This window comes from Ochotona princeps, chromosome 2, assembly GCF_030435755.1.
Source record: "Ochotona princeps isolate mOchPri1 chromosome 2, mOchPri1.hap1, whole genome shotgun sequence".
In the NCBI taxonomy this organism is placed as follows: Eukaryota; Metazoa; Chordata; class Mammalia; order Lagomorpha; family Ochotonidae; genus Ochotona; species Ochotona princeps.
Window position 1 is genome coordinate 57,603,642 of NC_080833.1, and position 490,067 is coordinate 58,093,708.

Genomic DNA, 490,067 nt, shown 5'->3' on the forward strand with positions numbered 1-490,067 from the left:
AGAAAAATAGAAATTTACAATGCCACAAAGTTAAATGACATGTACTAGATATGACAGTCTCCATTACACAGCTACTATTCATCCCTTTAAATGAAAAAAACCACAAAACAAAATCAACATCAGGGAGAAAAAAAAATTAACAACACCATGAAGTTAAATAACATGATGCTAAATGACTAACGTGTAGCTGAAGAAATGAAAATCAATAACCTTCTAGCAGAAAATGATGCTACTCTATGATCTATGAGTCACTGAATGATTTAATCAGAAGAAAGTGTTTTAAAGAGATGAAACTAACAGAAAACAGCAAAACCTATGCGATATGGTTTCCGCTTTTTTTTGTTGGTAAAGTGTGTCTCTTCTAGACAATAAATAGATGGGTTTTGCTTTTTAATCCAATGTACTAATCTATGATGTTTGATTGAGCTTAAGCCATTTACAGACAGGGTTAATACATATTGATGGTACTTTGGCCCTGTCATTTTAGGAATGGGTTGTTCATTGGTTTAGTCTTCTGTTGTCTTTTTACTGGGCTGTTCTCATTTGTCTTTGGTTTTGTTTGGTGCTATTCCTCTTCTCTGTGAAGAGAACACCTTGAAACATCATTTGTAGGGCAGGTTTGGAAGAGGCAAACTCTTTTAACTTTTCTTCACCGTGGAAGAATTCTATTTCATTTTCAAAGACAAAAGAAAGCTTTGCTGGGTATGTTATCCTAGGCTGACAATTTTTTTCTTTTAGAATCTGGAATATGTTACTCCATTCTCTTTTTGCCTGTAGAGTTTCCTGTGAGAGATCTCCTGTGAGTTTAATTGGCATTCTTTTATATGTCAACTGATTTTTTCGCGTGCACATTTAAGGATCTTTTCCTTATGTTTAATTGAAGAGAACTTGATGATTATGTGTCTTGGTGAAGATCGCTTTTGATCAAGCCTGCTGGGAGTTCTGTGTCCCTCCTGGATCTTGCTTTCCAATTCTTTCTCCAGATTAGGGAAATTTTCCTTTATTATTTCATTAAATACATTTGCAAACTCAGCTTCTCTTTCTGCACCTTCTGGGACTCCCATAACTCTTATATTAGGCCTCTTAATAGTGTCTTTCAATTCTTGAATACTTTTTTTGGCCTGATCCAGCTCTGCTTCCAGCTTTTTGTTTGCTTCCCCTGGTGACAGGAAATCTCTTCCAATTCTGAGATTGTTTCTTCTGCTTGCTTCATTCTATTTTGGAGACTCTCCACTGTACTTTTGATTTGCTCTACTGTGTTCTTGATTTCTGATATACCAGCCTTGATTTGCTTTATTACTTCCTTAAATTCTTTGAATTCTTGTATGTGTTTCTCATTGTTGATCAGAAGCTTTAAAATGAGTTTTATGAATTCTGTGTGCCCCATTTTCTCGCTGTCTTCCTGAGTTAACTCTGAGGTTGGCATAGGGTTTTGCTCCTTTGCAGGGGAGTTTTCAGTAATATTCATTGTGCCTTTGTCTCTTCTTTTGTTCTTGGTCATTGTACTTCTGATTAGCAGAGTCGTCTCCTTGGAGCAGGCTTCTAAGCTGTGTCACCCACAGGTCTACAATGTGATTTTACTTATTGCAGTTGGTACACAACTCTTTGCTTGCAGCCAATTGTGCCACAACCTCCAGCAAGTTCCAGGTCTGGTTTCTTATGTTAGATTTCCACTGTGGTCTCCACAGCCCCAGCTCTTGGTTCACCACACTCCACCTCCTGTGATACTGTGCTGAGGCTGCACTGTTGTCTCTGCAACCTTTCTCCCACTTCCGGTTGGAACAGGTCCCAGGATTAGAGAGACCCCAGGTGTCCTATATAAGTAGGTTGTTGGTGGTGTTGATCTTGTCGGAACCTATTGGACATTAGGTCTGGGTGCCCAATGGACTTATTTTGACCCATACGATGCCACAGTCAGTATTATTTTCCTGTGGGACCAGTGCAATCCACGGAGCTCAGTGAGTTCTCGTGAGCTCACACATGTGCAGTTCACTGTTGTCCCCTGCAGTCCTAAAGCTATTGCCACAGTGCCCAAAATGGTGCCTGATGTACCACTACTTCAGTTCTTGATCTGTTGGCCATCAGATCTTAGGGTTATCCAGACCTGTCTTGGGTGGAATCTGTAGAATGCCACGTTGCTGCAGTTCACTGTGTCAGAAATGAGCTCACTCCCAGCTCTGTGTATGCTCAGTCCTTTCTTTGCCTTTGCCTCCTTACGCAAAATGGTGTCCAATTCAGCTCTAGGGGGCTGACTGGGCTGTAAAATCTACCTTGTTCTTGCACTGCCCGTCTGAGATCTGCTGCTCTGTCTCTGCTCCTGGTCAAATCAAACGGACCAGCAGGATGGACAGTTCTTTGTCTGGGTTCACCTCCCAAACTCCCAGCACAAATCCCTTCCCACCTGGTTGCTGGTGGAGTTCAGATCGCCATTAGCTGAAAGCCGCTGGAGTATCAGTCACTGCAACACCACACTGTGGTGTCCACTGCTTTCCTGTGTCTGTCAGTTTCCAGGTACCCCTCTGCTGTTGTTCTGTCCTCTTCTATTTCCTGGAATATGTCCTCTCTGCTTCATCCTGGTTAAATGTTTTTCCATCCGTTTTATTGTGTCCTAACCCTATTCGGCCATCTTGATTCTCCTTCCTCTCTGCTTTTTTCATAAATAAATAAATAAAAATTTAAAAAATAGGAAAGACAAAAAGAACAAACTTTTATATCGTTTAAGTAAGTGCTAAATAGGAAAGTAATGCAAAAGTGTTATAGAAAGGTCACACAACTAATGAATGCACAAACATATAAATAAATATATGAGACTGAGGTGAGGGAAAGGAGGTCAACACGAAAGGTCTTCAATTATATTCATACTATTTTCTTTCTTAAAGTACATGATGGTTGTTCAAGTGTCCTCTGCACTTCTTTGTATTTTAGTCATATAGACATTTATATTGAGAGAAATATAGACATTTAAATCACTTCAATAAATTAAAATCTACAATAAAGAGATGTTGTTTAGCTAGAAAATACTGTTACTCTGAGAGGTCACGTTCACACACACACAAAAAAGCCATCTAACAAACCCACTTGAAACAATCTGATGACCTGCTCCCACATCTTATTCAGAACTTCTCTCTCATTTTCGCAAAGAATTCTGTGTAGGGACTGTATAGCAAGCAGATCCTCCGTCTGCAAATGCATCCCATATGGGTGCAAGTTCATGTCCTGGCTGTTCTACTGCTGATCCTGCTCCTTGCTTTTGGCCTGGGAGAGCAGTGGAGACCAACCCAAGTGCTTGAGCCACTGCACCCATGTGGTAGACTGGGAAGAAACTCCTAGCTCTCATATTTGGATCAGCTCATCTCTGGCCATTGGTAACTATTTGGGGGAGTGAAACAGTGAATAGAAGACCTCTCTCTGGCACTCCTTTCTCTCTGTAAAAACGTGCCTTTCAAATAAAAAATTAAAATACTTAAAAATTCTATCTAATAAATACATGAGATTGGTTTTCTTTATAGTAATACAAATTAACAACAACAAAGTAACCACAGCATATAGCACTTTTCGCCCTTAAAGTACCTCACTGCCACCATCCTGTCGCAATGAGGCCTAACAACTGTAAACTTTTGGAGCCATATCGCCCCAAGTTACATTTAATGATGCTTCCAATTTCCCTACCAACTGGCTAAGCTAATCCTGCTTAAATATTAACAATTTATAAAGCTGGTTATCTTAACTATAAGTAATTTTATTTTAAACAATAATTGCCCAAGAAGACAACTTTTAAGACAAGGGTGACATTTCTGGCATCCAAAGGGAAATACTAGGAAGAAATTTGTTAACTAATATGTCACCTGATTAATACCACCACATCTTCTATTTTCAAACAAGGTTAGTCCTATTTAGCCTAGGAACAAATAATGACTTGAAAGATTTTATTGGTGTTAAAGAACTTGAGTATTAACTTATAAAAGTTTACTTGTTTATGTCTAACCAATTACAAAGATAATGTGGGCAACTAGTTTGTTAAACTATCTAGATACAATTTTTCACATTGGGATACCTTTGGTAATTCACCTCTCCTTGAACAAGAGTTAAAGGACATTAAGGGTTCACATTTTTCCAGTTCTCAGTCACCTGCATTTTCAGAGAGTTTATGACAATGCAACTTGGAGTTATGACAGTTGTATTTTACTTGTATTGGAGTTAATACGTTTGTGTTGCAAATGTTCATAATTCTATGAAACCACTGAAATCCCTTCCACAAGCCTCATTGCTTAAATAGCAAAGGTGGTCAAATTGCATTTTTAAACTTAAGGGGAAAAAGGATCATTGTGTCTGAATCCTGTTAAGAAAATATCCTCTTTCTTTCTAAAAAATATTGATGCATTCTTTTTAAAACTCAAGAGTTACTACATCATATTTCAAAAGTCTTGTCCCTTGGAGTTCTATGGCCCAAATCAAGACTGCAGGGCAAGAAGAGGAGGAAGGAGGCCATACGGTTTAAATGTATTACCACAGCACCTTCAATTTTTTATGTCTGATTTCCAAAAATGAATCTTTTTTTTATACTTTAGAAAGGGACAAGTTTGTTTTCACTTTGAAAAATAGTTCCATTTAACACCCAGAAGGCAACTGCCTTGGTATTACAGAAAAGGATGTGCAGTTATTCAAAATTGTGTATGATTTTAGACAGAATTTCTGTCAAATGTATTGATGCAGAGAATGGATCCTGTAGCACAACAACTGGAGACACCTGGGATGAACCTTCGTATCCTTGCTGTAAGTTGAAGAACGTTATCCACCACGTAGAATTAGAAGAGGATGAAGTGGAATATATATAAAAGTAGTGTATACATTTTATTAAAAGTAGCTAAAAATCTACAAAGATTTGCCCACCATTGCATCACTTTTTTGCTTGATTCTTTTAAAAATAAATTTTTATATCACTCCATCGAGTCCAGACATTGAAATCAGCAAATTGTTCAGGATGACAAAATTATGAATGAGATCTAGAGCTCAATAGAGTCCATTAAAAGAACGTTATTTAACAACCTTTTCTCATTTTTTTCAGAACCCTTTCTCCTAGAGTGTTGTTAACACATTTTAATCTTACATGAATTTTGAGGCAAATTCTGACATTTTCTCTATGTAAATAATATGAAATACTTTGAAGTTGTCAGTAAAAGCCCACCTTGGTGACCCAGATGGAAAGAGTCGTAACCCACTTCAGTTCTTTTCACATGAGGTGTCAGTCTCCCAAGTCTCCTGCTAGAATATTTCTCCCAGACAGAAGAGATGCTTGACCTTGAAGACTGTTCAGTCTGCAGTTAGCTTCCCATACGCTCAACACTTAACAGGGGCACTTGCACAGTCTTAGAAATCGCAAGACTTCAAGGGGAAATTCTTTTTGCCTGTATTGAAGAAAATAAAACCTAGTATCCATTGCACAAAAGAATGACTCTGGGATAATGCTTCAGTTGGAAAAGAGAATTCATCAGATGTGATTAGAGAAAATGTCTAGATATAAAATTAGCCTTATCAATATGTTTTGAACAGATAGCTGATGATGGCGGTTTAAAAAGAAGTGAGAAAGTGTCTTGTGCCTGTGCCACTGTGTGCTTTTGAGTGTGTGTGTGCGCCTGTGTGTGTGCGCGCGCGACCACTCTCGCAGGCGGGCGCGCACACTTTCGCGAGGAGGACAGCCAAGAAACAGATAAGGGCAAGTTGGGAAACCCTTTTCCCTTTCCTGTGCACTCTCATAGTTACAACCCTGGACCCAAAATGTGAAATGGACGTGGGAGCAGGCTCAAGAGTCCTTGCCATCACTGAGCTGAAGCGACTGGACCTGCAAGCAGAGACTTTCTCCCATAGTAGTCAACAACCTGCAGCAGGCAAAGCAGGCGGAGGTAGAACCCCGAGGAGGCATGTCTGGCTGCCTGTTTGCTGAGATAGCAGGAGCAGCAGCCTGCTGAGCCCCAAGCGCAGTGTCACCAAATCGGTGTGGGTGCTGGGGCAAGCAGGCAGTCGCACAGGCAAAGAGTCGCTTCTGCTTAACTGCCTGCTCAACAGAAACGCCGCGCCGCCCACTACCCGGAGCTGGTCGGCTAACGAGGGCAATCTGAAACCTCGCGCTTGCCGGGTTTGGGTTCAGTGTAGCGTGCCACCTAGCCTCACGGTACCGTGGGCGACGGGAGGAAACCAGAGAGCTCGTCCTGTGGTTCCGTTCTCAAATTGCAGCCTGTGGTGACGGAGCAGGGAACAGGCTGGCATTTTCATTCTCTGACAGCCAGGGATTTTTTTGTTGTTGTTCTTGCAATAATTTGGAGGAACCCGGGTAGAGGCCAGGGGAACAGGCGAGGATCTAAAGAAGCAGCCGAAGGCAGTGAATACGGTCACCTGCTCTTATCATTGGGAATTCTCCTTGACATTTTTCACACTTTCAAGCAGCTGCAGCTGGTGTCGTCGGAAAAGGGGGTGGGAAAAAGCGAGAGGGGGCGGGGAGAGCGGGGAGGAAAGAGCCCCGAGCTGTGCCTTCCAGCCTGCCAATCCTGGCACCTGTGCGCCAAGCCTCTGCACCGAGGAAGACCCCACTCCTGGAGAACCCCGTGCTGGAAGCCACGGACACCCGGCTCCCAGGCGGCGGCATTTTGGCGTTGGGAGCTGCAGCTGTCCATTCGGACCACCGCAGTCGACTGCAGCTGCGGGAGCCTGCAGCCCCTTCGAGCTGCCCACTGAGCGCCGGACCGCGGGGATCCTTGCCCGGCAGAGGCGCAGCCGTGGACACAGCGTGGTTCAGAGTTGGGTGCCTGGTTCACCTCGCCTGCTTATCCCTTCTCCGCCCAGGATTTATTGTCTGTGAAGCCTTCTAGGGGTGGGGAAGGAGCTGCGCCTCCGCCGCCGCTGCTGCGGTTGCTAGCGCGGCGCGCAGGGCAGGCGGAGGCTGGAGAGTGGACGCGCTCCTGCCTCCCCCGCCGGCGCTTCGGGCTTCCCCTCGGCGCTTCCCGCGGGAACCTCTCCAAGCGTCCACCTGAAGGGCACCGAAATCATGGTCTAAGGCGGCATCTGCCTGGAGTCCCCTCTCTCTTCCTCTTCTCCCACTCCCTTCTCCTCCTCCGAGGACCCTCGCCTCCACTCCACTGCGGACCACCGAGCACTTTAAGGAATAATCCCTGGCAGCTGCACCGTTCGCACGCTTTCGAACCTCATGGGCAGTTTCTCCCGCCGGCGATGTGAGTAGGGCACTCTAGCTTGGCTTCTAAAGAGGTTGGGGGGTGGGGGGTGGGCCTCCCTGGAGGTGTGGGACCTCAGTGGTCAGCCGGTGGCAGTATGGGGGCGGAAGGGTGTAAGGCTTGAGCACTTGCTTCGAGCTAGCAAGGTGGCCTTCAGAAGCGGCAGCGATGTGGTAGGTTGCAGGGCTTTGAGAAATTGGGTGCTAACTGGGCGGGTGCATGGGAACCATAGTGGCCAGGGCTAGTGAGAGACCCTAAAGGATTCCATGCTGAGCTGAGAGAGAGAGAGAGAGAGAATGTTGGGATCTGGTGCTGGGACCTGCTAAGGTTTGGCTGGCTAAGCTCTTGTCTTCATTATGTTGGATATGTTGGGTATCTCCAGTTAGCTTTTTCCCTGAGGTGACAGATGAAGCGCATGTTTGATTGCCCCCCCCCCCAACCCGCCACACACACACACTTGTGGCAGGTTGCACTTGTCCCTTTATTGTGGAAGGTTTTGCATGCCTGTCTTAAATCTTGTGCATTTGGAAAATGCAATTAGGAGATTTTTATGTCATTGGGGCTTAGGGGGAAGGGTGGGTGGGGTATGTGGGGATGAAGGAGAAGAAGGACCAAGACAGACTGAAGGACAGAAAGAAGTGGGGTAGTAATGGGGTTAACGCTTTTCACGGGAATCAGGGAGAACGATGGCCCCCTCCCCTAAGCTACAAAACTCCTACCCCTGCATCTCCTTTGTGTTGCACGAAGCTGGTGAACCTGCACTATTCCCCATCCAGATGGGCTCCCTTAAACATCTTGCATTCTCGTTTTTAAGGTATTTAGTATGCAGGACTTGGTTTGGATCCTATGTGGAAAGAGGGAGAGAAGTACCTTAGCATTAGGTGATCCTGGCACCCTGGCTCCCTGGCAGTGAAATTGGCCACTGGAGGTCTGCAGTTCTACTGTTTGCAGAGTCAAGAACAGCAGTGGCGAGTAGGGGGGTGCAAGGATTGCCTTTAAAGACAGTGTGGGCTTCCCAATTGCAGAGATGGCTGCAAAATTACTTCATTACACTACTTCCCAGCCATCGGGGCTGAAATAAAGGATCCGCCTCCACCCTCTCCTCCCATTTCTTTCTTTCTCTGCCTCCTCCCCACCAAAGCACAAAGCAAGCAAATTGGGGGGCGGGGGCGGGGGGTGGTGGAAAGAAGCTGGAGGCGGAGAAAGGAAGGGGTCACTTTCACAACTCCCAGGAATCAGCTTCAGATAGGAACCATCTGCGACTCCCACATTCCTTGCAAAGTTCTCCTTGCAAAAGCAGCAAGGGGGCTGGGCTGGGATGCTTGACACACAGGGGTCTTCCACCTGCTCTTTTCAATTACTTTCCCAGTACTCTTTCAACATACTGAATCGCCTTACAGGGGTAATTGGGTCAGCAGGTAGATGCCCATACCTGTATATGTTAAAATTTAGGTCTCGTAATGGATAGAAAGCAATTCTGTGAGCAAAATTTCTAAGCACAATAGAGCTTTTACAGCGTGGGCGAGAAGAGTGCATGCCAGCGAAAGCGGGACACGTGATCCCTCCAACGGGAGACATACAGTGTTAGGAACTCGGTTTTCTTTGTTCCAGGCTGAGCCTATGAGATGCTTGGCATCCTGATGCTTAAATCATTTCATAAAAAGGGATTAAACAAACAAATAAACAACAGCCAGTCAAGTTGGCCAGAGGTGAGAATAAAAGGGGAGAGATCCTGGGTATACAAATGAGCTTTGAAAATCTTGGAATTTTTTTTTTTTTAACTGCCTAGTCTCTGTGTAAGCTCTCTCTTCAGGCAGTCCATATTTGCGAATAACCCAAGATCAGTGAGAAAGTTCTTTAGTCCCTGCACACTTGGCTTCTCCAGTGGCTGAGAACCTGCTGTGATTTGAAACACAATCATCCACCCCCACCCCCAACCCCCCCAGTTCAAGTGTCACACCTCTTTACTGGGCTTCATTAATCTGATTTCCTGACACTAGGGAAACACCAAGATTTTTTTCCCCCCCAGAAGTCAGTATAACACTCAGGTCTCTCCTTCTGGGAAACCACTGATTCCATCAGGAAAAGATAAAGAAAAGTAGGGGAGAAAAAAATGATTTTATTTTTTCCTAGAAGACTTAAGACAAAAGCATTGTGGAGGTGTGCTTGACAATGTCTGCCTTTGAACGCCTGTTGTGTCTTAAGGCCTGTGGAATGTCCTGAGGTCAGAACATTTGTTAATTTAGTGTTGTTACGGCTTGCTGTCTACCCAACTTTAATTTTAGAGTGACCTGACTTAGAGATTTCATTTTTCATTCAGTGTTTTATAAGCCATCTTAATAGGCTGAAGTTTTTAAACTGGAGACCATTTTTGTCCTGTGCTGCATTGCACCATGCTAACATGTGTGGTATGGGAAGAACATCAATTTCCATATCATATTATGAGATCTTGTGAATTTTTAAAACATTTGACTGTCCAAGAAAAGATGCGCACTTAACCATGGCAACCGTTACGTTATCCATCACTCGAGCCTGCACATATGCAGCCTCAGAATTAGAAACAACTCCCAAAGAAAACAAATCTGGTCCAATTACAGTAAGCATGTTTTACTCAGAATTTTAGCATAGCTTTAGGCTGACATTAACATTTTCTTAGTAAGATTTCATTCCACTTCCTTTCACAAGCTTTTAATTTTTGTAATCCCCCTGTAAAATATAAAACACAGGATTAAAATATCTTTGTATATTTGCACTTTTGCTTTTGATTTTTAAAAATGAGAAATGTACAAATTAGTATGAATTTCTTATCAGGTATTAACATATTGTCTAACTAGTGTTAATTTTGGGGATATTTCTCAGATCTTTCTTCAACACACAGTATGGGGTACTATTTGATGTAAAATCCTAGTCTGCTTAGCTATGACTGTAAGCACAAACTTTCTAAAACAACTGAAAACTTTATAAAGGATTGCATTTTAATAGATGTATCAGAATAATATCTACTGATATGATAATCTCATATTCTGAATGATTGTGTTCTCATGATAAAAATTGACTACACATTCCATATTATAATCACATTCTATAGTCAATAGAGTGCATAACTATTGACAAATTACCATTTGAATTATTTAGAGATTCTCAGCACAATTTCCTTGTTAACATAATTTATTTTATAATTTTTCTAACTCCTTGATTTTATATGCCAATTGTTTAGCCTGGCGATTGTAATAACCATCAGCAAAATATATCATTTGGAGTACTGTATTGTTCTAATAGCAGTGACAGGTTGATAAAGTATTATCCACATTGTTTTGCTAAATAGTCAGACATGTGAACTTGTAAGATAACTTTGAGGAACTATAAATTCAAGTTTGTATGTGACAAGCCAAATGACCAATAAGTAATGCCTATCTCCAAAAATAGATACCCATACATTGATGAGGATTCTGGGATCTTCTGGGTATCCTGAAGTGTTTACTTTCAATCTGTCATCCAGAGACCACATTAGTCTTCAGTGGAAGGTTTTCAATATTTCAGAAATGATAATATTAAAATAGTTCTTTATACTAGAGTGGTGCAGTGGTGGTCTAGGAAAGCAGAAAGGGATTCAGAGATGGGCTCTACATATGTTTTGAAATGATGAATTATGAATATTTAGTTAAAATCTGAAATTTGAAAAAGTAATGTAAGTCAGTAATCTGGGGAAGACAGTGATCACAAATCAATAAAACTTTTCCTATGAAGTTTTAAAAATATTTCCTCTGAATCAGAATTGAACTCTTGGAAATATTCATGACTATAGGAAATTGTTCTGAAATACTCAAAGAGTAAGAAAATCATAGATAGTTTAAAATATAATACAAGATAAAATAATCCATACTCTTTAATATAACATAGAGGTAGATATAATTGCTAAGGTATAACCTTCATGTACTTCAAATAGTACAGTGAAGATCTACATGAAAGGCAGCTTGGACATTTTGGTAGAGAAAAGCATAATTTTTGGTGGGCATACAAATGAGCTTTAAAAATAGTAATGATGTTTGTGTGTATTTGTGTTGTGAATAATAATCACATAGTACCTCTTAAAAATGTCATTTAAATATTCAGATATATTTTTAACTTTAAATTGAGTGGATATCCTCAGAAATTGGTCATTCGTTTTACAATGCTTGAGTTGTACTCAAAATATCATCTTCCTTGCTTTAAAGTAAACATAATATGCACTAGTATCACCATTTTAATAATTACTCAAAAACTTGAAGTTTACATACAATACGTGATATATCCATGCCGCATGTTTACAAAGTAGTGTATCAGTACTTAAAATCAGACTTGGCTCCTGTGTCTTTTTCTCCATATCTTAAACATCTTCTATGTATCAAAACTGGAGCTTATTAAATAGTGGAAATCTGTGCTTTATGTAGTTCTTTACTACATAAAATATATGAAAAAGTATATTTTAAGAAGTAAAATGTTGAGCCAGCTTTCCAGGAGTGAACAAATATTTGGCAATAAAGCTATGTTTTTTAATCATCAGTTATTATTGATATATAAATGCTATTACTTATTTTCCTAGCATAATTAATTGATAACAGACTACTTAATAATGTATTAGAATCTGTCATATAAAAGTAGATTAAGTTTTCAATAAAGAAAGTTTTGAATCGATAGCTGTCAGGTTTACTTTCAAACATGACATAATTGCTAAATAAACTTGAGAAGTGTCACATATACTATTTAAATTATTAATTACAATAGAAAAATATAATTTGTCCTTCAAAGGTATATAAAAATCATTAAATAAATTGAATAACCCAAGTGATTTCCTGTATACAATCATATCCATATTATACATACTCTGATAAACTTAAGATCTCTACATAAAGTATTATTTTACTTTAATATACATTGCCAGCAATAAAATATTGAAATCTGTATTAGCATTGACATGATGTGTTGAAGTATTTTAACAATGAACTAGATGTTTACATTGTTTTAAAAAATTCATTTTCCTTCAGTTAAACCAAGGTATTTTTAATTTGGATGAAGTCCAATAATGAAAGCAACATATTTAATTCTAGGGGATGGTACAACTATGCCCAAGAAAGCAGCACACCAATTGTGTGTCTGAATTAAATTTTCTGGTAGTCAAGAGATAAAGTTCTAAAAAAAAAAGGAAAGCTACTGCTTTAACTATAGATATAATGTGGCAGACCTGAACAAACATACTGAAGTATAAGTACTGTCATTATCATTACAGGAATTTTTCATTAGAACAACAAGATGACCCTGTGGAAAGGAGAGCTAACAGAGAATACCAAGCATATAGTTGGGAAATGCTACTTTACTTTATTCACCCAGAAAAGGAAATACAGAAATTTTGTATTATAAGGCGTGATAACCATACTTCAGTATAGTGGCACAATATTTTACAGAAGCTTAGCTGCAGTGTTAAGTTTTTGAAAACAGAAGGAAAATCAAGTAAAAACCTTATTGAAACAGTCTATAAGTGTTATGAACACATTTTTGCACCAAAATAAAAAATGAAGAATGGACATGGGAGCTAAAATATACTGGTTGAATTTAAAGAATTTTATGACATAGACGGTATAACCAAAATAACCAAAAGCATTCATAATTAGAGTAATTGACTTGTAACTAGTTTAGGTGTTCTGCATTTCAGACACTCTTCATTGTATTCCTTATAACTAGCAGGTACCCTACCAAATCATGTTGGATGCAGGCATATATACCTTGTATCACCTGTGCTGAACACTGGTAACATATTGATCATTACTGTCCGGTGATATTCTGAGTCAGTGTAATTCAAGATAGAAAAAGTAACTTTCCTCTTTCAAGTGTGATTAATTTCTTAAGACAATTATAAAAGCTAATGTAATTAAATGAAATACCTAGTTAGACTTTGAGTGTTAAGTATTAGTGTTGTCCTTAGGGTAATACCATATTGGTGAATGCTGAGCACATTGCACGCATATACCCATACAAGTTTTCAATGGTTCGCAGTTGCAGCACACACACACACACACACACACACACACACACGTAATTTTACTGTTTTACAAGTTTCTAATAATTCAGAGCTAGATATAACTTTATAGAGCCTTGTTTTATGAATCAGAAAAACAAGGCCCAGCTAAATTTGCTTTCTTGTTCAAGGTCACACAGCTGTTGGTGGAAAAAGCAATAAAATAAACAGATCTTTTAGCTTCTAATTTCTGACAGTAAACCCTCACTCTTGGAACTGCTGGAGTCCTTTATGTTTAATCAATGGAGAGGGAAGAATGCAACCATAATGTGATACATACAAGTAATATCACCACCGATATGACACCATCAAAGATATATATATATATATTTTCATTTGATTGTTGGCCTTAATTTTGTCTCATGTTTCTATTTGGCTTAAGTTCTCTGGACAACTGCTTTAGCTTTCCACTTTGATTTGACTTTTAGGCAGTGTATTATGCTATAAGTTTATCATCTTTTAGGTATTCTAATTTTATAAAGATGCCTTTATTTGAAAAAAATTTAGAATTAACTTACTAATACTGAGGCATTCTGTATTGTTAAATTTTTCTTAGTATATATTAAAATTTTTCCTCAGATTATTACTATCTTTAAGGATAGTTTCAGGAAAATAAATACTGAATGGAGAAATGTTCATTTTAAGTGAGTGAATTCTCTAAATTTGCTGATTTAATTAAGAGATAATCAATGAGTTTTCTTACCAAAAGCAATGAAGATTTAGTGTTAGATGTCTATAAAACATTGTCTTAAATGTTGACTAGGAAAGTATTCTAATCAGGAATAACATAAAACGACACAATTGGAGTTTATCCAACAGATTAATTTCTGTGACTATTTTCAGATTGCAATTATGTTTTAAAGTGTCCTTAGAAACAATAAGTTCCCCCCACTTGCAAATAGTTTATATATTTATTTTATGACATAGTTTTCAATTTGACAAGTTTACATTACTTCTCATTTAATGTATTTTAAACATTTTATTTACTTTTTATTTATTATTATAATTTTCCAAGATAAAGTTGTATGGGTATAGGGCTTCCTCCCTCCTCTTCCTCTCTTCCTGCTAACATCTTAAATTTAGATTTTCCCCTTCCTAAAAGTGTGAAGAAATAGTATGTGTGAATCCATATGCTGGGAATGGTATAGCAGAATCACAAACTCTGGTGGGGAATTAAACAACAAAAAATTTGTTTTCTCACATTTTTTTAAAATAAGCGATTGCTCATTCTAATCATTTTGAGTTTGACATGCAAAAATAAATCAAGCTATTTAGTGGAAATACTTTTAGTATTACATTTTCAGTCCATATTATCTAGAACATTTAGTTATTGGGAAATTTAAGGAAAGAACTTTTAAAATATATCTATAAAATATATTAGCAATACTTAGAACACAGTTTTGAAATTACTATTTAAATATCTTTAAATATATGCTTAATCATAAAGTATGATATTTACAAATGTCTGGATCACACAAGATATATGAGTGTAATCTCATTCAATAACCTTCTTAAAAAGGCAAATTAAAACTTAGTACAGAAGTAATGTTTAAAATTAAAGAGACATCATAATGACTAAATTAGCTCTTCACATATCAGCCCATTAGCCATGCTTTTCACTTGTGGAATGGTTCTTACTCATGCCAGCTTTCAGCATGCTGTTCTGAAACTTGTGGGTGTGTTGGAACAGAACATATCTCTGCATCTGTGAATATAATCCCACACACCATTTAACATGACAAAGTCTGAATGTCCTAAAACTAGATATTAGCAGTAAGACAAGATGTCAGCCTCTACCAGTTCAGAGCTTGAAATGATTTCCATAATAAATCCTATTTCATTGTTCTAAATATTTGATTTCATTTAATGAGATGTTATTTAGACATGTAAGATCGGGAGAAAGGGTGGTTTCTGTGCGTTGGTTACCTGACTTTTTCTACCACACCTATCTGAAGTTTTCTCCTTCTATTTCTCCAAACTGAAACAGAATAGACACATAAATGGAACATAAACAAAGAGGGATAGGGGTAAAAAAAAGATAATTATTTTTGTACTATATTACAAGGAGAAAATACAAGAAATGCTGCACATGCTAAAATTCATGAAGTACACATGATTTATAAAGCATTAACATAGATTAGCAAAACCATATCCTAAGTTGGGAGATATGTACTTATTTGTGGAAATAGAAAATATTGGAAAAACTAGGAAAAAAATAGAAAATACATTTACCTTAAAGTCAAATGTGTGAGTGGGTATAGAGTGCAGCAAAGATGTTTAGATCTGCTTTTTTTTTTTAGTGTATGCAGGTACATTAAAATGTTGTGAAAGAATTCATGGATTGCCAACAAGTTTTATAACAAAATAATCTTTTTATTCTAATTTTTCCTCAAATGTTTTGAAGTGTCAGGGTATATATAGCAAACTCTTAGTTACATAAATTGTATACATCCCACCCTAAATATGTTCCCTAACCTTTTGCAAAGGCCCTTGCTTTCTCTATCATTAAGGTGTTATGTCTTCACCACTGTTTATTAGTCACTTCCAATTCAGCACCCAAAGAAATGGTGCCGTGATGTCTGAAAATTAAATAATATGTCAACATATTAGTATAATTTCTGTTTCCATAACCGAATATCAGATAGTGGATAATTTATATAATATTAGAGATTAATTCACTAATAGTAATGGGATCTGGGAGGTCAAAGGTGAGGGGCAGCATTTGGTAACTGCCTCCTTCTATGGGAACTTGGCAGAGTATTAAAGCACCATGTGATAAGCAGGGGAATATCTAAGAGGCAGAACTAAGCTGGCAGTTAGTCTCATATTTGGAACAACCATTGCCTATGTGTGACATAATCAACTTTCCAAAGTGCAACCTGGTCCTGGTTGAATTATCTAGTGGGATTAAGCTTCAGCATATGTTTTGGTGGGCACTTTCAGTTATAACTGTTTGCTTCCTGTCCTAGAATATGGTTTTTACTCCTTTTGCTTCTGCATGTGATGAAAACAAGTACACATCTGTTTCTTGTGTGTGAAGTTATCCATAATTTGTAGACTTTCCCAACCCCTCTTGTAGAATTTCTATCTATGATCATGTGGAAGAAATAGATGGAAATGCAGAAAATAAGAAATTTATACTTGCCTTCTGGGAATATTTAAAATCATCTTGACTTAAATGTCTTTGGTAGCTTTAATATTTTTGAACTTTTTTGGTATGCAGATTTCACTGGGAGTGGGATAGTCTGATGAGCATACGTTGTGAAAAATAATTGATTTTCTCATATTTACATTGAAAATGAAGGGAGCAAAAAGCTCCAGGATAGTAGATTTTTTTACTGCTTCCTCTGGATGTTGATGAACTTAGAAATTTTTACACTTAATATGAATAAAGACCACTGTTGATTTTTTACAGAGAGCTTGACTGAATAAAAGAATATGAATACAATTCAATGACAATTCAACACTCCCTGATTGCATTGTTTCTGTATATGTGTTCGGGTTTCTAATTTATGTGATCACTTAAAGATCATGCTGAGTTTGTTTTCTCAGGAGGCTTCTATATATGGGTCATGCATTCCTGGTTTTATTGTTAAAATAATTGTTTAAGTTATTGAAACAACTGCCACCAAAACCATGTATACCATACCTTGTACAGGAAAATATGCCTGTTGTATAAATGAGTTGCTAAAAGGATGTATGGTTTCATTTATGCTACTGAATGCCTGTAAGTGGTGTATAGCGTTATACAAAGTTAGTGTGGTTTCTGTCAATTTCTTCTCTTTGCTTTCTGAGAACTTCAGAGGATCTGGCTCCTTGGTCTTTAAAATAAGACCTGACCATGTTACAAACTTGTGGCCAATGCAATTGGAACTAAAACTGAAGCTGTCTCTACTGAATTGAAATATGTATAACAGTGTGCACTGGTTATCCGCCCCCTAATGTAGAATCATGTGCTGTGATAAACCTTCTACCACCGCACTCCCAGAAGCTAACCTAAAAGAAGATCCCTCCGCACATAGGCATTCCACATGCAATATGAGCCAGAAATGACGTCACATGTGTTGAATTTTTAGGACTTGTTTGTTACTGGAGAATAACTCAAATATTTTTTTTCCTTTTGCAAATTTCAAGAATAAAATAAAATTCTAAAGAAAATGGAATCCTGGCATCCAGTTAATGATATCACAGCTATAGAAATGAGCATACCATTAATTTAGTTCTTAATATAAGTTATAGTTTATCTTAAAAGTTATGCAAATTAATAAATGTATTATTTAACATATAGAGTCGATCATTTGAAGTAATTTGATTTTCTCATATAAGTTTGTGCCTAAGCATATTACAATGCCAGGACTACTCTTTAGCAGCTCCTTTGATTTACAGAAAAATCAGAGCAGTATGGGTGATGCATATTTTCTGGTTTTCATATTGCATGGAAAATTTTTAGTAAATTTTTGATAAAAATCTACAAAGTACACAAGAGCCCACTACTTCTCAATCTGTTAATTCATTTTACTAAAGTTCATTCATTCGTTCAAAATATTTATTGGGTTTTTCTCCATACAAGGTTCCATTGTAGGCACTGTAGATTGTAACTGTGGTCCTTGTATTCATACAACTTACAGTCTAACGAGATCCAGAACTTAAATAGTCATTCTAGGGATAAACAATTTTAAATGATTCTAGAATAAATGAATCAATGAAGAGTATTAAAGCGCCTGGCACAATAGCCTAGCGACTGAAGTCCTCACCTTGAATGCACCAGTGTATCATTTGGGTCCCAGGTCTAATTCTGGCAGCCCCACTTCCCATCCAGCTCCCTGATTGTGGCCTGGGGAAGAAATCGAGGAAAGCCCAAAATGTTGGGACCCTGCAGCAGCATGGGAAACCTGGAAAAATCCCCAGGCTCCTGGCTTCATACTGGCTTAGCTTCAGCCACTGTGGCTGCTTGGGGAAGTGAACCATCAAATGCAAGATTTTCCTCTCTGTCTTTCCTCCTCTCTGTATGAATGCCTTTTCAATGAATAAATCTTAAAAAAGGAAGAAAGAGGTTATTTAAAGTGAATATAAACAAGAACCATAGCAGAAGTAATTCTGATTAATTTTTTTTTCAGTTTTTCTATGATCAGCATAGTCATTTTCACTAACCAATTGAAATACATTCTGAGACATGTATTTCCAGGAACTTTTGTCATTTTACAGACGTCAAAGAATATGCTTACACAAACTAATATTGCTATGCCATCACTAGGCAACATAGTCATATATGAGTAAACCCTGAAATGATAGAAGTTAGTGAAGGAGAAGGCAAACAGTTCAAAGCAAAGCAGGTGTTCACATGCATAAACTCCTAGGTAAGAAAAGGGTACTGTATTGGAAAACAGACTGATTGAAAAGATATCTATGTAGCTAGATATCAGTTGGCATGGGAAGATAATCATGATAAGGGCAAGACATCTAAGGGTTTAATGAGCAAGTTAAGGATTTAAGATTTCCATCCTACCATCGAAGTCATCAAGCATTTTTAAACAGGAGCGTAGTGTGAACTGATAGATATTTTTAAATGAAATCTTGTACTATGGTGTTAAATGTGTTAGATAAAGGCCACAGTGGGAAAAAGGATTCATAAATTAGAGGAATGCTTTTAGTAGATAAGGCAATGATTAAGGTATCTTGACCTAACATTTCCAAATTGGGAATGAAAAGAGGTGGATGAAACAGAGATATGTTTTCTGGGATTATTAGATCCATTGTTGAGTCTATAATGTAGAAGGGAAAAGAAAAGTGTGATATAAGGCTTTATCTCACGATTTTGGCATGAAAAAATTGGATCCATAGAGGTACAATTTTTTGACTGGAAAATTGTAGGGAGGGAATTAATCTATTCAGGTGTATTTAGAACATTGTCACTATTATGAAAGAAATAGAAAAACTGCTTAATGCATTGAACAAGCATAATTCAGAAAAACAATTTGTAAAAATAAACAGTAACCCTCATATAAAGTTACTGTAAATGTTTTGAATACTTTTGTGAGGAAAATAAATAAAGTTTTATTTTTTAAGGAAAAACGGTTTTCCAATAAATGAAAATTGGAGATGCACTGAGTGTCTCAATTTATATTACTACCTTGGTTTTCTTTACATTACTCTTCGGTATAAAAATCAACTGTGATTAACACTCATCCCTTCTGAATAATAATTTCTTCCATCTTTTTCCCACTATGATTTACAGTTTGCAAAGAATACTTTACTGCTGGTCCTTTTACTCTTGGTTTCCTGAAGTAAGCAGGGCAACTTCTGCTCACACATCACATATAGCACATTTGGATCCATTCGAATTTCACTAGCCAAAACAAGTCGGATCAGCAAAGGAGCAAATGATATACTATCCACACTGGCATAACAACTCATCAATGCCTTTTGGAGCGCTTGGTCTTTCAAAATCTTTAATACTGCTTCGCATTTATACTCCCACTCTTAGTCGCCCTACTTTAACGATATGCTCTAAGTGCTCTGGTACTAAAGGTAACAGTAGTTGGGGATCCCAGCTGCTGTGTTACTAAATCTCTTTCTTAGCCTTTGTATCTCAGCCAGCATTCAACCTGTTTAATGCAGTTGTCTTGAAAAAGAAATCTTTGATATTCTTCTCTTCTGGCTGAGTTGAACTTTATTTTATTATTTTTTTTAAATCAATTTACCTTTGCTCTGCTTTGTTTCCCTGGAACACAGGGTATTTAGGAAAAAAGTGTTTATCTTGAAATTTAAAATAATGGATTTTAAATGAATGAAAATAATGAAATTGTGCAATTCATGAAATTTATGAAAATTTAATGAAAGTTAAATTAATAAATTCAGTTTTATCTGTGGAAAGAGAATCCCTTATGTTTTCAACCATTGAAGGTTGTGATTAAGTAAACATATTTTCCTTTCAAAATCTACATGATGTTTTGAATCTTTTAAAGTTTAAAATAAACAACTTGGGACCTATGAGATACGCATCAACTCATAAAGCTCCTTAAGTGTCCCAAACCATATTTAATGACTTCATTAATCATATCAGCACATTTTTTTGTTTTGCTAGTCGATGAAATCATTAAACTTGAGAGTATGTCTAAAAACAGAGAATCTTCAGGATTGAATTAAATCACTCATATTTCTCTTTCCTCAGATGTTCTAAGTTGAATTCTTACTTTGTAAAGTAACGTGAAAGCCACTAGATCAGTGGTTTTTCATACTTGTGGTTTTGTCAAGTGAAATATTACAAAGAACTCCAATGCATGACTCAAAGATGAGATTAGACTTCTGTGTTTAAAATGACTACGTTTTGTGTGCAAGAATTATCATGTCAAACTATAATTATTTTGTGACTTCTCGGTTCCTATTTTTGCAGAAAATAACTTCGCCTCCACTTGAGAAATCATATAGAAACGTAGGCATGATTTTTTTTTCTTTTCAGCTACTTGAGCTGAAAATATTTGTCTTATGGTGAAACTAGGGTTTTATTGCCTAAGTTCTCATTCGTTTTTTCAAGTGACAAATAGTGATATTATCCATGCAAAGACTGTTAGAGAAGCTGGCTGTCTCACAATAATTATCACAGTTTATACAAGACCTCTTTAAGAAAAGAGGGAGATTGGGTACTGCCAGTTTTGCCTCTTAATGAATATCTTCTGTGCCTGGCTAAATAAGCAAAATGGTAGTGAAAGCCTAACTTCAAAAGACTCACTCATGTTGATGAATAGAGATCATTTGGATGGGTTTGGCTTTTGAACTTTTCACAGCTTGGGACAGCTTATTTTCCTCATTAATTATCCTATTAAAATTGCCCTTTTTCTGAAAGTGGATTCCAGGCTGATCAGCAAAACTATAGCACTACAGAAAAAGGTGGACAAAATTATTATTTTCTCATAATTTCATTTATTGGCCGTTTCGTGAGGCAAAAGTATCTGAGGATCTTTTAGGGATCTTCTATTTGAGAGGACATCAATTTTTTTTTACTCCCATTTTGTAACTTCTGTTGCTATCTGGTCATCTGCTACCCTAACTTTGAATTTTTTTTTTAGTAATTTTTCAGCAAAATTTTATTTTTTTTTTTGGATGTGGTTAGTGATTTCACAGTGACTTACAGTCAAATAAAATATATGGATTTAATTTTTTTCTCTTACTTTCTAATTAGTTGCCTTAAGAAAGTTAACTTTTCACATCATACATTACTGAACATAACAAAACTCATCTCTTATAAATGTTGACAATGATTAAATACTTTGAGGAAAATAATTTTCAAGCTATTACCTTACTGATACTGTGAGCATACAATTGATCATTATAATCATTTGCTCATCTCTTGGGAATAAAAACAAAAATTTACAATTTTGCCTTGAAGTCCAACTATTTATATTCCAGCTTTACTTCTATGTATCAAAAAAAGAAAATACTGTTCTTTTAACAATGAAAGCCCTTGTTTAATATAGTGCGGGGATGTCATAAATGCCCTTTCTGTAATTTTCTTGATTTATGTGCTTATATCTTTTTTAATCTTCATGTTTCTACTGATTACTTCTACTAAGTGAAAGCTTCTGCTATCATATTCTCTTTTTGCACTGTTTCTATTTAGTAATGTCAGTATGTTCCATAACCATTCACTGAATGTGGACTGCTGCAGTGATCCACAACTGATTCTTTCAGAATCTACTAAATGCTCTATTTTAAAAAGTAGTTCAAAATAATGTTATCTGTGCATAGAGTAAAATGAGTAGACAAAGTTTATACTGGGGATCCACTAACATATTAGTATCCTGTCTATACATGCTATGCATATATATGTATCTTTTTCCCTAATATAATCCTCACCAACTCTATGAGCAAGAATGATATATAAACAGTGAAGGCTTTCATGCCAATTTCAGAAGAAATGGAAAACAAATGGTAGAATGTTCGAACTTATGACTATTGCTAAAGAACTGTACTATTGTGATAATATGGGGAGGAACAGTGAGGTAGAGGCATGGTGAGAGGAGGAGGGGATCCCTGTGCCTATGGAACAATATCATGAAAATTCTTTTAAAATTAAAAATAATTAGCTAAAATGTTAATTAGTTAAAGCACAAGAAAAATAAAGAAATACAGATTAATTAAAATGGTAACTTTCTTTTTGTTTGAAAACCTAGAGAATTTAAGAAAGATTTATTTTTTATTTGCTTAATAAATTTTTCTGTAAAGATATTTACTTAATATCTTTATCTGTGTTTTAGGGACTTTGTAATGGAAGTGTAGTGGGGACTGATATGTTCAAATGTAGAAACAAAGTGCTGTGTGTCCCTATGCATACAGACCAAAGATGGACTCACAGTGAAAGAATTGAATACATTCTAATAGTAACATGATGGATTCTCTGATAATGTGCATATCAGGAAACAGTTCGTTAGCAGTATGATGGACTTGTGACTCTTCATGAAGGACAACCATGTAAAACTAGAGGTTAAATCAATGGGAGAGGGGAAGAGACGTTGGGGAAGAGCAGGGACAACCCCAGAGCCTATGGAAATATATCATAAAACAAAATAAAATATTTTAAAATGTGAAAATAAAGAGAAAGATTTTTATTTACTTAATATGTTTTTTAAAAGATAGCCTTACCATTTTTATTTGTCAGGCTAAATGAAATTTAAATCTTGTAAAATTTTGTTGAACATATTTTGCATGTAGTATCATGTATTATAATATGTATGTAAATTAAGTCACTATTATAAACATAATTCGCATCACATATGAAGTGTTCCTGATGCCAATACTCATTTGTACATGAACATTAAAAGAACTTTGAAATAGCCTATAGATGTCAAGAGTAAGTTGTGGACTATCACAGTAAACATGTGTGATCAAACACTTTCAATCAGTTAAATGAGAGCTGCTGACTTTGTCAGAATGGCTCCACCAACAACCGGTGAGCTCAAAAAGAACTCCATAAACTAGTGCCTGGAAATACATACTTGTGAGATTTTTAATTTGCAAACTGTTGCATTGCCTTAAGCATTTTGCAGGGTAATGTCTTGATTCCTTTGTATCATAGGAATATCACCTGTTAAAAATCTTTGCCTACAAAAATTATTCTTTTTATAAAAAATTTGTTTTGATTGAAAAGGCAGATTTACAAGAGAGAAAAAGAGACAGAAAGAAAGGTCTGCCAACTGCTGCCTCACTCCCCCAAATAACTGCATTGGCTGGAGCTGAGCCCATTTGAAGCCAGTAACCAGGAACTTTTTCTGGATCTCCCAAGCGAGTGCAAGATCAAGAAACTTTGAGCCATCCTCTACTGCTTTTCCAGGCCACAAGCATAGAGCTGGATTGGAAGCAGAATAGTCAGGACATAAACTTGTGCTTTATTGGGATTCTAGTGTGTCTAAGGCAAGGATTTAGCCACTGAACCATTGTGTCAGGCCCACAGAAATTATTCTTCAAATGAAAGCACAATGTATTTTTATGTGATTTATGTAAAGAATACAGGTTTCTTGTCCATATCAATCTATTATTGTTAATTGATAAAGGTGCTAAGAGCTGATCCAGACCAACACTCAGGCAGTCTTGCAAACTCTGTATTAGAGTATAAATAAAAATTCTAAAATAGATTCAATTTCATTTATTACTTTATTAATAATAACCTATTCAAAAGGTTTCCTTTTTCGCCACTTCCATACTAAGAACTTAAATATTATTGATTTTTCGTAGTCTCCTTCACTATCTATCAGATTAACTTGGTGAATGTCTTCTTTACAAAATTAATTTACTTTTTCAGAAATTCTCAGTTGTTCTCTCTGTGTTCACAAAGCCTAAAATTTTTAAGTTGATGCTGACAACCCTTCAAAGTCGAGTTACAACACTCTCCAATTTGTTCTTTTATCCACGTTCATAGAAATATTGCACTCCATTTAAACAGTGTTGTCAGGGTTGTGGAGTTCTACACATTTGCATTTTACTACTTCTTGGCAAGCCAAGAATTGTTTCCAATTTTATTTTATTTACTAAGTTTTATTTATTTGAAAGGTAATCAGAAAGAGATTAATTGACCTTCACTCCCCAGCTACCCACAATAGCCAGGGTTGGGCCAGCCCGAAGTCAGGAGTTCAAAGCTCAATCTGGGTATCTTATATGAATGTCAGTGATTCAGGTACCTAAAACATCGTCTGCTGCTTCCCAAAATACTTCAAAGGACATGTTTTGCACCTGTAAAGTTATATTTTCCTAAAGAATTTATCAAGTGGTATTTTGCCTAAAATAATGTCTACTTCCTCTTTGTTTCCATGCTTTGCTGCTACTGCTGCTGTTGCTGGTGGTGTCAGTAGCGTGTGTGTGTGTGTGTGTGTGTGTGTGTGTGTGTGTACACATGCGTATTGTTTATACTGTAACAAATGGTGGAAAGATTACCTATTCCCCATGCCATCTTCATCTTCTGTTTGCTGGCCTTTGCTCAGGTGTTCAACATCTAGGCTAACTGCACTCACTGCACCTATCTTTAGATTTTCTGCACACCCAGTTAGAACAACCATTAATAAATTATCCGTGCAAGGGTACCTCAAGTTTCAAGTGAAATTTCAAAGTAAGTTTATTTTGGCAGAAAGAATTCTGAAAGCCATGCCTATAAGAGACCTTAAAACAGTAAATGGAAGTTCACATCATGAAAAAAATGTGCACAAATTTCAGTTTTATCACCAAAATAAGTTTATTTTAATTCCATTTCCATTTTGTAAAAGATTTATTTATTTTTATTGCAAAGTCAGATATACAGAAAGGACAGAGAGGAAGATCTTCTATCTGATGATTCACTCTCCAAGCAGCTGCAATGGCCTGAGCTGAGCTGATGAAAAGCTGGGAGCCAGGAGCCTCTTCTGGGTTTCCCACTCTGGTGTAGCTTTGGGCCATACTTGACTGCTTTCCCAGGTCACAAGCAGGGAGCTGGATGGGAAGCGTGACTGCCAGGATTAGAACTGGCATCCATATGGGATCCCGGGCACATTAGAGGAGAGGACTTTAGCCGATAGGCTACTGTGCTAGGCCCATTTTCATTAACTTTTTAAAAGTGTCTTCATATTTTGTTTTCTGTTTAAACTATTTCTCAATTTGTGAGATTCACCCATGCATAAACAACTTTGTGTTCACCTGAGAAATTGGTATCTTTGACATTTTCACATCTCACTGAAGAAAGAAAAATTTAGCGAGGTTGTAGGACCTCTCGACCATGTCTATTCACCCCTTCCCCAGTTTGTTAATTCTTTCAGATGCCACTGTGCATGGGGTGTTCTAAGAAATTGCAAAAATGCAATTACATTTCAGGAAGAGCATTATATGAGTCCTCAATAAACTATACCATTCACTTTGATTTGATGTTTCTGTAGCCTCTATTTAATTTCTGATCTTAATAATGGGTCCTCCAATTAGGCTTTGAATTATTGCCTCTTCTTGTATGATTAAACACCTTTTTTTTTCTTTGCGAACAGGAGTTAGATACTAAGCAAAACATGATTTTGTATTCTGTGACTGGTAATCATATATTTACCACATTTTTCCTCACTTAATGTCCAGTTTTATTGTTTCAAGATTTGTTTGTTTAGCTTAAAATCAGAGTTACATAGAGAGAGAGAGAGGGAAACAAAGAGACAGATCTTTCATCCACTGATTCTCTCCCCAAATGGCTAAAATGGCCAGCATTGGGACAGATTAAAGTCAGGATCTTCGTCTGTGCCTCCCACAGGGCTCTCCATGCAGTTGCAGTCCTGATCAACAGGCAGCTGGGAAAGGGAGGAAGTGAAGCATTTGAGATACTGGTGTGGTGCTGCAAGTGGTAGCTCTACCTACTACACCACAAAGCTAGTCTCTTTGCTAGTAAACATTTGTCTTTCCACTTATTGTATCAGACAATATATTAAACACTCTACTTTGAAATAATCTCTCTGTTCTAAGCTATATTCACTCTCTGTAGTGAAAACCATTAGCTTTGCACTAAGTAAGGGATACACATGCTTAGGAATGCATAAAGAACAGAAAAAAAAAACATAAAGAATATCCAGGACATAACTCCAGATATTATCTGATAATGAAATAAGTATAATCATCTGCAATTTAAAAGTTCTGTTTTGTAAATGAGTGATTGATTATATCCTAAAATTTCTCAAAATTACAAATATTAGGTCTGTGGATTTTATATACTCAATTAGAATATAAAGTGAATGCAACAATGATGCATGTTTCTACATTTGTTAACTAGGTGTAATAATGTCTATCCCATCAAGTTATTATAAACCATGATAATAGAACACTCAACAAATTTTTAGTATGTGGTAGATATTCAGAAATTTACATTTTTATTCTTTTCATCATATCATATTTTATTCATCTGTACAATAACTAGCCAGAATCAGCTAGTAATAATACCAATTAACGTAACAGCTGACAACCTTCGGTTAATTAGCTAAGTGTGGTGCACTGTTTGAATATTTGCAGAAGCCTAACAGTATAATCTTTGTGCTAAGAAAGTCATAATTGTCATTACCAATGGAATTTGGAAAGCCCTTTCTAAAAGTCACTACAATAACACAATTGCAAAATACACTGTAACATCTTATGAACATAGCTTTTCATAATCTTGGGGCATTGAAGTGATTATAAGCACCATGCGTTGGGGTTTAACATGTTATGTCCAACTAAGTCTGACAATGGCAGCCATGGCATAACTGCATCTCCCTATATTGTTTTGTTAGTTGTTTTGTTAAGGTGCAGCTCATAAATCTAAGATTAATATCAAACATGAGCTCTCAACACCACAAAGCATGTAACTTACAATCTTTATAGAAATTTGATCTCTCTATATAGTCTTTCAGAAAAGTAACAATGAAGAAAGAATATGAATTGAATCAAGCATATAAAGTTTATGAAGTATTAAAAATAACTATTATTCCTGTTGCTACGCTAAGAAGTAGTGATCAGAAACCATAACAATTTTGTTCGAATTTATAGAAGTTTAGCCATATATAAACAAAAGTTTAATTTCAATAGCTTGCTGGTATTATAATCTATTAAACAGAAAATGTATATTTTGAAATTATTGTAAAATCAGAATAATCTAACCATTGATCATTGATTTTGGATATTTTATCAGAGAGAGATGCAGTGCCCATCCAGTTCCAGTGATTCATTTAATTTATCCCTTGAAATTTATCAGAAATTTCCTCAAAATAAATAAGAAGCAAAAATAGTGATTATCCATATCAAATGGGGAAGAGATGTTCAATTACTGTGGGCTTTGAAGCAAGGCCATCCAGTCCTTAACTCATCTCCCTACAGAGGGGCATCACAAAGACAATAACCTCCATGAGGATTTACTCTGAGGAGCCTTTATAAATCTTACATTTAGTATTTTGACAACTTGCCATGATTCCATACTTTTGCATAGCTCAGTGTCACAAGATAAATATTTGTGTTTCCCTATCTTATCTGGAAAATCAGAGGAAATACAATCTGAGACTCAGAGTTGACAAGCAGGCGATTGCTTACCTTATCATTTCTCCAGCCAGTTTAAATAAATGTAAACTGATTGAAGCAAGGAATTGTCAGCAAGTTTACCACATCTATCTGTGCAATATTTCTTCAAAGCTAGTTATCTTTCTTTTAACTCGAAACATTGCCCTCTTTCTGTTGCCATTTTTGTTTTATTGTTCTTGCTTTATAAACACTTACTAAAATATATATATATTTATCATTATATCTATACCTATCTATATATATATAATATATATATATATATATATATATATTATACATATATCATTCCCTATTAAGGGTTGTGATCCATGGATCCAGGCCTTCCTGGATCATGAGGTCATGAGGGCACAGCACACTCCAAAGGGACTGGCACACTGAGACCCCCTCTTTGACCAGATGGTTGACAGACTATGACCAGACATACATATTCTGTTTTCCTCTGCTTGGAAGTTCATCACCTTGCAGTGGGGAAATGAGGAAACCAACTGGGGAGTCAAAGCCATCAGCTCAGGCTTGCAGATTGGTCTCCTTAGGAAGGATGGTGTCTAAAATTGACCTTTAAGTTGTTTGGTGGTTATGGGGGATGGAGGACCAATCAGGTTACTTTTACTAATGCTCTTGGTCTTCTGTTTAGCACCCTGTATATAAGCTTCACTGTTAGACTTAATACACGGATGGGTTGGTTGACTCCCAGTTGTCTCCTCTCTCCGGTTGTCTTCCATAGGGCCTCTATCACCTCACCTTGGGATCTTCCAGGAGGACTGCAGAAAGTAGCCTCACATGATGTACAAAGCTTTTTGTCAAACACTGGGGTTGGACCTAATTCCTAGTCTAACTCACTTTATAACACACAATGGAACAAAGGCAACTACATTACATTTTGCTACATGCTGTAGGGTCGTATAGGTTATCTTACCTCGTTCCTCTCACACATGAGCCTGCCACCCTCACTACAGCACATAAATACCATGTGTTTTCAGTCAGTCAAAAGGAGATGTTCCAATATAATAAAATGTTTAATTAAATTGAATCATTAGATCAAATGTGTTTTAAAAGCATAAGAATACTATCTGATAAAGATTAAAAAATTCAGAGAGATGATATTGTAATTTGAGATTAGTTTACTCCAACAAAAAGGATGAAAAAGAGAAGGTCAGATACTTTTTTCAGGCTCAAAAAAGCTGACTTTTCAAAAACTATGACCATTGTTATATCTTTGAAAATGAAGCCATTATGTTATAAATATCTAATGTTAGCCAAATGCCTGTCTATAGGGTAAAGACTGCTTAATATAAGTGCAAAACTAAATGTATGGTAGCTTTCTTTCTACTAAGATTTTAGATAATGCACAACTGAACATTTAGGGCACAGTATAAAAATTTAAGAATTTATCTCAGGAATAGAAATACTGAAGACCGTGGGCCCAGTACGGTAGCTTAATGACTGAAGTCCTCGCCTTGCAAGCACCAGGATCCGATGTAGCCGCTGATTCATGTCCCTGTAGCCCCGCTTCCCATCCTGCTTCCTATTTGTAGCCTGGGAAAGCAGCCAAGGATGGCCCAAAATCTTGGTACCCTGCACCTATCTGGGAGACCCAGAAGAGGCTCCTGGCTTCGGATTGGCTCAGCTCAGGCCATTGTGGCCACTTGGGGAGTGAATCAGTGGATGGAAAATCTTCCTTTCTGTCTCTCCTCCTCTCTGTATATTCAACTTCCCAATAAAAAGAAATAATTCTTTTAAAAAATACTAAAGATATTGCTGCTAGATTGAATGACTATAACTAATATTTTCATTTACTAAGCATACTTAAGAATGCCTGACATGTATTTAAGCTTCACATCTCTTGAAAAAAGTAAATGTTATATTCACAACTGTGAAAGAGAAGAAAATGGAGGTGACTGGTAGAAGATGAAAACTAGGATGTCTGACATTTAAACTCTAACCTTTTAAAGCTCCACAAACATTCTGGCTTTCTTCTTTTTACATTCATGTTTTAAAACTACATGCTATGCAACTATGTATGTCAGTCATCTAAGGGCTCAAACATAGCTAATGTTGGCCAGACAGCTTACCTCCAAGCAACCATTTGTAATAAGCATGTTGTTTGATACCATATACAGAATGTTCAAAGACTCCTTTTTGTTAGAGAATTAAATCTATTCCATGTTGTAGCTATGTGAGTTACAGAGTGAATAATGAGGCATAAAGAGGAACACTGTATAATATGGATTATTTAGAAATTTGATCATTCTTAGAATTTGATTGATAAAGAATAATCTATTAAAAGCAAATTAATGAAATATTAAGTAAGTTTAATAAAAGCCAACAGCACAATTCAACTAGTTTTAATTATAGTAATTAAATTATGTTTGGACATCAGATAAATTCTGTACAAAATGAGTATTTCTGATTTATTCTCAAGCAAATAGTATCCTTTTATAAATTGGTTTTCAGCACACAGTCTCCTTAGATAAACCTGATCTGAGCTTGAGTCTGTGTTACTGCTTCTCATCTATGGTAGCAGAGGCTGGGAATATTTTATTGCCACAAACACACGACTGGCCCTGAAGCCCTTAACGCAGCCTATTCTGAAGTACCATCTTTCGGACCTTTACTGTTGATTAGCTGAGTGACCTTGACAAATTTTCTCTGACTTAATTAGTTTTATATCTAAAATAGGGATAACAATAATTATTGTCAAAGATTGTGATGGTTAAAGTATCAATTAAGTGTGTAAAGTAGTTACTCAATGAATGATATGTTATTAAAATGTACGATATAGTCTTCATAATATTCCTTGAAAATAATATAATGCATAGCCATTCAAAGTATCAGGCATCCATGCTATTAAGTTTCCTGTTACTAATAATTTCTAAATTAAATCTTTGTGTATGCATATTTTATACTTCCTCTGACTGAACCCATTAAAATTGTTTATTAGAAGTAAAACCATGATATGATATATTATGAAACATTTTATGGATTTTATGTGTACCATAAATTTCTGTTCCAAAAGATTATACTAATTTTAGCTTTTGACCATCATGTTTTATTTGGCAAACATTAGATAATCTGAACAGTCACATATGTGTTCTTGTGGTCTCTTCAAAGTAACTTCTAGAAAATATCTCATGACGCTAACAAGTCTGTTCAACTCCAGACTATCCTGCCACACCTTGGGAGTTCATGTTTTTCAGCTGTTTCTTGAGGCTTGTCTTCTAAATTCTGCCTCTCATACATCTGGATTTTGCCCATTGCTCAATCCCGCTCATACTCTATCCATACTACCTTTCACAACCAGTTTTGCTTTTCTCAGTTTATTAGAATTGTCTTGTTGAAGATTGTCTAGATAGTAAAGAATATCTCAACACCTTAAGTTTTTCTTTTTCCTGACAGCCATGTTTTCTTCCTCCAAGTGACAATCTCTGATACCAACAAATATCCTTCCAAAAGCTAAATGTGGCCAAACCCTAATCCTGTATTTGTTTCACTCATTATGTTGTCTCCTCAGTTTTTTCTACTTGTGTGATTGGTTAACTCTTACTTTATCTGGAAGAGGTTTTACCTGCTTTCTAAAGAACAGAAAGACATCTTTTGCCAGTCCCTTTTACTATGAACACACATGGCAGATGTCACCATTTCCAAAGAGTTTTGTAAAATTTTTCATTATTATTCTTTGAGCATTTACCACATATAAACATCACTTCACACATTTCATTTGGATTATTTAATTTAACCCTCACAGCTGCCTTATGAAATTAGTACATTCTCATGTCAATTTTTAGACAGTGTGCAAGACAGAAAAAGATTAATGTGGCCAAGGACTATAGCTAGCATCTTACAGGGTTCAATTTTCAATGTATAAAACTTGGCTTTTAACCATTACAACAGTTTCCTAATAACTCCTACATTTCAATAACATTTGTTATAACTACTAGCTTTGTATTATTTTCCTTGCCTTGGGTCTTATATACTCTAACTGTGTAATCACACACTCTGTCTATAACACATAGTAAAATTCAACCTGTCTGGATTTCCTGGTGGCCTTATATGCTCAAATGATGTGTAACTTTGCTCATTCCAATGATTAATCCAGTCATATGGTATTTTGACAGTATACTGTGCTATGAACTGTACAGATATCTAATTATTTGAAAATATTTCTGGGAGATGGTATGGTGCCCTATCATGTTAATCCTCTGCCTGCTAGTGTTGACATCCCTAATGGGTGTTGGTTTGTGTCCCAGCTGCTCCACCTCATATCCAGCTCTGTGATTATAACCTGTAGAACTAGTGGTGGAATCTGGTCCTTACTCCCCTGCACCCATGTGGGAGACCTAGAAGAAGCCCCTGACTTCCAACTATGGATAAGCTCAGCTCTGGACAGTGAGGCTACTTGAGGAAGAAACCAACAGATTGAAAACCACTTTCTCTGCCTCCTTCTCTCTCTGTAAAATGTGTCTTTCAAATAATAAATAAATAAATATTTTAAAAAGGAAATATATAACAATAGTTATACCATTGAAGTCTTCAGTAATTGTTCTTTAACTCCCTTGCCTTTTATAATAAAGAACATTTTATTAAAATTTGGATTCAATAATATATCCAGTTAAGTGATTGCCTACTCTTGTGCTGACGAACTGTCTCATACAGAGTATTGGACTGCATGACATGATGTGTGGATTTAATTACCTATTCTGTGGATCTTTTCTGTGAGAATCCTTAATAATACATAAAATGGATAGTGTGAGTCTGTGACTACAGAAGGAATGTCTGGGTACCTTAGTACATCTGACTTCTTTTGTTTGTTTGTTTTGTTTTTTATTTCTGTTCTCAGTATGGCCTCAGCAATAAAAACACTTAACTTTTACCAAGCATTACTCAGACTACTTTAAGATTACCTCCTTTGTTCTTCACAGCAATATCAACAGATGATTTTTGAGTGAAAAATGCAGAAAGTTGGATAATTATTGGTTAATATAGATCTGAAGTTGCCTCATAGGCAAAAATCCTCTCATGTAGTATCCCTGAGCCTGAAACTGTATGTAAGTGGAATAATACTTCTTCAAAATCAATGGAGTTACAAGCTGGCATAAAATAAGATGCATTATATCCTTGCTGGAGGTGAACCAATACTATGTAGACTGATATATCTTAAAAGAAGTATATTTTTAAATGAACTTATGTTTAAATACATTTTCTAAATTTCGGGTCTGTAGTGTTTTCCCCTTTATTTGTAATAGAACTTAAGTGAATAATCAAACAAAAATGAAAAGATTTTTGTGATATGAACTATCTAAGCTTATTTTCCAGTTTTCTTTTTGTTAAAGATCTATTTATTTTTATTGGAAAGTTGGGCATTCAGACAGGAAGATCTTCCATCCACTGATTCACTCCCCAAGTGGTTGCAACATCCAGAACTAAACCGATCTGAAATCAGGAGTCAGGAGCCTCCTCCAGATCTTCCATGTGGGATGGCTTTGGGCCATCCTCCACTGCTCTCTCAGACCACAAGCAGGGAGCTTGATGGGAAACCGGGCCACCAGGATTAGAAGCAGTTCCCATGTGTGATCCCAGCACGTGCAAGGCGAGAACTTTAGCCACTAAACTACCACACCAGGCCCTAGTTTCCAGCTTTTAAAATAGTCTCCAACAGGGGAAGGAGTGGAAGATAACAGGTGAGAAGACATGAGCATTCATCTTATTTCATTACTTGTTGAACTAGATTTAGGTGGATTATTTGGTTTTGCTTATTTCTTTATAGAACAGAAATATCCCCCTGAGGAATCAGTACATACAACAGAGATGGTATAGGTTAAACACTTAATATATTGATTAACAAAATAGGAAATAAATAAACCCTATCTATTGTTATTTATTCTATCTCTTCCAGCTTTTTTCTCTTGTAGCCTTAGTCTAATTTTTACACATATTAAAAATTAAAAGAAAAAAAAATCTGTTAAATGAGACTGGTCTCATTGGCTACAACTTGAGTAAAAATCTCAAACTGATTTCAGTACCAACGTCAAACACTGCTTTCCAGCAGCTAAGCAAATGCTTGGCCCATTATAAATACTCAATGAATTGTGGGCTGAAAACGTTAATTGATTTGAAATTCCAACATGGCCATATTTCAGAATAACTGCAAACAAAATATAGCTTACCGAAGGCAGCCACCCACATTGATTTAGGTGTTTCACACAATGCCCACTGATCCTTAGACTATGAATTAATTATAGCTGAGAGAAAGAAAGAAAGAAAGGAAGGAAGGAAGAAAGAAAGAAAGAAAAAAGAAAGAAAAAAAGAAAGAAAAAAAGAAAGAAAGACATTTTATACATGATGTTTTATAAATGAAGAAACAAAGGACCAGAGAGGATACACAATGGGTCTAGAATAACACAAATGGAGTGAGGTGTAATTGTGGTTTACATTTTTCTGTGGTATGTTTGTTCTCTGTATTTGTCTAGTCATTAAAAAAAATCTTATTGCAGATCGGCAAATTTCTTCGTCACTTGTTTTGTTGCAGTTCTTTGCTATGATCTGGATACCAATTTGTAAGTCAAATCTCTACCCCTCCAATTATTATGGCTATATTAAGAATTCACCTTAAACCCAGTATTAGTCTGTGTCAATATTCAAAGATCCTATTTCTAAATATGTTCATGTTCATAACTGCTCCAAATTGAGATTTTTTTAAGGCCATTATAAATACAATTTAAATAGCAGGATTCAGGCCCCACACGATGGATCAGTGGTTAAATCCTCACTTAACATGTGATGGGATCCCATATGGGTATTAGTTCCCCTGCTTATGGCTTGGGAAGGCAGTAGAGGATGACTCAAAGCTTTGGGGCCCTTCACCAGCATGGGAGACCTGGAAAACCCTCTTGAGATCAACCCACCTGTGGCCACTGGGGCCACTTGGGAAGTTAGCCAATGCATGGAAGACCTTTCTCTTTGTTTCTGCTTCTCTGTCTGTACATTTACCTTTCAAATAAAAATAAATAAATCTTTTAAAAAAATAGCACAATTCACTTGATTCAGAGAGATGTTGGTAAAGTGTAATTACACTTTATATATTTTTTGCGATATGAAAACATAGTTCCTATGCGTTAATACGCATTCACTTTTTTAGTGCTAAAGTAGAAGTCCAATAAAGATTTCTATACATTGTAATTCGTTTCATTAGTATCTAAATCCACCAGGATAATGGAAACTTATATTCTCTAAAAAAGTAATAAGCAGAAAACCTTGCTTCATTTATTGCTTTTTGAATATTAGGAGATACATGTGTTGTGTTTTGTAATTCAAAAATCATCTTAGTATTTTGCAATACATTTTAGTAAGATTAAAACTTATTATTTCCTTATAATTTAAGATTATTATGTTATTTGATATTTCAGACTATAGATAGTAAATTAGGAAGCATTATAACCATTGTTTTTAATTACTTTACTTTTGTCTTTCTTTGCTCTTAAAAAATTAATACTTTTGTGATATTAAAAATGGTTCTATTTTTCATTTCCAAAAATTTAAGTTAAAGAAATTCTTAAGCAAAAAATTGTGAAATTTAAGTATCAGATTTATGTGTATTTTTTGCATTATCAAATACTTGACTTTTTTTTCCCTTTCATTTGAATTTGGAGAACAAAGTTATGTATTGAGGAGTTTATAAGAAGGCAAATTATGATTTCTGTGTTGCTTCGGGGACTTAATGCAAATGAACATATACTTTCAAATTCAAAATCTAAACCACCAAATCTTTTAAAAAATTGTGCCATAAGCTCATTTTATTGATTTAGGTGTGTAATTTTAGATTCATTCTTAGCCAACATAATTAAATATTGCCACTTTTTTCTTGATCTTCAAAACAAACTCATGTTTTATTTTAAGTAAGTGTCAGTAAAAGGTAGTATGATGCTCTGTACTGGCCCTTTAAAAGAATTTACAGCCTGTAAAATCTCAAATAATCCTCTCAGTTGCTAAGAAGGAAATGAGTTATGGCACTCCTCTGTGAAGATTCAAAATGTGGAAATAGAAAAACATTGTCATTAGTATCTTAACTTGATTTAGTGGTTTGTTTTATTGGATTAGCTCTAACAGTGAACAAATCCTCAAGAGAATAGCACACATGATAGAGTCACTTTTGAAGAAGGATTATAATATTTTTAGCATCTTTTTTTATTGCTTTATGGGTTTTGCTGCAATCATCTGTAAGTAGTTCTGAATCTACCAACATTCTTACATGTTACCCTGAGTTTGTCTACATTAGGTTGTAGGTAATAGTGTGTACTAGGACAACTCCTAAGGAACTTCCTGCCACTTTAGGGTTTGTACCTAAAATAACACAAATTAAAAACTGTACTTTGTAAAAGAAAGTTAAACTATTTACTATTAATAAAATCACACAAAGCAAAAAAAAGATATCACCTGCATTTGTAACAGATTATTAAAAATAAGTCACTCATCAAATATGGGAGAGCAAATTCACTTTGAATTTGGCATCTGATTAAACATCAGAGTGATGGGATGGACCGGATAACTAGGAAAGTATATTCTCACCTTTAAATGATTGTTCTGATTGCACTGAATGTTTCTATTAGGGACATAGAATGTATTCAGCATAGTTATGAACAAGTTGTTTGTGCAGGACACTTGACTATTTGCCATACAGGAAGCCAAAATCGTTATGACATAATCTTTGCCTCAGAAATGGGTCAGAGCAGAGCAGACATGCAATGTGTATACTGATAATCACAGACGAGGTGAGTGGGAAGTGTTACATGACTGTAGTTTTCATCAGATGGAGACAACTGCTGACTGAGGTGCTTGAAGATACTTCCTAGAAAATGAACCATTTGATTTGTTCCTTAATAGATCAAAGGGGTATGTACTTGGCTTGGTGGTACTAAAATAGTAAGGTAGTTGCTGTGACAGCTGCATCCCATATCAGAAATCTTGGGTCTGAGTCCATGCTCCACTGTTGATTCCATTGTCCTATTACTGGACATGGCCACCCATGTGGAGATCTGGTTTGAGTTCCCGGTTTCCAAGATTCAGGCACCTAGCAAGTAGATAGGATCTCTCTCTCTCTCTCTCTCTCTCTCTCTCTCTCTCTCTCTCTCTCTCTCTCTCTCTCTCTCCCCCTACCTTCCTCCCTCCCCCCCTTCTCTTGCTCTCTCTCGCTCTATCTCTCGCTCTCTCTCGCTCCCTCTCTTGCTCTCTATCTCTCCACTCAAATTTTATTTAAAAATTGAAAATATTTCAGTGGACTGGAAAGAAGTCAGAATAGTATGAAAGACATACATATGAGTAGGAGAATTTCAGCATTTATTTACTTGTTAATAATTGACGTTTATCTTGGCTAGGATATAGGATTACTACAGGTTCAATGAGAGGTGTGGCCAGAAGAATGTACCAGTTGTAGTGTATGATTTCAATACTAGACGATAGGCTTAGAGCAATAAATTCTGACAACTTAGTTTATTTTTTATTTTAAGATAATTTAGTTGCTTCAATTTATCCATTAAAATATAATATATCCACTGTATTTGTAAAACTTTGTGAACTGATTTTCTCTCATGGTTTAATAAAAAATTAAAAATGAATTGTAGCTATTTGGCAGGTAAAGTTACAGCAGTGGAGAGAGAGAGAGAGAGATTGAGTAAAGGAGAGGTCCAAAACCAGGAGGCTGGAACTTCATCTGGGTCTCCCACGTGGGTGCAAGGGCCTATGTAATGAGCCATTTTCTAGTGGTTTCCAAGGCACACTAAGAGAAAGCTGGGTCATAATTGGAGTTTTCCAGACTGGAACTAGTGATCATATAGTATCGTGGACAGTGGCTTAACCCACTGAACCACCGTGCCAGCCCGCAGTAAAAAAATTTATACAAAATAGGTTAAAAATGTCTTTAGTAAACAGTAACATATTAAATGTTAAAAAGCTAAGGGCAATGTAAATTTACAGCTAGTTCAAAGCCTAAAACTATTAGTTTTCTAATCACTAACTCATGCATATTTCATCTCAGAAATATAAGAAGAATATCAAGAATTTACAAGATACTTAGAATATACCCTACCATAAATGTTAAATATTTGTTTTATTGAAAGTCAATAAACTCTTCTGCCCTCCTTCAAAAATAATTAAGCCTTCTATATCCTCTTTAAGCAAAAGAATAATGGTGTTGAAAGCTAATAAATGGTATATCTTCTTGATCATTGTTAGTGTGATGCACATTTTTACTAGAACTAAGAGATTTAAAGTGTCATATGTTTATAGTATTGCATGCAGTACTAGAGTTCAACTATTTATTTCAAAAGGAAAAAAAGCTAAAACTAAGTGTACTAAAGTTCTTAGAGAAATCATTCTGATTTAGGTATACCTTGATCAAATATTTGTGATTGATAAAGTCCATGGCAGTTTGATCTACTTGTGTCCTACTTTACAGATTTGCCTTTGAGCAATGTTAAGGAGGAAGACAGCCAAATTCCGAACCTAAGAAAGTATGTTTTCATGTCACAATTTTTCTTTTCAGAGTTTTGATTTATTTTTATTGAGCAAATTAGAAGCTTTCAAGAAACTCATATTTTAAAAGAACTCCAGTTTTCAGTTTCAAAGCGAGTTTGAGTTCTTTCCAGTGTACCTGTATGTAAGTACTTACTAGTTTTTGGAGAAAGAGAAATTTTCTAAATTTTACTCAAGGAGACAAATGAATAGTGGCAATATACTTCAGAATAATTAAGGTGCCTGAAGTGTTTCAAGTGCTTTGGTGATAAGAATTGCTGTTGGTTTGGATTCTTCAATTTACCCTGAATGATCATTTTTAATGATGTTTTGGGGGAGGCCTAGAATTGGATACCTGTCTGATTTATTGGCAATATATTCAATGTTCTTACAAGGTATTTAGGGAAGACAATTAAAACTCCTGATAATCATCTGTTGTGCTTAACTCATTAATCCTAATTTGAAACTCACTACCATGTTTTTCTCATTTGTAGTCATTTCTCACTTTTTCTTTTTTTTTTTAAGATTTATTTTGTTTTATGATAATTTTTTTTAAAGATTTATTCATTTTATTACAGCCAGATATACACAGAGGAGGAGAGACAGAGAGGAAGATCTTCCGTCCGATGTTTTTGAGCCACAACGGCCGGTGCACGCCGATCCGATGCCAGGAACCTGGAACCTCTTCCAGGTCTCCCACGTGGGTGTAGGGTCCCAAGGCACTGGGCTGTCCTCAACTGCTTTCCCAGGCCACAAGCAGGGAGCTGGATGGGAAGTGGAGCTGCCGGGATTAGAACCGGCGCCCATATGGGATCCCGGGGCTTTCAAGGCGAGGACTTTAGCCGCTAGGCCATGCCTCCGGGCCCTATTTTGTTTTTATTACAAAGTCAGATATACTGAGAGGAGGAGAGACAGAGAGGAAGTGGAGCCGCCGGGATTAGAACCAGCGGCCATATGGGATCAAGGCAAGGATCTTAGCCACTAGGCCACGCTGCCGAGCCCTTTCACTTTGTTTTCTAAAAAAGCTTTTCATTGAAGCATGGTGAAATTGAATGGCCACAGTCTATACCAACATTCCTATGTGGGTGCTTGTTTGGGTCCTGTCTGCTCCACATCTGATCCAGCTCATGCTAATGTATTTGGGAAAACAAGGGAAGATGGCTGGAATGCTTGGGATCAATGGACTTAGGTAGGGATCAATGGACCAATGTAGGATACCACAAAGAGGCTCCACTCTCTTTTCTTTAGTCTGGCACAACCCTGGCTATTACAGCATTCTGGGAAGTGAACCAGCAGATGGAAGCTCTCTCTCTCTCTCTCCCTTACCTATTCCCTCCCTTATTTACTTCCTCCTCTCTGTAATGCTGTTTTGAAATGATTTTTTTTTAAAGTCATAGCATTATTAGATCTGAAAGTGGCATACACATATTTTCCAGAATTAAGGATATTTTTGTTTAAGATTTTATCCCCACTTCCTCTTTACTTTCATGCATGCTTTGTTTTCTGCTTTTGATAACTTTTCTTTTTTCCTTCCTGTGAATTGTTAACTTTGATCTTTAGCTTGTTCATTTCTAGGCGTAAAATGACTTACTTTGTTTAGCATGTATTTCTATGGAAATCATTCTAAATAATTGGATTTTATTTTTACTCCATTGAGTAAGGATTATTAGTTAAAGCAACCTTTGAAAGTACTCAATATGTTAATTTTTTAATTATTGCAATATCAACTGATGGAAATTTAATGTATGGAATGAAAAATAATTTCTTAGACTTCCTTAATTTCTCATGTATTTAAAGCTGGGAGGAAGAACAGAAATCATCAATTCTTCCATCAGCCAAAATTGAGTAGAATTTTAAAAATAAATAAAACAAAATTCTAAAAATATCTTGTTAATATGTGCAGTATAATAATTATTAGGTTGTAGAAGAAAAGCTTAGTATTTAAATATATAGCATATACAATGATATTCAGCTGCTAAGTGGTATTGGTGTTACTTGAAATTGTCTGTTTAATTTAAAATTTTTATTTGACCATTGTGATTCTCTTTTATTATCAGTAATATAAGTCCATCATTTTTTTATTAATTATTTTGCATTATGTGACAGTTTCATAGGCTCTGGGAATCCCGCGCCCCTCCCCACACTCCTCCCCCCCGGTGGATTCCTCCACCTTGATGCAGTATTACAGTTCAAATTCAATCAAGATTCTTTCCTTGCAAACGTATACCAAGCATAGGGTCCAGCTACTTATTGTCCAGATGAATTGAACAGTTTCTTGGGGAGACCATTTCTGGTCCGAAGTTAGAGCTGGTAGAATATCATCCCAGTTAATTAAGAGTCCTATTATAACATCAACAGCAATTTGCAACATTATGGAATTGACATGGTTTTGAGTAACCAGTATGTTAAAAAAAAAAAAAAAGCAGGTTCTTAACCACAACCTATGATTAGCTCATTGACATTTCAATTTTAGTTTATATACAGGACCGGCTGCTATATACCTTAAAATGGCTATAAGGTACCATTCAGCTGTCTCGTGTCTATTTCATTTTAGTATTTAGCCATTTGTTGTGTTGAAGTCTAATTTTGCTGATCTTGGCAGATTTTAGGATAATCTAGACTGGCTTGTAACTCTAACAAGACATTTGTCGACAATTAAGGTGCAGAACATTTTTTTTTTGTTTTTTGTTTTTTGGGTTTTTTTTGGGGGGTGTGTACAGGAAAATCCTCAACACCATGGTGAGGAGTAACTAATCTTTGTGTCCCACCCAGCGAGGCATGAGACAATCCACGCCAGCTCTTTCCTGTCAGGTTCCAAGTTCTACTTTTTGTTGTTTGTCTATTTATTTTAGGTTTTTTTTAGTTTGTATGATTGTTTGTTTGCTATGAGGGGTTTTCGAAGCGATCCCGATGGTCATTGCGAGGGAGAGTGGGGGTCCAGAAGTGGAGCCAGGCTCGGACCAGAGAAAGCTCTCCTCCCTGGTCCCGAAGGACGTTTATTGTTCTGTTTCTACGGACCGCTCAGGGCTTCTGGTTGTCTTTCTGATGACGTTGGTTTCTGCACGGTAGTGTTTGGACTTCTTCCATCCCCTGTGGAAGCTCCGGTTGGGGGTGGGTGTCCTCAGAGTACTCAGCCTCTGAGGGCATCCAATTCCCTGTGGCCTCCTTGGCAGTTGGGATATAGTCCTTGTTGCTCATACTAATAGTTTGTGGTGAAGGTCTGGGAGTCTTCATGGTTGGGATCCAAGCTTCCTCCTTACCACCTGCTCCACTCTGGAGTGCCCCCCTGCTCCACGCACATAACCTCCTGTTAAGAGGTTGTCAGGATTGCACCCGATTCCCCCCTCATGCATTGGTATAGTAGTTTTACTATTGTTTAGTTCCGCTTTGAGTCTGTTGTCTATGAATTACCAGATTTGATCTTGATAGGCTATATTGTGATAAGTCCATCATTTTTAAAAAAGACTTATTTATTTTTATTGGAAAGTCAGATATATAGAGAGGAGGAAAGACAGAGAGGAAGATCTTCTGTCTGATTATTCATTCCCCAAGTGGCCACAACAGCCGGACCTGATCTGAGCTGATCTGAACCCAGAAACCAAGAACCTCCTCTGGGTCTCCTACCCAGGTTCAGGGTCCCAAGGCTTTGGGCTGTTCACAACTGCTTCCCCAGGCCACAAGCAGGGAGCTGGGTGGGAAGTGGGGTCCCTGGGATTAGAAACTGGCACCCATGTTAGACCCTGGTGCATGCAAGATGAGGACTTTATCCACCAGGCTAATGTGCCAGGCCTATCAATTTTTGATATTGAGATTTCTTTTTTCCTGTAAAATGCCACAATAGATATGGAATTTTCATTTCTAACTATTTATATAGAACAATACTAGAAAATAGATGACTAATACAACTAGCATTTTTAAGCTGTTTCCCAAATTTTCATACTGAAAAAACGTAGAACAAATGTTAAAATACATATCATGTGTCTTTACATACCACCTTCAAAAACTAATTTCAGTTTGCTCTTCCTGTTTTCTTTATACCAGTTTTTGTTTTACCACAATATACAATTTTTCTGATAATGTCTATAGTATTGTATTGTGTAGCTCTTATAGATAAGAATTGAATTCTGTAAAGCCTTCCTATTTTTTAAAGTTAGCTAATCTATTTGAATAGTGGAAATACAGAATGGCAAAGAGAGGAGGGGAAAGAGACCAGAAGAAATAGAGAGAAAGGGGAAGAAAGACAGGGAGCCGGGGGAGGGGGGAGATGGAAAAGAAAAGAGGGAAAGGAGGAAAGGGAAGTGACAGGGATAGAGTGAAAGAGAGAGGGAGATGGAAAGGGGGAGGGGAGAGAGAGATAACATAGAGAGCCACTCTCAAATGCCACAACACTGCATTCAGGTGTTCCACGTGGGTGGCAGGATCCCAAGTATTTGGGCCATCACCTGCTGCCTTCTAGGTGCATTGGCAAGAACTTAGACTGAAAGTCCTTTACGGGCCTGGTGTGATGATTCAATCGCTCGATGTCTAAACCCTCACCTTGCAAACGCCAGGATCCTATATAGGTTTTGGTTTGTGTGCTGGCGGCTGTGTCACAATACATTCCACTTTCTTGCAGGCTTACTTTCCTTCAAATGTTTTCATAATGTAGATTTCACTATCTAATGGTTCTTTGTGATGTTTAACCTGCTCCTTACAGGGTAAAACCAGTTTTTACCCTGTAAACTGATGATTAAATTTAATATCTGTTAAGATTCAGATTCAGTTTCTTTGGTGGCAAGAATATTTTCCCAATGATGTTATACACAAGATCAGCAATATTTAATTTCCATTTATCCATTTTTGATGATGACAAAATTGCCTAATGGGTCAGGCACAGGCCCTGTACTTACTGACCCTCCCTTTCTTCCCTTCTCTTTCATCTTCTTAGCAGAAAATTTTAATTTGTTATTTTCATTTTTTGTCATCACAGATGATATATACTTTTAACATGCTTATTGGTCTTTGGACAGTCTTAGAAAATTTCCTGTTTTCATTCGTTGTAATATTTGCATTGTAGATGAGTTTTATCATATTTTAAGGTAGCTAAGTTAGTGTCATTTATTATTTTGCTTAGAACATCTTAAACACAAAATGTTTCTAATCTAGCAATAAAGCAAATTTCTTGTTTTCTGATTTAATTTTTAGCATGACTAGAAGACTGGCAAGTATATGTAATTTCCAAGAGAAAAATATTTCATAAATTTGAGGAAATATACACTTTCTACAGTAAACATCTTAACAAATATGATTTCCCACAGCAAATTTCCTCAGACTCACAGGTGCAAATCACTTGTCCTGGATTTTTGATTAGCTATTATAAGAAATATTATTCTTGTGGAAACTGTATATGAACATTTATTAAATTTTTTCAAAAACACAGGATAATTAACAAGATATAATTTCAAAACATGCTTATCAACAGATTTTTGTTGTAACTTCAGTTTTTCTAGTAATTTTGAAAAGTTGTATTAATGATTTTAGTTATAAATTAATAAAAGTTCATGTAGCTAATTATATTAAAGCTAATTATAATAAAGTGAATTAATTATGAACTATAATCATAAGCATATACTTTATAATTATAACAAGTATAACTGATTATAAATTAATAAAATTCCTTGTTTTTTAAAAGATTTGTTTCTATTTTTATTGGAAAGATGATATACAAAGAGGAGGAGAGACAGAAAAGAAGATCTTCCGTACGATGATTGATTCACTCCCCAACAACAACAGCTGGAGCTCAGCAAATCCGAGCCTCCTCTGGCTCTCCCATGTAGGTGCAGGGTCCCAAGGCTGTGGGCTGTCCTTGACTGCTTTCCCAGGACACAAGCAGCGGGCTGGGTGGGAAGTGGGGCCTGCGGGATAGAACCGGGAACCGTGTGGGATCCTAGTGCTTGCAAGACTAGGACTTCAGCTGTAGCCTACTGAGCCAGGCCCAAAATTAATTTTTTTAAGATTTATTTATTTTTTATTGAAAAGTCAGATATACAGAGAGGAGGAGAAACAGACAGCCAGAGTTAAGCCAATCTGAAGCCAGAAGCCAAGAGTCTCCTTGGGGTATCCTATGTGGGTGCAGGGTCCAAAGGCTTTGGGTCGTCCTCGGCTGCTTTCCCAGGCCGCAAGCACAGAGCTGGATGGGAAGCAGGGCTCCTGGGATTAGAACCTGCGCCCATATGGGATCCCAGCACATGCAAAGGCAAGGATTTTAATTGCCAGACTAAGCTGGGCCCACAATTCCTTGTTTTTTTTTTTAACATTTTTTTTTCAATTTTTTCTTTTCTTTATGTTATTTGATGTCCCAAGTAATGTAAAGATTTTCCTAAATTATTTTTGTTTTACCTTATCTTGGATTTATGTTTTTAGTTTATTTGAATTAAAAGGTGTCAACACATTCAATTCTTGTTATTTGTACTGGTTGTATTCTCGCTAATGGTCTCTCCTAACACTGAGCTAGTGAATCATTACTATTAAGTGAAATGCATGTTTAGATTCTTGCAAAGCATTAATTCATCAATACATAACTTTGCTGTATGCGTTTCTATTTAAAATCTGTCATTTAATAAACACTGTTGACTCATCAACCTTGAACTCATAGCAATAGTAGGATAACTCATTCCTGAATGAAGCTTACATAATTCCTATTTTTTCTGTCAGGCACATTCCTGTGCTGAGAAACATCAGCACTGTGCTTCAGGGGCCATTTTATGCAATGAAGTCACAAATACAGCAGAGTGTAAATGTAATGCTGAAGACCACACAAAAGGACACTCATTTATAATGTGAAAGATGGGAAGAAAGCAAAACATTGCCTTCCCCATCTCAGGTGGGATTGTGTATATTGGATGACTCAGATCTCTTGCGGCTCTGTGTTTGAGCGTTTGCACAAATGCCTCTGTCCTTGCCTTGGTAACTACACATATGTTTGCATAAGGGGGCACCCTTGTAATTTATGACCTGTGAATAATGGACATCAGCTAAACTTTCCTTTGTGATGTTTCTTTAACTTTGTGTGTGTGTTTTACCCACGTTGCATGATGTCTTAGAATAATTCCAATATTACTTGATGCCATCAACTTATATATCATTAAAAGAAAATAAATTAAATTCAGCAAACTAAAATTAACATAATATAACAACCCAACATAAAATAATATGCTGTATCTTTACTATATTCACACCTTGATCTGGTATGTTTAAATAATCATTTATATTGGTTTTTGTAATCCATAACACATTGTCTTTTGTACAATTTTCTGTATTATTTTCTATAGTTAATATTCTAACAGATAGAACATATTTTAGTCCCAGTAAATTAAGATCCTGAGGAATTTAGACATTTGGTTATTGGACAGTCTACTATATACTGTAATAAACTGGACTTAACCTATCTTAAACATTAGCTGTCATGAAATATTCTTAGAATTAATATTTATGTTACCCCAGTGTTCTTGCTATGAACATTTTGACTTAAAGAAATTCTTATAATGGTAAAAGAACATTTCATGAATTTTAGGTTGATTTGGGCACAAAAATTAGTTTGTATGTTCTATAACTATAATGTAATTTATCTAAAATATTTATAACATTGAATTGATTTTTACAAATTAAGCACAGAGATTATAAAACTAGTGTAAACTGAAAATATTGTCTCATCTTTACCAATGAGGAGACTGAAGCCCAGGGACTTAAATAACCTACATAGGACAAGTAGCTTTCCCAAGATCACACACGGATACATGTAAATCTAAGAGTCTTTCCTTGCCGCCTATTGTAAGCTCTGGTGCAGTAAACAGATTCAAGTTATTCAATATGGCATTCTTGCTTCTCAGCATTCTATATGGTAGATCATCTGGAAACAACCTCGAAAATCTCACTGACCTCATTTGCCTTAAAGAATCATTACTCATAACCAATGACAGTTTTGACTGTTACAACAAATACATCACAAACTGTGTGGCTTAACAAACATTTCTCACATTTACAGGAGGCTTAGAGTTAAGAGACCAATATTCCAGCAGACACAGTGTCCATGAAAGGCCCACATTCCGATTTGCCAGTGACCATCTTCCCATTGCATCCAATATCTTGGGAATTTTTGTCTAATGGCATTAATGTCATTCACAATGACTACATCTTAATGGCCTAATTGCTCCCAAAAGTATCACTTCCAAATATCAGCACTCATGAATTTAGTGAAGGAGCTGGGAACACAAACATTCAGTCCATAGTGCTAATTCTTCCGTTTTAGTCTCCGGCATCATCTTCCAGTTTATAAAAGGTATTTCCCAAATGTGCACTGAATATTTTGTGTACATGTTGTTACTTATCATGGTGTGGTGTTTGTTGCTTTCCTTGCTTATATTCCCAGTAAGTGCTGGTATAGAAAACATACGTTGTTAACTGTTGTATCTTTAGTTCTTAGGCCACTGACACAGAGACAGTGGACACATTTGAACTGAAATATTTGCTGCTTAAACTATATTTTAATGTGTTTAATGTGCTTCCAACTATTGAGTAGTGTGGTATATTTCTAGATTTAATAAATAGTAGCTTTTGGATCACTATTGGTGAATTGCCTGAAACCATTAAAAGTGACTTACAGAAGGAAATAGGATAAGAGGAACTAGTCTGCAAATGTGTTAGTCATTAGGTCACAATTACACAAAGTTAAATTACAGTCTCTCTGGTAGAAAAAGGGATGAATAATGATGTCAAAGAAATTATGAATTTTTATTCAAAGTCTGTAAAGTGGTAAGGGCTAGTGAGAAAACTATTATGCTTACCTAGAACAAGACTGTGAGAATATGGCAAATATCATCCAAGCTGCTCTTGACAAATTTGTTTTCTATTTCCTACTATGATATTATACATGCATATACACATAGACACACAATTTTCACTGAGAAAAATATTTCTGTTTGTTTACTTGCATTGTCATGAGCACCTACTAATCAATATTGAAGTTTAAGTGGCATGGGTGTGGGATATCAATGTAAAATAAATGTGCCAAAAACAAATCCTCACACTTTATTGCAAATACAAACACCCAGTAGCGTAGTAATAAACTGTTCATTATGACAGTTCACAAAGCCAATCCCATTGTAAACTTATTCCAAGAAATACTACATACAATTTGAATGCAATCCTAGGGTTTGTGATAATGTTTCTATGTCACTAAAATGAAAAGCAAATCAGATGGGAAATGTGTTCATTTTTACCTATTAGCATTATAGACAGTTACAGCCCCCTGTTTGCCCCATCCTCAGTGGCACATTGATGTTGCTGACCAAAAGCAATTTAGATTGGGTTTCTTAGTGAAAGAAGGAACAAGAGCAATTTAAAAATCACCCTCAGGCAATCTTCATTGTCATCATTCACGTTCCCTCTTTTGGCACTAATTACTTTTCTGGCTCTCCTATTAACTTCTCTGTGACTTGAGGATACAGAAATTTAACAAATTGTGTGATCTGTCCTATTTGTAAAATGCAACTAATCTACTTACCTGGCAAAAAGTGGAATGCCTAACAACATCAGGCAACTCTAATTACTTGGCTTACTAGGAACAATTTGCTACAAATTGTGAGGCTTGATATTTGTTATATGAAAAGTGTCTTGATATGACATAGATACCTTCCACACCCTGTCTCCCAAGACAGGAGAAAACTAGCTGAGTTCATTGTATTTGTGTCTTTAACATAAACTTGTTGTTTTCTACTGTTTTTCCCAACTTTGATTCAGTATGTGGCATAAAGCAATTAGATTAAAAGTAAATGTTTTTTGAGTTCTACAGGTAATGATTATTGTTCCTTAAAGTCAGGTAGGTCACATCACCAATAATCACTTTTCAAAAATGAGAATATACTGTTGATGTGAACTCCTTTAGCCCCCTTTCCCCTTATCTTTTCTGTCTGTAAGTAATTAATTTCGCATGTTCACAGGATCTCTTTTGGGGGTCCATTTGTTACTTTCTTTTATTCTTGTACAGAGAATAGATTTAGTGTGTTCCATAAGTATAGTTCCATGAACACAATCCCAATTCTCCTACTCTTGACCTGCCCATACCACGTTACCATCCCCCCATTCCACCTTCCCTCTCTTCAAAAGTATTTGCATAAATGTAATTTTGCTCCAATGTATAGTCAGAGGCTTCATTTACCACAAATCGTATTAGTCAACAGATAGAAAAAGACCACAAGACTACATTTGCACTTATTTTTCCATACATAAACACGGGCCAAAAACAACAATCCACAAAATGACCATCTCATTCCTACAGTATTCTGAGTGTCCTATTATCAGCTGCCACATATCAGAGAAAATATGATATTTGTCTTTTTGTGATTGGTGTATTTTGCTAAACATAATGACTTCCAATTGCATTCATTTTGTTGTAAAAGACAGGATTTCATTCATTTTTGTGGCTCAGTAGTGTCACACAGTGTATATATATCATTTTTGTGTTAATGTGTTTTAACTTTTTTATTCTAATTTGAAAGCAGGTTTTAAAGAGAGAGGAGACAGAGATTAAGGTATTCTATGTTCTAGTTTACTGCCCAAATGGCCACAACAGCCAGAGCTGAACATATCCTAAGCCAGGAGCCAGGGACCTCTTCTGGGTTTCCTATGTGGGTACAGGGCTCCAAACACTTGAGCCATCTGCCTCTGCTTTCCCTGGTCATAAGCAGGAAGCATAATTGCAAGGGAGACTGGAGCAACGGAATATGATCTGGCACCCATACAGGATGCTAATGCTGTAGGGAATTATCCAATATGTCACATACCCTTCCTACCAGCTTCTTTAGACAGTCTTCTGTTGATGGATATCTGGGTTAATTGGCCAAGTAATTGTAAAGAAAATAACTTTAGCAGAAGGGTGTTAGGAATTCTTAAAATGTTTTTTTTTTTCTACTCACCTGAGGCACTACTAACTCTTTCTTCCTACTTTTGATAACAGAAAGCTGCAGTAACCATCTTAATGAAAAGACCCAGTGTAATAATATAGAATATGGATCTGACAATCTTAGGCTACTAATTCAATATTAAGCATTACTTACTTTCTGATTTTTTAAAACATGAAAATAAACTTTTCTTATTATACTTAAGGCACTATAGGTGAGTTTGCTTTAAGCTACACACATTCAGAAAGCAAAGTAAAAGAGTACATATATGTATATGTGTATATATATGTGTATATATATACATATATAAACACGCATATATGAATAATTGTGAATAAAGCAAGACATGTGAAGGGAGAGGTCCAATGATCCTGTTGCGGGCAGTATAGGCTCATGTAACTTTGAAATTAGTGAAAATCATTATTTTAATACACATCGTATGATTTAATACAAATAGTATAATCATAAAAACAAAATAAAATTTAAAAAGTACACAATTAACCATACACTAAGATGAGAAAATTCCAAATGATGAAAAATAATAATTTAAGAGAAGTTTGTTTATTGTGGTGGGTAGGTAGGGTTATGGTACAGTAGGTTAAGCTACTGTTTGCTAATGCAACTGAGAAAGCATCAGAGAAGGCCCACGTGCTGGAGCTCCACCAACTACCTGATAGACTTTCAGGCTCCAGGCCTTGATCTAGCCAAGCCCCTGTGAGTGGAAGATTCCTCTGCTTCTTTGTAACTCTTTTAAAAATAGATAAATGAATCTTTTAAAGGGAAGCAATAATGACTTCTTAATATATTAACCCCCCAACCACAGAAAAAAATAGAAAATTTAACTACCTGAGAGCTGGGAAAGAATGGAATTTAATCACTTGTTATGAATTACCCAGATTCCTATTAATATAACTATTAATTTATACTGTATTGAAAATAACAAGACTAAATTCAAGTTTCAAAGGAATTCAGTGTTTCTCATGCATCCTCTATGAAAGCAGTTCTTTGTTAGCATTTCAAGATAGGTCCAAGAAAATAAATAAATCTTTAAAATAATCATCCTTGTTTGATTTTTCAGAAAAAACAAATGACCTAAATCTCAAAAGAGAAAGGCCATTTTCAAAGTAGCATGGGGTAGGCCAGAGTAGAGGCAATAAAAATAATTTAGGAATTGTCTCATTGTGAACCACATCACAATCAAACTCCCATGTTCAGAATGAGATAATATTCAAATGTTGGAAATCAAAGCTATTGTCTTGCAATAATTTGATTTCTATATTTAATTTGCATTTTAATTATATATCCATTTATTCTTCCACAATTCAATTTCTACTCTAGTCATTAATATGATTAGAGATCTAATGGTCAACTTCATTGTTACTGCCCCTCTTTTAAAAAATTTACTCACAGCTGTAAAAATTGGATCACTTTGTCAATTATGTCAAAATATGTGTGCTGACAGCCAGCTTGGGGTTCACAGCTAAGCAAGAGTAAAATAGAATCTACACAAATCAAATTACGTAAAAATAAGTCAACAAAAGCAAGCATATAATTTGCAGAAGAGCAGAGACCATGTCTGATTTACTTAGCATTTTAACATTAGCACCTATTCCAATTCCTAACATATAGTGATTCCCCATCAATAACTACTGATTCTCCAATCAAAAAGATTCAGTACCATCTTGGGTATGCTACTTATAAAAACACATTACTGGGCCCAGCGTGTAGCCTAGTGGCTAAAGTTCTTGCTTTGCATGTGCAGGGATCTCATACAGCCTCTGGTTCTTGTCCCAGCTGCTCCACTTCCCATCCAACCTTCCTGCTTGTGGCCTGCAAAAGCACTCAAGGATGGTCCAAAGCCTTGGGACCCTGCACCAGCATAGGAGACCCAGAAGAAGCTCCTGGCTTCTGGTTCAGATTGGCTCAACTCTGGATGTTGTGGCTTCTTAGGGAGTGAATTAGCAATCAGATCTTTCTGTCTTTCCTCCTCTCTGTAACCCTGACTTTCAATAACAAGATAAAATAAGCCTTTTAAGAAAATGCCTTGATGAAGAAATTATTGAAAATTTTAGTAGAACAAATCTTTTTTATGCTCCTCATGACTAAATGTGAAGCGCTAGTAAAGGCCTCCTGCAGCATACCAAAATACAATGATTGTCTTTGGGAAAACTTGTTATGCTACTCTTTGCATTTCAGTCTCAATCTCTCTTCTCCCTTCCATTTCATCCCAATAATGTAATTTTGCTTAAAAGAATATACCATTGGGAATTTGCTATTTGGTATAAATTTTTTCAAAAGTCAAGACTGAACTGATTATTACCAGAACACAACATTTGCACCATGTTGTGAAGTTCAACATATCAAATGAAAATTATTACTTTTGAAAAAAATCTGAAATTATAAACTCCAAGGATGCCCAATATTTAAAGACTTTTTAAAAATGCAATTTGAGATGATTCTGTATATTATGTGAGTTAACATTTGGAGAATATGTATAACTAGGTGATCAGTAATTTTGAAATGATCAATCCATGATAGTGAAGAAACAAATATTGGTAAATGCTCCATCTATAGTGCAAGATAGAGGCATGAATTTTAATGTAACACACTATGCGATTTTCATTAATATGGTTTCAGATTCCACATTGTAAGGATATTTCAAATACAATGAAGTTTTTTGTAGTATCAAAAAATCCAAGATCATCTTAAAATATTCCAGCTGTTGATTTGTAAGGGTCTGATATTTTATAGGCAGCAGATATGAGAAGTTGACCATCAGGTATTAAATCAAGGTTAAAGAAATTTGCAAATATAAACTAATGACATTTTCTCCATTATTTCTCTCTGTTGACAATTCAAATATTTTAACATGTAATGACTTTATTATTATTTTAAATGAATTTACATACATATACTCTCACTTTCTCATTACATACACATTATATCATTCCATTATATAAGTAAAAAAACAATAAGCTTTTAAGGCTTTTTAATGAACTACACTTTTTGAGAGCCTATTAACAAAAAGTTGGAAGCTCTAGAATCCTGCTGTTTGGAGATGAAAAAGAAGAGTAAAAATGACAAAGACAAGTTTTGAAAAGTTTGTCTTCAACCTGAGGCACTTCACATCCATTTATATTCCTGTAGCTATGTGTCACTCAAGCTGACATATCTAGCCTCAGATGATCTGGACAATGTCTAACTGTGCAACCAAAAACATCAGAAAAGAGGAAGAGTAACAGTATTTGACATAGCTTTGAAAATTTGTAATGACTATACATTCAAGAATGAACATGATTGTGAAGTTCGTAACAATATTCTTATGATTACAGAAAATTGTTCTCATTTGTAAAAGGTGGAAATACAATAACTATTGTATAGATTGTTCTCAAACAATTTTTCACTTTAGGACCTCATTCTTCCTGATTTTGTGTAAACTCTGATTTATACATAGAACATATCATACTTGAATAAATGTTTGATGTGAGAGATGATTTCCTACTTCTTTTTAAATTTTACTTCTTTTTATTATCACTTTATGATACACTTCCATAGATCATGTGATTTCCCTTATCCCCTCCCTAATTCCTTCCCCTCTCACTGAGTTCCCTATATTATTACTAGAGTATAGCTCTTCATACACGATCATATGTCCATCATTGTGGGCATGGACAATGACAGAAAGTCCAACATCCTATTGTCAATAGATAGTAAACAGTTTCCTTGGGAGTCCATCTTTGTCTGGAAGCAGAGATGCATACTGCATTGTATTTTCACATCTGGATATGATATTCTCCATTGCACAATTACTATACATCCCCTTAAATGAAAAGCCAGAAAACAAAATCAACAACAGGAAGAAAAATAGAAATTTACAACACCATGAAGTTAAATAACATGCTACTAGATATGGTAATCTCCATTGCAGTTACTATACATCCCCTTAAATGAAAAGCCACAAAGCATAATCAACAACAGGAAGAAAAAATTAACAGCACAATGCTAAATAACATGCTACTGAATGATTAATGTCTCGCTGAAGAAATTAAAAAGAAAATCAAGAAACTTCTTGCAGAAAATGTTGCTACTGTATGATATGAGTCACTAAAGAATTTAATGAGAAGAACGTATTTTGAAGAGATGAAACTAACAAAAGAAATCCATAAGATATAGTTTCTGCTGATATTTGTTGGTGAAATGTGTCTCCTGTAGGCAACAAATATATGAGTTTTGTTTTTTAATCCATTCTACTCATCTGTGACGTTTGATTGGTGAGTTTAAGATGTTTCCATTCAGGATTAATACAAACATGTGGTAATCTGGTTCTGTCATTTTAGCCATGGCTTGTTCATTGATTTAGTCTTCTGTTGCTATTTTACTGGGATGTTCTTCATACTTGCCTTGGTTTTGGTGTGTGCTCCTCCTCTTCTCTGTCAAGACAACATTTTTAAGTATCATTTGTAGAGCATGTTTGGAAGAGGCAGATTCTTGTAACTTTTCTTTACTGTGGAAGAATTTTATTTCATTTTCAAAGACAAGGGAAAGTTTTGCTAGGTGCGTTATCCTGGGCCAATTTTTTTTTTCTTTTAGAATCTGAAATACGTCGCTCCATTCTCTTGGCCTGTAGAGTTTCCTGTGAGAGGTCTTCTGTGAGTTTAATTGGCATCCCTTTATATGTCAGTTGATTTTTTCACATACACATTGAAGGATCTTTTCCTTATGTTTGACTAAAGAGAGCTTGATGATCATGTGTTATGGTGAAGATTGCTTTTGATGAAGCCTGTTGGGGGTTTTGTGCCCCCCTGGATCTTGTTTTCCAATTCTTTCTCCAGATTAAGCAAGTTTTCCCTTACTGTTTCAGTAAAAGCATTTTTAAATCCACCTTCTCTTTCTACACCTTCTGAGATACCCATAACTCTTATATTTGGCCATTTAATAGTGTCTTTCAATTCTTGAATACTTTTTTTTTTGGCCTGATCCAGCTCTGCTTCCAGCTTTTTGTTTGTTCCCCCCTGGTGACAGGAATTATCTTCTAATGTTGAGATTCTTTCTTCTGCCTCCTTCATTCTATTTTGAGACTATCCACTGTCTTTTAATTTGCTCCACTGTATTCCTCATTTCTGATATATCAGCTTTCATTTGATTCATTTCCAGTTTGACATAGTTCCAGTTTGACATAATTCCTTGAATGCCTGCTTTATGTGCTTCTCGTTGTTGATAAAAATTTTATAACAAGTATTTTAAATGGTGTATCCCCCATTCTCTCAATGTCTTTCTCAGTTAGCTCAGAGGTTGGTAAAGGGTTTTGCTCCCTTGCAGGGGAGTCTTCATTAATGCTTATTGTTCCTTTGTCTCTTCTTTTGCTCCTAGTCATTGTCCTTCTGGTTATCAAATTCTTCTCCTTGGGGCAGCTTTCTAAATTCTGTTACCCACAGGTCTATTAATTGTATTAATGCAATCTTGCCTCATTGGCTCAGGTTTCTAGAACTTGATTTTTTCTTTTTTTTTTTAATTATTTATTATTTAACTTCAGTAATTACATTGTATTATGTGACACAGTTACATAGATACTTGGGTTCTCCCCACCCCTCCCCAAACCCTCCCACCATGGTGGATTCCTCCACCTTGTTGCATAACCACAGCTCAAGTTCAGTTGAGATTTCCCCATTGCAAGCATATACCAAACATAGAGTCCAGCATCTTATTGTCCCGTCAAGTTCAACGGCTTCTTAGGTATACCCTCTCTGGTCTGATGACAGAGCCAGCAGAGTATCATCCCAGTCAATTGAAAGCTCCAACATACCATCAGCAAAAATTTACATCATTATGGAATTAATTGACATAGTAATGAGTAACCAATATGTTAAAAGTAAATGCAGGTTCCCAGCCACCTTCTGTGACCACCTCACCTATACTTCAATTTTAGTTTATACATAACATATAACATTCAAAACATAACATGTTATACATAACATCATATCATCTTAAATTAAGGCAAACGGCCTTTTGGCTAAGATCAAGTGTAGAACTTGATTTAGCCAACAAGTGTATTGACTTCTAATCTCATTGTTATTGTGAAAACTTTATATAGTACATCATGTACTCACAATTACGCTATAATTCTTTGAAATAGTCATTTAAAGGTATTACAAATAGTTTTTGCAGAAATTTTTCCAGGAGCTATTTGGGTACCATTTCTTATCTATATCCTTTTTTCCTTGTAAGATTTATTTAGTTTTATTGGAAATGCAAATTTAATGAGAAGAGGAGAGATAGAGAGAAAAAAAATCTTCCATCAGCTGGCTCATTCCCCAAGTGGCCTCAACAGTCAGAGCTGAGCCAATCTGAAGACAGGAGCCAAGAATTTCCTCCCATTCTCCTGTGGGAGTGCAGGGTCCCAAGACTTCGGGCCATTATTGACTACTTTCCCAGGCCACAGCAGGGAGCTGGGAGGGAAATGAAACTGCCAGGTCAGGACAGGAACCAGTGCCCATGTGGAATCTTACTGCATGGAAGGCACTGAGCCATCGTGCTGGTACCTATTTATATTTTTATTTCTGAATATACTTCAATGTTCTAGAAGAACATTATTACACATATATCATGTGTGGCTATATTGGAGCATGTATCTCTGTTTTCTGGATGGTAGATAAAGGAAATTTCACTCTTGGCCAATATAGGTATTTTATTAGGATCTTGTTTTGTTTCTGAGGAACACAAATTGAATTTATATTTTTATCTTCCTGGTTGTGTGGCCATAATTTCTGTGACTGCCCCTCTTAAGGTACTTTGAAAAGGGTAAAATGTAGCCAATGGCATCTTACCCTCTGGAAGAATGATGATTGTGGTTTTTAATCACAGCAGCAATTGTCCTCACACTCTAGATAAATATTGCTCAAAGTAATATCAAAGAAAAATCAAGACATACTGAGGAATGACAAAAAGGAAGTATCTGACATTGAAGTATTTAAATTTCCTTTAGTGTCTGCTTTAGGTTTAATGACTGTGATTAATCTCTAATTACCAGAAGGCTAAAAGGAAAAGAATGATATTAAACTTTATCTGTTACAGCAGTAATTATTTTGGCATGAATTCAAAAGGGTTAAGCAGTCATTATATGAATCTAAAACAGCTGATTAAATTTTTTTTAAAAAAGCTGAAATTAGAAATGATGGTCTAAATGTACACATAATTGTGTTAATTAGATTTTTTTTATCACTATTACAAACACCTAGGGGGATATAATTACAAGGGAAGAAAGTTTATTTTGCAAACAGTTTGAGAAGCACAGTTCACATTGGAGAGCCCAGTTGATTCAGGTGTCTGCTGAGAAGAATACTAGAGAATGGTAGAGAACTGAATTCATTGGGATTCAGGAAACAGGGAGGCCAATTGTTCCTGTGGTCTATCCTTTAAAACAAAACAAAACAAAACAAAACAAAAAAACCTTACAATTTGACTATGGGGATAAACCCCAGCAACCTAATCCAATCAGTCATTGCTCAGATTCTCCGCCTCCAGACACCATTATTGGATCAAGCTCTCATTCTCTGATGAATCCCTGACTTTGGGGTTTAAATATCTATATGTTTTGGAAAGCTAAATCCTTAAAGTTAAGCAATAACAAAGCAAAGCACTTTTGTATTTTTGACAAAAATATGTGTTTTTTTCTTCACATATTTTGCCCACACACAATATTCATGTAATGAAAGCAATGAATTTTTTTCCACTGAAATTTATTTGTAGGCTACAACTAAAAAAATACGTTACAACATTCACTCGGTTTATGTCCCAAAAGTTGATTGTGTGTGCAAGTTAACATAGTACCTATGAAACTAAAGTAATAAAAATATAGTAAAAGAATGGAGATAACATTTTACTTATGCTTATTTTAAAGCAATATCAGTATTGAACAGGTGAATCATATTAAATAATCAAGAATTTTACGTTAGTGTAAATCAGCACAATGCAATAAATCTTAACCATAAGCCATGAATATTAGCAAATGCATTAAAATAATTTTCTTAATAAGAAGGATTAATTCATCTTTTAAAGTTGATAGTTAAAATAGTAGATGTCACAGCTTTGTTTTGGACATGTTCATTGAGTGAATAAATAAATTAACACATGCTTCCTGAGTTGAAAGAACCCACTGTGCATCAATTCAGTAATGCTTAAATGCAAAGTTGTATATTAACAAAGGAATGGCCAGGTTTATGTTTTCAGGCCATACAAGTGTAGATGATTCTTTCTGTTTTGTTCAATTCTAAATCTATTGAATACTTTTTAAAATTTCTTGTATACGACATAGTTTCCATCAGGCATTTTTCTTAGTGAACAGGAGATACAAATTTCTATTGAATTCTTTAATACATTCTCCTCTGTGATTAAATGAAGAGGGAAGTTAATACGACAGACTTAAAACATTTTGTCTGTGATGCATATCAACAAGACAAACTCATTTCATCTCTTTCATACATGCACTTATCAAATAAATGTAATTAAGAAGCAGATAGGTGGGACAAATGTGCGATTCTCTAGCAGACTAATCCTCTGCCCATAATGCTGGCATCCCACATTGTGTGGTCCGTTCAGGTCCTAGCTGCTCTCCTTCTGATCCAGCCCCTGGCTTATGGCCCGGGATAGCCATGAAGGATGGCTCAAGTCCTGACTACCTGCACCCAAATTGGACATCCCCCCCTCAAACAAACAAACAACAGCAAACAACTCTTGCCTCCTGGCTTCCGATTGGCTTAGCTCCAGCTGTTGCCATCACTTCATGAGTGAACCAACAGATGGAAGACATCTCCAAAGGTCTCTCCTTATCTCCCTGTAAAATTTGTCTTTCAAATAAATAAAAAAAAGCCATTTTGAGGTGTATAGAACAGGGTTGAATATAAATCAAAATGGAAATGTCTATGAAGAGGTCACAGGTTGTGGTCGAGAACCTGCATTTTCCTGTTAACATATTGGTTAATCAATACCATGTCAATTAATGCCATAATGTTGTAATTGGTTGTAAATATTATGTTGGGGCTTTTAATTGATTGAGATGATACTCTGCTGGCTCTACCTTCAGACCAGAGATGGTCTCACCAAGAAACCATGGAATTTACCAGGACAATAGGATGCTGGACTGTATGCTTGGTAAATGCCTCCAATGAAAGAATCTCAACTGAATTTGAACTGTGGAAATGCAATAAGGTGGAGCAATCCAAGGTGGGGGGAGGGTTTGGGGAGGGGTAGGGGGAATCCCAGTGCATATAAAAATGTGCCGCATAATGCAATGTAATTAACAAAAAAATTTAAAACAATAAAAAAACAGGAAAATAATTTTAAAAACTGTGCACATAGCTGAAATAAAATCTTAAATTACTTCCATTTAGAAAAAAAAAAACAAATAAAAGCAAGTACACCTTTAGAGAAGTAGACGGGAGAGAGAGGCCCAGCACAATAGCCTAGTGGCTAAATCCTGTCCTTGTATATGCCACTGGCTCCAGGCTTTGGATCAGTTCAGCTCTGGCTGTTGTGGCTGCTTGGGGAGCAAACTAGTGGGTGGAAGAGCTTTCTCTCTGACTTTCTTCTGTAGACCTGACTTCCAATGAAAATAAATGAATCGGGCCCGGCGCCATTGCTTCATGGTTAAGGCCCTTGCCTTGAATGCCCAAGATCTCATATGGGCGCCGGTTCTAATCCTGGTGGCCCGCTTCTCATCCAGCTCCCTGCTTGTGGCCTGGGAATGCAGTTGAGAACAGCCCAAAGCTTTGGGACCCTGCACCCGCGTGGGAGACCCGGAAGAGGCTCCTGGCTTCAGATTGGCTCAGCTCCAGCCATTGCGGGCACTTGGGGAGTAAATCATCAGATGGAAGATATTCCTCTCTGTCTCTCCTCCTCTCTGTGTATCTGCCTTTCCAATAAAAATAAATAAAAATCCTAAAAAAAAGAAAAAGAAAAGAAATGGATAAAATATCTGAACAGACATCTTTCTTCCCAAAGAGAATGTAAAGATGGTTTAATGGTGGCCAGTGCAGTGGCCCAAATAGCTAATCCTCTGCCTAAACGCACTTCATAAGCAGAACAGTGGCTTAGCTCCCTGTGCACAATTCAGAATTGAAATTTATCTAAAAGATTTCACATTCAATAAAGTGGCTATATAGGTTTTCATGTTTAATACAATCATTGCGAGAAATTATAGTGATAGACTAAGTTAAACCAACCATGCATTCTTGGAATAATCTTATGCTAATATTCATATCTGAGTACAATTACTTTGTTAATGTTTTATTCATGATATATCAACGAGGCCTATGAATAAAATTAGACTTTCAAATTTTTTTGGTCTCAAGTTTCCGTTGTCTTGTTCTTTAATGTAAAGTTACAGTGACATCATTTAGCTGGGATAGAAAGCAATAATCTCTTCCCCTCTTCCTACTTCCGCTTTCACTGTCACCATCCTTCACTCCATTTCCACTATTTTTTTTTCTATTTCTTGTTCTTTTCTCTGGTATAGTTTGTGAAAGAAGGTTATGTGAAGAATCTTGGCCCAGTGAAGTTTGTTTGATGGCATTTATTTGTTTTATGCAGAAGTCGATTTTGCACTGGTGAATAAATGTTTTATACTTCTGAACAATTACAAATTTTCTAATTATTATTTAATCCATGTTAGTTGATAATATTTTCCATAAAATTGCAACTTACAATGCACCTTAAGATTTAAAAGAAAAATATCATTCATAGTCTTCACATTATTTCTAAGGTAATAACTGGATATTTCAGAGCCAGACAGAAAATTATCAACCTAAAACATAAATTATGAACTAATTGCTTATCACATTTCATTCACAAAATATGGAGGCTTAGACAAAATATTTAATGCAATAATTCTACCATCTAAATTTTTGAGAAATTGGTAAGATTTTTGACAGTTAAATGAGAATTAACATCAGAAACTGGTTATCAAACACATACTAGGTCTCATTTCCTTTCTTTTAATTACTACTTATTGATATTTCTTCTTTAGATTATTGTTACTAATATCTTTACCCTAAGTAATCCATTTCCCAACAGCTGATATATTTTCTGAAAGTCATTTCTTTTTATGTGAGTTATATTTAGCCATAAAAGTAATTTCATTGTATCAGTCAATTTTCTAAAGGACCAACAGGAAAAAGCATCTTTTTAGAAAAGATCAGACAATAGACTTGTTGATGAAGGACGATTTAATTTTTTTTCTTAAGCTTAGAATGTAGGAAAAAAAAATGTCTTTTAAGACACTCCCATTTGTATCTCAGAATAGGGAAATCTGAGAAAGAAAGTTTAAAATTTGAGAATCTGTCTAAACTTTTATGGAGCGTTTTCAGAGGGAGAAATAAGTTAGAAGGTAGAATGAAGTTAGTCTTGATTAGCTATACATATTAGTCTCAACAAGTAAAAATATTAGTAAGTTGATGAAATTAACTTTCAGAAGCAAGTATTCCTTAGAACTATGGATAAGTTTATATTGCCTGTTCTCAACAGTAACATAAGGAAAAAGAAGCATGTACAGTCTTGGTATTGTCTAAATTATGTACAGGAAAGAAAGCAATAAAAATAAGCACTTAATAATTTTAAGGAATTACATGCATGAAATCTTGTTATGGTTAACTGGGTTACACTAGCACTTATAACACTGACATATAATACTGAGGTGTGTTCAAGGAATTAAAAACAAAAACAAAAACACTTGAGCCTCCATCATCCATGTGGGAGACCAAGTTGGAGTTTCTGGCTACTGGCTTCAGCCTGCTCAGGCATGACTGTTGTGATCATTTTGTGGGGAGTAAACCACCAAATAGAAAATCCTTTCTCTCTCTCTTTCTCTCTCTCTGTTTCCTCCTTCATTCTCCTCAATCTCCCTCTTAAACTATTGTTCTCCCTTTGAAAAAAAATTTAAAAAAAATCTTTATCCACTTCGGTCCTCAACCTGCTTCGTTTGGCCATTTCTAAGAATGAATTATAAACACTTGTGATCTGGAAATATGTCATGGTTAAATCTGGAGTTTTTGAACCTGGTCATTCCAATTTCTTCAAGTAGCAAATATACGTACTTTTGTTCTATAGAGGACCATTTAATGAGTCAGAACAATATGAAGCAGCATTTAACAGGCTGGAGACAACAGATTGACCACAGTTTGTATCTTTACAACATATACCACATAGAAATTAAGAATAATCAGAGTGTTTAGCTCCAAGTTAGGAATGACAAACATAACATTAGACCAACAAACCAGCACCCATTCCCACACTACACAATCTGCAGAACCAGCCATCAAAACATTAAAGAAACTCTTAAATTTTACTATTCTTTTATTTTATGGATTTTTTTCTTAATCCAAGAAATGAAAAATACAATATTCTTCACCTAAGTTAACATAATCTGTCACTTCAATATGTGAGGACTATGGTCCCGTTTATATGCAGGAAATGTGTTCTGAGACATCAGTAGTTTCCTGAAACAAAACTGTTTTAAAACCTAAAATTACTGGGCCCAGCACAGAGATCTAGCAGCTAGTTCTCACCTTGAATGCACCAGGATCCCATATGGGTGCCGGTTTTAATCCCGGCAGCTCCACTTCCCATCCAGCTCCCTGATTGTGGCCTGGGAAAGCAGTTGAGGATGTCCCAAAGCCTTGGGACCCTGCACCTACATGAGGGACCTGAAAGAAGCTCCTGGTTCCTGGCTTCAGATTGGCGCAGCACTGGCCATTGCGGTTCACTTGGGGAGTAAATCATTGGATGAAAGATCTTCCTCTCTGTCTCTCCTCCTCTCTGTATATCTGACTTTGCAACAAAAGTAAATAAATCTTTAAAAAAAACTAAAATTACTTTTTTTCTGTTCATGAGAGTTTAATTTATAAATAGGCACAAAATGGATTAACTAAAGTGGACTAATTATAACATGGAAGAAATATAGCAATATTATGTAATAAAAGGTGAATATGTTTCTCAAAATTATCTTGTACTATATTCACCATTTTCATAATGACATGAGATGGTACATTGTCTACATGAGAGGAAGAGAGGTGAATGATGTCGACTATGTTAGCGTACAGTTATGCTAACCTATTTAGACTAATTATGTTAGTTGAACAAAAGTATTATGCTAACTCTATAGTTAATAACTGTGGGTATGGTGGACAAAGGAATGATTGGTAACTTCAGGTGGGACAAAGCAGGATAACATCTGATTTCATCATTCTACTCAGAATGAGGCAAAATTTAAACATATGAGTTATTTAGAAATGTTCTATATAATACTTCTGGACTACAGCTCAACATGGGAAACTCCAACTGTGGAAAGTAATACACCAATAAAGTGGACAGAAACTTATATTATATAATCAAAAGCAATTCTGCTTTGAAAAGCTATCTGTCAAATTTTATGGATCTCTTGCATGAAAATTTAGATGGTCTCAGGATCCTACCAGTCTCTTACCATATTTTACTTCACTCTAGCAGGTATCAGTCAACCCAATTTTCAAGCATCTTGCACTGTGTAAAATAAGACAGCCTGAGATGAATAACTCAATCTGACTTTTGAAGATTACAATTCACTAATTACATTTTTTATTTATTTGCTTGAAAGATTTACTGAGAAAGAGACTGAGAGACACAGGGAGATCTTCTATCCCCTGGCTCACTCCCCAAATGGGTGCAACAACCAGAGCTAGTCCATTCTGAAGCTGGAAGCCAAAAGCTTCTTCTGGGTCTGTCATGTGGGTGGAGGTGCCCAAGCTTTGGGCCATCCTCCAAGGCCTTCTCAGGCCACAAGCAGAGAGCTGGATTGAAAGCGGAGAAGCTGGGAATCAAACTGGTGCCATATGGGACATCAGTGTTACAGGCAGAAGATTGGCTCTCTATGTCACTGTGCTGGCCCCATCAATTACAGACTTTTTAAAATTTATTTTAAAATTTTTAAAGAAAGATTCTTTATTTTACTTGAAAATCAGAGTTACAGAGAGAGAAGAAGAGACAAAGGGACAAAGTCCTTCCATCTGTTGGTTCACTCCCCAGATAGCTGTAACAGCTGTAGCTGGGCTGGTCTGAAGCTGGAAACCATGAACTTCTGTATCTCATGTAGATGCCAGGGAGTAGGGCTTTAACCACCTTCCGCTTTAACCACCTAAGCCATTAGTAGGGAGCTGCATTGGAAGAGTGGCAGCTGGGACTAGAACTGGTGCTCATATGGGGAGGCTGGCCCCTGGGGCAGAGAATTAGCATGCAATGCCCCAGGTGCCAACCCTCAAATCATTCAACCTAATTCAATGTGTATTATATTGCTAGATCTTCAGCTATCTAAATGTTTGGGGGAGAGGTTAGATATTTTATTTTATATATTTTTTATTTTTTTGAATATTTATTTTATTATTCCATGATATAGTTCTATAGGTTCCAGCATTTCCCTTCCCTCTTCCCCAAATCCCCCTCCACACACACACACACACACACACACACACACACACACACACACACACACATTAATTTCCTACATGTCATTACAATAGTACAGTCCTTCACAATCAGTCATAAATCCATCATTCTGCTATGTAAGTGAATCCTGTCATTGTAGCCGTGGACATTGGCAACAAGTCAAGCATCCTTTTGTCAAGGTATATTCAACACTTTCAATGGGAGTTCATCTTTCATTTGGAAATAGACATGTATACTGCATTGTATCTTCACATCTGTTATGTGTTAGTCTCTACTACACAAGTACTATACATCCCTCCCTGTAAATGAAAAGCCATAATACAAAATCAACAACAGAGATAAAAATAAAAAACTTACAATATGAAATTAAATAACATGCATGAATGATCAATGTGTATTTATACTGTAAAACCGACTAATATGTGAATTACAGTTTTTAAATTTAAACTGTGACACAATTTTCTCTTTTCCTCCTTTAATTAAATTGCCTGCTTCTACTTTTTTCTAAAGATGAGAAAGAACATATTTTAAACAAATTTTTTTTGATTTGTGTAATAGTGAGCACTGCAATATTCCCTGATTAATGAAAGATATAATCCAGACACAAAATTTTTCTTAGACTCACTGAACATTGTGTTTTATAGTGAATACAATTAGATTCATGAAACATAAACATTTAATCATTGATGAATTTATTCATACCTAATTAAATTAAGAGGATTGAATGTTTTTTGAGTTGTCACTTTTAATTATATGTTTAGTGAAAGAGATACCTATAATTTTAACTTAGTTAAAATTTAAATCATTGATTATAAGTTTAGTTCTATGCTTTTATTGAAATGGCACAAACAATTTAGATTTGAAAGAACACTTAACATTTTTTCTTTTTTGGATTGAAATTTTAATTTGGGAAAGAAAAAAATCAATAAACGGTAATAAAGTATAATACACATATAAGTAAAATTCAAATTACATGCAAGGCAATTATAGGTAAGCCTGTAAATATAACAATAAGTAAATTCATTATTAGAAATTAAAATCTTTAAAACTATAATAATTGGGCTCAGCATGATGGCTCAATAGCAAAATCCTCACATTGCATGTGTTGTGTCCCCAACTGGGGGCCAGTTTTATCCTGGCTGCTCCACTTCCTGCCCAGTCTGCCTGGGAAATAAATAGCAGGTAGTCCAAAACCTTGGGACTCTGCACCCACATAGGAGACCCAGAACAAGCTGTTCCCTTTAGTTTGACTCAGCCCAGCCATTGTAGTCATTTGGAGAGTAAACCAGTGAATGAAAGATCTTTCTCTCTCTGTTTCTCTTTTTTCCATAAATCTTACCTGCCTTTCCAATATAAATAAATAAATATTAAAAATAATAAAGTTTTAAAATTTAAAAGTAAGGAATTATTTGTAAAAATGATTTGAAAGCAAAAATAATTTTTGCTGATGAAAAATATTTTATTGACTAGATAACTAGGACATTCCATACAAACAAAATTCAAATTCTAAGTTTTTTCTTTTATATTTTTCATGTTATCAATTGTATTAACCAATATAGAAGCTTTTTTTTTCCATTTTAAAATTAAGGAATGAGTCCACCAATATTGAGAAGCATTCCCAAAAACATGTTAAGAGAAAATTGACATATGTATTCCTTCCCATTTTCTACCCATAAACACTAAAAGTTTTAGGCAAACTGAAAGAATCTATGCCAAAATTTTATATATACAGTGTGTGTTTAAATTTGTGTTCTATCATCAGTTTCAAGCCTTTCTATTAATCTTAAAATATTTTTCTAAAAGTGTTCAAATATGACAAAGTGATTAAATATGTTCTCCAACATTTTTTTTTTTTCTCTAACAATTTTTGTTTTAGTAATTAAATCCCTAAATTCAAAAGCTGGTGTTTGAAGGCTGGGCCTTCGGGAGGTGAACATGGAGTTTAGATCCCTGTGATTGTACTAGTGGCTTTACAAGAGAGACAGATGCCAGCTCTCTCACCATGGGATGGCCCCAGTCATTGCATGTTGCAGCTGGGAGGCCTTCCCGATGATGAGCAGAAACAGACACCATGGCACTAGGCTTTCCAGCCTCCAGAACCATGATCCAAATAAGCTTGTTGTCTTTATTAATTACTTAGACTTGTGTATTTTTAATGATAATGCAAAATGGACTAATGCAAACATAGAAATCTGTGCTAAAATGAAAACCATTGATGTTAACATTAGAAGATAAGCACATTCATTGTTACAGTAAATTATGTATAGCTAAGAAGCCTTAGTGGCTTAATGGATATATAAGAGGCATTGGCCTTTTAATTCATGTGTAATTATTAAATTTATCGTGCTGTATTTATTTGTTGAATTTATTTCTCCATAGGTATTGTAGCTAGCATTTCAATTTCTTATGTTAATTACTGTATTTATATGAAATAATCACAATGCCTTAGCCGTTTCCCTTCAGTACATGTTTTAGAACTTTTAACAAAGTGTTAGGAAGAAAATAAAGAGATAATCATGAAGATATTTGCTATGCTAAACATGAGAATTAGAAAATTCAGCTTATCACTATGAATAGTGGTGTTGACTTGCTATAGCTCTTATTTTGAAAATATTATTCAAAGTGTCAAACAGCAAATATCAACTGACAAATTGAAACAATATTAGATATGTTCAGTGATTAAAGATCTTGAAATAGTAATTTAAGCTATTTACTAAGATTTCATGATTGGTAGCATATCAGCATTTAGAACTCGTGATATTAATATTTTTAGTTTATGAACAATACTAAGTTGAATACAATTTTACATTTTCATTTACAGGATCTACTAAATACTACAAGAAATTTACAAAGTATAAATCATAAAGTATGAGAGCCAAGTTTTAACAAAAAATATTATCCTAACACTATTTTTACAAAGAAAATAAATTAGAGCCCTCTAATGTATCCTAAATATAAAGGATCTTCCCTGAAATTGATTTAATGTAATTAAAACATTCTAGTCAAATGATAAGAACAGTCATGTATAGATATCAATACATGGTAACAGTGAAAGGAAAAATGACAAAAGGAATCAGTAATGCAAGTAATGCAAAAAGTAATGCAAAAAGTTGACTGAAAATTGTAGTAGAAAGAAACAATCCACATATTATAATATAAATAATATAAAACAAGATAAACTTCTGTTTTAACTTTTTCCATAAACTCTCAGAAATATCCTCATGTGAGAAGAGATTTCCTTCAAACAAAAGAAATCGACTGCAGTAATTATTTTTTCTTTAGGCAGACAGCACAGATTGTCTAGGCAAGAGGAGTGTCTCCTGTTCTCTATTCTGATTCTCAAACGCTCTTGCAAGATTTTTCTCTTAATACCTGCTGAAACCTCAGGATTTCTATCAAGAAACTCAGCTAGAACCCTATGCATGTTACCTACAACATGGAGAATGATACATTATGTGCTTAGCTGGAGGCCCTAGTAAACCCCTGAGAATTGCAATAGCGTATTACGAGAGGATCATCATGGAGCCCAGCTCATAAGAGTATTGATAGTTCTCATCATCTGTAACCCAGGGAACCTGAAAAGTGAGTCCTGCAATCCAGCCTGAATGTAAAGGCCTGAGAACCAGCAGTGTAGCATTGAGTCCACTAGTGTAACTGTAAAAACCCTAAGGCCTGAAACCCAGGGGGCTCCAGGATCTAATTCAAACATTTATTTTGTTTCTGCTAATCATTGCTTTCAGCTACACTCATCCTTTTCTGATTAGGACATGTTGAGTAATTTACTGCTCTATTTCTGATATTTAAGATTTTAAATAGTTTAAAAGTCAATGGGGAAGCCATCGCTTCCTGGGCTTTTGTTGTTGGGGAGGAATTTAATTACTGATTCAGTCTCCATCCTCAAGATTAATTACCTCATGATTCAGTTTTGGCAAATCACATGTGGCCAGAAATCCCATTTCTTCTCAGTCACCACCTGCTTTATTGCTTTGTTGGCATGTAGTTGCTTATAATAGTTGCATATTATGTTATGTATGTCTGAGGGATTCATCATTAGATTTCCTTTTTTGGTCTCCAGTTCTATTAATTCAAGTCTTTTTTTTTATTAGTTGAGTTAGGAGTTAATTTTGTAGATTTTCAAAGCACCAGCACTTTGATTCATTGATCTTATGTATTGTTCTGGTTTATTGTTTCCATTTTTTATTAGTCCCTTATTTTGATTTTTTGTTGTTGCTGTTGTTGTTGATCTTGGGATGTTTTGCTGTTGTTTTCTAGCTTCTTCGGACATATGGCTAGCTAAGTTGCCTGGTACATTTCAGTTTCTTGATACAGCACTGATTACTACCTTTACTATTAGAACTGGCTTGATTGCCTCCCACAAGTATTGAGATGTTGTATTGATGCCTTCATTAGTTTTAAGATTTTTTTAAATTTCTACTAAAACCCATTGCTTGTTCAGTTTCCAAGTATTTGCGTATTTTCCATGTGTTTTGAATGGCTAATCTAGTTCCACTCTGTGATGGTTTGAGAAGATGCTGCTGACTGACATGGATGTGGGGAAAAGGGTATTTTACTCTACTGTTGGTGAGAGTGTAGGCTAGTGTATACATTCTGAAACTCAGTGTTGACAGTGCTCAGAAAACTGAAAATTGATCTACTGTATGACCCAGCTATTCCACTCCAGGGAATATATCCAAATGAGTGGAAAATGCACATGAGAAAGCCTCATGCAACCTTGTTTTTCTAGCAGCACAATCCACAGTAGCAAAGACATGAAAACAACTTAGATGCCCATCAAAAGAGGAATAGATTAAATAAAAACTGTGGTACATGCAGTCCATAGAATACTGTGCAGCCATTAAAATGAATAAAAATCTACTATTTGCCACAAAATTGTCCCAACTAGAGACAATTATGCTTAGTGTAATAAGCCAATCCCAAAAGATATTGTATGTTCTCTCTGATATGAGAAATTGTTCATGTGAAATACAAAACAAATAGATATATAGAATAAATATTTACATATATTATTATGGCTGAAGAATAGAATATTGGTAATTGAAGGCATATTGCAGTAGGCATTTCTTTTGCCTAATAAAAAGAGGAACCCAGTGAAATAGTTAAATATACCTTGATAATATGACACTAAATTTTCTCTGTATATACCACAATTATGTACTTAAAACCAGAATGTTAAACTTTAAAAAACTGTTACTACAGGACTATTCTACTGTAATGATATGGGGAAAATGATGGGATGGGAAAATGAGGAGGGAAAAAGGATAGAGCAAGGGAGGAATTCCTGTACTAACAATAATGTGTCATGGTAAAAATAATAGTTGAAAACATCATCCATTGGACAACATACTTCTTTTCCTTTTCCGCAAGAATTTTTATTTCAATAAGAGAGAATGATACACTATTTTTTTCCTCTTGTTTTTCTGGGGTGGCTTATCGTCTTGGGCACTAGGTGAAGAGAAAGTGATAGAAAGAGTAAGTGCCTCTTGCTGATCTGGCTCCAATTAAAGTTTTGAGTTTGTTATTTCCATAGGTTCCCCTGCACACACCTGTAGTGCCTTTTAGAAGAGCGTGTCATTCAGGGAATAATTATAATTTCTTCAGAGGGGCATTCATATCTTCATTTTCAAATAGCACGAATGTCTTTCCACCTTATTTCCTCATTTTCTTAAAACTCAAATCATATTATTTTGTTTCTCACATCCCCTGTCCCAATAGTGAGAAGTATATTTTTTCATTTACCAACAGCAAATCCTTGTTTCTTGTCAGGTTACATAGTGGATGCCCTAATTGACCTTCGTTTTACTGTTACTCTCTACTTCTTTGATCTCTACTGAACAGGCTGAAGGATTAAGATCAGACAGTGCACATAATTGCTAGAAAACCCCAAACTGTGTGACTGCTTTAAAGTATTCTTCTAATCCCTCGTTTGGGTAAAAGGCCAAGTACCTCTTAGGCTAAAATTCAGGATATATTCTCTGGTTACAGAATAATTAAATCAGAAATTTTAAAAAGAAACTAGGATATTTTAAATTCATCATTACTTTTTAAAATAGCCCATGAAAATTGGGCACTGTGCCATAGCAGTTTAAGCTTATCAGAGTGCTGGCCCTCTGCTTCCAATCCAGCTCTCTGCTAATGCACCTGCAAAGCAGCAGTTGATGGCACAGGGATTTGAGTCCCTGCCACCCACTTGGGAGATCCAGTTGGAGTTTTGGGTCATGACTTTTGTTTGATCTCCTCTCTTCTCCCCTCTTTCCCTTCCCACGCAGTCTTCCCTCTCCCTCCCACTGTCTCCTCACCTTCCCCCTTCCCTCCCTCCTCCTTCTCTCCATCTTCCTCCCTCTCCCCTTTCTCTTAATCTCATCCTCTATTTTTCATACAAATAAATGTATCTGTTAAAATAAAAATAGTTCGCAAGTTGTAAAAGTAATCACAATTTCAAAACTAATAGAAACATATGAAGTATTTAAAAATGAAGAAAAACAGATATAACAAAATTTATGGCATACAAATAAAGCAATAGAGAAAACTTTGTACTTCAAGAGATTTTATCACTTCATTGTCCTATATATGACATGCCCTGCATATGACCTCCATATGTTTTTAAAAATAGTATCTATTCTGCAGTTTTTGGATGTAGTGTTCTTTTTTTTAAGATTTATTTATTTTTATTACAAAGTCAGATATACAGAGAGGAGGAGAGACAGAGAGGAAGATCTTCCGTCCGATGATTCACTCCCCAAGTGAGCACAACAGCCGGTGCTGCGCCAATCCGAAGCCAGGAACCTGGAACCTCTTCCAGGTCTCCCACGCGGGTGCAGGGTCCCAAAGCTTTGGGCCGTCCTCAACTGCTTTCCCAGGCCACAAGCAGGGAGCTGGATGGGAAGTGGAGCTGCCGGGATTAGAACCGGTGCCCATATGGGATCCTGGGGCATTCAAGGCAAGGACTTTAGCTGCCATGCTGCCGGGTTGGATGTAGTGTTCTTTAAATGTCAAGAGAATAAGATGAATAAATTGATGTTCAGATTACTGATTCCCTCTAAGCTTATGCAATTATTGAGAAAGAAGTATTGGCATTTCCAAATATGATCACAAGTTTTTCTATTTCTCTCTTTCATTCTGTTGGTTTTTGCTTCATGTACTTTGAAACTCTTATTTGATTAATGGAAATTGAATAGTTGTGCCATCCTGAGCAATTACCCAGATAATTGTTATTTAAAGTGTCTCTTTGGTGCCAAAGCCTGCAAGCACTTGTCTCATCCACATCTCCTGTGGATGCCAGTTAGTATCCCACCTGCTCCACTTCTAACCCAGCTCCTTTCTTGCAGCTTGGCAAAGCAGCAGAGGATGGATCCACACTATCTGTTAGAAATGGTTTTGTCATACATAATATGATGTTTAGTTGAATAAATTTCTTATAAAAAAGGAAGCCTTCAAAAGATATTGCTATGACATCACAGAGTATGTTAAGGTTGTATCACCAAAAACCTGAACTGGTTCTCATGTAAAACATTACATGAGCATTAGCTGATTTTTCCAGTGACCATTCCAAATATGGTAAAACTCAGTTTTTTTCTTGTCTCCAATTATGCAATTCTCAATGTCAGAGGCTACATTTTATTGTTTTGAACTTCAGATTGGACAATTTATAAGAGTTTTTATATGTGACTTACTGCTGATATTGTAAGATTTTGTAATTCATATTTTATATGATTTAGAGGATATAGATCCTGACAAACTGGATACATACTTATTAACAAGCCAGTTGCTTTATTGCCTTTATGGAAGCAGTAATTTGGATAATATGTTCTATATGTTTTAATTTCACATTTAATTGTAGATATAACACTTAGAATTGCTGTTACAATGGAAGAGACCCTTATATTTACATTTTATTCTTTTATCCATCTACCCAGATGTTTTTTATTTTCATAACTTTCTACTTAAGCAGTTTTATATTTTTCTTCATGCTTTTTAGTAAAGCCATAAAATACTATGTACAGCAAACCAATTATATTTCAAACAGTAACAATAAACCACATGGTACATACATGATGTTTAGAACAACACTGAAATAAAAAGGGGTGTTAGGAAATTACAAATAGGCATTATAGTTTCTTGTCATAATGGAAGTTAAATGCTGACTTCCAATTTGAAAGTCACCATGTTCTAGTCTAGTGATGTAGCTTCTTTAGGCATATTTCAAATTAGCTATGGAGACAAAACAGATTGAACGTGATATCGAAAACTAATAAATATGTTCTCTGAAGACAAGATTTTGCATTGAATGCTTATGTTGTGTGCACTTAAAGAAAAAACCTGCTGCCGTTAAACAAGAATATGGGCCAGTATTTGGCACAGTAGTTGAGAAACCACTTGGAACATCTGCTTCCCTTAACGGGTTCTGGTCTGGCTTCAAATTCCAGAATACCTACTGATACAAACCCTGGGAAGCATCCAGTGATACCTCAAGCAGTTGGGTTCCTGCCACCTGCATGGGAGAAATGGATTGAGTTCCAGGTACAGGGCTTAGGCCCTTGCTCTTGTGGGCATCTGTGAATAATGAGCAATGCCTCATAAATTAAGTAACTTTCAAACATATCATGTCTTTTGGCTTTGCTAAAGTATGCACTCCCTGACCATGTTTATCTTGCCATTGGTTTTGAAGTAGCTTTAAAATAATATAATTGAAGTGTTTCTTTATAACTATGGATTCCACCGAAGTCTTTTTCTATGAGTTTAAAATGAAATTCAAGTATGTCAATCCTAAGAAGTCCCCTGGTCAAGGGGATTAAGAACCATATACCATGGGTGTGACTTTTGTAGCCATCAAAACTTTTGGCTACCATCCACACGTTATAGCCTGCGTCCATCAGTCTAAAGGTATCAACCTCCACAGAAAAATTTGTAAAGAATTGTCATCTTAGGTGTACTAGGCTTAAAGACCCTCGTTTATCAACACTCATGAATCAGTTAGTAAAAATCTCAGATTCTCTACTTGTTACTAGTATTTGGGGAACAGACTTTGGGGGTAAAAAATAAAAATACTACATCCACTAAAGAGATCTTTGATGAAAATGAATTTATATTCAACTGAGCAGCAAATGAGGAAAAATACTTGTACATGGTTTATCTGTGAGCCAGAACTAGTTGTGGACAAACTCCATTAGGAAGAGGTGAAGGAGATATTTTAGAAAGTAAGAAAGAAAGCATTATCACAAAGACGATTTACTATGAAAAATGATTGTCAAACATCAGAGGAATTATGGCCCATGGGAAAAGAAGTAGAAAGCAATAGGGTGGAATTAGCAGGAGATGAAAAGGTAAAATTAACACTTAAGCCTGTATTTTATTGTTGTCTAGAACTTTTAATTCCAATATTATCATATTTGGTCTTTATTAATTTTAATTAGCAATTGCCAATATATGTTTGCGAGTTTATTGACAGCAGTAGTTTTTTACATTGTTTTCCCTTATCAGATTAATTTTCTTCTTATCATGCATTCTTGTTTTTGTGAAATAGAACAATGTAAAAAACTCTTAAACTAAATACCTTTATTTTTATCTCAGTGTTGCCTGATAGAATGAGTTAATGTGTAATTCCACATTTTCACTTGCATCAACACAGGTAGTTTTGACTCTGGTTATGGTATTTGCTGATGGGCAATCTCATACCATTCCAAATGTTGATTCTCTACAATCTCCTTTGCAACTTCCAAGAATATCTCTTTGTTTCAAGTTTTTCATTTTCATTGTAATTTGTTGAGATGTAGACTTGTTTTTTGTATTTTCTTCTGGAACCAGTGGGCCTTCTCAACTTTAAATTTATAGTTGCCTTTATGGGCATTTTTATCAAACCTTTATCATTTTATTTTCTGCTTTTCAAAATTCCATCATGTATAACTTAACAATGTACATGCAATCTTTCATCTTTCTTTTTTTATTAATTATTTTGCATTATGTGACAGTTTCATAGGCTCTCGGAATCCCCCCACCCCTCCCCATGCCCTTCCCCTATGGTGTATTCCTCCACCTTGTTGCAGTATTACAGTTCAAATTTAATCAAGATTCTTTCTTTGCAATCATATACCAAGCATAGAGTCCAGCAACTTATTGTCCAGATGAATTGAACAGTGTCTTGGGGAGACCATTTCTGGTCTGAAGGTAGAGCCGGCAGAATATCATCCCAATCAATTAAGAGCCCCAACATAACATCAACAGCAATTTACAACATTATGGAATTGACATGGTTTTGAGTAACCAGTATGTTAAAAAAAAAAAGTGCAAGTTCTTAACCAATCCTATGAATAGCTCATTGACATTTCAATTTTACTTTATATACAGGACCTGCTGCTATTCACCTTAAAATGGCTATAGGGTACTATTCAACTGTCTCATGTCTATTTCATTTTAGTATTTAGCCGTTTGTTGTGTTGAAGTCTAATTTTGCTGAACATGGCAGATTTTAGGATAATCTAGACTGGCTTATAACTCTAACAAGACATTTGTCGACAATTAAGGTGCAGAACATTTTTTTTTTGGAGGGGTATGCAGGGAAATCTTCAACACCATGGTGAGGAGTGACTAATCTTTGTGTCCTACCCAGCGAGGCATGAGCCAATCCACGCCAGCTCTTTCCTGTCAGGTTCCAAGTTCTACTTTTTGTTGTTTGTCTATTTATTCTAGTTTTTTTTAGTTTGTATGTTTCTTTGTTCGCTATGAGGGGTTTCTGGAGTGATCCTGATGGTCATTGTGAGGGAGGATGGGGGTCCGGAGCCGGAGCCAGGCTAGGACTTTCATATTTCTTAAAACTGACATTTTCTGTTTTAATCTTCATGTTGCAAATGGTGTGAATTTTAAAAACCATTTTCTAGCATGCTGGTTTTATCTTAAATTGTTTTCATTCTAGTATTTAATCTTCTCATTGAAATGTTATTTCTACGAGCATACACCTAATTTCTACTTGCTGCTTTTCCAAATTCACCTCAGATAGCTAGGAGGCAGTTACATGCATTCCCCAAAAATACACACAATAAAGAATGATTCTTTTTTAAGATTTATTTATTTTTTTTGGAAAATCAGATATACAGAGAGCAGGAGAGACAGAGAGGAAGATCTTCTATCCAATGGTTCACTCCCCAAGCAGCCACAACGGCTGGAGCTGAGCCAATTTGAAGCCAGGAGCCTGGAGCTCTTCCGGGTCTCCCACGTGGGTGCAGAATCCCAAGGCTTTGGGCCGTCCTCGACTGCTTTCCCAGGACACAAGCAGGGAGCTGGATGGGAAGTGGAGCCACTGGGATCAGAACCAGCACCAATATGGGATCCTGGCATGTGCAAGGTGAGGAGTTTAACCACGACCCTATCGCGCTGGGCCCTCAAGAGTGATTCTTAAAGCAGATTTCTCTAAATTCAATTGAAAGTACTTTTTATATTATTTATTATTTTTAATTCATTAATTACATTTTATTATGTGACAAAATTTCATAGGTACTTGGGTTCTCCCCACCCCTCCCCAAACCCTCCCACCATGGTGGATTCCTCCACCTTGTTGCATAACCACAGCTCAAGTTCAGTTGAGATTCCCCATTGCAAGCGTATACCAAACATAGAGTCCAGCATCTTATTGTCCAGTCAAGTTCAACGGCTTCTTAGGTATACCCTTTCTGGTCTGAAATTATTTTAAAATAGAATCTAAAATTTACTGTGTAGGTTATTTTAAAGAATTTGAATGATTCAACAAAAAAATTGTATCTGTTACTGCTTGTTAGAGTTTTGTTGAAAGAGAACAAGATAAACATGAACCCTGCCCACATGGAACTTAGGTTTTAAAAAGAAAACCAGTTTCTGTTTGATGATAATAGGAAAACTTTGATGAGAATGTATGTAATGTTTAGCATTGGTCCCATTGATAATTCCTTCCAAATTACATTGCATGAATTTGCTTAGCATATAAAACTTGAGGTGTAGTAAAAAGTGAATGGTGTATTTCTGTGGGAGAATATAAGATGAAGAGGAAGATCTTCCTGAAGAAGACAAAAGAATGAGATGTAAAAGAATTGGGAGGGGCCAGCATCTATTTGTCCTGAACACCATTCCCTGTCCTTTCTTTGCTTCATACTTTGTGTTTTAAGGGAAAGACCTGTCAGCCATATTCTAGGTGGGACTAACGAAAGAAAAAAAAATGAACTGAGAAAAGAGAAAGGAGAAAGGGAGAAGGCTAGTACCGGCGATTCTCTTTCATCAATAATGGCTTCAGCACGTGCTGTTTCTACTACCTGTAGGTCTTCCCAGTGAGTCCAACCTTCCTATATTGATTTCAGTGTGCTCAGTGTGTTCTGTGATAAATATTTGGAGGAATTTTTGGTTTTTAGTGATGTTCCATGACACCTAGTAAAAAGAGGTGATGGAATACATCCTGGGAAACCCAGGGAATATAATTTATGATTCATTTTTGAGATGAGATATCTGGGATGGCAATTTTGTGTGTTTTAGAAAGCCACCAGAAAACAGTGAGGAAATGCTGCTTTCAAAAATAATAGTATGCTGGCACAGATGCAAGCTATTATTGATCTTAAGCTGCGGTATGTTAAGACTTTGCAATTTGTAATGTGTTACATTGATGGGATGTGAACCTGGAGATATTCTTCAATTCTGCATTTGATGGCATAGTCTATACGTTTCATTCAATACTGGCTTCCACAGTTACTTGGTATTTGTTAATGTGCAGGTAATCACCTTGCAGAACCTAAATTCTATAGCTGCCTTACCTAGTAACATGCCTAAAATCATGTCTACTAAACAACACATCCTCTGAAATTGTTGATCACTGTAATTATTATTGTTCCAATTTTGAAAGATAGAAAATTACCCTTTACTCTCTGAAATGAGAAAAATTGTGTTCCAGATTTACCTTATCAATATTCTAAAGAGGCAAGAAAATGAATGCTTGAATACTGGTAGGTTTTAGATTTGAAAGGCCTGTGTATGACTTTTAAAATGTAATTATGTATTCAGAGTATGGTGAACCATTAAAAGATTCATTTTTAATAAGTTTATTTTTGATGGTGTTTACGTAGTTGAGAGGAAAGCAAGCCCATGTGAACCACCAGTTAGAGTGGGGCAGGTTGGGGAATTGGGTAAGGTGGATAAGACAATTCCCTCCAATCTCCTTTTTTCTTCTGGTATCTGGAGACAATGGCAAGAGAAGGGAGGAGGGCCTCTCCCAGTAGCCCAACCACATCAATACCAAAGAATAGGGGAAGATGACCCTATGTCATCCAATGGTCTGCAAAGTGGAACATGCTCCAAGGATACAGCCCAAGTGGTTTCAGTAGTTGTGGAGATGAGGCTGATTTCATTGCTCCAAGGATGAGGAAATCCAAGGTCCCCTGGCTGACATAGTCCACCACAAAGACTCAATTTATCCAGATACTTGTCTGAGAGAACTGTAAAATTTTCTTGTCCTCCATGGTACTAGACGTCCTCTACAGGCCTCAATAAACTCTTTGTCATGTGCCCCATATTCTCCCGGGCATGTTATCCACTGCACAGGTCTCAGCAACCATGGAGACCCAAGTCTGATACATGCAATCCATGATCAGAAAACATAGCCTGTGATTTTCACCGTAGTTATGAGCCCAGTGATCCATTTGTGGGAGTCACCCCAACATTATTTCTGTGTGCGCCAGGCAGAGTGGGGTTCTTATATCACACACATCAGTCTACACACACACTGCTAGTTGCAGTCACCTGGTCAGTTCTGTCCCCAGCCTCATCTCGTATACAAACCAATGGATGCTGTGGCACAACCCAACCCCTGCTCACCACACACTTTGTCCTCAGGTACACCAGCAGGAACTACAGCCTATTCAGACTGACCCCTTAGTTATTTTCATCAGGCCTGCCCCAAGCCCTGGTTTCAGTGCATGCTGCTATGTGTAGCAAACTGATCAAGTTTGTTCCACATCTCATGTGGCTCTCATAGGCATCAATGGGCACCAGAATCTAGCTCAACCCAACTAACCCCATTATCTAGCCCACGCTCATGCTAATGGGTGTCACTGCCTATGTAGCCAGTCCCACACCTAGTCCTGGTTCTCACACTCTGTAGTGGGAGCTGCATCCCATCAGAGGGGGGCCCACAGTTTCCCAAACCCTATCATGACTCTAGCACATGCCAGTGTACTATGATTTGGCCTAGCCATGCCCAGTGCCCCCCTCCAAAGCCCAGAATCAATTCATATATCTACTGGCAAGTGAAACAGCCATGCCCAGCCTGCCCAACAGCCAGTCCTGATTCACATGCTCACCAGAAGGAGTAACATCTCACTAGGGGAGTTCCTTTAGTTCCACCATTAGGCCCACCACCACACCCAGATCTCATGCATACCAGCAGGTGCTAGGCCCTTACCCAGCACAATCTGCCCCCAGACTTGGCTTTTATATGTTTGGTGGATGTTGCAGCTTGGCCCATTCCACACCAAATTCTTGGATGTGCCTGTTGGTGCTGCAACCTGGACTACCCCAGCCTATTCCCAACCTCAGAACCCATGAATTTGGGGAGATCTGTGACCATGCGTAGCTCAGGCTCTTGCCCACCCACCCCACCCCCCAGTCCTTGAGCAAATCAGCTTGTATGGTAGCCTCCACAGGTTGTGAGCCCATGATCCCCCACAGAATCTGCTCCCAGACCCAATTGTCTCATATGCTGGTTGGTGTCATAGCCCAGCCTAACATGGTTCATCCCCCTGCTCCAATACTCACTGTAGGGTACTGTGGTAAAGCCCTTCCAGGTACTCCCCTCTGCCATGGATTTTGTTGTGCTGGTAGGCAGTAGTTGATATCAACAATCCCAGCTCAGGTATCCCATGTAGATAGATGTATTTGTTCAGCCCTGAAAGGTCCTCTGTTTTTTCTCAAAGCCGCCCAGTTTCAGCCCCTTCATTTATCTGCAAGTGCAGAAGCCTGGTTGGTGGAACTCCACAGAAGTCACTGCTCATCTGTCATGTTCTCCCTCAGCAGTTCTTTCTGCCACAAATCACCATACTTGCTTCCCTGCCCACACACACTCATGTGTGGACACCAGACTTTGCCAGCATCTTCCCCCCACATATTAAAAAAATAGAATAGGCAACTATACTGGCACAGTGGTATAGTTAACACAAATTTGGCATCAACAAGTCCCAGGATTCCCACCAGCTGCTTTTCTCCAGCAATGTAACACTTGCCTAGGTCCATAAACAGCCACAGGGAACAGTAAATTCTTTTTTTTCACACTTTTTAAAAAGCATTTTGTGGTAGATTTGGACAGTGGAACTAGAAGGAGGTAAATGTAGAGATTAGGAATAATTTAGAGAATTCTAAAAACCTCAGGACATTTATCAATAAGTAGATCACTAGCCATTGATACTTCTAGGGTAACTGAAAAAAAAAGTCTCCCTATCCCCTATGCAGATACAGATCTACGCAAAGGCACATTGTTTGGCCAGAGCTCCAAATCCAGCATCTTTATGCATGCAACCTGTCTCCAACTCTCACAGCAAGCAGCCCAAGAGTACATCAGGCTCTGATGAAACTAGTAATGATGATAGAAAGAACAAGACTTGTTCCCAAAGAGACTCCTTCACTGGATTGTCCTAGGCCTTTAGTGGTAGCCAGTTGAGGATTAGGCTCATCCCTCAGTGAGACTTAACATATATGAACATTTCATGAATGACAGATAAGCATACAATGAGTGATTATTACTTTCTAAAACAAAGAATAATTTAAAGTCAATATGGTTCTTTCTGCTAATGAAACTAAAGAGCATAGCACAGCAGTCATAGTACTACTGAACAAACATATGCTTTTAGTTGTTAATGAAAATTATTTCCTTTGTTCCCAGCACCACAGTATGATTTATAGCTCTATCTCATCTAAGGAGAGCAATTTTGGGGTGGCACCATGGCACAGTTGAATAAGGTTCAAATTGAGATACCAACATCTTGTATGGATACTTGAACATACATCTCGTATGTTCAAGTCCCAGTTGCTCCACTTGTAATGCATCTGGAAAAGCAGCAAAATATTGCAAAACTTAAAAAAGAAAGAAAGAAAGAAAACAGGGAGGGAGGGAGATGGAAGGAACAAAGGGAAGGAAGGAAGAAGGAAGGAAGGAAGGAAGTCAAAGAAAGAGAGAGAAGAGAAGAGAAGAGAAGAGAAGAGAAGAGAAGAGAAGAGAAGAGAAGAGAAGAGAAGAGAAGAGGAAGGATTGCCTATGTTTTGAGGTCCTGTGCCCATATGAGAGACAGAGAGAAAACTCCTGGGTCCTTGCTCCTGGCTCCTGGCTACAAATCAGCCAAGTTCCCTCCAGCCACTGTGGCCACTGGGGCAGTGAGCCAGCAGATGGCAGATTTCTCTCTCCCTCTCTGTCTCTGTCTCTCCTTGCTCTGTGAATCTGCCTTTCAAGTAAAATTTAATAAATCTTGAGAAAATAAAAGAGAGAGCCATGGAGTATTCTCAAAAAAAGAAAAGTTCTTACAAAAAGCCAAGCATTTTTCTCATTCATTACTCAACAATATATTATTTTATAGGAACTGCACATATTTGCTAATCATGTATTGTGGGATATCTATGAAACCCTTGTGTTTGTCATATACAGGTTTATGAGCTTGGTATTTAGCTCATGTTTTTAACCATACTCTTTGAACAAACCTAATGTTGTACACTTTCTCAAAATCAAAACATTTTAATTCTTTCTTAATAAATGCACACTGCTTCAAATTGCAAAAATCATTAGTTTGCACTATTGATAGCTTACCTAGTTTAATGAGTATATTTTAGCACATTATTCATTCAATTATAGCTGCTAGTGATACGAATGCTCTCATTATATGCTAGTTACAGCAGTGGTGACAAATATAGGTGTCAAGTCAAGAATTATAAACCAAGTCCTACAGCTAAATTATCCCCTGAGACAGCTTGGCATAATCTAAATTCATGAAAATAAGTGATGAATGTCAACTCTTTTCTAATTAATTGGCAAATCAGATATGTCACCTGAATATAACTAAGCTTTGGAATGAACTTTTACTATTTTGTTTATTTATTTAATCTATAATTTTAAATGTGTTTATCTGCTTAAAGAAATTTAAGCAATTTAATAAAGTTGTTTTCCAAGTCAAGTTTCAACTACTTTATAAGTCAATCAATGGTATTGGTTGGGAAAAAAAAATCTCAGTTTGGAGGGAAGAAAAGTAACTGTACGTATAATTGATACCAAAATTATGTACTCATCTGTACATGTGGAACTTTTAAAATCTGATTTAACCGGTGAGATAAAACATGATATTGCATTGCTTTATCTGCCAAAATGACTTTTAGATGAGTTTGAAGATAAAGTTAACTGAATATTTTTAAGGTAAAAAAAATTAAATCTTTGTGGACTGTCATAAGCAATATGGCAGAAGAGGAAGTCTTAAACACTTCCTGCCTATAGAAACACTAGTTTAGCAACAGTGTATCTAATTTTTAAAATTATATTAATTTAATAAACCAGTTAAAAATCGTAAGCTGGAGCCTGGCGTGGTGGCCTAATAGCTAAAGTCCTTGCCTTGCACACTCTTCGACCCCATATGGGTGCCGGTTCTGATCCCGGCAGCCCCACTCCCCATCTCTCTCTCTGCTTGTGGCCTGGAAGGCAGTCGACGATGGTCCAAAGCCTTAGGACTCTGCACCAGCATTGGAGACCCAGAAGAAGCTCTTGGTACGTGGCTTCCGATCTGTTCAGCTCTGGCCTTTGTGTTCACTTAGGGAGTGAATCAGTGGACAAAAGACCTTCCTCTCTTTCTCCCCTTCTCTCTGTATATGTGAATTTCCAAAATAAATAAATCTTTAAAAAAAATCGTAAGCTGACAGCACCTGCACTGAAACATCAGTCCATACGCTAGTACATCTCAGCATTAAAACAAAAAAGCATACTATGATTCATTATTTCCTCTGTCAAGGGGAAAGAAGAGTGGAATGTGCATCCTAAGATTCAGTGTTTTGGAGGGCAATCCAGGAGCCTGGTGTCTACCTACCTCATTCAGAACTCTGAGCAAACAAGCGTAGTTTGAAATATTAGAGGTTCAGTAAAATGTTGGCTTGCTGCAGCCTAAGTATACTGTCATCAACTATTTAACAATACCTGTAGGAAGTGAGTTTGTGAAGAACTACAGACCTGGTGTTTTTCAAAGGGTGCAGCTCAACACAATGTTGCAAAACGAATGAAGAGACATGGAAACAGGGTTCTATCAAAGTAACAGAATAAATAAATCTCCAGAAACTGATAAATGAACAGAGCCGGATGAATTTTCTGACAAAGCATTTAAAATATTCATCATAGAAGTGCCCTAGAGGCTCAAAAATGAATAAATAATATTCAAATATGAACACAGGAATAGGAAATATAAAAACAACCAAGCAAAAGGTGGAATTAGATAAGAAAGTCAATGAGCTTAAAATTTTATCAGCAAAGGCGTAAGCAAAAGAAGGTATCAGGGAATTCAAAAGACAAAGTCATTTAAAATGTAGAGACAATGTGTAGAATGTAAAATGTGTAGAAGAGGCAAAGTAAAGAACACAAATCTTATTTAAAGAAATAAGGCAGAATCCCAGGCTCAAGAAGGAAAGGATAAAATTAAAGAACACATATTGTGACACAGTGTGATACAGATGTCAAAATTACAAAGTAGATCATTTTGAAAACAACAAGAAAATGAAAGCTTGTAACAGCTAAGAAAACATCCCTAAAATGACCTGCAATTTTCTCAACAGAGATATGGCAAGCCAGAATGGAGTGAAATTTCAACTTCAAAATGTTAAATGGAAAATGGAGAAAAAATTCCTGCCAAGAAAGAATGCTATGTCCAGAAAAAAAAAAGATTCTTAAAAGCATAAAAGAACAATACTTTCCCACAAAAATAATAAAAGCTTAGGAAAGTAACTACAACTATAGAATCCTTGTAAGAACTAACCTTGCAAATGTAAATGAAGATAAGATGAACAACAACATTAAAATTGGAGTATGAAGAACCCTGATAAAGACAAATATAGACAGGAATACATAATACAGTAATACTGTGATGATAAAGAAATAGATTTTGAGAACAAGGAAGGGAGGAGGCAGAGCCAGCAGGGGGAATAAGGAGGGATTCCCCTGCTGGACAGCTACTCCCACTGGAGAGCATGAGCTGGGATGGGGCAGACCAGACTAAGCAGGGCTACAACACCTGTGCGCCTCATGTGGACTAGATCAGGGAAAAGCCAGGCTGGGCTGGTTATTCCTTCTAGGGCAAACAAAATTAGAGTGGGTGAGGGTTGTTTGGGCTTAGCCACAGCATTAGCTGGCAGAAGCTGGCACTGGGGGCTAATTCTGTCAAGTCTAACCACAGAACCACCCAAAGAGTGCATAACCCAGGAGTGAGAGAGACCCAGGTGGGAAATAGTGAGCCCCCCCCCCTTGGGTTACTGCTCCCGTGGGAGGGCACAAAAACTAGGACAGGGGCTGGGGTGGCTAGACAGAAAGGCACTCAACAACATCCGTGAGGGCTGGATAGTTGAGCTGGTTAAATGGAACTAAGCTTCAATACCCATCGACATGTACAAGAGCCAAATGGGATGTGGGACAGACTGGACTAGTCTGCCACACTTACTGGCAAACCAGGGTAGGGGGTGGGCCTGGTGGGGGTTATTGTGGGTCTCTCTGACTAGGCTGCAGCTCCCAAGGGTTGATGTGAGGGCCAAGTATGTGCTGGGCAGAATCAGGCTGGACTGCAACACCCATTGGTTCCATGGCAAGTTGGGGCTGAAAACAGAACCAACCCAGCAATTGCAACCACCAGCTGATCATGGAGATGGACTGTGCTGGGCCCTGTGCTTGCTAGAACATACAAGAATCTGGTCTGGGAACACCTCAGACAAAGTTTCTTTGGGGATCTCCCCAATCGAACTGCTGGACTCAGAAACCTAACCAAGAAATGATTGAAGACAGAACAAGTCAATCAACCACATCAGCTATGTGTTGGCAGCGAAATACTGGGCAAATGGAGAATCTATGATGGACTACGTCAATCAGTGGATTCTTCAATGACCTCATCATGCTTGGAGTGGCGAGATTGGCAGCAATTCATAACTGGTGAACTATCGAAACCACTTGAGCAAGGATCTCAGAGCATGCCCCAAATCCGGGACCTGGGGTGGGTGGGAAACTGGGTGGGGCTTCTCCCTCAATATTCCCCTTTATCTCAGGTACATGAAGGAAACAATATGGAAATAATAGTCTTACCCACTTTCCTATAGCCCTTGAATCTTTTTACCCTAATTAACTATGTAAAGATTGTCAAAAATATAATTTAAAAAAAACCTTAAAAAATTAAAAAAGGAAATAAATTTTAATTCTGGTATAGAGTTTTAAAAATCAAAGGTGTAAATAAATAACCATATTTCAACAGATAAAAAATGATGTAATGTATATTGTGAGAATAAAATACAAAGTGTGCCAAAGCAATAAACTAAACTGTAGGATATACAACTGAAAGTAAATTGCTATAAAATTAAAATAGGTTATAATAACTGCAATAGGTTTTATATAAGGCACAGAATCCAACAAAACAAGAGACTGCTCATTCACCTGGACCAGCTGGGACTCATCCCTGGCATTCAGGGAAAGTTTGATATATGCAAATCAATAAATGTAATACTACATAAAAAATTTAAAAATTAAAAGTATTTGATATTCTCAAAGGATGTAGTGAGGGCATTTGATAAAATCCAACACGACTTCATTCTAAAGACCTTAAGCAAGACAGGCATAGAAGGAACATTCTACAACATAATCAAAGCAATATACAAAAGTCTCAATGATAGCATCATGCTAAATAGGGAAAGACTTGAAATTTTCCCACTAAGACATGGTATTAGACAAGGATATCTATTTTCACCATTGCTGTTTAACATAGTATCAGAAATCCTCACTAGAGATATTAGGCAAGAAAGAGAAAATAAATGAATTCAAATCAGAAACAAGAAATTGAAATTATCCCTTTGGATACAACATGGTTCTCTACTTAGGAGAACCAAAGGACTCAGTCAAGAGACTACTATAACTCATAAAATAACTTGGAAGGATAGCGGTACACAAAATTAATGAACATAAATTGATGGCCTTAATATGCACAAATAACTCCTTGACTGAGAATAAATTTGTCAGTATAGTCTTCTTTGAAATAACAGAAGAATCTTAAATACTTTGGAGTAAACCTAACCAAAGATGTGGAAGATCTCTATGATGTAAAGTATAATAAAAAAGATATTAAAAGATGGATGAATCTATTATGTTACTGCATCAAAAGGAACATCATCAAATGTCAGCATTTCCTATAGTTATATACATATTCAATGTGGTCATAATTAATATCCCAGCAACAGTCTTCTCAGAAATAGAAAAGATCATATCAGAACTCATGTGGAAATAAATTAGGTCACAAATAGCCAAAGCTATTTGAAGAATAAAAATAAAGGTGGAAGAATTCACAAATCCAGACCCAAAGACATGCTATAGAGCTGTGGTAATCAAAGCATCCTGGTACTGGTTCAGAAACAGAGAATAAGATAAATTTAATGGAATACTAATCCCAGAAATGAGCCCAGATGCATAGATCCAATTAGTCTTCAACAAGAGAAGTAAAAATAATCCAGGAAAAAAGGTTGGTTTTTTTCAATAAATGCTGTTAGGACTATTGGATAGCAGCCTGCAGAAGTAAGAAGACCCACACCTTTCTCCTTATACAAAAATCAAATCTAAATGGATGAACGACGTAAATCTACACTCAGTAATCATCCAATTATTAGAGGAAAACACTGGAAGCACTCTCCAACAAATATACAGGCATCAGCAAAGACAGAAAAGTCACCAAAAGCATAGCAAATCAAAGACAAAATAAACAAATGGGACCACATCAAAGTAAGAAATATCTTTACAGCCAAGGAAATGATCAACAATCCAAAGAAGAAGCAATGAACAGAATGGGAGAAAAATCTATACACTGCACAACAGACAAGGGACTAGACTAATATCCAAGATTTACAAAGAGCTTCAGAATATCAATGACAGCAAAACTGATAGCTCTGTGAAGAAACAGGTAAAGTGAATTAGTAGATATTTTTCAGAGGAATAAGTTCAAACAGCTAATAGACATATGAAAATTGCTCAGGCTTTCAAGCTATCAGGGAAATACAAATAAAAACAACTTAGAAGTTCCACCTATCTCCAGTGGGATTGGCCTTTATTTGAAACTTTGCTAACAACACATGCTGATATGGATGTGTGAAGTAAGTTACACTATTTTACTGTTGGTAAGAGTGTAGGCTAATACAGTCTCTATGAATTTCAGTGTGGACTTCTAGCACTGCAAAAAATTGATCTACCATAGAACCAGATATCTAACTTTTGCAAAAATATATAAAGGAAATAAAATCAACATATGTGGACATGACCTGTAATCCTTTATTTGCAACAACACAATCTACAATAGTGAAGACTTGGAAACAACCCAGAAGTCCATTGAAGAAGAAATGGATAAAGAAACTGTGGCGCACTCTCTCTGTGGAGTGCTACTCAGTCAATAAAAAGAATGAAATTCCATCATTCACAACAAAATGGTTCCAAATGGAGACCATTATTTTATAAGCCAATCACAAAAGGACAAATATAAAATGTTCCTTCTGATATGAGGCGATTTTCATGCAAAATACAATATTAATAAATACATAGGTAAACATATCTAAACATCTATTCACCTAAGGGAACTGTGTAACGGAGACTAGCATACTGAAAGTAAAGGTATATTGCAATGTTCATCTCTACTTCTGAGTAAAAGATGGAATCCCAATCAAACTGTTAAATATATCTTGACAATAGGATGGTGAGCTTTCCATCATTATCTATACCTACAATGTCATGATACACTTAAATAGAAGAATGATGGAGTTGTGACTAGTGTTGAGGGACTATGCTCTTGTAATAATTTAGGGGAAATCGGTAGGGGACAGGAACTTGAAGAGTGTGTGGATGAGGAAATCCCTGAGCCAGTAAAACTGTATCATGAAAAACAAAACTATTAAAAAAAAAAAGCTCACCCTGTGTTTCATAACAAGATAATGGAATGGGTGACTTAAAAATCACAACGTTATTTTCTCACTTTAAGAGTAAAGTTCAAAATTAAGGTGGAGCAAATTTGGTTTCTTCTGAGGTCACATTTTTTGGCTTCCAGATGACCACCTTTTTACTGTAGACTTTAATAGCATTTCCTCTATTTGCTACAATACTTCTAATATCTCTTTTTATGTTCAATCTTCATCTTATTAAATTAGCCAACAAAATTGGAGTCCAACCCACCTTGACACCCTGACACAAGCTGATAATCTTTTTAAAAGCCCTATATCTGCTTAACATTAAATTCTGAATTATTGATAATGTTAGTTTTAGCATACGGATTTTGTGGAGCTTTTCTTACAGGCTCCCTGATTACTAGATATTAGGCTATAATTAGCAAGAAACAAGTAGTATAAAACGTGATGACATGCTGATTAAGAACCTGCTTATTTTAACATACATGGAAGGCAATCTATTTAGTTAAATGTCTGATAGGAGCTTCAGAATTGAGAGTTGCCTTAGATCATAGCACTAAATTGATACTTAATGTCTTACTACATCTGTTCAATTTTAAAAGTTACCTATGTCTATTAACAAAGTGCAAACCAGTGTAGAAGAAATTGACCTTGAGATTTAAGAATTATAACACTCAATATTAGCAGTAATGGCTTTCATTCCATGTTAGCAAACTGGCTGCTGACTGATAATTTTTGGAGTCTCCTGTGTAAAATAATACTGCCAAAAAGAAGGAAAAGTAATTATTTTTGGTAAGGGGAAAGGCATTCAAGAAAAATGTATTGTCTCACTTGTCATCATTTTTATAATCTCCTGGCTTTTTTCAAAGCTATATTTACAATGACAAGAATGATTTTATTATTCCTCTCTTACATTTGCAGACAGATTTCACTTATGAATATTCATAATTTACGGTGTTACTGACGTTTGTTTGGTAATCATTATTCTTTGGGGCATATTAGTGCTTATCATTGTGATGCTGCCAGAAAAATAGCCCTGGAGTTCAACTCATTGTGCAAATCTTCTAATGAGCAATACCCATCCAAATATATTCACCTATGTCTACAGTTTAATTTTCATTCATTTAGTAATCACCCAGTTACAGTTTTTGGGATGTCAACTACACCTTAGACAAAGTTTTTTTTTTTTTTTTTTCACATCATTTGCCTAAGGGAGGATATGTGTATTTAACCATCAGCTAAGCTTATCAATTAGTCAAGAGTGCTAGTCTTTGCCAGTAATAGATTCATCATGTAGTTTAGTGGTCTCTAAATTGAGACTTTGTGAAACTAGAAAGTAGTTCTGGTTCCTGGCTTCAGACCAACCCAGCTATTGCCATTGTAGTCATTTGAGGAGTGAACTAGCAGATGGAATATCTCTGTGTCTCTTCTTCTCTTTCTGTAACTCTGCCTTCCAAAGAAAAATAAAATACATATTTTAAAAAATTGAGTTTCACAGGTAGCTTTTATTACAGATATGCTTAGATCGTAAAGGTTGGTTAAATGATGGTACATTTCTATAATATTAATAACAGTAAAGCATAAACGGTGAAAATCTAACAGAAAGCATTAGGAAGTAAATACCATAATTATTTATTACATTTCAGTTACCTAAAACGTAGAAGAAAATAACGAGGAAAACAGAAAGGAAAGAAAAAGTGTAAATATTTGATTGAGAAGCAAAATCATGATGGTTTACTATGTTGTAATTTCACATTCAGTTCTTAAAAACAATTAGAGGCTTGCATTTCATTTCTGTGCATGGTGCTGGTTACTAACCTAAATCTACACTTACCTAATTTCTCACCACCACTTTTGTGTTATTAGTAGTGATAAATAGTCATGAAATATTGTTTTGTTTTGATTAATCTGAAAGATTAAAAGCATAATAACATATTTAAAGTATGACTAGTCAAATACATTATAATTATCTCTGTAAGATGATGATTTGTTGGAACTCCATTGTACTCTTGTTATAGATGATTTTATGTGGTGAACTTCCAATGTTCCAAGATGTTTCTTACAGATAGAATTCCTTCAGAACAGAATAATACTCAATCTGAAAAAACCCACATTGTCTAAATTAAAAAATATTTTAAAGCTCCCAAGTGCTTCTTTTCTCAAGCTTTGTGCATCTGAACAAATGAAGTGGACAGATAGTATGTCCTTGGTATATAGATATATAATAGTATAAAAAGTAATTTTTTATTAATTCACTACAATGTGTGTTTTATTTATGCAGGTCTGTAAGAATATAGATAGAATAATGGCAGTGAGAAAATTAGCAAATGAATTACAAGTATCATGCAGATGGGTTTTATTCCTCTTTAACAATCTTGTCTAGGATTAGTCAGGTTGAAATGACCACTTTTGATGTTTTAATTATGGTAATTTATTTTAGAATCTTTACCAATTACATCCTGATTTATCCTCTGCTTTTATCAAATGTTTCTGTCCGGTTGAATAAATTCCTTTGATTTATTAGTAATGAAAATGATAAGAAACCGTTGTTTAAATTAAAAAAAAAACTGTCCTCGTGGCAGTATTTTTTTCAATTATCACTTTTATATTATTAAAATATTAAAACAAAGGTCTAGTGGCTCTTGCCTGAGCCTAAGGTAACAATATAAATTCATAGTAATACTATTATAACATAATACAAAAGATCCAGTATTAACAGAGGATTTGGGAATCAATTAAGTATGAATCCTATCTTCCCTTCGTCCTGCCTGTGACATTTCTGGTAGCTTACTTACATTTGAATACAAGGTTAATGTTTTTAAATCTTATATTAGCTTGATTTTATCCCTTCCAAACACATAATAGCATAAGAGATGAAATTATCTGTTTAAAACAGTGATTTTTATTACTGTTAGCATGAAACACTAAACATCCAAAAATTATCATTTCATAAAAACAGCTAAAAAGTCTGAAAAGAGGCAAAAAGATGGTCAACTTAATGCATTTAAATTTTTCAATACCCATAACATTCATTAAAACTATAGTAGTGTGTAATTCCTATCAATTTGACTAAGATATTTAAAAGTTTGACAGATACTGCATTTGCAGCACAATTGATACACACATGTATTACTCCTTAAAAAATATTCCCACATATGAAGGAAAATATGATATTTATCTTTCTGTGTATGAACATGGTGTCAGTTGTAAACATTTATAGATGGATAGTATTCTATTCTGAGTGTTTGTATGTGTAGAGACCACATTGTCTCCAGCCATTCATCTGATGATGGACACCTTGGCTGATTCAGTAATTTGACTATCATCAATATTATAAACATGGTGAAACGGGTATCTCTTTAACAAAACAAATTCATGTCTGAAGGATGTGGTGGGAGAGCTGAATCATATGGCAGTTTTACTTCTATTTTTAAATGAAATCTCGGTACTGTTTTTGCAGTAGCTGTAATAATGTACATTCCCACCAACGGTATAAGACTTCCCCTCTCTTTACATCCTCCTCAGCATGTGTTGCTTCCTTTCTTTTGATTAATAGCTATTTTGATAGGAGTAAGATGATATCTCATTACGGTTTTGACTTGAATTTCTCTGGTGGATAATGATATTGAGCAGTTTTGCCTATATTTTTGCTCATCAATTAAACTCTTAGCTAAGTTTCACTAGAAAATGGTAGAGTAACTGAAAGAAATCAAGATGAAAGTCCTAGAAAGTACACAACAAGACAAATTTTGCTTAAATACATGTACTAAAACCTTAGGGGTGTTGAACCCCTATTTTAGTGGTTAGAAGTATTGATGCAGTCATTAAATAAAACTTAGGTTTTATTTGGAATAAAATATACTCCTAAAAGGGTCTCAAAGAATCCCCAAAAATACATTCCAAGAAATGTGAGTTCATATATAAAATCACAAATCACACAAAGATTGCAGAAGCCATAAGAAATATGTTACTGTAAAACAGAGTTAGCAGAAACAAAAACCAGGATAATCATATACAAAGTTTTCATGTATTGGGATTTCTGTAAATATGTGTGTGTCCAGAAATAAGGAACAGCAACGTGAGAAAACAATAATGATCTATAAAAGTAAGTAATATCCGAGTACATTTGACAAACAGAACAGGCAGACTTAGAAGCCAGTAAGGAATGAGAACACAGCCTGTCTATAGCAGCATGGAAAAAGAAAGGTTACAAGAAACTAAGGACAGCTCTAATGGTAGTGATAACACAGTGTCATGCATGACGGACTGAAAAGGAGTGGAACAATGCAGCTGACTGATCCACAGCATATTGAGTTGTCATCTGGAAAAGTAACTCTGCTTTCCTTCTTTCATACTCCAGTGACATGCTGCCGTTTTCTTTGGACATTTACATCTGGACACCAGAGGAAAGGGAATTTTGTTGATACACAACATAGTGATCAACACAACAGAACACAGGGAACAATCAAGATGGGAGGATTAACAAGGATAAAAAGAAAATTTGCATAAGAAGATGTAAAGGTCAGACAACACGATTCTGAAAGCAAGGGCAAAGATAATTAAATATTCAAACATTAAAATGGATGAAAATAGTTCAGAATTGTTAAAAGTAATACATCTCAGATTAAAAAAAAAAAATCCCTAACATGAAAAAAAAACTCTCAGATAATATGATAGTGAAACTGAAGAACCTCAAAGACAAAGAAAAGATTTTAAGACCATGCAAGGAACAAAAAAAAGTTTATATTCCAAGAAAAAGGCCATGTTAAAATTGTCATACTTTAGGGATCTATCATATTTTTCTCCATATGACCGTGATCTTAGATCTATATTGTGAAATATGTGACAAATGTTCAATTTATATGAATAAAATAAGTTTCATTTTTAAAGATTTATTTATGTTTACTGAAAACACAGATTACAGAGTAAAGGAGAGACAGAAACATGTTCCATCCTCTGGTTCGCTCCCCAAGTGGCAGTAATGGCTGGAATTTAGCCAATCTGAAGCCAGAAGCCAGGAGCCAGGAGCTTCCTTCTGGTCTCCCAGGAGGGTGCAGGGTCCCCCAAGGATCTGGCCTGTCCCCAACCGCTTTCACAGGTCAAAAGCATGGAGCAGGAAGGGAATTAGAACAGACCAGGATATGAACCTGCATCCATATGGGATTCCAGTGCATGCAAGGTGAGGTCTTTAGCCACTAGGCTACACTAGGCTATCACATTTACCCCGAATACAATAAGTTCTAAAAAAAAAAAAAAAAAAGCAACTATAGTATCAGATACAGTAACTTTTTTTTCCCAAAATGTATGTAAATGATAGTAACACCATACCGTAGTCTGTTGACTATGAAACACAACAATGTCTAAAGAAATGTTTACACTCTAATTTTGTTAAAAAATATATAATTCCTAAAAAAAATGTATATGTCATCTGAGCCTTCAGTGAGTCTTATTCTTTGTGTTAGTACGTGTTCTTGGCTTGATGCTGCTGATGCTGGGTGATGAGGGTGGTGATTGCTGAAGATCAGGGTAGTTGTGATAATTTCTTACAATCAGGCAACAATGAAAATTGCTTCATCAGTGGACTCTTCCTTCCACAACAGATTTCTTGAAAGCATGTAATGCGATTTGATGGCATTTTACCCACTGAAATTCTCTTTGAAAATTCAAGTAACTCCTGTGAAACTCTAATGTGCTTTATCAACCAATGTTGCAATTTCCTAAATTCATTTTTGGCATCTCAGTGATGTTCACACAGTTCACCAAGAATGATCCCATGTCAAGAAACAACATTCCTTATTTATTTACAAGATGCAGCACCTCATTTGTTGGAGGTCTGTCATGTGATTGCAGAAATTCAGTCTTGTCTCAGGTAGTACTTGGATTTCTAGTTCTCTTGCTGTTTTTATCATAATGTGTAGTTACTTCCTTCACTGAGGCTGTAAACCCATCAAACTCATCCATGAGGATTTAAATCAACTTTTTTGACACAACTGTTCTTACGGATATTTGAAACTAAATCTTGGATGCTTTCACTGGCATCTACCATGGAATATTCATGCGAGAAGGTTTAATTTCTTATGCCAAATATGCATGGCAGTAGTAGCCTTTAAGATGCATGTTTGTAAGCACAAATGGCTTAACTGGCCAATCTTCCACCTGCAAGAGTGGCATTCCATGTGGACAGCTGTTCATATCCAGGCTGTTCCACTTCCCATCCAGCTCCCTGCTTGTGGCCTGGGAAAGCAATGGAGAATGGACTGACCTTGGGTTACTACACCCAAAAGAAAGACGCGGAGGAGGTGCCTGGACCCTGGCTTTGGAAAGGCTGAGCTCTGCCCCTTGCAGTCATTTGAGGAGTGGACAATGAGATGAAAGATTTTGTGTCTTCTGTCTATAATTCTGTCTTTCCAATAAAAATATAATAATTTTTAAAACGAAAGATAAAATAATAGGGCTAGGTAATAAAATTTACTATTTGATCCATGGGCTACACAATGAATATGATGTTAACAAGTATGAAAATAGCATTGATTTTATTGTATACTTCTATCAGACTTTTTAAATGATTAGGTGGATTGTAAATGAGCAATGCTAGTTCAAAGTAAATCTATTTTTCAGAGCAGTTTGTCTTAACAGTGACTTAAAATACTTGCTAAAATATGGTTTAAACAGATGTGCTCTCATTCCATATTTGTTTATTCCAAAGACACAGGCAGAATAGATTTGTTATAATTCTTAAGGACTCTAGAATTTTCAAAACAAAAAATTAGCATTGGCTGCATTAGCCCTTAACCAGTCAATCAATCTTCTTTTATTTTTAAAATTCATTTTTATTGGAAAGGTAGATATATAGAGAGGAAGACAGACAGGAAGATGTTTCATCTGCTGATTCACTCCCCAAGTGGCCACAACACCTGGAGCTGAGCTGATCCGAAACCAGGAGCCAGGGACCCTCTCTAGGTCTCCCAGGCAGGTGCAGGATACCAACACTTCGGACTGTCTTCGACTGCTTTCCCAGACCTCAAGCAGGGAGCCAGATGGGAAGTGGTGCTGCCAGGAAATGAACCATGAACTGGTGCCCATATGGGATCCCAGTGCGAGCAAAGTGAAGACTTTGGCTGCTAGGCTACTGCGCAGAGCCCAAGTCAATCAATCTTTAAGCCTCTAAAGTCGGGTCTTGGAGTCTGTAAAACTACACAAATCCTAGCTGTGTGCTTCTTCCATAATCTATTTTGTCTTCATTGTTAATCAGTGTTTATTTTAACCACCCCCAGCCACTAGATCTGAAAAACATGCTGAAGCATCTACATTAGCACCTGATGCTGCCTTTAGCACTTTTATCTTAGGAATGTTGAGTCCTCCCTTGATCATCATGAATCCATCTATGTAAGCTTCAAACTGCTTCTGTAGCTTCTTTGTTTCTCTTAATCTTCACGGAATTGAAGAGTTAAAGCTTTTTTCCAGAGTAGCCCTTGGTCTCAGGGAATGTTTGGACTGTTCTGACCTATCCAGACACTGTGTATCAGTCACAAGCTGATAGGGTTTTCTTTGTTTTTTTGGTTGGTTGTTTGTTTAATCATTCAATGTTCACTGGAGTAGCATTTTAAATTTTCTTCAAAATCTTTTTCTTCCCATTCACAACTCTCTGACACAAGAAAACTAATGTTCAGTTTGTGCCAGCTTGCAACAGGTTGTTACAATTTTATCATTCTCAGCTTTCAGATTAACAGACATTATTAAGTGTCTATGGCTAAAAGTACAATTTCCAGAGTAGCAGATATAAAAACATAATGAAAAGAAAAATACAATTCACAAAAGGAAAGAAAAGCATAATAGAAAATCATTGTAAATGGAAGATATTAGGTATATATCAAGCTATTAACACATTAGACACATGTAAATATATTATAAAAATAAGTAAGGAATTTGGAATCAAAATGCCTGACACTTTTATTCCCAAGATATAGTTATTAAGTATGATAACTATAGGAAAACAATGGCAAAGAACAGAAAATTATATCCAAGGCAATTCATATTCAAGAGAGATTTTTTTTCAGAAGTTATTGATACATTAGATTTTAAGATCACAAAGAAAATGCTTAATTATTCAACACAATTCTCATAAATTCTCATGTTAATGTGATATTAATGCAGAGAAAACAGATTTCATGTAGTTCCTAGGAACAATTCCTAGAGTGTAATATTTCCCTTCTCTCATTAAAAACTCCCTCCCTTTTTCTTTTCCAGAGAGATCTTGCAACTATGTTATTATCAGATAAATAAATTTTAAGTTAAACAACATTACTAAATCTTATGATCATGAGAAAATGAAAAAAGATTCAGTTTATCAGAACTTTGCAATTTACTTATACTAAATAATGTAATATCTAATTACATGAAGCAAAAAAATGGCAGACTTACACGAGAAAGCAATTCAACACCTTATACCTGGAAGTGTTTACACTTCTTTCACTAGTTAATAGAGAAAAAAATCCCCAATGTTTGAATTAACAAGCATTATTTTCATAATGAGTAACAGTGGAAGACAAGGAGTTGAGGGTAGGGTATACACACTAACTGCACAACTTCATAGGAACTTTGGCTTTTGGTCTGAGTGAAATGAAAAGTCCTTAAAGAGTGAGGAACAAAGCAGTGACACAATGCACAATGTGACCCACTATTTAAAATAGCTATGGCTGCTTAACTGAGAGTAGATATTAGGGGAGCATAATCTGCAGCAGAGTTGGTATGTATCTTTTAATATTCCCTTAATGTGTCATATGTTAAAATACAAAGACAGTAGACGAGAACTAAGAGGAAAGAGAAATCAAACTTTCTTTGGCTATGATGTGAAGATGAACAGAAAATGATATGCCAGGTGTAGAGTTTAAAGCTGAAATCTCTATTTGTTGATGTGATACTCCTTGTGACAACACAATTTTGTTAAGAAGGGGCAAAACTATTTTTTCAATATCCCTGCAAATGGAAAAGACGTATGAGATGTCCATCTGAGGAGTACAATCTGTTCATCTATTCTTATTCTCAAATAGGAACGTAATTGAGTTTTTTCTGAAATACCTTCCTAAACAAATGAGTTATCCTTATAAGATTCAGTTTACAAGTACTTGATTCTTTTATGTGTCCTAAAAATTGTAGATACACTTGTGATCTTGACGCATTTTTTTTCTTCAATGAATCACAGGCATCAAACAATAGTGACTTGATTAATTGTTAGCAGTTCATTTACTTAAAAAATTCTTAATTTCTGTTTGTATCACTGGTCAACACTGAATGCAATTCTGGAGAAATTGCCAGCAGAGCATTTTGCCAGCACTCAAGAAGCTCTTAGCTTTGTATCTGAAAGCAATTGGTTCATAAGATATAACTATTGTTTCAGATTTACATCAAGGATGAGATATGAAAGGAAAAGTAGACTAAAGACATAATTCCAGGAAAGCACTTGGTCTTTACATCACAGAGTATAAATACTGTGATGTAACTTACATATTCTACATTATCATACATACAGAGAATTATGAGAGAATGACATTTATTATGCTTATCAGCTCTCTCGTCATTAGAGAAAGAAATGCATGCTTTTCTTGTAAAATCCTTATGCTGTTATGATCATAACATTTACTACTTGAAAACAATATGACATATGATACATCTACCTATTTTGTAATAAGGCTGCAAGAAAAAAAATGGAGTAATCTGGATGTAGGTGGAGTGATTACAACATTTAATCTGCTGTGTTCAGTGAAATAAGACAAGCACATACGTTCTCTGATATAAGACAATCTTCATGCAAAATACAAAATAATTGGATACATTAGTAAACGTGTGTATAAATATATTTTCACAGATAAACTATTAAAATGGCAAATAGCATGCCAGGAAGTGAGGATACCTTGCAGTATGCATCTCAGCTCCCAAATAGGAGGACTCTCAACAAAACTTCTAAACATATCTTGATAATAGGTTAGATAAGATACTAGAATTCCTACCACTTATGCCTACAATGCCACAATACACTTAATTAGCATGATGTTGTACTTGTGACTGTTGCAGAAAGACTACAGTATTGTAATAATATGGGGGGACACATGGGAAGAGGAATTAGGATGTGAAAGGGGGAATCGCTATACTATATAAAAATCAAGAAAATAAGCATAATAAAAAGAAATTTTTAAAAATTGAGAAAGCATATAAAAAATAAAAGGCTTTTTCTGTGGAGAGCTTACCCGTTTTCATTGATGGCATCATCTTATTTCATAATGAAAATAAGAAATTTCATGAAAATAAAAATTTTATTTCATGAAAGGCATAAAACCCCTAAATGGTACACATGTCTTTCTCTTAAGAGCAACATGTGTCAGAAAAATGAGGAAAGAATGGATAAAATAATCTGATGACATTTATAATTCTATACTGATTGATAGACATGGAATTAAATGCTAATTGAAGAATTTAAAATATTTATAGAAGGTTTAATTAAAATATAAAAATAAAACATTATTTATAGCATTGTCAGGATAGCTCAAGTAATGTTATAGCTCCAATACATTTTTTTTTATGCATTGGTATAGTAGTTTTATTGTTGTTTAGTGCCGCTTTGAGTCTGTTGTCTGTGAATTACCAGATTTGATCTTGATAGGCTATATTGTACTATTTTCTCACTCTTTTTATGGTCCTGAAAGATTTCCCTGCACTCCCTCCCCATTACAGGTTAACATAGCGTATTGAGGGTATAGTAGGTTTTACAGTTTTTCGATGTAGATCTTAAGTATTCTGACATTAATTGTTGGTTTATAGATTATATCGTGTTATCTTATTGCATTGGATACAGGTTGTTAGAGATTGCACTAATATTACAATATACAGGTACTATCTTCCAAGTTGTCATTTTTTCATCTCAGATTAAGGCATACATGTGGTATTTAACCTTTTGGGATTGGTTCATTTCTCTTAGCATGATGGATTCCAGTCGGGCCCATTTGACCACAAAGAACTCCATCTCATTTTTTTTTTTTTGATAGCTGAGTAGTATTCCATAGAGTAGATGAACCATAGCTTTCTTATCCAGTCTTCTATTGATGGGCATTTTGGCTGCTTCCAGGTTTTTGCGATTGTAGATTGTGCTGCTATGAACATAGGCGTGCATGTTGGTTTCTTGTGTAGGAGATGTTTTGGATAGATCCCTAGGAGTGCTATTGCTGGATCATATGGTATGTTGATTTTCAGTTGTTTGAGTATTTGCCAAACTGATTCCCATAGAGGCTGTATAAGTCTGCAGTCCCACCAGCAGTGGAGAAGGGTTCCCTTTTCCCACATCCTCGCCAGCAAGTGTTGGTGGTATAATGTATGTGTGCCATCCTTACTGGAGTTAGGTGGTACCTCATTGTTGTCTTCATTTGGATTTCCCTTATTGTCAGAGAACTTGATCATTTTTTCATATGCTTGTTTGCCATTTGGGTTTGTTCTTTTGTGAAATGTCTGCCCATTTCCCATGCCCATTTCTTGAGCAGTTTGTTTGTTCTGGTGTTTTGGTTTCTCTGGAGATCTTTGTATATTCTGGAGATCAGCCCTCTATCTCCTATGTAGTGTGCAAAGATCTTCTACCATTCTGTAGGTTGTTTTTTTTACTTTGTTGATTGTTTCTCTAGCTGTACAGAAGCTTCTTAGTTTGATGAGGTCCCAATTGTTTATTTTGGTCTCGATTTCTACTGCTTTTGGAGTCTTTTTTAGGAAGTGAGGGCCTACCCCTAAGTGTTGCAGTGTGTTTCCAACATTTTCTTCCAAAAATTTGAAGGTTTCTGGATGTAGGTTTAGGTCTTTTATCCATTTAGATTCAATCTTGGTGTATGGTGAGAGATGTGGGTCTATCTTTTTGTTTCTGCAGGCTATCAACCAGTTGTCCCAACAGCATTTATTGAAGAGACCTTTCCATACATTTCTTTGAAAAAATTTTTAGCTCTTGTTTCCATTTGCTTATTATTTCCCATAAAAACTTTGCTTTTGCTTGTACCTGACTAAACACAGTAGTTTGGGCACACATGGAGCAGAAAGTTCCCTTTACTTTAGATTTTCAGCCAAAATTGGATCACCTATTGTATCCTGTGTTAGTCATTGGTCCTGTCATCCTATGCAAAGGTTAGTTTTTCCTGGAAAACTAATGTGGATGTTTGGTCGGTATAGGTTTCATCTCCAACATCCTCTCAATCCTTATTAAAACAAATTAGCGCACTGTAAACTTCCAGTTTCATTCAACTTTTTCCACCAAAAACTTTATGCAAAGCTTCATTCTTTCACCCAAGATTCACCACAAATTTGATGCTTGTTTTTGCTTCAATTTTACTGGAATTCATGTTGTTCTAATAGGGATTCTTTTGGGATTGGCTTTTTTAAAGCAGCAAGCTAAGATCCTGTTCAGACACGCCATAACAAATGAATAAAGTTTATTTTGGTGCAAAAAAGTTCTTAAACCCATGCAGTTTTTATTCTATCAGATTTTCCCTGAATATTTAGAAAACTCCCTTCGCCTCCACTCTCCTTCCTCCCCCTTTCTTCCCCATCCTTTCCCTTCCTTTGCTTTCAATTCCCTTTCTTTTCTTTTTTATGAGATATTTTTAATTTACCTTATAATCAAAGGCTCAAGAGTCCACTAAATTATAGAGTTCAACAAGTAAAAGTGAGAAGATTGCAGTTCATTGGGGATATACACAAGGGTATAAACAGTAATCAAGTGCAAAATCCACTTTAATTTTAAAATAATAATAAATTTTTAAATAATCACATCATAATAAGTGCTACTAATTTTACTAAAATACATATCTCTATATTGTTATTATCAATTTTGTTTTTGAATGATTATGTTGATTCAGCATTAGGTACTTTTACAAAATTATTGACATTTTTTTAATTAATAAGTGTCTTTTATATGTTTAGATTTTTTTTCTTGGGAGCAAAATAAAAATCTTTTGAGTGTTTTGCGTGTTTCTTGTTTCTTATTATGCTGTTATTACACTTTTTTCCATTTTATGAAAATTCACTTGTTTTGTACATAAATGTTTCTTCTTCTTCTTTTTTTTACTTTACGTAGTTTCTGAGATTTTAAATAACTTTGAGCATAATGAACTTAATTGGTATTCCTTTTATTTCCAAGATGTATTTAATTTCATTTCAAAGGCAGATTTACAGAGAGGCAAGACAGAGATCTTCCATCCACTGGATCACTCTCCAAATGGCTATAACAGCCATAGCTGAGCCAATTCAAAACCAGGAGCTTCTTCTGAGACCCTCTAATGGTTCAGCGGACCAAAGACTAACCCTCTATTGGCATCTCAGGCCATAACCTGGGCTCATTATTGGAAATGGAACAGGCAGGAAAGGAACAAACAGAGATACTGGTTGCTGTTGCCACAGGTTAACGATTAGTCTTCCTATATGACCACACTGGCCTCTTATTTCTTTTTATGACCAATGGATACCTATCTGTAAGTACCTTCAATAACAGAAACTTGATATATCTTATGCTGCCTCAATTTCTTAATAAGATACTTTCATAGTGATAAAAGATTTATAATACAATATTACTTTGTAGGTGTGTAGAAAAACATTTTTAAGTAGGAGAGAAGAAAATCAGTTTAAAACTGTAATTTTGTGATTAGTGAACTTCCTAATGTTTTCAGTAGTTTGATTTTCATCCCACTGCTATACACTTTCTTGTTTCTTTCACTGATCTTTTGTGCAACTTTTTTTTATTATAAAACAGAGAACTAGAGTAAATTTCATACTATTTACATTCCAATTCTGATTTGTTGTTTGCATTACAGTAGAATATACACTTCTGATGTTTGTAACGATACTTATTTTGAGTTCTATTTCTTTGAAAATGAAAACTTGAATGTCATACTTCCATGCATATTATTTCCCTGAGTGTATGGAAGTGTAACAATATGTTTTTCCTCTCTGAAATGATTGCTAATTCTTTTCCCTTTGGTTAAGATCTCTTCTGATCTTACAAATCAGGCATTCTGATTCCTTTCCAACTCGACAACCTCCTCTATATTTCTGCTCTGCTAAGTGTTTCAAACTCAATGTAAGCAGGAGTAGTTATGATGTGATTTCTTTTTATAATAATCTTGCTGCTAGATTTCAGTTTTTCCTTGTTAATGACCAACTCAAGATATTTGGTCAAGATAATTGGATATTGATTACTTTTGTACTGTTATTTGCAGTTCAGATAGGATCTGCACAAGTACCTGAGGGACTCTTAGAAATGACTGTTGTGTGTTTAACATGCATGTTTTGAGCATAGTCCTAGCCTGGGGATTGGCTCACTCCTTCAGACTTGACATTCCTTAAATACCTCAACAGTTCAGTGATAATGCAGGGCATTCTCCACTGCATCTTCAGTTCATCTTGAACTTATTAAATCAGGGAGTCTGGACCTCTGGAGAGTTCACTTGGCTTTAGGGGTTTATGAAGAAACATAAGCACAGCATTCTATCTCCATAGTCTTCCTTTCCCTGAACAGGACAGACCAAATTACTTATTATTACTTCCAATAGTAGTATAGCAGTCCCAGTCCTTCCTTTCTGTATGGATGCGCTAAAGCTACTTCATTTTTAAACCCTAGTTTTAATTTTTCTAGGAAGTATTTCTGTTGTGAATTATAGGACTAGGAAAACTTTATTCTACCAGGGATTGTTTGGATGCTTGTAGTAATATTTACCAGGCCCTACAGAATCATCAGCTTAAAAATTTACCTGCTATACATTTATTGGATTTTGAGTCCAACCTGCAATTGGCCATAGGCTGGATAGTCCCTGCTCCTCATAGACTAACAGAAATATTATTTCAGCGGCCGTGTATTGAATAGAAGCTTCTAAACATGAGGTATTTGTTGTCTTGTACATTAGTCACATGTGGTAACTGAAAATGAAATTCACTGACAATTTTAAAATAACTAGTTAAGCTGCTTAGTTGTACTAACCATGTTTGAAGTTCTCAGTAATTGTAGATGGTTAGTAGATGGTCTTTCCACTGATCTTGAAAATTTCCAACATTGAAGAGAATTCTATTATATACCTCATATCTGCAAAGTTAAACAGATATGAACTTAAACATTAATTTCTGTACATTTTCTGTGATCCTAAGTAAGTAGTTTCACATTCAAGTTTCACAGTCTGCTTTTAATAGCCAATGTGCATCTCAGAATACAACTCTAAGTAAGTGCAAACTTGTTTTCTGGTCAATTAAACCTGACAAAACCTCCTTTATGAAATCCCTTCATTACTGAGATTTTCAGCCTTAAAAATAAACAGTCTTTAAGTACCTGTAGCTGATCTTTCAGCAACTTGACCTGTCTTTGATCATACCCTTTTATCTACTCTTTTCATTTTATTAGTAACTGATTAAACTACAGTCTCCTCACACAGCTTCATAGATACCTTCATTACACAAGTGAATACATTATACTTGCCTCCAATACATTTTATTAATTTATGGTTTTCTCAAAGTCAGTATCTAGATGAGTATGTAACTAACAATTTATTTGAGAAGTGGAGAAACAATGGCAGAAAGAGAAATATCCAATCTGCTAGTTTGCTGCTCAAGTAGCCATACCTAGAAATAAGCAAGGCTGGAACCAAAAGTTGGGAACCCTTTCCAGATCTCCCACGTGGATGACAGGGAATCAAACACATGAGCCATCACCTGCCACCGACCACTGTTTGCATTGCAGGAAACTGGAAGCATAAGAGTCAGGATTAAAACACAGTGCCTATTTGTGGCAGAAGGGCATCCCAGCCACCTGGAGAGCCACCTGGATGCTGCTTCTTTAGAGAAGTCTGATGGTCTCAGCCCGGCGACGTGGCCTAGTGGCTAAAGTCCTCACCTTTAAATTGCTGGGATCCCACATGGGCGTCAATTCTGATCCTGGAGGCCCAGCTTCCCATCCAGCTCTCTGCCTGTGGCCTGGGAAAGCAGTCCAGGGTGCATCAAAGCCTTAGCAACCTGCACTACGTGGGAGAGCAAGAAGAAACTCCTGGGTTCGGATCAGTTCAGCTACGGCCATTGTGGCTGCTTGGGAGTGAAGGAACGAATGGAAGATCTGTCTTGTGTATATCTATTTGACTGACTGAAAGAAAGATAGAAAGAGAGAGAGATAGAGAGAGAGAGAGAGAGAGAGAAAGAAGGAAGGAAGGAAGGAAGGAAGGAAGGAAGGAAGGAAGGAAGGAAGGAAAGAAAGAAAGAAAGAAAGAAAGAAAGAAAGAAAGAAAGAAAGAAAGAAAGAAAGAAAGAAAGAAAGGAAGGAAGGAAGGTAGGTCTGATTGATAGAAAGATACATAGATATTAACCAAGATTTTATTTCATTCTACTGAAAATGAAGGTTGAAAGTTGTTTTAAAGTTTTTCAGGTGACTTGGAAACCTAGCTGAATTTTGCTCACACCCTCTGATTTCTGTTTCATGTTGTTTGATATTAATATGGCTGCCCTTATTTCGTCCCAGCAGTTGAACATGTGAGGTACATTTTGAAGGCCTCTTCAGTGGTTTGTCAGAGCATCTGTCTTGCTTGTGGTCATCACAGTTAATCTCTCCTTGCTGGGACTGTTCACAGTCCCACTGCTGGCTTGCCAAGCTTGAGAAAAGCAAGAACAGCATTTTTTGCATTTACCTGGACATACTCCAAGGTCTCAGTCTTGATCAATTTGTTTAACCACTGAATACAAACTATGGATCATGCATAACAGTGGTGGGAGAAATCAAGTAGCCAGAAGTATACTTTCAAAAAGATAAAATTCCCAATGTTATATTTTGGATATGAATATTACCCAATAACACAAAGCTATTATGCCACAAAAATGGCATTCTAAGAGTGTTTTCTTATGAATACAACATTTAGAATTAAAAAAAAAGATGACTCCATTTTTTTCTTATTAGTATGCAATAAAAACATGTTATTTGTAATGAATTTCTTTGGGAACAGTTATCTTCTTGATGGTTCTCAAAAACTTAAGCAGTGACAATAGCAAAATTATCAAATATGCACATTTATACAAAATTACATGCAAAATATGTATGTATGTAAATGTGTTTGCTGATAGGGTAGTAAAGTTATATATTTTACACATACATTTCTATGTAAGTGACTATTAATGTATTAATATCACATTGACTAATATGCATTATGTAGTGAAATCTCCTACTGTAATTCCAACATGTAAATAAGGATTCATGGGTATAATCAATTAAGCAGCACCTAGAAGGCCTGGGTGTTTGGTCTAGCATTTAAGACCCTGCATTCTTTATCCAAATGGCTAGGTTTAAAATTTGGCTCTGCTCCTGATTCCAGCTTGCAGTAATGCACCTGCTGGGAGGAAACAGTAATGGCTCAACTGATTAAGTCTCTGCAGTTCGTGTGGGCATCTGAACTAACTCTGGCTTCTAGCTTCAGCCTGATCCTGCTCCAGCTTTTGCAGCATTTGAGAAAAGAATCAGCAGATGGGAGATACTTCTCTCAATTTTTTTGCCTCTCTTTCTATTTCTTAGATGAATAAAAATAGATTTGTTTTCCTTTCTCAATAAACAGAGAGAGAGAAGGAACTACAAAATGATCAAAATAGAATATTGATTAAGGCTTGATTGAGCCTCTTACTCCCTGTGCGGTCATGAACAAGAGCTGAGCACTTTAGAGCCTTAATTTTCTTATCCTTAAAATGTTCTCTGAGTAGGTTGTTCAAATGAATAAATAAAAGAAATAGTAAAGGGCAAAACTTTATTACATGTTTTCATTGTGTTAAGCCAAAAGGTCACTAAAAAGTATGAAATATACTATAAATTCTCTAAGGAACAGTATGTTAGTAGTGTTTTATTTAATTCAAAAAGTTTATAACCCACTTTTTTTTTCTATTGTTGACAATCTTTACATAGTTAATTAGGGTAAAAAGGTTCAGGGGCTACAGGAAAGTGGGTAAGACTATTATGTCCATATTGTTTCCTTCTTGTATCTGAGGTAAAGGGGCATATTGAGGGAGAAGCCCCACCCAGTTTCCCACCCACCCCAAGTCCCGGATGTGGGGCATGCTCTGAGATCCTTGCTCAAGTGGTTTCGATAGTTTACCAGTTATGTATCGCTGCCATTTTCGCCACACCCAGCTCGGTGAGGTCATTGAAGAACCCACTGATTGACATAGGCCATCATATAGCTGAGGTGGTTGATTGACTTGTTCTGTCTTCAGTCATTTCTTGGCTAGGGTTCTGAGTCCAGCAGTTCGATTGGGGAGATCCCCAAAGAAACTTTGAGGTATTCCCAGACCAGATTCTTGTATGTTCTAGCAAGCACAGGGCCTGGCACAGTCCATCGTCCCGATCAGCTGGTGGTTGCAATTGCTGGGTTGGTTCTGTTTTCAGTCCCGACTTCCCATGGAACCAATGGGTGTTGCAGTCCAGCCTGGTTCTGCCCAGCACATACTCGGCCCTCACATAAATCAGTGGGAGCTGCAGCCTAGTCAGAGAGACCCACAATAACCCCCATCAGGCCCACCCCCTACCCTGGTTTGCCAGTATGTATAGCAGACTAGTCCAATCTGTCCCACATCCCATTTGGCTCTCGTATTTGTCAATGGGTATTAAAGCTTAGTTCCATTTAACCAGCTCAACTATCCAGCCCTCACGGATGTTGTTGAGTGCCTTTCTGTCTAGCCACCCCAGCCCCTGTCCTAGTTTTCATGCCCTTCCGCGGGAGCAGTAACCCAAGAGGGGGGAACCCACTATTTCCCTCCCGGGTCTCTCTCAATCCCGGTTTATGCACTCTTTGGGTGGTTCTGTGGTTAGACTTGACAGAATTAGCCCCCAGTGCCAGCTTCTGCCATCTGATGTTGCGGCTAAGCCCAAACAACCCTCATCTACTCCAATTTATGCTTGCACCTGTAGGAATAACCAGCCCAGCCTGGCTTTTCCCTGATCTAGTCCACATGAGGCGCACAGGTTTTGTAGCCCTGCTTAGTCTGGTTATGACCCACTTTTATACATTTAGTGTTCTTAGTATTTTTTAAAATTTATTGATAAAAATAGAATGTATTTGTTAAGTTCACCTCTGAAAATTGCCCATTCATATACAGGAATATTTTGTGGTTCTCTAACAATCACAGCATATTTTTTCATTAATAGTCTTGTCTGTTCATTTTTCTTCATAAAATAAAGGTTAATTTGTATATTTTTTCCTAACATATGGGCATGTAAAATGATAATGTGCGGTTTTATTTTTATTTGCAGTAGTTATGGTTACTAATAGCTATTTCTGCTAAGCTCTTGCGTGTGATACAATGCAAACCATTTTGCATGTTAGCATATTTAATACTTGTCACAATCTTATGAGATATCTAGTGTTAGCGTAACTTAGCTGATGAGAAAACTAATCCCAAAATATGTAGTAACTTTTTCTAAAATCATTCTTAGAGATGGACTGTGAGTTTTATCCCGAGCAGTCTGATTCTGAATTAAGCCCATCAGATTCAGAAGCAACTTTTGACATCGAACCCATGCTACCAGACCAGCATTACACAATCTGCACATTTGCTGGTGGGTATCCCTAGAATGCAAACTCTGGGAATCAGGGTTCCTAGCAGGCTGTCTTAGAGACTCTTAATGTTAATAGAAAATCTTTAAGTGAAACTCCCCCAGGGCCTTTGGGACTAGTTTCCAACACACTTTCAAGAATTGTTACCTGAAAACAAACAATAATGCTTTTGTTTTCAATTTTCAACCATACTATCTTCAAATTATAAACACTAGTGTTATCACTAGCTTAAGATAATGATACTCATGTCAAAAAGCCAGCTCTGTGCTTTCAAAATGATAAATGAATGGCATTATCAATCCGTCCAAAAACTTAATAGTTTTTCAATGTTATAGAAATCAGTAAAATGTGTATTAGATAGTGAAAACCTTTAAAGTTTTTTGGAAATGAACTGAAGAGTACAAGCTCTTACAGATTTTTCATTCAAGTTGGTTTTGATAATTTTTCTCTAGTTATAAAAATCATTTTCCTGGTAACTTATTAGTTTACATAAAAAAGGCACAGTTATAGGATTAGAAACCCCTCCTCCTCCAACCATGATCTTAAAAAGAAGCGGCAGTTTCACTCTTGAAAATTGATACTTGAAGTGCTGTTTGAAAGCTGTATTCTTTTTTTTTTCTAAAGGATACTGTTTATAAAAATGTTTCCTTTGCAAGTAATTGCCATTCAATTAATAGAGCTTAACTGGGTTGGACCTTGTAGATCCTATACCATAAACCATGTGGAAAAAAAAAACAAGACAATTATTGATGATGTTCTGAAGACTGAGGTCACCAAGACCCAGTGCTGGCATGTTTTGTTCTTTGTGGAAGCTCTCTTCATGTCTTGTACACAATGTCCTCCCTTCTATGTATTTATATGTGAGAAAACTGAATTCTTGTCTTTCTCCTTGTTCTTGTAAGGATACTAATCGCATCAGAAGAAATCCCAAAATTGTGATTTCCTTGATACCTAATTCCCTTTCAAAGATCTCACCTTAAATTCCTCCACAGTGAAGTTTTCAATTTAAAACTCTGAAGCACAAACATTTGGTCCACAACAGACTGCAATTGGAGAATGCTTGAACTTTATTCAAATTGTGTTTTTAAATTGTTAAGTTTGAAATGCACTAGAAAAGCCAAGTACTCCCCAATAGACCATAGTCTCTACAACTCCCAGTCCTCCTTTTTCTTTTTAAAGATTCGTTGATTTGAAAACAGAATGCTAGAGTAAAGGTGAGACAGAAAGAAAGGCATTTATCATCCTTTGGTTCACTTCCCAAGTGCCTGAAATAACCATGGACGTGCCAGTCTCAAGCTAGGATACAGGAATTTTTTTCCAGGACTCCAATGTAGATGGGAGGAATATAAATAATTGAGCTTTTATTTGTCACCTTCCAGGCACATTACAAGAATTAACGTAGAATCTGAGATGCCCATGCTATGGGATATGGGCATCTCAAACTTAATCTGCTACACCATAATGTCCACCCATTCCCTGTCATTTATTTTTTTTTTTCCTGTCAGAAACTCTGAAAAAAAAATTCATCAAACTTGTTTCTGTAGGTACTTGAATTTGTGGCCCCTAATTTAGACTATTTAATTTTTCAACTTCATTGAGGCTTGTGTATTAAAATTCTCTTTTCATTTTGTTCTATAGGATGGAGAACCTAGTAAGGGGAAGAAATCCCCCACAATATCAAAGAAGTCCCTGTAAAGAGGTTCGTGCAGCACTTCGGAAGAGACCTGAGGAGGAGTGTAAGTATGCTTAATAGGATTTCCCATGTTCTAGTGAGCTTTGGATGAGTAGTATGGTGAAATGAAAGGGTTGGCGTTCACATGATTAATCAAGTAATAGTGGTATTCAATACATTTGTATTTGATTGAGCTGGTTTTGAGAAGCAAGTTAATTTATATTACTTGAATGAAAATGCTTAAAACGTTGCTACTTTGTTCTGTTTTATTCTGTTAAAGATGATTCCTCCTGTACTTGAAGATGCTGAAAGGATGACTGTGTTCCATGCTCAAATGAGATTAGAAACAGATCCACAATTGACCAAATTCCTTATATGTTTAATGTATTTATTTAATGTATATATTTACAAATATATACACACCTGTAAATTAACAGTTCTAAGATCCTAAAGTAAACAAACTTTTGAAATGTGGTTAAAATTTAAATTCTCCGTTTTACCAAAGTATTAGCATTTTAAAACTGAGAACCTTTTCCAAACTATTTCATTAAGTTAATGAATAAATATCTGGGGGAAAATCACATTTACACTTCAAATAGAAACATTTAATTTTATCAAAATTCAGAAATAGTTTTGAAACATGAATGCTCTATATCAACCATAACTTCATCTATCCTTACATAACTATATGCAAAAATATGTAATTTTCTGTAACCTTGTTAATGCATATTCAAAATAGATTATACAAAACTTTTTACTTAAATTTTATGAGATAAACAATACTAATACTCATAGCATTTGCACATTATAATTATAAGAAAGTAAGTCACATTCCATTATGACAAATATTTATGTGAATTCTGTGTTTTACAAGAGTTTACATTTCTTAAAGATAAGACCAATATAATAAGTTCATTGAAGTGTATTTTTAGAGGACTTGTAGAATTATCTTGATGTTTTAAATTAGTTGAAGTGTATAGCCAGTTATATTAAAGCCAAGCACACTTGCAGCAAGCAAAGTGTGTTTTGTTTTATTTGTATCATTATAAAGTCAGTAAATACCCTTATTGGTTTACATCTATGTCATTTGATATGACAGTCTTCTTTTAAATAATGTTTTTACTTTTTCCCAAACTGCAAACAGCAATCAACTAAAACTTGAAAATTAAAATAAACTTCAGGTCTTTGAAAACAAAGTCTGTAAAACACAGATACATTAAAAAAACAGAATTTTATTCAATTCATAGGAAATCTTGTGGTTTTTTTCTTCTATGCTAGTTTAGCACAGTCATCTTGGTTTCTGTGATAGTTCTGCAGATTTTATTTTAAAAATTTGAAAAGATTTTTGGGGTTACATCTGCAGGTGATTGCACTAAAGGCTTTTAAGATAAACAAAGCAACTTTTCTGAGTTTTTATACTAAGTTAGTCAGTGCCAAGGGTTGACCGATATGGTTTAGTGATGAAGTCTAGCCTAGCACCTATTTCCATAAATATGTTTTGTTATAACACAGCTATTACATTTCACCTTACATTGTCTGAGTATATTGACACTGCATGGTGTGCAAAGGAATCCTTTTTTGGTGAAGAGTCATGGAAATTGGCAGTCCCAAGATTGGGCTGCTAGGTCTGCTGAGGGTTAGTGTTATTTCATCTCGTGTTGCAGAAAGGCACTCAGATGCATGTGGAAGAGAGAACACAGAGAAGTGAATTGACCTTAACCAGTTCTGTGAGAGCAAGAACACATCCCCATTTAAAAAGTGTCAATACATTTATGAAAGCTGTATAATCTATGAGCCAAAAACTTCCTGTTATGCTCTACTGCCAAGCACTGCTCTAGTGAACAATTATTTTTCAATAAGGAACTTTTAGAGACATCCTCAAACCATGGCAATAGCAAATTCTTCTTTGAGTATCAAGTTTATTCTTTGGGATAGAGACCATATGGCCCACAAAGCAAAAATTATTTACCTAGTACTTTACAGAAAAAAATTTCTGAATCCTGGTCTGAGCCACGTATGTCATAATGTGCTACACAGACGAGCAGGAGCAATAGCCTCTGAAAACTTGGAACTTCAGATTATTGGGTTGCAACGCAGACATATTGACTCAATAACTCTTAGCGCAGGACTCAATAATGTTTAGTTTTATAAGCCCTGCAGGAGATTCTTATGCAAGTTCAGGCTGAAAGCCACAACCCTACCTCATATGATTGGTTGCAGAATGACAGTAAATTATCTTCTCTACAAGACTGGCAATAGACAGATTCCACTATCATATCTTATTGTTGTCCAGGTAATAATATGTACCTGATAATGTACATAATGTAACTGTTACTTAGTTATTAGCCTTCATTTATTTAAATGCAAAATCTATAAAAGTTTATTCTCTTCCTGAAAGGCAGTCATTATCATTTGTTGGTGTAATGACCACTACTTCCCTCTTAAAGACCAATGTTAATTTCCTGAGGGGGGAGAAACTGTTACATATTTTATAATGGAAGTAACATATCATGGTAGTTAAGACTATTAACTAGAGACACATAAAAGAGTTTATGCTCTAGTGTGACACAGTATGACCAGTCATAGGCATTCATACATTAATTTTTACATCAAAAACTCAACTTGTTTTCTGAAAAAAAGGATAGTTATAGAGACTAACTTACATGATTGTTTAAAAATTAAGGAAGATATTTGTATTAAATAGTTGACATATAGTGTGTCAGTTTTATGTTGCTGTGATATTCAATACCACAGACCATGTAATTGACAAAGAATGTGCATTTGTTTACCTCGTAGTTCTGGCGGCAAGTTGCAAGAGCATGGGCTGGCATCTAATAAGAGAATTCTTTTGTGTCATAACATGGCAAAGAGCATCACATGAGAAAGAGAAAGTACAGCAGTTCAGTTCTCAGATCTCCTTTCCTCTCCTGATAAAGCTACAAGTGTCATTGTGGGCAACTCATCCTCTAGGCTTTATTTCTAATGACCTATTAAAGTATTTATCTCCAAATATATTGACATATGAATGTTAGGATTCATCGCTTCTCGGCCTTTTGGCTAAGATCAAGTGTAGTATGAATGTTAGGATTCAATTTTCAATACACAAATTTGATGGAACACATTCAAACTACTTGGAGTACAGCTAGTCTTTTAGCATCATATTTCTCTTTCTCTGTCTCTTGCTGTGATGGGCCTTATTTCAAATTTCCCTTTTATTTGAAGATAAGAAGGAATATTTTCATTATAGAATTTCAATTCCACACAAATTTTCACCTCGATTTACAAAAACAATAATGTGTGGCAAGGAACAGATTGTAAATAAATGGCATCAGTTAAAATTCTTACAGCAATGTCAGATTGATAGTGTTAGAGATAACTTGTAGAATACAAAGGTGTATTTCTTTCCCTATTATTCCACAAATTCAATATTAGAACCAGCCTAAGAATTCTGGATCAAATTCCATGGAAAGCTGTCACATTAAGAAACTATCATACAAATGGTTTTCTTCCAGTAAAAAGCAAAAGAAAAAGTATCACTAGGCTCTCAAGATACAGAATCCTTTAGATGTATACAGAGTCCTGTTATTGGGAGATGTTGCATAAGGAAGGCTTTGTTCATTGATATCATTTATATGTTTTCTTTTTTAAACCTTTTTCAATCTTTTACATATTTACAATGTTGAGGTCAACTTTTCGTAATTACAAATCTCTTGTGGCTAATTATTTAATGTGACCTACTCAGCATCTAGGCTTCCAGAGACACCTGGAAAATGTTTCCATCTCCATTAATTCATTGTTACAAATCATATAGTATCTACATTCTTATACTGTTACTGTATACCTTGAGAATTCTATGGACTTCCAAGCTTATGCATACTCACTGGACCAGTTTCCTTTTTTAAAGTTTTTTTTTTAAATGTTATTTCCCATGATTCAGTTTTATATGTAAAGGGATTCTTCCCTCCCCTTCCCTTCTGCCCTTCCTTTTTCCCTTGCCACCATTTCCCCCATAATATTGCAGTAGTATAGTCCTTTAGTAATAGTTACAAGTTTAACATTCTGCTATTTAAGAGTATCATGACATCTAGGTATAGCCAATGGTAGAAAATCTAATATTGGATTGTCAATCACTTTCAAGAACTAGTTTAGTATTAAAAGTAATTCCGGATTATGTGTTTTCCATGTGAAATAGCATAAACAATGCAGCCAGTAAAGTGAATAACACTGCAATATTCTATTGGAATATGGAATATATAGAATAACATATACTCTATATTGGAGAAACTATATATTGCATCATATATTATTTATCCTTACCCAGCTATGCCAAAATATCTTAGTATTATAAATAGGGCTAAGGGCCCAGATAAATGGTAATTGGGAGATCTGGACTTTGGGTTCTCATTTTAGAATGACTTATATTTGGTGTTCTGTTTTACTATTTGATCTGGAACATTGTAGACATTTCACAATGTAGTTTCCAATTTAACTTTGTTAATCCAATTACATTTCATTTTCCATTTCCATTATTCGAGGGGTGGTATTTCTCTTTTTCAACCTTAAACGAATATTAGTCATTTTCAAAGAAGAGGTAATAAGAGCTCAGGCAAGATCAGCAACTCATGAAATGTAATAGTGGAGTGCTAAAGCTGGGATACAATCCCAAATATAACCCCAAATCTCTTATTTCTACTGTTACTATTTTCCTACATGATGCTGTGTCCATATCCTAGCTCATCAGATTTGTCTTCTGCTTAAATCTTACATTTTTAAGATAAAATGTTATATATACAACGAAATGGATATAAAATGAATTGCATAGTTTGAAAATCAGGGGTGGGCATTCTATTACAGCAGGGTAAGTTACTCTCAAAAAGCCTGCATGCTGGGGACTGGCACCCTGGCATAGCAGGCCAATCCTCTACCTGTGGCGCTAGCATACAATATGGGTTTCAGGACTATTTGAACGAGGTACACAGAGAGAGACTCAGAGGAAATATCTTCCATAAACTGGTCCAGTCTGGACCAGGACAAAGCTGGAACCAGTAGCTTCAGTACAGACCTCCCAAGTATGTGCAGGAGCCCAAATAGCTGGCCTGTCTCTTCTACATTCCCAGACATATTATCAGGGAGCTTCATGCAAAGTAGAGCCAGTAGGACATGAATTGTGCCCCTGTAGAATGCATTGCAGGTAACATAGTATGTCATTGTTGTAGTAACTCCATTATAAATATAATGGGGGAGGGGCGACCTGGAGCTGTGGCCTAGCAACTGAAGTCCTCACATTACACGTGCCAGGAACCCATATGGGTGCAGTTCTAATCCCGGCAGCTCTGCTTCCCATCCAGCTTCCTGCTGGTGGCCTGGGAAAGCAGTCAAGGATAGCCCAAGGTCTTGGGACTCTGCACCCATGTAGGAGACCCAGAAGAACCTCCTGGCTCCTGGCTTCGGATTGGCTCAGCTCCAGTCAATGTGGTCACTTGGGCAGTGAATCATCAGACAGAAGATTTTCCTCTCTGTCTCTCTTCCTCTCTGTGAATTTGACTATCCAATAAAAAATAAATATTTTTAAAAAGAATAATGGGAAGAACAGCTAGGCTATGCATGTCCAGTTCTTCTAAAAGAAAATGTATCAAGTAGGTAAATCACTCTATTACCTAACAGGAATTTGAAAGCAAGTAAGAAGTCAAGAATGCTAGGGAAATTCCTCTACATAAAAAAATACAAGCAGATGACTAACTCCGTGTCCAGAATTTCCTAGAATTGATGTCTTTTAAAATATGGTACTTAAGCATTAAGTTCTTAGATCATCAAGGGAACATTTGTAAGACAGTGTCAACTCAGATTTCAATCTTTCCTCTATCATGGGCCTTTCTTGGATCATGGGAAGCACAAAAAAGAAACTGTGGATTTAACTTCAAAGATATTCTGAACCACATCTTGACATCACAAATCTTGCACGCCATGATCACCAAGTGATCAAATTGCATGTATTTATTCATCAAATGCTTCCAGCATTCCTTTCCAGTTCCTCTCTTGTTAGTATATTTGTGAAATATGATATAACATTTATTTATTGGGACAGATAGGTTAACATCACATAACATAGATGTTCTCATCCAATTAATGAGACTGTTAATAGAATAAAATGCTTGAGGAAAGTTGGACTGCATAAATATTAATCTGTCCCTGTCCTTGGTACTCCTAGTTCTTAGGCTACAGAAGTTGATGAAATACACAATTTATATTCTCTTTCTCACAGGTATTCACACTACATCCTGGCTTTTCAGGATCTCCAGTTTGCAAATGTCATATTGGAGAACTTCTCAGCATTCAAATAGTATAAGCCAATTCATTATACTAAAACTCATCCTATACATATACATGCATATTAATGTATCATATATACATATACATGTATAGATAGATGGATAGAGATTATGTGTGTGAATGTGTGATTTGTTAGTGTTTTTTTTTCTCTAGAGTACCCTGACCAACACACATTGAGAAAATATCTTGAGAACATATATTGAGAACAAATTTAAAACATAGAAAAGCCAACAGTGCTATTTTCAGCAGAGCAATGTACTGATTGAGAGAAACATTACATAAAACAAGTAGCTACATACTTGACCAGGTAGATTACGCTATGGAAAAAATGGAACAAAGTTACAGAGCTAGTGGATGGGGGCAATTTTAAGTAGGAAGAATACAGCAGACCTGTTCAGATGGTGATCTGTTCAGAGGGTGATATATGAGCAGAGATGAAAGTGGTAGCTATGCCAGTGTAGTAATCATATGGAACACTGAAGTTATATTTAAATACAAGGGGAAGCATTCCCCCATGCATAAGGTCAATGTTTTCATAATATAGTTGCCATATTTGGAAGAATAATCACTTAAACATCCTTTTCCGTTTATCTGAGACTGGTAAGACATTTTGTGTTTTTGACAAAGTTTAGAAATGTGTTGTTATGAACACCCAAGTCATCAGAGGTTGCTTGCTTTGTGTTTCTTTGCCATGAAATGTTTTCAGACTTTCAAAATGAGCTCTGCCCTTATGAGCATTATGGATGAAATGCCTGTGAGCTTGTCTAGTGAAATGGTTTCTACAAAGTCTTGCAAGGAGAAACCTTGGGTTCTGAAGAAAAAAGGCTATTGCCCTGCATTGTTGTAAAACTACCGAGACCTGTATGACTCTACCATTCTTACCTGGTTTATCTGAAGAAAAACTCAGCATGTCCCTGACCTAAAGTACCTGTCCTCATTTCAGAACTATATGCCTTTAGACACCAGATGAGCTTTAACAGGCTGCTCTTTCAAGAAACTGTTTTCCTCAACAGTACAATTTCTTTCTGCTTTATCTTTTTCACAGAAGTGAAACAGACACACATGATTTCATCTCTCGCCTTTTATGTACTGCTTTCAACACAGAGCTGCTATTTAAAATGCAATATATCCTGTTAAGTTTAAGATTCCAACAAGAAATAAACAATGTTTTACTATGATATTTAAAGTAGTTTATACTAAAAGCTTTTTATTGTTTATCAGGAATTCAGATACGATTTCATATCTGTGTTATGCAGGGTTCTCAAGAAATAGAAAAGCAATTAAGTGGAGATCCAGGAGGAGAAAAAGACAGGGAGGGAACTGGCTCACATGGCATTAGAGATTGATAAATCCATCATCTTAGAGTGGACTGGTAGGTGACAAGCCTGGGAGGATCCCGTGCTCCAGTGCAATTCCAAGCCTGAGTGCTAGCCGAATTCCTCCTTTTCTGGGGAAAGAGGTCAGTCTTCCTATAAGTGGCTTCCGCTGGTTGGATTAGGTCCACCCACATTATGGAAGGCAATCTGCTTAACACCAAGTCCACTGATTTAAATGTTAATCTCATTCAAAGCCATTCTCACAGACACAGCTCAGCCAAGTTTGACAAATTTAGCCTTCACAGGTGTCCTTTGTTTTTAATTCCTAAATCTGGCAACTCTATTTCTGTGGAATCTGTTCTGAGTTTCTAAGAGCTTAACTTGGTCCCGTAGTTTTCTTTGACCAGATAAAACTAGTGCTATTTAGAAGTTATTTTTTAATACTTTCAGACCCAAGCATACATATTTTTCTACTGTATTTTCCTAAATATTGTTTTGTGAGTTCTCCCAATATGATAGATAGGAAATCATTACGTTGTCTGAGTTACAATGTAAGCCTTCACTGTTCAAAAGATTCTTATTGACCCTCACTTTCCTGAGAAATATATTTCTGTGCAGGAGGAAATTTCCCATAAAGTCAGCATCAAACTCAAGCTGGACCTACCTCATCTTGTAGTATCTTTCCTGGTTTCATAAATTGCTATTTTTTCCAACAAGTCAAGCAATATGTGTATTCACTCACCTGTAGAGAAATTGTCACTTTGAAATCACATAGATGTATAAAATGTTTTTGTTGACTTTAACTTTTTTTTGTGTTAAGTCTGCTCAAAGTTTCTAGATAACTGGTATAATTGCCCAACTACTGTCACTCTGAACTCTCATGTATGTATCTCTACGAGCCATATTCTCAGTAGTTTCTCTGACCTTCTGTTTAGGAATCCATTCAAGTATCCAGACTGTTATCTGAAACTGTTTTTCAGTACTGCTTCAATTTCTTCCTGCTGCAGTCACAACAGCAGGAACTTCTGTTCCTCCAGTTCTCTTTTACATAAAAACCACTGTTCATATCTCAGTCTTTCCATTTCCCTTCAATATCTGCTTGTCCAAACAATCAAGATCCCATTTTCTGTTTCACAACTGCATTCTCTATTCTATAAAATCACTGTTCAAGTGATTTTCCGAAAGAATTCTTTCGTTTCCTCCTAATAAACAGCTGATTTTTCTTTATTTTTCTGTTTTCACTGCTTCTGTTCCAAGAATAAAAGTGCATCTTGGGCCCAGCGCAGTAGCCCAGTGGATAAAATTCTCACCTTAGAACACACTGGGATTCCATATGGGTGCCGGTTTGTGTCCCTGGGTCCCCGCTTCCCATCTGGCTCCCTGCTTTGGCCTGAGAAAGCAGTCAAAGATGGCCCAAAGCCTTAGGTCCTGCACCCACGTGGAAGGCCCAGAAGAAGCTCCTGGCTCCTGACTTCAGACTGGCTCAGCTCTGATCTTTGTGGCCGCTTGGGGAGTGAACCAATGGAAAGAGGATCTTCCTATCTGTCTTTCCTCCTCTCTATGTGTCTAGCATTCCGATAAAAATAAGTACTTTAAAAAAACCTGAAACTTGTCTCTATTTGCAACATTCCAATTCCTCCTGGGTAAAACACGGGCCTTCTTACTTCTGAGCTTTTAAGTAAACAACCACTTCAATAATTTCTTACCTTTTTCAATTCCACCTATAAGAGGCAGTTACTTTTCATTTGCCTATTCATCAAATTAATTACTCTACTGAGGGAAAATCTAGAATAAGCAGTCTCCAAATTTTGAAAGCCATTGGCAATGCTTTTCTACTTGTAGGCATGTGAGGTCCTATGATCTCAGTCTTTTGCAGCACGTGCATACATCAATACCGAGAACCCCTATTTTGGAACGAATGATGACAGAACTTCTCCTGATTCAGATTATATGTACTCAAAGCAGTCTAACACCAAATAGATTGTCCTGATCTAGTTTAATTTTGTTCACCATCTAGTATTTGTTGATGAGTGAAGTGTCTATGTCATGACAAAATGACATTCTACCAAAATGCATGCTCCCAAATGTTTTGTAGATCATGCAAACAAAATCTCTACCCAAAGTTTCAATTAAATAAATGGCAAGTCTCTCATAATTGCAGAATTACAGCTAATTTTATTTTAATTGTATTTCCTCCCTTGGACATTAAGAAAATTGAACAAAATCTCTAGTTCCTTTTTTCTTCTCCCTCCAACCAAGCTTACTGCATTTTATTTCTGTTCTAGACATCCTAGTCTTTGAGATGCTTACCAACAAAATTTCCTTAGACAAAGAAATGAAATTATGTTTTCATAACCTGTGCATTTTAAGGGAAAAATCTACCCCTGCCCCACTGTTACTGACCCTTCTTTAGATAATAGTCATCTATGCATTCAATTTAATATACAAAATACAAGGTCAATCCTGATTAGACTTTTACTCCACATTATTAACTCTTCAGTATTTATTCATACTGAATACTTTTCCTTCTTTATGCCCAACCCAGCTGCAAATTTCTGATCCTCTGACTTTTGGCAAGAAGTTAAAATCAGAGTCATTTTGCTTACCACTTTTTAAGGTACTAGCTACTATTTCAGAGCAACTCCTAATTAGAGGACTTAGAGAAGCTTTGAGGAGACAGCAAGTCCTGACTTGGCTGGAGGACTTTGCTTCCCCTGAAAAGATGGTTCAATACAACTGTTGTAAGATGCTTTCATGATATTTTTCTTAGGAAAGCTCTCCACTGAGGACACTTTTCCCCTGAATCAGTATAGTTATCTGATTAGTGGACATCCTTGCACTCTTTCAACAGCATCAGAGAATCTGGCATTTGGCCCCAAGATTCCTAGAGATTCATCTATTCCCCCCAGGAAACTCAGTGAGAACAAAGAATGAGCACACCCGAGTTCTTTCCTCTGTGAGGACTACTTCTGATGAAAGAAACATCCAGCATGCAGAGACATCCCAACCCAGCCAGAGAGCCTACCATATTCTGCCATTTGTATGCTCACTTACTCTCTGAGCATGAATCAAACACCAGTCTTCTGTGTTTTCATCTTAAGGAATATATTTCAGACCCCCTGAGGAGTCCCATGGGAGCTTCCATCCCCATGTTTGAAGTGAGAGAGGATAGCATCAAATATTCCACCCCTGAGGAAGGACATTTGTGCACTGGTAGTAATTTCATCCGAGAAAAGTGTTCATAAGTTCTCCTTCCTTTTCTATACTCTGATCCTTTTTTTAATCTGTTTTTTTTTTCTGATCATTTTTTTCTGATCTGGCTTGGGAAAATAGAAAGTGCAGAACCTGAATTTTGCTAGTACCTATCTGTAAGGATTAGTTTAGGCAATAGATTCTGAAGCCGGTTTTGCTTCATTTGCATAATGATTTTAGTACTACAGGCAAACCATATAATCTTTGTGTTTTAGTTCCTCATCAGACAAGGATGAAATGAAATGAATATGATAGATGTATTGCATTTAGAATAATTCCTTGAACATGAGAAATGATATATGATATTTTATATTACTCTTCCTTTGTAAATTCTGCATAATTCGATCTGACTTTGTACAATCACATCTGTCATATCTTGCTGCCCTTATATATCTTGTGTGCTTGTGAGTACGTTCAGTCAGTTAGGTGTCATAACAGAAACCTGCATTAACATGACATTTTCACGTCCTTCACCCAAACATCAGACAGGAAATCACAGTAAACCTACGAAAAATTGAGAGATTTCTGCCTACTGTGAGGCTGCCTTCTTTCCTTTATAGAATAGCAACGTTTGCCTCTGAAAACAAAAGATGGAAGATTAGTAACACACACAACTACCTCATGCCAAAAATAAGCAGAGGCACAAAAGAGGAAGCACAAAAGAGAGAGACAGAAAATTTTAGGAGTTCATGGTTTAGTGCTCCACCACTAATGGGTCTGAGTTTCAAAGATGTGAATACACAATTTCCCTGTGTTAAATTTTATTCTTCAGCAGAGAAATGTTGAACAGATCAAGGGCTTTGTTTCAAGTTCATGCCCAGAAAGAATCTGCCTGTCAGACAATTCGCCACAAAGTGTCCAGTGTAGAGCAACGCCCACAACTTGTTTATTCCACTCTGTTGTTAAATTACAGCTTCCATGTGATCCACTACAGCATTCACTGTAAACCACAAAGGCTTTGCATGAGGCTCAAGATACTTTAAAAATTGCGCTAAGTAAAGTTGAAATTGTGGCTTTAAAATGACATACAATGACCCAGCACAGTAGCCTAAGTTGCTAAATTCCCCGCCTTGCCTGCTCCAGGATCCCATTTGGGTTCTGGTTCTTGTCCTGAATGCTCCACTCCTTCTAACTCCCTTCATGTGGCCTGGGAAAGCAGTGAGGAAAGCCCAAAACCTTGGGACCCTGCACTCACATGGGAGACCTGGAAAAAGGTCCTGGCTCCTGGCTTCAGATCTGCTCAGCTCTGGCCATTGGGACCACTAGGTGGGGGGTGGTGATCCAGCAGATGAAAGATCTTTCTCACTCTCTTCCTCTCTCTGTAAATCTGCCTTTCCAATAAAAATAAAATAAACCCTTTTTAAAATGGCAGATAAAAGGTACAAATGGGACAGCAAACTTCTTTCATAAACTATCAAGTCCAATGTTACTACAACATACTAAGAAGTGCATTAGATTAAAAAAATGTATCATTTTGTGACATAAAACATTTTTAAATATTTCAAACTCATTGGAACAAATAAATGCCGTCTGTCCCTCACTGCAGAAATACTGTTAGTAAAGTGTTATGTTATGTTTTTTTCTTGACTCTTAACTAAGAGGACAGGGCATGTGCCTCTGTTGCTTTCATTATTGTCACCAACACCAAGCCCAACACCTGCAACTGGGAGATGTCTGAAAATTTCTTGTCCACTAAATGAATTGGTGGATGGAAGAAAGCATTTGCATTTTTAAACTTTTTTAAAATGCACACACTTTCATTTTCTCTTATCTCTCAAACGTAAGGGAAAGGCATCAAGTTGACAGCATTTTAAAGCCAAGCATGTATTAATGTATTAGTGTTCTTTGCACTTTCCCAGCGACACAGTAACAACTGAAATGCGGATCTGCAAGGCTATTTTAAAGTATTCCCAAAAAACAAAAGTTTTAACTACAAGTAATAATTTCTAGTTGATTTGAAAATTCTCTAATTTTGTTCAACTAAGAACAACTAGTCAGAATGCTATTTCAGAAAATAGTTACCGTAATTTATTTTCATAGTAGTACACAGAGGACATTTATACTTGGTGACTTTAAAATGTTATCTCCAATTTTACATAGAACAAAGAAATGATTCCATTTTGTACATTTTGACTGTTTAAACTGATGGTGAGTCCAAATAGCACGTTGTTCACAGTTGTCTTAATAATTCATAAATTGTTCATAAATTCATTTGAATTTTTATGATAGAAGTACAAAAACCAGACATTGTTTTTTGTATTACACAAGTGCAAAAGGTGAAAATATATGTTAATGTTATGTGCCATTTGGTTTCATACCCCGGAAGTTACTAATGTTACCTGTTTGTGGGTTATCACAAACCATGTTTAATCCAACATTTTTTCACTGATAATATTTAGCATGTCATATGCCTATCAGTTTACAGCAAGCAAGATATAACACACCATGAGAATGCATCAGTTCTGCCTGCCGTCCTTTGCAGTCAAGCTTACAGATGCCAGGAAGCCTGACAGATTTGGGGATCAGTAACACTTGTAATGGCACCCAGCTGTTAATAATACTTGGTTAGACAGCATTGTCTGAAATTATGTATGGTGAAAGTTTTCTTGAATCATTGACGAAAAAAAAAAGGACTTTTATGCTTTTTGTAAGGACATTTTCTTTTTAAGGCTTTTTTTTTCTTTCCTTTAGCCAAACTTTTCTAATCTTACTATAGAATTAGCTGGAGGAACCAGCATAGTTCATACCACAAATTTGTTATAAAGATGAATGTGTCTGATGAGTTGTGAAATACACAGTATCCTAAGCTTAGTACAGTATTACTTAATACCCATAATCTCTGTATGTGTGTGTGTTTTTATTAATCAATGGCAGTGAGAAACGGGTGAGCAGTTTTATGACTAGCCATTATCCAGACATGTTTTTGCATCCTAGGATCAATTGCAATGTTTATTACATAGAAATAAACTTATATTTCTGATGTTATGAATTTTCTTTACCATAATTAAACAAAGTTCATGAAGTGGTTTGTTTCCCAGTTCCCTCAACCAGCTTTCTGGGTTCAGCCTTTAATTACTTAATGTGTGTACCTCTTGGGGGATCCTAGAACAGCAAGGAGATAAGCAGTGAAGCCTATGTGAATGTTATCTCAAAAATACATTTCACTTTTACCTTGTTCTGATTTCTTTCACCATGTATAAGTGAACCTCATTATGTTGTATTATTATAAATGGTTTAAAAATGCTATTTACTTTCTCTAAATTCTCTAATTTCTCTTTCATATTTCTTAAACCAAATTATACAATATTAGTTTGCTTAGTTTAGTGCTTTAGCCAAAGTTTAAGATTATAGCTAAAAGGGTCCGGCGGCATGGCCTAATGCCTTAAGTCCTTGCCTTGAACGCGCCGGGATCCCATATGGTCACCGGTTCTAATCCCGGCTGACCTGCTTCCCATCCAGCTCCTTGCTTGTGGCCTGGGAAAGCAGTTGAGGATGGCCCAAAGCCTTGGGACCCTGCCCCCACATGGGAGACCTGGAGGAAGTTCCTGGCTCCTGGCTCCGGATTGGCACAGCACCGGCTGTTGCACTCACTTGGGGAGTGAATCATTGGACAGAAGATCTTCCTCTCTGTATATGTGACTTTGTAATGAAAATAAAATAAATCTTAAAAAAAAAGATTATAGCTAAAAAATTTTACATACTTTGATGCTTTTTTGTAATAAGATTATGAGAATTGAGGAAGGAGGTTATTTATATCTCAAATCATTTCTTTGGGTTCATTTGTTTGGAGTGACATATTGTAGTCCTTCATGATTTGTTATATGTCTATTCTAAGTACAAGTTCAGTTTATGATCTAAAGGAATCCTTAAACAAATTATGTAACCATACTTCCAATTCACAGAATTCTATTGATATTCTAGCATGTATAAATAAACACCTATTAAAAGGTTTACTTATTTTTCACCTACTTAGAAGGCAAAATAATGGAGTATGTATGCATTGTATATAGTAACTATGGTGCATTTTGCCCTTTACTTAACATAAAAATACTTTGTAGTGTAGTGAATATAGTGGCATAGTAGTTAAGATGTTATTTGTGTTGTCCACAGCCCACGTCAAATTTAAGACCTTGCTCAGTTTCTACCCCAACTCCTGCTTCCTGGCATTGCATGCCCTGTGAGGTATGCACATGATAACTGATAACTATAGTACTTGGTTCTTTGCTACCCACAGGGAAGGTGTATACGGAGTTCCCAAACATGATTTTGGTTTGGCCCAGTCCAGCATGATTTCTCCCTGACACTGGCTCTTGCTGTCAATATAGGGAGCAAATCAGAACATGAAATCTCAAGCTCTCTCTCGCTCTCTCTCTCTCTTCCCTCTTTCTCTCTTCCCTCCCCCTATTCATAGCAGAAAAACTATCAACATAAAATTATAGGTAGAAATATGATAGATATAGATTAGCACACACTAATTACTATTCTTTATTAACCTAAATATTTCTCATTGCCTTCCAAACTTGAAAACGCAAAGCATTAGGTCACTGTTCTCATTTACAGATGTTGTAAATTACAAGATACACAAAACATTAAAACTATTAGGAATTTACACATGAATGAATGAGCGTCTTTACAAAACACCAAGAAAGTATTTAGCCTGTGCTAATAGGTCCTCACTTGTCTTCCAGGAACCAAAAAGACACAATCTGTGTTAAGTCCCAATAATCATTTTAGTCTTTTACTAATGCAGTTGTTTCTTTCTTTTTCTTTTTATGTTTATATTTTTAATCCAAATCTAGTTTGTATCTTTTTTCTCAAATTCTTTTTTGAAGCAAGAAAATGGAATAACATATTAATAAATAAATATTTTAGTTCAGTGGGCAGCTATTAGATACACTGCCTTTTTTATTTTCTGCTTTCGATGTACACAACACTTCATCTTAAAAAATAATCCTTTGTGAATGCAAGCAATTTTTTAGAATTTCAAGCTGTAATTTTTCTCCAATGTAGAAATAGTTATTGGGTAAGATTACACTTGATAAATTTCAAAAGTTTGTATAAATAAATATGCATTAACATTTAAGGGCAAAAATGAGAAAATAAACTATGCATTAAAAAGTGCTTGGGAGAAACAATATGGTAAAAAAGGGTGAGGAAATGTCAAACAGATTGAAAATGATTAGCAGAGGAGAAGCAAAGAGAGAACAAACCCAAGTGTTAGGGTTTGACAGGTCGATGGTTGGAGAGGCTCGTGGGGACCTGTGGACATGGGGAAGCAGCAGAGACAGAGGAGAGGCAATGATGAGACAGCCCAGCAGCTTGAAGCTCCACTGGCAAACAGGATGGGAGGGCAGAACACTGGGATTGCCCGAGGTGAATCAAGCCATAGCATTGTGGGTCCTAGTAATATTTTTAAACTGATCAACAGCCAATACAGCAGCAGAGCTCTTGTAGGTGGGTCTGGGAGAGGGTAAAGTTCCCAACCCAGCCTCCCAGAAAGAATAAGTATAACTTCAGGCATAATTTTGAGTACTGTGGCAGTGGCACATGCTGTAAACTCAGGAAGAATACATGTCTAACTCAACGCATTTCACTGATCTCACTAGGAAAATAATAATGAAGTGGCATCCCACAAGTTCCATCTAAAAAAGACACCCTGGTCGCCCCCAGACCTGCTGCTAACAGATTCCTACAAGAAGAAAACAAAATCTCATGATTTGCAATCATAGAGAAGTGCTATGGAGAGCCCTGTGATCCAGTTTAAAGACAAAGCTGATCTCTCCATAATCCCAGGAACTAGGGAACCATGAATGGAAGAAAGGCTGAGCAGACAGTGGTGCAGCAATGACACGAGATCACAGAGGGCAGAGTCAGATAACCCAGGTACCTCGGCTGTGGAGGCAACAGCAAGAGTGCAGTACAGGAGCTTGGAAATGAAACTCACTAGAAAGAGTGCAGAGTTTCACATACCAAGAACCAGCATTGAATGGGATCAGTAAAGTTGACCTTTAGATCTGTGAAAATCACAGCTTAAGGATCAGTTCCAAACTTGGTGGGCTGAGCCCTGGTAAGTCTGAGCAGCAGAGCAGGTGCCTTACTCTCCTGGCAACATGGTTGTGGTTGAGAGAACCCGTGCTGTGCCAGACTGCCTGCTAGGGATCCTAAATCTCCATCTACTGCTGCTGGGAGTGGGGGAGGTTCCTGGGCTTGTCCAAGCCCAAATTCTAAGAATTTCCTCCATCCACAGCAACTATGCTGGGGCCAGACCTCTGAAGCCTCTTCTGGGCATGCTCAGGACCATGGCTCTGCTCACCACCACCATCTTGTTGACTGAGCCTAGGTAAGTCTGAGCAGCAGAGTGGGTACATTACTCTCCCAGCCACGTGGCTGTGGTTGGGAGGACCCATGCTGTGCCAGATTGCCTTCTGGGGACCCTAGCTTTCCATCTATTGCTGCTGGGTTGGGGGAGGGTCCTGGACTTGTAGGTGGCCAGAGCACCAACTGGCCCCAGGATCCACCCATGGCCACCCAGCAACAAGCTCTGGGGTGTTGGGAGTATCTATTACTGCATAGGGATATCTATGGATAAGGTCACATATAGGTGTACATATAGGTGAGGAATGAATCCTGATGGACATCAATGACAAAGCTACTGTACTTGCAGGTAAGCAAGGGCACTGAGACCTGATGGTGCTGAGGGGAGAGACCAGAAGATCTGTATGGGTCAGACTTATTCACCAGCCCACATGGGAGTCCTGAGGTGGACTTATTAGTGCAGGACATTGCTGACTGCCACATGCCACCCCACAGAAAAGCTATGGCTGGGAGCATGTCTAGTAGAGCTATATACTAGTACCAGACTTATTGTCAGAACATGGGACACATCACATTAGGCAGGGTCATGACACCAACCTGCACATGAGAGAACCAGTTCCAGGGGTATTCCACAGAGGAAAAGTGGGCCCAACTCTGTAAAAATGCAAGTCCCACTGGTTAGCTCTAGAGTTGGGATGGAGATGGGCTGAACTAGGTGTGAAGATGCAACCTGCCAACATTCAGAGGTACTAGCGCTAAGAATAGGCTAGCCAGGTCCAAGCTGCAGCACTTGCCTGTACACCCTAAAACAGGGCATGGGGCGGGCCAGCCTGGAACATGGAGAGGAAAACTATGCTGGACAAGGGCCTAGCACCTGCTAGCACATGTGAGACCTGGGTCTGGGAGTGGGCTGAGTGGGGGAACCTGGGAAACTCCCCTACACAGTTCCCTCTGGTGACCACATGGCCAAGAACTAGGGTTTGGGCAAGGAGCAAGTTAGCCCCATCCATTGGCAAGTGTGTGGTTTGGTTCTGTAAGGGAGCAGACCAGACAAGGTTGAGCAAACCTTAGACAACTAGAGAGTGCAGAAACCAGGCAGGATTACAGTTTATGCTGGGGTAGGGTATCACACCTACTGGATTACATGAGTCAGGGATGGGAGCAGACAGAGCAGGGCCAGGTTGCAGCATCCATCAGTGAGAGTTGAGACTGGGGGCTGGCTGGACCAGGCCAGGTTGCAGCATCCGAAGGCAAAGGCTAAGACAGATGAGGGACTAGACCAGATCGGGTCAGAGAAACCATTGGCATGTGCAAGATCTGCGGATGGGAACAGACCTGGTTGGGGAGCTAAGGGGAGACCCTGGCCAGGGTGTGATTCATATTGGTGAATACAAGGGCCAGGGTGAGGGCTATGGTCTGGTATGGATATGGCTGCAGGCCTCTTGACATGGTTGTGGGATAGATCTGGGATGTGCTGAACTGGGCTAGACCATCACCTACTTGTGTCTCCTGTAGGCAACAGATCAATGGGTTTTGTTATTTTAATATATTCTATTAATCTATGACATTTGAGTGATGAGTTTAAGCCATTTAAATTCAGGGTTAATATGAGTAGGTGGTAATTTGGTCCTGTCATTTAGCAATAAGCTCTCTATTGATTTAGTCTTCTGCTATTATTTCACTGGGATATTCTTCACATTTACCTTAGTTTTGGTGGGTGCTATTTTTATTCTCTGTCAAAAGAACATCTTTAAGTATCATTGTAGGGCAGGTTTGGAAGAGGCATATTCTCTCAACTGTTTTTACTGTGGAAGAATTTTATTTCATTTTCAAAGACAAATGAAAGCTTTGTTGGATATGTTATCCTCGGTTGACATTTTTTTTTTTTTTTTTTGCTTTTAGAACCTGGAATATGTCACTCCATTCTCTTCTGACCTGTAGAGTTTCATCTAAGAGATTAGTTGTGAATTTAATAGCAATTCGTCTATATGTCAGTTGATTTTTTTCATGAGCGTATTTGAGGATCTTTTCCTTATATTTGGCTGATGAGAGCTTGATTATCATGTGTCGTGGTAAAGATTGATTTTCTGAACACTGTTGGCAGTTCTGTGCCCCTCCTGGGTGTTGTTCCCCAATTCTTTCTCCAGATTAGGGAAATTCTTCTTTTATTACTTCATTAAACACATTTGTAAACCCAACTTCTTTTTCTGCACCTTCTGGGACTTAACTTTTATATTTGGCCTTTTTATAGTGTCTCTTAATTCTTGAATTTTTTTTTAGGTTGACCCAGCTCTGCTTCCAGTTTTTGTTTGTTTTTCTATTGTGACAAGAAATATCTTCCAATTCTGAGATTCTTTCTTCTGCCTTCTTCATTCTATTATTTAGACTTTTCACTGAATTTTTAATTTATTCTATTCTGTCCTTCATTTGTAATCATTCTGCCTGATTTTGTTTCAGTGTTGCTATTTCCTGTGTGATGGATTCTTTAAATTCCTGCATGTGCTTCTCATATTTGATACGAAGCTCTATAACAAGTCTTTTTTAATTCTTTATCCCCCTTTTTCTCCATGTCTTCCTCAGTTAACTCTGAGGTTGGCAAAGTTTTTTGCTCCTTTTCAGTAGAGTCTTCAGTAATACTTATTGTGCCTTTGTCTCCTCTTTTGCTCTTAGTCATTGCACTTCTGGTTAGCAGATTCTTCTCCTTGGAGCAGGTTTCTAAGCTCTGTCACCCAGAGGTCTAAATCTGATTTTATATATTGTGGTTGTTACTTGGTTGTTTGCAGTCACTTGTACCACTCCAGTGAGTTTCAGATCTGGGCTATAATATTAGACTTTGGCCATGGTCTCTGTAGCCCCAGCTCCTGGCTCAGCACTCTACCACATGTGATTCCCATGCTGTTGGTGCATCATTGTCCGTACAACATTTCTCTCACTTCCAGTTTGCACACTTCACAGGATTTGGGAGACACCAGGTGTCCTAAATAGCTAGGCTGCTGGCACTGCTGCTCTGGCTGGAACTTGCTGGCAATTAGGTCTGAGGACCACCCAGATATATTTTGAGTCTTAAGATGCCAAAGTCGGTATTATTTTTTATGCCAGACGAGTGCAATGCACTGAGCTCACTGAGGTCACTCCCAGATCAATGCATCTGCAACTCAATGTTGTCCATGAAGTCTCAAAGCTTTAATCACACTGTAAATATGGCACCTGATGTGCCATTGCTGGAGTTCTAGATCTGGTGGTCACTAGGTCTTGTTGCTACCTGGACCTATTTTTGGTTGAAACTGTAGGATTCCACGCTGTTGTAATTCACTGTGTCTGAAATGAGTTTGTTCCCAGCTTAGTGCATGCACAATCCTGTCCCATAGCCTTTTTTTTCCCCTACACAAAATGGCACCTGATTCTGCTCTAGTAGCAGTTTGGGTGGTGAAATCTACTCTGTTCCCGCATTGCCTGTTTGGGATTTGCTGCTCTGTCTCTGATCCTGGTCAAATCAAGCAAATCAGCAGGAAGGACAGTTCTTTGGGGTTACCTCCTGAATTCCCAGTGAACTCCCCTTCCCACCTGGTTGCTAATGGTTTTCCGGCAGTTCAGATCGCCATTGGATGAATGCTACTGGGATGTCTGGTCACTTCTTTGAAGTTCAACAGAAACCATAAGCCAATAATTCACCTCTTATAAAGACTTTAAAATGTTTTATAAGTGTTTTCCTTTATAAAGTCAAAGTTATTCATATCAAGTGGCTTTTGTCATGATCTTAGTTTTTGATTTTTAAATTTCCACAGAATTAAAAATTATACCTACTTCTATAATCTTTACTGCAATAGGCAATTTCAAGCCTACATGTTTACATGAGTAGCTTATTTTTGATTGTCATTTTTACTTTAATTGTTTGCTAGTTTTGTTACTGACCTGTCTTTGTTCCAGAATCTATAAGGAAAATAAGTCTATGGCTAGTGTTTGCCAAAGGTGGGAACAATACTTATCGAAGCCCAGGATTGAAGTCTCTTGTGTTCCACTACCCAAAGTGAACCATTGACTTCAGCTAGTGTCACTAAGATGGGAATTCTAATGTTCCCAAAAAAAGGAGATTATAAAATGGAGAAACATTTCAAATAGTTTTTACTAATCAATGCTCTCATTCTACCATGTGCCTCCTCTAAAAAATACATGGTTATATTATTACTGCATTGCTTCTTATATGAATTCACAATTTAACACTCAAGCTGTCACTCTCTTGTTGCTGAAGTTTCCTTGCTTCAGACTGAATGTTTTTTATTCTGCTGCCAGTCTCTATAGTCATAGCCATGCCATTGTCTTGGGGCTTCAATAAGATCATGTAAATCAATTCATATCCTTTAAAAATACAAGTAAGAATATATTGTTTCTTAATTATGATTTTATCCTTATTGTTTCTCTTTTGCATGTGTGTGTGTGTGTGTGTGTGTGTATTTTGTGCAGACCAAACCATTTAAAGCAAAATAATTTATCTAGACATAGATAAAATGGGCTTTGCTGACAAAGTGTTGCATTCATTTTAGCTTCAGTAAAGAGCCTAACATTCACTACCACTCACACCTACCACTCTGACAACATTATAAATTATATTTACATTCTTTTTCTACTAAATTTTTACAGACCAGATTACATTCTCCTAATAAATTAATTATTGATGATAAAAAAACAAATAATTTTCACATGTGAATTTAAGCAACATTTCTTATATCCCGTAATGTATTCGTTTACCACTTTTGTAGCTTCGACACTAAGCTATCTTGATTATAGAAGTCTTTAAAAATAAGCAGAGAAATTTAGATTTAATGATGTGGGAAATAAGAAATAATTGAGTTTTCTGAGGCAAGAAATAGGAAAACAGTATAGTATCATTACCACACATGGCTAAGTGTATGGTATTTCATGTCAGATCATGTTGAATTAAGATCTTGTCACAACCTAATATGGCCTGTGTATTCCTACTCATTAATGCAGACCATACTATTAATCTGACAGTTTTTCATTCATTCTTTGCTTCAACAAATATCAGGTTTCTATTTCACACTAGATGATGAACAAAACAAATTCAAGAATTTGTTCTTTAATTTGTTATGAGGTGTGCAAATACACAAGAAATCAGTCAATAGTTAATAATTGTAGAAAGGGTTTAGTAAGGAAAGACAAGTAATAGAGAATGGTGGTAGCTTGTTTAAATTCAGTGGTTGGGGAATTGAGGCTCTACAATTGCAATAATTAATGAGGAATAAATTATTTTAACAAGTTCTGTAATTGATGACCATCCTCTCATGTTCCTTGGCTCTTAGCATTCTAATTGTTCTCACAGAATCCTGGTGGCAGCACAAAAGTATTTGACTTGAACTGATGTAGCGTGGAAGCTCAAAGGAGTTAACATCCTTCAGCACTTGGCCAGTAGGAGTAGAAGAACAAATAGCCCACCACATACATCTTTCTGATGAGTCACCCCATATCACACTGTCTCCCAAAGCCACCCATGAATTTAACCTCAGTTGCTCAAACTGGTGATTTGATTCATTACACACCCAAAATCCACTTCTGGCTTCGTTTGCTTTCCTGTTTCACTTCTTCACTCTTCTACCATATGGACATAAGAAACCCAAGGAATTCTGGGTTTGTTCAATGAAATTTAATGAAATGTATAAAATGACTGAGACATCTAAGGTATTGACTGATGTCAGAATTAGAAGCCTCTCATGAATCCTCAGATTAGTCAAGTGTCCCTCTTCTGGACTCACATAATTTTGTCATGTCTAGTTTGCATTTAAACCTGCCTTGAATTGCTATCCTTCAAAAAATGTTCTGCCAGTCTAATTTATATTATGTGCCAGAGTCAACATAACCTGAATACCCAGAAAGCTTTGGTATTATATTGTGATTTCTAATTTCTGAAAAACCTACTTATCTCAAGTTTAAAGCACTGTTTTTAAATTCAAGTGACTCTCAGTGTCAGTCTCAAAGACAATGTTTGCTCCACTCAAATCTGATGTCTAATGATGAGTGAATGATGTCATGCTGATAAACTGCCCTCCAACTTTGATCACTAGAGTTTGGATACATGCTGGATGTCACAGGCAACCCTAATAAACTTTGGAAGATATCAGTGACCTTCAAAATATAAAGTAGATTCTCATTTACTGATGGTGTCTATGGTAAATTTTTCTAAAATAATAGCTCTATTTAAAGTTACTTTTATCCTTGTTATTTAACTTAAATATGCTCTCTTGCCATATTCTGGCTTGAGGTAACACTTAAAAATTGGTTAATATGCAACTCTGTATTTCTTCAAACATTGTTGACTTTAAATATTCAATGACTATCAGTAATCATGTCAGAAAACATTCAACATAAAACTGAGTTAAAATTCTTATCCAATTGAGTATCTACATCAAAGAATCTTGTTATTTTACACCCATTGACTCTTCATCCATGCAATAGCTGAAAAGCTTAATTTAAAACTTTGGTAATGTCAAGAGTATCCATTGTACCTTCTGGGTTTAAAAGGTTCATCTTAATGAATGTTTAAATAGCTGCATTAAGCAATCAAATAAAGTTAAAGCAATCAAATAAGATATAATTTAAACGTATAGTTACAGTTTAAATGCTTGACATTCATATCTGGCCACTTTAGTATGGAAAAAGCATAGTCCAAGTACTGCAGCAGCACTTGTTAAAGGTTGCAGGGTCTATGAGCCATAAACACTGATTAGAAGTAGAACTGAACAAGGTCTTTGCTTTGGGGAGCCATGTTTTAAATAGGAGCATAAACCCAAAGGGTTTTTAACATGCACTTTTTGCTATTAAAGAAACAGGCCAACTTAGGGTCAAATTCAGGTTGAGCTGCAGCAAGATATAGAGAATATTAAAGAAAATAGGTGCATACAAGTGAGTAGTTGCATCTGCCTAATAAATACAATGAGTGGTTTCTTTTGTGTCACAATTTATATATAACCAAGGTGTTGACTGAGGAAGTTATATTTTAAGATTGTTGTCTTAAAAAAAAAGCTGGAAACCTGAATTGTCGCAAAGCAAGAGCTATAGCCCAAAACCAAAAATGTTTCACAGAGCTTCCAAACAATACTTCCATTTAATACCTACCTAGTAAGTCTTTAAAATGCACTTTAACCTGAAGGCTCTGCTATTTAGTGAAGTATATTCGATTAACCAGAATGATGATAGCACTGCAACATGCATACACACACACACACACACACACACATTTAATTTTTTTTAAAGGATTCTATTTTTGTTTAGAAAAAGGCCACGATTAAAGTGGATATGCTAGTCTCTGTTAAACCCTAAGGTTCTCTCTTCTTTCCCCTTTAATATTGACATTTCACCATCTGCCAGTCTTTCATCTTGCCAGAGAGAGATCCGCTTCTCCCAGTCCTGCCACACTCAGCTCCTCTGAGTTCTTGCTTCTACATAACGATATATACTGAGGAATCTTCCCAACAGAATCTGTGTTTATCTTGAAAGAATTCTCTTAACAGGCAGGTTGCTCTGTTAATGTATAAGTGATAGTGATTCCATTAAAAAAAGACAGAAATCCTCACTGTCTGTAATGCGTTTTCCTGTATTTTGTAGAAAAACAAAGATAAATCACAGGAAAATTGCCTACAAAGAAATTAAATTTCGATTGTTTCATGGGGTGAAATATCAATATCATCTATTATAAGGATTTAAGAGGGGAAAAGAGCAATGGGAATTCAGAAATAAAAGAGATCACGTACAATTGAGAAGAATCAGAAAAGGTTTTCTTACCTGCACTTGGAAGGAAGTGTTGATTAGACAAAAAGAAACTGGAAGTGCAGTGCAACTGAATATAATATGACCAAAGGCAAGGTGGGGGTCGGAGTGTGGAGCAATACAGCAAATGTTTCCCTCTGGCCCTTAGAAAAGCTACTGGGGTAAAATTGAAGCCAGAGTAAAAGACTTTAACTTACATGTCATGGTGACAGGACTAGAAATATACTAAATCACTTTAGAAACATAATTTCTATTATTTTTATTATGCATTTGCAACCAGAAAAATTGGTTCACTCTAAAAACACTATTTGCTAAGCCTTGTTTATTTTTAATTTTTTTGTGAATATAGATTTGCATTATAGTCATAAGCTAGTTATGTATTGTCATTTTTCTTATTGTTTACTGAAACAGTCCTTTGAGTTGTTTTTAGATTGATTTGTAATATTTAAGACCAACTGTGTCTGAATGGCTTCATGTAGCACATCTAGAATATTGCGTTGGTCTTCTCTCACCTTTTGTAAAGATTTTGATTGGACCATTGCACTAAGGAATAGCAATACCCAAAATTCCCTTTATGTCTGCCAAAATGCATGAGAATTGCCTAGGCTGTATCCACAGGAGCCAGGTCTCTTCCACTGATAAATGGAGAATCCTGTTGTCCTGACTTAGATAGCTAGCAATTGGATCCTTTCTTAAGTTTACAGATAAATATGTGAAAGTTCTATATTAAATATTCAAGCCAGTAATTTTAATGCATGAGATAGTAAATACAGAGTGTATACAGTATGAATTGCAAAATAATACTAACATGTGTGTCTGTACTACTCTCATGGAAGTCATTTTTCTAAAATACCTGATTAAAATGCATATGGATATTTTGGTTCAATTATTTCAATTTCAATGCATAGAATACATTAAACTATGACTACATGGACATGTAATAAGACAATGTGAAAGGACCTTGCATTGTTTTAATGGCCACTAGGGATTGTCAAATCGATGTTTAAGATGTAACAGTAACAGTACAAATACTTACTTTTTAGAATAATTAGATAAAGCAATTCATTTGTAGGAATCTAATTTATTGAAGACATTTTTAATTATGTTTGGGAGCCAACATTTGGTGTAATGGTTAAGATGTCATCTTGGACAATGCAATCCCATATAACAGTGACTGGGTCAAGTCCTGGGTCTGGGGTCTGTGTCCCATTTCTTTCCCTTGGAAAGCAGGTAGTAATTGGTCAGTTAGTTCCTCCACAAGCAAGATCCAAGTGGAACTCCAGATCCTAACAGTCGTAGGTATCATGGAAGTGAACCATCAGATGGAAAATCTCTCTGTTCCAATGTCTCTGTCTCTGACTTCTGTGTCTCACTGCCTTACAATAAAATAATAATAAATACAAATTAAGAAAACAAATCTTTTATAATTTTTACAAGGAACTGTACATTTCACATTTATAACTATTATGAATAAAATAAGCAAAAGGAAAATAACTGTGCAAAGCATTTTATTTGCAGCTATTGATGTCTTGCTTTAAGAAAGAATTTGGGGCTAAAGCATCCTCCTGTTTCAAACTGGTTTATAGATCCACAGATCAAATGTTTAAAGTGGTAGTGTTTGAACAATTATTTCAATACTACATGTAACCTGACAATTACATTTAAATTCTGCTTAAATTTTTCACATTCCATTCTTGCTCATTATGTTCATTTAGATGTATTTGTCAATTTATAAGTGCAGTTAATTAAAAATTTTTTAAATTTTCTTTTTTTTTTAAGGAGCCCGCTACATGAAAAAAATGCAAGTCAAAGTGGTCACAACCTAGAAGTCTGCAGAGACAGGAATAACTAGCAAGTAGATACCATGTTATTTTACTATGCTTAAGTCTATAGAATTCAGTAGTGTTTGGAAATTTTAATCATTAATGATCAATAGCTTTGCAATTTTAAATTTAGCAATATTTGTTTTACATCACAAAAATAATTAGGAAGAAAAATGGTAACTATGAATTTCAGGAAACATTTGGTACAATAATAAAATTTGTAAATCACAAATATGAATTTGTTATATCCTTTCACAAGTCTTACCTGGAAAGTCCTGTTCCTACATGTATTCCCTCCTAAAACAAAGTAAATTAATTTCCTGTGTCTTATAACACATTTAAACATTGTGTAAGCACACTGATTTTCTTACAAGTCAATAATAGAAATTATATCATGATTTTAAGTAGAGTGAAGATAGATTCACTTTTGAAGGTTGCATTTCAGAATTTTAAGGTAATAGCAAATGAAATCCAGGGACAAAGCAGAAGGTTTCCATTTATCAGTGCTCTCTGATATTTCAAAAAATGAAATTGGAGTTTCGATGATAAAAAACATATAATGCTTGGAAGAAAGGATAAAAAAGGACTTAAGAGAGAATGCAGGAGTGATAATGCAGGAGTGTTTGAATGACAAGAAGAATCATTGAAAAATCTGATTGCTATACATTAAACTGAATGGAATTGATTGTTTTCTCCTTAAAATGCATCTTGGAAATTCTAATAGAGTCAGAGAATTTTAAAGCTAAAAAAATTAGTTAATATTTACATCAAATATCTCATTCATATGAATAAGAGAAGCAAACTTACAATTAGCAACTGGTTTTCCATGATCAAAATATCTGTCCAAAGATATACAAATATATACAACTTTCTAAAGAGAAAAATTGATGCAATAACCTTTTAAGATAGCTGTTTTTTTTGAGTGGTAATAATGATTAAAATACATTTGCAGAAAGAAACCTGTGAAAATGAAAACAGTATCCGCAATCAAAAATATAAGACACTGTAGTAAGTGATTTTATATTGAAAATCTTCTATTAGGAGATATTTTATTACAGAAAACATGTAATTGTATTTCAATCACTTAATATTAGAGATTTCTAGGGAATTATGTAAGGCAACAGATTTTTTTCTTTTTTAATGTTCTTTGAAAACTGTGTGAATGGCAATCATGAAAGATAAATATTTCACAAGTAAACGCTAAAATATTTATACAAATGAAGCCTCATAATTTGCTAAGTAGTATAGCAAGTAATGACAATAGAAGGGAAATAACACATTTTTTAAAATGTTTGTTGATCGGGAGGAAAAGTGATAAAGATACCTGTAACATGTCTGCTCTGCTAGGTGGAAGGCCAGGGCCTCAATCCCGGTAACTCAATCCACTCTTTCATATTAGTGGCAAGGATCAAGTGCTGATAGCTGTCAGTGGCTTCCTCACAGGGTATGAACTAGCAGAACCCTGGATAAGAAGAGGAGTTAAAACTTGAACCAGGGACTCCCATACGGGATGTGAGCACCCCAAAAGCTGCTTAATCCACTACACCACAATGCCTGGGCCAAAACATTTTGTAGTATAAATGAATTATTAGCCCTTGGTGTATTTGGTTTATAAATTTAGGTTTCGATCTTAGATTACCATGTGGCACAAGCTTACACTGTGAAGGAGAAGAGAAAAAACTATCTTCCCATTTCAAAAGCTTTTCAAATATTTCAAGTGCACTATCATCATAGTGAAAGAGAGAAAATTACAAAAATGTGCATTGAAACACCTTTTTCATAGCCAGTATCACCTGTGGCACAGTAGGAAATCAAGCTCATAATTGGAAAGACATTGGGGAACATAATAGCAGAGTTAGTTAAAAAAAAGTAGTAACATTCAATAACGGTTTCAGATAGACTTTTGAGAGTGAAGTCACTGAGAGGAGAGCAGAAAATTGACACTTGAAGAGCTCAGATGGGAGATTTTGGAAGTCCAAACTACAGCGATAGTCATGGAAGTACAGAGGAAGACAATTACTTGAAAGAGGTATCTTTTTTTCACTACGTACTCTAGTAATTAAGCTTGGGTTAATAATGACTCCATTATTAAGTAATCTGGAGCATCAAAATAATAATAATAAGTAAAAAACAGCATTTAGCTACCAAAAGATGATGTTAAAATAATAACTTTCTTTAGAAATGTGAAGTGCATTTTTGTCCAGCATAGCAATGTAAGGATGATCAGAGAGAGGATGCAATTACAAGAACTGGAATGGGAAGATTAAAAGACACATGACTAGTTTTCCAAAAAGATCCGTGTTGAAGCTACCAGAATTTAATCAGAAAAAAAGACAAGCATAGTGTAAAGAGGTGAACTTTTTCATAGGTAAGGTTTTGAGGCTCACCAGTAACCAGTTATCAAAAATTTGTTTGAGAGGAATCAGCTACAGAAATGCAGGAACAGAGAAAAGAAAGCTGGCTTCCAGTGTCTTCATCTTGTTTTGTTCTTAAACCAAAACAGTAGTAAGATTCAAGGAGATCAACAGTGTCCAATGCTTCTGAAAAGTCTTGGAGGAGGAATGAGGTATAAAAAGATTTTGGACAGTGCAGTTACTCAGCCATTGGAAACACCAATGGGCCTGATCCACTTTGGGATGACTTAATGACTGTTTTTTAGTGCAATGCCTCTGTGAATTATCTCCTCCTTTCACCAAGCCCAATAATAAAATCATGTTCTTCAGATTTATGTATGGGTTACTTCATTATTTAGACCATATTTATTTATATTCGGGATATCATTGGTATACACACGGCAATACTTCCAATTATTTGAATGGCTAATTCAATCTAACAAATGTTCTACCAGTAAATCTTATTGTTAGATAATACCATCAAATATACATGGACTGGTTTTTCATTTCACAATCTCACAAAGTTATTTCTCACTCTAGGCTCACAAATACTCTGTTTGCCTAACAAGTCATAATTTTAACCAGTCCCCTTATCCAGTGGGTGTTTATGTCAATATTGAATGAAAGGATGGGTGTGTCAACGCTTTTTCCTCTTTAGATCATTCTCACATTCTTTTCAAGTCCTACTGTGTCATCTCCTTGAAGAAAATAGTAACAATCCGTTGACTCTTTTTAGCCTTAAAATATAAACAAAACTAAGGAAAAAATTATTGTACTATACTTTATGTGAGATTCGCATGAGTCTACATATTTCATTTAATTTTATTTTTGGCTTTGGCATTATAGATTTAATTTTCATAGTAGTGCCCAGAGGAAAAGAGCCAACTAATCATTTTAGATGTTTTGCTTAGAGATTACTTTTATATTTTCATATTGCTTTTTTTTACTTTGTCTTGCCACAATATCTCAAGTTGATTTCAGTATTATTTCTGCATTATGTCAGGCTCTATAAATAATTCAAACTCACTATAAAAGAGTTAAAATACATAAAAGTGTGGTGAAGAGAATAACAATCACTTGGTCTCTGATCTTTTTTTAATGTTACAATTCTCTGGTGAAATTCTATTCCTTTTCATCTAATCTAGTTTGTCAACATTTTCCATTATTTTCTCCATCATACCAATCATAGTTAAAATTCTTACCTGATAATTCCAAGATCGTGAGATAACCACATCTATTTTTATTATCTAACCGTACCTCTAAATTCTAATCAATGTGGTTTTATTTGAGTTAACTTGAGTACATATTATTTTTTTATTTGTTGTTTCCTGGAAATTTAAACACAAGTGTTGGCATATTCAGACATAGGTACTTTTCAAAACAGTTGCTTTTAAGAAACTGATTTTATTTTGCAGATACTATACAGAAAATTAATGTATTATTTTGGCCATTTTAAAGTATACAACTAGTTCAGTGGCATTATATTCATTCATGTGGCTGTGCAAAATAATTATTACTTAAGAGCCAGCATTGCAGCAAATAGGGGTAAGCTCCTATTTCCAAGGCCAGCATCTTATATTAGAACATGCATTGAAGTACTGGTTATTCCACCTTTTTTTTTTTCAGTGTGCAAAGCAAGGTTTATTCAAGAAAGAATAAGAGAGAACTCTTGCCATAGTGACAGGAAGAGATTGAAGGGAGCAAAGGTGTGAAGGTTGAAGCTTGTCTTAAAAAAAAAAATTTTTTTTTTTTGACAATGATTACATAGTTGAGAAGGTGCTTGTCCATTTGGACCACTGACTATGATGGGAAGAGTCGAGGAATAGGAAAAGGTAGATGAGACCATTGTTCCCATTATCTTTTTGTTCTTCCTGTGTCTGGGTGAAGAGGGGAAAGTGGGAGAGAAGCTTCACCCAGCATCCTAACAGCATCAATACCCAGGGAAAAGGAATAGCCACGCAGTGTCACCCAGGGTCCCTGATGTGGAGCATGCTACAATGGTACTGCCCTGTCGATTTCAATAGTTCTTAAGTCCTGTAGATTTTGTTGCCCCAAAGATGAGGAAATCTTTCCAAGGTCCATTGGCTGATATAGGCCAACTTAGAGTCTCCATTGGCCCAAATTTTTGCTGTCAAAATTGGCTTGGAGAGCTGTCCAACTTGTTCTGCCCTCCATCCTTTGTTACAGTGCTAGATGTCATCTCCAGGACCCATATGCATCTAGCCGTGTCATCCATTGTACCATCTCCAGCAACTGAGGAGGCCATTTCTAACACACGCATTTCCCGGTCAGACCACTGATAAACTGCTATTATCCCAGTGTTGGATTTCTAAACCCAGTGGTCCAGTTGAGGGGTCTCCAAAGAAACTTGTCTGAGGTAACCCCGGACCTGACTCCTTTGTGTGCCAGGCAGTGTGGACTCTGGCTAAGTCCCTCACCCACATTAGTCTACACACACACTGTTGGTTGCAGTTGCTGGATCAGTTCTGTTCTCAGGCCCATCATATGCAAAACAATGGATGCTGAAGCCAACTCCAGCCCTTCCCACCACACGTGGCCCTCACACACACCAGAAGGCACTGGAGCCTAGTCAGAGTTACTCCCAGTAACTCCCAACAGTCTACCCCCAGCCTTGGTTCCTGAGCATGCCAGTGTATGCAGCAGACTGGTCCACTCTGTCCCAAATCTCACTCAGCTCTTGTACACATCATTGGGCTGGACATCGGAGCCTAGCTCAGCCTGACCAACACCGCTATCCAGCCCACACTTATGCTGGTGGGTGCTACCACCTGTCCAGACAGGTGCACCCCAGCCCTGATTCTCATGCTCACCAATTGGAGTTGCAGCCCATTAGAGGGGTGCCCACAACTTTCCTATTAGGCCCACTCCCATCCCCAGACTTTTCCCTTTCCAGGTATTTCTGCAGTCTAGCTTGACAAGATTTGTCCCCATTCCCAGCACTTGCCAGCTAATGCTGTGGCAAAACCCTACCAGCCTGCACTTATTCTGGCTCTTACATACATTAATAGATAGATTCACTTAGCCCAGGCTGGCTCTGCCCCTAATCCAGGTCAAATACAGGCCAGTGGGTGTTGTAACCCTGCCCAGCCTGGTGTTCCCCAGATCCCAGTTCTTTCACTTCTCAGTGGGAGCAGTGGTCCGGCAGGGGAGCCCCTGCAGTCCCTCTACCAGGCTCCCCCACCCCGACAAGTGTTATGGGTGTTGGTGGGTGTTGCTGATACAGCCCAATACGGCATGGCCCACCTCACCTCAGCATTTCCTGGTGGGTACTATAGGCTACCCCAGCACAGGCTGTCCCCAATCCCTGCCCTAATGTGAACTGGTTGGTGTTGCAGGCCAACCCAGCTCTGCTAGTGGGTGCTATGAATTGTCCCAGTCTGGCTTACCTCCGATCTGACCCAAACACATGTAGGCAGTTACTGTACCCTGGCCTGATCTGGGCTGTTCTTGGTTCTTGTGCTCACCTGTAGGTACTGTGTCCTGACAGAGGAGTTCCCCAACCTTCTCTATAAGGTCACCGCCCAATTGCAGATCTCACCATACCAGTCTGTCCTTGGCTCAGGTCAATTTGGGCCAGCTATTGTCCTGACAGGAACAGTGGCCTTGTGCTCCCAGACCACACCCATTCTGGATCCCTTCTTCCACCCTTGCTTCCCCCCCTCTACTATTTCCCCCAGTTTATTACAATAGTATAGTCCCTCAGCAACAGCCACAAGTCCAACATTATGCTGTTTAAATGTGTCATGGCATTGCAGGTATAGACAGTTAGAAAAAGCCTAGTATCTTATTGTCAAGATATATTTAGGAGTTTCATTGGGAGTCTCTCTTTTATTCAGGAATAAGATACATAGTGCCACATATCTTCAGTTCCTGATAATGCTAGTCTCTATTCTGTAGTTCATCTGTGAGAATGAGAATACATTTATATGCATGTATACCTTTGCATTTTATTTGTTTTGCATTTTCCATGAAGGTTGACTTATATCAGAGAACATAAGAGTAATACTTGTATGGATAATTCTCATTTCCAGCTTCTTTTACAATACCACGCTAAGTGGCCATTAACAATGTTGTACCTCATTTAAACAAATCATAGGAAAAATGAAATTTCTGTATTAATATTCTGCCTTTATTAACTTTAATAATTTTTATAGAATTCTCCTACATATAGCTTGTTGTAGTACTTACCATGTTGTATAGTCTGATATTGCCAAATTTAATAGGTGGATATTGTACTCAAAGTTCTATAGTGCATACATATATATGTGTATATATGCATCTATCCTTTTGCCATATAACTACTCACAAGTCATTCTAGTCTCTTATTTCTCATTTTTCTTATACAGTGGATCAACAATAATATATTAATTATGTCAGGTTGCATTTTTTATTATAGGTTCAACAGTTTTTCATGATACCATTTTTGTTTTGTTGTATTCAATTTTTATTATTTTTATTATCACTTTGTAACTGCTTCTTTTACACAATATGTACTAGCCCTATTTTTCCAATACTTGCAAATATTTGCTCAAGCTACAATTTAATTTTTCCTTGTTAATTTTTTGTCATTACTTTAAATATTTTATGAGGCAAAAGAAAGACATCTTTTTGTTTTTGTAATGGAACTAGCTATTTAGCTTCTTTTTGTATTTATTCTACCAGTATTTTATATTGCTATTAGTTCTCAAAGCAGTTAACAATTCCTACAGATTATAATAACAAAAGTTCTGTCTTCCTAATTTATGTAGTTATTTTCATCTTAATTTACCTGTTGTGGAAATAGATTTCCTAATTAGAAGACATTTTATTTTTAATATGAAACTCATAGATTACTTTGTATTTCTGTAAAATTATCCTGAAAGCATTATTTCCCAGGTAACATATCCCAATAAACAGAATATAGTAAATCTCACTTGAGACTTAGTGTATTAAGAGAACGCAAAAAATAGGAAAGGAATACAGCTGTATGTTTTCATCCTTCCATTACTAAATAAAATTTTCACAAGTCCTCTGTAAACTCCCTCTATGTTTCATGACACATCTTTTATATTAAAAGAATATTTGGAAATTAAAACTTTGTTATTATGACTATTCAGGTAATGTGGTAAAGACTACTGCCCTTATCCTTTGTGAATTACATTGCAAGGATGTGTCAGTCCATTAAAATTACGTAACAAAATAAAACACAACAGTGATTTATAAACAATACAGGGTTATTTCTTACAGTTCTAGAGACTGAGAATTCCAAAATTAGGTCACTGGCCAAATTAGTGTCTTGAAAGAGACCACTTTCATCACAGGGAACTATCTGGTTGAAACTTCACATGGTAAAAGTGTTCATTTATAAGGCTACTATCACCATTTATCATCTAATCAACTCCCAGTATACCCACCTTCTGATACTTTATGTTTGGAGTTAGGATTCTGACATATGAATTCTCAGGGAACATAACATTCAGTTCATTGTAACAGTAGCCAAGGTTAAGAAAACTGATTAATACATGGAAACATTAGGCCTTACTGGTTAAAAACCCATGTTCTGGAATTGCAGTGGCTGGTTTAAAGTACGATCATCCAATTATGGTTGTATAAGATGAAGCATATTATCTTGCCTTTTATTGCTTTTGTTTCCTTATCTCTAAAACTTTCCTGTTCTGTAAAAACAGCAGTTTGAATATTCTGTATCCAAGTTCTTGGGGCCAGAAGTGTTTCCAATTTGCATCTTTTTATTTTTTCAAAATTTAGAATAAATATCTTGAGAATAGAAGATACAGATCTAGTTCTAATTCTAAGCATGTAACTCATTTGTTTGATATGTACTTTATGCACATATCGAGGTTTTTATAGTGTACCTGTTTTTTGACTGTGCTCCGTCACATGAGGAGCCATGTGGGCTTATCCATCTGTGGCGTCATCTCAGAACTTAAAATGTTTCAGATCATGAGCATTTTAGATTTTACATTTTAGATTTGAGATCTTCAGCTTCTCATTCTAATTGCATTATAAGGTTTTTCAGGTGTTATGAATAAAACAACAAACAAAATGACAAAACTCATGCCAATGTGAGTGAAGTATTCTAACTTATCCATATGAAACACTAAAAGCAGAATAGTATATATGTAAAATGGATTATGGTAAGAATCAGCACACATGATATTAATACTAAATCACCTCCAAGTATGTGCCCTACTAAATGACTGCACTTAGTGATCAGACAGAAATTTCAAATATTAAATATTATTCATGAAACAAATCAAAAATCAAAAAACAACTGTTATATGTCAAAGGTTGCATTTATATGGGCAGAAACTCAAAACCTAGAGAATGAAATTGAAGCAACCATTTGGCTTAACGGTTTAGGCACCAACATCCTGTATTGGAGTACTTGAGAGGAAGGTCCAGCTCTAGATCCTGACTCCAGCTGGATACTAATATAGACATAGAGTCTTGGAGACAAACCTCTTGCGACCTACATGAAAACTGGTATTGAGTTATTAGCTGCTCTCTTCAGGGAAGTTGAGCACATTTGAGAAATGAATTAGTGTATGGGAGTCTCTCCTTTCTCTCTCTCTCTCTCTCTCTGTCTGTCTCTCTCTCTCTCTCCCTTCCAAATAAATTAAATTAACACAAAGTAAAGCAATAAAGAATAAAATTGATGGCAAAATTCTTCAGATTCTGTATAAAAACCAAATGCCAACAGGTGATTTATTTGCCTAAATGGTGATAAATATTATGGAAAAGAAAAAAGCCATTGAAATCCTGTGCTGAGTCACAAAGTAGACAACACAGGAGACAGAAACTGGAGATAAACAGAAAGGTTGACACAAACCATAATTGACTCTCAAGGCCATGGTGGGCAGAGACTTCTAGCAGCTGCACATTACAGGCTCCTGGCCAGACCTCTGCTACTTTGAGAATCTGCATGAACCAACAAGCTGGCTCTGTGCCTTCAGGTGCCACAGTGCCAGGCAAATAAGTTCCTGACAGTGGCATGTCTTTCTGATGCTGCTCATAAATTATCAGTGCTAAACTCAAAACATAATCTCTACTTTCTAGTGAAATTCAGATTAGTTGTTTCAATTCTAGATGGAATCCCTAGTCCTAGAGAGGGGAAAAGAACAGAAGACAGTAAAATTGACATTTGAGTAACTCCTATATAGTGCAGATTTACTGATACATATTTTTTTACTTAATCTCAATGATATTTCTGTCATAAAAAAGCTGAGATGTGGAGAACAGAAGTGATTTTCCATGATCACTATAGTTATTAAATGAAAAATAAGTATTACAGTCATCATCGATGTAACTGGAAGGATCATTACATTTATATTGTATTGCCTAGAAAGAGAAGTTTACTTGACAGAAAATGGGAGACGAGACCGTCAAACATTTGTTAGGACAGCAAAACTGCATTTAAAGGTTTATGAAATAGAAATGGAAGAGATCTTTAAAACAACAGCAGTGGCACCAGGTTAAAGGCAGCACCCTTGTCATCGAATGTGTCATCTCTGGGCATAGTGGAAGATGCTGATCACTATGACAGCACAGGGGCAATAGCTACCAGTAAGAGTAATTGGATATCTGGGGATCAGTACCAAGTGGATGTCTGGAACACAGGACACATAGATCTACAATAACATTGTGAATCAGAGGATTTTACATGAAACTAAGATGAAACTAGCAGCAAAGCTATGAATAATATTTCCCAAGAAAAAAATACAAACAAGATGGAAAATAAAATTTGAATTGAACTGAATTTTAAAGAATATTTTTATTTGAAAGATATTTATTTGAATTACAGAGAGAAGGAGAGACAGAGAAAGATCCTCCCTCCACTTGTTCATTCTCTAAATGGCTGCAATGGCCAGAGCAGAGCTGATCTGAAGCCACGAACCTGGGTCTTCTTCTGGGTTTCCTACGTGGGTTTTGGGGCCCAAGGACTTGGCCAACCTTTGCTGCTTTCCTAAGGCAAAAGCAGGGAGTAAGACCGGTAGTGGAGCACCCAGTACTCAAACAAGCACCGATATGGGATTTTGATGTTTGCAGGTGAAGGATTAGCCTGTAGAGCCACCACACCAGCCCTTGAGTTAAACTTTTTAAAATCTAGAAAGGTAAGAAAAGGACCAACATAAATTGAGTTCACAAAGCCAAAAAGAGGAATGGTTGTTAAGGAAAATTTTCCAAGTTAAATAAAAGCTGCAAAGAAATTCAAGAGTTCATGGAATCTGGCAGCTAAGATATTTCAGGAAACTGTGGGGGAGCTTCATCATGCTACTTAAGGAATTGAATGTCTTAGGCTGGATTCCTTGGAAACAGACTGAGCTAAAGATTTGTGTGTAGGAGGGTTGTTGTGTAGCACTGGTTACAGAGAGAAATTAAACTACAGCAAAATGGGGATGAAAGTCTCAAGAAAGCCTAAGAGGAAAACTGCAGCTTGAGAAGCCCTTTAGAATTTCACAAGAGACAAAGCAGGTGGGCTTTTAAACCCACGCTATATAGGTTGTTTAAAGAACATATCCTGGGTGGGGTCATCCCTTCCACAAAGGGCAGTATCCAGAGAAGGATACACCTGCAAACTAACATGGGACAGCCTTCCAGCAACTGTGGGGAGAAAGACTAGTTCACCTCACCAGGGGATCTAGGCTTCTCAGCACCTTGCATCCCAGGAACAAGTGTAGAAAATGAGTTTAAAAACTAGGCTATTATTTTAAATAATTTGCTGTTAGTCATTATTTATTGCTGCAGCCATTGATCCTCTCTCCCAGATTCCTCCTCCCCACCATCTTCTTGCCCACTCAGTGTGTTTGCTTTTCTCCTTAGATGCTTTATTTACTTACATGTTCTCTAATTTAGTAGTTGGCTTATGTTCCACCCTTCTTTTTTCTTAACTTATTTGTACCAGAAAGAACAAAGTAAGTCTGAGTTGATTCCTAAAGCCATCTTTAATCTGTGGTATATGAACAGTATCTTACAGAATGAATATACCTCGATAAATTACCATTAAAATGGAGTTTAATATAGGATCTCTAAATAATTTAGAAAGTTTAGAAGTTAGAAACCAAGACTTGAGAAATCATTCTGAAGCTCTGTATGCATTATAGCATCTACCTTTATATGTTTTACGTGAAACTTTATATTTCCTTAAAAAACAACAATAAATAAGATATGATTATAAATATGAAATCTTACCACAATTTCATGCTTGTGCAAAAAGAGCAAGGTTAAGTATAAGCTGTTGGTCAATTTGCAATTATTAAGTTTATTGTTTCTCTGTGTGTGGGATGGTGTAAAAATAGTTCTCAGGTGCAATTTGGTCAGTGTACACTTGTCCTATCATTTTATTCATTTGTATCACTCTATCTTTTAGTCCAAATAGGTTCTTAATATAAAATCAACCATTCTCAGAGTCAACTGGAATATGAATTTACTAGTATTTTTATTACTTTTATTCCAAATATGTAGGATTACATTTTAATTTCTCTTTTGAAATTTTGAATGGAATAGTATTTATTATGTGTTGGTTATAAGTATTGGTAAATATTGAAATTCTATAATAAATCCACATTTAACCAAAATAATAAATAAATACATAAAAACATAAAACATCTTTATTGTGATCTAACTGGAAACTGTTTTTTTAAAGGAATCTCTGTTCTTGCTTGGAAAAATATCATATAAACACACACAAAAAATCCCATCTGCCCAATTTTGTGAAGAATGCATTTGACAATGAATGGAGCTACATTAAAAGCCACAAAATATGCAGTAAAAGTAGGAGAAATAAATCCTTCAGGTCACTGAATGCACCTACTGCCCAATGGATTCTTTCTGCACAAAACACATCGTGTAGTTATTGGCAAATCAAAATATATACCATTGCAGAGAATAATAAAATTGGAAAGAAAATACTGGACCCCAAATACCAGATTTTTCCATGTTAATTAGCCAAGGGAAATAGAAAAATAATTGCATTTTATTTTATAAGAGCATATTATCATCTCCTACTAGGAAAAAATGAATTATTTGAAATTAAGGAGCCTGAAACTCCACTAATATTCATATCAATTTGGCAATGAAACAAGTGAGCCTTGACCTAAAGTTGTACAGCTATGCCCTTGGGAAGAGAAATAAACAGTGAAAGTATTTTTGTATACACTGGATAATATCTGTCATAAGCTCACTATTGTTTTACCAAAATGCAAAAGCAGCACAGGAAAACAGGGCTCCCCTGGAGAATATTGACAGCAAATAAACTGGTCCTACTTAGCCCTCTGAGAAAAGACATGATAAACAAATTTAGACATCCTTTTCAAATGTAGCTTTTGCTTCATTTGTACTTTTGAAAGGGACTCACTTTGCTGTCAAATAACAAATTGGAAAAATGTTCTCTAGGACAAAATGTTCAGTGTCTCTCTTACTAAAAGTGGTTTCAATTTGGGAATCTTAGCTACATATCCAGGAATTGTCCATTAATGTATTTTGAAGAAGGAGAATAACATCAGATGATGTGAGCCGTTTATAAGCACGTATGAAATAAGAGCTACACTATTACAAGATCTCACTTATTAGTAGCAAGAACATATTTGATACTTTCAGATAAAATATGAAAATGTCATATCTACTGAACCTAAATTTTCTCACTTCATACCAAAATAAAAAAATAATAGTAATAATAATATTGTTGCTGAGTAGCAAATTGATTTAAAATAGTAGATTAAAGTGATTTGTGTGATCTCCCTTATGCTGATTATGAAGCTGTTCTTCAAGCCATTTAGTGCTTAGAAAGTGTGATGGAAATATAAAAACCATCTCAGGGTTTTAAAAAATTACAAATTGAAAAAAATAATTCCAATTCATTAATAACAGTGGTCCAATTTTTAAAATAGAGATTGCTTTTATAGAGCCTGGAGCATAATTTCAAATATAAATGAGCAGGTGATGTGCAATTGGTAGGCCATCCTTTGGAACACATGCACCATATTGGAGTGCCTAGGACTGATTCCCCACTAGGCTTCCAATCACAGATCCTGAGAGTGCATCTGGGGGGTGTCAGGTGATGGCCCAACTGCGTGGTCTTTTAGCACTCACGTAGGAGATACAGATGAAATTTCTGGATCCTGGCTTTGGCTGTCCCAACACTGGCTACTGCATGCATTTGAAGAGGGAACCAGAGGGTGGAGGCTTTATCTTTCTCTATCCTTCTCAAATTATGAAACATATATATATATGTTTATATATATATGTTTATATATAATTATATATGAATGTGGATATATATATACATATATAATATGCATTAAGATTTGGCTGAAACCAACATTTTTAGCTGAAGATATATGCCTGCTAATATACTTCTACACAGCAAATCAGTTTGATGCTCCAGATAGTAAACGTAAAACATTTACATGATTGGAAAAGGTGTCCTACATTTCTGAGGAAATGGCAATTAGTGACTTGGGAATTGATCAAGAGGCTCTACAAATTGCTTAACGGCTGTGTAATCTGTAGGGGTTTCCAGTATGTATGAGGAGATCTGTATGTGTTTTTGTAGAAAATAAGATTTCTGAAAAATGTTTTTAAAAATGTTTAGACATGAAATTAGAGAATCACAGAAATGGGGAACAGTGTATTCCATTTACAGATGAGAACATTAAAAAAAGAATAGTGATATGGTTGACATTGTGTCGCTATTTAGTGGCAAAATTGAGACTAGAATTCAGGTCTCCTAATTCTTAATCAGACCTCTTTAATGGTTCTCTGACAAGATTCCAGATGATGCTTGCTGTTCCCTGTTAGACATGCAATTAAGCTGGTAATTGGTTCTTGCTCCACTTCTCTGTGAACATGAATTTCTTCAGACTCTATGAAATGCTACATTATTCACTTAGGGACAGAGAGTACAAAATTAACTCAGAAAATTAATTTTATTTAAGTTGTTTATAAAACAAGAATAACATGACTTGATTACTTGTGATTTTTAAGCTCATACTGTCTAACTTAGTAGCTGACTTACTGGTGTTAGGTACTAGTGCCTCTCCAAGTCACTTTTTTTACGATTTACTTTATTTTTATTGGAAAGGCAGATAAACAGAGAGGAAGAGAGACAGAGGAAGCGCTTCCATCTGATGATTCACTCCCCAAGTGAGCACAATGACCGGAGCTGAGCCGATCTGAAGCCAGGAGCCAGGATCCTCTTCAGGGTCTCCCAAGCAGGTGCAGGGTCCCAAGGCTTTGGGCCGTCCTCTACTGCTTTCCCAGGCCACAAGCTGGGAGCTGCATGTGAAGAAGGGCTGCTAAGATTAGAACTGGTGCCCGTATGGGATCCTGGCGCGAGCAAGGCAAGGACTTTAGCCTCTAAGCTATCACACCAGGCCCTCAATTTACTTTTTATAAGTTATTTTTGAAGAATGGTTGAAATTTTGTTTCAACCCTAATGTTGTAAATTAGGGTGTCCTGCTGCATAATTGCAGATTTTCCCAGAATTTCAATGCTAGTATGCAATGCCCATTATTATTATTTTATAAATTATTAATCAGTTCTTTCCTAGCACTGAGGTTTTCTATGGGTTTTTCTGTATTGTACCTGTTTTCAACAGTGTATTTGCTAAAATTGTTATCTTGTTCTAAGGCATTTAACTTTTTTGTATCAGTGTATGCATCTGTAGAAGATAGAATCCATCTCATAAATCAGGCCATCATACTTTTTTATTGTTAGCTAAACTGAAATACACCAAGCAATGCTAACTAGGATTACAATCTTATCCCACTCTTTAGGTGATCATAAATAGTAGTATGAGCTAATGGTGTGGAATTCATATTTGTAACAAGAAATATCGCACAAGTTGCAGCTGCATGCAAAATGGCCAAAAAAAAATCAGGATATTAAAGCCAGGAATATCACACATATTTATCAAGAATATAAATTTCTGTTAAAATTTTGTATTTTGTTAATTTATCTGATTACTAAAGCAAACACAATCATTGTAGAAAAGCTAGAAAATATGTAAACACTTATACACCCCTTATGACAAAACTCTATACTGAGAAATGCATCATTGGGTGGCTTCTTCATTCACACGTCACACTGTGTACATCCATGAAGATTTACAGTGTATGCCAGGGAGCACCAGGATAATGGAACATTATGAAGAAGCACTTCACTGTAATCAAAATAAAGAAAATTTAATGTAACCATATGCAATATTAAACTTATTAGCTCCTCTACATGAATAAATTTTAATATTCACTATACTTACACACTGCAGATTAGAAAGGGTAATTCTGCAATTGCAAATTGTTTAGGCCTTTTTGAATATTTGTAAGTATGGCATGCTTTGTTTCATTAATGTAATCAATTTTAATTTAAAATCATGATGTTGCCTTTTTAATGAGTGAGAGCTATCAGGGGCAGAATTAACATAAAAAAGATCTTTTAAGCATTCTGCTTCACATAAGGTCTTTAATGATTTCTACTTATGTAGCTAAGCCGTGTATCGTTTTATAAGACAAATAAGTAGCAAACTGTTTACTGCAGTGAGAGCAATGGACACAGCCATCATCTGAGGTACTTACTCCTTATCCCCCACCCACCCCACATCAAGAGCACCTGCAATCCATTCATTTACCAAAAATTCTGAATACACTATTATTGACTACAATCCTCATATTCTACAGTGGACCCTTGAACTTCAACGTAAACCACTGCTATTTTGCATCCTTAATATATGCAATACTTTGGTTTCTTGTCTGGCTTATTTCAGGTAGTGTAATGTTTGCAAGACCATACTATCTCTTTGATAAGCCTAATGATAATCTCCATTTTACACACAGACTTACACTTCACATGTTTTTATGCATTCAACTGTTGATGTGTTATTTGGCGTTTCCACATCCTGTCTATTGTGAAAAATGCTACAGTGAATGTGAAATTGTAGATACCTTTATGAGGAGATAAATATATTTCTCTTGGTTACCCAAAGAGGAATTACTGGGTAATATTGATGTTTTACTGGAAATTGCTTTCAAACTACAATAACATTTTCCACAATGGGTGAGCCAATTTACAGTTCTATCAACAAAATAATGCGAATTCTTTTTTCTCTAAATCTTTGCCAATATTTATTATTTCCTCCTGTATTTTGATAATAGATATACAAAAAATGTGAAGAAATATTTTGCAGTGGTTTTTACTTGCATTTCCTTATGATTCCTAAAGTTGATCAGCTTTCAAAATGCCTGTTGTCCATTTATATGTCTTATTTGGAGAAAAGTATGTTTGAATGCTTTCCGTATTTTAAAATCGCATTGCTCATTTTTCTTCTGTTGCATCAGAAGAGTTCTTTATACATTTTAGTTATTGATTTCTGATCAGCTGTGTGATTTTCAATTCTTTTTTCCTAGTCTTTTCAGTTTTGCTTATGGTTTCTTTGCTACTCAAAACTTTGCAGTTTGCTATTATCTCTGTTTTTTATTTTATAAACTAATATTTGGCTCATAGGCCAAAGCCACGAGCAAAACCAATGTTACGGAGGCCTTCCCCTATGCTTTCTTTTAAGAGTTTAATGATCAGGTGGTTTTACATTTGAGTCTTTTATACATTTTGCGTATTTTTTTTTCTTACAGTATAAAATGAAGTTGAAATTTCTTTTTTTTAATTATTTATTATTTAACTTCATTAATTACATTGTATTATGTGACACAGTTTCATAGGTACTTGGGTTCTCCCCACCCCTCCCCAAACCCTCCCACCATGGTGGATTCCTCCACCTTGTTGCATAACCACAGCTCAAGTTCAGTTGAGATTCCCCCATTGCAAGCATATACCAAACATAGAGTCCAGCATCTTATTGTCCAGTCAAGTTCAACGGCTTCTTAGGTATACCCTCTCTGGTCTGAAGACAGAGCCAGCAGAGTATCATCCCAGTCAATTGAAAGCTCCAACATACCATCAGCAAAAATTTACATCATTATGGAATTAATTGACATAGTAATGAGTAACCAATATGTTAAAAGTAAATGCGAGTTCCTAGCCACCTTCTGTGACCACCTCACCTACACTTCAATTTTAGTTTATACACAACATATAACATTCAAAACATAACATGTTATACATAACATCATATCATCTTAAATTAAGGCAAACATGTGGTATTTAACCTTTTGGGATTGGCTCATTTCCCTTAGCATTATGGTTTCCAGTTTGGCCCATTTGGCCACAAAGAACTGCATTTTGTTTTTTTTAATAGCTGAGTAGTATTCCATGGAGTAGATGAACCATAGCTTTCTTATCCAATCCTCTGTTGATGGGCATTTTGGTTGCTTCCATGTTTTTGCAATTACTGATTGTGCTGCTATGAGCATAGGAGTGCATGTTGGTTTCTCATAAAACAAGTGTTCTGGATATATTCCTAGGAGTGCTATTGCTGGATCATACGGTATGTTGAATTTGAGTTGTTTGAATATTCTCCATACTGATTTCCATAGAGGCTGTACCAATCTGCAGCCCCACCAGCAGTGGAGTAGGGATCCCTTTTCCCCGCAACCTCGCCAACAAGTGTTGTTGGTGCTTTTATTCATGTGGGCCAGTCTTACTGGCGTTAGGTGGTACCTCATTGATGTTTTAATTTGGATTTCCCTTATTGCCAGGGAACTTGAGCATTTTTTCATATGTTTATTTGCCATTTGGGTTTGTTCCTTTGTGAAGTGTTTGCCCATTTCCCGTGCCCATTTCTTGAGTGGCTTGTTTGTTTTGACATTTTGGTTGTTTTGTAGCTCTTTGTATATTCTGGAGATCAGCCCTCTATCACCTATGTCGTGTGCGAAGATCTTCTCCCATTCTGTGGGTTGCCTTTTTACTTTGTTGATTGTTTCTCTAGCTGTACAGAAGCTTCACACGCAGAAAAGTTTTTCTCCAGTAGTACTTATTGGAGAGGTAACCTCCTCCAAATGTGTCCATTTTGTGCCCCTATCAAAACAGTTAGTTATGTAAGCTTGAATTCACATCTTGTCTCTGTATTCTGTTTCTTGGTCTGCATTTCTATTTATGAGAGTGCCTTATCATAGCTTTTTAAATCAATGTTAATTGCTCTGTTTTCTGTGACTGAGTGTGTGTGTGTTTCCATGCAAATTTTAGGAACTTCATTCTATTTTTGTGAAGATTGTCATTGGTGTTTTGATAAGCATTTGGTAAATCTGTACACTGGTTTGTATAACACAGAAATCTTTTTTTTTTCTTAGATTTCTTTATTTTTATTGGAAAGGCAGATATACAGAGAGGAGGAAAGACAGAGAGGAGCATCTTCTGTCTGGTGATTCACTCCCCAAGTGACCACAAAGGCTGGAGCTGAGCCAATCTGAAGCCAGAAGCCAGAAGCTTCCAGGTCTCCCATACAGGTGCAGGGTCCCAAGGCTTTGAGCCATCTTCAAGTGCTTTCCCAGGCCACAAGCAGGGAGCTGGATGGGAAGTGGGGCTGCTGGGATTAGAACCGGCACCCATGTGGGATTCTGGGTGTGCAAGGTGAGGACCTTAACCACTACACTATCGCACCGGGCCCAATAACACAGCAATCTTAACAATATAAATTCTTCCCAGAACTCTAATCAAGAAAAGACAGAAGACAGAGCAGATCAATCATTCATCTCAGCTATATGTTGGCAGCGATATATGGGGCAAACGGAGACTTTATGATGGACCATATCAATCAGTGGACGACCTCATCGAGCGAAACTGGCAGCGATTCATAACCGGAGAACTATTAACACCACTCGAGCACATATCTCAGAGCATGCCCCACATCCGGGACTCGGGGTGGGCGGGAAACCGGGTGGGGCTTCCCCCTCAATATCCCCCTTTACCTCAGATACAAGATGGAAACAATGTGGACATAATAGTATTACCCACTTCCCTATCCCCCTGAACCTTTTTTTTTTCTTTTCTTTTTCTTTCTTTAACTGTAATTAACTATGTAAAGATTGTCAACAACACAATAAAATAGATTATAAAAAATAAAAAAATAAAAAATAAATAAATTCTTCCCATTCTGGAACATAGTATATTTCTATTAATCTGTGTTACTTTAAATTTTTCATCAGTGCCCCATAGTTCTCAGTGTGCAAATCCTTAACCTGCTTGGATAGATTTATTCTTGGGTATTTTTTATCCTGCCATAGTGGGATTTTTTTTTTCTTGGCCGTTTATTTTTGGCTAGCTCAGTAGCTGCTAATAGAAACGCTACTGATTTTTGTACACTAATTTTGTATCCCGTGACTTCATTTCTTCCCTCCCCTAGTTCTTTTTTGAAGTCTTTGTGGTTTTCAACATATGAATTATTTAGCTGAAAACTGAGACAATTTTAATTCTTCTGAATTTAGATACATTTTATTTCTTTTTCTTGTCTGATTACCCTAGATAGTACTTCCTGTACTGTGCTGAATATAAGTAGTGAAAATAGCAAGACCTGCTTTTTCCCAGTTCTCAGTGGAAAGCTTGTTGGTGGTTTCTATTGATTATTTTTGCTGTGAGATAGATATTGTGGCCTAACAGGTTAAGCCACTGTTTGGAATGTCTGCATCCCATTTCAGAGTCCCAGTTCAAATCTAGGTTACTCTTCTTCCTATTGAGATCATGGCCCATGCACATGTGAAGAAGCAGACAATGGCTGAGCCACTCCAGCTGATGACATCAACACAGGAGACCTAGATGAACTTCCTGTGTCTTGGTTACGAAATGGCCTACCCCAGTCTGTTGCAGGGGGCCGTATGGGAATAGTATCAATGGATGAAGACATGTATCTGTTTATCTCTGTCTCTGTCTCTGTCTCTCTCTCTCTCACTCTCCTCTCTCTCTTGTTTTCTCTCATTTCCTCTCTTTTTTTTTCTGCTCTGACTCTACATTCAGAATAAACAAATAATTTAAAAACTTTTGTGGGAAACCTATTGAAGATCAGTTTATTTTGGTGCAAAGAATTTTTGAAATGTGTGATTTTTCTTTTTTTCTTAACATGTTTTCCTTGAACTTTTTAAAGACCCTTCGCCCAAATGCTCAGAGTTTTTAATCAGGAAAGAATGCTGAATTTGGTCAGATGCTTTTTCTGAATCAATTGATATAATTATAAGGTTTGTATTTTTCTTCTGATTATGTGATGTAATAAATTGACTGCTTTCTGTATGTCCAACCACTATTGCATGTCAGGTTTAAATCCACTTGCTCCTTTGGGGCCGTGGCTGTAGCACAGCTTCTTCTTGGTCTCCCATGCCGGTACAGGGTCCCAAGGCTTTATGCCATCCTCTACTGCTTTCCCAGGCCACAAGCAGGGAGCTGGATGGAAAGAAGAGCAGCCAAGAAACTAACCGGCACCCATTTGGGATCCTGGTGAATGCATGGTAAGGATTTAGCCACTGAGCTATAACACAGGACCCATCATTGAATTAACCACCTATAATCTTATATCTTACTGAATTTTCACAAGTTCATTAGTTTCAGTTCTTTTCCTTTGAGGTCAGTAGCTTAATGGTAAATTTTGTTCTTTTGTTGGAACCGTGTTTACCTGTTTTGTCAAGGCTGTGTATACTTGGTGTATGAGTAATGTGTGTATATGTGTGTTCCCTCATATTAATATCTGCACATCTAGTAGGAGCATTGCCTAATCGAATTTCATAGAGAGATTTCTCTAGGAAAAAGACAATGACTTGCAGCTGGGTCCTCAATGTCAGTTAGGCAAACTGTATCAGTGTCATAATACAATCTCCATGCAGCTTTTACATCTGTACTCAAGGTCAAGGATTTCTGTCAGTGTCTCAGTAGACTAGGTTCCAGGAGTTTGCGGTAGTGGTTTTGGCATGTATAGATTGTTATAATTTTCAGTAACAGGGGCTTTATAATATTGTCTAGTCCTTATTTTCCACACAATGAGAATGCTTAGCTTTTGAATGTTCCTGGTCCTGAGGCTGACCGAGGCCATATGCAGCCATCGAAGCATTGAGTTTCTGAGCCAAGGTGCTTAGAATACATGTGGGTCAAGCCCCGTGTCTTGTTAAGCTGCAATGGCAACAAGTCACTTTTTGAAGGGTGGGGACATGGGTGAATGCAGTTCTCCTGATAGTCTGAGAAGTGATTCTGAGGAATCCTAACAGTTTGGTCCTAGAGGGAGCTATTGTGACTATTACTCTGATTCTGGAGGTCAGGTTGGAGCACTGGCATGTCGCTGAGGATGAAGGGGTGTTCCAAGTGTTCAAACACGGGGTGTGGTGTTTAAACAAAGCTATACTGTTTAAGTCCAAGAACCAGCAGGAACTGATACAACTTGGGCACTATAAAAGAACTCACCACTTAACTGTTGCTCTGGACCCTGGAATAAAGGAGTAGCAGTCAAAGAGTCTGTAAGGTCATATTCAGTGGCAAAAAGCACTTAGAAAAAGTGGGTCACAGCTGTGGCATGGATTCCAGGAGAAAGAGTTAGTGTACTGTTGGCTTCTGTCCCAAGTGTGGCAATGCATACCACTAAGAGCTATTGCAGATGCTGGCAGTTGTGGCAATTTGGTCCACAGAGCAATGTGGTTAGTACCACCGAAGACGATGTTTCCCTGGGGACATAGACATCATGGTGGCTTTACTCAACCAAAACTCTATTTTCCTGGACAACATGCCCACACTTAGTGGACATTCCTTCTCTGCTGTCTCAGGCTAACTCCTTTCTGGGGAAGAAAACCAGTTGCTGGGGTCAGAACCCCACATGGATCCAAGCACCAAGTGAATGAAGGTTCCCCCTGGCCTAAGTTCCAACTAGCTGGGCATTAGAAACATCAACCAGTGAGGGGGAAAGGATGGAGTCCTCTGAGGCAGCTTGCCTCCAGGGGATAAGAAACTACGAGCCAGAGTGGGGCTTGTGCTCTTGTGTGTGTGAGCAGTGTACAGTAACAGCCTTAGAGATGTATTCATACAATGACTACTCACTCCTACAGGAGGATGCACTCTTTCAATAATTGTGGTTTTGCCTGTAACAGGGCAGTAGGAATTCATAACAGAGAAGGGCACAATGCAACTTTCTTCTCTACTGTAATGGAGCCCTATATCTTGGGCTGATAGTCTCAGCAGGAGATAGGATTCTCCAAGAGGAAAGAGAGCAGGTATGTATGGCATTTAACGGCGAGGGCGGGGTAGGTATGAATCTAAACAAATTGTGCAAGAAATAAAGGAATCTTATGTGAATATCACCTGTTTCAGTTTGGATTCACTCATTATGTTGGGACTTACCTTCCTTCTTTGTGTGAAGGAGACTGACTGGCCTACTCTTTTCTCTTTGTTGCAAGGGCCATAGTAGGCACCTATCTGTGTCAAGTAGCAATTACGGTTATTGTCACCATCATCATTATCTTTTCGCCACATTTGATATCAGCAGTCTTTAAATTAATTTGAGGCTGGAAAGTTGCAAACCAAGGTTCTGACGGTATGAATCTTTTTTTTTATATATAAAGGACTTAAGGATAATGGATGTATATCAGCCCCTCTTTCTGTTCACTTTTTCACTGTAGGCTGGCACCCTCTATCTCAAAGACTGCTTATGCAAAACTCGAATTCTTACACATTCCATTGCTTCTAATATAGACCAAATGAGCATTTTTAGACTGTTTACAGACTGCCTGCTTTGCATTCTCTCAAAATGTCACCCAACATCTGCTAGCCACAGATAAGATGATCCCTGAGGCTACAGAAAAGCTCAAGCCACTGCTGCCATTGTAACTTCCTGACCCAGACTCTCCGTATTGCTGCTCAACAGTGTCAGCTGGGAACAAACGTCTGTGCAGTTCCCTCTCTTGCCCTTGCTCTCTTTCCTGTGTGGTGCTCCCTGAAGGTGGGACATCCCAAGGGACTTCCCAGAACACTGTTGTAAACCCGTGACATCCAATGAAGCGCATTGTGCAACACTGCCATCTTGTGGTTATGGTTTTTTCTGATGAGCTGTAAAACCCGATTTCACCACAATCCAACACTAAAGTATTGGATCAAAGACCAAGAAATTGAGTCTTTTAAGAAGTATTATAACGAGAATGTATTTTCTTACCTTTTTATGGTAAGGGATAAGTAAGATGATGTAAATTTGGTCTAGATTTATTTTATATCCCTACGTAGGAAAATAGATTGTGGGTTCCATTCACACGTCCAATAGGGAATCTGACTGGCTTAAACCACTTTATTAAGTCCTGTCTTGTCTGTATTTTCTGAGAACTAGTCTCAACTCAACTGAGGAATGCATATATGTTCTACATAAATACAACATAAAAAGTAAAATCACAAACCCTTGCTTTGTAATTTGAAGATTCTCCTATTGTCTTATCATTTCTATTGGCTCCTCTGCCCCAGATCTGGTATTCATCAGCAGCTGAGTGTTTTAAAGAAATCTTGAGAATGTGAATGCCTAGTTTTTTTTAAAAAAATGCTTTTTTCTTCAAATTTTTACATTTTTGTTTATTTATTTTGGGATTGTAGATTCATGGAATATCTTTCACAATTGAAAACTGGAATGCTTTTTTAAAAAAGTCTTACCCTTATGCCTGTGTTTTTCCTTATTATAAAATATTAGTTTTTCAGAGTGCTATTCAACTCAGTTACTCATGGAGATTGAATAGTACTGCTATGAGAGAAAGAAAGAAAAAAACAGTTATTTTTATTCAGAAACAACACACTGATGGATGCTGTTCACTGTAAAAGCAAACCCTTTCTCCCCATCTCCCTCCTCCACCCCAGGGCAGTTTATGTGAGAGAAATAAGCTCAGGAAGAACTGTCAAGAATTATAAATCTGAATTTTGGCAGCTTGAGAAAAAAAAGTAAGTGCACCCTGGAGATGCACAGAAAGTTTTTAAAGAACTCTTAATAGCTTGGAGACAAATAGGACCTAGAAACAACGATCAAATGAGACACCCTTAAGAGAAAAAAAAAACATACTGTAATTTGCCAAAACTGTCAGTTTTTTTGGTTCTAGGTATGCTCCAAAATTTCTATATTGAACAGTAAAAAGTGATTGAAGAACTTGACTAAGAGCATAATAGTCACCATGGAAACCAGAGGTGGAAAGATGCTGGAGGGAAGGAACACTTTAGATTAAGGTTGGGCGTATGTATAAAGATCATAGAGAAATAAAATCAAATTATGTTTTTCCTATATATTCTTTTGTGCCTTGAAAAAGGAAAGCTAGAAGGATAGGCACCAGTTAGGAAATATCATAATATAGATCATGTCGTTTTCTCTGGCTTCGTTGGCAGATGGCAGAAGGTAGAACAAGATAAGGATAAGCACAATAATTAAATAAATTAGTTATAGAAACAGAACAGCCATGGGGCTTTCAGTATGTCCACTGTGGAAGGCAGAAGAAATGCATTCTACCAAGCAAGATCAGAACAGCTTGCACCCAGCATTCTATGCTAAACCCACTCATCAGTCACAGAATGAAATTGTATAGTCTTTGAAAATATACAACATCAAAAGCCACAAGATTGTGGTAAGATGTGGGGCTCACGCTTAGAAAATTAATTGAATTGACTCTAGGCCTTTGTGTGCATTTTTTTTCTATTGTTCTGATTAGTGTTTACATTCTTATTATTGAAGGAGAAGTGAGCTATTTATTGGATCGACTGGTCAATTTACTGGTTAATTGTAAATAATTTATATATCATTTAATTTAATGAAGAATTGGTTATTAAAGATGTGAAGTCACCCCAGCTGTAGACAAATGCCTAGCTTGCCCTGAACCTAGGTAAGTGTTACAGCAGCCATTACCTGGCAGGCATTTGGGGCCTGGTTAATGCCAAGTTTGCATTAACTGTAACAGTATGCCAGCATGATTACCTTGTTTTTTAAGATATGTGAGAAAGGCAGGGAACACAGGGACACAGGGCCAGAACATGCCACCTCAGGCCCCAGGTAGGGGCCTGCAGATTTCTCAGGGCAGGGAGCCTGAGGAAATATTGGAGTAGTAACCTCTCAAGGGAGAAATAGCATCTGTGACATCAGGATCTTCCACTGACCAGGCCACTGCACTCAAAGATAGGCAAAGGAGCTGAAGTCAGATGGTTTAGACAGGGAACAAGACAGTTTATCTGGATCAGGTCAAGGCACCCACCTGTGTGGGATACCTAGGATGAGCTAAATAGCATCACTCACCATGTAAAAGCTGAGGCTGGTGGGAATGCCTGGTTGGGCTAGGGCATAGTACCCACCCATGAGTGTCAAAGTGTCATAATACCCACCAGAACACAAGAGACCTAAATCAGGGGCTCAGATTCTATAGAGGACTTGGGACTTGCATCTGTGAGGTTGCAGCACCCACCAGTTTTTGTTTTGCACTGAAAGCTGGTAGTGATGACAGATGAGCCAGGCTGGTCCTCTGAACTAACCTGATGCTTGAAGGAGCCAGAGCAGGAAGCAGGCCTGGATGGGCCAAGCTGCAACACCTGCCAGCACATGCAATGGTCAGTGTTGAGGGCAGACCGTGCCAAGTAGGGCCCATGGCACGCAGTGGCACACCTGATATCTGGTGCTGGGAGCATGCCTGATAGGGGAACTTGGGGACCTCCCCTACTATACTGCAGCTCCCACTTGTGAGTATAAGAGTCAGGGCTGTGGGCAGACCATGCTGGACAAGGCTGCAGCATCTGTGGACATTCCTATGGGCTAGGTTTGAGAAATGGGCCAGACTGGACTAGGCTCCAGTATATACTGTCACTCTTGAGATCCAGAATGGGTATGGACTGGCCAGGCAAGGGCTCTGGCACAAATCCGTTCGCAAGAGGCATGTCTGGGGGTTTGTCTGGTTGGGAAAGGCAGTAGCACCCATTAGTTCTTATGAGAGATGGGGCTGGAGGTGAAGCTGACCAGGCAGCTGCAGCCATCAGCATGTGCATTGGCTGGTGCAGGTGATGGACTAATCAGAAGAATGCTAGAGAGCAGCATTGAATGAAAGGACCACCAAAATATTGGGGTACTTTTCAGGGGAGAGCCATGAAATCAAAGCAGGTATCCTGAGAAGAACATAGAAGAGATGCCCAGCTCTGACAACCCTCCAAAGGTATTCAATATGAGAAGAAGTCAAGGAGGCTTGTGATCTGTGACCAGCGAATCCTTGAGTGCTGCTGATTATAGAGTTAGTTTTTCATTTAATTCACTTTTCCTTTCACTCACTGTGACTTCCTTAGGAGGCTCCATATTGGTTTTGTAACTTTCCTTGAAATCTCAACAAAATGGATGATATGATTCAAATTCAAATTCAAATATGGTCAGATCATTTTCCCACCTTCTTCCTGTTTAAGTCAATAACATAAATTGGAGGGTGAGTAGGGTGAAAGATATCTCTATGCTACTAAATCTGCCCCTCCCTCTTCCTCCTCTCTCTCTCCTTTTCAAATAGATTTTTTTCAAAAAGATTAGCATATACAACATATCTGTGTATGTTGTATATGTATGTATGTTCTCCAAGTTATGTGATAAAATCTGAGAAGAAAAAGTACTTAAAATACAGACAGATTTGAAAATAAGTAAACTTAGTTAAAGGCACTTACATCAATTTAGGATTGAAAAGCCAGCTTCTTGATATCTTCATAGAGCATATATTTATTGCCATGCTACTTGATTGATACAAGTTACAGATTAACATGATATTATCAGTTTAAAAAAGTCCAAAGCAATACTAATTTTAGGAGTAACTACATTGTGCTGTATTTTATGTTGTGTTTTACTGTGTTCAGCATCTTGAGATTAGTTATTGGAAGATACTTGTGCCTGTGTATGTGTGAGTGTGTTCACATACAGAGAGTGTGATATTTCAGCAACCAGCTATGAATGATTATGGGATGTGAAATTCATTTATTTGATGATATTAAAATCTTCATTAGCACAGCCAACCAGTTTCAGATGAAAGAAAAATAGAATGACTATTGCTTAAATTGAGATAAACCGTTAATTTAAACATTTGAGATTAAAACATAATTATGCAAATGCCTTCAACTTTGTGAAGCATTCTTAGTATTACTTTAAGAGCATTACTGTGGCATATACGTGACCAGAAGTTCTGAAAATCATTATTTGTTCTTTTTTGTCCCTGAAACAGAAAAGAATTTTTGATTTGTAGATAGTGTACTGTTAGTGAAGGCAGAGCTAATGTCTGGTAATGTTTATTATAAACTTCCAGAGTGTTATTTAGAACATAAATGTCACTACAGGACAAGTAAGAAAGGAGACTCATCAATTATATGTCACCCATATGTCGGATCTGGTAACTCAAAGATGTGCTTGAACTTTTCTTTCTGATGAAATTTGAATCAGCAGCTGGCTAGGGATCGACACCATCAGAGTGAAGATATCGAATTGTCTGACTTAGATGGGGATGAGCAAATTGTGGAGTTGATAAGTTCTGAGATAGAACTTTGACAGCTTGCCACAATAAATACTGGAAATGCTCTAGCAACTGAAGAAAATAACTCATATCCTGAGGAAGTTAGAAAAGATGTGGAGAAAAAGACATTTGAGCTGTTTGAGGATGGAAGATTAGAATGATGATCATTCCTGACCTAGAAAAACATTTGCAAAAGCACTGAAGAGTATAAACACACAGGATGTGCATTGGATGGGAAGAGGTTGACAGCATTTAGAATATGTCTTGCAGAAATCCATTCAATCACAATTTAAGAAGTCAGAGAAGAAAGCAACATAATCCAACATGGCCACAATGCTGCAATGATGAAAAGTCACATTTAAAAATCTGACTCACTTGTAACTTTGGAAAGTAGAATATGTTAGAAAATAAAAGATGGAGAATGCTTTTAAACATTTAGCACAGGAGATGTAGGAGTATAGATTCATTAAATAAATTACAGAAGTACCTTAAGAGGATCATATTGGGGAAGAAAATAATGCTATCACATGTTGCCAGTTTGAGGGACAGTGGAAGTGACAGTGAATGCACGTCTGTATAGATGGAGAAACTTATTAGAGAACTCTGTGAGACAGATTTGTATGTTAAACTTCTAAAAAAAAGTTATTTGGTGTTTTTTCTGATTCACAGATTGTATAATTGTAAATATTTACTCTATTTCTATTTTGAAGAAAAATGACATCTATTCTTTATTTTTTACCATAACCAAGTATAATCTATTATAATCCTTATAAAGCTATCTATTACTATTCATGGTAACTGAAAAAATGAGTATTGTGTTTGCATAACTGTAAGAAAAAGATGATTTTTAAAAATTATTGATTTATTTGAATCATAAACTTACAAAGATGGAAGAAGAAAAAGAAAGAGAGAGAGAAATCTTCTAAAAGCTGATTCTCTTCCCACATGGTCACAATGGCTAGAACTGACCGTTCTGAACCAAGGAGTTAGCCGCTTCTTCTATGTCCCCTATTTGGGTGGAGGGGCCCAAGAATTTGTCTTTTCTCCTCTGCCTTCTGAAGCAATGATCAGAAAGCTGGATGGGAAGTAGAGCAGCCAAGAGTCAAGCCAGCATTCATATGTGATGATGGCACCATGGCAGAGGCTTAGACTGCTGTTCCAGTGTCTGACCCACTAGAACATAAAATGTAGCAATCTAAAAAGTGGAAGATATTACCCTAAGTTATACAATATATTCATTTGTTTCAAAATATCCACTCTTTTTCTGCTTCTCTACTGTTTTCAATGTCAACACTTATATTATGCAATATACACACAAGGAAGCACATACACAAAAAACATAACATCTATAAACTCATTATTTTCAACCAATTTTATTTTATTTTTTAAAGATTTATGTATTTTTATTGCAAAGTCAGATGTATATATAGAGAGAGATGAAGAGAGACAGAGAGAAAGATGTTCAATCCGCTGAATCACTTCCCAAGTGACCACAACAACTGGAGCTGTGCTGATCTGAAGCCAGGAGCCAGGAGCTTCTTCCAGGTCTCCCACATGGGTACAGTGTCTCAAGGCCTTGGGCCATCCTCAAGTGCTTTCCCAGGCCACAAGCAGGGAGCTGGATGAGAAGTGTGGCAGCCAGAATTAGAACGGGCACCCATATGGGATCCCGGTGCATGCAAAGCAAGGACTTTAGCTGCTAGGCCACTGTACTGGGCCCTCTACCAATTTTTAAAAATAATAATACGCTCCAGGAAAATGATGAAATTCTATGGCTTTTCAGATTAGATTTGGCTCTTGGATCAGAGTCAGTCCAGGAAGATAGCCACTGTCAATGAGGAAACTAGTGTATTTTCTCTGCGCTGATGTTCCTTGTTTCGTTCTCCATATAGCTACAAAACATGAAATGGAAATATTTGCTCTGTCAGGATTCATGTTAATCTCACTGTGATTGCTAGATGCACATTGAGTTCTAACTGGGCTCATGAAAGAAAACAAGACATTGAATTTGTATTAATAAAAGAATCATTTGGTCTAGAGCACTCATAAATAGTTAACATAAATAATCTTAATGTAAATCCTAGTGCAAAATTACAAGGTCAGTCAATGGAACCTTAGATAACAATTCAAATGAATTTCCATTTGAAAGGGGCTATTAATAGCAGTGGTGAAAAATTCTTGGAAATGGTATTCTTCCCCCTTATTCATGTAATTCTAAATACACCTTCATGAAAATGTACAGCAAATTCAGAGCTTATATTGTAAATACCATAAATTCCATTAATCATACCCATATGAAGATGTACACTTTAATCAGTTAATCATCATTGTTGTTATAATTAATATACCATTCAGAAACAATAGCAAATTGTGTATTTTTGAAGATATTATCTGCAGTGTCCACACATTGTACTGTAACTACATAAAAAATGAAATAATTTATAAAAATGAGACTATTTCCATAATTGAGAAACCAGAAATCCATAAAACTGACAGCAGATCTTTTTCAGAAGAGAAGAAAATTTGCAGAAATCATCTTTAAAGACAGGGTTTGGTGATAAATACTGTTTCTTGTCACTACTACATTAAGAAAATCTAATTGATTTTATGAGTGCAATTCGAAGAACTTAAATATTTAGATAAACTGAAAAAATCTGTTGGTAGTGGTATAGGAAATAAATGTTCATATATCATAGCCTGGGAAAATCAGTAGTCAAACTAAATATTTGAACAAATGCATATCTATTAGAGTAAAATTTTAAATTCAATTAACTTCTTACATGATTAAGAATTCATATTTTACATTGTTATGCAAGGAATTAACTACAATTTGGGAAAATGGCACAGTATATAAATTCCCAGTGTAGAAAAGTTTTGTCAAATATCAAACATGCTTACAACATGTTGCAAATAGCACAATTTCATTCTTTTTAATGGCTGAGTAGTGTTCCATGGAGTAGATGTAACAGAGTTTCTTTATCCATTCCTCTTTCAATGGGCCTCTGGATTATTTCCAGTTTGCTATTGTAAATTTTAATTCCTTTGAATGTATTCTCAAGAGTGAAATAGCTGGGTGATACAGTAGATTAACTTTCAGTTGTTTTAGCACTCTCCACACTGACATCCATCGTGGCTTTACTAACCTACACTCCCACCAACAATAGAGTAGGGTACTTTTTTCCCCACACCCATATCAGCAGATACTGTTACTAGATTTCAGAATTTAGGCCAATCTCACCGGAGTCAGATGAAACTTAACTGCACAGGCATCTGGAAGACCCAGATGAAACTTCTGGCTCCTGGATTTAGTCTGGGCTCTCTGGCCATTGTAGCCATCATCCAGTGACCAAGATAAAGATCTCTATCTCTTCTTCTCTTTAACTAACTTTCTAAACAAATAAATACATTTTTTTTTTGTTTAAAGAACACCCAGAATTTCTGATCTGTGCATCTTCCTCATAGAAAAATCTATGTATCCTGTCAATATTTTAATTACTGCAAATCCATAATTCTTAAAATATGTATATGTAGATGCTGGTAATGATCACTATAGCCTTCCTAATGAATACTGCCTGATTCGGGTCAGCTGTTCTCTTCTGCTTTCTTGTTGCTATGTTTAGCCAATGTAATAAGATATTCAGATGGTCATGTTAAGCAGGAGGTCCCATAGTAACCTTTACAAAGGTATTGCATTCATGTGTTAAGCTTGTGTATAGCTGGTAATAAGTGGTACTTTAATTTTCATTTCTAATGCACTTTGCACACAACTCCCTCAGAAACTCTAATCAAAGCATAGCTAAGCCAGATAGAATTTGGAAATTTCCGAGTCTTTACCTATAAAATTATTAATATCACACTCTAACCAAACTGGTACTGTGAGTAGAAGAAAGGACAGTTTTACCAAATAAGTTTTGGGAAATTTAGATTCTCATTGGAAAGGAGAAAAAGTCCTGCAATTGTTGGCTAGCAATAACTTTTTGTTATCTAGCTAGCAGTAATTATGTTACTTGGTGTCTTAACAACATGGTCTTATTTTCTCACAGTTCTGGAAGTTGGAAGTTCAAGTGTCAGCAGTTTGGTTTTCCTTTAACTTTTCTCCTTGCCTGAGATGTAGGCTTTTTGATGTGCCATCCTATGACCTTTTCATACTTTTTTCATTTTTACAGAAAGATTTATTTGAAAAGCGACACAGAGAGAAGAAGCAGAGAGAGAGAGATGGGAATGACAGTGAGAACGAGAGAGAGATCTGATTCCCCCTTAAAATGGTCACTATAGCCAAGGTTGGGTCGAAACCAGGAGCCAGAAATAAAACGTTCGCACAAGGCAACAGCCAAAACACATGGATCATCTTCTGCTGTTTTCCCAGGCCACTATCGGAAAACCACATTGGAAGCAGAGCGTTCAGGACTCTCTCGATGCCAGTGCACACATAGGATGCTAACACTATGGACAATGGCTTCACTGGCTACATGCCAACCCCTGGGTCTATTCTCTTAATACTCTCAGAGTCTGTTGCATTTCACCATCTTTTAAGCAGTTAAATTTCATCCAAGGAAGAAAAGGGGAAAATTTCCTTCATATCATTCATTGCTTATAAAATGAAGTAAATAGTGAAATGTTCACAATATTATACATTGATATTTAAAAAATTTATAATTTGATCCCATCTCATAAGTGACAACGAAAAGCTTTCCACATCATAATAAAATCATCCAGTTAAAATGAACCCTGATTTTTACCACATTAAGCCTGTGAATCTTTGATTTAACAATTGTTCAATATGTAAATGCATTCTCATATGCCCATAATTTCTTCCAGAAAACTTTTCAAATGGATTATTACTTTAACTCTTTTCTCAGCCTGAAGGTGACATCAAACCAGATGGAATGTTCAATGAATCTTTTAGATTTTTTTTCAATTTTAAAGTAATGGACTAGGTTTATACTCAAGTTTCCTACTTGATTAAAAGATCAATACTACAAATGCTGGTTATTTAGTTGAGTTTCAACACTGAAGTATTTTCTCTCACTGTCCTGAAGGTACAGGCAGAACCATCAGACAACCATGAGCAACATTAATTATTTAGATATTAATAAGCAAGGAAAATCAGAAATTACCTGTAATTGTGCTAGAAGAATATAAAGTAGCCTGAAATGTCATTGCCACTTTTTAAAAGTTGTTTATATCTGATTGGTAAGACAGATATGTCATCATGCCTTTGTGAAGGACACCATATTGGCACAAAAGACAAGAAATTTTGGAGATGGAACACATACAAGAAAAATGGTTTTTTTGTTAGTGCCAAATACAGCTCCTTCTCAAATCTTTGAAAGAAAATGTGAATTGAAATAATTCACTTAAAGTGAGCATATTACAAAATAATTGTTAACTATTCATGTACCCAAGTGCTCACTAAACAGAGTATGTTATTAAATTACATCTGGATTTCCTATACAACTTGGCTTTCTCCATAGATCCCATTGAATAATTTATCTTGTCTTTGATAATTCATCGTTAAGGGCATTAATCATTATGTCGTACTATAGTATAAAAAGTTTTCAGCAGACATTATTAGAATAATTAGCTTAAGAATCAAGTGAGTGGTTTAACAGGGTATCTCCCAACCAGACAAAGCTAACATTTCTATCCACCAAATAGCCTCATTTGTCTACAATTCCCTGTTTTTATTCTGTATTTCTGCATAAGAAAGCCTCAAATACTATTCCAGAAATGTACTACTTTAGGTTATCATTTTATGAACATTAGATTTTTGAGATTATCCTATCACTTAGAAATTTACTTTTTCAGAATCCTTCTAGCTCAAGGTTCTATGTCTGAAGTTAATCTTCAAGAAACATGGTTGAAACAATTGATATCTAATGAGATAATTCCCTAAACTTTAGCTATTTCAATCCAATGCAGAGATCCACTTTACACTGTCCTTTCAACTATATTTCCATTTTTAAATTAAGACAATAGATTGAAATTCTAAAAAAGAACATATGATTGGATAAGGATAGAAGTATAGAGTTTGAGTAGGCATGCATATGCAGTACTTGGTACACGATTTCTCAAAGGTTAATTTTTTTTGGAGTATTGATTTATCATATTTACAAAAATGTTCAGCTGTTCTGTAGAGAAGTTAGTGGTAAGAGAATCACAACAACTGTGAAGAGAAATGGAACGCAGAGAAAGCGTGCTTATAGTCTTGAACAGTTAGAGAAAGCTTTAAAAGAGAATTTAATTTTCACTAAATACTCAAAATGCAAATTCTGTTGATATTACTCAGCAGCACATACTAAAACTAGAAGGCAAGAATCTAGGCATAGGATTAAGTCGGGGGCGTGGGGGGTAGAGAGCTTGGGAAGTCTGTGGTGAAGAGTATTAAGTTGCTGTTTGAGGTGCCTACATCCCACAGCAAAGTGTTGAGTGGAGTACAAACTACCCTTCTGATCCAGTTTCCTATTGATGTGCCCAGGAGAACAGCAGATGATATGTCCCTGCCAATAAGATTGCCCAGAACAGAGTGCGTTAGCAGGGAGGTGGATTTGAGCCAAGGCACTTTGCAGGAATCGTTTGTGGTGTCTTAAACACTACACCACATTGCCCACTCCTAAATTTTTAATTTAAAAAAAAGTGTTTAGAAAACACTGATGGGAACAAGGGTAATCTTAAGTTTTTCAATAAAAGATCTCTGTCTCTGTGCTGTAATAACAAAATGCCACTCAGTGTGTTATTTATAAATGGTACCTATTATTTCTCATGGTTTTGGAGAAGTCCAGGAAAGATGATGTTCAGGAACATAGTCTGCTGTATACTGTTGTTGAGAATGTAGACTTGAGGCAGGAGTTGAGACATAAAGGTTAGAAGCCTGTTCTGGCAATGCCGGCATACTATATGGACGTCGATTTATGTTCTGGTTACCGTACCTCTTGTCCAACTCTCTACTAATGACTTGGGGAAGCAGTGGGAGATATCCCAAGTGCTGGATCCTCTGCATCCATATCGAAGACCCTGAAGAAGTTTATGGCTTCTGGATTCAGCGCAGACAAGCTCTAGTCTTCGTGGGCATTTGCACATCTGCAGCACCTCTCTCTCCACTCCCTTTCTCTTTCCTTTCTCCCTTCCTCCCTCTTTCTGTAATTCTGTGTTTCAAATAAATAAGATAAACATCAGTGTCAGTTTACAAATAGGATTAAACTCATATTTTCTTCTATAGTGTTAACATAACGTGCAATTACAGATTTGTTTGCACAACTTGTAACATATTATTCATTGATTAAGAAATTATAGCTTTTTTTACTCATTGATGTTCTCCATCATTTAACTCAGCTTGTGGCATATGATAATCATTTAATAAATATTTGGTGAACAAATGATTAACTAGCAAGCTACCTAGATATACTGCACTTTTGTACATCATTCTTTTCAGTATTTACAGTAAGAAATGATAAATATTTGAACTAGGTTGCAAATAAAGATAGGAAAAGATAAAAAGATGAAAAGATGGAATGAACATTTAAAGTTCTACAGTTCTAAAGACTAAAGACTAAAGACTAAAAGATAACCAAAAACTGAAGTTCTAAAGACTAAAGATAATCAAGATACAGTGCCTCATGTGAGGTAGGAGATGTGTGAATATTTCTAACTTCTGATTTAGGCTAGTAAAAGCTGTCAGTTGCTCAATATGCAGTTAGACGTGAAATCGGGAATGTTGGCTAATATCAGTAATCATTCATAGAAAAAAATTCTTTGAAGTCAGCATATGAAAATTCCTAGGGAGACTGTTAGAGAAGACAGAAGCATTGATGTTCTGTACAAAGTAAGTTTCCTACAGTACAGCTTGACAGTATCGTAAAATTAATTATTTTTAACAAATAAAAAAGAAGTATCTATTAAACTCCTTCTTGCTGTTAATCCTGCAGTCCATCATGATTTCCTGTTTTTATTGCTGAAATGACATCACCATTCAAAATCACAAGGAGATTATTCCCAGTAAAAACGTACTGATACCGGTGAAGGCAACCTGTCTTCCCTTGTTGTAGGCAATGAATCAGATCCTGTCTAGTGATTGCACGTTTTGGAGTATTATATTAAAATGAAAACAAATGCATGAAATATAAACTATTTTGAAATGTGAGAATTTCAGCAGTCAAAAACAAGCAAACAAGCATTGAATGCCCACAGTTAAAGCCCCAGAAGCAATAACATCCATTTTACCTTCCTGAGGAGGTTTCAGAGGCATACTTGTGGTGAGGTGATGTTTTTAAAAGGTATTTCTTGACATAGGGCATGGAGACAGGTTGGCAGTTTTTAGTATCCCTATGGTACACTTGGTAAGGTAAAAGGTTTCTCAGCAAATCACTCAGAAACATTTGTCTCTTGAAAAATGCAATTTTGCCAACTGTTGAGGACAGTTGGAATATTTGTCTCAAGAAATCTTAGAATCAAAATTTCCCTTGTTCATTTTTGCATCATATTATGCAAAGATCAGATGTCTAAAACTCAAGCCAATGCGAAGATATTGAAAGTCAAATGTATTTTTGTTTAAGTATTTCTGTTTATGCTGGGAGCATAGTTCTTAAGTGGTTAAAGTTCTCTTTAGTTTAAATTATCAATGGCAAAATATTTGGAAAATGTAATGGAATGAATCTTCCTGTTCCTTCACCCAGGTTAGGTCATGCTATCAAACCCTGCTGTTCAAATGCACTTGACTTTTCAGGAGTATATTAAGAAGTATGTTTGTGAGTATATCTTGTAGTTGTAGATAAGTAAGAATTGCCTTTGCAATTCAATTTAGGTAGGGGGAAAAGTGGCTCAAGATAGAAGGGAATCCATGCACCATTGTAAGACTTCAGAAAATGATGCTTACTGTTGATTTCACAGAATTTTCTGGAAGACCCTTAACAGAAAGAGGTAAATATCTGTTTTCCTTACAACTTAATTTTCTTGAAAAAAATTAGGACACAAGAATTTTTCTTTTGGTTGTCACATATGTTTTAATCCATAAAACCAGGATTTCTGCCAAGGCAAAGACCAAACCCTGGGTACCAAGACAGTGGCACAAAATTTAAGTCACTGCTTGAGATGCCTGCATCCTTTATTAAGTGCTGATTCTAGTCCTGGGTCCCCTTCCTCCTTTTTATCTTCCTGCTAATGTGCCTGGAAAGGATCAGATGAAAGCCCAGATACCTTTGTTCCTGATACCCACATGGGAGACCCAAAAGAAGTCCATGCCTCCTGGATTCAACCTGTCCCAACCCCAGCTTCCTGTACTCTCCCCCACTGGACACCTGTCTCACTTGATGCCATCTGTATCCTTTTCTCTATGTCTTTCTCTATGTCCTCCTTTTCACTCTGTCACTATTTTTTTCAAAAAAGTAAATCTTCATATTTTGAGTGTGAAATTACATGTCTCTGATCTATACTGGGCAGAGCCCATGTTTTTTAATAAAACAAAATATGTGCTTTCAGATATCAGTTATATAATGTATTCATGCTTTCTTCTGTATTGTACTCTGTTGAGTCCTAAAATGTTTTTACAGTTCCAGTTTCTGCATTCCCATTTTTTTAATTTGCGAAGTTCTTTGCAACTGATATTTTAATAATAATAATAATAATAACAACAACAATAATAATAATAATAATAATAATAATAATAATAATTTACTGGGGCCAGCACAATGGCTCAATAAGCTAATCCTCTACCTGCAAGTGCTGGCAACCCATATGGGCACGGGTTCACATATCCATTGCTCCACTTCTCATCCAGCTCTCTGTTTATGGCCTGAGAAAATAACATAGTATGGCTCAAGTCCTTGAAACCCTGCACTCATGTGGGAAACCTGGAAGAGGATCCTGGCTGCCAACCTCAGATCAGCTCAGCTCTGACTTCTGGAGCCAGTTAGGAGTGAACCAGTGATTGGAAGATGTTTCTATCTCTCCTTTTTTCTATAAATCTGCCTTTCCAATAAAAATAAATAAATCTTTTAAAAAACTTAAATTACCTCATTGTTAATTATTCATTTAGTTTTGCAAATATAAGACATACTATGTGTAGTTCCAAATCTAATAATACAAAGAAAAAAAAAGCTATATTCGTGAGACACAGGTATGAGAACCAAGCCCAGGTCTAGTCATTATTCTCTGTGACATTATGTAAGTGTCAGATGCACTAAATCTTAATTAGTTTATCATTTTAAATGTCTAAAATAATACATTAATTGCTGTCTTTCTTGAAAAAAGCAAAGTGATAGCACAAATCAGTTTGAAAATTTTAAGACGTTAAAGAAAAAGTGGTTATTATCATGTTTAGTTTCCATGTTCATTTGCTTATATTATTATTATATAATAATAATATATTATATATTACAATAATATATATTATATATTATTATTATCTTAATTTAATATATTTACTTTGAAATAGATATTAAATTATCAAACATATTTGTTATTAAATAACTATTGCCTGTCTCTGTCACTCTGTCTTTGAAATAAATGAATCTTAAAAGGAGGGTTTGATTGTGGCACAAGGAATCAGCTGCCACTTGTGACACCAGGATACAGTTATCAAAACACGAGTTTAAGTCCTGGTTTCTTGACTTCTAAAACAGCTTCCTATTAATGCACCTGGGAATGTAGTAAATAATGGCCCAAATGCTGGGGACTGACACCCATGTGGCAGACCAAAATGAATTTCCTGCTTCCTGGATTTGAAAGTGAATCAGAAGATGAAAGAACACTTTTTTTCTCATTTCTTCTCTCTCTTTCCTTTCTCTCTCTGTCTGTCTAGCTTCCTCTCTGACTCATAGTTTTCAAACAAATTAATAATCATTTTTTAAGAGCCAGACATGACCCTTATCCTTACATATCTTGCAATCTAGTAAGAATTATTGATATTAATTTTTAGCTAATAGAAATGAGATCAAAGCAAATTATCACATGTCCTGGAAATACTTGCCAAGAATTTATAAGCTGCCTTGAAGTGGAGGGAGAACCGATTCTCCTTATTTTAATTAATGTTCTTAGATCAAGCAACAGGCACCCTTCGATGTTATGCATGGGCAGCTACAGCTGCAGTTCTGAGATCCCTAGTGCTAGAAGTATTATGCAATATTGAAAATACAAAGAAGCCATGAATACAAGGACTCTTGAGAAAATTGGTGTCTGGCCAGAGAAGGCTGATCCAGCCAAAATAGCCAGCATTTAGTGGATACTTAAATGTTAAAGACATAATTCTAAGTGTTTTATATGTACTTTATTTTGTAGGTGAAGAAACTGATAGGGGAGAGGGGACGTACAAGTGGTCACACAATCAGTTGGCTCCAGAACCAACCACTTGATTATGTGTGCAACCTGCATCTCAACAGTGTCACTTCAATTTTGAATATGTTAATTTGAGATGTTTATAAAGCATAAGAGGAGAATAATGATATAAATTAATATGAGATAGACATTACAAATTGCACAGTCATCTACTTACCATTTAACCTTAGTTAAATGAAGTCAGAGTTGATAAGGTGAGTGAGAATATAAAGGAAAAGAGAATACAAATTTCTTGACATGATTCATCTCAAAGACTAGGTAGGGAAAGTGAGTCCTCCTAAAAGGACTTCAAAGGAGGAAGTGAAGTAGAAGTATGATTATCATCAGAGTGACACCGATGAGCAAAGGGAAGTGAGAGTTTCCAAAAGGAGCATATAGCTCTGCACCCAGAGCTACAGAGAAAATACTTATTCATGGATCATCCAAGAGAGATTAAAATGCTGAAAAGGATTAGAACAAAAAAATTCTTTAAATGGAAAGTTAATCTCCCATCTTCTAGCTTTTCTATTCTTATAACCAACATCCCATTAGAATTAATATAATTTAAATATATATGCACACATAATGAACTGTCAGAGAAAACAGAACATCACCATGTAAGAAACTAACACATTTTTAAAAGACAGAGAAAGAAGATACAGTTCATGTACATCAACATTGCAAATTAAAATGTTAGCCATGTTTTAAAGTAACTAAAAAAGGGATATGAATTGATTTATATTACAAATGTCTTTAGATTCTTGGAGACATCCAGGGACTAGGAAAGGAACTAGTAATACTAGTTTTGAAAATAGAAAAATACATCTCTATATCCTAAGTTACAAGAGTCCACACCAGAAGTAAGACTAGACAGTTTTCCATAATATTTTTTAAATTCTTCTTTGACTTGCTGTTAGCTCCGTTTCCAGGGCAATCTGTCATGCATACAAAGCTTCAATTAGCTTTTGAGAGCCTCCTTTTTCAACATTGGACAATAGCCAGGATCCACCACATACTAGTAGAAAAACCATCAAAGACCAAAGAAACACACAAAAATAGACCCAAAAATATCACAAGGGATGGGAGACAATTACAAATGTCTATAGTTAATTACCTTGTGAGAGAAATGAAAATGACATGATTCCTTAAACAAACAAAATATGATTAAAAATAAACATTAGAAAAAGCACACAAAATTCTTATAAAGTAAAAATATGCTCCAAGATAAAAGTCAGTTCAATAAATGGATTTAGAAGATGTCATCAAGAAAATCACCCAGAAAACAGAATTAAAAGACAAACATGAAAATTATAGGGGAAAATATAATAAAAATACAGGACAAATCTGAGAGACAGCTTCTTCTAATGGAAATTGCATTACTAAAAATAAATTGTTTGAAAAAAATACAAAATCATTAATTAAACAACAGAAAAAAAACTCAGAATTGCAGGTTAATTCACTTAAGTTAGACTCATTAAGTACAGGTGATAATATACCAAGCACATTGGAATGAATTTTCAAGGCTAAGGAAAGAATAAAATCCTAAATATTTCTTCTGAAAAGGAAGGATGGTTCGAGGTATAGTTTTGTTTAGGAATGGGGTTCAGTGTGCCTTAAAAGAAGTTAAAAAGCACATTCAAATTTATGCAGAAAAATATTTATCTGTGTATAAAATAAAGCTATTTTCAGAAATACAAATCCTCAAATCATGTGCTTGTGATAAATAATTTCACAGAAAGGGAATGGGTATTCAGTGCCACCAAGCTGAAGGAATAAATACAGGAAAAAATGAAGAAACTGGGTGCATAAAATAGGACATATTACACAGGGAAAAATATAAAGCTCACAGGAAGATAATGAAGAGAAACTCCACTATGATAATTAAATATCTAGTCATAAGAGTCAACTACTCTAGACTGGAGCAGAAATATACAGAGTTCCAAAAGGATGACTACTGAGGAAAGCGTCAGGGAAAGAGAATACAAGAGGAGGATCTCAGGAATCTGAGTCAGTGGAAGGCACACATAAAAAATAAAATGCAGAGAACAATAAGGCATTTTTTAAATCCAAGGAAACAAAGAGCACAAGAAATTAAATGTGATAAAGTTACAGTAGCAGAAAGATAGAATATTTCATAATCTGAAAACTTGGGACCAGAGTGTCTTAAATTTCAACCTTAACTCCAAGGAAGCAAAAAGAGCACAAGAAATTAAATGAGGTAAAACCTTTCTTCAGATTTTGGAATATTTGCATATAAATGTGGAATATCTTAGTAATGGGACCAAATGTAAACATAAAATTTGTATTTTTTTTAAGATTTATTTAGTTTCATTGGAAAGTCAGATATACAGAGAGGAGGAAAGCTATTGAGGAAGTGGCTGCTGCTGAGCCAGAGCTGAGCCGATCCAAAGCCAGGAGCCAGGAGCTTCTTCCAAGTCTCCCACATGGGCACAGGGTCCCAAGGCTTTGGGCTGTCCTTAACTGCTTTCTCAGGCCACAAGCAGGGAACTGGATGGAAAACGGGGCTGCCTGGATTAAAAATGTTTTGGTTTTTAAAGAACTTCCACTGTCGGGTTTTAAGATTAGAAGTGTTCAAACTGCACAAAAAATATAAATAGTATTAGAATAAAATAGTCAAAATGAAATAGATTATATTAATTTGAGACAAAGAATATTACATATGTAATTTGTTTGGTTAGAAGTATGTAAGATCCTATGGGAAGAAAGATAATGTCCTTATCCAGCCCCCTGTTACATACAATAAATCTGTAATTGAAAAATCAGAGTAGCACTGCTTTGTTGCTTAAGAAAAAAGTTGAAAGGTTGAAAGCTGTTATGTGCAAGCTCATAAGTCAGGAATGATTGGCATAGTGTGAGCAATGCCTCATGAAATCGATACTAAAGTCATCAGGGAGAGAAAAGGAATATCCAAAAAATTGCTAAATAAATGCATAAAGAAAAATAGAAACATGTCACCTGATCATTATCTTGCCACAGGAACACATAAGAAAAAGAGATGGAAAAGCAGTGATAGATTTTAGAGAACAATCCGGAAGTTGATTAGTAAACATGTGAGTGAAAATGTTAGCATGTTTAATTTTTAAAAGCTGTCAGATAGATGATTACATTAGAAGAGTCACGTTTTAGCTAAATCGATAAGAAGAGTGCAGAGAACCTTGTAGGAAAGAGTAGGCATGACTGAAGGGACCAGAGGTGGTGCAGGAGAGAAGACTTGGGCCTGGTGAATAATTCAATATATTATGATGAGCAATGAAGCATAAAGGATGACTACAAGAGATTACATTTTAGGCTAATGAAAGAGAAAGCAGGAACTTAAGTGAACTAAATTTCAAAAATTTTGTTTGGTAGTGCACTATGCTTCAGGTGGAAATCTGAATATTCTTTTTTTACTTCTAATTCTTAATATTTTTAGAAAAAATACAGTGACAGTAACAAACTGATACCAACAAATATCCACATGGTCTGATACAAAAGGATCAAGAAATAATGTAGAAACAAGAAGCATAGATAGTTGATTCATCACTCTTCCAGGTGTCATAAAAAATGTGCAGTTTGACTCAGCTCTGTGTAGCATCATCATTATGCCTCTTATTCAAATCAACACCCTGTGTACCAGTGCACATGCTCCTTTCCCCTTCAACCTTCCCCTCCACCTCCTATTTAATCGATTGCCAACTCTGGGTACCTAAAACCCTCCCAACATACTGCTTCTCTGCATCCTCACTGATACCACTATAATCAAATGCAATAATTACCTTAACAATTTCAATGACTTAAACAAACATTGGGTGCCTATTTTATGTTATATATTTACTAGTTACATGTGTTCAGTGCCAAATATAGCCTAGATCCAAGGCAGAAACATGATGTTGGGTTCCAAGGAGCTCAAGTAAGACCAAATAAAGCAGGAGTTACCAAACCTCATGATTTAGCTTCCCTGAAATGAGAATCAAGGAAGTTTAGATGTATTAGCTAAGAAGAAAGGTAATCTTCCTTTTTTTGATTAATTACTTTTCATTTTGTGACACAGTTTCATAGGCTCTGGGATTCCCCCAACCCCTCCCCATGCTCTCCCCCCATGGTGGATTCCTCCACCTTGTTGCAGTATCACAGTTCAAATCCAGTCAAGATTCTTTTATTTCAAGCATAGAGCCCTGCATCTTATTGTCCAGATAAATTCAACGGTTTCTTGGGGAGACCATCTCTGGCCTGAATATGGCAGAATATCATCCTGACCAATTAAAAGCCACAACATAACATCAACAACAATTTACAACATTCTGGAGTTAATTGACATGGTATTGAGTAACCAATATGTTAAAAAAAATGCAAGTTCTTAATCACATCCTGTGACTACTTCATTGACAGTTCAAATTTAGTTTATATACAGAACCGGCTGCTATACACCTTAAAATGGCTATAGATTGCTATTCAGCTGTCTCGTGTCTATTTTCATTTTGGTGTTTAGCAGTTTATTGTGCTGGAGCATGATTTTTACTGAACTTGGCAGATTTTAGGACAGTCTAAACTGGCTTATAACTCTAACAAGACATATGTCAACAGTTGAGGTGCAGAACAGTTTTAGGAGGGGTGTACAGAGAAATCCTCAAGGCCTTAGTGAGGAGTAACTGATCTTTGGGACCTACCTAGTAAGGTATATGTGAATCCACACTGACGTTTCCTGTCTGGTTATAAGCTTTCCTTGTTGTTCTCTATCTGTCTACTCTAATTTTTTTTAGGGGGGACTGCTCCAGAGCGACCCTGATGATCATTTCAAGAGAGGGTGGGGATCCAAAGTTGAACTAAATAAGGACCAGAGAAAGTGTTTTAATCAGCCCTGAATAGATTTTCATGTGAAAACAATCATCTATAAATATTTAATCATAAAGCTTTCCTCGAAAATATATTTACATTTATTTCAGAAGTTAAAGGAAGAATAACAATAGCTTAGGGTACAGCAGCCGGATGCTTTTAAGCTTATTTTACTCGATTGCTTCAAATTTGACTTAACCAAGGCAATTTGAAAAACAAAATCCTGCATTGCTTTTTATAAACTATCACTAATTTCTGTTTCAAAATAAATTTACACTCTTGGTAAAAAAAGAATAATAGATTAAATACAAGTTTCCAAATAATGTTTGTCCAATCCTAATTCTGTGGTTCAAAAACCATACTTTGTGCTTTGAGTTTGAGAATGAGTGAAATAAAATCTCCTCAAAGTACTTACTTCAGACCTTGGGAAGCAGCACATTCAATTAGGATGCACTCTGGTCAATTTTGGGAACCAAGATTGGAGTGCTCTTTCTTCTTCCTTTGAATATTGACAAACGTAGTGACGCTATAGCTAGAATATGAAGTTTCTCCAATGAGTCATCAATAGGTGATGATGGTTTGGAAGAGAGTTTCAGACATAGTCATTCATGTACTCAAGCATTTTTTCATGCTTCAGTTATTGAATATATATTATGGATTAATCACCATGGAAAACACTAAGATGAACTAAGTACTGTCCTACCTTCAAAAAACTTAATACTCTAGAAGCAAATGACAGGAGGGAGGCAGGGGGGAGGGAGCAACATGGGAGAAAGGGATATCATTATATTCCTATAATAGTATCCATGAAATATATTAAATATGTTAAAATTAATTTAAACATTTTAAGTAAGCTTTAGTGCCGGAGGAATAGAAGAAAGACATTTCAAGCCTTTCACAGGAATTTCTGGTGGGACACTGGACACACAAAATTAACATTCTGAAGTGAGCAACTAAATCAGTCCTAATCTGCAGATCCAGAAGAAAAAAAACTCTGTTAAAATAATCCATTTGAATCCCCCACATTTAGCCCAGTTGCTGGAATACAGTGATTACAAAATTAATGCTCACTGATGGTGTGAACCATTGAGTTAATGGGAAGACATAAACTTGGGTGTGATATCTTAATATACAGGAGAAATATCTTTTCCAATCAACTCTGAAGACATATATTCTATCCTGAGGATAATGTTAAATCTTAACACATTCTATACAGTTGTTGCAATTAAAAGTATAATAATGATGACAGCTTAACCTAAGTCAATATTGTATTTTGGGCCAGTGTGCTTCTTACAATGCTATGCAATGACAGAAAGTCTCTTAATCTCTCTGAATCCATCTTTTTGTTTGTGATTTTGGAATAAAATCTGTTTAACACTCCTTGCCAAGCTGTTGAAAGATTTGCTGATACAATATGTGTATCATCTATACATTTTAAAGCATTGTGGAATGTATGTGTACCAAAATTGAATTTCAAAACTTATATCATAATGCTTTCTACAACAGTCAATTAAGCTGTTTTTTTTTTTTTTTTCCTTCTTCTTCTCTCTAGTGCAGTGCCTGGAGATGACCACCAAGCGGAAAATCATCGGCCGTCTGGTGCCGTGCCGATGTTTCCGAGGTGAAGAAGAAATCATCTCTGTTTTAGATTATTCTCACTGCAGCCTTCAGCAGGTGCCAAAGGAGGTCTTTAACTTCGAGCGGACATTAGAGGAGCTTTATCTAGATGCCAATCAAATTGAAGAACTACCCAAGGTAATTTATGACAACCAATACATCACACTGAATAAGTTTCTCATGATTTTCCATAGACTGGAAATTTATAATGATAATGTTAACTATTGCCTTTTATTTGGATAATTGACAGATCATTGAAGTTACTATAGATTTTCCCAACATTCTCATTTGCTTTTAGTGCTACTTTCATTTTTAACTTTGTATATTACATTATGCTAATATTATATACTATATGAATGCTAATATTATATGTTAGTAGCAAATTGCACTCCATCGAAGTCATCATTTTATAGAGTAGGCTTCATTGTTTTAATTTTAAAGATACAAATTGAAGGATCGATATCAATTAATTATGTTTAAAAAGAAAGGAAAAGGTATGACATTTTGATTTACAGAACTGAAAATCAGTATCGTATGCTTAGTGGTTTAAAACTTGAAATATGTTCTAAATATAAGAAATACTATTTTATATCTGTAGTTAATACTACTGTGAAAAAGTTTTGGTCTTACAGTTTAAGATTTGATTATTATATCTATTACTGAATCTATGGGGCAAATAGTACAAAAAGTTGGTTCAAAAATTTGTGAAACAGCACAAACATGTACACACAGATCTGATACAATATTGTGCTGAGCAACAAAAACCAGATTTCCTGCAAATCATTTTCTGTCACTGAAAATACTGCATAAGTAAATATTAACTAAAGCAGACCAAAGCCATCTAATGAAGAGGCTCAAAATATAAGCCAGTAGAAACTAAGCTTCGCTTAAATAACTATCTCAAACTATTTAGTTAATGTAGTATTTCTTTGTGAAAGACTAAACCAGGCTAAGAATAAAAAAAAAGTCATTGTTTATGCTAAAAAGAGCGTGTTAAATATTTGAGAACCAGTAAAGAATATTTCTCAATAAAAACTCGAGCTTCACTATCAAAATCTGAAATGTTAGTGTTCTGATAAAAAAAATTCTAAGTATCTTCATTTAAGGTTATAAATTATTCATTCATAAATTAAAAGTTATAACCTGCTTAATGCATGTTTCAAAAACATATCTCATTTTTGACAACCAAGTGGGTGATGTCTTCTCAGACCTTCCCTCAGTTTGGGCTGGCTCAGGCCCATGATAATAGTTGATCCAATGGATAAGCACAGGATTAGAAACTACTTGAATGTAAGGATGTCTCATATTCACCTTTGCTTCTATGTACAAAGACATACATAGTGAATTTTACTGTAGGATTTGATCAACAAAACTATGTAGGATCTTATAAACGAGTCATAAATGTGAAATTTCACCTTAAATGAGAAAAAAAAGTATTTATTGTGTAGGTCAGACCAGCCTAGGATTGGCAGAAAAAGCAGAAAACATCTAGTTAAATCTGAATTTTACATTAAAAAAATAAGCAATTTTGTAGCATAATTCTGTCATAAATATTACAAGGAATATACTTAATATTTTTTAAAGATTAGCTTTCTGTCCGTATAAAATTAGAGTGTAACTGGGAATCTCCTATTTTTACATACTAAATCTGACAACCCCAGGCCTATCTAGTCATTTAAAAATCTAGGATCCATGAAGCAGATTTTGTAAGATAAACACTAAAAGCACGGCTAACCAATGAATCAATTATGCATTTACTATCTGCTCTTTTACTTGAGGCCTTAAGGGAGACACAAGAGAAACAAATTTCACTTTTTGCTTATCTGACAGCCTGATCTGACAACATAATTACAGAGAAAAACTGAAGCATTAATGGTACATGCTCAGCAATGTATAATTAGAGACTTAGAGTCAAACACTTCGGTAAGCCTTATACCGAGAGATGACTTCTATTCTTGCAGAGGTGAGGAAAGGCCTTGACCAAAGAACACATATATAGAAATTAAGATGGTTATTTTGTAGGGAGTCAGGGAGAAGGAAGAAAGTCCAGGAGAGTCTGAAGCTGCAATGTATGTATGAGTGAGATCAGTATGTAGAGAGAGGAGAAAGGAACCAGAAGGAAGGAACCTCCAGCAAGTTCCAGGTCTGGGTTCTTATGTTAGATTTCCACCTTGGTCTCCATAGCCCCAGCCCCTGGCTCACCAGGCTCCATCTCCTGTGATACCATACTGATGCCACACCGTTGTCTATACAACCTTTCTCCCAATTCCAGTTGGAGTAGGTCCCAGGATTAGGGAGACACCAGGTGTCCAATATCACTACATTGTTGGTGGTGCTGATCTTGCTAAAAGTTGTTGGCCATTATGTCTGATGGCCATATGGAACTATTTTGACATGTACGATGCCAAAGTCAGTATTATTTTCCTGTAGGACCAGTGCAGTCCACTGAACTCAGTGCGTTCTTGCTGAGCTGTGCACATGCACAGCTCACTGTTGTAGCTTGCAGTCTTAAATTCTTTTCACACTATACAAAATGGTGTCTGATATGCCACTACTAGAGTTCTTGATCTGCAGACCATCAGGCCTGAGGGATGCCTGGACCTATCTTGGGTCAAACCTGTAGGATGCCTCATTGTTGCAGTTTGCTAAGCCAGAAATGAGTTCACTCCCAGCTCAATGCATTAGCCATACTGTCCCTAGCCCTTGCCTCCTTAGACAAAATGGTAACCTATATGGCTCTGGAGGTGGACTGGGTTGTGAAATTTACCCTGTTCCTGCACTGCCCCTTTGAGATCTGTTGCTCTGTCTCTGCACCTGTTCAAATCAAACAGACCAGCAGGATGGGCAGTTCTTTGCTGGGTCACCTCCTGAGCTAGGTCACCTACTTGGGGAGCATTGGTCTAGGCATACGGGCCATCATATGCTGCAATCCTATGTACATCATTGTGATGCTGGACCACATGTAAGTAGGTTAGAATCCATCTAGCACCCTAACATTGATACCAGCATTTCAAGCATAAACTTGACTTGCAGTGCCACAAAACCTGTAGGAAGAGACAGAGAGAGACACAGAGAGAAATTCTACTAATTCACCCTCCAAACGATCACAAAGGCTAGGAATGGGCTGTGTCATGTAAAAGCCAAGAGCCAAAATTTGAGCGCACAACTCCAATGGTGGCAAAGATCCAACTACTTAAATTACCACCTGATGCCTCCTAGGGTCTTAATTATCAGATAGATAGGAATAGAAACCAAGGATGGATCTTAAATCCAGGTGTAATGATATGCAACACATACATGTGAATTGATATTTTAACCCCTTGATTTTCTTTTCTTTTTTTTTTTTTAAAGATTTATTCATTTTTATTACAGCCAGATATACACAGAGGAGGAGAGACAGAGAGGAAGATCTTCCGTTCGATGATTCACTCCCCAAGTGAGCCGCAACGGGCCGATGCACGCCGATCCGAAACCGGGAACCTGGAACCTCTTCCAGGTCTCCCACGCGGGTGCAGTGTCCCAAAGCATTGGGCCGTCCTCAACTGCTTTCCCAGGCCACAAGCAGGGAGCTGGATGGGAAGTGGAGCTGCCGGGATTAGAACCGGCGCCCATATGGAATCCCGAGGCTTTCAAGGCGAGGACTTTAGCCGCTAGGCCACGCCGCCGGGCCCAACCCCTTGATTTTCATAAATGTTTTTAAGAAAAGAATATAGCATCTTGATCTTCATAATACTTGTTACTCATAAGAATACACTACAACATTTTGGGGGCTGACTGTTCCGACTGGTGCAAGCAAAAATTAGAGTGAGTGAGGTCTGGTTGGGCTTTGCTGTAGCATCAGCTGGCAGAGGCTGGCACTGGGGGGCTAAATCTGTCAACTCCAGAACCACCTGGATAATGCATAATCCGGGAGTGGGAGTGACCTAGTAGGAAAATAGTGAACACTTCCTTTTTGGGTTGCCACTCCCACTGGAGAGTACAAAAACCAGAACTGAGGCAGCAGTGGCTAGACAGAATGGCACCCGCCAGTATGTGTGTGGCCTGGATAACAGAGTTGGTTGGGTTTAGGCTTCAATGCCCATTGACATTTTGAGAGCTGAATGGGGTGTAGGACAGACTGAACAAGTCTGTGGTACATAGTGGCAAGCATGGGAACCAGGGTAGGGGGCAGGTCTGGTGGGGGTTGTGGGGAGTCACCTCAATTAGGCTGCAGCTCCCACTGGTTTGTGTAAGAGCCGCGTATGAAGTGGACAGGATAGGGCTGGACTACAACACCCATTGGTTCGCATGGAAGACAGGGCTGGAAACAGAACTGACCAAGCAATTGCAATGACCAGCATGAGCATAAGCTGTTTGGGGTGACGGACAGTGCCGAACACTGTATTGTCAAGCACACACAAGAATCAGGTCTGTGGATCACCTCAGATGAAGTTTTTTGGAGGATCCCAGCAACTGAACTGCTGATCTCAGAACCCCAACCATGAAGAGACTATGTCAGCCAGTAGATTCTGAATAGATTTCATCATGCTTGGAACGGCGAGATTGGCAGCAATTCAGAACTGTTGAACTATCAAAACTGCTTGAGCAGGATCTTTGGAGCATGCCTTAATGGGATGGTGGGAGACTAGGAGGAGCTTCTCCCTTTGTTTCTCCCCTGATCCCAGATACAGGGAAAAGAATGATGATAATATTAGTGTGGATACAATGGTCTTACCCACTTTCCTGTAGCTCTTGACCCTTTGCACCCTAATCAACTAAATACAATTATAAAAAAATTTTTTTAAAAGTAGGACAAAGTTGAATAGTTAACAACACCTAACTTTGAGATGTTGTGAAACTACAGTAATCAAAAGCTTGTGGTTGGTTTTGGCATTAAAACAGAAACAGAAAAAAAAAGAAACATAAAACTTTCTGTTTATTTTTGTATTTTTCTTAAAACAAGTCCATAACCTCATGATTATATAAAGTAAGAGTTCATTACACAACTTTTTCCATTGTTTTGTTTTAATTGAATGATTGTTGAAATCTAATTTCATAATGGCAGGTAGTAAATATGAAAATAAAATTTAACAAAACTACAATCAATATGGAATATTATTAGTAAGCTTATAGATGCCAGAAAATAAAAGTCCTATGCATCCATAATTGCTTTTTCTAAAAAGAAAAACTAATTCCAGGGCAAGGTCACAAGAACACAATTGCAATGGTGCAAACAACTGTGTTCATCACTTATGCCAGGCAATGTAGCTAAAATATTGATATCTAATACACAGTCGGCACAGATTTATCAAAATGTGTGTTGCAGACTGATGATATTTTTTCATGGTATAGCTGAAGTCACTGGCCCATGAAATAGCAAAAATCCTCACCAACTCTTCAGAAAATAAATAGATAATAAAAATCCATCTGAATCAAGCTGGTAGCCAGCAAGTGGAAAAGAGATCCAAGCTTATAACCAACAAATGGGCTTTGAGAAAAAATGATGAGGCAGTCTTATCCTCATTGTCCTAAGTTCCTCCATGTACCAAGTTTGTTCTTCCTGTAGACAGTTCCTTCAGTAACTTTGTATCCCTGAAAAAGTATACCCTTTATTTTATACTATTCACCCCATCAAAAATAAAGACAGTTACAGAGAAGCTGCGTCTCCAGGAATTATATAGTACAATTTGTTATGTCTGCCAATATTAGATATAATGTAAACATTTTTTTGTTTTTATATTAGTGATATGTTAATACAACAAGAACAGATTTCATGTAGTTCACAGATACAATTCTAGTATCATTCCCTTCCCTCCTACCTTCCCTTTTTTTCTCTTCTCTCCTCTTTCATCTCTTCTCTTTTATCTCTTCTCTCTCTTCTTGGTTTCTTATACATTCAGATTTGACCTCAATAATATCTTTCACAGCAAGCCAATTGCTGGCCTTGGATCATGTAAGAAAATTAAGAGTTTGTTTTTGCAGTGTGCAGAATAAGGCACCTGGGAGTTATCATGTGATTCCTAGACTTCTTCAGGTAAATATTTTTATAGAATAAAGTTTAGATTGAAGGTTGCACATTCACTTGGTGTGCAAGTCTCTAGTTGTCTGCAGAACTTATGGCCTGCCTTCAATTGGTTATCAATTTTGTTTTACTGAGGATTCTGAAGATGACAAAGTGGTCTTCAGTTGGTCAGGTGTTAGATAATTTTGGATCAGCACTTGAGATTCCTAGAAAAACCCTCAAGATAAGATCTACCCTAAAAATGTTATCTATAGTGGAGATAAATAACCTCATGTATTTTGTTTTCAACGTACCCTGCAAGGCCAGCTGATTTCCTTCAGTTTTTAAAAGATTGATTTTTTTTCTGTCATAAAGCCAGGGCAAGAAAACTTGAAGCTAAGGAAGGAAGGCCTGGAGCTGTGGGTGGCTAAATCCTGATACTAAATTGTCTCTGCATCAAAGGCACTATATAGAGGCTCAGTACTGGGATTCCAATATTGCTTGAAGTATTTTACTGTTTTAAAATTTTATATTAGAAATTCTTAATTATGTTTGTGTATATGAAACTGGGCTGCATCTATTGCCTTCAATTTTTTGAACTGTTTACTAATTTTTGATTGAAAACTCAAGTCAACACTTATTTGTAAGCTTTATCTAAATACCAAACTTCATTGAGATTTGATTAATTAACTCATTGCTGGCTCTTATTGCCATTTCAGAGAGTGACATTAAAAAAAAAAAAAAAGCAATAAAGCAAGAGCCTGGGGTGATGGCTCAGTGATGGCTGACTCTTCACTTGCAAGAGCCCGGATCCCATATGGGTGCTGGTTAATGTCCTGGATGCTCTGCTTCTCATCCAGCTCCCTGCTTGTGGCCTGGGAAAGCAGTTGAGGATGGCCCAAAGCGCAGCCATGCTGCACCTATGTGGGAGACCCGGAACAGAGGCTCTGAGCTCCTTGGCTTCAAATTGGCTCAGCTCTGGCCATTGCGGCCACATGGGGTTTGAATCACCGGATGGAAGATCTTCCTCTTTGTCTCTCGTCCTCTATATATATCTGACTTTTCAATAAAAATAAATAATAGTTAGAGGCTGCCCCAGTTACTCAAATGAGAGAATTTTAGCTACAACTTGATTGACAGTAGTGAAGAAAAAAAGAAGTATTTTTAACAATGGCATTATTCTAAAGAGCTAAATAGAATATTGTTGCTTACTCCAAGTTTCTCCTGGTCAAGATTTAGCTCATTAAGTGAAGAAGAGATAAGGGCTAAGGATCTGAAAAGAGATTTGGAAAGAGTTGATATGGATAAGAGGAGGAAAACAAGAGGAGAACACTCTATTGAGGATGTAGGAAAAGGTATATTCTGTCATGGAAATCAAGCTCAAAGAGATTGACTAAAATGACAGAAAGACCGTTGTATTTGCTAGTGTGGAAGTAATTGGTGAATGGGATAAGAGTAGGAACGTGAAAACCTATCAGTGATTGATTGAGGAGACAATGCTGACCACAGAAATCTCTCAGACCATGTTATTGTAAAGAATAGCAGAAAAATAAGACACGCTAGATGACTGTTTAAAATCAAGAAACTTTCTTACTCTGTATTTTAAGATCAATAACACCAAAACACATTTGTACACTCATAATAATAGATAGGAAGAAAAAGAGGGAAAAACTACATGCAGGAAATCGATGGACTGATTGCAGGATCGGTGTCCTGAAGGTAAAATGACACAGGGCTCACAGAATGCAAAGAGCAGTTGCCTTTCAGAGAAACAGGGAGGAGGAGCGGAAGGGGGTTGAATTTTATTATGAAATCTTGCAAATATGTTAAAAGCATTATCTGGATGGCAGTAAGAATAGATTTTGTTGTCTCCTGACTTTGCTGTATTTCTTCTTCACTGTTCTGTTATAGGGAAAATGTCAAATGCAGCAAAATGTAAACTTTCAAGAGCCAGCCACGATTGTAGATTGTCGTTAACTGCAGTACCAAAAGAACATATACCAGTTCACTTTACTTACTAAATTTACTAAAATTAGAAATGATATGCCTCCTAGTCTAGAAAGGAAGGCATGTTCTTTTTTAATTAACAGTGATCTAAAAGGAGAGAAAATTCTCTTTGCAGAAAGTCATTTTTCCAAATGACACTTAATGAGTTAAATCTTGACCAGGAGAAGCTTCAAGTAAATAACAATATTCTGCTTAGTTCTTTTGAGTAATTCCACTATTTCTTGTTTCCTGGTACCAATGTGATTTTGCTATTGATTTTTCATTTTGGTAAGTTTGTAAATTTATGTATCCCTATAACATTTATTTTCTAGAGAGTTAAAGTTCTCTGTTTTCCTTAAGTAGATGAATTAAAGATTTGTGTTCCTTTTGAGCTGGCAGTAAAGGTTAATTATGTTGATGTAATTCCTATGGCTCTTTATGGAGCCTTTTCTGTGTGGTTGTGGCCTTCAGTTAGAATAAAGTTTCTCTTTGTTCTAAATAATTAAGAGTTGACTTCATGAAAGCACATACAATACATTTAGCACACAAATTTTCTCATTAACATTCATGATAATTTTTACTGTCATCCATGGGAAAGAACTACCCCAGCCAGCAGAGAAATTACAACACACGGGGAAATGGGGAAGACCTAAGGATGCCAAGGGCAGGCCCAGAGATGCTGACAGACCCAAGTAAAAACGCTGTTCACAGGAAGTGTCAAGTGGAAGCAAGGGGTTCTGAGGAAATGAAGACAATATCAAATTAAATAATAATTGATTTTAACTTTAATCCTGTTGTAAATTTTGTTTTATGGCTTTCCATTTAATGGAATGTATAGTAGTGACATAATAGAGACTTGCATATTCAGATATGAAGATGCGGTGCAGTATGCATCTCTGGTTCCAAATCAAAGCACTCCCAGTGAGACGTTGGATATATCTTAACAACAGGATGCTGGACTGTCTGCCATTGTCTGTACCAGCGATGTCAGTACACAATTGAACAGCAGATTGATGGATTTGTGACTGTTTATGAAGGACTATGCTATTGCAATAATGTGGGGGAAATCAGTTGGGAGGAGAAATTTTTGTGAGGGGGTTAGTGAAACCCCAGAGTCTATGGAATTATATCATACAATTAAAAATAAAATAGAAGAGAAAAATTGAACCAATCACAAAAGTTAATAAAAAGGCTTAGTTGGGCCCAGCACAATAGTGTAGCGGTTAAGGTCCTTGCCTTGAACGCCCCGGGATTCCATATGGGTGCCAGTTCTAATCCCAGTGGCCCCACCTCCCATCTAGCTCCCTGCCTGTGACCTGGGAATGCAGTTGAGGACGGCCTAAGACTTTCGGACTCTGCACCCGCGTGGGAGACCCGGAGGAGGTTCCTGGCTTCGGATGGGTGCAGCACCAGTCACTGCAGCCACTCGGGGAGTGAATCATCGGACGGAAGATCTTCCTCCCTGTCTCTCCTCTCTGTACAATCGCCTTTCCAATAAAAAAAATAAATCTTTAAAAAAAAGGCTAATTAATGAAAGAACTAGAGAATCCTTTAGACTAAGGGAAGTTACCTCTTTCATCCATTTTCACAATGAAGACTTACAAGTCTGTTATGCCAATTCATGCCCTATTTCTCAATACAATGTTTATACTTTCTGAATTTACTTGATGATTCACACTCAAAAGAGCCTAATTGACATCCTTGAGGTCTCTGCTATATTTTCTAAAGCAGTTGGTTCAGTCCCATTACCAGGACCCTACTGTGCTTTCTCACCTTCCACATCAAATCAAAACATAAAATGTCAAAGTTTACACTTAAATTTTATCCCCATCATTGTCCTATGTTTGGAACCTTTGTCAGAACCTCATTATCTTCTGGCAACCAATGAAATAGTCTCTGGATTTGTAACCCTAAAACCAGCCATGTCACCCATTTTGTTCCACGATCAAGCAATTGTGATAGATTACAAATGAAAGTGTGACTAGACTTCGAGATAAGTGAAGGCAGTCACTGTCAGCTCTCTGAGTTCAAGAGAACACTGTGCACCGTGGCATGCAAAGCTAAGAGAAGGCAGCTTTGTCTATTCCCAGTGTACCTCTGCATTCTTTTGCTGCTTTTGCAGTCACAGAGAGTTTCATCTCAATTGCTGTTTCTCCCACAGCTGTCATTCTTTTTTAAAAAATATTTATTTATTTTTATTGGAAAGTCAGATATGCAGAGAGGAGGAGAGCCAGAGAGGAAGATCTTCCATCCAATGATTCACTCCCCAAGTGACCGCAACGGCCGGTGCTGCGCCAAACTGAAGCCAGGAGCCAGGAACCTCTTCCGGGTCTCCCTTGCAGAGGCACGGTCCCAAAGCCTTGGGCCATCCTCGACTGCTTTCCCAGGCCACAAGCAGGGAGCTGGATGAGAAGTGGAGCTACCGAGATTAGAACCGGCGCCCATATGGGATCCTGGCGAGTTCAGGGCGAGAACTCTAGCCGCTAGGCCACTGCACTGGGCCCCACAGCTGTCATTCTTCAGTCACTGGAACAGTTAGTTAATTCTCTTCTGTTCCTCCATATGACCATAAGCAAAAGCCTACAGTTGTACCTACCAGCCCTATCATAGTGATTCATTTAATCCACATTTACTGCAATGTGTTTTCTTCCCTCTCTTGAATAAGACATTATGTCTATTTCATTCTTTTAACAGAAATTAACATGGATCTGGTACAAATCTAAAATCCCACTAAACATTTACTGCACAAATAAATTATAAAATGACATTTTAAGAGTCTGTTATAGAAATATATACTCCAAATAATATGAAAACACAGTAGATACACAACTAATCCTTTGTTTGTGGTCATCAGGAAAATCGACCTGGCAGACATGCACTGCTGAAGGAAGACTGGCAGATAATCTAATTGAATTTTCAAATTAAAAAATGAACTGCAGGAGGCCAGCTCCAGCCGAGTTTGGAGCTTGGGAAGGGTGCGTAGAGTCTTCGATAAAGAAAGACACGGGCACTGTCACTTGGTGCTGTCTCGCAACAGCTCAAGAAGCTATCCTTTTTATTTACTCAGACACATCACAAGCTTCTACACAAGCAAATAATTGTTCTATTTTTACTTCAAGACTAAGGGGGCATGCACAGACATTTGGTCATTCTATCTGTACTTCAGGGCTAAGCAGGTGCCCCTAAAGGTAATTCTGTAAAATACTGTATTGATATTCTTCAAAGCAAGCCATTATTCATTCTTCAGTAGTAGCCATGGAGAGACAGCCAGGACTCCATGGCCAAGGCACATGCAATTACCTGCTAATCAGTAATATATTCCTACCACATTTCTATTTCTACATTTTACCCATCATTTAATGGGAAAATATGCAACAAGGAAAAAAACATAAAAATGCAAGACAAAAGTTTCAAATGGTAAATTGCCCCTACAACTATAGGCTCTATAACCCCATAAACAACCAACAATTAAAAGCATATTTCTTTAATAAAGGCATCCTTAATTCCTCTAGCTAAAAATTATAAAAGTGGCTGGGACAGTTACATTTTCTATGTGCCAAAGATATTGCAGAGAGGCTAGCCTTTGAGATCACAGTAACTATATTTATTGCCATAGCAGTTTCAGCTCTTACTCCCATCAGTTGCATTAATATTTAGGATATTTATCAATCCCCTTCCCAGAAGGTATGCTACATGGCTGGGCCAGATTCTGAGGCAATTGTTAGGCACCTAATAAGGTGTCCAGAAATGGTATGGGCTTAATTGTGCTCCTGTGTGTAAATTGTCAAAGGCCGACTCACCAAGACATTATCAGTGACATTAACTCTCAAGCTCACATCGGTTGCAAAACCATCTCACAGGGGCAAGCAACAATGCGTCAATAGATTACAGAATTCTTAGTGGGGTGCTTGAGTGTCCATGCAAACAGGGGTGAAACCGCATGAAGGTTGTCAGAGAGAAATCTGTTGGGCGCTGCCCAACAGCTGCAAGCTCTCCTGGGCCCTGCCAAACAGGGGAGCTGTTCTCTTCACACCTTCGTGTCATCCACACCTACTGCATGGACCCCAGCACTGACCCTTAGAGAAAACTATTTAGAGGTAGAGTAAGAATTCAATTACAGATTTACCTAATAACAAAACTTGTAACCTATTATTATTATCCCAGTGGAGAAGACATTACAATCATGCCATGAGCCATTTTCTTTCTGGTTCCTCATCTTCACTGGTCAAATACACGAAGTTCAGCCTTTAGTTGTAAAACCTATCAGTTCCTAAAAAGGCAAAAACTTTGTCCCTCTCCTCCTCCCACCCCCAACCCCAACACGTTTATACATACAGAGTCAGTTTATGCTACTACGAAAGCCTAAATGCTATTCAACTGATTTGTTCATACCACACTGATTGTTGTGTATAGGCAAAGGTGCAAATGTCAATTATCCAATAATTTCACATACCAAGATTACTGAAAAGCTAATATAAAAAACTCCTAAAGCATACTTACAGACACACATGCTCTTAAATGTGCAAACACACAGGTCTCTTCTCTTAAGTTCAACAAAGATGTTAGGAAGTTATTCCACAAATGTGTATGAATAATGAAGTTGGAAAAAATAAGGATCATTTAAATTAAGATTTGAAATTTAGATTTTCTATTTTTCTCTCTGGATATGATATGCTTGCTATCATAAAGTAATGGTGAGTATGTACATTCAAGAACATTCTCATTTAAAAAGTATTTAAATTCAGGTTAAAATCAAACACAATAGGTATAGCTATGTTTCCTTGTATACTCAGATTGACAGTTATTATTCCAATGAATCCTCTCTGCTTGTCACCATTTAAGAGATGAAAGTTAGATAAAATAGTTTGAAGACCAGACAAACCCACACATTCAGTTGTTTCTGGGTTAAGAATAAAATCTAGGGATGTTTCTTTTGGAATAAAATATAATTTGTAATTCCCTTTCTCTGCTGTAATTTTATTTATTTATTCATTGTCATTTATTGCTTCACATATTGTTTTATTCATTATTAAAATACATTTAAATTTTATGTTCCATATTTGTAATCACAGGCTGGCTGTGCACTTATTCCTGTCTGAGTCCTTGCCCTGTACCTTTTACTGATTAGATCTTCAAGAGTTGCTTTTTCAGCACTAGCATTTAGAAGGAAGAGAACTGGGAGGGAGAGAAGGAAGGAACAAACTAAGAAAGGGAGAAGAAAAGTAGGAAGGAGTGTGACAGAGAAGTTAGGTGACTATCCTAGTCAGAAGCTTACAGCTCCGCTAAGCACTTACGAGTTGACTCCTTTATAATCAAGCATAACTTTAACACTTGGATTGAACCAAAGAATTTTAGGCATTATATTTTAATGGACACCAGATAACTAAATATTTGAAGTAGGTTTCACATTAACTTGAATATTTTAAAGGAATTCAGAAGTTGAATATTTTAAAGGAACTCAAAGAAGAGAGTTAAGAAACCAGCCAAACATTGATATCAACTCCTTAGACTATCAGTTCTTTCCCTGAGAAAGTTCACCCATGTCAACATATGACACCAGTAACCTTCTCGTTCAGTAGCCATGATGCTATAAGAGACATCTAAACAAAGGACTTATCTTTTAAAAATTGACAAGCAATACTTTTTTTTTCGCTTGTGATGGAAAACTAAGCAATTTATTTTTTAAATTTTTCTGAAGAAACCATATTTAGCATATACTTGAGTTATAGTCAAACACATTTGTGACATCTTTATATTATCATTAAATTCCCAGGCCTGATGTTAAGACAATGAATTACTAATTCAAATCATAATAATTTGTCTTTCTCTAGCGCTTCACATTAGCAACATGGCATAATATATAGGAGGGCTTTTTAAAATAATCATGAGAAACATAGATAATGAAAAAAACTACACATGACTTTCAAAAATATTTGGCAGTAATTAATTTTAACTTTTAATTCTATTTTCAACAATCTTTCTTAAATACTTTCACTTACTGTAATTTCAAGTCTTTGCTGTCATTTTATACAATGTGCCTAGCACTGTGTTATACAGTGTCAGTTTTATAGAAACTAGAGAATCTTAGGATCTAGAAATCACAAATATGGGTAACCAAATGGAATTTTATAAGTTCAGAGCTAGGGCATGGAAATCAATCAATCTATGGCTTAAAAAGGGAATATCTGAGCCTAACAGATAAGGGAATGCCTGGTAGGGTTGAAAGAAAAGGAGTGTCATCTGGAAACCTAGTGTTTTTGCAAAGGCAAGTAAAGTACAGCAGGTGTAGAATACAGCATCACACCATAGCTGACGATGAGACCACCCAGGGATGGAAATAGAGAGGTATGGAAGAGCGACACAGGATAAGAGGACTGGGAGGATAAGAAACTGCAGCCGTGCAGGCTCTTGAAAGCCATCCTCAAGAATTGGGATCTTTTCAAGAACTATGAGTGATAAGTTATGATTTTCTGTCCCAGAGCTTTTTTTTTTTAAGATTTATTCACTTTTATTACAAAGTCAGATATACAGAGAGGAGGAGAGACAGAGAGGAAGATCTTCCATCCAATGATTCACTCCCCAAGTGAGCGCAACGTCTGGTGCTGTGCCGATCCGATGCCAGGAACCTGGAACCTCTTCTGGGTCTCCCTTGCAGGTGCACTGTCCCAAGACTTTGGGCCTTTCTTGACTGCTTTCCCAGGCCACAAGCAGGGAGCTGGATGGGAAGTGGAGCTGCCGGGATTAGAACTGGCGCCCATATGGGATCCTGGCGAGTTCAAGGCAAGGACTTTAGCCGCTAGGCCACGCCTCTGGGCCCTGTCCCAGAGCTTTTAAATTTCATCTATAGATTCATGTCTAAACTTCAGGAGACTTTCTAATTCATGAATGCAAATGTGTATGTCCAGGTCTGTATACGGCATTTACCAGTCTACTGTGCACACGTGAAATGTGCACACAAACTAACATTTGTAAGATTGACTAAAAATTTGTTTAAAATGACTGTCAGGATCAGACATTGTGACACACTGAGTTAAGCTAGTTCTTGGGTTATAAAATTTTATGTCAGAGTGCCTGTTGGATTCCCAAATGTTCCACTACAACCCAGCTTCCTGCTAATGTACCTAGCAGGCAGTGGGTAGTGGCCCATGTCCATGGGTTTATTCTTCCTTTGCCTCCATTCTTCCTTTCCCTCTCTCTTTGTCAGCCTGTGTTTCAAATTAATCAACAAATCAATAAATTTAACACTATCCAAAGTTTCCACTAGGATAAAATCTGATTCATGCAAGATTTTGGATTCTGGCTAGAACCTTTCTACTGCCCACAGTTTAGAATCCAGCCACTTGCACTTCTTTGCCAATTATAATGGAAAGATCCCTGAGGCTTTCCTCCCCTTCCGGCTTCCCTAAGGACACCTGTCTTCCGAATCTACTCTGTCTCCCCATTCTATTTTAGTGTCAGAAAATCAACCTCCTTCAAAGCAGGATGGGGCTGTTTTCCCTTCTCCATCATTCCCTCATATTTCTTCCCATTCTTCTCTGACACAAGCATGAATTAATGATGAAATTCTGGTGACCCAGTAAGGATAAGAGAAACAGACAAATAAACTAGCTGACCAAAAATAGAAACTCCAGAAACTGAATACTTATGTTGAAATCAGATAACAACAGATTCTTTTTGCTAATCACTGGAGAAATAAGGGACCGTTTAAAAACGACATAACAACAACTGGTCATATTTAAAGACAAAAGAATGGATTTCTACTTAACATTATCCATGAAAAGGCGAATTCATAAAGGATCACATCATAGCATTAAAACTTTCAGAAACAGGCAAAAATGGGTCACTTACATGCAAAAATCTATAAAAGACTTTTATCAAAAGATGCTCTAAAAAAGGGAAATGTATTGGGAAAATGATCCAGAAGTTTGGGAGTTAGTACCCAAAAATTTGATTTGCACTAATAAATTAAATTAGAAAAATGTTTTTAACTTTACTAGTAACCTGACAAAATATGTCATCATTTTATAGTCCCAGATATATTAGGACTAATTAGTTGAGAATATCACTGATCATATTCTGTTTTCTTTCTTGAGATGTTCTTAAGTGTCTTGCTCAAATTCTCCTGGAATTAAAACAAATACAATGCTGTCCATTTTTCCTTTGATTACTAAGTCCTGTAATGCATTTTCTGTGCTTTGCTTGAAATTGATTGGTTTGCTACCAGGTGAGTAAAAGTTTGAGCATGTCTGGTATGCAATAGTTTTTATGAAGTAGAGGGAATTAATTGAAAATGATCCTAATATTTTCCTCCCCTTTCTCCTCCCCATTCTCACCCCACACCATCTTCCTTCTTATTATCACAGTAGTGTAGTCCTTCAGCAATAGTTACATGTCCAACAACATACTATTTAAGTGTATCATGGCATTGTAGGTATAGACAATGGTAGAAATTCTAGTATCAAACAGTCAAAGAATATAGAACAGTTTTATTGGGAGTCCTCCTTTTATTCAGGAGTAGAGATACATACTGCAACATATCCTCCCTTTCTGATATGCTAATCTCTATTATTCAGTTCCTCTATAAGGATATATGTATGTATATGCTTACCTGTATTTCTATTTATCTTGTATTTTGTATGAAAGTTGGCTTATATCAGAGAGAACAAATGATATTTGTCCTTTGGGGATTGGTTTATTTTACTGAGAGTAACAGTTGGGATCATTTTGTGGCAAATGGAAGAATTTTGTTCCTTTTAATTTCTGCATAAGTATCCCACTGAGTAGATACACCATTGTTTTTTGTTTTGTTTTGTTTTGTTTTTTAATCTATTCTTCTTTTGATGGGAATCTGCATTTTTTTCTAGGTCTTCACTCTTATGGATTGTGCTGCCATAAATACAGGGTTGTGAATCACTTTCTCATATGCAGATTTCACTTCTTTTAAATATGTTTCCAGGAGTGGGATAGCTAGGACATGTTGTAGATTAATTTTCAGTTCTCGGTGCATTCTCCATAATGACTTTCATAGTGGCTGTGCTAGCCTACCCTCCCACCAGCACGGGAGTGAGGTACCTTTTTGCCCACTAATCACCAGCAGATGTTGTTAGTAGATTTCACAATGTAGGCCAATTCTATTGGAGTTAGGTGCAATTTCAATGAGATTTTTATTTGTATTTCCCTAGTAGCTAATGAGCCTGAGCATTTTTTTCATGGGTCTATTAGCCACTTCCATTTGTTCTTTTGAAAAATGCCTGCTCATTTATTTAGCCCATTTGTTCACAGGGTTGCTTGTTTTGTTATCTTTGCATTTCTGAAGTTCTTTGAAAACCCTGAATATTACTTCCCTCTCTGCTGTGTAGTGTGCAAAGATTTTCTCCCATTTGGCTAGTTGCCTCTTTGTTAATCATTTCCTTTGCTTATAGAAGCCTCTTAGTTTGATGTAATCCCATTTGTTTATTTTGACTCTGACTGCCTGTGTTTCTGGTGAATTTATTAAGAAATTACTCCCCAAGTGGTCACAATGACTGGAGCTGAGCCAATCCGAAATTAGGAGCCAGGAGCATCTTCCGGGTCTCCCACAGGGGTGCAGAATCCCAAGGTCATCCTCTACTGCTTTCCCAGGCCATAAGCAGGGGGCTGGATGGGACGTGGAGCATCTGGGACATAGGAGATGAACTGGTGCCCAGGTGTGCAAGGTGAGGATATTAGCCACTGAGCCATTGCACCAGGCTCAGGATTTTTTAACTATTGATATTCCTTTTTTATTTAGGTTCTTCTTAATTTTTCTAAAATTTGTCTTGTGAAAGTTACCTTTACTGAAATTTCTTGGTAGCAAACTCAGTTTTCTAAAGTGTCATTTTGCCCTTTTCTTAATAGACAGTTGTACTTTTAAAGTAATGTGTAATAGTAGCCACTTTTAATTCTCATTGCTGAAAATTCAGCTGTTCTTCCATTTTTCACTTAAATTATTTTTAAACATTTAGTGAATGAAAAGACTGAGACAAAGGGAAGAAGAGCTCCCATTGGCTGAGTCATTGCCCTGATGTCCTTCATTGGCTAATGCTGCCCCATGCTGAAACGGGGAGCAAGGAATGTAATTTAGATCTCCAAAATCTGTGGTTTGTAGGAAGTTGGCGTGTGGAGTCAGAACTAAGCACATTGTGATGTCAGTCATGACTGTTTAACCTCTAGGCTAAATATTTGATCCCTATTCTTTTATTTTTTAAACTGGCATCATCCTTATACATATTTGTGAGGTCCAGCATGGTCATTTAACACATGAATAAGTGTATATTGCCCAAATCTTATTAAGTAGCTTTGCTCAAATGTCTACTATTTGTATGCTTTGGAAATTTTTAGATTTCTCCTTTTCAGTTATTTTAAGTTATATCATGAATAAGACTATATCAACTCTACTATTATTTAGAACTTTAGAACTAATTCTGTCTTTCTCAGTCTTCTGAAGATAATTGCTTCTCTCAGGTAAATTGTAAGAGCTACTGCTACTGGGACTCTGTAGTTTTGCATAAGGGAGTCCATTTGTTGTTGTTTAGAATTTCTTGTGCTTGCTCAATATGAAGATATGTCTTTCAAAACTGAAATTCCTCAGCAATCTCATGATCTTTGTCTTTTAAGTTAACCAGGATTTCTAACTAGATCTTTGTACATCATGCCATGGAGCATTCCTTCCTGTATTCTCATCATCAGGTCTTTCATGCCACAATCACATATATATATATATTTTGCTTTTTATATTTAGTTGGGTTGGTCTTTTAATCAGTTGAATGTAGCTGCAGGGGTTTAGAGGAGTGTATACTGAAGCCTGGTAACTGGGTCTTGAACCTTGGAAATGCCTTAGGTCTTGGGGAGGCCTGGAGACAGGTGCCTGAATGGGGTCACATGAATGCCTTCAGAGCACCACCTAGGTGATAGGCTCTGCTGCACTGCTCTCTGGCCATTCCCCACTACACTTGTTTTTATCCTTGGAAAACAAAAAAGAATGTAAGTTCATGTGAACTGGGAAGAGCTTAGGAAAACTACCTTGCATGTTTACAACAACCATATGAGGCAAACTATTTCTAACTAGAAGAGCAGGTGTACTCGTAGCAAAAAATACTCCCAGGGTTGTCTGTTCTAGGTTGTTTAGAGACCAGGGTACAACAGATGTAAGGAAAGGCTGCAATCAACTTTTTGTCTTGGATTACTGATCCTTGGTCTCCTGCATCTTTTTTAATGCAACAGTGCTCCTGTGTCTCAAGTCCTGAGATACAAAGAGGTCCACTATTCAGTCCTCTTTAATAACCTCTTATTTCATCTTCAGCCATTCAAATCTGTAAACATATTGTTTGTATTTTTGTATTTGCTTTCTAATAATTCTAAAACCTGCATTAATTGCTTGGCTAATTATTTTTTGTCAGTCTAGCTATGTGTATACATTTTTGGAACATTAAGTGTGAAGTAAAGATCTAAATGTAAAAGTTCACTGCTTCAGAGCAGAATTGTATTTATCTCTACACAACACTTATAAACAATTTCCCACTGTGCCCATACTAAGATCTTCTCTCTTCCCACCTGCAATATCACTAACTTTGAGCCTAAGCCAAATGGAACAACAAATATCACCAGAACAATAGCTAAATTCAGTCTCTTTTAATTATGTGGTATTACTATCATGATGATGATGATGGTGGTGGAATTTAAATAATTACATTTGTTTACATTCACAGCTTAGTTAATTAAAGCAAATGGAGGAGTGATGGAGAAAGGGATCAGTGAAGAAAAGCGCAGAAATGAGACAGAGAGGGAGAGAAAGGAGAGGATGGGGAAGAGAGTTTTTGCTGTCCTAAACAGTTATTTTTTTTAACATTTTGTCCAATATACCATGAAAACAGAAGTTGGCAATGTATTTTCATGCCCTTAGCTTCAGTAATAAAAATGAATCACAGCATGAAACAGATAATCAGTGTAAGGGTGAGACAGCTGTCATTATGGCATAAAATGTAGAGATGCCACCTGTGGTACAGGCACCACATAATTGCAATGGTTCATGTTCTTGCTGCCCCAGTTCTGATCCAGTCCATGTGACTGGCCCAAGAAAAGCAGCAAAAGATGACCCACGTACTTGGGCTTCTGTTACCCAAGTGGGAGACCTGAGTGAAAACTCGGTCTCTTTTTCTTGCCATATTTCTATCTTCTAACCCTTTCAAATAAATAAATAAACCATAATCAAGCAAGCAATTTTCTTTAAAGAATTGATGTTGTACCACAATAAATTGCCTCTACTTGGAACACCAGCATTCCATATCCAAGCACCTGGCTCATGTTTTGGCTACTTACTTTCCCATCCAGGTTCCTGTAAACATTCTTTGGAGGCAAGGTGTTGCCTCATTTAAAATTGAAGATTAGGTCCTCTATTGAGTGTTGAGGGTTTTGAAAGTGTTTTTGAGATAATGAAACAAATTCTCAAAGAACACTACTCGTTTTTTTTTTATTAAATTTATTCATTAATTACATTGTGTTCTAATTTCATAGGAACTGGGATTCTCCCCACACCCTCCCCCCATGGTGGGTTCCTCCACCTTGTTGCATCACCACAGTTCGAGTTCAGTTGAGATTCCCTCTTTGTAAGCATATGCCAAGCATAGAGTCCAACATCTTATAGTCCAGTCAAGTCCAACTGCTTCTTGGAGAACACTACTCTTTTTTAAACCACCTGTGTGGACATTGTTTAAAATGGTCATAGAAATGGTATGTCTTACAAAAATAAACAATGAAATATTTTAAATTCATATTTTATGTAAATTAATATGTAATAGTCCCAACCAAATGATAAAGGCTGGAAATAAATTAACCTTTACCGAAAGTGTGGACAACTGTCTTATTCTTTAGTGGGAAAATTAGCAGCTACAGTAGAAAGTATTCATTAAAGTATCCATCAAAGCTCTATTTCTTGAGGTTCATAAAAAGAAGCAGGAACTTTTTTGTATAGGATGTTGAAAATTAATTCTAGCATGAAATGAAGCATTTCAAATTATCTTTGAAAAGAGCCAAAAATTACTATTCCAATGAAAGAAATTTCAAGTTCCGTATTAAGGAGCAAGCAGCACAAAGTAGCACCAACACAATCTATTTTCTCAAAAATCTAATGAGCTAAGAAGTAACAACCTTGTCCTACACTGCTTTTCTCTATAAATAATGAAATACATGTAACACTATGTAAGCCCAACTGCATAGTCCTGCATACCAAAAAAAATCATCTATAGAAATTCAACCAAACAGAATTAGAAATATCTCACCAAAAAAATCTCATTAAGATAACTTCTCCAGAAATTAATAGAAAAATTCTATCCTAGCTGTTCATATCATCATTGTAGTAAAGATGAATTGAACAGAGCTGAATAATGAAATTGTTTTTTCAAAATGTGGTACCTTAAATACCTACAAGACCCAGGTCAGTGGTATGCTTGTGAAAAAGGAAGATATTTTGCGCTGTTTCCAGACCTACTTGGGTAGACTCCATGAAACCATATTTTAAACAAGCATGTCCACCTGACCTGTTTTGGCTCATCCCCATCTGTGACTTCAGACTGAAGACAGAAATGAGCCAATCACTAGAACATCTTTCATCAAGTATCAGAAGTTAAACATTTCACTCACTAGATACATACGAAGCAGAATGGGGGATACAAAAGAAATGTGATCTCTGTATTTCAGTGTTCTGTAGTTATTGCAATGCTATGTAAATAATTATTCAATATGGCAAGATGGAAATTATAATCTATGAAAGCAAATGGGTTATAGAAGTAAACCTGTGGGAAGACTAAGTGTCAGTGGCTAACAAGACACTAATAGTACATAGGATAAGGGTGGGGCAGGCAATTAGTACAGCACATGTAATGCACCACTTGGGATATTTGCATTTCAAATCAGAGTGTGTGATTTGAGCCTTGGCCCCTCTACTTCATAACCAATTGCAAATATGTATTTTGGGAGGTAGTAGAGTGCTTTGATCTCTGCTACTCATGTAGGAGATCTGGATTGAGTTCTTAGCTCTTGGCTTCAGTGTAGCACAGCCCTGCTTACTGTGGGCATTTCAAGACTAAATCAGCAATGGATGATCTCTTGTCTGTTTCTCTGCCTGGCAATACAGCAAACAATAAATGAGATTTTTTTGCCAAAGCATAAATATATACATTAAAAACTAGTGAACAAAAAAATAAGTAAAATTCATTGGATTTTTAATATTTTCAGCCTGGGAAGTAGAATATAGTGAAACATCAACTTGAGGGAAGGATGTAAAAGAATTCTGAAAGGGATTTAGATACAGATATGGAGGAAAGGCAAGCTTTTATATGTGGCTTTTGATTACCATATTTGCAAACCATTGGTGTGAATCTTGCTACTGAATTTGTTTGCAAGTGTCTTTAACCAAACTGTGATCTAATTAAGGATTGTTTTGTATTGCAGCAATTGTTCAACTGTCAAGCTCTACGAAAACTAAGTATTCCTGATAATGACCTTTCAAGTCTGCCAACCACTATTGCTAGTTTAGTTAATCTTAAAGAACTCGACATCAGTAAAAATGGTAAGATTCTAAATATTTTTAGCTTTTTGTTGAAAATGTTATTTAACTAGAAAACAATATAGAATTTCTTTTTCTTTGATTTTGTTTCAATTATAAATTGATTTTGGTGAAAAGTTAATTCTAAATTACATGGAGAAACTCTAAAAAGTTAATATAAAATGTATACTATGGAAAATCTACAGTTTTCCAAGAGCACCTTGAAGTACTCTCATGAAGGCAGACCCCTCTCTCATTATTATGAGTGATTTCCTCAGACCTGATTTCTTTTTTATATTCAACTATATGATTCAAACTTTCTGGACTATTTTACAAGTTTTGGTGCTGTTCCACACATTCTGTTTTTCCAAGTATCACTTTCTTAGCAAGGTCTACGTGATCATCCTACTTGAAATTGTATTCTCAATTCTTTTCACATTGTTCTATTTTCCCTTGCACATATTGCCCAAAAATTATATAGTTTACTGAATAATTGTGTTTATTGTCTATCTTCTCCTGACCCAAAAGGTAAACTCTACTGTGTTATAGCAAAAATTTCCTGTTTTGATCATTGAGGTATCCGAAAAATTTAAACCAAAGCCTCTTACTCTTAATAATTGTAATACCCATGTATCTCTAGTGAAAGTTGTATACCTTATTTTTTCTTCATAATGAAGCTGGTGATATTTACACTAATGATATTTTCCTTTGAGAATTTGTGGAAGTGACAGATATTCAGAAAATCTTCTGCATACCCGTTCATTCATCAAATCGTTTCCTCCCAAATTACGTTATCTCTATATTTCACTAGAAAAAAAAAAGCCAAATTGGTGAACGAATGTTGTATCTAGTTACTACAAGGGTATAACCCACAATTCCTCTGTAATTAAGCTAGCCAGTTAAAGCATGTGTGTGTGTGTGAGTGTGTACATGTGCGTGTGCACGTTCACAAGTACACTGCTTTAGTTATTTCCATCAATACATTTAATGTCAAGGACTCATGCTTTCTGCCATCACGCTTGCATTTTAGTAGATGATTTAAACATTAAGCAAGCAATTTCAGTTGCAGATACATTCAGCGTGAAGGAAACGCATCTGAGATATGAGAAAGATGTTATGTAGCTTATGTGATTGAGAAAGGTTTCCCCATAAAAGTGGTAGGAAAGTATAGTGATGGAATCACTGCAAACGACTTGAGTCTAAACAAGCAAGGATCTGTTTAAATAAAGATAATCAAAAAACATATTATGATATTCCTAGGAAATTTGATGATAATATCTCAACAGCTTTTTCCATTTTCATTCTTCCAGACGACCTTTCCCCATACTCATTCTCTTGCTATCCTCAGAGTTATCCCAATGCACTTTAAATAACAAAGTCTTCTAGGAACATCCTATTTAAAAGTAAGACTCTGCTATTATTATATGTTAGAGATGTGTCCTATTCCACTTTTCTGTTATTTCCAAATACTGAATTTTAAATTATTTCTGTATTACCTGGGCCTTGCTAATCAGAACTAAAATTCAAAAATGTCCCTGGGGGCTCATTTTGCTTTTTTTTACTACCATATTTCTATTACCAAAAAAAAACATTGTACAAGTCATTATAGCAACTCAATTAATATTTACTGAATGAACTCATGAATGAAAGGACACTTTAGAGCATGAAATACATGTTACAATTCACCAGTGTTGCTAGTGTTTTTCTTCAAGCCTATAAGAGGCATTGAGAAGTTGATGTTTCCTTGAAGAGCTGAAACTTAATACAAATAAATAATCAGGATATGCCACAAAATACAGTGAAACAATCATGTGACAAAAATTGCAATTACAAAATGGTAGAGAATAAAAACAGTAAGTAAGACCTCTATGTTGGGATGCTGCTGTATTGTTGCTTAAGCCAGTGCCTAGATTATCAGCACCTCTATGGGCATCAGTTTGAGTTCCAGGTGCTCCACTTCCTATGCACCTGAAGAGCATCATAAAATAGACCAAGTCATGGGACTCTAAACCTATGTTGGAGATGTAGAAGAAGCTCCTGGCTCCTGTCTTCTCCCTGACCCAGCTTCAGTCATTACAGCCATTTGAGCAGTGAACCAACAAAAGGAAGTCTCTCTCTCTCTCTCTCTCTCTCTCTCTCTCTCTCTCTGCCCTTCAAATGAATAAACTATTTTTTAAACACCTCTGTATTATTAAGGAAGTATCCATATACAGGATGTTACCTGAAAATTTCCATGAAACTAACAACTAAAGTCTAACACTCATTTGCAGGAGACACTAAGAGCATAAACAGGAAACACATATTTCTACATCAGTTTGACTTGCCACTTAGAGCATTTTCTAAGAGATAAATATAAAGGAACCATGTGCAGGTGTAAAGAGAGAATAACAACTAGATTTAGATCCAGTGATGATGACTTCAGATCTAACATATTCCACTAAGCATAGATTTGAAGCGCACATACTTTATAGATTAGTGTTTATGTGCTTCAATAACTGTTACTATTATATATGTACATGCGTGTATCTACATATGAAATTCCATTTTCAAATTCTAATGTCTGAGAGATGCCATGTGGCTAATTCTCATCTTACATAGCTTTCGGGTAGAAGTAACTCAAGAATACAAGTGAATATAAACTCGTTTCATTTTTTAAGATTTATTTTTTAATTGGAAAAGTAGATTTACCTAGAGAAGGCAATAAAGAAAGATGTTCTGTCCACTAATTCATTCCCCATGTGACTGCAGCAGCTGGAGCTGAGCCAATCCAAAGCCAGGAGCCAGGAGCTTCTTCTAGGTCTTTCATGTGGATACAGGGTCCTAAGGGCTTAGGCCATCTTCTACTGCCTTCCCAAACTACAAGCAGGGAGCTAGATAGGAGATGGAGCACCTGAGACATGAACTGGTGCCTACATAGGATCCCGGCATTTGCAAGGAGAAAATTTAGCTACTGAGCCATCATAGAGGGCACTTCTCATTTTGAAGATCAGGAAACAGTTATCACCAAGTGCAAACATGAACCCCTGACAAATACTATATTTTATGTCAAAAAGACATTCAAGAGGTGGAGAACCACTCAGCAACACCAATGCAGAACAAAAGGCCTGATGATAATGGTGATGTATCAGCCTTTTTTGGAGTTACTCAAGCAGAAAAAGATCTCATCACATCAGCCTTTCCTAGAAAATCATATATTACAAAGCTGTAGCTGAATTCTATGAAAGAGACTTGAGACCAAGTTATTTCAGGAGCACAATGCATCCTTTGGGAATCTGTGAAAGGAAAGGAAAACTGTTAAATAAATGCACTGTCAGCACCAAAGTTGAAAATAGTCTTAATAAAAAGAGGTAAGTAATGTGAACAGCAGTGCTGATATTTAGGGACACAGCACGGAATGATTATTGGAATAAATTCATTCATTTACTAGTCAAGCTTGTAGGAAGTATGCATGAAATAAGCTTGAAGTAGATGAGTGATCCAATAATGAAACCAATGTACACCGAGACTGAGCTTAAAACAAACATAATTTGTCCACATGGCCTCCAATCTTATTTTTATTCCTATTCTTCTACCTGTCATCCAGATTTGCCACTTCTTCCTGTATGACTTAGGAATACTACTTTACATGAAAACCTTAGGATAAGTGAGCTTTCACAATTTGAAATATGTGTCACATACCTCTTTGACTATCTCTCTGAAAGCCATCTCTTTTTCATGTCACTTCAGCTGATGTCAAATTGCCATTCGAAAATTCATTGTTCTAGTTCCTTATGACACAGGGAGCTGTACTGTTTTCTCTGCTCCAAAAACTGCTTACTCTGTATTTTTTTCTTGAGATGTACTTATTTTCAAAGGCAGAGAAAAAGAGGGAAAACAAGGAAGAAAAAGGTACAGAAGAGATCTTCCATCTACCAGTTGACTCCCCAAATCACTGTGATAGCTAGGTGTTAGCCACACTAAATCCAAAACCAAGAACTCTATCCTGGTCTCACATAAAGACAGCAGGGACTGCCTACATAGCCATCCTACACTATTTCCTCAGGCACATTCACTGGGAACTGGACCAGAAGCAGAGCATCCAGGTCTGGAGCCAATTCTCTTATATGGGAAGGTGGTATCACAAGTGGATGCTTAACCCACTGCACAAAAACTCCAGCCATTTCTTGTTTCCATATCAGCTCAGAATACTCTTTTCCACCTTTAAATATATATTTCAGGGACACAGTGTGGTAGCCTAGCAGCTAACATCCTCACCATGCACGTACTGGGATCCCATATGGGGCACAGTTCTAATCCCAGTGGCCCCACTTCCCATCCAGATCCCTGCTTGTGGCCTGGGAAAACATTCGAGGATGACCCAAACCCTTGGGATCCTGCACCCATGTGGGAGACCCAGGAGAAGTTCCTGGCTCCTGGCTTCAGATCAGCTCAGTTGCAGCCACTTGGAGAGTGAATCAGCAAATGGAAGATATTTCTCTGTGTCTCTCCTCTCTACATATTTGATAATATAATATAATATAATATAATATAATATAATATAATATAATATAATATATATTTCAGATTTTATTTATTCCTGACAGTCTAGACATGGAAAAATAATTGATTCTTCCTTTGTGATGCATTTTATATTGAATATGTTTTTGTTTTAAAATTATCCTACTATGGTAAGCATTTATTTTATTTTATTTGAGTGCAGAATTACAGAGAGAGGGGTAAAGACAGAAAGAGATCTTTATTTCACTTCTTCATTCGCTTAGTGGCAATAATAAGGAACAGGTCCCTTTGTGAATGGGTGGCATGGCCTAATAACATGGATCATCTTCCACTGTGTTCACAGATGCATTATCAGGGAAGTGGATTAGAAGTAGAGCAGCCAGGGTTAGAACCAGCACTCATATGAGATGCCAGTTTTGCAAGCAATGGCTTAGCCTAGTAGGTCACAACACTGAACTCAAAATTCTCTTGCTTTTAAACCTAAAATTTTTAATGTATTTATTTTTATTGTGAAGGCAGATTTTACAGAAAGGAGTAGATACAGAGAGAAAGATCTTCCATCTGCTGCTTCACTTCCCAAATGGCCACCATTGGCAGAACTGAATCAATCCAAAGCCAGGAGCCAGCAGCTTCTTCTGGGTCCCCATGCATGTGTGGGGTCCTATGGCTTTGGGCCATCCTCTGTCGATTTTCCAGGCCACAAGCAGGGAAATGGATCAGCAGCAGAGCAGCTGGGAGATGAGCTGGCACCTATGTGAGATGCAAGCTCTTGGAGGTGGAGCCAATTGAGCCATGATGCTAGCCACTAAATTTAAATTTTATATCATCATGATTTGGGATATTCTTGAAATGATGGCTTCTGCTAATAATTTTCCAGTTAGAACTGTTTGCACAATATTCTGAATGCATGGTCAGTATTCAATAAATGTCTGACAGGTAATTAAGAGTTATACAAAAACATTGTTCTTATAAAAGAAATCTATTCATTTATAATAGAGACCTAACATAGGAGAGGGACCCCACTTGTTACATAAAACCTCACTAAATGGTTTATCTGCATTCTGGAAAAGATGGAAATGAATTGTAATAAATGAATAATTTAAATCATTTCTAACTTTCCATACAGTAATGTTAAATCTAATACAATTTTTCTTGAAAATAATTTTCCACTTCGTGTCAAGAATAGACCAGCCAGTCTTTTGTGCTTCAGACACATGTAGCTAACAATAAGCTGGGTATGGCTATAGAATTTCCAACAAACATGCCATATGGCAGTATTTTAAACCCAACTCATTAACCAACCCAATTTGCTTTTTAAAAATTATCCGGTTTTCTATCATGGTGATTATTATCATTCAATGTACACTCATTCTCTCTCCCAACTCTCAGATCCTTTCATTTGTCAAATTCTGCTAAATTTACCTTATGAATATAGGACAAATCTATCTCCTTTTCACCATTCTTTTCATCACATTTAGTCCTCTGTCTCTTTGGAATTCTACTTAACTAGCCTTCTAATTGGTCTCCTCATTTCCATTAATGTCACATTACCAAACCCATGCTTCACAAAGGCCTTAAGACTGTTTGTAAATCGCTGATGTTACCATATTACTCTCCAACTTAAAACACTTCAGTTGATCTGTGACAAAGTATAGGCTTCCTTATTCAAAATGAAAAAAACTCCAGAATTGAGGTCAACTGCTTATTTCATTCCATGTGCCGTTCTCAACAAGATGATTTGTGCTTTTAATTGTGTATTTGGGGGATACTTAAGCACTTCCTCAGATATTCAATATTTTTGTGTCAGCTCTGTGAGTTTATTTGCCTGGTTTCTTCTGCATACATCAGTTTTCACACCTCTATTCTACTTGTCCAATCTAATTCATTATTAAGAACTCAGTTTACCAGCAGTTTGTTGGGTGCTGGCAAGTTCCAGGCTGGGTCCATCTTCATGCTCAAAGCCCTGATTCCGGCCACTGCGAACATGTGGTGAGCTGTCCTAGAGCGCCATTTGGTGCCAGGCTCCGCCTGCTGGCTACCTAACAGCAAGCTCTGGTGTTTGGGGGCTATGAATTGCTGCTTAAGTACCTCCATTTTCAGCCCACTGTGCTTCTGGGTTGCAAATAAATCCAGAAGATTCCCACTGACAGACTAACTTTTCCTTTGAAGGTAAGCAAGGGTACTGAGACCTGGTACTTTGAAGGAGATGGACCAGATGATCTTCATGGGTCAGACTGATATACCAACCTCCTTTGAGTCCTGTGTAGAACTTGCTACTACAAAACAATGCTGACCACTGTACACCAGTCCATGCAAAAGCTAAAGCTGGGGGGCTTGTCTAGCAGAACTAGATCCTAGTACCTGAAAGAATGATGGATCAGGAGATGGGTCACATTAGGCAGGGCCATGACATTAACCAGCACACAAGAGAACCATTTCCAGGGATAGATTCTGTGAGGCATATGTGGAACAAACCCTGTGGAAACACAAATCTCACTAGTTAGCTCAAGTGTTGGGGTGGTGATGGGCTGAGCTAGGTGTCACCAAGGAACCTGCCATCACTCATGGGTAAAGGAACCAACAACAGTCGACTGGTCAAGGCAGCAGCACCAAAATGTGCATCACAAATAAGGTGTGGGGTGGGCCAGGCTGCAACGTTCACCAGCTCATACAAGGCCAAAATGGAAGGCCAGATTTTGCGAGGCCCTGGCCTAACACCCACTGATATGTATGAGATCTGGGTCTGGGAGTGGGTCAACAGGGAGAACTTGGGAAACTCCTCTAGTTGGTCATAACTCTCACTGGTGATCACATGGTCCAGGCCTGGGGGTTGGACAGGCTGGGCAAAGTAGCTCCAATGGCTGGCTAATGTGTGGGTTGGTAAGGGAACTGGGCAGACCAGACAGGGCCAAGCAAACCTTAGCTCACAAGCAAAAATAGAAATAGGATGGAGCAGAAGTCATGCCAAGCTAGGCTCTTAAACCTACTGGTCTGCATGAGCCAGGGGTGCCAAGCCACTGCATTGAAGGCAAAGGCCAAGACAAGTAAGGGGCTATGCCAAGCTGAGTCAGAGCAACTACTGGCACATGTGCGATCTATGGCTGGGAACAGGCTTGATTGGGGAGCTAAGAGAACACCCTAGCTGGGTTGGGGTTCCCACTGGTGAGTGCAGTGGCTGTAGTGGGGGCTGCACTCTGGTCTCATATGGCTACAGTATCCCTTGACCCAAGTGTGGACTGGGACAGGATGCACCAAGTCGGGTTAAAATCTAGCACCATCTCGTGCTCTAGAGGACCAGGGTAAATGTAGAATGGACGAGGCTAGGTCTCTGCCCCTAATGGGCCATGTATGAGCTGTGTCTGGGTATGGACAAGCCTTGGCTGGGCTGAAACATCCAACAGTAAGAACCAGAATAGGGTGAAGGCCAGTCAGGAAAGATCACTTGTTTCTGCTAGGACAGGAGGTGGACTATGTAGGGCTGGCGCAGGGATCCACTGATATGTCCAAGATCTAGCACTGGGAGAGGTTCTGATGGAGGAGCCTGGGCAACTCCTCTGGCAGGACACAGTCCCTGCAAGTGAGCGTAAGAAGCATGATAAGGAACAGCCCAGACCAGGCCAGTGAAAGGTACCCACCATCATACAATTGGCTCAGGTCAGGGGCAGACCAGGCTGAACCAGTTCACATCAGCCGCTGATGAACCCAAACACCAGAACAGTGTGGGTCGAGCCAGATGTGGTCACAACACATACCAATACACATTACAGCTGGGATAGGGTGCACACTAGGCTGGGCTAGACTGTAACCCTCACCAGCTGAAATTGGGGGTGGGCCAGACCGGGCCAGGCTACAGCACCCACTGTCAAACGCCGAGGCAAGGCGGGCCATGCCAGATTGGGCTGCAGCGCTAGTAGGAACCAGGGAGGGAGGGGCAAAGCTAGTAGGAGGGATGTGGATATCCCCACTGCTGGAACACCTCGCCTACTAGAGAGCATGAGTTGGGATGGGGCAGACCAGACAAGGCAGGGCTACAACACCTATGGGCATTTAGAAAGAGCATTGGACCCTAACAATGGCTCAATTAGAACCTCTCCCAGTGCTAGATCTTGGGCATATCAGTGGATCTCTGGTGGTGATATTTCCTATCATCAGGGGGAAGCAAGCAAAAGGCCAAAAAAAGTATTCAAGAATTGAAAGGCACTATTATGAGGCCTAACATAAGAGTTATGGGAGTCCCAGAAGGTGCAGAAAGAGAAATTGGTTCTACAAATATATTTAATGAAATAATAAAGGAAAATTTCCCTAAGCTAGAGAAAGAATTGGGAAACAAGATCCAGGAGGGCACCAATTCCCAACAGGCTTGATCAAACGCAATCTTCACCAAGACACATGATCATCAAGCTCTTTTCAATTGAACACAAGGAAAAGATCCTTAAATGTGCACGTGAAAAAAATCAGTTGACTTATAAAGGAATGCCAATTAAACTCACAGGAGATCTCTCACAGGAAACTTTACAGGCAAGAAGAAAATGGAGTGACATTCCAGATTCTAAAAGAAAAAAATTGTCGACCTAGGATAACATATCCAGCAATGCTTTCTTTTGTCTTTGAAAATGAAATAAAATTCTTCCACAGTGAAGAAAAGTTAAAAGAATCTGCCTCTTCCAAACCTGCCCTGCAAATGATACTTCAAGATGTTCTCTTGACAGAGAAGAGGAATATCGACCACCAAAACCAAAGGCAAATGGGAAGAACATCCAATAAAATGACAAGAGAAGACTAAACCAATGAACAACCCATTCCTAAAATAACAGCACCAAATTACCACCCTTACGTATTAACCCTGAAAACATCATAGATTAGTAGACTGGATTAAAAAGCACAACAACATCTATTTGTTGTCTAGAAGAGACACATTTCACCAACAAACATCAGCGGAAACTATATTGCATGGGTTTTGATGTTTTCTGTTTGTTTCATCTCTTCAAAACAGTTTCTTCTGATTAAATTCTTCAATGACTCATAGATCATAGAGTACCATCATTTTCTGCAAAAAGGTTCTTGATTTTCATTTCTTCAGCTACATGACAGTCATTTAGTAGCATGTTATTTAACTTCATGGTGTTGTTAATTTCTTTTTTCTTCCTGTTGTTGATTTTGTTTTGTGGCTTTTCATTTAAAGGGATGTATAGTAGCTGTGTAATGAAGACTGTCATATCTAGTAACACGTTATTTAACTTCATGGCATTTTAAATTTCTACTTTTCTTTCTGTTGTTGATTTTGTATTATGCTTTTCATTTGAGGGGATGTACAGTACTGTGAAATGGAGACTAACATATCCAGATGTGAGGATACAATATAGTATGCATCTCTACTTCCAGACAAAGATGGATTTATAATGTAACTGTTCACTATATCTTGACAATAGGATGCTGGACTCTCTGCCATTGTCCATGCCTGCAATGATGGACATATGACTGTGTATGAAGAACTATACTTCAGTAATGATATAGAGGAACTGGGGGGGGGGCGGGGAATTGGGGCTGGGATAAGGGAAATACCAGGAGCCTATGGAATTGTATCATAAAATAATAATAAAAAAAGAAAAAAAGACAGAAAATAAAAAGTGATGTTTATGTGTGTCTTAACACTAGCTGCAAGGGAGATAGCACTTACAATCTGGCTATGTGACTAAGTGCAAACAAGAAAGTCTCTATCCCTTCACCCTTCTGGCCTTTATGTTAGGGTCTGTCACCTAGAGTGATCAATTTTCCTAATAGTATTGCAGAGACGTTTCTGAGATGGATAGCCTGTCTTACATATTCCATTAAGTGTGACTGGTAATGAACACTAGAGCCGCAATATCCCCTATCAACCAACATGCCATCAAAGTGAGTGCTCAATTAAGTGGTTGATTGACAATAAAGGGAAAATTCATTAGTCAGACAGGAGCTTAGATTATTAAACATTCCGTTTCAATTTATCAGTAACCAAAAATGTTTGTTGTTGAGGCATAAAGTGTAGAGATTGATAAACTCATTTATGTTAAGTCAAATTTATTCTTTTGTGAACTATTTATGCCTATCATAAATATTCAGCATTTTCCAATTTTGTCCTTAAGATCAGCCAAGTGACTATCTCTAATTATTGACTATTTTAACAGCACTTAGTATCTTGTTTTACAATGCCACTGAGATAGAGTTTGTCAGGAAACCTGTAACTCTTCTGCTTAAAGGGAGCCTTTAAGGTATTTATATCACGTAGTTAATTATTTGAGCTGGTGATATTGGTATTATTCACAAAATAAAGTATTCAATTATGTTATCTATACATTTCAATATCAGCATGGATTTATCTAAACCTTTAAGGAATAAAGCAATTTTATTAATTTGAGAGAATACTGAATCATTTAACCTTTGACATTTCCAAAGAAGCCATTTGTGAGAAAGTTACCTTTTTATCTTCAGATATTTAAAAATCGACAGCCTCTGTCTTTAAATCACATCAATTTTCATGTTTATAAATTCCTTATGTCTTAGTTCTTGTATTAATCTGTTGATGTGAATATATAACTATATACAAGTTGAGTAGGTACTGAATTTCCATTGTTTTCCTAGCTTTAATATAGGTATTGCCTGTAATGTTAGAAAATTTAGTGTTAGTGGATATTATCTCACTCTGTGTTCAACCTCTCTTTCCAAAACTCTTCTATGCAACTCCATCTTTTTTATTGTTTTTTTTTTTTTTTGCTCTGCATATGCTTGGGGTTTTTTATTTTTTATTACATTTTTATTATTACTTTGCACTGTACAGTTTTACACACATTGGGCTTCCCCCTTCTCTCCCTTCCTATTTTCTCCTTCTTCTTTCTCCTTTGTCCTTTGTGGGTTATAATAATATATACCTTCAGCCGTAGTCACAATTCCAACATTCTATTTATGTGTGTCATGACATTGTAGATAAGATAATGGTAGAGAATTTGATATCTACCTATCAAGGTATATTTAACAGTTTCTTTGGGCGTCCTTCTTTTATTTGGGAATTGAGAGGCATGCAGCAGTTCCTCTTTGTTGCCCAGTACTCTAGTCTCCACTACATCATTTGTTTATGAAAATATAAGGGTAGACTTGTTAACTTCTGTATCTTTTTGTTTTGTATTTTGCATGAAGGTTATACACTGCATCCTAAATCTCACTAAAACCACCAATGAATTCATATGAACAGCTTTGTATGCATACTTTCAACCCTTACAGTTTTGATGTTTTCTCAGTCCCTTTTTACATAGTTTGAATTCTATGATCAGTCATCCAGTTATCTCCTGTGGATTCAAACATCCTCTATGCCTTTTCAGAAACATTATAACCCTGATTGAATTCAACTTTTTAGCTACATATTGAAAAGAACTGGAAAAAAGTCTGTCAAACTGGTTGGCACTGCATTGAATTCATAATCACACATTGGAAATACTGCCTTAATATTGCCCAAGAAACATGTTATACTTCCATAATTCTGGACTTTCCTTCAGCCATAGTCACAGTTTCACACCTTCTCTTTTGCCTTCAGTCCTCCCACATCTCCTCCCCTCACTTTATGGCAACTGACACTACTCCACTGGGAAAAAAAAAAAATGAAGCTCTCAAAAGGAAACTTCATATCTATCCATCTTCCAACATCTATACTCATTTGCCCATTCCTGCCAGTCAATTCAAATTATTGATGTCTTTCTTTGGAGCCAATCTATCCAATGAATAACTATTCTTTCTTGCTAATCAAAAACATCACTGAAAGTCTGCATATTCTCTGTCATTGAGAAGTTCCTCTCTACTTGATATTTCTAATCAGAATGCACACATACTATTTTTTCTTTCATCCTTTGGGTGCTCATTTCCTAGTAGAGTCCTTGTTCCTTTCAACGATGGTTTTAGATGGGGTTGTCTGTATCTCCAACTGGAAATTCCTCTCCTTGCATTCTCCCTCAAAACTCTTCTGTTCTTTAAACCTATTTTTCCTATGCCATCCCAGTCAGTGTCATAGAGGCCTTCTCACTACTAAATCCAATAGCTCTTGGTGACTCTCCTGTTTCTCCTGCCAGCATCACTTGAAACAGTTGATCACTTCCCACTTGGTACATTTTCTCCTTTCTCAGACAAGATAGTCTCATTAATTTTTCTTGGGCAGCCTCCATTTGCAGCATATCCTGGTTCATTCATTGGCCTATTTTATATTTATCTCACATCATTGTTGCTCACATTTGTCTCATACATTAAGTGTATAAACATGAATGAATTACAATTCTAAAATCTGCAATCTAGACTTTTCTCTTGTACTCTAGGTTCATATCCAATACACTTGACATCTATTATAAACCTACTAGACATCTCAAGTCACATATGAACAAAACTGAGCTGTTCTCTTCAAAATATGTTCCACATAGATTTGAAAATTTCATGGAAATGGCTGCGTATTGTGACATAGCAAGTAAGCTGCTGCTTGAGACCTCCATATTCCATACTGGAGTGCCAATTCAAGGCCTACCACCTCCATTTATAATCCAGCTTTCTGCTTATGTGCACTTTAAAACAGTATATAATTACTCAACGCCTTAGGCCCTTATACCACAAGGAATGACCAAATATAGCTTCTGGTTCCTGGCTTTCGCCTGTCCCAGTTCTAGTCTTCCATACAGTTAAGGAATCAGAGGATAGAAGATACCTACATTTTATGTAAGTAAATTAAGTTTATTTCTTAAAATCTCTTTTTCCGATTTTCAGTGAACTTTTAAAATCTCTGATATTGTATTTTTTTTTTCGTCTCAACTGAGGTCTAGGCCAGCATTTAAGCAAAGAACAGGAGTGGAGGCAGGGAGTCGTTCACGATTCCTTTTATTTTCTCACACCTCACAAACCATTAGGAAATCCTATTAGCTTTTTATTCAAAACAAATCCATATCCCATTCTCTCCTTAGTCCCTATACAACTCCCCAAATGTAAGCTACAATAACTTTATTATGACTTACTGTGATAGCTTCTCTATGCCCATTCTTCTTAGAAAAGCCTTCTTATTCACAAACCTTTGAATCACTAATGAAGTCTCACCACACTTATGTCCTTTAGCATCATTCTATTTCATTCATGGCTAAAACCGAATGTGTTCACAGGAATCTAGGAATAGAAGTGCAGCTGAAAGTCAAAACTCAGCATCCCCAAGCGACATCTTAACCATTGCACCAAATCCTGCCCGCAGATCTATATTTTTTTATTAAATTTATTCATTAATTACATTGTGTTGTAATTACATAGAATCTGGGATTCTCCCCAAACCCTCCCCCCATGGTGGGTTCCTCCACCTTGTTGCATAACCATATTTTTTTAAATTTTTAATTAATATTTTGCATTATGTGACAGTTTCATAGGCTCTGGGTATCCCCACCCCTCCCTCTCCCCTCCCCCCTGGTGGATTCCTCCACCTTGATGCAGTATTACAGTTCAAATTCAATCAAGATTCTTTCCTTGCAAACATATACTAAGCATGGAGTCCAGCTACTTATTGTCCAGATGGGTTGAACAGTTTCTTGGGGAGACCATTTCTGGTCCGAAGTCAGAGCTGGTATAATATCCTCACTGTCAATTAAGAGTCCCAATATAACATCAACAGCAATTTGCAATATTATGGAATCGACATGGTTTTGAGTAACCAGTATGTTAAAAAACAAAAACAAAAAACAAAAAACAAAACAAAACAAAACAAAACAAAACAAAAAAACAAGTCCTAACCACAACCTACGATTAGATCATTGACATCTCAATTTTAGTTTATATACAAGACCGGACCGGCTGCTATATACCTTGAAAAGGCTATAGGGTACCCTTCAGCTATCTCGTGTCTATTTCATTTTAGTATTTAGCTATTTGTTGTGTTGAAGTATAATTTTGTTGATCTTGGCAGATTTTGGGATAATCTAGACTGGCTTGTAACTCTAACAAGATATTTGTCAACATTTAAGGTGCAGAACATTTTTTTGGTTGGGGGTTGCAGGAAAATCCTCAACACCATGGTGAGGAGTGACTAATCTTTGTGTCCCACCCAGCAAGGCATGAACCAATCCACGCCAGCTCTTTCCTGTCAGATTTCAAGCTCTACTTTCTGTTGTTGGTCTATTTATTTTAGGTTTTTTTTTTTTAGTTTGCATAACCATAGTTCAAGTTCAGTTGAAATTCCCTCTTTGCAAGTATATGCCAAGCATAGAGTCCAACATCTTATAGTCCAGTCAAGTCCAACTACTTATTGGGTAGACCCTCTCTGGTCTGAGGGCAGAGACAGCAGAGTATCAACCCGGTCAAATAAAAACACTAATCTACCATCTGCAACAATTAACATCATTATGGAATTAATTGACATGGTATTGAGCAGTCAACATGTTAAAAATAAATGCGATTTCTTAGCCACTTTCTGTGACCCCCCATTCACAGTTCAATTTTAGTTTATATACTACATATGACATAATATCCATAACATAACATGTTATGCTTAACATCATATCATCTTAAATTAAGGCAAACATGTGGTATCTAACCTTTTGGGATTGGTTCATTTCCCTTAGCACTATGGTTTCCAGTTTGGCCCATTTGGCCACAAAGAACTGCATTTTGTTTTTTTAATAGCCGAGTAGTATTCCATGGAGTAGATGAACCATAGCTTTCTTATCCAATCCTCTGCTGATGAGCATTTTGGTTGTTTCCATGTTTTTGCAATTACTGATTGTGCTGCTATGAACATAGGAGTGCATGTTGGTTTCTCGTAAAACAAGTTTTTTGGATATATTCCTAGGAGTGCTATAGCTGGGTCATACGGTATGTCGATTTTGAGTTGTTTGAATATTCTCCATACTGATTTCCATAGAGGCTGTACCAATCTGCAGCCCCACCAGCAGTGGAGTAGGGTTCCTTTTTCCCTGCAACCTCGCCAACAAGTGTTGTTGGTGTTTTTCATGTGGGCCACTCTTACTGGCGTTAGGTGGTATCTCATTGATGTTTTAATTTGGATTTCCCTTATTGCCAGGGAGCTTGAGCATTTTTTCATATGTTTATTTGCCATTTGGGATTGTTCCTTTGTGAAATGTCTGCCCATTTCCCGTGCCCATTTCTTGAGTGGCTTGTTTATTTTGGTGTTTTGGCTGTTTTATAATTCTTTGTATACCCTGGAGATTAGCCCTCTATCACCTATGTAGTGCGCGAAGATCTTCTCCCATTCTGTGGGCTGTTTTTTTTACTTTGTTGATTGTTTCCTTTGCTGTGCAGAAGCTTCTTAGTTTGATGAGGTCCCGATTGTTTATTTTGGTCTCGATTTCTACTGCTTTTGGTGTCCTTCTTAGGAAGTAGGGACCTACCCCTAGATCTTGCAGAGTATTTCCAACATTTTCTTCCAAAATTTTGAAGGTTTCTGGATGCAGGTTTAGATCTTTTATCCATTTGGATTTGATCTTAGTATATGGTGAGAGATGTGGGTCTATCTTTTTGTTTCTATAGGCTATCAACCAGTTGTCCCAACAGCACTTATTGAAGAGACCTTCCCATTTGCCTGGATTGTCGTTTGTCTTTTTGTCAAAGATTATTTGACTGTATCTATGTGGGTTCCCTTCTGGTGTTTCTATTCTGCTCCATTGATCTTTCTCTCTATCTTTGTGCCAGTACCAGGCTGTCATGATAACCACTGCCCTGTAGTATGTCCACAGGTCTGGGACTGTGATTTCCCCTGCTAACTTCCTGTTCTTCAGGATGGTTCTAGCTATTCTTGGTTTTTTGTGTTTCCAGATGAACCATTGGATCATTGTTTCCAGTTCCGTGAAGAATGTTTTGGGCAATTTGATTGGAATTACGTTGAATGTATATATTGCTTTTGGCAATATAGACATTTTAATGATATTGATTTTACCTATCCAAGAGCATGGGATGTTACTCCATCTTTCTAGGTCTTGTTCAATTTCTTTTTAAGTAGTTTGTAGTTTTCCTCAAATAGGTCTCCTACATTTTTGGTTAGGTTTATTCCCAGATACTTCATGCTTTTCTCTGTTATTTTGAATGGTATCTTGCTGGTTAGATCTTTTTCCAACTTGGGGCTGTTAACATACACTATGGCTGTTGATTTTTGTTCATTAATTTTGTACCCTGCCACTCTACCGAACTCTCGTATAAGTTCTAGCAGTCTCTGTGTTGAGCCTCTTGGCTCTTCCATATAAAGAATCATGTCATCTGCATATAGTGAAAGCTTGACTTCATTTCCCATTTGGATTCCTCTGATTTCTTTTTCTTGTCTTCTGGCCTCAGCGAGTACCTCTAGAACTATGTTGAACAGCAGTGGAGAAAGCGGACATCCCTGTTTTGTTCCAGATCTCAGTGGAAAGGGTTCTAGTTTTTCTCCATTCAGCATGATGCTGGTGTTGGGTTTTTCATATATTGCTTTGATTAAGTTGTGGATTTTTCCATCTATGCCTACCTTGGTTAGGGTCTTTAGTAGGAAGTTGTGCTGGATTTTGTCGAAAGCTTTTTCTGCGTCTATTGATACTTGTTTTTCAGTTTTTGGATGTGGTGTATCACATTGATGGATTCCTTATGTTGAACCACCCCTGCATTCCAGGGATGAATCCAACTTGATCCGGATGAATGATCTGTCGGATGATTTTTTCAATTCTATTGGCTAGGATTTTGTTGAGTATCTTAGCATCAATGTTCATCAGAGAGATAGGTCTGTAGTTTTCTTTCTCTGTAGGATCTCTGTCCGGTTTTGGGATTAAGGTAATGTTGGCTTCATAGAATGAGTTTGGAAGGGTTCCTTCCTTTTCTATTGTTTTGAAGAGTTTGTAGAGGATTGGGGTTAGTTCTGTTCGGAATGTTTTGTAGAATTCTGTAGTGAAGCCGTCTGGACCTGGTCTTTTCTTTGTTGGGAGGTCTTTAATCACTGATTCAATCTCTGCTTCAGTTATGGGTTTGTTCAGTTCGTTTGTTGCCTCTGGGCTAAGTTTTGGCGGGTTGTGTGAGTCTAAGAACTTTTCCATTTCTTGGTGGTCTTCTGATTTGTTGGAGTACAGTGCTTTGTAGTAATTTCTAATTATGTTCTTAATGGTTGTAATGTCTGTTGTTATGTTGCCTTTTTCATCTTTGATGCTGTTAATTCTTGCTTTCTCTTGTTTTTTCTTTGTCAGTCGGGCCAGTGGGGTGTCTATTTTGTTTATCTTTCAAAAAACCAGCTTTTTGATTCATTGATTTTGTGTATGGTTTTTTTTTATTTCTATCTGGTTGATTTCCTCCCTTGTTTTGATGATTTCTTGTTTCCTATTGTGTGTGGGGCTCATGCTGCTGCTTTTCCAATTCCTGGAGGTGTGTGGTTAGTTCCTGTATTTGGCGCCTCTCTTGGGCCTTGACATGAGCTCCAATTGCGATGAGTTTACCCCGTAGCACTGCTTTGGCAGTGTCCCACAAATTTTGGAATGTTGTGTCAGAGTTTTCATTGGTTTCCATAAATTTTTTGATCTCATCTTTAATTTCTTCTCTGATCCATTGTTCGTTTAATAGCATATTGTTCAGCCTCCAATAGTTTCTGTATTTCCTGGGGCATTTTGAATTGCTGATTTCCAGCTTCATTCCATGGTGGTCTGAGAGGGTACATGGTATGATTCCTGTCTTTTTGAAGTTATTTAGATTTGCTTTGTGTCCTATCATGTGGTCGATCCTGGAGAAGGTGCCATGCACTGCTGAAAAAAATGTATAATCTGTGGTCTTAGGATAAAAAGTTCTATAAATGTCTACCAAGTCTAGTTGTTCTAATGTTTGTATTAGCTCTGTTTTTTTTTTTGTTGAGTTTTTGTTTTATTGATCTGTCTATAGTTGTTAGCCGAGTGTTAAGTTCGCCCACTATTATTGTGTGTATATCTATGTCTCCCCTTAAGTCTATAAGTAATTGCTTCACGTAGCTAGGTGCATTGGAATTAGGTGCATATATGTTCACGATTGTAATTACTTCCTGATGGATCAGTCCCTTCACCAATATATAATGTCCTTCTCTGTCCTTTTTGATGTCTGTCAGCTTGAAGTCTAAGTCATCTGAGATTAGAACAGCTACGCCAGCCTTTTTTCTCGTCCATTGGCATGAAATGTCTTTTTCCATCCCTTCACTTTAAATTTCATAGAGGCTTTTCTGGTTAGATGTGTCTCTTGTAGGCAACATATAGTTGGGTGCTGTTTGATGATCCATTCTGTTAATCTATGCCTTTTGATTGGTGAGTTTAGGCCATTTGTGTTTAGAGATAATATTGAGAGGGTGTGATTTTGGGCTTCCATGAGTGTGTGTAAGTGTGCAAGTGTGTATTTGCGACTATTAGAGTTTCTGATTGGTTGACTTTCCTTGTATGGATTTTAGTGGGGAGGTCTTCCCATTTGCCATCTTTGATTTTGGTTTGCATTTTTTCTTTCCGGGTTTAGCACCTTCCTGAGGAGATTTTCCAGAGCTGGTTTTGTGCTGGTGTATTCTTTGAGTTTCTCTTTACTGTTGAAGTGTTTGATTTCATTCTCAAATACAAATGAGAGCTTTGCTGGGTACATTATTCTTGGTTGGCAGTTGTTTTGTTTCAGGATTTGATAGGTTTTACCCCATTCTCTCCTTGTTTGGAGCGTTTCTTCTGATAGGTCGGCTGTGATTCTGATTTTCCTTCCTCTGAAAGTAATCTTATCCTTTTTTCTTACTTGTCTTAGAATAGTTTCCTTGTATTCACTTGAAGGTAGCTTGAGGACCACATGTCTGGGTGACGATCTGTTTGGATCATATCTACTGGCGGTTCTTTGTCCTTCCTGGATTTGTGCTGGATTTATAGTTCCAGTGTTCTGGAAGTTCTCCTGTATTATCTCATTGAGCACCCGTTGCAAGCCTGTCGCCTTTTCCACTCCTTCGGGAAGGCCTATTATTCTAATATTTGATTTTTTGAGATTGTCTTTCATTTCCTGTATGGACCTATTGGCTTTCTCTAGATTTGTCTCCAACTGTTTGATGAGCTGCTGCCTTTCATTCTGATTGTCTTCCAATTCTGATATTCTGTCCTCTGCTGTGTTCATTCTGTTGGTTAGGCTTTCAATTTTGTGCTCTATATCGAGGATTCTCTTTTTGACTTGATTTATTTCTGCAGTGACATGGTTTTCGAATACCTTGGAATCTTCCCAGCGCTTCTCACTGTCTCTGATGAATTTCATCACTAGTTTCTTAAAGTCCTTATCTGGTATTTCCTCTATGTCTTCATCTTGCATCTCAGATATTGGGATTAGTTTTTGGTTGTATTGGGAGGGAGTGCTTGATCTTTCCTCCGGGTCATTGCTTTTTCTGATACTTCTCCTCATTGTGTTTTTTGCTTCTTGTTGTTTTGTGATTTTAGCGTTGATTCAGCTGAGCCGGCTCTGGTTTGGGGTCTCCCGCTGAGCCCAGCAGGGCATACTGCCTGAGTCATCAGCTACTTTCAGGGTCTGTAGATCACAGCCCTGAGCTGGGTCAGGAGGCTTTGTGGGCCAGCCCTAGTGCAAGGCCCCTTCCCCTGTGGCGCCCTCTCAAAGGCGGTGCCCCACTGAGATTCACTCTGCCAAGCCGCGTCTCGGCTCTGGGTCACAAGGCTAGCACAGCGGGGGTTTCTGCCTCAGTGCTGAGCTGAGACTCTCCTTAAGGGCTTGAGGTTAGCACAGCAGAGGCCCCTGCTGATCAAAGCCTGAAATCCCCAACCCCGGGCTGGGCTGGAAATCTCTGAAGGCCCCAGTGCCGAACTCCGCTCTCTGGGATTCCCACTCAGAAGCGCTTCTCCACTGAAAGGTGCAACACTGCAGGCAGGTCTTTCCGAGCGGGCTCCTGCTGGGAGAACCTGTCCGGCCCGATTCCACTGAGCACGCTCAGGTCAGGCCTCTCCAGCTGAGCCCAGCAGGGGACTCCGTCCTAGAGAAGCCACTTCCTCAGCTGCACTCTCTCAAGGATGGAAGCGGATCCCTGAGAGGCACAGAGCTGTGAGGGGCACGCAGACGTGTCCCCACTAGTCTGCTCCTCCGCCCAGGATGTGAGGCCCTGCCGAGCATTGCCCAGCCTCTGGAGCTCAGGCCAAGCCCAGCAACAGGATCCACTGGACTCTCCAGCAGCCAGTCCACAGCTCGGAGCCTATATGGGGATCTCTGAGCCCCAGTCCCACAGCGCCGCTCCTGTTCCCTCTGCACTCTCCCAAAGCCGCTGAGCAGCTGGGAGGCACGCCTCTGGGAAATCTCCCCTACTTGTCCTCCACTTCTGCAGGGGATGATGCCCCCAATGATCAGTCCAGTAGCCTCCTCTCGGGGCTCCTGCCCTCCAGAGGACTGATGCCCCTGTCGGTGTGGGCGCCTATCCTTCTAGCCACCTCTGTTTTCCTTGGAACAGTTGAGACTCTGCCGCCTTCCCCCTGCCTGGGATCGTGACTCACCAAGTTTCTCGCAGCATGCTGTATTTTCTTTCACACGTTTTGCAGCTGTTCCTTCATGCTGTGTAGATCTTCTTGCTTTAGTGAACTCCAGTGACCTTCTAGCTCTTCTCCCTACAATTTTGTGTTTCCTGGCCTGTTTCTCTGCTGGATCGGTTCCCCTCTTTCCCTACTCCACCCTACACCAGCTCTCTGTGGTCAGCCATCTTTCCTCCCCTCCAGATCTATATTTTGTAATGAACAATAGCTTCCAGCATTTAAATACTTTTGCTCTGGAAGAAACATTTATTTTCACTAACAATATCTTCATATTTCAATATAAATTTAAATACAGTTTAAATCCTAGCATTATATTTTAATGACATTTGCTTTTGGTTTTGATTTTGATATCAGCAATCTATCAAATAAAATTGAACATTGTATTACTTAGAGTTTAAGATTCTCTATCAAAAGTTGCTTTTCTGCATTACTAACTGACGAGGCAGCCTAAATAAAAGCAATTAACCAAATGCACAGGACTTGATTTTAGCCTTGACTTTCAATTGTTCCTACCTATGCCAAGCAGGAAAGATTTTATGTGACTAATTTCAGATTTTGACTTCTCCCTTCTTCTGCAAACAGATAGAAGGATGAGTGGTGATGTGGTCAACCAGAGGCTATAGAAAACAGCGTATTTAGTGTAAGGATGAACATCCCATGTAAATGAGTAGCAAAGTGGGTTATTTCTTGAATAATCGAAAGCTAAATGGGAGTACTTTAAGTGCTCAAATCTACTTAGAAAGTAAGGAAGGATAAACAACACAATAAATTACTCAGGTATTCTATTACATCATTTCTACTTGAAGATTTAAATTATCTGTTAATGCAATTTTTATTAATTTTGTTTTTCTAAAGTGTTGTTCCTAAGATGTTCTGAATTATTAATCTTGAAATATTGCTTATTTGGCAGTATATCTGCCAAGGTTCTCAAATTAGATTTTTAGGGATAGTTACTAAAGTAAACATGTTGAGAATTATTACCTCAGTCACCTAGTTTTAAGGGTAAATATTTATTTGTTTCATCTGCTACTGAAGAAAACCAGAAGTGGCACTTTGTAAATCATAGTGCTTACCATTAATTACTTCAGAATACAGACCTTGCTGTATTTGATTATTTATACTTGGTCTGAATCTTATCTAAATATGATGAGCTTGAGCCTTTGGAGATTCTCAAAAGAAGTAAACTTATAGAGATGCTTATAAGAGAGAACATTGTGGGGACATTATAGAAATTTCATTTGCTTCAACTGAAAAATGATTTTGATAACCTGGCTTACAAGGTCTGCAAATGTTTGACTCTTAGCAGTCAGGAGTGAAGTGTTTTAAATAACACATAATGCTTAAGGAAAGGCTATTTATTTCCCTATTTATAGATGAACAGACTTGAAAACTCATTTAAAAAAGTAAATTGTAACAAATGTGTATAACAACTACATATGCATTTAAATATATAACTATCTTATATTACGTACAATGATGAGACATACTACCCACAAAAATTCATTAGTAAAAGTGTGGGCTCTAAAATAAAAACAGCAAGTTTTAAAAGGTGGTAATATGAAATTAAAAGGGAACACAGATAAAATGTTAAAACTGAGTAAAGCCATCTAAATCCATTTTCAACTATAAATACTCAATAGATATTTTAATAAATGTTGCAGTAGCACTTAATAGATATTTGATTAAATTTCTCAGTTTTGGTTAATGTGTGATCCTTCATAAAGAGAAAATAATATTGTATAATATATCGTCTAATATACTAAATGAACAAATTATTTTACACAGTGACGTAGACAAGTGTGGCTTATTTTACCTTTCAATAAGACACAAATTTTACCTGCTATATCTAAGTGTAACAAATGATACTAAATATTCCAGACTCATATCATTAAAAATTCAGGAAAATCCTTTGACTTAGTCACGAAATAATTTATTGACACACAAATTGTATAATGTCCACCTAAGTTTGCAAACTTAGTTTGGTGGCAAAACTGGGTCTTGGTAACCCTTCCTGCCAATTTATCCAAGCACATTAGTTATTGTATCACTTATATTTTATACAGAAATGTGCCCCAAGAGCTTTCTAATGTTACCTAGTGTGGATGCTTGTTCTCCAGGCCTGCTGTGAGCTGTGGCCTTGTGACATTATGTCCATTGTTCCAGGAAATTCCTTTCTTCAATATCATCTTGGCAGCAAATAGCCTACAGAAGGTTACTTTTTTATTTAATTATTTTGCATTATGTGACAGTTTCATAGGCTCTGGGAATACCCCCACCCCTCCCCCTCTCCTCCCCCCTGGTGGATTCCTCCACCTTGATGCAGTATTACAGTTCAAATTCAATCAAGATTCTTTCCTTGCAAACATATACCAAGCATAGAGTCCAGCTACTTATTGTCCAGATGGGTTGAACAGTTTCTTGGGGAGACCATTTCTGGTCTGAAGTTAGAGCTGGTAGAATATCATCACAGTCAATTAAGAGTCCCAATATAACATCAACAGCAATTTGCAATATTATGGAATCGACATGGTTTTGAGTAACCAGTATGTTAAAAAAAAAAAAGTAAGTCCTAACCACAACCTATGATTAGCTTATTGACATTTCAATTTTAGTTTATATACAGGACCGGCTGCTATATACCTTAAAATGGCTATAAGGTACCATTCAGCTGTCTCGTGTCTATTTCATTTTAGTATTTAGCTATTTGTTGTGTTGAAGTATAATTTTGCTGATCTTGGCAGATTTTAGGATAATCTAGACTGGCTTGTAACTCTAACAAGATATTTGTCAACATTTAAGGTGCAGAACATTTTTTGGGGGGGGGTGCAGAAAAATCCTCAACACCATGGTGAGGAGTGACTAATCTTTGTGTCCCACCCAGCGAGGCATGAGCCAATCCACGCCAGCTCTTTCCTGTCAGATTCCAAGCTCTACTTTCTGTTGTTTGTCTATTTATTTTAGGTGTTTTTAGTTTGTATGATTGCTTGTTTGCTGTGAGGGGTTTTCGAAGCGATCCCGATGGTCATTGCGAGGGAGAGTGGGGGTGCAGAGGTGGAGCCAGGCTCAAACCAGAGAAAGCTCTCCTCCCTGGTCCCGAAGGACATTTATTGTTCTTCTGTTTCTGCGGACCGCTCAGGGCTTCTGGTTGTCTTTCTGATGACATTGGTTTCTGCATGGTAGTGTTTGGACTTCTTCCATCCCCTGCAGAAGCTCCGGTTGGGGGTGGGTGACCTCAGAGTACTCAGCCTCCGAGGGCATCCAATTCCCTGTGGCCTCCTTGGCAGTTGGGATATAGTCCTTGTTGCTCGTATTAATAGTTTGTGGTGAAGGTTTGGGAGTCTTCATGGTTGGAATCCAAGCTTCCTCCTTACCACCTGCTCCACTCTGGAGTGCCCTCCTGCTCCACACACACGACCTCCTGTTAAGAGGTTGTCAGGATTGTACCCGATTCCCCCCTCATGCATTGGTATAGTAGTTTTGCTATTGTTTAGTGCCGCTTTGAGTCTGTTGTCTATGAATTACCAGATTTGATCTTGATAGGCTATATTGTACTTTTTTCTCACTCTTTTTATGGTCCTGAAAGATTTCCCTGCACTTCCTCCCCATTACAGGTTAACATAGCGTATTGAGGGTATAGTAGGTTTTACAGTTTTTCGATGTAGATCTTAAGTATTCTGACATTAATTGTTGGTTTATAGATTATATCGCATTATCTTATTGCATTGAATACAGGTTGTTAGAGATTGCACTAATACTACAATATACAGGTACTATATTCCAAGTTGTCATCTTTCATCTCAGATTAAGGCAAACATGTGGTATTTAACCTTTTGGGATTGGTTCATTTCTCTTAGCATGATGGATTCCAGTCAGGCCCATTTGACCACAAAGAACTGCATTTCATTTTTTTAAATAGCTGAGTAGTATTCCATAGAGTAGATGAACGATAGCTTTCTTATCCTCTATGGGAATCAGTTTGGCGAATACTCAAACAACTGGAAATCAACATACCGTATGATCCAGCAATAGCACTCCTAGGGATATATCCAAAACATCTCCTACACAAGAAACCAACATGCACGCCTATGTTCATAGCAGCACAATCTACAATCGCAAAAACCTGGAAGCAACCAAAATGCCCATCAATAGAAGACTGGATAAGACAGATTATTTCTTTTTAAGTCTGTAATTGATGTCTTTTGTTATGTTTCCCATTTTAAAGATTATATAGAAATTAGAGGATTTTTATCTGTTCATAACTTTCACTCACACACACATATTTTTTTCTTATTTCCTTAGATTTCTATCTGTGTCCCTTGTAACAATTTCAGTTTCCTTACAGCAATTATTTTTCCAGCAACTTACACATCTCCATTTCCTAGGAGTCTTGTACTGAAAATTTGCTTTCTTCCTTTGATGTTGTCATATTTTGTTTTTTTGTTTTTTGGTGTTTTTTTTATTTGCCTTTTTATTCCTTGAAGCCTTGAGTATTCTCACTATATCTGAAGTTGTTATCTCCACCAGTCTTTGCTGATCGCCTTCTGAAAAGAAAACCCTTTTTTTTAAGGACTTGTGTGTCTATCTGAAAGCAGAGCTACAGAAACAGGAGAGACATACAAAAAGATTGTCTACTTACTGGTTCACTTCCCAAATGACCACAGTGACCAGGGCTGGGGCAGTAACTTCTTTTCGGTCTCCCACATGGATGGCAGGGGCCTGGAAACTTGGGCCAACTTCTGCTGTTTTTTTCAAGCACATTAACAAAGAGCAGATAGGAAGTAGAACAGCTGGGACACCAACCAGCATCCTATGGATGCAGGCACTACAGACTACAGCTTCACCTGATGTGCCACAAGGCTGACCCCATTAGCCAGTCAAATGATTATTGGATTCTGAGTCTTCCTCAGGCCCATTGTATAGTTTGTTTGTTTTCTGCACCTAGATTATCCCTCCTAGATGAGGATTTAATAAATGTGTATATCTTCTCTCAATCCACAGATTCTTCCTAGGTGCTGAGAAGCCTTTTTATATTTTCCTTACGGTAGAGCCATTAAATTGTTCAAATAATCATACCCTATTCTAATCCCATGAAGTCAAGGCAGCTGGCTATGCATGCTGCAAAATCACCCTGGCTTTCTGGCAGATACTTACAGGGGGCCTAACACAGGCAAAAGGAGCAGATCAGGAAAAAGAAAATGATGTTTTGGGAGCACCTGTTCCCCAATTGGGACAGTCCTTGTGTAAGACATTGCAAGGAGCTTACAGGAAGACCCCTTGATGCAGGATAATAGGATATATGATTGTTCCTTTGTCTTTGAGCCTTATTGGAGGAAATTTCCTGCATTTAACCTTGCTTCAATCTCTCCCATTCACTAATCTATGCAAAACTCCTCAATAATTAGAAAGAGATGAGAAAGAAGTAAATGTCTTAAGTAGTATCTGACACACTGGAGAGCCAAGAGCTCACTCACTGACTTTCATTTTGTTTGTGACTGGAATGTTGACGGGATTTCCCTGGTCACTGAGCTGTGCACCTTAGTGGCCAACGTGAAGACAGAACTTGTTCTGTTTGTCCTTTTCAGTGCATACAGACTCGTGCAGTTTGCTCTAACAATGTGCTTAAATCTCTAAGAGATCCCTGTGCTTCCATGAAGTACTCTCATTCATAAGTGTATCAAATCAGCACGCTTGGAGTAGATGTTAATAATAACTTTTAAAAGATACTCTCCTATTCTGTCACTTTGCTGATAACAATTTGAAAACACTTTTCCTCAACGTTCACTATTTTATTTGGACCAATTTGGTGGTGTACAATATGTTAGCTAGAAATCACTGTCCTTTAGAATCTGGATATTTCTTCTAAAAACTCTCATCCTAGATATTTTTGAGAAATAAAATGTCATAAAGATGTAGAACATGATCCTTTGTGTAGAACCTACATTTCATTTTTTTTTTTTTATCACTTAAACACAAGGTTCTTGGTGAGTTTTTATTCTAAAATATCCTCATTTCTAGTTCTTGGAATTTTATCAATTATTCCTCAATTATATCCTTCGTATTTTTGATATTTTATGTTCTCTCTTCACTCTTAGAATTTACATTCACTATATACTAAAATACATGGACTATTTTTAATTTTTCCTTATATACCATTATTACACTTGCAAGATTTCCTCAAAAATTCCCATCTTTTATGCAATTTTTATTAGTTTTCTGCATCAGATTGTAAGTTTGATAAAAATATTTTTAAAATATCTTTCATCTCTTCTTCAGTATGTATAACCTTGGCAATGCCAGGTAGCTTGGAGTACTCAAAGAACAGCAGCTTTAAATACCTGTGTGTATGTATTTTTATATGCACACATATATAAATATAGATAGGTATTATTGATAATAAATACAATAAATTTATGCTTTAAAGTTGTATATAATGTGTCCTTTATATATATATATAAAATGTGTCCTTTAGATATATATTACACACATGTAACAAACATGGCCTATAACATATATAACATAACCTATATATAACCTATATATGTTATAGGCCATGTTTATTATATCAAAAATATAAAATATAATTATGTATAATTATATATATTAAAAATCCCAATGTTAAATTTACTTGTCATTTGCAGGAGCATTTTTCTTAGGTACTATATTGATATTTGTATAGTTTTTAAAGAGACCAATTCCCACCTTTTTCCATTTTTCTTTGTTGACTCCTGAGACACATTGATTTTACAAATTTACACTTCATCATTGCTGTTTTTTAGATTATTTTTGATTCTTTACTGAAACTTACTGCTACTTTTTGTTTCCAATAAATATAGGTAAAAATATTATGTATTTTGTGCCAATTGCATTATCTACATTGTTTTTTCACCATAATTCTTTGATGATAATTCACATAAATAGATTTTTAAAAATAAGAACTTAGCTCTTGAGAATTTAAATGAGTTGCCTGTGACTACTCAGCCAATGTTAGTAAATATAAGATTCCATCTTACCACAACCAACTCCACCCTGAAAATTTTTTTTATTTTAACTATGTAAAACATAAAAAATTTTTAGATAAATAATGTAATGCCATTTTCACCTTAGCAGACAATTGTATTTTTTTTTCAGTAGAAAATGAGGCTATGTAGGATTTTCCTTAAAATTACATTTGAATTTATTTCTGCTTCAAAATCATGGTACATATATAATTTAAAGAAATCGTATCCCAAGGCAAGAACTTGCAAAGATAAGACATGAAGCATAGCAGCAATTAATGTGTCTACTTTGGCTGTTTAACAGAAAAAAGAAAATCTAAAGAGAATGGAAAGACACCTATATATGAATGTTAAGTTGAAAAGTTGAGGATAGTTCAAACTTTATTGCTATTTTGTTAAATTCTGCTTAATAAGAGAAGCTCTGGATATCACTGCCTTGCCAGAGACAGAATCAGGAATTACAGATGGAAGTCTACATGAATAGAATTTTAGAAGGAAGAATCTTGAGTTTCTTGAATATCCATCATCAAAATGTTTGGCAGTATCCTACCAAAAAAAAAAGTGTTCCCTGTGCTGTTCCCTGTGCTGAAGCATCTGGCAATGCCAATATTTTATGGAAAATTTTATATACTTATTAGTAATTCCAAAATTAAGAGCAAGTGGCACTGCAGGCATATAGTGACAACTTCACAGAGCTCTTTTGTTTTCTGATTTTCATAGCGCCTGCTATATTGTACCAATTCGTTGAAGTGTTTTCCCACTTTTTTCTCTTCATATTTGTAGGTTAGAAATGTGGTTTATTTATATCATCAAAAAACCTGTTTTTCTGTCACATAGAAAGTAGCACAACTGTGACAACAGATGAACAGTTCTCTGAAGACAATTAGCTAGGACATCTCAGACTCCAAGAAATACCCAAGGAATGGCAACTCATATCTTCATACTCTCATGCAAATGAAGATCTGTATCATCTAGACAAGGAAGACTTACCAAAAAACCCTCCCATATTAATTTGGGAATATTTATCAGTTTTGTGTTGTGTCTGTAAACATTCTTCATGTGTCTATTTTCTTCACGCATAGGCATCCAAACATCTCATTCTTTCATCACTTTGCGTATTTATATCTGCTGGTTCTTCCTTTATCCAATAATGTTGCTATAAATCTAAATAACAGTGCTTGCATTTTTTAGGTTAGTAAGAATTCAACATCAATTTTACATAAAATACATGTGTCCTCAATTTTATTTCATTTTTCTTGATATTGCAATCATAATGTATTATTTAATATTTAACTTTGAATACAAAATATAGCTACTGTATCATAAGGAAATTTTGTTCCTACTTAAATTGTGAATAGTGTTTGTATTGCATGATGATTCACTTTTTAGCTTTATAGCACTTTAGAAATATTTGGTGGAATATTTTCACGTATTCTTTGGGTTTTTTTTCACATTGTAGGTGTACAAGAGTTCCCAGAAAATATAAAATGTTGTAAGTGTTTAACAATTATTGAAGCCAGTGTCAATCCTATATCTAAGTGAGTATAAGTACTTTTTTCCTTTTGTTTCTATGGGCAAATAACACACTAAAATTGATGAAATTTACTTAATGATTGAAACTTCAGTGTAGCATTGATGCAGTATTCAATATTTTGGTGGGAAAGAAATAACTAAATCATATTGGTTTGACAAAAATATTTAAAAGCATTGCTAAGAAACAACAAAGGCCAATTTGGATTAAGATGTTATTACCGAAAAGCAAACTCTTTCGTTTTTCCAAAGCACTTAGGGCCTGTTCCAAGAATGAGAGTGAAAACTAAGAAAGTAGTTATTACTCATAGTGATGGTGGGAATTAACATAAAGAAAGTTCAAGTTAGTACTGGAGTTTACGTTATTGCAAAGTGTATGAGAATAGTTGCTTGTATATTCTAAACCAAACAAGCATGACTGAACTACAAAATGCTTGAGTACCAAAGATTGTCACAACAGCAAGAGATAATATTGAGAGGATAACAAATTAAATGCATGAATAATGAAGAGGTGCTTATAAAAAGTGTGAGTGTGTTTGTGTGTGTGTGTGTGTGTTAGAGAGAGAGAGAGAGGTTTAAGATCTGATAGTCTAAAAATGTCATGGAAAAAAGAAACCCCACATGTGATCATGTTGGTGAATTGTGGGTATTTAAGGTGTAGTGAAATGGCACTAGGGAGTCAACTACATCAAGAAACTATAAAATCGGTACATTGAATAAGTCACTAAAGGTGAAAGTGAAAACTCTTCAGAGGTAATGACAATTATAGCAGTATTTACAAAAAGTTGAAACAAATCAGTAACAATGAGATGCAGATAATCGGTTTCAGAGCAGGATAGCATATTAATTATATAATGCTGACAGCATTTCAAAAGAATCTTCCAAACCTTTGTACAAGTGGAGTTGGAGAGGATGGAAGAAATTAAAGCCTGCAAAGAGGATTTAATGGAACATTTGCATAAGTCATGAACATATTTGTCATGTGGAGTTTGAAGGGAGATTTTAACAATACACTTGGAAAAAGGGAATATTGAGGATGATTTTCTGTGGATCATGGAAACAGGGTTAGATGAGAAAAGGAATGGAATATCAATAAATTAGAGATTCAGTTTTCATGTTCATCACAACTTGCTACTTACTGTCAGATATTATTTTTTCTATTTAAAACTGATCAAACACATGCAGTATCTCATTGTACTTTTTCATTTTTAATATCTCACTAGCATCCTCCCTTGTATTTATTTTAATTTTAAAATCTGTATTCTTTCTTTGGTGATGATTCAAATCTCTTATTGAATTTTTTGTCATTTTACTACATATTATTTATTTAGTGGATAAAAGTGTTAACAAGTTAAGTGTTTATAAAAAGTTATTCGATAATTTCTTCATTTTCATAGGACTGCCTCAAGTGATAAAATCCTATTTGTGGTGTTTTTGTTGTTTACATTGTTGTTCTTGCTCCCAGGGAGCTTTGCTAAACTCATAGTCGTAGCAGCTTTATCTGTGTCCTTTTCTAGAACTTTTATAGCTTCGGTTTTATATCCAACATCTATGATCCATTTTAAGTTAATTTTTGTATATAAGCAAATTTTAAGCATAATAATTTATTTCTTTTTTATAGATACCATATTTATCCAGTGTCATATTTTGTATTTATCCATTTTTTATTTAAAAGGCAGATTTTATACAGAGATAAGGAGAGACACAGAGTCTTCCATCCACTGGTTCATTCACCTAATGGCCGAAAGGCCAGAGCTGAGCTGATCCAAAGCTGGGAGCCAGGAACTTTTTCCCATTCTCCCATGTCAGGGCAGAGTCCCGGGGACATGAACCATCCTCTGCTGCTTTCCCAGGCCATAAGCAGAAAGCTGGATCAGAAGTGAAGCAATGCCCAGCACTAGCAGGTGTAGGATATGCTCATTGAACCTCCATTCTGAACCCTCCAGTATCATTATTTTCAACAAGCTTATCCTTTCTTCGTGGAATTACAGGATACCTTTGTTAAAATTCAATTGATTACATACGATTGGTTGTAGATTTTCTATGACATTATGACTGCCATTAACACAAATTCCATACTGTGTTAATCAATGTAATTCTATTTTCATGAAGTCGGGTAACACAAGCCTTCAATTTCACTTTTCTTTATCAGAATTGTTTGGACTGTTTTACAGCCATGACTTTTTTACATTAATTTTATAATCAACTTGCCAATTTCTAAAGAAATATAGAAGTTTGGTGGAATTTTGATAGGGATTGTATTTGAATGTGTAGGTCAATTTTTCAGAATTGATTTAAGTAATACTCTGTATTCTTATCCCAAGAATGATATATCTCCATACTTCAGTATTTAAGTTTTATATATATTTACATATTAATTAGCACAAAACATGAACTGACTAGATTAAAATGAATAAAACATGATGCATAAATGCTTAAGTCTATATTTAATCACAATATATCAAATACTATTTATTTTATATATTTATATTATTTTCTGCAACTAAATAATACTGTTTAGTAGTTCTAGTAGGTTCTTTGTGATTGTTTTGTAGAAGGGTGGGGGGAAATACGGTTTTCAGTGTAGGCTGTCATATCATCTGTGAGTACCTCTCTTTTTTATTTATATGCCATCAGTTTTTATTTATATGCTTTGTTATTTTTGGCTTATTTTTCTGACTTACTGTCCTGGCTGAGATTTTTTTCACATATACATTGAGACATTTTTAATAGCTTGTCACTCACTTCTTTTGCAGTCTTCACTAGCAGCAAGGTCATCAAAGATTTACAGGTGTTTCAAAGAAATGCTGCTTTGTCTATCACCTTTTAACATTTACAAATCTGTGACAAATGCCTGGCTCTGAAAATGTATCACATTTTTAGAAATTTTCACAGCTGAACCTCAATTCCAAATACCAAAATCTGTGTTCGTTTTCTAATGCCATGTAGCCAGAATATGGGGGGTGGGGAAGAGCAGCTTAAGGCTGCACAGACTTGCTGTCTTTCAATTTCTGTGGGTCAGGAAAATGGACAAGACTGAGCTGGATTCCTGCTTCAGATTTTCAGGTTACAACAAAGGTTTAAGTCAAGTTGATTCTCCAGAGAATACATGGGAGAAGAACCCACTTTCAAGCTCACTGTGGTATTGGAGGAAGCTATTACCTTGTTAAGAAGTTGATAGCCTTACCATTTTCCTGGCTTTCTTTTAAAGACTGATCTTAAGAACTGGAGGACATCTAATCCTCTATGTAGGCAGTTCACAGAATGTTCACATTGTAACTCAGCTTGCTTCTTCAAGGTCAGCAGCTGAATGAATGAGGCTCTTAGCAAGATGAATCGTATAGTGTAAAATAGCTGTGGACCTGACCTCTGTCATTTTTGTCAGTTTGTGTTAGTGATAAATCACAGCTCCTCTCAAAGGGAGAATATGCTAGACGGGCATAAGCCTAAGATTAAGGGACATGGAGACCCTTCAGAAGCATCTGCCCACCTCTGATAGCTGGCTTACTGAAAGTGTTTCTTATCAATGCATGATGAGTGTCGTCTAAATTGGAGGTTTTAAATATCTGCTGAAATGACCATATAATCTTCATTCTTCAGTTTAATCATGTGTTGACTAACACTAATGAGTTTTAAATGTCATCCAGTTTTGCCTTCCAAGATTAAACTTTAGTTTGTGACAAAGTATTACTGTTTTTACATACTTATGCCTCCAATTTGCTGATGTTGCTATGGGTTATTCATATATATACATACATACACATATATAAACACATATATGTGTATATATACATGTATAGAGATGTGTGTGCATGTGTATATATGTATATATGCACACATATCTATATCTATCTAGACAGATATAGATAGATATGTCTGTATGTAGATATATGTGTATATGTGTATATATGTATAGATATACACACATAACTATATACATATAATATATAGATGTGTATGTCTATGCATATATGTACATATACACACACATATATATGGCATTTTAGCCTGAAATTAATCTAAAATTTTTTTCTTGTAATCTTTCTGGTTTTCATGTTAGAATTAAGCTGACTTCAAGAAAATCTAATGTCTGTGTATTAGCATTATCCTTTATAAAAAAAGAACACTAAATCACACAATTAAATAATGTTTAAAGGTCAAATAACGTACAAAGCCATGAGGAAAACTGTGAATCAAATCCAGGGCCTTTTTTTTTTTTCATCATTGTGCTCAGCTGCTAAACCAACATTCATGTGTGGTTCTTCTGTTTAACTTTCTTTATTGTATATTGAATATATCATTTTAAATTTAGCCAGTTGGTAAAAGAAAAGCATCTATTTGGTAGACAGGATTATATATAAATTTAAAAAACACAAGCATATTACTTTTATTTTTACTGAATCAATCAAATTTAGAAAGCCAGCAAGTTATTTTGGAATAGTAAAACGATTTCTTCAGACATTCCCTGGTATAGCACATTGAATGTCACTGAATGATTTGGGGGAAAGCAAAAATACATGATCATATTTATCAAACAGCATAGTCTAGTGGTTAAATCTTCCTTTGAACATGCTCTTCTGGAAATGGTGTTCTGAGAAGCAGGACACTATCCACATAGGAAACTGCAAAATTCTGCCATGAAATTAGTACATAAATAAAACAAAACAGAAACATCTTTAGCACACATGCTATTCTGTATTGTTTTCAAATAGCTTCTAATTCATTTTTTCTCACCTGTTCTTTTCAAATTACATTATATTGTTCAGTAAATGTAAAGGATTTTTGGACCTGGTGTGGTGGTATAGCACAGTAATGTTTTGTCTGTAGGACCAATATCCCATATGGACATCTATTCCAGCTTTTCCACATCTGATCCACTTCCCTTTTTTTTTTTAACCTGGAAAAGCAAAAGGATGGCTCAAGTCCTTGGATCCCTGCACTCACATGGAAACTGCTCTGGTGCTGCAGTCATGTGGGTAGTGAACTAGCAGATAAAGATTCTCTGTCTCTTCTTCTCTTTGTAAATCTGACTTTCAAGTAAAAACAAATAAATGTCTTAATTTTTTTTACATTTTTATCCTCAGATAATTCATCATTTTTGTAGGATAAGAAAATTCTAATTACTGATGTGAAGCATAATTGATTTAAGCATCCTACTAAAACTGTAAACAGAATCTTATTAGGAGCATGAGGAAGGAAGAAGACATTAAATTTGGATCTAATTACAGAATAATTATTCAATAAATTCTTGCAATGAATTAAATTAAAACATACATATGCTACTAAATAAGGCATACCCAAAAATATACCCCTAACTTCACACTTCTTTATTTCTTTAGATTTATTGATTTATTTGAAAGATTGAGCTTCAAAAAAAGTAGGAGAGAGAGAGAGATGTCAGCCAGATCACTCCACAAATGGTCACATAGGCCAGGGCCAGGCCAATGCAAAATCAAGGGTCCACATTGGTGTCAGGGTTCCAGGGACTTGATGCATGCTCGTCTGCTTTTCCAGGTGCATTTATAGGAAACTTGATAAAAAGTGGAACAGCTGATGCCCATGTGGGATGACAGAATTCTGGGTGCTTAAACAGCCACTCTACAGTACTGGCCCCCACTTCAGACTTCTTAATAAAGAGAAGTTAAATATAAAATTTGAGTTTATATTTGTTTATATTCAGGCTGTAAAAACTACCTTGCATTTATTTTAGTTTATTTTAGACAGTTTTTGTTAGTTCAGTTTTACAATTTGAATCAGCAATATGTGATCAGTTCTTGAATCCTAAATGAAGTATTCATTATAAAGGTAATATTTTATGTGAAATACAGAGTTGTACAGAGACAGAGAAAGAGGGAGAAGGAGAGAGAGAGAGCGAGAGAGAGAGAGAGAAGGCGAGAATAAGAGAGAGTGAGGGAGAGAGAGAGAATCATCTTCTACCCACTTATTTATTGTCCAAATATCCATTATAGCTGAGAGAGGGATGGGGGAAGAGAGAGAGAAAGGGAAAGAGAAAGAGAGAGAGAAAAAGAGAGAGAGAGAGACATCTTCTACCAATTTATTCATTCATCAAATGTCCATTATGGTTGAAGATAGACCAGATCAAAGTCAGAATCCAGAAACTCCAGCTGGATCTCCAACATGGCAGAAAAGGCCCAACTACTTGGGCTGTATCTTCTACCAGGCATGTTAACAGGGAGCTAGAAAGGAAGTGGACCAGCCAGTATTATCAGATGCTGATGTTGAAGGTGGCTACTTAACCTGCTGTTTCACAATTCTAGGCCCCAGAAGTATTCATTATAACAAACCATATATTTCTATGTCAAACCAGGAAAGCATTATCAGCAAGTAGCAAGAAGCAAACAGACTTTTTGATCAAGGAGATATTATCATACCTCTCACTACTTAAGTGTAAGGTTATACCTTACTGAGGGGTTCTTGGTATTTCAAATTATTGTCTTAACCAGAAAAAGACTAATTTTAAAGTCTTTTTATACCATTAATAGTGAAGCTGGATTTTAGCAATTTGTCTTTTAATTCTGTCATGTGAAACTTGTGCAAAACCATAAATAGTGTCTCCTCATGAATAACTGAAGGAAATAAGAAGATTGCAAAACAAGATGATGATGCTGATAGTCTCTTCTCTTACTTCAGTGATACATGAAGTAATCAATGTATAACTCCTCTTCTCTGCTGTACCCAATTCAGTGATCTCCTTATATCCACATTATCTCTGTCTTTTCTTCCTCTGTGACTCCTATCTCTCCAAAATGTATAGAAAAATTCTCTAAAAGGTTTTACCCCTACAGAACAAGTCTAAAACACAAATTAAGACATGATATTTGTGGCAAAAATAACTAATGTAAAGTTAATATACTGAAAAATCCATAAAAATTATATCAGCATGGAAATATTAATAGGTTTGTACGCCTCATAAGAAGTTGGTTAGAAATGAATACAAGCAATATATTTAGTAGATGATCTGAGGAATGGTAATTGAATGTTAATTATCAATCTGTTTACTCATATGAGCCACTAAACCCTAATTTCTGCAGAAATTCTTGGAAACATTGTAAAACACACAGCACAGAGTGGGTCAACACAATGGATGTGGAGATTGAAGTTTTTCCATTCTTGTTAGTCATCAGTTGAGCATTTGTGCGTTACATCCATTTTCTAGAACTGTGGCTAGCCATGGATTTGAAGGTGTAGATTCAAGCTGTTGAAGGAGCTCTTTAAAGAGGTTGCTTGCAGTTAGCTGTGACTCTAGTACACACGCAAATAAAAAAGGCAGCACATATGAATATGAGTAGGAACATGGATGAAATAAATATACAAGAACTTCATCAGAAAAGGAAAGATATCTCTGGCAAATTTCAGAAAAATGTTCATAACTAATCAAGAAAAAAAAATGTTATGAAGATTTTGTATTCACCAAATTGGCAAAAGTAGAATGGATGATAAAACCAAGGGCTGGGAAAAACATGAAAAACATAAGTTTGATTGAAAATGTATAAAATCACACTTGATGTAACATGACTACATTTAATAAACTTAAGCTTGCAGTTTTATGAAGTAGTAATTTCATGATTAGGAGTTTAACCTAGCTCCTGTCATGTAAATTTACCCCAGAACGTAAATTATAAAAGTAACTGAAGAAATACATTTAATATAGAATACAAAGCTGGAAACAACCATAGCTTTCTTTAGAATAATTGAAAATATATTGTGGTACATCTATACAATGGAAAACTAACCTATGATTACCAATTATCAACCTCAAATTGAATGAAATTCAAAAATGTAATACTGTCTTCGTTAAGCCTTAGGAAAATGTATGCAATATGACGATTCACAGAATGATAAAAGACATGCAAAACTATCATGCTGTTTCATTAAACATTAACAATTTTAATAAAACTCTTTAAAATTTTTATAATGACATCATCAGGAGTATTTAGTTTTTGGAGTAAATAGGGAGATGGACTCATGTATGAGACCTGGAAGGTTTGAAAATACTGATTTTGCTTCTTTCTGTTGTGGGTGCCTAAGACATTTTCTCTCTGTCTCTCTCCATCTCCTCCGACCCCCCCGTATGTGTGTGTATACCTATATATATACACACATATTATGTATATATAATCATATATATTTATAATGTACAGGAGCTGGAACAGAAGCAGAAAATTATTATTAAAGAAAAGGGAAAACAGCTGGTAATAGCAACTATGTGTAGGATAAAAATGAAATACATCTGATAGAATTGGGACTTAGAGGGTCATTGGAGTCCTTAATGAGTGCTGTTGTTGTAGCAGAGTAGAGATAGATGTTAGAAAACCAAAACATCAGGACAAGTAAAATGAATGACTATCGGTGGATTGTTAAACAATTTAGCAGCAAAAGCAAGCGAGGGTGTAGTTTGTTGATCTAGAAAAAGACAAATGTGAAGCCTGTTTTATATAAGAACACAATCTAGCTGGACTTTAGATAAAGGCATTAACAATATTTAAGTAGAAATTAACTCATGGGAAAATTTTGATATTCTTTGTTAAAACCTGCAGGGAAATTATTGAACAAAGAATTAATCTTTCAAATGATTATGTTATATAATTTCTTGAATTCTTACAAATGATATTTTCTCAATTTTAATGTCTCTTGTGGCCTTTATAATTCTGTTTAATCATCCTTTCAATGTTCTTACTCATTTGTAGTAAACAAGAATCAGACCAACTTAAATCATCATGTGCATGCATGTTGAGCCTGCATTACCGAAATTAGGAGTTCAGAGGCCAGGGTACCCCTGCCCTTTTCATGTCAAGTAGTTTTAGTCATCACTGTAGCAATTTATACACAGATTTAAGTGATCAGGTGAAATGACTCAATATGTAGATATTCTTACCTAAAAATTGATGTGAATATTATACTCATAAAGAAACATTAATTTTAAAATTAAAGATTATGCTATACACCTTGTGTGTTCTGTGGAATATATCTTGATTTGCATGCAAACAGTGAGACCAGCAGTAAAAGTTGCTGCAAATGACTTTGGCAGTGATACTAATCTCAGTTTAGGAGAACAGTGTGGAGGTGGGCGAATGCCATTTATTTTAACAACAGGAAAAATTTTCAAGCTGTAACAACATGCTCAATAAATTCTTCCATTACCATGATACCAAAGGAAAGCTGAAAAAATGTATTACTTTTCTATTTTTTCTCCTTAGAGATACATTTTTGTTCTGTTTCTATAGCAACATTGATGCAATAACTAAAATTTTAACTCCTTTTTAGACTCCCTGATGGTTTCACACAGCTTCTAAATCTGACCCAGCTCTACTTGAATGATGCTTTCCTTGAATTTCTTCCAGCGAATTTTGGAAGGTAAGTATAAGAAGTTTTATTTCAACCTTATTTCAGCCTTAAAAGCGCTTTACCAGCATCAGTAAATGAGTTGTCCAAAGTGGCAATTGTGCTCAAGACACTCTTGATTATTATTCAATAAATGAAACCATTAACTAGTGAAACTTTCTGCAAGGAAAAAGAGGAATTTAAGTCTTTTCATGACTTTATTACTCAAATAAATTATGGAAAACTCAATCAAAAAGAGTAGAAATGATATGCCAGGAAATCACTTCACAATCTTATTAGCATAGTACCATAATTAATAGATGGAATGGTAGTATATAAATACTTCTAAGACAAATTAATATCGTAAAAAGGTAAAGCAATTATCTGGGAAAGGTTGCTATGCTAAAAAATCAATTATTTATTTACTTAGCATGCAAAGAATTCTTAGAAATGAAAGTAAACATAAAGATTTAGAGGGAAATGGATGAATTGCATGTATAAGCAGTTCATAATGAGGAATAACAAGCACTACTAAACACAGGAAAAATGTTTATTTTCACAAATAAATTACATAATGCAAATTAAAATTAAAATGAAGGGTATTATGTTCTACAAAATTGAGAACAATTATTACAGGAAGATGAGGATGAGATAACCTTAAACTCCCAGTAAGATTATAAAATATTATGAACTTTGTGTAGGGATGCATGCTTTAAAATTTTTGAAAATAGGGCCCGGCTCTGTGCCCTAGAGGCTAAAGTCCTCACCTTAAATGTGCCATGATGCCATATGGACACTGGTTCTAATCCCATACAGCTCCCTGCTTGTGGCCTAGGAAAGCAAAGTCTTGAGACCCTGCACTCACATGGGAGACCTGGAAGAGGTTCCGGGCTCCTAGCTTCACATTGGCTCAGCTCCAGCAGTTGCAGCCACTTGGGGAGTGATTCATAAGACGGAAGATCTTCATGTTTGTCTGTCCTCCTCTCTGTATATCTGACTTTGCAATAAAAATAAATAAATCTTTTTAAAAATTTTTGAATAGTTACACTACAATGATCTTTGTAATTTATTTCTGAAAATGCTTCCCAAGATCACAATAGGATTTATGGAAATGTATCATTTACAATGTAAAAACAAGTGAAATCAATAATCTTCCTATCAGATAAGATGAAAATGTGATGCTCCATCCTTATGATCATGCATTTTATCAATTAGTATTTCAGGAATTTTCTTTCCATTCAATGTATTTTTTTTTTTTTGAGTGAGAGAGAGTGTGTGTGAGAGAGAGAGACAGAGACAGAGAAAATCTCAAAAGAGAGAGTGTGAAATCTCATCTGCTCATTCATTCCTCACATGTTCCTAGGACCAAACTAGGTCACTCAGTCCTGGTCTGCCACATGGGTAGCATGAACCCAAGCTTCATTCAACATTGCTGTGTCTCAAGGTCTGCTCTGGCAGGAAACTAGAGTCAAGAGCAGAAAGCAGGTGTCAAGCCCAGACTATCCAACAGGAGACACCAGTGTCCAAAACCTGCCCCAGAATTTTTTAAAAATCCCTGTGCCAAGAATGATTATAGAAAAATGTGTAAGGTGTGTTTTGAACAGTGATATGTAATGCATGAAACAGAAGTAAGCATGGATAATTTTTATTTTCAATATTGTATTTTTGAATATATTTTCCAATCTTCAGAACTGAATTAGTGGGGTTTTGTTGTTTAAAATTTAAGTCAGGACATTTTAAGTATATTGCCCACTGCACTTATTTGAAATTATCATCTCTGAAATTGTACATAAGCTTAACTTGACACCTATCAATCTATTGACAGATACATGACATGAAGATCTCAATAGAACTGTGAAATCATTTAATATGTAGTTGCCTCCAGTTAAATATTGAGAGTATATCAATTTTACCCTTATTTCTCCTTGTCAGTTATGATATCACAACACCTATGAACACATACGTTTTGGGCAATTTTCAAATTTCATAGCTCCTCAGAAGAGCGTAAGTCTGGGGTCTGGTGGTGTGGCACAATGCAGAAAGCTGCCACCTGTGACACAGCATATCATAGGGGCACCAGTTGCAGTCCTAGCTGCTCTAGTTCTTACACAGCTCTGTGTTAATGGCCTGAGAAAGTGACAGAAGATGGCACCAGAGTTTGGGTCCCTGCCACCCGTTTGGGAGATCCAGTGAGGCTCCTGGCTTCTGGCTCTGGCCTGACCCAGCCTTGGCAGTGGCTGCCATTTAGGCAGTAAACCAATGGACTAAAGATTTTTGTCTCTCCCTCCTTGTAACTTCTTCAAGCAAATAAATATTAAAATATGAACATTAGCCTGTCTTCTGAATGTATTGGTATTTTACAGAATGTCCAAATAATCTAGCTCTGTCCTTCTAGTACTAAACACAGAATATAGTATTCTTTGGACTTAGCAAATCAGAAAATAAATGTTTTTGAATTTTTTTTTAATTAAAAGGCAAAATTTACAAAGAGGATAAAGAGAAAGATCTTCCATTTGGTAGTTCACTTTCCAAATGGCTGCAACAACCAGAACCACATGAAGTGAGGAGCCTCTCTGGCTCCCACATGGATGCAAGGGCTGGGCTAACTTCTGCCATTTTCCCAAGTCATAGACAAGAGCTCCATGTGAAGTAGCGCCGTAAGGGCACAAACTGGAGCCCATATGAAACACCAACTCACAAGGCTGAGAATTAGCCACTCTGCCACTGCACTTGTCCCAGAAAACATTTAATTATGACTATAATAAATGTTGTATTCCTTTTCTTTCTCAACTCTAAGAAATCCTAATAAGAGGAAGATAGTTGGATGAACAGAAAACATAGGACTAATATGAAAACTTTGTGAAAATAGAATTTTACCTTGTATAAATTGCCTACCAAAATGTGCATAGAGAGATTTTCAATATTCAGCTGAGTGTTTTGAAGAAAAAGTCAGCTATAAATTTTTTCCTAAAACCTCAACTTTTGTGCTCTAAAAGCCAAAAATTAGTCACAAGATGTCATCCTGCTGCTATAATAGTTGAAAATGCTTGAGACATGTGAATGAACGATTAAAAATCATTTTTTACTAGCAGCATATACACCTAATTCTGAAAAACTGAATCACTTTTAATACTGAGATTTAGAAGAAAAAGGGAGAGATCCACGTGAACACCTGGTAGAATAAATGTAGCTGGTCTAAAGTTAATTTCATCAATAACGTAATAAACATATGAATTTAAAACACTAAGCTTATTTTTAGAAGATTTATTTATTTTGGAAGTCAAAGGTACAAAGAAGAGAGGTAGAGAAGCAGAGAGATCTTTGATCTGCTGGCTCACTCCCCAGGAGGTTATGAAATCCAGTACTGGGTCTTTATAAATGCCAGAAATCTCATTTGGGTAACCCATGTGGGTGGCAGGGTCTCAAACACATGAGTCATCTTCCAGTCATCTCACAGGCCATTAGCATGGAACTGGATCAGCAGTGGATCAGCAGGTGTGAACCAATGCCTATGCACTATGCCATCATCACGGGTAGCAGCTTTATGCACTACATCACAACGCAAGCGCCTGAATGCATTTTCTAAAACATGAAATTTAGAAGATGGATTTGCTGATATCGTTGATGAAACTCAACTCATATATTTCTTTAAAGTCTATAGCCATGAAAAGTGTTTGGTATAGTGATTTGGATAATTTAATATACTTCACTTTACCATAAAAAGAAATTTTATGCAAAAAATATTAAGATGGAATTTTTATAAATTCTTTCTTACAGACTTGCCAAATTACGAATCTTGGAGTTAAGAGAAAATCATTTGAAAACTCTACCAAAGTAAGTAACAGTGTCTTTTTTACATTTTAAATTATTATTTATCACTAGCAGGGAAAATTGATTGTTGATTTCTGTTTTGCCTCTCTGTTCCCCTTTGATCAGCCTAAGTGTTTTATAAATTTTACCTAAAGAAGGGAAAGTATACTCTAAGCCTGAGATTTATATTAATTGAGAAGGTATTCTATCTTATTCAGCCGTACAACTACAATTCAAGTTGAGAAGACTCCATTTAAACTATTTTTCATGGTTGAAGATACAAATTGTTCTGAAAACAACAGTTTCCCACACTAAAAGGGTGCTTAATTCTTCAACTTAACTTATGGAGAGTGACATTTTTCAGTTTTTCAGACAAGAATATGCCAGAAAGTCTGAAAAATAAAATAAAATTAAATTAAATAAGATTTTCAAGAAATCTTAAAGTAGTTTAGCAAAAAGTTGCATTCATATATTCTTACAAACTATTGATTTTTATTAATCTAAAGATTGGTTTATATAAAATATGAGACATTATAAGATAAAAAATAAACTTTATTCTTTTATGTAATGTTTAATTTAAAAATGCTTTGAATTGCCCTGCTTGGTCTTGTTCACGCATATGAGATACAGTTAATTTTGGAAATCAAAAATAATTTTTTAAAATTGAGTTTTCATGTAAAGAAACAAATTTGCTTACATGATTAAGATGCTAGTGCTGCTATATTACTTTCCTACAGCATTACAGAAACATATTGAGTTTAGTGATTACTTTTTAAATATCATAAGGACTTATAAACGGTATTTTACTGAACTGAAATTTGTCATATTTACTACACTCCATGGTCAGACCATGGAACCTGCAGCCCCCACTCTAGCCCCTGCACTCACCAGTGGGAACCCCAACCCAGCTTGGGTGTCCTTTTAACTCCCCAACCAAGCCTGTTCCCAGCCATGATTGGGGTTCTGAGATCAGCAGTTCAATTGTTGGGATCCCCAAAAAAACCTTCATCTGAGATGATCCCTGACCTGATTCTTGTGTGTGAATGCCTGAACATGGTCCAACACAGTCAGTCACCCAATCAGCTTATACATATGCTGGGCTTTGCATTTGCTGGGGCATTTCCATTCCCAGACCTGTCTTCCACACGAACCAATGGGTGTTGTAGTCAAGCCTGATTCTGCCCAGCACACACTCAGTCCTCTTGCAAACCAGTGGGAGTTGCAGCCTAGTTGGGATGACTGCCAATAACCCCCACCAGGCCTGCCCCCTACCCTGCTTCCAGTGCTTGCCAGGATGTACAGCACACTTGTTCAGTCTGTCCCACATCCCATATTGCTCTTATACATGTCAATGGGCATTGAAGCCTAGTTCAACCCAACCAGCCGTATTGTCCAGCCCACTCACATGCTGTCGGGTGCTGTTCTATCTAGCCACCCCTGTTCTAGTCCTGGTATTCATGCTGTCCAGTGGGAGTGGTAACCCAAGAGGGAGGTGCCCACTTTTTCTCTGCTGGGCCCACTCCCACTTCCAGATCATGCTCTCTGCAGGTAGTTCTGTAGTTTAACTTGACAGAAATTTCCCCCTGTGCCAGCATCTGCCTGCTGATGCTGCAGCAACACCCAACCAGCCCTCACCCACTCTGAATTATGCTTGCACCAGTAGGAACAGTCAGCCCAGCCTGGCTTTTCCCTGAGCTAGCTCCCATGAGGCCCACAGGTGCTATAGCACTGCCTGGTCTGGTCTGCTCCATCGCAACTCATGCTCTCCAGTGGGAGTGGCAGTCAAGCAGTGGAGCCCTACCTGTTTCCCTTACCGGTTTTCCCCCTCCCCCACTGGTTCTCACATGTGCTGGTTGGGTGCTCTGGCCCTGCTTGGCATGGTCCCACTCTCCTCAGCATTTGCCAGTGGCAGTTCTGTAGCTGGGCTGGCCCACCCCCAATTTCAGCTGGTGAGGGGTACAGTCTAGCCCAGCACAACTAGCACCCCATCCCAGCCGAAATGTGTACTGGTATGTGTTGCGACCAAACATGGCCTGACCTATACTCTGTTGTGGTGCTCGGATTCACCAGTGGGTAATGTGAACTGTTTCTGTCTGGTCTGCCCCTGACCTGAGCCAAATGTATGATGGTGGGTACCTTTCATGGCCTAGTCTGGGCTGTACCTTATCGTGCTTCTTATGCTCACCTGCAGGGACTGTGTCCTGCCAGAGGAGTTGCCCAGGCTCCTCCATCAGAACCTCTCCCAGTGCTAGATCTTGGGCATATCAGTGGATCCCTGGGCCAGTCCTACTTAGTCCACCTCCTGTCCTAGCAGAAACAAGTGATCTTTCCTGACTGGCCTTCACCCTATTCTGGTTCTTACTGTTGGATGTTTCAGCCCAGCCAAGGCTTGTCCATACCCAGACACAGCTCATACATGGCCCATTAGGGGCAGAGACCTAGCCTCGTCCATTCTACATTTACCCTGGTCCTCTAGAGCACGAGATGGTGCTAGATTCTAACCCGACTTGGTGCATCCTGTCCCAGTCCACACTTGGGTCAAGGGATACTGTAGCCATATGAGACCAGAGTGCAGCCCCCACTACAGCCACTGCACTCACCAGTGGGAACCCCAACCTAGCTAGGGTGTTCTCTTAGCTCCCCAACCAAGCCTGTTCCCAGCCATAGATCGCACATGTGCCAGTAGTTGCTCTGACTCAGCTTGGCATAGCCCCTCACCTGTCTTGGCCTTTGCCTTCAATGCAGTGGCCTGGCACCCCTGGCTTATGCAGACCAGTAGGTTTAAGAGCCTAGCTTGGCATGACTTCTGCTCCATCCTATTTCTATTTTTGCTTGTGAGCTAAGGTTTGCTTGGCCCTGTCTGGTCTGCCCAGTTCCCTTACCAACCCACACATTAGCCAGCCATTAGAGCTACTTTGCCCAGCCTGTCCAACCTTCAGGCCTGAACAATGTTATCGCCAGTGAGAGTTATGACCAACTAGAGGAGTTTCCCAAGTTCTCCCTGTTGACCCACTCCCAGACTCAGATCTCATACATGCCAGTGGGTGTTAGGCCAGTGTCTGGCATAGTTTGCCCCTCCATTTTGGCCTTGTATGAGCTGGTGAACGTTGCAGCCCGGCCCACCCCACACCGTGTTCTAGAATGCACATTCAGGTGCTGCTGCCTTGACCAGTCGACTGTTGTTGGTTCCTTTACCCATGAGTGATGGCAGGTTCCTTGGTGACACCTAGCTCAGCCCATCACCACCCCAACACTTAGTGAGATTTGTGTTTCCACAGGGTTTGGCCCACACATCCCCCACATAATCTACTCCCGTACCTGGTTCTCTCATGTTCTGGTTATTGTCACGACCCTGCCTAATGTGACCCATCCTCTGTTCCAACACTCAGTCAGGTACTGGTGCCTAGCCCTGCCAGACAGACCCCCAACCATAGCTTTCGTGTGGACTGGCGTGTGGCAGTCAGAGATGCTATACACTAACAGCCCATCTCAGGATTCCCATGTGGGTTGGTGAATCAGTCCAGCCCAAATGGATTTTATGGACTCTCCCCTCCAAACCACCAGGTCTCAGTCCCCACGTTTGCCAGGAAGTTCCGTGTCCCCATCACTGGGAGTCACACAGGATTCGTCCTTCACCTACACTCATGGGCCTTATCCATGGATGTCCCAAAGAAGCAAATACATACCCTAAAAACCATAGAGCTCACAGCTGTGCAGCCTGCAGGCAGAGTCTGGCACCCAATTGGGGCATTGGCCACCCAAAAGCCTAGGACTTGCTCACTGTGTGGTGACGGTGTTCTTGGGCCAAGTCCCAAGAATTGGGTCCGGCCTGGCTCAGGCAGCCCTCACACCCTCCCCAGCCCCAAAGCTGAACACCTAAAACATGATTTTAAGAGAAACAGTTTTAATTTTAAAACTACTCCAATACGAGATAGTGTGGTTTCCTCAGGAATAAAAACAAAATATAACATGATACAAATATGGGTCTTCAGCGACTTTTATCTTCATCCTGTGTCTTAATTATACCTGCAAATCTGTACAGTGTGTATGTAAAAATTGTGAAAAAATATCACTAAAATGGAAATCTTTTTATTAAACTCAAGGAGATATTTTTATATGTCTAGATTCTAAAACCATTTTTTATCATAAACAGAAGTATTACAAATTTTTGCACAATATTTCTTTATGACAGTGTCCACAGATGCATCAAAGAGAAAAATTCTTATAATATGTATTTGCTCTAAAATCATGAAATCAATCTGGTCTTGATTATGCTTAATAAGTGATATGATTAAACAGCTTAAAAAAAACTATATAATCCAACTTTCCCTTATACCAAATCATCCTGTTTCGGGGAGGTAGTCAGGAGATTATGTGGATGGCAGAGTTAGAATGAATGTTGGCTGTCAAGAGAAACCTCAGTCTATGCTTGCCTTGTTTTACCAGTTTTGCTCCTTGTTTCATTTATTTCTGTGTGTAAAATTATCTGTGGGTCACTAAGCCAGGAAAGGCTGCTTTCTGGGTGATGCTATTCAGGATGTCTCAAAAACTGGGCTCCAGTGATGCAAAACTTTACCGGGTTAAGCATCTGCATCTAATCTCACTCGGGTAATGGGTAGCAGATGAGGTTCAGACTTCACACCTGTGCCAATGGGCTTCTTCAAAGGATTGCTCTAAGTTTCACAACTTGGTTTCTCTCAGGGGTGTGTGTGTGTGTGTGAGAGAGAGAGAGAGAGAGAGAGAGAAAGAGACACAGACAAAAGCTTTAATCATTTTATAATTAGATCTCAGAAATTATATCCACCCCCCCCCATTGTGCAATACATTTTTGGTCACAGAGACCAAGGTCTTCTGAGTGTAAATGAGATTGGCTAAGAGTGCCACCACGAGAGAGCAGGGGTTATGGAGTCACACCTTACTACACCAGCATTGCTATTCTGGACACAGTTTTCACAGTTCAAGTATTAAGATGCGTCGGTTCAGGAGGCTGGCAAGCATAACGCTGCCTAGCTTCCGGAAACCCTCCCCTGCACCAAGTGTGAATAAGGTAAAATCCAATGTATACATCCACAATGAGAAAGAAAGAATGAGTTCAGGAGACAAGGTTATGAATTGTTGGGAGAATGCTTTCAAAGTAGAGATAAGTCTGCAGTTCTGACAAAGTATTTTGGAGCATGAACATTGCCAAGAATCTGAGAGAACTTACAAATTTTAGAAAAATCTGATCATTTGCATATTCAGTCATCAGCTGTCAGAAGACTTCTATTATAAGTTACGTCAGATTCATATTCCTTTCACTTTGCTCTAGTGCAATTAGCCTTATTGGTTCTGATATTATTTAAGTCTTTCTCTCTGACAAGTGTAAATTAATCATTTTGAGGAAGATTTTCTTAGTCAAATTATAAAGATTTTCAGTGCCAACCTTTTTCTAAATGTGACAATTTAATATAGAGCTAACAAAGTTCAGAAAGAAACAAAGAATTCCAAATAGTGGGAAAGGTTTCTTTCAACTAATAGGGACTGACTCCTTTGATCCAATTCTTTAAAGATTTTTATTTTATTGGAAAGTCAGATACACAGAGAGGAGGAGAGACAGAGAGGAAGATCCTCCATCAGCCAATTAACTCTCCAAGCAGCAACAATGGCCAGAGCTGCACCAATCTGAAGCCAGGAGCAGGAGCCTCTTCCAGGTCTCCCACGCAGGTGCAGAGTCCCAAGGCCCTGGGCCATCCTTGACTGCTTTCCCAGGTCACAAGCAGGGAGCTGAATGGGAAGCAGGGACACCAGGACACGAACCTGAGCCTACATGGGATCCCAGTGGGTTCAAGGCAAGGACTCCAGCCTCCAGGCTAACATGCCAGGCCCTGGTCCAAGTTTTAAATCAACAACAACAACAACAAATCCTAGTTAACCTATGCAAATTAATTTAGATTTTAGTGATTTGATTTACTATTTGCAGAAATTGTATTAATTTCCCATTATCAACAAGTTTAATTGAACTAAAGCATGTGAGCAGTTTATTATATCCAATTTTATGACGCCAGTCTTATGATCCAGTTGTTTTTCCCACTGTTTTCCAAAAGTGACTAAATTAATTTACCATTCTATTTACCTTTTGTTTTCTTTGTTTACACACACATCACTTCTCCAGTTAGGGTTTGTCCCTAATTCACTAAGTGAAATACATATTCTGTGTTTTGCTCTATTTTGTTAAATACTCAGCAGTCCTATTTTTTTAGACTATTTTATTTCATTTAAGCTAGAGAGTGTCTTCGTCTTATAAGTTCTCAGTGTCTTAAACCTGCCAGACCTTGGACTGTAATACATCATTAATGTCTTTAACCCACATGATATCACTATCGGGTGCATATCATTATGAATTCCCATTTATGGGGCAGGAAAATAACACTTAAGAGGACCGATAGCACAACTCTTAAAAAGCAGACTAGGAATTCAAACACAACTTTCTGATTTATGGATCCACATATATAAAACAAATAACAACAATTATGTGTTTTTTGCCCACCAGATTTCCAAGGGTTCCATGTAGCCTTAAAAAATCTGAGGTCTAATATAGTATTAGATTGAATAAATATATTTTGTTAAATGGCTAGAGACAAAATAAATTGTGAGTATTTTTCCCATTCTAGAAAAAAAGAGGATGTGGAAAAAAAGAGTACTCCACTCTCCAGAGCAACAAAACTCAGTAATAGGGAAAAAAATAATATGAAGGATAGCAAAGATATAAAGGGCATAAAAGATTTGAATAAATGAAAAGACATATCTCTTATCGAGCAAGATTCAATATCACCAAAGTGCTATTTATATGCAAATTATTATTTAATGAAGTCAGTTTTTATTTAACTCAACTCCCCTCACCATTCCAAAGTATTTTAATTGGATGAAATAGTCTTAAGGTCTATGTTAGAAAAAGAAACAGCATAAAACTACAAGAAAGTATAAAATTTATTGCTGGAAAATTGCAAGACTCTAGAATTTATTATTGGTATTCTTATAAAATATTATTTCACAACCATAATGAGAAATTTATAAAGTCAGAGGTAAATCTCACTATTTGTACGGATTGGTATTTTAAATCAGTATAAAGGGAGAATTATTTAATAAATGTATTGATAGTTTGTAATCCATTTGAAATAAAGTGGAATTAGACTGTCTGATTTAGTCCACATGCAAAAAAGAAAACTGTCATCTGCATCTATTACTTTTGTAATAGCGTTCATTGTAGTGAGAAAAAAATCTAAGAAAATTCAGAAGGAAAGGCTGAATAAATAATAATCAAATGAGAATTTCTGTGTATTATTATAGAAGGAGAGAAGAATGCTTCAGAAAAGCATGTGGAATTAATTCCTATAAAACTGATAACCCCTTAATCCTCTAAATTTCTATATATTTTATATGGTTGTGCATGATGTGATAGGCCGAATATCAGGTTATGCATTTGAGTCAGCTCAGACTGAGGTCAGAATAAGTAGTTAGTGAATACCTGCATGGAAAAGGAGAAGGAGAATTAAGCAAAACAAAATGTACAAAAAGGGGTGATTGGTGTGGTGGTTAGGCTGCCTCCTGGGATGCCTACATCCTGTGCAGAGTGAAATCAGTAGGATAAGGATTTCTTTACATCACCCTCCCCGTTTCTTTCTCTCCAATTCCCTGCCTTTTGAAATAAAACAATAAATTGCTTTACCACCAATAGGAATATGAAATGATCACATTTATAAAATCTGTACTTTAATAACAGAACAATAAGGCATTTTCAAGAGTGTTAAAATGAATCATTAACCTCAGGGATACCAACAATTTATGATTTTGATCGTTGTAATTCATCAGAGCTTCAACAATTGGATATTTTTTTACATAATGTTCCTAAGGAAAGTCCTTTGCATAAATTTAGTAAATGGCATTCTTAAAAAATATTGAGTGGGCACAACTTCATATAACCTGTATCTACATACTGATTCAGAAAAGTGAAAGTTCAGTAAAAATCTGGCCTTGGTTACTTCAGAATGACAATATTGTTTTAATTCACCTTAGCTTTTGAAATACAACATTTTCATTTACATTTTGAACTCTACAGGAAATAACAAGCAGTTTAGCAGTCCAACTCCCAGAGAGCAAGGAATGTAAATTAAATGAAAGAAAATGGGCCTACCAAAGAGATCTGATAAAAGTTAATTCCCTACAGTACATGCAAAGAGGCAAAAAATCAGATTCAGGGATATCTGCCAAGCAATATGGTGTTCAGCATATGCCAGAGAACTAAAATATAGACAGGGAACAGCTGTTCAGTGTTCAGTGTTCAGCTAGCGTGGCCATGACAGAGGAAGCTAATGGAGATTCTTAATTCTAGACCAGAGACTCCTTTTCTTGATCATGTCTTAACAATTACTATACATGCCTCGTCTGCCACAGCACTTCGTGTGGAGGAACTACAAATCATAGCTGTTCTTGCAGTTCCAACAAAAGGAAGTGACTCTCTGGTCCCACCCACATTTGCTAAAACGAGTTGATATAGTCTAACTTTCTGGCACATTTTCAAAATAATCTGACAAGCAATGAAGTTTATCAAGTCAAATTCCTCATAGGTTAGCCTTTTCTATTGAGATGAATTTAGCTGAAGTCACAGTGGCTGTGTACCTTGGTATCAGGACAGCCTCCGCATGTTTGAATACAAAGAGCACTTCCTACCTCAGAGAACCGTTAGTCAGCATCCCACTTTGTGAAGTTAACCACAAAATTGCCTCAGTAAGGAAGCCTGATTATCATGCTTCTCATCTGTGATATGTAATGGAACAGCCAATGGACCAAAGTAGTATTAAAATCTATTTGCAGTGAATGGCACAGCTGTTAGTCAAAACCCCAGGTTTAGACTGAACACAGGAAATTGGTTGTATGTTTTTATGCATGAACATAAGTTACTTTGATGGGCAGAAATCATGAGAATAACTTCTAAAAGAATATTTCTTAAAAAAACAAAAAATGAAACTATTTTTGTTTATCATTACAATGAGAGAACACAGAAGAGTCCAGACTTCCTGGCTACAGCTTAGAAATAAATAGTCTTGTTACCTTTGGATGTCTACATTAGCAAAAAGTGTGTATCATCAGGAAAGACAGTCTACTAGCTTGGAATAGTGGCAAACATTTGAAAGACTTTCAGCAAATGTAGTCAACAGGAGATATTGCCACTGAAGGGGATAATTTTGCTATTATGTTGGGATTATTTTATCCAATGAAAAGGACAAGAATACAAGAAAGTCCAAGAGGGAGAGAGACAGATGAAACAAACAGAGAATTCCTACCTACTGATACTCTTCCCACATTCCCACAGTTGCTAGGACTGATCCAGGACACAAAGGGCTGTAAATGCAGTCCAGTTCTTTAATATGGGTAGAAGGAATATAAACATTGAGCACCTCCAGGTCTGAATTAACAGGAAACTGTAATCAGGAGCCAGAGCTAAGAAGCAAATCCAGGAACACCAGCATGGGGGACACAGGTGTCTTAAATACTAAATTAAATGCTCGCCTACTCAATACCATGTCAATTAACTCCAGAATGTTGTAAATTGTTGTTGATGTTATGTTGGGGCTTTAAATTGGTTGGGATGATATTCTGCCAGCTCTGCCTTCAGACCAGAGATGGTCTCCTCAAGAAACCGTTGAATTTATCTGGACAATAAGATGCAGGACTCTATGCTTGGTATATGCTTGCAATGAAAGAATCTTGACTGGATTTGAACTGTAATACTGCAACAAGGTGGAGGAATCCACCATGGGGGGAGGGTACAGGGAGAGATTAGGGGAATCCAGAGCCTATGAAACTGTGCCACAAAATGAAATGTAATTAATAAAAATAAATAAATATGAGATTAGAATTTTTAAAAGTGTATGCTGCCCATCTAAAATTCTGATTTCTAATAAAAAGACAAATCCAGGATTGTTTCAAAAAAATACTAAAGATGACACAAACATTTCCTGCAAGTTATTAAATCTGACATTCAGCAAATGTTCAATAAACACTAGCTCACTGACAATGTAAAAATAAATGCTCCCCTAAAGGGAACCCAATTAGGATAATCATTTTGCCTTGTAGTCTATATCCTTCCTGTTCTTAGTGAAGAGAGTACATCTTAACAGTGAATTATCATCAATGTATTTCAATGCATCAAAGTATTTTACACCTAACAATTCTAGTGTTGAACTTAACATTTATAACACGATCTGTGCTTTTTTCCAGTGTTGCCAAGTTCAGTTAATAGAAATAACATTTTCTAGATCCTGTGAATCATCTCATGCCTATTTCTTACTCCCACATCCAATCAGTCAGCAAGTTCAGTCAAATCTGTCTAATTTGATTATTCATTTTCTTCTGTCTGGAACTCAGCTCCCAAAAGCTGTCTTCCTTTTGTGCCATCCAAATCTTAAAGCCCACTTACCACAAACAGTCTTTGATGATCCTCATCTAAAATAACCAATTTCACCCCAGGTAATTTCCAAAAGGCCTATTTGATTTTCCACACACAAATTCTCTTGTTTATTACTTTTCTTTCTTTCCTAAGCATTCAGTTGGAGAACAACAAACTTGACTGATTTGCTTATTGCTATATTCTCAACCTAATAGGCATAAAATTTATATTTTATAAATATAAACTGACTGCAATTCCTATATTTATTCATTATATAGCATTCACTCAAAAATGCTTGTTACACAATTTTCTGAGAGGCATTGGGTTAAGCATAGGAAATATCATGGATGAGCAAAATATGAACACTATCTTTGGCCTCATGAGATTTATATTTAATCCAGAGACTGTCATTATCCAAATTTTTTTCATTAATAGGTGTAAAATTACCACTGTGAGAAACTACCCTCCAAACTGTTTTTTCTTTTTTTTAATCTGTTATCATTGCTTTAACTCAATTATGAATATTTCTCATATATCAATTATTTTAATTATATGTTTCCATTTTTGCAATCCTCCATATGTTTTTACAAAGCAAAACTTCCAATCCAATGTTATTTCTAACTTAAAATCCTAACAATATTTATAACTTTCAATCGCTTGTTAAGAGTGTGGACTCTCATGACTTGCTCCTCATCTATCTCTGCTTTCTCTCCTTGTTATTATCTTCTTTTCAGTCTGTATGCTTCATTCCCTAAGTGCCACTCATCTCTGAGCCTTGGGAGGTATTGTTCCTTCTGCCTGATATGGGTTTCCTATTCTCTAATTAATTTATTTACTTGTCTCTTTTGATTTGTGGAGATAAGATGCTTCAAAAAAACCCTTTTCTGAATGCATTCAGACTAGCTCAGACATTCCTTTATTGTGCTCTCCTAGCAAAAATAATTACGTCATTGTAACACAGTTGTTTGTTGACTCACTTCTCTTGTAGGCTTATAAGTTTCTTTATGGGAGAATATCTTTCATAATCCCATTTCTAATGCCCAGAGCAATAACAATATGTTGAATAAACAGAAAGATGGTTGGATGGATAATTAGATGACTTTGTATGAAAATAAAAATATTTGGCAACATAATTTCAAATATATTCTATCATGAATGTCTGTCAAAAAAAAAAAAAGCTGTGTTAGCCAAAACAGAAGGCTAGTGAGAATTCATTTCAGATCTGCCAAGCACTGAAGTGGTTAACATTCAGTTACCTGGTGACCAGTTGTTTTCTGTGTTTGTTGATGTCAAGAAATAAAAATCAACTATGTATATCCCTGTGTTTGAAGTATCAGGAGATAGGCACCATGGCAATTACATTATCAAAAAATTATTTGCAAGATGTCTACCACCAATGAAACATTGCTGCTTAAAAGAAAGGATATTTTTTTAAAAAAGATTTTATTATTATTGGAAAGCCAGATATACAGAGAGGAGGAGAGACAGAGAGGAAGATCTTCCATCCGATGTTTCACACCCCAAGTGAGCTGCAACGGGCCGGTGCGCGCCAATCCGATGCCGGGAACCAGGAACCTCTTCCGGGTCTCCCACGTGGGTGCAGGGTCCCAAAGCTTTGGGCCATCTTAAAGGAAAGGATATTAACAGCCTCTCCATCGAGGAATTTTGAACTGCAAAAAAAATAGTTGTGGTTATAAGCTTTTTGCCAATGAATCCAGAAAATTGCTGATTCATGCAGGTAATATCATGTCAGGTTCTCAGAAAAATTAATGCCGTAGAACAAAGAAAATACAAGCTTTGACCTAATATAGTCGCTTGGAATATGATAACCATTAATGGCCAAGGGAGGTTGGCTGTTGTTTCTAGGGAATTAGAGCATGGCGGCATACAGATAAGTTGATTCTTGAAAAGATCCCTGCATCTATTTGCAATTTGAACATTGTTTCCAAAAAACAACAGATATTTTAAGTATTTTGTGCAGTTGTAGTACATTCTGACTACATCCTATATGGGCCCTGCAGTGTAAAAAATCTCCATAGTTTAGCAGCTTAGGCTATAAAATAAGGTGTCTGTAGTTATTTCACTTGAGAATATTCTAACAAAGTGAAACAACTTCCACACCCCACTTAGCAAACCTGGAAGGGACAGCATTCCATGCCTAAACACCAGCGCAAGTACTCATGTATTAGCTTTGGTCTTAGTAAACACTTCGATTGCTCATACACAAAATGTGCATCCAACATTTGGAAAATATTCCTTAAATATATACTAAATATCAGGCCATAGGCTGCATGAAACCCAATCTTCAAATGGGATATCAAAGAATAGCTAGCTAGCAGAATTGAGCCACCTAAAAGGTGAACTATTATGATTCAACACTAGTAACCACAAGATTACTACAAATTGAGGTTTTCGAAGGCCCTTGAAAACATCAGAATAAACTACTGAAGATAGCTTCTTTTATACAGACGACAAAGAAAAAAATTGCTGAGAAAATATTACTGGCTTCAAAATGACTTGGCAATCATCCTGTAACCAGGATAACTTCAGATTCACCTGAAGTGAGTAATCTGATGTCACTGCCAAACGGAAAATAGCATTTTACGTTAGGTGGAGAGTTTGGGAAAGAACAACTGACTGAAGAAAGTTTGTCAACTTGTATTGAGAAAGATGAGACACTTTCAAATGGCAAAAGAATATAGTACAAGAGAATTTGTACAGTATTTTTTTATGTTTATTGTTATTTTCAACCCTCCATGATGGGAATAGGAGAGTTTGGAAAGTGAGACATTTTTCCCAAGAATATTCCTTTATTTATGTTATTTTATTCATTTTATTCTCCTTGGAAGAAATGATATATAATTGTAGATGTATATTTAAATTAAGACAACATTGATAACATTCTTTTAGCATATTGTGGGCATCTACTTATATAGGGAGCCTTTGCCCCCTATATAAGTGTATATAGACACATATATGTCTGTTTACTAGGGTGTATATATTAATGTATACACATATAACTATATATATATAAACTCCACATATGAAAGAAAATGTGATTTTTTTCTTATGTCTAGCTTAGTTCAGTTAGTATACACTCCCATTTCAGCCATTTTGTTCCAAATGTCATGATTTCATTCATTGTTGTGCTGTCGTATTCAATTGTGCACACATATACCCATTTTTGCCATATGTCCCTCTAGGTGACTCCATATCTAGTCTAATGTGAATAATGCTACGGTAAAATTGTGAATTTAAGTATCTCTTTCATATATGGCTTTTTACTTTTTTCACCTTTTATTTTTTTATTTTTTAGTATAATAAGCATGACAGAGCTAATGTATTTCACAGGTACCATTCTTGGAAGATAACCATGCTTACTTCCCTGACCCTCCCTCCCCCTCTCCCTCTTTCACTTTCTGCTTCTTATTTATCTGTGCAAAGACAAAATTCTGATCCACTCCATTAATCAATCAACACTAACTATAATATTTAACAAGTGAGAAGTAGGAGGACAATTCCACAACAATATAAACGAGGACTAAAAAAATTATTATTTCACACAATGTCCATTTCTTTCCTAGGCATTTTTATTATTCTGTGTTAACTGAACATTTCAGAGAAAACATATATTTGTTTGGGGGGACTGGTTTATTTCGCCAAGCATAATAATTTACAATCACATCCATTTTGTTGCAGAATACAGGATTTCTCATTTTCTGGCTTAATAGTATTTCACAGCGTGTATCTATTACATTTATACGGTCTTCAGTTGATAGGAATGTGGGTTAATTCCACATGTTAGCTAGTATGATTTGAGTTGCTATATACATTGGGGTACAAATAACTGTTTCATATGTTGATTTTATTTTGTTTGGGTAAATTTCCAGGAGTTGGATGGGTAGGTAATATGGGAGATCTGTTTTCTCATATCTGAAGGCTCTTCATACTGTTTTTCATAATGGTTGTACTACTTTAGATTCCCACCAATCATTTATTGTTGTTCCTTTGTCTCCATATCCTACCCAATATTTACTGCCTTTTATTTAATTTTTGGAGGATAAGCATTCCATTTGTGGTGAGTTGAAACCCTATTGTGTTTTTTTTTTTCTTTACATTTTGCTGATGACCAGAACCCTAAGCATATCCTTGGTAATAGAAAGCAAAGTCATATGGTGTGTGTGTAAATATACATATATGTGTGTGTGTGTGTGTGTGTGTGTGTATGCTGCTTCCCATAATGGCTACACTAGCTTACATTCCTACAAAGCCTTACAACATTTGGGCTTTTTTTTTATTTTTGATAATAGCAATTCTAACTAGAGTCACATAATACATTGCTGTGGGTTTTTATTTGCACCTACCTGATGGCTAGGTAGTACTGATCACTTTCTCATGTTTTGTTTTTTTGGCATTTGTAGTTCTCCTTTTGAAAATTGTCTATTCAAACCTTTTGTACATTTCTTAACTCACTTTTCTTGTCATTGATTTTCTAATGTTCCTTATATTTGACGGATATTTATCTTTTATCAGAGTTTAGTTTGCAAATATTTTCTCCCATGCTATCAAAGATTGTATCTTAACCTGATTACTTAATTTGCTTTGAGAAGCTTCCTAATCTAACACGTTTATGAAAAAGCTTTCTGTATTTATTTTCAATTCACTAAATCTGCACTGAATTTATAGCTGGCAAAAATAGGAAAAAGTGAAAAATTCTCCCTGCTTCCTCTTCAGTAAAATAAGGGCTGTTTGTGAGATCTATAATTTTCAAAGGAAGTGCAGTGTCTGTGCTGAGATGGGAGAATTGTAAGCTCTTCAAAGACACATCAAACTGGAAAAAAGTAGGAACTAGCAATGTATGACACACCTAGGTGGTTGTAATGATGGAACGGTGTATTCTTTCACCCTTCAATGTGAATTTGAAGACTTTTAGTGGTCAGAATCTGGTTGTATGCCAACTTCGCAGACATTAACCTTCTAATTGTAAGAGTTGCTTATGATTTTTACACATAAAATTTCTCCTTTCTCTCTTTTTACTATTTTTTTTTTTAATTTTTACTGGGAGGCACTAAAAATGAGACAAACAGGAAGGACTAATCCCCAAGTGGCTGCAGCCAGGAGAGGCAAAGAGAAACCAGGAGTCTGGAGCTCTGTCAGGGTTGCCTGTGTGGCAAAAACCCAAGCATTTGAGCCATCATTGCTGCAACTTAGGGTGCTCATTGGCAGAGAGTTGAAATCAAAAGCAAAATTTTCTCTAATAGAATCTCTCTGAAACTAGTTTGTTTACAGTCACTTTACTAAGAGTCTGAAGAAAAGTGTCATAATATTCTTAATGTGAACTTAATTCATATCAACTTTGTAAGGTTCAATTAACAATTATTTGAAAAAGCAAAAAAAAAGTTAAAACCACTGTTATTCTAAGAATAACTAATTAAATAATAAGTAATAATCGATAGTAGTACACTTTCACGATTTCAAATGTTATGAAAAGGATTTTATTTTATCAAGTTGTTATGAAAAGGATTAAATACCATTATTATTGTATATAATAAGCAACTACTTTTTAATGGACAGCAATGAGAAAGAGTAGGAATTTGGTTTTGAAGGAACCACTGAGCCATGTAAGAATGTTAAAGCTAAGGTGTGACATGTATGATTTGCATTTCATGAATGTAACTAACAGTTATTAGCAACGGGGCGGGGGAAGCACTGAAGTGTTACAATGGTCAAATTAGAGATAAAAGTTTATATTGATTTTTCTTCTTATGTGTCTATATTTTAAAAGTATCTTTCTAGTGATATAACCATGATTACTATAAAAAGTTGAATAGAAATCAGGGAAGTGCCTAGTCCTTCCCCCTCCCCTGCTCTCCTCCCTTCCCCACCCCACCCCCAGCCCACCCTGGGTAGCCGTGGCTCCTTCCCTCACCCCTTTCTGACCTCGATACCTTTTCCTCTTCCCTGATCCCGGTCTCCATGTTGGGGCAAAGGGGCCTTGCAGCGCTGGAGAAGACAAGGACACCTCTCAGCTCAGCACAGCTACGCTTCCATTGCCATTGCCATGAGGCAGAGGCTGCTCTCCTGCTTGGGCCATGATGGATGGCCCATGATGGATCTGGCCTTCAGCATCACCACATCGATGGCTATTTCTTAATCAGTGTTTACAAAGTTGACAAACCTATGTTTGCCATCGAGTTACAGGAGTCTGGATCAGAACATTTTGGGATCACAAAGGTGCTGTTTGGGGCCCAGCATTGAATGAGGCTGCCACCAAAGCAGCTGCAGCGGCTGCGGATTTCACAAAGTGTGGGTGCTGTTTCAGGAGGTGAATTGATGGCCCTGACTGATAAACACAAGAATGTGCATTTCACACAAGATAGTAATTCTTTGTTAACTGGTGGATAGGATAAAATGTTATGCATATATGATTTGAACAAACCTGAAGCAGAACCTAAGGAAATCAGTGGTCACACTTCTGGTATTAAAAAGGCTTTATAATGCAGTGAGGATAAACAGATTCTTTCAGCTGGTGATCAGACTGTTCACCATTGGGATCATGCTACTGTGACAGAAGTAAAATCTCTAAATTTTATTATGTCTGTTAGTAGTATGGGATATATTACTGAAGGAGAGATCTTGGTTATAACTTATGGATGATCTATTGCTTATCATTGTGCAGTGAGTTTGGAACTAACTAAATCCGTCAAAACTCCTGCAGCTATCAGTTCTGCATCTCTTCATCCTGAGAAAAAATTTCTCTTCTCAGGTGGTGAAGATTTTAACCTTTGTAAGTATGATTATAATAGTGAAGATGAGTTCAAATCCTACAAAGGACACTTTGGTTCTATTCACTGCGTGAGATTTAGTCCTGATGGAGAGCCCTCTACCAGTGGCTCTGAAGATGGAACATTGACACTGTGGCAAACTGTGGCAGAAAAAACATACAGCCTTGGGAAATGCCCCATCCTGAAGAAGACAGTGGAGAGCTGACCGCACCAAACATGAATTTCCCTGACAGCAGAAGAGGAACTAGCAGAAATTGCTTCAGAAAATTCAGATTCCATCTATTCTTTAACTCACAAAATTAAGAGCTGAGTATGAAGTGTTCACCACAGATAATATGCAATTTGTGGACTAAGATAAGCAAGCAGGAAAAGGTGTCTGCCTTCCAAAGTTAACTCTGTTTAGGACAAACACAACAGTAAATCCTGGGGACTATGGGTTAACTCAAGTGCTGGAACAACTAAATCTGTGTTATCTGTACCCATCCATCTCCCTGCCTGTGGTCGAGGAAAGCAGTTGAGGATGGTCCAAAGCCTTTGGGATCCTGAACCTGCATGGGAGACCAGCAAAAAGCTGCAGCCAATGAGGCCATTTGGGAAGTGAACCAGTGGATGGAAGCGTTTTCTCTCTGTTTCTCCTGTTTGTAAATCTGCCTTTCTAATGAAATTAAATAAATAAATATTTTTAATTAATTGTTTTTCAAAAAGAAGTAAAAAATAAAGAATCCTGGTTCTGTGATAATGCAAAAAAATGATTATTTCAGCTGTAAATAATAAATTTATAAATAACTACTAGTTATTAAAATCATTTTACTTAATTCCACAAGACTCGTTTATTTTGAAAGTCAGATTTATTGAGAGATTGAGAATCTTCCACCCACTGTTTGACTCCCTCAGATGGCTGAAACTCCAACTGGGCAAGGCAGATGCCAGGAGTCGGAAGCTTCATCTAGGTGTCCCACATGGATAGAGGCCCAAACACTTGAGACGCTGATGACTTCTTTTCCAAGGGCATTATCAGGAAGGTGGATTGGAAGTGGTGCACTGGCAACATGAACCGCAACTCATACTGGATTCCAGAATTACAGGTGATGGCTACCTGCTACACCATAATGCCAACCATCTTAATTTAACTATTTAAAGATGCCTTTCCCAAACACAGTCACATTCATAGAATTGAGACTTCAACATAGGAATTTTAGGGTTAAAAAATTCAGCCCATAACATAGGTAAATTTAGTTTAAAATTTCTGGTAATTATATAGTATTTAGAATTACAAGAAATTATATGTAAGGTTTTTTAATATTTCAAGGAAAAAAGCTCAAAACAGTGTTAAGAGAGATGGAGAGAAAGAGACCAACTCTTTCTTTGGGAAATAAAGTTGAGGAAGGTCTTAAGACTACATAATGTTAGAAAATAAAGTTTCGGGAGAATCAAGACGGCAGAATAGGGTAAGGACACTTTTAAACAGATGGAGAAATATTAGCCAGTGTGAAGCAGAGAGAGCACATTCCAGGAAATAGAAGAGGACAGAACAACAGCAGAGGGGTACCTGGAGACTGGCAGACACAGGAAAGCAGCAAAAACTACGGTGTGGTATTGCAATGAATGATACCCCAGCAGCATTCAACAAGTGGCAATCTGAAATCCAGCAGCAGCCAAAACTAAACCAGCAACAACAGGGGAATGGACGTTCACCAAGAGCACCAGAAGTTCCACCCAAGACAGGTCCATGTAGCCCTCATGGACGGCCAACAAATGAAGAACTCTAGTAATAGTACATCAGTCACCATTTCTTACAGTGTGGTAAAGAATCAAAGACTGCAGGGACAACAGTGAGCTGCACATGTGCTGTGCTCAGCAAGAACTCATCGAGCTCAGTTTATTGCACTGGTCTTACAGGAATACTGATTTTGGCTTTGTACAGGTCAAAATAGGTACGTGTGGCCCTCAGACCTAACGGCCAGCAGGTTCCAGCAAGATCAGCACCACCAACAACGTAGCTACATAGAGTACCTCGTGTCTCCCTAATCCTGGGAACTGCTCCATCCAGAAGTGGGAGAAAGCTTGCTGAGACAACAGTGCAGCCTCAAGCACAGTATCACAGAAGGTGGAGACTGGTGAGCCAGGAGCTGGGGCTATGGAGAACATGGTGGATATCTAACATAAGAGCCCAGCGTCATGGCCTAGCAGCTGAAGTCCTATATGGGCGCTGGTTCTAATTCCGGCAGCTCCACTTCCCATCCAGCTCCCTGGGAAAGCAGTTGAGGATGGCCCAATGCTTTGGGATCCTGCATCCGTGTGGGAGACCTGGAGGAATCCTGGCTCCTGGCTTCGGATCGGCACAGCACTGGCTGTTGTACTCACTTGGGGAGTGAACCATCGGACGGAGGATCTTCCTCTCTATCTCTCCTCCTCTGTACGTCTGACTTTGTAGTAAAAATAAATCTTAAAAAAAAAAAGAAAGAAAGAAATCTAACATAAGAACCCAGACCTGGAACTCACTGAAAGGAGTGGCACAAGTGACTGCAAACAAAGAGCCATGTACTAACTGCAATAAGTAAAATCGAACTGTAGACCTGTGGGTGACAAAGCTTAGAAACCTGCCCCAAGGAGAAGAATCTGATAACCAGAAGTACAATGATCAAGAGCAAAAGAAGAGGCACAATGAATATTACTGAAGACTCCCCTGTGAAAGAGTAAAACCCTATGTCAACCTCAGAGTTCACTGAGGAAGACATCGAGAAAATGGGAGATACAGAATTCAAAACACTGGTTTTAAAATTTCTTATCAACATCAAAAAGTACGTAAAGCAGGCATTCAAGGAATTCAAGGAATATGTCACAAAGGAAATGAATCAAATGAAAGCTGATACATCAGAAATGAAGAATACAGTGGAGCTAATTAAAAATAGTGTAGAGTCTCCAAATTAGAATGAAGGAGGCAGAAGAAAGAACCTCAAAATTAGAAGATATTTCCTGTCACAATAGAAAAACAAACAAAAAGCTGGATGCAGAGCTGGATCAAGCTTTAAAAAAAAGTATTCAAGAATGGAAAGAAACTATAAAAGGCCAAATATAAGAATTATGGGAGTTCTAGAAGCTGGGTTTAAAAATGTGTTTAATGAGGGCTTGGCGGTGTGGCCTGGTGGCTAAGGTCCTTGCCTTGATCCCATATGGCTGCTGGTTCTAATCCCAGCAGCTCCACTTCCTCTTTGTCTCTCTTCCTCTCAGTATATCTGACTTTGTAATAAAAATAAAATGAATCTTTAAAAAAAATGTATTTAATGAAATAATAAGGGATAGTTTCCCTAAACTGGAGAAAGAATTGGGAAACAACATCCAAGAGGGGCATAGAACTCCCAACAGGATTGACCAAAACCAATCTTCACCAAGACGTATGATAATCAAGCTCTCTTCAATCAAACATAAGGGAAAGATACTTAAATGTGCATGGGAAAAAATCAACTGACATATAAAGGAATGCCAATTAAACTCACAGAAGATCTGTCACAGGAAACTCTACAGGACAGAAGAGAATGGAGAGACATATTCCAGATTCTAAAAGGAAGCAATTTTTGGCCCAGGATAACGTACCCAGCAAAACTTTCCCTTTTCTTTGAAAATGAAATAAAATTCTTCCACAGTAAAGAAAAGTTGAAAGAATATGCCTCTTCCAAATCTGTCCTGCAAAGGATACTTAAAAATGTTCTTTTGACAGAGAAAAGGAATATCGACCACCAAAACCAAAGGCAAATGGGAAGAACATCCCAGTAAAATAACAACAGAAGACTAAATCAATGAACAACCAACTGCTAAAATGACAGAACCAAATTACCGCCCATTTGTATTAACCCTGAATGTAAATGGCTTAAACTCATCAATCAACTGTCACAGATTGGTAGACTGGACTAATAAACAAAATCCATCTGTTTGTTGCCTACAGGAGACATATCTCACTAACAAAGATCACCGGAAACTGTATCATGGATTTTGATATTTTTTTTGTTAGTTTCATCTCTTCAAACACTTTTTTCTGATTACATTCTTCAATGACTCATAGGTCATACAGAAGCATCATTTTCTTCAAGAAGATTCTTGATTTTCTTTGTCATTTCTTCAGTGACACATTAGTCATTCAATAGCATGTTATTTAACTTCATGGTGTTGTTAATTCCTTTTTTTCCCTTCCTGTTGTTATGTTTTGTGGCTTTTCATTTAATGGACTGTATAGTAACGGTGTAATGAAGATTATCATATGTAGCAACATGTTATTTAACTTCATGGCATTGTAAATTTCTCTTTTTCTTCCTATTGGTGATTTTGTATTGTGACTTTTCGTTTAAGGGGTATATAGTAACTGTGTAATGGAGACTATCATATCCACATGTGAAGATACAATGTAGTATGCTCCTCTACTTCCAGACAAAGATGGACTCCCAATGAAACTGTTTACTGTATCTTGACAATAGGATGCTGGACTCTCTGCCATTGTCCATGCCCACAATGATGGACATGTGACTGTGTATGAAGAACTATACTATAGTAATGACATAGGGGAACTCAGTGAGGGGGGAGGGAATATGGGAGGAGATAAGAAAAAATGGCATGATCTATGAAACTATATTATAAAATAATAATAATAATAATGAAGAATAAAGAATAAGAATAAAGAATAAAGAATAATAAATTTTTTTAAAAAAATCAATGAGAAAACAATAATAAGCAACAAGTACAAAAAAAGAAAGAAAATAAGGCCTCCAGACTTCCAGTTTCAATGATCTACTAAGTAACAACAATATATATGAATGTTAAGAGAAAACAAAAATTCCAACTAAAAAGTTAAGAGGTAGAAATACCTAATTCAAAATACAGAGCAGCCACTAGAATCACCTAAAGTATCATTATGCATGGGAATCTAAAGCTCAAAGGCAGGTAAGTGGCAGAAGTTCCAATTTTTCAATTCATTGTTTGAAAGTATGGGAGAGATGCCCATGAGTAACTCGATAAATAGATTTAAAAGAGAAAACCAGAGTTTATGGGGCAGAGGATGAGCCTATGACAGAGACAATGAATAAATTGTGAAGTGAATCAGAACTATCATACAATTCAAGATATTGGAGAGCTTTGATAGCAATACTAACCTGAATAAAAGAGAACTAACAAAGATTTAAAAAAAACTGAGATGTGTTCATTGAGTTTGGAATTAAAAGAATTCCTTCACATTAATACCTAAAAACAGTGTCTGGAGTATTTTCGTGCTAGACATTGACTAAAGCACAACATGTGCTGTTTTTCCCTCTGGACTTTATCACAGAGATGGAAGAAAATGTCACTGTTTGCATTTTACAGCCCAAGACCATGGCTCCTTATCCAAGGTCAACCAGAGCGCAGCAGATGCAGAAGTCAGTTTTAGATTTCTCTCTATATTATGAAACCAGTGTGACAAAGTAGGCATGGAAATCCAGAGTAATATATTTAAGACTAAATATTTAGTAAAGATAAGAGACCACCAATGTCAAACTTTTGCTAAACAGGGCGAGTTCATAAGTATTGTTGTTTCCAGAGCAAGAAAGGAACTTTGATACTCATGGTAAACTATCAATGGGTCCATTCCTAGTCTTTCTTAAACAATATTCATGAATAATGCGTATTGTTCCAAAGAGTTATTTTATGATGAGCAGAAATATTCCTGGAAGTGATCCATTAAGGAAGTTATTTTCCTGGTATTGCTTACCTCAGTTAATCATCCTCATATGAAATTCTGCTTGCTTTTGTCAGAAAAAAAAATGCATGTTTTTCATCATCTGGTGCCATTCTGCATTGAGTTCATTTTTCTGTTTCTATTTCATCTATTTTTCTGAGTCCTAGAAGTGTCCATCTTTACAAATATCTTATTGAAAATCTATTTCTGTACATTGATTTGGACACATAAACTTTCTGCCTCCAACACTATAGACCAATTGATAATTATTTTAGTCAACTTCTGAATTAGGAATTCCATCTTTTGGGCATTGAAATTGATTTTTCTCATCTTAGCATCTGAAGATCCAGAGTGTGCCCCTTGCCCAATCGCCTGAGGCTATTCAGTGACACCTACAGCAGAGGATGTGGAGGCACCAGAAATGGCAGCGTCAGGAGCATCAGCACGAATAGACTTTGGAGAGGTAGTTCTCCCAAACCATATTATGAAACCAAACATTTTTAGTATTCTACCTGCTGATGGGGGCTGCCTTCTTACTGCTTAGTTTATACAAAATGTTTGGTCATTGTTAAAGTTTAATACTAACATTCCTGACTAATAGAGAGAGATCTTTTTTTTTTTTCTCAAAGTTTGTTCAGTTACCACAAATTTCAACAAACATATGAGTCTTTGAAAAGCATCAGTACCAATAGTTTATCAAATTTGCTTCATTATGTTATATAAAGCTGCTGTACCACATATTTTTGTGTATTTTTATGCATCAAACAAGGCATCATTTAAAATCGTCCTGATATAATCAATAATCACTCCAACCTGTTCAATTCCACAGAGATGGACTACAGTTGCCCTATTCTGTTCCCCCAATGATGTTCTATTCTAAGTGTATATTTGTAACATGGAGGAAAACTTCCAAATGGGCCCAAGACAAAAGTACTATAAAATTGAATCAACAGAAGTAATTATGCAAGAAAATAGTTAAACTAAATAATTGAGTAAGATACTTGTTTCATTTTTGCCTGCTATCCATGATGTATTTTACTGTTAGTGTTCAAAAAAATGTAGATGTTTATACATTTAGTCATAATGTTTGTTATTCTAAGATTTATTCTAAGAGGAGTCAAACATACCATTCTAACAAAGTATTATTTATTTTATAAGATTATATATTTTTAGTCTCTAAGTATGTTTTTTTTTAAAGATTTATTTTATTTTCCTTACAAAGTCAGATATACTGAGAGGAGGAGAGATAGAGAGGAAGTGGAGCTGCTGGGATTAGAACCAGCGGCCATATGGGATCAAGGCGAGGACCTTAGCCACCAGGCCACACTGCCGAGCCCCAGTCTCTAAGTATGTTTTAAAAGCTATGAAACAGAAGATTAAATTTGTTGTTATGCATTTATTCTTATTAAATTGTAATGATTACTGCACTCTCTCTTAAAAATATATTCTATAGATTATATATTTATTAGAAGTGAACTTTCTGTATTAAACTTGATTAAATACTTTTAATAAAGAAAAAAAAGTACGCCCTAAGAAGAAGGAAATGAAATATGTGATATCCCTTCTCCAAGATTAGAAGTACAAGAGAGGCCTTTCTTCATTCACTTTGTTAATGTAACTCCTAGGATGGCAGGCACAGTGTCAACAACATGCTAAATTGCTTTTCAGCACCTTATTGATATCTCATAAAGAGAAATCGGTTTTCATAGCTCTTTGCATTGCCTCAGAGAATAGAACACATGTTCCCTTCTATGTCTAAGAACTTAGACTCCTTAGATATACAAGTAATTTTATACACATGTCCTCCCATCCTTGCATCAATTAAGATTTTTCCTATTTTGTGTTTTCTTTTAAATCATGTTTTTCTTGGTGCAAAACTGGCCAGTTTAAATTTAGTTACAAAAAAAGATTATTTATCAGCTTTCAGCCAAAGAATCAATTTGTTTTACATCATTTGTTTCCACCATGATTAACTGATATGTTAGGTAAAGACTCTTCATATTTGTTTATTAGCATTAACATAATAAAATAAATATGTAAATACTTAGTATAGTTAAGATATACAACATCTGAATATTCAGTACAGAAAAAAAAATAACAACTGAATACAGAGGGGTTAGAATGACTTCAGGGTGTAGCAACTATACAGCTCCCCATACTCTCACTTAGATAAAAATCTTACATGGAAACATTAATTCCCCTACCCATCCTCCTTTCCCTCCCCAACCCCCCACTTCTCCAACCCTACCTATCCCACCCCCCACCCCAGCCTTCAGTTGATCACATCTTATGTTTGGGCAAATTTTGGAGAAAATATAAACACTGAATTCAATTCACTTCAATAAGTGTTGACTGAGGACTATGTATCATTCACTGTGCACCCGCGTGGGAGACCCAGAATAGATTCCTGGCTCCTGGCTATTGCAACCACTTGGGGACTGAATCATAGGAAGAAAGATCTTCTTCTCTGTCTGTCCTCCTCTCTGTATATCTAACTTTCCAATAAATAAATAAATCTTTTAAAAAGTGTACTGATCCACTTTCCATTGTGCTCCCTGAAGGTATGCTTGGGAAAGCAGCAGAACACGGTCCAAGTGCTTGGTCTTCTGCACCCATGTGGCCAATCACATAGGAAGAAGCTTCTGGCTCCTAAACTCAAACCCACCCAACATCAGGCGCTTGTATTCATTTAGGGAGTCAGCCAGGAGATTGAAGATTTCCTGTCTCTTTGTGCCTCTTTTTGTCTTTTGTAACTCTGCCTCTTAATGAAATGTTTTATAAATGAAAGAAACTTCTGGAATTCTTTGCATAAACCACTGTTTCTTAAGAAAATCATGCAGTTTAAAATGAAGCAAATGGCATAAAAAACTGATTTTACAGCAGTGAAAATATTCTGTGCAGTACTACATGTACCATATATGTAATGTGTAGTACTACATATATAGTAATGTGTAGTGCTGCATATATGTAGCAATGTGTAGTGCTGCATGTTCTATATATACAATGATAGGTAGATGTCATTATACATTAGGCTAAATTTATTATATCTACAACACCACGGCAACACTCAACATAAATTGTTGTCTTCTTGACAATGATACATCACATTGTTTCTACTGTAGAATTTATTACTAGAGGAAATAAAAAATGTGTGGTAGCAGTGAATATTTAGAAACACTGTGTACCATCCCAATTTTGCTAAACTTCGTAAACCTAATAACTCTCAAGTAAAATAAATAAATGCTTTATGAAAAAAATTTGCTAACTGAAATATACAGTTATTTCAAATAATTCTAAGGGATATAATTAATTTTTTAAAATTATTCATTTTTATTGGAAAGCCGGATATACAGAGAGGAGGAGAGACAGAGAGGAAGATCTTCCATCCGATGATTCACTCCCCAAGTGAGCCGCAAAGGCTGGTGCACGCCGATCCAATGCCAGGAACCAGGAACCTCTTCCGGGTCTCCCATGTGGGTGCAGGGTCCCAAAGCTTTGGGCCGTCCTCGACTGCTTTCCCAGGCCACAAGCAGGAAGCTGGATGGGAAGTGGAGCTGCCGGGATTAGAATCGGCGCCCATACGGGATCCCGGGGTGTTCAAGGCGAGGACTTTAGCTGCTAGGCCACGCTTCTGGGCCCTAAGGGATATAATTAAAACATAAGTTTATTTTGGCTCAAAAAATTTAAGTCTATGTATAGCATTTTTTATAATGTGAATTTTCCTTGAGCTTTTTAAAATATGCTTCATGTTAATGGATTTCAAATACTTCTATGCCAAAATAAAATTATCTTTTAATCCTATTGTGCACATTTTGAAATATCCTCATACTCATTAAATTGTGTAACTATCCCAGAAATAATTTTCATCAAAACTCCCAGTGATATCAATGTATTTATGTGCAATTTATTTCAATCATACCACAAGAATTGATAAATCTGAAGCTGTTGACATCTTTTCACTAGTATATTCGTAATTGTCACTTGTACTTAAATTGCTATAACACCAGGCATGCTGGCTCAGTGGTTAAATCCTTGCCTTCCAATCACTGGAATAGCATAAGGGTGCTGATTCGTGTCCCAGCTGTTCACTTCCCATTCACCTCCCTGCTTGTGGCCTGGGAAAGCAATAAAGGATGGGCCAAAGCCTTGGGACCCTGCACCCATGTGGGAGACCCAGAAGAAACTCCTGACTCCTAGCTCCTGGCTTTGGATGAGCTCAGCACTGACTGTCGCAGGCATTTGGGAAGTGAACCAGTAGGGGGGCGATCTTTCTGTTTGTCACTCCTTCTCTCTGTAAATCTGCCTTTTTAAGAAAAATAAATAAATCTTTAAATTAGTATAACACCAAAATACAAGACAACAACATAAGAATAAACACTGACAAACATCAAAAGGTAAAGGTGGCCTACAGGTTAGTAGAAAACATTTGTAAACTCTAATAAACAGCTAATATCTAAAATATGTAAGGAAATAATACATCTCAACAGTAAAAAGCACAATTTTGACCATGGGAAAAGGATTTAAATTGACATTTATGAATAATAGATATGTGAATGACTAACATATAGTTGAAAAATGATTAATAGCACTAATTATGATAAAAACACAAATAAAAAATACTGACAACTTACCTCATACTTGGTGTGATGACTACTATGAAAAAGGCAAAGGATATGAGGTTTTGACAATGATGAAAAGAGAATGTGTGAGTGGCAGTATAAATTTACCTACCCTGTTAAAATAGAACTACCAAATAACGCAGCAGTCATTCTCCTACTTATTATAAATACACACACATACATACACACAAAGGATTTAAATTAGGAGCTGAAAGATTATTTGTTCTTCCATGTTAATTATACTTTCATCACAATATCCATGATACAGAAACAAAATCTGTAATTGGCTGATTAACGAATGACAATAATTATCATACACATGTATTAATACACATATGTACATGTTGTGTATAAAATAAGACCCTCACCTCTCATCTTATATAAAAATCAGCTCTAAATGGATCAAGAAACTAAACCTGTACCCAAAAACATTTACACTACTAGGTAAAAACATAGGAAGCACTCTACAAGATACAGGCATTGGTAGAACCTTAGAAATGTCACTAAAAGCACAGGAAGTCAAATCCAAAATAAACAAATGGGAATACATTAAACTAAGAAGCTTCTGTACAGCAAAGGAAACAATCAACAAAGGGAAGAAGCAGCCAACAGAATCAGAGAAAATCGTTGCACACTACACCACAGGTAGGGCATAAACATTCAGGATTTACCAAGAGCTTCAGAAACTCAACGATAGCAAAACCAAGAACCCTGTGAAGAAATGGGCAAAGGAAATGAGCAGGCATTTTTCAAAAGGACACACTCAAATGACTAATAGAGCTATGAAAAGATGCTCAGAGGTATCTCTTCTTATAGCAATCAGAGAAATGCAAATAAAAATGACATTGAGGTTCAGCCATACTCCAGTGAGACTGGTCTGTAATCTAAAATCTACCAACAACACCCGCTAGCATGGATATGAGAAGAAAGGTGCTATACTCCACTATTGGTGGGAATACAGGCTAGTGCAACCACTGTGGAAAATCAGCATGGAATGTGCTCAGACCACTGAGTATTGATCTACAATACGGTCTACCCTGCTGTCAAACTCCTGGAAATATATACAAAGGAAGTGGAATCTGACCTACAACCCAATATTACAGCAGTACAATCCACAATAGTGAAGACATCAATGCAACCCAGTTGCCACTGAAAGAGAAATGGAAAAAAAAAAGCTATAATTCATGTACACTATGGAATACTACATGGGCAGTAAAAAGAATGAAATTCTGCCATTACAACAAAATGGTCCTAACTAAGGACCATCATGCTTAGTGAAATATGCAAAAGCAAAAGAGACAAATACTGTATGTACTCTTATATAAGGCGAAATTTCTGCAAAATACGGGAGAAATATATGTATAGGTGAACAAGTATATATTATATTCTCATAGATGCACTGCATAATGGGAGCTAGCGTATCAGCAAGTGAAGATACACTGTAGCATGCATCTCTACTTCCAAACAAAATGAGGACTCCCAAAGAGACAGTTAGATATACCTTGACAGTTTGACACTAGATTTTCTACCATTGACTATTCCTACAATATGTAACAGCAGAATATTGGGGCTCGGCGTGGTAGCCTAGCAGCTGAAGTCCTTGCCTTGAACACATCAGGATCCCATAAGGATGCCAATTCTAGTCCCGGCAGTTCTGCTTCCCATCCAGCTCCCTGCTTGTGGCCTGGTAAAGCAGCTGAGGATGGCCCAAAGCCTTAGGACCCTACACCTATGTGGGAGACCTGGAAGAGGTTCCTGGCTCCTAACTTCAGATTGGTTCAGCCCTGGCCATTACAGCCACTTGGGGAGTCAATCATTGGACAGAAGATCTTCCTCTCTGTATATCTTACTTACCAAAATAAATAAATAAATAAATAAATCTTTTTTAAAAATAAAGCAGAATGTTAGATTTCTGACTGTTGCTGAAGTACTATACTATGGTAATAATATCAGGGCAAATGATAGTGGTGGAGAAATGGGGGGAGGACAAAATTCCTATACCTAAAAAACTGTATCATGAAAAATAATAACCATAAAATTAAATTTAACAGAGAAAACAGATTTGAAAATATTAACACCTTCATTTCTAAAAATAAGAAATAATCAAAAGGAAATAAAATAATTTAAAACCACAAATGATTTCTGAATAGAAATTACACTGAAATTAAGAGAGTAAGTTGTGAGAAAGATATTGTATTTTACAACTGAAACATTGAAGTCAGTTAAAGATAAGGAAAATACTAATATTACTCTGACCTAAATTACTGGCAGAACTGTCTTTATTTTAGCCTTGTGATTAACATAAACATTGTGCTAATGGATTTCTATATGTTTGTATTTCCACAAAATTATCATCTACATTTCACTCTTTTACTTTTGTGATCCCAAAAGCACTTGAATTCTTTGTTAACTATTAAGTTACTCATTTTTTGTTAATTTAGTTAAGCTTGCTCTATAGTGTTTTAATTTTTGTGCTATCAAAATATTTTTTCTAAATGAGAAAAGAGTGTTAGAATTATCTTTCATTTTTTGCCCAACTTCTACTAAAATTCAAATTTATTGAACTGATACTCGTTAATGATATGTGACATTGCAGCAGACTCCTCTGGTACATTTTCCCCAATTTTCACTTTAGTTATGCCACCAAAAACCAAGGGACAGACTTAAACACATCTAATAGCTCAATGGAACAAGTGTACTAGTAAATTTGTTTTCAGCTATGTGTATTAAATTGTGAAAAAGGTGACTTTTATGTAGAAGTAACATTTTTTCCCCATAACCAAGTTTCAAGGTAAGAATCTCCAAAATTTGTTCAGTAACTCAGTGATTTTTATCAAAAACTTGGGAATATATGTATCTTCTGTATGTCTATACTACTTATCTCCAGCCTATTGCCCTTCATTCTGGCCTACCTCATGATCACAATGTGTGCTGCAACTGCAGACAGCATGTTCTCACTAAACCATGAAAAAAAATGCAGAGGAAAAAATTATCCTTTGCTTAAACTTTTTGGCTAAAACAGGAAAATCTTTCTCATAAACTCCTTCCAGATGATCCCTATTCTGTTCCATTTGCCAGGATATGTCCATGTCCTTGTTATAGTTGAGGTTTGAACATTGGATTATCTGCTATATCTGGTTTCTGATGTAGGGTAATCTCTGCTAGCAAGGATGAAAGATGAAAAGATATGGCACTTGCTTGGGAAACAGGTATGCCACTTTGTCAACTTATTTTGAAAGTTTCACATTGTCTGAAGTTCAAATTCTCTCATGCATTTGTCACAGGGTTGTGTCAAATGTTAATCAGGGCAGCAATAACTGAAGGTTAAATCTATGTGAAAGTACAGACACTAACTGAAGACACTTGGTCATATTCATTTTTAGCATTATAATGATCCAAAAGGGATACAAAGGAGAGCTGCTCTTCTTTCATTTCCATGTGTCTCCTTTTGTAAGTCCATCCCAATTCAATCATGGTGCCTCACCCTAGCAAGTTAATCTAATGAAGTCACCTCCCAGGCTTCATTTCATAAAATGTAATTATAACAAGCTGGATCCCCATCTTTTCTTGTCATAAGCCATTAAGTGTAACCCATTAACTGTTAGCATTAGACTCTGTGTTTCAGCATTTACGTGATAGACAGGGTGAGTGCTGGCAGAAGAGATTAAAATGAGACTTTGTGCAATTCCATCCTCTATTTGAGCCTGTGTTCCATTTCCGATATGTATGACTGCTACTGCACACTCTGAGAGGCAGCAGATGATGACCCGAGTAACTGGTCTCCTGCAATCGGAATTCCTGGGTTCAGCTTGTCCCAGCCAGCCCTGGTTGTTAAACACATCTGGGTAGTGGATGAAGAGATGCAACATTTGTCTCTATCTTTCTGTGTTTCTCTCACTCTTAATACAAAGTAAATATAAATGAATAAATAAAAATTTAGAAAAATTTGAATGAATTTTTGCTAGCCAAATTCTGCTTACTCCAAAACAATGGATAGATTGGTATGTAATACCGCAATTCAGGTAACATCTGCACATGTAGAAAATATTCAAATGGGTGAAAATAACAAGTACATTTTTTCTATGAAAGGTAGGCAGTAGCAGTTCTATTACACCTCTGTGTGTGCATATGTGTGTGCATGAATGCATGCCCACGTTGTGCTAAAGGAGTTTCACAGAAAAAAAGAACTTTTTCTCTCATAGTTTTTCCTGCCAAGCTATCTATAGGAGTTCTGAAGCAGCTTAACTTTGACAGAGAATTTTTCAGTAGTTTCAAAATGAATTCATGAGCATATGATAGGTTTGCAATATATTCCAGTGAAAATGACTATTTTCAGAGCTGATGATGTCACTCATAACCTCTTGGAGAGCTGTAGTACAAGTTGAGAGTTTGACTTCCGGTAGTCACTACAAAGTACCTGCTTATATGACACCCATTCCGCCACAGAGAACTCAAAACGGCCTTACAGGAACCATAATGTGGTCCTTCAGCAACAATCACAAGTCCAATTTTCTGCTGTTTAAGTGTATCATGGCATTGAATGTATACGCAATGATAGAAAATATATCGTATTGCCAAGTTTAAAAAAAAAGGGCCTTACAGGCACTACTATTTGTATTCTTCACTAGTACATAAAATTACCATATTGTGGAGTATTGTGGGATGTTTTGATGCATTATACATTGTATAATGTTCAAACCAAGATAAACATGTATTGATTCGATTTGTTCAAACATTCATTCAGTAGCGATAGCTTACTCAGAAATGGTAGTATTTTTTGGAAATTAGTTGTGAGTTTATTTCTTTACATAAAATCATTTTCATGTTGTGAAATAGAGATCAGTAATTATAGGAAAGAAAATTTTTCTGATAAGCACCACAGATTAACCTGAACTCCTAAATGTAGAGTATTTAAAAGGAAAAACTAGGTTATGAGGAAATGTTACTCAAATTATGTAACAGCTTGATGCAAATTATACAGCTTAGATGTTAGTCTAATCATTTAAATACTGCACTGAAGAACATCTTAACTAAAGATGATTAACGAACTGGTCTAAAAAGCCATCACAATCTCCCTTGATAAATTAATAAAAAGATCTGCACATCCTCCCGAAAAAATGTCAGAAATCACTCTGCTTTTATGCTGTGTTTTTTTTCCTTGAGAGAACTTGTGCTAAACAAAAAATACATTAAAACCATAGCTATGGAACAGGTTTGAGCTTAAGACATAGTGACAGGAGCAGACATTTGGCACAGCAGTTTCAACGATGTTTAGGATACCTTAACCACACATTAGAATACCTGTGTTCAAGTGTTTGGCTCCACTTCCCATTCTAGCTTCCTGATATTGTGAACCCTGTAAGCAGAAGAAGACAGTTTTAGTACCTTGGTGATCCTTGTCACCCACATAGGAGGTCTAGAATAAATCTCCAGCTCCTGCCTTTAACCTGCCTCAACACTGGCTGTTGCAGCCTTTGGGGGTTAAATAAACAAATGGAAATTTACTTTCTTACTGCCTTTCAAATAAGTGCAAATAAATTTAAGAAAAGCATAATTATAATCAAGAGGATATATGTTACATAAATAACATTGATCATGAAAATTATACCTTCTATCCATTTGATAATAATTCTATCCCATTATTTTCTTTTTATAATAAAATAATTACATTTTCCACAATGAAGTGTATAATGTTTATGTTTTTTAAAGAAAACTTATTCCTGGGGCCAGTTTTGTGACGGATTATGTCAAGCTACGATTTTAGCTTGCACCCAGTAAAGACAGTTTATGTCCTGGCTACTCCACTATAAATCCAACATCCTGCTAATGATCTGGATGAAGCAGAAGATGATCCAAAACCTTAGTTCCCTACATCCAAATGAGAGATCCAGATGCTCCTGGCTTCTACCTGGTACATCCTTGATCAATCTGACATCTGGGGAGTGAACCTGTGGATAGAAGATTTTCTGTCTCTCTGTGTGTATATGTGTGTTTCCCTATTATTCTGACTTTCAAAATAGAAATAAACCTTTTTTTAAAAATAATACTAATTTCTAAGCCTGTTGGTCCTTATAATCCTTGTTGGAAAGAGCAATTTATGTATATATATTTACATATATATTTTTATGCATACACACAGGTATTTAAAGAGAGAAAATATCTGCAAGATAAGGATGAGATCAAGCTGTAAACAAAATTCTTCATTATAAAACACAAATCTGATTAATCTTTGAGCAGAGACAAAGCAAAATGAAAATCTTTTCTCTAAACTTCAAATAGAATGAGGCTGTGAAAAGCAACAACTGCAAAGAATTGGGAGTTGCCCTGGACTGATCCCTGAATAGTCACTAACTGGAGAGTGTATTTGAGAATGTTTGAAAGACAAGTTAGAGGGTGGAATGCATCAGCCCTGCCAAAAATTCACAGAATCCTGCAAGTTAGCAAACTCAAGGAACTGCCCTGGGAATTTGTGAGGAGAACTACAGTCTTATCAATAGTATGTGGTTTTAGAGGCAATTGTACTTTTAAACAGACAAAAATTCTAAATATGATTTTAAAATCTAAGACTTTACAATGGTATCAAAATGACAGACACACCAAGATATTGCATTATTTTCTATTTTTGTTCCAGCTAGAATGTGTTGCAGTTTGTAACTGGATAAATGCTTTCATGTAACAGCATGACAGTAAGGACTTAATCCTATAAACTGCAACCGATCTAATAGCACTGAGAGAAAATATCCCTCAATTCCGATAGCATTTGTCTAAAAAATCCTTCACAACAAATACTTCTTGAAGGTTCTATTCTTTACTACCTCTACAATAGCGATTAAATTTCAATATGACTTTTGGAAGGGGACTTTAAAATCATAGCATAGTCTTTATCTGCATTTGAATATGTAAATATTGTCACGATATAGATTTGTATGAAAAACTTATAAACTCACCAACATGCAATGTGAGGTTGGAGAACTACGGCTTATAATTCAAATATAGCATGCCTGTGTTTGCAAATGAAGCTTTAGTGAAACACTGCTATGTGTGCTTGTTAAAATGTCATGTGTGGAGAACTTTGCAGCATAAAAATAGAGTTAAGAAGCTGAAATGAGGAGCGTACAGACTCTAAACCTGAAATGTTTCCCATCTGGCCTCTCACACAGGTTTGCAGATCCCTTGCAGTTGACTGTAGTCAATAGCAGTGCACAAACTTTTTTGTTTAAAAGGTTAAGCAATAGATAAGTCAAGCAAAGTAGGCCAAAGTCAGATGTCTTTCAGTTCTGGGGAAAAGAGACGCATATTCTATCAGTCCTTTTACTATGTTTCTGTGTGATATTGAGCAAGTCATCAGTTCTCCTCTGGTAAGAAGTAAGCATTGTCATTAACCCAGGGAGTAAGGCTAAAGAACAACATGGTATTTAAGAAGAATGTGATATTTAAGACAGGGAATACGGAAACTATCACAAAATCAAGGGAGCCTGATGTGAGTATGGAGAGCTGAAGTGTAGAACTTAATAAGAGCTTTAAGCACATAAATGAGGTTGAGCTTAAAAATAACAAACCTATGTTTTTATGGCCTACATATGCCTATGATTTCAGATTGAGATTGAACAAGAAATGAGTTTTATCATTCCACCAAAAAAAAAAAAAGAAATTTTTGTGGGGCAATTTCTAGCAATTTATCTTTCAAATTGTTTATAAAAGGGACAGGTTTCATATATTTTACATATAGAGGTTTAAGAACATAATAATATTCCCCCCACTTGCTTATTCACTCCCTGCGTTCTAACCTCCCTTCTCATTCTTTTCTTACTTTTCCTTTAATTTTCATAATGACATACTTTCAATTTAATTTATAATCTCAAACTTAATCCTCCACTAAATGAAGAATTCATATAGAAACAGAGATAATACTTGTCCTCAGGACAAATCTTATCTTAAAATATCAATTTCACTACTTATACTCTATATGAGTGGCCACAAATCAGGGAAAGCATATGATTGTGTGTTCTTTGGAAGACTGGCTTATTTCACTGAGCATAAGGATCTCCAATTGAATCCATTTTGTTGCAAAAGCAGGATTTTATTCTTTTTATACCTGAGAATGGGTCATCTGGCAGGTCTATTTTCAGATTTCTGAGGACTCTCCATATTGTCTTCCATAATGGTTGTGCTAGTTTATTATCCCACAGTGTACTAGAATATCTTTTTATCTATGTTTTCACCAGAATTTACTATCTTTTTCTCTCTGGGTGATAACCATTCTAACTGGGATGAGGTGAAACGTCACAGTAGCATTTATTTGCATTTCTCTCAGGCCTGGTGCTCCTGAGCAGTTTTTCCTTGTGCCTATTGGCCAGTTGTATTTCATTCTGTGAAAAATGTCTGTTCATAAGTTTAGTCCATTTTAAAATGGATCATTTGTTGTGTTGTTGAATTTCTTGATTTCCTTATATATTCTGAATATTAATTTTATATCAGAAATATAATCTGCATTTTTTAACCATTCTGTCGCTTGCCTCTTCAGTTAGTTGAGTATTTCCCTCAGTGTGCAGAAGCTTCTGAACTTGATATAATCCCATTTTTTTATTGTTGCTATAATTGCCTATGCTTCTGGGTATCATCCAAAAAGTTTTTGCCTATATTGATGTCTTGCAGTGTTTTGCATTTGATTTCCTTTAGAAATTTGATGATTTGACATCACAGGATTAGATTCTTGCTTCATTGTGAGTTGATTTCTCTATAGGATGTAAGGTGGAGGCCCCATTCCATACTTCTATATGCAGAGATTCAGTGTTCACAATACCATGTGTTGAAAAACTGTACTTTCTGCAGAGAGTGATTTTGGCTCATTTGCCAAAAATTGGTTGGCGCTAGAGATGTGGAATAACTTATAAGATTTCTAATCTTTTCCATTTTTCCACTTGCCTATTTCTATGCCAACCCAAAATGTTTTGATTAATTTAAGAGATGATTTTTGTGTTGCCACAAGTTTGTTTTTAGTATTTAAGATTGTTTTTATAATTCCAGATCACTAATGCATCTGTAAAAAATCAGTGTTATTTTTCCTAGATCTGAGAAGAGTATCCTTGATATTCTCATTGGGATTGCATTGAATCTATACATTTCTTTGGGTAATACAGGCATTGTATTGATATAAATTTTTTCAATCTTTGAACAGAGAAGATTATTCCATTTGTGTGTCTTCTATATCTTGACTCCATTTTATTTTTTATTTTCATTAAAGAAATTTTTTCCTGGGGTTAAATTTCTTACACTTCTTGTGGTTGGGATTGTTCTTACAAATACTTCCTCATCCATGCCATTGTTTGTGTATCCAGGTGCTATTGACTTTTGTGTTTATTTATATCCTGTAACTTTGTCAAACTGTCTTATGGATTCCAATAGTCTTTTAGTGGAGTCTTTCGGTTTCCGTTTTGTATGGAGCCATATCATATATAAACAAGAATGATTTGAGTTCCTCATTTCCCATTCGTGCCCTTTGATTTGTTTTTCTTGTCTAATATCTCAGATTAAAACTTCCACAACTGTATTGAAAAGTAATGGTGATGGTGGATATCCATGTTTGGTTCTGGGTCTTAGTGAAAATTCTCCAGCTGTTCCTTATTCAATTTGATGCTGGTCATATATACTTGATTGTGTTGAGGTATCTTCCTTTTATATCCAACTTGCTTAGGGCTTTTTTAAAAAAAAACTACATAAAAGGATATTGTATATTATTGAATGCTTTTACTGCATCTGAGACAATCATATGGATTTTATGCTTCAATTTGTTAACATGACGTATAACATTTATTGATTGTGTATGTTGAAACATCCCTGCATCTCAGGGATTAAATACTGCTTAGACCTGGCTGATGATCTTGAGGTGTTATTGTATCAATTATCTAGTACTTTTTGCATACATGTTTATCAGTATAATCACCTATATAGTTTTCTTTCTTTCTTTGTTATATCTTTCTCTGATTTGGGGATTAACATGATACTAGACTCAGCACGAATTTGAAAACACTTCCTTTGTTTCAATTGTTTTCAATAGTTTAAGAAGAATTGGGATTAGTTCTTTATAAGTTTAGTAGAATTCAGTAAGGTTATCTGGTCTTGACTTTCCTTCACTCGTGCAGTCTTTATTACTTATTGAAACACTTTCTTCATTTTATTTAGTTTTTCTGTTTTGGAGCCTCAATTTTGAAAAAGTTTATTTCCAGAAGTCTATCAAATTATTCTAAATATTTCAACTTTTATATGTAACTGTTCATAGTAGTTTCTAATTATTTTTATCTCCATTGTATCTTAAAAAACACCCTGAAATTAGGGGTGGGGGAGAGGTTCCTCTGTCATATAAGCAGGAAATAGTCTCATTGTTTCATTCTCTAACATAAAGGAACATTATACATCTTAAATGAGCTGTCCTTCCTGTAAGGAGTTTAACAGTATTTCAAAATCTTTTCAAACTGTACTAGCTAAGTGAAAGGTTTTTTTTTAATGATTCATCATCTTTACACTTGATCTTAGCCAAAAGGCCAAGAAACAATAATGCAACATCTATAAAGCATTAGGAAAACTTTAGGGAGCACTGACTCAGACAATCTCTTAAGTTACTTAAAACTCTGAAAAAATTCCCTCAGTACTTTAATGACTATGTCCCATAGAACATTGGCCATATCAATTACTAGTGTTTAATTGGCTTACCTATTTTAATTATTTCAAGATCACAGGAACCTCATGGCACTGAGATTTTTTTATTATCTTCATATTACGAATGAGAAACTTGAGGAACAAAACATATTTTTTTGGCTTGCTCAAAATCAAACAGGCAATACATGTTAGCTCAGGATTCAGACTGAGGTAGTTGGAGTCCAGAGCCATGCTTTTATTTGATATGTACACATGTGTATTGTTGCTGCATTTCTGATTTCAGAGATGTGAAAAACTTACCCTTTTCCTATAATATTTCTCTTGTAATTTGAAATTTCTAAGTGCATGTCATTAGAAATGCCAAAAGTTAATACTAGATTTAGATATCCATGTATTGATAGCTACTGCTACTATCTGCTACTATCCATCTTGAATATTTCATAAGTTCCTAATATATATTCATTACAGCATTTCTTTAGGGACATCTTTATCAGGACATTTCCTTGGCAACTGTGCATAGCTACAAATAGTTACAAATGGATAGTTTGTCTCAAATGTATTTGCTTAATAACCATTCAATCATGCCTGTGCAAATATCTTCATTCAACAATTCCCAATTGAGAAGCTTTAGTATTTCCAGTAAAATTTAGGAAACATAAGATATTTTTAGAAATAAATGTTAAAAATTAAATAAAACAAGATAAGATTAAAAAATGAGAATGATTCTTTATTTACAAAAATAGAAGATGGACTATCCAAGTGGAAAATAATTGAGTGGAAATAAGGAAAAGGTACTGATTGTGAAATTCACAGAAAGAACATCACACACAGAAACATAATCCAAAGGAAACGAAATCTGCATATGAGAAAGTGATCTGTAAACCTACATTTATAGCAGCACAATCTACAACAGCAAAGATATGGAAACAACCCAGACGCCTGTCAAAAGAGGAATGAATAAAGAAACTGTGGTACATCTTGGTACATCTACTTCATGGAATACTACTCAGTCATTAAAAAAATACAACTCTACCATTTGCAACAAAAAGGTCCCAAATAGACACTATTACGGTCAGTGAAACAAGTCAATCCCAAGAGATCAAATATGTTCTCTCTGACATACGACAACCTTCATGCAAAATACAAGATGCAAAACCCTTTCAATACTCTGTGCTACCTCTCAGGGGATTTTGATATTTTTGTTTTTATTTGCAGTATTTCAAAAAAGTTTTTGTTTTTCTTATTAATTTCTCACTGATTCATAGATCACACAGTAGCATCATTTGCTTCAAGAAGGATCTTGATTTTCTTTTTCATTTCTTCAGTTCTCTTAACACTATCCATACTAACTTCCTGTGCATTTTACAGTCTGGTAAATCTGACGGGGACCGGAAGAGGGTGGATTGTTTTTCAGAGCACTGCCTCACCATAATGTTTTTCTCCATCTGTTGTAGGTCAATGCACAAACTGGCCCAGTTGGAAAGGCTAGACCTAGGCAATAATGAATTCAGTGAGCTGGTAAGCAAATTCATTTTTTATCCTTATAAACTTGTTAATACATTCATGGAGAGTATCTCTTTGTCTTCGCAATCCTGGCTATGAAATCATGAAATGCACATTCACATTTGCTAAATATAAATAAAAAATCTGAGATTGAAACCTATTTACTAACTGCATGACCACAGAGAACTAGATGATATTAGGATTGTTTTTAAAATTTGGTTGAGGCAAATGTTAGTGAGAGTGTTGATTGTTAACAATATGGCTGGCACCCAGTTAAGTATGTTACATGTACTATCTTATTTAACTCTTATTTTCTATGTTGTGGTTGTTTTGTTGCAGTGCAAGAGAGATCAAACCAGACCCAAGTGTAGGTTGTTAGGAGGAGTCCTTATTGTCCAAGGTCGTTGACAGCAACCCCCACTACACACCTGGAGTCACTGCAGTGTGATGCAGAAGTCAGGGGTTTTTAAGCTCTCATCTTCTGATTAGATTGAGAGCCATACAGAATAAAATTTCCGTATATCCAACTACTAAATGCAAGAGGCAGAAAGGGAGCAGCCAGGAGACCAAAGCTTTCCTGCAGTTAACTACCCTAACCTAGCACAATAGGAGGCAGGAGGGGTCAGTTGTGTGGAGTTTTCTGTCAATTAACTTAGATGGTGCAAGAGGAGGTAGAAAGGGAGGGGTGTGGAAACTTTCTACTGTCAATTAATTTGACAAGCAGGTGCTAACCATCAATCAGCTGCACCCCATCATAATTTTATCTATGAGAATCAGCTAAAAGTTGCTGATGAGATATGTGGCCATGATATGGCTACACAGAGATTAAACGGAGAATTAACTCTACCTTGAAGACTTCTACATAGCAGGCGAAAGGACAGCACAGCTTGAGAAAAGGAATCATCATTACACCTGTCTTTCTGGTGAAGATTGAAAGCTTTGTGCTCTTTTCAAATTTCAGTTTTCTTTGAAACTTGCCTGAAGGCTTATTTCCTGAAGACAAATTACAGAGCAAGACCTCCTTAATAGGAATATTTTCAGATTTCAAAAATCCATTTTGTCTAAAACATATATTAACTATTTTTAATTTCAAACATTTAGAAAAGTAATCAACCTTTCTGTCCCCCACTGTCTTGGTAACTTGGCAAATTTGTTTCCTGATCTGGAAAAACGAGGTTGAGAATTCAAATGACTCTGTCCTTCTACAAATAGTATGAGAAGTTTTTTTGTTTTGTTTTGTTTTGTTTTTTAAGGCAAATATCAGGCCTGGCAAGTAAACTCTCAGTAAATGCCAGAGGAGAGTGAGGAAAGGATTGACCTAACACTGTATTTTGAGTACACAAACAAAATTCTCGTTTCATTTTCACCGAAGTCAAACTGGTCCTTATTCCAGCCCAGATCCACAATTTGCTAAGGATAAAACCTGACTTGTTGGGCCCGGTACAGTGGCCTAGCGGCTAAAGTCCTCACCTTGAATGCTCTGGAACCCCATATGGGTGCCAGTTCTAGTCCCAGCAGCTCTACTTCCCATCCAGCTCCTTACTTGTGGCCTGGGAAAGCGATGGAGGACGGCCCAATGCATTGGGACCCTGCACCCACGTCGGAGACCTGGAGGAAGTCCCTGGCTCCTGGCTTCAGATCAGCGCAGCACCAGTTGTTGTAGTCACTTGGGGAGTGAACCATCAGTTGGAAGATCTTCCTCTCTGTCTGTCATCCTCTCTGTATATCTGACCTCGCAATAAAAATAAAATAAATCTTAAAAAAAAAATTAAAAACCTGACTTGTTTTACTGAAGTTAAATCTGATTTAAGAAGTTAGTCCCTTTGGGTTATGTTCTCCATCCTTGAACAAAAACTGCCAGTCTCTCATGTATTCTCTTCCCATTTTCTGCTTCTCTTCCAATGATGGAATTTGGATTTATACAAAGGAGGCCACATGTCTTAATGGCTCAACCTGATTTTCAAGATGTGATGCTATTCTGTCTTCATAACCCAGGACAAATTGCCTGCAACTTATATTGCCGCATGGCTAAATCATAAGTTTGAGCACAGCATTCAGTTCTTTCCACTTAGGAAGAACTCATTTGGAGCACTGGCCTTTGTGCTCAACGCCCACTGTCCCTACAAGCAGACATATCCTGTATATTCTCTCTCTGGAACCAGTCTGGGCAGTCCAACACAAGTTATGTTGTAAAGGTGTATCATCAACTATAACCCCGTAGTGACCCCATGGCCAGTCTGCTGGCTTTGAAAACACACATAATGTGAAAATGAAGAGAGGCCCAGTAGAGAGAAATTTCAGGTCTTCTCCTGTGCGCCACATAATTAAGCCAAGTTTGCTCTGATCTGGAAGTGCCCTGGGTTGTTAGTCTTATACAAGAGAAGTGGTTTCTACTACATAGTCTAATGTTCCGACGATTATTTTCTTTTATTATTTATATAAAGGCACCAAATTCTATGTATTTCATATATACAGTTTTAAGAGCATAATGATAATTCATACCCTCTCATTTCCAAACTCTACATATTTTTATTTTTCTTTCGCTTTTTACAAAGACTTACGTTCAATTTTCTTCATAAACACAGGCTTAACACTCCACTAAATACAGAATTCAGAAAATGATAAGTAGGAAAACTGCTGTTCCTCAAGAGTACAGACAAGGACTATAAACAGTAATCAAATCTCAAAATCTCAATTTTGCTCATATACACTACATGTTTTATTATCTGTACTGAAACAAATTATTAAAAAGTAGAGTGCTTGTTTTTTGGAGAATGACTTATTTCACTAAGCATAATAATCTCCAGTTACAAAAGACAGAATCACATTCTTTTTTATTATTATTTTATTTTGATAATGTTTACACAGTTAATTAGGGCACAAAGGGTCAAGGGCTACAGGAAAGTGGATAAGTCCATTGTTTCACATTATTTTTTTTCTGTATCTGGGGTAAGGGGAGAATACAGAGAGAAGCCCACCCAGCCTCCCACCCATCCCAGGTCCCCGATGTGGGGCATGTTCTGAGGGTCCTGCTCAAGTGGTTTTGATTGTCCAGCAGTTCTGAATTGCTGCCAATCTCAATATTCCAAACATGATGAAATCTCTCCAGTCTACATTAGAGTCTCTGCTTGCCCAGCTTTTCGTTGCCAACACATGGCTGGGGTAGATATCGATTTGTTCTGTCCTTCGTCCTGATGTGGTACCAGGTGTCCTCTGCAGGTTCCAATAGTCTGCCGTATCTTCCATGTGCACTTGAGTTTGCTCTCTGCTGTTCCATCTGAGCCTCTGAGGGGGCTCAGCTTCGACACTTGCAATCCATGGTCAGACCATGAAACCTGCACTTCTCTTCATGGTTGGAGTTCTGAGATCAGCAGTTCAGTTGGAGGACTCCTCAAAGATACTTCATCTGATGTGATCCCAAGCCTGATTCTTTGCTGAGGGTTCCCTGTGCCACGCAGAAGCTTCTTAGCTTGCTGTAACCCCATTTGTCTGCTCTTGCCTAATGGCTGTGCTGCTAGGGTCTTTTCCAAGAAATTTCTGCCTATGCCAATATCTTGTGGACTTCCTCCTGTATTGTTGTTCCTGGTAATTTGATGGCATTAAGCCATAGACGTAGATCCTCAGTGCATTTTGAGTTGATCTTTGTGTCAATTGTGAGGTAAGGGTGTTGTGTCATACCTCTGCATGTAGCGATCCAAAGAGGGAGACTTATGCCATTTTTTGAAGACTGTGCTTCTTTTTCAGGATTGGTTTATTCCTAGTTTATCAAGTATCAGTTGGTTGTAGATGTGTGGTTAATCTCTGTGGTCTCTAGTCTGTTATACTGATTGACATCTCTGTTCTTGTACCAAACCATGTCGTTTGATTATAACTAGTTTATAATATGTCTGGAAATCTGGGATCATGATGCCTCCAGCTTTATTTTTATCGTTTACAATTTCTTAAACTATTTGGATTCTTTTGTGATTCCATATGCTCTTAGGGTCAGTTTTTCCCAAAGTGAGAACATCTTTGCATTTTGATTGGGATGGAATTTAATCTGTAAATTGCTTTGGGTAGCAGGAACATTTTGATGACATTAATTCTTTGAATTCATGAACAGAAAATGTTCCATTTTTGTATCTGTTATTATTTTTTTCCTTAATATTCTGTAATTTTGACTGTAGAGATCTTCACATGCTGATTAAATTTATATTAAAGTATTTACTATTTTTATAGCTGTTGTGAATGGGACTAATCTTACAAGTCCTTTCTCAGCTGTGTGTTGTCTTTATATACTGCAATTTTGCCAAACTCTTTTATATGTTCCTATAGTCTCTTAAGATTTATTTATTTGAATGGTAGAGTTAGAGAGAAATAGAGGAGAGACAAAGAGACAAAGATCTTCCTTCAATTGGTTAACTCTCCAAATGGCTACAATGGCTAGAATGGCCAAAGCCAGGAGTCAGGAGCTTCAGGCAGGTCTCACATGTGAGTACAGGGGCTCAAGCAGACCCTCCTCTGTTGCTTTCTCAGGCACATTCACAGCAATCTGGATCATATGGGAGCAGCCCAGAATCCAGCCAGCACCCAAACGGCATGCTACCTTTCAGATAACTATGTAAAACTGCCTGTTATCAATAAATCTTAAGAAATCCTGGAACTCACAAGAGAATTTTCAAATGAGCTATGTGCTGTGAGTTATATCTGTGGTGCTTTTACTATAGAATTACTTTTGTATCTCTAAAATAAATATGATAAGGGTTAGCCATATTTATGACTTTCTATATAAGCTATCCCATCTATGATGCTATATAAACATGCCAGTGCTTGGTGATTTATAAGTAATAAAGGTCCTTTTCACTCAGTTCGGTAGGCCAGATGTACAAGCCAGGGAATTTGCAAATTCAGTGTCTCTGCTTCCAAGATGGTACCTAATTGCTGCACAGTTACATGACAAAAAAAGCAGAAAAGCAAGAGCAGGAACCTCTTCCTGAAGCCTTTTATATAAGGACATTTATCCTTTATTGAGGATGGAGCCTTTGCGACTTAGCCACCTCTTAATGAGTTCCTATACCCTAAGATCACCAAAATGACAACAAAGATTCAACCAGAATTTTGGAGGAAACTTTCATGAAGCTAAGTCCAATTTTGACTTGTAAAAATCTGTGCTCATGACTGAGCACTGTATGTTTTTCTTATGTATTTTTTCTGTGGTTTACAATTAATCATCTGTTCTGTAAAATCATCGGCCCTCTTTATTTAATTGTTATCTTTATATCTTTCATGCTGAAATTTGGATTATAATGATGATTCTAATATCATAGGTACCTTGGAAACACTAGCTATTTTCACTCAGTATTTTATGTCCATTTCCGAAAAAAACTGATCAGATAATAAATTATTTTTAAACACTTATTCCTTAAAAACAATTTACTTATTTGAATTGAAAAAAACATATTTACAGAGAGAAGAGACAGAAAGATCTTCCCTCTGCTGGTTCACTCCCCAGATGGCCACAGCTGCCAGAGCTGAGCAGATCTGAAGTCAGGATCCAGGAGCTTCTTCTAGGTCTCCCATGCAGGTGCAGGGTCGCAAGGCCTTGGGCCATCCTCTACTGCTTTCCCAGACCATAAGCAGGGAGCTTAATGGGAAGTGGAGCAGTCGGGACAGAAACCAGCACCCATATGGGATGCTAGTGCTTGCAGGTAGAAGATTAGTGTGTTTAGCCATTGTGCCAGCCCCTAAACACTTTTGTATTGCAAAAGAAAATCCTTATGGGGCCCAGCATGATGTCTCAGTGGCAAAGTCCTCACCTTGGTTGCACTGGGATACCATGTGTGTGCCAGTTCTTGTCCTGGTTACTCTGCTTCCCATCCAGCTCCTTGACTGTGTCCTGGGAAAGCCGTGGAGGATGGCCCAAAGCCTTGGGACCCTGCATATGTATGAGAGAATCTGAGGAGTCTCCTGGCTGCTGGATCCTGGTTTCAGATCTGCTCAGCTCTGGCCATTGCAGCCACTTCAGAGTGATCCAATGGAGGGAAAGTCTTCCTCTCTGTATTTCCTTCTCTCTGTGTATCTACCTTTCCAATAAATTAAATAAATCTTAAAAAGAAAAAGATAAAATACTTATGACTCTTGACCTAGAATTATTCAGTAGTTTTGACTATTTAAATATTGGAGTTATTTCATGTGCCGATTTCTAACCAAAGTATTTGTAAATGATAGATTACTCAAGTTCTAAATATAAAGTCAAACATAATTTTGAAAATAAGTATTTAGTAACTGAAAAATATTTAAATAATAAGAAAAATAGCTTAGGTAAAAAAACAGAACATTTAATCTTAAAAACAATATAAAATGGATTAAATTTAAAAATTCACAGGTATTTGGCACAGCTGTGATTTCCACATGCTCTGTCGGAGTACCCCCACTTCCTATTCAGCTTTCTGCTGGTAGGAGCCCGGTGAGGAATCAGGTAGTGGCTCAAGTACTTAAGTCCCTGCCACCCACATAGGAGACCTGGACTGAGTTCCAGGCTCCTGCCTTTGGCATTGCCCAGTTCTGACTGTTGTGGGCATTTGGGGAGTAAAGGAATGGATTAACGACCTCTCTCTATCTCTTTGTCTCATCTCTCTTTCAAATAAAGTAAAAAGAAATATTTTAAAAATAATTTAGACTCCTCTCAGTGTATCTGACTTTGTAATAAAAAAAAAAAAAAAAAAAAAAAAAAATAATTTAGAAGTTCCTAAATGGGGCTGGCATCGTGGTGCAGTATTTGAAGCCATTGCTTGTGATACCAGCACCCTACATTGGAGTGCCACTTGAAGGTCCAATTGTTCTACATCTGATTCAGCTTACTGCTAATGTACTAAGAAAGTAGCCAATAAAAGCCCAAGTTTTGGGGCCGCTGTCACTCAGCTGGGAGACCTTAATGGAATTCCAAGCTCCTATCTGTGGTTCTCTCCCGCCCCTCTATCTCTCTCTCTGTTAAATAAGTATTCAGGTAATGAATCGAAAAGTGAGTAAATATCCAAATAGCATGTCAAGAAGTCTTTTTGCAAAAGCATTTCTTAAGTTCTGATACCCATGAACTACTTTAGAAGATTTCTATATTTTAAAATTTCTTTTTAGAAAACTACAGAAATTACCTTGAACCCTACAATCCACAATAATATGCTAGCAAGGCAGTAAATTGCACTAAGAAGGAGTTTTTAAATGTAAGTATTCAAATAGAATTAGTTTCTTTTGGCTTTTTTGCAGAATGAAATAAAACTTTCAAAGCGATAAATTAAATTACAATTCTTGGACTGAAAATACTGTGATCCATAGAAGTGAAAAGAAATGCCGATTACTTAGCCTCTTCATTTGGGTTGTACGCGTGATTCACATGTGTCTTAATAAAAATTTTAAATAGCTGAGTACTTATGCTAATGTTTTAATTTACAGTTGAAATTGGTTAGAATTAAATTAAGACAATATTATTAAAAGCATGGCAATGAATAATTTCAGCTCCTTTGTTCATCCAAGTTCTGCACATTTTTTAATTGCTTACGATGAATGTGTGCCTCAGGCAAGCACTGTATTTATATATCCAGTAATTTCCTTTAAAAGTAATTACAACATAAGTTTGCCACACCTACTAATCCAATTTTGTCAATCTTCAAGTGACGTTTGTCTTTAAAAAGAACAAAATAATGGAGTAGAATTTGCCGTCACTTAACTAACCAACTAATTTTAGGGAAAATCTTTTAAACATTCTACTTATTCATTCTTCCATTTTCCTGCATTTGCTAAACGATTAAACCCAACGATTTTATATACACCACAGATATTTACATAGGATATCGATATAACAAGGAAAACTTAAATCATTTTTGAATTATTGGAGGCATATTAATTTCTCTCTTGTTTTGTTATTTATTAATATAAAGACAACAGATTCATGTATTTCCTATGAAATACTGGTTTTAAGAACAAAAATACATTTCTAAGAAAAACATACTTCCGTTCCACCCACTTGTCCACCAGTCCCCGCTCTACCACCCGTTTTCTTTACATTAATTTTGCAGACATCATTTTAATCCATTCTGTAATCACAGTTTTGATTCACTGCTAACCATAGCATTCAGCAAGAAAAATGTACAGTTCCACAGGAAAAAGAGCTAAAAACAATAATCAAATAACAAGATGTCTATTTCATTCCTTTAGTTTTTATTTATTCTACATTAACTACCACAAAGAAAACATATTACTTCTCTTTTGAGCGTAGGTTATTTCATTGAATTGATTCCGTATCTCAGCTATTGTTAATTGAGTTGCCATAAACAAGGTGAAGATGCCTCTTTTAGATGCCAGTTTCATTTCCTATGGATGAATTCCATAGTAAAATAGCTGGGTCATACGATAGACCTACCTTCAGATTCCTTGGGATTCTTCCTACTGTCTTCCATAATGATTGCAATAAAACTATTCCCATCATTAATGATTAGGGTACCTTTTTTCCACATTCTTGCCAACGTCCTGAATTTTTTTTTTGATGATAGCCATTATAACTGGGGGGCAAAACTTCATTAGTTTCCATTTGCCTCTCCTTGGTGGGTGGTGATCTTGAGCATTTTGCATGTGTCTGCTGACTATTTGTATTTCATTCTTTGGAAACTGCCTGCCATGACTCTGCCTGTTTCTTAACTGGATTTTTACTTTGTTGTTGTTGAGTTTCTGCAGCTCTTCATAGATTCTGCACATTGGTCCTTTACCAGTTGCATAGTTTACAAACATTTTCTCCCGTTCTTCCAGCTGCCTCTGCTCTTTGCTGAGGGTTCCCTGTGCCACGCAGAAGCTTCTTAGCTTGCTGTAACCCCATTTGTCTGCTCTTGCCTAATGGCTGTGCTGCTAGGGTCTTTTCCAAGAAATTTCTGCCTATGCCAATATCTTGTGGACTTCCTCCTGTATTGTTGTTCCTGGTAATTTGATGGCATTAAGCCATAGACGTAGATCCTCAGTGCATTTTGAGTTGATCTTTGTGTCAATTGTGAGGTAAGGGTGTTGTGTCATACCTCTGCATGTAGCGATCCAAAGAGGGAGACCTATGCCATTTTTTGAAGACTGTGCTTCTTTTTCAGGATTGGTTTATTCCTAGTTTATCAAGTATCAGTTGGTTGTAGATGTGTGGTTAATCTCTGTGGTCTCTAGTCTGTTATACTGATTGACATCTCTGTTCTTGTTCCAAACCGTTGTTTTGATTATATGTGCTCTATGGTATATCTTGAATGTGATATGTGATGCCTCTTTTTTTTAAAGACTGCTTTAGCTATTCATAGTCTTTTGTATTTTATATAAAAATTTTATCATCATTTTTTCTAGATCTGAGAAGAATGCCATTGGTATTTTGATAGTGATTTTAATGACTGCAGATTGGATAATTTGAACATTCTGATTATTTTAATTTGTCCAATTCATGAACTTGGAAGATATTCTCTTTTTTATTTGTTCTTCTGTTTATTGATTTATATTGATGTTGATTTGTCATACATAGCGTTCATTGTTTTTAAAAATGTTCTTTTTATACCCAACTACCTTGAGATTTTTTTTTATCATGAAGATATTGAATTTTATCATGTTTTCTGCATCCATCAAAATAGTATATGGTTTTCACACTTAAGTTTGTTACGGTGATGTATCACATTTGTTGATTTGCCTATTTTGAACCATCCCTATATACCAGGCATTAATCATACCTGGTCTGAGTGGTCTTTCTAATGTGTTATTGGATTCAGTTAACTAGTATTATATTGAGGATTTTTTTTTCATCCATGTTCACCATAGGTACTGCTCTGTATTTCTCTTTCTTGGTTGTATCTTTTTTCTGATTTTGGAGTTATAGTGTTGTTAGCCCCACACAAGGAATCTGTTATATAGATCGGCGGTGAAACTGTTCCTGGGCCTATATTTGTGGGCAACGAGAGGGGTTCCTGTCCTGTTGATTCAATTTCCAACTGGTTATTGATGTGATAAGGTATTCAATGAGTCAATTGGTCAATTGCACATGTATATATGTATAGAATTCTGTGCATTTCTTTCAGACTTTCCAATTTGTTGTTAGATAGCTAGTTGTAGTAATTCCTAAATATTTTACTTCCATCATATCCATTGTAACCTCTTCTTTTTCACCTCTGATTTTATTAATTTTGATCTTTTTTTTCCCTTTTGGATTGTTGGGCCAACAAATTTCAGTGGTGTGCTTGATGAAGTTTTTTTCAAAAACCAATTATTCAGTCATCTTTAGTACTATTTTTCTTTTTGGCTTCAATTTTATATATTTCTTCTCTAATTTTAATCATTTCTTTCTGTTCATTTGGATCTAGGTTTGTTCTTATTTTTCTAGGTTTTTGAGATGCATTAATAAATCATTTACCTGGTGCTTTTCCAGTTTCTTAAGGTGGACACTAATTGCTATAGGCTTCCCACTTTTTTTTATTGATTACATTGCATTATGTGACAGTTTTATAGGCACTGGGATTCCCCCCACCCCTCCCCAAACTCCTCCCCCATGGTGGATTCCTCCACCTTGTTGTATTACCACAGTTCAAATTCAGTTGAGATTCTTTCATTGCAAGCATCTACCAGGCATAATGTCCAGCATCTTATTGTCCAGATACGTTCATCAGTTTCTTGGGGGGACCATCTATGGTCTGAAGGTAGAGCCGGCAGAGTGGTTTTGATAGTTCAACAGAACTGAATTTCTGCCACTCTCACCACTCCAAGATGATGTGGTCGTTGGAGAATCCACTGATTGACATAGTCCATCATATAGTCTCCGTTTGCCCGTATTTTCATTGCCAACATATACCTGAGGTGGTTGATTGACTTGTTCTGTCCTCTGTCTTTTGATGGTTAGCTTTCTGAGTCTGAAAGCTCGATTGGGGGGATCCCCAAAGAAACTTTGTTGGAGGTGTTCCCAGATCAGATTCTTGTATGTACTAGCAGGCACAGGGCCTGGCATAGTCCATTGTGCCGATCAGCTGGTGGTTGCAGTTGCTGGGTTGGTTCTGTTTCCATCCCTGTCTTCCACTGGAACCAATGGGTGTTGCAGTCCAGCCTGGTTCTGCCCAGCACATACTCAGTCCTCGCATAAACCAGTGGGGGCTGCAGCCCAGCCAGAGCAACCCACAATAACCCCAACCAGGCCAGCCCCTCCCCTGGTTTGCCAGTTGTGTGGCAGACTAGTCCAGTCTGTCCCACATCCCCTTCTGCTCTCATACATGTCGATGGATATTAAAACCTTGTTCCATCTAACCAGCTCAACTATCCAGCCTTCACAAATGTTGGGTGTCTCTCTATCTAACAACCCCAGCCCCTGTCCTAGTTTTCGTGCCCTCCTGTGGGGGATGGTAACCCAAGAGGGAGGAGCCCACTATTTCCCTCCCAGGCCACTCCCACTCCCAGATTATGCACTCTCCAGGTGGTTCTGTGGTTTAATTTGACAGAACTAGCCCCCAGTGCCAGCTTCTGCCAGCTGATACTGTGGCTAAGCCCCAACAACCCTCACCCACTCTACTTTATGCTTGCACCAGTAGGAATAATCAGCCCAGCCTGGTTTTTCCCTGATCTGGTCCACATGAGGCGCACAGGTTCTATAGCCCTGCCTGGTCTGGTCTACCCCCATCCCAGCTCACGCTCTCCAGTGGGAGTAGCTGTTCAGCAAGGGAACCACTCCTTATTCCCCTGCCGGTTCTGTCCCCTCCCTTCCTGGTTCTCCCGTGTGCTGGTTGGGTGCTGCGGTCACATCTGGCACAGGCAACCTCACCTTGGCATTCCGTGTTGTGCACTGCTTTTGTCGCAACCAAACCTGGCTCGACCCACACTCTGTTCCGGCATTTGGATTTGCCAGTGGATGATGTGAACTGATTCAGCCTGGTCTGCCCCGACCCATGCCAAATATATGCCAGTGGGACACTTTCCATGACCTCTTGGCTGTTTCCTTCCATGCTTCTTGCGCTTACCTGCAGGGTCTGTGTCCTGCCAGAGGAGTTGCCCAGGCTCCTCCATCAGAACCCCTCCAAGTGCCAGATTTCGCGCATACCAGTGGGTCCATGAGCCAGCCCTGTTCAGTTCACCTCCTGTCCTAGCAGGAACAGTGGCTTTTCCTAACTGGCCTTCAACTCATTTTGGTTCTTGCTGTTGGATGTTTCAGCCCAGCCACGGTGCATCCATACCCACATATAGCTCATATATGGCTCAGTTGGGGTTGAGACCTAGAATAGGCTTCCCACTTAATGCTACTTTTGTTGACTCTCAAGCTTTGATACACTGTCATGTCATTTTCATTCATTTCTAGGAATTTTTAATTTCAATTTTGATATCTTCTGTGACCCACTATTCATTCAGGAGTATTTTACTCAGTATCCATGTGTTTACATATTTTCTAGAACACTTTAAGTTCTTAATTTCCAGTTTAATTCTGTTGTACTCAGGACATATTCATAATATGAATTTCATTTTCTTTAATTTGTAGAGACTTGCTTTCATGGCCTAGCATTTGGAAGATATTTCATGCACTGATGAAAATGTGTGTCCTATAGTTTCTGGATAAAATGTTCCATAGATATCAATTAGGTCCATTTGATCCATAGTGTAGATTAGATTTGTGGTTTTCTTTGTTGATTTTCTGTCTAGTTGATCTATTGATGAAAGTAGTGTGTTGCAGTTCTCCATGATTATTGTATTGGAGTCTGGTCTCCCTTGAGATATTTTACCATTGATTTTATACAGCCAGATACCCTGGCATCAGTGCATACAGATTCACTTTAACCACATCTTCATGTTGAATTGATCACTTAATCATTACATGATAACCTTCTTTGTCCCTTAGGTTTAGTCAGGGAAGGAAACCATGCCAGTTTTTATCCAAGAAAGTTTAACCAAAAAAATAATATATAGTTAATCATGCATTAAGGAACTGAAAGGGCAAAAGTGATGAAGTATTCTAGAGGTGATAACTGTAGACACCAGCTAACTCAGAATGGGGAATATGGAAGAGAGTGTGATCCTAAGTCGAACCTTCGATCTAAGGCAAAGCATTGGGTAGACTCCGCTGGTGGTGCCAACAGGGTGTGATGAGCCTGCTCCTACCATGTGCAGAAAGTGGAAGCTGTTCTTGTGCTCAGTGAAACAAGTCTGTCCCCCAAAACACATATCATTGTGCAATGCAAGTGAGCAAAATTGACATTTTGAAATTTTATTTTTAGTCCTTTTCTATGCTCTTTTATTTATTTTTTTCTGAAAGACAAATTAAATGCTTTATTTCTTCATGTTATCCCATTACTTATTATGATTGAAATTAGGTATTCATGCATTTTCACTTTTACCATGAAACAATACAAAAAGAAAATACACTTATTATAGAATGGTTTATTTTCCAAAGTTAGTGTACTATTATGCATACTTTAAGAGAAAGCATTCAGACAGACATTCATAAACCTCCAGTGATGCTGAAAGAAAAATAAGATTTTAACACATGAATAGTCAAAGAACATGAGCAAATGAGGTAATAAATTCATACATCAGGAAATAAAAACAAATGCAAAAACACTCAAACCAATGCAAAAATACTCAAAAATACATCTGTCACATCTGTACATGCTAATTTCAAAGAAACACCTGTGTTAGCAAAATGATTAGGAGGCAGAAAAACAACACACGAAGAATGGCTACGATCAGGTGTTGTGGGCTAAGGAGTTTGTTAGCACTCACTAAGCTGAGCACTACAGGCAATGGGCTTGGGGCTGAAAGCACCTGGTCTAATGTAACTCAGCTGTATCCAATATTGAGAGTGTGGGCTAAAGCGTAAACAAGAACCAGGTGAGAGGTCAAGAGTGGAGGCAATAAAAGCAGGCCTCCAGAGAGGCAGGGGAGAGACATTTTCCATCATCTCTGGTCGTGTGTTGGTGCCTCATCCCCAGATCCTTCTTTGTGCCATGTTACCAGCCTAGCCGGCCGCAACAATCAGGTATATTATGCATAAATTTTATCTCTACTCCTCAAATTCTCACTGATAAAGTTATATTAATTTTATTTTTTCCCATCCATTTTATTTTTAATTTTATGGTACAGTTCCATAGGCTCTGGGAGTTATATTTATTTTATAGTAAAATGAAAGACTATAAAATAATAGGGACTTAATAACTAATAAAAAAAATTAAAAAAAAAAACAATTCCATAATGTTACAAATTGCTGTTGATGTTATATTGAGACTCTTAATTGACTGGGATGATATTCTACCAGCTCTGACTTTGGACCAGAAATGGTCTCCCCAAGAAACTGTTCAACCCATCTGGACAATAAGTAGCTGGACTCTATGCTTGGTATATGTTTGCAAGGAAAGAATCTTGATGGAATTTGAACTGTAATACTGCATCAAGGTGGAGGAATCCACCAGGGGGGAGGGGCGTGGGGAGGGGTGGGGAGATTCCCAGAGCCTATGAAACTGTCACATAATGCATAATAATTAATAAAAAAATTTAAAAAAAATAATAGGGACTATCTTATTAACATATGAATAGCAAGGTATTAAAATTAAGCTATTAAGACTTTAAGATACTGAACAATATGGCTACAATTATGTAAAGATACATATTTAATTGTAGGAAAGTTACAGGCCATTTGCAAAACCAGAATTTCACTGATGTTAACAGGGAACTGGATCAGAAGCAACATAACCAGGGCTTGAACTGGAATGTCAACGTTGCAGATGGTACCTTAACTTGCTGCATGACCTCAGGCCCAAGTTTTTACTTTAACATGTGTTTTCCCTTCATTTGTGACTCCAAAGATGAGCAGCTTAAATGATAGAGTAAATGTCTGCCCCTATGTAGCAGTTTTTAATGTTCAAATAATACATTTTAAAAATTTTCATATCTGCAAATATAATGTTTAAATTATAGCTTAAAATCAATCAAAAATGTTTGGTTAAGTAATGTTTCACTGCTTTTCCACTATCCTTAGGGCACAATTTTTTAAATTTTATTTTTATATCAGGTGATTTGATTTGATTTTGAGTGTTGTTCACATAGTTGAGAATAATGCACTCCCATGTGCGGCTCCAGTCAGGGTGGGATACGGAGGAAGATGGGTGGGACAATTGCTTCTATCTTTTTCCTCCTGGGAGAATTGAAAGCTACTCTTTGTAGACAAAATATATCAATACCTGGGGGTTGTGGGAGCAATCATTTGATGACATCTTAGAGACCTTAATGTGAGGAAGAATATTCTGAGAGGGGTTACTGAGTGGTTTTAATAGTTCTAAGACATTGTTGGCTTCGTTGTACCAGGGCTGAAAAAAAAATCTTTCCGAAGTCTGTGGTTGACCAAGTTCACCTTAGTGCATCCATTGTCCCGGGAATATGTTGCTAAGTTTGGCCAGGAGTTTGCTGTCACGTACCCCATGTGTATTTTGACACTGTACTGAGCACAGGCATCAGCAAACTGAGCAGTTCAAGTGCCAACACATACACTACCAGGTTGAACCACATAGGTTATGAGTTTCCCTGTGGCTGGGGTTTGAGTCCAGCCATATAGTTGGAAAATTCCCCCAAAAAATCTCACCTGAGGTGACCTTAGACTTAATTCTTGTGTGCATGAGCCAGTACAGGATCAGATTTGTCTGTCACCAGCACCAGCCAATGCATATACAAGTGGATGCAGCTGCCTGGTCAGTTCTGCTTCAATCAAATCTCTCACATGAACTGATGGGTGCTGTAGCCAAGCCCAACCCAGCCTCCCACAGGCCTAGTCTTGATGCACACCAGCAGGAGGTGCAGCCTAGTCAGGATGACCCCCAATAACCTCCACAGGCCCACTCACGGCTCTTGTTTCTGAGTGTTCCAGCATGCGCTGCAGCCTAGCCCGGTCCATTCCACATCTCGTCTGATTCCTTTGTACACCCATGATTGTTACAGCTTAGCTTGACCTGACTTGCCCCAGATCCAGCCCATACACATGACTATGGGTGCTATAGCCCATAGTGCCTGTTCCAGATCTCGGAGCAGAGCCCACTCCCTGATGCAGATCTTGGATTTGCAAGAGGGTACTACGGTCCAGCCCAACAAAACTTAAACCCAGGCTCACCACTTACCAGAGACTGCTGTGACCTAGCCCTTTCTGGTGTACCCTCACATCAACACACTGTTCCTACCAGGGCAGGAAGTGGACTAAGTAGAGCTGGGCCATGGACCTACTGGTATGCACAAGATCTGGCACTGGGAAAGGTTCTGATGCAGGAGCTTGGCAACTCCTCTGTCAGTACACAGTCAATGCAGGTGAGTGTAAGAACCAAGATAGGGAGCAGCCTGGACCAGGTCAGGGAACGGTATCCACCGGCATACATTTGGCCCAAGTTGGGGGCAAACCAGACAGGGCCAGTTCATATCACCCGTTGGTGAATCCAAGCATCAGAATAGAGTGTGGGTCAGGCCAGGTTTGGGTCACAACACAAGCCAGTTTACATGAGGGCCAAGATTGGGGGCCAGATGGACGGGGTTAGTCTATAGCCCATACCAGCATGAGTTGGAATTGGGGTTGAGCTGGGCCAGGCCAGGTTACAGCACCCACTGGCAAATGCCAAGGAGAGGCAGGCCATGCCAGACTGGACCTCAGCACCCAACCAGCGCATGTGAGACCCAGCAGGGTAGGGGGCAAAACCAGTAGGGGGGCTGTGGAGGGCTCCACTGCTGGACCACCACTCTCATTGGATGGGGGCAGACCAGACTTGGCAGTGCTAGTACACCTATGAACTTCATGGGAGATAGATTAGGGAAAAGCCAGGCTGGGTTAACTGTTCCTACTGGTGCAAACATAAATCAGAGTGGGTTTGGGTTGGCTGGGCTTTGCCGCAGCATCAGCAAGCAGATTCTAGCACAGGGGGAAAATTCTGTCAAGTTAAACTGCAGAACCACCTGTAGAGTACAAGATCTGGGAGTGGGACTGGGTCTGTTAGGGAAACAATGGGCACCTCCCTCTTTGGTTGCCACTCTGGTTAGTGGCAAACCAGTGGGAGCTGCAGCCTAGTCCCCTCACCAGTTAGTATAACCAGGATTAGGGGCAGGCATGGTTAGACAGACAGTGACACCCGCTGGCACCAGTATGGACTGGATAGTGGGGTGGGTTGGGCTGAACTTTGTTTCAATGCCCATGGATCTCAGGGTTTAGCACTGCCAGCAGGCCCCGAAGTCACCGAGGGTGAGGCAGACGGTGGCCTTTGGCTGCAAGAACCACAAGAGACAAGCGGTGGGAATGTCCGTTTTATTATGCACAGGCTACAGGTTTTAAAGGGTAAGGAAGGGGAGGGCAGGAGGGAACCTTCCGGCAGACCCCATGCCCACCAAAGACACTGTAATTGACTGTATGACATGTCTATCTTCCTAGATCTTTCGGTGATGCCAGAGGTCATGTTCAGGTACACTTCCCTTAACCTTCTAGTCGTGTTGGTGGTCACACTCCATGTGCAGGCCTGAAGGCTGTGACTCAGGCCATGGGAAAGGTTAGGCTTAAGCCACTCCCTTCAGGCAGCAGGGCGGGGCCTAGGGCAATCGCCCACACATTGACATGTGTGAGAGCTGAATGGGATGTGGAAAAACTGGACCAAACTAGTCTGGCAAGCACTCTTCCTAGATTCGCATGCAGGTTGCAATATTAGCTATGATCAGGCATCTTGGAGTACGGATCCTTTCATTAAACAAGAGGAACAAGATAAGAAAAATATGCAAATGTGAAGTTTCAAAGTCTTTGAATGTCATACTAAGAGTTTGGTATTTTCACTGTGAATGACAGGCAGTCCCAAAAATAATATCCAGGAAAATAATATATTCGAGTCTACATTTTAAAATTTACCTAACATGAAGGATGAATTAATCATCCAATCAATAATTTCTATTAATGTTTAACTATGTTCCTAAAATTATGCTAAGGATTAGAATTTAATATGAACAGAATAAAACATGATGTTATACTCTGTCTTGTCACAACCCAGGTGGAGACAGGGAGGATAGATTGAAGAAGCAAGAGAACGGAAGAAACATGAGAGAGGTCGATGAAACAGCAGACACGTGGATTGTGTTGCTTTTAGTTGTAATTCAGATGATTCTGTGTCTCACGTTGTTGTCTTTGAAACAAGAATAAGTTACAGAAGAATGAAGTAGAAGATGAATATGGAACACTGAGACAGAAACGTTTAAACCTACTTAGAAATACAAATTTGCAACTTAATAAAAGTGTCTGCTCTACCTTATCTTGAACTCAGAGTTTTTAACAATTAAAAAGGAGAAGTTGGGCCCAGTGTGGTAGCTCAGGAGCTAAAGTCCTTGCCTTGCATGTGCCAGGATCCCATATGGACACTGGTTCTAATCCCAGCAGCCCCGCTTCCCATCCAGCTCCCTGCTTGTGACCTGGGAAAGCAGTCGAGGACGGCCCAAAGCTTTGGACCCTACACCCTTGTAGGAGACTCGGAAAAGGCTCCTGGCTCCTGTCCTCAGATTGGAGCGCAGCTCCAGCCAGGGCGACCACTTAGCAAGTGAATCAACAGACGGAAGATCTTCCTCTCTGTCTCTGCTCTTCTCTGTAAATCTGACTTTGCAAGAAAAAAAATCTTAAAAAAAAAAAAAAAAGGGAAAAGTTAACACCCTTTCCTCAAGGAGCAGCTCAAATGCAGTAACATCTCCAAAGTTCCATAATTTTACCAGCTAGACATGATTTTGCCTCCTCTTTAGCTATTTAATTAATTAAATATTCAACTTTTAAATATTTATGACATGCCTGTTACTATGTCACATTTATTCTGTCTGTGTGCGTGCATGATCAATTACCACCATCCGTCATTCTTTCCCTAATCCTTGGTAACCATTGCTATTAAATGATGCTGCCTCCTGGGAGTCCAGTGAGGCTGAATGTGTGTTTTTGGTGCATCCAGTACTATTGGTTTTATCATGTATAGTCCCTGCAACCATCTCACAAGTCAAATTATTATATTTTATATGTCATAATTGCACATTTGTTGTAACTAGCCACCCACAACCAGAATATGAGCTCCTTGAGGGCAAGGAAACTGTGACCCTTTTTTACCAATCCTTGGATCCTATTTGTGCCTATTAAAGAAGTGTCTTCAGGTTACTATTAACACCTGTTGAACATTTGGATTTGGGGTCACATTAGAAATTCCAATTTAGTTAACTTTCACTTGGAGCCCAGGAACCTACACTTTATCAAACTCCCCAGATGACTGCTTCCTCTGTAAATTTGAACTGGTCATCATCTAATAAACATTTCCTAAGTGAATGAGATACTAATCAGCTGTTAGTGACAATAAGACAACTGGACCATTCGCCTTTAATACAGCCCTCTCATGAAAATCGTCTTCAGAGGACACAGCCTCAATTGCCTTGAGATCCTCTCAGTAGGTGTACCTCCTGGGTACTGTAACTTCACAGTACCATTAACGTCACAGCTTAAAATCCTCCCCGAGCTTGGGAGTCAATCATATTGAAACTATAGCATTTACTTACTTTTTCCCTCTTTTAAGCCATAAACATATTAATGGAACAATATGCAAATGTGTTATCTTCATTTCCCCTGAACTATATAGCCTAAGTCATTTCGATATAATATGTTCATAAACACTGGGAATGTTCTTAACAGAATGATTTATGATTGGGGTAATTAAGAAAAGCTTTCCTAAAGCACAGAATTTTCCCGGCCCAAAAGAATGAGTTAGATTTGGATAGGTGGGGAAAGGACCCAGCTCTCTTATCATGAGACTGTCATAAAGAAAGGGGTTGAGAAATACAAATATCCAGAAGGCTGATCATCAGATTGGCTTAACAATACAAAAGGGAATTGTGACAGAGGAATGAAAGATAAAGATGACTTTCCACTGTATAAAATAAGAGTTAGCAGAACTCTCATTTTCATTTTCATTTAATAAGAGCAAGAATAAGTGGTTTTGATGAGATTAATGGCCAACAAGGGATTCACAAGGCTGACTTGGCAAGCATCCACCTTCATGGCACATGTACAAATACAAGATTGAGTACAGAATTAACCAGCCCAAGTATCTGTTCACAATTCCATATGCAAAAGAAAAAATAGATCAGGGCATACGCTTCAAGTTGAAACATAGGCAATTTTTTTCACATTTATCTTATAGAAATTCACATTTTTAACAAAATATCTTATTCACTACCTAGTGTGAGTTCAAATATCAAAAACCATAAAAAAAATAAAGCAAGGGTGTTTTTAACATCTGTCACACATAAACAAAAGGTATCTAATTTTTTTGGCAGGGAAAATCTGGGCAAATGGAGACTCTAAGGTAGACTGTGTCAGATAGTGGATTCTGGAGAGATTTTATTGTGCTTGGAACGGTGAGGTTAGCAGCAATTCAGAACTGTTGAACTATCAAAACCACTTGAGCAGGACCCTCAGAGAATGTCCCACATTGGGGACCTGGGATGAGTGGGAGACTGGGTGGGGCCTCTCCCTTTATCTCCCCTCTTTACCCCAGATACAGAAAAAAAAATGTGGAAACGATGATCTTTAAAAAAAGAAGAAGAAAAAAAGGATAAGTGTTTAGTGAGATTGTATTTCTTTGGATTTATGACATTGTCGTCATCAGCCCTATTTATACTGAATTCACTTCAGCACGTACTCACTCATTATCCGTTACGTAGTTATCAGATAGCTAGTACTTGCCAAGTACTGTACATGAGATGTTCATGGCATAGCACAAGTACATGACACAACCTGGAGATTTGTTCTTACATGAATGATAGTTGATATGAAAGAATTAGCATGAGCAAAGTGTCATTCATTCAACAGCTCTTGTATGAATGCATTTGGGTCCATGACTTTATTATTTCTCCCTTAAGTTCTCAGCATAGTTCCTGATGCATAATGAGCCCTCCACAAATATTTGTTGGAAAAACAAATTTATTGATCATTCTTTCAGGCTGTCAGGATACAAAATGAAGTGAAAAATAGTGATATTCTTTACTCATTACTCACAGTTTAGTGAAAGAGACAAATGTGAAATGAATAGGCTCTTGAATGTGGACTTTCAGCAATGACCAATGTCAAGAAACATCTAAGGGATTTTAGCAGAATACACGAAGGCTTTGCTTAAGATGTGCTCTTGAATTGAGATCCAATGGATTGGGCCTACACAGCAGCCTAGTGGCTAATCCTTGCCTTGCATGCACTGGGATCCCACATGGGCACCAGTTTGTATCCTGCCTGCTCCACTTGCCATCCAAATCCCTGCTTGTGTCCTGAGAAAGCAGAAGAGGATGACCCCAAGTCTTGCAACCCTGCACCCATGTGGGAGAACAAGAAGAAGCTCCTTATTCCTGACTTCAGATCTGCTCAACTCCAGCCATTGAGACCACTTGGAAAGTGAACCAGCAGATGGGAGATCTTTCTGTTTCTCCTTATCTCTGTAAAATCAAAGTTTCCAATAAGAATAAATAAATCTCTTTTAAAAAATCTAAAGGATGAGTGAAAGTTAACCAAAGAACTGTAAATATTAGATAAATTCATATAGAAATGAAACATCTCATTTAAAACAAATACAGTGGAACTTGGTTTTACATCTGGTGTACTGTGTTTGCCATTAGCATTTTGGTTAAAGTTACAAACCCAAAATCCAGTATTCATTTAATGTAAAATTAAAATTTTGTGATAAAAAGACATTTTATCATCAATGAGCAAAGAGGCTAAGCATATGATTTTAAGTTCTATAACTTTAACCCTTGTAGATTGCACCTATAAGTACTATCACTTTATTAAATTATGTACCAATAATTATCCCTGAAATAGGGGTTAATGAAGGAAACAACACAGTACCAGAAGAAGAATTTGGGTGTAGTGAATTAAAACTGTACGAACAAATTAATAGCTCATTCATCTGTTGTATAAAACGAATTAAAAATATAATTTATCACTATTGTTTGCATGCTAGAGTTCATGTACAGAAAAATAAGACATTTAAAGCACAATTGTGTTCTGCCAGTAGTTTTAATTCAGTAACTTTCTAACTGAAAACAATTTTCAAAAGAATCTGATGTAGCCTTTCAAAAACTTGCTTTGCTGATCACATAAATCATTGTCCCTTAAATATGCCCAAATTACCCACAAAACTTCATTTTTGAATTATTTATAGGAACATTTACTGTTTGCTTCTGTTCTGTAAATGTAGTTTATTACACAGTGAATTACTGGTTCCAAGAGTCAAGAAGGTAAAAATATCTAAGCATGATCATTTAAAAAAATAGCCAAAAAAGTGCAGAAATCTCAAGACACTGAAAAATTAAAAAGGGAAGGGACTTTAAGGTCCTTGAAATGAGTACCGCTCCTAAAATTAAATGATACATATATATATATATATATATATATATATATATATATATATATATATATATATAATTTAATGTATGTATGTCATTTTAGGAAATACATTTTTACCAGGAAGATGTGCATTACACTGTACTAGGTAAGGGTGTAAATTTCTTAATGACTAAAGTAACAAAATTTAATCTTATAAAATATATCTATATTGTACACTGTTAAAAAAAACATTGCTTAAAATCCTGGTATGGTTATAAAAAATTCTACAACATGGACAAGTGATTAAGTTATAGTACAAATGAAAAAATCCAAATTAAAACCTTACTATAACTTGAGCATGGCTCATAATGAAAATGCATAAATAAAAAAAGAAGAAATACACAAACTAGTAACACTGTTTCTTAGTAGCTTGTTAGAATATATATGATTTTTGTTCCTGTTCTAATTTTCAATTTTCTGTGCCTTTATAGCAACTAAAAACAGATACATTTTGATGACCTATTAAAACAAAGCACAATTGTAAAATGGAGAAATAATGATATATTAAAACATAACCAAAAATAACTGACTTTATTCTCTCATTAGTTACAAAGTATTTCTTCAGATATACTTATGTTATTGTACTTAATCAACCTCCTTTTTCTTTTTTCTCTGGATACTATAATAATTTTTACCACCATATTTAGCCCTAGATTGTATGTCTCTCTCCATTAACCTGCACCAATATTTAGCCTGAAGTCCTATAACAATTTTTGCCATTGCCCATGTGCCTAAGTGCACTGCACATACATTCCGTACTGTGCTGGACATAAGGTTGGTGTTTTGTAAGTGCCTGATAACTATTCAGAAGAGCCAAGTATTAACACCTATGATGAGACACATCACAAGTTCTTTGTTTTGATTTATAAATTTTTTGAATAATCACATTCAAGGACAGATATAGAATGTTATAAATTTTCTCTGGAGCCAGCATTGTGATATAATTGATGAAGCCACAGATTGTGATAACAGCAGCCCGTTTGTGTGCCAGTTCAAAACCCAAATACACTACTATCAATCAATCCAACTGCCTGCCCCTGGCCTGGGAGGCAGCAAAATATGGCACAAGTTCTTAAACCCCTGCATCCATGTGGGAGACATGGGAGAAGCTCTTGGCTGCTGACCTCAGTCCGGACCCCACTTTGGACATCTGGGGAGTGTATCAGTGAATGAAAGTTCACTCTGTCTCTTTTTCTCTCTTATGTAACTCTGCCTTTGAAATGTCTCTTTAAAAATAAATAAATAAATTTGGTCTTGCCTGTTTATGTTGTTTCTGTGAAATATGGAAACATAATAAACATAACACAATATTCATACCATTGTTATTCCAACATGATCACTAATTGAAAATTACAGAACTGAAACATAAAGATTAGGACATATTATAACAATAGAAAGTAGTATATTCAAAAGTAGTAAAACTAATACATTGAAGAATAATAAAACAAGACTGTATAATGCAGACTGTCATGTCCAGATGTGTAGTATGCATCTCTACTTCCAAATCAAAAATGGAATCTCAATGAAACTGCTAAATATATCTTGATAGTAGTACACTGGACTCTCAGCCATTGTACGTACCTAAAATGTTGGGATACACTTAAATAGCAGATTGATGGACTTATGACTGTTTATAAAGGACTATACTATTGTAATAATATAGGAAAATCATTGGGGAGGGAGAGGAAGCTTGGATAGGGAAGAGTTAAAATCTCAGAATCTATGAAATTATATCATAAAACAATATAATAATTTTCTTAAAAAGTAAATGACACATTCTAATTAAAATAACCTATAGAACACTCCATTTTTTATATTATTTACAGTCCTCAATATGTGGATTAAAGTTACGATGCATAATACAGGAAATTTCACTTCATAACGCTAATATCACCAAGTTGGATAAGTATAAGCATTTCCGCCTCTCGGATGGGAAAATTTAAACAGAAAAATTAAAGGCTTCTGCTTATTACCTATGACCTTTTTTAGTTTTATAAGTATATGTTAAACATTAATTGCACTTCCACCAGGCAAGATGGAAGCTAAGTTATGACTCAGGTTCCCATTTCCTACCTAATACCAGTTGAAGACAGGATGGTTTGGAGAACAAAATATGGATTTTGCCATGATTCAATTCTCACCTGTCTCCAGTGAGTTGTTCTTGCTAACAAACACATGACCAAATGATGTTCATCTGGAAAGACTTAAACAAGTTTTAATACGCGTTCATTCTCACTTCCATTGAGCAAAGTTAAAGATATTGACATAAGCAGCAGCTTTACTTACTGGCTTTCAGCTGGAAAAGATAATGCACATTTTCCAGTTTAGTGTTTTAATTAATGAAATGATCTAACTTCTGCTGTTTTCATTGCAAACATTTGTGCATTATGCAGTTTAACCAAGAATGAATGACCTTACGTACTAGATAAGGATACTGCCTTTCAGATAATTCAGCTTTTGAATCACATCAAAATCATTTGAACAAAAATAATCTTGTGGTATAGAAAGCATTCTAGTTTTGTAAGACATTATTATGACCTTCAAGCATCATTGCCAGAATTTTTTACAACAGGTCCACTACTAAGTGCTTGGGATCCAGAGAATTAAATGCCGGTCCAGACAAAATAGTGCATGTAGAACTCTCATTTACAGTATTTCAGGACACTGCTTTGTAATGATTCAGATTTGTTCCTTATTCACTGAAAAGTACTAACTGGAAAGCATGTTTGTCTTATCCAGAAGAAGTAAAACAGTTTACATAGTGTTAGAGGTTACCTGCTAGAAATATAAAAATCATGAAGTGTTGTGTATAAAATATTGTGCATATATTTTTCTACATTTCAACTACCAGAGGTAGAAAAATAAATGTAATATAGAATAATTTCCTGTAATTCCAAGTTATATTGATGAACACTAGCCATTTATCTAAAGATTCCTGAATAAAATTTTTATTGTGACTGAAAATTTTCTCTCTTGAAAATAGTCAGGAAACCTCCATTAAGCAATTAAATAATGTAAATTTTGCATTGATAGATATGTAATTATTTTTTCTTTCCCTATTTTTCATATAATATCTGACTTCAGTAGTTAATACTCAGTTTCATTTATGTAACTGAATTCTACTTATCCCAGCTTAAAAATGGCAGTCATGAACTCTTACATGAAAGCAATTTTCAATGCCATGATCAAGTGAATTTAGAGGAAATTGGGACTTGAGAAAGCAAAAGAAGTGGGGCCAAATTACTTTTGCATTTCTATTAAGAAGAATAAATCAATGGGGAAGTAACTGAAAGGAACCGTGGACTCAGCATAACTAGAACTATTATAAATGTTGAAACTATAGTATGTGTGCTGACTAGAAGTGATCGGGGGGAGACAGATGGTGAATGTGTGTACAGAAAGAAAATAACTCCAGATCTAGAATTAGCTGTGATGACAAGAGGTCTAGAATCTATCTGGACAAGAAGGACACATGGATTTGGCAGGATCAGAGAAAGTTAGTGAAAGAGAACCACAGAAACGGCTGTAAATGCATAAATGGAATACACTAGATATTCCCCCCAACTCAACTTCAACCAAACCAAATTCCAAATGTGTCACATTATATCAGAAAAACTATAATGGTGGGAAAATCTGCATAGTAGAAGATGGTAGTCTGGATTAATTGTGCTTAAAATACATTCATATATTCCTTTACAGAGATTTCTAACTGCACATATGAATTGATCAAAGATCATGCTTTAATATCCTTGGAGTTATTCTAGCTCTGAATGCTTGCTTCTTTCAGTGAACAACGAGTAATTTATAAACCGAGATTTACTTCTGACAAGATTGAATAACTCTAAAAGAGTCATGCAGAGCTGAAAAGCAACTTCTCAGGACAAAGTAGTCGGATTGCAAGCTGTATTCAGACTCCATTTAAGGCGTTTGTCATCAATTTACAGTGAAACAAGTCAACTATGATTTTCTCCAGCAAATATTGGAGCAGTTAGGCAGAAAGTTGAATTCAATCAATGTTAAGTTCAGTAAAGTGAATGTTATTAAAGAGTTTAAGTGACAGTTGCCAGAAACTGTTTATAATCAGGCCTGTATATAGTGACTCTCCTCTTAAGCAAAGATATTTGAACAGACAAAATAAATTCTGCGTGTCAATGACATGTCGTATACATAACTGACACAGAAGAGTTCTGCAGTACTAGAATGAGTGAACTGAAAATATTGGTGGTAATGATCAGCCAGCTGTATATTTGCACTTAAGGTGTCAAAATGACAAATTATTGTTTTCATAGCCTGTTATCTTGAGAATGAGTTACTGAGTTGGAATATACCAAAAAATGAACATAAACTAGATTCTTTATTTGATTATATGAAAATGAAATTTTTGGAGCAAGCACTAATATATGCAATTTACCCTAGAAAGAGGTGACGACAACCTTGGGGTAAAAAAGATTCCCTTCCCTGCTTCAAGGAGATCAGAATAACCTGTAGTAGGCAATCAACCCAGCAAAGATGCCTGCCTATTCAGTTGAGCGGATTTGAAGAACATTTCAAAGTGCCAGATGGCAAGATAACATGATGTCTCTCAGAACCGCAAAGAGTTGTTTTCCTTGAAGCCAGAGGGTATAGTGAAATAACTGAGAAGTAGGCAAGGGTCAAATGATACAGTAAAGATTCTAGGCTTTATATTCTTTGGTTAATGGGAAGACTTACAAGCAAGAACAATCATGCTGAAATGGCCCAATGCTTTTAGGATAGACAGTTGAACAAGTAAGGGGCTGCAGATTTTGAGAAAGAAAACAAAAAGATACATTTGAATTATAAGATCACATTGTGTATGTTAAACAGCTTACAGTCTTAGACACAGATTCGTAAGAGGCTATCAATTTCGTCTTCCTGGGTGGAAAGTAATAAGTCAAATGGAGATTATGAAACCAGAATTTCTTCCCTTCTTCAATTGTTAATTTTATTTTAGAATCCAGTGCAGGAAAAATGAAACTAAACCTCATGAGGATTTTTCTGATTTCTTAATCACTTTTTCTCCAATGCTTGCAACATTATAGAGTGTTACTCATTGATTAAGACTGTTGAATGAATTAAAGTGTGCCTTTTTCTCAAGCTATCCTTATACCATCCCCATTCCAAGGCCCTTTGCCTAGATAATAACATCACACCAGATGCGAATCATTTTTTCCCAAGAATATTCCTCTACTTTTGAATTTTACTCATCTTATCTTACAAAACACACATGGTTGCTTTCCACCACATACTGACTGTATCTCTTTTAAAACATCCACTTGCTTCATTATGTCTTATTCACTTGTACACTATGTAGATAATTGCTAACACCCCATAAGCATTGAGCATTAAGACTTAGAACTTGAGTCAAAATTATATAGCAAATATATAGACCGGGTATGAACTCAGTCTAGCCCCTGAAACCATGCTCTTAACCACTTGTCCAAGACAGTACCTGCTTCCTTGGATAGTTTTAAAGGTTCAGTGAGAATAGTTCAAGCAAAAAACACTTGCAAAATTACTTTACTGTAAATTAGTACCAAGAAATTAGCTTTTTTGTTAGTGTTTTTATTATCTATTAGGATTTCTATTATCTGCTTACTTGATAGTAGCATTATTGCTTCTCAAATACTTTTGGGTTATTTCAGTTAGACAAATGTAGCTGAGAAAATGCCACTGCTCCTATGATGACCACTTATGCCCACCTTCCTGTAAATTCATTTTATGTGTTCCCACTCTAGTTTTTACAATGAATGAAAACAGAACAAAATAAAAACCTTTCCTTACAAAAATCCTCAGACATTCAAGATGAGGGCTTTGAAATTTATGAAGATACTTCAGTAACATTCATGAAGGACTATGCATTGTCTATTCTTCTTTTGAAGGGCGTATAGGTTGTTTCCATGTGCTCACTATTGTGGATTGTGCTGCTATAAATATAAGGTTGTGGGTCACATTCTTGTATAAAGAATTCACTTCCTTTGAATATAGTCCAGGGGTGGATTAGCTGGTCATACGGCAGATCAATTTTCAGTTCTTTAAGCATTCTCCATACTAACTCCACAGTGGCTGCACTAGCCTATACTCCCACCACCAGTGGAGTAGGAAATCAGCTCTTCAATCCACTGAACTTATGTCTTGTCCTTTCAGTCTCTATTTGGTTTATTTCCTTCTTTATTTTGATAAACTCTTTTTTTGTTAATCTTAGGATTATTGTGCTGTTGTTTTTCTAGCTCCATCAGATGTGTTAGCTCATTTGACTGCTGCCTTCGTAGTTTCTTGATATAAGCACTGATTGCAATGAACTTCCCTCATAGCGCTGCCTTTATTGAGTCCCAAAAGCTTTGATATGTTGTGTTGATGCCTTCATTGATTACTTTTTTAAAATAATCTTATTTTTGATGTTGTTTGCATTGATAAGGATTCATGCCCATGGAGACCACTGATTAGCATGGGGAGGACTGAGGCATGGGAAACAGTGAGTGGGAAAAATTCTTCCAATTTTCCTTTTCTTGCCTTTTCTCCTGTAACTGGGGAGGAGGTTGAGAGAGAGGGATGAGTTACTGCCAAGTGCCAAACTACATCAGTACCTAGGGATGGGGCATGTCCATTTGATGTGATATTAGAAATCCCAATGTGGAGAAGAATGTTCTGAAGGTATTGCTTGAGTGATTTTGATGGTTCTGAGATGCTGTTGGTCTCATTGTTCCAAGGTTGAGAAAATCCTTCCGAGGTTCATCCACCCCCCAGACACTTGCTGCCAAAGTTTGTCCAGGAGAGTTGTCCAGCCTATTCTGCTCTCAATCTTTTTACATGACACTTGCTGTTCTTCACAGGCTAAAATGAACTGGGCTACATGTCCCCATTATGCACCTGTCCACTGAATAGGCATCATCAGTGAAGGAGGCCCAGTCCGAACACATGCATGTGGTTGAAGGTTGGACCACATCATCACCAACATCAGCCACAATGGCGATTGTAGTTGTCCAGTTAGTTCTGTTCCCAGTCCCATTTCCAATAAAAACCAGCAGGTGCTGCAGCCCAGCCATATCTGTCATGCCACAGACCTCACCTTTATGCACATCAGTGGGAACTACAGCCTAGTTGTGCAACTCCCAATAACTCCTATCAGGCCCACACCCAACCCCAGTTCCTGTGGATGCCAGTAAGTGCAGCAGAGTAGTCTAGTTTGTGCCACATCTCAATGATGCTCTCAAATACACCTATGGGTGCTGCAGCTTAGCTCAGCCCACCCCATTTCACGGTGCAGTCCACATATATGTCAACGGATACCACTGCTCTGTCCAACCTAGTCCACCCTGGCTCCCATGTGCACTCCAGCAGAAGCTGCAGCCCAGCAGAGGAGTGCCCATAACTTTTATACTAGACCCACTCAGTTCTGAACCCTGAACTTTCCAGAGGATACTGTGGTCCAGTCTGACTTGACTTGCACCCTGTCCTACCACTTGCGAGTAAACATCGCAGCAAAGCCCAGCCAGTTGGCATACATTCTGACTCTTGTAAGAGCTCTCAGATGCAGTAGCCTCACCCAGCCCAGCCCTCACCAAAACCCGATTCACATGCAGGCCAACAGCTGCTGCAGCCATGCCCATTCTGGCCTGTCCCTAGTCCCAACTCTTATGCTCAACAGTTGGAATAATAGCTCACTGCAAGTCCTGGGGTGTGCTAGTGAGTTCTGCAACTCAGTCTGGCATGGCCTGTCTTGCCTCAGCATTCACCAGGGGGTTACTGCAGTTTGGCTCCACCTAGCCTGGTCCTAGTCCCAGCTCATGCTGGGGGTACTGGATCCCAGCCCAGCTTGGTCAGCCCCCAGTTCCAGCCCCAGTGTTAACTGTCAAATGTTTTTTCCCAACCTGGCCCAACCTGTACCATGATCTGATTCTCATACTGCCAGCAGGATTTACAGACTGACCCAACAGGGTGTCCCCTTAGTTCCCCTCGTAGGCCTGTTCCCAGCCATGGATGTTGAACGTGTTGCTGGTTGCTCCAACCCAGCCTGATAGACTACACTCAGTCTTGGTATTTGCCATTGAGTGCTGCAGCCCGGCTTACCCTGGTCCATCACCTGTCCCAACTGTCACTGTTGGTTGTTAGCAACCTACCCTTGCCTAGCCTGCCCCCATCATGACTTTCATGCAAACCAGTAGGTGTGTTAGCACAGCCCAGCATAGGCCACACCCCTTCCTGGTTCCTGCACATGCCAGCATGCTGTAGTTTTGCTAGACCTTGCCCTGTTCACCCCACCCCCACTCAGAGCAAGCCAACACACCTGCCAACTAGTGGAGCCACATAGCCCAGCCTGGTCCACATCCAGCCCTGACTCATACGCTCACCAGCAGAACCTACAGCCTACCAGGGAAATTCCCCAAGTTCCCTCACCAGCTCCACGCCAAGACCTGGGTCTCATGTATACCAGCAGGTACTAGGTCCTTACCTGGCATAGTCCACCCCACCCCGTTTTGACCTTTGTGTGTGCTGTTGGATGTTGCAGCCTATTCTGGTGGGTGCTGCAGCCTGGATTAACCCAGCTGGTCCTAACCTCAGTTCCCATGAGTGTCAGGGAGTTTCATAGTCATGCCTAGCTTGGCGCATCAGCATTCCCAGCTTTCAAGGAAGTCAGTGGATACTGCAGTCCCATATGGGTGATCCCACAAATATCCCATATAATCTGCCCCCACATGCTGATTAGTGTCATGGCCCAGTCTAACATGTCTGCTACCCCAACACTCACTGATGGATACTGTGCATCAGACCTGCCAGGCAGTCACCCAGCCCTAGCTTATTTGTGTACCAGTAAGTGGTGGTCAATGCCAACTAGCCCAGCTCAGGAAACCCATGCGCATGAGTGCATTGTTCTGCCCCAGAATGGTCCTCAGGTTTCCCTCCTGCAAACCACCTGATTTCACCCTACTCATTTACCTCCAAATGCAGTGGCCTGTTCAATCACTTTAAAAACTCAATCAATCAATAAGCAATTATGTTTGCACACTGGTATAGTTGACAAATCTGGCATTAACCAGGTCCAGAATACCCACCAGCTATTGGCTGCTCTTCTCCCAGCAGTGTAACACTTGCTTAAGTACAATGCAATGTGAATAGTTATCTACAGCTGGGGGTGTCTTCATTCATGTCAAGGAATTTTTTTTGTCCTCTTTTATTTCTTCAATAACCATTTACATTAGAAGTATGTTGTTCAGTTTTCTGATATTTTTGTATTTTCTGGAATATCTTGACTTAGTGGACTCTAGTTTTTACTCCACAACGATCTAAAAAGATGCAGGGTACGCTTTCAAATTTTTTAAATTTTCCGAGGCTTGCTTTGTGGCCTATAATGTGATCAACACTGGAGAAAGCTCCATGTACTGACAAAAAAAAAAGTTCATTCTGGTTCTGTAGGATAAAAGGCTCCATAAATATCAGTTAAGTGCATTTGTTTTATTTTTTGGGTGAGCTATATTGTTTTCTTGCTAAATATCTGTCTCATCAATCTGCCCATTGAAGTTTGCAGGGTGTTATGGTCCCCCAATATTATTATATTGCATTTCTCTATCTTCCTTTAAATCCTTTAATGTGTATACATTTATAGTCATAATTTATTATTGTTGAATAGCTCTCTTAATCATTATTTGGTGCACTTCTTCACCTCTTCTAATCATTTTCATGTCAAAGTCTTTATTATCTGATATTAGAATGGCTACACCAATACATTTTTCCTTTCCATTAGTATATAATATTCTTTTCCACCATTTCACTTTTCTCATGTATCTTTGTTGGTAAGACGTGTCTCCTGTAAGTGGCAGATAAACGGGTTTCATTTTTGGTCCACTCTGCTAATCTATGTCTTCTGATTGACACATTTAAACCATTTACATTCAATGTTAACATTGATAGTTAATGATTTGGTCCTATCATTTTGACATTGGGTTTTTTGTTGTTTAATTTAGGTTTATTTTGTGGTTTGATTGAGATGTTCTCTATGTTGGTTTCTTTTCTCTGTAACACACCTTTAAGCAACCTGTGTAGGGCAAGTTTGGTAAAGGTGAAGTCCTTAAGTTTTTATTTGCTTTGGAAGTATTTTCTTTCATTGTCAAAGACAAAGGAAAGCATTTCTGGGTGTTATTCTGGGTTGACAACTTTTTTTAGCATCTGGAATATATCATTCCATTGTCTTCTGGCCAGTAGAGTTTCCTCTGAGAAGTCAGCTGTGAATCTGATTGGGGTTCCAAAATAAATTAATTGACCTTTCTAGCATTCATATTTAAGTATCCTTTCCTTATATTCAGGTGAAGAAAGCTTGATTATCATCTGCCATGTCAGGAATAGCTTCCAATTGAATCTGTTCGGGGTTCTCTGCTCTTCCTGTATTTGGTTCCCCCTTTATTATCCATGTTGGGGAATTTCTTATTTATTATTATATTCTACACATCTTTTAACCCAGCTTCCCTTCCACACTTTCAGGAATCCCCATATCCCTTAAATTTGGCCTTTTGATGCTATCATTTATTTTTTTAATTTATCTTTTCCAATATTATTTTCATGACAAGGTTCCATGGGCACAGGGATTTGCATTTTCACATATGATGTCTTCCAGTTCTGAAATTCTTTCTTCTGCCCAACTCATTTTATTATTTGGACTTTCCATTTAATTTGAATTTGCTTTATTAAAGTCTTCATCTGTTGTACTTTGGTTTGATTTCAAGCCTGCTATTTGCTCTGTAATGTATTTTTCAAATTCCTTGAACTGTTGTAACTGCTTCTTGCTACTTTTAAAAAGCTTTATAATGATATCTTTTTATTTCTTTATCTTGCAGTTTCTCAATATCTTCAACAGTTAATTTAAAATTGAAAAAAAATGCTCTCATGCATTGCTGGGGAAAATTGATATCTTTATTCATGATGCCTGTGTCTCTTCTTTTGCCCTTAGCCATTGTAACTCAGATTATCTGATTCCTCTGCTTGGGGCTGATTTTTAAGCTATGTCATCCACAGGTCTACAAATCACCTTTACTGATGCTGTTCAGTACCTAGCAATGCATTTGAGTCACTCTCGCCACTCCCTCCAGTGAGTTTCAACTCCCCCAGGAAGTTTCAACCCTGTTTCCTGTGATTTGTTTCTGCTATGGCTTCCACAGCCAGGGCACCAGGGTTTCCACTCTCCAGTCTCTGTGACCCTGTGTTGCAGTCAAAATGTTTCCTACTCAGCCCTTCTCCTGCTCATGTTTTCAGCAGGCAACCCAGACCTATTTTGAATGGAACCCATAGGATGTCAGATGGATATTGTTTTCCCAAAAGAACCAGTGAGATGCAATGAGCCAGAAGTGAGTTCTTTCCTGTCTTAACACATGCATAGCTTGCCGTTGTCCTCATGCCTTTACCTCAGTGCTCAAAATGGTGTCTGATATGGCCCTGGAAGTTGCTGAGCCATGAAATCCACCCTGTTCCCTCCAACATGCTGATTCTGCTTTTGATTGGATTAAAAAAAAAAAAAACAGTAGGGCCCATGTTTCTATGGCTTGAGTCATTTCCTGAATTTCCAGTGATCTCCCTTCCCAACTGTCCATGAGTGGAGCTCCTATTACCACTGGGATGTCTGTCCACTGCAGCACTGCTCTATTGTCTCTGCTACTTCCCCATTTCCACAGGTCTCCAGGTTTCCATCTGCCATCTGCCTGCCCATTCCAGTTTTCCAGGATCGTGCACTCTCTGCTTCTCCTCCAATAATCCTTCTCCATCCATTTTAACATGTCCTCACCCTATTTATCCATCATGGTTTCCCTCCAATTCACTTATTTTTAATGAGGAGAATTGGACTTTGGAATGAAATTAAGCAGCCTGAAGAAAAATAATTTCTGTGTTAGTGTTTTTTAATCTAGTCTGTTTTGTTTAATCAACAAATCCAATTTAAAATTGTCATCGATTATGAGATGTTATTGCATTATATTATTCACGTTGTGATTTTCTTTATAATTATTGACTTAACTCTGTATTTTGCTTCTACTATCATTAGAAAGTTTTTGTAGTTTCCTCTGAATACTATTTATTACAGCATCTAGCAATAAAAACATCTTTTATTTAAAATTCAAACATATGCTCACTTTATTGGCCATTTGTAATCATCAGCTCTGCATTATTTTGGAATTTCAATTTTAAGCAATAGCATGATGTCCTCTTTAGAGCAAACAGACCTGAATGACAATCTCAAATGAAGTTATGTCAGTCTCACTAAATCATTATTATTTTCCCCCAGACAAAGATTAACAGATTCTTTATCCATAAAGTAGAGCTATTGGAACTTTATTCCATTATTGATTAGGTTAAACATGACATTTTGAAACAGAGCAGAATCATAGTTTAGTATCAGTTGTCTCTTTCCAATTTGTCACGCCTATGGTTCCACCATGATCCCCAGTGGAACTGTGTGAGAGAAATTACAGAGGAATTATGTGATGTGTCAAATATCACCCAAATTCTCCTGTTATTTTCCTCACTGACTTACTAAAAACCCGAAGTCTTTAGTATCTTCTCTCTTCTTGACTGTCAATTGTTCCCTGTAATAACATTCATTGATAAAGCTCCCTTTTTGATTCCTCTGTAACTTTTTTAGTATGTGCCATTGACCCCAGCAGTTCTACATATGCAAAATTCTTGCCCCATCTTGCTCAACAGACCACCCGTTCTCCACTTCATCAAGAAAATTTGAGAATTCAAGACATGCTTTTCTTCAGCTTCCAGCCCTTCTTCCACCATGTCCATCAGCACCCATCCAGCCTTTGCGTCTTTCCTCAAATCTAAGCAAATGAGGCTTCTCGCTCACTTCTATTCAAGGTCAGTCTGCTCTTGAATAAACAACTCCATCTTCTTGATAACCTCTTACAATTTATTTTACTATTTTTATTCCAATTTCTCTGTCTTTAATTTTCCCTCTTTGATAGTATCGTCCTATTTTATCTTTCCCGTTTCTGTCTTACAATGCCAGAATGCAGCTCCCCTCTATTCCTTATTACCTCTTTCATTACTGACTCTCATTAGTTTTTTGTTTTTTCTTTTTTCTATGAGGTTAGAGCAATATATTCAAAGCATTTATCAGCCAAAATTGCTTTGATTAAAAATCTTTTAGTGATGTTCTTTCACTGGTATGATAAAATCCTATCTCTTTAAAAGAGAGATAAAAGACCTCCTGGCCTAACTGGTTGAATTTACTTATAATTAGCCACATTATCTCAAATTAGCACTCATTAAGCAACCTGCCTGCAATTCATATTCATAAAGAGAGCTGTAACTTAACATTCTGTTGCAGTTAAAACGTACCTTGTCTCCTGGAAGAAGTTCCTGGCTCCTGGCTTCAGATTGGTTCAGCTGCAGCCATTGCAGCCATTTGGGGAGTTCACTAGCAGACGGAAGATCTTTCTGTTTCTTTTTCTTCTCTGTAACTCTGCCTTTTTAATAAAAATAAGTGGATCTTTAAGAAGATGTAGCTTGTTTCTACTGGACAATTTCTTCTCATCTCACTCTGGCAGTTTTTCTCTGATTCTTGCTCACATGACTCCCCCTCCTTCATATTGCTGGAGCATCATGAATTCATTCTTCTGGGGTTTGCTTCAGAATTAAATTTTACTTTGTGAGTTTCTGAAAGTCAGAGATAACATTATACATCACGATGCTGGTATTATGTGTAGGATGTGAAAGATAAATAAATTCATTCTTAACAATTCCAGGAATAAAATGTAAATATGCTCTGTGTTTATTTGTATTCTCTTTTTCATACATTTACATTGTATGAAACAAACATTTTGTTCACCAAACAACCCATGAATTTCCCCTGTATTTCCCTGTCTTCTTTGCATCTAGGTTAGGAACACACAAACAGTTCTAGACAATAAGTTGTACCCATAAATGAGTCATGTCACTTAAGCCCAATAGCTTCAAGAGCAGAGGTGAGTTTTCCAGCTTCTTTGTATGTTTTGGCTTCTCCAGCATTCTTGAAAGGGTACAGTCACAACATCATGGAAGCATGGCAGAGTTGTGGCACATCAGGTTAAGTTGCAGACACAACACTGAAATTCCAGATGATTGATGTTTCCAGTCCTGGCTGCTCCACTTCCAATCCACCTCCTTTCTAGTGTACCAGTGATGGAAGTAGATGACAGAAGTATTCGGGTCCCTGACATCTATTTGGGAGCCAAGGATGAAGTTCCTGCTTCCTGATTTAGGCTTAGCCTAGTCACAGGCAGTATAAACATTTTTGGAAATAACCGTGAGAGAGAGAATGTGTGTGTGTGTGGGCGCACACGCTCTGCCTTTCAAGTAAACAAACACATCTTTAAAGAAACAAGATCATGTGGCATAAACCTGAACTATGAAGCCACTGAGAATCCAGAATTTGTTACTATAGGTAATCTAGTCTACATGGTTTTTGATACAAGTTTATTCATTAGTCTCTATCTTAGAATATGCATAAGAGGTTTTATTAAACACTATCTCTTCTCTTTAAATGAAGTTTCTTTTAGACTTAGAAAAGCCACAAAAAATGACTAAGATTTTCCAGCTGGCCCTCCTCTTGCTATCCAACCTCAGTTGATTTCATTATTATTATTTTTGCCCAATCTGTCATTCAAAGTACTTCATAGCCTACTTCCTATGATCTAAATGGCAGTGGAAATGTTTGCCTGCACAAAAATATCTTCCATACTAATTCAGACATGCCTGTGACTCAAAAAAATAATGTCATGTCTCCAACTTTATGTTTTAATCATTGCTATAAAAGAAACTTCTCCTGGGAATCACATAACATACTATTGCAATAGCAGGCTAAGAAGATCACATACAAATAGCACAGTAGTTCTTCAAGTCTTTAAGGCACTTCTAATGTGTCTTGAATATGTATATAACCTCCATGACTCATAATTATCAATATCTTGATGGAAATCTAAGTTATATCTATTTCCATAAGTGTTCTGCAAAAAGCACTGGCTTTCTAAATAACATTACAAGTTTCATTGAACTACATTGATATTTTGTTGTTTCAGTTGAAAGAAATCTGGCTATAGTTCTGTTTTAAGGCTGGGCTAATATGAACACACTACAATCTATCTTTTAACCACACTTACTTTGGAAAGCCCTCTTCCTCAGACAGCATCTCCTGTTTCCTCAAGGCTGAAATTCCCAAGGCCATTCATTCCCAGTTTGAAACTTACTGGCAATGAGCAATAGTTTTATTTTGTTTTGTTTTTCCCCCAGAGTTCCTAGTCAATGATTCATTGCTCTACAATGATTTTTGAATGGATCCTAGTCCCACTGCACAATCAGTTCTCAGGCCAGTTGAACAGAGTGAACTGTCTAGCTTTGACCTCTCACTCCTCTAGAGTGGTGAGAACAACCTAAAAATCAAAGAAAGCACATGGCTTAAAAATGAGAGGAGATAATTTCTGGGGAGAAATTAGGAAAAGGATGTCACAAGGAAGATAGTGGTGCTGGCAGCAATGACAGCCCTATCCTATTTGCATCGTCTGTCACCCAAGAAGCAGGATTTAGAGACAACTTTGAGTTAGGGAATCTGTTTCTGTGTGTGCTACTAAGTGCCATGTATAATGAATGGCGGGCAACAAAGATGTGAGGATAGAGTGACTGAAAAACAAATATTCTTTCCCTTCAAAGCTTAATGAAATATGCAGGTATTAAATTGTTCTGATTTATGCTACAAAACATCATGCTAAGACCTTAAGAAAGAATATAACTGAGTAATAGATTTTATTTTTACTGTGATTATTCTCATTGATTCCAGATAATTCTGTTGATTACCTTTAGGACTACCGCTTTTGTTGGTTGCTACTCTTGGAATTTTCTAAGACGTTAACACTAATTCCTAAATAAATACTCAGACTCCAAGAAAGTACACATAATATTTATTAAAACAAAAGACTAATTTTTACCTCTCTCTCCTGCATTTCTTTCTCCCAGCCTGAAGTTCTGGATCAAATACAAAATTTAAGAGAGTTGTGGATGGATAATAATGCATTGCAAGTGCTACCTGGGGTATGTAAGTTTTATAATGCTTTGGTTGCATATCGTAATAATTATTCAGAAATTTAAATCCCAATTTTTGCCTTGAAAGTGGAATAATGGTTAAAAATGTTCAATCATCAAGTTTTTCACTAACTGTTTTTTTTAATGTATCCTCTGGTTATCTTGTTGAAGGAGTGTATTTGTAATCTCTTTTTATACATATTGTTTTAAAATGTGAAAAAATAGTAGTTTAAAAGAAAATACCATAAGTAACACCAAGTTATGTTTTTTAAAATCAACTTTATTCTTACAAGTAACTGGATAATGATTTTTGTTTATATTGTTAGAATTCTTTCACTATCCTAAAAGAAAAAAAATCATCCTTATTTCAACTAATCTCCAGGATAATCTACATGAATATTTTAAATGACAAAGCTCACATTACTAAAGATGAAAAATTTTAATTATACTAAGTTTTTTCCTCCACTAAAAAGAATCACAGAAAAAAAAATTCTTGAGTACTAAGTCTCCAGTAAAACATAAAGTGTGACTAGTCCTGCTTTTACTATCTAGTAAAAGATTAACTCCCAATATAACACTTGCCTCTCCTCATGCATGCACTTAAATAAACATGGGCATAAACACACATACACATAAAGCAAACACATCTCCAGTTGTCATGGCCAACTCCAGACTAGTGGGATTGTAGAGAGCATCCAAGACAGGTGCAGATGCAATAATTCTTCAGCCAACTCAGAAGTTACATGCGCTCCCAAAGCTAATTTCATTCCTATTTTGAACTAACGTTAAATATTTCTTCAAATATTTACAAAAGCATTCAAACAATAAGCCTATTCCCTCTTTGGGAAAAATTAAGAGTACATAAAGGAGACTACATGGAAAAATACTAAGGAAAAAGATTTTCTTCTCTCATCAAAATAATATTTTTCTCCTGTCAACACAGACACAAAAGAGTATGTAAATCCTTCACTTATTGATTTACCCAAGAAATAATTTATCGAGGCTAGTGTGGTAGCTTGACAGGTTAATCCTCCACCTCCAATCACTGGCATGCCATATGGGCACCAATGCATGCCCTAGCTGCTTCACTTCCAATCCAGCCCTATGCTTATGGCCTAGGAAAGCAATGGAGGATGGCCCAAGTCTCTGGGGCCCAGGGACTCAGAGGAAGTTCCTGTTCCTGGCTTCAAATTGGTTCAGCTCTGGCCATTGTAGCCGTCTGGGGAGTAAAACAGAAGATGGAAAATCTCTTTGTTTCTCCTTCTCTCTCTGTACATCTGCTCTTCAATTAAAAATAAGTCTTTTACAATAATAATAATAACAATTTCTCAAATCATTTCTGTAAATCAGATACCAACCTAATTTCAGAGTTGCAGTCCATATAACTAATAATCTTAAATATATTTATGGCATTTCAAGGCCTTGAATCAATTTTTTTGAAGAACTCATTCATAGCAGGGAAACAGACCTGTATGCCACTATGGATCGTAGTATCATAGTGCCTATCGAAGGCACAGTAGTTCTGTCTTATTCATGCTTTTTTTCTTGTGATTTCAATTACCCACACTCAACCATGGTCCAAAATATTAAATGAAAAATTCAATAAAGTATAAGTTTCAAATAATCATCATTATGTGTTATAAGTGTGCTATCTTATATAGTTATTCTTTTATTACCTAATTTATAAATTGAACTTTATCATAGTTATGTGTGCATAGGAAATAAATAGCATATGTGAGCAAAGGGTCTGATGCTATGAACCCTTTCAGTCACCCATGCTTTGTCTTGGAATGTATTCCTTGTGAAAAAAGACGAACTATAATGTAGTTGTACTATATTTGTACAAGTCTTGGGCCAAGAAGTAAAACACTTGTCAAGTTCGTGAGGAATTAGAATGTATGTCGATTTGGAAATTTGCCCTTCTTCAGTGTATTGATTCAAAAATACACAGAATTTATCATGTGCTAGGCACTATCTAGATGTTCTAAAATGTTTATTCATGGAATCTTCTTAGCTCCATCGCTTTATAGGGATTTATTTACATAGATGAGGAAACTGAAACACTGAAAGAATAAATGACTATCCTAAGGTCATGTAGTCAGTGAATGTTGGAGTCGTAGTTCAGGCCAGCTCCAATAGTTGCTGCCTATTGTGTTGTTCCAAAGTTCTATATCTATATCAGGCCTTTAAGAATTACATTCATATGATTGATTGATTGATTACTATCAGTACACGCCCCAGATCTGTGTCAATCAACTCACATTGTTAAGTTCCTTAAGAAACATATCACTTAGGTGGAAAGATGGTGAATTTTCTGTCTACTGTTGCTTGATTTGTCTATTTCAAATGTGCTGGCTTTAAGTAACTTCATTGCTTGATTCAGTACATTTGAATTTGACATTTTGCTGTATCCTGTGAGAGAATACTCTCCACCTCCATACCATAAATAGTCGTAGCCTTCTGAATGCCAGTCCTGGCAAATGGTTGTCATTAACTCGTCCTGAAGCACTTGAATTTGTGAGGGTTATCTTAAATGCAGCCTGCAGCCCATGTCCATCAGTTTCACAGAAAAAGCTTCAAAACCAAATTCACTTTTTTTCTTAACGCATATATTCCTATATAAAGATGCATATCAAAAGTAATATACTTTGTAAATACTTTCAGAAACCCAGAATATTATTTCCCATGCTTTTTATAAATCAGTGAAACAAATTGATGACAGCATACTTAAGAGTTATTTTTGGCTTTATCTTGTGAACATCAGTCTAAGGTCACTTAGCCAAAGCATGACTAACTAAAACATTGATCCTACATTTATTTTAAACAAATTTTAGTATTGCGGTACACCTTGAGGTTTGCACTCTTCATTTTCTGCCCTCTGCCCACCTGCAGACTGCTCTGTGACCAGAGGTTTGTTGTAGCAACAGCCAACACCCTCAAGGACTCAAACGCATTTGCCTCAAAAGCTTTCACCACCAAAGTTTTTCAAAGAAGCCTTTAACAGAAGTATTACACTGAAACTTGGGAAAGATTTAACTATAATAAACAAAGTGTTATTTTTCTTCCAGAAAAAATATTTAAAAACTACACACCAAACTATGTGTTAAACTGACTGTAGTAATGAAGGAAGCTTTAAGGGTAAAATACATTTTACCATAAAAAAAGGCCCAACCCCCCCCACACACACACACATAAACAAATATATCACTCCTTTATTGATCAGTGAAAGAATAGTCTGCGATGGCATTACATTTCTTTCGGGTAGAAAATTTGAAGTAAACTAATAGTGTTTTCCCGAGTGGCATATTGCTAAGCAGGGGGAGAAACTGAGCCTTCTGGCCTGACTCACTCAAAGCATTGTGTTACTAACCCAGCCACTATTCAACTACATCAGGCTGTGTTTCCAGTGTATTCCTGTGGGGAGCTGACATAACTGAGATGGAGAGATGTTCTGGCTTAATTATAGACATGAGCATCAGGAATTGCTAATATAATCAAGTGAGCTTTGTACTCTAGTCTGATACAGGTGAGTTTCAATTTCAGCTCCAACTCCTACAATGCAGTGACTTTGGAATGTAGGTGGTGCTACACAGCCTCTTCTGGAAATGAAAAACATAATCTATTCTTCCAGCTTCTGGAAGTACTGCTCATAGCCCTTCACCCTTTTCTGAATTTTGTTTCTGAAAGAGAACCTTCTCACACAAAGTCACACACCCACAATGGAAGATCTCCACCCAATGACCTGTTAATACAGTGACAGGAAGACACAATACCTCAGTCCCCACTTAGGTCAACTGCAGAGCACCATCAGCTGCAATGTTCCTTGCAGAGTTGTTTGAGAACTTTCTCGATTCTTCATTACAGACGGGTTCTTTTATGTGTCCTGTCTTCCTTCTTTCCATGTTCCTTTCCTTCGAATACTATTAAGAGCAGTCTTTCATGACTTTCTATCTTTGTCTGCACTTCCCGGGAAGGAAGGCATGATGTTACCCAACCTCTAAGATTGAATGTGTGTTTAAACGCAGCATCCGAGTCTGGGGTTAGGGTGGGACTCTCTATTTCCTACAAGTTCCCAGATGTTGACAGCTCTTCTATTCTGCAGAACATATGCTGAATAAAACAATTTAAAGTATTAAATCAAATGGTATGCTTAGGGCAACAATAATTTATTACATTCTTTCTACACTCTAAAATAAGTAGCAGCTCAGTAAGATAGATAAAACAGACCACACAAGGAGCCAAGCTATTGAGCAACCAAAGTGTGTGATTTTCTTGCTGTCCTATCTCTTGCAGTCATGGCTGAACTAAGTGGTCACTGTCTCTTTCTAGACTTAGCTATGACTTGATTCTTCTCCTGCCTCAGCATCACTTACTACTCCAATAATTCTGCTTCTAAGTTCCCTGGAGTATATGCCTTCTTCATTTTCCACATCTGTTGTTTTAACTGACAAACTAAACTATTTCTGTATTCTAATGATTCTCCTTGACGCCAATCATGAATCTGCCTTTGACTTTTCCCTGAACTTGTTCTTTTTCAATGCACAGATTTTATTATGTCATTCCTCATTTTATAAACCTTAAAGTAGCTTTCCTTGCCTTTACTATAAACTTTACATTTCCTTACAACTGCGTCAGATCTTTCAAACACTAGCTCCTTCTTATCATCCCCACTTCACTAAACAGCCACTTTGAATTTCACACTGTCCTTCAGTCCTACTGTAATTTTTCACGCTTCTCTTTGGATGCACATTATGCTCTGTCTTCCATGGACAGCAACTCCTTTATCGATTAGTAGTGTCTGCCAGCCAATTTGTAGCCCTTTCCCTGTTGTTCTGTGGCACTTTCTACATGTTCATTTTATTGGATATCCACAGAATATTATGGTTTTTTTACAAGTTTTAAAGTTTCCTTCACCACTGTGAATTCTTTCTTCCCATCCTTAGCTGTATGGTTCATGATTACTCTCCAATATAAGACAGGTATTGATATATATAGCAGATGCCCAGAGGATTATTGAAAGAACAAACTCTTGAATCAAATTAATAGAATAAAGCCTAATTTGCAATTTTAATTGACTGTGCATTTACTTAATAGTGGAAGAGAGAAAGAGGACGAGAGAGAGAGAGAGAGAGAGAGAGATCTCGTTCTTAGTTACTCCCCAAACACCTGCAATGATCCAACACTGGAGCCAAAGTTGAGAAATACTCAAATTCCATCAGGTCTCCCATACGGATGACAGAAATCTGACAGCTTGAATTACTTCTCATGGTTCCCTCAAAGAGTCTGGACAAGCAGGAAGAGGGAAACAAGAGCAGAGCTGGGTATTGAAGCCAGGTGCTCAGTGCAACTCAGAAGCATCTAAACCAGTCAAACACTTACTCCCAAGAAAAGTAATGCTAAAGCTTTCTAACACATCAGAATTTTTGAGAACCAGTACATCAACATGCATTATTTGCTGACAGTATTATTTAGTTAGTTAGCTTTATCATTCAGTGGTAACTTTGAAATTATTGTTAGTTTTTAACTGCTGATTTGCAACACGATTTAGCTTTTAACTGTTTCATTGTAATATATGGCACATATCATAAACAAATATAGTGAATGCTAGCATGCCTACGTGGTTATGTAGCCATTAACACAATCTAATTTTCAAACATTTTCATCACCCCTAAAAGAAACTCCAACTCATTAGCAGTCATTCCCATGTCTCACTCCATGCAGTCCTTAGCAACTGTATTCTACTTTTTTATTCTCTGTAGCTTTACCAATCGTGGACATTTCATGTGAGAGCAGTTATAAAATATGTACTGTTTTTGACTAATTGCTTTGACTTAGTATGTATTTCTAACTTTGTCTGTAGTACTGTCAAATTCCTTTTTAATTGTCAAATTATTTCCTGTTAGATGGATAGATCACATTGTCTGTATCCATTCATTTACTGATGGACATTTGGGTGCTATGCATTTTGATGTATAAATCATACAAATGTGGCCATTTTTTGTATGTACACATGTATTTTTATTACCAGACACATACTTAGAGATTGCTGTTTCATTGTTTAAAAAAAAACAAACCCTATGCTCACCATTTTGAGAAATGGCCACACTGTTTACCAAAGTGGATTACCATTTTTCATTCCTCGTAATGGTGCATGTGGATTATACTTTCTCCATAATCTTGCCAACACTTGTTACTGTTGTAATAGATTTAAAGCTGGGTGTCACAGCTTCAAAGTGTCTTAGAAAAGTTTCTCAACTAACCCTGAGTTTATGCAATGTCATCAAGTCTATAGGGAAGTTAAAGATGTTGGTATACCTGGATATGTCAAAAAACAGAATAGAAACTGTTGACATGGATATTTCTGGATGTGAAGCACTTGAGGATCTCCTGTTATCATCCAATATGTTGCAACAGTTGCCTGACTCTATAGGTGAGAACATAACATTTTGTCATGAATGTTGGTTCAAACGTATCATTTTTATTTTTAGCAGCATGGTTTTGAATGCGTACATATGTAGTATATCATTAGCCTGATGTTTAAAATTAACAAATTCACCATTCAACATTATAAAGTAATATTTAACAAATGTCTTAAAATGTTAATTCTAGTTTTCAAATTAAAGAACTTTGGTTAAAATTATCCTACCTTATTGATATGTTTTTAAAAACCATTAGATATCCTATTGTAAAATGTTAATATAAGGCATGCATAGGTTAGATTTAGGGTAATTTGACAGTTATGTATATCTACTTATATTATCACAGCAGCTTCTACCAATGCTATATTGCTACAATCTGTTTTTCATTTTGTTTTAACATGCTGTGAAATAGCAATAACATACAAATAAAAAACTATATTCTTAACTCTATTTTGAAAAGGTACATTGCCTTCAACATGTTGAAGTTTTTTAGGAAATATAATTTATCGCATAATAGGAATTTTGGATAGGAATTTTTACATAATGAAAGACTAAATAAGTAAACTTTTATATAGATATATTGCCATCATTCATGAAAGAACATAATTTTGGAAGTTATATTTTAACTTCTTCACAATAAATGTATTATATGTCCTGGAACTTAAAAATCCTTCTTAAAGTTGTCCCAACCAAGATATTCCAACTGAAGTGAGGTTTAGATATATGGAAGTTTCTCCAACTTTTCTTCAGTATTTTACTACTTCTATTGTTGCCATATCTTCAAGCAAATAAAAATAAAACTTAATTTCAACAGGTTGCTGTCTAGCATTTTTTTTCTTTTCAGGTTTGATGTTTTTGACTCACATAGCAAATTTTATGACAGTACTTCTCAGGCTTCCTCCAACATAACACGTAACATAGAGCTTTACTAAGCACTCCCACATTTCCAGGCTCTGACTGACATGACTGTTTACTGAAAGTCATAAATAAATCAGGTAATTTAAGAAAAACTGATTAATGTTGTAACAAGCAATGAAGTATGGGGGGTCAAAGATGACAGAAACATAGGCCTTGCACTCCTTCTCACTCACCCCATATATCCTCAAGTACATAAGGAGAGCAAAACCTGCATGTATTCAAAGTACACATTTTTGTTGATTGCTACCTCATCAGTCTGAGAACTTTATCTAGTGCATGACAGGTTTTTAACTATTTGAACTATAAAATAATTTAAATAGGCTTAAGTATGACACTGAGATAGTATAGAAAGCCAAGCATGTTTCTAAACTCCTGAAACTTTGGATAAAGTGGTGGTAACCAGAAAACTTTCAGACACAGTGGTGAGTATAATGAAGGAAACCATTCACTCTGACAAATGAAGTTACACATTATTCCCACTGGTGAGCATGAGAGCTAGGATTAGGGGCAGAATGGGCTGGGCAGGACTATAACAACCAACAATCTTCAGGTGAGCTGAGTTTGGGGGATGGTTGGGTTAGGCCAGGCCATTGCACCTGCTGGCACATGGAAGGGCCAGGATAAATGCAAACAGGCCAGGCTTTGCTGCAGCATCTGCTAGCAATGCTAGAACAGGGTACAAGTCATGTCAGACTGGATCACACTACCTCACTGGGAAGTTCAAAATTCAGAACTGGAACCAGGCCTGGTAGGAAAACAGTGGCCACTCCTCTGCTGGCCTACGACTCCTGCTACTTTGCATGAAAGCCAGGCCTGGGGGTGGGCCAGGCTAAATAAAATGGAAGCGCCCATCACACATGTAGACTGGGCTGTGAGGTGGGTGGGCTGAGATAAACTGCAACATTCATAAGAGTATATGGCAGCTGGATTGTATGCAAGACAGACTGAACTAGTCTGCTGCACTTACTGACATTTACAGGAACTGGTGCTAGGGGCAGACCAGTGGTCACCCCAGCTAACTTGCAGTTACTGCTGGCTTGCACAAAGGCCAGATATTTGGCACACTGCGTTGGCCTGAACCACATAAGACATGAGCATAAGACATGAGCCTGGAGACATAAATGATCAGACAACTACAATCGTCAATGTGTATATAGACTAACACCAATGATGGATGGAACCAAATCCTGTACTGGCCGGCATATGCTACAGTCAGGTCTGGGTTCACCCTAGGTGAAGTTTCTTGGGGATATCCCCAACTGGACCACTGGCCTCAAAACTCCTGCCGCAGGGAAAATCATAGGATATGTGATCCAACCTTGGAATGAATGCATTGGGACTAGGTCTCCTTGATTGCTGATGCCTATTCAGTGGACAACATAACCAGGTGCATAATGGGGACATGATGCCCAGCTCATTTTAGCCTGTGAAGAACAGCAAGTGTCATGTAAAAAGATGGAGAGCAGAATAGGCTGGACAACTCTCCTGGACAAACTTTGGCAGCAAGTGTCTGGGGGGTGGATGAACTAGGGTAGACTCTGTCAGCCAATGGACCTCGGAAGGATTTTCTCAACCTTGGAACAATGAGACCAACAGCATCTCAGAACCATCAAAATCACTCAAGCAATACCATCAGAACATTCTTCTCCACATTGGGATTTCTAATATCACATCAAATGGACATGCCCCATCCCTAGGTACTGATGTAGTTTGGCACTTGGCAATAACTCATCCCTCTCTCTCAACCTCCTCCCCAGTTACAGGAGAAAAGGGAAGAAAAGGAAAATTGGAAGGATTTTTCCCACTCACTGTTTCCCATGCCTCAGTCCTCCCCAGGCTAATCAGTGGTCTCCATGGACATGCATCCTTACCAACAATGCAAACAACATAAAAAATAAAGTTATATTTTTTAAACAATGAGGCCACAAAAACTTCAAAGCAAAACTGATATAATTATGGTAACCCAGAATTCAACCAGAAAGAAGGTACTGCAAGGGAAATACAGTTTTCACATAATACAAAAGTGATCTGAAGTATGTGTTGTTCCTCAAATAGATAAAAAGAACATTTGCAAGAATAATTGTTTATAACATAAAACTAAGAGATGAGAGTAAGAATCACTGATTATGAGAAAGCACAATTAAAGGTCCTTGATATAGGGGGCAGAATTGTGACCCATCTTGTTAAGCTCCTGCCTGCAACACTGGCATTCCATGAGTATTGGTTTGAAAACAGGCTGCTCCATTTCCATTCCAACTCCCTGCTAACGTGCCTGGGAAGGCAGCAGAAGCTGAGTAATGTGCTTAGGCCCTAATGCCCACATGGGATTGTAGAGGAAGCTCCAGGAACCTGACTTCAGCCTCGCACAGCCTTGACCATTGGAGCCATTTCAAAAATAAACCACACAGCTAGAAGATGTTTCTGTCTTTTCTTCTATCCCTCTCTTCCTCTCTGTTACACTGCTTTCCAAAAAAATAACTAATTTTTTTGGAACCCTTGAAAAGAATGGGATGATATCAATCAACAATAAAAAGTGACAGTTACCTAGAAAAAGTAAATTATGAGGATTCCAGGTGGTGGGTTTGATAATTAGTTTGATTCAACAAATTAACACTGCATATGTACATGATAATGTCACTCTTTATTCATAAGTATGTAATTTGTCAAAATGTAAATTCGTAACTTTAAAAGATTATTGGAACTAGATTGAACAATAAAGTATTCCAAAATGTGTCAACTGCGATGCAGGTGGATTGACAGCTGTAGACTTAGTGCATTGGAAGACAATACTAAAGAACAGAACAGGCAATAAAATATATTTTTGCAGATTTATTTATTTTGGGGTCCAGTATAACAGCTTAGTGGCTAAAGCCTCACCTTACTCTACTGCTTTCCCAGGCCACAAGCTGGATGGGAAGTAGTGCAGCTGAGATAAGAACCAGCACCCACATGGGATTTCCACACAAGCAAGGTGAGGACTCCAGCCACTAGACCAACCAACTGGGCCCAGAAATTTTCCTTTTTTATACCAATGACAACTTTGCTAATCCAGCCAATAAACCAAGGCATTATTTGTAAATATAAAAACCTATTATCTTGTATAGACTTTTGAATAGGTTATTCCAGCAAACAGAGATCTATTTTTTAAAGATGTATTTGTTTTTATTGGAAAGGCAGATTTTGCAGAGAGAAGAATAGACAAAGATCTTCCATCTCCTGGTTCATTCCTCAAAAGGCCCCAAATGGCCAGAGCTGAGGTGATCCAAAGCCAGAAGCCAAGAGCTTCTTCTATGTCTTCCGTGTGGATGCCGGGTCCCAAGGTTTGTGGCCATACTCCATTGCTTCTTTCACTGTTTTCCCAGGCCACAAGCAGGGAGCTGGATGGAAAGTGGAGCAGCTGGTACAGGAACCAGCACCCATATGGCATGCTGGCACTTGTAAAGGGAGGATTATCCAATTGAGCCATTATGCCTGGCCAAGCAAATATTTTAATGCAAAACTATAAAGATTAGTTAAGATAAAGAACACAGTGAAATGTGCAATCTTAGGAAATTATATTCACCAAATATACAAATTTTAGAAATACAAAAAAACAATGGCAAAGGGGAAAGATTCAGAGGCAAAACATTAATAACATTTTCAACATTAATTAAGACAGTAATAATTTATTATTTAAATGCATGCAATGCTAAAAAACATAAATATAATAAATATATCTTTTGGCTCTCTGCCACAAAATTGCAAGGAAAATAAAAATCATAAAACTGTCATAGAGCAAAAAGAGCTCATCCATAAAAAACATAAAACTAATCATTTTGCAGTAATGATATATTTAAGACAAAGAAGCAATATTTTTCAAATACTGAGGGATAATATAAGGCAGATTGAATTTCTAGAACCAGCTAAACACATGAGGACCTAAAAATGATCATTTAGAATATTTCACGACTAAGAGAATCTTTAATGAATCTCTTAAGACATGTGCATTATCGGCCTGGAACTATGGCTCAATGGCTAAATCCTCATCGCCATCCCATATGGGTGCTAATCTTTGTTGCGGCTGCTTCACTTCTCTTCCAGCTCCCTGCTTGTGGCCTGGCAAAGCAGTAGAGAATGCGTCAAAGCCTTCAGACTCTGCATGCTTGTGGGAGAGTAAGAAGCTCCTTTCTCCTGCCTTCAGAACTGTTAAGCTCATTTCTGGCCATCTGGGGCCATTTTAGGAGTGAACAAGCAGATGGAAATCTGTCTCTCCTTTCTTTAAATCTGATCCGCCTTTCCAACAAAAATAAGTGAATCTTTTTTTTTAAAGATTTATTCATTTTTTATTACAAAGTCAGATGTACAGAGAGGAGGAGAGACAGAGAGGAAGACCATCCTTCCGATGATTCACTCCCCAAGTGAGCGCAATGGCCGAGTTCTGTGCCGATCCGAAGCCGGGAACCAAAGCTTTGGGCCGTCCTCAACTGCTTTCCCAGGCCACAAGCAGGGAGCTGGATGGGAAGTGGAGCTTCCGGGATTAGAACCGGCCCCATATGGGATCCGGGTGTGTTCAAGGCAAGGACCTTAGCCTCTAGGCCACACTGCCGGGCCGAAAAATAAGTAAATCTTAAAAAACTAAAAATATATACTGTTCAAAAGTTTAAAAAAGAGGAAATAAGTAGTAGCAAGCAATTAATTCGGTAAATTATTATTCCTAAATAACTAGTGACTGTAAGTTAGCAATATTTTTAGCTAAAATATTTAAATATAAAATATGAAGGAGGATTATTACAGAGTATTAAGGAGCACTATTTATCTTCTTAGGGTAAGACTAGAAACACTGAATAAATTGCCACTTGCAATCAAGTCCAAAATTTAGTGAGTCTTCCCCTGTGTCCACTGGTAGGCAAGATTTTACTAAGTTACAAACCTTTTTTAGGATTATTTGTTTATTTGAAAGGCATAATGCAGCACAGAGAGGAAGAGGCCAGATTTGCCATTCACTGGGTCACTCCCAAAGGGTTCACAATAAGTTGGATCATGTGGGAAGCAGCGTCTAGGTACTCAGGCTTTCGTTCTTACTTTCTCAGATTCCTTAACAGAGGACTCAAGGAGAAGTATAGCATTCTCTGCTCCAACTGGCACCCGTATTTATGTGATGCCAGTATCAGAGGCTGTGTCTTAACACACAGCACCACAGCTCTGGCCCACATAAAACTTCAAGCTGATTATGCCACAGGCAGCTGTTCAGTTACCCTGGTTATTAAACCCATAAAACCATTAAAACCATAGAAGAGCAAGGCATGGGGCATGATTCAAACAAGGCAAACTAGATAGTTGTGATTTCAGTTGTTGCCTGGTTTTGCTTAGTCTGCTGTAACTGCAAGTTTTTCTGCTTACTTACTATCATAGTCAAGGAGCAGTGTCCTCATGAACAGTATGAGGTTATATTTGCAATTCTCTGAATCTATGATTGTAACTTCTGCCTTGTAATGCCTTAGTAGTCATTTCTTGGTTATTACTTATATTGAAACAGTAATGTTATGGTATTATTGCTCAGGAGTTAATCAAATGTTAAATCACAACTGGATTGAAAAGAAATCAAATGGTCTATTTGCTGAAGAACAGGAAAGGAAACTGTATCAATTTTAGAGTCAGTCCAGCTGTTGACCCTGTGTTTTGTGCTTGTCTGCGCTGATATTCTTTCATTTTTCACAGCTAGAAGTTCACACTTAAGCAACATACAAACGTCATTTTGGGTTCATATAGGAAAACAGCCAATTACCATGCCAAACATCACTGCAACTACTCCTTTCATTTCTTCATTATTAAATTTTCACCATAAATCCACTTATTAACAGATCTTCTTTTCTGTTTTAGGACTGTTGAAAAAACTAACTACTCTAAAAGTAGATGATAATCAACTTACAATGTTACCCAATACAATTGGAAAGTAAGTGCCGGCATTTTGTACAAAACGCTTAACAGAAAAGGATATAGTGAGTGTTTAAAATGTTTTCTGCTATAGATGCCAATAATCTTGCTGTTACATTAACTTACTTTAAACCATACTTTATCAATATATGTATCTAATGTGTATGTTTCAATTTAATTTTATATCTGATTGTTGTATGAACACCATCCAAAAATGTAATGTCATGATAAACTGTTATTCAGGAATCTCATAGGCATAATAGAATCCTTTAAATTTACTCCTGTCAATATTTTTCAATACTATTAGTTTAATGTCTTTAACTAATTTCACCTGTAAGTCTTCTTTTTTTGCTAAGTTAAATAGCTTTCTATAAGGCTCTTCAAGATGAATATGTTCCTATTAAACTGTTAGTAATATTTGATCTTACAAAAGCTTAATATATGTTAACAAGTTAAAGAGAAACATCTTTATTGACTAGTGTTTTGTTCTTACTTTCAAGATGAAAATTTTAACATTGCCTTTAAAGGATAAAATATGTTGCATTGACTTGGCAAATTTATTCTAACTTATGTTGTGATTAACATTTAATTCATGATTGTGTTTATTTTTGAGATAACATATTTCTAACTTACATTATACTCAAGAGATTATTGTCTCTACTGAATAAAGAATTCATCAAATAAAAAACAAAAAGTCCAGAGACCAACAGAAAAATAGGGAATGGTTAGACATGCATATTAAAGAAAAAGATGTTTAGCATCACTCATATAAAAAAAATGTTTTACGAGTATTTAAAATAAAACTTGACAAAACTCTATATTTGGTCCAAAACTGATACACCCAGGTATTTTTTTCTCTTTAAGTTATTGTTTGAACAAATAGGAAAGAACATGCTGTATTTTACTTACTATATCTGACTTATTTCATCTACACTGATATTCTCTAATTTTTTCTGCAAATATTAGGACTTCATTCTTTTTATAGCTGAATAGTATGTACACCATATATTCTTTTTTTGACATAGTTAACTTTTTTATTAATTATTTTGCATTATGTGACAGTTTCATAGGTTCTGGGAATCCCCCCACCCTTCCACCTCCCCTCCCCCATGTTGGATTCCTCCACCTTGATGCAGTATTACAGTTCAAATTCAATCAAGATTCTTTCCTTGCAAATGTTTACCAAACATAGAATCCTGCTATTTATTGTCCAGATGGGTTGAACAGTTTCTTGGGGAGACCTTTTCTGGTCCGAAGTTAGAGCTGGTAGAATATCATCCCAGTCAATTAAGAGTCCCAATATAACATCAACAGCAATTTGCAACATTATGGAATTGACATGGTTTTGAGTAACCAGTATGTTAAAAAAAAAAAGCAGGTTCTTAACCACAACCTATGATTAGCTCATTGATATTTCAATTTTAGTTTTTTATACAGGACCGGCTGCTATATACCTTAAAATGGCTATAAGGTAACATTCAGCTGTCTCGTGTCTATTTCATTTTAGTATTTAGCCGTTTGTTGTGTTGAAGTCTAATTTTGCTGATCTTGGCAGATTTTAGGATAATGTAGACTGGCTTGTAACTCTAACAAGACATTTGTCGACAATTAAGGTGCAGAACATTTTGGGGGTGGTGTGCAGGAAAATCCTCAACACCATGGTGAGGAGTGACTAATCTTTGTGTCCCACCCAGCGAGGCATGAGCCAATCCACGCCAGCTCTTTCCTGTCAGATTCCAAGCTCTACTTTTTGTTGTTTGTCTATTTATTTTAGGTTTTTTTAGTTTGTATGATTGTTTGTTTGCTGTGAGGGGTTTTCGAAGCGATCCCGGTGGTCATTGTGAGGGAGGGTGGGGGTGCAGAGGTGGAGCCAGGCTCAAACCAGAGAAAGCTCTCCTCCCTGGTCCCGAAGGAAGTTTATTGTTCTTCTGTTTCTGCGGACCGCTCAGGGCTTCTGGTTGTCTTTCTGATGACGTTGGTTTCTGCATGGTAGTGTTTGGACTTCTTCCATCCCCTGCGGAAGCTCCGGTTGGGGGTGGGTGACCTCAGAGTACTCGGCCTCCGAGGGCATCCAATTCCCTGTGGCCTCCTTGGCAGTTGGGATATAGTCCTTGTTGCTCGTATTAATAGTTTGTGGTGAAGGTCTGGGAGTCTTCATGGTTGGAATCCAAGCTTCCTCCTTACCACCTGCTCCACTCTGGAGTGCCCCCTTCTCCACACACATGACCTCCTGTTAAGAGGTTGTCAGGATCGTACCCGATACCCCCCCTCATGCATTGGTATAGTAGTTTTGCTATTGTTTACTGCCGCTTTCAGTCTGTTGTCTATGAATTACTAGATTTGATCTTGATCGGCTATGTTGTACTTTTTCCTCACTCTTTTTATGGTCCTGAAAGACTTCTCTGCACTCCCTCCCCCCATTACGGATTAACATAGCGTATTGAGGGTATAGTAGGTTTTACAGTTTTTCGATGTAGATCTTAAGTATTCTGACATTAATTGTTGGTTTATAGATTATATCGCATTATCTTATTGCATTGGATACAGGTTGTTAAGAGATTGCACTAATATTACAATATACAGGTACTATCTTCCAAGTTGTCATCTTTTCATCTCAGATTAAGGCAAACATGTGGTATTTAACCTTTTGGGATTGGTTCATTTCTCTTAGCATGATGGATTCCAGTCGGGCCCATTTGACCACAAAGAACTGCATTTCGTTTTTTTTAATAGCTGAGTAGTATTCCAAAGAGTAGATGAACCATAGCTTTCTTATCCAGTCTTCTATTGATGGGCATTCTGGTTGCTTCCAGGTTTTTGCGATTGTAGATTGTGCTGCTATGAACATAGGCGTGCATGTTGGTTTCTTGTGTAGATGTTTTGGATATATCCCTAGGAGTGCTATTGCTGGATCATATGGTATGTTGATTTTCAGTTGTTTGAGTATTCGCCAAACTGATTCCCATAGAGGCTGTACAAGTCTGCAGTCCCACCAGCAGTGGAGAAGGGTTCCCTCTCCCCCACATCCTCGCCAGCAAGTGTTGGTGGTATTATGTATGTGTGCCATCCTTACTGGAGTTAGGTGGTACCTCACTGTTGTCTTCATTTGGATTTCCCTTATTGTCAGAGAACTTGAGCAGTTTTTCATATGCTTGTTTGCCATTTGGGTTTGTTCTTTTGTGAAATGTCTGTCCATTTCCCATGCCCATTTCTTGAGCAGTTTGTTTGTTCTGGTGTTTTGGTTTCTCTGGAGATCTTTGTATATTCTGGAGATCAGCCCTCTATCTCCTATGTAGTGTGCAAAGATCTTCTACCATTCTGTAGGTTGTTTTTTTACTTTGTTGATTGTTTCTCTAGCTGTACAGAAGCTTCCTAGTTTGATGAGGTCCCAATTGTTTATTATGGTCTCGATTTCTACTGCTTTTGGAGTCTTTTTTAGGAAGGCAGGGCCTACTCCTAAGTGTTGCAGTGTGTTTCCAACATTTTCTTCCAAAAGTCTGAAGGTTTCTGGATGTAGGTTTAGGTCTTTTATCCATTTAGATTTGATCTTAGTGTATGGTGAGAGATGTGGGTCTATCTTTTTGTTTCTGCAGGCTATCAACCAGTTGTCCCAACAGCGTTTATTGAAGAGACCTTCCCATTTGCTTGGATTGTTGTCTATCTTTTTGTCAAAGATTAATTGACTGTATCTGTGTGGGTTTCCATCTGTTGTTTCTATTCTGCTCCACTGATCTTCTTCTCTGTCTTTGTGCCAGTACCAGGCTATTTTGATAGCCACTGCCCTATAGTATGTCCATAGATCCGGTGCTGTGATTCCCCCTGTTAAGCTCCTGTTGTTCAGAGTGGTTCTGGCTATTCGTGGTTTTTTCTGTTTCCAGATGAATCTGTGTATCATTTTTTCCAGTTCAGTGAAGAATACTGTGGGTAATTTGATTGGGATTGCATTGAATGTATATATTGCTTTTGGTAGTATAGACATTTTGATGACATTAATTTTGCCTATCCAGGAGCATGGGATGTTGTTCCACGTTTTGAGGTCTTGTTCTATTTGTTTTTTTTTGAGTGTTTTGTAAATTTCTTCATAAACGTCTTCTACGCTTTTGGTTAAATTTATTCCCAGATATTTCATTCTTTTCTCTGTTATTTTGAATGGTAGCTTGTTGGTTAGATCTTCTTCCATCTTGCGGCCGTTTGCATACACTATGGCTGTTGATTTTTGTTCATTTATCTTGTATCATGCCACTCTGCCAAATTCTCGTATGAGTTCTAGGAGTCTTTGTATTGAGTTTTTTGGTTCTTCTATGTAAAGAATCATGTCATCTGCGAATAGTGAAAGCTTGACTTCTTTATTTCCAATTTGGATTCTTTTGATTTCTTTGTCTTGTATTAAGGCTTCTGCAAGTACCTCTAGGACTATATTGAATAGCAGTGGTGATAGTGGGCAGCCTTGTCTTGTTTCAGATCTCATTCGGAAGGGATCCAAGTTCTTCTCCATTTAGTATGATGCTGGCATTGGGTTTTTCATATATTGCTTTGATTATATTGTGGATTTTTCCTTCTATCCCCACCCTGGTTAGGGTTTTTAACATGAAGTGGTGTTGAATTTTGTCGAAGGCTTTTTCTGCATCTATTGATACTATTATATGGTTTTTACTTTTCAGTTTTTGGATGTGATGTATCACATTTATGGATTTCCTTATGTTGAACCATCCCTGCATTCCCTGGATGAAACCTACTTGGTCTGGATGGATGATCTGTCTGATGTTTTTTTGTATTCTATTGGGTAGGATTTTGTTGAGAATCTTAGCGTCAATGTTCATCAGGGAGATCGGTCTGTAGTTTTCCTTCTCTGTTAATTCTCTATTCGGTTTGGGGATTAAGGTGATATTGGCTTCATAGAATGAGTTTGGAAGAGTTGCTTCCTTTTCTATTGTTTTGAAGAGCTTGTAAAGGATTGGGGTTAGCTCTGGTTGGAATGTTTTGTAGAATTCTGCGGTAAAACCATCTGGGCCTGGGGTTTTCTTTGTTGGGAGCTCTTTAATCACTGATTCTATCTCTGATTTGGTAATGGGTTTATTCAGGTCTTCTGTTGCTTCTGGGGTGAGTTTTGGTAAGTGGTGGGAGTCTAGGAATCTTTCCATTTCCAAGTGGTTATCGGATTTGTTGGCATATAGTTCTTTGTAATAATTTCTAATTATTTCCTTAATGGTAGTAGTGCCTGTTGTTATGCTGCCTTTTTCATCTTTGATGCTGCTAATTCTTGCTTTGTCTTATTTTTTCTTTGTCAATCGGGCCAGTGGGGTATCTATTTTGTTTATCCTCTCAAAGAACCAGCTTTTTGATTCATTTATTTTCTGAATGGTTTTTTTTAATTTCTTTCTGATTTAGTTCTTGTCTTGTTTTGATAATTTCTTGTTTCCTCTTGTTTGTGGGGTCCTTCTGCTGTTGCTTTTCCAGTTCCTGGAGGTGTGTGCTTAATTCCTGCATTTGTTGCCTTTCTTGGGCTTTGACGTGCACGTTAATTGCAATAAACTTACCATGTAACACTGCTTTGGCAGTGTCCCATAAGTTTTGGACTTTTGTATCTGAGTTTTCATTGGTTTCCATAAATTTTTTGATCTCATCTTTAATTTCTTCTCTGACCCACTGTTCGTTTAATAGCATATTGTTCAGCCTCCAGGAATTTATGTGTTTCCTGGGACATTTTAAGTTGTTGATTTCCAGTTTCACTCCATGATGGTCTGAGAAGGTACATGGTATGATTCTGATATTTTTGTAGTTAGTTAAACTTGCTTTGTGTCCTATTATGTGGTCTGTCCTGGAGAAGGTGCCATGCACTGCTGAGAAAAAGGTGTAGTCTGTGGCCTTAGGATGAAATATTCTATAGATGTCTACTAGGTCCAGTTGTTCTATTGTTTGTGTGAGTTCTGTGGCTTCTCTGTTGAGCTTTTGCTGCGTTGATCTATCTATTGGTGTTAGTGGGGTATTCAGATATCCCAGAATTATCGTATGTTCATCTATGTCTCCCTTTAAGTCCAAAAGTAGTTGTTTCACGTAGCTGGGTGCATCCGGGCTAGGAACATAAATGTTAAGAATGGCGATTGGTTCTTGTTGGATCCTCCCTTTCAAGAAGATGTACTGCCCTTCCCTGTCCTTTTTGACGTTCGTTACTTTGAAGTCCATATCATCTGAGAATAGGACTGCCACACCAGCCTTTTTTTCTCGTCCATTGGCATGGAATATTTGTTTCCACCCTTTCACTTTTAGTTTCTTCGAGTTTCTTCTGGTTAGATGTGTTTCTTGCAAGCAGCATATAGTTGGGTCCTGATTTTTAACCCAGTCTGCTAATCGGTGCCTTTTGAGTGATGAATTTAAGCCATTTGTGTTGAGGGTTAATATTGAGAAATTATAACTTTGCCATGCCATATGCCTGTGTTTTTGAGGTTGTTGGTAATTGATTTTCGTTTCTGTGGATGGACTTTATTGAGATCTCCCAGATTGCCATCCTTGCTTATGGCTTGCTTCCTTTTTCTCTGGGAGTAGCGCATTTCTAAGGAGATTTTGTAGAATTGGTTTTGTGTTGGCATATTCTTCTAATTTCTCTTTGCTGTGGAAGTATCTAGTTTCGTTCTCATATACAAATGAAATCTTTGCTGGGTAGAGTATTCTTGGTTGACAGTTGTTCTCTTTCAGTACTTGAAAGATTTTGTTCCACTCCCTTCTTGCCTGGAGTGTCTGTTCTGAGAAGTCGGCAGTGATTCTGATGGTCCTGCCCCTTATCTTTGGTTCGTGCTAACCTTAGGATTCTTTCTTTGCATTCATTGGAGGGTAACTTGATTACCACGTGTCTTGGGGAGGATCGTTTTGGGTCAACCCTGTGGGGAGTCCTCTGGCCTTCCTGAATTTGGATTGGGTTCATGTTGCAGGTATTTTGGAAGTTCTCCTGCATAATTTCCTCAAGTACTGGTTGTATGGCTGTCTCTCTTTCCACTCCTTCTGGGAGCCCCATGATTCTGATATTTGACTTCTTGATGTTGTCGTTCATCTCCTGGATCGTCTTGGTTGCCTTGTGTAGTTGTGACTCTAGTTGGTTAATAATCTGCCTGCTTTCATTCTGGGAATCTTCCAAGTCGGATATCCTGTCTTATGCTGCTGTAATTCTGTTGGCTAAGCTCTCAACTTTGTTCTTCAAGTCTAGGATCTCGTTTTTGAGTAATTTTGTTTCTGTGATTATGTGGTTTTTGAAGTCTTTGAGCTCGTCCCATCGTTTTTCATTGTCTCTGAAGAGTTTTATAATTATTTTTCTGAACTCCTTATCAGAGACGTCTTCAATTTCTTCATCTGTAATCTCTGCGATTGACCAGGCTTTATTGTGGCTTTTTGGGGTGGCGCTAGCTGTTTCTACCTCACTAATTCTCTTATTCCGTCCCATACTTGTGGCCCAAGGTGTTGCTGGATTCTCACCCTTGACCTCTGTTGCCACCTAGTGGGGTGGCCTGAGGTCTTGCTGGCCTAGGTTTTTCTTTTCCTTCTGGACCAGGGAGTTTTTGTTTTTTTGTTTCCCTTCTGGGTTTCAGGTTTCAGCACCTCAGGTTTCAGCGCCTAGGCGCCCGGGTCTCTTGGTTTTTTTTGTTTTTTTGTTTTTTGTTTTTTTTTTTTTTTTTGCTTTGTTTTTTTGTCTGAGGCACGGGATCTGGCGGACCCCGTTCCACTGCCTCTTTCCCCCGGCATGGGTTGGCCCAGAATTTAGATTAGCTGTGATCCTGGGGATTTCACCCTCGCTGCCGCAGTTGCCGGCTACTGCACTTCTGGGTCATGGCACCCTCCCGGTACCATGGCGTTTCGTTATGGGGGAGTGTGTGCTAGGTAGCCGTCTCTGTCTTTGCCGGGGTCCTGCCAAGGTTATTAATATCGCCACCAGTGCTAGAGGTTTCAGCACTTCTGCAGTTTCTAGCTGCCACTAGAGGGGCTTTGTGCAACAATTTCCTAAAGCTGCCTGTATTCCCTCTGGTTAAAATTCCCGCTGGCCTTTCCCCTGCTGGGTTCTTAACTCACCCTTTTCGAGCTGACAAGCCACGCCACTAAGCCGAGCCGCCGAGCGCTGCCTTGGCTTTTTTGTTGTTGTTATTTTTGGTTGATTCTCCCGATTGCGTGGATCTTGTTGATTCCGCAGTGTCCTGGGAGGTTCGCACACCTGCTTATACTATTTTTAACTATACTTGCTCCTTCTTCTGGCACTTTTTGGCCCTCTCTCTCTGCCTTCCCCCTTACATCAACCCTCCATGGTCGGCCATTTTTTTCTCCCCACACCATATATTCTTAATCCATTCATCAAAGAATGAACACTATGGTTGATTCCATGTTTTTGCTATTGAAAACAAATGCCAATTAAAACACGATGGGATAGGTATCTGTTTGATACAATGAGTTCATGATTTTCTGGTATATACCCAGTTCTGGAATTGCTGGATTACTGTACAAGTCTATTGCAAGCTTTAAAAAAAAAAAAAAAAACTCCATGTTTCCCATGGTCCTGCAATAATTTATCTCCTACCAACTCTATGTAAGGGTTGCTGTTTCTCCAAATCCTTACCAGCAATTGTTGCTCTGTTTTTGAATAGTAGACATTCTGGCAGAGGTGAAACACTTCATTATGATTTTGATTTTCATTTCCCTGATGCCTGAGGATATTACGTACTTTTTCTGTATATTTGTTGATGATTTATACTTCTTTTGAAAACCACCTCTGCAGTTCCTTGTTCATTTCTTAACTGGATTGTTTGTTTTGTTGTTATTGTTGAGTTTTCAAGTATGTCATTTATTCTGAATATTAATCATTTGCTAAATGAATAACTTCACTCTGTTGTTTTCTGTGCTGTGTGGAAACTTCTGAGTTGAATACAACTCCTTTTGTATAGCTTTGATTTTCTTTTTAGTGCGATTTGGAGGTTTTATCCAAGAAGCCATCGCCCACACAAATGTTTTCAACTGTTTCTCCTATGTTTTCTTCTAGTAATTTCACAGTCACAGGGGATAAATATAGGAATTTGATCCATCTCAAATTGACTTTTGTGTATGGTAAGGGGTAGGGGTCTAATTTCATACTTCTATAAATATATGCAGCTTTTCCAGCACCATTTATTGAAAATATTCTCACTTCTTTAATGTATGTTCTCACCACATTTGTCAAAACTCAGTTGGCCTTATGTACATGGATTATTTTCTGGACTCTTTGTTCCTCTTTTCTGTTCCTCTTATACAGTTCTTACACTAGTTATATGCTATTTTAGTTAGTATAAATCTGGCTTTATGATGCCTCTAGCTTGGTATTTAACTTAGGATCTCTTCAGCTATTCTGAGTTTATGTGACTCTATCTGAATTTTAGGACTGTTATTTTTTCTAATTCTGCAGAGAAGGCCATTGATATTTTGATGGAGATTGCATTGAGCTGTAGATTGATTTAGATAGTATAGACATTTGTAACAATATTAATTCTTTCATCCATGAGAAATGACTGCCTCTCTGATTTCTGTGTCGCTGATGATTTCTTTCATCAATCTTTTATCATTTTCACTTTAGACATATTTCATTTCTGATTTAAAATTTATTCCTATATATTAGGTTTTTATAACTTGTGGGTTGGAAGGATTGAAGGTGAGGGGAAAGTGGGTGAAGCCATTGTTTCAATAGGCATATTCCATTTGTATTTGTTATGGGTGTTGAATTTATTTACATTCTTTATCATCTGTTGAAAGATGATAAGTGTTTTGTTCATAATTATATCAATGTAATTAATGACATTTATTGATTTGTGAGTATTAAACCACACTTTTATCTCTAGGGTAAATCCCATCTGTTTTTGATGCAGGATCTTTTTTAAGATTTGTTTATTTGTTTGTTTATTTATCTATTATTTTATGATGCCGTTCCACAGGCTCTAGGATTTCCCTTATCCCCTCCTCAAATCTTCCCCCTTCTCCCACTGGTTTCCTCTATATCATTACAATAATACAGTCCTTCATAACATTGATAAGTCCATCATTCTGCTGTTAAAGTGTGTCCTGACATTGTGGGTAAAGACACTGGCAAGGAGTTCAGCATCGAATCGTCAAGATACATCCAACAGTTTCATTAGGAGTCCACCTTTGATTTGGAAGTAGAGATACATACTGCATTGTATCTTCATATCTGAATATGATAGTCTCTCTTACACAGTTGCTATACACCCCCTAAATAAAAGACATAAAACAAAATCAACAACAGGAGGAAAATTAAAAATTTGCAATGATATGAAGTTAAATAATAGATGCATGATATTTTTGATGGGTGTTGAATTCAGGAATGCTAGTATTCTGCTGAGAAGTTTTACATCCAGGTACAACAAGGATGTTGGTCTGTGGTTTGCCTTTTATAATGTCTTTGATATCAGAGTAATGCTAATCTTATAGCAAGATTTACCAGAGGCACATTCTATTCAATATTTTTTAAAGCATTAGAATTACATAATGTTCAACAACAGCAACAACAACAAAATTACAGCATCATGGAGTTGAAAAAGCACAGCATTGAACAACCAACATGTGGGTGACAAAAAGAAAACAAAAAATCCTCTTGGGAAAAATTATGCCACCATTCAGTGCATGAGCCAGCAGTGAATTTGACAAGAGAAAAGAAGCTATTTGATAGAAATGAAAAAGAAACCAAAAATATCAAAGCACATGGAATGAAGCATAAAACAGTATGGAAAGGGTTGTTGAACCTACAATTTGCATGGTGATTTCCTTTTAATAGAGAGAACACATTTTATTTGTCCTTTTGGGATTGACTGATTTCACTAAGCATAATGGTGTCTAGTTGGAACCATCTAGTAATGGTAATTTTGTTGTTGTTACTAACATCATACCTGTTGTGGACCTATTTCATGGCTTCTCATTTAAGGGAATGTATAGTAATGGAGTAATAGAGATTACCATATCCAGACATGAAGACACATTGCATTATGCATCCCTATTTCCAAATCAAAGATGGACTCCAAATGAAACTGTTGGACATGTCTAGACAATGGGATGCTGAACTGTCTGGCATTTTCTGTACCAGAAATGTTGGGTTACACTTAAATAGCAGACTGATGGAATTATAACTCTTTATGAAGGACTATACTATTGTAACAATATGGGAAAATTAGTCATGGGGTGGGAATTTGGGGTGGCAGAAATCTCTGACTCTATGGATTTGTATCATAAAATTCTAAATTCAAAATAAAAATTCAAAAAAGATTACATAATCTTTAAAGGTTTGGTAGAATTTCTTAGTAATACCATTTCTTTGATGGGAGGCTTAATTAGCACTTCAATTTCATTGCTTGTTAGTCTATTTATATTTTCTTTACTTTCTTTATTTAATTCTGGTAGCTTACATGGATATAAGAATTTTTCCATCTCTCTGAGATTTACTAGTTTGTTGACACACAGTTGTTCTTGGAAATTTCTTGTGAACCTTTGTATTTCAATTATACCAGTTGCAATAATTCCCTTTTTATTTCTTAATTACATTTATTTGAGTATTTAATCTATCAGGTTGTTAAAGATTCATGTGTATTATGTTCTCAAGAAACATCTATTTTGTTGCTTTATTGCATTTTATTTATGTTTTCATCATTATTAATTTTCACTGCCTGCTAATTTTTGATTTGATTTGTTCCTGTTAGTTTCTAAGTACTTGAGATACATCATTTGATCATTTCTATGAGATTTTTCTTTTTTAATGCGAACATTTATTGTTATACACCACCATCTTAACATTGCCTTTACTCTACGCTGTAGATTTTGTTATGCTGTTTTCATTTTCATATTTCAAGAAAGTTTTTGCTTTCCTTTTTAATTTCTTCAATGACCCAATCATCATTCAATGCTATGTTTAATTTCCATATATCTGCAAATGTTTTATTTTTCTTATTTTTAATATCTAGTTTAATTCTTCTGTGGTCTGAGAAGATAAATGGCATGATTTCAATCTTCTTAAATTAGCTGATACTTGATTTGTGTCCTACTATATGGAGTATCCTAGAAAAAGTTTCATCTGCTTTTCAGACAGATATATATATTCTGTAGCTATTGGTTGAAACAGTAAATATTTGTAACATCCATTAGGTTGATTGTACGAGGAGGCAAAGTCACACCTCTGGAAACGTCTTTAATATTGTGTGTGAATTCCATGGTTTTGAATTTGGTGACTTTGGCAAGCTTTAGAGTTTTGCCTGAGGTGATGATAGGAATCTGCTTGGTGATCTCAAATGTCTTGAATAGCTTATCTGTGCTTTCCATCCTAAAGAACATGTTGATGGCTTTCTTGGTCTTCTCTAGGTAGCTGCTCATCATGCACAGGCAGGTGATGTTTAGGATTATGACAATAGTAAAGGCAGTAAAGTTGACAACCATGTAGTAGACATTCATGTCTCCAGGGGTAAAAAGGACTCTCAGAGTCACCATTTTGTTCACAGTGCCATACATGTTGGAAGCCACACACATCTATTTACCTCAATCTAAGAAATATGCCTTGACCACTGACATGCATTTGCCATTTCCCTCCATTTCTCTCCTCGTTCCTTCTTTCAGCAGCTTGCCATGAAATTACACCAATTGAATTGCAGGTCAGGTATGCCACAAACACTAAAGTCAATCAAGGTACTTTCCCTTCCTTGATGATGATATGATCACTTCTGGCCATGATTATGGGCACAGTAACCAAGACCATGTCAGTGCCATTTAAAGTGCTATTTGTCACACTCTTAGCAGTGATTAGAGTGGACAATAGGATTAAAAAGGGCACAGAAGGTAGAAAGCACACAGTCAGATGGCTGTGCAATCAAACCATTGTCCTGGCTTTTTCTGTAAGCTACAGAGAGATGGTTTGCCAATGGAATCTTCCACCAGATAACACAGTATTCAGAGCAGGCCATGGGACAAACCTGTCGTGGACCCACAGAGCTGGTACTTGATTAAGAATCTGACATAATTGCACCATTCGGGGAACCACCCTGTACCCCTTGCCAGGACCAACCAGAGAACTGCCACCATAACTACACCCTGCAATGGAGTGCCCGCCACCTGTGTTTATTTTTTATTTTAAAGTAATATTTACAAAGAGAGACACAGAAAGAGAGAGCTTCAGTTCACTGATTTCTCCCCAAATGTCTGCAACATCCAGAACTGACCTGATGCAAAACTAAGTGTTTCTACTGGGTCTCCAACATAGATGCAGGAGCCCAAGGCTTTGGGTCATTCTCCACTCTTTTCCCAGTCCATAGGAAGGGGACAGGATAGGAAGTGAGGCAGCCAATACTGGAACCAGTGCCCATAAGGGATGCTGGCACTTCAAGGTGAAGACTTAGCCTGTTGAGCCACTGTTCTGACCCCATCAGTCTATGTTTATATACCTTCAACCAATTTACATATTTTGATTTGGGAAGTTAATCCATTTACACTTAGAAAGTTAGTGTTTGTAGATAAAAAGCATCACCTGCTATTTTATAAATTAGTGGTTGTAACTGCTATCCTAGTGGATTTGGTGGTTACATGTACTGTCATGATGTTTAATTCTAATGCAAGACTCTGAAATCTCTTGTAAGAATGGTCTGGTGATGATGAACTCTCTTTTCTTGCTTACCTGGTAAATACTTCATTTCTCCTTTACTTAGAAAAAACAGATTCCCTGGATGTAATATTCTTGGTAGAAAGTGATTTTTTTCTTTTTTGAAGACATTTGTTTTTATTAGAAAGTCAGATCAGATTTATGGGTAGGAGAGAAAAATCTTGCATCTACTGGTTCACTTCCCAAATGGCCTCAAATGGCCAGAGCTGAGGCTATTTGAAACCAGGAGCCAGGAGCTGCATGTGGATGCAAGGTCCCAAGGCTTTGGGCCATCCTCAATGGCTTCCCCAAGTCATAAACAGGGAGCTGAATGGGAAGTGGAGCATCCAGGATATGAACTGGCACCCATATGGAATCCCAGCACATCAAAGGAGGGGATTTAACCACTGAGCCATCATGCCAGGACCAGAAGTTCACTATCACCAGACCAGCCTTGCAAAAGATGCTGGAGAGACCTTGAAATATTATCTGCTTTCTTCTGGCTTATAAAATTTCTCCAGAGAAGTCCTTTACTAGTCCAGATGGTTTTGTTTGATATGTGAAGATCCTCACCTTGTGCTTCACTTTTAACGCTTAGACTATAACATGCGTTGAAGAAGATCTGATGGTTGAGTCTGCATGGGGCCCTCTAAACTTTCTAAATCTGGATGTCTATATCTGTTTCAAGGTTTAGAACATTTAGCAGATCCTAAATATGTTTTCCTTCTCCCATCCTTCAGAAATTTCTGTAATGTGAGCATTAAATATCCTATATTCCATGTAGGTATACTTCATTTATTTTTTCTCTTTAATTTTGGTTTGGCAGGATCATTTCAAAAGTGTATTGGCCCCGATCGGAAATTCTTTATTCCATTTCTCAAGGCACAACGCAGAGCACTTCATGTGTCTAAAATATGTGGATTTTCCCTGTACCAAATGATTTTCCAATTCTCTATAGATACCAGTGAATTTCACACAATTAAAATGTACTCTGAAATACATGCTTGTAGTTTGATCCCACAAGTAAGAGTTCAGTCTCACAAAACCACCTCTATTTAGGTGCCAGTTACAAGTCCAGGCCTTAAGCACTTCTGACTAACCACCTGTAAATTGAGAGTTCCTATAACATCCTCTTTATGTTTTATCTTTCTCTAAAATGACTCACAAAATCATGCAAACACATTAACAATTTCATTTAAAGAGATACTACAGAGGACACAAAAATAAACCACTGGGTAGAAAGATACAGGAAGAAAGATATGTGGAAAAGGACATGCCATCTCTGGGGCAACATTGCCCCATTGTTTCCATGGAATGACAATCCAGCCACTCTCAGAACTTGGCCTTTTTTGCTATGGAAGCTTCATTCTGGAAGCAGCGATGGATTATCTCGTTTGTCATTGTAATCAACTCAGCTTCCTATCTGCCTCTCCTTCCCAGATACCAGAGACAGGACTGAAATTTCCAACCCTCTAACCATAAAATTGTTTCCTGACCGTCAGCCACCATCCTGAAGCTTTCCAAGAGCTTTAAAATCTTTAAAATCTTTTAAGAACACATAAATCACTGCTATTTTAGTTATAAATGTATAGGAATTGCAAAATATTAACACTACTTTTTATTAGTACACTGTCATTTTAAACACCAGGAACACTGAGAATTCAAATTAGGCTGGCATAAAATTTATTAAGATTAGCCTGAAGGGTGCTTGCTTCCCCTGTTCATATAGACGTAATGACACAGAGTGAATGGCTTCTTTATAAATCAGTGAATTCTCTTTTAGAGTGTAGATCAACTTCGAAATTTTATCCTTCATGCTTTCAGTGCCATAAAATATATCTGAGTTCCTTTAATGGGAAATTTATTGTCAGTATCACTTCCTCTGGGACATCTTTATCCTTTTCATCAAAATCACTTTCCTCATTTATGTGGATTAGTGTGCCTTCACTATATTCCCCTGACAGTCTCTCTCACTATATATATATAATAGTGTAATGCCAACACTTTCATGGTCTTGTCTTTCTTCTCTTAACTCTATGTTCTATTCACATACTGCCAACACTATGCTACAAATTTCTGTTAGGTTGTGCACATATTACTTGCTGTTACCACCTGCCATGGTGCTTGAATACAGTTGTATGCTTCATGTTGTATTTCATCCAGAATTCAGTTAAAGTATCAGTATAGTAGCCAAGTGTGGCAGGAAAAACCTATTCAAAAGCCTATACAAGAGATCTCAGTCAAGGTTAAGATGACTGATCACGGAAGGTTGGTGTAGCGGAGAGTGTAAAGAGGGACAGAATTAAGCAGAGGAGAAAGCAGGAAATATAGAATTGTAGGGAAAGGTGTCTGAAGTTCTCTGGATTCTGCGGGACCAAGAGGATTCACTCAACTTGGAACAGCAACTCGGAAAAAAGAGAAGGAAAAGTCCCTCAAGACAGTGACGTGCACCCAGAGCTGCTGAAGGCAAATACCACTCAAGAACTTGAAACTTGGTGAGTCACAATCCAGGCAGGAAAAAAGCTGGCGGGAGCCTCAGCTGACCCATAGGAGAGAAGGGAAGGCCTTTGGGGAAAGAGTAGTGGGTCAGAGGTGCACAGAGAGAACCCCAAGCCTACTCCCACCCAAGGGCACCCATACCTGAGCCGTAGGGAGGGACATCTAGATCCCCTCCAAACAGAGACACAAGGGCCACTTGGCTAAGAGGTTTCTCTTGTGAACTCAGCCTCTGAACGTGCACTTGGGTGAGCGCCATAGCCTACAGACCACAGGGGAACCCAGCAGCAGAGGTACAAATTCCAGGGAAAACAAAGCAGCCCAACCCCCCACAGTTGCTTGCCCCTTCTTGGCTAGAGGAGATATGGTACCTCATACAGGGCAGAGAACCACACTGCTGTCTGCAGACCACGTGACAGTAACTGGACCACTCCCGCTCTAGGCAACTGCACTGCAATGAGAAAGGGCTGACACAGAGAATCTGTGCAAAGTCCCACTCCCGCATGAGGCTGGGAAACACATCTACTGAGTAGAGAGAAACCACTGGTCACCCACAGGGTGGTAGCAGCTGACAAACACCCTGGTAATCAGGCAGACTGACAGGCCCCAACAAGCCATAGAGCAACAGATAGACACAGTGGGCCCAGAAACCCCCCAAAATATGTCAGAGACTAAAATTCCAAAATGACAAGAAACCACATCGCAATGGGGAGAAGCATCAGTAAAAGTAATTATTCAGAGGAAAGAACCATCACTCCCCCCCAAAAATGACCAGAAACCAATCTCAGTCTCTGAGCTGTGAGATGAAGACATTGAGGAGCTAACAGTTAAGGAATATTTTTTAAAAATCATAAAACTCTTCAGAGACAGTGAGAAGTGCTGGGAAGAGCTCAAGGAATTCAAAAATAACATTATCACAGAAATTAAGCCGGTCCAACATGAAATTTCACAGCTGAAAAACACGACGAAAGCTTAACCAACAGAATCAATGTGGCAAATGAAAGAATTTCAGACGTAGAGGATATCCAAGTACAGAATACACAACAAATAAAATACCTGGAAGAAAATCTGATCAAAACTAAGATATCTATACAACAAATAAACAACACAATCAAAAAGTCAAATATCAGAATTATAGGAATTCTGTAAGGTGTGGAAAGAGAAACAGGAATACAGGAAGTATTCAAAAAAATTGTAAAGAATTTCCAAAACTCGGGGAATAAGCCGAATCCAAGGAGAAAGAACACCAAGCAGATTTGACCCCAAAAGACCCTCACACAGATACATTTTAATATAGCTCCCCTTAAAGGAATACAAGAAAGCAAACAAGCAAGAAAAAAAGGACACAGTAATAGAGGAAAACCAATCAGAATCACCACTGACTTCTCAGAAGAGACCCTTCCAGCAAGGCGTGAATAGGGTAACATCTTTCAGACCCTAAAGCAACACAACTGTCAAGCAAGAATATTGTACGCAGCAAAGCTTTTATTTCTATTTGAAAGCAAAGTTAGATACTTCCACAGTACAGAGAAGCTGGAAGAATTTGTCCACAACAAACCTGCCCTAGAAATGCTCCTCAGTAATATGCTGAAGTCAGAAAGAAAAGGAATGGACTGGAATCAGAGATGGCAAAGGGGAAGATCTTCACACTAAAACACATGAAAGGAAATGCTAGACAGAGACACCAACACACACACACACACACACACACAACCATGACAGTGCTAAATCGCAACCTATCAATACTAACTCTGAACACAAATGACCTAAACTCCTCAATCAAAAGATACAGATTAGCAGAATGGATCAAAAAACAAGACCCAACTGTCTGCTGTGTACAGGAGACACACCTAATCAGCAGAGATGCAAAGAAGTTGAAAGTGAGAAAATGGAAAAAGACATTTCACGTGAATGGGAAGGAAAAAGGAACAGGTGTAGCTGTTCTAATCTCAGATGACATAGACTTCACCATAAGAGATACCAAGAGGGACAAAAATGGATGCTTCATAATGATAAAGGGAGCCATCCACCAAGAAGAAATAGCAATAATAAATGCTTACACGCCAAACACAAGAGCACCCAGCTATATGAAGCAATTACTAATTGAATTAAGAGGAGACATTGATGCCAACACAATCATTGTGGGAAGCTTTAACACCCGATTAACACCCCTAGATAGATCAACAAAGCAGAAACTGAACAAAGGAACAACAGAACTCTCACAGACAATAGAACAAATGGACCTAATCAATATATATAGAACCTTCCATCCCACAGACACAGAATACACACTTTTTTTCGGGTGTGCATGGCACCTTCTCCAGGATCGACCACATGATAGGGCACAAAACAAGTCTTACTGAAGTTTAGAAAATAGAAGTCATACCATGCACCTTTTCAGGTCATTTCAGAATGGAATTGGAAATCTATAAATCAAAACACCCCAGGAAATATGTAAACTCTTGGAAGATGAACAACATGCTCCTAAATGATCAATGGGTGAGAGAAGATATTAAAGAAGAAATCAAAAAATTCCTTGAAACCAATGAAGGCTAAAGCACAACATACCAAAACTTGTGGGATACCGCCAAGGCACTATTAAGACATAAATTTATTGCAATTGAAGCCCATGTCAGGAAGCAGAAGCAACAACAGCTATATGAGCTCAGTATACACCTGAAGGATTTAGAAAATCAACAAAAAACAATCCTCAAAACAACACAAAGCTTGAAATTATCAAAATAAGGGAAGAAATTAACCAAATAGAAACCAAAAAATTCATACACAAAATAAATGAAACCAAAAGTTGGCTCTATGAAAAATTAAACAAAATAGACACCCCACTGGCCCAACTGACAAAAAAAAAGTGGGAGAAAACAAGAATTAATAGCATCAAAGATGAAAAAGGAACATAACAATGGATACTGCTGACATACAAAGAATAATTAGAAGTTACTACACACAACTATATGCTAACAACTCAGAAGACCTCCAAAAAATAGAGAGGCCCCTGACTCCCACCAACTACCAAAACTTAGCCAAGAGCAATGGAAAATCTAAACAAACCTATAACAGAGGCAGAAATTGAATCAACAATCAAAAATACCAAAAAAAGAAAAGACCAGGCCCAGATCGTTTCACTGCTGAATTCTACAAAGCATTCCAAGCAGAACTGACCCCAGTTCTCCATAAAGTCTTCAAATCAATAGATGGGGAAACAATTCTTCCAAACTGGTATTATGAAGCCTAATACCAAAACCAGATAGAAATCCAACAGAGAAAGAAAACTACAGACTGATATCCCTGATGAACATTGATGCTAAGATCCTCAACAAAATACTAACCAACAGAATACAAAAACACATCAGACAGATCATTAACCCGGACCAAGTGTGATTCATCCTGGGCATGCAAGGAAGTTTCAACATATGTAAAGCTATAAATGTGATACATCACATCAAAAAACTCAAGAACAAGAATCAGATGTTAGTTTCAATAGACGCAGAAAAAGCTTTCAACAAAATCCAACACCACTTCATGATAAATACACTAAATAAAGTAGGCACAGAAGGAGCAATCCATAACATTATTAAAGCAACATATGAAAAACCTAATGCCAACATCATATTCAATGGGGTAGGACTGGAAGCCTTCCCACAAAGATCTGGAATCAGACAAAGCTGTCCACGATCACCACTGCTATTTAATACAGTGCTGGAAGTACTGGCAAATGCTATTAGACAAAAAAGGGGGGGGGGGGAAATCAAAGTAATTCAAATGGGAAAGGAGGAAATCAAATTATCTATATTTGCAGATGATATGGTCCTATGCATAGGAAAACCAGGAGACTCAATAAAGAGACTGCTATGACTAATGCAAGAGTTCAGCAAAGTGGCAGGGTATAAGATAAATAAAAAGAAGTCACCAGCCATACTATACGCAAACAACCCCAAGACTGAAGAAGAACTAACCAGCATGGTGCCCTTCAAAATAACAGAGCAGGAAATGAAATACCTAGGAATAAACCTAGCAAAGATTGTGGAAGACTTCAAAAAATGGAGAAAAATACTTTGTTTCTGGATGGGCGGAGTAAACATCATCAGAATGGCCACACTACCAAAAGCAATATATACATTGAATGCAATTCCAATTAGAACACCAAGAACATACTTCACAGAGCTGGAAAAAATGATGCAAAGGTTCGTCTGGAAACACCAAAAACCTCAAATAGCCAGAACAATCCTGAAGAATAAGAACCTAGCAGGAAGGATCACAATCCCAAATCTTCAGACTTATTATAGGGCAGTGGTAAACAAAACAGCCTGGTACTGTCACAGATACAAAAACGTGGATCAATGGAGTAAAATAGAAAATCCAGAAGGGAACCCACACATGCACAACTACATAATGTTTGACAAGAAAACAGAAAATAATCCAGGAAAAAAGGAAGGTTTCTTCCAACACTATTGGAACAACTGGCTAATAGCATGTAGAAATAAGAAGCAGGACCCACACCTTTAATCATACACAAAGATCAAATCTAAATGGATTAAAGATCTAAACCTACACCAAGAAACCATCAAACCTTTGGAAGAAATGGTTGGACATACTCTGCAAGATATAGGTGTGGGCAAAAACTTCCTAGAAAAACACCAAAAGCAAAAGAAGTCAAGACCAAAATTAACAAATGGAACTACATTAAGCTTCTGCACAGCAAAGGAAGCAAGCAACAAAGTAAAAAAGAAACCAACAGAATGGGAGATCTTTGCACACTACACAGAAGACAAAGGAATAATTTCCAAAATATACAAAAAGCTCCAGAACAACAATAACATAAAAACAAACAAACCAGTAAAGAAATGGGTATGGGGAATGGGCAGACACTTTACAAAGGAACAAATTCAAATGGCTAACAAACACATGAAAAAAATGTTCAAGCTCTCTGGCAATAAGGAAAATTCAAATAAAACAACACTGAGGTTCCACCTAATGCCAGAAAGAATTGCCCATATACAGAAAACCAGCAGCAACACCTGCTGGCGAGGTTGTGGGAAAACGGGAACACTACTCCACTGCTGGTGGGAATGCAGGCTAGTGCAGCCACTATGGAAGTAATATGGAGAACACTTAGGCAATTGAAAATTCACCGGAGAATCAAGATGGCGGAATAGGGTAAGGACACGTTTATACAGATGGAAAAACATTTAACCAGGATGAAGCAGAGAGGACATATTTCAGGAAATAGGAAAGGACAGAACAACAGCAGAGGGGTACCTGGAGACTGACAGACATGGGAGAGCAGCGGACACAACGGTGTGGTGTTGCAGAGACTGATGTTCCAGCACTGCCATCTGAACTCCACAGCAGCCGGGGCTCCACCAGCAACCAGGTGGGAGGGGACTTTCACTGGGAGCTCGGGTGGTGAACCCAAAGAAATGTCCGTTCTGCTGGTCTGTTTGATTTGACCAGGGGCAGAGACAGAGCAGCAGATCTCAGACGGGCAGTGCGAGAACAGAGTGAATTTCATGGTCCAGTAGGCCCCCTAGAGCTGAATTGGGCGCCGTTTTGTATAAGGAGGAAAGGGCGAGGGAGAGGACTGAGCTGGGAGTGAGCTCATTTCTGTCTGGGTGAACTGCAACGACATGGCATTCTACGGGTTCCACTCAGGGCAAGTCTGGGATAGCCCTCAGATCTGATGGCCAGCAAATCAAGAACCTTAGTGGTTGTACAGCAGGCACCATTTTAGGCACTGTGGCAATAGCTTTGGGACTACAGGGGACAATAGTGAACTGCGCATGTGCTGATCTCGCGAGAACTTGCTGAGGTCCGAGATTGCACTGGTCCCGCAGGAAAATAATACTGACTCTGGCAGCATACCAGCCAAAATAGGTCCATTGGGCACCCAGACCTAACGTCCAACAGGTTCCAGCAAGATCAGCGCCACCAACAACCTAATTATATAGGACACCTGGTGTCTCTCTAATCCTGGGACCTGCTCCAACTCGAAGTGGGAGAAAGGTTGCAGAGACAACAGTGCAGCCTCACCACGGTATCACAGGAGGTGGTGAGTGGTGAGCCAAGATCTGGGACTGTGGAGACCACAGTGAAAATCTGACATAAGAACCCAGACCTAGAACTCGCTGGAGGTTGTGGCACAAGTGGCTGCAAGAAAAGTTGTGTACCAACCGCAATAAGTAAAATTGCATTGTAGACCTATGGGTGACATAGCTTAGAAACCTGTCAAAAGGAGAAGATTCTGGTAACCAGAAGTACAATGATCAAGAGCAAAAGAAGAGGCAAAGGCACAATGAATATTGCCAAAAACTCTCCTGCAAGGGAGCAAAACCCTATGCCAATCTCAGAGTTAACTGAGGAAGACATCGAGAAAATGGGGCACACAGAATCCATACGACTCATTTTAAAGATTCTAATCAACAATGAGAATCTCATGCAAGAGTTCAAAGAATTTAAGGAAGCAATAAAGCAAATCAAGGCTGGTATATCAGAAATTAAGATCACAGTAGAGCAAATTAAGAGTACAGTGGAGAGTCTCCAAAATAGAATGAAGCAAGCAGAAGAATCTCAGAATTGGCAGGTATTTCCTGTCACCAGGGGGCAGCAAACAAAAAGCTGGAAGCAGAGCTGGATCAGGCCAAAAAAAGTATTCAAGAATTGAAAGACACTAATAAGAGGCCAAATATCAGAGTTATGGGAGTACCAGAAGATGCAGAAAGAGAAGCTGAGTTTGCAAATGTATTTAATGAAATAATAAAGGAAAATTTCCCTAATCTAGAGGAAGAATTGGGAAACAAGATCCAGGAGGGGCACAGAACTCCCAACAGGCTTGATCAAAAGCAATCTTCACCATGACATATGATCATCAAGCTCTCTTCTATTGAACATAAGGAAAAGATCCTTAAATGTGCGCGTGAAAAAAATCAATTGACATATAAAGGAATGCCAATTAAGCTCACAGGAGATCTCTCACAGGAAACTCTACAGGCAAGAAGAGAATGGAGTGACATATTTGAGATTCTAAAAGAAAAAAATTGTCGGCCCAGGATAACATATCCAGCAAAACTTTCTTTTGTCTTTAAAAAAGAAATAAAATTCTTCCACAGTAAAGAAAAGCTAAAAGAATTTGCCTCTTCCAAAACTGCCCTACAAATGATACTTCAAGATGTTCTCTTGGCAGAGAAGAGGAATAGCACCTACCAAAACCAAAGGCAAACGTGAAGAACATCCCAGTAAAATGACAACAGAAGACTAAACCAATGAACAACCCATTCCTAAAATAACAGGACCAACGTCACACCCATGTATATTAAACTCTGAATGTAAATGGCTTAAGCTTAATCAAACATCATAGATTAGTAGACTGGATTTAAAACAAAACCCATCTGCTTATTGTCTGGAGGAGACACACTTCAACAAAGGTTAGCGGAAACTATATCACATGGGTTTTGTTATTCTCTGTTAGTTTCATCTCTTCAAAATACTTCCTTCTGATTAAATCATTCAATGACTCGTATATCATATGGTAGCATCATTTTCTTCAAGAAGGTTCTTGATTTTCATTTCTTCAGCTACACATTAGTCATTCAATAGCATGTTGTTTAACTTCTTGGTGTTGTTAATTTCTTTTTTCTTCCTGTTGTTGATTTTGCTTTGTGGCTCTTCATTTAAGGGGATGTATAGTAGCTGTGTAATGGAGATTGTCATATCTAGTAACATGTCATTTAACTTCATGGCATTGTAAATTTCCTCTTTTCTTTCTATTGTTGATTTTGAAACATGACTTTTCATTTAAGAGGATGTACAGTAGCTGTGAAATGGAGACTAACATTCAGATGTGAGGATGTAGTGTAGTATGCATTCTTCTTCCAAAGATGGACTTACAATGAAACTGTTTACTACTTCTTGACAATGGGATTCTGGACTCTCTGCCATTGTCCAGGCCCGCAATGATGGACATATGACTGTGTATGAAGAACTATATGTTAGTAATGATATAGAGGAACTGGCGGGGAGGGAACTGGGGAGGGGAGAAGGGAATGTGAAACTGTACTATAAAACAATAAGAATAATAATAAAATGAATTTAAAAAAAAGAAAATTCACCTACACATGTGGCCCAACAATACCACTTCTAGGAATATATCCAAAGACTTGCTACACCACGAAGCAACATGCGCCCCAATGTTCATTGCAGCACAGTCAACAACAGCAAGAATGTGGAAGCAATCTAAATGCCCATCGACAGAGGGCTGAACAAAGAAACTGTGGTACATCTACACTGTGGAATACTACTTGGTGTTTAAAAAAAATGAAATACATCACTTTGTGGCCAAATTAGAAACCATTATGGTAAGGGAAATGAGCCAATCCCAAAGGTCAGATATCATATGTTTGCTCTAATATAATATAAAATTATGCCAAATCTAGAGATATCATATGTGAATCTTACTCTGTGTTACTCAATGTTACTTCATACTTACCTGTACCTAATTAACAAAAACTTGTGCTGTAGTTCACTAATCAACAATTCACAAGAGGTTGATCATTTATAATCATCTGAGATAGTCAGTATCCACCTGATTACTGTTATTGGTACTGCCCATAAACAACGAAAACCTAATCCTCACTGTACCTACATTAGGAGCTCAGGATACAAGAATTAACCTAAAACAAAATGTTAGTCTCCTACATGGCTAGGAGACACTCCAGTGGAGACAAGATGGACTTGGGAAAATTCACAATGGACACAAATTATGAACCTAGAGCGGAGAACAGAGTGGAGGGGAAAGAATTTGGGAGAGGGGAAGAGCCCACTGCCAGCTAAATTGTATTGAAAAACAGTTAAAAAGTCTTTACAAGGTATTAAGCTTTTATAATTGGAAATAATTTCTTGGTTAATTGGCTGCATTAATGAAGTTGTCTACTAGTCAGTAGCCCAGTGACAGGAGTTCTAGCCTTGCATGCACCAGGATCCCAGGTCAGTGGTGGTTCGTGTCTTTGCTGCTCCAGCTCCCATCCAGTTAGTGGCCTGAGGCAGCCCAAAGCTTTGGTACCATGCACCCACAAGTGAGACTAGGAAGAAGCTTCTGGCTCCTAGCTTCAGATCAGCTCTGCTCCAGCCATTGTGGCCATTTGGGGAGTGAATGGAAGACCTTTGTGTCTTTCCTTCTTTCTATAAATTGGACTTTCCAAGAAAAATAAATAAATCTTTAAAATAAAAAAGGAAAATTTCACACTTTCAGTCAAATCCCCTGAAAAACTTGGATGACCAACAGCGCTATCCAAGGCATTTAAGTGCTTTAAAAGTTAAGTTATCTATGGTATCTGTCCACAGTAAGAATTCAGGAAGGCAGCACAGCCGCATGATTCACTGTCTATAAGCTGAATAACAGATTTCAGTGACTGATTTCAGTGACTAACAGACTATGGAGGAAATCATGGGACTGTTACTAATAATAGCATGTGTGTTATCTATATTGTGGTCTGTGGACTGTAGCCACTGTGGAATTTTCTATCAGTTTATGCTATACGCATTGTAGATATATTGTATTGTACCCCATAAAAATGTACAAGTTGGGCTTAATACAGTCAAAATATAAAGATAACAAATTTGAACCATGTTGTTGAAAACCATGAAATTGAAAACCATGCATATTGAAATTGTGCCACGTGAAAGTTTCCTTACTTTAACTCAAACTAACTACAAACTATATTTCCATTTCAAAAATGAGAAGGCTCAATTATATTTCTAAATTAATAAAGTGCCTTCATTGATGTCTAGCTTTAAGCATACATGTGAAATTTTTATTTTAAAAATTCTTGGTACTTTTACAAACACTTTCTGAGCCTATGATCTAAAACTATCAATAGCAACGTCTCATGCAGTTATGCAAGTTATTAATTGTGTTATATGCATAAAAGCAATGTTAGGTTCCTCTTTCTTATCTTTCTTTAAGAAACAGAATCATTCTGGATTTCCACATGTATTATTTCTGTCCCACAAATATGTACAGAGTCACACAGTCCTGCACACATGGCTATCTTCACATGTGGGAGTTTCAAAGGGTTTGGAAATAACCTCTGCTAGATTCACTATTAAATGGAGAAATCATTTATTTAACATGCATTTTGTAATAGATGAATTTATTGCTTTCATGCCATCAAATATGCATAGAAACTGTATGAACAGGTAATTGTTAGTGCTCTCTCTGCAAATGTAAAGAAACTGGGACTTTGGGAAAAGTCAAAGGACTTGTCTTGGTAAAAATAAAATTTTTCCATTTAGACTTGAGAGTTGTTGTTATTATTATTATACAAAGGTGAATGCTGTGTTTCACCATGTCATTCTAGCTTAATGAACCTGCTAAGATCATGAATCGTGAGATACTCTGGTGAGGGTCAGAGTAGACCTAAATACATTAGGTATTTCCCTGACACATGAACAATTATATATGAGTTGCCTAACTGTACTTGCATGCTCATTGCACCTCTCCATAAAGCAAGTTTTCCATCCTTAGCATAATAATCTTGATCCTCTTCAACCACCCTTCATTTGTCACTGATTTTCCACTCTTGGGCATGAACTACTCACTGAGTTTCTTCCCTCATATCTTTTCTTGCTTGTCAGGTAATGATTCAAGCTTTGTTTTTGAGTCGTCGTGATCTTTGTCTTATGTGTTCATACCCAAGACAGTATATCTATAAAGTAACAGAGCTGGGACATAAATCCATTGTGGAAGACACATATGCTTAAGTTTTGTGTTCACTGTAAATGATGAGAAAAAAAAATCACATTCAGCTTAGCCTATTCAAATAGAAAAGATAGGAAGCTGATTGTACAACCTTATTCTAATTCATCCTAATTTATTTTCATCTTTAAAAAGATATGGATAGTACTTTTTCCTCACTCTTTTTATGGTCCTGAAAGACTTCCCTGCACTCCCCCCCCCATTACGGATTAACATAGCGTATTGAGGGTATAGTAGGTTTTACAGTTTTTCGATGTAGATCTTAAGTATTCTGACATTAATTGTTGGTTTATAGATTATATCGCATTATCTTATTGCATTGAATACAGGTTGTTAGAGATTGCACTAATATTACAATATACAGGTACTATCTTCCAAGTTGTCATCTTTCATCTCAGATTAAGGCAAACATGTGGTATTTAACCTTTTGGGATTGGTTCATTTCTCTTAGCATGATGGATTCCAGTCGGGCCCATTTGACCACAAAGAACTGCATTTCGTTTTTTTTTTAATAGCTGAGTAGTATTCCAAAGAGTAGATGAACCATAGCTTTCTTATCCAGTCTTCTATTGATGGGCATTTTGGTTGCTTCCAGGTTTTTGCGATTGTAGATTGTGCTGCTATGAACATAGGCGTGCATGTTGGTTTCTTGTGTAGGAGATGTTTTGGATATATCCCTAGGAGTGCTATTGCTGGATCATATGGTATGTTGATTTTCAGTTGTTTGAGTATTCGCCAAACTGATTCCCATAGAGGCTGTACAAGTCTGCAGTCCCACCAGCAGTGGAGAAGGGTTCCCTTTCCCCCACATCCTCGCCAGCAAGTGTTGGTGGTATTATGTATGTGTGCCATCCTTACTGGAGTTAGGTGGTATCTCATTGTTGTCTTCATTTGGATTTCCCTTATTGTCAGGGAACTTGAGCAGTTTTTCATATGCTTGTTTGCCATTTGGGTTTGTTCTTTTGTGAAATGTCTGCCCATTTCTTGAGCAGTTTGTTTGTTCTGGTGTTTTGGTTTCTCTGGAGATCTTTGTATATTCTGGAGATCAGCCCTCTATCTCCTATGTAGTGTGCAAAGATCTTCTACCATTCTGTAGGTTGTTTTTTTACGTTGTTGATTGTTTCTCTAGCTGTACAGAAGCTTCTTAGTTTGATGAGGTCCCAATTGTTTATTATGGTCTCGATTTCTACTGCTTTTGGAGTCTTTTTTAGGAAGGCAGGGCCTACTCCTAAGTGTTGCAGTGTGTTTCCAACATTTTCTTCCAAAAGTCTGAAGGTTTCTGGATGTAGGTTTAGGTCTTTTATCCATTTAGATTTGATCTTAGTGTATGGTGAGAGATGTGGGTCTATCTTTTTGTTTCTGCAGGCTATCAACCAGTTGTCCCAACAGCGTTTATTGAAGAGACCTTCCCATTTGCTTGGATTGTTGTCTATCTTTTTGTCAAAGATTAATTGACTTATCTGTGTGGGTTTCCATCTGTTGTTTCTATTCTGCTCCACTGATCTTCCTCTCTATCTTTGTGCCAGTACCAGGCTATTTTGATAACCACTGCCCTATAGTATGTCCATAGATCTGGTACTGTGATTCCTCCTGTTAAGCTCCTGTTGTTCAGAGTGGTTCTGGCTATTCGTGGTTTTTTGTGTTTCCAGATGAATCTGTGTATCATTTTTTCCAGTTCAGTGAAGAATGCTGTGGGTAATTTGATTGGGATTGCATTGAATGTATATATTACTTTTGGTAGTATAGACATTTTGATGATATTAATTTTGCCTATCCAGGAGCATGGGATGTTGTTCCATGTTGTTCCATGTTTTGAGCTGGCGTGGATTGGCTGATGCCTCGCTGGGTAGGACACAAAGATTAGTCACTCCTCACCATAGTGCTGAGGATTTCCCTGCACACCCCCGCCCCCCAAAAAATGTTCTGCACCTTAATTGTCGACAAATGTCTTGTTAGAGTTACAAGCCAGTCTACATTATCCTAAAATCTGCCAAGATCAGCAAAATTATACTTCAACACAACAAATGACTAAATACTAAAATGAAATAGACACAAGACAGCTGAATGGTACCTTATAGCCATTTTAAGGTATATAGCAGCCGGTCCTGTATATAAACTAAAATTGAAATGTCAATGAACTAATCATAGGTTGTGATTAGGACTTGCTTTTTTTTAATTTTTTTTAACATACTGGTTACTCAAAACCATGTCAATTCCATAATGTTGCAAATTGCTGTTGATGTTATATTGGGACTCTTAATTGACTGGGATGATATTCTACCAGCTCTAACTTTGGACCAGAAATGGTCTCCCCAAGAAACTGTTCAACCCATCTGGATAATAAATAGCAGGACTCTATGCTTGGTATATGTTTGCAAGGAAAGAATCTTGATTGAATTTGAACTGTCATACTGCATCAAGGTGGAGGAATCCACCGGGAGTGAGGGGCGTGGGGAGGGGCGGGGGGATTTCCACAGCCTATGAAACTGTCACATAATGCAAAATAATTAATAAAAAAAGATATGGATAGTAATGACCATGTAACAATATTGACAACGCCAAAGACAATTTCAGCATAGCTGGAGGCTTCCCAACCCAGACCCTCTTTGTGTCCAAGCAGTCTCAAGCAATCTCAAAACAGACATTGCAGTGTCTTGTTTCCTTGCCATAATTCCTATATGTTTTCATTTAGTTTCTTTTGTGTGTATCTGGGGGAAAGTGAGCTAAGATTGGACTGCTGGCAACTATGACAAACTGGAAACAAACAGAACTGTGCCTATTGGAAGGCAGTAGGAATTACCCTTACTTGTCATGGAAAAATGCAGGCGCAGTTTTGTCAGATCCTCATTTTCTGCAATATTTGCTACCATGTATAATACTGTGTAAATAAAAAAAATCTGCAGGCTGAAACGAACCCTGTCTGTAGCCTCTACTTCCAAGTCAGGTAAGGGCAGCATATATAATCATTTGATGAATAACTTCTCTTTGGTGAATTTAGGCAAATATCACTTTAAAAAATTTTTATTGTCATCTAAACTTTTGAAATGTCTAACTAATGTATTTAACTTCCAGTTTATCTTTATTGGAAGAATTTGACTGTAGTTGTAACGAACTGGAATCACTACCTTCTACTATTGGCTACCTTCATAGTCTTCGAACATTAGCAGTTGATGAAAATTTCCTTCCAGAATTACCAAGAGAAGTAAGGAATAAATACTAATGCATTTAAATAAACACTAATGTTCAAAATGTAAAGTACATATTCACTTTAACATTTTTCTACTGAATATTCATAATGCTACAACAATAATCAATGCACCATTTCTTTTTATTTTATTTTTGATGATGTTTACACAGGGTGGGAAGAATGGAGGATTAGGGGAAAGTGGGGGAAACCATGGTTTCCAAACTTTCTGTTTCTTCTTTCTGTAGCTGGGGGAAGGGGAGAGACAGGAAGAGAAGCCACACCCAGCCTCCCAGCCACCTCAGTACTCTGGGATGGGGAACAATCACCTGATGTCAGCCCATGGTCCTGTATCTGGAGCATGCTCCGAGGGCTTTGCCCAAGCTTTGTATCATTCTTTTTAAAGTCAAAAGTTATGAATGAAAATGATAAAGGAAATTGTAGTATGAAATAAGTATAGCTTTGCAAAGGAACTGTCAACCATTATTAATTTTTTTGAATATGTATGTTCTATTATATACTCAGATGAAGATTTACCTGATATACAATATAAAATAATTTATGAAAAATGTTAACCATAATCATTCTAACAATAAAATTACAATTGAGTTTTTTATACATAAAGAAATGTGAGATATATTTAGTTAATAGCTAAAAGAGTATGTAACATACACATATTTTAAGAGTAAGTTTATGAAAAGTAAGTGAATACTTGTATTAGCAAGAAGTTTAAAATGTTGAAATCTTGAGTTAAATTATTTTGAGTTAAATTGGAGAAATTAGCATAAGAACAATGTTATTCTGTGGCTCCTTTCTAATTTTGTTTTATAATCTACAGATTGGAAGCTGTAAGAATGTAACAGTTATGTCTCTACGTTCAAATAAGCTGGAATTTCTTCCTGAAGAAATTGGACAGATGCAGAAACTAAGAGTTTTAAATTTGAGTGACAACAGGTATATTTGCAACATTTCACTATTACATATGTGCTGTTTCCTAAAACTACATTAGATCTATCTAATGTGGGGCAAAAGTGTACCTTACTTCATGTTTTATATTTTATTTATAATTTATAAATGAATTTTATTTAGAAAATAAAATAAAATTTTAAGCCACGTAGTTCTATTATTATGTGAATATTTTTAAATCATCCTTATGTATTAAAGTTATATAGAATCTACATACCTAAGTTTATGTGCCAATAATTCTCATATGCAGAAAGCATAATAAAATGATGACATGGAAATACAATCATAATAAGTAACTGCAAAAACATATTAACAAATATATGTGCACATGTATGCACATATAAGTATTTTTATGTGTACATTTCTGTCTTCAACTAATTAAATTGACAGTGTTTTATGTCAGCTCCAGCTGAGTGCTGGTAAGAATATTACCATGATTAATTCTCAAAAATTATATATTGTATCCATTATGATAAAGATAACCAATAATTCGTCATCTTCAGAATAAGAGGAACATAGAAAATCCTCTTCTTGTGAAAAAAATCGCTGTGTTGGTGGATGGGGAGGAAGAAAAGTTAAACTCTGAGGAATGTTTTTATCTTCTTGATGAAAAAATTGATCTCAAATAAAAAAGAATTTAAAAAAATGTTGACTAGTGTTAATCACTAAGTTAATAAACTGATTCCAGAATAGTAGAATAGCATGCATGAACTTTATATTTTTAATATTTCAGTTACATGAATGATAGACTAAGAGACCCTATAATAAAACTATCAAAGATAAGCTTTATAAAACCTCAAGAAACACTCAGATTCTGGAAGTTTCATGATAAACATGGATGTCTCATTTCTTTTCTACTTTATTTAGAAAATAATGATGTGGATTTCAAAATTATTCTTTTAGGAGTTCAGTTATATCTCAACAAAGGAAATGCAAACATCTTGTTAAAATTTGGAGATTTTATTTATACAAAATAAGGAAGTATAAAAAATTTTGCTTCAAATGTAAATCCTATCAAATCACCATAATTTCTTCTTCCATCTGTATTACCAGATCAGAAATTGAGGAACATACAGAGTGTTGAATGTCAATTCCAATAGGGTGCTGTTTTTGAATCTCTAATTACGTTAGTTTGAATTAAACCAAAAATGGCAATGTATGGTAATATGCTAAGAAAGAAGATTCCTATTGGATTCTATTACAGTGCCCACTTCTTGGTATCAGAATGCTTCTCCTAAATTTTTGGTTTGCTCAAATTTTGTCACTAGGTATCTGCATGATGATATAGCATATATGCATGAAATATTATAAACACTTTAAGTGAATAGTTTGGAGTTACTGAAAAAAGGAAGCAGTATGAGTAGCTACCATTGTCCAGACACATGACTTGGAGCTATGGTAAAATAAATGAATAAGACCTTGAGATGCTAACAAAAGAAGTTTAAAAATTCTTCCATCAGGCTAGAAATACTGGCTTACCTAATTATAATATAATGACGGAAACATAATACTTAGCTAAATTAATGTTTTTAAGTTAATGAATCAATCAATAAATCATAAACGGGGAAAAATCATTATTCAGCTAAAACTTAGGCAAAAGTTAAGCAATAGCATCAGAATGAGAATGAGTTGCTTAAAGAAATGGTAGAAGAAATGTTAGCCAAAAGTAATGATTGTTACAAATTCTTATTTATATCGTAAGGACCTTTAAAGTTGGATGTTATTGTTGGGAAAATTAATTCCTCTGCAGTGTCAGCAGCAGAATTACTCTTATGTCAGTCTACTGCATGTTTGAGAACTTCAAAATAGTCACTGAAAGGACAAGGTAAAATAGTAGCACCTTGTCTAACTGGTTTGTTTTCTCCATACTTCACACTTATCAGGGAACAATCTATCCTGACATTGCCATACTTGATTCCAAAAAGCTTTTCCCTCATGAAATTTTAAGGCAATATAATTGGCACCCTGTTTTTAATTATAGATTAGAAACAGCTTTTATGTGTAGTTTTGTTTAAAGTTTTATTCTATAATACAGCATGAAATACTACTCAGCCATAATAGAAGAATGTAGTCTTGTCTTCACCACTGTTAGTGAGCCAAAGCAGTCCTGAAAAGACAAGTATATTCTCCTTGATCTGTGGTAACTAATACACTGATTATGAAAATAATGCAATCTGTAAGAGATTGAGATTTTGAGATTTGGTTATTGTTTACAGCCATTGTTTAGACTCTTAGGGAATAGTGAGTTTTTAATTCTTTCTATTTACTATGTGAAGAAAGAAAGAGGGAAGGAAGGAAAAAAAAAGGAAGGAAGAGAGGGAGGGAAAAAGATAGGCAGGGAGGGAAGGATAACATGGGTAGGGAACATGAGCAGGAAGGAAGATAGGGTTGGAAGGATCATTATGCTACTCAATATGAATTGTGAATACATGAAATCTATTCACTATAAGGTGAATAAACATTTTATAAATAAAATAAGTAAAATTTTAATATTTAATAAACAAAACAAAAATTGTGATATAACCTTCTATCATTGTGTTCCTGTTTTAGAAATATTTATTTATAAAAGCTATCATATTTTTCCTAAAAGTATTTAGCTAATACACACTCAATATTTGTAATAGTTGTCAGTTATTTTTCACATTTTCCAAGTTATTTGAAAGTGTTTAACTTTTTCACATGAAATTAACTGTGTCCAACATATTTATTAGTAATTAAAGCATTTCTGTTTGCCTTATCAAAATATTTATTCATCAACTAGCTGATTAACTTCCAACATACTAAAATCTTAAGAAAATTTTCTACCCAAGTTGAACCTCAACTTTGTGCATTCAAAAGAGAAACACAGAAATTAACAATAAACCTCACTGGCTTGCAGTATGTAATATTCATTTTGCTGGCCATATTTTATTAAATTTCGTGATCACAATTTGTTAATGATAGCTTCAAACATACAGGCACTATATTAAAATAGATATTTGGCAAGTATCCCTCAAAAGGCTAAAGCCAAAGCTAAGTGTAAAACTTTGATTAGAAACCAAAGCTAATGCCAAACTTCACCTATCTCAACAACACTATATTTAAATCTCTTTATCTATTGTGAAGTATGTAAAAGGGGGAAAAATGACACACTTTCTGGAGGCTAGTATAACCAAGGGAACTGTACATTCATTTAGTGGTGGAGACAGACATGAGCCTTGCCCTCTAAATACGGCTTTGTGTGTGGGTATCCGTGAATAAGTTAGCACAATGATAAATCTTAATTAAAAACAGTAATATGAAGATGGAATTGTGAGCATATCATTAAGCTACCATCTGCTAGGCTAGCATCCCAAATGATTCCTGTTGATATCCATTTCTGGCACATCTCGCTGCTGGTGCATGTGGAAAAAGAGTAGAGAATGGCCCAAGTGCTTGGGTCCATGCCACCCACATGGGAGAACCAGACGGTGTTCTAGATTCCTGGCTTTGGCCTGAGTCCCAGTTGTTGTGACCATTTAAGAAGTGATCCAGAACACTGAAAATCTCTAGCTCTCTTTGTTTTCTCTTTCTCTAGCTCTCTCTCTCACCTCTCTCCCTTCCCCCCTCCTCTCCAACTCCTTCTCTCTATGTAACTCTGTATTTCCAAATTTATAGCAATATGTTCCATGCAGGAAAATACAGGACAACTAGATTGAGAACAGCAGTTGAAATAAGTCAGGAAAAGTGTCTTAGATGAAAACAATACTTGGACTTCTAGCTAACAGCTATGTGGAATGGAGTCGAGTTGAATTTGGGACAAAGACTGTTGCAAAGGCAAGAGCTTGCATACCCTTATAATGGGCTCAAGCTACCCAAGGCATGTTTAAGGGCCAAATCTTTTAAATTTTGATAACACTATTTAGTATTTTTTATTTTATCCAGAGATAATGGGAAACATTCAGAAATGAGTATGTAAACATTTTTTAAGGTTTTCCAGACTTTCCATGGAGAAATGATTGAAGATAAAAATGAAAATCTGAGTATCTTAATTCTTTGATGTTACCTTTATCTGTTTTCATCTATACTGTATTTATGCTGTTAGAATTTACCTTTTCTTTATCCTTTTTTACAGATTGAAGAATTTACCATTCTCATTTACCAAACTTAAAGAGCTTGCTGCTTTGTGGCTTTCTGACAATCAGGTTCAAACTTTTATTACCTGATTTATTTTGTTTATTATTGCGAACTATAATCTAAGCATTTACTTACTAAGTTATTCCCAATAAATATTTTTTAAAACTACTACAAAATACAGATTCTTTGCATGGATAGAGTATGTCAAATATCTTTGCAGACAAAATGTGACTGGAAATAACCACCCACTTTAAATACTTCCACTTAATATCTACTTCATGCTCAAAGATCTAATATGCAAAATAATCATTTTTTCAGCTTCTTACATCTAGGTAATACACATGTGTCCTTAGAATTTGCCTTTTAATTATATCTCTGAAGATAAAGGATGAAAAAACCACTACCACAATCCCCACAAGAGGGATTATTATCCTCTATGTTCCTGTTTATTGCCATGCTTTTAACTATAATCATTGTAAATATAAAACTATCCAAGAAATTTCCTGACATTTTTAGTATTTGGTAACAACAATTTTTGTGAAAATGTTTCCTTTATGATCATGAAAATAATTGACAATTAATGAATAATTTCATCAACTGGAAAACAGCAAGAAACAGTTGAAAACACCTGATTTACCACTAGAAGTACTGGTGGTGAACAATTCTGAAATATTTGCTAGTTCTCTTCGTACATTTGATCCTAAAAATATTAAACACTTATCCCATAATATGAATAGTTAAATGCAAATAGTCTATCTAGAATTCCTGTTATCATTATTGTCCAAATATAAAAGTACCATAACTGGCAAATGAGCTATCTATATTTGAAGTTATTGAGCTAATTGTGTGAAAAAATAAAAATATCCTCTAGTAAATGCAAATGGAAGAATAGTATTGGTGTTCTAAAATCTTTACAGAACTTATTCCTTCTGGCTAAATGAAAAGTTAAATTGACATTCAAACTCAAAACTCACTAATAAACTCTGGATTTTTACAGTCCTCAGTATTATCATTTTATAAACATCATTTTTGGAATAAATGTGAACTATACTAATAAGAGTCTATTCCATAGTGTCACATTGTAAAAACATCTCTTAACATCATGACTTATTATTCTTGCAGGAAAATGAACAGAAAAAATGACTACATCATTTCACTTTTATTTAGAAACTGATTTTAATGAGTTTTAGGCTGTTTCATGGCACAAACTGGTACCTCAAATTTTCTTTCTGCTGCCCTCCTATTAAAAAGTATCATGAAACAAGACTTCTAATGCATTAAGTAATATGACTATCTCTAATGTATTTCTGGTAATTATATCAGACTTCTTTGGAAAGCTTAAAATACTTTTTTTTTTAAATAGAGCATGATTTAATTTTCAACACTTCTTTTGTGCAACCAAAACTAGAAAACTCAACAAAGTAAAAAAAATTGTATCTTATTTGTGATGCACTATAAAATATTTCTAAAATCAACGTAAGAACAGAGAACAGCATATAACCTAAGTAAATACACAGCAATCTGTCAGACACACGCATAGATATTTCTCTGTATTTGGACTCTGTCTTTGACTACAAAACCGTCTTTTAAGAAAAAATGAATTTTTTTTTAAAGTAAGCATGTTTTTCTTAAAGATTTATTCATTTCATTACAGCCAGATATACACAGAGGAGGAGAGACAGAGAGGAAGATCTTCCATCCGATGTTTCACTCCCCAAGTGAGCCGCAACGGGCCGATGCGCGCCGATCCGAAGCCGGGAACCTGGAACCTCTTCCTGGTCTCCCTCGCTAGTGCAGTGTCCCAATGCATTGGGCCGTCCTCAACTGCTTTCCCAGGCCACAAGCAGGGAGCTGGATGGGAAGTGGAGCTGCCGGGATTAGAACCAGCTCCCATATGGGATCCCGGGGCTTTCAAGGCGAGGACTTTAGCCGCTAGGCCACTCCGCCGGGCCCAGAATAAATGAATTTTATGCTTTCACCCAATTAAGCTCATGATGTTTCATCAAATGAATTGGATAGAAAATTTAATTTGTCGAGGACAGTATTACATGAAAACCAATAAGCAAATAGATTTGTACCAAAAGTGCACTTAATTCAAACAATTTCACACATCAGTCTCTTCAAGATTGAAGATGACATGAATCAGTTGAATAGATTTTGGTAAATTTTGTAAATCAAAATACTAAAAATGAGGAAACTCTCACTGTGAAAATCATAAGATTAAATATATTTCCCGACAATATTATTTTATGTTATACTTTGTTTTTCCACTGTCGCTTTTCCCTCACTTTTTAATTTATCTCTGTATACTAAATTGCTATCTCATGAAATAAGTTTGTTAGTGAGTTTATAAATTAATTTATATTTCTTTATTTCCAGTCTAAAGCACTTATCCCTTTACAAACTGAAGCCCATCCAGAAACAAAGCAAAGGGTATTGACTAACTACATGTTTCCCCAGCAGCCTCGTGGTGATGAAGGTAAATTGTCACTAGAAATTTCTTTTGTTAAAAGAAATGTTAAATGTTAAATGTTAAAAAGATATGATTATTACTCTGCTATCTTTCAAAAATACTGGAAAATATACAAGCTTGAAAGAAAAATACCCACAACGTGTGTATTCTATATGGAGCTCTAACCTAGCATGAATGTTAAATTTATGATACAACATTTAACTAAAATTTCCAAAAACAAAATTTTTCTTTGGATCCTATGCGAAAGCAATATTGACTTTTAGAAATAGCTTATTGTGCCGAAATAAGACATAGGACTAGTTGACCAAACATAGTATCAACCTATTCAAATAAGGTTACGTCAGAACTTCAAAAAGGTTACATGAGTTTTTTTTTTATTTCTTGTGTCTAGTTTACGCATGAATACAATTTAAATTTTTGCCACACTGATTAGGAAGCCAAAATAATTTCATTTTGAGTTAGCTATAGACAATCTACAAATAATGATCATTGGTTTTTTGAGCTGCTGTGAATCATATCAGCAGTCATGATAAAAATAATTTTTGAAGATTATTTTTATTGAAAAGGTGGACATACAGAGAGAAAGAGAGACAGAGAGGAAGATCTTCCGTCCGATGGTTCACTCCCCAAGTGACCGCAACAGCTGGAGCTGAGCCAATCCTTAGCCAGGAGCCAGGAGCTCTTCCGGTCTCCCACGTAGGTGCAGGGTCCCAAGGTTTTGAGCTGTCCTTGACTGCTTTCCCAGTCCACAGGCAGGGAGCTGGATGGGAAGCAGGGCCTCCGGGATTAGAACTGGCTCCCATATGGGATCCTGGCGCATGCAAGGCGAGGACTTTAACCACTATGCTATCGCTCCAGGCCCAATAATTTTTTAAACTAAACTTTTTCCGGTAGTTAAACTTTCTTTACTATAAAAATTTGATTAATTAAAACTTGAAACAGGCTCATCCTTTTCTATTTGAAACATGACTCGGACCCTGTAGCCCAAATCAACACAAGGTGAAATGCATTTTTTTACATGCACCACGTAATGTAAATTTTCAGACTAGTAAACCCACTTTAACCAACCAAAGGATCAAATGCACGCACTCCATTTAATTAGGGTCAATTTGTAAAGGAAACTATTTGCTTCCTTGGTTATTTTCAGATATAATTATAATAGATAAACTTAACCTTTGATTTCCAAGTATAGATGAACTAGTTTGGGATATTTCATGATATTTTATTCAGAATGTGATTTAGGAAAATAGGCAAAGCAATTATTGTTTTGAAATGTATTTTCTAGGCTTCAGTAAAGTAGATCTTCAAGATTTATGAAAAGAAGATCACCATATATACATGCTATAGAAGAGACTTGCAGATTGTGTTTTATTCAGACATATTAGATTTCCATTTTAATTTCCCAGATTATCAAAATATTTGCTTTCCAAAAGATACAGAAAAAAGTTTTAAAACCTCATATTTACTAGTTATTTTTGAGATTCAGTCTCACAGATTAAATCCTTAATGTATTTCAGAGTCTGAGGTATGATACGACAGAAACAGCCCACTTGACTGCTGGTTCCTTTCTTCTTCCCCTTGAAGAGAGCAAAGTTGGTTAATGAAAAGTTTTCTTGGACTTCAACGATATTACCTTTTGTTTGTTTAGGCAGTACTGTAACAAGAATCCCATTTAACAAAGTAGTACACCATTAAGGCCATCCTTAGCAAAATAATTCAAGCTAAAACTAAAAATGGGAAAACATTTTCAAGTAATCATCGCAATAATGTTGGAAAGAGCATGTTATTGTTAGTCACTGTTTGGATGCAAATCTAATATTTTTTAAAAGATTTTATTTATTTTTTATTGGAAAGTCAGATTTACAGAAAGTAGGAGAGACAAAGGTCCATCAGCTGATTCACTCTGCAAGCGGCCTCAAAGGCCGGAACTGAACCGATCTGAAGCCAGGAGCAAGGAGCTTCCTCCAGATCTCTCACACATGGGAGCAGGTTCCCAAGGCTTTGAGCCATCCTCGATTTCCCTGGCCACAAGCAAGGAGCTGAATGGAAAGTGGAGTAACCGGGACATGATCCGGTGCCTGTATGGGATCCCCACGCATGCAAGGCTAGGATTTCAGCCACTGAGCCATCACTCCAAGTCTTCAAACCTAATATTTAAAAAATGTTTCCCTGTGGGTTTGAGACATTTAAACTAATTGAAATTTTAGTATTAAAGATTAAATTTTCCATATAAGTTCTACATACAGCAGTTTCTTCTAGATGCCGCTCACTTATCAAAAAGAAAAAGGTTTTACTTTATTAATTTATAGTAAAACCTTTGCTATGTGCTATTCTTTTTTATAAAAGAGAATCTTTGGGAATGTAGTAGTTACAACATGTGCTATGTAGTCATACAGGAACAGAATAGAATCAGTCCTGCAGCAGCAACAGAGAAGCTGCTAGACCAAGAAAGTGTCTTAGAACTCATCAGTAGGATTTTCATCGGCAATGTAAGGAAGATATTAATACTACCAATCTACTGTTGCGAGGATTAAACAGAGACACGGTTTTGAAGTGCTTAGTCCAGCTCTGCGTACTATTGTTATTAGCCCATGGGAAGTTCATTCCCTACACTAGAGAACTTCCCAATCCCTACATGTAATGAATGTGTACTTGGGAAAGCCAAATGCAAGATTTGAAGAGCATGTAATAAGTTCCATTAATAAGACCCTATGTGAAAAAAAAGCAATAATACTTTGAACTCCTAGATTTCCAATCAGACAGTGACAGCTTTAACCCCACACTATGGGAAGAGCAGAGACAACAGCGTATGACAGTTGCCTTTGAATTTGAAGAAAAAAAAGAAGATGATGAAAATGCTGGGAAAGTTAAGGTGAACCTTTCAGACTATGCTGTTTTTTTTTTTCTTCTGATTCCTTTTGTTTCTTCACTGTTGTCATTCAAGTAGATTTATGCACAAATTGAGTAATCTCTGCAAAGAAGTCAGGTGTACTAAGATTCATAGTAATACCTTCAAATTCAGTTTCTGAAGGTTTGAAAAGTATTGGTGTACTTCAAAATGAAATAAATGTCCTACTTGTACTGAGAAAATTGAGATACCACCAATCTTACAGTATAATGGGAGATTCAAGCTGTGAGAAAAGTTAAAAAAAAAAGGTGACATCACACATTACCCCAAGAATTTTATCCTAGATATACAGTAATTGTTTTTATTAATCACTGAGCAAAATATCATGTGAAATCTAGAAGCAAAAATTCATTTTTGGAAGGGCCAACTGACTACTATGTTATAGTAGTATTAAAATTTCTGAAAGATTTAATGTTCCTAGAATACGTGTTCCCTTAAGTGTAATAAAATTTGAAAAGATTCCATGTCCAAGAGCAGGTAACGTTGCACACAAATTTTTTTAACTCAAGACATGTTTATAAAAACATTTTGAGATTCATTTGAAAAAGAAGTTTGAATTTTAAAGTCTTCTATTATTTTATTCAAATACTGTGAGAATTTAGATTTTATAATTGTCCAATTTTCATGTTACCATCAAGGCAATATCTTGAATCTCTCATTAATTTTTTAATATTATTTGAGCATCTTTTCCATCATGGATACTAACATCTGTCACTCCTGGTGATTAGTTAATAAAGTCTATGTGCATCCTATTAATATATCTAGATCGTGTGATGTGTTCGCTGTCTCTTGTTCTCACATTTTCTGAAGTAACACATTAAAGGATATTACTAGAATTACATGGTAAGCTAATTGGGCATTTACTCCAAAAAGTATCTGTATCATGGAAAACCCAAAATGGAATCCCAACTCCTAAGTGATAATTTCATTAGATTTGGGTTTTAAAAAAATGTTTCTGGATTGTTGATTAGTGGTATCTAACAACCAAAGAGACATTTTTTAACTTGTGAATTCCTAAAATAAAATGTTAATAATCTGAAAAGAAATCTTTAGAATGTTTCTGTTATTTTAAGGATTTCATATGTTAAATCTAGAACCAATGGATGATGCATTCTGAATTGAACTCTGATCATTTTCAAATCTCATTGAATTTTCAAAAACTGCACATTTTTCCCTAAAACTTTTGCTAATTTCAATATTTCCAAAACCATTGGCTATTATACAAATTAGAACACAAACCTTTAGATAAATCATCATCAAAGTATGAAGAATGGAATCTGTTGAAATTCTGAATTGAATAATTTCTGGTTCACTATGTGTACATTACATTTAGCACTATCAGTTTATATAAAATTTTAAAAATTGATTTAAAATCAGTTTTCAAATGGACTATAGTATGTTGTACTTATTGATAGTGTGCATAGTGTAGTATAATGCTGTATTGTATGAATACAACTCATTGTATTCATCCCTTGTCATATTGGTACTATTTTGTTACATGAATTTAAAATAATTCTGATGGTTCTTTTAAATGCATTACCCAGAATGAGAAAATTATAGTATAGAAAAATGATAAAGTAGTATTGCTACAGTAGTCCTCTTTCTCCCAGAAAATGGAGATTCCTTCTCCCACAGGATCTCTCCTGCCAAGCCCCATGGGAAAGGGGCCAGCGTGGGATTACTCTCCAACCTGCCAGACTGTCTGGCGATTGCTGCACACCGTGGGCCAGGTGTGATCAGCAGATCCAAGATATGCCCATCCCCCAGAATGACCCACAGCTGGCATGGGGTTGTATAAGTGGCCTCCAGCAGGAAAGGAGCATGTGTACTCAATTGCCAGTTGCAGCACAATCCACCACTCTTCCCTCTCTAAGTGGCAGACAGGTAGGCCTAGGTGTTTGGGGTAGGAGAATCCCCCATGTAGAAGCAACCTTGGAACAGTGGTTTATGGGGTATGTTTGCATGATTTGGGCTGAGAAATGCTGATCTTATGGAAACCTTCAAACTGCCAGTGTTTGATTCTAATTTCATTCTTGTTGGTTATTGACATTGGCAGTAGGCTGGGATGGACCGAGTTAAGGGGTTGGGGATGTTAATGTGAGGTGCCTATTGGTGGGATTTCCAGCATGGGTTTTTATTTGGGCACTTCATTTTTATTTTTAAGGATTTTCTTTAAAGTGTGGGAATACCAATAGTTGAGCAGAATGTTGATGACACACAATATTGGTATGATCTAAATTGTGTCCTCCATATGTTTGCCTATTTTAAAATGTCAATTCTGTGGGAGATGAAGTAGCCAAAACTTGATTCTTCCAATAAGATGATATGTAAATTGAGATTCTGAGAGAGTGAACTCTGAGTACAAAGATAAACATCTGCTGAGAAGCACCCATATCCTTTCATTTGAAGATACACAGATGGTATGAATTCCTATAAGAGAAGATTGGGTAGGAATTTGTAGCAAATAGGACTACTTATTCTCTTAGATGTTAATAAGGGAAAAACATGTCTGAATGGAAAATCGACTAACACAATGTTTTGTAAACCTTTCTGTTCACATCTGATACACTAGATTCTCAATCTGTGTCTTATATTCTTTCTACAATATAAGACAAATTGAGAGTGCATTTTCCTAACTAAAATTATTATGGGTTTCTTTGTAAAACATTCCAATTAATTCCTAAAATACAAAACCACTTAACAACCAATGATCAAATCATGAATTATTATTTCTCTTACTGGAATTCACAAACAAAATTGGAATTTAATCATGATATAAAATATATTATATGAATATAATATATGAAAAATGAAGTTCTGCATGAATCAAGATATCATTTCTAAATGCCCTATTAACATTAATTCTTACTCACTGATATATTTTGGGGGTCTCCAACATCTTGCAGCTACTATTTGCATTTACTGCACTTTGTTTAGATCTGAGATGCATATAATGTTATGAAATGTTTCTGGTTTCCAAAACTAAAGTAGTATTATAGTCAAAATGCTGAATTCTAATCAAATGTGTATGTGACATGAGCAAATACTTTATAGTGAGTGACAAGGAAACACTTTCGGAAGAATGTAATTGGCACATGTTCCCATGCATGTATATAATAGCTGAGCTTATATTTTTTAATTCCATATTATAATAAGGTCCTTTTTCTATCCGATAGATTTAGAAATATAAAATAACATTTTGCATTGAGGTTTTACAGAACACTGCTATAACTACTTTAAGAACATGTTTATTCATTTTAGAAGTACTACATGCATAAGACAAAACAGGAAGGCAAAACAGTTTCTAAAAGGACATAATGTGTTGTACAGAACTTGTAATACTGTAGTTGGTGGATTTGCTAAAACTACAGATGAGCAAAAGTGCTTGAGTTCCTGTTCATAATCCTCAAATCAATTCCACTGTCATATTTTCTTACATCCCATGAATTACACAGATGTGTGTGGGTGGTTATGCGCATGCCTCCCTCTTTCTTCCTATTTTCCACTCTTCTTGCTCCTTCAACTTTCCTTTTTTCTCTCCTCCAATATACCCCCACAAGACACACAAACACACACACACACACACTCACACACATATTTCCACAACTACATGCTCACTACAATCACATAAACCATTCCATTTTGTCAAGTTGGTTCTACTCAGATGTAAAATGGCATATTGGTTGGAACAGTCTAGGCCAAGTAAATATATTCCTTGTTTTTTCTACTTATTTTAAATAAAAATGGGCAATCTGTATTTATTCTATCTGAGATATATTAAGTACTCTGATAACAGAGTTTCTATTTGAAATGTCTCATATTTTCTCTCTCAAGATTCAGTGCTAAATATACTCATTAATACATGTTCCCATATGTCACAGTGACATTTCAAATATGAATTGAATAGAAATAAATATCTGGATAACTATAATTTGAAATTTATGTAGTTAAGTATCTTAGAAGATGGCCTCAAAGTTTGATTTTTACCTAACCGAAATATTTTCAAAATTGATGCTATTTCATTAATACAAACACTAAATATAAAATATGCTAAATAAAAATACAAAAACCTAATATGAAAAGTGCTGAAAGCATTTTTCCTAGGTGCCCTACTTTTATGCCAATAAGATTATTACATACTTGAGCTACTGCAAATTTATGCAGCAGATACTATTGATTGTCCACTGTCTAATATGCAACTCTACTGGTAAATCTTTTTGGGGACTCTACCAATTAACTGTATTGAAACTGAAAAGATATTCTTAAATCAGAATTATTACTTGCAAATAACTAAGACAGGGAATGGAACACTCTCTGGAGTATAAAAGTAGCTGATAATAGTGCTTAAATTTTTCAGAAATTATATATCAAATATTTGACCTACTGCTATTTCAGAATTTGTTCAAAGATAGGTTATGATGCAAAGTTTCTCACAATCTAAGAGAGTGGGAAAGAATGGGTAAAGTCCTGTGAGACTGTATGTGAGAAGAACACTATGTGTTCTACTCCAATGCACAGTTTCTCAGCCCACTCAACACTCACTGTATTGCATTTGGTTCTATTTCTGCACATAAAATGGGGTAGTTCTGTGAACATGCTTGCTGAAGTTATTTTTATGTTAAATTTCTCTTTATAAACTTCTAGGTTGAAATAAACCTAAAACGATACCCAACTCCTTACCCAGAGGATTTAAAGAATATGGTAAAATCTGTTCAAAATCTGGTGGGTAAGCCAAGCCATGGAGTGCGTGTTGAGAATTCAAACCCAACTGCTAACACGGAACAAACTGTGAAAGAAAAATATGAACACAAGTGGCCGGTAGCCCCAAAGGAGATTACAGTGGAGGTATTTGAAGGTTATTGGTAATTGCCAGTGTGGTTTGGATTTTTTGGAATTCTTAATGAAGATTTTTAAACTGAACAGATATTCCTTGACACTTGTATTTTTCCTTAAAATGTAATCTGTCAAGATATGAGGGTTGCATTTTAAAAATCACAAATGATACCCTCATAGCATGAAACCATTAGTACAGCTCTGAAAGTTCCAATACACACAGAGTAATAGTTCGTCACTCAGCTAAACCTACATTACCCAACTTATATCACCCAACTACACTTGGCCAATGAGTGCTTTTATTATATTAGTTAGTATTTGGCTGCTCTGTACTTTGATTGTATCAGTCATTAGGAAAAACTAACCAAAGATTTTTTTATTATGAAAATCATGTAAAATCTTTAATCTGGATTTGAACAAATGTTTAAAAATGGTTTTGTTTGTTTGTTTTGGAGTTACAACCTTTGTTGTAACTACTGACAACAAAAGGGGAAGATAACTGAAATTTAGGTTTATGAAATTATTCATGTGAAGCTAAGAGCTACATTTTAGAAAGAGGAATGTGTTTATTTGCGTGGTCTGAAAAGAATTCAACTACATTTACTCCACCTCTACTATCTCATCAACTCTTATTTATCATCCTTTACCTGCACTAGTAGCATAATTGTACACATAGGTCTAGAATTTCACATAGCCACTTCACAAAAATCTAGGTCCGTGAAACATTTATAAATCTGCATTTCAAATCATCAGTTTGTTGCATTAGATACCAGCTGTGTATGTAGCACTGTGCTAAACACTGAGTAAAAATGTAAAATGTGTCCATACTCACCAAATAATTTAAAGCCTAACTCGATAAATTTAACAGGTGTGTAGTGACTAGAAAACATATTACATAAAAATGTGATCATATGGTTTTTGTGTGATGGAAAATATAATGCCATAAGTGAAAAAGTGATTCTGTCCTTAAAAGATTTATTAATTATTTGAAAGGCAGAGCTAGCTTCCACTTCCTAAATGGTCACAACAGTCAGAATTGGACCAGACCAAAGGCCGGAGCCAGGTCTCCCTTATGGGTAGCAAGTGTTCAAGCACTGGAGCCAACCTCTGCTGCTTTCCCAGGTGGACTAACAGGGAGCTGGATAAGAGCAGCCAGGATATTTGAGATGTCAGCTTAACCTGTTACACATCCATGCAGGCCCATACTCCTGTCATTTTGAACTTGCTCTCAGCTGAAATCAATATCACAGAGTGCAATCTGGAAACCAAGGGAGCAGATATGAATGGAAACCTTGACTTTCCTTTGTTACCAACTGTATAACTGTATAACCTTGACAGTCAAGTCACTAAAATCTTTCTAAAACATTGTTTCTTAAACTCTTAAAATATAGAGAATAACAGCTCCAAGAACAGCTACCATAATTACCTGCCTTTCCTCAAAGCAATGAGGGGCAGACTCCATGTCTACACATGCTATGAACTTTGCCTTTCTTGGGGGCCAACCTTCAAATTCTCTTTTTGCAGAAAATGCATCTATCTTCTAACAATGTAGAATAATCAAATATTTCTGAACATTATCTTAATGTGCCTTTAGTAATCCTAGATCTAGATAAGAGTTCAGAAAATGTTTTTTTACTTTTTATTTCAATCTTAGCTTCTCTTTCTCTTTGACGCAAACATCCAATATCTATTTTAAATAGTTGTGAGCAATGTCTGTCCTTCCTATATCTGTTTTCTACACCAGAAGGAAATATGGCTCAATGTGTTATAATGAGACTCTCAGCAAATGTTATTCCCTAGCAATAATTTCCACTAATAGTCCTCAATTTTTTTCCCACCTTTTTAACAGGAACTTAATTTCTCCAGCCCCTATAATAAAATTTAAATAGGAACTAGCATTATAACACAGTTAAACCACTACTTCAGGTACCAGCATTCCATGTCAAAGTACCAGTTCAACCAGCTACTCTGTCTTTGGACCAGTTTCTTTCTGATGTACCTGGAAAGGTGTCAGATGATGACTTAGGCTTCCACCATCCATGTAGGAGACCGCACTGAAATTTCCTGTGCCATGGCTTGCCTGACTGAGTCCTGGATGTTGTGGTTATTTAGAGAAAGAAGTGGACAGAAGGTCTATGCCTTTCTCTATCTACCCCTCTCCTCCATCACTTTGCCTTTCAAATAAGTAAATAAAACTTTTTAAAAAGTAACTTATAAAGAAGAATTCAACATTTAAGTTTCCTTGCTGGATAGTTACTATGCTATGTAGCTCATTTAAGATATGAGATTTTCTTTTTAAAAAAAATATTTTTTATTGCAAAGTCAGCTATACAAAGAGCAAAGAGACAGAGAGGAGGAGTTTCCATCGAATAATTCACTCCCCAAGTGACTGCAACAGTTGGAGCTGAGCCAATCTGAAGACAGGATCCAGGGACCCGGAGTCTCTTCCAGGTCTCCATGTGGGCTCAGGGTCCCAAGGCTATGGGACGTCCTCGACTGCTTTACCAGGCCAAAGCTGGAAAATTGATGGAAAGCAGGGCTGCTGGTATTAGAACGGGAGCCCGTATGGGATCCCGACGCATTTAAAGCGAGGACTTTAGCCACTAGACCACCGGGCTGGGCCAAAAATGAGATTTTCTTAGGACAAATAATACATTGTACACAGTATCACATGTAAGACGTTCAAGTAGGACAGATACCACTTCAAAACTGTTTTGTTAGTTACTACTGGTATGGTTTGAAATGGCTACTCTACTCCCTCGTGTCACCATTCTCTTGACTATAAGATAAGGGTTAGAGATAGGCATTTAGGACAGTAGGTAAGAAACAGTTCAGGTATAACTGCATCCATATCTAAGGACCTTGGCTTGAGTGCCAGCTCCTCTTCCACATTAATTTTCTACCAATGCTCAGCACTGGAAACAGTGGTGATGGCTCAAGAAGTTGGATCCCTGCCACCCATGTGGAACACCTAAAGTGAGTTCCAGGGTCTTGGCTTTGCCCTATCCCACACCTGGATAAGTATTAGGGAAGAAAACCATCCCTCTCACAGCTATAAAAAAGAATAAGTTTATCTTTTATGTGTTTGGCAGAGATAATATAGGTAAAGTGTTTAGCATAGTCATGCAACAGTCGGCATGTAATCAACGCTGCATTCCTGATGGCCATCATCGTCATCACCATGTTTATCATCATCATCACTTTGCTCATAATTCTGAGAGTCTTCTTGGATCTGTGCAAATCCATTGTTGTTGCTCTAATAGTATCATTTTCTGGTTGCTAAAAATCCTTTGGATTCACAAAAGAAATTCTTGAGTGGAATTAGTCTTGAACCTGAGACAGACCATGGCTACTCTGCAGAGTTCCAGTCACAAGTTTGAAACCTTGATGTGTACAAATAGGATGTTTTCGTATTGAATGCATAGCGCATGGGAAAAACAAAAAAGAAAACCCCTTAGTTACAATAAAATTTTATGCTATACAACTACTTGATTTTTGTTTCTATTTTGCTTTGCTTTGTTTTTCACTAAAAGCAGATTGCTATAATAGTATTAGGTTTCATAAGAATATTTCTTTCTTATGTCATTTCTATTAGAGGCCCAAAAGGATACATTAACTTGCTCAAGGTAACCTGAGTAATATATGATAAAGCAGAAATAATATGAAAATATGATACCTCATAACTGACATTTTTGACCAAGATAACATTTTTATGCCTTTTACAATACTACTTCTCAATCTTGCATCTTCTTTTTATAAATTTATCCAAAGATATGGAAGGTTTTGATTTTCTAGGATTGTTCTCTTAAGGCTTTAGTATGCTTATTAGGCTAAGCTTAAAATGCTTTTCAAAACCCATGAAAATAAAAATGTCCACCTTAGCTCCTGCTTTAAGGCTCTGTCGTTGTCTAAACATACATGTGAGACCAAACTGGAGTTGGGTCTCAGAATTTCCACTAGACAAACGAAGGGTTGGACTTGATCTTTCAGTCTTTTTCTATAAAAATATTCGTCTCATAAAAATAATTAACCAGTATGATATCCCCATTTTTCCTTATAAGCCTAACCCCTCCCCAAAGAAAGAAAGCAAATGAAAACAAAGCCAAAAAGATAGAACTTAAGCCAACAGCAAAAGAAATCAGTGTTTCCTTTTATTATTATTATTATTATTATTATTATTATTATTATTATTATTGTTTTCTGTTTTACAATTTTGCAGGCATAGTCATTCCTCCCTCCCCACCCATTTCTCTCCCTATTGTACCCTGTATTTTGTAGTAAAACAATCCATCAAGTCTTGTCTTGGCTCTAGCTTTCTGCACTTTATGTGGGTCGTGACACTGTTGGTATAGGCAATGGTAAAAGATTAATATTTTGTTGTCTAGGTGTATTTTGAAGTTTCATTTGGGGGCCTACTTTAATTCAGTACTAGAGATGCATTCTGTCAATTTTTTTTGATTCCTGGTACTCTGCTCTCCATTACACCCTTTGTTTGTGAGATCACAATCGTGTTTGTTTACCTTTACTTTTTGTTTTATGTTTTGGGTGGAGGTCATTTATATTAAACATATGATATTTGTCCTTTGGGGATTGGCTTGTTTCACTGAGCATAATCGTTTCCAGCTGAGACCATTTGCTTGCAAATGGTAAAATTTCATTCTTTTTAATAGCTGAGTAGTATTCCATAGAGTAGATGTACCACAGTTTCTTTATCCAGTCCTCCTTCAGTGGGCATCTAGGTTGTTTCCAAGCTATTGCAATTGTTGACCATGTTGCAGTGATTACAGGGGTGCCTGTTGCTTTCTTGTGTATATATACCAGGTTTTTTTGGATATATTCCCAGGAGTGGGATTGCTGGATCATATGGTAGGTGGAAGTGGTGTGTTTCTTTATAATATCTGAAGACCTAAGTCTGTCTCTGTACCAGTCCTTCATAATATATATAATAACTAATTTCTGTCTATTCTTTTCATTAACCAATTAGCTTTAAGTCAGGATATTTTAAATTTGTGATGCTTTTGTTCTCAAGTATATTCTTTCTCTGTTAAAGTATTTCTAAATGTGTTATATTAAATGTTTCAAGTTAATAAGATTCTAAACAAATTTTAAAAATTACCAAAAAGCTGAACATTCTGCTTTGAATTCACATTAATATAATAATGATTAAGGCAGGAAAAGACATAAAGATGAAAGCCAAGCTTGAATTTACAGAGCTGTGGTCATAGAAAAGGCAATTTTCTCTCCAGAGAAAGTGAGAATTTGGTATTAATTGACCAAGTAATGGTCTCTCATTATATGATTAACTGGGAATACTTCTTTGAGTCAAAAAAGCTTAATATTTAACAGGAATTTTTTGCATATTTGTTTGTCATTATGAAGTTATACACATGTGCTAGTTGTTGCTCATGACAATGATTGCTGTAGAATCAAGATTTAGCAGCTTAGATTGGTCATACGAGAATCAGGAGCTTTAAGAAAAAGCTATAATAGAACTAGAGAAATTGAGGAGATCATCATTTGAGAAGTAGTATGAATTAAGAGTGGCTGAAAAAACAGGACTTGATAGTTCCCAACAGGGCATTAATGTGGCAAGGGATGTAAAATAACATATCTCTCCTTGATCAAATATATACTTTTACCTTAGAAAATTTAGAGTTCAGACCTTGGAACTGTTTTATGTAACATACGCATATATGTTTGTGTGATCATGCTACTCATATAGTGTTTTTCATAACTCAACGCTGTGTTTTATATTGAGTTAATATCCCATTTAGCCAGTCAGACCCAATTCTCAGAGAGAACAGACCACATTGTGTCATTCTTTGGAAGCTCCACAGCTCTTTGCATAGTCCCAGGCACATAAACAGCGTCAAAACATGTCTGACAAGTTAATGAACTCATTTAAATTAGAAAAAATTTATTCTTGACTCAGAGGTACATATGGTTCATGTCTCACAATGCTTCACAGTGAATTAAATTCTCAAGCCACATCTTTGCATCTGAGCCATATAGAGATATTGCCACCTTGGTTAACTACTGTTTAAATGTTTACTTTCCTGTCCTGTATTATTATATCTCTCAGGATTCTTTTGTTCATCCAGCTAATGAAATGAGGATTGGGGAACTTCACCCTTCATTAGCTGAGACCCCTCTGTACCCACCCAAACTTGTTCTGCTAGGGAAGGACAAAAAAGGTAACATTGTGAACCTGATGTGGAAAATATGCCGCGAATGCATGTGCATGATGAATCACCACTTATAAATTATGATCACCATAGTCTATAAAATATTTATCAATATATTTCTCTAACATTAATTGGTATGAAATATATTTTTTCATACTTACTTTTCTGAGCCTTGTTACTGTCAATGTTCATAGCATTATAACATTTTTCCCTTTTAAATTTCAGAATCAACTGATGAGTCTGAAGTTGACAAAACTCACTGTCTGAATAACAGTGTTTCCTCAGGCACTTACTCAGACTACTCGCCGTCCCAGGCTTCCTCCGCATCCTCTAACACCCGGGTTAAAGTGGGGTCCTTGCAGACAACAGCTAAAGATGCAGTACATAATTCTTTGTGGGGTAACAGGTGTGTTTAGAATGCCCTCTTTTCTGTTGCCAAATGTTTATTTTCAGCAACTGTTTAAAAATGAATCTTCTTGATTTGGGAATTATAATCATCACATGAGTGGCATAGAAGACAAAAGGGGCAGGTAAGCAAAATATGGTTCACCTGGAATTTACAAGAGCAAGAGGGCCTATTTGTCAGGATGATGCCACCAATTAGGGAGGGATAGCAGGGATTTAAAGGAATATCATGTTCAAGAGAAATAATTTTAAGGATCAAAAATACAAAGGAACTGCTAAAAGATTTTATACAAAAGTTTATTTGGTTGCTAAAATTGAAACATATGCATACTTTTACAACATGCATTTACATAAACTTTGAAGATGCCTCTGTTTGCCCAACATTTATTTCTAGATCATCTGGCCTTTGTTTACCTAAATGGTATGTGTATAGCACATATGTGGCCAGAAGAGACTAAATGTTCAATTAATTTTCATTATTATCCTCATCATGTACCACCATGCAGAAAAGTTAGAATGCATCCCAAATACTTCGATCTTCCAAAGAGTCTCTTACTTTTAACTACTCTCATTTTAAGAATGATAAAACAACAGCACAATAATGTGTTTTCTGAAAGACACTTTATTTTGAAATAGCAAATAAAAGTTATCATATGATTGAGGAAGTTGGTAACTTTGACTCGTTTTAATGATTTTTTTTCTTTTTTCTATTTACTTTATTTTACTTCTAATATTATTTACATAGTTGCAAGGGATGCACCATCATGTGGGTCTCTGATTAGGGTGGGGAGGGTCTAGGTATGGAGGAAAGTGAGTGGGACAAATGTTTCCATTTGTTTTTCCTGTGTCCACAGGGAGGGAAAAGAAGGGGCCCACTCCTTGCTGTCAAACTACATCAGTACCAGGGGATGGGAACAGCCATTTGATGATGCCTCAGAGATTCTGATACAGGGAGAGGTGTTCCACGGGTGTTACTTGAGAGACTTTGAGGGTTCTGAGACACCATTGGGTTCATTGCATCAGGGCTGAAAAAACTTTCCAAGGTCTGTTGGCTGACCACATCGGCTTTAGTGCATCCATAGGCCAAGGACAGTGGTACAAGCTTCTCTGCTTTCCGTCCTCTGGCAAGGCAGTCAGAGTCCTCTGCTGGCCTAAATGAGTAAGAAAAATGAATACCTGCTGGAGACAGTCTGATCACTCACTGAGACATGCAAACAGCCTAAAGTAATAATGTAATTTATGTTCCAAAAGATGATACCTCAAATGTTTCCCATTTAAAAGGCATTTAGCATGTTCAGGATGTGGAGTTAAACTAAATGTCACTTGAATATGATTTGGATTAAAAATATATGCCATGCATTTCTAAAGAAGGTTCTCTCAACCAATAGAAACGTACCAAATCTAAATCTGCATGTTAGGGGGCAGCAATTACGTGAGTGTGGCTGTTCATCATTCCTTCAGTAAATACGTATGTCATATCTACTATGTGCCAAGCACTACACTAAGCCCTTGTGAGTTTACATTCCAATAGAGGACCCAAGGCAACAGACAGTAAAAATAACAGGTAAGTAAATTATGTCATTTGTTAGAAGGTGATTGTTTCCAGAAAGAAATGTGCCTAAAAGCTGGGTGAAAGAGTGGATTTTTTTTCTTGGTAAGTCTTTGGGCACAAGAAAGTTTTACCATGTTAATCTTAAGAAAGGTGAGAATGAATGACCAGTTCAGCAAAGGATGGAAGCCTTCCTTGCTACTTGTTCTCTATCTGGAAAAAGACTCACCTCTCTTATTTTCCTATTTCTCCTTCTCATTGTGTTTCAGGATTGCACAATCTTTCCCACAGCCTCTTGATTCAAAGCCATTACTCAGCCAGCGGGAGGCTGTTCCCCCAGGGAATCTTCCACAGCGTCCTGACCGGCTGCCAATGGGTGATGCTTTCACTGACAACTGGACTGATGGCTCCCATTATGACAACACAGGGTTTGTTGCTGAGGAAACTACAGCTGAGAATGCCAATAATAATCCTCTCCTAAGTTCCAAAGCCAGAAGCACGCCGACGTCTCACGGGCGTCGGCCTTTGATCAGGCAGGACAGGATTGTTGGTGTACCCCTGGAACTTGAGCAATCTACTCACAGACACACCCCAGAATCAGAAGTGCCTCCTTCCAATCCTTGGCAGAATTGGACAAGAACTCCTAGTCCATTTGAAGACAGGACCGCTTTTCCTTCCAAATTAGAGTCAACCCCTACCACCAGCCCATTGCCTGAAAGGAAAGATCATACAAAAGAACCTACTGAAATACCTAGTCCTTTCTCTCCCGGAGTGCCATGGGAGTATCAAGATTCCAATCCCAACAGGAGTCTTACTAATGTCTTTTCTCAAATCCACTGCCGCCCAGAATCTTCTAAAGGTGTTGTTTCCATTAGCAAAAGCACAGAGAGGCTCTCCCCGCTCATGAAAGATATAAAGTCCAACAAATTCAAAAAGTCACAGAGTATCGATGAGATCGACATTGGTACATATAAGGTTTATAACATACCACTAGAGAACTACGCTACAGGCAGTGATCACTTGGGAAGCCACGAACGCCCAGATAAAATGTTGGGACCAGAGCACGGCATGTCCAGCATGTCACGAAGCCAGTCAGTCCCCATGCTGGACGATGAAATGCTCCTGTACGGAAGCAGCAAGGGGCCGCAGCAGCAAAAAGCTTCCATGACCAAAAAAGTCTATCAGTTCGACCAAAGCTTCAACCCTCAAGGATCAGTGGAAGTTAAAGCCGAGAAGAGGATCCCGCCCCCTTTCCAACACAATTCTGAGTATGTGCAACAGACCGGCAAAAACCTGGCCAAGGATTTGATTAGTCCTAGAGCTTACAGAGGTTACCCACCAGTGGAGCAAATGTTTTCCTTTTCGCAGCCATCGGTTAATGAGGATGCTATGGCAAACGCCCAGTTTGCTAGCCAAGGAGGTCGTGCAGGCTTCTTGAGAAGGGCCGACTCTCTGGCCAGCTCTACAGAAATGGCCATGTTTCGAAGGGTCAATGAGCCCCACGAGCTGCCGGCGAATGACAGGTACGGCCGGCCTCCGTATAGGGGAGGCCTGGATCGCCAAGGCAGCGTTTCAGTGACTGAGTCCCAGTTCCTGAAGAGGAATGGCAGGTATGAAGATGAACACCCTTCATATCAAGAAGTGAAAGCGCAGGCGGGAAGTTTTCCAGTTAAAAACCTTACCCAGAGGAGGCCATTGTCTGCAAGAAGCTACAGTACAGAGAGTTACGGTGCCTCCCAAACCAGGCCAGTTTCAGCTAGGCCTACTATGGCAGCTCTTTTGGAAAAAATACCATCTGACTATAACTTGGGTAACTATGGTGACAAGCCATCAGATAACAGTGATATAAAGACGAGGCCCACTCCTGTGAAGGGAGAGGAGAGCTGTGGTAAAATGCCTGCAGACTGGAGACAACAGCTGCTTAGACATATAGAAGCTAGAAGGTTAGACAGGGTATGTTTGGCATTTCTCTGTAAGAATATCCCTATGCCTTTAGTTTTCCTTTATTGGCATTTCTAAGCACATGTAGTGAAGCATGACTACATGATAGTTGATCGGCATTTCACTTATCTCTATATTGTGGGGGAAACTGACCCTGATAGTTTTTTGTGGGTATTCCATACACAGAGTCCATAATCTGTAGGTGAGTTATTTACCAAATATAGCCTGAATACTGTTGGAAAGTTAAGAAACGTGTGACTCTATTTATATGGGATGATGTTTCAACCACTTTCTAGCCATTAAGGCCAAATGCTTCTCCTAGGACACAAAACTGTTCTCTAGTGACCTGGAGATGATGATTTTTATTGAATCTGTAAAAAGTGAGTAGTTCATCCTTTTCTGCTCACTTATATTAAATCCAGGTTTAATTTGTCTATAAAATTTGTAAATAGTTACTGCTGTGGGATTCTAACGTGATTACTTCTAATGAGCAAGAATCTTCCCAGCAAGACAGGAAAATAAAATAAGCAAAGACTGAATGCCCTCATACACATTTTGTATTTAATAAAATCCTGCCACCTACAATATTGCTTTTTTAATAAAGAAGGAAATGTCTCAATTCAAATCATACTGTAGGCAACAAAAACAGTGGATGTCTTTATGAAGAATATGAATGTACAAATTAGTGTACATATTCAAAAAAAGAGAAGTTATCCTAATTCAGCCAAAACTTTAATCACAATAAAGCATGAAAAGCACAGTAATCAGAGGGACTTTAAAAAAATCAGTGCTTTTGTTGCCTACTTAAATCTTTCAAAAAGAAAAAGGGCATTTTCATTTTCTGGAACTTTTATCCATTAACCAAAACCTTTCAGTTTACTTTGTGGCTTCCGTGTAGAGGGCATGTTTGAATCTTAAAGGCCCTTTTTGTGAAAATGGAGCATTTTGCTCTGGTTTTCTAGGGTTTGAGTGTTCTGTGTAAATTGGTGGTCTGGGTAATGACATACTAATGGAATGTTTCGCTCAATCATTTTATTATTTGATTTGCCAGAAGCACAGGTCTTAACACTGATTATGTATTTCTTAAATATTGAAGTTTATATTTTCAGGTTTGCTCTTTTCAAATAATTATGCTGTTGTTTAGGTCATGTCTACATGACAAGAAAATGATGTTTTAGGCAAGGAGTGAACTAATCAATGTGGGGGCAGTTAATCTCTCACTGTGGAGACTGATGCTGCCTTGTGAAATGTTTCATGAGGTTGTCTGTCTCAAATAGGTCTGCTCAATCCCACTCGTGGGAGCCTCATCACAGCCTCCTGGTTGGTTGTCAGGGGGAAACACCTGATCAGTTGTCACCATGCCCTTACCTCAACTTATACCCTCCATGTAGACAGATAATTTGGAGGGCAGAAATATTTGGGGTCAAATAAGACAGTACAGTGTGGGAACTCTGGCCTCGTGTAGACACGACTATACATAAAGGGTAACACAAGCTAATGAAGAAAGGTTACAAGAAACTTTTTGAAGCACCTGCACAATGACTAGTAATGTGAGGCCATAGAGGAGTGAGCATGGAAAAAACAAGCATGGAATGGAACTGATAAAATTATAAGCCTGTGGTACCATTGTGTATGTACTTGTGTCCCGACTGCTCTCCTTTCTCCTTTTATCCGGACTACTGGAAAGCAGATGGTTCCTTTAAATGAAGCAGGAGTTTTAGAGGACATATCGGACTGGGGGGAGGAGGATTTGAATCAGGAAAAACATGAGGTGCTGTCTATCCTCAATCACTGAAAGTGAATCATCGTGTGTTCCCCATTGCTGTATAGTTGTTCCTTCTTTAGTCTCCAAGTGCCTGCCCCTCCCACATTTGTTTCTTTCATTTTTCAGAGTAAGTTCGGTGTATATTCAATAGCTTCTCATTTAAGTCTCAGAAATTAAATTACCTTGCAGTGTTGCCACAGGTCATTGGATCCTGGAAAGCTCTTCCTTTTGCATTCTCCAAGTAACATTTCTTTCCCATTTACCCCAATATCCACACCTCTGCCCCCTGGATCTTCAATTGAGTTACTGAACTATTCAACATACATCTTACTGAAAATTTCCCAGCTGCTCATTAAGATGAATTCAGAGCACTGAAGCGCAGACTTATTATGTAAAACTGATTTTGAAATAGCTGTGCTGCTTAACTGCACCAGAGACACTGTGTGCTTCTATCTCAGTGAAATGTACTAAACCCTGCAAATCAAATGCTTACAGTGACAATGAGAACTTCTACATTAAAGACAACTGCCTACAGGCCTGGACATTGAATAATCTTACCATTATTACATGTTAGTGAAGATATTGGTGTTGACCTTGTTGAAGCAGCTCTAAATCCTAGTTAGGATAAAATATGCTTATTTAATTTCTGTTTTAACCACAGAGCTCACACTGCTACCACAGAACTCTGCTGGGACAAAGCTGTTAAAACATGAGTCTCTATTCCAAAACTGCTACTTTCAACAGGAGCTGAGTTATCCCTAGACAGAAATAATTAAACCCTAAAAATTATTGAGTGATAGGCCAAGATGTTCACTGTCCTTTTCAGTTTTGGCATGGTGACAACAAAAAAAATATATTTAATATAATCATGAATCCATAAAAATAGATGATTGGTAGACAAGCATAACATCAGGAGTAAATAATCTTTCAGGTAGCCCAAGAAATCTTAATGCTAGAAATCATTGCTCTGCAAATAATACCCTTCAAATAGAGCAGATGTCTCCTTCTAATTTCAATGCTATCTAGTCAAGAAGACATATACTAAGTGAATTTCCATGAAATTTTTTCCAAAGTAAGAAAATTACTAAAGGAACCAATGATCACATTTCCATTGTAGGTTGAAGAAGTAGATTGTCTTAGTGGAAACAATTTAATAATAGAACATCTAACATATTTTCATTATCAAAACATAGAATAATTTTAAATGTACCTGTTAAAAGCTAGCCACAATGCAAATATCACTAGTATTTTATAGGTAGTCAGGCATATCAAGTGCTATAATTATTAAATTTCTCCTTTAATGTAATTTTAAGACAAAAAAAGAAAATATTTGAATTTATATACAACCTATCCCATTGGCTTAACCTAAGTAAATTTAATGAGGCCAATTATCAGATTGAATGAATATTTTTAGCTAGCTGGATTTTCTTTTCAATTGCTATAATGTACCCATAGACTAAGCAACTCTAATTTTGGCTCAAATATTACAACGCATTAGTTTAAAGGAGAATTACAAGTTAATATTTGTCTTTCATATATAATGATCTCACAATGTGAGACAACTTGAGATTTGCAGGTGATAAAACTTGATTAAACTTTGTTTTAAATTTTCAAAGTTAACACACTACCACAGATAAGCAATATTTTTCCAAAGTTACTACACTCATGATATAAGAAAAAGTAGATTTTATGCCTTTCAGTTAGTGCCAAATGTGAAACAGAATGTATCTCGGCTTTGTGTCTTTTCTGTAGTTTTGGGTGGTACTCATTACGTGCATAACTAACACTGTTTACTGTATGCTTTTGTCTGATCAAGTGCATGTTTAAAAAAGAAAGTTACTGTTTGCCTGCTTAAAGTTAAATGTTATAAATTTAAACATGTTCATGTAATAATCAGTTTGTTGCGCATGTGTTCACACCCTGTCACATGATTATTTCCTCTACTCAGAATGCTGCTTACAAACACAACACAGTTAACCTTGGCATGCTGCCCTATGGAGGTATTTCAGCAATGCATGCAGGCAGAAGCATGACTTTAAACTTGCAGACTAAGTCTAAATTTGATCATCAAGAACTACCTCTTCAGAAAGTAAGTATGGACTGCCCTACAGGTGTCAGCATACCAAAGCCAATTAATGTTTGTTTGTTCACTTAATGTGTTTAGGCTCTACATGAAACCCTGATTCTTACAGACTCTCAAGAGTCCCAAAACAACAGGGGAAATAATGTAGAGCCTGAACTCTTAGCTGCTCAGTGAGTATTTGTAACTAGACTGATTATCAAGTTTATGCTTCTTGGATTGAGCTTTGCTTTTTGGATTGGGCAGGTCCATGGCTTTATGTGTTGCTTCAGGCTCATTTTTCATAATCATTTTTCTCTTTCATTTCTGCTTTTCTTTCTTTCATTTACTTATGCTTATTTTTTTACTTTTTTGGAGGTACACCAATATTCATGTAATGATGCATTCTGAGAGTAAAAGTGGAAATTATTATCGAATTGCAGTTGATTCCTTTGAAAAAGATGTAGAAGTCTAAATTAGAATGAAAGTTTCTTATTCGCACCTTAGCACCTCTGAATGCTTTTCAGTCCATTTTTGTGACAAATTTAAGAAAATAAAATATGAGATACAATTTTGTGATTTAGCTAGCAATTGTCACTCTGCTTAGATTGAGGAAACAGGCAGTACACATAATTTTTCATTAAAAAACAAGTGCATTTGAAATACACTGCGAGAGAAATTGAGTATACTATCAGGGGAAACATTTCTGTTAAGAAATATTTATTCTTCTTTTATTCAGACAAACCTCAAAATGCACACTTTATCTGTCTAAAATCATTAATGCTTTCTGTCTTAGTTATATGTCAGTGGAAATTAAAAAGAGTCATTTTCATACATTAGGACCATGGGATTATTTATTAAAATATTCATTAACCTAGTAGTTTGTATGGAAAAAAAAAATCAAAACAGGGGTAACAGAATGACTTAATGAACGTGTGGAATAAATTGCCATCCCAGCAAAATGAGGCTCTGAAAACTTCCAAATCATACATTATTGTCAAGGTAGCCTTCTGCAATACTCTCTAAATTGGAGTAGTAGATTCCCGCTGTGATTAGAGAAGCAAATCAAATTATTTCATATGTTTAGACACTATCACTTTAAAAAGAGCTAACTAAACTGAGAGTTTTTGAAAGTTACCTTTCCTATCCTGAGTCTTCTGTGGCAGGACCAGCAGTGTGCTGGTAACTTTTTTAAAAAAAAAAATGGCTCTGGTTTGATGTTCACCACGGCCAATTATGCAAATACTCTGCAGTGGCCAGTTTTTTTTTTTCAATTTATTCATTTTTACTGGAAAGTTGTCCGCCTCAGTTGTCCAAGTCTCTCACTTAGCAAAGCCAGTTTTCAAAAAGGTCTCGACATTTACCTTTGCAATGGAGTAGATGAAATATCACAATTCAGATAAACACCTCTTTTAGGTTTGTCAGAATTTGAAATCAAACCTTTAAATTAAAGTAATTGAATTTCAAAATTACATGAGCAGATCAGAGTTCCTGGTGTAAAGGAAACCCAGAAATTTCTCAAATGAAGACTCTTTTGTCTGATTTTTGGCTTTATGTATTCATAAATATGTCTATAGACCTATATAGAATCTGAAAAAATATATATTACACTTGAAATAGCATTTCTCAATGTTTGTTTTATTCTGTAAATGTAAATTAACCTCTGTATTGCCATTTAGGAGGCCTTAGAGAATGAACTCATAATCTATTAAAATAACTGAGGTTATCTATGGCAGAAATATTCTAGAACTGTATTTGAGGTGTTTCAATCATCCTCACTTGGGTGCATAGATGACTTTATAGAATTCTCTTTTAATATCATTTTATATTACAAATCAAGAGCAATTCAGGTGGGGAGATATTACATTTCAAAATATTTTACCATTGATACAGTATCTTCATCAAAGACAGAGAGGAGAGAGAAAAGCTAAGGGATTTCTAATCCTTTCTAAGGCACAATGAACTGTGTAAAGATTCCACTATCTTAAATATATAATATATCTTAATATATATCTTAAATAGATATTTAAGATAGTGGAATGTATATATGTGTATTTATGTGCATATATATATATTCTGAAGTTTAGCTTTTGGGTATCTGGAATAGCCTGTGCCCACAATCACCAAGGCAGGAAAGTTAACTGCTTTGTTAACTTGAAAAACAATTCCAAATTTTATTTGATCTCATGAATTCCAACATAGCACCTCTTCCCTGCTGTGCCCAGATATGGCCCTTTTGCATAGTTTGATTTGAATACTTAGTTGATTTTCTCTATCAAGCTGTAGTCAACCTCTCTTAAATCACAATATCTCAGTTTATCCCTACATAGCACTACTGGCCATTGCTAATTAGTCCAATGACTGAGGCTGTTTCCCTGAATCCTTTTTTCCAAAAGAGCAAAGAGGCAAAAGCGGTTCAGTACTTTTATCTTGCGACTTAAAATAATAGGGCCAGCACTGTGGCATAGCAAGTGAACTTGTCACTTGGGACATCAGCATGTGAACCATGCCTTGAGCCCAGCAGCTCTACTTCCAGTCCAGCTCTCTGCTAATGCGGCTGGAAAAGCAGCTGAAGATCCTATCCCACACTCTCCTTATCAACTCTTGTCTCTTGCAACCAGGAAAGAAAGAGCATCTCTTTATATTTCCTTGAGCACCAATACTATCTTGAAATAAATTTAGAGATTACTAATTAAAGGATATAACTATTTCTTGATGAAAATTCAAAACTCTACATTTGGTAAAATTATTTACACAGTGAATATTTGTATGGATGAAAAGAGGAGCCTCCCAGATTTTGCTTGGCAAGATCTTTAGGTATTTTAACTTTTTCATATGTCCACATGTCACAACAAAATTAAGAACTTTTTATAGATTACCAACTAAATATATATGGTTTAAACCATACTATATTATAGTATAAGCCATACTATAATATAAACAATGAATTATGTTTCCTATGATCATTCCAAGGAACCCTTTAAATTATGAAGTAAATATCAGCAAACACAACAAAACTAATTTAATATAATTTTCTTAAAATTTTTCAATTATTGATACTTATGGTAATTCTCTAAAAAACTATAGTAATTATGACCTTAAATATTTGGGTTTCATAAATCATTAAACTATTAACATTTCATTCATTTATTCATTCATTCAATCATCATTTATTTATTTACTGCCTTTCCAAAAAGCACTTAAGGCGACTTTTTATGACATTATTAATGGCTCCATGTGCTTCTTCAGATGTGTTTTATTGTAATTAAGTTTAGCTATTGTCTTGAAATGTTATGTTGTCTGGGAGAGATATAGCATTGTAAAATATCAAATCAGACTGCCATTTTTGTTATCTAGATTAATGATCGACTGAACAAATATTTCCAGTGGGAAAAAGTAAATACTGGAACTTATGGAGAATCTACTACATACTTGGTGCCATAAGGTACCTTAAATGCATTTGTTCTCTTAACTCACAAAATCCTCAAATCTATTGTATAGGTGAAGAAACTGAGCCTCCAGTGGCACACAAAAAAACTCAACTGTATTTTTATTGTCTTACAATTGTATTCTCTGCACCTAGCATATGCTCTTTGTATTATATGATAATACTGTATTGAATGTTTACAATGCTGATATTTTCATAGAGCAACACTCATAATAACTGTTAAACGTCTTTTCTATGCATTATCTCCCACTATGTTGTTTTTTCTCTCATTATGTTCAAACAATTCAGAGAAGTGGACATTAAGAGATGGAAAAAAGAATACACAAATAGGGCATGCTAACTAATCCCAGAATTATTATGGCTCTAAATATTTGCTGTATTCTTCAGATAGATTGCTGTCCTGGTTAGCCGAGCTAAGTGAAGGCTAGTAATTGCCTTGACTTTTACAAATCCACTTGCATTTCCCGAGCACTCGATATCATCAAGAAATATGTTTGGCGACATTAAACAGCTAAAGTTTATGAACCCAGGAATATCACACATTAATTATCCAGCTACTACAGCCAAGCAGAGCTGGGGAGGAAATCTTTGGAACTTCTTAACTTCAAATCTACCAGTATTTGGCTTCCAATGTAAATATTGTGGTCTCTTCTACAATGCAGAAATTAATCATTTTTCTCCTATTTTTTAACTTCTACTGCCATAATATTATCCTACATCACTTACTGCTTTTTGGTTTTTTTAATCAGAAACTAATATAATCATATCAGGGAAGGAGAAACAAATTATGGAAATACATGCATTAAAAAATCTTTTTCTGGAATTTCACCTATAAGAAAATGGCCTCACTAATTGTTTTATAACCTGGCAAGTTAGTTGATATCTGTACCATCAGTTTTCAGTTAGAAAAAATGTAGGTATCATTGTTTGCACCTAAGCCAGATAGTTTTAAATCTCTAATGGCCTTTCATGCTGGATCTATGAAAATAATTTTCCTTGTTAGAAGGAGAAAGATTTATGCTGCACCTAAGGGCAAATCATGCCTTTGATTTCCATCAATTTTGTTGCATTTGTTATTGGCTTCTGATCCCTCAAGAAAGATTCACTGACCTTTCTAATTATGACGGAAGGTGTAAATCCACAAAAACCCTCCTAAGCCATAGCTAAAATGATCAACTGAATAATATCAATACTCATTTGAATATTCCATTGCCATTACAGTGAAATGCTGCCTTAAAAGTTCTTGGGCAATACATTTCCAACTTCTGTTTAACCCAGTGGAATCATAACTATTTATGTCCAAGTTCAGCATGTATTTACCGTTGTAAAAATCTGTTTTTAAAATATTCTGCTGAAAAAGAATCATGTGATGATGATTTCACTGAAAACAGTGCAAGAAAATTTGTTTTTATTGCATCTTATTTGATCTGTGGTAATACCTTCATGAATTATATACGAAAGAATAAAAATAAAATAGATCCTTGTATTCTTAAAAGATATGTTGCAAAACTTCTGCAGAATGCTAAATTCTAATGCTCTAACATAATTTTTTAGCGAAACACAGTCTGTGATATTTCATAGTCACTCTGTGCACCCAGAAGTTAGTCAGCCAAAGCAATGCCTCTGGACCAGCTGAGCTCATTTACCCATTTATGTGAATCCTGTTCATACACAGATAGATTAATACATGTTCACACATATAAACACACATGCCATTTGTATGTGCTAACACGCACAAATGACATACATGTCTATGTGCAGGTATATCTCAAAACATACTCTTTCCATTAAACAACTGTGATTTTTTACAGTGGTCAAAGTACTCACAGCAGCCAAATGACCAATGTACAGTTGTTGCAACTAGTCCTTCAGGATAGTATCTATTTGTCAGACAAGTTTTTTTAGAATTACTGCATTTCATATCCAATATGATTTGTGATTTTTTTCACTAAATCACATTATCATTATCTAGTATCTTGAAATGCTCACTCTTACTCTTTAAAATGGTTTTAAAAGTATAATGATGTAGTCCAAGAAGAGAAGAAATGAATGACAACTTTAACTTTCTTACTTTCCCTAAGGTAGTCAATTTTGATATTTCGAAAGTTGTAGTTTTTAAAATTTTTTCTGTTCTTCCTTTTATACATGTATGAGTTTTAATAGCTAGGTATGTGAATTTATATACAGTGGCTATTAGTCTGTGGGAAATTTTGCAAATATATGTAAAAATGATCTTGAATTCCTACCACTGCTCAATGACCAGTTTTGCAAGTTGTCACAAAAATTGTTTTCATAGTCATTGCTTTACTGCAGACTTGAGTCACTCCTCGGATGTCTCATTTAGGAAAATTGGAAAGGCCAGAATATTCTTAAAGGAAGCTTTCAGGAAGTTCTTTCATTTTTTATACCTAGGGCAAGTGTCCTAGTATTCGTTTCTTTTGACCCCTTTAATATAGAAGCATTGATGTGACTGTAAACAATCGCTTTTTTATAAAAAAGGTTAATTGTTAAATACTGAAACACCTAAGCCATGATAATGTTAGAATTTCGTCCATTTTGTCCATTTTGTCTATTTTGTTTTCCAGTGTCAAAGGTAATAACTATTTTCAATTGCTTTCTAAGAGCATCTAGCAGCCATTTGTGGGGGGCTGATACAAGTGTTATAAAAGAAACAGAGATGAACTTGGGGATGATATCAACAGGGAAGCAAAGGATCTACATTGAATTTTGGCCACTGTTTTTAAAAAGATACATTACACAGATCTCACCAGTAAATTTGTTTTCTCTCACCTCTCTGGCAAAAAAGAAAAAGAAAAAAAAAGCTAAGCTGGAAAGATCTGAGCACAAAATTTTAAGAATAACTGGCCCATAGTGCTTAGCCTGAATAATTATGCTTTAATAGTTTTTGGAAAAAGATAATAGGTTTTGATAGGTTTGTGAAAAAAAATAATTCACATAGCCAAAGTCATTCTCAATGTCGATGTATAAATCCTGCTTTTACATGAGTCAAGTCCTTGCTTTTCACAATATTCATAAGACCCTAGGAAGATTTCATCTAGTGTCATAATGAATCCATTTAAATCTATTTGCAAGCAATGTTTTTTAGAATGCATGTGGCCAGAATGCTTACACAAGTACCAGTTGAACATGTGTTGTCCAATTAGGAGTTATCAGTAAAGATTCTTCAGATTACATATATAAAATGGCATAGCAAATTTTGAGACACAATATCTCAATCACCTACGAATTTTCCAAGAAATCAATCATTATTTGTGTATCATAATGTGTACTACAGGTGAAAAAAAGAAATGGCCCCTGAGGAAAAAAATATGTGTGTATGTATATATATGTGTGTGTTGCATATATATATATACATATATATATATACATGTGTATACTCATTTATGAGAATACCACTGTATATTTCTCTTCCAGAGACTGTCTTTCAGGTGGTATGTAGTTTGCTTTATTTGGATTAGAAGATTGATCCCCCCAAAAATAATGCTGCTAATAATTAAGACTGGGATATTATCATCTGTTAAAAATAATAACCAAAATAGCCAAGAAAAGTAAAATACTCAGGAAGAGTTAGATGTAACTATAAAAATGATCTATAGGAATGAATAAACTTGGCAATAAAAATGGCCATGATTTACTTATATAGTGATTCTGATAGGGTAACATTTTTATATTGCTTTAATCTTCCTCCGAAAGCTTTCTGTAGAGAATGGTAGGGTACCATAAATCTTGCACCATGCCCGTGTTAGCACTGTTTTGATTCAGTACAAGGCATATTATCCCAGAAATAATAAAGCCTCATACAACTGATTTTAGGTCACGGTTTGAAATATTTAGATATGTTCTTTGGATTAATGTTTTCAACTTATCCTTTAAATGGTAAGGTCATACTAAAGTTACAAAATAAGCACATTTTAACTGTTGTGGTTTTTAATGCTTAATTTTATTCTGATTATTTTTATTCAGGTACTGTAAATAATTTAAACCTTTCTTTAAAATCCAGTAAATAACTCCAGGATGGTTATTTTAACTGTATTTCTCACTGATTGCAAAAAGCTTTCAATTTAAAATTTGTATCCATTAAATAGTGTATAATAATATTTCCAGATCAAAATATATGGTTTCTGCAATTAAACAATACTAATTTTACATAACTCATTAGGGAATCTTTTCAGAGAGCTATGGGAAATTTCTATTACATCACTAAAAAATGCCATACCATTTTCGCAATAGACCCCGTCCCAGCAAAGCAACATTTTAGACAATGGACAAGAAGATGTATCTCCTAGTGGCCAATGGAATCCTTATCCACTTGGGAGGCGGGATGTACCTCCGGACACCATTACTAAAAAGGTAACCAATTTCAAATTGATGACACAAACCATGAAAAATGCACATCCATTGTAACATGTAATCCATATCTTATGTCTTAAAATAATTTGTTACTCTGTGGTAACTTTGAGCTAAATATTATCCCACTAAGGGAGTTTGCCTACATGTAAGTGCATAGAGACAAATGGAAGCAGAACAATGCAAAGTGTTCAGAGTTGGTAATGAAAGCTTGTAAGTAACATCCTGCCACCATCCTGCAGATATGATCACTAAAGAAAGTATGTAAAGATGCTGTTACCATCCACCTTTGAAACACAAGTAATGAAAGGTGTATAATCTGACTTCATGGCTTCAGCACTGTGTTGTAGCTAATGTGCATAAAAATGCAAAAGAAAGAAAGAAAGAAAGAAAGAAAGAAAGAAAGAAAGAAAGAAAGAAAGAAAGAAAGGAAGGAAGGAAGAAAGAAAGAAAATTGACTTACTATTTTTAAAGTTATAGCAATTCAACATCCAATAAGCAACTATATACACTACTATGCACTACACACTTGCTAAATAAAAGGAAAGCATAAAAAAAGGATTGTAATATGGTTTATTACCTCAATTGCCTTCTAATCTAGCCAAGCAAATTGAGTAGCAAACAACTAAAACAGCATGTATTAGGTTACAAAACAGTAATAAAAACAAAACCAGAACTGAGAGAAGGCGTTAAAAACATATATGAGAAACAAGATTTTTGAAGGAGATATATTCAAAAGATCATTGAATATTGTGTAAAAAAATATACATAGATTTCAAGTATTTTGCACTAAAGTAAAAGCATATATTTAAATTCCAGTTTTCCATTAACTTTTTAAAGTCTGCTTGTGTTTCAGAATACCTTTATTAAATTTATACAAATCCATAAAGTTATGTATAACTGAATTTTTTCATTGGTAAAATGTAAGAAGAACCAAGATAGTAAATAAAGATAAAAACAAGATGGAACCATTTTAACAATCAGAGATATGAAAAAGAAGTACCACTTTACATTTTCTAGACTGAAAAATTAAATAGTCTCAAAAAGACAACGTACTTGCATGTATGACACCGCTGCAATGCCTTTTAATTTCTTATGAGACTATGATGTATGGGCACTTCGGTAGCAGATTCTTTAGTAAAGCTGAACAAATACATGCCCTATATTCTAACAAGTCTTCACTGAAAGTAAGACAGTTGTAATGTTTACAATACCAGATAGCAAAGGAGCATATAAACAACTTTTTTTTCATACAAACAGCATTTCACAGCAATAGAAATTTATAAACTGTGTTTATAAATTTATAAATTTATAAACTGTTTATAAATTTATAAAATGTAAAAGCATAATTTAAGCAGGAAAAAAATTCTGAGATGTTGTAGTTCATCAATGTCTTAGTTATAAATCTCAGAAACAGGCAAAACTAAAAATTTAGTGTTTATGCATAAGTACATGACCAAGAAAATCATTTTTGTAAAAGAGCAGTAAACACAAACTTCAGAACTTTGTCACCGCAGGGAATGTAGAACCTAGGATGAGAAAGGAGGGTGGTGCTATTATTGGTTGTGTTTTAAATCTGAAGTTGAATTGTGATCCTAATACTCGAAGATTTAAGTTCATGTGTGTCCACTTTATAATTGTAGTTCATAACTAACATAAACATTACATAATTATATAGAATGTAGCATTTTGCTTAGTATATTAAATACCAAGGTAATGTATCCATAATTGATCATGCCACTGATTTTCAGGTCTGATGCATATTATTAATTTGCCTGTTGTGTAATTACAGCAAAGAAGATAATTGTAACATAGTATGACATGTGCTAAGAAGACGGGGATTCAACAGTATATATTATATTGTGCCTGATTTTGTTCATTTAATGTGCCTTTTGTAAAAATCACTCGTTTTGTTGTATGTATAGGAATTGGTACATTTTAATTCCTAAATAGTATTCCTCCTACTAATATTAATTCCACTATTTAGCTATCCATTCAAATGTTGATAGGGATTTAGATTTCTTCCAGGTTTGGATGGTGCTGCCAAAAGTATTCTTTTATGCCTCCAGCTGGGAATAAATATATACTTCTGTTAGGAATATATTTTATTTATTGGATATCTGAAGGCTAGAACAAGAAAAAATTAGCTTTTCAAGACACTGGCAGTCTTTCAACATTGGAGACACAGAATAAGCCGTATGGTGCTGTTATTTATTCTGTAGAAAATAGAAAGTGACACTCTGAAGTGTTTTAAGCAGAAAGTACACATGATCGATTTGCATTTAGTGCACACTCTTATGGCTTGAACTGGACTGAACTGGTAGCATAGAATCAGAAACAAGCTACTATCATATTTCAGGGCAACTCAGATACAAGTATTGAATGGTAGAAAGAAATACACAGGTCCAATATAGTTTTAAACTGTAGATCCCAAAATATCTTTTGATTGGACATAAGGCATAGAAACAGATTAAAAGTAGTTTCTAATCATGTCAAGTAAGTGATGATGTTCCATTTGCTAGCGCGAAAAATAGTAAGAGCACTAGTGACAGTGAACGATACATTGTACTATGTGGATTTTTAATATTTTTACAACACCTGAGTAGAAAGATACAATGGTGTGTGTGTTTATCTGAAGTTAATAGAGATATCTTAGCGATGAGCACAAACTTTGGAATCAGAATATGTGTCATAACTGGGCTATCAGTGGAACTAAGGGATGACACAGGATTCAATGGAACACTGACATTTAAAGAATGTATTAAAGGAAGAAAATTCAGAAAAGGAATCATCCAAGATTTTATCAATGTGATTTCCATTGCAAGTTGTGGGGCAACATGGGGAAAATATCTAACATTAAACAAATATTTAGTTAATGTAAGTATTGAAAAATCTAAGATACATCCTGGATTTGATTCTTGTTCTGTATTGTTAGAGATGTTCTTTTGCCCTTTGTTCTATGTTACCACACTCAACTTATACTAAAACTGGATCTTCTCATAATTTTAACTATCAATAACAATTAGTAATGTAAGCTTCCTCTTTGAAATCCTTCAGTAGAGAGGCTAAGTTTCCAGAAGCTGTGCCTCATGAACAAAGCCTTTCTTCCTTTAATTTCCCAACAATCCTCTTCTTAAATCTCATTAATTGCAAGAGAAGTGGAGTGCTATGATTTGCTTTGACCAGTCTGCTGGAGCAAAAATAGGTGAGATTTTCAACTCAAATATTCACTAAAATTATGTAGAAGTGACACCTTTATAAATCAATTTTAAAAGTTTAAGGATGATGTGACAATGTCAAATCATTACTCCAAAATCATATAAAACAAATATGATTAAAGGATCCTGAATTTAAAAATTAGAAAACTCAAGAAAAGTTTTCTTTTAAAAGGAAAAAAAAGTGAATTACAGCGGGATATAATAGGAGATTTAAGGAAATTAGGAATATTTAGGGTGGTAGACACATGAACAGATTTAAAGGTTAAAGGAAAAAAAATTAGTAAAGGAGAATATGAAATCTCAAATGGAGATATAGTTAAAAGTCTGCTTAATTTTAAAGAAAGAAGGGAGAGGGAATGTATTGGTAGGATACAGAGGGAGTACCTAGCTTACCAAAGGATAGCATGCCTCACAAAAGGGAGAAATCACATTCACTTATTAATTTCCAAAGAGTTGCTATCATTTTTGCCTTACCAGGAAAAGTTTTATTATTTATTTTTCTAAATGGAACTAAGAGGTGCTTATATTCACAATGCATACCTCCATTTCCTTTGAGATACATTTTCAAAGTTCATAATTTTGCATAAAATCATACCATCAATACAAGATTTGATGACCATTTATTTATATCTCTACTTTAGGAACTTCATAAAATCTTAAGATTAATTAAATATTTATAAACTAGTTAATATAATTCAAAGTCAAAATAATTATTTATTTGAAAATATTACTAGACTTATATTCCTTACATGTGAATGCATATCTATATTTTTATTACATCTTTAATGTATAAATTCATTTATATCATCTTCCCACTATCAGAATAAGCTATCCTATTACAGCAATTTTGCTTAGAATTCACTTCACAGGGAGAATACAGAATGCTTTAAATATTCAAATTTTGGTTTTTGTTATATGTTGGTTGAGTATGCCAAGGTAATACTCTATGAGACTCAACCTAAGGAAATGGTAACGTATTAAGCTAGGCTACAGGATTTACTGAAATAAATTGTACTATATTTCTGAGTTTGTATTTTATTTTACAATGAGTGTTTTTAAAGTTAATGTTAATTTTCAATTGTCATAAAATGAGTTATTATGCTACAAAATCTACAACTTTAATTGCTTTCAAAGTAAAGAAGCAGAGAACAATCAGTGGTTAAGCAAAGAAAAAATTCTTGGCCAGTGCTCATTCAAGGCTATTTTTAAAAAGCCTCTGCTGAACTTCACTGTTTGTTTTTGAGGTTTGTTTGTTTGTTTGTTTGTTTAAGTAATCGCTCTGTCTAGGCCATCAGAAACTCCTGCGGTGCTGTGGAGATTTAGTGGGAAACCATTGTAGGGGAAAGGCTCTCGGGTCTATGGTAGCTGTTTGGTAGAACTAACATCGTTCACCTTTAGGTCTTTCTCGCAGTACTACAAGTTCTCTGGTTAACAAATGGGCATTGGCACACAAATAGTGAAATAATATGTTCCTCTCTCAATTTTGTTTTCATTCTACTCTCACTCTCTAATGTACCTTAGAGTAACTAAGTTGTGAAAAAATGTTGGAGGTACTAAATCTTCCATTATTTTTAATAGCTTAACAATAGATAGTAGTTTTTAACGCACTCTGACTATATCAGCTATCAAAATCCCTAATTCTATTGTCTATTAAATCAAAGTCTTATCCCTGCTAAAAAGACATGTCATCACTAAGTAAATCTCCCTACCAAGTTTTGAGCAGGTACTGCATGAATTGCTTACAAATTGCCATTAAAACTTTTGCAATTTCTGAAAGCTTCGGTGACCTAACAAGCATTTGATATTCCCAATCTATCACTTCTCTAACTCTTGCAACCAATTGGATTATGCTGTATTGTGATAAAAATAGTAGGTTTTATATAAATCTGTGATAGACAGTATACTGAATGCCTTAGTGTAATTCTTCATCCAATCTCACAATATTCATATAATACAAATACTATTATTTTATACATTTTAGAAAAAAGAAGCTAAGGTTTAAGTTATTTACCAGTCTCACATACATAGATAAATATTTTTTATTATCCTCAATGTATAACAGTAAATTGAAGGTCCTAATACATAAGATAAATTCAAAGATATGTTATTTTAAATTTTGCTTACATTCTGATTTGATTATATCATCTGCAAGAATATCATGGTTGTTTTGCCTGATTCTAAAATGACAGACTTTTAAAGACATGAGGCATTAGGTTCAGTATTTCCTGGAGAGATTTAAAATTGAAGCATGAGACCTATAACAATAGGTTAAAATGTAGTACAACATAATAGTAAGAAAGCTAAATTGGAGGCTAACACAAATGCAGCTATGGATATTTCTCTTCAGGAGTGAGTAACCATGGGATTATCTAATCCTAGCAATTTGCAATCTGAAAAATACTTCCATTTATAAAAAGTAGGCATTCAAAGATCTCTTTAAAATTAATGTATTTTCCTTCTGTGAGTGTCAATTGGGTGTCCATTAGTATAAGTGCACATTGAATTGGCAGTTGGAGTAAAAGCAATATATATCAAGAATCAACATCATTTTTGTTTTATGGTTTTTCATTTATGACAATAGTATGAGTATTGTAACTGTGTAATACGGACTGTCATGTCCAGATGTGGAAATACAATGCAGTACGCATTTCTACTTCCAAATCAAAGATGGACTCCCAATAAAATTGTTAAATACATCTTGCAAATAGGATGCTGAACTCTCTGCCATTGTCCATATGTAGAATGCAGAATACATTTACATGACAGAATAATGGACTTATGATTGCTTATGAAGGACTGTACTATTGTAATAATATAGGGGAAATAAGTGGGGGTAGGGAGGAAGTTTGGGGAAGGAGTGAATAAATCCCAAAACCTATGGAACTGTATCATAAAATTAAGAAATAAAATTAAGTAAAATAAAAATTTCAAACAAAAAGATTTGAGTAGAAATAAAAAGAGTCAACATCAAAGTCAACAAAGATGAAACAAAAAGTATAAAAACTTTTGCTAATTTAGTCTTGTTTCATCAAATAACCTCTTACATGGAACATGTCTACTATTTCATTACATGCACAAGCTGAGTTTCTTAGGATTGTCCACCTCTGATGCATGCCAAGAACCTGTTAGGAAGAATGTGAAGAAATTATGTGGCGTTTACAGCATATGGACTTCTTCATGTTCTTAGTATTCTTTCTTTCCCTATCTCATCCATCACAGATTGTATCTCTGCTTCATCAGAGCCATATGAGATACACACACACACATACTGATATATATATATCAATATGTGTATATATGTATGATATATAATATTAATATGTGTATATATGTATATGTATATATACATACTTATATATATATACCTATATGTACATTTTCATGATATGATTCCTTATGCTAAGGGAATTCCTCTCCCACCCTACCCATCCCCTCCTCCTCCCACCTACTGTTTTCCCCTACATTGTAACAATAGCAAAATCCTTCAACAATAGTCACAAGTCCATCACTCTTCTTTTTAGGTGTATCATAACATTGTATATGTAGATAATGGTAGAAAGTCCAGCATCTATTGTCAAGATATATTTAATAGTTCCATTGGTAGTCCATCTTCCCTTCAGAAGTAGAGATACATTTTGCAATTTATCTTCACTTTGCTGTAACTTTGCCTCCATTATACAGTTCCTCTACATAAATGTGTATTTATATATACATATATACAGATTTATCTAAATATCTATTAACCTTGTATTTTGCATGAAGATTGCATTATATTAGAGAGAACATACGATATATTTTCCTTTGGGGATTGGCTTATTACACTGAGCATAATGGACTCTGTCTGGAACCATTTTGTTGCAAATAGTAGAATTTCATTATTTTTTATGGCTGAGTAGTATTCCAGAGAGTAAATGTAACATAGTTTCTTTATTCAATCCTCTTTTGTCAGGCATCTGGGTTGTTCCCATGTCTTTACTATCACAGATTGTGCTGCTGTAAGCATAGAGTTACAGATCACTTTCTCTTAAGCAAACTTCATTACTTTAGCTATATTCCCAAAAGTGGGATAACTGGGTCATATGGTAGATCAATTTTCAATTGTCTTAGTACTCTCTATACTGACTTCCATGTATTTTTTGAGATTTTTTTAATTAAGCTTCTGGGAAAGCATGTTCATTTTAATTTTGGCATTTGCTAAGTTTTCCAAACAATGAATTTCAGAATTTCTTTTTTATGTCAACTTAGCAAAAATGACCTAAAGTTTATCTTGAAATTTGTAAATTGTTTTGGTGCTGAAACCATAGCCAATGAATCACTTTTGTTATTAAAAATTGGATTGGATTTTTCCTGAAATTGAATTTTTCACTTGGCAACGGCCTATTGTTGAGCTTTTCATTTTAAAGTGATAGGTAATTAAAAGTATAATATAATAAAAATAAGCTTGTCCATATATTTTGGAATATGTCATCTAAAATATGTGATCATTATAGTCATTCAGAAATATTTTTATGTTTTTATTTATCTGAAAAGTAGGGAGTCAGAAAAAGATGGAAAGACACGGTGGGAGACAGAGAACATCCCCTGGACCACACCCCAGATTCCAGCAAAGGCCACCTAGCACTTGGGCATAACAAAGCCAAGAATCCATCCAAGTGTATGAAGCAAATGTCCTAAGTACCTATAACTGGGCAATTATTTACTTCTTTCCAAGGCACGATACAGGAAGCTGGAGGGGGAGCATAGTAGCTGTGAGTGGAGGTGGCACTCCTGCATGGGAGTCAAGATACGAAAGAGGAAATACAAAGCCAAGTAAATCTTGCACATGAGAGAAAAAAATAGAAATGTTTTTATTTTCATTAAGTTCAAAAGAAACTGTACTGGGTACACTAAAATTAAAATAGAAAAAGTATTAATTAACAAATGTGATTGACTGACAATGCTGTAGCTAAATATTCCTTATGTGCGGCAGTAAACGTGTCTGGTAGAATAGGTTTTTGCTTTAGACTTTGTGATTTTTCTCTCTCAATGAATTATACGATACTAACTGTGGAGACCCCTCAGGAATGATGCATTGACCTCATCAGTCTACAAGAAAATCAGATCAATCTGTTCTATCACCATGAATAATACCATCCTCATTTCCTGGCTTACTCTTTTCCAATTCACCTCCCCCAGCCTCATTTTTCTCCTCTAATAGTAACAATTTTTTTCACTGATCAGAGAGATTTTCTTTCTGATCACCAGAAAGTCACTAAAATCCAAAAACACATTGTAATTCCTTTAACGTGATTTTGAACTCCAAAAAAAATTAACATTCTGAAACTTTTTTTAAGATTTATGTATTATTATTATTGGAAAGCCAGATATACAGAGAGGAGGAGAGACAGAGAGGAAGATCTTCCATCCGATGATTCACTCCCCAAGTGAGCCACAACAGCCGGTGCGCACCGATCCGAAGCCGGGAACCTGGAACCTCTTCCGGGTCTCCCACGCGGGTGCAGGGTCCCAAAGCTTTGGGCCGTCCTCCACTGCTTTCCCAGGCCACAAGTAGAGATCTGGATGGGAAGTGGAGCTGCTGGAATTAGAACCGGCGCCCATATGGGATCCCGGGGCGTTCAAGGCAAGGACTTTAGCCGCTAGGCCACGCTGCCGGGCCCAACATTCTGAAACTTTTTAAATCAATTGCTTCTCTCATTCTCTTCCCTTAACCCTACTCACAGTAGTGCTATGTAGAATTTTGCATTGAATTAAATGAAGACTGCAGTGACATAGTAGTCACATATCCTCCTGAAGCTGCTGATGGCAGGAGCATTCAATGTTTGACATCTATAAGTTCTTGCCTGAAATAAGAAATGAGTCAATGAAACTTCACATTTATGGAATCATATAGATGGGAGAGATATTTCCTTTTCAAGTGTAAAATGTCCTCTCTTCACCAAAAGACACTTTTTCAGTGCCTATAAAACAACAATAGAACAGTGGAAAATACCGAAATGTGTCCAGACTATAATGCTCATCTTCAGGGAGGAAAAGTCTCTATTAATAACCTTACTTTCCTTGGGGTTTTGTAATCTAGAACTGATTTATTGGTGTGACCAGTAATTACCTACTGCTTACTTTCACCCCTGATTGGAAAAAATATTGTTAAGCAGTAGTTACAGGTATTAGGAGATGCCTGGAATGCAAATATAAACAATTCTCTCATAAATATGCCTCATAAGTAATCCAGGCAGAAGCTAAGAGCAGGTGAGAAAGATTACTGAAAGTTGTTTTGGTGTGACTTTGGTAGCTAGTGATCACTTATTCATGACATTGGTAGGTACCGGTCAAAAGTCAACATGAGGTTCTTTGAGATCTTTGGTGATTGTACTTAGTGACGTATCAGTGATACATTTAGACTTCCACTTAGTTTCTAACAAATACATGCCTCAATTCCTGCACAATTTGTCTCATCTTGGTTTTTATGGAAGCAATATTAGTTGTTATTCTGCAATAGCAGAAGCACATGGTCTAAGATTGTATAAAGTGTAATGTGCAGACCAATTATAGCTAGGAGTTCAAGTTCTCCTCCTGTTACATAACTAGTAAGATTTAGATGTATTTAAGTTTTTAAATGTGGTTTGATTGATCACTTTATTATCTTGCCCAGAAAATAAATAGAGCCATGTCTTTTGCTTTACTAAGAAAATAGAAAATGAATATATTGAATTAGACTCACCATCCCCTATAACTTCAAATTGTTTTTATAGCCTTACAATGGCTTGTATCTACAACTATATTAAGACTATCTGTTACACAAGAGGTGCCTGGCAAAGCAAGAATGTATTGCCTTAAGGAAGTCAAAAATGCCGTGAAATGATGGTTCAGAGGTAGGTTCATGCCTATGTAATACTAATTGAATCAAAGAGAAGTATATGAAGAAATCAATGACATATTTACTCTATTTAGTGATCCATTTCAAACATTTGATTTTCTTAATCTGAAGATTTAATTACATACTTCAAAATGATTGATTTAATAACCTTTATTTTGTAGATTTTTTAAAAGAAATGGACAAAAAGTTGCAGAAATATAAGTAGAAACATTCTCTAACTTAAAGTAAGAATGACAGTTTATTAAGATATTGTTCATATGACAGTCACTGTTAGTTTTCCTTCTCTGATGCGGCATTTTCCCTTAAAGCGCAAGCACAGCCTTTTATCTCCAAACACCAGTACAACATTACAACTCTGTTCTAGTGCTGAAGGATCTTTCTGTCACTAAATCAGGTGATTTTCTTTTACATTCAGATTAACTCTAAATCTTTTCTTTGATAAAAGTGTTCCCAAAAGAATGTCTATCAAATAGCTGTTAAGTTGGAGGTAGAAAATAAACTTGCCACAGATGAAAGCAAAAGAGTGTGTCAAATTGAAATAATTGCTCCATCAATATTTGACATAGATTTTCCTTAGAACAAATTAGTCTTTTCTGGAAAATTAAGATATTTCTACAACATTTACATTTTTTATTATTATTGTTTTATGATACAGCTCCGTTGGCTCTGCAATTTCCCATCCCCTTCCCCAAGTTCTCTCTTGGCCTTTGATTTCCCCTCTAGTATTACAATGGGTGGTCCTTCATGAACAGTCATAAGTACATCAAGCTGTCACTGACTTTGTAGGCATGGACAATGTCAGAGAGTCCAGCATGCTGTTTCATTAGGAGTCCATCTTTGATCTGGGTTCAGAGACACATACAGCACTAAGTTTCTAAACGTCAGTCACCACTACACTTTTACTACACATCTCCTTTTACAGAGTCAGAAAACACAGTCCACAACAGGGAGAAAAACAGCACACTTTCATCAACACAAAGTTAAAAAACATGCTACAAAAATACCAATGCATTGCTAGAGTGATGAAAGAGAAAATGAAAGCCTTCTTGTAGAAGTTGATGCTACTGCATGACCATGGGGCACTGAAGAAATGAACATAAAAACTAGAATATCATTATCCATGAGATGTAGCAAAAACAGTGATGTTTGTTTTTGCTATATTCCAAAAGAATGTGGTATCGCCAAAAGTCAATGGCAGGAGGAAAGAAACATCCTTCTTATTCCTTTCTTTTAAACTGAGGAGCCCACACCTGCAAATTCATCTTCTGGTGCCCAATAAGACAACATAAATGTTGACATAAAACTAGCCTATTAAATACATAGAAATGAAGGAGTGTAGGGATCAGTTTAACAGTTGTTGTATTCTTCAAAAGAATGCCTATAATACATAGTAGGTACTGTAGTAGCATGAACACTCATATCACCAAAATTTTAAAAGATAGAGCTAGGGTCATAGAACTGGAAAATATAGGTTTGAAACTCAGTAATGAGAGCCTGCAACTTGGTCTTAGCCACTATATTAAGCCACTAATGTATTGCATTTCACTTGTATTCCACCTCCATTGGGATGTCACCCAAAAAAATCTCAAAGAATTATATCAAATCCCTGCTACAATATGAAATAACCCCCAATAGTAGAAATATAGTTGATATGCTTAGCTAGTATTCTAGTAAATTTGTTATCATTTCTTCCATTGAATTTTTAGAAGGCAGAATTAAACCCTAACAGCAGATATATATTTAGAAATATGCTTTGATTCTCAATTTGTTCTTCTTCATACAACAAGAACAAAAATTATCACAAATATTATAATGTGTATTTTCCCAAACTGTCATTTTTGTTCATCTGAAAAATCTGAGTACATCCTAATTGTATCATCTAAGATCCTTACCATCCATCCCTTTCTGTTAAATGCTTTCTCCATTTCTTACAAAGCAACCTTGGACTTGTCACCAAACCCACAGTGAAACTAATAAAACTGCACTTGAATATTGACGTAAGTCCAGCAAAATGGTGGTTATGCTAGTTAAAATCAAACAGTGCTAAATTGCAATTTACAAAGCAATTATTTCAACTAATTTTTACTTCTCAATAATATCCAACCATAAGTTCAGGGAAACTGTCAGGTTATAAGCTATAAACTATATTTATATCTATATATCTGTATCTTATATCTATATATCTATATATTTAACCCATAGCTGGGATTTTGACAGTTAAGACATTATTTGCAAGGTAGCATCCTATGTTGCAATGTCAGAATTTGACTGCTGCACTTCTGTTGGCAACGCCTGCGTCGCCACGTACCCCGAGCTGAGCGGAGGGACTAGGGTTACAAGAAAACAATACGCACAGAGCCAACACAAGACAACACGCAGTACACAGAATGCCGATCGATGACAGATTGATCTTTATTGAACCTCCAGCCTTTCTTTATTCTCTGCCTAGCTCCTCCCAGTGTTTATCCAGTCCTCAAGTGGCCACCCTAAATCCTTCGAGTTCCTCCCAGTGTTTATCCAATCCCTTGGCAGATAACTTGACAAATAGGAAGCAGGAACTTGCGGTTAAGCCAGTGGCTAGATGTATCAGGCCAAAATTGCTCATCCTGTTTCCCTCTGAGAAACAAGCTAAACTGTGGAGTTAATCCTTGGGAGACCGGGGCCTGCACACTTCCACTCCAGCTCCCTGCTAATGTACCTAGGAAGGCATGGATGATAATCCAAGTGCTTGTTCCTGCCACTCCAGGGGAGACCAGGTTGGATTTGCTAGTTCCTGGTTTTAGCATGGCCCAGCCCTAGCTGTTAAGGCCATTTAAAACTGTAAGATCTCTGTCTTCTGCTCTTCTGATACTGTTCTTTTTAAATAGATAAATGAATCATCAAGTATTTTTTTAGGGGAGCTCTGCAGAAAGCATGTTATTAACATGCTAAATTCTGCTGTTATTTCACAAAATGATTGAAACTGACTCATTTAAAGGCGTTCTGATTCCTCAGTTACTTAGCTGTCTATAAGAGAAGCTTCTATGTTGTAGATCCTGCTCCGAGACGTTTTAAAATTCTTTTGGACCTAATTATAGAGAAGACTCGCATTGTCTTGAACTTTGTCAAGGCCACATGTTGTCATTTTTGAGATTGGATTCAATAGTTGGAAGTAAGCCCAAGTGGTTCAACAGCCGAGATGAGTAGTAAAACAGGTGACCAAAGTGGAAAACATAATATCCTTTTTAATTCAACACTTTCATAAAGAACACTATGAATCAATGCATTTTATAGTGATAAAACCCTTTCTTTTATATCAAACAAAATCTCCTAAATGCTTTAAACTCCTACATAATAAGACTGATTAGATATGAAATGAGTTTTGCATGAACTGTGTAACTTGGTTTCAAATCAGCATTTCTTTTCTGTGGTTTTGAAATAACTATTTCTCTGGATTCTATGGTTTTGGAGTTTCCCCCTATAATTTAGACAGTTTGTTTTTGAATCAACTTGAAAATATCATTTCATCACTATCCTCCTTAAAAACATATTATTTCCTCCAACCTCTCCTTGACAGTTCCTAACAAATGTCAAATTTTTATTGCCTTTATCATTCAAAATGTGTAATACAAGCTTTGCAGAAATCATCACGCTTAAATTTCCCTTCAGTGTGAGTCAGTGTTCTCAAAGCTAACCCTCTGCTGGGACAGAGCAGTCTTTGACATTTTCCGGATTTTCCTCACTCCTTTGCACTTCATCATGAATATCTTTGTTATCTTTCTTAAGCCTTTGTGTCGTGCAAAAAGGAAAACAGAAACAATGCTTCTGCACACTCTTTCCACATCTTTCTCTCTCTACATGTGTTACATCATACGAGTTTGCTTAACTTTTTAGAGAATTTGTGTTGTTTCCTTTCTGCAGCTGTCATTACTTTATCCAGTCATCACAACCTACAGCTAAAGAGGGAGTAAAAGAACTGCCTACTGCTGCTACAACAATCACTTTATGGCATGATCATTCCATGTCTCCTTTTAGAGTTTTCAATTCTCCTGGGAACATGAGCTTCATTACTTTGTAGTAATGGGGAAGTTATAAAAAGCAAAAGTATCATTCTATTGGCTAAACTACAAAATCACTAGCATAGGATCTGTAGATGATGCACTACATTTCACTAAGTCAAGGATCACTTTTCCTATTGGCAAAATCAGGCGCTGTAAAAAAAAGAAAATTGAGTATTTCCTGCCTCAACAGCCTGGTTGTTTTACTTCTTTTTTCACCATTGCTGTTCAAATCAAAGTTAAATTATCAGGAAGAGCTTGTCAGTTTAGGGGAAGAAAATTATAATGTTTAACAGCATGATGCTTAATTAGTCAGTCTTGGTTCAAATGCTAGTCTTACCATTTACCAGTTGTAGAAAGTACTTGGAAAACTTTTTAACTTCACCCAAGCAAAGTTTCTGATTCAGTAAAAACTAGTAATAATAATTGCCTGTTAATGCTATTCTGTAGATTCGAGGAGGTAGTATATGAAAGATGTTTTAACTCATTTTTGGCACTTAATGCCTGGTGATACAGTGGTAGCTATCATTTATTTAACCCTGTTTACCGTGCCATCCATTAAAAACAGTAAGTAGGATATGATGCTTATCTTGGGGAATGTGTGCCCATGGGCCATATAAGGCTTGTGAAATCATTGTTCTGGCCATGCCAAGGCAAGCACGGTTGGGACTCCAAATTCAGTAATCAATACCAGGCTAATTTTTAATTGATCATTTTGATGACCAGCAAATAATTTTATAAGTATTCAGATGGCCATTGGCAGAAAAATGAACCCTCACTCCTGATTAAAGAGTTCAGTATCAGTGCAATTCTGAACTCAAGTAGTTTCACTGAAAGAAAAAAAAATATGCCATAAAAATAAGCCTAAAACACTATGACAGCTCTGTAGTAAATAGAAATGGGTTTTTAATCCTTGGATAGACTATTACCATGATGGTCTAATCTAATAACTGTGAAGGAGTTATTGTTGATTTTTCTCATACACTTCATACAGTATGGAATCAGACTATGTTCTAGAACCTTCTAAATTTGAATTCAAAAATTCTTTGCTTATCTATGTGATAATTTTCAATTAAACCTTCAGTATTCTTGCTTATTGTTCCAGTGGAGAGGAAAAGCAGTTATAAATATAAGAATTTATTTATTGATTGTAGCAAGACCAGTCCCTGAAAATCTCCACCTCAAAAATTATTTTTTCTGACTATATACCTGAACATTTAGTTCATTCAGAATACATTAATTCAAAATATGACCTTGGGTGTACTGCAAATTTCCTTTCCTGATGAAAAGAATGCAAAAATCTATAGAAGGAAAGAATTTGCAAAGACTTGACTAGAAGAGCATGCAATCTTTTGCAATAGCTTAAAACATTGTAACAATACCTTTCACTAAAATTTGTGAGAAAAGATTGAATGCAACACAAGAATAAACATTTGTGAGGTTATCTGAGTTGCTGAGGAGGTCATAGCTCAGTGATTAGCGGTCAAGTGTGTTGGGCAGTGTTAGAATGATCATTGTTTCTACGTTTTGCTGGTATAGCCTGAAACTTTTTTCTTGTGCTTTCTTCCTATTTCTCATGAATGAAATATCTTTATTGTTTTTAATATAGCATATTACACATCATACCAAAAACAACAGCTAGATGTATATCAGCTATAATCAAACGCATGTTATATTTGTGCAGTATATTACTAAATAATTTATTTTGCCTTCTTTGTATTCTAGCAATGTCTTTCTTCTTAAATGAACTTAGTCATTACAGTGTGTTATATTACTCTAGTTTTTAAAAATAGTTATAATTCATCTCTTTGTTGGATTTTTAATAATCTTCCCTCTATTTTTCCAACCTAGCATTCTTATAGTTACCAAACATCTTGATTAATCAGCAAAATTCTGGAGCTTTCCTAATTTTTGAATTCTAAGATGAACTTCCCTTTTGAATTCCAAATCACCCAAAGATCCCCAAGTTGGGGCTAGTATTGTAGTACAGATAGTTAAGCTACTTACTGCCTGTGTTGGCAGCATCCTAAAGGAATGCTGAATTGAGTCCTTGCTGCTCTATTCCCAGTTCCCTACTAATCCATCTGGGAAAGGAGAAGGTGACTCAAATGCTTGGGTCTCTGTCCACCATTTGGAGACCCTAATGCAATTCCAGACTCTTAGCTTCTGCCTGGCCCTGGCTGTTGTAGTCATTTGGAGAGTGAACCTAAGGATGGAAGGTAGGGCTGCTTGCATAAGAGTTCTCTCTGTTCATGTAACTATCTTTCAAATAAATAATTTCTTTAAAATGTCAACAAGTAAATGAATGAAAGTATTAAATCCTTAGTTCTTTCAGTAGCAATGGATGAAATACTAAGTACTAAAACTATTTCTATTTATTAACAGCATTTATTACCTATAGTAATTTAATCACTCTCAAATAGGCATATTATGGGCTACCAGATTAAAAAATAGTTTGCTTAGCCAAAAAAAAAAAAAAAAAAACACTCAGGTTAAGCAACTCAAGAAGTTATGCTAGAATGAAGTTGAGAAGATACAAGTGAATAGTGAAGCTGGGGTGACCATATCCTTGAAGATAAGAGACCCCAGTGGGCATGTCCTCTTTCCTGGGACCTTACAGATTGACAAGTGTGCATCAGCACTTTAACAAGATTGCTGATGACTCTCTCTAAAAGTTCATGGTGAGATGACGTTCTCTCTGCAGATTCCATTTTGAAGACCATTCCTTATCTACCGCCTCCTCAGACAACAAACACCCATGGGCATTTATTACATGATTAATTTGTGTTTTTGACATTCCAAAAAGCCATATTCCTCACTTAGTAGTGTAAAGGTTAACAAATATTGCTTAAAAACACTTGAAAAAGCTTACCATGTACCTGATAATAAAAGAAAAATGCAATTTGATTCTTTTGCGTCAATATTTGGAAACAATTTTTATCATTTGAGATAGATATTCTCTCCCTGTGTCATTTTGAAAAACACAATGCTAAGCAGAACTCTGCTTTACCTATAAATTGTTATTTCTTTTACTTGTTTTTTTTTCCTGTTGAATTTTGTTCTGATAGAATAATCTCTGGCAAGCCAAATGATGAATATGAATGTGTTTAATGTGACCTTGCTCCAGTATTAACATTTTCACAAACTCCAGTAGGCAACCTCTTACTGTTTCTTCATTATCCTTCCCAGCTGTGGCTGAAAGCCCAAACGATGCTGTTTTACCCGAGAGGTTTTCTGTGTGTGTTTTCTACTTTAATCACATCCTTTCAGCAACATGAATCTTCGCCTGACAGATTATCTTCTCCACAGGCAGGCAGCCACATCCAGACTTTGATGGGTTCCCAGAGCCTTCAGCATCGCAGCCGGGAGCAGCAGCCATATGAGGGAAACGTAAACAAAGTGACCATCCAGCAATTTCAGTCACCATTGCCTATTCAGATCCCCTCTTCACAGGCAACCAGGGGACCTCAGCCTGGACGGTGCTTAATTCAAACTAAAGGGCAAAGGAGTATGGATGGCTATCCAGAGCAGGTAAGATTGTTGTTTAATCCTTGATGAGTTTTCAGGACTATCCAAAGGATCTAGTTTGCTTCCACTGTTAATGTGATCCAGGGGCATAATGCTGTTACCAGGTTGAATTGGGTGGAACATTGCAGGTATTACATCACTATTTTCAATGGTTAAGCACTATAACACATAAAAATTTACAAATTGGCAACACACCTGTTTCACATAAAAGGAAGTTAACAAGTCAGAACAGTTTTTTGAAGACTGTCATGTACCCTTTTCTTAGCCACTATGAACTCCAAGTTAGCTCCACTGTCCAGCATTTAAGTACTAAAATGTGTAGATGGATTCCATGTATTTACCAACCCCCTGGTGAAACTGACAGTGTGAAAAGTGAGCTATATTATTCCTCAGTATTTGTGGGAAGAAATTTCTTAAAGTTCTGTCTTCTGTTTACGAAATAATGTACAAAGATAAAACTTTGCCTTGAGGAAAGTTACAAAGATAAGGGAATGGAAACATTGCTAAAAATGTTCCAAAGTTTACTGATGAATTTCTTGAAGTATAAATATGTTGCTATACATCTGATCTGTCTAAATTAGGATTTGCTTTTTCATGATAGAATCTGTTTTTCTTCCTTAGCACCATAAAATTCAATAGAATATCATCCATTGTGTTAGAAAAGAATATATTAAGATGTTTAAGGTTAGAAAAGAATATATTAAGATCTTAGAAGTATCTGATTTTGTTCTTCAGATAACTAAGCAAAGCTCCTATTGACTTCACTAACTCCTTAATACGATTTATAAAGATTCCACTTTATTATTGCTTACTCAGAACTTTATATATAACCCCACATTATTTTGTAAACATATCAGACAAGATTAACTTCAGTCTCTAGTTTTTTCTTCATATTAAAGTCATTTATCATTTGAATGAGCTGCTTTATGTGTCTCCGTACCCTTCCTGAAGCTGAGACCATGTATTAATCATTTTCAGATTCTCAGATATTAATTTTTTATGATACAATTGCAAAGGCTCTAGAATTTCCTGAACTCTTCCCCAAGTCCCCTGCCTCCCCTACTGATTTGTCCTCTAGTATTACAATGGTTAGTCCTCCATGAACAGTCATAAGTCCATCATTCCACTATTGAAGTGTTTCATGACATTATAGGAATGGACAATGTCAGAGAGTCCAGCATCCTACAGTCAGGATATATTCAACAGTCTTGCCAGGAGTCCATCTTTGGTCTGGATGCAGAGATGCATGCTGCACTGTGTCTCCACATCTGGACTGTCAGTCTCTGCTACAATTCTGTCATACGTCCGCTTAAACACAGGGCCAGACAACACAATCTGCAACAGGTAGAAAAACAGAAAATTTACAACTTACATATGCCTTTTTCAGATAATTCTCTCCCTTTCCTTACTTGACCTAAGCCAAGTGTTGGATTTAAAGCATAATAAACTAGACAGGTACCTTTATGAGACATTGGTGTGGGGTTTGTAATTTCCCCAAGAGTCTAAAAAGTTAATAAAGTTTTAAATTATCCTTTTACCAAAAGAAACTAAGGAAAATTTTTAAAAATCATTTGTAACAAATCCCACATCCAGGGGCTCGGCAGCGTGGCCTAGTGGCTAAGGTCCTAGCCTTGATCCCATATGGCCGCTGGTTCTAATCCCGGCAGCTCCACTTCCTCTCTATCTCTCCTCCTCTCAGTATATCTGACTTTGTAATAAAAATAAAAAATAAATCTTATAAAAAAAAAAAAATCCCACATCCATAATACCTCAAGCCCATTCCTCTGATGAAGTTATTCCTACTAGACTACTATCTGCTCTTATGCTATCAGAATTGATGTGTTTAAAAATAGACTGAGATCAGTGCTGTGTTTTAAGCAAGCAATTATTCTGAATATTCTAATTGTAAAGATCAACCAAATGCTGCCCCCAAATATGCAAGTTTTATACGTTTGACAATTTCTCAATTTTGAAATTTATATGCCTATTAAGTTAAAAGTAACATGATATTTTTTAAGAACATAATTATTATAACTTAGAAATCTTTTTGATTCATATCTGTGAGAGGAAAGTCAAACAAAAAAATTGCAAGCCTTCGATGATTACGTTAAAAAAGAACTTAAATATAATTTCTATGACCCGCTCAGTATTTTTTCTGCCTAAAAATACAGAAATAAAAAGTTTGGGGTGACCATAAGAAAATCTGTGGAATCCTTCAACAGCTAATCTTAAGCCCCACATTGTAAACACACATACACCTTGTATAACACAAGGGTATAGGCCAGTATCCAAGGAAAAAAGTATTCTAACTTGTCAATTTTCCTTCATATGAAATAGACATTTTACTAAAAACCTGTAAATTCATATAAATTTTGAGACAGTTTTCTGCAGATGTGTTTCGCAGCCGAGTATGACATTGTGCACCACCAGTGGCATGCTGGAGGCTGTTCCTGCTGGTCCATTATCGTGCGCATCTCTTTTAACCCCACCCTCAGCGTCATCACACTAATAGACTGCAACTGTGGAACTAACAGCACCATAAACATCTGCAAACACCGCAGGACAGGACACTCTTCCATTACCACCAGCTCGTCAGGATCTTTCGGCACACCACTTTTCTCTTCCTCATCTCCCCACTTCTTCATTGATCTGTGTGTCTTTCAAGAGTACTAGAACCTAGATCTCAAGATTAGTGCTATGTACATTATATTTTACTTTTGTTAATCTTGTGACCCTGACAAAATCATTAAAACTCTGAGGTTGTATTTCTCTTCTGGTAAATTGAGAGCATTAACTCCAGCAGCAACATTAGCAAAGTTTATTACACACACAGAGCAGTAATGTTAATGAGAGTGTAGAATTAGAAAAAAAAAAAAGAAGAAGAAGAAACTGGAAGCCTAAGAGTTTAAAAATTCAAATAAAGAAAGAAATTTCATGACTATCAGTGCCGGTCCTTTTTTTCTATTGAGTGAAAAAAAAAAAAAAGAGGTTGCTGGGATTTATGTAACTTTCTCGTAATGAACAAATTACATGTATTTTTCACTCTCCTAAGTTATATTTCTTTTGAAACTCTAATGTGTGTGTGTGTATTAAAGCAAGACTTCTCCAAATTTAGCAAGGCATAAAAGGAAAAGAAGTCAAAAACATTTAAAGAATTCACTGAGTTTCATATGGGAACTGTAACAATTCAACTGAAAAATCAAATTTCTTACATGGATTTTAACAAAACACATCAACTTAAGACATTTCTAGTGACGCACTGAAAAAAAATCATAAAAGTGAAGTGCTGCTGACATATCCATACCAACAATTTTAAATTTAGTCAAGCAGAATAGAGAAAAAGCCTAAATGGTTCAACATTTTTGAGAGCAAGGAGATGCCGTAAACAGCACAAAGACAGACTACTGAGTGCAGTGAAACTCAGTTCCATTTCATAATGCTTGGCAATTTAGCTAGAATACTGAGGACAAGGAATACAGGCTTCTTGATTTAGAAGAAGTCGTCTAAATAAAAATGAATCAGGAAAGAACAGCAGTTACATTGGGAAGATCCTGTTTCCCAAGTCCCCTCACCCACATTAATTCTCTGCTGCTGCCATCTTTGTAATTCTTATTTACTGTTGATCAAGGAGCCCCAATTCCTTCTGCATTAAGTCCCACTAGATATATAACTGCTCCGGTTTATACAAATGATTTCACTTAATCCTCACAATATTTTAATTCCTCTTTTACAAAGTAGGAATGAAGGCACCAAGAAAAATTATGCATTGAAGGGAAGGCTGGTCAAACTGGAATTATAAGTTAAAACTCAACTTCTGTGCAGCAGTTTTCCTACTGTTAGATTACACACATAATCTCAAACATTCGCCTGCTATGCCCTCAATATACTACTATTAAACAGTACCACATAAAAATACTGGCACTACTGTTTAGAACAGCAGAACTACTCTATGAAGATAAACTACTAAGTAAATGAAAAGCTTTTTTAACAAAAAAAAATACCCCTATGTCCTTTAATGTGACCTATAGAATGATTATATATTTTTTAAATTATGCCTCTGTGTAATCAGTGCCACCACTGATGACATGGAAGGAATCAGAAGGAGCATCATTTGTGACCTAGGGAAAGAATTTTACTTTGTTTAGCCAGAAAGCACTTAGTAAAACTTCGTTCTTCCTCAGAAATGAAATCATTCTAATGAATCACATTAAAGTAGTTCAAAGCATCAGAGAACTTCAGGAATAAAGAATTCAATGATAATGAGGTTCATTTTCAAGTATGAGATAAAATAACATTAAATATATGTACGTAACTCTTGAGCCCTAAGTGCTCTTGAGGTTTAAGGTATTAATTTCCAAATACTGTAAATATGATTTCTTATGTTAGTTGTTCCTCTTTATTATAAATAAAACAGATTCTGTGAATTTTATATATAACAGTTTTAAAGCATCGTGATAATTCCCACCTAACCTCCTTCATTCTACCTTTGTTCTTAACAATTTAATCTGCCCCAAAAACCATGTGCGTGTCACCTCACATTCTTATCAGGGGATTTTACTTAGAAAGAGGGTTTTGATGCCTAAGCCACTTAGATTATTGAAAAGCAGAGAATTGGAGTGAATGTGATTCTAGTTTATGAACTGAACAAATCAGTCGGAAAGTGAAGGTTTGACTCATGTTTCACATGGAAGCTTCTTAGCACCCAGATCTATCCTATTTGTGCTTCCTTATGTTTCCCAGCCCAGGCGAAAAAACTCAGAAGCTCCTTCCAGCTTATCCTCCCTTCGCAGAATGGTGGTACTTTATATCAGTTGTTCTTGCCCTCAGCTGCACACTAGAATCTGTACATGAACTTTAAAGAGCATGATCAAATTGACCTTTTTCCTTATCTGGTTTTATGAGTTTGCCTGTAATCTGAGCAATTAGAATTTTATAATGCCCCACATAGTTGAGAACCTCTACTCTAGTTTATTGTGTAAATGAACAACTTACCAGCTGGATAATATGTTCATATTGTCGTTTCAGAGCATGCATAATTTTTCCATAACTTATTGAGTACATTTAAAGAAATTAATAGAAGCTGGATTTTTTTGTAAATGTCCAAAGACAGAGCGTGTTTGTACAACATATAGACAACAAAGCAGAAATAAGGAAAAATAGCACAACTCTTTCATAGCTTAACTGATATAATTTAATTGGTAATGATATGATATCATTACAGCTGTTTCCATTTTATCTACTAGAAAATTAAGACTAGAAAAGTTAATGTCGTGCCTATGGTTACATGACTATTTAGAATCCAAGCTAAAATTACAACCCTGTCTGACACAGGCCTATCAAAAAAATTATGAAACACTTGCATTATTAAAAATACTGTGCATTGATTTTTAAAAATCTTTCACTTAAATAATTTATTCCCACATTTACATAAATTTTCTGAGGTATCCTTCGAGTTTACTACATTATATGCTGTAGGGGGGCTGCTGCATCATTGCCAAGTGTACAGATCAAAAGTAAACTCCTGTTGCAAGAACAGACCAATGGAATTGCTAAGCCTACAATGCATGCAAATGAAAGTTTGTGCCTGAAAGAGAATTTACAAGATTATACTAGAATAAACCCAGTGGTTTGTATAAACTGATACATGTCCATTACAACCAAGGAAAAACAAAAATCTCCAAAATCTACCCAGCAGGAAATGTTGCCTTCTATCCCAGAATAAGTCATTTCAATAATTTAAGCAATTTGATAATACTTGGAGTACATGAATTGAATGGCTGAAAGACATCATTTCAGACATTGCTTTAGATTACTCTGCTCTGCTACCCAAAAAACATACAATACTTACATGATGTCTTTGTTTACTTAGAGCAGGTAAAGAAAACTATATTATGCTGAGTGATGCAAAAAGGAAGACTTGTGAATTTTGTTTTACTTAAATTATAGGTATTTATGTTAAATGAAATTACTTAGTGTTAACTTAGATACAGGGGCTTAAATAAAATGCGTTTAAGTGTTATTTACTCAGATAATTTCAAGGACATTCACACCTTATCATCCCCACTTAAGGTGTGGCTATTTATAAATATTTTCTACATGAATTTTATTATCCAGTTATAAAAATAATCATGTAACATTGAATTTATAATTTAGAGTTTGATATTGTATTTTTTTCTGAGAGGTTGATATCTTTAGTTTTAGTTGACCTCTATGGTTTCAGTTTATGATCTACTTAGCGTGCATGTTCGTGTGTTCTATGTGGGTATTACTTCTTTTGCATGTGGATATCCCACTGTGCCAGTACATCTTGTTGAAGAACTATTCTTTCCCCCATTTTCTATGTTGAATCATTTGTCAAAATCACTTGAACATGAATATTAGGGCTTACTTCTGAACTCTCTAATCTATTCCTTTGATGCATTTAACTATCCATATGACATCTTGCTGTTTTGTAACTTCATAAAGATCACTTGCTTTTTACAGGCCTTACCATGGCTGTTTTGTTGGAATCATTCTTCTGTTTCCTTTTTCCCATCACTTTATTCTTCAAAACACTCATATTTTTGCTCAACTGTCATGTCTTCAAATAGACTTTTCTGGTTCATACTACCTAAAGTACAAAAGTAGCTCCTAACCCGCTTTCACGACCTTCCCTGCTTTATTTTTCACAGCTTTTCTCATAAAAGTATTTGTTTTTTGTATTTATTTTCTAGCCAAACTATTAAATGAGGCCAACAATTTTTCTAATTTGCCTGTAACATTAGAAAATCAATAATTACTTGTGGAATTAAGTATGAACCATGATTTGTTTTTAAAGCTATATTGATTGTTTTCAAAATATTTGATTATTTAATTGATATATTCATTGACTAGCTAGCATATGTTCTCAAAAGTCATCCTGGGATTTTACAAGTGCTCATACTTTTGACAATGTATCCTTGATTTCACTTGCATATTCTCTTATTCAAGTATTTATTTACTCAAATGTTGATTGAATTATTGAATGTCACCCTTTTTTCTCAGTAATAAATGAAGAGATAATAAAGTATGTATAAGGAGATAATTTAGACAATTCAGGCTTTTTTATTTTATTTTTTATTTTTGATGATGTTTCTACAGTTGACCAGAATGGGAAGGGAGGAGGATCAGGGAAGTGTGGGTGAGGCCATTGTCTTCACATTTTTTCTTTCTTCCTCCTGCTGCCAGAGAAAGAGGAAAAGTTAGAGGAGAAGCTGCACCCAGCCTCACTGCCACCCCAGTACCCAGGAATGGGGAATGGCCAGCCATCCGGTGTCATCCCACTGTCCCAAGTATAGGGCTTGCTCTGAGGGTTCCACTCAAGTGGTTTTGATAGTTCAGAAATGCTGTAGATCTCGCCATCCCAAGGATAAGAAAATCCTTCCAAGGTCCATTTGCTATCACAGTTCACACCAGAATCTCCATTCGCCCAGATATTTGCTGTCAACATTAGGCTGGTGTAGTTATCCAATTTATTCTGCTCTCTTTCCTCTGCTGTGGTATCAAATGTACTCTGCAAGCACCAATGAACTGCTGTGTCCTCCATGTACGTCTGGGTATGCTGCATTGCCTCACCTCAGACAATTCAGTTTTATTCCATGTAGACAAAACTCTAAGTATATATCACCATATCTTCACAGACCTCTTTGATAATGTACCAAGGGCTCAAGCCCATAACTTGTCTCAAAATGAAACACTCTCAGGTACAAGATTTCTTCTTGATGCTTCAGAACAGTCTTCCAATGGATCAAAATTTCATTTTAAGGTATCTGTTGTATTTAAAAAATTAACTTCCATTCAAGTTTTTCTTTTCATAATATGCATTTTCCATGAAATTTTTGAAGACCTCTCAGGTAACTAGACAACATGAACAGGTTTCCTCATAAAACTGTATATAGTTTATTTCTAGGAAAGCAAATTGCCAGTAGGAAGTCATTTCATTAAGCAACACTACTTATTCATCCATAATACTACTCCCCAGGCCTGAATTACATCCTCCCAATACTTGCATACACAACTATTTCCTTTGTTTCTACTATTAGGACTCAGAGGCTTGTGGAAGCAAGTCTGAACACTGCCTTCTACAGATTTTAGATTTTAACTTTACAGTTCATGACGTTAACAAGGCCCCTCTGTAACCTCAGTATTTATAGAACAAGATTAACATGGATATGAAATATCAAATAGAGTTATAAGATTGAAGTAGGTTCTGAGAGATGTCACCATTGATAGCCAGGCTGTTTCTGATATTTTCAGCCAAAATTTTTATTATTTGAAATCAGTTCCTAAAAAAAAAAGTGAATGCTAATTCTCATTAAGTAACCTGTTTACCGGCCGCTAGACATGACTTTTTGCTGAAAGAGATGCTTTCTCCTTAGCTAATCCTATTTAGTTCCAGACTGCTTCTTGTGTTGAAATGTTCTCTTATGTTTTATGGATGCTTTGGCAGGTGAATCTATTTATATATGAGATGAATACTGTGTCTGACATGCTTTAGGAGACTCAGTAGTCACAACACAACTTATTAGCCCTACCTTAGCATGCCCAAGAGTTGTCCAGCTTCAGATCAGAATTTACGTTTGTCATATTTATAAATCACAGTGTCATTTTATTATTTCAATTATTAAAAAATATATTGAGACAGTTCTTTATCTACTTGGCACATACAAAATTTGTTTCCCTTAGATTTTTAGTGATCTCCAGACATATAGTAATATAAAGCAAATATAGTCACTGTCTTGAAAAAGAATGACTGGAAATTACTCTTTACAATTTTCTTTGCAAATGAAATCTATTGCATTTATTTCCTTTCAGGTTTTATTGCAGCCTGCACAATCAGGACTGCAGATGTCCCACATACATACTAACTGGGGCCATTCAGCATTTACACATTAGAAAGATATAACCCAAACTAAATAATTTAATCAAAATTTCATGGATAAGTGAGAAAATACAAAAAGCAATTTTAGTCTTTGATTACTCTCATTTTCTAATTAATAAACAACAAAAAAGTAAACTAGTACATTGAATAAGGCCAAATATTCCTTCCAGCTCTAGAAGCTATTACATGTTCATATCCATAGACTCTGAGCTGCGCAAACTGCTATAAACTGTAGTTTTTGCCACCAAATGATAATTAGTTTTAAGACATCTAACTCAATTGAATCAGTTATAATTAAATGTATATTTAAAATAAAATTATGGCAGACTACTGTGGTAATTGAATTTATCCATAATTTACAAACTACTCATGATGATTCTACCATAAAAAAAAAATAGTGGATTGGGGGATTTTTGCCTTTACATTGCAATTGAGTCATGTAATAAACATTATAATTACTATTGTGAAATATGAAAGTAAAGATGGTTCCATTAAAGGGGCAAACTTGACTGATCTAAATTCCAGTGACTCATAATATGTGCTAATGAAGTCAAGCATAAGATTCAATTTAGATTTCCTTTCTTTTTTCTGGTAAATCATTTTTATTAATCTCCACGTTATAGTATAAAGATTTCCCCCTTTCCCTCCCTTTTCTCCTCCCACCATTTTCTTCCATATTATTGTAATAATACAGTTCCTTAAGTAACCATTACAAGTTTAACATTCTGCTATTTAAGTGCGTCATGGCATTGTAGTTATAGACAAGGAAGAAACTCTAGCATCATTTTATTGAGGTATATGTAACTGAGTCCTTCTTTTATTTAAGACTAAAGATGAGTAGTACTTCTCTACTTTCTGTTATGCTAGTCTTCATTACACAGTTCATCTGTGAGAATATATTTATATACATGTTTCACCTAAATATCTATTTATTTATCTTATATGTGAATGTTGCCTTATATTAAAGAGAGCATACGGCATTTGTCCTTTTACAGTTGGCTTATTTCACTGACTAAAAGATACATACTCAAACTTTCCTTTTGATTTTTTCCCCTTAATTCTTATTAATATTTTGCCTGCAACCTGTTAACTCTGTGTTTACCTAGTTCCAGCCCTTTATCTATAGTTAAAAATTATAAAATAGTTTTTCTCTGAGTAACCAAAATATACTGCCTTTTGGTCCCACATCTTTAAATCACTTATGAGTCTTCCTGTCACACTTAAAGTGTATTACTGGCCTTGTCAGCACAGCTTACAATGCATCCTTAGGAATTCTTAAGTTTGTTTTCATTTCTCTAGTTCATCTCTAGCACTAATTTCCCTCCAAATGAATTATTAATCCACACTTTCTGTCTTTTATATCTGTTACATTCTTTACAACAGACTAAGTCAAGGTGGACCATATGCCCAATGCTATCATTACCACAGAGTTCTAAAATACAAAGCTCTTATGTTTAATCAGCTTTTATTGATGAACTGGAATATTGTGCAGATAACACAAAACACTAGACACAGCATATAGTCCTCACAATCCTGACCATTTTTTTTCTTTTTTGGTCACTCCATGTCGCAGTGACTCTCAGTATCTTAACTTGATCTCTTCATAATAATTCACTTTTTTCTGAGACCCCTAACTCCTGTTCTAGAAGTTGCTGTCAGACTTGAAACTCTTTTCACTGAACACTTAATTTCTGTTTTCACTTCACTGGTGCCATGGTCTCTTTCTCAAACTAAAAAATCTGATATTCATAAACATTAGAATTATTTACTAAGCAGATGATTCATTACTCTTCTAGAAAGCAGAAGCTCCTTATTTAAATAGACTTATTTTCCCTCATCCTACGTTTGAAAATTTTTTCACTTAATTTATACAGCCTTTTCTAATCTATCTGAAAATGTGTTTAAGATAATGCACAATCTTTTAAATGTTTATAAAGCAAACCTGGTTTTAGCTGCCACAAAAGATTGAGCTCATGTTTACCATACCATGAAATGCTTCCATAAATGTATATTTGTACACATTGTGCAATATTCAAATCAGGATGAACATATCCATGTTCTAAAATAGTTATCATTTTTCATAATGAAAACATTCAGAATCTTATAGCTTTTTCATATTGTACAATACATCATCATTGTGTGTAGCCACCCATGGTCACTCTGTTGCAGAAGATGGAAGCTTCTCTCTCCTAGCTAACTGTAACTTAGCATTTGCTGCCAAAATTTTCATCCCTCTCTCCTACCAAAAGTTTTGTCGTGTACATAGTAACAAATATGCATTTACTAATGCATGCTTGCTTGGGTAAATTCAAATCATGATAGATCCCTACAGAAACACAAAACACTGTGTCCGAGTTCATATCATCCTCCATGTGCAAGTCAACACAGGCTACCATTAACAATTTAAGGGATGTATATCCTTTTTACTGAGAAATTATTTGAAAATGATTTAGCTTTGATGGCTATTTGATTATCTTTTAATATCTTTTCTATATAGTTTTGTGTGAGAATAGAAAAGAATCCTGGCCTTGGATTTAGTATCAGTGGTGGAATTAGTGGACAAGGAAATCCATTCAAACCTTCTGACAAGGTAAGAAATGAATTCCTTATTGTCAATTTTAATGAGAAAAATACTGTCTTCTGCAATAACAAATGTTACAGAAAATGACTGCCTTTATTTAAAAATAAAACTTTATGTTTAAAATTTTTGTAACTGATGCCTTTTTTTAGCTTCATGGTTGTATATATCCATAAGGAAATGTAGGGGGAATTTCTAACAAATTCTTTTCAACGTCTTACTTATAAATCCCTTATTTAAGAAAATATTTTCTCATAACAGACTCAATGCTGGATCAAACACGCTGATGTCTTTTCAACTCATCAGGATTGTAAAGGATTTCACCAATTATTGTAGAACTGAAAAAGCAACAGAAAGCACATTTTCTTTGAGAAAATCAGAGTTTCAAATAGCAGGCAGTAAGATCCTCTTGTGCTTAGCTCTGCTTATCAAACATTAGTATAAAAGTGATATCACCCTCAGCTCTGAACTCAACCACTTCCTGGACACCCATTCTGCTGCCCATGTCCAAATGCAGCATGCCTTGTTCCTGGTGTGGGCCACACAACATTTTGATTTTAAAAAATGTTTATCTGTGCTATAAAGCCTTCCCCACTGTCATCAGTGTCTAACATACTCAGCTTTGAATCACTTAACTACAATTTGATGATAACCAAAATTATCTACTTTTAACCTCATTAAATGTAACTGCAATGTTACCATAGAACTTTTTGAAGATGAAGAAATTGTATAAGAAATCACATGTGAATTCAGTTGCCAAAGGCTCTCTGTGTACTGAGTCACAACTTCAATTAAACCCTTTTACATCTCATCAGTAATTATAAAAAAAATCATTTTCTAATTATGAGATCTGTTTTGAAAAAAACTTGAATGCTTCTACAGGCCGAAACACAACTTCTAATACTGTAAATTTTTTTGTATCCTTGGTAATCTTTTTCAACTATTCCTGAATATATTCCTTTCCTTTCTGGAGAACAGGAGAAGCAACTAAAATGAATGGAAAAGTTGGCCACACTACTACATTGTAGGTCTTCAAAAGCCTCACAGAAAACATGTTATTTCAAGAGTATACATGGAGTATGCAGAGCTTTCTCTGGTCCTTACTTAGTTCCAAATTTGGATCCCCATCCTATATTGCAATGACCATCAGAGTCGCTCCGGAGCCCCCCACCCCAAAACACACACACACACACACACACACACACATACACACACACACACACACACACACACACAAATTGGAATAGACAGACAGAGAACAACAAGGAAAGCTTGCAACCAGACAGGAAACGGTCAGCGTGGACTCACACTTACCTTACTAGGTAGGACACAAAGATTAGTTACTCCTCACTAAGGTATTGAGGATTTCTCTGCGCACCCCTCCTAAAACTGTTCTGCACCTCAACAGTTGACATATGCCTTGTTAGAGTTATAAGCCAGTTTAGACTATCCTAAAATCTGCCAAGTTCAGCAAAATTATGCTTCAACGCTATAAACTGCTAAATACTAAAATGAAAATGGTCACAAGACAGCTGAATAGTACCCTATAGCCATTTTAAGGTGTATAGCAGCCGGTTCTGTGCATAAATTAAAATTGAAATCTCAATGAAGTAGTCACAGAATGTGATTAAGAACTTGCATTTTTTTAACATATTGGTTACTCAATACATGTCAATTAATTCCATAATGATGTAAATTGTTGTTGATGTTATGTTGTGGCTTTTAATTGATTGGGATGATATTCTGCCAGCTCTACCTTCATAGCAGAGATGGTCTCCCCAAGAAACTGTTGATTTATCTGGACAATAAGATGCTGGACTCTGCTTGCAATGAAAGAATCTTGACTGAATTTGAACTGTAATACTGCAACAAGGTGGAGGACTCCACCATAGGGGGAGGGAACGGGGAGGGGTTGGGGGAATCCCAGAGCCTATGAGACAGTGTCACATGATGCAATGTAATCAGTAAAAAATAATATAAAAAATAAAATAAACTTTTTCCATAAACATATAATCTCATTTTCCATGAACTTCCAAAAGTAGCCTCCATTAGGAAAGGATTAAGGAATATCTCCGGTAAGCACAGATCAAAACTCCTTTGGTCAACAATCTGATTTAGCTATCCATATAAAAGGAATGAATCTGAAGTAGCCCTAAATCAAGGGGGGAATTCCAGCTAGAAACATCTGTGTGTCAGTAGCTACTACCCTTTCATTTTGAAGTGATATTGAGGATAATTATTGATTTAGTAAAATTAAAATGTCTAGATGCCTGCATTGTAACACAAAGATAAGCTGCCACTTGGAATGTCCACATCTGATATCACAATGCTGTCCAAAGGCCCCACTTCTGATCCAGGTTCTTCCAGTGCACCTGAGAAGACAGCACATGGCAGTTCAAGTGCTTTGATAGCAGCCACACATGTGGCAGACTAGGCTGATGTTGGTTATTCCTGGCAATGGCCTGGTACAACCCTAACTTCCTGTCATGATGCTTTTCATGCTGGTGATGTCAGACCAACTATTTAATTAATTTTCATAAGTTATCAATAAATCTTAAAGGCCAAATGTTCAAATTTTCAGAAATACACAATAGTGATTTTTCTGACTCAAAATTATTAGTTTTCATTCATCTTCACCTCTTGTTTCTGGTTTTACATCTATAAATTCTTTCAATGAAAAATTAATAACTGTATCTTTTCTAAGATAGTTGAAATTGAGAAGACGTGTTTTATTTTCCTTTCTCACCAGCATACAAATATTTTTGTTATATTTTGGAAGGTGTAGGATTGTAAGGATTTTTAAATTAAGGATGAACAAATTGCTAAATTCAAGATAGCAAAATATTGCTGCACCTTTATTATTTTCAACTGTGGGAACTGAACCTGAGACTTTCAAACCATTGCCTGTAATTCTTCCACTATGTTGAATATTTAATATTTTTTAACTAAGTTTAATTTCCCACTTGTATCATTTTGATTACACTGATATGAACCAGCCATGATGTAGGACTTGAATTGTTCAAGGTTTTCAATCAAAAAACTTCCCTGCAAAATCACTTCCTGTCAATTGATCATGCTGCCACTCTATTATTGCAAAAACTGATTATAATAACCAGAAGTTTCATATCTACAGAAGAATATCAAAACTGCTCTTAACTTGCTGAGGCTTTCCGTGACCTAACAAACATGGTAGAAACCTGGTTAACGGAGTTAAGAGGATCCAAAGGCACTGACTTTAACAGTTCACACATGGCTTTAATTCACTCATAAAGAAAGGGATTCATCCCTTGGGCATTTAGTTGTATTTCTTCAGTCCCAGTAACCCATTCTAATAGTTGTTGCATAAAATTGAGAGAAAAGCCTACACCTATACCTATGCCAAAATTAAAGCAATAAGATATTGAAAGTACTCCTCTCTTCAATGCTGAAAAACATATTGATTTTTCATGACTTAGCTAATTTACAGCTGGGTACAAGACCAACCAACAGAATTGAATAAATGATTAAATTCAATAGATACTATATGAGTGAGAGGCAGATGCTCATATGGATTCTAGTCACACAGAAATTCAAATTGTAATACAGTGTACTACGTGGTATCTGCCAGTAAACAAGCTCATGGCTTAGAAATGTTCTTATAAGCACACTGTATTGTCTTTCTTACTGTTCAGTGATGTTTGAATGCTTTGTCACTCAAAATTCTAAGCACCCACAAACATCTAAACACCTAAGAAGAACTGAGTTTTGCTATACTTCAGTATAAAAAGCATACTTCTATACTCTAGCATAGTATACACATATAGTATATACAGTGCATGTATATATAGTATATGTAGTATACAAATAGCATACATACTGTATGTGTGCATATATACTAATAAGTTAGCTTCATTCTCTTCATTATTGTCTGTAGAAACCACTATTTCAGCAAAATGCTGTGCACCAATGTCCACAGCATCTAAACAGACTGTAGGAGGCAGAGAAAGTCTGAGGTCATTACCCCATAAGACTGAGCATTGGGCTGATGGCAAAACTAAGCTGTGTTTTTTAATCTAACAGAATATCTTGCATAAATTTTGAGGTAATATGAGATTGTTGCAGGAAAGCTCTTGCGACAGGTGGGAGGCATTGATACGGGTTCAGGATTTGGATATGACAGATTATTTCATACCAGCATGTGAGAGTTAACAAGAGCATCTGGCAGGAAAGGCAGTAAATTTAACTCCCTTCTGAGACACAAAGAAGTCCTAATCAAATATGTTCCCCTTGGGTTAAACAAGTAGAGTGTAATTAGCCCTGCAGTTGATACTATCAACAATATTCAGTAGTTGAAAAAACAATTCACTCACCATGAAAGTCATTATTTCTGAGTTCTTTGCCAAGTGAAAACTGTTTTTCATACAGTTGAAAAGACAAAGTGGTACAACACTGGATGAACTCTACCCAATGTAATGCTTTTCTTTGCCCTCCAATAAAATGGATGAAAGCCATCATCTGGCTTATTACAGTGAAGAAACATTGCTGTAAATATGGCTAGATGAAGAACAGTGAAAGATTTTAATGCAACAAATCTGATGCTAAAAAAATAAAATAGTCTTATCAAGTATGTACGATGTGTTGGGCAATGTGTAAGACTATATGAACTTACATGACTGTCATAACTCCTATTATTTGAGTAATTTTACCATTCCTCCATTCTACTGAGTCCCAGAGGGATAAATTAACTTGCCCAAGGTCATTTAGACAATCTGTGGCAGAGAAGATTCGAAACCACATTGATCTGACTCCAACTTCTTCTTTCTTAAGAAGCACTGCAGCATGTAACTCCATCTGCAAATACCACTTAGCAGAAGAGCCACATGACAAATTTATACCCTGTAGAGTTGAAACCAATATGATATTCTAATACTGAAAATATTGCACAGTCCTCTAATTAGTAACAGTCTAGATTTTTGCTTCAACAAGTCCTTGGAAGTCAGCATGTATTCTCTATTGAATCTCAATAATTAGGAACACACTGTACACAGCAGATTGCTAAGCAATTACACAACTCATGAGCCAAGGTATCATTACAGCAGTGATTTTACCAATGGAGAACACCACAGTATTCTTTGTCTATATTTAAACACAAAATAATAATGTATGAATGCGAAATTCAGAGAATTTACCAGTAGAATTTCCACAGGATATTTTTAGAATGAAGAAGCTAGATTACCAGATGAATGACACGATGCTATTGCAGGATTTAAAAAGGCAACCCAGCATTCTGCAAATGAAAGAATTTTTAATGAGGCATTCACAAACTTGTCAATTAGGGACTAGTAACGTTCCTTGCATCATTTGAGGAAATAGAACTAAGCAACTGGATTTTAAACTCATTTTTACAAGGCATACAGTCTCTTTTTCTATATTCTATAAAAGTTTTGCATTGAGGCATCACATTAATAATAACAATGCAGTCATAGAATCATGAATGAAAGCTATAGTGTAGAGCCAGTGTATCCTCAAGTGACTGGACAGCAGAAGCATACACACCAGGGCCTTGATACCAAAAAAAAAAAAAAAAAATCACTAATCACATGTAAACTCAACTGTTACTGGAGAACTCACCCCTATGTCCTACATGTTGAAAAATCTAACTGTAAATACAGAAATAGTGGTTTCTTCTTTTTCACGTCTTTTTTTAAATGCCTTAAATTCCTGTGGTACAGGCAAAACCCCAAATCATAGAGAATGCTAGGAGCATGGCTACATAAAACTTAGTCACCAATAAACTAGAATTTTAGAATAAGTTGTTAGAACTTATTTATTTTAAATTATTGCATTCAAATGATCAAATAACCTACAAGCCATATATTTTGATCACTTTTGATCACTCCTTCAACATCTAGGAAACAACAGGACATTTTTTTCTTTGTGTAAATATGGGTATGACACCCAATAAAAACTTTTAGCTGACTAAAATTGAGGATTGTTAGACATATAGAATCAAAGTCTTTATTTGATACCTATCCCCAGAGAAAACAACTCCCAGAGTTCTATACGGCAATGCCAAATTCAAAAATACACAAGAATAACTTTACAATGTTGTTCAAAATCGTGACCTTGCAAAGATTCCAAAATGTCTTCTTTTGACCCAAGCAGAAGGCACACATCCTATTTATATTTCCTTACAGTTTTCATCCATGGATATGAAGAACAAGAATAGAAGCCCCTCAAAACATGTGATTTACATTCACTCTGTAAATATGGAGATTTATATTTACTCTCTAAATAAGGAAGTACACATAGCACATTTCCTTTATTTTATACAACTGTTTATCAAATACACTTTTCTTTATATGTTTTAAATTTATTTTTTAAGCAATAAGATGTCTGTATTGGCTCATCTTTAATTCTAATTCAAGAAATAATAAAATTCAATGAAATTTGGAGAATCTACGAACCACATAAAAAAACATTCATGAAAAAGGGACAGCTATCACATTATTTATAGATGATACTCTGTGCTAACTGTAGATAAGGCTTAAAACAGATCTTATTTCACACATAAAATTGGGTTTTTTAAGATAGATTTGAAGCACAAGTTATTTTAGAGAACAACTGATTAACTGTATACTCTAACGAAGTTTAGCATGCTAATTGTTTGTTTAGAGATGTCAAAAATGTGATATGAGGATTTTTTTCATGTTTTACATTTCCTTGTCTTCAGTTAATTTTTAACAGATTCAATATAGTTTATGATACAATTATCATGATACAATTCTATGACTATAATGATGTTCCCTTTCTATATGCCTCCCTCCCTACCCCTCTCTCCTTCCACTCTGCCTCCTGCTCGCTCTGTCATCATTCTCTTTAGTTTTTGAGATGATATATTTTAATTTACAATAAAGGGCTTCATGCATCAGGAAATAAGAAATTTAACAAATAAAAAGCAAGAAGACAATAGTTTCATGAGAATATAGGCAAGGACTACTAACAATAATCAAGTGGAAATATTTTTAAATATATTAAAGTACTGGGGCAACAAAGCCTGAATCTATTGAGAAACACAAAGTTTTTACAATCTCTTCTCAGAAAGATTCCTGCAGGTAAGACTACTTACATAAAAGTTTTTCAAAGACTTAGCACTATGCTTTATTCGTACAACTGGAAAATGTCAGTGTCTAGACCTCATAGCACAAAGTCAGCATGGATCTCATCCTATAAAAACAAATAGTCAGGCATTGGTCAAGTCAAGCTTATTACTTCAGGAAAATTACACTGATTGATACATGTGAAAAAAGAAGATTAACGAATACCATTTTTTAAAAACACAGTAATCGGGGCATTTTAATTCAATCTACTTAGAAGAACCCTTAAACCTAGCATCATGCTTGATATTTTGCCACATTCAATAAAGTATTTTTTCAGCACATTTAAACCCCAAGTGAATAGCCACCTGTGTTTGTGATTAGTTATATATAATTTATGTTCTCTGTGCTGTCAATTTAGCCACTTACAGAACAAAATAAGCAAGAAAAACAAGAGTGTGAGATGGATTTAAAGACTTTACTCCAATTTGTATTGTGAAATGCCTAACACTCCTCAAAATACAAAAGTTAAAAATCAGTTTATAGATAACATTTAATTACTAAAAAGAAATTGATAAGTCCACAATGAGAAAGTTAATTTCCATTAATCTACCTGAAAGTCAGTTAGAGCTGACTTCATGAAATCTTTCATATCCAATTTTCAGGTTCCTACCACTGTTTTTGAAGATACTCCAGAGATCTCTTAATTCAAGTTTCTTGTTTGAGAAGTTTGTAACCAATTAAAAGTCTTGGTATCTTATGAAATCAAATTAATAGACCCAAATCAAAGCAAAAAATAAGTTAAAGGCTCTAATTTCCAGTTCTCCCTATAGCAGTATTATCTAACTTTATATATATATATATACATATATATATATATATAAACATTTGAGATATATATTTAAAATATCAGTATCAGGGCCTGGTATAGCAAGCTGATCTGCTTACAGTAAAAGGATCCTAAACAGGTGTCAGTTGCAGTGCCAGCTGCTCCACTTTCAGTCAAGCACCTTGCTAATAGCCATAGAAAGCAGAGGAAAATGGTCTAAGACCTTGGACCCCTGCAGCCACTTTGGAAACCTGGAAGAAGTTTCTGACTCCTAGCTTCAGATCAGACCAGCTCCATCCATTGTGCCCATTTGGAGAGCGAATCAGCAGATGGAAGATCTCTCTTTCTCTGACTCTCCATCTTTCTGTAACTATGACTTTCAAGTAAAACAAATCGGTTTTAAAAATAAAGACACATACTTCACATATTAATATATATATAAATCTTTAAAGTATGTATCTCACCATCATCCACTTTTTTTCCCTTCTACCCTGAACTTTTTTCCAGGCTGAGAGTGTATAGGCTTCTGATACTGACTTGCCAAGAATCACTAGAAAGCAAAATATACACTATAATCTTGAATCATCAACATGTCACCATCGGGAAAAAAGATACCGTGGAACTTCAGGCTTTGGATATTTGCTTTAACTCATATTTTCTCAATGCAGACTTGAGATGACAGTTTTCTGCAAATGAGCTATTCAAGATTCATTACCATGTGACTTGAAATCATGAGGGGAGAAAAATGAAAGAATGAAAGAAATTATACCAATTTGTGCTTAGAAGGCTTATCCCACAGTGTGTCCTGGAGGATATCAGATTTTTAGTAAGCAGAAATTAGTTTTAGTAATGCATTCTGTTTTCCTTCAATATAATGTTTTACAAAATTTGCAGAGGAGGAATCCTCAAAAACTTGTAAGAAAATGTACTTTATTTTTTATTTCATTTTCCACAAATCTTTAGAAGTACATGGTTGTTGAAAGCTAATTGTAAACCCCATGATGGGGCATGACCCATATTCTCATGACCAAGAACATCCATTACTAGGAAGTCAGCAACGCTTTTAGAACTTTACTAAATATTAAAGTGTGAAAAAGAAAACTCATAACACATTCTTGTTAATTTTCCTCTTTTTATTGAGGAATATTGAAAACTGTTTGTTTATTTGAAGAGGAGAACTACACAGATCATCTACCCCCTTTTTGTCAGTCATTGTACCTTTTCATAAAATGACTAGTTAACTGAAGGACTAAGACTCAGGAAGCTTTGTGTCTGTATTACAGTAAGCACAGCTATGCTTGTTTTTGTATGATTTGTAAACAACATATGAGATACCTTCAGCTCGTGACGGTGACTTTCTCTGAGCTACCAATGCAGGATGGTCAAAGAGACAAGGAGAGAATCAAGAATCACTTTTGCTCCTGAAGTTCTGCTGCATACGAATTGCTTCCCTGCACTCACTGGCCACATAGCAGTCTCAGTGCATTTACCTGTAGCATCATAATCCTTCTCCTCTTTAAATACATTCTTAATCTCGAATGCAGATCCTCTTTGTTTTTTACCTATAGTCTTTTTTTCTTAAAGATTTATTTATTTTTATTGGAAAATCAGATATACAGAGAGAGGAGAGACAGAGAAAGCTCTTCCGTCCGCTGATTCATTCACCAAGCAGCCACAACAGCCAGAGCTGAGCCCAGCCGAAGGCAGGAGCCTCTCCCGGGTCTCCCATTCAGGTACGGGGTCCCATGGCTTTGGGCCATCCTAGACTGCTTTCCCATGCCACAAGCAGGGAGCTGGATGGGAAGTGGAGCTGCCACGATTAGAACCGGTGCCCATATGGGATCCCAGCACATGTAAGGCGAGGACTTTAACCGCTGAACTATCAGGTTGAGCCTTCCTATAGTCTTAAAAAAATTACACAGGGGGTCTGGCGCGATAGCGTAGTGGCTAAAGTCCTCTCCTTGAACGCACTGGCATCCAATATGGGTGTCAGTTCTAATCCTGGCGGCGCCGCTTCCTATCCAATTCCCTGCCTGTGGCCTGGGAATGCAGTTGAGGACGAACCGAAGCTTTGGGACCCTGCAACCGTGTGGGAGACCTGGAAGAGGCTCCTGGCTTCAGATTGGCTCAGCTCCAGCCGTTGCGGCCTCTTGGGGAGTGAAGCATCGGACAGAAGATCTTCCTCTCTGTCTCTCCTCCTCTCTGTGTATTTGCCTTTCCAATAAATAAATAAATAAATAAATCTTAAAAAAATTACACAAGTAAGGGTACAGCAAATTACACTTTTGATGGACCCATTCCATATCAGAATGCCAGTTCAAGTCCCAGCTCCTCCTTTTCTGATTCAGCTCAGTGTTGGTGCACTTGGAAGGTAGCAGATGATGGCCCAAGCACTTGGATTCCCTGCACCCACATGGGGGACTTTGACGAAATAGCTCCTGCTCGGTCTTACATAGCCCTAGCATCAGGGAAACAAAATAGCAAATAGATAAAATCTGTCTCCTCAGTCTCTCCCTCTTTCTCTATTACTCTGTTATTCAGATAAATACATAAGTAAGTACATATTTTCTTCTTTTTATTTTATTTTTGAGTTTTTAGCTGGTTTTTAACAGATACAGAAGATTTGATATGGTTCATAGATACAACTCTAAAAATAGCATTTCCCTTCCTCCTTCACACCTTTCATCCTCTCCCTTTTTTTTGAGATAACGTATTTTATATATGCTATATATAAAGCTACATCATATTATAAAGCTATAATTATAGCTTTAATGATCTGTTATTACTAAAGTCAACATATCTTTTTTTAATTTATTTATTCTTTTTAGTTTCCACTGATTTTTTTTCCTTAATTGATTACATTTCATTATGTGGCACTGGGATTCCCCAAACCCCTCCCCACCCTACCCCTCCCCCCATGATGGATTCCTCCACCTTGTTGCATTACCACAGTTCAAGTTCAGTTGAGATTCCTTCATTGCAAGCATATACCAAGCATAAAGTCCAGCATCTTATTGTCCAGATAAGTTCAATGGTTTCTTAGGGAGACCATCTCTGGTCTGAAGGTAGAGCCAGCAGAATATCATCCCGATCAATTAAAAGCCCCGGCATTACATCAGTAACCATTTATAATGTTATGGAATTAGTTGACATGGTATTGAGTAACCAATACGTTAAAAGAGAAAAAAAAAGAGTGCAAGTTCTGAACCACATCCTGTGACTTCTACATTGACATTTCAATTATTAGTTTATATGCAACCGGGTTCTATACACCTTAAAATGACTATAGATTACTATTCAGCTGTCTCATGTCTATTTTCATTTTAGCATTTAGCAGTTCATAGCATTGAAGCATGATTTTGCCGAACCTGGCTGTTTTTTGGGCAGTCTAACTCTATAACTCTAACAAGACATATGTCAACAGTTTAGGTGAACAGTTTCAGGAGGGGTGTGCAGAGAAATCTTCAATACCCCAGTGAGGAGTAACTAATCTTTGTGTCCCACCCAGTGAGGTATAAGTGCATCCCCGCTGACCGTTTCCTGTCTGTTTCTAAGCTTTCCTTGTTGTTCTCTATCTATTCTAGATTGTTTGTTTGTTTGCTTGCTTGCTTGCTTGTTTGTTTTGAGGGATTTCTGGAGCGATCCTGATGGTCATTATGAGAGAGGATGGGGACCCAAAGTCAGAACCAGGCAAGGACCGGAGAAAGCTCTTCTCCCTAGTCCCGAAGGAAGTTTACTGTTTTTCTGTTTCTGCAGACCGCTCAGGGCTCCTGGTTGTCGTTCCGATGACCTCGGATCCTGCAAGGCAGGATTTGGGCTTCTCCCATCCCACGTGGTATATCCAAATGGGGTGGGTGACCTCAGAGTTCTCGGCCTCCGAAGGCACTCCATTTCCCCATGGTCTCCTTGGCAGTTGGGGTCCTCGGTGCTCAAACTGATAGTCCTTGGTGAGGATCTGGGAGTCTTCAGGGTTGGGATACAAGCCTCCTCCTGTCCTCCTGCTCCACTCTGGGGTCCCCCCCTGCTCCGTGCATATGACCTCCTGTTAAGAGGTTGTTAGGATCGCTCCTGATTCCCCCCATATGCCTTTGTAGTTTTGCTATTGTATAATGTTGATTTGAGTCTGTTGTCTATGAATTACCAGTTATGATCCTAATAGGTTATACTTTCCATCTTCCTCACACCTTCTAGGGTGAAGTAAGATTTCTCTGCTCTCCCTCCCCATTTCTGAGTAGCATAGGGCCTTACAAGTATATTAGGTTTTACAATTCTTTGATGTAGATCATAAGCAATCTGACTCATATCGATAGTTGGTTCATTGGTTACTTCACAATATCTTATTGCATGAGATACCGGCTTTTTGGGGTTGAAATAATATTACTGTTTTTCGGACTGACACCATTTCATAACAGCCACATCAATAACAACAACAACAACAAAAACATCAACAACAAAGTATAGCACCCTGAAAAAATAACGTGCCACTGAGTAACCAACACGAGTTACAAAAAGGAAACACAGAAGTCTCTTAGGAAAAATGATGCCATCATATACTTCATGAGCACGTGATGAATTCTACTAGAGAAAAGAGATTATTTGGAAGCAACCAAACCGATATAAAAACATCAAAACACATGGGATACAGCCAAAAAAGCAAACAGACAATCGAAAGAAAACAGTATAGATTGGACTGTAGGAATTACACTTTCCATGTTGGCTTCCTTATATGAGAGAGAGTATATGGTATTTGTTCTTTTGTGATTGACTCATTTCACTGATCATAATGGTTTCTAGTTGGGACCACCTGCTTTTAAATAGAATAATTTCATTCTTCTTAACAGTATTCCATGGTGTAGATGTACCACAGTTTCTTTAACCACTCTTCACTAGACTAATAATAAATAAAAATAGAAACTATTACTGTAAAATTCCAAATAAAGAAATGTAGACACTAAACTTCCTCATTTCTCACTCTGTACACACTCCCTACACACACACACACCTTACGCATGTAAACATTTAGTCTAGGAACCACTCGTAACAGTGTGCCGGGTGTTTACACTTTATCCCCACACTTTTTGACATTCTGTCACCCTTTTATCTATTTGTTATTTTATGATACAGTCCCATAGGCTCTGGGATCTCCCAAAACCCCCTCCCCCACCCTGATATCCTCTATATTATTACAGTAGTATAGTCCTTCATAAACCATCATAAGTCTCCTATCATGGTCTGCCTACTCAACAATGTGTTAACTGTCGAATAAAACTTATTGGACCTATAAAAAGCACAGTTTAAGCATAGTTTACAGGACCTGAAGCAATGGCTCAGTGGCAAAAGCCTTGCATGTACTGGAATCCCATATGGGTGCTGGTTTGTGTCTTGGTGGCTATACTTCCCATCCAGCTCCTTGTTTGTGGCCAGGGAAAGCCATGGAGAAAGGCCTAAAGCCTTGGGACCCTGCACCCAGGTGAGAAACCCAGGAGAAGCATAGTTTACACCAAAACAATTTCACTTCAAAATCATTATTTTATTTTTAACAAAATGGCCAAAAGACATTTGATTCAATTCTTTACTTTCCAGTTAATGATTTTCAAATGGTGCAGATAATGCCAAGACTTCTGCAACTGAATGGAATTTGAGAGAGCCCATAGGGACAATAACCTGAAATTTGATTGCCAGTGCTATTTTCAGGACAGCCAGAGAAGAGAATCCACAGCCACCTATAGGAATCTACTCCTGTTTTTCACAGCTTTTAACATTTTACAGTGTTTGTGAAGCTGAGGGGAAGTAACCTTAGATCTTGGACCGAGTCAATAAACTAAGCAAAGCTGAGTGATACAAACACTCGCTAACACTTGGATCTCAAATTAAATACAGAATTTAAAGAATCCATAAAATAAAATGAATGTAAAATTCTTTTTCCCTAAAAGACCAGAAAGACAGTCATGAAGGTGTATGATCATTAACTCTTAAAAAAATACCGAATTAAGGCAAAGAAAAGTCTTTTTTAGCTCAAGAATTTCACCCAAGAATAAACAAGCTGAATTGTATATTCAGTCAGAATAGATAGATATTTCACATATATGTGATTAAACAATTATTAGATAAGCATGGGGGCACAGGAATAATTAGTAAATTTAAAAATATAATTAGGAAATAAACCTGTATCAAATACAATTTTAGTACTTACCTTCAAATTCCTCAAAAAGAACAGCGACAATAATTAGCCTCAGACAATAGAAAATATTCAGTCAATCTTTCACTTCTAAAAGTAACCTCAGACAAATGGGTTCTTAATCTGGGGGGTTTTAAGATTTATTTGTTTTTATTTGAAAGGCTGATGTTTTATTGTTTTATGATACAGTTTAATAGGCACTGGGGTCTCCCCATATTCCCTCCCCTCCTCCCCTCTGGTTTCCCCTCCAGTCTTACAGTGGTGTGTCTTTTGTGAAGTTTCACAAGTCCATCGTGCTGCCATTGAGGTGTCTCCTAACAGTGTAGAAGATTCTCAGTCATCTCATTGTGAGTCCCTCCTTATAGTGCATGCAAACATACTTCTCTCCATTTCCACCTATGAACATATTAATTTCCACTACATTTCCATATCCCCTTGAGTACAGTCCACCATGGGGAGAAAAAAAAACAAGAATAGTGAACCTTCCTCCACATGAAGTTAATGAACATATAACAAGCATATCAATGTGATGCTAGGGTGGTGAAAAAGAGTGTCCCACATCTTCATGTAGGAATAAATGCCAGCATGTGTCCCAAGACACTGATGAAGGTACAAGGAGAACTAGATCCTCATTACTTATGGGCAGTAGTAATAACAGTGATAAAAGGGACATTTAATAGTCTCAGGTGATTACAAGCAATCAGGTTCTTATGGATGACTGACTAATAGCTTACAATGCAAGATCTTATTATGAAGGGTAAAAATAACTAGGAGGTGTAATAAGGTAGAATGCACAGGTAAAACCTTTGGATTTGGCATCGTATTTTCTTAAATTAGAGAAAATATGATATCTGACCTTTTGGGATTGGCTCATTTCCCTTAGCATAATGGTCTCTACTTTGGCCCATTTGACCACAAACAATTGTATTTCAGTTTTTTTAGATACCTGAGTAGTATTCCATAGTACAAATGAACCACAGTGTCTTTATTTAGTCCTCTGTCAATGGGCATTTAGGTTGCTTCCATGTTTTTGTGATTATTGATTGTGCTGCAGTGAACTTTGGGGTGCACATTGTTGAAAAGCTGATTTTTACAGAGAGAGCAGGGGAGACGGAAGGAAAGAGACCTTCCATCATCTATTTCGCTTCTCAAATGGTCTGTAACCAGGCGCTCCGAGTTTCTTCTGGATCTCCTGCATAGGTCCTGGGACCTAAGCACTTGGCCATCCTTTGCTGCTTTCCCAGGCACATTAATAGGGAGCAGGATCAGAGGTGAAAAAGCCAGAAATGGTGCCCCTTTGGGTTGCCAGCTCTGCAGGCAGAGACTCAACCACTGCACCACTATGTGTAGTGGTGTGGGAATGTTTTTAGCAAATCATGTAAGAATAGTGTCTTGAAAACTGGAGGGAGAGCAGCATGTGTTATTAAAGGAACTTTTAGAATGGTTGAAAAAAATTGTTTAAGTCCAGAAACCAAACAATGCGGACTGCTTCTGCTGGTATGTAACATTCTATTATATTGTCACTAAGATATTTGTAATCTTCTGTTCATTTCTGTGGAGTTCATTAGTCTATTTTATTCTAATGTATTATTAATACCTTATTTTATAAATGCAACAATTCATTCCCACTTTAATATTTTTAAAAGATAGTGAAATACAATTTCAACCTGCCTTTTAAATATTTACTTAAAAGGCAGGGTGAAGAGAGAAAAGATGAAAGAGAAAGAGGAAGAGGAAGAGAGAGAAAGGAAGAAATAAGAGAAAGAGAACAAGAAAGAAGGAAGGAAAAAGAGAAAGGGAAGAGAAATAGATAAAAGAGAAAGTGAAAGAAGGAAAGAAAAAGAAAGAGAGTGGGGGAAGAGAAAGAGAGAAAAAGAGACAAAGACAAAGACAAAGACAAAGACAAAGAGATCCCATGCCCAGGTACATTATCCAAATACCCACAAATACCTGAGCACGACCAAAGCCAAGAGTCAGGAACTTCATCTGGCTCACTCATGAGACTGGCAGGGTCCCAAACAGTTGAGCTAGCCGCAGAATGCACTTTAGCAGGAAGCTAATAGGGAAGAAGTAGAGGCAGAGGTCAAACCTAGGAACTCTGATATGGGATGCATGCATTCCTAGCATCAGCACAATCAAATTAGCCATAACACCTGCCTAGAAATTCTTTTCAGAATCTGTACGTAAGATTTTACTAAAACTTTTAGAAGATTTGATCAGTTGTAGAATTTTAATTTGTATTCATGGGCCCAGCGTGATGGCTCAGTGCCTAAATCCTCACCTTGGCAAGTGCTGGGATCCCATGTGGATGCTGGTTCATTTCCTTGCTGCTCCATTCCCATCCAGCTCCCTGCTTGTAGCCTGGAAAAGCAGTTGGGGACTACCCAGTACCCTGGGATCCTGCACCCATGTGGAAGGCCCAGATAAAGCTCCTGGCTTTGGATTGGATCGACTGCAGTCCTTGCGACAGCTTGGGGATTCAACCAGTGTATGGAAAATCTTACTGCCTCTCCTCTCTGTAGATCTCTTTTTCCAATGAAAATTTTTCTTAAAAAAATCTTTAATTTGTCTCCATGTCTCAAATTTACTAGATAGAAACCTTTATAAAAATCAACTCTCCATCCTATTAGTTTTTTTTAATTTTGCTTTACATTGTTTTGTGAGTAAAATTTCAGACACAAATTGAAATATATTCAGCTGCCAGTGTCCCTCCTTTCTGTCTCTCCTTCCCAGCCTCTTACTTTCTCTTTGAGTCTCCCTATTTTTTATTCAAATGACCATGAAACAAATGTCTTGCTGCATGTAAATTCCCCAGTTTCTAAGATAGCAAATTGCTCAAAACCTATAATTTGACAAATAGCAATTAGATTTAAAATATTGTATCATCACATGTAGAAAGCTCCATTACTAATAATGCCTTTACCCTCAGTGTGTCAAGTCTTGTAATAATCATGGAACCTAGGGAAATCTGGTCAGTCATACAGTTTAATGCTGTTTTGTTAACTATAATACATCATCATATTAATATTTCCCACTTTATTAAGTTAATATCAAATTTAGGGGGAAGGAAGATTTTTTTCTCAAGAGCTTTTGAATCTGTTGCTCTTTTTGTTATTTTTAGGAGCTGCTTTTTCCTATAGAAGTCCACTTTGAACTTTTAGAATCATATGAAAGCATTACTCTATGCGAAAATATTTAAATAATGTGTTTAGAATTGTCCCTATGAGAGTTTAATTTTTTACTTGAGATAAAGACTTCCTAAAAACCAACCTTTCGGCATCTAGAGCCAACTTTTCAAATTTGAATTTGCAGGTCCTTTAAAACAAGTTCTGTATTTTGTGAGCAGGTTTGCATTGGCTGAGGTTGTCACAGTTGTTCAGATTTATGATTAAAAAGCCATGTGCAGTTTGTTTCTCCTCTAAAGTTAAATTGTTAAATGTTGGCCTCATAGACTAACTTTCCGAATCATTCTTGTTTCATATACAGAGATGTACAGGCTAGGCAACCAGTTCACATCTTAACACTGAGAAAGTGCCCAAACTTTCTTTTTCAAAATTATTGTGAAAAACAAAGCTTTTTGTAAGGTTATTATGGATACTTCTGGATTACCCATTTACTTTACTTTTTAAAAGATTTATTTATTTATTGAAAGGCAGAGATATAAAGAAAGGAAGGACAGACACACACAGAGAGAGAAAAACAGAGAGAGAACGGAAAAAGAAGAGACAAAGAACCATCTTCATCAGCTAGTTCACTTTCCAAATGGCTGTAATGGCTGGGACTGGGCCAGACCAAATCTAGGAACCTGAAATTCCCTCTTGGTATACCTACCAACTGACAAGGGTCCAATTAGTTGGCCACTTTTTAATGCTTTCCTAGGCTCATTACCTGGGAATGGATTGGAAGTGTAGCAGCCAGAATTTGAACCAACACCCAGATGAAGTGCTGGCTTCATAATCAGCAGCTTAACCTGATATTCTGAAATGTTAGTCCCTGGAATAACCATTTCTAATTTACCTGAATGTTGGTTTTAAAATGGAGCATAAAGATGAATGGTAACAAGCATCTAGCAAGCTGTTTCTGGATTAACTTTAGTAAAACCTCAGGGATACCTCTGTAATGAATGGGCCTGTAAGGTCTCTGACTGTTTGAAGCACACACAGATTACATTTAGGGAAAGCAAAGATTTACATTGTTTTGAAAGGACTTTGCAGCAGCTACGATATTGCTCTGTTGAGAGACACCTATAGAAGAGGTGTCGTGGAAGATCACTGTGCTTTCAAGCTATGAAGGGATCTGAGAGCTGTTCATGAGACAAAAGGGATTAGAAAAAAACACATGTAGCAGGCAACAAAAACCCCAGCTAGAGTACGAAAATTCTAGAAACCGTTACCATCAAGTGTTAATTCTCCTGATAAAATGTTAGCAAAAGAGATAGTGCCTACAAGTTAGTAAAAAGCATTAGAAAACCCCCCAAAGGGGACCTATGTCTACTAAAGAGAGTGAATTACAATTAAAGTTCTTATCAGAGTCATCACAGATGAGGCAGGAGAGAAATTCCCAGTCCTCTTTTCATCCCCTTCTGTAAATAAGAAATGTTCTTTTGAATTCAAGAGAAATATGATAAATGTTGACCTTTCCATATACTTCAAACTGAAGGGAGGAAGAATATTTCCCTATCAATAAATCTAAGATAAATAGAGACTCAGAAACTTAATATGGCCTTTCCTGAGTAAAGAACTTTGGACTGTAGCTCAACCTTCAGATTTCCAATAATTACAGTGATATTTATTGATCCCATACTGAACGTCATTCATGATCTCAAGTATTTCGATATTTTGACTTAATCCAATAAATGTTATGCCCTTTTTAAGAATAAGGAAAAGCTAAGTATAGAAAAATTAACTTTCACAAGGTCACTAATTCTTAAATGCTAATATACAGCAACCAGTGTGGCATGAACAGAGTCGGAGGGGGGATGACTTGGAATTGAAAAAATGAAAAATGAGACAGACACAAGAGTATGAAAGCAGTAGGCCATAAGCAAGCCCCCTTCTCTGAGGAAGGAAGTCAATGAAGAAGGCTCATTGCCTCAATCTTTTATTGAAATGCTTGGGGAGTCAAATTATAGGAGTTAATGTGGCTCAAACATTGATAGTTGTGTCCCATATTGATGTTAGCCAGTCAATGCTTGATGATCAGGAAGTAACAGTGTGACCCAAGTACAGAAGCTAGCACATGACTGTCCCATAGATATCTTTTGTTGTTGTTGTTGTTTTTATTTCATTTCATTTTATGACTCATTTTCAGACTGTGGGATTCCCCCAACCCCTCCCCATGCCTTCCCCCCATGGTGGATTCTTCCACCTTGCTGCAGTATTACAGTTCAAATCCAGTCATGATTCCTTCATTGCAAGCATGTACCATGCATAGAGTCCAGCACCATATTTTCCAGATAAATTCAACAGTTTTTTGGGGAGACCATCCTTGGTCTGAAAGCAGAGCTGGCAGAATATCATCGTTGCTGATGTTATGTTGTGGCTTTTCATTGGATGGGATGATGTTCTGCCGTAGATATCTTAAAACTCACAATCCTGTGGCCTTGGACCATTGCCCAACTGAAGACCCTCATCAATATGCCTCGACCTTGGTCTCAGACTTGCAGACCATTGCCTGCTGAGTTTGACCTCAATCTCTGACACTAGCAGTCTGTAAACTCAAGATTCTTGACACCATTTGCCCTGCTCTTTCATATGAAGTCACACTGTTACTTTTTGTGACAATAATACAGACAGGCTAACTTTAGAACTATGCTGTTAACCACTACTCACACAGTATGATAGATGGTGGTTCCTCAAATGTAGCCACAAATTCATTCCCAGAATCTATGATTTTCACATTACATGGTGAAAGAGATTTTGCGGTATGATGAAGTTTAAGGTTTTGTCATAAGAAGATCATTCCCCAGGTGTATGCAAAGTAATCATTTAGTCCTAAAAATGAAGAACCTGGGGAACTTAGAGATTAAGTCACCAGCTGAGACACCCACATTTCACACCAAAGTCCCTGAGCTGAACTGAATTCCCTCATCCAGGTTCTAATTCCAGGAAACAGATCTTAGGACAAACTGATGATAATTCAAATTGGATTCTCACCCCCTTGGATTAAATGGATTACTTAGATTAAATTCCCAACTCGTGGCTTCAGCTTACAGCCATTGCATGTATTTAATGAGTGGGACAGCCAGATGAGTGAGAGCACCTCTCTTTCTCTCTCTCTCTCTCTCTCTCTCTTTCCCTCGCCCCCTCTCTTTTTCCCTTCCCCCCTCTGTTTCTCTCTCTCACTCAGTCTTTCTTCTTCTCAAGTAAATAATTTTTTCTTCAGTGAATGGAGACTTTCCAAGCTATAGTCAGGAAGAGATGCAACAACAGAAAATTAATCAGAGAAATACACCAACTGTGGAAGAAGAGGAACGTGAGCCAAGGAATATGGACATTTCCTCAAAAGTAAAAAAGGCAGAAAAATCAATGCTCTCTTAGCGATTTGACACACAAGAATATTACCTTGTGAACATCATATATTAGTCCAGTGAGATCTGCACTGGACTTCTAACATATAGAATTATAAAACATAAATTTGTAATGTGCTGTACACTCAGTCGGTAATGATTTGTTGCAACAGTAGAAAATGAATATACATATACTTCATAACAGGAAAAGAGAGCTAGTATTACAGTGCCCATCCTTGGACAAAATTATTTATGATCTTAGTTCTATAGGGTGTTTCATTAGTTTTGAATATATTACATAATAGTTTGTCCCACTTTTGGAATTCTACCAGATGTTGGGAGAAACTGAACCTATTTTAAATCTCCACAGCAAAGTCCAGAATTGATATTACTGTTTGGATCTTTGCTACATACAAAATGCCTTCCTATTGTCTAGAAGTTAGGAGGTAACTTTTCACCAAACAGTAGCAAGTTAATGCTCTAATTTTCAGAGCAAAAAGATCTGATTAATCCTTACCAAATTTTCCCATCAATGCCAAAGTTCTTTGAAGTCTCAGAGCAAAATTAATTGCTAAAAACGTGACACATTTCTACAATTAACTCTTTCAAAACAGTGTTAAAGCTTCCATATTTCTTATCAATATTCAATGTTATAAAAACCACAAAAATGGGTTGAGATTTATTTGTTTTTTTCATACAACGGCAGTTTTATACAAAAGTAAATTTTAAAAAAATAGAGTACTCTCTTTTGAATGTACTCTTTGGGGAAATATTCTACCTCCACAGATAATGAATGCCGCAGGCCAATATCAAATATAACAGTTATTGTCTTTTGCTTCCATGAATGTAGCAATATGCTGGCTGACAGGATATCTATTTAATGGCAGTAGCAATTTCAACGTTGATGAAATATATTGATTGAAAATATCTAATAAAAATTTAGAAAAAGCAATAAATGTTTTTTGGAAGACTCAGGTTATCATAAGAGAAAATTTCAAAGCAAGTCTTAGAACAGCAATTGGACCCTGCAGAGCCACATGATGGATGAAATTACACCTGCCACAGACACCACATTTGTATTGTTTCAACAGTTAGTTTGTAGGGTATTGTTAGCTCTTCCCTGCACTGCAGATATGATGTTCATAATTTGTCTCCTGTGGTTTGAATTCAAACATTATTAATCATGTTCTTGTAAAATAAACTGAGGAAGAAAAATCAAAAACTGAAGAAAGAGAATCAAAACTTAGCATTGGGGTAAAATAATAGACAAAACAACTTCACCTCCAGCAACCAGAGGTGTAGTATCTTATTTGCAGCAATAACATCGTTCTGCCTATTGCACAGAGACCCTCATAGCTAAGAGAGGGCAAACTGGAGGGAGTAGTCACATACAGAGCTTCCTGGACTGATGGAGCATGAGAACTACGATTGCCAAAAGCAGTGTGCAGATTATAGTTGTTGTCACAACCTGTGCCGTTCAGTGGGCTGGTGCATTAATTTTGCCTTATTTATCAGGCCTTTTCCAAACTAATTTTTTTCTTTCTGAATTTGCCATCTGTGTAATTGAAATTGCCCAAACTGTTTTAACATCACTCTTAACACTAGCATCATTATCCTAAATTTTTATTAGTTTGAACTCTTTTCTTATTGCATAGCTAGCATATAATCATAGTATAAAAATAAGAAAACATATTTAAGCCCAAAGAATCTGATATCTCATTATCCATTATCACTGTTAATAATATAAATAATAACTCGTCATATAAACGTACTTCAAAAAAATATTATCAGAATCATGTCATGTGTAACCTGCCTGCGTCACTAGATATTCATGCATTTTTATGTAGTCAACTAGGACTTCATGTTTAATGACAATATACCATTCTATTGCATGGATTTGCTGTAACTTCTCTAGTCACTGCTGTGCTATTAGTGATTTAAGTATTGTTTGCAATTTTTGTTATTATCCAGCAATTTTCTTTACATTCTATACATCTAAATACTAGCCTAGAAGGTCACAGTGACTTAGAAGTTGCAAAGCCTATCTGTGGCTTCATTTTTTTAAGATTTATTTATTTTTATTGGAAAAGGCAGATTTACAGAGAAAAAATCTTTCACCTACTGGTTCACTCCCCTAAGTGACCGCAACAGCCAGATCTGAGCCGATCTGAAGCAAGGAGCAAGCAACTTCTTCCAGGTCTCATGCAAGTGCAGGATCCCAAGGCTTTCGGCCATCCTCTTCTGCTTTCCTAGGTCATAGCAGGAAACTCGATGGGAAGTGGAGCATCCAGGTCAAGAACCAGCACTTATATGGGATCCCAGTGCATGCAAGGCTAGGATTTAGCCACTAGTCTATCACACCAGGTCTTGCAGCTTCATTTTAAATGGGAGAGAAAACATTAAAATCAGAAGGATAAAAATCATTCAAAAGCATAAGTTTATAAGTTTCAAAAAGATTTGAAATTATAAGGGAAATATGGGTAAACGTTGTATAATTTGGGTTAGTTTGTTAAACCATTTACATTACATACATACATACATATATAGAAGTATGGGTTAAAGTAAAAGTCATTAAGTTTACAGCCCCACCAAATATCATGATTTTCTAAATACTAAACAGGAATATTAAAATGTTATTTTATAAAGAATTCTCTAAAATTTAAAATAATTATACCTATAGTGAAATTAATTCACAAACTTTAAAATTCATCTTTTCCAAGTGTAATACTATAATTAATAGTTTATGCATATTCAGAGTTTTGTAACAACTACCAATTAAATTTCATAACTTTTTATGTTTTATTTTTCCATGGTAAAATCACTCCTTTTAGTTTTGATGATGTCTACATAGTTGACCAGGATGGGAAGAGGCAAGGATTAAGGAAAAGTGGATGAGAGCATTATTTCCACATTTTCCTTTTCTTCTTCTTATATCTGGGAGGAGGAGGAAGATAAGGGAAGAAGCAGCACCTAGCCTCCCAACTGCCTTGGTACCTGGGGATGGGGAACAGCCACCCGATGTCATCCCTGATATGGAGCATGCTCCAAGGACTCTACTCAAGTGGTTTCAATAGTTCTGAAATGCTGTCAATCTCACCACTCCAAGGATGAGGCAATCCTTCCAAGATTCAGTGGTTGACACAATATACCTATAGTCTCCAATCACCCAGATATTTGCCTGCCCAGGATAGTTGACCAATTTATTTTGCCCACCTTCTTTTTTTAATATATATATTTTTATTATATTTTTGAGAATCTTTACATAGTTAATTACAGTAAAAAGGTTCAGGGGCTATAGGGAAGTGGGTAAGACTATTTTTGGCCACCTTCATCTGCTGTGATACCAGATGTCCTCCTCAGGGTCCAGTGGACTGCCATATCTTCCATGTGTATCTGGGTATGCCATCTATTGTTGTGACTTAGCCAGGGAGAAGGCCCAGTTCTGAATCATGCACTTAACTCTCAGACCACAGAGTATGGAATTCTGCCCATGGTTAGAGTTCTGAGTCCAGCAGTTCAGTTGGTGAGAATCCCCAAAGAAATCTTCTCTGAAGAGATCCAGACCTGATTCTTGTGTGCTTGCCAGTATGGAGTCTGATTCTGTCACTCACATCAGCCTACACACACACACACACAGGTTGTTTCAGTTACTGAATCAGTTCTGTTTCCAGGGCAGTCTCTTAAAAAACAATGGATGCTACAGCCCGGCCTAACTGTGCTCACCATACATTCAGGCTTCATGTACACCAGCAGGAGCTGCAGCCATGTCAGAGCAACCCCAAATAACCCACACTAGGCCCATCCTATCCCTGTTTCCCGTGCTTGCCTATATGTACAGCAGACTGACTCAGTCTGTCCCACATCCCATTCAGCTCTCATACATGTCAATGCACATTGAAGTGTAGCTCAGTCCAACCACCCACACTATCCAGTCCTCACTCACAGTGGCAAGTGCCACTATCTATCTAGCCAGGCCTGCTCCCAGCCCTGGTTCTCATGCTCACCATTGAGAGTTGCAACCCATCAGAGAAGCGTCCACAGTTTGCTTACTGGACCCACTCCAACTCCAGATCTTACACTCTCCAGGTAGTTCTTCACTATAGCTTGATAGGATTTACCCCCAATCCCAGCACATGCCAGCTGATGCTGCAGCAAAGTCCAACCAGCCTTCATTTACTTGGGCTCATTTACTTGGGCTCATTTACTTGGGTACAGTTGGTTACCCCAGCCTGACTCTCCCGTTAACCCAGTTCTCATGCAGGCCAATAGGTGTTGCATTGCTTCCCTGCCTGGTCTGCCCCTAATGCTTGTTCTCACACTCACCAGTGGGAGCAGTAGCCCAGCAGAGGAATCCCCCGCAGCCCCTCTATTGAACTCACACCACCCTCCAAGTCTCATGTGTGCTGATAGGTGCTGCATCCCATCCTGACATGGCCTACCTCACATCAACATTTGCAAGTAGGTGCTGTAGCCTGGTCCAGCCTGGTCTACCCCAGCTCCAGCTCATGCCCAGCCCATCCAGTCCCCAGTCCTGGCCCTTACATGAACTGACTGATATTTGCCCTGCACCCTGTCCTGGCCCACCCTCAGACCTGACCCACATGTATGCCAATAGATATTATAACATAGTAGGTCTGGGCAGCTCCCAGCCTTGATTGTTGTGCTCACCCGCAGGGACTGCATCCTGACAGAGGAGTTCCCCAAGCTCCTCTATCAGGTCTCTTCCCAGTGGCAGATCCTGCACACACCAGTGCGTCCTTGGCCCAGCCTGATTTGGCCCACCTCCTGTCCTAGCAGGAGCTATGGCCTTTTCCAATCAGCCCATATCCATTCTCATTCTTACTGTTGAGTGCTACAGCCCAGTCACACCTGGTCCATGTCCAGACACAGCTCTAGCATGGCTCAGTGGATACTGAGATATAGTCCATCCCATCCTATATCCACCCTGGCTCTCACAAACACCAGTGGGTACTATAGTCTAGCCCAGTCTGGCACACCATAAACCCTGTCCACACGCATGCTGAGGGAAACTGCAGTTATGTTCAGCCCAGATCACAGCCCTCCTTTTGGTTCCCACACTCATCAGTGGGAACCACAACCCAGTTGGGGTTCCCTCGGCTCCCAATTAGACCTGGTCTCAGACACCAATACTGGGCATGCCACTGGCTGCTCTAACCCAGTTAGGCATAGCCTATTCCCTGTGTTGGCCTTTGCCATCAAATGCTGCAATCTTACCTGTCTCAGCCTGTTCCCAGTTGCAAATCTCACTGGCAGGTGCTATAGTCTTGCCCTTCCCAGTCTACTCCCATCCCTGGCTCATGCAAACCGATAGGTGTGATAACCTTGCCTGGCATGACCCACACTCCAGTCTGACTCCTACAGTGAGCCAGCTCCTCCAGTGAGCTAAGGTTGGCCTGACCCTTCCTGGGCTTCCCCCCTCCAGAGCCAACCCACACGTTTGCCAATGAGTGGAGCTACCTTGCCCAACCTGATCAGCACCCAGTCAACTCAACAGGCTCACTAGTGGGAGCTACAACCCACCAGAGGAGTTCCCCAAATTCCTCCACCAGGCCCACTCCCAGACTTAGATCTCACATGTGCCAGTGGGTACTAGGCCCTTACCTGGCATAGTCTGCCCCCTTCACCCCAACCTTATATGAGCTAGTGGATGTTGCAGCCTAGCCCACCCCACACCCTATTCTTGGGTACACCTGTGGGTGCTACATCCTGGACCAGCCCAGCCTGTTCCCAATCCCAGTAATCTCTGTGTGTCAGAGGGTTCCATGGTCATGCCTAGCTCAACCCATCAGCACTCCCAGCTGTTAAGCAAACCAGCAGATATTACAGTTCCACAGGGGTGGGCCCATGTACCCACCACAGAATCTGCCCCAGACCTGATTCTCTTGTGTGCTGGTTAGTGTCATGGCCTGGCCTAACATCATCCGTTCCGTATTCTGACTCTCACTGGTGGGTACTGGTGGGTACTGTGATCTAGCCTCGCCAGGTAGGGCCCTGGTCCTACCTTTTGTGTGCACCAGTGGGTGGTTGATGCTTACTAACCCAATTTAGATCTCCCACTTGGGTGGGTGCATCACTCTTATAATGGTTTTAAGATTCATCCATGCTATAGCATGTGTCAGTACTTCAGTCTGTTTTATTTCCAAATAATATTCCATTCCACACCATCATAAATTGGTGCAAATTTTTTACAGTTGCTGTCTATCATTAATACTTGCCAGGCTGCTTTGTCATGACCGTTTTTGACTCATTGGAGTTAGAAACTGTTCCATATCTCTCTGTATATCATCAAATCAATAACCAGTGTGGTAGGGATTCAGCAAATGTTTGCTTTATTTATTTGACTGTTTCATAAATTAGATTCACTTCTATGAGTATTTTTAAACAATATAGACATCAACTTTATTTAAATGCATGTTGAAGTTTTCTTATGTTTGATTTTCTTCTATATAATTAATATTAAAATTCATATTACTGCATGCATACATAATTCTAGTTAACAATTTCAAGCACATGCTGAATTTATAACCAAATAGAAGACTTTTAGTAAAACCGTTTATTTAAAGTCAAAGTTACAAATAGAGAGGGAAACAAAGGGAAAAAAGAGAGGGATAGAAATAGAGAGGGAAAAATCTTCAATCAGTTGGTTCATTCCCTAGGTAGCCACAACTTTTGTCCAAGCCCAAGCCAAGAGCCAGGAACTTCATCTGAGTCTCCCATGTGGGTGGCAGGGGCTCAAGCACTTGGACCATGTTCCACGGCTTTGTGCAGACCATTATGAGAGAGCTGAATCAGAAGTAGACCAGCTAGGATTAGAACTGGCTCTATATGAAGTGCTGACATCCCAGACAGTCCCTTTATATTCTGTACCACAACACCAGCCCCGTAGGAGACATTTTTTTATGTTAAATGTTTACATTTTTAATGCAAAAGCTCCCAGCACCTGGTTTCAGATCAGCTCTGCTCCAGCCATTGTGGCCTTTTGAGGAATGAACCTGTGGGTGAAAGATCTTTCTCCCTGCCTCTCCTTCTCTTCATAAATTTCCCAAGGAAAATAAATAAATTGTTTAAAAAAAGGATTTTTTTTTTTTTTTTTGCAGAAGAACACATTGCTTTCATTAAACCTGGTTGGGTGAATGATGCCTTGCTTAAAAATACAATATTAATCTTGAAGCTTACCTGTGTAAACTTTAACTATTTTTATTTATTTATAATCTGAATGAAAATTTGTTTAAGTAGTAGATCTAGGTTTTGGTAATAGAATCCTAACCTTTGTTACTTCTGACTTATAGGGTATCTTTGTTACTAGGGTTCAGCCTGATGGACCAGCATCCAATCTACTACAGCCTGGTGATAAAATCCTTCAGGTAAGACAAATAAAAGCAATTCATGCAGATGTCAACACTGACATGAATGTGTAGCCATGGTATTGAATTAAATAGCTTGAGTAATGTGATTGGAAATAAGTCCTTTTTTCTTTTCTTCTTTTCTTCTTCTTTTTTTTTTTTTTTTTTTTGTTTTTTTTCTTTACTATCATGTGGTTAAGAAGCAAGTTAAAGCATTTCAATCTGATATAATTCCATATCCCTAGCACCTTATATGGAATCTAATACTTAAGTGTCCTATGCTTTAGTTCAACTACGTGGAGTTACTTAATAATATAAGAACTTAGATTGTAGATACATGTATGTAATAAGTATGATATGTGTTTATCTATGCATAGCTAAAAATAAAAGTAATAAATTAAATGTACCCAAATGGGGTCATGGTGAAAGTATAGATAAGGAAGAATTGATACACATTTACTTTTTCAACAGTATGACTGAATGCTGTGAGACTTGTTTTATATGCCTTTCTTGTCCCCAGATAAGCAAAAGTTCACCTGTAAACACGATGACTTTTCAGGACGTATTTTCTAGCGAAAAAAGCATATGGCTCTGCATGCCAAAAAAGGATCAAGCTAGTAAACAGTTAAGGAAATGCTTGGCCACTTGATATTAGTAAGAGGTACTTTGATCATTTCTTACATTACAGGAAAAGTTCTTTGACACTATCAATATAAAGATTCAGTATTTTAATCTTGATCATAGAAACTTATCACTGTTTTAAAAAAACAAGATACCTTGAATTTCTGATATTTGGCTATTTCTAGCAATTATAAAGTGGCTTAACATAATACATTGAAGATTTACAGGCACTGAGATGCCTGAACATGTGAGAAAGGAAATTTAGTTCATCAATGCCAGAGCAATTCTAAGAATGTAAAGGCCCCTCAACTCAGCTCTGAGAGAATTTTTATGTGCCACAATCTGAACTCTCTCAAAAAATTCCAGTAAAACAGATAACCTGTGTAGCCCAATACACATGTTTAGCAAGATCACTTTCACATTTTCCTCTCAGAAGTGTTGTAAAGCACCTATTAAAATCATTATCAGGGCCCGGCGCCGTGGCCTAGCGGCTAAAGTCCTCGCCTTGAACACACTGGAACCCATATGGGTGCCGGTTCTAATCCCAGCAGCTCCACTTTCCATCCAGCTCCCTGCTTGTGGCCTGGGAGAGCAGTCTAGGATGGCCCAAAGCCTTGGGACCCTGCACCCGTGTGCGAGACCTGCAAGAAGTTTCTAGCTCCTGGGTTCAGATTGGTGCAGCTCTGGCTGTTGTAGTCACTTGGGGAGTGAATTATCAGATGGAAGATCTTCCTGTCTCTCCTCCTCTCTGTATATCTGACTTTATAATAAAAATAAAATGAATCTTTTAAAAAATCATTATCAGGCATAGTAGGCTAATCTTCCACCTTGACACTGGCATCCCGTATGGGTGCCAGTCCAGGTTCCAGCTATTCACTTCCAATCCCACTCCCTACTTATGACCTGGAAAAGCAACTGAGGAACCCAGGTCTTTGGGCTCCTGAACCCATGTAGTAGACACAGTGGAAGTTCCTAACTCCTGGCTTTGGTTCATCTCAGCTCTGACCATTGAAGCCATTTGGGTAGTGCATAGATGGGAAATGTGTGTGTGTGTGTGTGTGTGTGTGTGTGTGTGTGTGTGTGTGTGTGTGATTGTGTGTCCTTCTCTCTGTAACTTTGCCTTTCAAATACAAATAAAATAAAACTTTAAAAAAATAAATAAAGGTAATAGATTTACTTGATTTAAACAAAAACATATATGATTAGCTACCCAAGTGTTGAAACACAACACCCCACAGCACTGTGACAGCAGAAGTATCCAACAACCTGAATCTGTTCCATACAGACAGAAAACAAATAGAGCAATTGATATTTTGAGCTAGATTATCAAAACAAGGTGAAAATTTTTACCACTTTATTATGGAAACTATGTTTTTGGATAGTCTAACTAATTCTTTGATCTTTAGCTTTCCCATCATGCCTTTGAGTTTCCAACTTGGTCATTTATAAATTAAACTATAGTTTATACTATGTTTGCAATCCCTGTCTGCTCAAAACTCTGTTCAGTAGTTTTAATCATAGAAAAGGCAACCAGGGATAAATAAACAACAGAATTCTGTAACTCTGAGTACATGCTGCTCACTAGCAAAGGAAACTGCTGGTTAGCTTTCTCTGCACTAGATTGCAAAGAAATTAGTCAATCTCAGAACCCTATTAATTAACAAATTAACTCTAGAATTAGAATGCTAGCCTAGGTAGAGAAGCATTCCATACCTTAACACAAGACTGAATTTCCCTCATGCATTACATAAGTGGCAAAAGAAACATTTCTCTTCTGCTTACATTCAGAAATAAATGTGTGTATAGCTATAGATATGGATACATATAGATATATAGATATGTATGCACCATTGCAACATTATATTTATTAAACTCATCTACCTGTACCTATTCTTAATATGGGAAAATAAGAAATTAATGTCTGTTTGCTGGGTACTAGAAAGCCGTTGGACGTGAGGGTTCAGATTTCTCATCCCTGAGAGCAACAACAAAGCTTCCAAAGGAATGGTTTCCAAATACAAAAAGTAAGAAGGAGTTGTAAGTCCAAACAGGTGAAAGCTAAGTATACTCTATGATTTCTAGCTGTCTCTCCTACCCATAAATGATGATCAAGAATGATAATTTTGTAGTTGTTGTTGCTACAGAACTGATTTGTATCTGGCACAATAAAGTCAAAGTCCACTTTTTATAAATAGGAGAAAGAAGCACATAAATCTTATATATATCAGTGTATTTATAATTTCTTTCATATTAATTAAAGAGAATGCAAGTGATGAATTACTTATTAAAGAAAGAAATTAGAATGACTAATTCTGAATTTTTAAAAAAAAACTAGGGAAAGAGTTTACTGAGTGACCTAATACTTAGAAGACCGATATTATGTGTTCTCAATGGAATGCATTTATTTACAAAACTTAATGACAATACAAATCTTAAAAAAGAAAGGTAAAAGGAAGAATAAAGTGAATGAATGCCATGCGGTCCACAGAAACTGAAGAATAGTAAACTTCCTTTGGGACTAGGGAGAGGAGCTTTTTCTGGTCCTTACTTAGGTTCCAACTTTGGATCCCCATCCTCTCTTGCAATGATCATCAGGGCCGCTCCGGAGGGCCCCCCCCCCGCAAAAAAAGCAAACAAATAAAATTAAAATAGATAGAGAACAACAAGGAAAGCTTAGAATCAGACAGGAAACAGTCAGCGTGGATTCACATTTACCTTTCTAGGCAGGACACGAAGATTAGTTACTCCTCACTAGGGTATTGAAGATTTCTCTGCACACCCCTCCTAAAACTGTTCTGCACCTCAACTGTTGACATATGCCTTGTTAGAGTTATAACCCAGTTTAGACTATCCTAAAACTCGTCAAGTTCAGCAAAAGTATGCTTCAACACTATAAACTGCTGAATACTAAAATGAAAATAGTCACGAGACAGCTGAATAGTACCCTATAGCAGCCGGTTCTGTGTATAAATTAAAATTGAAATGTCAATGAAGTAGTCACAGGATGTGATTAAGAACTTGCATTTTTTTAACATATTGGTTACTCAATACCATGTCAATTAATTCCATAATGTTGTAAATTGTTGTTGTTGTGTTGGGGCTTTTAATTGATTGGGATGATATTCTGCCAGCTCTGCATTCAGACCAGAGATGGTCTCCCCAAGAAACCGTTGAATTTATCTGGACAATAAGATGCTGGACTCTATGCATGGCATATGTTTGTAAAGAAAGAATCTTGACTGAATTTGAACTGTAATACTGCAACAAGGTGGAAGATTCCACCATAGGGGGAGGGAACGGAGAGGGATTGGGGGACTCCCAGAGCCTATGAAACTGTGTCACATAATGCAATGTAATTAATTTTTAAAAACTCCATATAAATAAATAAATAAGTAAATAAAAATAAAGTTCCCAAGGAGTTGAGAACTTGCAATGGACTACCTCATTGTTATGCAAAGGGTCTCAGATGCCCTCAGCCAATCTCCTGTTTTACATTGTAAAGATGAATCTTGTATCCCAACTACAATTTAATGTTGAAGTTTTATTCTAAGGATAAAACAAATGTGTTCACTTAATATTCATGATTCATTTGGTAATGTGTCTTAAAAATTAATAGCATGCGGGCTTGGCAGCGTGGCCTAGTGGCTAAGGTCCTCGCCTTGATCCCATATGGCCGCTGGTTCTAATCCCTGCAGCTCCACTTCCTCTCTGTCTCTCCTCCTCTCAGTATATCTGACTTTGTAATAAAAATAAAATAAATCTTAAAAAAAATTAATAGCATGCATAATGTTGTGCTTTTAATGAAAGGGTTTGAACATTCCTTATAACAAAAAAAAATTATTTATTTATTTATTTATTTATTTGATAGAGTAACAGAAGAGAGGAGAGAGTGAGAGAGAGAGAGGAGATAGTCATTTCTTCGTCTGCTGGTTCACTACCAAACTGATCTCAATGGCCAGGGCTGGGTCAGGCTGGTGACGGAATCCAGGATCCAGGAGTTTCTTCCATTGGTCCAGGAGCTTGACCCATCTTCCATTGCTTTCTCAGGCATATTAGCAAGGAACTAGATTAGAAGTGGAACAGACATTCAAATCAGTACCATGTGGGAGGCCAACACTGCAGCTCATGGTTTACTCCACTGCACCATGGCACCAGCCCCGATGACAATTAAGGAGTTGAGATAGTAAGAGATACACCTTCTCCAAATCTGCCCCTAGCCGTTAATTTACTAGATAATATTTATGTTGTGTGTGTTTTACTCCTACTTTTCTTACCTACCATTTTTCATTCTGCTGTGATTATCAGAATGCTATTTGAATTACATGAACATGTGTGCATTAAGTTAGGATGATATTAATTAAATACACACCTATGATTTTTCTGTCATTTCACTTTTCATTTTTGCAAAACAGACTATAATTATTGAGCTTATTCAAGTGACTTACAGTGTGACACATGAAAACAGCTCTAAGCTGGGAGAACTGGCCCTTCCCAGCCTCACTAGATGCTTTAGAATTTTATTATCTAGAGAGATAGAAAGATACTGAAAGATAGTAACAACGCCACCTCTATCTTGACTAATGCCATAAGGAGAATATCATTAGAAGCTCCAGAACAGGTGAAACAGAAGCTGTGTGCCCTGAGAAAACTCATAGCCTGGGAGACAACATGAATGTACCATTAGAAATCAAATAATTGATTCATAATTCAGAAAAAGATATTATGAATAATGTTAATGAGTTGAATGATTGATATATGACAAGTTTTCTTGGGAAATAGAGTGGGTGATCATTCACCAGAAAAAAAAAATACAAGGTGTTAGCCCTTTATCTCCTTGCCTTATCCAGTAAGTCAGCAGGTGAATTGGGTAGGTGAATCAGTGGAGAGTATGGATAGTGGAGGGGTGCAGAGTATGGAGACTGAGTATGGTGGGAACTGGAGAAAAGGGAGTTTGTCTCTAGTGAAACAAGAGTTCCTTTAACCAAGAGGAGAGGATGGTAAATAGGTAGAAGGAACACTTTTTGAGGGGACTGCCGTGTATTAAAGAGGAAGATCCCAGGCTCATGTATTAAAGTCACAAAAAAAATAGTTTTTCATCAAGTTGGACAGCGGGTAATTATGGATTGAGAGAGATGGGAGGATCCAGCTTTCAAGGATCAGACTGAGAAGTAAAATTAAACTCTCTAGATATTGAATTGACACATTTGTAGATAGTTGGGTCTTTGGACCACATACTTGGTGCTGTATCTGTATAGAACCATTGAATCAGTGGCTCACAACTTCCTTATCTACATGAAGTTTTGTGCTCCTTTAGTAACCAGTAGATGCATGTTTAGCTGTTAACAGAATTATCTTACTTAGATAAGTAAGTCCATGCTTTAAATGCCATGTTATTTACTCTTAAAATGTGTTTTGCAGTTGGAGTCTTTCACTTATTCTTTTTGACCATCAAGACAAAAGACTTTGGGCCCATACACATTGTCAGAAGCAAAAAGGCATAGCCTATGGCTTCATAGGGCAGTATGAGAAAATAATCTCTTTAAAATACAGGAACAGGAGAAGCACAGTAGCATGGCAGGCTGATTCTCTGCCCTTGACACTGGCATGCCATATGAGCACCTGATCATGTCCCAGCTGTTCCACTTCCAATCCAGGTCCTTGCTAATTCCTGGGACAGCAGCACAGGATAGCTCAAAGGCCTTGGGTCCCATCACCCATGTGAGAGATCCAGAAGAAACTCCAGTCTCCCAGACCAATCACTGGGGAGTGAACCAGTGGATGAAAGAATCTACTCTATTTCTGCCACCATCTTTGACTCCCAAGTAAATAAATACATCTTTTACAAAATAACATAATAAAAATAAAAAGAGTCTATTACTGTGGCATACCACATTAAATTGTTTGCAGAGCAGGCATTATGTACGCAATGTTTCCCAGAATTATCCCTTAAGAAATCTGAAAAAAGAAGTTGTGGTTAAGTATGTTTCACAGCCACCACATACTCTATGCCTCATTTCAGGATTTCACAATGTACTAAGAAACTAAGGACTCTGAGAAGTCTTACAAACATATTTTCCAGGAAATTTGGCCATATAGCACTACTAAGAGCACATTTTGGGATATGTTTGTTATACGAACAAATTAATTGACTCCTGACTTTTTCTCAGAGTGTGGAGAATCACAATCCTCACCATAAGTAAAGAACAAGTTCAATAAGGCTAGCAGTATAACACAGCAAGTCAAGTAGCCACTTGTAACGCTGGTATTTCTTGTTAGAATGCTAATCAAATCCCAGGTGCTCCACTTTTGAACCAACTTCCTGCTAATGTGCATAGGAAGACAGCAGAAAATAGCCTAAGTACTTGCCATTAAAATAAATGTATATAGACATGGTTTCTTCTCTAAAGAAATGTTAGACTATGTATCGCTTCTCTGCCTTTTGACTAAGATCAAGTGTAGAAATGTTAGACTATATTTTATTTTTGTTTATAAATTTTTAAATATCACCTCAAAAACGGTAAAAAAAATTTTTTTGAAAAAAATTTTATGGGTAAAATTAAGTGTTGAGGGAGCAAACGTTAGCCTACCAGTTAGGATGCCTGCACTCTACATTAATTGATTTTGACTCCTGGTTTCAGCTTCCAACCAGTACATTCCCTGCAAAGGAGAGGTAATCAAAAAGATTCCTGTCATATAGTTCTGGGCTCCTGGCTTCTAATTAGCCTTAAAGGCTTTTGGGCAATGAACCAATTGATGAGATCTCTCTAAATCTCCCTCTGCCTCTACCTAACTTTCTCCTTGTTTTTGGTGTGTGCCTCACTCTACCCCACCCTCCTTCCCAAAAGTTAAAAAAAAAGAAATGTTTCAAGTTAACCACTGGACTTTTTAAAATGAACACAATATATTTGAAATTTCACTAAAATAATTTTCATCAGTGACAAGAATTCGATGCAATTTTGTATCTCATTTACTGGTTGAAAAGTAAAATTGCCAAAGACTTTCTCGGGTAAAGGGAGAAATCAACCATGAAATTCTTGGTGTTCAGAATAATTATTGCTTATTATGATACAATACATTGCATGACAAGATTTTCTTAAAATATACAGCTTGATCAGAAGGCAATGAAAATACAGTTACATAATGTGTATAGTTTTATATGCTGAAGTTACACTGCATATCATCATGTTTTGTTAGTTATATATAAACTAGCACAACTAATTCAGAATTTTTGAAAGTAACCTTTGCAAGTCAAAAAAATAGTTATTTAAGTATTACTTAAAACATAAAAAAACAGTAAAAACAAGTTTATTAGCTTCACTGTGTTCTTCATAGTTTGGCTGATATTTAAATAACATTAAGTAGTTTTATTATTGTCATTAAAACCACATAACAACCCTGAAAAGTTTCCGTTTGTTGACGGATATCATAACTTACTTGCGCTCTTTCCAATGTTGATTCTTTGGACAAATTTTACTGAAGGCATCATAGTCATTTCGTTTCTCTATTTATTTATTTGGTGATTTATTTGGAAAATACTCATCAAATCTCCACTACATACAAATTGTTGCAATAAAAAATGTGAACAGTATAATGAAGAATGTAACTAACGTCCTCCCTTTACACATATAGCCCAGGAAGTAGACTTGCCCATGATTAAATGAGCAGAAAATGAAAGAGAACCTGTACTATCCAAGAGGTAACTGCCAGACATTTGGCAAAATGAATCCCTCCAGTGTGCTTTTTAAGAGCATGATATCCACCAAAATGGAGACCAAGCTGGCAACAAATAAGTGATTGACTTTACAGGATTTTTTTTTCCATAGAAAAAGTAAAAGGAATAGTATGACTTATTGGGAAAATGACTTGAAAATCAAGGTAGAAAATTGATTTGTTGGAGATGTTTATCTGATGTTTGATAAAAAAGAAAATAAGCATTTAATGTGACAGTCCAGATCCCCCTTGGAGTGTTGACATCCCATGTGACAATGCCTGAGTTCAAGTCCCAGCTCTGCTTCAGAATCTACTCTCCTGCTAATGTGTACCCCAAAACTAGAGTAGATGATGGCTGAAGTAGTTCAGTCCTTGCCAGTAATTCAGTTCCTGGCGGTTAGCTTTGACCTGGCCCAGCATCTGCTGTTAGGGAAATTTGAAGAGTGCATCAGCAAAGGGAAGATCTTTCTGTGCAAGTCTCTGCCATCCAATAAAATAAAAACGAATACGCAAATCATTTAAATAAGATAAGAGCAGATAAGTAAATTTTTTTAGAATTGATGTTTGACAGTCCCTGTGTCTCTCTCATTTTTTTAATTTTTATTTTGCATGACCAACAGGCTCAGGGATTGCCCTTTCTCTCTCCTCATTTACCCTCCCCACAACCATTTTTCTCTATATTATTACAATAATAAGTTTATAAGTTTCTATACAAATAAATTTCAAAGTCTTCATTCGAGTACATTCTTACTTCACATCTGTTTTGAGCTTAAATTCGTGATGCTCTCAAGTGCTACAATACACATGCACACTTCAGGCAAAGAGAAATTTTTTGTGTAATTTTGTGAAAGATTTTGTTTTATGAAAGATTTTGATATTACAGTTAAAGCAATTAAGACTCAAAATGCTCTTATATTTTTAAATAGTGGTGTATATTATTCTACTAACTCTGTGACCACGCTTCTCCAAGGGCATTTTTGTTTGGTTTGGTGTTCTCCTTCCTGGTTAAATAAAGAGAACAGATTGCATGCGTCCCATAATACAATTCCAAGAAGACAAAGACTCTTCCTTCACTTTCCTCAGCCTCAATTCCTTTCTCTCTCTCTGCACTATCAGTCTTTTTTTTTTAATTGGAAACGCAGATATACAAAAAGGAGGAGAGACAGAGAGGAAGATCTTCTGTCTGATGGTTCACTCCCCAAGCAGCTGCAACAGCTAGAGCTGAGCCAGTCCAAAGCCAGGAGCTTCTTCTGGGTCTCCCACACAGGTGCAGGGTCCCAAGGCTTTGGGCCATCCTCAACTGCTTTCCCAAGCCACAAGCAGGATGGGAAGTGGAGCTGCCAGGATGAGAACCGGTGCCCATATGGGATCCTGGCACATGCAAGGCGAGGAATTGAGCTGCTACGCTATCTTGCCGGGCCCATCTCTATCAGTCTTTGCAGAGACATAATTTTAATTCACTCTATATTCACAAGCTTAATTCATTAGAAACCATAATTTTCAACAAGTGAAAAGTAGGAAGAACAAAGTTCAATTGGAATATAAACACGGGCTAGAAACAATAAACATATCACATTTCATTCATATACATTTTTTGGTATTCTATACCAAATGTCACATTTGAGAGAAAACATAATATTTGTCTTTCTGAGGCTAGCTTATTTCACTTAAACACAATGGTTTTTAGTTGTATCCATTTTGTTGCAAAAGACTAAGATTTCGTTCTTGTTCTGTGGCTGAGTAGTATCCCATGCAGTATAGTTATCACATGTTTTAATCAAGTCATCAGTTGATAAACATTTGATTTCATGTCTTAGCTACTATAAATTGAGCCGCAATAAACAGAGGTATACAAATTATTGTATGCTAATTTCATTTTGTTTGGTAAATTCTCAGGAGTGGGATGGTTGGATCATTCGGCAGATCTATTTTCAGATTTCGGAGGAATCACCATACTGCTTCTTTAGCTCTTGTACTAGTTTACTGACACCAACAGCGTGTTAGGGCACATTTTCTCCCCAGTCCTCATCAGCATTTATTATCTGGATTTTTGGATTACAGCCATTCTAACTGGAATGAGGTGAAACTTTATCATAGTTTTAATTTGCTTTTACTGATAGCTTGTGATTTTGAGTATTTTTTTTTTTTTTTTTGTCTGCTGGCCATTAGTGCTTAGTTTTAGATAGTAAGAATTGTAGGAGAACTATAGCATCATCTGGAGAATTTCTGCAATGTAAGTGTTAACAGAAAAGCATGGTAGGTTATTTCCTCAGCTTAATATAGACATTTAAAAAGCCAGGAATCAATTGCAGACAGAGAAGTTTTGTTTGCAAAGTGACCAGGTGAACACAGAATGAGGAGAGACAGGGAAAGCACCTCCCAGGAGAGAGCTGGAGGGGGGGTGCCTGGTGAAAGGAGAGAGGGCGAGACACCAAAGGTTTGAGGAAGGATCCTGGGGTTTTAAGCAGTCCCTGACCTCTCCTTGTTGGATGGGACCCACAGGTAAAAGGTCCCCTATTGGTGGTGTTTTAACCAGTTAAGAAATGGCCGGGCAATTCTTGTGCCACCTACTTGAATGTGTGGCCAAGATTTCAGCAGGTTTGGATGGTCTCAGTAAGCATCCAAAATGTATCTGTTTAACAAAACAATACCCAAGTACTGAAGGTCTATGGTTCACATTGTTTATAGGAAAGTATTTTAAGTGACTTGTCATAGATTAAATATAGATTATGCAACATATTCAACTATATATATATGTATATATATATATATATATATATATATATGACCCAATATTTAGTAAGAGTACTCTAATTAAAATTCTAAGGTAGGAACTAATTCAAAGTAATGAATGTGAAGTATAATTAAGATTATATAAAGTTTCTACTACTTCTTATAAGACCATGAAACCTTGCCCTTATAACTCTAATTTAATTGCTGTGTGTTTGGTTTGTTCCTTACACCAATAGTTGTACTGATGCAAAATGGGAGATACACCAAAATAAAAAATACATGTTAAATGTTTCAATGCCACCACTTCTCTAGTTTCGTTTCTCTTTTGGGGATCTACAAAGACCTTTGCTATTATTCTTAATTGGTTGTTATACCAACTCTGTGGCCAAGCTTTCTCCATGGCCATTTTTTTAAGCTTTGGATAAGAAAAACAGCAGAATTCCTAGGAAAATTACAGTATGGTGTGGAAAGTTTCTGCAGTAGAAATGGCCATAATGTATTCACTTAACAAAACATTTGTCAAAAGGAAGTGAAAGATAAATCCCAAAAGAAAAAGAGAAAATCCAGAACCCAAGTTCACTAATTATCCATTCTTTAAGCATAAAAGTTTCAGAATATTTTGTCCTTCATCAAATTGTTTCTTGACTTCAACTTAGTAAGCCACCCATTTGCTTCTCATTTTTATTAAATTGCAATTTTTTCTGTACACACATTATTGAACCTATGAGTGTTTTATGTAAAACATAAATGTAGTCAATTGTGGCAGTATTTTAAATTTTCATTGATTTAGCATTAATTCCTCAAGCCCTCTTTTACATTTATATTTTATACATATTTATAATATCATGCATAAGTATAAATTATGAACATTTAGTTTTCAAAACATCATTGGATTTATACTCTGCAATTAATAGTACGAAGTCCAGCTTTTCTTCTTTATTGTTTTCTTTACTTTTTTATTTATTTATTTATTTTATAATCTTACATAGTTAATCAGGGTACAAAGGGTCAAGGGCTACAGGAAAGTAGGCAAGACCATTGTATCCACACTAATATCATCATTTTTTTCCGGGGTCAAGGGAGAAACAAAGGGAGAAGCTCCACCCAGCCTCCCACCCATCCCAGATCCCCAATGTGAGGCACGCTTCGAGGGTCCTACTCAAGCAGTTTCGATAGTTCAATAGTTCTGAATTGCTGCCAATCTCGCCGTACCAAGCACGATGAAATCTATTCAGAATCCACTGGCTGACATAGTCTCTTCATGGTTGGGGTTCTGAGGTCAGCAATTCAGTTGGAGGGATCTCCAAATAAACTTCATCTCAGGTGATCCCGGACCTGATTCTTGTGTGTGCTTGCCAATATAGGGCCCGGCACCATCTGTCGCCCCAATCAGCTTATGCACATGCTGATCGTTGCAGTTGCTGGGTCAGTTCTGTTTCCAGCCCTGTCTTCCACCAGAACCAATGGTTGTTGCAGTCCAGCCTGATCCTGCCCACTTCAGACTCAGTCCTTTTTTTTTTTTATTTTTTTTTCAGCTTTCTCTCTTCATAAACAGAAAACAACCACAAAACCTTACTAGTTGGAATGTCATGATTCTTTTGGTATTTATTTTTACAGCAATAGCCCTACAAAATGCGTAATAGTTTGATTTCCTGTCTGAACTACACAAGATGTAAGCAGATACTCAAATTCGTCATATTAACAAACAGCATAAATTTGTAGCACTCTTCCATCTCAAAGATCAAAGAAGTTTCTCCAGGACTGGGATTTTATTTTCTCTTTCCATCCTACCCCCATTTCTGATTCCCTCTGTCATTGCCTTCCGCTGGCAACAGGATTAATATAATGCTGCACATTAAGAAATAGCTCAATTACTACTAAACAGCATTGTCACTTAAAAGCTCAAAACATTCATTAAGAGTTCACAACTTCCAGAAGAACAGGCTGTGTCAAGAGTTAGACAGCTGACAACTGTGACATAAATTATCACGTTCCCGTAACTGTGTGATCTTAGGTGTTTCATGTACTCTCTCTGATCCTCACATTTTCATCTTTCAAAAACTATGGGTTAGTTGAATGAGGAAAATTTTTCCTTCCTCTGACTTTTTTTTTTAATTTCTGTGGCTTAGTGAAAATTGCATTTCTCAAATTCATGAAAGTGAGTGAGCAATATTAACAGTAACTCACAGTGATTGATTGTTTACCATATGCCAAGCCCTGTCCCAAGACCTGACATATTCACGCATAATCTCAGATAAACTTCCCCAAAGTAACATTCCAGATCCTTCTCTGACAATTTCAAGCTATTCTCAGGTCCTAGTAAAGGTTATTTAACAGGTCTCTTGAGGTTAGAAATATTTTTAAACCATATTTTAAAGTACAGAACAAAGGCAATGTGTATATGAAATATGTATTGCTCCATTCAAAATTGGAAAAACCAACTAACTGGCTATATCATCTGCACTTTTCCAATCTGTCGGTTACTTTTGTTTTCCCAGTCAACTGAGTTCCAGACTGCAATGATCGCAGTCATATAACTGCCAGTCCCAGAGTTGCAAAGGTTTATTCTCACCAACTTTTAATAACGTTGTGTTTTATTTTGGCTTAGTAAACCCTCTTTTTCTATCTTACTAATTCCAATCCAGACAATCCATCATTAGAGGTAGATAAACTGTAGAACTGTGAGTGCCAAAAAGCAGAAAATGTAGCAGTTCTGTGACATCAATGTGAAATGACAGCTGATTGGGATCACAAAATTGTAACCTGGGGATAATTATGTTTACAATGAAATTCAATTACTTATACTGATGATTCTAAACTGTAAGACAAAAAGTGTACTCTCTTGGGCCCGGCGGCATGGCCTAGTGGCTAAAGTCCTCGCCTTGAAAGCCCCGGGATCCCATATGGGTGCCGGTTCTAATCCCGGCAGCTCCACTTCCCATCCAGCTCCCTGCTTGTGGCCTGGGAAAGCAGTCGAGGACGGCCCAGTGCTTTGGGACACTGCACCCGCGTGGGAGACCCGGAAGAGGTTCCAGGTTCCCTGCATCGGATCGGCGCGCATCGGCCCGTTGCGGCTCACTTGGGGAGTGAATCATCGGACGGAAGATGTTCCTCTCTGTCTCTCCTCCTCTGTGTATATCTGGCTGTAATAAAATGAATAAATCTTTTTTTTAAAAAAAGTGTACTCTCTTGTACTACTTCCAGTGCATTTTTCCCCTGAGCAATGGACAGATTGTTTAGGTATACTGGCTTATGTTAAACTTTCAATACAGATAATAAATATAATTTCATTTAGAAATGCGGTAACTAAAAACATTTTTAGCAAAATGGAATGCATTTAAACTTCAAAAATTATTTATTTAAAAAATCACAGAAAACTTTATCATAAGTCAAGATAAGATTAAATTCTACTTCAGGTACACAGCTCTAAATAATATGATTGAAATGTTGACCATGCTAAGAGTGTATGTGATGTACAACACAAAAGCGATAGTCACATGCGGACTTCCAAACTATCTCAGAAAGGCTGCAAAAACCATTCAAAACAACAGAACTGAACAACTACACCAAAGTTTAGCTACCTCTCATTCATCACTATGCCTTTATGAATTGCACAGTGACAAGGACATTGTGGGTATTTGGTAAGTATTCATTGAATTAATAAATGGGATTGAATCAGGATGGAATCGGTTACTTTTGTAGTGGCAATTGTATTATGAATTTTGAAAACAGACAACTTGCTGCTCCATGCTTTCTTGAATCTAATCATTAGGGCAAAGTTAATACAATGTTAAGCCGCTTGCAATAATTCCCCTCTTCTTTGTGTATTTCCAGGCAAATGGACACAGTTTTGTACATATGGAACATGAAAAAGCTGTATTACTACTGAAGAGTTTCCAGAACACAGTAGACCTAGTTATTCAACGTGAGCTTACTGTCTAAATATTTTTTATAAATAGTGAAGATATGTCTAGCCAGAACTAATGTTCAAAAATAAATTTATACATAGAATCAAATTTTGCCAATTGCTGGACCAATGGCAAACGTTAGTGCCAAATGTATAATACTATATGTTAGCACTGATCATCCTTAAAAATGTTAGCTCTATAAATATGATGTTCATGTGGTTATGTATTAGTTTTAATTGTCAGCCTATGGCTGTGCATTGGTGCAGTTTTGTTTTTGTTTGGTTTTTGTTTTTTACCAAGTAAGTTTCTTCTGAAAGTGTTTTTCATATGATTTCGGAGCACGGAAGCACATACAAGCTCTTAATGAATTCTGCTCTCCATCAGAAACACTGCCTCAAAGTTGTATATGCCTTTATATAGAAACTACAGATATAAAAAAATGTAATTCCCATAAAATATTTCTAGCACAAGGTATATGTTGGCATATATACAAAAAGAATATAGAGAAAAACAATATTTTCATAAATGAAACATCTCGGATTGAGAAAGAAAATATATCTTAAACTAAGACTTTACTATATTGAATCTTTTTCAATAAAAATTACATGATAATGCCTTATGAGAGTAACTGTACATATGGTATAAAGTGTTTATATTTGGTTCCATATTCATTTGCTAAATTCTCATAATACAGAGTGAAATATTTCATAAATTTGCCATTTATCTCTGGGACCTGAATAAAAATAGGACAACATAATTTGTTCAAAGCCTTTAGATAATTACAATCCATTCAGAGTTAACACACAAACTAGAGGTCACTGTAGATAACTTTTTCACCACAAATTCAAGCAGTGAGCGATGGGTAGCAGGAAAGGTATTGCTTTATTTCTTTCAAGCTTATGTTGATTATAAACTGTAACCCCATGATTTCTTTATTTGGGAATGTGAAATTTATTTGTGTGTGGTTTTATTTAATTTGCTACTTTTAATCACTTAACATGAGTTTGGGGAATTGATAAAAATTTATCATTAAAAAGACTACTGTTAGTTATGGTGGGTGATTAAAAACTTCAGTATTTAAATATGAAACTTCAAATATAATTTCTCAGAGCTATGGCCTATAGGCATTATTAAAATGCATCCCCCTCCCCAAAAAAACCCTTCAAGGTATATACAATTCTGAATGCAGTCATTCTGGAAAGATAAATGTAGCTAATGTAGAGTTATCTACTTTTATATTAGAACTGTTATGCAAATGATCAAAACTAATTTAAAGCATTTCTCTATTTTAGTTATTAGCTTGATTTAAATGTTAATTTGACATTCCATACTAATTTTTCAAAGTTGATCGTATGCATTTTCTTTCATGTTTCCACAAAGCTTTTTTATATTATGAACTCATGTCACATGTCACTGTTACAAGTATTCTAATGGGATTTTCAAACATTGGTGTCACCAAAGCTCTGAGAATAGTATTTGTAAGTTAACTGTTTTACGAGGACATTGAAAATATTGTATTTTTGTAGGATCTATTAAAATGAGTGTCACTTATTAGAAGTACGGCGGTATTTTTTTGGCAATGGAATTTGTCACTTGACAGTAAATGATACTTCACTTTATGAATGATGCACTAATTTTCATGTTGCTTTATGTTAGGGTGACATCCATGATTTTATATGGTTTGGCACTTAGCTAATGACTAAATGATTAGCCTATTTAGCATGTTTCCCAGAATCAACTTTTAAATGCATTTTAATACATTCAGAGTTCCTGATGAGTAATGTCTTTCAGAGTCTAATTTCAGAATCACTGTCAAAAACTCACTCCAACCACTGTATACAGAGATTACAGAATTATCATCATGGTGAAGATGGAGGACTTCACTGATCTCACAAGATCACTCAGAGGGCAAAACAAAATCATAGATGTAGTCAATGTAGTGGCAATGAAACATCTTGAAGCATACCATTCGTTTTGTGAAGTGTTCTTTGGGAGAGATGGGAGAGAGTGCAGACGCACGACAGCTGCAGGCTATGCACAGGAAACCTCTGGCTTCAGGAGATGATGTGGGGCCCACCGCTGAGAGAGCCACAACCCTAGGACACAGCTCTAGCATTTCAGCTGACGTGGTCTGGGGCCAGCGCTTTAGCTTTCTAGTCTGCAATTCAGAAATGAGTCAGAAAAAAAGAGATTCTCTGATCAGCAGGAAAATAAATGTACCACGCCCAATCACGGCGTGTGTTGTTGGCAGTACAGGCCTGCTGCATCTGAGAACAGGCAGGTAACAATGAAAAGAGGTCTTAGCATGACTGAAGAGAATTCGCTGGTCACTCGAGGCAGGGGACAGGGTGCCTGGGTAGGATCTTATTGATTCTTAAGTAGCCAAGCCCACTGATCTTTCAGTATTGACCTTTTTTGAGAGTAGCTGATTTTGCTGCCTGAAATCAGAGTCTGGTTCTTGTTAACAATAAAAGAAATCAAGGGTGTGCCTTTAAAAACTCCAAAAAACAAGCAAGGTGATTCCAACAGACTACCTCTTGGTCTTTAATTTTTACTCTAATCTGATGGGTGATGCTGCATAAGAGTACAGTTAGAAAGAAAAATAGCTGTAAAGTATTAATAGCATGGCTATAGATTTTACAAGACAAATTGACATTAGTGGACAATTATAAAAACTACTTACAAGGTTTGTAGTTCTTTGTTGTAAAATCTCTCTTAAGGTAACTGCCCCACTTCCATACAACACAAATTGCCTAAACACACTTGACAATTTATAAAAAGAAGTCTGTTTTTTGTGTTTTTTTGGTAAGGAATGCTCAAAAAAGACAGTATGATATACAAATATTGACATCATGCTGATTGCTCTTTGAAATCTATAGATTCCATGGATTTGTAATTGCGTAAACATCAGATTATCTTGGTTGTTTCCAGGCCTAACTTGACCAGTGTTGCCATGAAAAACAGCTTAAAAGAGAAGAACAGCCTTTAATCTTAAAGATGGCTGCACACATTTTACTAACATGCTTGCTATTTTAGCAGTGAAATATCTTGACCAGTTGAGCTAACAAAAAGGTAAACTCAGAGGGAAGAAAATGTTGGAAAAGTTAGATTGTATGTTCAAACATTAAGTGAAAAATGCTTGACTTTGCCAAAATGAATAGACAAAGAAACTAGAAAAAAAACTTTATTTTTAAATCATAAAATGTGTTTAAAGCTTTGCAGAACACACTGTTCTTGACCATCTGTTTTTGTTTTGGCTGCTATCCTGACCAAGATTAAGAACGTGTATTGTATTGAATACACTCTTATCAAAAGGCAAGAATAGAGCAAAGCCAGACAAAATAAAGACTTATTGCTATGGAATTGTACTCTAAGTCTTTGGTAAGTGCAATCAAATAATTCAGTCAGATAATCCAAACAATCAGAAAACTCAATTAGATGGTCAATGTTTCAAGGACTCTGGCTTACTGACCAAACAGCAGGTTAGGTAACACTAGAGTCGTAAAAACTTGTGCAAGTAAGAAAATCTGTTGAGTTAGAAAACAACTTGATTCCAGTAAGTTCCTTTCACAGAAATATCAAATGTTTCTGAGGCTTAACAAAATGTTCCAACACTGGCTAGTGAATTGCCCTCTCTCACAGTGGTAGCTACATAATCATATAGGAATTAAGGCAAAATCTCCAGATTTCTGATAATGTGAATGAGCTTGTTTTTATCTTACAATATGACTGATTTCCATTTTGAAAATCACCTTATTTTGGCTCAGAATATTTCCCATTATCCAGCAAGAAGCAAGAACACATATGTAAGAAAATAGAGTGTTGTGGAAAAATCAGTATGCACTATGGGAAACATAAGGGTTAATATTATAGAAGATCCTGGGTGTCATTTCTCCTATACACATCATTTTAGCTACATTTTGAAATCTGTTATTTGCAGAATTATTTTCCAAGACACCCCAGTGTAATAACAAAGACAGATGTAATCAAGTTTTACAGTTATATCCTGAACCTTCACGGGCCATTTCTGGTTCTAGCATGTTAAACTGAACTTCTTCATGGATGCCACCTAACGCTTTAGACCCATCCCTTCAACTCCCCATACTATTCCATGAACATTAAATATCAGTTCTTTTGCTGCTGTAAGAATGGTAAGAGACTCTCTAAGAATTCTAGCTATTCAGAAACCCTGGAGAACCAACAGGCTGTTTCAGGTTCCAGGCAACAGGAACTTATTTATTTGAAAGGCAGAGTTACAAAGAGAAGAAGAAACACAATAAGAGTTCTTCCATCCACTGATTCATTTCCCAAATGGCCCAATGGCTAGGGCTACACCAGGCTGAAACCAGGGAGCCAGGAGCTACTTCTAGGTCTCCACATGGGTGGGGAGGACCCAACTTGAACTTGCGTGTTTGAGCCATCTTCCATGCTTTCCCAGGCACATTGTCATGGAGCTGAATAATATATGGAGCAGCTAGGGTTGTTCAAACTGGTGTCAACATGGGATAATGGCATTACAGGTGGAAGCTCAACTTGCCTAGCACATGAAGGCAACTCATACTGAATTAGACAGGAAATTGACATTTAGTTAATGTAATCTTAAAACCCTAATGTTTTAACGTCTCAGTTCATTAACCAATCTCAGTTTTGTTTGTTTCTTAAATTCTGTTTTAAAATGATCTTCCTTCCTTCTTCAGCTTCTTAAAAAACATTGTTGTGCTGTTTCAGCAATTATGTTTAATTTCCCTTTAATGTGTTCTAAGGCCTTAAGAGTTTCCAAAAAGTTTAAGAAATGACTGTCTATTTCTTTAATTGGAGTACATTATCTATCTTTTAGATTCCTTTGCATTTTATTTCTCTTCTCAGAAGAAATAATGCCTACAATTGTCAGAACTATCTCAGCTAAACGAATTCTGGTTGGTATAATGTGGTTGGCATAATTAAACCACAGTCTTGACATTCCAGAAACAATGAAGTGCATTCCCTTCTTTTGCCAGAGATCCTGAAGACCTAGAAAGGTGAAAAGACTGTGGACTAAGGAGAGGACAGCATGTGGTTGAGAACTGGTTTTAGTTCATAGATTGTTTGACCTCTACATTCTAAGTTTGCCTAAGCTAAGGGAGAATGAGGCAAGTGTGATGTGAGAGCAACAAGGCGAGTGCAGGATAGTCAGTTGGAGGAAGTCTCCATTTTGGTTCCAAAATATAATTAAAATGATGCTTCCTGCTGCCTGTTGGGGAGTAAAAAACAAGCTGACCACTGGCCTTTGGCTACAGTTCAGCATGGCAATGTTTACATGTTGTGTTTTTTGGCTTCATTTCTTGACCAGTTCCCGTCCGATATCTCCCTAAAGTGAGTATGTCATGCACTCCAGCTAAAACTTTCAGGCTACTTTGAAAGCTGTAGAATTGATATTATTAAATATTTTGATAGACCACAGGAAATCAAAGCTACAATGACAAATAATAATTTTCCTAATATTTTATACAGGTCAAAACCTAGAAGTAGAAACAAAGCATGCTATTTATACTCCCATGAGTATTAGCTTCATTAGATCCTTCCATTGTAGGGATAAAAAGTAGAATCCTGCCCCTGAAAAAGAAAAATGATACCAACTTGGAGAGAATTCAAGGTTCGTAAACTCTTCCCACTGTCCCTGTATTCCTTCATAAGACTTTTGTTTCCTTGCAAGCAGGAATTTCTGTCTATGCTTTATCTCAAAAATATTTCCTGTATTTTCCTGTCTTATAGCAGGCTGTCTCCTAATTGGCTGAGATAACCCCGAATATTACATTATTTTTTCATTTGCTGTTTTACTTATACAAAACTCAATGTCCTCATCATGACGCTGTGTTTTAATGTCTTTGTATTGGGAAGACTTGCTGACTCTCTATTTTTGCTTAATTATGACTTAATTAAATGTGGTTGAAGGTTTATAGATCATACATCTACCTTAAAAGAAGCCTCCACCATTCTTTCAATAGTATAATGTCTCAAGGTGCCAATCTAACAATCCAGGGTCTATGAACTGGTGTCATATCACAAAAATATGTTAAAAAAATGAAATGAGCACTGAAATTGAAAAAGGAAATACCTAGAATGACATTATCTTAGGACAGTAAATGGGTACAACACTACTAGAATGGTGAATTGTTTTGTAACTGAAAAAAAAATCACTCATTTTATTTTATTAGTAATACAGAAAGATAGAGCATCCATCCATTAGTATGTTCTTCAGATTTCCATGATGGCCAGCAACGGGACTGAATCAGGCAAGACCAGGAGCCAGGAACTTGATCTTGGTTCCAACAACCTGAACCATCACCTGCTGTGTCCCAGGAGCAGCCTGTGGCAATAGGAAGCTGGAATCAGAAACAAGGCTGGGATTCAAATCCAGGCACGCCCATGTGGGATGTGGGCATCCTAAATGGCAGCCTAACTGCTTGACCAAACACTTGCCATGGCGGCAGTGTTTTAGAGTAGTAAGTAACGGCTAGATCTGTCTGGGTCTGTGATTAACGGAGTAAGAATCAGAAAGGGAAAAGACAGCCTGGTGCGATAGCGGAGTGGTTAAGGTTCTTGCCTTGAACATGCCAGGATCCCATATGGGCGCTGGTTCTTATCCCGGCTGCCCTGCTTCCCATCCAGCTCCCTGCTTGTGGCCTGGGAAAGCAGTCAAGGATGGCCCAAAGCCTTGGGACCCTGCACCCGCCTGGGAGACCCGGAAGAAGCTCCTGGTCCTGGCTTCGGATTGGTTCAGCTCCAGCCATTGTGGCTGCGTGGGGAGTGAACCATCGGACGGATCTTCCTCTCTGTCTCTTCTCCTCTCTGCATATCTGATTTTGTAATAAAAATAAATACATCTTTAAAAAAAGAAAGGAAAAAGAAGGGAGGAAAGGACAATAAAGAGTATCAGAGAAAATGTGCAGAAGGAATCAGGTCAGACATCGCCTCCAGCCCCTGGGCCTGACGGCGGGCCGTTCTACAGACAGCCCCGGAAGGCCCTTCCCATCCCTTCTCTCTCCTGGCCGGGAGAATGATCTTTCAGCTCTTCTTGGTTTCTAAAGTCCCTCTTGCTCTTCTAGATGTGAAAAAAAAAAGAGTTCAACATGAAAAGGAATATACTATTAAAAGTGTATTTAGTTTAGTTGCTGCTCATTTTCAGAAACTGTAGCGTAGCTACTGGTAGATAATGTTTCAAAAGAAGGAAAACAACGAAGATACTGCATTAACAAAAAAGACTTACCAAAATACTGTACTGAAATAAATGTAAATATCTAAATATCAATTAATATAGGTGCATGTAAGAGCAATGTAAAGAAATTAAGAAAATTAGTGTTTTATCATTATAGAAAAAGAACTTAAGAGGATTTGGTTCATTTGTCTTCTTTCAAAGAAGAATTAATGCTATTTTAATATTCCTGCAGATGAGGGGCAACCAGTTCCCTCCATAACTCATCCTGAAAAAAAGCAATAAATTGTGTTTTTCATCCCAATAAAGTCCTCTGCGTAAGTGACTGGGATTCAAATCCGAGATACTTTCTCAGGCCTGCAGTTAAGAACAAGTGCTTGCAGTTAAGAAGAGCTGCCACTAGATGGAACCCTTGCATCACGAGAATATGTCTGCAGCTTGGCATCTAACGCATCAATTTTTGTTGGTGCAATTGTTAAAAACACCACTTTTCACAATACACTCTAAATAAACAATAAGAGATCAAGTTTGAGCCTCTTGTAAGTAGTTTCTATGTCTTCTGACTATCTGTCAGGTTTAATCAACTACCCAGAATCCAATTACAGAGACAGAATCTCTCTGTCTCTAGGTTTTCAGTGAGTGTGTGGCTCAAGGTCTTGGTGTTCCTTAATTATTTCAGATAGTCCTTACGTCCACCAATCTGATGGCTCTTCTCTAACTTACTCGGTTTCTTTTTTCCAATTCCCATTATGTTCAGGTATGCTTCACCCAAATATTGTGGGACTGTAATCCCTAGAAATTACTGAAAGCGCATTTTTTAAGTGAACTTTCTAAGACTTAAAACATCAGGAATTGTTTGCCCAGCATAGCCTTTGATAAAATTCCGAAACTATCCAATCTGAATTTGTGGGTATAGCTGTTTCCACTTGGCACCTGGCAGGAAGGAGGCACCTATTGTAACTATGCGTTCATGTAATTGACATAAATGTTATAATCAGACTTTGTTGGAGTATGAATTGAATGAGAAATGTATTTCAAACTGTATGCCATAATATGTTAGCCGGACTCCAGGGGTAATGTATGATCTCAGCCTCTCTTCTTTCATTCAAAATATCAAGGTGTTTAAGGTAGCCTAGAAAGGTGTGCTCAGCTCTTTGGGGAGTTAGATATTTAGGATTTCAGGCCTCTGATGACTAAATAATTGCTTTTGAAAAAATCCACGATTTGTTGACTTCTGAGCTAATGTCATGGCTTAACTGACATCCTTGTCTGAGCTTCATCTTTGCGCCTTCAACCAAAATCCCATGTACCTGTATGTCCCCAACGATATAATTTTTTTTTCTTCAAACTCAGAACAAAATTTGACTAAAAATGAACTATTCTTTCCGGTCATGTAGAACTACTTAAATCCTGTATTGCTTTCTTCCAAAGGAACCGGTTTCCTTCCAGCCCATGAACACCAGCCGCTAGCACGGTGTGCTCTTTCGCAGCAAATGCAGCCGCTGTTCTGTGACCATGCTAGCACTCCAGCCCCTTTGTTTCAGCGCACTAACTGGCGCTGGTGTGCTAAATGTACTTCCACTCTCTTCAGGGAGGTTGAACATCTGACCTCGTGTCATTATACACAACACTGTCATTTATTTGAAAGCAAATACAGCAGGTGTCCACCTTTGTTTTATTATTGTGGATACAAATACGGCTTTTTTTAATTTGCCTTATTTTACTACTCCAACAGCTTTTTCACCCCTGCTCAGACCTCCAAAAGCTTTAAAACAGGCTTAGTTCTACAATCCAGAACTAGGTATTAAAAGGAATTAAGAATTTAGCTGAAATTGGTGAAAAAACTACTGGAGTTGCTCTTTCTGTATGCCAGTAAAGCTTACTGTTCAGTTTGTTTCGTTAACGCTGCTACAACGCTGCCTCTGGTTTTTTTGTGTCAACTGTGATCTGAAGTATTTTTTTTTTCCTTTTCCTTTCTCTGTCACAGGTGACTAATATAATTTTATTCCTGGCAGGTCAGAGTTTCTTATTTGGCAGCACAGTCCTTGCTGTGTAAGACACTGGTCTCCTTACAGCACAGTGGATTCCAACTTACTCCTTTCGCTTTGTACCTGTCTGTGCTCCATAGCACACAGCACACATTACTGTGTCATAATGTGAAGAGCCTGGAACGCTCTTCTAGGCACAACAAATGGGAATATCACCTTGGTTGGAGGGTGTGGTACCTGGCTGCCTTGGGAAGAGGCTCACCCACAAACAGTGGAGATGTCTAGGCTGATGCAGGCGCAGTGCGAAGCTGGGAACTCCAGGTAGGTCTCCCACATGGGTGGCCGGGGCCTAAGTACTTGGGCCATCTTTTGTTGTAACATTAGCCGCTGGGACTTGAATGTTCTTACATGAACAGCTAAAACTGCTGTGCCACAACACTGGTCCCTCCATGAGCTTATTAAAAATCCCTTTTTTGGGGAAAAATTTTTTTTTTAATTTATGGGCCTGGCATGATGGTTCAATGGCTAAAGCCTCACCTTGCAAACACCAGGCTAATCCATGTCCCATCCAGCTCCCTGTTTGTGGCCTGGGAAAGCATAGAGGATGCTTACTTTTTTTAAAAGGAAAACTTATTTATTTTTATTGGAAAGGCAAATTAGATTTACAGAGAAGGATAGAGAAAGGTCCTCCATCTGCTGGTTCACTCTCGACAGGACTATAACAGCCAGAGCTGAGTCAACTCGAAGCCAGGAGCCAGGAGCTTCTTCTGGGTCTCCCGTGTTGGTACAAGGGCCCAAGTATTTGAGCCATCCTTTGCTGCTTTCCCAGGCCATAAGCAGGGAGCCAAATAAAAAGAGGAGCAGCTGGGACCAGAACCGGTGCCATATGGGATTCTGGCATTGTACGGCTAAGGATTAGCCTTTTGAACCATGGTACCAGCCCTTAAAAATCGCTCACATACACTTGTATTCTGAGCATTCATCCAGGGCTGTAGATCTGGATGGATCTAGCGTGGAGAGGTGCTTTAACCAGTTCTCTCCTATATTCTGCACCATCATAAGATTTGTCTAATCTATTTATCCTCTTTTTAAAAAATCCGTGAATTAAACAATTATTTTTTTCTTGCTATACATTCAAATCTAATCAACCAGTCAACATGGAAAAGCCATCCCTTAAAAATAACATTCTGTAAAGCATAATACTTACCACGTAGACATCATTATTCAACACATAGGTCAGTTTTTCTAATTTCTAAATACTTGTAATAAATGAGAGCAATGAATATACTATTAGGAGATTAGTTCTTTTGTGAACTACATGAAATAGAGCTACATGATAAATTACAGAAAACTATGTATGAAAATCTATCAGTTTTTCAGTGCATGGTAGCATACGGAATCACTTATGCCAACCCAGAGAAAGTTGACAGGATGAACTGAACAGGTTGAAAGGATCAAATTTAAATTCTGCATACTTGACAATTTTTTTATACTCCTGAGGAATGAACAGATGTAGTAAAACTAATAAATGGTGACAGTAATGTCAGATGGTCTGCCTCTATGCCGAGCTCCATCTGATTTGTCAAAAATATGACCTACTTGTGAGAGGATCAAAGCAGTCGTTCTTTTGTGCAATCCTGAACAATTAGCCTTCCACTGAGGATGATCTGTTTACTTTTTTAAAAGATTTTATTTATTTGAAGGGTAGAATTAAAGAATGAGACTGAAAGAGGAGGAGAGAGAGAGAGAACGAACTTCCACCTACTGGTCCACCTCCAAGCGGCTATAACGGCCAGACATGCCCAAGAGCCAGGAGCTTCATCCAGCTTTCCCATTCGGGTATCCAGAGTCTCGATTCAGGTGCCTTAGCAAGGAGCTGGATCAGAAGTGGAGCAGTGAAGACTGCAACTGGTACCCATTTGCCAGTGTTAGGCAGCAGCTAAATTGGCTATTCAACAATACCAGCACGGATATGTCCAATTTTAGAGACTATCAGAAAAGCAACAGTCTTATTAGGTGTAACATTTAAAAGGCATGGATGCTGTAAAGACCCTACTACTTTCTGTTTGTCTATATCAGAAATATCTGCTATTTGTCCTTAGTAAAAAGTATTTATCAGTACAGTTTTTAAAATGAGTCCTGCTCATTTTTAAATATCCCAAATAGCCTTTTGGAACACTTGAAAGAGCAGGTGTGGCTTCCCTGGAGTCTACTGCAACATGCATACTGTTTCCAGATTAGGCTGAAAATGCAAGTTCTGTTAAAGATTTTCCTCAAATCCTAAAGTCTGATTGAATCCGTGTATTGTCGTACAGAAGGAAAAAGAAGGATCTACGGGGAGGCCTTGTATCGGATGAAGTGAAACATTCACTTCCTGGATGCAACCTTTTGGGATAAATAGTGGCCTTGTTGCATGAAGAGAACCACGGGTTTGCTTCTGTGTGTGTGTGTGTAAATATGCGTCAAGCAATAACGTATTTAGTATGCAATAATCTTTTCAGGTAGTGTGTGCTTTGTGCAAGAGAAGGGAACTGACTAGCAGCCAGTGTTTGTTTATAAAGCTAAGCATGGCTATGCCTTATGAAAGAGCATATTTCATCATAGTTAATTTAACCTTTGGCTGAAGGGATGGAACTAGTTTTTAAGAGTTCCTCTTATCAAACATATGCATGCTTACTTTCTCTCTGCCATCCTCACACCTCTGCCTCCTAAGACCTGCTTCTAGTAATTCCTTTATTCCCTATAATTATTGGCCTGGTCACATGAAGGACATGCTTTTTCCTAAAATTCCAAATGCTCAAACCGCCATGTAAAAAACAACTCCCTATCAATTTTCTCCATGTTTAATCCTTAGCTGCTTGTCATATTTTCAATTCTCTGCACTGGTTTCCATGGCAACAAGTTTGTCAGTAAACTACGGCTTTTTTTTAAAAACTTTCTGTACAATGCAAATTCCTTCTAGTGACCCTCAGGCAAGTGTCACATACAAAGGCACAAACACAATACAGCTCTCTTGCCTAATACCTCTAATCCCTTATCAGCCCTCATGCATTTCCTATCCTGCCCCCAAACCAGGCTCATTGGCAGAGACTATCTGAACCCTGCCCAGAAATCCTCTAAGCTTGGAGGAATACTCCAAGGCCCTCCTATCTCATCACACAGGCAAGGATTGAACCGTTTGGTTCAGATGGCTCTTCCCCTCCCGATCTGCCATGTATTTAACTGACATAAATGCATAATTAACGACAACAAGCAATTGGGTTTGCAGCAAAACACAATTTTCACTCACATTTCTGTGTGGCATTGCTGCAGTATGGCCCAGGAAACCAGCATGCCCCGAATTGAGCCTTAAATCAGTATCAAGTGCAAGGATGGTGAGGACTTTCAAGCAAAACTTTCTCCTAGTGTGTAGAGAAGTGGCATGGGGGTTACGGTGGGGAAGTGGAAAAGGTGGGGAGGCCAAGGAACCTTCGTTACCACAGTCAGTGTTCACATACGGAAAAGGGTGAGAAATTTGCCAAAAGCTATGAAAATGCAGTGTGGAGAAAGGAGTTTTTAAGAGTTAATAGTTTGCAGATCAGGAGAGGCAAATGAGAATGGCTTCATGTGCTTTGAGTGCTCTTGCTACAGAATATTTTTGCAAATATCTCATATTTTTTTGAACTCTAAAATTCCATTTTGGCTTGGCATTGTTATATGCCCACTATCCCCAAATTTCCTCTTTGATATTCAGAAACACAGGAAATGCTTGAAATTCAACAGGACTTATCTGAATGTTTTTTTAAAGAAATGATGAATTCAGGGGAATGAAAATAGATGCTAGAAATAAAAATGTGGTTAAGAAAATTTATCAAATGTAAATGAGTTTTGGTAAGTCTTACAAAATATGTGATGCTTAAGAACACTGAAGTTTAAAATTAGCTGCTTATAGTGTACAAAGGTATTTTTGGCTCTTTAAAGGTTATTTTCCTATTTAAAGTTTTCTTACATTAAAATCTTTTCATTGTGACTCAGGTTTTGTGTCTGTTTAGACACACATATATATAGGAAGTTATTCTTTGCACATTTGATTTGCGTAGCTAAAGTTAAGAGGTTAAAATGCCCAGGTGTGCAGGTCAAATGTGTGATAGGCTGGGTAAGGAAAGCATTTGACAAATGGACAAATTACATTGTATGTTTGTATTCCTCCATCCTGTTTACACATTCTCAGTCCTCAAGAAAATCTTACAGAATATTACGGTTATTTTTGCAAAGTCTATACAGGATGAACAAGATGGAATGCTCAGGCAGACAGAACATAAAGCAATTCCTATATCTGCTAGCATGGTGATTTACTCCCAGAAAGTATTGTTGGAATCCATTTTATGTTCAATAACTTGTAGCATCTTTCCATTCAGGAGACCCTTCCTATCACTCTTGAATGTAGAAAACACACAAGAGTTCAGGTTAGAAAGGACTACTCTAGAAAATTTTGTTTTAGCTTTGATGACACCTAGTGTCAACAGAATGCAATAAGTGTTTTTATACTTATGCTTTATGACAGTAAGGTATTTTCCTTCAACAACCTCAACATTTTTCTCCCTGAAAATGCAAGCCTCATTCTTTTTGCTTGGAATGAAGAGAAACC

At 36.8% G+C, this 490,067-nt stretch overlaps 1 protein-coding gene, 1 non-coding gene and 2 pseudogenes across 2 annotated transcripts; 3 read left to right on the forward strand and 1 right to left on the reverse strand.

The window, feature by feature from the left end:
- The first annotated feature begins 6,580 nt into the window (after positions 1-6,580).
- LRRC7 (leucine rich repeat containing 7) lies at positions 6,581-476,716 on the forward strand. Its single transcript, XM_036494635.2, has 27 exons — positions 6,581-7,223; positions 108,110-108,207; positions 180,447-180,649; positions 202,944-203,061; positions 232,497-232,575; positions 241,853-241,942; positions 245,687-245,743; positions 285,361-285,424; positions 323,814-323,888; positions 330,165-330,309; positions 337,076-337,148; positions 367,093-367,222; positions 368,043-368,158; positions 372,264-372,333; positions 374,645-374,744; positions 377,486-377,610; positions 379,282-379,530; positions 382,291-382,491; positions 388,562-388,673; positions 388,890-389,070; positions 390,888-392,571; positions 396,273-396,413; positions 404,083-404,202; positions 421,638-421,859; positions 433,253-433,345; positions 461,235-461,309; positions 476,187-476,716. Coding segments are annotated over exons 1-27 (4,731 nt in total). The 5' UTR covers positions 6,581-7,221; the 3' UTR covers positions 476,295-476,716.
- Positions 111,181-111,378, forward strand: LOC131479696 (U2 spliceosomal RNA). The gene has a single exon (XR_009245053.1). It is a non-coding gene; the product is annotated as a U2 spliceosomal RNA (small nuclear RNA).
- LOC105942040 (serine-threonine kinase receptor-associated protein-like) lies at positions 247,719-263,240 on the forward strand (annotated as a pseudogene).
- LOC105942041 (microfibrillar-associated protein 3-like) lies at positions 349,241-353,514 on the reverse strand (annotated as a pseudogene).
- Positions 476,717-490,067: the final 13,351 nt, after the last annotated feature.

Coding starts and splice junctions, on each gene's coding strand:
- LRRC7 (XM_036494635.2), top strand. Junction 323,889..330,164: donor CATTGCAAGTGCTACCTGGG/GTATGTAAGTTT, acceptor AATGTCATCAAG/TCTATAGGGAAGTTAAAGAT. Junction 404,203..421,637: donor CGGACACCATTACTAAAAAG/GTAACCAATTTC, acceptor TCTTCTCCACAG/GCAGGCAGCCACATCCAGAC.